General features: G+C 38.2%; 16 protein-coding genes and 3 long non-coding RNA genes across 40 annotated transcripts; 10 read left to right on the forward strand and 9 right to left on the reverse strand.

Moving 5' to 3' along the window:
• The first annotated feature begins 3,586 nt into the window (after positions 1 to 3,586).
• On the forward strand, positions 3,587 to 12,547 carry LOC123877501. Its single transcript, XR_006798607.1, has 2 exons — positions 3,587 to 3,630; positions 11,769 to 12,547. It is a non-coding gene; the product is annotated as an uncharacterized LOC123877501 (long non-coding RNA).
• Positions 12,548 to 12,613: 66 nt separating this feature from the next.
• Positions 12,614 to 52,191, forward strand: LOC123877707 (protein Skeletor, isoforms B/C). Of its 5 annotated transcripts, XR_006798656.1 has the most exons (17): positions 12,614 to 12,840; positions 24,897 to 25,128; positions 27,630 to 27,741; positions 30,948 to 31,166; positions 31,601 to 31,801; positions 33,892 to 33,912; positions 39,621 to 39,713; positions 40,840 to 40,970; positions 41,559 to 41,671; positions 42,260 to 42,468; positions 43,058 to 43,199; positions 45,343 to 45,375; positions 45,821 to 45,944; positions 47,659 to 47,789; positions 48,106 to 48,269; positions 48,990 to 49,443; positions 52,180 to 52,191. XR_006798656.1 is itself a non-coding variant. In XM_045924554.1 (16 exons), the coding sequence occupies exons 1-16, from the start codon at positions 12,768 to 12,770 to the stop codon at positions 49,155 to 49,157; spliced, it is 2,166 nt and encodes a 721-aa protein (XP_045780510.1). In that variant the 5' UTR covers positions 12,614 to 12,767; the 3' UTR covers positions 49,158 to 49,631. The 5 variants fall into 5 exon arrangements, 4 of the variants coding, with proteins under 4 accessions (XP_045780510.1, XP_045780513.1, XP_045780511.1 ...); XM_045924554.1 differs by lacking the exon at positions 52,180 to 52,191 and having other exon boundaries at positions 48,990 to 49,631; XM_045924557.1 differs by lacking the exons at positions 45,343 to 45,375; positions 52,180 to 52,191 and having other exon boundaries at positions 48,990 to 49,631.
• Positions 52,192 to 55,113: 2,922 nt separating this feature from the next.
• LOC123877709 (protein Star) lies at positions 55,114 to 62,903 on the forward strand. 2 transcript variants are annotated; one of them, XM_045924560.1, is made up of 6 exons: positions 55,114 to 55,396; positions 56,934 to 57,240; positions 57,539 to 57,729; positions 58,052 to 58,234; positions 58,798 to 58,974; positions 59,482 to 62,903. In XM_045924560.1, exons 1-6 carry the CDS (start codon positions 55,385 to 55,387, stop codon positions 59,614 to 59,616), a joined length of 1,005 nt encoding a protein of 334 aa, XP_045780516.1. In that variant the 5' UTR covers positions 55,114 to 55,384; the 3' UTR covers positions 59,617 to 62,903. The 2 variants fall into 2 exon arrangements, with proteins under 2 accessions (XP_045780516.1, XP_045780517.1); XM_045924561.1 differs by lacking the exon at positions 55,114 to 55,396 and adding an exon at positions 55,455 to 55,594.
• Positions 62,904 to 63,251: 348 nt separating this feature from the next.
• Positions 63,252 to 68,621, reverse strand: LOC123877715. Its single transcript, XR_006798658.1, has 2 exons — positions 65,871 to 68,621; positions 63,252 to 65,770 (listed from the first exon to the last, which is right to left on the reverse strand). It is a non-coding gene; the product is annotated as an uncharacterized LOC123877715 (long non-coding RNA).
• Positions 68,622 to 70,127: 1,506 nt separating this feature from the next.
• On the reverse strand, positions 70,128 to 88,439 carry LOC123877704 (clathrin interactor 1). 2 transcript variants are annotated; one of them, XM_045924550.1, is made up of 11 exons: positions 88,253 to 88,439; positions 83,430 to 83,631; positions 82,612 to 82,740; positions 81,693 to 81,801; positions 80,437 to 80,556; positions 80,195 to 80,279; positions 79,502 to 79,653; positions 78,832 to 79,036; positions 78,065 to 78,213; positions 76,854 to 76,994; positions 70,128 to 71,644 (listed from the first exon to the last, which is right to left on the reverse strand). In XM_045924550.1, exons 1-11 carry the CDS (start codon positions 88,300 to 88,302, stop codon positions 71,283 to 71,285), a joined length of 1,704 nt encoding a protein of 567 aa, XP_045780506.1. In that variant the 5' UTR covers positions 88,303 to 88,439; the 3' UTR covers positions 70,128 to 71,282. The 2 variants fall into 2 exon arrangements, with proteins under 2 accessions (XP_045780506.1, XP_045780505.1); XM_045924549.1 differs by lacking the exon at positions 70,128 to 71,644 and adding an exon at positions 72,879 to 75,879.
• Positions 88,440 to 91,525: 3,086 nt separating this feature from the next.
• Positions 91,526 to 96,541, reverse strand: LOC123877710 (TBC1 domain family member 7). 2 transcript variants are annotated; one of them, XM_045924562.1, is made up of 6 exons: positions 96,147 to 96,539; positions 95,198 to 95,394; positions 94,502 to 94,680; positions 94,178 to 94,273; positions 93,224 to 93,353; positions 91,526 to 92,457 (listed from the first exon to the last, which is right to left on the reverse strand). In XM_045924562.1, exons 1-6 carry the CDS (start codon positions 96,340 to 96,342, stop codon positions 92,362 to 92,364), a joined length of 894 nt encoding a protein of 297 aa, XP_045780518.1. In that variant the 5' UTR covers positions 96,343 to 96,539; the 3' UTR covers positions 91,526 to 92,361. The 2 variants fall into 2 exon arrangements, with proteins under 2 accessions (XP_045780518.1, XP_045780519.1); XM_045924563.1 differs by lacking the exon at positions 94,178 to 94,273 and having other exon boundaries at positions 96,147 to 96,541.
• An 833-nt stretch (positions 96,542 to 97,374) lies between these two features.
• LOC123877703 lies at positions 97,375 to 110,976 on the forward strand. The gene is made up of 17 exons (XM_045924548.1): positions 97,375 to 99,649; positions 100,177 to 100,376; positions 100,667 to 100,946; positions 101,292 to 101,405; positions 101,821 to 101,998; positions 102,334 to 102,472; positions 102,731 to 102,899; positions 103,584 to 103,716; positions 104,019 to 104,110; positions 104,189 to 104,674; positions 105,484 to 105,674; positions 106,054 to 106,210; positions 107,371 to 107,487; positions 108,105 to 108,419; positions 108,989 to 109,144; positions 109,436 to 109,635; positions 109,992 to 110,976. The coding sequence occupies exons 1-17, from the start codon at positions 97,462 to 97,464 to the stop codon at positions 110,760 to 110,762; spliced, it is 5,886 nt and encodes a 1,961-aa protein (XP_045780504.1). The 5' UTR covers positions 97,375 to 97,461; the 3' UTR covers positions 110,763 to 110,976.
• Positions 110,914 to 113,925, reverse strand: LOC123877714. The gene is made up of 2 exons (XR_006798657.1): positions 112,792 to 113,925; positions 110,914 to 111,184 (listed from the first exon to the last, which is right to left on the reverse strand). It is a non-coding gene; the product is annotated as an uncharacterized LOC123877714 (long non-coding RNA).
• An 847-nt stretch (positions 113,926 to 114,772) lies between these two features.
• Positions 114,773 to 122,683, reverse strand: LOC123877708 (nuclear hormone receptor HR96). Its single transcript, XM_045924559.1, has 9 exons — positions 121,952 to 122,683; positions 121,330 to 121,612; positions 120,034 to 120,174; positions 118,922 to 119,030; positions 117,910 to 118,020; positions 117,264 to 117,389; positions 116,329 to 116,412; positions 115,794 to 116,006; positions 114,773 to 115,179 (listed from the first exon to the last, which is right to left on the reverse strand). The coding sequence occupies exons 1-9, from the start codon at positions 122,400 to 122,402 to the stop codon at positions 114,979 to 114,981; spliced, it is 1,719 nt and encodes a 572-aa protein (XP_045780515.1). The 5' UTR covers positions 122,403 to 122,683; the 3' UTR covers positions 114,773 to 114,978.
• A 2,850-nt stretch (positions 122,684 to 125,533) lies between these two features.
• Positions 125,534 to 147,352, forward strand: LOC123877705 (hyaluronoglucuronidase). 3 transcript variants are annotated; one of them, XM_045924552.1, is made up of 8 exons: positions 125,534 to 125,755; positions 126,130 to 126,287; positions 127,111 to 127,326; positions 127,699 to 127,903; positions 128,525 to 128,753; positions 129,156 to 129,400; positions 129,558 to 130,718; positions 147,342 to 147,352. In XM_045924552.1, the coding sequence occupies exons 1-7, from the start codon at positions 125,571 to 125,573 to the stop codon at positions 130,705 to 130,707; spliced, it is 2,388 nt and encodes a 795-aa protein (XP_045780508.1). In that variant the 5' UTR covers positions 125,534 to 125,570; the 3' UTR covers positions 130,708 to 130,718; positions 147,342 to 147,352. The 3 variants fall into 3 exon arrangements, with proteins under 3 accessions (XP_045780508.1, XP_045780507.1, XP_045780509.1); XM_045924551.1 differs by lacking the exon at positions 147,342 to 147,352 and having other exon boundaries at positions 129,558 to 131,026; XM_045924553.1 differs by lacking the exon at positions 147,342 to 147,352 and having other exon boundaries at positions 127,117 to 127,326; positions 129,558 to 131,026.
• On the reverse strand, positions 139,732 to 437,128 carry LOC123877712 (complexin). 3 transcript variants are annotated; one of them, XM_045924566.1, is made up of 6 exons: positions 437,017 to 437,128; positions 389,684 to 389,719; positions 250,814 to 250,896; positions 174,739 to 174,902; positions 142,372 to 142,504; positions 139,732 to 142,003 (listed from the first exon to the last, which is right to left on the reverse strand). In XM_045924566.1, exons 3-6 carry the CDS (start codon positions 250,866 to 250,868, stop codon positions 141,930 to 141,932), a joined length of 426 nt encoding a protein of 141 aa, XP_045780522.1. In that variant the 5' UTR covers positions 250,869 to 250,896; positions 389,684 to 389,719; positions 437,017 to 437,128; the 3' UTR covers positions 139,732 to 141,929. The 3 variants fall into 3 exon arrangements, with proteins under 3 accessions (XP_045780522.1, XP_045780523.1, XP_045780524.1); XM_045924567.1 differs by lacking the exons at positions 389,684 to 389,719; positions 437,017 to 437,128 and adding an exon at positions 364,587 to 364,605; XM_045924568.1 differs by lacking the exons at positions 250,814 to 250,896; positions 389,684 to 389,719; positions 437,017 to 437,128 and adding an exon at positions 204,405 to 204,664.
• Positions 240,153 to 242,521, forward strand: LOC123877711. Its single transcript, XM_045924564.1, has 2 exons — positions 240,153 to 240,370; positions 240,961 to 242,521. Exons 1-2 carry the CDS (start codon positions 240,329 to 240,331, stop codon positions 241,612 to 241,614), a joined length of 696 nt encoding a protein of 231 aa, XP_045780520.1. The 5' UTR covers positions 240,153 to 240,328; the 3' UTR covers positions 241,615 to 242,521.
• LOC123877713 lies at positions 245,713 to 248,490 on the forward strand. The gene is made up of 2 exons (XM_045924569.1): positions 245,713 to 245,907; positions 247,606 to 248,490. The coding sequence occupies exons 1-2, from the start codon at positions 245,794 to 245,796 to the stop codon at positions 247,903 to 247,905; spliced, it is 414 nt and encodes a 137-aa protein (XP_045780525.1). The 5' UTR covers positions 245,713 to 245,793; the 3' UTR covers positions 247,906 to 248,490.
• Positions 437,129 to 451,901: 14,773 nt separating the features above from the next.
• Positions 451,902 to 459,116, forward strand: LOC123877529 (ankyrin repeat domain-containing protein 65-like). The gene is made up of 9 exons (XM_045924332.1): positions 451,902 to 452,089; positions 453,480 to 453,679; positions 454,370 to 454,403; positions 455,887 to 456,019; positions 456,572 to 456,662; positions 457,603 to 457,751; positions 457,981 to 458,119; positions 458,282 to 458,402; positions 458,979 to 459,116. The coding sequence occupies exons 1-9, from the start codon at positions 451,902 to 451,904 to the stop codon at positions 459,100 to 459,102; spliced, it is 1,179 nt and encodes a 392-aa protein (XP_045780288.1). The 3' UTR covers positions 459,103 to 459,116.
• Positions 459,117 to 459,689: 573 nt separating this feature from the next.
• On the reverse strand, positions 459,690 to 524,418 carry LOC123877493 (protein Skeletor, isoforms B/C). Of its 4 annotated transcripts, none has more exons than XM_045924291.1 (15): positions 524,294 to 524,418; positions 502,606 to 502,743; positions 490,497 to 490,681; positions 487,759 to 487,921; positions 485,138 to 485,265; positions 484,577 to 484,714; positions 468,982 to 469,081; positions 468,543 to 468,727; positions 466,577 to 466,771; positions 466,208 to 466,330; positions 464,512 to 464,671; positions 463,790 to 463,983; positions 463,334 to 463,561; positions 462,247 to 462,378; positions 462,021 to 462,151 (listed from the first exon to the last, which is right to left on the reverse strand). In XM_045924291.1, the coding sequence occupies exons 1-15, from the start codon at positions 524,337 to 524,339 to the stop codon at positions 462,149 to 462,151; spliced, it is 2,118 nt and encodes a 705-aa protein (XP_045780247.1). In that variant the 5' UTR covers positions 524,340 to 524,418; the 3' UTR covers positions 462,021 to 462,148. The 4 variants fall into 4 exon arrangements, with proteins under 4 accessions (XP_045780245.1, XP_045780247.1, XP_045780246.1 ...); XM_045924290.1 differs by having other exon boundaries at positions 462,067 to 462,148; XM_045924289.1 differs by having other exon boundaries at positions 459,690 to 462,378; positions 524,294 to 524,409.
• A 2,848-nt stretch (positions 524,419 to 527,266) lies between these two features.
• LOC123877494 (protein Skeletor, isoforms B/C) lies at positions 527,267 to 537,919 on the forward strand. The gene is made up of 14 exons (XM_045924293.1): positions 527,267 to 527,454; positions 527,564 to 527,637; positions 527,984 to 528,132; positions 528,412 to 528,654; positions 528,860 to 528,967; positions 529,455 to 529,637; positions 530,544 to 530,637; positions 531,295 to 531,441; positions 532,031 to 532,166; positions 532,995 to 533,166; positions 533,911 to 534,115; positions 534,231 to 534,396; positions 535,215 to 535,400; positions 537,437 to 537,919. Exons 1-14 carry the CDS (start codon positions 527,412 to 527,414, stop codon positions 537,568 to 537,570), a joined length of 2,040 nt encoding a protein of 679 aa, XP_045780249.1. The 5' UTR covers positions 527,267 to 527,411; the 3' UTR covers positions 537,571 to 537,919.
• A 1,539-nt stretch (positions 537,920 to 539,458) lies between these two features.
• On the reverse strand, positions 539,459 to 548,749 carry LOC123877496 (protein fem-1 homolog C). Of its 2 annotated transcripts, XM_045924294.1 has the most exons (6): positions 548,449 to 548,749; positions 542,506 to 542,714; positions 541,020 to 542,009; positions 540,555 to 540,703; positions 540,131 to 540,379; positions 539,459 to 539,946 (listed from the first exon to the last, which is right to left on the reverse strand). In XM_045924294.1, exons 1-6 carry the CDS (start codon positions 548,616 to 548,618, stop codon positions 539,719 to 539,721), a joined length of 1,995 nt encoding a protein of 664 aa, XP_045780250.1. In that variant the 5' UTR covers positions 548,619 to 548,749; the 3' UTR covers positions 539,459 to 539,718. The 2 variants fall into 2 exon arrangements, with proteins under 2 accessions (XP_045780250.1, XP_045780251.1); XM_045924295.1 differs by lacking the exon at positions 540,555 to 540,703.
• A 3,610-nt stretch (positions 548,750 to 552,359) lies between these two features.
• Positions 552,360 to 555,463, forward strand: LOC123877497. 2 transcript variants are annotated; one of them, XM_045924296.1, is made up of 6 exons: positions 552,360 to 552,749; positions 553,182 to 553,436; positions 553,513 to 553,701; positions 553,772 to 553,951; positions 554,022 to 554,246; positions 555,152 to 555,463. In XM_045924296.1, exons 1-6 carry the CDS (start codon positions 552,684 to 552,686, stop codon positions 555,248 to 555,250), a joined length of 1,014 nt encoding a protein of 337 aa, XP_045780252.1. In that variant the 5' UTR covers positions 552,360 to 552,683; the 3' UTR covers positions 555,251 to 555,463. The 2 variants fall into 2 exon arrangements, with proteins under 2 accessions (XP_045780252.1, XP_045780253.1); XM_045924297.1 differs by having other exon boundaries at positions 553,197 to 553,436.
• On the reverse strand, positions 555,391 to 558,613 carry LOC123877498. 6 transcript variants are annotated; one of them, XM_045924302.1, is made up of 8 exons: positions 558,470 to 558,613; positions 558,423 to 558,434; positions 558,148 to 558,326; positions 557,608 to 557,763; positions 557,110 to 557,229; positions 556,947 to 557,026; positions 556,578 to 556,712; positions 555,391 to 556,276 (listed from the first exon to the last, which is right to left on the reverse strand). In XM_045924302.1, exons 3-8 carry the CDS (start codon positions 558,268 to 558,270, stop codon positions 556,183 to 556,185), a joined length of 708 nt encoding a protein of 235 aa, XP_045780258.1. In that variant the 5' UTR covers positions 558,271 to 558,326; positions 558,423 to 558,434; positions 558,470 to 558,613; the 3' UTR covers positions 555,391 to 556,182. The 6 variants fall into 6 exon arrangements, with proteins under 6 accessions (XP_045780258.1, XP_045780259.1, XP_045780260.1 ...); XM_045924303.1 differs by having other exon boundaries at positions 558,148 to 558,271; positions 558,419 to 558,434; XM_045924304.1 differs by having other exon boundaries at positions 558,148 to 558,283; positions 558,419 to 558,434.
• Between the last annotated feature and the right edge of the window lie 2,110 nt (positions 558,614 to 560,723).

The raw sequence follows: 560,723 nt of genomic DNA on the forward strand, positions 1-560,723 counted from the left end.
GTACACTGATATTTCCGAGATTTTTGAACCGATTTGTGTAATTTTTTTAATCGTCAAGGGAACTTTGCGCTATTGTTCCATAAAAAAATTGGATTCCAATCCTGATGCTGCAGGGGATCTGACCAATCCACGCGGGCGAAGCTGCGGGCATCAGCTAGTCACAGCATATAAATTAAAGTAGCAAACCAAGTTTGTCTGTGTATTCGCTTATTTCGCTCATATAACATCTACCTACACTCCTTTGTATGACATTTCAGGAGGAAGTTTAATTAGTGTATAGAATAGGTTTAGCCCACTCATAAGTACTAAGCTTGAGCGAGTAGGCTAATTAGGTAGTAGGTAGGTATAACTTAGCAAAATATCTAGGCTCAATGCCCAGCTGGGACTGTGTGGGAAATAATTATTTAGGTATCATATTATAAAGGTTTAGGGTCTAGTTTCTGTCCGTTAGACCGCTTCAATCTTAGATTGAATCAAAGTCAAAGTCATTTATTCAAAGTAGGTACAATTGTACTCCTTTTGATGTTCGAAATTGTTAAACTTGTACGATATAGTGGTGATAATTAATTACGTTACTTAAAACTAAAGCTACGAGGGTTCCAAACGCGCCCAAGTCTGAGAAGAGCCCACAACAAACTCAGCCGGGTATTCTTTTTTTTTATCACCACTTTACAAAATCATCTCTAATGGTAGGTGTATACCACCAGGTGAGATTGCAGTCATGCATAATTAAAAATAATTAAAAACAGGACTGCCCTGTCAAATAAAAACCGGCCAAGTGCGAGTCAGACTCGCGCACTGAGGTACTCGGGTATTTCTTCCAACATTTTGCACGATAAATCAAAACCTAATACATAAAAATCAATAATAATATAATTTCATATGATAACCCACTTGGTATAGTCTTAGTTTTAAAATTGAAACAGATTTTAATTTTTTTTTTAATGATGTAACTACCGAGGAATCTCTAATGTATGAGGAATATAGGAATATCTAAATGTATGAGGAATCCGTGAAAACACATTCCGAAGACGTAGTCATAGAACTATTTGTATGGTAGACACGCACTAGCTCCGACTTCCGTCATCCGAGTTCTCTCCGTCATCCGTGAGAATATCTCGGATGTGCCTCGGATTCAAATCGGACGTATGACGTAGATATGTAAAGATAAGACTGAATAGCTTGGATTTGGATCAGAGATTGGATTAGTGCGTAAGAAAATTCAAATTCAAAATATTTTTATTCAATTAGACTTTTACAAGTAGGTACTTTTGAATCGTCAAGAGCATCTACCACTGGTTCCGAATGCCTTTCCTACCGAGAAGAACCAGCAAGAAACTCGGCGGTTGCTCTTTTCAAAGATTTGATATACAATTTTTTATGATATAAAATTTCACGGACTCGGATCGGATGAGTGCGTGACCGCTCTTAGAAGGCCACAGCTGGACATAGGTATTTGAAGACACTCCAATAGTCTTGCGCCGCCATAATCCAGCGGCTCCTTGATACTCATATCTGTGTATCTTTTAAAACCATCCTGTATAATATTTAGCGTTGGGGGAGCTCAATCCTCGAGGGGAGAGATTCAATAGCATTAATGCATTAAGAAAACTTACTGTGACGAAAACGATTGCTTCGATTCGCCGATTTTATGGAGTCATCGAAAAAATTAAGCTTTTATACCCACTTATTGAAAAATGCTAGATATTATTCTGTAAAAGGGGAAAAATGAGACCCGCAATAAAATTTTAATACTTTTTTCGACTCTATATAATATATAAATGCAAAAACTGACTGACTGACTGATCTATCAACACACAGCTTAAACTACTGGACGGATCGGGCTTGGCATGCAGATAGTTATTATAACATAGGCATCCGCGAAGAAAGGATTTTTGAAAATTCGCCCCCTAAGGGAATAAAATAGAGGCTTGAATTTTGTGTACTAGTAAGGTTAAAATCAGTCTATCTAATCACTACCCATATTATAAATACGCAAGTATGTTTGTTTGTTGACTTATCCCAGAAAACAAAAAGTTTCCACAGAATTTTAATTAACTTAACCCACGCGAACGAAGTCGCAGGCATCAACTACCCGTGGGAATTTCTTGGTTTTTTGGTAGCAGAAAATACACCCTATGTCAATCTCAATCCATTGCCAGCCCACTACTGAGTACGAGTCTCCTTACAGAATCAGGGAGAGATCTCAGACATGCAGGTTTCCTCACAATGTTTTCCTTCACCGTCAAAGCAAGTGATATTTAATTGCTTAAAATCTTCATCACTTACGACTATTGAATTACAAAAAAAAATGTACGCATTACGTAGTACAGTTAGTTTTATGTATTGTAAGTACAGTCAGTTATATTCATGCCATGGTTACATTACGTGAATCGTACAAGCATATTATATTCGCCGTAGCCGTAGCGGCGTAGCGGGCGGGGTCTACGCGCTACGCGGGGCGCTACGCGGGGCGCTACGCGGGGCGGCGACCAGTGTTGCCATATTAGTGTTTGTATATTTCCCTAATCATTTACCAATATAACATATCACTACCCATATTATAAATACAAATGTGTGCTTGTCTGTCAGTCCGCTAGCTTCTCACAGCCATCCGTTTTACCGATTTTGGCAGAATTTGGTATTTAGATAGCTTGCATCCCGGAGAAGGACAAGGCTAGTTTTTTCTCAGGGAACCACGGTTCTTCAAAAACTTAATCCACCCTCAAGCAGTTGCGAGCACCATCTAGATTTGGCCCAGAGATAATCAAGTACCCAAACGGAAATATTTATAGGAAATGTGAAAGTTCCTTGTCTATCTATGTTATAAAAAGATCCTCCTCAAGGGTGTTGGGCGTTGATGTGTCAGTCAGTGAGTCAGGACTTTTCTTTTGATTATAGGTATTTGGATACGAGTAAGCTCTGAATAATTTAGGGGTCATAATTTGCTCAGCCATAATGGACCGACGATATAAAGCGGCTGGCGGGAAGTGGCTGGATGAGGAAGGCTGAGGACCGGGTGTGGTGGCGCTCTATAGGGAAGGCCTATGTCCAGCAGTGGACGTCCACAGGCTGATGATGATGATGATGATGATGAATTTGCTCAGCTGAAGTAACTACTGAGTTCGTCCGTTCAGTACCCGGCTGAGTTTGTTGTGGGCTCTTCTTAGACCTGGGCGCATTTGGAATCCACGTAGCATTAGTTTTGAGTTTACGTAATTAATTGTCACCTTACGAATCCGACAATTGACAATCAAAAAGTGTATAATAGTAGCTACCTCCTTTGAATAAATTACTTGAATTTGACTTTAAAGTCGCTGAATTTCATTCCCGGCTGAGTTTGTTGTGGGCTTTTCTCAGAGCTGGGCGCGCTTGAAACCCTCGTAGCTTTAGTTTTAAGTTTACGCAATTAATTGTTACCACTATATTATCATCCTACAAATCTGACCATCAAAAGGTGTAACTACAATAGTACCTACTATAATTATAATGGTTTTGATTTTGAAAAATGCTGAATTTCCCGATAATCAAGCAAAACACCACAATCTTTCCACCCTTTGCCCTAATACGCCAGTACAAACCAAGCCGCACAGCGGCCCGCGCGCGTTCCTCCCATCGTAATAACCACAAGTATACACCAAAAAAACCTTTGCCTAAAACCCTTTTGAAATAAAACACAACCTTTTTGCAACCCTTGCTTCGAAAATTAAAAAAAATAATCTAAACTGTAAATGGAATGTGAACGTAAAATCCGATATTGACTGCGTTCAAGATTGATTTTTTTCGTGTCATTTAGCATGTTGCGGTTTCAGAGGTTTCGAGGGATAGAACGAGTTTTGGAATTCGAATTTAGAATCGAACAAAGGATGCTATTTTGGGTTTACTTTTTTTTTTGTATCCGGATTAAGTACTTTGGTTCTTTAGGATATTTTTTTGGTTTTTTCGAATGTTTAAATTCAGACTATTTGTGAGCTGATATTACTATGAGAACCAAATCAATTCTATAGCAAATCACGATAGCATTCGATTGACAAACAACATTAAGTATATTTATCTATAAGAAATTATCCATATTGATTTTTCCCAATTTTTTGCCATAAACAATGTTATGAAATATTTAACTTCTCACTTAAACTTAAGTAAATATTATTTCGCAATGGATTAAAATAGATATCAGGGTAATATTATTAAATAGACGTTCTTTTGTTTTTAATAAAGATACCTATGTGTTGAAATGGCCAGTAGGTCATTTAGACTACACACATTTTAAACCTCAGTTGTTCGGGTTAACCAAAATGGCGGTTTTAGTAACAAAGGTTTAAATAAATAATCTGCGGTTAAACAATGCTAATGCAATATAAACTCATTAATAAAGCTACCTTTTAACCGGCATTAGGTAATGGGTTAAATACTAATTAATCTTTAGGCGCACCGCCCACGTTCGACTATAATTGGTGACTATTTTTACTGTCGGCAAAAAATGAAACAATGATAGCAATATTGAAACGCACACGTTCTACGAAAATTTGGTGCGTTTTAATATTGCAATCTGTGTGTTTAGGTTTAAAGAGTTTATTTCTCAGAAGAACAATGTTCACTTATATGAGAATAATTCTAAATATAAATATAGTTAAAACATAATTTTTAAAGTTTCATTTTTTTTCTGCCATAAACTGGCTTACTGAATTAAGTATCTAGACACTTATAAATATATCTAGCTGTTTGTTTTCAAAAAAAAAAAATTCGGGCACCAACGGACGTGGGTGGAGCGGAGCGCCTTAATCTGTGGTAGTTACCTAAAAGGTTACTTCCTTAACCAATGCGAAGGTCAAAGGGCAATCAATCTTATCTCGATATACCTAGGTATAAAAGGAAAAGCTGACTGACTCATCTATGAACTCAAACTAATGGACTATGAATAGAAAGTTAGTGGGACTGGGTTTTAGAACAGAATTAAAACCTACGCTAACCTAACTAGGTCACACCGCCTGCTAAGTTACATTTTATTTATATCTTTATTTATATCAAAATTACAAGTCTGCTGCACTAATGAGTATTTTTTTCACAGAGAAATACCTACTCATTCATAGTAATCGTTAGTATCTGCCTACGCTGGTCTTACTCTACTTTTATGCCTATTTACGCAAAGAATAGTTGAGTAAGCGGGTATAGCCTAGTGGTTAGTGGTTATAAGTAAGGACGTTAGCCATCTATTTGGGGGGTGTCCGGGGTTCCATCCCGGGCACACATCTCTAACTAAAAATTACCTTTTCGGAGCTAAGTGCGTTTTACCCTACTACTATGGTGCCCTATCTGTTTGTAATTATCATGTTATTTCATCTATTAACTTTTGACTGAATAAAGGATATTTCTTTATTTTAAGAGGGGTGTTATAAGTTTGACGTGTGTATCTGTGTATCTGTCTGTGGCATCGTAGCTCCTAAACTAATGAACCGATTTTATTTTTTTGTTTGAATGGGGGCTTGATCGAGAGTGTTCTTAGCTGTAATCCAAGAAAGTCGGTTCAGCCGTTTGAAAGTCATTTAAGCTCTTTTCTAGTTACTGTAACCTTCACTTGTCGAGGGTGTTATAAATTTTTAATTTACACTTGTTTAAATTAGTGTAGAGGAAAACATCATTAAGAAAATCTATATGCCTGACAGTTTTCCCGTAATGTTAACAAAGAAGAAAGGTTTTTTTGCCAATGACAATGCACTGGACCAGCGCGCGTGGTCGACTATAACCGTACCCTTCTCATTCTAAGAGGAGATCAGCTGGTCGATTACGGAAAAACTGCATTTCAATCATTATTACAATTGCAATTGTTGAGATTGGCTGAATTTATGGTATTCTTGTTGTAACAATGCATAAGCGACCGTCAACCAATCAGAGGTGATTGCGATAATGACATTGTGGCTGTCATTTTACCGCAATCGAGCGCCCGTCCTCAGTAGTGAGCCGGAGATGAGTTTAGATGGTGAAGCTAGACACTTGGAAGCAGATGTTTATTCAGTAGTTTCTTAGGAAGTTAGTAGATGTAGGCGAAATTAATTTGCTCTCGAGCGAAGTTTGATTTGTCAGTTAGTTGAGTCCATAAAGTTGAAACTGAAGGAACTAGGGCAACGCTGCTAAGGGTCTCCTTTTCGGGGGCTGTATGGTACTATCCCGGGCTTCTAGCTTTTTGGAGTTATTTGCGTTTTTAAGTACCTCGAAAGGCAAAAAGGAACCCTTATAGGATCATTTCGTTGTCTGTCTGTCGTGTCTGTCAAGAAACCTATAGGGTTACTTCCCGTTGACCTAGAATCATGAGATTTGGCAGGTAGGTAAATCTTATAGCACACTTAAGGGGAAAAATCCGAAACCGTGTGGTTAAATTACAAAAAAAAAAAATGAGTTCCTGAACAAATAACAATATTTTCAATTTTCAAAGTAAGATAAGTATACCAAATATGGTATCATAATATGAGAAAACCCGTACTTTCTAAAACAGATATTTATTTATTTTTATGCATAATAGTTTTTGATTTATCTTGCAAAATGTCGGAAAAAATACCTGAGTACGGAACCATCGGTGCGCGAGGCTGACTCGCACTTGGCCGGTTTTTTAATTCAATCTTACAAACTTTAAAAAGTGAGTTATTGTAGTAAAATTTGCTCAGGACTTCGTCTGTGATGGCGTTTGCTGGCGCGCGTGCTGTGCTTGTTTGGAGTGTTTTTTTTTTTGTTAAAAGTGGCTGGTTTTTGTGTTAGTTGGTGTTTTTTGGTGGTGGAACTGACTGGGAAGCGCTCTAAAGGGGCGCCGCGCGTATGTCGGCGGGCGCCGGCGCAGACGGAGTCCATACTTGTATAAATTCAATAACTTGAAAATATCACAAACTCGACATTGGCTAATCAGAGTAAAGCCAGATTTAAAGAAAAAAAAAATTTGCTCACATACCTAATAGTATTAGTGTCCTTTGCAGCACAATGAATCAGTAATGAAGTCGAGAATGACCTCAGCTCAGCAATACACACGAGCTACACCTACTGCTTTTCTTTTATCTTTTAACCTTTAACCTTTGACCTTTTTTTAACTTTTAACCTTTGCTGATTCATCTACTACATCACTTTATTCTCTTTGGCGTTACAGAGAAAACTACAATAGCAGAGCTGATGACCTTTGCTTGAAGAATAGTTCAAAGTGAGTTACAATGAATTAGTTCAAAGCGAGTTTTCCCAATTGATAAAAGACATGGCTCTTTTAAACGTGTTACAAAATAGGTTCTTAATTAAATTGAAAAAACGGTCAAGTGCGAGTCAGACTCGCGCACTGAGGGTTCCGTACTCGGGTATTTTTTCCAACATTTTGCACGATAAATCAAAAACTGTTGTACATAAAAATAAATAAAAAATCTGTTTTAGGATGTACAGGTAAAGCCTTTTCATAAATACCCCACTTGGTATAGTTATCTTATTTTGAAAATTGAAACACATTTTTTTAATGATATAACCACAAATTCGCGGTTTCCAGATTTATTCCTGTACTTATGCTAAGACCTACCTACCTGCCAAATTTCATAATTCTAGGTCAACGTGAAGTACCCTATAGGTTTCTTGACAGACACGACGGACGGACAGACAGACAGACAACAAAGTGAGTCTATAAGGTTATCCATTTTTTCCTTTTGAGGTACGGATCCCAAAAAATTAGTAAAACTATCAATTTTTAGAGACTTTGCATAAGTATGTTAAAGTATATTAAAATCGGTTATAGTTCTTGTTAAAATTATCTTCAACCGAATCACTCACTCGCTCACTTTTTATACAAGACTAGCTGACGCCCGCGACTTCGTCCGCGTGGATTTAGGTTTCTCAAAATCCCGTGGGAACTCTTTGATTTTCCGGGATAGGCTACTGCCTATGTGCTAATCCAGGATACTATCCATCTCCATTCCGAATTTCAGCCAAATCCGTCCAGTGGTATTTGCGTGAAGGAGTAACAAACACACACACACACACACACATACAAACTATCGCTTTTATAATATTAGTGTGATTTAAAAAGTGACTTATTATAGTGAAAATACCTAATAGTAGTAGTGACCTTTGCAGCACAATGAGCCAGTAATGAAGGCGAGCCGACCTCAGCTCAGCGATACACACGAGTGTGCTGCTTTTCTTTTATCTTTTATCTTTTAACCTTCGCTGATTCACTTACCTACTGTCGCTTTTATCTGGCGATCCGATTAAAAATGAAAGTCTAAATGAGAAATAACTCGAAAACAGTGCGTTGCTTATCCTAGAGTTTAGTTTTTAACCCCCGACCCAAAAAGAGGGGTGTTATATGTTTGACGTGTGTATCTGTGTGTCTGTGTATCTGTCTGTGGCACCGTAGCGCCTAAACTAATGAACCGATTTTAATTTAGTTTTTTTTTGTTTGAAAGGTGGCTTGATCGAGAGTGTTCCAAGAAGAAGTGTTTTTCTAGGTAAACGCGTCCCATCTTAGACCACATCATCACTTTCCATCAGGTGTGATTGTGGTCAAGCGCTTACCTATAGTGAATAAGAAAATCGGTTCAGCCGTTTGAAAGTTATCAGCTCTTTTTTAGTTACTGTAACCTTCACTTGTCGGGGGTGTAAAAAATTTTAAATTACACTTTTTCTAGAAAAATTTGATGTAATTTGCATGTTTTATATTATTTGAATACATAGATAAAGTGCATGATGCTGTAAAGTAGTTTGGCAGAAACATAATATCTTTAATTCGCCAGTCGTCATGTTCCTCCATAGAGATATTTTAAGTATGATCTTGATCATAAAAAAACCAGTCAATTGCGAGTCAGCCTCACACACAAAGGGTTCCGTACCGTCGTAGAAGAAATAACACTCTTGTGTAATGTAACCACAAAATCACGGGTTTCGGATTTTTCTCTTTCTGTTAAAATAAACTGCTACCGGCCAAACTTCATGGTTCTAATCAAAAGTAATCCTTTAAGGGTTCCTTTTTCCTTTTGAAGTGTGGAACCCTAAAAATTGGCTTTGATATTTTGATTAAATAAGCGTGTTAAATGTATGTATGTTTCTATTAATCTAAGCGTAGACATCGATGTAATATCGCACACCCAGAACAACACTGCACTAAGTCTAAATAGCTCATTTTTCAGAATCGACGAAAAACCGTTATCTCATGTTATGTGACAGTTATTGCGAATGTTCTGCACATTGCATGTAAAGAATCCAATGCGTATCAGCATTATCAAGTTCAGTTGATTGTAAACGCATTAATAATGCAAAATAATGCATTTTTTGACTTAATTCACTGTTGTGGAATGACTGAACGAAATAAAACATAATTATTTTGAGTTACGTCCTTTTTACTGATTGATTCTGAAATAATGCACTATTATTCTACTGTTTATTTATTGAAATTCAATAAACAATAACGACCCATTTGTTTTGTTTTTAGGAATATACAAATTAATAATGAAATAAAAGACAACATTTTACTAAAATCAGTAGGTACTTATATTTTGAACATAAACTAGTACTCGTTTTGTACCCTTATAACATGTAAATCACAAAAAAAAAACAAAAAAAAATCTTCAATAATCTTCTGTTAATCAAAAATAAGAAATATTAATGGCAAAGTTGTTTGGATACAAAACAATTATAAGTAACACACAAACTGTTATAAATTAAAAACAAATAAACAACAGTTACATAAAACAAAAACTGTTTAAAATTTTATGAACAAAACAAAATTTATGAAATCAGTCACACTATTTTTTATTTCAGAGTCTATTTTGCGGTGATTACTATGCTTCCCACGTGCATCAATGCTCAACATAGCCTTAAAAACTCTTTACATAACCTAATCCTGTGTTATCTTTTTCAAAATAGTAAGACGAATTCAAAGCCCTCAATTTTTGAGAAGTGATGTACCTATATTTCGGTTTGATTTCTTGTGTATGCCTTACTATGAATTCTCTTTGCCTCTCCAAATCACCCAACTGCCAAAACTGTTTGAAAATATCTCGTTTTACCATCTCGTCTATTTTAGTTTTGTAATTCAACCTGCATTTGTCGCCACAAGGTGGACGGATTTGACGCCCAGCGATCAGTTTTGCAGGATTTGTTAAAGAAACATACTCTTTTCCTGTATTCCGTAATGCCTTAGCAATCTTGGACTTCCAGCCAGCAGGGTTTCGTATTCTCTTTCTACTTATCTTGGGTTAGCTCACTGATGGAGCAGTGTCACTGGCAGAAAAAGTTGAGGGTGCGTTTGTCGGAGTAGTATTGGAATTCCCTTGAATATTTGCTGTAGATGGACCCGGTCTATTGGATTCATTATCAGATGAACTACTTGAGCTGCTGAAGCTTGACGATGATGAGCTTGAGTCTGACGAGGAGCTCGAGGAAGAAGAAGAGGGCTCTTCTAGGGATTACAAGAGGCCGAGATATTTCTTTAACAGGTACTACAAAAGTAGGATCCGTGTCCGAATCATCTATAAAATCTTCTTCGTCGCTATGATCAGATAAAATACAAACGGGTACCTCCCTATCTGATGCTTTATCGGCTGATGCTGCCTTCGCTGACGTCTCATCGGTTGATGCGGCAACGGTTGTATTTTCGACATCCTTTTCCACGCTGCTTTGTTGAACAGGTCCGGTTTCTTCTGTAGTTGCTTCCATTGCCATTTTAAGTAACAGGACACCACGACTTCTCGTCATCTGCCAAATAACAATAACAAATTTAATTAATTCAACAATAGTGCATTATCTCAAACAAAATTATTAATCTTTTTGTATATAAAGAACAACACAAATTGTAAATATATTTCTTTTAATTTACAATGTAAGCAACAATTATAAGTATAAAAAAATATTTATAATGATTATTTAACAAAATTAGGGCATAATTTATATCTACCATCAATAGTGCATTATTTAACTGATTTTCACCTTTTACGAACAATATAGAACCATTTTGAAATAATACAAAAAATCTAACATACCTTCGTCAACAATAGAGTACTATTTCGAAATAGTATCAAATACGTTGTATAAGCACAGTCACCAACACTGAATTAAAACTAAATGATTCGGAGTATTTTTTATGACACATTCAACAACACCGTATTATCACAAAATAATTCACTGTTGCGTAAAGGATCTGCGTGCTGTTCCCTAGGCGGACAAGTTGCAACTCGAAATAGTTTTGTGTTCGCGGTAAGGCTCTGGCTGCGCGTCTTCACCAATAGAGAGTTAGCGCGCACTCTGTTGGACATTTTTGTAAATATAAATACGCCTGTCTTCGTGGTATACGCGGCAAATTTTTGGCTATTCAATTATATTTACAAGTCAATTTTGCGATTTTTCGACATAATACAGTGTTGTTCTGGGTGTGCGATATGACGAAACATCGGTTTTTGGTAAATCAATGGATAAGAACTTAAACAAATCTCAGCCTTGACTCATAGGTAGGTATATGTTGCAAAACGGTTGTATGTAAATGAACTATCGTTTATTACAAGGCTGTATGCCTGTTCGTGGACACGTGAACTGTGTTTAACTAAACTAAAAAAAAAATTTTTTTTTTTGTTAAGAGGTTCATTAATGAAAAGGTTTTTTAAATAGAAAATAGAGGTCGAGGATTCAGTATACATGCAGTATCTAAAAACTAAATATTAATTTAATTGGATAAATGTTTGGATATTATTAACCTTTTATTTAATATGTCAATGATAATACCTCTTACAAAAAAATAATATAATTTATATTTGTTACAGCAAAACCCGACAATAATACCTACAATTAAATCAAATTAATTAACAATAAAACCATTATTTTAAAAAGACTGTCTTTGAAATGTCGACAATAATTAAAATAGATGTAAAAATAAAATTTTACTGATAAGACTTTACCGGTAGATAAGTGAAAGGCTTCGGTGATCTAACCATGTGAAAAAGTGAAAGTGAAGTGTAGAACAGTTCGTGTATAACACCGACCGGTTTCGTACGATCGTTGCGCGCGCGCACAAATAATAAAAACCTCAAAAACCAATAAAAATTAATTAACGCTGTTAAAACTACACGAAATAAGTACTTAATGGTTAAAAAAGTGTTTAAAAAACCAGAATTTCAATAAGATTTATCAATTTAAAATGAAAAAACACGTGAACTTTGCCGGCGATTAAAAAAAAAACAGCGCCGTCTTTTGCCAACCAACTGAATGCAAAAAAAAACCGAAAACAGTGTAAAACTTCCAAGTTCAGAGTTCCTCGAGAAAGGTTAATTCCAATTATTAGAAAAAAAAATGTCCAAAGAAATGAGACTCGGAGTTCCAATGCCAGTTAAGTTAAAATAGAGATTGCATACAGTTTCAAAGCAAAGAGATTGCCAAATTATTTGTGAAAAGGAGTTTTTCAAAAACTTGAAAATAAAGAGGTCCTATTCCACAGATTTAAAAAATAACTGTCAACTCAGTTATCCATAGAGTTTAAATCCAAGGAGGTTTCACGTAAAATTAAAAAAGAAAAGAGTTTGAAGAGAGGAAGGTTTTATTTAAATAAAAAACTGGTACCAGGCTGCATGGTCTACGACCTTTGCCTTTCCTGAAGGGAATAAAAATTAAAACTAACTAAAAAAACTGACAGATAACCACAGAGTTTCAAACGAAGGAGACTCTACATAAGAAGTAAGGAGTCAGACAACCGTAGCTTGGGAGCAAGGAGGTTTTGCCGGAGGTTGTATATTATTATATCGCATTCCGCCCCCGGCGCTCGGCCAATGGGGCGTCGGGCGCCGCCCTCGCGCGGCTTCCTGCCGCACTTCTGTGCGGTTCTGCTCGTCCTGAATGCTGGTAAGTCGATTTTATTTGTCTATTTATTTGAACTATACATTCTAGGATCCAATTTGGAGTGCTCCGACTCAATATTCGTGGTGTTTGACCACTGTTTGACACTTGTATTTAACGAGAGTAACTTACCGTCTTTTTGAAATAGAGTTCTGCTACGTTCACACACTCTAGTCTAGAGATGGCGAAAAGAGCAACCGCCGAGTTTCTTGCTGGTTCTTCTAGGTAGGAAAGGCATTCCGAACCAGACGTAGATACTTTTGACGATTCAAAAGAACTTGTAAAAGTCTAATTGAATAAGAATATTTTGAATTTGAATTTGAATGGATCATTTCACAGGTAGAATGTGGAAAATTACTCAATTAATTAATAATTTCATATTTCGACAAAGAAATGACGAGTCTTAGAGGCAGCTAAATTAGTAGGTACACCCTTGGGTTTGCCCCAATCAAGAATCGAACTTGAAGAGCATTTTTTTCTACGCACATGCAAACTGTAGAATCAACTCCCATCGGCGGTGTTCCCACTAGATTACAACATGGGGTTATTCAAGTGGACCAAAAAATTCCTAAAAGGCCGGCAACGCATCGGCGCGGCGGTTCTTCTGGTGCTGCAAATGTTCATGGGCGGTATAATCACTTAACATCAGGTGACCTGCCTGCCCGTTTGCTCGCTATTTTTTATATTAAAAAAAATTAAGCACCGATGCATCAGAGGACATTGAAATCTATTTCTAGAAGTACCTACGTTATTATCTAGGCAAAGGTAATCCACTATGCTATACAGGTTTAAAATGATGTATGAAATCATTTATTGCTGTAACTATAGATCATTGATATATCAACGTAAATGTCATGGCCCATGGCTAGTGGCTATAAAGTAGGATTGCCATGGCTAAGGCTAAGGCCTAGATTTTATAAAGTGTATTTGGATTTTGCTCATACTTTCATCACCATCATCAACCCATCATCGGCCCATTACTGATGGCGCGTCGCCTATCAGAATTAGTAAGGACTTGGGTTTAGGCATCGTTTTAGGCCACAGTCTGCCACGTTAGCCCAGTATGAATTGGCAGATTTCACACACCATTGATATTATGGAGAACTCTCAGGCGTGTCAGGTGTGCAGGTTTCTTCATTACGTATTCCTTCACAGTTAGCAAAATAAAAAAACTAAAATAAAGAAAAAACAAGATTCCGACGAATTGAGAACCTCCTCCTTTTTTGGAAGTCGGTTAAAAAGACCACTTGTCGCATGGGAACAATGTTGGCTCTGTGGCCTATATATGTATATGTTACAAACACACAGATATATGTTTGCTGTGAGCACATAGCCGGATGCGTAGAGGTAATCAATTCAATCAATAATAGGTATAGGTAACTATTTAAATATGTATAGGAATTAACACATTCCATTGCGAACGCTAGCCGGCTGTTCAATACAAGTAAGTAAGTACATTAATCCAAAGAACGGTGATAACCTAGGTCGGGGGTTCGATCCCGGGCACACACTTCTGACTTTTTGGAACTGCAAGGCATATCTACATACCTAATCGAAATTCCACGGATTCGTACATCAACTTATTGCCGGCCCACTACGAAGAACTGTGAGATACAGCCCGCTGACAGACAGATGGACGGATGGACGGACAGTGGAGGTTTAGTAATAGGGCTCTATTGGCGACCTTTGGGTACGGAACCCTAAAAAAGATTTTTTATAGCTAGGTAGATATGTCTATCTTTTTAAGGAATCGCTGTCTCTTTCTGCCACTCATTGCTTCTTCCTGAGGGTCATGTTCCCTTTTAAATAATCACACCTAGTAGTGATTCACCTAATAGTAAAGCCGTGATAGCCTAGTGGCTAAAACGTCAGCCTCCTATTCGGGAGTCCAGGGTTCGATCCCGGGTACGCCTCTTACCTTTCGGAATTATGTATGTATCACTTGTTTTAACTAAGAAGGAAAACATCTTGAGGAAACCTGCATGTCCCTTTGTGAAGTCTGCTTATCTACACGTGGCTTTTGGCCATCTTTGTCATTCTGAAAGGAGACTAATAGGTAGAGACTTGAAATTTTCACAGAATATGTAATGAATATGTAGTCACTTTAACAAGAAATAATAAAAAAAATCATATGACCGCCACTAAAATTAAAAAAAACTAAAAAGTGCGGTGCGGAAGTCGGAACCCTTCGTGAACAAGACTGTCTCGCACTTGACCGATTTTCACTTTCAACATAGATACAGTACTTGTCAGACATGACCTCTCTTCACCTAAATAATTTCTATACCTATATTTCGTATAAAAACTGTACACATGGGTATGAAAAGTGAAGTGAATGAAAGAAAAGTGAAGGTTTATACGACCCACGCGACCTGACCCTAAAACTGTTAAATACCCTCATTTTCATACTTTCCCGAGGTCCTCAAAGCTTTGAAGTCTGAATGACGTTAACGATGTGTGGTTTCATAAAAGGTCAAATAACCACAAACTTTACGACGCTAGGGTGTGTTCACAGTAAAATACTTATGGCGAAAATCATTGAAGGTTGCTATCGCTCAGTGAAGCAGCAATGTTGAACCAACCAATGTCAAATAAGTTTGATGACTTTCATTTAGTGATGATCACTTTTATTTTAATTTATTCAGATACAAGTTAGCTCTTGATTGCAATCTCACCGAGTGGTAAGTGGTGATGCAGTTTAAGATGGAAGCGGGCTAACTTGGAAGGGGTATGGCAGTTTTCATTAAACCCATAGGTAACCCTTTAGTTTCTACACGGCATCGTACCAGAACGTTAAATCTCTTGACGGCACAGCTTTGCCACTTGCCAGTAGGGTGGTAACTAGCCACGACCGAAGTCTCCCACCAGACCATTGTTACTCACTGAATTAGCGAATAACCCCTAGGTCTTAGGTCAGAGTGTCTTTAAAACAAGAGTGAATAGGCAACCCGGTGAATAGGCAATAGGTGCAGTACCCTATAGGTTTTCTTGACAGACACGACTGACGGACTGACGGACAGGACAGAGATAGACAGACAGACAGACACATAGATAGATAGATAGACGGACACACAGACAGACAACTAAGTGATCCTTTGGGTTTCGTTTTTCATTTTGAGTACGAAACCCTAAAAAAATTATAGTAGAACAAAAATTAAATGCGAAAGACCTACTAAAATCTCAGTAGACTTGGGTAACACGAAGCACCTTCAGATTCCCTGTTATCATGTTGCAATACCACGCCGTCGACGCCTCAAGACAAAGCAGTGAAGCGTACTATGGCGTAACTTGTCACAATTACATCACTAACATAAACAAGTACAACTTGATAACATTCGTGGAAACTAAATCGGCATTGTAACTTGAGAACTGCATACCCAACTATTTTGCAAATTAATTTATAAATAAATTTATAAATGCTAAAGTGTCTGTTTGTCTGTCTGTTAGCTTTTCACGCCCCAACAATTAATTTATATACCAAATACATACGTACCTACTTACTTACCTATAAGTTCTATTCCACACTAATACGTCCGCTCGGATTTAGATTTTCAATAATCCCGTAGGAACTCTTTGATTTTCCGGGATAAAAACTACCCTATGTCACTCTTCAGTTCTTCAACTATATACATGTAAAATATCAGGTCAGTCCGAAGCTCCATTGCCACGTGACTGAAGGACAAACGTACAAACAAACGTACTTTATCATTTTTATTGTGGGTAGTGATGGCAGGAATTATTTTTTGTACTTTACACTTGTGATGCTATTAAAATAGCTGTAACACACAGACAGACGGACAAGTGGACAGATTGACTGGAAGAAACTGTACCTATACGTGTTCTTTGTTTACCTAAGGAACCCCAAAAAAATTGCTTAAAGTGCATTTAAGATAAAGGGTCTGAATTCACCGCGGTCCATCGCATAGCATCCTAACCGAATCCCACTGAATATGCACCCTCCAGATTGACAACCCCCCGGCTGGGGTGCCGCCCGCGCCGGCTTCCATTTACATAATTACATGGGAAGTATGAAATTTTACCGGAAATAAAAGAAATACTTAATACAAATATTTTTTATTGAAATACACTCTTACAGTAAGTGCTTTTGAATCGCCAAAAGAAATACCAATAAACTGGTTCGGAATGTCCTTTTTATCAAGAAAATTGAAACACATTTTAATAATATTTTTTTTCCAAACAGAAGAACTGCTGCTTAAGACAGCGAAGCAGTTTAAGGCAGCAGTTTTTTAACTGACATCGATAAAAAAGCTACGTATTATCAACGTATCCTCTCGCCGAGTAGATAAACCCCGACATGATCAAGTGCGGCGTCTGCCAGCCTCCCATTGTGTAACCCCCGTTCTCTCCACTGAGCGCCATGGCAACCGAGCGTTGTACCTATCTAAGTAAACGGGCTATACTTGCTGATGTTGCACGGAAAGATAATATAAGTTGGTATAATGCGTAAAACCGACCAAGTGCGAGTCAGACTCGCGCACCGAGGGTTCCGCACTCAGGTATTCTTCCGACATTTTTCACGATAAATCAAAAACTATTATGCATTAAAAAATCTGTTTTAGAATGGCCTTTCACTGATACCCCACCTGGAATAGTTATCTTACTTTTAAATTGAAAATACTAATTATTTATTCATGCACATATTTTTTTTGTGATGTAACCACAAATTCACGGGTTTTGGATTTTTCCTGCTACAAGACCTACCTACCTGCCAATTTTCATGATTCTAGGTTAACGAGAAGTACCCTATAGGTTTTCGTGACAGACACGACAGACGGACAGACAGACAGCGAAGCAGTTTTAAGCAGCAGTTTTTTAACTGACATCGATAAAAAAGCTACGTATCTTGCTTGGCAGCATGGCTTATTGTACCTAGCCAGGAAGTTGTAATTGTTATTTCTATGCTTTTGGGAGAGGTTTGAATAAAACCACAGTTATACCGTCACAAGCTGTATTCCCACTGACCACGATCTGTTAGCCACGGCCGAACCCTCCCACCAGGTCTAGATAGGCCTGGTGAGAGGGTTCGGCCGTGGCTTATTTTAAGGGTCCGTTCAAATAAACGAACCCTTAAAATGCAGCAATACAATACCACAAGAATATAAAATATAATAGAACTACGACTCTACCATAAACAATGAGTGTTTTAAACGCACGCCGGAGGAGTGCTTTACCAAGATTATGGGATTAGCCACCCCTCCCCGTCTCCCCGCTCCTCCCCCTCTACCCCGGGGCGCCGCGCCGGGAAATAATATCACTTTATTGGAAAAACATAGTTTGTTATTAAATGCAGGATAATAGCTTCGTAGTTTAAACTTTAAAACCACAGTACTATTTTAATCAATAGATGCCTAGCTTTTTTTTTCATTCGGAACTTTGGATAAGAAGTAAGAATTAAAAAAATTATGAACTATGTATCTATCTATGTGTATTCTACGCCTCAAAAGCGGTTATATGGAACAATCAAATAGTCTCGATAGCTCAACGGTTGAGGAGTGGACTGAATTCCGAAAGGTCGCGGTTCAAACCTCACCCGTTGCACTATTATCGTACCCACTCCTGGCACAACCTTACGCTTAATTGGAGAGGAAAGGGGAGTAGTAGTCATGATTAGAATGGCTAATATTCTTTAAAAAACATATAAATTGCGAGTTATCACCAAAAAACAAGGGAATTTTGCAGGGTTGGACAAAACAGTTTAAAACAAAAGCTTTTTGAGATTTTTTTTCTTTTTAACATGTTTAAACACTTGTTTAAAACAGTGTCAACTCTGGAATTTAGAAATTACATTTTTGTAAAAAAAAATTCTACTACTAAACTAACTACTTACTAAAAAAATTTGACCTACGTAGCATTATTTTTTAGAAACATTGTTTTTGTAAATTCTCACGTTTTTTGGTAATAACTCACAAACTACTTTATGCACTTAACTGATTTTTGGAAAAAGTACGTGAAATCAAATCTTTTGCTTGCAAGTGCAGACATTTTGTAATCATTGGACCCCTCCAAAATTGCACCCCAGCTATAAAATACATCACCGACTGATTGGGGTGGCCATTATCCTAATGAAAAGAGATCCGTTTAGAGATCTTGCTGTTAGAAAATAGGGAAGGAAGAAACAACTAGGTTATCTATTACTCTATTACTTAATTAGGATAATACCGGCCAAGTGCGAGTCGGACTCGCTCACCGAGGGTTCCGTACTCAAGTGTTTTTCCGAAATTTTACACGATAAATCAAAAACTATTATGCCAGGTAAAGCCCTTTCACATTATACCATGGTATATATATATAATTATCTTACTTTGAAAATTGAAAATACTATGTACCTAATTGTTTGTTCATGAATACATTTAATTTTTTCAGATTTTATCCGTTACTTGTGCTATAAGACCTACTTATCTGCTAAATTTTATGATTCTAGGTCAACGGAAAATACCCTATAGGTTTTCTTGACGGCAGATAGAATGATGTTTTGTTTTAACAAGACTGGTGTGAGGTTTCGGCCGTGGCTAGTCATCAATAATACCGTATTAAAATGTATTTCCTCAAACGTGGCACCCCATCCAATCCGCCATGGTTGACAATTGAAGGGGTCCCATGCTCCCATATCTCAATAAATCCCCATATGATCCCCATCGATCAACTACAACCGCTTCCGTGTCAGCGTAAAGGGATAATGGTGTTTTGCGTTTTCATAGAAAAATATTTTCATGCATAAATATTATCATGGAAAAATAATATCTTTACAACATGTCATTTAAAAGTTTTCTAAAATCCCGACTGCGGTAATGCACTGTAGTCAGGTATTTATTATGTCAAAATAATTGAAGATTTTTTGAAAATGACGCAATAACGCAAAATGATGACGGGTCAAATCAGCGACTCTTCATCAAACGTCAAAACGCACGATTTAGTATGGGAGCTTGTATGAAATATTATGTATGAAATGTACACAGATTGACATACACATTTGACGTAATTTGACGTACTTTTTTAGATAAATTAATAATTTAAAATGGTCAGCAAACTTAAAACTAGCAGCGAATGTGGTTCTTACAAATTTTGGAGGACCCTCTATTCAATAATTACTAAGAAATAAATTATTTTTGACATATTAAGTAGTCAACATCCTAATAACTGACGATTTATTTTCAAAAAAATTATAATCAGCATTGACATAATATTACGCTTGGTGTTTTTAAAATCTAAATCCACGCAACATTATTTATACTCTTATGGGCTTTTTATGGGCCGATTTTTCAATCGTCAAATAACTTTCGCCTGAGGAGTTTTTACCTATTGGCAGATTTCCTACACAAAAACTGTCAACCCCTCAAATTTGTAATTCCTCAGGTTCCTCAGATAAAAGTTAATTGGCGATTGAAAAATCGGCCCTAAGACCTAAGAATGCAAAACTTGTAAGGGTCCCTAAGAGTTCAAAATTAAAAATATTTTTATTCCATGAATTTTTTACAAGTACTATTGAATCGTCAAATGCATCTACCACTGGTTCGGAATGCCTTCCCTACCGAGAAAAGCCAGCAAGAAACTCGTAGGTAGGTACCTAAGCAACGGTCGAGACTTAGTTATCAAACTTTGTTGACTTCAAGGAAAGGAAGGTTCTAGAAGCTAGAAGTTTGAAGGCGACGCACATGCGCGCTCTTTTAACCACTTCTTTGTCGCTTGGGATTATTGATTGAAGTTTTAAGTTATTGAGAGTTGCTGTATTAACATTGATAGCTGAAATATAGACGACTAGCTGATACCCGCGACTTCGTTCGCGTCGATGTAGGTTTTTTAAAAATCCCGTGGGAACTCTTTGATTTTCCGGGATAAAAAGTAGCCTATGTGCTAATCCATGGTATAATCTATCTCCATTCTAAATTTCAGCTCAATCCGTCCAGTAGTTTTTGCGTGAAGGAGTAACAAACATACACACACACACACACACACATACAAACTTTCTCCTTTATAATATTAGTGTGATGTTTTGTTTTAACAAGACTGGTGTGAGGTTTCGGCCGTGGCTAGTTACAAGTTACCACTTTGCCAAAACAAACCGTGTTGCCAATCGAATTAGCGTTCCGGCACGACATTGCAAAGAAACCCATACTTAAGGAGAAAGTGTTTGTTTATTGGTTTGTTAGTTCGCCTAGAACAAAGCAACGAATCTATATACTAAACAAGCTTAAAATCACTATTTATTTAAGTTTTAATCAAACTAAGGAAAATTTAACTATAAGTAGTTTTTTTATTTTTTTTATTTTTTTTTTGAAAATATTACAATAAAACTTAAAGCTAGCCTTATCTAATTACTTTACAAGTCATGCCCGCGTGGAATGGTGCCAAGAATACTGGCTGCATTTCCGCGTTGGACAGCCAGGCTGATCCGTTGCACAAGAAATAAGCCAGCCCTTCTGGCACCCGATGAGGTGAATCGCGCTGAAATGTCTCGTTAAATTTTTGGCACTGATTCCATGGTCCCAGGGTCTCCACGGTAACGGAACAAAAAATGTAACTCTCGATAAGAGAGGCATACTTGCGCCGCTTGCCGTTTTCAGCCATTTCTGCTGGTCTTGATGCCTGTCTTCCTGATATGACACGGGGCCAATGTGTCAACGCACGTTGCGTCCCACATTAGCGTCCATCCCCGTTCCCCAGTAGTTATTATAATTATTATTTGTGAAAGAGAGCTTAGCTTACGTATTCTAGAAAGGAACATAATTTATTTGGCGAAATTTCATCAAATTCCATTTTGTCGTTTTGATAGAGGGGGACGAGAGACGTGACTTTGCGATGAGGAATAAATTCTACCAATTCCACCGTACACGAGGCCTGAATACTAATTTGTGAGGAATAAGGGAATTTTGACACAAATCGTATTTAAAATATACCTATTCGCCGTTTTAGCGCAGAAGACGTGCTATAGTATAATAGTAATGTGGTGTCACTGGTGATCTAGTTATTTTGTTATATTTTAAAAGAATACAAGTGTAAATTAAAAATTTATAACACCCCCGACAAGTGAAGGTTACAGTAACTAGAAAAGAGCTGATAACTTTCAAACGGCTGAACCGATTTTCTTGGATTATAGCTAAGAACACTCTCGATCAAAGCCACCTTTAAAAAAAAAAACTAAACTAAAATCGGTTAAAGCTACGATGCCACAGACAGATACACAGATACACACGTCAAACTTATAACACCCCTCTTTTTGGGTCGGGGGTTAAAAACAGCATTTTCCTAGTACTTACTATAGCTTTGCAAGAGTCCTCAGCAGAGTATTTTTAGAAGAGTTTTTAATATAAGTTTGCAACGCCCACCATTTCTGAACGTAGCGTGGGCGGAAGCCCCATCGATGCAATATACAACCTAAAAATAAAGTCAGAACCTAGGTACTTACTTATAGTTCAAAGTTCATCAAAAATATTTGTGAATCAATTTAATTATTGGCTACTAGCGTAGTAGGTAGGTAGTTTTTGCGTGAAGGAGTAACAAACATACACACACACACACACACACACACACATACACACAAATTTTCGCCTTTATAATATTAGTGTGATTGTATAATAATACCGTGACTAACTGACTGACGGACAACCACACAACCTAAATCGGTGGACCTATCTAGATATTAGACTCATAGAAGTAAGTACTCGGCCTACAATCTACATGCTGTCCGCTATTTCATCTGCGTCGATTTAGGTTTATAAAAATCCTGTGGGTTCTATTCGATTTTCCGGGATAAAATTGTGTTCATCTGGAATGCAAGCTGTGTGTGTGTGTGTGTGTGTGCGTGTGTGTGCGTGTTTGTACGTGAGTGCGTATGTGCATGCGTGCGTGCGTGTGCACCCTTTACCTTACCATGATAGATATCATGATATTCATGATCAACCTGTGATAGCCTAGTGGTTAAAACGTCCGCCTCCTAATCGGAGGTCGGGGGTTCGATCCCGGGCACGCACCACTAAGTTTTCAGTTATGTGCGTTTTAAGCAATTAAATATCACTTGCTTTAACGGTGAAGGAAAACATCGTGAGGAAACCTGCATGCCTGAGAGTTGTCCATGATCTCAAAGGTGTGTGAAGTCTGCCAATCCGCATTGGGCCAGCGTGGCAGACTATGGCCTAAACCCTTCTCATTCTGAGAGGAGACCCGTACTCAGTAGTGGGGCGGAAAATGGGTTGCTCATGATATTATTGTATATGATATGTTAAGCGATCCAGTTTAGCTACACAATATTATCCGTGACATATTACATGGTATCCTCGGAGGATACAAATGAGTATCGAAATGCGAACACAAAACTGTATTAAGCGTACGTGTCGGGGCGAGGGTGTATACGAGGGCTAATAGGGTTGCCACTTCCACGGCATTAATAAAAGAAAAGAAAAACTCGTGGGATAGCATGGGACACACAACAGACGAAAAGTTTTGTATACTTACAAAATGTTCTGCTTGCTATATTTTTCTCTCTTGTATTATACCCAGGACCTCAAGCTTAGGGGTCTTCAAAGTTTAAACCCTCATTTGTGCTTGGTGCACTTCATCGACTCCTGGTAATAGAGGTTTTCTCTCTCTCAGAAATTAATCCCTCAAAAAAAAATTAATCCCAGAAAATCAAAGAGAACTCTTTGATTTTCTGGGATTAAAATAATCCTATGTCACTCTCCGGGACTACATCCATGCAAAAATGATGTCAATCTGTAGCTCTGTTGCAGCATGATTGAAGGACAAACCAATAACCCACAAACAAACACACTTTCGCATTTTATAATAGTGATTAGTAGTGAAGGGTAGTTTTTTCTTGTGTTCGCCACAGTTACATCTGATGGCGCAGTGTTGGTAGACCTATCAGTAGGTGGACAGACGACATCAAACGAGTTGCAGAGAGCCGCTGGATTCAGGCGGCGCAAGACCGTATCGTGGGGAGGTCCTTACAAGAGACCTAATATGTAGACGTCTATCGGTTAACGATGATGACGATGATGATAATACCGGATGAATCTGTAAAAAGAAAGATGCGCGACAACCCTAATAACACCCTAACGCTGCACAATCTCAGGGCCCCGGCACGTCAATCAAAATATCCCTTAATGGCGAGGGCCCCGGGAGTTATTACATAAATACGTAATCATAATGCGAGCCTGCACGCCTACACGATCATCATTGAAATCATTTCCCGGGATTACTTCCCTGTTTTTCGGGGAAAGTTCGGGGAAAATATTATATTATCATCGTAATACGTGCCCTATGAGCAAAAAGTTAATTTATTGAGTTGTATCATGGTTGTATCTATAACTTTGAGTACCCTACAGTATATATTACACAAAGAGCTAATAGAAGGAGATATTCGGCAGCTCCGGTTTCGTAGAGCGTGGTTTCTGTTGTCAACACTGATAAGTCAGCTACTAAACGTCACATCGGGGCCCTTTCACAATACTTGAGTACCACATGAGTATAGATCTTGTATAGATATTCCTAATTGCACTGCAAGTACTGTAAAAGAGCCCGTAGTCTGTCACTCGTACAGTGACAGAAAAGCAGAATTCCTAATAAACAAAACCATAATAGCCTTCTTCATTTTATTATCAAACTCTCTGTTTTTAACCCCCGACCCAAAAAGAGGGATGGTGTAATAAGTTTGACGTGTGTATCTGTGTATCTGTCTGTGGCATCGTAGCTCCTAAACGAATGAACCGATTTTAATTTAGTTTTTTTTTTGTTTGAAAGGTGGCTTGATCGAGAGTGTTCTTTGCTATATTCCAAGAAAATCGGTTCAGCCGTTTGAAAGTTATTGCTCTTTTCTAGTTACTGTAAACCTTCACTTGTCGAGGCTGTTATAAATTTTTAATTTACACTTGTAGTATAAGAGACACTTCGTTAGGAATTGTTTCAATTATCATTGTTTTATCCTAAATCGACATAATTAATGAAAATGATATTGATGTCTAATTCTCCAATTTGGAGCGTGACCATCCTTAATTATCGAGGTTTTTTTTTGTCACTGTTCTGAACGCGTTCTCTCTTGCCCTCAGATCTGACTGCCTCCCGCCGGCCCGAGCCCTACTTCGGCCGCATCATCGGTCGACTAACCCAATATGCACACGGCATCAGAGGCACGGTGTACGCCGTGGACGAGAGCACGGTGTTCGTGCGTGGGTTTGCCTACGATGGCACCGCGCCAGACGCATTCTTCTGGGTCGGCGACACGTCCCAACCTTCACCCGAAGGCACGCTTGTACCCTACCCGGAGGACTATACTAGTCGGTAAGTAAATAAAACATCTGGCTGACGATAGAGGTCAACGAACGTTCCGTAAATTAGGCACACAAAGTCAATGCCGCATCGTAGTTGGGGCATTGACCCGAGTTTTGCATGCTATACAATGCGGGTTTGAAAAATACTAAATCACTAAAACTACACGATAAGGCAAATGGTTATTGGCATTTGATTGTGTTAGGGTAGTAACGAGTAAGTAGCTATATTAATATCGCTGAGTTTTTGTTAGCATTCTGCCCGGCTAGCATGGGCAGTAGATAAAAATTAAATCCCCGATTATATCCACTGATTTCTATGACATCAGTGGATATAATCGGGGGATATAACTTTTATCTACTGCCCATGCTAGAAGGGCTGGTTTCACCCTGTGATGTGTGTGTAATAAAAAACTCTAAGTAAATAAATGGCAATCAGAAGTAACTTGGTGAAATGTAAGAAATGGTAAAACAAATATTTTTTCCAAGGGGAACATGTTTAATTTACCATCTGTCAGGCTGTCCGTTTGTTCGGCATCAGATAACAAAGGGAGCGCCGTTTTAATTATATTTTTTCTCATTTAACTTTGTTCGATTTGAATGGACACGTCTTGGCGAGGAATCACAAATTATTTATTTATTTAAAAATGCGGAGCGATCTGGGAGTCCATGGCATTTATAGTAACCCAAAAAAAACTCTACCATTAGGTACCTATGGGATAATTAATTACTGGAAGAGATCACAATTCAAGGTTTTCTTATACTCTTTATTTTAAGGAGTTTTTTTTCCGTTTGGAATATGTCACTCCGTAAGGCATCTACATAATAAAACCACTTACTTGCGTAACGCCTTCTTGTACAACCGTAACAGAGCCCTAGCCTCATCCGACAGAGGTTGGGATAGGGCTCCGTTACAGCCGCCAATCTGGCGATTCAAGGTTATGCAGTAGGTATAAGTAGACGACGCAGAAAGACTGCGCAAAAAAAGGAGTGTAATGTTTTCAGAGTTCATGTTATGTGTGTGTTTGTTTATTCCACCATAACTTATGCGTGAAGAGATTTGGATGTGTGAGGTATCGTTAGAATATCATCATCCCTAGGTTACTGGTTATAAATTAAAAAAATAATTCAATAGGGAGTTTGTATGGGGCCATTTTCAAATGTGAAAATTTTACTTTTTAGTTCGCTTTGGCAGGGCATGGGCAGGGCAGAAGTGTTTTTTTGATTACTTATTAAAATCGAATCTTACCTTCTATGTATATGTTACACAGTAGGCACAGTATACATGCATTTAATAAAAAATCTAAATTACAATCCAAAAAGTTATGTTTGATGAAATAATATTCTTTCATGTGATCCCAATGGTTAAAGGGTTGGTTATACACAACGCGTCACGTTAGCTAGTGTATTGTATAGAAGCAGGCGTTACCTACTTTGCGGAAGTTTATAATATACAAAGAATCGAAAGAATTGCCTTTTTTAGCGGATTGTAGCAAAATGAGCTTTCGATTCTTTGTTAGCTAGCGTGCCTAACTTGATTCCTATAAGTTGTATACGGCTCAGTGCACTATCGGCATTCGGCTAATGATTCCTGATATTGCAAATTGTGTGGCCGGCGTCAATCATCATTAAACATATTTTTGCGTTAACTTAGCACATATTTGTGCTAAGCGCGAACATAAGTTTTTAAAAATCCCGCGAGAATTCTTGCTTTTTCCGGGATATATCTACCTAATACACCACAGGGAGGACTATTTGCTGTCACAGAACGCTGGCGACCGACTGATTTGCCGAATTTATTTGAAATTCGCCAAACACAAAATATTTGTCGTATCCTGCATAGTGTAGCCAGTTGATTTGCTGAATGCCGATAGTGGAGCCGTAGCATTACCGTCTCGTTCCGCTTTGTGTTTGTATCTAACTACTGGTAAATAAAACGTTAAAATCAGGTTAAAATCAATATCATTCGACACGCGATGAAGGTATGGATGTTTAAAGGCATAATGGATTTTGTCCATGCACTTATTATTATTGTATGTAATTTAATGATGGTAATTATTAACATGTCACACGTCAGGTCTAATAATAATTATTTATGATTGAAAAAAAATTGTGATTTTTTCATTTTATTAACCTTCGACCCAAAAAGACGTTATAAGTTTGACGTGTGTATCTGTGTATCTGTCTGTAGCATCGTAGCTCCTAAACTAATGAACCGATTTAAAAAAAAAAATGTGTTCTGAACAAATAAATTAGTATTTTCAATTTTCAAAGTAAGATAACTATACCAAGTGGGGTATCATAATATGAAAGGGCTTTACCTGTACATTCTAAAACAGATTTTCATTTTTTTTTCTGCATGATAGTTTTTGATTTATCGTGAAAAATGACGAAAATATTTTTTCGTTATTTCTCACGATTCGTATTCGACTGTAGGCGGAACCCTCAGTGCGCGAGTCTGACTCGCACTTTTCCGGTTTTTGTATGTACTAATGTACTTATGGATTGTTCCAGTGACCCGCCCGTGCTGACAGCGCACAGCAACTCGGACATCTTGCTGAGGTTGCCCGGAGGGAAGAGGCTGAGGGACATTCGGTGGATCAGTGTGTGGTGCAGACGATTCACGGTAATTTGACTTTTACATATCCATCCATACTGATATTATAAATGCGAAAGTGTGTCTATCTGTCTGTTTGTTTGTCTGCTACCTTTTCACGGCCCAACAGTTTAACCGATTCTGACGAAATTTGGTACAGGGTTAGGTTAGGTTACAAGAGAATAATTTAGAGAGAGAATAGAACCCCCGACATCCGGATAAGAGACGTACGTTTGACTTTAACCACAAGACTATCACGGCTTTTATCTATACTAATAAATAAAATTGGAGTGTCTGTCTGTAATTTCGAAATAACTACCTCATATTAAGCTCATATGGTTATTTGAACGATACCAACACTGAATCACACGTTTTTAAAATTTTTGTGTGTCTGTCTGTCTGTCTGTCTGTCTGTCTGTCTGTTTGAAAAGGCTAATCTTTGGAACGGCTGAACCGATTTTGACGGGATTTTCACAGATAAGTAGAGGATTGATCAGGGTGTAACATAGACTACTTTTTTAACCGACTTTTAAAAAGGGAGTTGTGTTTTTCTACCTATGTACACCGAAATCTCTGAGATTTCTGAACCGATTTGCGTAATTTTTTTTTTAATCCATAGAGGAACTTTGTGACATTGTTTCATAAAAAAATTGGATTCCAACTCCTCAATCCTGATGCTGCAGGAGACCTCACCATCAATACTGATGGGATGTAGAAACTGTCGGTTATAAATTGATTGATATTGAAGGTATCTGTACCAAGTAAAGACTTTGTCGTTGACTTTTGGGAAATCAAAAGTTCCCACGGGATTTTAGACCCTAAATCCACGCGGGCGAAGCTGCGGGCATCAGCTAGTCAAGAATACGAAGGAATAACTTTATAAATCGTGACTTGAGTGTCAGCATAATAGGAGTGTTGCTTTTGTAGCTGTGATTCCTTTGTTAGTTTTCCACGGCCAAGGACACCGGGTTCCGGCGTGAAGTCATTATATAACTGATGAGTGCGATGTGCCCACAAAAACTGCGATGAAGGCTTTATTTGTGTTATTTTTAAGGTTCTGTGCCTCAAAAGGAAAAAAAGGAACCTAATAGGATCACAGTCACAGAGAGCCTTATTTTCAGCAGCTGACTTTCACAGGCTGAATTACCTGATGATGAAGACGATTTACAATTACAACATGATGCAAAAAAATATAGAAAACTAGAGGATGCCCGCGACTTCGTCCGCGTGGATTTAGGTTTTTAAAGATCCCGTGGGAACTGTTTGATTTTCCGGGATAAAAAGTTGCTTATGTCAATTACAGGAACGCGAGCTACCTCGGTACCAAACATACAAATCGGTTAAGCGGATGGGTTTTTGGGATCCCGTGGGAACTTTGATTTTCCGGAATAAAAAATAGCCTATGTCCGTCCCCGGGATATAAGCTAACCTGTACCTTTCGTCAGAATTGGTTTAACTGTTGGGCCGTGAAATGGTAGCAGACAGACAGACAGACAGACAGAGAGACAGACACACTTTAGTATTTATAATATTAGTATGGATTCAAATGCATCTACTACCTATACTATATACATAAGCAGACATATTACATTACTAGCTGTGCCCGCGACTTCGTTCGCGTGGAATAGTGACTTTTCGCGTTTTATATAGCCACGGACGCTCAGGCGCGAGGCGCCGTGATTCTTTAAATTGACATAACTTTTTTATTTATGAACCGATTGACATGAAATAAACACTAAATCCTAAGTGAAGCTTACTACAATATATTAGTGAAAAACGTATCTAAATCGAATAAGCCGTTTCTGAGATTAGCGTGCACAAACACACAGACAAACAGACAAACAGACAAACAGACAAACAGACAAACAGACAAACAGACAAAAAAAAAATTAATTACAATTTCGGGTTCGGCATCGATATAATAACAACCCCTGCTACTTTTTTTTTATATATTTCCATTGTACAGACACCACTTTTCTACAATTTTATTATATGTATAGATTAGATAAGAATGAGGGATTTACAATGAATTCTCGCAGCCAAAGCAAAATATCGATTGGTGCCGCGCGCACCCGCGAACCGACTCCCGCCAAAACTTGCCTCGCGACCATCCATGTTGCTAAATCATGTTTGTGGCAAACTTCGTAGTTGCCAGAATGTTCGCGAACTTTCCCTATTTAATCCATTTCAGCGTCGCATTTAACTACAACGTAGATTATTCAACTAGACACATTTCTGAGGAATACCACTACATATTATTATAACCATACAAAATTTAAAAAAAAAAATATGCCAAAGTTTTGCCATCTTTAAATAGGCGGAGCCAACGATCTCAGTGAGTTAGGGCACGTTAGGGTCATGAAAACTTTGACATAAAAAAAAAAAATTAAAATTTTGTATGGAAATTTTTAATATTATTTCGTCATTTTACTTCAGCATTGTACTTATCAGATCAAAGTTGCATGGGTACGTGTCGTCATTATATTATCAAACACCCTGTATAGTCAGACCTTTCAATTAATCCTACAATGGAAGGAATTCCTTGGGACAATAATGCAGTGGGTTCCCAAATCCTTCCGCATACAACGCGACTAAGAGAACAAGATTTCGACTCTTGGGTTACCTTATTTTCAGATATTACTAGATGTTAGTGATAATAACCGGGACCGATGGCTTAACGTACTCTCCGAGGAAACGAAAAGGCCAAATTCGGATCTCCGAAAACGGTTACCCATCTAGTTACCGACTTGGGTCAACATTGCTTAACAATCGCAAGCGATTGATATGCGTTGTCACAACTGGGCCACAAATCTCACTATTAAAAAAAAAAGTGCGGTGTGGTACAATGCCGCATAGCCTACCTTTAGGGGTAGGTACTAGTTGTGCCATAAAATGAATTGGTCACTAACTATGGGCCTCACCTCACAAGAAAGAGAGGACGATTGAGAGAGCTAGTAGAAGTTTCTCTACGTGATTAAATCAGAAATGAGGAGATCCATAGAAGAACCAGAGTAACCGACATACGAGTAACTATCTCAAAGAGTTAGTTAGCTCAAGCGACATAAAACCGACAGACATCGGGGTCCCAAGGTGCTGGAATGGCGACCTCATAGTCCTCATAGACCTTTATAGTGATAAAGCGCAGCGTCGGAAAAACATTTCCAAGATCCCATCAAAAGCATTGCGAAGTCTAGCAATATCGCAAAGACTAAAAATATGGTTTTCAATCTTTTCAGGTCAATTTCGGAGATGTATTCATCCCACCAGGCCTGGACCCACCTCGGCCTCGAGTGTTGCCAGAATTCAAACGCCTGGCTCACGGACTTCGATCTGGCAACATTAGTGTGTTGGACGCTAAGACGTTCTACATCCCCAACTTGCACTATGATGGAGCAGGTCCTGATGCGTACTTCTGGGTTGGGAACGGCAGTGAGCCTAATCCTTTTGGAACCAAGGTATGTAACCTAACCTCATCATCACCATCATCATTTCTAGCAACATGGTGCTGGACGCTAGACTAATCTGCATGCCTGAAAGTTCTCCATAATGTTCTTGACTTTGCCAGCGTGGTAAGACGATGGCCTATACCTATTTTTTATTTATTTTTTATTTACCTATCTCATTCTGAAAGGAGACCCGTGCTCAGTAGTGGCCGGCTTAAATCATGATGATGATGACTTAGTCTTACTTAAAAACCTAGTCTATTTATTCAAGAGGATGACTAAAAGAGCTTTTACAAAGACCTAGGCCTACCTAGGCTTTATCAAAACCAAACAGGATCTATCTGGTTTACATACACGTAAACTAGAGTTCTCATTACTCCTCCGGTGTTCCCCTACTTGAATGATGTCTAGATTTTGGACTTTTTACGAATTTCAAAAAATTCTAGGTACCAAACGAGATGAACTCCCTAAACCCACTCCGCGGCTACCAAGGTGAAGACATCGAGATCGTTCTGCCCGGAAAACTGACAGCATACGACGTAGACTGGCTGGCGGTGTGGTGCGTGGAGTATAGACACAACTTCGGCCATGTTTACATTCCCAAGGACTTGGACGTGCCGCCTGCCTTGGGTCAGACGAAGATCACTGTAAGTCTTCTAGATTGTATGGTCCCAGATTGTATAGCCTCAATAGCTCAACAGTTAAGAGATGGACCGTGGTCGTACCCATTCCCAGCACAAGCTTTACGCTTACTAGGAGGGGAAAGGGTAATATTAACCATGACAAACATGACAAATATTTTGTGATTGGCTGAATTTATGGCATTCTTGTTGCAACAGTGCGTTTTAGCCAATGTAGACAAGGAATTAAATTAAGGAATGTATGGATAATGTAGGCTGGATTTTCGTAATTCCTACGGAATCACACTAATATTATAAAGGCGAAAGTTTGTATGTGTGTGTGTGTGTGTGTGTGTGTGTGTGTGTGTATGTTTGTTACTCCTTCACGCAAAAACTACTGGACGGATTTGGCTGAAATTTGAAATGGAGATAGATAATATCCTGGATTAGCACATAGGCTACTTTTCACCCCGGAAAATCAAAGAGTTCCCACGGGATTTCGAAGGACCTAAATCCACGCGGGCGAAGTCGCGGGCATCAGCTAGTAGAGAATAAAGCTGCTGGCAATCACTACTTGACTGATAAATTTATATTTAAGCTTTTTTTTGCAGGAAATGAAATTTCATAAGTTTCATAAGATTAACTATAACAATTTTGCATAAAATATGTGGTTAAAATGATCTTCCTAACTTTTTTCTCTATGTTACACCATTAACAGCCTGCCTGGGATTTCATAGTATCATAATTTTCGGAACTACCCTCATAATTTAATTGTTATTCGCTTTCAGGTTAAAAAGAAACCAGTAAGGCGGCCAGTAACTAACCAATCGCAAAAACTTACTCCTAAACCTAAACCGCCTAAGCATACACCCATCTCTTTGTTAGATTGGTTTAATTTTTAAAATTCAGTTTTCGGTTTTTAATTTTAACGAAATACAATATCTATCTTGTTGCAAACTTTAAAACAGCTAAAAAAAATTGTAAGTGAGGCACATTAAACTTTCATTGTTCTAATAAAGTACTCATATTATACAGGGTGTTTGGTAATTAGTATATAATGACGACACGTACCTATGCTACTTTGATCTGATAAATACAATGCTGAAGTATAATGACGAAATAAAATTATAAAAATTTCCATACAAATTAAAAAAAAAAATTATGTCAAAGTTTTCATGACCCTAAAGTGCCCTAACTCACTGAGATCGTTGGCCATCTTTAGATAGGCCGAGGCCTTTCAAAATTTGAAAAAAGCATTTCAAATTTTTTTATTCATTTTTTGAATTTCTCAAAATCAGCAATCAGCGCGACCTTTTTATTTTTCCTGTGACCTCTTGACATGCCCCCCTAACGATTCATTATGTCAAATTACGGTAGGTCTTTTTTCGGAGGGCAATTTACAAATTGACTGAACTAAATGCTGAAGTATAATGACGAAATAAAAATTTTGTTTAAATAAAAGTTGTAGCTAATTTTGTGACGAACAACTTTCCAATTTACAATATTATAAAAAAAAACATTTTTTCCTATCGAAAATAGCGTTTAGCGCCCTCTACTTTTTGTATTTCAAGTCGGATGACGTCACTCTAATGACAAAAAGTGTAGTTCGCAATGCCCTCTACATTTTTATTTATAAAATTTTTTCCTAAAACCAATAGTTTCCAAGAAAAAAGCATTTCAAATTTTTTTTATTCATTTTTTGAATTTCTCAAAATCAGCAATCAGCGCGACCTTTTTATTTTTCCTGTGACCTCTTGACATGCCCCCCTAACGATACATTATGTCAAATTACGGTAGGTCTTTTTTCGGAGGGCATCTAATTATTCCTTACATATTGACTGAACTAATTGTATTTATCAGATCAAAGTAGCATGGGTACGTGTCGTCATTATTAATTACCCAACCTACCCGTAATTTAAGCTTGCATTTGTATTTCGTTGGAATATTACCAATACTTTTGTAACATTTTACTTTATATAACTTTAAGTTTACTAACTGTCATTACGTATTTAAAACATTTTCTATAATATGTTTACATTTTTACAATAAATAATCATAACTAACCGTGTACGTGCGATTCTTTCTATGCTTTCCCTGGAAAATGCTTTTCCTTACAGCCTGCTTGGTGGTATAACCCGGTAAGTGGCGTTTTGCAATTGTTTAATTAACAATAGACAAGATGAAATTCTATTGTCTCTGAAATTAACACATTATTTATTAATGTCCTATTTTTTCAACATTACATGCATGCCCATCTATGACATGACTAATAATATTTTTAATAGTAGCGTTTTACCTGAAAATAAAACGCATATTAAAATACTTACCTCACTGGAAGCTTTATATTGAGAGTAGCATTTCCGTTTCCGTCGATTTCATGCCAGTTTTCGTACTTTTATTGATGTCATATCCGGTTTTGTGGCGCCACCTGGCGGGGTCGCGCTCAAAGTTTTCGTAAATTGCTCAGCGCGGCCATGGCTTCATTGGCTCAATATCACCAGGCAGGAATTACTGAAAGCTTCCAGTGAGGTAAGTATTTTAATATGCGTTTTATTTTCAGGTAAAACGCTACTATTAAATAACTTGACCGTAACTGGAAGCTTTATATTGAGACCCTGTTTGTTTTCGCCTGGTGACGCCACATAATAAATATTAGAATTCTACGCCAATGTGATAACATTTGTACCATAATGAGTACTTATATGATATTATGTTCTTTTTCATAAACAAAATTTTGTTTATTTGAATACAAAATCAATAAAGAAAAGAATTTTAATTATCAGTCATAGAACTGAAGAATAGTTAGTTGAGCGATACCACCTGGACTAAGTACATTGCCTTCAATCACTTTACATTTAGAAAAATTTTGAAATGTATTAGCTGATTGCTAATTTTCATGGGCCATCTCATCATAAGAATGATTTTCCCTGAGTTGAGTGTATGCTACTAGAAGTAGCAGATATGCTTGCTTCTTTCAAAAAGGTTTTTACCCAGTCTGCTATACCTACTGTACGAGAGGCACGTTTAATCCGTTAACCATTTATAAAATATAGAGCATTATATTTTGTAGCATATCATACTCTGTCGTTCAATAATTAATTACCAATTACACATATAAATCCAAAAAGAGGGTAAAGATACCCGTTATGACTATTCCTATTACAAGCAATTTCTGATTGGTTGTCTATTTCAGATTTTGAGCCGAATTTAGGGCAAATGTCAGATTTTAATTTTATAATCATCAAATTTTATTAAATACACATCATTCGTTCTAAGGTACGATTTTGATGCAATATGAAGTTATCTGAATAGTAAGCAGTAATAAAAACGCAGATATTACAAATGATTAGTTAAGTAATAAGTTATTATTAGCACCCCAAACGGGTGGATTTCAAATCTTTCTGAAGAAATCGATTTTAAAACATGCTTGGACATGAATACATAATTGAGTGAATTTACTTTTATTCATTAATATAGCACATATAAAACACGCGCATTAACAAACATTACTTGACTTTTATTCCATACATCCAATAACAGATCCAATTACAGATTCGTGTAAGAGGAATGAAAATTCTAAATTTTGTCATTTATATTATGTGCCAAAACTGGTGCTAATTGTGATACTTTAGGTTCGTATCAATATTTTTCTTTAAAGACCATGAAGATCAACGTTTTCAAGCTTATTCAATAGTTTCAAGATAGATTTCCGCTTGAAATTAAGCAGTGATTTACTGCTTAGGTTTTATGTGTCTAAAGTATAGGACCACTCATTATTTCTAGACTTCTTAAGACAATGACAGACCCATTGCGAGTCAATGAGGCTGTGTTTTATATAAACGGTCGAGGCCCGCCAAACACTTTCGATCGGAGTAAATTATATAAACTAAATCAACTATTCAAAAAATATTCCTTTTGACCAATTGGATGGGTCAAGAGTCAAGACGAAGAATTGAAAATAATGGCGTAAACCAACTATGCCAATGGAAACTTTCATGAGATACAGCATCGTGAAACAGGACTTGATGGTCCATCAAATCTAAGAGTGCATAGTTGTGTACTTCGAATGCTTTCTCCGAGGTGAATAGATCGACCTCCAGGATTACCCACTTTGCAAATATTATTTCCACACAAGCTCGTATTGCCACTCTGGGAGGTTGGCTATGACATTAGATACAAATTATTTACATGATTACTATACATACCGGATATAATATTGTATGCTAAGGTGTATTTGTCAAGCCATAATTCCAGTATCTGGAATGTTTTATTCAATAAGGATAACAACATCCTTAAACCTTGTAAATATGCTTTATTAACAAATGAATGAATGAAAGAATAAACATCATTCCTCTTTTTCTTAGTAAATGAGAGAGTAACGTCTCGTCGTTACTTTGAATGAGACTTGAACTAAGGCGTAAGAAGTGAGCCTTCTTGAAGCTTCTGAAGGGTAAATTAGACTATCATTTTGATAAGAGTAAAGCATTTGTTCCTTTCCTGTCAAAGAGCATGATAGATGAAGCATCCGTTACTAGAACATGAACTAGTGGAGGTAGCTAATATTTCTCCTTTAGCCCTTATAATTTATTTATCGCATCTGCCAGCTTGGAGTGCAGCGTGGAGATCGCCACTTGATGGATAGACGACATTTAACGAGTCGCAGGGATCCGCTGGATTCATGCAGTGTAATCACGTGGCATGTGGTAGTCTCATTATGAGACCTATGTCCAGCTGTGGACGTCTAACGAATGATAATAGTGATCTACCAGTATTGGATAGATCTTGGATTATCCAGCGGTCATTGGTTTGTTAACTAGCGTTTCTAACTGTTCTTATATCCAACATCCCTCTTTGGAGGCATTTTCTAGGGTCTCCATAGTATTTCTAAATAGTTAGACTCACTCTTTCGTGGTCAAAGAACCAATTCTCAAATTTTAAACAAAAACAGTAAGTTCGACTGTAGTAGATATTAACTTAATGCATGTAAAAAATGTACATGTATTAAGTCTCTTGTACATTTAGCATGTACTTGCCTTAACTTGCTATGACAAGTCGATTAAGTAAAATAGGACTCATATTTCACCATTCTCTTAATATCACCCATAGACACCGTGGTTAGTCCGAACGGCAGGTAGGTTATCATCTAATCTATCTAACTTTCCCGTATGGCCTCAATAAGAAGCACTAACACAAGACTGTTTCACTACATGAAAACAGACTTTGCATGTTTATCAAAATGAAATGTTCTGCCATAACATACATAGTTGTTTCGTACTCTAAGATGTGATCTTGGTCGGGATGACACTTCGGAGTTCGGTACCAGAAACAAGGTGAAAAGGAAGCTTGGCGTGCGGTGCAAGCTTCATGATTCATTTTACGCACTATTGCATACAGTTCCTTGGGAAAAACAATAGGTGGCTTTTTAAATGTTGGTATGCGATACCATTGAAATAACCTTTGTATAACCTCTGGTGCCTCTATTTTCTTTCATTGCGAAAGACAGTGCACTAAATAACCTGCTTGGAACGAGGTCGGTTTAGTTTCTCTGATTTGTCTTGGAGAATCCGGGTGCAAATAATCATGCTGTGGCTTACTTACCTTTTTGAACCGCCAGTCCTGATTGAGGAACGATAAGAACTTTTTAGATGACCTTTGTAGATATTACCGGTATGTTCGTTTCCACCCCGCGAGGGTGTATGATATAGATCATGTTGGCATCCACCCCGCGAGGGTGGATGATATTGATCATACTGGTATTCACACCGTGAGAGTGTATGAGATTGCTCAAACTAGCATCCACCCCGCGAGGGTGGATGATATTGAGCATACTGGTATCCACCCCGCGAGGGTGTTATAATATTGCTCATGTTAGGATCAACCCTGCGAAGGTTGAATGATATTGATCATACTGGTATCCAACCCACGAGAGTGGATAATATTGATCATTGAATAGGCTCAATGCACGGCAAAGGTAGTCATGGCAGCTCTATGTATTGAAATGGTAACATTTGAAATGCATGGCCCCTACGAGGGGCGGGTGACCATTTTTCAGAAAAGCAATGTGCATGTCGAGTAGTTCCACGCGATGGAACGGCAACAATTATAATTTTCTGTGCTTGTGAAGCGGCGAACGCGTTCAATGTGTTTTCTATTTATTGCTGGGTCAAATAAATTTCTCTTATCTTTATTCAAATACACTTTTGCAATTGCTTTTGAATCGTCAAAATAATTTACCATAGTGTATGCAAAATAGTTCCACGCGATGGAACGGTAACATTTTCAATGCCTTGCCCCCGCGAGAGGCAGCGGACTAATAATAATTGCTTTTTGACTGAATAAATGTGTTCTTTTCGACCCAAAAAATATTAACAAACTCCACTCGTTTTTTCCCATATGGATGTAACCAAAAGACCCACCTGGCTCGTGATAATTTCGCAGCGCATCGCAATACCTTCTATGCTGTAGCTACCCACTAATTGTGGAAAGACCCGACGAAGTCTGATTATTGATTTCAGTCAATATTTTAGTTAATTTAATATTATTATTTAAGTTAATATTGATTTTCAGTTAATTTATATACGAATAAAAATAAAGTCAAGAAAGCACAATTTTTAGGAAAACCTAGGCTTATTTTTGTTTATGCAGTATGTGATAGCTCCATAAGCTTTATCTGCTAGAAATTGCAAGGTATCATACTTTTTTACCTCTTTGTTTGTTTCTAGGTCTATGAACCTTGAGTTTTATCAAAGACTTTTTAATGTACTGTGTAGGTACACGTAAAAACCAAGATGCGCTAGCTAAACCTGAAAAACCTGGAACCTGGTTAATTAAAGGTTAGAACCTGTTGAAAGTAAAATCTAAACACGAACTTTGTTATTCGATTTCATCCTGATGATCGTCAGGTGTGATATTTTTATTTTTATAAAGGTTACCTGTAATTTCATTACTATTCGATGTAACAATTTGAATTAACAATAACTAGAAAAGACATATCATAATCTTAAAAGAATTTCTCGTATAAATCCGAGAGGATTCATTTCAAAATGCAATTGGGGTCATAATTATCGTCATGTACCCTCTCAATAAAATGAGCAGATTGTAACAGACTTAAAAGGTAAATTTTAGCTAATAATATTAATTTCAAATATTTGAAATTCATTTCTAATAATCGGTTTCTAATTGTTACATCGTCTCAAGTACGAAAAGTTTTTAATATCTACCTTCTGGCAAATAAATATAAAGTACTGTGATCCGAACGGACAAACCGTTAAAAATATTGATCACGTACATATTATTATATTTTACATTTTACATAATGTAATATAAATTAAAAATAAGTACTTACTGCGAATTATTCACCAAATTCACTTTATAAAGTACCACACAATAAAATAAAATATCTTGCAACGTTTCGTGTTGACTGATTGCAAGTTGCTTCGACGGCAAACAAAACGCCAATGAAGCCATGGCCGCGCTGAGCAATTTACGAAAACTTTGAGCGCGACCCCGCCAGGTGGCGCCACAAAACCGGATATGACATCAATAAAAGTACGAAAACTGGCATGAAATCGACGGAAACGGAAATGCTACTCTCAATATAAAGCTTCCAGTTACGGTCAAGTTATTTAATATATGGTAACGCTGCATATGAACTATTTCTCTACACTAAATAACTTATAGACTTATAGAAGCAAATGGGAACAAAATTCTTTTTTTTTTTGATCGTGGGAAACTTTTTTTTTTAATTAATTACTAACTTATTTTTAAAAAGGAATTTAACGCTATGGAAATATCACTGTTTAACTTATTTTTGTGACTATGTACTAATCAAAATGGCCGATTTCAGACAAGTTCAACAACCTCGCAGACTCCTTTCAGTGCAACTAACAATTGTAAGGAAATTCTGGATAAGCGGCTGCAGGTGCGCTGGGAAATACAGGTAAATAATTACTAGTATAATTTTTTCTACTGTTGACATATTGAGCTCAAGGCACATTGCTGGAAAGTTGAAGCTTCTTTATTACCTACTCTTATGTACAAGTACCCTATACGTACCTAGTACCTATTAAGTACAAAACAGACAGCTGACATTGAATACTACGCAGTAGAGAAAAAGTTTAAAGCCTGGACTGTTCTATACCTATCCATTCACTTTTTCTTCTATCGCGCTTTTTCACTTTGCCGCAATGTGCTTTGAACTTTGGAAAAATCTCACAATTGTATGCAGTTAAAAAAAAAAGTTGACATAGCTGTAATATCAAAATATTTATTCTCCTTTTTTATTTTTAAACATTTCTCATGAAGTAATATAGCTGATTGTTTTTCATTTACAAGCGAGTGATAGCGAGCGATATGAAAAGGTAAAAAAATATTGGAAAATATTGTGAAAATATTTGCTTAACCTTTACTTAATGTTTACTTTCCACCTAAAATATGTATATACTTAAGAAATCTTTCAATTTTGGAGCTCACAAAGTCTGCATCTGATTTCTCCCCGGTCGTATCGAATTGCCATCCCATATCCAATTACGAAAGAGGACTGTATACACAACACAGGTCCACTCTCTATTTGCTTACTCTCCTAGTCTGATGAGACGGCAATACGATACGAACGGAGAGAGATCAGGCGCAGGACCGACGGAATTCCGTGCTTTTGGAGACAGCATCAACTTCGGTGTGCTCCTGAGAATTTCTTAATAGAAATGTCCAATAGAGTAGGTACAGCTTTGGCATGACCCGGGATTTGAATCTGGGATAGCACGATTCGCAGCCAAATACGCTGACCACCAGAGCTTGCCATTACCAAGAATGTGAAGGAATAAAGAGGGTAAAACAACACTAGTTTTAAAACCTTGAACTTTTCTAAACTAAAAATTCCCGTACTTGACAATTTTTGGCCTGAGCCAGGAATCGAACCCTCGTTAGCAAAAAGGGGAGTTCGTCATCCACAATCTTACACGCTAACTAACCATACGAGGTCGATTATACCCGAAAATTAGGTATATGGATGAAGATAAAATCTACCCTATCTTAAAGTTCTAAGGTCTGTTTACATTTGCTTCCAGGGTGACCATGTCCAAATCACACTATCAGCTCGTCTGCGCAAGGAGCAGTACATGGCGTTTGGACTATCTGGTGCGGAAGGACGGCCCGCCATGTTGGGCGCCGACGTCGTTGTCGCTTACTGGGACAGCCGGTAAGTTACACTTCATATCTTCTTCCTGACCTTATCCCATGCTAGTTACGTGGGGTCGGCACAACATGTCTTCTTCTTCCACTCTCTTCTGTCATCCGTCAACTTATCATCTACCCCTTTTATACGCATATCCTCTTTCACGCAATCTATCCACCTTTTCTTTGGTCGTCCTCTTCTCTTTTTTCCTTCCAGATGCATATTTAACATTTCGGAAACGGACATAAGTCACTTTTTGTCCCTGAATATTTACGGCTTACGGCTGGATTTATAAACCTCAATCGAGCACTCCTTTAGTTTAAAAAACTTGGCTAGCGCCTCGTCCTTTCAATATTACTCGGTCGGCGATTGCTTTATTACCGGCCTGGATAGTAATGTTCTTTTACGATTATATGATATTATAGATGTGACTGCTATCAATGGTTCTTCTGGTACTGCAAATGATCATGGGCGGCGGTAATCACTTAACATCAGGTGACCCGAATGCTCGTTTGCTCGATATTTTTCTTTAAAAAAATACACAATCCTGTATGGTAAAAAAAGTAACAAAAAGTTTTATTAATTTTATTTTTGAATGGGTTTTGTTTATAGAACGAACCAACCTCGAGTGTCGGACTACACGATAACCCACTTGGCTCAGTGCGACGGCGAATTAGGAGTGTGCCCAGATTCCAGACTCGGAGGAAGCAATGACGCCGTTGTTGGTAAGTGTAATTATTTACTAGCCTTTCTGGAAGATACCTAGTACATAAATTACAAAACAATGTCCAATACGAGGCGTAGTAGTGTACATAAAGTTAAACAGCACTAACACACGACTACTTGCTGACAGACAGCGCTAGTTGTATATAGCAAAATTCATTTTCTGTCGCTTGGTGTATTTTAACATTGTAGGCACCATATTTAAACGATGACTTTTTTTATTCAATCTATACAAGAGCCTTTCACTACAATCTCACCTGGTGGTAAGAGATGAATGCTGTCTAAGATGGAAGCGGGCTAACTTGGAAGGTCTATGGCACTTTTTATTAAACCCACACCCCTTTGATTTCTACATGGCATCGTAACAGAACGCTAAATTGATTGGTGGCACGGCTTTGCCGTTAGGTAGGTAACTAGCCACGGCAAAAGCCTCCTACCAGACCAGACCAGAAATTCAGGAATTATAAGATCCCAAACCCCGTGCCGGGAATCGAACGTGGGACCTCCACTATAGCCGTAGCGCTTACCACTGCGAGTGTTTAACGCTGTGGCTTTATATGGTGAGTTTAAGAATACATTTTTATTTCCAGTATCAGGCAGTCAAAAAGGCGGCATAACAAGCATAACCTACAGGCGTCCCCTCGCAGCATCAGAGCCGGTCAAAGACAAGGAGATCCTGACCACTCGCCCCCAATCCGTCATCGCGGCGTTCGGTCCTCTAAACTCGAGATACGAAGCGAACGCCCACTCCTTTATGGATACCACTAGGACTGATGTGCAAATTGATTTTGGAGTCCAGGTTTGTAACTATGCTTTTTTGACGTGACAACGTCTTATAATTCGATAGAGCCGGCTGCACGCACGAAAAAACATGACTCATGCGGCGTTACCTCGCTCTGAGGCGTTCCATGTAAGGCTTGAAGTGCAAGCGAGAGCGCGGAACGAGCGACAAAGAAGCACAATCGGCCTTTGTTGTCACGTTCAACTATCGTCAGTAAACCGACTTTACAGACAACCAATTTTTTTTTTTTAAATAGCGAGCAAACGAGCAGGAGAGTCACCTGATGTTAAGTGATTACCGTCGCCAATGAACATTTGCAGCACCGGAGGTATGCGTTGCCGGCCTTTCAGGAATTTGTTGGTCCGCCCCTTGAATAATCCCATGTTGTACTAATCTAGTGGGATGCCAAAACAGCATTCGACACTTAACTATAACAAAAATTTGCACTGTAAAGCTTAATAAAGCTGTCTGCAGACAGACCTACTCGTAAATTTAATGACATCCCACACCATGAGATAGACGAGGAAAAAAATTCAACCCTACTTCGCCGTTAAAAACTTATTTTTTTTTAGCAAAACGTTAGTATTTTTAATTGTTCTAACTGCAGAACGAACACAACTGCATCGGTCTAGCAGAGCTGGACGCGGGTGGGCCGGAGCCCTGGCCGGCTCGTGTACTGGTCGGCGTCAGCAACTTCACTGCCCGCATTGGACCCGCTGGCGGCAAACGAGGATACACGCCAATTACTGGTGAGTGAGAACATTGTTCTAACTGCAGAACGAACACAACTGCATCGGTCTAGCAGAGCTGGACGCGGGTGGGCCGGAGCCCTGGCCGGCTCGTGTACTGGTCGGCGTCAGCAACTTCACTGCCCGCATTGGATCCGCTGGCGGCAAACGAGGATACAAGCCAATTACTGGTGAGTGAGAACATTGTTCTAACTGCAGAACGAACACAACTGCATCGGTCTAGCAGAGCTGGACGCGGGTGGGCCGGAACCCTGGCCGGCTCGTGTACTGGTCGGCGTCAGCAACTTCACTGCCCGCATTGGATCCGCTGGCGGCAAACGAGGATACAAGCCAATTACTGGTGAGTGAGAACATTGTTCTAACTGCAGAACGAACACAACTGCATCGGTCTAGCAGAGCTGGACGCGGGTGGGCCGGAGCCCTGGCCGGCTCGTGTACTGGTCGGCGTCAGCAACTTCACTGCCCGCATTGGATCCGCTGGCGGCAAACGAGGATACAAGCCAATTACTGGTGAGTGAGAACATTGTTCTAACTGCAGAACGAACACAACTGCATCGGTCTAGCAGAGCTGGACGCGGGTGGGCCGGAACCCTGGCCGGCTCGTGTACTGGTCGGCGTCAGCAACTTCACTGCCCGCATTGGACCCGCTGGCGGCAAACGAGGATACACGCCAATTACTGGTGAGTGAGAACATTGTTCTAACTGCAGAACGAACACAACTGCATCGGTCTAGCAGAGCTGGACGCGGGTGGGCCGGAGCCCTGGCCGGCTCGTGTACTGGTCGGCGTCAGCAACTTCACTGCCCGCATTGGACCCGCTGGCGGCAAACGAGGATACACGCCAATTACTGGTGAGTGAGAACATTGTTCTAACTGCAGAACGAACACAACTGCATCGGTCTAGCAGAGCTGGACGCGGGTGGGCCGGAGCCCTGGCCGGCTCGTGTACTGGTCGGCGTCAGCAACTTCACTGCCCGCATTGGACCCGCTGGCGGCAAACGAGGATACACGCCAATTACTGGTGAGTGAGAACATTGTTCTAACTGCAGAACGAACACAACTGCATCGGTCTAGCAGAGCTGGACGCGGGTGGGCCGGAGCCCTGGCCGGCTCGTGTACTGGTCGGCGTCAGCAACTTCACTGCCCGCATTGGACCCGCTGGCGGCAAACGAGGATACACGCCAATTACTGGTGAGTGAGAACATTGTTCTAACTGCAGAACGAACACAACTGCATCGGTCTAGCAGAGCTGGACGCGGGTGGGCCGGAGCCCTGGCCGGCTCGTGTACTGGTCGGCGTCAGCAACTTCACTGCCCGCATTGGACCCGCTGGCGGCAAACGAGGATACACGCCAATTACTGGTGAGTGAGAACATTGTTCTAACTGCAGAACGAACACAACTGCATCGGTCTAGCAGAGCTGGACGCGGGTGGGCCGGAGCCCTGGCCGGCTCGTGTACTGGTCGGCGTCAGCAACTTCACTGCCCGCATTGGACCCGCTGGCGGCAAACGAGGATACACGCCAATTACTGGTGAGTGAGAACATTGTTCTAACTGCAGAACGAACACAACTGCATCGGTCTAGCAGAGCTGGACGCGGGTGGGCCGGAGCCCTGGCCGGCTCGTGTACTGGTCGGCGTCAGCAACTTCACTGCCCGCATTGGACCCGCTGGCGGCAAACGAGGATACACGCCAATTACTGGTGAGTGAGAACATTGTTCTAACTGCAGAACGAACACAACTGCATCGGTCTAGCAGAGCTGGACGCGGGTGGGCCGGAGCCCTGGCCGGCTCGTGTGCTGGTCGGCGTCAGCAACTTCACTGCCCGCATTGGACCCGCTGGCGGCAAACGAGGATACACGCCAATTACTGGTGAGTTGGAACCAGTGAGAACATCGTTCTAACAGCAGATCGAAAACATCCTTTACCTGTGCTATAAGACCTAACTACCTGCCAAATTTCATAATTCTAGGTCAACGGGAAGTACCCTATAGGTTTTATTGACAGACACGACAGACGGACAGACAGGCAGACAGTAAGAGACAGACTGTAAGGGTTCCTTTTTCCCTTTTGAAGTACGGAACCTTAAAAATATACTTACAATATACTTATTTTATTAATTTTCATTATTTCAATTTCATGCAGACAATGAGATTTCAAGTGGATTCCTTACTTACGGTAACTATACCTACTTATTATAAGTATAGATTGTTACGGCTATAATCACGTATTTGGTCGATGGGTTTGAAACTAGTCTGACCTAAAATACGGAACTACATATTTTTAAGCATACATGACACCTATTAATAAAGCGCCTTAAAAATATTAGAGACTTCGTCTGTGTTGGTGTTAGCTGACGGGCATGCTCTGCCTTTTTTTGAAGTGTTTTTTTTTGTTAAAACTGACTGGAAAGCGCTCTAAGGGGGTGCTGTGCGTGTGTCGGCGAGCGCCGGCACAGACGGGGTCCATACTTGTATAGTTTCCGTAACTTGTTACAAATAACTACAAACTTGACATTGGCTAATCTTTGTAAAGCTCGACGAGAGAGAAAAAAAAATTAGAAACAAGATGGAAATAGAAGTTTTAAACACTTATAAGATAATATTATTATGAAATTCACCAGGGCATCCATCATGGGGCATAGCGTGGTACATCAATGACCTACTGATTCCTGAGATATACGTGGAACGCGGCAAGTCCTACATCTTCCAGGTGGAGGGGGGAGACGACAGGACTAACCCAGCCAAGTAAGCACCTACTTTATTATACGGATACTTAATAAAATTTTAAGTAGGTAAAGTATGTTTTTTAATCAAATAAATAAGTAGGTATGTATGTATATGTATGTATAAGTTCAATAAATCAATAAATAAAAATCCCAGAGACAACTTCGAGAAAACGGTTCAAAGTTTTTTCTAATATATTATGTAATGTTTATACAAAACTATGCGTTCTAATTTCACACTGCATAGTTATTATTATTATAAGCATGAAATCCAGATTCAGCTACTTTAATTCTCTTCAACAGCTTTTAGATGTTTTGACGCTTCGTAATAGCTTTTATTAAGATGTAAATAACCAAAAAAAATAGTTTTTTATTTATAAATTGTGTAATATGTGACAGCTACATTTCTTTTTTGTTTAGAGTAGGTATGCATGGCGGACATTACTTATTTATAAGATCATAATATTTTTTCACAGTTAGGTTTTGAGTGTCATTGTAAGTAAATTGAGTTGCGAGTACCATTTTACTGTAAATGTGTATAGATAATTACATCAAATATTTCATGCGCCATCTAAATAATATCGCGTTAACGAAAATATTTCTCAAGATAAATTGTATACAAATACTAAATAAATTTATTACTCAAACGATTAGCTTTCTAACTCATTGTATTCTATTAGGAAATAAGTGGAAAATATATAGTTTGAACTAAAAGCTATCAAGAACCCCGAAATCTATAAGATAAATCATTTTGATATATCTATGTGTTTGGATATTTTTTATTAACAAATCGTTTTTGCACTGCTAAAATGGTGTCCATTTGTTAACCAGCACAAATTCTCCATAAATGCTTTTAAAAAGTTGTTTAATGTGCAGTGGTGTTACCAAAGTCTATTTACTAGCTTATAGCATTATGTTGGCTGCCAGCTATACTTTATGCATTGTAATTAGAAAAGAGTACAGCTACTCCAATTTACAACTCACGGCATTTTTAGAGATTACAATGCACTTTTAATCAGCCATTAACAAGCTCGTTGAAGTAGAATTATAATTGAATTAGTGTACACCAATTTAAAACCAGTGGATGCTTCAATGCAGCCCGCCGCATTACAAGAGTGGTGAATTTGTCGTATTAACCAGTCGTTAACAAGCTTTGGACTTCTAGATCAGCTAGTAGTATCATATGCAGCCAATAGCTGGACAAGATCATTTTAAAATTCTACTTAAATGTCTTTAGTATAATTTTTCGCCATTATAAAGTCATTAGTCAGCTATGCTGTTGAATAGTGTATAATCTTTCCTTAGTACAGCCTAAAGACTCATTCTATCCTTTAGTACATCTGCATAAAAGCAATAGCCTGTAATGTAGCTTGCTAATAACGTAATTCATCGCTAATGTGCTACTTGGGATGTGATGTTTCGACGGTCACAACGACAGTGACAACGCTCTACGAAACCGTTATCTCTTTCTACAGTTTGATGTATCTGTATCTATGTAGGTGATAATAAAAAAAAATACCCGGCTGAGTTTGTTGTAGGCTCTCAGACTCGGGCGCGTTTGGAACCCTCGTAGCTTTAGTTCTAAGGTTACGTATGTAATTTATTATCACCATTATAATATTATCTTACAAATCTAACAATTCTGACTATCAAAAGGTGTAGGTACCTACTTGCTTTGAATAAATGATTTTGAGTTTGAGTTTAGACTTAGGAACTAAAGTACAGACTATTTCTAGATTCCATCCATTCTACATAAGCGATTCTTCGGAGGGCGGATTCGGTCAGAAGAAAGAGGAAGACCAGAGGAAGCAGCGAGTGTTCGCTGGAGTGGCCTACGACAATGAGGGATATCCTTACCCCACTACTGGTAAGTGGTAATTGAGCTTTTTAGGGTTCCATGTCTCAAAAGTAAAAACGGAACCTTTATAGGATCACTTTGTTGTCTGTCTGTCCGTCCGTCCGTCCGTTGTGTCTGTCAAAACACCCATAGGGTGCTTCCCGCTGACCTAGAATCATGGAAAGCAAGTTAAATTACGTTAAATGTTATGACGTCACATCTGCGAGCGTTTTGACGTTTGATAAAAAGTCGCTGTTTTGACTAGTAGTCATCATCCTTATTTTTTCTAGTTTCTTGGTTTGTCTGGGTTATTTCATGTTTTGTATCTATCTACTTACATTTTCAGTGGGTCGATACTGCGAATGGGTACACAAGACGGTAGACCAGTCGGCGACGTCAAAGACCTTTGAGGACTACATGAAGACCTTAAAACTTGAATGCAGTGAGGGGGAGCCGGCCGTCTTGAACTGGACCGTGGCGCATGAGACTCCGGACCTGGTGTACTATCAGGTAAAATTATACTCCATCCACGAATAGAATAGAATAGAACATGTTTTATTGAAGTAAACTTTTGAACAAATGCTTTTGAATCGTCAAAATAATTTACCACTGGTTCGGAATGCCATTCTTACCGAGTAGAACCAGCAAGAAACTCGGCGGATGCTCTTTTCAATTGTACAATTTACAATAATATGTCATAACAAGCAATTGCAGCCCCGCACATTGCTGGAACGAATCAAATCCATGCTTTTTTATCATTTACATAATCATCGATTGTTGATGCTTTTTTCCAAAGGCTAGTCTAAAATTGACTGTGGGATTTTATTATAAAATATTAAACACGGAGAGAAATTAGTAAGTAGGGCTCCCTCTGTTACGTTATCCCAATTTTTAAGCAACAAAATATGACAAAGGCAAAAACTACGTGGTTTTAACCATTTCTTATCACAAACGAAACTACATTTTCGAATTGAATTTCGAATGTTTTTTGAAAACATGTTTGTGATTGGTTGGCCCCTAAAAATGGTAAACACTTGGTTAAATTTTATCAGTGTGAAAAGATTTTTCCAATAAATCTAGTTTTTGTTTTATAAAAAAAATCAGGCAGTATAATATAGATACCTAAGCACATTAAATTTGAATTTCGCGGGCAGACTAACATATGTATTTTTTGTTGATGATAATTTTTAAAAAAATATTGTAGCTAAATAATTTTTTTTTTGTTTTCAGTGTTATACGCACAATAATCTCGGTTGGAAAATTCACGTGGTTGATCCCGGGACACAAATCCACATTCCTGGTGATAAAAGCGCGATCATTAACTTGGCGCCATTACCACCGCCATCTTACTTTTTAGTATCAGCGATACTTGTCATTTTGACAGCTCTCACGAGGTAAGAACGTTCGGAAACCTACCGCGAGCTCTGCTTGGAACAAAGGAGGATGGATTCAGGATATTTTTTAATAACAATTTTTAAATTATTATCAAGTATGTATATTTAAAAGAAGTTGGGCATTTTACTGTATTGATGTTTGTATATTTTGAATTTTGGTTTGCTATTGCTTACCAGATTTTAAACTTAAAATGCAAAAATTATACTTACTTAATACTTAGTTAAGAAATTCATAACTACAACAATAATAATGTAACAAAGACAATAAATAACTTGATTACATATTTAGGGTATATTTGAAACGTTTGACAATAAATGGTCATAATTTAGTAATAATTATGGACAATAAATATTTTTTAGTCTTATAAAGAATATAAATTATACTTACTTATATTATTTTATTGTACTTTAGTAGGTTTATGAATATACAACATAAACGATAAAATATCGTTTGTCATTTATTAATTGAAAATATTGTAGACTAGCTGATGCCCGCAGCTTCGCCCGCGTGGATTGGTCAGATCCCCTGCAGCATCAGGATTGAGGAGTTGGACTCCAAATTTTTTATGAAACAATGTCGCAAAGTTTCTCTATCGATTAAAAAAAAAATTACGCAAATCGGTTCAGAAATCTCGGAGATTTCGGTGTACATAGGTAGAAAAACACAACTCCCTTTTTGAAAGTCGGTTAAAAAAGTAGCCTATTTTACGCCCTGGTCAATACTCAACTTGTCTGTGAAAATCCCGTCAAAATCGGTTCAGCCGTTCCGGAGATTAGCCTTTTCAAACAGACAGACAGACAGACAGACAGACAGACAGACAGACAGACAGACAGACAGACAAAAATTTTAAAAACGTGTTATTCAGTGTTGGTATCGTTCAAATAACCATATGAGCTTAATATGAGGTAGTTATTTCGAAATTACAGACAGACACTCCAATTTTATTTATTAGTATAGAAAATAACAACCAAACGAAAGTGGACAGTAATAATAGTTATATAACATGAAAATGTTATATAAACATCTATAACTATAATGACAAGTAAGTAGGTACCTATTGAATATAATTTGGGGAAAAATTAAATACCCTACATTTTTAAAGTTATACAATATAATATTATACATTGTTAGGCAAGTAACTAAATATAACAGAAAATACATGACTCTGACAATAATAATGAGACTTGTAAGTCACAACTTTAGAGAATTACTTTTTGAATTGTACTGAGTAATATTTGAAATCAAATAGTTATTAAAATAGCTGCAAAAGTTATTATTACTTTATTTGTAGGCCCAAGAGGTTTCTTGAGAGTACCTAACTGAGATTATTTTAACATATTTTTGGACGGAAGTAACGATCTTATATCACTTCCACTAAAATTGGACGCCAAACAGCATTTTTTTTAGTTTATTGTAAGAAAGAGAAGGAAGAAACTAATATGAAAGGGAACATCGGCAGCAGGGCTCGCTTTTAGTATAATGTACAGGTAACTAATATTTGGGTAAATAATGTCAATCTAATTAATATCAATTTCATATCAGTCATTTAATACGCATTTGTGCAACTATCTTTATACATAAAGTAGAATTTGGTACTTAACACTTTTAGAATTACCTAAATAAGGCATTTTAATAGGTGATTACATGACATGTACAATAAAAAACATTATCTTAGCTATCTATCTCTTTCATCTACACAATGTATGTAAGGGAGGTAAGACTTTTATAATGACAGCAGAAAACTTGAAGACTAAATGTAAATCAGTTAGATCAAACTACCCTCAAAAGTAATCATATAAAAAACTATTGACAGACGCTCTGTATCAGTTAGTAATAACTAATCATTTAATATAATATTATGTCATGTGTACATAGTTATTTCAAGCTATCTGCCATTATAATAATGTATTTTGTATTTCTTTATCGACTAAAAATAAAACTAATTTTTTAAAGGAATTGATTCCGATTTGAATTTGTGGTTTGAAAATTAACATTTTAAATGTAACTATAATTAAACAAAATATATTAGCGGAAAAACTTGAAGGTACTTATTGACAATGAATTTTCGAGTGAAAAAAATAATATTTTTAGTATAAAAATATCTTTGCCGAGTGCTTTGACAATAATAATATGTTTACGTAATTAACTAAATCGCATACTGTTATAGGTATAAAAATATTAAAAATATGTTTTATACAGAAATATTTTTAAAATACCAACATAATAATATTCTTAGTAAGTACCTATTGACTCAAATGGTGGGGTAAAAATCTACCTAGGTACATCATGCCAGTAACATTAGTTTTAGTTTAGAAAAAGATCATTCCATAAAATATAATAATACTGCGGGTATTTTACAAATAATCCTGTTTATTATAATAATTTAGGTATAATACTTAACTAATTAAAAATCATTGCAGACTTGTTAAATATGACAATACAATTTTGTAGTTAACTGTACCTACTAATTAGCGAATTTATATATTTAATAATATTATATACTATATAGGTATATTGACTATAAAAAAGTGCAGTAAAGTATTTATATTAGAATTTTATAATACCATAGTAGGTATATGTGTGTAATATACTTTTTATACTTGTATATTCAATGATTTTGGGTGAAATTTAAGTAAATATTTCTTTATTTTGTATAAAATGAATTTCCAACTATGTAGGTACCTACCTAAGCAAGGTATCCGTTTTTTTCGAGTTATGAAATTGAATTTACTTTTAAGGTGCACTAGGTCTGCCCGCGAAATTCAAATTTAATTTAGTTTTTCGCAATTTGTAAACTAATACGACAAAGTAGGCTTATGGCATTCTAATAGCGCCAATGGCAGTATCATCTCCACAGATTTATATAAAAATTTGTACTTAAAAGTGTCCCGTTTAAAAAATTAGAGTGACTAATTTGTGAATAACTTACGTCAAACTCATTATTTGGACAAAAAACTGAACACTTTCAAAGACAGATATTATATTGCTCGCTTTTTCATGTAACATGGTCAGTTTGTTTACGTAGGTAGGTATATTTAACCTCACTTTTGATGTCAAGATAAAGAAACTAAGCTTTTAAATTCCATGACCGACGCCAGAAATGAGCAGAAATCGAAGAACCGGTATTTTTTTCGTGGCGTAGTCAAAATACCGTAACATTAACATTAAAAAGTAACGTGAATATACCGATACCCATAATTCCGTTAACGTTAACTATCTAGATACCATTTTTGATACCGGTAAAAGTAACACTACACCGATAATCTTCTTTATTTTTTTTAAATCCAACGATACCGCGTACAAAGTAATAAGTACCTAGTTGACTTTCAGTCAACGTGCATTTACCTACCGTTATTTATTACGTAACGTTAAATTAACGTTAACGTTATACCAGTAGTACCGCTTGTACGTTACCTTTGAACCATATAACGGGCTGAATTGAGAACCGCCTCCTTTTTGGAAGTCGGTTAAAAATTACGATCACTATGTTACCAGTCTAGAATTAATACCAAATTAGTATTTTTTGGAACATTGTCATATTAATCTTTTTTACTTGTAATTATTTAATGCTGCATTTTAGTTGACGTATTTATTTTCCTTTTTCACTAAATATTTAGATGCAAAATTTATTTTTGTAAAAAGTTAGAGCTAATAAGACTAATAATTGGATGTTAATCGTGACAATAAAATGTTAATAACTGATCAATTTAACTATCTATACCATATTTCAAAATTTATATGTATACATACTGTTTAGGCAAATGATAATAAATTAAAACAAAATTACCCGTTCGATGATAGTTAAAAATTAGATAACACAAATATTAGGATGTAATTTTAATTATTTTACACTCAGTAGTTGTAGTCGTTGATGCACAAATTTCTGTTAATTTTAAGAAATTTATTAGAAGTTATAAAATGTGAAATTTTAGAAAACTAATTCTTGTTGTTGCCGTGCGAAAATGATAAATTATATACTTAGTATTATAGTTATTTTTATTTATGATGGCTTGTTGCAATGTTGCAATTCATGAACAAATATTTTTTGTTTCATTTGAAAATGTGATATGTAAGTATCAATAGTTTATTAAAAATATATATCCAAGCATACTGCTTTTTAAAGATATGAATAATTTCCAGATGACGACGGATTATATTTTAAACTTGTATATACCTATTATTATGATTACAGATCCATGTAGTACAAAATAAAATTGATAAGACGACATTAATTTATCCATCTATACAAAATTTAAAAGCTTTATATTTAATTTGAAGTAGGTACGGCCTACGTTAAAGCACAACGATAACAAATTATTACATACTGTTTATTATGCAAAAGCATAATAATTTTCTTGATTATTTATATCGCAACCATCGATGCTAGTTATTTTCGAAGCTTATTGTTTGATTTATGGTTTCTTGTAGTGACAAACTATCACAATGCATTATCGCTAGTGTCGAGTAGCCTAAGGGAGACAATTTATTTCTTTATGTTATCGAATTATTTCGCTAACTATTAAATTAGTATGAAAATGATGCACGTAAAATTTAAAAATAGCATTTACGTAGCACAGTAATTGGTAAAGACGGCAATTCAAGAACAATATGACATCGCTCAAGTGGCCAGGTTTGCACATTATATTCTACACATCTAGGTATGTTTCTTTTATGATATGTAAAAAAAAAATATTATAATACCAACAACATCAATTTATTGTAAACCGTAACGCATGAATATAAAGTTTAATATATAATTTAAATTTATGACAAATTGTGTTGCATACAGATGGATTACATACAAATTATAAATATTTATGAGGTAATTCAGAATATTATATTATTTCTTTACTTTGTTTTTTTTTTTGTATTAGCCATTAAATACCTGTAAACATGATTTTTTGAATAATTAAATGGTCAATTTACCATCAATATAAATTTAAATTAGGTTTAAATTATTAAAATGATACTCGTTTACAAACACGTTTAGTCTCATCACTTTTGTATTATTTTTGTATTTAGTATTTATATAGATATTGTAAATAATACGGCAATTGGTACTCATGACTAGTTTCCAATAATTTACATTTCAATATAATTATATAGTTAAACCTATAATATTGAAATATAGTAGATGGGTGGTATAGTTTCTTTTTTTTGTTATTATTGACTTGTTTAGATTATTTATTTTAATATAATTTTACAAATCCTAGTATGTTATGATATAATACTTATACATACATATATATTTATATAGTTTTAAGTAAAATCCATTTTGTAAAAATCCATCTCCTACGACTTCTGACAATAAATTACTGTTACTTTTAAGTATTTATAGAATTTGACAATAAATACCTTTTCCTAAATTATATTTTGTATTTTTATTTAATCCCAATTATTCATTTAAAAACTGACAGATTTGGTAGAAATTAAAACATTTCAGTGGTAGCATTGAACTGTTGTCATCACAGGTTGTCATTTTTAAAAGTTTATTATTTTACTCTGTGGCAGGCGTACTAGTGTTGAGCTCTGAGCACCAATAGCGTCAGCGATAAAAAATAAAAATCGAAATACAAAAAAAGAATAATTATCTAAGTATTGATTGATTTTTAGCTTAGCAGACGCCACAGTTCAACGATAAATATTGTAAAGACGTGGATGACAAACCACTTGCTGACATTTTACCCAATTAAGACGACGTTCACGACTTTCTCGGCTAGAATAATCAGCAAGGTCACCACTTGAGGGTGCTTTTTTTTCAATACAAGTGTACACATTAGCTATTAGTCATTGAGTAAACATAATACCTAATCTGTGTGAGTAAAAATCGATTTTAATAAATCGAACCGATAAACAGCTAATCTATAATAATCGATATAGAGAGGACATCCCTATCGTCTATTGTTGATTCACCCCAAAGACTACAATATTATACTTCACCCGGATTCGTGGTCTGTGTTGATTCACGCTATGTTGATGGTTCAATCAATCTATTAACTTTCATAATTATAATTTGCTTTGTCGTTTCTCAGTTGAAAATTGAAATATTTTAGCGCCCGAAAATCAAAATCAGTGTAGCAAAGTGGATTTAATATAATGTATGACTTTTAAACAAGTGCCTTCTTAAGTTCATTCAAAGTTCGTAAAAATTACAGTGGTGTCTTACAAAAATGAAGTGTTAATTTATTCATTTCATATATTCGGTTTGAGTAAAAGTTAATTACGTAAAAATGGCTGAAAAGGTGAGTAAAATCACTTAGGTACCTATGAAGGAACTCCTTTGTTATGTTTTTATTACCCATAAATTAGCATGCGTTACGACAAAAAATGTCGCAATGCACCTGTCATGCTGCATGTGTTATTGTGTTTATTATTTAGGCATTTTATCATGAAGCAATAAAATTGTTGTGTTAAGTTCTACGAAATAATTACAAAATATGGTAATTTTTGTTAGTTATAGTTATTTTCCCATAGTTATTTAACCAACTTGTGTAGTGAGATCAATTTTTCATTAGTTATGTACATTACTTGTCCTAATCATCGATGTAATTAGATATAGTATCTATTACAGTGCTATAGTGGACCATATCCATAATACCTACTTAATATTATAAATACACAAGTTTAAAAAATCTATTAAAAGTATGCTCCTGAAAAAAGCTTATTATACAATCGAAGATTATGTAAATGACAAAAAAGCTTGGATTTGATGCGCTCCAGCAATACACGGCGCTGCAATTGCTTGTATACAGTATGGCATATTATTGTAAATTGTACATTTGAAAAGAGCAACCGCCGAGTTTCTTGCTGGTTCTTCTCGGTAGGAACAGCATTCCGAACCAGTGGTAGATTATTTTGACGATTCAAAAGCACTTGTAAAAGTCTAATTGAATAAAAATAATTTGAATTTGAATTTGAAAATGCGAAAGTATGTCTGTGTGTGCTAGCTTTTCACAGCCCATCTGTATAACCTAATTTGAAGGGTACAGAGATAGCTTGCATCTCGGAAAAAGGACATAGGCTACTTTGGTCCCAGAGAATCAAAAAGTTTTTTTTTTTTTGAATTATGTATTGCTTGGCTGCAATCAGACCTGCTAGCAAGTGATGATGCAGCCTAAGATGGAGCGCGCTTGCCTAGAAGTTGCCTATTCACTCTTGACTTGAAGGTACCCATATTATAGGTGGAAGGGAAAACTGATGCTGGAAGGGTGTTCCATAAATAAGAGGAAAAGAGGAATTTTATAATAGACTAAGCAGCTTTTGCTGATCCAGCTATCTCAGAAGTGCTTCAAGTTTTCCAAAAGTTTGTCCAATCTATTGTTGAACTGGTTAACAAAGCTGACATAACCACATCCATAGGCAACTTATTCCATATATGACTAACTCTGTTGGTTAGAAAGTGTTTTAATGGATTTGACTATGTCAATTCATATTGTAGCTTGCTATCATGGCCTCTTAGTCTAAGATTGCTCCTTCCCGGAAACTCAGAGCTCCCATTTTTATAAAACCTAAATTCATATGAACATTTGCACGCCATGGTATGGTAGATTATGGCTCAAAACAAAAAATTGTAACTAACAACTAATTTATGTGCTTACATACAAACAGCAAATAAATGATTTGATTTGGCATCATTTACCTATTTGGTACAGAGATACTTTGCATTCTAGAAATGCCTTTTTATGTTGGAAAATCATAGAGATCCCGTGAGTTTTTAAAGATATAAATCCACACAGACAAAGTCTCAGGCATCGTTAGTATATATGCTTATTTTGCCAGAAAATCCAAGAAAACCCGTTACCCGAGAGCCAAGGGCCAGAAGTGCTAGAAACACCACAAATACCAGAACCACCAACACCACAAATGCAAGAAACATCAGACAAGATTAAAGATGTCCCCACAGCCATCCCAGTGAAGATCACCCCTCCCACCCCAGTCACCCCCTCCCCAGTGTCCCGAGTCAGCATCCCCTCCTTCACCAAGACAGCTCCTAATGAGCTGTACAGGAAGCTGCTGCCAGCCGTGCTGTTCCTGCTGACGTTTGTCACAGTCATGACGGTTCTACTCATCTATATGGATACTGTTGGTGAGTGACATTTACTTTAGCATACCTTTGTTATATGTATATAATCAGATAACGAGTAAATGAGCAGGCAGGTCACCTGATGTTAAGTGATTACCGCCACCCATGAACAGCGCCAAAGGAAGCGCTGATGCATTGCAGGCCTTTCAGGAATTTATTGGTCTGCCCCTTGAATAACCCCATGTTGTAATCTAGTGGGAACACCATCTATGGGATCATGTACAAAGTTTTTTTAAAACAAGACACAAGTGTGAAGATGCCTTGAAATGATAAGTGGTTTTAGTATTGCATTGGTCCTCAGCCCTCGGCGCGCAGCAGTTCCGCCTGAACATGTCGCGGGACTACGAGCTGGCGCGCATCCCGGCCGAGTCGCCCACGCTCGTGGCCTACGTGCGGCAGCTGCACCTCGCGCCGCGCCCGCCGCGCACGCCGCCGCCCACGCCCACGCCCACGCCCCGGGTCGAGGCCCTGGACAGGATACTGGGCGAGATGGTAACTAGACACCGTAACCGTTTAGAACTTCGATAGCTGAACAGTTGAGAAGCGGACTGAATTACGAAAGGTCGGCGGTTCAAATCCCACCCGTTGCACTCACTATTGTCGTACCCACTCCGGGCACAAGCTTTACGTTAATTGGAGGAGAAAGGCAAGTATTAGTCATGATTAGCATGGCTAATATTCTTTAAAAAAAAAAGAAAAAAAAAAAGGAAATGTAAGGATGGAAATAAAAGGTTGATTATTACTTCTTTTTAATATTAGTATAGATGAATGAGGTATAGAAATCAAAAAGTAACATTTATGTTGTATTTTTCAGTACAATGGCACTCTGGTAGAGTTTCTTCCTCGAGGTGGCAGGGATCCTACAGCAGCATACTTAGAGACAGTCCGTGGGTGGAGCGGGGTGGCTGTCAGGGCTGCGCCGAGGGACTTCTTAGCTCTCAGGGGCGCTGCGAGAGCATTGCATGCTTGTCTCAGCCCTACTGATCATCCTAGAGAGGTGCCTATACTTTGTTGATATGTAAAATTTTACTTCTTAAATACTCAGTTATTTCTATCACAATTATTTACAGTATAATATAGTATAAAGAATGTGCCTAAGGCATTGTTTTAGTGGTCTAAAACCATTTTCGCATTATTGTCTTTCTAATGAAACCAGTTTAGGGCATAAACACCATAGGTAGAATCATTTTTTGTGTTTTATATATAAGGATTGATAATTTTATTTGATAAAATTATGTCAACTATGGTATAACTAATAATAGTTATTTTTGTTGCAAGTGTAGAAAATGGAAAATTATAGTACTATTTGAAGTGTAGGCAAAGATGTAGTACCGTGTTAAATGCAATAATGGTAAACCATCTTCACCTAGTGTTTCATAGTTTGACTTTTCCACTCTGATAAATATATTTTTTTTCCATGCTAGGAGATAAAATTGACTTTTCCACGCATGCGGATAAAATCGACTATTCCACGCTAGCGGAAAACATTAACTTTTCGACGATTGACGATAGAGGAAGCTTTTCCAAACTAGTGAGATGAAAAGTGTTATTGATATTCAGGTTAGCTACGAGGAAGCAGAGGGCGGCGGCGGCGTGTTCCGCTCGCGCGTGCTGTGCCTGCCGCTGCTGACGGTGCTGCTGGCGGCTGACGCGCCGCGCGCGGACTACACGGCGCTCGCCGGGGCCGCCGCGCCCAAGGCCTTAGCCGCACTGCCCTACGACCGCCTGCGACTGAAGGTACTCTTTTTTTTTACACTGTCTTATATTTACACGTGTTGTTATGGGTATTTAATTCTAGCACAAGTGCAGTAATATTAAATTACTAGCTGATGTCCGCGAGTTCGTTCGCGTGGATAGTGTTTTAAAAATCCCGTAGGAACTCTTTAATTTTCCGTGATAAATGGTAGCCTATGTTCTTTTTCCATGTCAAAGGCTAAATGTATGCCAAATTTCATCCAAATCTGTTCAGCTGTTTTTGCGTGATTGAGTAACAAACGTCCAAACATCCACATTTTCACATTTATAATATTAGTAGGAAGGATAGCCCAAGTACGGTAATAGTCTACTTTACAGTATTGACAATGGTGTAATAAGAGCCACTTTACGAGCAAAAATACGATCTGGTGCACAGATCCCTATAATATTCAATCGCCTTCAAAGCGATAAGGCCGCTAATTGCACTTCTATTTAGAGTTACTTTTATTTATTTTTTATAATGGTGTACATTCATTCATTCTTCCCCAGGTGATTGACTTCCGGTCAACAGATCCAATAGCCCTCAACAAAACAACGGAAATTCTGACGGCTAACAACTACACCGTGGCGGCGACATTTGATGATGGCATCATGTACGCTCTCAAAGACTTGACCCACGAGTGAGGTGACCACTCACCATCTGCCGGCCTATTTCTAAACAGCGTTTCAGGGTCCATTCATGACGATGCTCGAACATACTCTTGTCAATGTAAAAGTAAAACTTATTTCAATGTCCTAAAATTCAAATTTAAATACAGTCATCCATCTGAACGGACCCTAACTGCAAAAATCAGTTTTTGAGCTATCGCCAAAACGTGGGAATTTAGAGACATCAGTTTTTTGAAAATTTCTACTATTTAGCAATAGCTCAAAACTAGATTTTTGCAGTTAACTGCTTTTTTAGAAATAAGACGATATTATAGTACGCGTCATAAAAGTTATAACTTTGAACACGCTTGGATATCTCTATTTTTAGTAATCTAAAAAAAAAAAACTTCAACTTTCGTGACGCGAGCAATGATGCCAACAAAATGGTTAGTAATTATTAATTATTTCTATTTTAATTATTTTAGTGTATCCCTGCAAATGAAACAATATAAACATTTTTTGTGTTTTAACAATTTACTAATTTCAACAAGTATAGCTTACAAATACAAAAAAAAAATGTTTCTAATCAAATAGTAATGGGGACAATGTTTTAAATAATATTTTTTTTAAAACAATTCAATAAATAAACAAATGATAATTTTAAAATAAGCAAAACTGATTTTTAATTGAATCTAAGAAATAAAACCCTGTGACAGCAATAAGTATTAGTTTTATGTATTATTAATAATTAATAATTTTAATTTGAATAATAATTTTTATTTTTTTAATTCATTTTAATAGAAATCAGTATTTTTTAATTTTTAATTAAAATAATGGGTAATTCCTACATGATTGTGATAATCTTTAATGATTGCCTTATGTAGAGCCACTTTGCACAATAATTAGGAAAATATACAGTTCTAATTCAATTTGTAGAATATTATTATTAATAACTTACAAGAAAAGTTGAAAATATTCATACTGATAAGGTACCACAAAAACGCGTTTTTTTAAAAGTTCGGAAATAAAATATCAGACTACCGCTAGAGGTTAACGAACGTTGCGTAGACAGGCAGTCGAAGGCGGGGCATTAACCCCAAGTTTTGCGCGCTATACGTTGCGGGTTTTAAAAACAAAATCACAAACTAAAAGACGAATAAAGCAAATGGTTATTGATATTGGATTGTGTTTAGATAGTATAATAATAGCGCTAAGTTTTGGCTAGAGGTCTGATTTCAGTCTGTATAATGGTAGGAGGATTTCTTGGGGTCATAAAAATAGACAATAAAGACAGTATGTGAATATGGAAGGGGTCAGGTTCCATTCAATATCTATAAAACCTTAATTTTTTATCTGTTTAATTTTTTTTTTGACTGTGATATAGACTTTTTCACGAATTGAATTGGAACGAAACATTTCGACTTTGAAATAATAAATGTAAAATAAGATTTAGCGCAATTTAAATACCTTTCCCACATAAAAATAAATTTTGAAAATCTCGCTTTTAAGGTCTTTTAAATTTTGAATACTTATTGAATTTTTCAAATCACTGGTATTAAAATTAGCGATTTATGAGCGAAATAAATCTTGTTAAAATGCACTGTTTACTCTCTTTTTACTTCACTTGAAGACAGCGTATAAAATAAAATAATTTTAAGAAATAAGTATATATATTGTTTCTGATCCAGTAAATAAGTAATTATAATTACTATTGTAATCTTCAAGATCTTGCGGTACAAATTTTTATCATACTAATTGTAATAAATAATAATATATTCTTCATAATTCTTATTAAATAATATTTATAATGAAATTGTGTGAATTGTCAATTTACTGTAGAAAAGGTGCTTTCCTACTAGAAAGACGATGAATTATATTAAATACGTTTCTGTGTCTATTCTAGTCTGAAAGTACATATTATTGGATTAATAGCGACCAAAAGATGTAAAAATGATCCTTTTTGCCTTGAAAGAGTAGCCAGTATTGCTTATTATATGTATGTATATATTTCACAATTTGAAATGCCATTTTAGCGTATTTGATGCTAAAATGGCTTTTCAAATTATGAAAAATATTTTGAAATGCCATTTTAGCATCAATTTATTAGCAAAATTGTTTTTGAAACTATAAGTTTTTGTTTATGTATACATTTTAATGATTCAATTTTTATTATAATTACTCGAAATGTCATGCCATTTTAACATTATATGTATATTATTAATTTTTTCATGACTTACAATATTTATTCAATCATTTTTTTTATTGAAACTATATTTTAACAACACAAATGCGTAAAACATGATTGTGAACTCGACAAGTATTATGTAAGTAAATAATTTCATTGTTTTAAAATTATTAATGTTAGTTTTTAATTCCATTATTATTAAGTATGATTTTAACGCCATTTTACTATGGAATCTTTTTAAATGATGAATTACAATTTAATTATAATAAGGATGGGGTTCCATTCCACTCGAATCGTTTTGATATTTTAATTCCGTCGTAATGTAATTGTTATTGAAAGACTGATTTAAGATTAGCTTTTTTAATTACGTAGATCGCTTTTGAGAGTCGGTGGAAAGTTTTTCGGAAGTGCTTGATATAAGACGAATGTTGGTAAGACGGTTTTGATTGCGAAAGTGATTTGTTATTGTCACATGTGCCTATGTCAAAAATAAATTATTTCTTAGTAATTATTTAATAGAGGGTTTTCTAGAATTCGTAAAATCCACGTCCACTGTTAGTTTTAAGTTTGCTAACTATTAAATTAATTATAAATTGCGATACGAACGCATCTGCGGCAGTGCGCTGGTTGCTTTCAAAGTCTTAAAGAGTATTATTTTGTTCTAGTGGGTGACGGGAGTGTATTACATTACAATAAATTATTATCGATTTAACTAAAAAAGTACGAATAATTCGTGAAATGTTATGACGTCTCATTTATGTATTTAATACTGCGATAATAAGCGAGCATTTTGACGTTTGGTAAAAATTTGCTGGTGTGATTGAATCTGTGGTATTACCATATTATAATAAACATTCGCCTTTTATAAAGCACCCCTTCAAAATTCGACACCGTCTCTCAAGCTATTTTGACATGAACAAAATTCATCTCATATATTTTAATGAATTTTATTTTAATAATTAATAATTAAAGTATTTTTTTTTCAATTTTAATGTAATTTCATTTAATTATAATTATTTGTAAGCGATAATTTGACAATGAGGAATGTATTAATAAGTTTTAAGCTTTAGTAAGATTTCACTAGATTTAGTTTTATATGCGCTCAATTTTTTCACAAATTAAATGGCTTTAAATTGAATGATAGTTTTTATTTTGTAAATCTCCTCGTCTTTATAATCCAACTAGATGAAAAATCCCGTAGGAACTTTGATTTTCCGGGATGCAAGCTTCCTGAACCAAATTTCATATTAATCGGTTAAACGGGCCTTTAAGAATCCCTTAAGAAGAAAGTGGGAACTCTTTGATTTTCCGAGATTAAAATGTCCTTCCCCGAGATGTACGCTAACTCTGTCTCTATATTACTCAAGATATGGTCAAAATGGTTATTCCGTTTATCGCCCCTAGGGATAAGGAATAGGAAGTGGTCGTTTAACCACTGGACTATGACGGCTTATCAAAGTGAAAGTAGTTAAATAAAAAACAAGTGTCAATATTATAATTACGTTTATTAATACACATTTTGCCTGTTCGTACACAATCCTCGCTTGAACCGATATTATTTTCACAATTTTCACTCCAATTAACAAAAATAATCCAAAAAAGAACTACTTTTTATATACAAGAAAGTCCAAGGTGAAAGATTTTAATATTTATACTTAGTTAATCAAATCATTAATTACACTAAAATACTTATTTTACTCTATGCGCCAAATACTTACTCTAAAATAAAAATGGATATTTTAGACAAAGGCTGGACTGATCGTCCCAAATAATATTACTATTCAATAAAAGTGACAACGCTATCAATATATGCAATGCCGTATTAATGCTTCCGTCGTGTCGGATTGCCGTCCCATCGGACTGTGAGAGTGAAGGAACAGAGTGTTTATCATCAGATTGCATTGATAGTGAACTCTGTAAGAAACTAATGAGTGTAAGTACTGACAAAAATACTTGCATACAACCTTTATTCTATAGATTTGGAGCACAGAGTATACAAATTAAATAATATAAGTGTTGTGCGAATTAAAAGTTGCTGTATAACATCGCGTAATATAACTCTCGACACACTCAAATAATTACAGAGGAGAATAAAATATCTATCAATCAACTAGAAATAAAATTTTCAAATATACATTTTTATTGCTTTCAAAAAATCTCTAATCGTGGAAGAACTACTTTAATACGTTGAATCCATACAATGCTACATAACTTTTAGCTTAATATTGTAACATAACAATGTTATTGTTAAGAAAAAATGTTATATTTATAGTGTAGACTTATGTTTAAATAAAACAAAAATTAGGGTGGGTTTACATTGCACTAACATGAATCCATACTAATATTATAAACGCGAAAGTCTTGTCTGTCTGCTTTAGCTTTTCACCGCGCATCCATTTGACCGATTTTGACGTTTAGTACTTGCTTCCCGTACACGGATATAGAATACAGTTTATCCCAGAAAATCAAAGATTTCTCTTGGAATTTTAAAAACCTAAATCCACGCGGATAAAGTCGCGGGCATTATTTAGTTGGTACATAATTATGACTTGCCTATCAATAAATTCTAATCATATTATATTATCATAAGAACAGCGATGAAAATAGAACCAACAAGTAGATATATATGCTTTACAATATTTTACAATTATTTTGAGTTACCTAGATAACGCACCAGATAGCTCAAAATGAAAAATAGTTATTATCACTGAAGTAAACCCACCTTGTATTAAGCACACGCATAACAATCTACAGCGAATAGAACAAGTACCTAATCAAATTATTTTTATACAGTAAAATTAAAAAAAAAAAAACAAAAATCAAAAGTATATAAATTGGTCCTTTATAATGGGAATGGCGGCTTCAATCCGCTTGCTAACTTAATATGTTTCGATTAATAATAATGAACAGAAGCATTTGCAGTTTTTGGAATGACAACAGTTAAAAAAAATCATTTGAATCTAAATGCTTTTCTTTACCATTCTACTTTAGCCGGCTAAAATCAAAGACAAGCATCATCAAATAACTACATATGATAAAACATAAAATTAAACTTTGATTTTAGGTTCACCGTTAATTCGTTGCTTCGTTGGTAGAATTAGAGCGTCAGTAAAAACTTACGCATGAAAGTAAAATGGACCTTAATAGCCTTGGTTTTAAGATCAAGTTCGTTCATACATACAGCCAGCGATCCAAGTGAAAAACATGTCAAATTAAAACCAGTGCTTCTGCATTTTTGGCTTTAAAATAAGGGCTTTAGGTCCAATTTACTCTGACGTTGTGTATCGACTCTCGAATTATATCAACATTAGTGAGGTGTAAAACCTCATACGAACCACACATATGAGATTGCATACTATTTGTGGATAAGGCTTTTACTTAAAGCATGATATGATATTTTTGCAAGATACCGCCTAAAGCTTTGGTCCCAATCATGATATTATCCATTCGCATTATATTAGCCGGCATTAAGATACAATATTCATTGTTTTTTTTTTTTTTTGGCAAATCGCTCAATTACGTAAACGTCTGAAAATGCGTCTAACATAAAATGCGCTAAAGAGGTATGACCGAAAAAATTAAATTAGTTGTTTAATGTGATAAATGCAGAAGAAAAAGAACTACATATTTATAACAGCAAAAGAAGATATATTATATCCTTATTTATCGATTGCTTTTAATTTAATATTTAGAATTGCTTATTTCTTTCGCATGCATGTAGCCCGACCCTTACAAATTTTTCGAGCAAATTATTATTTTTAAAACTAAATTCTTACTTTACTGTGCTTTGACATTCTGTTATAAAACTTTACATACGTACAACTAGGGTTGGAAAAAAACTATTTTTTTTTGTTTAAAACAAGTTTAAAACGTGTTTAAAACATTCGCACGCCAACCCTGCGCACAGTCACCGTCAAATAAATGTAAGTAGTCAAGATTACTAAGTACCTTTATTTATGAGTCTATTTGAGAACTTGGCAATTTTTATATCACAAAAGTTGCCATCTCTAGCATGTGCTAGCCTTTTTTTATTACTAAGATGTAGGATTTGCTATTCAATTTTTAACAGCAATGTTTAGGCAGAGTTATATAACTACTTGATTACGTTGCTAGTTACCACGGGTTATATAACAATATTTGACGACGACTGCACTTTTTAAACCGTAAAAATGAATTCAGCTGCCTATTTCACAACATAAGATTATTTAAATGTAAAAACGAAATATTTTGCTATCTTTAAAAAAGTTAGATCTATATTAAAATACAGCGTATAAACGCATAACTTAACAAAATATCGTTAGGAATCAAATCAACAAAATCTCATTCATTTCAATAATAATTTATATTAATCGAAATATCTTACACTTTTGTTAGTGAAAAGTAAGAAATACATACAATACGATCTAATATATTAATTGTTAAGCGCACCTCATTATATTGTTTGATAAATGCTTATAACACCATCATTAAAATATAAGGTGTCCTTGAAAAAAAAAATGAGAAAAGAATTTTAACCCCTTGCACCAACTTTTGTTATCTCATGCTATCCTTTTTCGCACGGAGCATTATGAAAGGGATAGCATTACATTACATTCATTAGTTCAATTTAGAAATTATATACACAATAAAAATAGATTCTTTCTTTTGCTGTCAAGTTACCCTTGACTGCAATCTCACCAGGTGGTAAGTGATGACGCAGACGAAGTGTCAGAGGCGAAAACATCATTTTGAAACAACATAGGATTGTAGTAATAGCTTGGTGCTAGGGGCTAAATATTCAATCTACACAGATATACAATATACATAGCATGATAATTAAGTACTATAAGTATATAATATTGTTTTGATATAAATACCCTACATGTATACAAGTTTCTAGTGCCACCTGTACCGTTCCTATATAACAAGTTAATATTAATTGTGGTATTTGGTAACGCGCGACCATAATTCAAATAAAAGAAAAGACAATTGATAAAAGAAGAGACGACTCTGCAAAAGAATAGATAGCTAATCAAAAATGTGGCTGTTCTTTAGATTAAGAACACGAAAAAGTTAGGCTTATATTATTGCACACACAGCCGAAACAAATCAATATAATCAATCTATCCGTAATCTGTCAATAAGTTACGTAGCGACGTTAATTGTCAAAATGAGCATACAATTTTTGACAAATAAAAACGTTGCTAAGTAACCTATTGACAGATTACAGATATTGATTATTATTTTGGCCTAAGACCCCCACTTACACTAAAACCCAAAAAAAAATAAAATTTCAAGCTCCAAATTCACCAATAAAAGAAGTGACAACTTATAAAAGAAATGACGACTAATAAAAAATAGCTATTTGTTAAAGATATGACGACATATTCTTTCTTATAAAAGAATTCACAACTAATAAAAGAATCGGCGGCTAATAAAAGAAAAGAAATAAGTCTTCATTTTTCGTCGCGCATCACCAAACAACACTTTCATAATAACATTACATATTACATTTAACACTTACAACAATATAACACTAGATTTTTGACACTAATCGATAATTAATCAATGTTCCACTACGATGACCGAAACGGGTATAAAAATATTTTAGTATTAATTAATAATCATTAATTTTAATTAATTTATTTATTACAACGTCTACATAACTACAACCTGCTTTTGAATAATAATGAAAGTTAAGTTTATACAATATTTTAAAGATAATAAATTATTGTAGGTTTTTTTGAGATAAATAAACATAATAATAAGGCTTCGCGCAAACGGGCCACAAACAGCGATGGCTGGCGACAAGCTGCTTACATGATTTTTAACCATAGGCTTACATTACTTCGTATGGACCCGGTCAATGAACAAACAAAATGGCACCGATTCCTCGGTGCTAAAATGTGTAAGGAGCACCGAAGCGAACTGTGACGTCTGGATTTCAAACGCTAGCAGACGTTGCCTTGCATTGCTAAAATGCCGAGTTCATGAGTGTTTAAGAGATGGCGCTGATTTTTTTAGTGATCAAACCGTGATTTTTTTTTTGTTAGTACAACCATATCTTGTCATTATATGAATGTTTTTAATACGTTTTGTATGGAATCGCCGCACACGTGTAGAGAGTGGCGCGACACGCCAACGCCACCGGTGGGGCCACTCGCGACGCGGGTCTTTGACTTAATACACTGTTAAAACGAGACAACGTTATATGGCTAGCATAAATCTGTCTCGTTTTAACTAAATCTTAAGTCTAAGCAAAGTCAAAGTGCGCTCTATAGATTTCAATCTGTGTCCGCAACATGTCACCGGAGGTGGCCACGCGCTACTTACAGCGGGAGAGTTATGAATTGTAGCGGCTACCAACGACCACTATGTAACCACCGATCACTCGTGGCAGCCATCGTCCACCTTCGTTGGCGCGGTACCAAAGGGCGTGGAACGCGACAGCCACCGGTGGTCTGTGGCCCGTTTGCGCTAACTCTTACAGTCAAATAAAATTGTTTGTTCCTTCGAAATAATTTTATTACAGACATTGAACTGATATTATGTTACAGGATTTATACAGATTTTAAACATTTTTATTGTATAACAAAAATGTTTTAGTTTCATAAAATGTAATTAAGTTACTAGCTACATTATACAAGAATTAAACAACAAAACTCTAAAGAAATAACTAGTGATAGTCTATGATTTCAAAATAGCACCCTAATAAATTAAAACTGTGATGATATCCCTACAAATAAGTACCTGTACTCTATCCACGGAAATAAGTTAGTATAAAGGTGCCCACGCACTCGAACTGAACTGCGCGTCGCGGCAGCGCCCCGCACGATATTCTCTCCAGCCGCCACGCGCGGCAGTGACGCGCAGTTCAGCTGCAGTTCAGTTCGATTGCGTGGGCACCTTAAAGCTCTCTCTATTACATAATCCCATACAAACGACAGAGACAAAAATGTCAGTGGGCGTTAACCATTTCAACCAACCAATCCTAAACATGTTTTCAAAAACCTTCGAAATTCAATATGAAAATGTTTTCAAAAAACATAAGAAATTCAATTCCAAAACATAGTTTCATTTGGTTGGTGAATCAAAATGTTTAACGCCCATTGAGATTTCCGTCTCTGTCATTTGTATGGGATTACGTAACAGAGAAAGTTTATACTAATTTATTTCCATGGTTAGAACATAGAGATAGAGAAATACACTTCCCATGAAAAAAAATCGAAACCTTCGCTTCGATTCGAATTGGTTTCGTAACATCTATAGAGCGCACTTTGACTTTGCTTAGACTTAAATTTCAGTTAAAACGAGACAGATTTATACCAGCGGTATAGCGCTGTCTCGTTTTAACAGTGTCTTAAGTCTGAGCAAAGACAAAGTGCCCTCTACAAATTCTCAGCCTTAGTTTGGAAGTGTTTCGATTTTTTGATGAGAAGTATATTTAGCGTTCCGATACGATGCTATATAAATAGAAGCCAGATAGAATAAAATTAAATCATCATCATCACCATCAACCCATTGCCGGCTCACTACTGAGCACAGATCTCTCAGAATGAGAAGGGTCATAGTCCACCACACTGGCCAAGTGCGGACTGGCAGACTTCACACACCATTGAGAACATTATAGAGAACTCTTAGGCACGCAGGTTTCCTTTAGAAATAGGAAAAAATTATGCCAAGGCATAAAAAGACATGTTTTAAGTGTGATTGTTTGTTTGTCCTACCTTTATGCCCTAACTAAGCTACCAATCGACTTCATTCTTGGCATAGAGATAGTTGAAAGTACGGAGCATTACCTACTTTTATCCAGGAAAATGAAAGAGTTCCCACGGGATTTTTAACAACCTAAATCCTCCCGAAGTCGCAGGCATCAGCTATATTAATATATCACTTGCTGTAACAGTGAAGGAAAACATCGTTAGGAAACCTACATGCCTGAGTTCTCCATAATGTTCTCAAAGGTGTGTGAAGTCTGCCAATCCGCACTTGGCCAGCGTGGTAGAGTAAGGCCAAAACCATCACTCTGAGAGGAGACCCGTGCTCTGTAGTGCGCCGGCAATGGGTTGATCATGATGATGATAAAAAAAATGTTAATCATAGACAATCACAAGTATTAGTTTAGAATGTCTAACACCATAATATCATGTTGTGATATATACGCTGATATGCACCTCTGTATATCAGTTTACAGCACGCGTCCCCATCATAAAGACAAAGACACATTAGCGTGTTGTTGTGTTGTGTTGTGAATGATGCGACATCGAAGTCATAGATGAAGGTGTTAAGGTCCGACCGAGATCTCAATATGGTTATGGTTATATTATGATGTACACAATTTCTTAAACGAAATTTGATTTATTTGCTAGTTCTATCCTTTTTCGCGGGAAGCATTATGAAAGGCGTAGCAATAAATTTAGACCTGTCATGTTAGTTCAGTATAGAAATTGTGTACAGCAGAATAAGCTAATCTCGACGACAGTTAAATTCTCGGTCTCGGCGAAAAATTCGGGAAAATACGAGACTGCAATATATTCGGTGATAAAACCGTCCGGCGGTGAGCGTGCACTCAAATTATTGTGTTGAAATAGAAGAATCTATTAAAAAACTTTCTTACAGTTCTAACAATAATTAACTGTAAACCTTATCCTGTCCTAATTTGTTATTAGCTTACTTTGCTAATGACCGAACCATACAGAGATGACATCTTAAGCATTAAATTCTGACGGTTCACAACACACGACAACACGGTAATGTGTCTACGTCTTTATGATACAACCATAACATCGAATCGAAAGTTTAAACTTTCTCAACTCGGGCTGTTCACGGTGGGCCTTAAAAAAACGAATCAAATCCCGTCTTTTATTATTTAATATCAAAATCGTACAAAAATTAAGAAACCCACCATTTTTAATACCTATTAAATTATAAACTTGGCTTTTAGGGCGATTGGACCTCATAACATTTTTAAACAATTACTATCCCCCTTTCCCCTGGAACTATACTCTATCCCCGCAAAGAAGTTAGTATAAGGCTCTCTCTGTTACGTAATCCCATACAAATGACAGAGACGAAAATCAACCAATCAAAAACGAAACTGTTTTCGAATTGAATTTCGAATATTTTTTGAAAACATGTTTGTGATTGGTTGGTGACTGAAAATGATTAACGCCCACTTAGATTTTCGTCTCTGTCATTTATACAGGATTACGTAACAGAGAGAGCCTTATCCTAACTTCTTTCCGTGGATAGAGAATAAGCAAGTACGACTATAGTCAGTAGTCCCACGGTTGGGATTCGAAACTATCTTTCAAATTTCAGTCCACCCTTATTGAAAGTGAAAAAAATGGAATGTATTTTAAGCTTTATTGAGCATTGTAAGCTTAAACAGCACTATAATTTTTACAACGACAAAAACTGTCCGCAACTGTCTCTTTCTAGAACCCAACAAAATATACACACGTCTCTCTCACACCCACGTCCCAATCGCCCCCAAACCATCTCAACCAGATTGGCAAACATCTGCCAAATACAAATATCATTGGAGCAAATTGTCTTGGTTTACGAACGCGCGATTGTTTTGGATGTTCTGGAAGTTGGGTTGGAAATTGTTGTTTAGGGGTGTTTGCCAATTCATTGGTGCCAAACCACTTGGCATTGGCTTGTGTGCTGGACTGTTTGGACTTGATTTGAGCTGGTTTATCGAAGGCGCTGGCCCCGCTTTAGGGGACCTCGGGGCTAGAAGATTGTCAACATTTATGTTTATAGCCCCAGAGGTGTCGGCCCAAGTTGCACCCAATTTCGTGGAAGGTTTCGCCTGATTGTTGTTGGTTGTTTGTTGGGGTTGTTGTTGTTGGGTCGACATCGGCTGGAGGAGGCCTACTGGTGTCGGTTGGAGACCTGTTTTTTGGGGAAAAAGAAATAAACAAGGAAATCCTACATGCCTATTTTTTGAAGCGACATTGTTTTCAAAACTATAAGGCATATTGGACACCAGCAGAATGGAGTGGATTTTATTTGGATTAAGTATAGTGTGTGACAGGTCAACATGGCGATCAGCCCGCGCGCATACCCGGTGCGGTATAGCGCGTCCCCCCGCCTCTTACCCCGATCGCCATCTCCACCTGTCGCGAACTATAACTTTCATGAAATACATGTGACGGAATTAATATGGGTTGAATAAAATAAAATGTTTAAAACCAAGATTACTTTATTCTCAAATCGCCTCACGGTGGGTAGGTACATACATACAAACAAAATTGTAATCATAATTAACATTTAATTACTTGTTACTTATAAACTAAAAGAAAATAAATGCTTAAAAAACTATAGCCTCGTCCTTTTTGGGAATCTATACTAAAGTTATAAATGTGTGTCTCGTTTTTAAAATATTAGTGTAGATAGCAATTAGCAGTAGCATATCTATCAATGAAGTAATTTTCAGGATCAGCTCATTAGTTCCAGAGAAAGCCCCCTACATCCAAATTTACAAACTTTACCTTTTAGTAAAGATCACCCAATTTTTTAGTTATACTTAGTTATTGGTTCTGGAAGTTTTTACGATTTACGGTTTGTATGGGATTTTTGAAAACCTAAATCCACGCAGACGAAGTCACGGACGTAATCTAGTTAAAAACAATCGATCCGTTCGGACGAGGCTATATAAAATACTTGAAATAGCATAGAAAAACATCTAAAGCATAAAGACTTAATTTGTACGAAACAGTTAAAGTAAAATGTGTTAAAATTGTTATTCTATACTCCTTATATTACTATTTTATATTTAAGTTATAATTTTATCGCGTTGGGTTTCAATAATTATAAATCTATTTGTATTCCATTGATAAGTTATTTATAGAGAGATAGTCATCGTGTGCCAGACTTTCGTTATTTTACAAAAGCTAAAAGTTTCTCTGCGTATTGTCCCCAACACAGGGAGGAACGATCAGCGACTATGAGGTTTGAATCATGGTGACTTTGGGAGATAACAGGTAATAAAGGTGTAAAAAATCTTACGTCAAAGCATAATTCCATACTATTCTGAAGAAAATATTAAAAAATTAGAATAGATACTTTAACATAAGATTTTTACACCTTTATTACCTGTTGTCTCCCAAAGCCACCATGATCCAAACCATATCGTTCCTCCCTGTGTTGAGAACAATACTCAGAGAATCTTTCAGCTTTTATAAAATAACGAAGGTCTGGCACGCACTGGCTCTTAGTCCATTAGCAATGCTGCTATTTGACAAAAAAAGACTATAATATTTTGGTATTGTCTAACCTACCACAAATGGTCGTTTATCCTGCCATTAGTAAAGTTACTCAGCACGCTTACTCTAAAAACTTATTATTCTAACTAAAATAAGTATTCATAAAACTATTTTAATCTTTCAAAGAATTTTCAATCAAATGTAAAACTTCGCCGGCAAAAATCGCCGCTTCGGATTTAGCTCCGCCCAATCGATTAGTCAAATCGACATTCGTCAACAAATCGACCAGCCACGACGACAGCTCCATAACATTATCATAGAACTCGCCTTTCAACATCGATTCCGGCAAAACCAAAACTATCGATGCAATAATCGATATCACACACATCTGGATTTTCGGATCTGGGGAAAAGCGTAAGTATAACACCATTTGGATGATTTCTCGACAGTACACGTGGCTTTTTGGGCAATTCTTCGACGCCATGATAACTGTGCCGACCGCAGCTAAATATCTTAACAGCAACAAATTATCTATATCTTGTTTCATATTGTGATGGCTTAAAGTCAGCTGTCGGTATCCGAAACCACTTATTAAAGGATAGAAAAAGTGGTCGGAAACTGCGGCGAATTTATTTTTCTTGGCTTTGGAAAACGGATGACGTTGCTTTGAATGGAAATATTTGGTCTTTTTCAACAATCGTCGCCTTAACAGTTCTTCGTTAGTTGCTTCTTTAGTTTCATTTGTCGTTTCCGCTGGTTCTGTTTCTTCTTTCTTTTTCATATCAGCGATTGTCTCGACGGCCTCCGTGAAAACGTCAAGCATAAATATTTTAGTAGCGATGGAATATCTTCCGATGTCAGCATGTATTTCTTTGCATAGGTGTTCCGCACATACCGCCGGTTGGCTACACACTATTGCAACGGCCGTATTCAATTTAATCTTATAGAATTTATCCACATGGAATTTTTCGTCTAAATGGACGAAAACGTCTAGAAGTTCGACAGCCAGTTTCTTATCCTCGTTCTTAAGTTGTTTATTCACTAATTCCTCTGCAGTTGCGAGAGCAGTTTCGAATGATTCCTGATCTTTACCTTCATTTATAATTTCTAATAGATCTCTCAAATAATTAGGTTTCTTTTTAGCCGTGAGTGGCAAATCATTGCTCATATCATACGGTTGTAAATCGTCATCTGAGTCTAACTCCTCTACGATTTGTCTTTTTTCCAAAGCATCTAGTTTGGCTGAGATAATAGTTTTGACTATTTCTTTAGTCTGCTCCGGACCTTTGACTGCACAAGTTACTATTGTATTTTGGACGGGTTTTTCTATACTCCCTGATATTTTGTCAGCGATTTCATCCAAAATTTCTTTGACGTTTATTATCCTTACATTTACATTCGGCTTTTTCAACCTATCGTCTATAAGACATGTTTGAGTGACATTTTCCAAAGTTTCATATATCTCCATACATGATGGGCCTAGCTCATCGAAATTAAAGTTTAAACATTCTACCGCCTTTTTATCTGCTTCATCAACTTCCAAAAGCATTTTAAGTAGGATTTGTACCGTAGCCATTCCCACGGCTCTAAACTCTTGAGATATAACATCTAAATGTTTCGACATGCCTTTGAACAACATTTTTTTTATTTCATTCAAATCCCAAGCACTCTTTCGCTGTCTCCAAATAACTACACGATATTTAACCGCGAGTACAAGTAAAATAGACGTATGCATATGATGATCTATATTAGCTACGTTATTCAAATGGACATCTGACCAAGTTTTGGTTAACCTCAAAACTAATTCTGTCAAGATCTCGAGCGAATTTTTACAGGTCGATACGTAATAGATCAAATTCTCCGGTATCGTTGTATCTCTGAAATTTTTTGGGTGTACGTAAAACGGAATTCTGAATGTCAGTATTTCGTGCCAATCTTTGTTTGATTCGATATTGTTTCCGAGTAAATATCGAATGCATTGATCCCGATTTCTATAATTTATCGGGCTTCTTTTGAGTAAAACGAGCGATATCTTATCGATTGCCTGACGATTTAATCGATTCAACAACGTTTGAATTAACTTTCGTCTGACAAATTTGCAAGCATCTGCATTGTTGTTATCAGTCCAAGCAATTAAGATGTCTACCAACTTATAAATGGCTTTTGAATCGCTCAAGCTATAATTTGTAATGAACTTTGACACTAAAAGTGATAAGTATGTCAGGTCAAATTGTGTTCCTTGACTAAAACTACTTTCGGACATGAAGTCTATACATCTTACTATGTGGAAAATTAGAATGAAAGAATAGTTTTCGTATGAAAATTCTTTTGGAGTTTTCGTTTTTAATCTATTTGCTATCCTCTCCGGTAAAGTTGCCAGTATTTGAATATAACTCTCCCATTCAGATTGAATTTCAATTTTTTTGTTTTCGTCACATATGTTGGTACTGCAATCAAGTATGGACGCAAGAATCGCATCGCTTTTGGCATATTTAATTGTAATATATGCTAATGCGTCCAGAACAACATTATTAAGTTCTGGCTTCAAAAATCCGCACAAATTCGTCAATATTTCATTACTTATATCGAATCCTTCTTCAACCGTAAATAAGTATGTCACTTCATCTTTGAAAGAGGGCCAATGTGGTAGCAAAACTCTGACAACGGACCCTAATAACTCCGAATATAAATCAATTATTTCTGTTTCGAATATTTTTGGGTCGTTTTTGAGAGCTTTTTGGACTGTCAAAGGGCCGGGGAGGTATTTTTTGATATTATCGAAGCAACTCAAGACATTCAGCACGTCATTTTCGGATTTGATTCGATCGATAGCGCTTAGCATGTCTATAAAGTTCCGTATATTTAGCTTGAGGTGTTCTTCAGTTGTTTGTTTGTGTGTACGCGGCTGTTGCACGACATCTCCTGAAAATAAAGAATTCCTGAATGTGCCCAAAGGTAAATATGATCAAACACCGAATTTTTTACTATACTTAATTTTAATTTGACACTTAGAATAAGGCGATCCGAGCTTTTAAATTAATTAAAACTCCCGGTGAGGCGATCTGAGTTATAAAACAATTATTTATAATAATTCTTATGTTTAATCCAAAGAAAAGCATTTGAAAGGATGGATTGTGTGTCAGAGGATATGGGTATAAAACGTGTATACAGAGTGTAACAAGAACGCTAGCAAAAATGATACCAAAAAAAAAAACAAGTCACTTGAAGTCAACGCCGCGTCGTGGATTGACATTGAACCGAGTTTTGCACGCTATACATTGCGGGTTTGAAAAATACTAAATCCCTAAAACTACGAGATAAGGCAAATGGTAATTGGCATTGGATTGTGTTAAGTAGTATAACAATAACGCTAAGGTTTTGCTAGCGTTCTGGTTACACGTGTATAAAGCGTTGACGGATGTCGGAAGTGAGTGAAGAACAGTGGGATAAGGACAAGAAGAACAATCCTTATGTCTAATTGTCACATGTATTTCATATTAAAAACATTTTTAGTTTTAGAATTAGTAAGACGTTTTTATTATAGTTTTTGCATTTCACGTGTGGATCGTGGATTATGCTTGTGTTGAAGTCGTATCGGCACAAGTATAGTATCCGGCACTCAACATTGTACATCGACTTTTAGAAAGAGATAGTGGTTTCGTAGAGCGTCACATAGGTATGTGTGACGGAGACAACGCTCTACTCAAAAGAATTATTACATTTTACTTGCCAAAAGTGATTGTTTCAAAAGTTGTCTATGTCTGCAAATTGTCATTTTTATTTTTTGATGGTTGTTTATTGATTTCTCGCAAATGAGTGAAGGGTACTATACAAAATTCGGTCGTAAATAACATTGTTACCGGTTTGAACAATAATACACTATTTGGTGTACTTACCCGTAGGTTGTAAGGTAGGCGCTAGGTTGGTAGCGGTGAATTGCCCAGAAAGGGAGTCAAGGTCGAATCCCATAGAGCTCGGTGGTGAGGTGGGCGGGGGACTCAGCTCGCTCAAAAGGTCCAGGTTCGATGTCGGGGCGGCTGAAAATATTTTTTTTTAATAAAAATAGCGAGCAAACGAGCAGGCGGGTCACCTGATGTTAGGTGATTACCGCGGCCCATGAACATTTGCAGCACCAGAGGAACCGCTGATGCGTTGCCGGCCTTTCAGGAATTTGTTGGCAGACCTTGAATAACCCCACGTTGTAATCTAGAGGGAACACCGCCGAAGGGAGTTGATTCCACACTATAGAGCCTCAATAGCTCAACCGGCAAAGGAGTGGATTGAAAACCAAAAGGTCGACGGTTCAAACCCCGCCCGTTGCACTATTGTCGTACCTACTCCTAGCACAAGCCTGACGCTTAGTTGGAGAGGAAAGGGGAATATTAGTCATTTAACATGGCTAATATTCTTTTTTTTTTTTTTAAACTATGCATGTGCGTGGAAAAAAGGATCTGACACAACGGGCGGTCGAAGTGCACCAGCCACCCAGCCCCTCCTAATTATTCTAATGATGCCCGCAACTATCTATGTAGATTTAGGTTTTCGAAAATCCCGCGGGAACTCTTCGATTTTCTGGGATAAAAAGTAGCCTAGCGTTAATTCAAGGTGTGGATGATGGACACGGGGCAGTCCATCGTTTACAGTGTGGTCCTCGGGTTGGTTGGCGTGCTGTGGTTCCGGCGTGCCTCTAACGGTGTTTGGGATCAAGCAGTGTCCCCAGTGGTGGACATCCGCTGGCGGAGTAACGAGGTGTTGTCGGTTCCTTGTGCTCCGTCGTCAGCGGTGGGATGGACCTCCCTGAGGTTTTCAGTCGGTAGGAGTCCGACATAACCAATGTACTCCCCCGTGGTCGGTTGTATCTAAGACGGATTTTCTTCACGGAAAAAAGGGGCTATAAGACACCAAAAATAACCTGTCTTCATTCCGAATTTCTGGTGGCCTGCTCGTTTTTCTCGCTATTTTAATTTAAAAACCTGTCAATGCGAGTCTGACTCGAACACGAATTGTTCCGTACCATCGTACAATAAATACCAATTTTTTGTTATGATGTACTCACAAATTCACGGTTTTCAGTTTCGGTTTGCCAGCTCTGGTAAACAATTCTAACCTGCTAGTGACGCAGTAGGAGCGTTGTTGTTATCAAAAGCACTGAAATCCGCGAAGCTGTCCACAGGCGCCTCCTGGGGTGCTCCAAACGCGTTAGTGAAGTCCCCGAATTCCGGCTCGGGATTCGCTACGGGCTTCGGTTCGCCGGCTCTGGAAAACGATAACACATAGTTATCTTCGATTAGCTGATGCTCGTGACTTCGTTTAAAATCTCTTGGGAACCAATTTTCCACGATAAAAATTCAGGTGTCTTTATATCCATGCAAAAAGTTGTGATAGCCTTTACTGGTTAGTTTTCCGCCTCTTATTTGGGAGTATGCGGGTTTTAACTTTTCGCAGTTATGTGCGTTTTAAGCAATTAAACATCACTTGCTTTAACGGTGAAGGAAACCATCGTGAGCAAACCTGCATGCCTGAGAGTTCTCCATAATGTTTTCAATGTGTGAAGTCTGCCAATCCGCACTTGGCCAGCGTGGTAGACAAAGGCCGAACCCTCTGAGAGGGGACCCGTGCGTAGTAGCAGGCCATGGGTTGATCATGATGATGATCGTCGACTACCTGATGCCCGCGACTTCAACTGCGTGGATTTAGTTTTTAAAATCCTTTGAGAACGCTTATTTTCCATACAAACCTTTGTTCGAAGTCATCACAGTATAACTCAAAATAAAATTAGAAATGACTTACCATCATCATCACGATTAACCCATCGCCGGGCCACTACTGAGGACGGCTCTCCTCTTAGAATGAGAAGGGTTTAGCTTTCCATACCTGGGATCAAAGTCATCTTCCAGCAATGTGCCGCCACCAATGGTTCCGCCGGTGTTGGTGTTCCCAGCGCTGGGCGTGGGGCTGGGCGCAGGGCACGTCTTGAACAGGTCGTCCAGTAGCTCCTGGGACTTGTTGGTAGGGGGTGCGGCGACGGGGGTAGACGCAGGGGTGGAGGGGGTTACTTTGCCGTATGACGCTGCGGCACCTGAAAGTATATGTAGATGTTTACATAGTATATATTTAATTCTTTCACAAAAGGTTGCTTTTAAGAGATCGCATTAGCAATAAAGCCGCCTTTGCCCCCTAGCCCCTATTTATAGTTTCTTCTGTGTTTTCTGTATATGTATGTAATATGTATATTATGATTGTGTGTGCTATACAGAATTCTAAATAAAATAGTGCAAGTCGCTTTCCACCATCTGTCCATCTGTACGCTTGGATCTTTTAAACTACGCAACGGATTTGAACGCGGTTTTCATCAACAGATAGAGGGATTCAAGAGGAAGGTTTATACATACAGGTTATAACCAGAACGCTAGCAAAGGTGATAGTACTGATGATCCTGTATTTTTAAAAAGCTCACAATATATTGCAAATAAAACATCTGACTGGTGCTAAACGCGTGGACTCTCTGCTATCACCTCTGTATACAGAAACTCTACAACCTTACCCAAGTCTATCTTCTTGATGGGCGTGGCTGGCTTGTTCCGCGCGGGACTGCGAAGGCTGATGTTCAAAGTCTTTCCGTCTCTGTCTAGCCGCGGCCTCTCACTGCGAGGCGGACTCTCTGCTATCACTTCTGCATCGCGGTATACGTTTTCTCTGGAAAAAACCGGCCAAGTGCGAGTCAGACTCGCGCACCGAGGGTTCCGTACTCGGGTATTTTTTCCGACACTTTGCACGATAAACCAAAAACTGAATAAAAACTTGTTTTAGAATGTACAAGTAAAGCCCTTTCATACGATACCCACCTTGGTAGAGTTATCTTACTTTGAAAATTTAAACACATTAATCTATTTTTTCTGCGATGAAAGCAAAAATTCACTGTTTTCGGATTTATTCCTTTACTTGTGCTATAAGAGCTACCTACCCGCCAAATTTCATAATTCTAGGTCAACGGCAAGTACCCTATAGGTTTTCTTGACAGACACGACAGACAGACAGACAGACAGACAGACAACAAAGTGATCCTATAAGGGTTCCGTTTTTCCGAAAGTAATAGTTATTAGTTATTAATCACAAAAATCTATGGATAGATCAATATAAAGAATCTGTGAAATTCTTGAACTTCTTAAGAAGAGATGATGTTACCATGGTTTCATTTACCGAGTTTTCAAAAGAAATAAACAACAAGACATCTTACTTTTGTGGTTTCCGGTGTCCGTAGTCACCATCGGAGTCCTCTCCTCTCTCATAATCTTCCTCCTCGTTTCTCTCTTTGCTATCATCTGTGTACAAAACAGTGGACATCATATATAACCATCGGCCCTCTCGTTCGAAAATTAGGAGGCTAGTTTCGTCCTTTTTAGTTAGAACCCAGAATTCTACTATTACAATTTTCAACTACAACATTCAACTACATTAGTAGTTATATTAACTACTCACCCCAACCGGTACTTCTGTCACTGTACTCCCCCCACCCGTCAGCACCCCCTCCCCTTCCCATGCCCGCCATCCCCCCCATTCCGCCACGAGTACCCATCACTACGGCTTCTGACGACATCCCTGTAAACAAATAACAAACATTATGTAAATAACAAAAAAGATTGGATTTGACTCGCTCCAGCAATACACGGCGCTGCAATTGCTTGTATACAGTATGGCATATTACTGTAAATTGAATACTTGAAAAGAGCAACCGCCGAGTTTCTTGCTGGTTCTTCTCGGTACGAACGGCATTCCGAACTAGTGGTAGATTATTTTGAAGATTCAAAAGCACTTGTAAAAGTTTAATTGAATAAAAATATTTTGAATTTTGAATTTTAACAACACTATAATAATAATAATCTCAAAAGTGTCTGTCTGTCTGTCCGCTAGCTTTTCAAGGCCTAACAGTTTAATTGATTTTGATCCCGGGGACGGACATAGGCTACTTTTTATCCCGGAAAATCAAAGAGTTCCCACGGAATTTCTAATTCCACGCGGATGAAGTCGCGGACCTCTTCTAGTAATAAGTTGTAGTACATTGATAGATAGTCTCTTTCACATTTTGCAGTTTATGTGCGGCATGCAAAATATGCAGTTGAGTAGGTGTCTGCTTTTAGTTCAATAAAAATCGGCCAAGTGCGAGTCTCCTATCCTAAAGAAATAACACTTTAATTATTTTTTTTCATAGCATCAATTTTGAAATTTATTTTGAAATTTTTAGTATTTGTTGTTATAGCGGCAATAGAAATACACATTCTATGAAAATTTCAGGTCTCTACCTTTTATGGTTCACGAGATTCAGCCCGCTGACAGACAGACGGACGAAGTGACGGACAGACGGACAGCGGAGTCTTAGTAATAGGGTCCCGTTAGCATAATGTTTTGTATAACTCAAAATTTGAAAATCCCCAGAAACAAAAACCTCTATAAGAAAACTACAAAATAGCTGATAACTTTCAAACGGCTGAACTGATTTTCTTGGATTATAGCTAAGAACACTCTCGACCAAGCCACCTTTCAAAAAAGAAACTAAATTAAAATCGGTTCATTCGTTTAGGAGCTACGATGCCACAGACAGATACACAGATACACACGTTAAACTTCTTTTTGGGTTGGGTGTCGATAAAAATAAAAATGAGCAGAGCAGTAAAATATCACAATTAGTTACAATATCAATGATGATTTGATTATTTAGTTGGGAACCTACAACTCACCGATATATTTGTCTTTGTTCTTCTTCGCCTTCTTCCTCTCTTCTCTGAGCCTCTCATCGTCCTGTATGAAGTCGATCAGCTCGCGAACTTTGTGCCTCACGTTTATACCCTGCAAACATGTTACAGTCAGTCAGCATGCTATGGAGCGGGCGAGTTAGGTCTCTTTGACTAGACTATAGACGAAATCACATAATGAACACAGCCTAGAGTCAATTTCGCGCACCGAGGGTTCCGTACTCGGGTATTTTTTCCGACATTTTGCACCATAAATCAAAAACTATAAAAAATCTGTTTTAGAATGTACAAGTAAAGCCCTTTCATTTGATACCCCACTTAGTATAGTTATCTTAGAAAATTGAAAAACATTTTTTTTTGGTGATCACACTAATATTATAAAGGAGAAAGTTTGTATGCGTATGCGTGTGTGTGTGTGTGTGTGTGTGTGTGTGTGTGTGTGTGTGTGTGTGTGTGTGTGTGTGTGTGTGTGTGTGTGTGTGTGTGTGTGTGTGTATGTTTGTTACTCCTTCACGCAAAAACTACTGGACGGATTGGGCTGAAATTTAGAATGGAGATAGACTATACCCTGGATTAGCACATAGGCTACTTTTTATCCCTGAAAATCAAAGAGTTCCCACGGGAATTTTAAAAACCTACATGCACGCGAACGAAGTCGCGGGCATCAGCTAGTGAAACCATAAATTCAGTTTTCGGATTTCTTCCTTTACTTGTCCTTTATGATCTACCTACCTGCCAAATTTCAAGATTCTAGGACAACGGGAAGTACCCTATAGGTATTCTTGACAGACACGACGGACAACAAAGTGATCCTACAAGGGTTCCGTTTTTCCTTTTGAGGTACGGAACCCTAAAAACTGTACTGTCACTGTGTAATCAAGCACCGCCGCGAACATGACCTTACCTGGTCCTTGCCCAGGTCGTCGACAAAGGTGTAGTTCTCTAAGGACCGCAAGTCGTAGATATGTTCTCGCGCTGACGTCACCACGCGCTCCGACCCGTTGCGGACAAGGTAGCTTAGCAGTAGCAGACACTGGAACAAGAAGAATATATTTTTAACCCCCGACCCAAAAAGAGGGGTGTTATAAGTTTGACGTGTGTATCTGTCTGTGGCATCGTAGCTCCTAAACTAATGAACCGATTTTAATTTAGTTTTTTTTTGTTTGAAAGGTGGCTTGGTCAAGTGTTCTTAGCTATAATCGAAGAAAATCGGTTCAGCCGTTTGAAAGTTATCAGCTCTTTTCTAGTTACTGTAACCTTCACTTGTCGGGGGTGTTATAAATTTTTAATTTACACTTGTTATTCAAGTAAACTTTAACAAGTGCTTTTGAATCGTAAAAATATAATTAACCACTGGTTCGGAATGTTCCTACCGAGAAGAACCAGCAAGAAACTCGGCACTCTATTCAATTGTTCAATTTACGATAATATGCCATACTGTAAAGCAATTGCAGCTCCGCGCGTTGCTGGAGCGAGTCAAATCCAAATGAATATAATCTTTATTTATCTAATGCTTTTAGGGTAGGTTATGCATCTATGATGTGTTTTAAAAAACATATTAATTCGTCACCCCTCCAGTCACTCGTCCTTTATCTGAAAACGAAGAAATGATCTGAATCTGTTGCTCCCTGGGCCCCACGCACCTGGCCTGCGCGGGGGGTTAGGGGGTAGGGGGGGAGGGGGGTGCTGTGCAGTCACCACAGCACAGCACGAGCTCGTCACCTTGTACGTCCGCCTCCAGTGCGCGCGGTTGTCGTGCAGCATGCGCCGCCACAGCATGGACATGACCTCGGGGAAGTGCTCGTAGGTGAAGGTGGCCAGCGCCAGCTCCTGCATCTGCTGCCCCGTGGGCCCCCACGCCTCGTCAGACGTCGCCTCGCGCACCTTGCCCTCCACCTCTGTGTAGTTCATCACCACATTGGTCCTGAGGACAACGGGGAACCATTTAGGAATTACGAGAGCATACGTCGATCGCACTCTTCGGTTACGGAACCCTAAAACACCAGTCACTACCTATCATAAAACTGTTAGAGCAGTTGCGCACTGCATTGCATCCGATCCGAATCCGTGAAAATATGGATATATAAAACTCGGACCGAATTCGGACATTCACGCTTCCACAAATGATTTGAATTCGAGGTAATGCAAAAGCGTTCATATAAACAGTACTATCGGTTACTTAGTCCGAAAATTTGTTTCCGATTGGAGATCACGGACGATAGAGAAAAATCGGATGACGGAAGTCGGATCTGGTGCGTAAACTACCATACAAATAGTTCTATGACTACTTCAGAACATATTTTCACGGATCGGATGCAGTGCGTAACCGCTCTTAGTTTCACGCGAGGATAGCTGAGGGAATCTACTATAAAAAATCTATTATAGTTGTGAATATACTTGTACTATGTACTATGTGGCAGAAATAAAAATTGAAAGTTGAACCATTGTATAATTTTTTCAAGTTTCAAACTTCAGTTACTAACTTAGTATTTTAGTTTTCAAATTGCAACCTAGATGTCGCTATAACGGAAAAATTCAAGCTATCGTTATGCTTTCTCTGTTAGTATACTCCCATTCAGTACCACAAACTAACTGACTATGAGAGTGAGACCCAATGGGGTCCCGGGTTCGATTCCTGGAATTTTTGAAGTGCAATTGTACTGTGATAAGTGCAATTCCAGTATTTCCTTACTGTATGTATGTATAGTCGTAAAATTAAAATATATAGCGAAGCGCAACGCAACTCGCAAGAAAAACAAAATGAATTTCTTACAACATATTTTAATCCACCACCACTAGGCATGACTACTGGTTCGGAATGCCTTTCCTACCGAGAAGAACCAGCAAGAAACTCAACGGTTGCTCTTTTCAAAGATTTGATATACAATATTATGGTATGTATAAAAGAAATTGAAATCCCGCGCATAACTGGAGTGAGCTGCAGGTCAAATTCACGCTCTTTTATCATTTACATAATCTTCGATTGTCTAATATCAGGAGCATAGTTTTTGTAAAATTTTTTAAACTTGGCTTAAAAGGCAAGTCCATAATTGACTGCGGAATTTTGTAATAAGCCATTCCCACAAATTACTTTTGGACCTTCCCGAGGCGGAGCGTAGGAGTCGCAAGAATATTACGGTGTCTAGTTAGCACATTATGTATATCATTAATTTTCTTGTAACTAAGAATATTTTACTTACAAAAATTTAAAACAAGTGAAAATCAAAAATTTATAACACCCTCAACTTGTGAAGGTTACAGTAACTAGAAGAGAGCTGATAACTTTTAAACGGCTGAAACGATTTTCTTGGATTATAGCTAAGAACACTTTCGATCAAGCCACCTTTCAAACAAAAAGAAACTAAATTAAAATTGGTTCAATAGTTTAGGAGCTACGATGCCACAGACAGATACACAGATACACACGTCAAACTTATAACACCCCTCTTTTTGGGTCAGGGGTTAATTATGAATTACGTGGATAAAGTCGCGGGCATCATATATATATTATATATAGTAGTATTATATATATAATATATATAGTAGGTTATTTATTACATTAATTAAGCATGTACCTACCATATTGCAATAAAGTTATGCAATTGGTATTTATGTAAAAGGCGACCAAGGTTAAGAAGGTATTGTGTAAAGATAAAGCGTACAAAATTCATCGAAAACATACGCCACATATACCTATAGCATGTGATATCGTGATATCGTAAGTAGGAAAAAGTACCAGAGTACGGAACCCTCGGTGAGCGAGTCTGACTCGCACTTGGCCGGTTTTTTAACATAAAACTGGAGTCATTTCTGCGGGAAAATATTGAAAAACTAGAGGATGCCCGCGACTTCGTCCGCGTGGATTTAAGTTTTTAAAGATCCCGTGGGAACTGTTTGATTTTCGGGATAAATAATTGCCTGTGTCAATTATAGCCACACAACCTACCTCGGTACCTTTCATACAAATCGGTTAAGCGCATGGGTTTTTAGCAATCCCGTGGGAACTCTTTGGTTTTCCGGGATAAAAGTAGCCTATGTCCGTTCCCGGGATATAATCTAACTCTGTACCAAACGTCAGAATCAGTTAAACTGTTGGGCCGCGAAAAGGTAGCAGAGAGAGACAGACAGACACACTTTCAAATTTATAATATTAGTATGGATGTTTGTCAGTTTAACGCCTTGTGAGTTGTGACGTCATGATTGCCTTCCATACAGTGTGATAAGATTAAATGTTAAAAATAAATAAAAAAACATGAAGAATAAAAAAAAAATAAAGAAACATCACATCATTTTAATACTACAGTCCGAGACCTTTTGGTCCTATTTCCTGGTTATGATCCTATTTTCTGGGACAAATAGCCAGAAGGGCGTTTTATATTCTAGCAGTGCATAGTAAAAATCAATTTATATTGTTACCCTGTAGGAAAGAATTTAATTCATCATTTTTGTTACAGTTTTGTTAATGGTACTCTTTTATTTATACACTAATGTTTTGGTTATTCCGACCATTGTTCAGAGTGCCATCCATGAATTTACAAACTATTGAAAGACAGCTTACATACATCTTGTTTGAAACTTGCAATAACTAACTTTAAACTACAATGGCACCGATTCTCTTGTCTTTCTCTAAACTAAATTTAGAGTATCTGCATCTTTTTCTTTTTAATATTGTTAAAAAGGATATAATATGAATTTTACATTTATACTTAATTTTACTGCATTCAATATTTGCATTTAAAATTTAATGCAAAAAAAAAATCTAATTTAAACAATAGGCTCGCAACTGGCAGCTAAAGTCACAAGGTTTGACAGCTCTAATTTAAATTTAAAACTCTCAAACTGCATCTTGTCCTTTTCATTTTACTCTAGTAAGAAGAGGATGTGAATACTCCAAAATTTTGTTGTTCTCAGAATCAGTACCAATGTTTATAATCAAGTTTGCTAGTATTGCTTATACATTACAATATGTTTATAATCAAGTTTGCTAGTATTGCTTATACATTACAATATGTTTATAATCAAGTTTGCTAGTATTGCTTATACATTACAATATGTTTATAATCAAGTTTGCTAGTATTGCTTATACATTACAATATGGCATAATGTAAACGGAACATTTGAAAAGGGCAACCGCTGAGTTTCTTGCTGGTTCTCAGTAGGAATGGCAATTTCGAACCAGTGGTAAATTCTTTTGATGATTCCAAAGCACTTGTAAAAGAGTAGGTGTACCATTTCATTGAGATGGCTCGTGGGATAGGGTTGCGAGAGGATGGTAATTGACTTAAAAATCAAGGTCCTCTACATCGTTGCCGCTTTGCAACCTGCACAGCTTGATTAACGTAAAAGGATAGCTATGTATACCGCTTCAGCAATGCGCTGGACTTCAATTACTTTTATACATGGCATAATTTTTTTTTTTTTAAAAGAATATTAGCCATGTTAAATGATTAATATTCCCCTTTCCTCTCCAACTAAGCGTCAGGCTTGTGCTAGGAGTAGGTACGACAATAGTGCAACGGGCGGGGTTTGAACCGCCGACCTTTCGGTTTTCAGTCCACTCCTTTACCGATTGAGCTATTGAGGCTCTATTGTATATCAAAACTTTGAAAAGAGCACCCGCCAAGTTCCTTGCTGGTTCTTCTCGGTAGGAAAGGCATTCCGAACCAGTGGTAGATGCTTTCGACGATTCAAAAGAACTTGTATAAATCTAATTGAATAAAAATATTTTGAATTAGAATTTCAGAGTTTTGATTTTTTTTTGTGAATAGCAACTTGTATAAATGTATGTTTTTTTTGGAATATTGTAATGAATACTCTACAATTCCACATTAGCATTACTTATTCGAATAGTAGCGGCATATTTACAGAGTTGAAATGAAATTGAAATACCTACGCAAATAATGTTTACTTGAAGAAGATAATTTACTAGAAGCTATGTATTGTAACTATAAAACACATTATGAGTAAGTACTTAGGTACCTTCATATTTTGTATGTTGAATAAGTTTTTACAAGGTCCGCTGGCCATCAAAATCATTTAGTCTCTACAGTGATTAATTTGCAGTTTACTTATTAAACTCATAAAAGTTAAATCATTAAAGTAACACACAATGTTTAAAATTCTACTGATTTATCATTAATACATTACGTCGTTAAAACACCTTTGGAAATTGTTCTAATGTGAGACTTATTAGTATGAGTCTGTACTAATAATTATTTTATATCAAGCATTTTAATATAATTAAGAGTTTAACGTAAAAAGTTAGGCCTGCTCAAATCTCATCTCTTATCTTAATCCTTAACCAATTGCATTAGTTAAATTGATAAGGAAATATGTAAGTACTTCGAAAATTCGAGCTTTCAAAGATTTTAGAGACAAGATTTTGCTAAAGTATTTTTGTGAACAACAAAGTTTTCAATGCAGTTTATTAGATAAAACATCTAGATATTCGTACAAATAGGTTAATGAATCTAAAAATAACTAGTTTTAAAGCGAAGGATGGTAATAATTTACATAAAATCGTCTAAAATATTGTCATTACTTACACCTTATCCGCCAACTCCCGGACCTTCCACATACTTATAAATCGATCCATTTCACTGCACTGTTGTTGTGTGTAATTATAAAAAAACTAAATCACAGTAATTTCACGTAAAATAACATAAATTTTTATATAAAAACTCGAGATGATGATTTGGCTGACATTCTCGCAAAATGGCGAGTTAAAAAGTGTTGCTATTCAACAAAATATTATAATATACCTGATTTTAAACTTTTAAACATAAAACGAATGATAAGTTATCTAACCATGCAATTAATTTATTAAATCATAAATAACATGAGAAAATTCTTTAATTTTTCCGCCAATGACATTTCATAATAAACAGAAACATCTTAATTAATAACAAATTATACAAAATGTACTACAAATTATACAATGCAATATTGACTGGTAACTTTCATTTTTTTTTCTTACGAATGATACTATTTCTGCTCTGGATTCTAGTCTTTTTAACCTTTGAAACATTTGAAATTCACCTATAGAGAATATACTATATTACCTATACAGTGTTAGCGTTCACCTTTTCCTATTTAGACTTTCAGTTCAGTCTAAATAATCATCATCGTCAGGTGAGGAACCTTCTATTTAAGTATTTAAATACTTATTGCGCGCTAGTTATCACCGCCACTGCATAAGTAAGCGAGACAGACTAGGTATAATTAGCATCAACCTATCCTCGGTCCACTACTGAGCACGGGTCTCGTCTCAGAATGAGAAGGACTTACTATATACTGCCACGCTGCGCGCTAGCCCATTGCGGAAAGGCCGACTTCACACGTCTTTGAGCACTTTATGGAGAATTCTCAGGCTTGCAGGTTTCCTCACGATGTTTTCCTTCACCGTTAAAGCAAGTGATACCTATTCAACTGCTAAACAGACTAGGTACATACCCGGCGAAAACACTTATGACTGGGCGGCACGTCCCTCTTATGTTGGGATAGGATTTCGTAAACGAACGAACAGACTTCATTGGATTGATGAAACAGCCAGCGCTCTTTATGAACAATGCTTCTCTTCTTTGGAATGCTCCTCTCCCACCACGGCTTGATGTATAAATTCCACTTCAGAAAAGTTTTGCTATTGACCACCTAGTGGGTATTTACAGATCTATTGGAGATAATGTTATGTGAATTGATCAGAAAAATAAAACATTTTAAGTTTTCAAGCCTTTATTTACTAGGGAGGTAGAATACCTTCTGTTCTAAAGTAAGTTTTTTTTCAACTGGCTTTACGGCGCTGAGTTCTAGCACTTTTGAGCCTTGATTTATAGTCCTTTACAGGTTTCGTGATAGTAAACTGTACGACAGACAGACCACGAAGTGATCCTAAAAAGTCCTAAAAGTGTTCCTTTTTCCTTTTGAGGCACGGATTTACTTAGCCCTAAAAACGAAAGTGTGCCTGTCTGCTAACTACCAACAGATGGCGCTGTACTACGTTAGATCACAGTAGAAACAGAATAGTAGGCTAACTAAGGCCGATCGGCGAGTTAATTACCTACTCCTGCGTTGACGCCTAGGGTTGTCACTTTTATTTTTAACTAGCTGTGCCCGCGACTTCGTTCGCGTGGAATAGCTCTCAGCGCGCTTTATATAGCCACGGACACTCAGGCGCGAGGCGTGTAGTACGTACTCTGTACGTTAAAAATGTTCGCCGTGATTCTTTAAATTGACAACTTTTTTATTTATGAACCGATTGACAGAAAATAAACACTAAATGTTAAATGAAGCTTACTACAATATATTAGTGAAAACCGTATCTAAATCGAATAAGCCGTTTCTGATATTAGCGTGCACAAACACACAGACAAACAGACAAAAAAATAATAATTACAATTTCGGGTTCGGCACCGGTGTAATAACAACCCCTGCTACTTTTTTTTTATATATTTCCATTGTACAGACACCACTTTTCTACAATTTTATTATATGTATAGATTAATAATATTATTTGCGTATTATCTATGACAGCACTAGGTTTTTAATTTCGTAATAATAATAATGAAATGTTTTACCAATTCATAAATGGGGTGTAAATAAAAGACGTTTTAAAAAGAAAAGACAAATTTTATATTGAAGAATGATAAGTCCGGTTTGTTGGAGTCGTTATTGAGACACCCGAAGACACCACAATAAATTTTGGCTTTTTTTGAAGTCATAATTGTTATTAACAAAACAAAAAAGAGCGAGCGTGCAACGTAATACGCAATTGCGCGCGATTAGCATGGTGGCGCGGCCCGTACTGCCGGCCGCTTGAGCCACTTGAGACTATGCGAATGTGTGCGTGAAACTTCCGTGCGTACACGGCGCCCGCTGCTCACGCATACATTCAAACCGGCGGCGGCCACTTTGTATGAAGTTAAACTACTGTTCTGTTTGTACTGTGGTTAGATTGCCGTTTTATCGCGCTGCGTATGTAGGTATAATGATCAGAAGATAGATATTAATGTTATGACAATAAAACAGCTTTGAGATTTTGATAGAATTTTTGAAGTAGATACTAATTTTGGTATCTACAGGAGCATCTAGCAGGTAACAGTGAAGTTTCACTCAAAAGCGTGAAATCAGTAAACGTCTTTTGCAAAAATTAAGATTTGAATAATATCTATACTAATAAATAAAATTGGAGTGTCTGTCTGTAATTTCGAAATAACTACCTCATATTAAGCTCATATGGTTATTTGAACGATACCAACACCGAATCACACGTTTTTAAAATGTTTGTCTGTCTGTCTGTTTGAAAAGGCTAATCTTGGGAACGGCTGAACCGATTTTGACGGGATTTTCATAGACAAGTAGAGAATTTATCAGGGAGTAACATAGGCTACTTTTTTAACCGACTTTCAAAAAGGGAGTTGTGTTTTTCTACCTATGTACACCGAAATCTCCGAGATTTCTTAACCGATTTGCGTCATTTCTTTTTTAATCGATAGAGGAACTTTGCGACATTGTTTCATAAAAAATTTGGAGTCCCCTGCAGCATCAGGATTGAGGAGTTCCTCAATCCTGATGCTGCAGGGGATCTGACCAATCCACGCGGGCGAAGCTGCGGGCATCAGCTTTTAGTAATAAAATTAATATAATCTATTAAGAAGGGATTGATATTTTACATTTTTCTTTGTTATAATCGTTATATCTGAAGCAATACGGTCTTCAATAGTTCCTGAAAAATCGAAAATCGGGCTGATGGGCTCTTAATAATAATAAATAATAATAGCACAGGTTGTGCTTATTAATAAAAAGAAATAATAACAATTAAATAGCTAGTTATAAGTTATTTAATATTAGTATTATAACATCATTTCACAATCCAAAATCTTGTTAATAATAAATAGATCTTTTCATGTAAAAACCGGCCAAGTGAGAGTCAGACTCGCGCAGTGAGGGTTCCGTACTCGGGTAACCTCAATATCATTTTTGAAAACCTATCCATAAATACCCCACACGTATGGGTTTGATGAAAAAAAAAATTTTGAGTTTTAGTTCTAAGTATAGGGAACCTCCAAAATTTACTGTTTTTTTTTCTATTTTTGTGTGAAAATCTTAATACGGTTTACAGAATACATCTAATTACCGAGTTTCAACAGTATAGCTGTTATAGTTTCGGAAAAAAGTGGCTGTGACATACGGACGGACAGACAGACATGACGAATCTATAAGGATTTAGTTTTTGTTATTTTGGCTACGGAACCCTAATAAAAAACGGAGCCTTAATAATGTCACTCTACTGTCTGTCTGTCCGCGTGTCACAGGTCTCTAGTTCATAGAGAAATGAGTGACAGGCCTGAAATTTTGGTATTTGTCGTAGAACGTTGACCCAAAACCAAATATTGAATTAGAAATACAATTAAATTAGTTTTTAGGAGGGCTCCCATACATGAAAAAGGAGCCAGTTTTTTTTTCTTACCCTAGCATGTGGGGTATCATTCATGGGGAAATGAATTTATATTTTGAGGAGTTACCTAAATCATATTTTAAGAGTTATCTAGAATTCATATTTGGAAGATTTTAACTATGTTTTTGCATAGTTCACACACAACATAAGTCACATATTATCCAGTCTTCTAATGGGGGGCGCCCATTAGAAGGTCATGCATCATTTCTTGGCGAGCTGATCGTTCTGAGGCTGAGCGTAGTACTGCCACAGCTCGATCGCCTTGTTCGCCACTACCTCTTCACATTGCTCTGGAATCTGGAAAATCACACTAATATTATAAAGGCGAAAATTTGTATGTATATGTGTGTGTGTGTGTGTTTGTTACTCCTTCACGCAAAAACTACTTGACGGATTTGGCTGTTTGGAATGGAGATAGATAATATCCTGGATTAGCACATAGGCTACTTTTTATCCCGGAAAATCAAAGAGTTCTCACGGGATTTCGAAAAGCCTAAATCCACGCGGGCGAAGTCGCGGGCATCGGCTAGTACAAAATAATTGAATCAATCAATCAATCTTCTTCTTCTTTCTTCCTGGGTTTGATTTTGGAGTGTGTGAAGTCTGCCAATCTGCATTTGGCCAGTGTGATAGACTATGGCCAAAACCCTTCTCAGACCCGTACTCTGTAGTGAGCCGGCGATGGGTTGATCATGATCATGATAAGCTAAATATTTAGCTGACTGACTGACTGATCAACGCACAGCCCAAACTAGTGGATGGATAAGGCTGAAATTCGGCATGTTATTATGACGTAGACATTCACCAAGAAACCCTTGTAGATTCAGTTTCAAGTTTACGTAATTAATTATCACTACTATATCATCTTTCAAATCTAACGAATCAGACAAGCAAAAGGTATACAATAGTACCTATTTTGAATAAACGATTTTTGATTTTGATTTAAAAAGGATTTATGAAAATTCAACCCCTAAGCAGATAAAATAGGGGTTCAAAATTTATGTAGTCCATGCGGTCGAAGTCGCGGGAATAAACCAGTTCTATTATAAAAGCTCATAGGTACCTCAGAAACGCACTTGAGCACTTCTTCCTCCGTCTTGGCCTTCAATATGTTCCTCCTTAGAGTCACCACCAGCATCACAGCCACGAAAGACAGGATTTTTGGAGCGCCGCTGCATATCTTATCCCATATCCTGTAAAATGTTTTTTTTTTTTTTTTTCTCTCGTCTGGCTTTACACTGATTAGCCAATGTCAAGTGTGTAGTTATTTACAAGTTAGGAAAACTATATGTATAAGTATGGACTTCGTCTGTGCTGGCGCCCGCCGACATACACGCGGCGCCCCTTTAGAGCGCTTCTCAGTCAGTTCCTCGGTCAGTTCCACCACCAATAAACACCAGCGGGACACAAAAACCGGCCACTTCTAACAAAAAAACACTCCAAAAAGTCACAACACGCGCGCCAACAAACGCCACCACAGACAAAGTCCCTGTAAAATGTTATATTTTCAATGTGTTCTAAAGTTTTTTAGGATTAGAAAAAAATCTGGTCAAGTGCGCGTCGGATTCGCACACGAAGGGTTCGGTACCATCGTACAAGGTACACGAAAAGCGCCGGCCACACAGGCCTCGTATGCGTGGACGTAGCGCGTACCATTGCGTCGTAATGTATGGAACTGTATGAGACATGGCATACCGCTTGCGTGGCGTGAAAGTTCGCGTAGACGTAATGAATAGAATAGAATAGAATAGAATAGATTTTTATTCAAATAAACTTTTACAAGTGCTTTTGAATTGTCAAATAATTTACCACTGGTTTGGAATGCGTGCAGTTATATCTACGGATTCATGCACGTTGCCACGCAAGTGTCACGTGTACGTGCTTGGGGTGAATCGGCTTTAACACTTTTATGAGTACCATGGTGTGTGGAAATCTCTGCAAGGGACCTATGACCTGGTCGTCTATTGGTTTATGATTATAATGACAGGTAACCCTGTGTGTAGATTTGTTAACTTACTTGGTTAGAGAAGTGTCATCTATAACACCAGCAAAGCAGCAGTTGAACCATTTAGTCAGTGGGAGCACTTCCAGAGCTTTGATTTCCACTAGGTGGCTGAAATAGAAAAACATCACATTTTATTATAGACTAGCGCTTGGCAATCAGACCTGCTGGCAAGTGATAATGCAGTCTAAGATGATGGATGCCTAATGAGTCACACTTTACTCTGGGTGTGACTTGTTGGGATTACTTTTTATAGATTCCCAACAAGTCACACTGTTACACCACGATTGGGTGTAACATCGTTGGGACTAGTCTAACCAAAAATTAATGCAATCTCACTTATAAAGCTCCTGGTCCTCTTTCTCCAGCATAGTATGGAAGGCCTCCTTCAGTTTGTGCAAGTCTTTCTGCATGTTCCGCACTATCTCAGTAAGGGACTTGCACAGCCAGTACACATCCACCTCGTTGTCATACAGCTGCAGAAGTGTGTTGGCTATTGGGATGAAAGTGTCTGATGACTGTAAAAATGAAATCGGTCAAGTGTGAGTCGGATTCGCACACGAAGGGTTCCGTACCATTGTTTTTATTATTAAATAGTAAATACTAGGTGATATCCGCAAGGTTTTCAATCCCGCAGGAATTCCTTGATTTTTCAGGATAAAAAGTAGCCTATGTATTAATCCAGGGTATAATCTATCTCTATTCAAAATTTCAGCCAAATCCCTCCCGTAGTTTTTGAGTGAAAGAGTAAAACACATACACACAAAATTTCGGTTTTTATAACATTAGTGTGATGTGATTCATGGTGGCTATTTTGAAATTTTTAAATCTCTGAATTAAACTTTGAAATTTCAAAAATCTTTTCTTAGTGGATGGCTACATCATAAGCTTGCCAATGCCATGCCAAATTTTAGTTTGATTTGTCCAGTAGTTTAAGCTGTGTGTTGGTAGATCAGTCAGTAAATCAGTCAGTTTTTTCTTTTATATCCTGTATTTTTTCTGTATTTAGCAAGATTTTATAATGATTTAACTCACACAATAATTAGTTTCAGGAAACTTGGGTGGTTTCCGTTCCTCTAGTTCTAACAACCACATGGCCATCAGGATCTCGCTCCTCGGAGCCTTCATGTCCACCATCTCCAGTGACTCCACGGCATACAGCAGGTCATTGTACTGGTCGGTGCGCTGCTCCGACACAAACTGGTGCGAGTCTGGGTATACTGGGAGGATGTCTGCAAAATTAATACTACAGAGTAAAGTCGCCATAACAGACTATAGTTAATGTTGCTAATTCTGTACAACATAATTTCTAAACTATACTGAAACAGTTCTAAATCTAATGCTATCCTTTTCCACACCAAGCATTATGAAAGGGATATCAATTTTATACATTTATACTAGCTGATGCCTGTGACTTCATTCCTGTGGATATAGGTTTTCAAAAATCCTGTGGGAACTCATTAATTTTCCAGGATAAAAAGTAGCCTGGGTATAAATTTATCTCTATTCCAAATCCCTCCAGTAGTTTTTGCGTGATAGAGTAACAAACATCCATACATACCTTTTTATATTAAGTAGGATTTCATACTAATTTAGTTTACAATAGTATACAAGAGTTGGTATGGAAAGAGCTATGCTTGCAGTTTCTCTACAGTCTATATGATCAAATCAGAAATGAGAAGAGTAACCGACATAGCTTAACAGGTTGCAAAGGTGAAGTGGCAGCAGGCAGAGCACTTAGTTCGAAAAACCGATAGATGTTGGGGTCCCAAGTTGCTAGAATGGCGACCTCAACAAGGTGGACAGACGACATAAGCGAGTCGGAAGGAGCCGCTGGATACAGGCGGCGCAAAACCGTGGCGTGTGGAAGTATCTACAAGACTCAAGAGACCTACTTATGTCCAGCACTGGCCGTCTATCGATTGATAATGTACAACAGAATTAGCCACAATGCCGGCATATTCCAAAAAAAAAAAACACTAACCGAGGAGCACTTTCCATACCAAGTTTCTGTACGCAGCGGGCACGGTGAATCGTAAACAGAACTGTTTCAGCTTAACCCTGTCCCATGGCTTCTCTTTCATTAGGATTTCCAAAGATTTCTTCTCTTCCACACCGCGGCATCCCACTTTTTCGTAGTAGGACGATCGGAAGTTTCTTTCGTCAGTCATTGTGGGCATATTGAGAGGAAATCAATAGAAACTCTTCAGAAAATAAGTATCTTTCAGGAACCCGTAAGGGCCCCTATATAGTTGTCTGTTGTAATCGCCTTTATATTTTGACGAAATTGCGAAAACTCATCGAAAACTGCACAAGCTGCACAAAGCCGAAAATATCAATTTGTCAACAAAAATTATCACAGACCACAGACGAAGAAATACAGAATTTTTAATTTTTCACTACTCTGGGTTCTAGTGTATATTTATTTTGTAGATATAGGTGTATAATTACCACAACCATTGTATAACTGTTTTCTTACATTTATTCCTGCTCTGGTAGCTAATTTATGCAATTTTCATTTATAATTAGTTAATGCCCGTAACTCAATACGCGTGGATTTCGTTTTTTTTCAATCTTGAGGAAACTGATTTCCGAGAGTACCAAACATTCCAAAGGTGTCCTTCACCGGAATGCATACCTACTCTTTACGTATACCTAGAGACATATTTTATAATACTAGCGATACTAAAAAACACACCAAAAAGTGAAAAAAATGCATATTATAATTGATTTAAAGAACTATATAATTACTCCCTGGTTAGTTTTCCATCGAACCGCAAGGCATAGCCAAGGTCTACAAAATGTTTATACCTTCTACAGTGCATCCAAGTATACACTCCTACATACTTAGTCGAAATCTCACGGACTCGTATGAAGCGATTTGCCTCCTCGTTTATAATGCTCACTGATGGAATATTGGTATTTGGTACCTACCTTCAAAAGAATAATGAAATAAGCGTCTATTGGGCAGGCATGCTCCACCCTTTAGACTGCACCATCTTCTGTTTGGTGTGATTGCAACATATCTATGGATTGCAGTCAAGCGAAAGCCCATTTAGATCTTTTAGTTAGGTAATGATCGAAGTAGGTAGCTATAAAAAAAAAATCGGTAGAGGGCTAGAGGGTCGGTAATTTCCATGTAATTTCAGTTTCCATATTTGAATATTGATTAAACAAAAAAACAAAATAAACATCTCAAAGAGCATCGTAACTATAGCGACGTCAACATTTATTTGTTTGTCAAATAAATTATTTTAAGCATGTTTTAAGTCCTACGAATAATTGATAAAATAGGAAAAATGGAAGAAACTGGTGTCCCGGAGAGTCGCGCTGCATATATAGAGCGTAAACGAGCTGAACTCAAACGATTCTTTGGTGGCAATTTCCCTCAGAACGTGATAGATAAGGCGATAGAAAATGAGCTTAAACCACTCATTGATGGAGAAGTGGACAAAGGTAGACCTTATATAGCTGCATCTGCACCTGGACCTGTCAAATCTGAGTATGAAGTAATGACAGGGCAACCATTCACGAAAGTAGGCGATCACAATGAGCCTTTGACCACTGAGAAAATCAAGGAGATGCTTAAAGATAACCCTATCCTTGAAGAAAAAGCTAAACAAATACAGATTTTTATAAATTCAGACACTAATAACAAAGATATTGTGGTACCATTAAATCAAATAAAGATTTTAGACTACGCCGATATGAAAGCAGAACTAGATTCAGCAGAAGGTGATGTTGAAAAAATAAAAAGGATCAAATATAGAAATATGCAAGTTTTGATGAATGCTGCCGTTGATTATAAAGATAAAAGTAATTTAGGAGATATAAAACTAACTGAACAAGAAGAGGAAAATGATGAAGAAAGTGACGATGAAGAATTTGAAAAAATAGATAAGGCTGTAACGAAATACACTAATAAATCTTACGAAACAAGATTTCGAGAGACTAAAGAAATGCTGCGACAGCTAGCGGATAGTTATGAAGAACCCGACAGTACACAAAATAATAAAAACAAACCCAGCAAGTTGAAATTGGAAGAACATCCTATATTAAAGGAAGCATCATCATGCCTGATTAAAGGTAGAAGACAAAATACTGCTTTTGAAGAAATTAAAGAAAGTTATGCAATTAATGAAGTTCTGAATATATCTTTAAAAGCTAATCCAGTGGCATTAGAGATCAGTAGAGACGCTAAAGAAGAAATAGATAGTAATAAAGAAGACAAATACTTTGCAGATGAAGAAGTTTGCTCAAAAAGTTTTGAAGGAAAGCTCAAGGACACAGAAAAGGCTTTACAAGAAATAGATCTTATTTTAACTGCAAATAATGATGAAACTAAAATTAATCCTAATGATAGTAATATATCTGATGTGTTTGAATCGGCCGATGAGGATGAGTCATTGGATAGCAAAATTGAAGATATGAAATTAATTCAACAAAATAACAAACTAAAATTTGATGAAAAAATCGAAACGACATTACATAATACTTTGCAAACAATATTTGAATCAAAAAACAGTGATAATACAGAAAATAATGAGCTTGAGTTTAAAGAAATGAAAGCCCTCGCACGCAATATTGTAGAAGGCGCTGAAAGCTTAAAAACATTTATTAAAGAGGATATAACAAACAAATTAAACAGCATGAACGAATTACTGAATGATGTTAATGCAGCTTTAGAAAATTCTAGAAAATCTAATATTGCTTATCAAAAAATGAAGGAAGAAGGTGAAGCTTATCAAAAAACAATGGCAGAAGGGGGTGTCAAGAAACGTGTAAAAGAAATTGAAGCTTGTCAAATAGAAGAACTACATAGTGATATTCACCGGAACGTAAAACCTAATGACAATGAAAAAGAAAGTGTTTCTCTTCTAGATATAGATGGTATACATAACGCTATCTCTAATCTCAATGAAGAAATAAAATGTCACGAAAATAGGATTAATAAAAGTAAAGCAAACTATGAAATGAGAAACAAAGAGTGTCAAGATTTTATAAAAGAAGTTGATGTCATTTTACGAAAATCTCAAGAAGTCCTTCATCCTAAAGCGACAAATGTGAATAACGATAAATTAAAAGGCGAGTCAAATAAAAGTGGCAATAATCAAGAAAGTGATTCTGAAAAAGCTTGTGACACTAATTATACAAAATCAGTGAAAGAAGGTAAAGGTAAGGATCAAACAAACAAGAAATTAGCTGACTTTAACCAACAAGAACTAGATAGGAGCAAGAGAATAGATAATCTGTTATACGATATTAAAGATAAAATGAAGGACAATAAAGAGGTGTTACGCCTAGCAAATAATTTATTACGGCGTGAAGAAAATAAGAAGAATCCACTAACAACTTCTACGATACAGGAGATACCTTTTATTGAAAACGATGAAAAAGCCAAGGGCGATTATGTTGACAATAACCAATTGTTAGAAGAAAATAAAGATGAATTTGAAATGTCTTGCATGCCACCACTGGAGGATAAAGGTAAATTGATTCAATTATAAAAATAACATAAGTCATAATATGACTTAACTATATATTAATACTATATTATAGTATTGTAGGTTTTAACATGTTTTTTACCAGTCTGAATGTAAGTATTTGATTGCTACGAGTTTATCGAGGCATTTACTATCTGAATTCAGAACTTGTTCGCTAAAAACAGGTTCTGAAATCATATGAAGAGATTTTAAGCCTGAAAAGTAACTCATTTGAGTAGCTCTTCAGGCTTAGAATAATTACAAAGTCTTCATGATATTACAAAAACGTTTTTTCGTCACCATTTTTGTCACTTAGATTTTTCAAAAGTTTAAATATTACTTAAAGATGTTACAGCTCAAATATTTATCAGTTATAGGCCGCAATAGTTCTAGTCGCCAGGCTTTGTCCTGCCCTCAATTTTTGGCCAAGTTATCTTCTTTCGTGACATTTTACATTCTAGCAGAACAGATCACGTAACCGCCTTATTTCAATTGAAGTGACATGCTTAATATTTTTATTTAACGATTCAGCTAAAGAAGATGAAGAAGAAAAAAGAAAAGCAGAAGCTGAGAAGAAGAAGCAAAGGGAGTTCCAGATTAAAATAGAGAAGGAATTGGAAGTAATGAACCGAGGTCCGCGAATGACGAAGGAGTTTATAAAGAACCATTGCAAGCAGCACAAGTTGTACTCCACGCCATATTTGAACGATATTTTGTATTTGCATTTTAAAGTACGTTACTTAAACTTTATTTCACTAGGTATGAGGGCTTGACTGCAATCACACCTAATAGTGGGTGATGATACAGCCTAAAATGGAGTGTACCAACCTAGAAGATGCCTATTCACTTTTCTATAGAAGGTACCTTTTTATAGCTAGCGGGGAAAACGGTAGCCAGAAGGGCATTCCATATTCTAGCAGTTCGACTAAGAATATTGTAATCATAATCATCTGAGATCACAGTTGAGCACTAACTTGCCATCAATCAAAATGGAACTACGAAAAATTCCAATATCTTTCAGGGATTTTCGAAAATCGAGAACTTAGAAGAATACACTGGTCTCAAATGCATATTCCTGGAAAACAATGGAATACAAAGAATCGAAGGGCTTGATACTCTATCCGAACTTAAATGCCTATACCTCCATTATAACGTGATTAGGAAGATTGAGAACTTGCAAGGCTGCCCTAAGTTGGATACTTTGAATTTGGATCACAACTTTGTGACAAAGATTGAGAATTTGGATGTCGTACCAGATTTGCATACGTTGAGTATGGCTCATAATATGATGTCAAGCGTTGGTAAGGATACGATTTCCTTTTTACAAACATATTCCAGGTATTTGCCAGGATCTAAATGGATTGGACCAGCTAATAGGTTCTGTTTTGGAGTTCAATCTGCCATTTTCTAAATATTCCCTCCTTGATCTGCGAATGATTGATGATCTTGGCAGTGGTACCTAATGGAATGGTAGACGTACGAGCGTTATAATCTGATACTTACAATAATTTTTAACGCGCATTCAATATTATTGCACTAAAAATAGCATTTAAGCATAAAGAATTCCCCATGAGAAAGGAGGACCAGTAAACTTTATGGATTTAATACGATTTTACTGGTTACTTAGTTGATCTTTTATTTTACAGATGACTTGGAACAGCTCAGATACTGCAGGAATCTGTCAGTTGTGGACCTGTCCTACAATCGACTTGAAGATCCTCTAATAGTCGATGTGTTAGCGGATATGGCCATTCTTAAAGGTATCTAACCCAATCTTAGGTATTTTTTGTCTATTGGTAAATAGCAGATTTTCTTAAAAACTTTGCGTCCACTGCTCGACATATGCCTTCCCGAGAGTGCGCAACCACACACGGTCCTCCGCCTCCCATATCCACACACTTCCCAGTTCCCGTTACCTTCTTAAAGTCGTCAGCTCAGCGGGTTGACGGTCGTTCCACACTGCAATTGCTGGTACGGGGCTTACACTCCAGAACATGTCTGCCCCAGCTGCCATCGGTCATAATCAGTCCAATAAATTCGTATTGCTTCGCTAAGTTTTTCTTTGTGGATTGTTGTGTGGATGTGAATTTTCCAGCATATTATGTTGAAAAAATTGGCGTGGAAAAATTGCTACAATACTCGTATTCAGTGATAATGTATTTTTCCTTTCCGTAGTTCTCGTATTAACTGGCAACCCGGTGGTACGCAATATCCCGGCGTACCGCAAAACGCTGACGCTGCGTCTCAAGGAGTTGCTGAACCTCGACAACCGGCCCGTGTTCCCAAGAGACCGCGCCTGCGCAGAAGCGTGGCAAAGAGGAGGCGTGCAGGAGGAAATTGCTGAGAGACGCCGGTACTGTACCCCGATACTCTACCCACCTAGGAGAAGACCATTTTGTTGGCCGTATCTTACTACCTGACTATCCACGTAAAGAAATAAGCATAGGGCTCTCTCTATTACCCCCATAATAATGACAAAGACAAAATGTCAGTAGGCATTACCATATTTTTGAGTGGCCAACAAATAACAAACATGTTTTTAAAAAAATTCGATATTCAATTCGAAAATGTTTTCAAAAAACAGTTTCGTTTGTCATTGGTTCGTAACTTGATAATTGACTTGGATCATCAAACACAAATAGAAGGTTTATAGCCATTAGAAATAACTCTTCATCTCATTTTCAACAGTTGGATAGAGAGAGATCAAGAGAAGGTGATGCAGAGCGTCCGCTACCTCATCAAGATGAGAGATGAGAACCGCGCTAAGAGGGAAGCTCGTGAGCAAGAGGAGAGGGAGAAATTGGGCCTTCCTCCCGTCGTCATGAAGGTCATATATCATTATTTCAATATGGGAAGTCCTGCCTGAAGAAGGTCCTGCGGTGGTGAAGCGGTGTGGGAGGGGTGTGATGACGTGACGCGAGAGCTCAGTGATTCGTCAAATTGTGACAGCTGTCATCCTCCTACACCGCTCCACTACCACAGGAATCTACTCAGTTATGCGCTATACTATACCTATAATGGGTATATTGATAGGTACACAAACACGCACTTTTTCACAATTTTCATTTACATTTTGATGACACAGGAAGAAGATGAAGATAAAGAGACTAAAGTAACTGGAAGCAAAGAGGGTAGTTCAACAGAATTGGTCAAAACTAAAGAAGGTGTAGTAGAAGACATGCTGTCAGGATCCGAAGCCGATGACTCCACCAGCGACAGCTCCAGTGGGAGTGACTCTGATGGGAAAGACGAAGGTGAATTTAGTAACAGAAGAATATGGCTATGCATATACAGGGCGTAATTGGAACTTTAGCAAAAACGAAGATGGGTGATAGTACTGATGATTACTGATATCATAAAAAACGCAAATTTTAAAAAAATTCTGTATTTTGTAAGGGTTCGCAATGTGTTGCAAATAAAACTGACGCTAGAAGCCAACGAGCGTTGCGTAGATAGATGCCACGGGGTCAATGCTAAGTCGCGCGGCGTAGGCGAGGCAATGACCCCGAGTTTGCACGATGTATATTGCGGGTTTGAAAAATACTAAATCACTAAAACTACGAGTATAAGGCAAATGGTTATTGCCTATTGGTATTGGAGTGTGTTCAGGTAGTATAATAATAGCGCTAAGTGTTTGCTAGCGTGCTAATTGCAACCTGTATTTAGGAATTCGACTAATTTAAGAACCTCTTCTTTTTTTGCTCTTTTCCTCTTTCAAACCTTTTGGTAGAGCCTCGATGAACTAAGCTAAAAAAATTGATGATAGATAGGAGGCATTACTTTGCTTATTGTGTGGTTATAAGGTTTAGCGATCTAATAGCAAAAATATAAAAGTTGAAGTCTTATGAATGAAATCTTTGCTTACATTTAGGATAAAAGACAACTAATTAAGCCAAAATTAGCAATAGTGATTTTGAAATTTCATAAACATGCTATAGACGGAGAAACAATAAAAGTAGAATGGTCACAAGTGGACAGAGGCAAGCGATTGATTCAAGAGCTGAAAGAGGAACAGCCGATTGAAGACCAGTGGGCTGGATTTATGGCAGGATCGACTGTTTCTGGAGACAAGTAAGTAATTAAATCTGGTTCTAATTCTGTAAAAGATAACGAAAAAACTAAATCGAAAATCTAAACGTAAAAAGAGTGCCCTGAAAGAAGAAAGAGGAGGTTTATTTATACAAAGACGTACAGTTTTGAAACTTTATTAGGTGTTGAATAGCAATCGAGCAAAAAATAGCAATATTACTCATCTTTTAGAACTAGGTACCTACTAATTTCTAAAAAGATGATTAAAGTTTAGATGAACTTCAAATCGATAGTATTCGACGATCTAGATTGTGATTCTCTTAGCGATATTTTTTTGTTTCCAGAAATTTTATGTCAGATTTAAATGCAATCAACGATTTACTGTTTAAACAAGAAACGCATGCAGATAAAAAGAAAATGTCTACAATTTTAGAAGGTGGGCGTCATAATATAATTTATGTAATAATTTGAAAGTTCAGTTAAAAATTTATTATAAGACTATTTAATCTTGCAGAGCGCAAAAATAAACCTTCAAATGATGATGCTAAACTATCAGAAAGCAATACCGAATCTCTGACATCACAAGAAGCTAAAAGAAAACCAATTATTGAAATACTCGAGGAATATACCAATAAATCTCTACTAAATGATCGTGATGTCGAAGAAAATGAAGACAATAAAACAAATAAAGGCATTATTGAGGACGGGAACCTTATTATAGATTTAAACAAAAAACTTGCTTTTGAAAAGGAAACCAATGACATACTTAAAGATACAAATATAGAACAGTCAAATGTTAGTGACCGACGTAGTAGAAAACTAAAAGTTGTACCTATTAAAGAGGCCAATGGACCTAAAGATAACAATGAAACGGAGAGAAATAATAAAAAAGAAAAAAAGAATGGTAAAGGTTCTACTGAAACTGACGGTAAACAAGGTAATCAAGTACAAGCAAAACCGAGCACTAGTTCACAATCAACTGGACAATCTCATCAAAGTTGTAAGTAAATAGTCCTTATGTTAGATTCATGAAAACGATTGTTCAATTTTTTTACCTACCCCCTGTCCACTTGGTGAACGGCGAACACACGACATTGAATGAGTCGCAGGCAGCCACTGGATTCAGGCGGCGCAAGAACGTAGCGTGTGAAAGTACCCAAGAAGTGATCTATGTAATCGTACACTGCTGGGCATAAATAACCGATAACCGATTCGGTTGATGGTGATGCTGAAACCATTTGTGAATAATAAGTACACTTTATTTGCACAACCGCAAGAAGGATTACATTAAAGAATAAAATACACAGACAGAGGGAAGATACAAAAGGCGGCCTTATCGCTTGTGAATGTCTAGTAGTGTACACTTGGCAAGCTAATTAATTGAATGATTGAATAGATTTTTATTCAAATTAACTTTTTATTAAGTACTTTTGAATCGTCAAATGCATACCACTGCTTCGGAATGCCTTTGCTCCGGGAAAAACTAGCAAGAAACTCGGCGGTTGCTCTTTTTAAAGATTCGATTTACAATATTATGCCATGAATTTATTGATACTAGCTGACGCCCGCGATTTCGTTCGCGTGGATATAGGTTTTTTAAAAATCCCGTAGGACCTCTTAAATTTTCCGGTATAAAATGTAGCCTATGCATTAATCTAGGGTATAATCTATCTCCATTTTAAATTCCAGCCAAATCCATTTAGTAGTTTTTGAGTGAAGGAGTGACAAACATACAGACGTACACACAAACTTTCACCTTTATAATATTAGTGTGATAGTGTGACTATGCATTAAGTTTATTAACAACAGCAACACAAGGCGATGGCGACGGGGAGTTCATAAACTACAGGAACCGCAAGAAGTCCAGCGCGATCTATGATGAAGAGGATCCAGAGCTGCAGCCCAGCGCTGAGGACCTGGAGATCTTCGCTGAGCTGGAGAGGAATGAGTTGGAAAAGGAAGCCAGGGTCGCGAGAGGAGAACCTGCTATTGATCCGATGGTATTGTCCTTTTAGAGTTCCGTAGCAAAACAAGGAATTCTTATAGTTTCGTCCAGTTCGTCTATCTGTCCGTCTAACTATCTGTGTGTCCCACTCACAACCATTTTAAAAATAAACTAGAAGGGCTATAAAATTATTTAATACGTACTTATAGTTATAAAAATTTGTTGTAGCTACATCCTTACACAGGGGAGTACCGCAAAAATTTTGATTTAGCCCCTCGATTGTTACTTATCTCGATAAATATTTCTAATCTAATAACTACCTGTATAGAAATAATGACCGCACTTGCAACTATCATGGCTACGGAATCCTGCCTGTGTGTTCTGAGTTCTGACATGCACTTATACCTACCTACAGTTTTTGTATATTTTGATAGAAACTGTACGACCGCAAGACGATGGAAGCATACCACAAGGCTCAGGAACCGGAGCAGGCGCATGCACTTACGCAGAAACAATATGTGACCACTTACAAGACTGATAACGCCTTCGACCGAGCAGCGCTGAGCCAGCTCATTGCGTGCGACAACCCTGGTAAGTACTTGTTGTAAAAACTACACGACCGCAAGACGATGGAAGCAATCATCACTTACCACCAGGTGGAATTGCAGTCAAGGGCTAACTTTTATCCGAATTATTAATATAAAACATAACATCAAGGCTCAGGAGCTGGAGCAGGCTCATGCGCTCACGGAGAAACACAATGTGACCACTTACGAGACTGACAACGCCTTCGATCGAGCAGCACTCAAGTCAGCTCACTGCGTGGGACAACCCTGGTAAGTTCTGGTATTCTTCTGGCTAGTAGAGATGGAACATTTCACAGCACAGCAGGAGGTAGCATGTGACAAATCACGCTAAAAGCCTTTCATGTTTAACACTTGCTAAAGAAAGAGATGGCCAGATGTTTTTGCCCAAAAAGTTGGACCGGATTGGATGCGGAGAATTCGGGATAGGGAGCTTTGGAGAGATTTGGGGGAGGCCCACGCCATTGAGGCGACTAATACGTGAGTGAATATAATTATAAAAGGGACTTAAATATTTAAACTGATATTAAATGTTAATCCTTACTGATATTATGAATTGATATTGTTTTGAGTTGCTACCTATAATGAATTTACGACCAAAAATGACGTAAAATAAATTATTATGATACGAGATAGTCAATGTATTTAGAAAACCTATTGGATAATAAAGGCTTTTTTAACCCCCGACCCAAAAAGAGGGGTGTTATAAGTTTGACGTGTGTATCTGTGTATCTGTGTGTCTGTGTATCTGTGTATCTGTGTATCTGTGTATCTGTATATCTGTCTGTGGCATCGTAGCGCCTAAACGAATGAACCGATTTTAATTTAGTTTTTTTTGTTTGAAAGGTGGCTTGATCGAGAGTGTTCTTAGCTATAATCTAAAAAAAATGGTTCAGCCGTTTAAGAGTTATCAGCTCTTTTCTAGTTTTCTTGTAGAAAAGAAGGTTAGATAACCGTTAGGTTCATAATATTGTCAATTGACAAATGTCAAGCTGTCAAGATGGACGTTGCCTAAATACATAATTATTTATTTGAAAATGATGTTTTGGAAAACTCAGATACTTTGGATCGTCGGGGGTGTTATAAATTTTTAATTTACACTTGTTATTTTATTATTTTTTATTTATTACCTTGATCCGGCACTGGATGGGTTTATCAACGTTTCAGATGAAAATAAAGTGAAACTGACTCACGTGCCGGGAGCAGTGTTGTTACAGTACGTCGATCAGCAGACGCCAACTGAAGTGGAGTACGCGATAGGAGAGGAGAAGATACAGTCAGCCCGTAAGTATGCAAAAACTGGTAAATCATCTTTTTTTTTTTTTTTTTGTGTTCCTTCCTTTTTTCCTCCAACATGGCGGTCGGAGACTGTTGTAGGTCGGTACTATGATGGCGTTTTTTTCTTCTGCCATTTTTGTTTTGCTGTGGTTTTTATTTTTACTTGCTGCACCTATGTGCAGTTCGTTGGGGATTTTTAAACTATAACTAGTTACATCTTAATTATTATTAATTATTGTCTAGGATTCTGATACTCTGATATTTGTTTTTTTTTGTTATGTTTTTTTTTTGTTTTTTTTTTATATTCGTTTCTTTTTTATCTGTTTTTTTTTAATGTTTGTTATTCTTTTTTTTTTTTTTAAATCATCATTACCAACCGACAAACGTCCAACAGCCGGGCATATGTCTCTTGTAGAGACTTTCACATGCTTCACATCACTTTCACGGGCTTGTACCATCTCCAGCGGTTCCCTGCGACTCGTTTGATGTCATCTGCTGATGGTGAAAAAGTCTGAAAAGATGAATTGTCGCAGGTGATAATTCTGTAACAATAGTAAAAATCTAATTACAAAACCTACTTAAAAGTCAAAATACTTACTTAATAAAGATAATTTCCTTATTAGCATCTTCACCAGATACGGAATCTATAGACATCTCAAGCGATACTGACACAAGTAGCTCTGAAACTGAGTTGCAATCTACGAAGCAATCAACAAAACAAACTAAAACCAGACCGCCTACAGCCAAATCCAAACATGATGGAGAAGATAAATCGAAAGATGCTGTTAAATGTAATAATGATAAAGAAACTTCAGAAAGAAAACATGGAAGTGAAAAGCAATACAAACACAAAAGTTACGAAGGAGTGTCAGGAAGCAAAAGTGGACATTATGAAAAGGAACATAAATCTAATGATATTCGATCAAATGTTAAGGAAGGTAAGTTACCTCAGATCCTAAGCAATAAGGGATATACCTACAATCATCATCATTATAATATTTTATCATGTACCTACTTAATACTTTAAAGCCATAAAAAATTCCCACAAATGTCACTGTCGCTACAATTTAGAAAAGTTTCCTAAAGCTTTTGCCCCAAAACTCAAAGAACAGTGTTATTTCTTGGTACGTGATAATCCTGCAGCGTCCGTGTTTTCAGTCTTAAAAGTATCACTGCTTTCAATAAAGCATTATTGTCGCTATGCGCAAGCCTATTTTGTAATAAAAAATCGGTTGTCTGTAAAGTCGGTTTACTGACGATAGTTGAACGTGACAACAAAGGCCGATTGTGCTTCTTTGTCGCTCGTTCCGCGCTCTCGCTTGCACTTCAAGCCTTACATGGAACGCCTCAGAGCGAGGTAACGCCGCATGAGTCATGTTTTTTCGTGCGTGCAGCCGGCTCTATCGAATTATAAGACGTTGTCACGTCAAAAACTCCTAAAACCACCTGCGTGAAATAAAAGCGCGTCAACTGATTATTGATAAAGAAAATCTGTTAAATATTTCAGTAAACGAAGAACCACCTGCACAATACTATGGCTCTAACAATAATATGTGTAGTTCATCATCTAACGCGCGAATGAGTCACGTGGATCGTTCTGATGCAAAAAGATGTATTATTGATACTATCAACTCATACGGCGATGAAAGATTCCCTTCTCAAGGTGGGTAAAATTATATTAAAAATAGTAATGACCGCGATTTTGTTTGAATTTACTAAAAATCGCGTGTGAACTCGTTGAATTTTTCAAGATTTGTGAGCTGTGGGTGCCATATTTTGTCAAGATCGGTTTGGCAGTTGGGCAGAAAAACATACAGTCTCAACAGTGAGGAATACGACGTAGATAAGTGAGAAAGGTTGTAAACTAACCTATAAAAACCCAGTTTCGAACTAATAACGACTTATTATTTGGAGTGCTACAAGGCAAGACCAAAATTATTCGTTTTATATACAGGTGTCAATTATTCGAATATGGATGAAAACGCACGCATAGAAGATTCCGTGGCTACAGAAATATTGAATAAAACGCTCAAGTACGAAGAACAAGAGCTGTACAGACAGATGGATGTGGTGACGTCACATGCGAGTCGAGTGGATAACCAGACGAACGCTATTATTGAACAGATTTCTGACGAACTTGAACATGAATGCACTGTAAGTGTTAAATTAGATTTTTAGGGCTTCGTAGTAAGTTATTAATTATAATTGCAGAATTTTAAATCGCTTCGACGCACATCTTTGCATCTAGGGTGGTAACTAGCAGCGGCCGAAGTCTCATAACAGATCAGACTTGAGTCAATCTAGAAATGACATGACTAATATCCAAATTGACCTAACTAGTCAGGAATCAAACGTTGAAGCTATCAGATGCCAAAACGCATAGGTACAGCTCGTCATTAGTCATAGGCCTTAAACAGATCTGTAGTCTGTACCTAATAATATCTAAAATACTAGTGAGTAATTAATATGTTTAGATGCAATATTTAAACAATTTAATATTTGCCGTTTAGTTGCCAGAAGTATCTCGAATACTAGAAGCACACGTAGGAGACGTCGAACAAAGATGGAGGATGGAACTGTATGAAAATTACATTCCTTCACCAGACGACTCAATAGCAGATGATGATGAAGCTACCTTAGTAGAAAGTCATGAAGGTTCAGTGTCAGAAGACACTTTTACAGAAGACGATGGTAAAGAAAGACCGGTTGGCGCAGAAGCTAATGATTCTGGGATTTGTAACGAATATAATGATAACGACAAAGTTATTGATAAGATTAATCATGATAAAACAACAAAAGAATCGGATGACAAAGATAAAGTTACAGAAAAACCCAATAATAGAAATAAAGTAACCGAAAATCAAACGTGTAGTAACGATAAGTCAAATAACGTAGATAAAGGAATGAAAGACAAACGTGAAGAATCTGGTGACAAAGATAATGTTGAAACAGATAAATTCAATGACGAAAATAAAGGTACCGAAGTTCTAACAGACACTAAAGTTAAATCAAATGACATGAATAAAGGAACGGACGATAGACGTAATGAAGATGACAGACGTAAAATAAGCAAAGAATCTGATGAAAAAATTAAAGAAACCGATCCAAGTGTTAAGACTATTGATGTTCGCGCAAATATTTCAGCTGACGATGAAATCTTTGAAGATTGTGTCGATGATATAGATGAAATTAATACTGGAGATGAAGAGGATTTCCAACGTGTCGATGAGAATTACACTTTGGAAATGAAATTAGCACTAGGAATTAATATGGACACATAGATTTGCAATGATGCAACTTTAAATGCAAACAGAAGAATGCATTGAGTTGCAATTTTACTAGTAGGGTTTTGCCTAGTAATTAAAGTAGGTATTTGTTATATTTTAACGGAGGATGCAGAGATTTGGCAACTTTTTTTAATTTAGGACTGAAAGGTGCACCATTGCGTAGAGGTATGGTAATTTTTTCATATAATATGCATAATATATTTGTAATTTTCATTGTTTAAGGATGCGTAGGCTTCTGCAAAAGTGATTAATAGTTATTTTCGTCAAACAGTTGTTTTTGTTTTAATTTCTTTACAATTTGTTATTGTTTTCCTGTACTTTATTTTAAGTCTTACTAATAAGGGCCTGCGCAGACGACGGACTATTGTCCGCGAAGGACAAAAGTCCCTCATCTTTTACTACGATGTTTTGCCGTACTATGTCCATCGTGAGGAAGTTCTTAGTGATACATTGTTGTCCTCTGCGGACAATAATTGTCTGCGCAGGCTTTAAAAGCTCATAACGTCATCTTCTTCTTTGTCGTTACACTCTTGGCAGAGCGGTCGTGGTCATCATGAAGTGACGTTTAACATAACGTCATACATTTGATGAATAAGCAACATGCAGTTGTGTAGTTTTTTTAGTTTAAGGTAATAAGTTATGACAGTAAAGGTCAGTGTTTATTTTGTTCTTGAAGTTGTGCAGTTGGGAAAATAAAAAGTCCAAAAATATTTTGTTGTTTTTCAGCTTTTCATTCATTCATTCGTCATCAACCCAGCGCCGTCCCACTACTGAGGACGAGTCTCTCCTCAGAATAGATGAGTTTAGGCCATAGTCTACTAGCCCAAGTGAGGATTGGTAGTTTTGAGAACATTGTAGAGAACTATCCGGCATGCAGGTATCCTGAAGCCATTTTTTCCAGCAAGTGAAGCGAGTTAAAGCTATATAGTGATATTATTTTGTTTAAAACGCACATTAGCCCAGTCATTTGGTTGTTTTAGATGGAAAGTTTTCCGGGAGTTTTGAAAATTGGTGGTTTTATAGATTTCTATGTGCTTTTTCCGAATTTTTATTTTGCCACCTCGTATCTTCGCCGGTCGCGCCGCCATCTTGAAAAAATGGCGCCAACAGTTTTTTTATGATAACTTCTTTTTCATTTTTAAAACTCCCGAAAAACTGTCCTGGTAAGCTCCTTTTTGAGCACCAAATGACTGGACTACATAGGTCCGGATAGTTATAGTCCATACGTGACAAGTCGTGATGGCAATGGGGGTACGAGGCGGGGGGAGCCCCATACACTCGCACGTCACCCGCGCTATCCCACACCGATTGTCATCTCGACCTGTCGTGTACTCATGCACCAGGATCGATACCCGGACCTCCCGAATATGAGGACGACGTCTTAACTTCGAGGATAATAAATAAAAGATATAAATTATATAACAATATATTATATTTATAATTGAAAATACATTATTGCACCTATTTTAAAATATAATAACAAAGATTACTTTTTCTATAAAAATAGTTTTTTTTAATGAAAATGTCTAACAACATTAACTAATATTTACAATTTCATACTTCAAAATGTAGCAAGTATAAAAATATAACATACTTAAACCGTTCTTTAAGAATGGAAGATTTTTTTCTATGAGCAATAAGACAACAGCGACTTATTGTCAGCTTTTCCTGACCAATTCCAATCATGATCTGATAAGGGCCTGCGCAAAGGAAGAACTATTGAAGGACAGTAGTCCTTCATCTTTTCCTACCATGTTTCGCTATACTGCCGTCCATTTACCAAAAAGCCGTTAAGTTCAAAAAATATTTTTTGAGTTATCTCCAAAAATCTTAAGAACTTTTGAAAACTAATGTTTCTGAAAGAATGCTAGCGCACGATAGGGTTCAAGTTTTTATAATTTAGTCCTACGCCATTAGTATTCTTTTTTCTTTTTAGAAACATTGGTTTTTGAGAATTTTCACTTTTGTGGCTTCTACTTAAATTTGCACTAAGCTTTTTAGGTAAAGGCCGCAGCGGTTGGACTATAAGTCCATCGTATGCGATATGTAATGCAGTTGATCCATTTTGTCCTCCGCAGACAATAGTTCCAATAGTAAATAAATAATATGTAAATGTATGTATTCTTTCAAAAATCAATTTGATATAGTAAAAAGGTACTTCTTAAACATAGATGAATAGATATGACAATTTTTTTGTAGTAGGGACAAAGAAATCAACTACTACTACTAGAAAGACAAAAAAAAGTGTAATTTTTATCAAAATGCTCTTTGTACAGAATAGGACGGCTTGAATTTTAGTCACATCAATTTATATTTGGGAGCACAATTATACCCCGATAGCAATAATAGCCTTCGAGCTCATTTGACATTGCTTGGTTCTACATTGCTGCTTTACTGAGTGATATTAAAAACATTTTTGAAAGGAAACCTTCAATGGATTAAAAATAACTGTCATTCTGTACACTACAACGTCTCTAGCATACTTATATATGTTCATATCTGTGTACTTTTTTCACTTTTACCAATTAAAAAATATTTAGCGACTTTTGTGATTTGGTAAAAAAAAAATTACCCATGAAATGTCAAGGTGTTACAGATTACTTGTACCTCAGAATTAGGACTTGCTTCTAAAAGTCAGTTCCTTGATGTTCATATTTGAGAATATGAAAATGCAATAAAGTTTGATTTTATGAAAAAAAAAAATCGTCATTTCATTTGTTTTTCTATTCTGGTTGGTCTGGTTTCTATTTTCTATTGGTTTTCTATTCTGATTTCCAGAACTTTTTCTACATCTGGCAACATCTAGCGACTTTTCGAAGGCCTCATAGCAACAAACGGTTTTAAAGAGTTGGCAACACTGGTGCACACCCAGAAGTAAAATGGTACTATAAACTAAATCCTAAATATAAGTGAATGATTTTTGGCATTCAGTATAGGCGATTTTGGAGAAACTTAACCTTAAAAGAGTATTTAGAAGTTATATTATAATAACTAAAATCCGAAAAACTACTAGGCAAATGCAATGACACTTAAAAGTACTTTTTTTTTCCTCTCTCGTCTGGCTTTACAAAGATTAGCCAATGTCAAGTTTGTAGTTATTTGTAACAAGATAGTTAAAATATACAAGTATGGACCCTGTCTGTGCCGGCGCTCGCCGACATACGCACGGCACCCCCTTAGAGCGCTTTCCAGTCAGTTTTAACATAAAAACACTCCAAAGAGGCAGAGCACGCCCGCCAGCTAACACCAACACAGACGAAGTCCTTAAAATACTTTAATAATAATAAAAAGTGTAAAGCCTTTGCTATACTGTAGAAATGCTTAAAGAAATATAACATTTTTTAAAACAATTCAGTTGATTTTAAACATACTATCACTTGAGTCATTTTATAGTAACAAATAATAAAATAACGTTATAGTTATGCGTAAAACTCTTCTATACGCGTACTTACTCTTTTAAATCTGATTTCTTTGTTCTGGGTAAAAAAAATTATTTGTCAATATTTGCTTTATAAAACGAAAACATTGCTGTTATATCTATCTATCTTTCCAATAAATTGACTGTAAGTTTAATGTGACCATTAAGTGTTCAAATAACTTTAATATGAACAATTAAGTGTTCAAATATCTTTAATTTGACCAATAAGTTTTCAAATATCTTTAATTTGACCAATAAGTGTTTAAATAGCTTTAATTTGACCAATAAAAATGGACAAATATCTTAAATGTGACCAATAAAAGTGACAATTTGTTTCAGTAATGAGACTGACCAGTTTTACTAAAAATTCAAAATCTTAATAAATAACACGAGCGAAGCGCGAACGTAACTTTTTTGGTTATATACATTTTTCAATGTGACACTGGGTATATTTAAAAAAAAAGATCAATATGGTGGCTGTATGGCGCCATTTTTAAATGGGAAAAAATCTTTCTAGTTAGTTTTTTGGCAAGGCAGCCAATTTTGTGTTTTTTTAATTACTTGTTTCACAAAAGATATTTTTTTAGGAGGATTGGCTTAGAATTTGAATAACACAAGATACTTAGTGAACATCTAAAAATAGAATAAAACCGAGCGAAGCGATCCCGTAATTTTCCGCCTATAAACATTTTTTATCATCAAAATAAATATAATACCAATAGTAGAATAACCTAAAACAATGAGTCTCATATAAGCTGGCAGGGGTTTCCACCATCGGCTCCTGGCGCAGGGTCATGCGGCGTGGTGCTTGAGGTCGAAGATCTCCATCAGCAGCGGCTCGATGGGGTGCACGTCCAGGTACACGCCCGTCACCTCCTCCGCGAACTTCCTCAGCTCCAGGATCTTCTGGATGAGCTTGAGGAACGTGGACTTGGCTTCGCAGCCAGGGTACACGCTCTCGAGGTAGCGACGTAAGAGGTAGTAGTACGAATTCTGGGGATGAAGAGAGGTATCTATGAATCGGTGAAGCTGAATGAAGGGATGATAGAGCGAGTATTCAGGTGTAAAAAAATGTCAAAATGTTAATAAACGCTGAGTTCATAACTTTAGTAAAACTAGATAATGCACGCAACTTCATTAGCGTGGATTTAGGTGATTGAAAAATTCCGTGGGAACTTTTTGTTTTTCCAGGATGAACAGTAGCCTATGTCAAACCCAGGCATGCAAGCTATCTGTTTTCCAAATTTCATCAAAATTGATTAAGTGGATGGGCCATGAATAACTAGCAGACAGATAGACACACTTTCGCGTTTATGATATTATAATATGGATTGTTAGTTCTGGATAAAATAGCTTAGTAATGATGAAAGAATTTCGAAAATCGGTTCAGTGGTTTCAGAGTTTATCGATTACAAACACACATACTTTCTCTTTATAATATTAGTATAGCTCGATTTTGGTTGTGTTTCGGAGGAATTAAAGTTGAACTTTAAATGCAAGTATAGTAAAAATAAAATCTGTGTAGTAAAATCTCTGTATAGTAAAGTATATTATAACAAACAATAAGTGAAACACGAGCGCAGCGAGCGCCAATTTTTTCTACTGACCTGTTCAAGTTTGATGACGTCACGATGCACCACCTTAGCCCTGTCGGGCGTGAACAGCAAGATGGCGGACATGATGAGTATAATGTGCTCGTCGGTCCGCCATCTTGGATCGAACGAGCGGATGAACTGTTCGTGTGAGCGATATATGTTGCCTTTCGCGAGTTTGAGCACGTCTGTCTGTATGGTTCCGTATTGTTCATGACTGTGAGGTAGCTGGAAAGAAATTGAATTAGTTTTATAATGTTCTTCTTAAAAATACAGGCTGTTACCGGAACCCTAGCAAAAACGAGAACAGGTACAGATAGTACTGATGATTACTGATAAGATACCATAAAAAAACTACGATTTAAAAAAAAACCTGTATTTTCAAAAGTTCACAATATATTGCAAATAAACATCTGACTGACGCTAAAGGTCAACGAACGTTCCGTAAATAGGTGACTCGAAGTCAATGCCACGGTGGGGCATTGGCCCGAATTTTGCACGCTATACAAGGAATGTGGGTTTGAAAAATACTAAACCACAAAATATGTACCTTCCACTGATTTCGTTGTCCGTCATACGTCATTGTACTCCGAAGAACCATCATTTCTATACAACCGCCTTTTAACAAAGCAATCTGAAATAAAATAAGAAAAACCGGTCAAGTGGGAGTCGAACTCCCACACGAAGGGTTCCGTACCATCGTACAAGAAATAACACTTTTTAATACAAGTTGTAATGTAACCACAAATTCATGGTTTTCAGTATGGCATTCAGATAGCTAATATGACGTAGAAATCTATCAAGAAAGGAATTTTGAGAATTCATCCCCTAAGGGGGTAAAATAGGGGTTTGAAATTTGTGTAGTTCACGCGGACGAAGTTGTGGGCATAAGCTAGAATAGAACAGTTTTTTATTCACATAAACTTTTAGAAATGCTTTTGAATCGTCAAAATAATTTACCACTGGTTCAAAATGCCATTCCTACCGAAAAGAACCAGCAAGAAACTCGGCGGTTGCTCTTTTCAACTGTTCAATTTACAATAATATGCCATACTATACAAGCCCCGCGCATTGCTGGAGCGAGTCAAATCCATGCTTTTTTATCATTTACATAATCTTCACTTGGCACATTGTATAATATGCTTTTTTAAGGAGCATATTTTTAATTGATTTTTTAAACTTTTCTAAAGGCATTGACTGTGGGATTTTACTATAAAATATTACACTCATTCCCACAAATGACTTTCCCACTTTCCTGAGGCGGAGCGTAGAAGTTGCGAGCCAATTGCATACACGTGACATGTGCGTAGTGACGCGCGTAAACCCCTAACACACCGGGTTGCGCATACGTCCACGCTTTACGCAAGCGGTGTGCCATGTTTCATACAGTTCTATACATTACAACGCAATGGTACGCGCTACGTCTACGCTTATGCAACGCTTACGCAGCCTGTGTGAACGAGTTAATACGAGCTAATATCTTACCTGATCTTCTTCGCACATGTTCTTAAACGCGTTAATTTTCTTAGCGATTTTGATCAGCCTTCGTATGGCGACGGCTGTTAGATTCACTATGGTTATTAACATTGGATCGTGCTTGCCGTTACCGTCCTGAAAAGAATCACTTCATTAATTTCATTTCATTTCATTCATTTAATGATTTTAGGCTTATTCCGTGATTTAACAATATCCACCCATACTAATATTATAAATGCGAAAGTCTGTCTGTCTGCTACCTTTTCACGGCCCAACCGCTGAACTGATTTTAATGTTTGGTACAGACTTGGGATACATCCCGGGGAAGGACATAGGCTACTTTTTATCCCGGAAAAGCAAAGATTTAAAAAAATCGAAATCCACGCGGGCGAAGTCGCGGGCATCCCATAGTAATATTATAATGAAATAGCATGTGTTTTTTCGAACTCAAATATAAATAAAAATAAAATCAAACTCAAACTCAAAATCATTTATTCAAGGTAGGTGTTATTGGTACACCTTTTGATAGTCAGAATTGTTAGATTTGTGAGATGACAAAGCTACGAGGGTTCCAAACGCGCCCAAGTCCGAGAAGAGCCCACAACAAACTCAGCCGGATATTTTTTTTACTAACTGCACAAGAACGAAATTAAACCTTTAGTCCTGCAGAAGTTACTTCGCCGATGAGTTGCGATAGGTCGTCATCGATTGGCGCGTGCAGAGCCTTGTTAGCCACTATCAGTTCATTCAGCTTTGCTCGCTCCACCTGGAAGACAAAAATTATAATTTTACTAAATTTTGCCCGTGTCTTTGTCTAGGTTTAGGTTTTTAAAAATCTTTTAGCACCAGCTGAGATTGCTAAGGGCTAACTTGTATCTAAATAAAAAAAATCCCAGGGGAACTCTTTGATTTTCCCGCCTATATTACAATGGAGCAACGTACTAAAGGCCGCATTATATCAAAAACTATTAAGATGCATAAAAATAAATAAAAATCTATTTTAGAATGTACAGGTAAAGCCCTTTCATATGATACCCCACTTGGTAAAGTTACCTTACTTCAAAGATTGAAAATACTAATTATTTGTCCATGTTATATTTTTTTTTGTGATGTAACCACAAATTGGCTGCGGTGGTATGGTCATGTCATGAGAAGACCCGAGGATCACATGACCAGAAGCGTAATACATGTTAGCGCTGGACCCAGACGACGGGGCAGACCTCGACAAACCTGGATGTCAGTAGTATTGAACGACCTGAAAACAGCCCAAATAGACACAATGACGACCCAAAACAGAACAACTTGGAGAAATATGGTTAGGAGAGCCGACCCCAATTAACATGGGAAAAGGCTAGGTCTATATATGTAACCACAAATTCACAGTTTTCAGATTTTTTCCTTTACCTGGCCTACCTACCTGCCAAGTTTCATGATTCTAGGTTAATAGGAAGTACCCTATAGGTTTTCTTGACAGACACAACAGTACACAACAGTGTCTGTCAGTCTGTCCGACCGACAGACAGACAAACAGACAACAAAGTGATCCTATAAGGGTTCCGTTTGTCCTTTTGAGATATGGAGTCCTAAAAAACGAAACGAAAAAGCAAATTGCTTCATACATGTCAGTGGAATTGTCTGAAATGGGTAATTGATGTATTGATTAATACCTCATTGAGTTCTCGTGAAGAACCACTACAGCTGCCAACAGATGTGTACGCTTCGAACTCTAGTTTTATCGCCTCACATAGAATTGACTCCATTGAGTTCGGTTCTATCCTGAAAACAAACCATATTTACCATAGGAATAAAAATATGCTTAACCCATATCCATACTAATATTATATATGCGAAAGTGTGTCTGTTTGTCTGTCGGTCTGTCTGCTACCTTTTCGCGGCCCAACAGTTTAACTGATTCTGATGAAATTTGGTACAGGGTTAGCTTATATCCCGGGGATGGACATAGGCTACTTTTTAATTATAGAGTTCCCCTGGATTTTTGCAGGTCCATCCGATTTATATAAAATTTGGTGCAGAGGTAGCTCGTAGCTAGCATCCCAGAAATTGACATAGGCAACTTTTTATCCCAAAAAATCTAAAAGTTCCAACAGGATTTTCAAAAATCTAAATCCACGCAGACGAAGTCGCGGGCATCCTCTAGTATAGATTAAGGTAATTAGTTTTAAGGCTCATTGTGATCAAATAAAAAGTTTCTCTTTTCTTTCTTTCTTTCACTGCTTTTCTAGTCTCTAACTCATCTAGTCTTTAGCTCATCTAGTCCCTAGCTCATCTAGTCCCTAGCTCATCTAGTCCCTAGCTCATCTAGTCCCTAGCTCATCTAGTCCCTAGCTCATCTAGTCTCTAGCTCATCGTCTCTAGCTCATCTAGTATCTAGCTCATCTAGTCTCTAGCTCATCTAGTCTCTAGCTCATCTAGTCTCTAGCTCATCGTCTCTAGCTCATCTAGTCTCTAGCTCATCTAGTCTCTAGCTCATCTAGTCTCTAGCTCATCTAGTCTCTAGCTCATCGTCTCTAGCTCATCTAGTCTCTAGCTCATCTAGTCTCTAGCTCATCTAGTCTCTAGCTCATCGTCTCTAGCTCATCTAGTCTCTAGCTCATCGTCTCTAGCTCATCTAGTCTCTAGCTCATCTAGTCTCTAGCTCATCTAGTCTCTAGCTCATCTAGTCTCTAGCTCATCTAGTCTCTAGCTCATCTAGTCTCTAGCTCATCTAGTCTCTAGCACATCTAGTATCTAGCACATCTAGTCTAGTTGAATGTAATACCTCTCAACGTCCTGCAGAATGTCCCTTGCCTTGTTCACATCAGGGTTGTTGCTGGTGGAGGGCATCTCTTCACACACGTGGCTCTGGTTCTTGTCCTCTACTTCGTTCGTACACGCTGTGTCGCCATTCGTTAGGATTGATCTGAAACATTACAAGGTATAAATAATTAGGTGTGTAGTATGGGAGCTATTGATTTTCATGGCCGGTCAGACAGACAGAGACAGACAGACAACAAAGTGATGCTATACGGTTCCGTTTTTCCTTTTGAGGTACGGAACCCTAATTACGGCACGTTTATAATATAGATAGTGATTCATGGTCATCTTTACAAGCCGGAAAGGTATTGGCATAATGTATTGCAATGACGTTAATCTTACATTCATCGTGATAACTAAGTCATTCAGGTCACAATCCTTATCAATTTACTTTGCAAAATGATAATCCGTACAAATATCAATATAACACACTATACCATAGACATGTTACATTCATTAGGCATATAATTAAAAAAAAAAAATTAATATTAGCCATGCTAATCATGACCAATACTCCCCTTTCCCCTCCAATTAAGCGTAAGCTTGTGCCAGGAGTGGGTGCGACAATAGTGCAACGGGTGGGGTTTGAACCGCCAACCTTTCGGAATTCAGTCCGCTCCTCAACCGTTGAGCTATCGAGGCTCTAGTTTTTAGTCTTAAGTTTTTGTAGCCAATTACCACAACTGTATGCTAAAATATTATCTTCCTAAGGAATGCATCTGTTACTTAGTAGATATTAATTATTATCAATATTTTGCTGATAAATAATTATTCTGAGTCATAGACTAATTTTAATTTGGATGGTTTTGAATTGCCCTTGATTACAATGTTACCGTATTACCAATTTTATAAGGTCAATGTACCTGCGCAGATATCTTATTTTTGAATGGCGCGTAAATATCTCAGCCAATCATAGCGCGCGTCCGTCCGCTGTTGGTTGTTGCCTACACACCATGTTTTGTATATGCGAATTATGAGCGAGATAGCATGAGTCTCTGTTGTTATTGTATTTAGAATCTTAACATCAAGCAATAAGGTCTATATTTGATTAGTGTTCATTTGGTTTTAGTCGATGTTAGGTTGGTTTTTTGCACAAACGTTTGCAGATACAAGTGGTAGTACTATACTGACTTCTGATATACATTTGAAATTCTGTTATTGACTTACCTATTGGTTAGATTTGGTTGTGATGGTGCTTGTTGGGAATGGCCTGTGTCCAGCAGTGGACGTCCACATGCAAAAATAATTATAAGGAACTTACCGTATACTATTCTGTTTGGGTGGCTCATACATGCTATCCATGCTGTCACATACATTGCTGTAGCCCAGTTCCACCACCCTCTGATCATACACGGCCCTGTTGATGATACTCTTCTCATCAATGGGGTAAACCTTCATAGTATAGGGTTGTTCGGTGCTCTGGACGGGTACATACTGGTTGTAGACAGCTGTACTCATTGTATTATCTAAGTCAGTGTTTAGAGGAGAGTGGACGGTGCTGTGTGGGCTACATGTTGTACTGTTTAGTACATTGTATTGGAGACCTGTAAAAAACAATTATATTAGAAAGAAAGAAAGAAATGTTTAATTACACGTTATAATAACAAAGAACAAGATGCTTTTATTTTAATACTTACTGTTTTCTTCTATATGGCTTTCTAAATAATGGACTGAATCCATACTAATATTATAAATGCGAAAGTGTGTTTTCTGTCTGCTCAACACTGCACTTTACAGTGCAAGGTGCAGCAAAGCAAACTGTGTGTGTGTTTGTGTGTACAAATGTAAAATTAGCATGTTTGTCTTAGTGTATTAGACTTCACCATCATGATGAAGAATGATAACTTATTAACATTGTAATGTATTAAAAAATAGTAGCAAACCTGTATCATGCATAGGCGGAACATAATTTAACTCATCGTCTCGTCTAAAGTTCTTAGAACTAGATACAGAGTCATCAGAATCGTTTAATTGACGTTTCTTCGCTCGATTTTCCTCGATCTTCCGTCTCTTCTCAGCTTTATCTTCCTCTGACATGATAAACTCTTTCACCATACCAACTGATAAGCATTTCTCTAACCTACATTTCTGACAGAACCTGCGGGTTACAACAGTGACCTCACAGTTGTTTGAGAAAGGGCATTTAAATTCCTTGTTAGTTAATGCGTTTCGTCGGAAGAAAGCCTTGCAGCTCTCGCACGAAATTGCGTTGAAGTTGTAACCGAGGGCCTTATCTCCACAAACGAGGCATATTTTTTGCAAATTCAAGGGCATATCCTTCTTCGGGCTGTTCGCGTCCTCCGTTTTAACATTATTCTCACTTGTAGTGTCCATTTTCACTGCGAATTACACTCGTTAGTCATTAAGATAACACAAAACACTTCTTCGAACTTCGTAAACAAGCAGTTTGTCCATTTGATCGTAAACATAGTTTATTTAAAGAAAATATGTCCATTTTGCACGGCGCGAAAGTGATAAGGTCACTCGACACGGATGAAACTATACTAATTTCGCTAAAACGCAAGATAACAGGATAATTTACTTTATTATTTTTGATAAAAATAAGTTAATCGCGTGTGAACAACAATGACATAATGATGGATGACTAATGTCAAATGAAACGTCATAAAATGACAATCTGTCATGTTTTTTTTTAATAATACTTACCTACTGCTAGGCAAAGGCTAATTTAATTTTCATGGTCTTGTACGATTTCAAAGGCACTTATTTTGATTAAATTGAAAAATCTTGATAGTGTTATCTTACGTAAAGTTTTTTGAGTTCTTAGTTAATAAGTTCATACTACCCTCACAAGCGCCATCTGTTGATGATCTTAAAATTACTGAATGAAAAGCGGCGAGAAGAGAGAAAGGTTCTCACAAGGTTCACACCGTACAAGAAATTAATTTTATATTTATATATATATTTATTTTTCATGTACCAAAATTGTAGTTACAAAGTTAAGATAAATTAAGCTATGTACAAAGGAAATGCTTATCTCTAAACAGAGATTTCTTCCAGCTTCCCCGTGCAGGTTGTGAGTAAGGTGCATAATTTTCATGCCGGTCATTTTGAATTTTTGATTATAGCAGCAATAGAAGTACATACTGTGTGAAAATTCCAGCTTTCTACCTATTACGGTTCACGAGATACAGCCTGCTGACAAACAGACGAACGGACTGACGCTGATGACGGATAGTAGAGAATGGAGGCTTAGTAACAGGGTACTGTTGGCATCCTCCGAGTGCGGAACCCTAAAAGATTGGCACTCATTCAGTAGGCACTGATGACAGAAGTGAAACCGCCTCGATATTTATAAAGTACTCGGAGTACCGCCTCGGCTTCACTCCGCTCTACCGGTGTGCGTCGCGCCTTAATAGCATTAAAATCGGTAAAATGTCCCTTTGCCGCGATCCAATATTCTAGTTGAGCGCCCACAGCTGGTCATCGGAGAGTGACAGAACAATTTTCCGACTCAGGGCGTCTCAGCTTCCCTTTTTGTGAAGGGTTGATGAATTGCAAAATATTCTTTTTGCGAGAGTGTCGCATGTAGGTACCTACCTAATTTATTTATTTTAAACACCTTTTGACCAAGAATAAAATACAGGATCTAGACAAAAATCAAAGGGCGACCTTATTATTGCGATCTCTTCCAGTTAATCCATACTTAAGAACTTATAAGACGTGGACGGTGGAGTCACAATGCAACTAAATAGGTACAATAAGTCGGTTAATTAATTCATGCATTCGTATACATAAACATACACTCTAATGGGCACATGGTTACTACTTTAATATTATATCATCAAGCGTTTACAGAAAACCCAAATTATTTAGGCAGCGGACGGACGGACAGACAGACAGACAGACAACAAAGTGATCCTATATGGGTTCCGTTTTCCTTTTGAGGTACGGAACCCTAATATCACTTGATTTAATGGCGAAGGAAAATATCGTGAGAAAATCATCATGCCTACCTGACAGATTCACATTATTTTCTGAAAGGTGTTTGAAGTCTGCCAATCCGCACTTGACCAGCGTGGCGGACTATTGCCCTTTTCATTCAAAAGTCAAAGTCAAAGTCAAAATAATTTATTCAATGTAGGCACAATTGTACTCCTTTTAATGGTCCAAATTGTTAAAGTACGATATAGTGGTGATAATTAATTACGCAACTTAAACTAACTACGAGGGTTCCAAACGCGCCCAAGTCTGAGAAGACTGGGAGAAGACCCGTGCTCAGTAGCGAGCTGCGTGGATTTAGGGTTTTAAATATCCCGTGGGCATTCTTTGGATTCCTGGGACAAAAACCAGCCTATGTCCATCCCCAGGGTCCAAGATCGATTAAACAGATGGGCTGTGAAAAGCTTAAGAGGGGTCTCTCCGTCACTCGCTTCATACAAACGTAGTTCCAATTTCATTTGAATATTAAGCAACCAAAGTCCATGATGTTTTGCAGACATATTCTAGAAACTAATATCTATGTCTGTGGTTTTCCAGATTTCTGTTAAAATATTCGGTTTCAAAGTTACGAGGTCTTAAAAATTTACATACAAATCTTTGAGCCCCTGTAATTTTAAAACTACATATTTTTAGAAAAATCTAAAACACCACAGACACAGATATTAGTTTCTAGAATATGTCTGCAAAATTTCATGGACTTTGGTTGCTTAATATTCAAATGAAATTGGAACTACGATTGTATGAAGCGAGTGACGGAGAGAGCCCTGTTAATTTAAAAGATGTATATACCTAATAGTAATTGGTAAACTTACTGAATCATTCGTCATGAATCATGATCAATTCATCGAACTCAATACCTGACCTTATTTGAACTCCCAACTCTTGAAGAAAAACCTACAAACTTTCACCACTAAGCCATTAAGGTTTTCTTTGCATATAAGTACGTGATTAAACCAATATTTTATTTTGTGTGTTTTGCGTAATACGTTATGAAAATAAACATTTGGTCTCGGAAGTGTATTGTCGTGGAATGTGCATACTGCAGACTTGCAGATTTTATGTTGTAGCTACTCTGCAATATCGGTTTTTTTTTAAATTAGATAAAACTTAAATAATTAAAATTAATTTACAATTATAACACTAAAATCTAAATTATTAAAATAATGAACCTAAAACTAAAAACCTTAAAAAATAAAAACCTTAAAATTAGATTACCAATGCGGGGTACTTTTTTTTCCTAGAAAATGGATTCATTTGTGTGTTTACTTGTTTGCTTGCTTGCTTCTTGTATTTGTCTTCTACAAAAATATTATAATGTGGTAACTATCGAAATTTTTGTTTTAAAACGCAAATCTATTGAAGAATCCTGACTACTTATTAGAATGTAAGCAATTATCATAGTTAGCATGAGCAGTTACATAAAAACTAGGCATTCTTTCAAATTCCTAAATTCAGTATACTCGCTGCAACATGAAATACTAGCGAACCTATTAAATATAGAGGATTGCATACGTCCAGTTATTTCCATATTTTCCCACAATGGGTGGCAAGTTTAAACTGTTAACAATTTTAGGAGCAATTTTAACACATTGTAGTGTGGTTAGTGCTGACTCGTACAATGTGGTGGTTGGTACAGACGAACATGTTAATTTAGTTGACAGTAGATTCTTAAGTTTTACAATAGACCCGAAATATTTGTTTTCGTCCAGTCAAAAGTATAATAGGTAAGTTGCATCAACGTTTTTTTTAAATATTTTACAATCTACCTCCTGTACTAAATTTCGTCAAAATCGGTTAAGCAATCGGTCATGAAAAGCTAGCAGACAGACAGACAATTATTATTCGTATTTATTTATAATTTTCTAGCTGATGCCCGCAACTTCATCCGGGCGTATCTCGTGAACCGTATTACATACGGTTCACGAGATACGCCCGTTGATCAACACACCCGGGACGGACAGACGGACGGACATAGCGGATTCTTAGTAAATAGGGTCCCACATTGACAGCCTTCGAGTACGGAATCTAAAAAAGACACGTTTATGTATAGGTTTAAACCACACGAGTAGAGATAAAGTAGGTAATTTCCTTGTTCCAGTAAAGAATGCATCTGCATGGCGACCTCCCTAACGCCTGCATACATCCGCATAGCTGGTCCTTCCACCTCCCGCATGAGCTTCAGGAACACCACCATAGCGATAGAAGAGGCGCAGCCGAGGAAACTTACCCTGGGCCACTTGTACAGCGAGGAAGATGGTGAGTCATAGTCATACCTACTAGAAATCGTCACAAGTAGACATCGGAATATAATATGCATTTCTATATAATAGAATAGAATAGAATGGAATTGATTTTTATTCAAATAAACTTTCACAAGTGCTTTTGAATCATCAAAATAATCTACCACTGGTTCGGAATGCCGTTCCTACCGAGAAGAAAAAGCAAGAAACTCGGCGGTTGCTCTTTTCAAGTGTTCAATTTACAGTTAATAATAATACGCCGTACTAAACGTACTATACAAGCAATTGCAGCTCCGCGCATTGCTGGAGCGAGTTGAATCCATGCTTTTTTGTCATTTACATAATCTTTGATTGTATAATATGTTTTTTTCAGGAGCATACTTGTAATAAATATCTATGTATTGCGATTCTAAAAGTTGAAGGAGTTAGTTAATTTTTTTGCCACCTTTCTCAGTAGAATTTACTTACCGAAACGGTCTCATGCGTTTCCTCCACGATTGCCATTTCACCAACCTGTCGTGTACTAAGTATACCTACTTTCATTTTTAACCCCCGACCCAAAATGAGGGGTGTTATAAGTTTGACGTGTGTAACTGTGTATCTATGTACTTATCTGTGTATCTGTCTGTGGCATCGTAGCTTCTAAACTAGTGAACCGATTTTAATTTAGTTTTTTTTTGTTTGAAAGGTGGATTGATCGAGAGTGTTCTTAGCTATAATCCAAGAAAATCGGTTCTGCCGTTTGAAAGTTCTGATAACTTTTCTTTTCTCTCTTCTAGTTACTGTAACCTTCACTTGTCGGGGGTGTAATAAATTTTTAATTTACACTTGTATCCTAGATGCAGATTCGAGCTACAGAACAAATCTGGCAGTAGCCCACAACAAATGGGAGAAGTTCGTCCAGTGGGCCAAGAGCACTGGCTTCGACCTGGTGTTCGCGCTCAACAACCAGGACAAGACAGCTGCTGGCATGTGGGATCCCAACACTGCGCTGAAGATCCTCACCATGGCGGACAATGCCAACATCGGGAACATGTTCTGGCAACTGGGCTATGGTAAGCCTTTATATTATTAAGGTAACATAACATCATCATCAGCCTGTCGACGTCCACTGTTGGACATAGGCCTTCCCTAAAGAGCGCCACCACACCCGGTCCTCAGCGTTCCTCATCCAGCCACTTCCCGCCAGCGGCTCATATCGGCGGCCCATTCGTGCCTGAGGGCGTCCCACACTACGCTTGCTTAAACGCGGCCTCCACTCAAGGACTTTCCGGCTCCATTCAATTTACAATGATCTGATTGGTGGAACCTACACTATGCGTTTGAGCATCCTGTGAGACCTCATAGTAATGATTGTGAATACAGCCGTTATTATACCACAGGAAAAAAAAAACAAACATGTCAATAAGCTTAAGTTTTTCTTTCAGAATGCCAAAACCAATCCATCGAGGAGTACCTGAACGATCTCGAGACGCTCCGAGTGATCATAGAGACGTTTCCAGCTGGCAAGGCGGGGGGGTGGCGGGTGGTGGGGGGTGACGTCACACCTTGCTTGCAAGCGGACTCCAAGAGCGACTTCAAGGATTACGTCACTCTCTCCAATGATATGATGGACGCTATATTGTTGAATGGGTAAGATGTCAACAGCAAGAATTCTAAAACGACCCTAACCACACTTCTGTTCCATAATTAGTATAACTTTTTAATATTCCTGTCCTTGTTTTGGATATCTACATACATGATAGACTATTATAATATAATGTCGTAATTATTAATCTATGTTAGCCTCCTTTTTTAACCTAGAAAATATGGTGATAGAACACTAGTACCTAAAGACCCATTTTTTGTGCAAGGTATCAGGGTCATTTTCTGGACCAGGATCAGCCTAGCTGTCCAGCGTGGAAATGCAGCCAGTATTCTTGGCATTATACACTGGCCTGCTTTGTTCAGTGACTAGATAAGAATAGCTTTATATTTTATTGTAATATTTGCAGTTAAAAAAAAGTAAAGATATAATCTGGATTTAGAGCTTACTAAATTTTAAATAAGTGGATTACCCTAAAACCAAACTTTCTCACTAAGCATGCAGCCGTTCTCAGCATTTCTTTAGCCAAATGGCCTTTTAAAAAGAGTTAATTACGATATTTTTCTAAGCAAAAAGACTAAAATGCCATCATCATAATATCACGCGAAATTTTCTAAGAACGTTGTTAAAATCTAAAATCTTTAAATCTTTGTCCTTTCTCTTTCCAGCAATTCATCTTCGCAAGAGCTAGAGCGCATGTCAGAGAAGGACCGCTACAAGCTGCTCAAGCTGCTCAGCACCAGCGACACCCCGCTCTGGCTGACTGAGCACAGCCATTTGACCAGCGAGCTGGAGCGCGCTGCTGATTGGATGACCAGCCTCGGCTACTCCGCGAGGAATGGCTTCTCGGTGCATTATCGCGAGCTGAAGGAGAAGGAGCTATACGAACCTACTTTGGTAAGTTGGTACCTGACTTTCTCTCTCTTTGCAGTCAGAGCCTCACTGACTGAGGATGATCACCTACCTGGTGGCAACACTTTGTGGTTTAACGACCTCCCTGGAGCAGTGGTGAGCACTGCTGTCCCGGGTTCAATTCTCTGCCTGGGATTTTATAATTTCTGGTCTTGTCTGGTGGGAGGCTTCAGCCGTGGCTAGTTAGCACAGCCGTACTGCTAAGCGATTTAGCGTTCCGGTACGATGCTGCATATAATGCGATAGAGGTATGGGTTTAATGAAACTGCCCAATCCCTTCCAGGTTAGCCCACTTCCATCTTAGACAGCATCATAAGTCATCTACCAGGACGAAATTGCAGAAAGAAATTCCACCCTGAATTAATTCCAATACTTTTCTACTTATAGAGTTTCTATATGGCCTTGCTCTTCAAGAACCTAGTAGGGGAACGAGTCCTGAACGTAGACATCGAAGCGTCGCAAGCCATTTTGTTTGCGCACTGTACATCGCTGCGTCGTAAACCAGTTCCCGGTGCGGTGAGCTTCTATGGTGCGAACATGGACGACGAACCAGCCAGATTCTCCATCAAGATGTCTAAGAAGGAACAGGGCGGGGATATTATGCAGTTCATTCTGGGACACGATCGCAACGGGTAAGAAGACATAATTTTACCAGACAATGATTTATTTATTTTTTATTTATTTATTATTATTTACATTAAAAATATACAGAGAATTTTTGTTACAGATTATTATTATTTATGTTCTATGCTGATCAAGTTTTTACTGACCCATGATTTTTGCTCACAGGAACATAATCGTAAACGGTCGAGCCATGTATCACGAAGGTGATATGCGTCCAGTGGTAAAACGCGTCCGTCCATACAAAACTCTTCTAATCAATCTCCCGCCAAAATCTTTTGGATTTTGGGTACTTGCCAATACTAAAGTACAAGCTTGTTTTGACGTTGACAGCAAAAATACAGACACACCCATTGAAAGTATCTCTGTTATAGATGATGATGACGATGAAGAGGAAAATTTTATAAAAACTAAGCGTGCCTTAAACAGAAAGATTAGGGACGTACATGATTCCATTGGTTATGAAGTATCTGTTGATGGATATGAAGAAGTTGAATTAGGAGAAGAAAATAAAGCTTTTAAAGAAGGAATAGATCAACTAAATCAAGATTTGAAAGAAACTCTACAAAGGATTCATCTTTTAAATACTAATAAGACAACCGTGAAACGTTCTGCACGCCAAACTTCAGACGACGAAGAACAAACAGGCAGAAAACAAACAAAACTTAAAAAACATAGGCACAAATTCCGACACGGCTTTGATAACGAAGCGTTCAAAAACAGACTGTTAGACAAGTTTGCAAAAATCACAAAAGATCATCATCCAACATCTAGAAATGTTAAGTTAAAAAGATCACGCGGTTTCAAAAGAAGTTCCAGAGTCAAGTCGAAAAGGAATTTGAATGACGAAACTATTAAAATGCTTCCAAAACATGATAATAAAAGGAAAAAAATGGAAAACAACGAAACACCAACTAAAAATATAGAAGTCAAGAAAGAAAATTCAGAAGAAAAGGTCAGAAATCGTAGAAGCGTCAATCCAGAGAAAGCAAAATATGAAGATGAGGAAACATCAGAAAATGAAATTGACGTAGAGGAAAAAGAATCGTTTAAACTTGATAAAATTTTACATAACCTAAAGCAATTAAGTGATTTAGAACTTCAGGAAAAGGGTGAAAATAATAATAATGGAAAACAAGAATCTAATGACGGGATAGTTTTAAAAACGAAGCTGACAGCGGATGGCGCTGTAATAGACATCAGTGAGAAATCTCATACTGGTCTTCTTAAATCTACGCTTGAAGAAATTTTGTCTTTGTTGGCTGATTTCAATAAAAATATCAACCGGTTTTGGACAGCGATGACAATATTAGAGTAAGAAATAAAAAAGTAATTAGAAAATATAAGTAACATTACTCTGTTACCCCCTTCGAATACTGAACGCATTTTCCTATCTTATTTAGAGCATAAATTATTTTTTGTGTGTTAAGGTGACTATCCAATAACATTTAAGACGTTTCAGACGTTCCATAAGGGTATAAAATACAATTTCATTTTGTAATTTTAAAATATTTAAATGACATTGTGTTTTAAGAGTGAGTTTGTGAGTGGAGTCAGTTAAAAATTTAAGTTAAGTATATACTTGTAATTACTTATTATTATTAGTGATATTTTGTAAATAAATATAGTCTTAATTACACGTCGTTTAACTCTTATACCCAGTTTGCCTTGCCACAGCATTTTAACCAATAGGGTGAGAGCATTAGCAAATCTGAAGGGATGGTCATCGTTTTTTTCAACTTGAAGCTCGGTCTACAAGTTGGTCTGGAATGGGTTTAAATTGAAACAACGACATGGTGGTACAATGTAGTTTATTTATTATTTAACAACTTGGTAGATAAACCACTTTCACACACAATAAAGTTAATATGAAAATGGCTACCTCTAAACTTTTATACATAACTAATAAGGACCTCCGTAAATTATATTAACAATGCTCTGCAACAGTAAGACGGAAACAATCGATAGCGAACAAGCCTACCTTTACAACTACGTAAGTGATAGAGACAGTGAGAATTGAACCTAAACCTCTGGGAGATAAAGTTGAATTTGGCAGTCAATGTACAGCCATGCGAACGCAAGGTAAATCATCAATAACAACAAGGTTCACGAAAGCTCAATCCGATATTATTTACCTAAAAACATTTTCAACAATAACCTCAATTTCGTTTTTCATCCATAATTCTAAGTTAAATGTAATCGTGGATAAACTTTTAACTTCTTTCTCTTTATAATAACAATACAACATAATATGAACCACGTTCATATCAAGAGTAAGGATTCTTCGCGAACTTCCATTTTTCAACTTTTTTGCTTTACACATTTTCTTTTTTTTTTAATTTTCGGTAAACTTGCAATTTTAACACTAGATGTCACTAATATTAGAAGCTAACGCACTATAATGTGTCCTTATATTAGCCAATAACTATCCTAACAAACAAACAGTAAAGTACGGACGAGGTAAAACATCAAAGTCAGAACTTCAATTCTCTATGCCATTGAAATCGTAATCACTCGCGAAATTTTCAGCATCATTATTTGACATCTTTACATACAAAAACTGTCAAATGTGACACTTTTCCATACAAAAATAGTTGTCAAGTTTAACACATCTTCATAGAAAAATTGTCAAGTTTGACACCTAAGAACTATCAAAAATGACGTCAGAAATTGCAGTTTGAGTGTACTAAGATTTGAACATCATAGCGAAAAATGGTAAGGTCAGGTTAAGGAAAGAAATTTACTTTAATAGATTTAAGAGAGCACTTTGATTTTTTTCCCCGAAAGTACTTCGCTTTAACAAAGAAACTTTCAACTATAAAGACTCGGAATAAACGAAATATCTATAGACTTTTACGTACAATATAGAAAGGATTTTGGTTAACAAAATATGTACCTAAAATAGCGCAACAACTTGCAGTCAGTGGCACTTAATGTCAGTTCTTATAATTTACATACAAAATAATCTCTATACTATTCGGAAAAGTCTAAAAATATATGTAAATTCTGACAGTTATATATTTATTTTTTATAATACTGGCGTCAGTGTGTTGAAGCTCTTGTGATGTTGTGGAGTGTCGTTGTCTCTAAATAATTGTCTTTTGTAACAATTATATTGCATTACATCAAATCCTTTTGTCCCTAATCAATATTAACTATTTCATACAAAAATAAATCTTCGATAGCACCCAAAGCTTTTGTTAAATCCTTTTTCTAAACTTTTTCTTTTTCAATAACAATTTATTGCACTAAAATATTACAATTCATTTTTTATTTTTTGTAAATTAGTTTAGTTTTAAATGAAAATTAATTTAACGTTTTGAGGCAAAAGGATTTGGTTTTCTTTATAAGACGCTTTTGCTACTAACCAAAATATTATTTTTAGTGTTAGTAAAAATGAATTATTTTCAATGGTTGATTCGATTTTTCGTATAGGTGTATTATTAAGTTCTTTATTTTTGGATTTAAAAGTAGCAAAAGCATCAAGTGTGTCCTATTTCTAGTGCTTTTATTTATAAAGGCTAATTTGCAAATATTTAACAAGTTATAATTGTATAACATGCGGTGACCGAATTGTCGGATAAGTAAATATACATCTTCCCAATTGATATGATGCAACAATATCTTTATTATAACAAAGAAAATATAACTACCCACATTCATTCGAATATATCAAAACCTTCCAAAAATGTAGAGCCTAATTTATAAGCAAATTAATACTTTATTTTTTATCAATTAATTCACTCGTAGGTATATACAATCACATCAAAATATTCACACATATTAAGTATATTTTTGACTACAGACTCACACTAAGATAACACTAGTACAACACTCAAATCACAATCGTTGAAAAATTTAATTCACGCATTCAGTCTCTCTACCACTCATTCATCTCATAAAAATAAGTTAAAGTTGCATCATATCAAAATTCCAATAAAACCAATGTCAGATCCAGTATCTTACAAAGACGTCTCAGTCTATATACTTGACAAGAATAAAGAAGTTAATCAAAATCGAGTGCAGACAAGACAAAGTGATGAATGCCATCGCAGGCCAAAAAGTCATAGGTACTCTTCCACTAATTGCGCTAAATGAAATATAATACAAAAATACAACAATAATAGTACAATAAGATACCCTGAGTGCAAAAGTCATAAGATCAATTTTTCAACTGAAATTATGTACAGGAGAGAAATTCAGAAATTGGTCAGTCACTTAGGAGCTTAAAATTATTCTACTGTTTTGTTTGGATAATGCGTTTCATAATTTTGTTATTTTTTTATTAAACGATTTACAATTATTATCACTAAACTACATGTCTACCTTGTATAAACCTCTTTATAAATTCATTACAATTTATTAATAATAATAAATAAACTTTGCTGATTTTAGTAAAAAAACTGGTAAACGTTCACTTTTTACTTTCTAATTTATAAAAGGCTAGTGGATATTAATTACCTTTATTTGAATGTGATTTTGATATAATTAAAATATTTATACGCATAATCATATTATAATATTATACCAATAAAACCAATGAAGTTAATTATATGTATAAAACATAATTATTCTGAACTCGATGCAGTTGGAAGCATCAAAATGGATAACTCACAAACCTTTAGCGAAAACGATGATATTCGTTTGATATCACCCAAATTCCTTCATAAACGCATTGAAGCATTCTTTATATTAATATACTTTATAATAATTAGGTATAATGACCGATATTTAATACACCAAACATCGAAAGCTTACATATAAGACGATAAGCGGTACGGACTGTAGCAAACTCGAAGTTCTTAACGTCAGCTTCTAATGAATTTAGCCGATCGTTTCCTGCATATAGCTTCCGCGCTGATAGACAACTAAAAATCAGCATCATAGAGATTAATAGTTTTAAATTCTGAAAACCGACTAAATCACTAATTGCTGATGCCAAAATTATCGAGTTTGCTAAAGCCCTGAGTCAGGTACATAAAAAGAGAAAATAAACAGATAGACGGATAGAGAAAACGACACCGATCACACGTCAAGAGCCACATTACGGTATAACCTTCATGCAAAACGTTATCTTAATACCATCAGAACAAGGTCCTAATTCGCTATGACACAAATCATAAAACACTCGAAATTTTTGGTGTCAAAATTGACAGTTTTTAAATATGAAAAGATGTCAAATTTGACCTAAAATTGCGCATAGTTATGATTTCTATGTCATAAGGAATCAGGATCTAGTAAAAGACAATTAACTTTAAATTAGTGACAGTTAGCGGATTTAATTTAAACGTTTAGTTACATCTAAACCTCGCTACGTACCAAAATAACTTTTCTAAAACACTATCAACTACGTGAGAGCCAACAACGAAGATTATAGTTATATCTACGATAGATTTAAAGGAGAGGATAGGATCTATAAAGATAGCGGCGATATCAAGGAATATTATGACCCTGATAAACTACGACACTGAAAACGTATCTTTGACATCACAAAACCCATTTTGTGATGTCAAATTTCAACTGTCATCACAAATTGCAGCTACAAGAGCTGTCAATCGAATGTCATAGGGAATCAGGGCCAAGGTGAAACAGTATATTATAGGGATTATACAGGGTGGAAACGATAAGTATGATACACATTGTTTTCTTATGTTAAGAGATATCAACATTTTTGACACTGATATTCAAATTATATTAGTGGTGCAGACACAGACGTAGCGCAAGTGACACTTTGTCCTACAGTAAATAAATTGATTTTGATTATTTGTTGAATAAAGTTGGATTAATATTAAGAATAATTTGCTTAACTTGCTCAAAGATACCTCTCTCTTGCCAAATTGACAAGTATTTTAACTCTTTTTTAATGCTCTATAATGTAAAAAATGGACACAATTTAAGGCAGTTTTAACATCAGGTATCAAATTATGAGATATCTCTTACAATAACGAAATAATCGTTAGAGGACTTTTCATGTTTCCACCTTTAGATGACGCGGGAGAAAGAGAAATTTTGGTCATGTCAATGTTAAAATTATTTTAAAAAACAGGTCCAAGAGTTTGCCTTAATGCTATTATTGTTTATTTACTACGAACAACAGTTTAGCTAGAACGCCATGCACATACATAGATACTATTTTATCGTAATACATGGTAATGGACCGGGTTTCTTGTAATACGCCAACTTCTCATCAACGCACGTCACGCCACGTGAGCAAAACACAACAAACGCCCAAAAGCAAGTCGCTTAAGATAATTGTGGTCACGCAAAATATCAATATATTATGATTTGTCTCACCCCACGTGGCTTGGCGTGAGTGGGTTGGTGTATTACAACTGCGTTCCCAGCGTTAAATCTAGCCTAGACACACTTACACTGTGATTTTAATGTAATACCTTAATATTAAGATTGTGAAGGTTTGATAGAAGACGGATAGGCTGAATCCCTTTTAGTGAAGGTTTACCCGTTACGAATGATTTTCATTTAGACCTTGTCCAAGAAGGGCGAGTTTTTAGGAAACACTCAACGGTATATATTATACTGGGCATCAATATAATATATTGATGTAAATTAGAGCGTTTTTATCACTTCTACTGAGAGCAGGTTTTGCTCGATTTACTCGAAATTCACCCTTATGAACCCTTATTCACTATGGAATTTAAATCATAGATCACTCGTAAGTGCAATTCGACACATCACTTGTGTCACTGGTATTTTTGGTGACTTCATATTATTTCAAGTTTCGTTTTGTTAGGTCTGGTAGACTCAAAGAGATAGCTACTGATGAGGGAGCTCAATTTGCTTTCGAATTTATACAATGCACTTTACGCGTAGTTATGATTTCAATGACATATAGAATGAAGGCCCTGGAGAATGTCTCACAGTTTAGTCTATGTACTTAGGCGTGCACAAAGTATAAGCCTATCGAAAGAAGCTATGAAAATATCATTCAGTGTTAGTACAGTGCAGGAAAATATGTGATTTTCTTATACATCAGAAAATAGAGCAGGAATTCTCAGTACATGAATATCTGAAATTATTATTGATCTGTTGTATTTACAATATGAGAAGATTGTGTATATTGAATAGCTAAACACGATATGAACCTTGAGTGTAACATTTTAGATTATTCTGTATAACTTTGGAATTGTAAGTATATTCGAAATGCAATATGTAGCGTCAAAGACTACATACAAGTACTGCATAAATTGCTTTTTCGATTGTGTAATGATTCTAATGATATAGCCATCTGTTGCAGCTAATGCTGCAACAGTCAATGAAAAATTCTAATTTTTTGACTACATTTTTAATACAAATTGTCCAATTTGCACAAATTTCAGAGACGAATAAGTTTCAAAAATTTACGCTCCAGGTTCCACCTACAATTTCAGACTTATGAATTATGTTAAAAAAAAATAAAAACAGGATTTTTTATAATATATTTGGGTAAATATATTTGCTTATAAAATAAAGTTTACTAGCAAGCGTATGCTATGTTAATAATAATCCAATGAAAATTAAAACTAATGATCCTGAGTAAAATACATGATGTGCTGACGTAGAAGATTCCGCTGAGAAGTTTACAAATCTACAAGAAGTTGTGGACGAGCGAGTGAAGTCAAATTGATCTTAAGATGAGATATTTAGAAACCCCTGTAAACTACAGACTTTTGGTCAGTCGTTACTTTACTCGTTTTTTTTTAAATCTTTTTATCACATCTGCTGAATTAGTAAAACAATTTTGGCGATGCAGTTTGACGTGGTGGTTATTCAATTTTTCTCATTTAATGTCTATTAATTGTGACATTAAGTTTGACAAATCCTTAATAAAAGGTCTTAAATTTAACATCACGAAATGCATTTCGTGTAACTTCAATTTCGTTGTTATAGAGATAAGAGATCTAGAGTACTTAGTGATAAAGCTTTCGGTTGATCAAAAGTCTATGGTTCAGGCCAAGTGAAAGATATTTAAAGAGTTGAAGAAGCTAAGTGAGAATGTCAGGGCGCGAGCGGTCGAGCCGCATCGGGCGCACAGCATTAGTTTATTTTATTTATATATCACAGCTTTTGACGATAACAAATCTTTTGCATTTGCAGCTTAATACGTGGAGACAAACATTCGAACCATTAGCCCAGCACATGACATCGCTTTCTCGTAGAATTACTGTCAGTTTTGCAAACGTTTACTCATTACCAGATACCATTGTGCTTAAATTCATATAGTTGTACGTATAAGGATACTTAAGTCATTTTTTAACTTAATGATGCCCCTGCAACATAGCTTATGTGCTAATTTAGGGTACAAGCTATCTCCACCCCTCAGTTAAATCGGTTTAACAAACAAACCAAAGGGGTAACAAAGAAGATGAAGAAAGGTAAGATACTATGTCGTTAACGGTAACAGCAAGTTATAATGTAAAGACGTCAAATTAGATACCACACAGCTTTCATCTTGCTTGGGTTTGGTTATACAAATGAGATAGTTTGCGATAATGGTCAAGTTTACCTTCTACTTGATTTGCTTTATTTAAGTATTTCTTTTTTACTAAACACAGTGGTAAATTTTACAGTGGTAAATTATTTGACGATTCAAAAGCACTTGTAAAAGTTTATTTGAATAAAAATCTATTCTATTCTAAAAATCTATTCTATTCTATTCTATTCTACTCTGTGGTATAATTTGTATTTATTCTTTTTTTTAAAGAAAATTAGAAAATCAAGAACTGCAATCTGCCAAATAAATAATATTTTATGCAAACATCAGGAAGTAAACGTTGGCAAAACTCATAACAGTCCGAATCTACGTTCCATTGAATCACCGATGACTGAGGTGTCGTTTCGTGTATTTTGTTTACGAATTCAATCCACCCCGCGGACCCAATCATCAACACTGTAGTATATGTATATGTCGTCTCTATCACGCCTTATAGTTTTAGGGTTTTCATTCTGTTTACGTATTGCCTCATTGCTGAGAGCCGTGACTCCTTCCACTAAACATTTCTTCAACAATTTTTCGCCACGTGACTTGGTTTTTTGCGACATACTTGGTGTCAAAGTCTACATTTTCATCTGGGTACATACTTATAAAATATTTTTTAAATATATTATAGCTATGCTTGCCGTGATCTGTCAAAATTGAATGATTATGTCTATAAAATGGCGACCGATTAGACTAAGTAGTTGCTGGAAACTTCATTTCTCAAGGTCTCTTTTCTTTCCATTTGAAATGTCAGGGTATGAAAGAGACGGCATATAATATACAAACCAACTACTTAACGTTAATCGCTCGAAAGATTTGCTCACACAACGTTACTTTAATCCTAAGCATAAAACATCGATAAAACATTAGGAATCGCGTCAACTACCAACTTGATTCAACAGTTATTCGTAAAACAACAAGAGGATCCATTTATCTAACTTTACATTACTCTAAACGAACATTGATCTTATATTATAAAGACATGCATGAACCAAATTACAACGATCTAGTACGGACTACGCGACTGAACAATTTAGTCGACGCTGTCAGTAACAATATTGTACCTATTTTATTCGATGTGGGTATTAAGGCTAAGTCAATTACAGGTAGGTTTAGTCCGAAACATAGAAGAAAATTTTGAGATACATCCTTAAAAGCTGACAGTTTCTGAAGTACCTTCCTTTATTTAGCTCCTTATTCGAAAACATACTGCAATTTGTGAACGAAAACAGTTTTTATATTTCACTGTTGTACGTAGTAACGATTTTGATAAAGAATCAGATTCATGATCCAGAAAAGTGATAACTTTTTGGCATTAATTATTGATTCTTGCACAAGAGTCGCTATCTGTTGTTATAATATTTAAAATAATGTACTTGTAAATATTTAAAACAACGTAGATTAAGAGGGCTCTCTCCGTCAGTCGTTTCATACAATCGTAGTTCCAATTTCATATAACATTTCCAACGAATATCTATGTCTGTGGTTTTTCAGATTTCTGTTAAAATATTCGGTTTCAAAGTTACGTGGTCTTAAAAGATTTCATACAAATCTTTGAGCCCCTGTAATTTTAAAACTACATATTTTTAGAAAAATCTAAAACACCACAGACACAGATATTAGTTTCTAGAATATGTCTGCAAAATTTCATGGACTTTGGTTGCTTAGTATTCAAATGAAATTGGAACTACGATTGTATGAAACGAGCAGAAACGAGTGACGGAGAGAGCCCTGTTAATTGTCATCAACATACAATTTTGTGTAAAATGACAGATCGCGGCTAAATTACTAAATGTCCGATAACAATGGGGCAGATAAAGAAGAGGTAAAGTCATTAAAGTGCAGCTTTTATCGAGTAGATTTTACCTCAAAATTTTCATCAGTTTTCGAACCAATATTTATACGCCTAAACAAAATACACTGACACGATATTGAGACACTGCATAAGCACGCATGCAAAAGATTTCGAGGCAAAAGTTTTGAAGAGACGAAGGGAGCAGAGCAAGCCATAGTACACCAAGAGACACAAGCCCAGTGGAATTTGGATGAAAACAAATATCAAGATTCAAGACAACAAGAATACATTGTTATTTCAATGTAAGCGCTTGAACTTCGAAGACGAAGAAAATAGGAATCGAGTTGGTTGAGCGTATGATGCATGCAGGCGGCACAATACAGCAGATTTCATATGAACGTTTACAGACTCATGTGGAGACCTCCACACAAAAACAAGCTCTGAATAAAGATGATTATAAAATATGACATTGTTGGCGTAACGTGCAAATGCATTGTGATATCAAATTTGAGATCTCTTCAAAGAGTGCTGACAAGTTTGACATCTCAATGAACGACGACGGTTAAGATTTCAATGTCATAAAAGAATCAGGAACTGTATCCACAAAAGCGGAGATGGGCGGAGATATGTTTAGCAGACCAATCAGAGTCTTAGTAGATGACGTGGAAAAATTATCACGCCATCTCTCAATAATCTGATTGGTTGACTGAACACATCTCCGCTCCGTTTAAATGGATACCGGGCCGGCCCGTAGTTGTCTTAGAATTGCTTATTTTATAATGACAGATAGTTTGCGTTATTATTCTGCTATCGAAATGCAATTTTGCTACTTTGTTCAATGCAGCCTATTACATCATACGCTCAACTTTAAGGCAGATTTAGATTTAGACAGTAACTTGCGACAGACCTGCGGTCCTGAGTAAACATTCCTTTATGGTGCAGTACTTACCCGAGACCAACTGTCGCCAGTTACTGTCTCAATCTAAACTTAAATGCCTTTAAGCCACTACACGCGTGCTAATCTTAATTTAATAATCCCTCCAATTTATTATTACACCGTTCTAGTTGTATTAATTACTCATTTTACACTTAAATAACAATATATCACAAGCATCAACATATAAAACAAGTTTGTTTATTTTGCCGTCCGCTGTTGACTAAAATGCAGCTAGGCAATAAGTTTCGTTTTCTTATAGAAACGGCTATGCATGGCCATCCTTTTCTCTACTTCCAATAAATCCATTTTAATTGCCACTATCTAAAGCCACCATTGATGCCTTACAACATCGTACAATTTACAAATTCTAAGATATACTATTTTGCCACCTTATGAGTTCATAACAGATTTTTGTCTTATTGGAACAGTTTTTCTAACTTTCGTAGTTTTTAAAATGACAGTCAAAAAAGATATTAGCAGCATTGTAGAGTGTATTCAGATGAAATAATTTTAAAAAGAATGAAAGCTATATTTTTTTCATTGACAGTTTCTTTTTATCTTCCATTTTCGAGATATCCCTTTCAAAATGTATAAAATTTTCGCTTGGAACTTTTCGCACTTAGCTGCGTCCTAGTCGGCGGACGGCAAGTATTTTGGTTTGTCACATTTAAGTACAACTACAGCTGTGTGATCGCCCGGTTTCACGATGACTTTTTGACCTAACGTTAACTTTACTATTTGTAGACGACAGTTTTCTCGGTGGTTTCGAGGGCCGCTCTTCCACGTTTTTATGAATGTATAAAAATATTATTGCTCATTATCAAAGCACCAACGCCATAAACTTGCCACTAGCCGTCTACTGTTCCGAAAAAATTCTGAATTCAAGTCTCTTCTACAAAATTTTTTTGAGCGCGGATGATACAATCTGAACCTTTATGCTGATTGCAAGCGTACCAACATACGCTGCAGACATTTTATAAATCTATACTATATGATGTCATAACGTACTGATGAGATACATTTGATTTCTTCCACGTTGATGACGTCTTCTTATGGGTTCTTATGGTTTATATTAGTTCTATGGGTTTAGTTTGACGTTTGTGACGCCATTTTCAGTATTTTGCAGTTGCAAGTATTTATGATGGCGAGAAATCGAGTTTGCACTCACCAAAAACGTCCAAATGGTGCATGTGTCGCATGCAATCAGCTTTACAATTCCTGAACGAAATATCTCTTTGGGTTGAGGATGGGTGTGGGACTTTGTCGATGACTTAGCACAGCTACATCATGTATTCGGGTTATAAGTTAGGGGCGCGGCATTGCCGCTGGTGTTCACTGCATCACGCACTTACTTTCGATCTGGGACTTCAGTTCGTTCACTTGCGTTTCGATCGTGTTTTTCAATTCTGTAATGATCAAATTTGTAGTATCAATATACCATTATATTATACAAATTATACATTTTTATAGTTAATTCCTACACTGCATTAATATTGGTAATGAAAAATATGTAAATGAAGATTATGTGAATGATAAAAGAGCGTGGTTTTGACCCGCAACTCGCTCCAGCAACGCGCGAGACTTCAATTGCTTTTATACATGGCATAATATTGTATATAAAATCTTTGAAAAGAGCAACCGCTGAGTTTCTTGCTGGTTCTTCTCGGTAGAAAAGGTATTCCGAACCAGTGGTAGATGCTTTTGACGATTCAAAAGAACTTGTAAAAGTCTAATTGAATAAATTGACTCAAATAAAGTTTTGTTGACTACGTACTAGTGAACTCATCCTGGTCTTCGAGCTCGGCTTCAGCGGCCAACTCCTCGGGGGTCTTCTTCTTCCTCATGAGAGGGTTGTCGGGCTCCTGCTGCTGCTGCTCCGCGATCTCCTCCTTCTTGGGGATTTTGTACTGGAAATAGAGGAGGAGGCAAATTAAAATTATGTTCTGCAGTATAAATTAAGGGACTAGCGACGGGTCTGCCCGCGAAATTCAAATTTTATTTGGTGTTTCACAATTTGTAAACTAATATGACAATGTCTAGTTGCGACAATGGCGGTATCATTTCCACGTGTTTATATAAAAATCTTTACTTGATGAGATCCAGTTTAAGAATCTAGTAGCTCTAGTATCGACTAATTTGTGAGTTACAGTCGATACTAGAGCTAATTTCTTAAACTGGACCCTTTCAAGTAAAAGTTTTTATATAAATAGGTGGGGGTGATACTGTTATTGTCGCAAGTAGATTGCCATAAGCCTACTTTGTCGTATTAGTTTACAAATTGCGAAAAACCAAATAAAATTTGAATTTCGCGGGCAGACCTGTCGCATCCACCTTAAGTTAAATTTATAATATTCAGATACAAATTAGCCCTTGACTGCAATCTCACCTGGTGGTAAGTGATGATACAGTCTAAGATGAAAGCGAGCTAACCTGGAAGGGATATGGCAGTTTTTATTAAACCCTTTGAACAACAGGTTAGCAGGTAACTAGGTATAATTTAATTTATTTAATATCAATATCCTGTGAGTGTGTTTATATGAACATTGTGAAGTTCCAGCGAAAAGAATAAGAAAGCGGGTAGTTTGAAACTCCCCATGACAGCTCCAATTTCCCCACTTGCTGCAACGCAGTGAGACGTCATAACTTGAAATTGTCGAAAATTACAAGTAGGAATATTACAAGAATTATGAAAAAAATTTATATTTCAGATACAGGAGAAAAGTACAACACTTTTTGCAGGTGACACTTAAGCCTCATTCGCACGAGAGCTTTTTTTAACGTCCGTTAAAAAAGCGTTCAAATAGAACAAATGCATTCCCAAGTATCTGATCACACGTCAACGCTTTTTAACGAGCACTTTATATTTTCAGCGCAACGCCGGGTTTTAACGCAACGCTTGTTAACGCTCGTACGAATTAGGGCTTCTGGCCAATAGACTTACAGACAGACGACTGGCTGACATAAAGCCAAAACAGCTGTATCGAATGATCTAGAAACATTCTAGAAACGAGTGTTTTAGGTAAACAAGAAAGGAAAGAAGCAGAATATTATCGCTCTGAAGCGGGACAGGTTATTATAAATATTTAAGACGAAAATACCATGGAAACTTCGATGAAACATTTATGGAATCTGTAATAGCGTTCAACAAGCTTTATTATCTGCGATATTAAGATTTATCTGAACACAGATCCGTGGAGAAATCGCCTCAATGCACGCGGGAGTAGCAGCCAATCCGCTTTTTGAACAGGAAATATTGAACAAGTGTAAAATTAAAAATTTATAACACCTCCGACAAGTGAAGGTTACAGTAACTAGAAAAGGGCTGATAACTTTCAAACGGCTGAACCGATTTTCTTGGATTATAGCTAAGAACACTCTCGATCAAGCCACCTTTCAAACAAAAAAAAACTGAATTAAAATCGGTTCATTAGTTTAGGAGTTACGATGCCACGTACAGATTCACAGATACACACTTACCTACACTGCTCTTTTTGTGTCGGGGGTTAATAAAGCCCCGAGGGATCGCAATAGAAATTAAAATCTGTAAGCCCTGCATAGATAGAGGTAACTCTACGTATATCGATTACAGTGATTAATCGCAAAGAGAAAGATTGGCTCAGTTATTCTATTACTACTACTTAGTTATATTATACTGAGTCAGAGTAATGTAATTATTTAGATTTAATATCATTAATTTATCAGTTTCAAGGCTATAGCGCAAGCCGCAACATAATAGACGACGTCCATTAATAAATAATCGCATTAAAATACTACTGACTTCAATACGTCATGTTGCATGTTGTCGTAAATGCGTGTATAGTTCGCGACATGTCGACATGGCAATCGGGGTATGAGGCGGGGGAATGCCCGCGTACACCCGCACTTCATCCGCGCTATCCCGCACCGAAATTTTTAACAGAGCTCTCTCCGTCACTTACTCCATACAATTGTAGCCCCACTTTCATTTGAATATTAAGCAACCAAAGTCCATGAAATTTTGCAGACATATTCTAGAAACTAATATCTGTGGTGTTTTAGATTTTTCTAAAAATATGTAGTTTTAAAATTACAGGGGCTCAAAGATTTGTATTTGAATTTTTAAGACCGCGTAACTTTGAAACCGAATATTTTAACGGAAATCTGGGAAACCACAGGCATAGATATTAGTTCCCGATTTTGTACAAATACCCGATTACAAAATTCCATTGAGTATGATTGGTTAGTATTCCAATGAGAGACGAACTACGTTTGTATAGAGCGAGTGACGGAGAGACCCCTCTTAATTTACCTACACTTGTTAAGGCTAGAATATTTTGTCAGCACATTGCATTATTATCATAAAAAATCTTTTACATAGATATATAGAAGAATTGTTTGAAGAAACAGCTTTTAAAAGCCTTCATTTTGTAACACAAATGTATAAAAATCTTTACATGTTAACTCTAAATTACATTTAACTTGTAATTCCGCCTTTACAGTATCAATATAGCGTCGGGTTAGGCTACGCGCTTATTGGTCCACGCATTGCCGTACAAGGAAAATATTCTTTTTATACTGGACAACAGTTACTGTACTGGTTTAGTTTCGCCAACCAGCTCCGGCTGAATTTGTAAAAATACGCGAGCTTTATTAACCCCGTATTTATTTTTGCAATTACGGGTTTCTGTATTATCTACTCTGAAGTAAGGGGTAGCCCGTAAAATACGGGGCATCTGTGATCAATGCTACCTGATTTCTTCACGCTCAGTGGGGTGCTTCGAATCGGCAAAAAAATTACTGACATTTTTAATTGGCATTTCTCTTTTTTTTAAAGAAAAATAAATAATAATAATAATATTGACTAATACTCCCCTTTCCCCTCCAATTAAGCGTAAAGCTTGTGCCAGGAGTGGGTACAACAATAGTGCAACGGATGGGGTTTGAACCGCCGACCTTTCGGCAGTCAGTCCGCTCCTTAACCATTGAGCTATCGAGGCTTTAATTCCTCTTCTTGTATAAGTCCATTAGTACATTTCAGTATACTAGGGTCTAAAAGGCATTAAAATAAAGATATTAAAAAGATTTTTTTTAAATTATAATAATTTTGACCGGGAGCCCGCGGGACCTCATTAGTCGCGCGATGTCTCTGTAACAGGCAAGGGAACTTTTTACAAGGGACGTGTTTCCCGCGGGATTCTAACTGTCATTTTTATATTCTCTGTAAAATAATTGGAATAAAATGGAATTAATTCATCAAACGAAATTATTTTGTGAATGTTTCAAAGATATACAGAGTGTTTTTTTTAACTGGGAGAGTATGGGGAAATCCAAAACCATCACACTATCACACTAATATTATAAAGGCGAAAGTTTGTGTGTATGTGTGTGTGTATGTTTGTTACTCCTTCACGCAAAAACTACTAGACGGATTTGGCTGAAATTTGGAATGGAGGTAGATATTTTTCTGGATTAGCACATAGGCTACTGTTTATCTCGGAAAATCAATGAGTTCTTACGGGATTTCGGAAAACCTAAATCCACGCGAACGAAATCGCGGGCATCAACTAGTAGGAAATATATAGGTAAACTGTCTTAGGAACCTTTAGGTATTTTTTTGTGAAAACCATTTTTCCATAGGCACTTTTTGGTCAAGCGTGAGTTGAAGTAAGTGATATTTAGAACGCACATAACTCCGAATAGTAAGAGGTACATAAATTCGTAGCCAAACCTAATTAAAATCAGGAACGAAATTCTCATACAATATGATCTCATATATTTCCCGTTAAAAGTTATTTAGTTAAGTCCTACAACCTCGCTCGCACCCGAATGTTGTAAATTTATTACAAACTGAGCGCGAAGTTAATTATATCACCGTTAAACGTTATTATAATTAAATTATTATACCGTTAAATTGTTATTTATAGAGCTCTCTATATTTAGATTTACGTGAGCGGCCAAAACAGCGTTTATTTATTTTTAACCCCCGACCAAAAAGAAGGGTGTTATAAGTTTGACGTGTGTATCTGTGTATCTGTCTGTTGCATCGTAGCTCCTATACTAATGAACCGATCTTAATATATTTTTTTTGTTTGAAAGGTGATCGAGAGTGTTCTTAGCTATAGTCCAAGAAAATCGGTTCAGCCGTTTGAAAGTTATCAGCTCTTTTCTAGTTACTGTCAACCTTCACATGTCGGGGGTGTTATAAATTTTTAATTTACACTGTACAGGTATATTTGTACAGATATTTGATGTATATATATTCAATGTACGACTGATGTTGCTGGATATATAGTAGCGCCGTGTTCTCTACCAGGGTAGTAATAAAAACAAAAGAAATGAACACTAAAAAAATATATATTATAATTCACTATTTAAAGTTACAATTTCTTTGGAAACAACAACACGCTACAAGAGGCTAGGGGCAACTAACCAAACTCGCTACGGCTCACACGGCGTAGCTCGAAAATGCCTATTTACTAGTGCCTCTACATACACTTGTGTTGAAATAATTAATAGATACTATTTCACATCATTACAATCAACCCATCGCCGATCCACTACCGAGTACGGTTCTCCTCTCCGAATGAGAACGATTTAGCCTATAGTCCAATACGCTGGCCAAGTGCGGATTGGCGACTTCACACACCTTTTGAAAACATTATGGAGAATTCTCATACATGCAGGTTTCCTCACAATGTTTTCCTTGACCATTACAACAAATGCTATTCAAATGCTTAGAACGTACATAACTCTGAATAGTTATAGTAGGTACATAAATTCATAGCTAAACCTAATTAAAATCAAGAACAACCCAAATTCTCATACAATATGATCTCATATATTTCCCGTTAAAAGTCATTTAATTAAGTCCTACAACCTCGCTCGCACCAGAATGTTGTAAATTTATTACAAACTGAGCGCGAAGTTAATTATATTATCGTTAAACGTTATTACAATTAAATTATTATACCGTCAAATTGTTATTTATAGGGATTCACGAGAGGAGCCAAAAAAGCTTTGCCTTTTATTGTAATTAATTGATATTACTACATATATATTATTTAATTAATAGGTTTTTATCTACACTAGGTAGGTACATCTAAAAATCATGATTATAAATTCAAAGGGTATCTTTATTCTTAAAAATATTTTTTTCTCGTGCACTTAGGTATATTAAGAAAAAAAATATGTTAAAAAATCTTTTAATGTTTTCGTTGGCACAACACATAAGTAGTAGGTTGTACACAACACTATGTTTAAGTTAAGTTAGTTTTTAAGTTTTATATTTCAAATTTTATATTTTAAGTTTTATATTTTAAGCGTACCTACCTGTGTGTTGATTCAATAAATAAACTTAATTCTATTCTATTCTATTCTAAAAATATTGATTTTTTTTAGTTCAATAATTCTAACACTAAAATATGATGCCTGCTTCTTTAACCACGTACCTAATTTTGGTTTTTCAACTTTTTGATTTACTTGGTCAAAAAATAGCTTATGTCCGTTCCCGGGATATATGCTAAAATGTATGTAATAAAATGGTTCGTGAATTTCAGCTAATAATGTAGTAATATTTATTAGTATGGATTTTCATTAAAAAATTAAAATAAAATTAAGTATTATAACTAGTCGAGTGTTCTTCTTTTCAAATCTTCTTCGCTTCTTTCTTGTCTTCAAGAAGTAGAGTCAGCCTCAAGGAAGTCAACCTGACTCGATTAGGGAGTCGCGTAAGAAACGGACTCCCTACTAGAGTCAATTTCACATCCATGAGCTTTTTGGTTATCTTCTTTCATCTTCTGTTTCTTCTTTTAGTTCTTCTCCTTTCACAATCTGTTTCATCTTCTTAGTATAGTAAATTACAATGCATTTTACAGTAAGGTAGACTTAAAAGACCTAAGTAAGTACGTACGTATAACTAGACTAGTGCTCGCGCCCGATGGGCGAAAATATAAATCCTATTTATTCTCTATCCCGTAGGAACTTCAAAAATCCGGCCATAACCCGTCTCTACATTATAAAAGGAACTTCTGTGCATTTCAGCTTTCTACGTTCAAGGGTTTGGGCTGGGCGTTTATGACTCAGTCAGTGAGTGAGTCAAAAAGTCAAAACTTTTCTTTTTATATAGGTACTCGTATTTAAAAAGAAAGTTAGATTATTTTAACCTACTTCTTTAGATCTTAATTTCGTACTAGAAAACATTTATGGTTAAAAGCATTTATGGTTAATATAGATATCGTGTCAAAAGTCGTACGAGCTTTAGTATATTATATTATTATAAACACTGTTTAGAAAATTTGAGGAAACCTGCACACCTGAGAGTTCTCAATAATGTCTCAAAGGTGTGTGAAGTCTGCCAATCCGCACTTGGATAACGCAGCGGCCTACTGGTCTGAATCCTTCTCAGTCTGAGAGGAGACTCGTACTCAGTAGTGAGACGGCAAGCGATGGGTTCATCATGATAATAATGATACCTACCCGCACAGCCCCGCGTTAACCCGGTGCGGAATAGGGCGGGTGACGTGCGGGAGTGCGGGGGTGTGAAGTCTGCTCATCCACACTTGGATAACGCAGCGGCCTAATGGTCTGAATCCTTCTCAGTCTGAGAGGAGACTCGTACTCAGTAGTGAGACGGCAAGCGATAGGTTCATCATGATGATGATGATACCTACCCGCACAGCCCCGCGTTAACCCGGTGCGGAATAGCGCAGGTGACGTGCGGGAGTGCGGGGCGTCCCCCCGCCTCATACCCCGTTTGCCATTTCAACCTGTCCCGTACTATACTTATAGGCACATAATCAGTCTCAAACAAAAAGCCGTTAATAATTCAAAGTAGATCCAAATATAAATCGGAAAGCACTTACGCCTGTCTGTCGCGATACAACTTTAATGCCGACCTACTTGCTCTGACGGGTAAGACACGCGAGCGTTAATACGAGCTATGTACCTAGGTACCTAGGTACTTATAATAGCACAAAGTTCTAAATAAACAGGCTAAGTCCGTATAGGTAATAAATACATACTAACATTGGGGTTCAATGGAAGTAAGTTTGGAACCACTTCTTGGAACCCCGTCGGCCCTTAACCCTATGCAGAAGTGTATTAGATAAGTATTAGGGCGATTATGCACTGCATCCGATCCGAATCCGTGAAAATCAGTTCCGAAGTAGTCATAGAACTATTTGTATGGGAGTTTACGCATTAGCTCCGACTTTCGTCATTGGAGTTCTCTCCGTCATCCGTGAGAATAAAGTCAAAGTCAAAGTCAAAAATTGTTAAATTTGTGTATCGATATCGTGGTGATAATTAATTACGTAACTTAAAACTAATGCTACGAGGGTTCCAAACGCGCCCAAGTCTGAGAAGAGCCCACAACAAACTCAGCCGGGTATTCTTTTTTTTTATATCTCTGATGTGCCTCGGATTTCGGACATAATGACGTAGATATGTCAAAGATGACCACTGAATATCTTGGATTTGGATCAGAGATCGGATTAGTGCGTAAGCAATATCCGAGTTCGGTAATCGTATTTTCAAGGATTCGGGTCAGATGAGTGTGTAAACGCTACAAGAGTTAGGTTTCGCTAAAAAGCGTAGGCATTTTCAAAAACTTATGTTTCTAAAAAATAATGTTACGTAGGACCAAACTAAAAATTAACTAAACGTTACCTTTACTTAGCATTATTTTTTAGAAATGTTCGTTTTTGAAAATCTTCATGTGTTTTGGTGATAACTCAAAAAATATTTTAGGACGGCAGAGTAGGTAGATATCGTAACAATTTTTTTAATTTCCCAAATCAAATTCAGTATTAATTAATTAATTAAGTATATTATAGATTAGCTTATCAAACCATCACAGCTGATCAAATGTAAACAATGAACATGGTTATGGATTTCAATGCAATTTCAATTTTCAATATTAAATAATTGCCTACGGAATTGAATATGACACTAATATTTGTATGAATGTGTTTATTTGAGCTTAAAATTTAATTGTTATGATTAATTAACGTAATATTGATCAATACTCGGTTAGTATGGCTATAGTTAATATACCCATCTTTTATCCGTACTTACTAATATTATAAATGCGAAAGTGTATATGTCTGTCTGTTTGTCTGTCCGTCCGTCTGCCTGTCTGTCTGTTTGTCTGTCTGCCCGCATTTGGCTAGCATGGCAGACTATGGCCTAAACCCTTCTCATTCTGAGAACAGACCTGTGCTCAGTACTGAGCCGGCGATGGGTTGATCATGATGATGCATGGATGTCTGTAGCATCGTACTAATAAATCTTTCAGAAGTAGTCTTTAGTTCAAAAGTTATTCCACTAAGCACTAGTTGAGTAGCTACGGTGTAACACATAAATCAACAGACGCCGAGAGAATACGCCCATCGATTTAGCTCGCCCCATAAATTTACACCAAGGAATATTGTGTATAGTAATGGCGGAAGAATTTTCTCACTACACTGCGCTTAAAACGTGTGGTACAGTCAGCAAAAAAAAAAAAAATTAAAATCACTGAACAAATTATAAATGCGAAAGTGTGTTTGTTTGTTGGTTTCCATTCCATTCAATTCCATCAGCCTGTATGCGTTCACTGGTGGACATATACCTTTCCAAGAGCGCGCCACTAAACACGGTCCTCCGCCTTCCTCATTCCTCATTCGAAGACCTGACATAGCTTTGAAAATTTTAAAAAAAAATCTATTGTATGCTCCTGAAAAAAGCTTATTATACAATCGAAGATTATGTAAATGACAAAAAAGCTTGGATTTAACTCGCTCCAGCAATACACGGCGCTGCAATTGCTTGTATACAGTATGGCATATTATTGTAAATTGAATATTTGAAAAGAGCAACCCCCGAGTTTCTTGCTGGTTCTTCTCGGTAGGAACGGCATTCCGAACCAGTGGTAGATTATTTTGACGATTCAAAAGCACTTGCAAAAGTTTAATTGAATAAAAATATTTTGAATTTGAATTTGAATGCTGCCCAGCCCCACTAAATTCTTCTGTCAGCCGCTTTGTCAAACTTGTTTCTACCGAATCGTATAATCTGGTCGAAGTGTTTATATTCTACTTGTTAGTTTAGTATTTACTTATAAAACACGTCGTATAGTGAGTATAGATCTATGTTGCATTGCATAATAAGTAATAGGTACTTGTTGATGATTGAGATATTTAAACATCATCGTCGTTGGAGCTCCCAAGGGTGTTCAGAAAGCGCTGTGACGCTTGAACGTCGTGAACGCAGACTTGAGAGCCAATAAACTGCGCAAATCGGATGTTCCAGGTCGGCAAAGTGGGCAGCAAAATGAAGGAAAGCGGATCCCGCATAGGTGGGCAAAAGCTAAGTTGAAGAATCGGATACTCAAACCCGGGAAATGTGGGCAACTAAATGTAGGAAAGTGGGTTCCACTTATCTGGGCAAAAGCTAAGTTGAAGAATCGGATACTCAAACCCGGGAAATGTGGGCAACTAAATGTAGGAAAGTGGGTTCCACTTATCTGGGCAAAAGCTAAGTTGAAGAATCGGATACTCAAACCCGGGAAATGTGGGCAACTAAATGTAGGAAAGTGGGTTCCACTTATCTGGGCAAAAGCTAAGTTGAAGAATCGGATACTCAAACCCGGGAAATGTGGGCAACTAAATGTAGGAAAGTGGGTTCCACTTATCTGGGCAAAAGCTAAGTTGAAGAAAAATAAAGCTAAGTTGAAGAAGAATAAGTAATATCTCTGGTCCAGCGTTCTACGCGTGTATATTAGTTTATTATAGGAAGGCCGGCAATGCATCGGCGGTACCACTGGTACTGAAAATGTTCATGGTCTGTGGTAATCACTTAACATCAGGTGACCCACCTGCTCTTTTATTCGCTATTTTATTATTAAAAAACCCCCTTTACTAATTATCCTATTCCTGAACTACGCATTCGTCTCATTCTGTTATAGTTTAAGTTTGAAGGCGTCACTTTCCTCCGCGTGTGAATTACATCAATACCTATTGTTTTTTTGCTGTCCGTACACATTTTAACCCATAGCAATTTCCCAGCCTCCATTACGCGCTTCGACGCGTAGCTCCGATCCTGATGTGATTTACATCCTTCATTGCTGTCAACGTATTTGGATTTTATGAACGCGACTTCGATTTATTTTGCCGACGGTCGCCGAGGATTTACAGTTTTACATCGTGTGCCAAAGGTTGTCGATACATGTAGGTACATACCTACCCCAGCAGCTATTGTAACGATTTGGAGAACATTTTTGTTTTACATGATTATTACTAGTTCACAGTTTAGGTAGTAACCTTTAAATATAATATTACTAAGGTATGAATCCATACTAACATTATAAATGCGAAAGTGTGTCTGTCGGTCTGTCTGTCTGTAAGTTTTTCAAGGCCCAACATTTGAACCGATTTTAATGAAAGGTTCAGAGTTAGCTTACACCCCCGATAAGGACGAATACTATTTCTATCCCGGAAAATCAAAGAGTTCCCACGGGATTCTTAAACGTGGAATAAAAAGTAGCCAATCTCCTTCCCCGGGATGTAACTTTACCAAATTTCATCAAAATCGGTTAAACTGTTGAGCCGTGAAAAACTAGCAGACAGACAGACATACGCACCTTCGCATTTTTAATATTAGTATGGAATGGATATTCTGACTTAGTACCTAGAATCAAAACGTTTGAATGAGGCAACTCGGTTCACTAAAATCAATAACCAACATACAGTTTTGATAATAATTTCATACGTAGTGCTCTAACTAAACATAATATTGTAAAATTTAAAAAAACCCCGACACAAAACCTCTTAAAAGTAAATAAGAAAACTAGAAAAGAGCTGATAACTTTCAAACGGCTGAACCGATTTTATTGGATTATAGCTAAGAACACTCTCGATCAAGCCACCTTTCAAACAAAAAAAACTAAATTAAAATCGGTTCATTACTTTAGGAGCTACGATGCCACAGACAGATACACAGATACACACGTCAATCTTATAACACCCCTCTTTTCGGGTCGGGGGTTAAAAATGATGGTAAAACTCGAAGTTTCAGTAGATATAAGTAGGTAGGTATAAAATAATTGTATATTTAGGCTTGTGAATGGCTCATCAGGCGGCGGGGTCGGCGCAAGATTGCTGTAACGCGGTTAGCGCCTCATCAGCCGGGAATTGATGGAAGCACCACTTAGCTGCGGGGACACATTTTATTTTCCACTAGCTGCCCCGCCCCGGTTTTGCACGGCACAAAGCATCTATACACTTTTGGCTGTATTCTTTTTTTTATAGACTAGAGGATGCCCGCGACTTAGTCCGCGTGGATTTAGGTTTATTGAAATCCCGTGGGAACTCTTTGATTTTCCGAGATAAAAAGTAGCCTATATGCTAATCCAGGGTATTATCCATCTCCATTCCAAATTTCAGCCAAATCTGTCACGTAGTTTTTGCGTGAAGGAGTAACAAACATACACACATTCACACAAAATTTCGCTGTGATTTAATCGATTTCAAAAAAGGAGGAGGTTCTCTATCCGACTGTATGTTTTTTTTGTAGGTATGTTTGTTACGCGAACCGATTTTGATAATTCATTTTTGTTTGATAGGCCATACTTCAGAGGTGGTCCCATAAGTAAAAAGGTAAAGATCTGATGAATACCTTCGGAGATGAAGAACAGAACTCCTCAATGCTAAGAGTAAATTGCTCGCAAATCGCGATCAGTGTAATAGCTTAGAGCAAACAGTGGGTTTTTAATCAAGCATAGCATACTAGCTGATGCCCGCGACTTCACTCGCGTGAATTTGGGTTTTAAAATCCCGTGGGACATTTTGATTTTCCGGGACAAAAGTAGTTTATCCGTAATTTAATTACGCGAATCGGTTCGGTCTTTTAGGTTAGCCCGCTTCCATCTTGGACTGCATCTTCACTTACCACCAGGTGAGATTATAGTCAAAGGATGTACCTAAATAAAAAAATAAAAAACACTGAAATTTTGTTATACTCTTCAGTCTACACAATCTATAAGGATATTCATTAGATTGACCTCTTTATTATAAACTTCGTTTTCCCAAAACTTGGCTAAAAGGAATTTTATTAGATCGGTCTATTACTACCAAACTCATAAGTAATAGCCGATCACGCATCACTAACGTCAGGGGATTAAAACCTTTATTCTTCTTGCAATAAGGTTGACAATCGCTACTAATATTTTTTATTGTTCAGGCTTATTATAGAAATTGTCGTGAAATATAAAAGGGGATACAGTTTAGCTAAGTGCCTAAATATGAGAAAATCATATTGAAATCGTTTGTAAGTTTTCGTACTTCAAAAGGAAAAACGGAACCCTTAAAGGATCACTTTGTTGTCTGTCTGTCTATCTGTCCGTCTGTCGTGTCTGTCAAGAAAACCTATAGAGTAGGTACCTACTTCACGTTGACTAAGAATTTTGAAATTTAGCAATTAGGTAGCTCTTATAGCAAAAGTCTTTACTTTTCCACCACCTTCCCCTTTTCCCTTTCCCTTCCCTTTCCCTTTGGAAAAATCCAAAAACCGTGAATTCGTGGTTACATTACAAGAAAATAAAATTAAAATGTGTTCACGAAAAAATTAATTTACTAAATCATTTGTATAGATGGCATGATGATGATGATGTAGGATGTTACGGAACCCGCATCATCGCAACCCCGAGATCGACTCGCATCTCACCAGTTTTTTGATAGAAAGTAGGTTATTAGTGTGTAATTTATGTTTCAATTGGTTCCGTATACATAGACATACCTAAATAGTCCAGCGAAATAAGACAAAAAGTCTACATTTCGGAAAATACATCGGAAAGTTAGATTTTGTGTTTGTTTTGGTTTTGGATGTAAGCGACACCTTAGCTGGTGGTAAGTGACGATGCAGTCTAGATGAACTTGAAAAAGGCAGTTAAAATTAAACCCATACCTCTTTATAATTTATAAGAATTCTCAAATTGCCTATGCCGAGAATCGAACTCCGATCCGCTCACTTATAAGACCACAGTGCCCAGATCACAACACCAGGGAGGTTGTCAAAGTTTATTACTAAGACAATACTTTTTCCTATCACGTCTAATCGCAAGCACTTGTTAGCCCTCGAACTACCCTACAAGTCGTAAAAGTTCCATCATTGACAAGTTTTAATTGTGGGGGGGAGGGCTGCCTTGTGTCGTCCTTTCCAATTAATCACAAACTGTCTTCATTAGAAATGAGTTGTATAGTTTTGTATCGTTACATGATTGAATAAAGCAGCCTTTTCTAATTTATCGTCGATTAGGAAGCAATGAAGGATAAAATTGATAACAAAATTGACACCACAACAAAAAAAACGAGCTAAGCGCGAGTCGAACTCACACACGAAGGGTTCTGTACCATCGCACAGAAAATAATTTTCGTGTAAGCTATTTTGAAATTTTTATTACTTGCGGAGAGTTTAAAAAAAAGAAGACCGAGACGTATATCTACCACTGGTTCGGAATGCCTTGCCTACCGAGAAGAACCCGCAAGAAACTCGGAGCTTGCTCTTTTCAAAGTTTTGGTATACTTGTGCGATGTATAAAAGTAATTGAAGTCCCGCACATCGCACATCTTAAAATGGCTGACTTTATACGAATTTTTGTTGACAACAGAATCCTAAAAATACTTCGACTTCGATTTAAAGCCAATTCAATAAGAGTATTTAACAATCGTTCAGAAAAAGGTTTAGTTGTAGTGTTTGCGAACTGAACAGTGTTTGTTTGGCTGATGGAAGCTCGAGGGAAGCTTTGGTGCAAACTAGAACTAAATGGGTTAAGAGGGGTCTCTCCGTCACTCGCTCCATACAAAGGTAGTTCGTCTTTCATTGGAATACTAATCTATCATACTCAATGGAATTTTGTTCCGGGAACTAATATCTATGCCTGTGGTTTTCTAGATTTCGGTTAAAATATTAGGTTTCAAAGTTACGCGGTCTTAAAAATTCACATACAAATCTTTGAGCCCCTGTAATTTTAAAACTACATATTTTTAGAAAAATCTAAAACACCACAGGCACACATATTAGTTTTTAGAATATGTCTGCATTTCATGAACTTTGGTTGCTTAATATTCAAATGAAATTGGGACTACGATTGTATAGAGTAAATGACGGAGAGAGCCCTGTTAAGGTTTGGCCAGAGATTCTAGTGTAGATACCTAAGCTTTTATGTGGAAACTCGATAGAATTTCCACCAATTCGAGGCCCTACATATTTTTACAGAAATCTGACAAACAACAGACACAAGTTTATCTAAATATATAAAAAGAAAAGTTAAAAACTTACTGACTGACTGACTGACTGACTGATCTATTAACGCACAGCTCAAACTACTAGATGGATCGAGCTGAAAGTTGCCACGCAGATAGAGCTATTATGACGTATCATCCGCTAAGGAAGGCTTTCTGAAAATGCGACCCCTAAGAAGGTATAGTTCGCCTGCTTCTTTGCTCGTTATTTTACATGAAAAAAATTAACATTTACGTTCTTAACAATATAGAGATTTATAAAAAAAGTAGGTAGGCACAACCACTCTAAATTCATTGAGAAACAAAAACCAAAATTGTATTCAGCAAACGAGGGATATCTAAAATTCCATTTGAAAGTAGGCACCGACGTTCTTTCCAAGTTATTTAAGAGGGCTCTCTCCGTCACTCTTTTCATACAATCGTAGTTCCAATTTCATTTGAATATTAAGCAACCAAAGTCCATGAAATTTTGCAGACATATTCTAGAAACTAATATCTATGTCTGTGGTTTTCCAGATTTCTGTTAAAATATTCGGTTTCAAAGTTACGCGGTCTTAAAAATTTTCATACAAATCTTTGAGCCCCTGTAATTTTAAAACTACATATTTTTAGAAAAATCTAAAACACCACAGACACAGATATTAGTTTCTAGAATATGTCTGCAAAATTTCATGGACTTTGGTTGCTTAATATTCAAATGAAATTGGAACTACGATTGTATGAAACGAGTGACGGAGAGAGCCCTGTTAACGCAAAATGTAATTCAAAACCGGGTCGAAGTTTTCACAGGCTATAATAAGATCACGAATGTGTTGCGAGATGAGAATTGTATGTACAGCCGTTTATATTGGTTTTACATATGTAAAACTGCTCATAATCCTGAGTAAAAAACCAATATTGGATACTTATGGCATCTTTAGAAACAAAGGATGCTATTACGTTAGTAACAAGTGTAAATTAAAAATTTATAACACCCCCAATAAGAGAAGGTTACAGTAATTAGAAAAGAGCTGATAACTTTCAAACGGCTGAGCCGATTTTCTTGGAAGAACACAAGCCACCTTTCAAACAAAAAAAACTAAATTAAAATCGGTTCAATAGTTTAGGAGCTACGATGCCACAGACAGATACACACGTTAAACTTATAACACCTCTCTTTTTGGGTCGGGGGTTAAAAATTGAAACTAAAGAACAATCCCATAAATTGAATAATGAAAAATCGGCCAAGTACTCGGGTATTTTTTTCCGACACTTTGCACGATAAATCAAAAACTATTATGCATAATAATAATAAATGAAAATTTGTTTTAGAATGTACAGGTACAAGTGTAAATTAAAAATTTATAACACCAGCAGCTACGATGCCACAGACAGATACACAGATACACACGTCAAACTTATAACACCCCTCTTTTTTGGTCGGGGGTTAAAAACAGCCCTTTCATATTAAGATACCCTGCTTGGTATAGTTATGTTGCTTTGAAAATTGAAAATACTAGTTCATGGATAACTTTTTTGTGATGTAACCACAAATTCATGGTTTCCGGATTTTTTCCTTCACTTGTGCTATGACATTGCTACCTGTCGAATTCCATGAGTTGTCAACGCGAAGTAGTAACTATCCTGGCTATGACAGACAGATTGACAATGAAGGGTTCCTAATTTCTCTGGAGTTACGGAACTCTAAAAATGTGGCGAAATGTATGTAAATGATATATCAGTTGACACACCATAAAGTTCTCAGTGGCAATAATAAGATCAAGAGTATGTTGCCGCGAGGCGGGAATGGCACGGCGGAGTCGTTTATTGGTTTTACATATTATTATGTAAAACAGCACATATAGGCACGCTGCGTAGAATACAAATTTCCTTCTCACATAGAAGTTTTAATGACGCTTCTACGCATACCAAATTATACGTACGGTCGGCCTCAGAAATCGAGTAGCAATTCCGCGAAACTATTGCATCAAAAAACTGTCGCACTTTTTCTATACACGCGCCAACATCTAACGCATTTGTGTAACCGTACCACGTGAATATGGTAATTAAGGTGCTAAACGACTTACGGTCTTTGACTGTACATTTGCATTAGGAAAGAAAACTAGTCAAGTGCGACACGCTCTTGCAAACGAAGGATTCCGTACTATCCTGCAAGATATAACTCAATAAGTAATATGTACTTTAAAATTATTTTAAATTTGAATGGCCATTTTGAAATTTTTATTGTTTGTTGTTAAATCGGCGACAGAAATACGTATTCAGCTTTGTCTATTATGGTTCATGAGATACTGCCCGCTGACAGACAGACGGACGGAAAGACGGATGGAGAGCGGAGGCTTAGTGATAGATTCCCGTTGGCACCTTAAAAACAGCAACTTATATGTAGGAATTATGGAATATGTGTTCTGAACGCACTATTTGTGGTAATTTCAAAAGAGTAAGTACCCAGTCGAGTTTTAGTTTTTGAAGTATATATCGTTGAAGTCAGTTATAAACTGACAACTCCGCGCTAACTAACTATGAAATTAGCAGCGCCTTTGATGCAGCGTTTCAGCGCAAATTCTATTAGAAATCGTTTGAACCTCTAGTGCCGGTTAATAGCCCATTAGACGACCTCCCCCACCTACCCACCCTAAGGGTATATGGATTGTGGAAATTTTACACTTTTAGATATTTAGTAGAAGCTTTTATTTAACTTACTATTTGACCCGCCCTGGTTTCGGTTGGGTGTTATATTTGAAAATTCGTTTTAGGGATCCGTGTGTCCGTACCTTAAGGGTGCAACGAGACCCTATTGCTAAAACTCCGTTGTTTGTCCATCCGTCCGTCCGTTTGTCTGTCAGTGGACTGTATCTCATGAACCGTAATAGGTAGAGAGTTGAAATTTTCACAGAACTATTCTATTTGTATGTGTATGTGTATTTCTATTGCCGCTGTAACAACAAATAATACGAATTTTAAAATGACGGCCATGAAAATAAAAAAAAAAACCAGGCAAGTGCGAGTCAGGGTTCCGTACTCGGGTATTTTTTCCAACATTTTGCACGATAAATCAAAAACTATTATACATAAAAATAAGTAAAAATCTGTTTTAGGATGTACAGGTAAAGCCCTTTCATATGATACCCCACTTGGTATAGTTATCTTATTTTGAAAATTTAAACACATTTAATATTTTTTTTAAATGATGTAACCACAAATTCGCGGTTTTCAGATTTATTCCTGTACTTGTGCTATACGACTTACCTACCTACCAAATTTCATGATTCTACGTCAACGGGAAGTACCCTATAGGTTTCTTAACAGACAGACAGACAACAAAGTGATCCTATAAGGGTTCCGTTTTTCCTTTTGAGGTACGGAACCCTAAAAATTAAGTGGTACTTAGTGGTACGGTATTCATTTCTGATTTGATCACGTATTAGTATTCGTAGAATAGATAGAACGTAAGCGACCGAACTTCGAAAGTTTTGGTCCCTGGCAAAACTTTTGAACTAATGTAGCAATTAGAAAGTTAGAATTAATAGTCACTGGTTAATTTAATTATACACACACGGGATAATGTTGTGTACACACACAACATTGTCCTGTGTATAATACAAAGACATAGTGTGTATGTTCCATTTACGTAACGCTATAACGTTGTTTGCTTGTAGGTTGTATTTATATGTAGATACATTCAGCTTGTTTGTCCGGTAGTGTGTGTAACTGCATTCCCCTGATTACGCAAACAGTACTAAACTACCTATGTACATAGGTATATTGTTGGTTTGTTTAATTCCTTTTTAAACCCCGACCCAAAAAGAGGGGCGTTATAAGTTTGACGTGTGTATCTGTGTATCTGTCTGTGGCATCGTAGCTCCTAAACTAATGAACCGATTTTAATTTAGTTTTTTTTTTGTTTGAAAGGTGGCTTGATCCGAGAGTGTTTTAACTATAATCCAAGAAAATCGGTGCAGCCGTTTGAAAGTTATCAGCTCTTTTCTAGTTACTGTAACCTTCACTTGTCGGGGGTGTTATAAATTTTTAATTTACACTTGTTTCTCACAAGTAGGTAGAAAAACCGGCTAAGTGCAAGTCAGACTCGCGCACCGAGGGGCACTCGGGTATTTCGCGATAAATCAAAAACCATTATAGTACATTAAATCTGTTTTACAATGTACATACAGGTAAAGCCCTTTCATATGATACCCCAATTGGTATAAATTATCTTACTTCATAAATTGAAAATACTAATTTCATGAACACATTTTAAATTTTTTTTTGTGATGTAATCACAAATTCAGGGTCTTCGGATTTTTTCCTTTACTAAGACAAACCTGCCTAATTTCATGATTCTAGGTCAACGGGAAGTACCCTAAAGGTTTTCTTGACAGACACGACAGGCGGACAGACAGACAACAAAGTGATCCTGTAAGAGCTCCATTTTTCCTTTTGAGGTATGGAACCCAAAAAGATGAAACTTCACTTGTAATGTGGATAGTAAGTAATCCTATAATCCTATATTGTAATCCTATATGGTCGCACAACATGACTATGGTTTTTTAGGCACGCTTAATTATTATTTAATATTAATAAATTAAATTTAATATAAACACTTAATAAGTACACTTATACTACAATAAATAATAACCTAAGAATTCGACGAAATAACAATGTTATTCTATTATTTTACTTAATTATTTTAACTACTTTTCTAGCAAATATATTATATCTATGATCAAAAATATCTAAGTCTATATCTGTTATATTATTATAGGAGCGGCACATTCTTATAACAGGATTATAAAATGAGGTGTTATTTTTATAAGTTTCCAGTATAAAAGTTTTTGGTTTACGATTTACATATCTAACATTAAGGTTTATCTGAGAAAGTAAAGTGGGGGAGTCTATATTGGAATGTAGTATTTTATGTAGGGTTAGCAAATCTTGTCGTTTACGGCGAATATGGAGGGGAGTCATGTTAAAGACGACCAGCATAGGACGGTATTTGCCTGGAGATTCCACACCGGTAGGAGAGTATTTTCAGGCATTTCTTCTGAACGCCTTCAATGTTATTAGAATGAACAGCATAGCAAGGGGACCAAATTATTGAGCAGTATTCCAGCACCGTCCGTACAAAAGTGCTATACAGTAGGATGAAGCTATGTGGATTTTTAAACATTTTCGTGGTTCTTGCTATGAAGCCCAGATTTTTGTAAGCCTTATTTGTTATACTGTTGTAATGATCCCGAAAACTAAGCTGGTCATCAAACAGTACACCGAGATCCTTGATAACAAATTTTCTCTCAAGAAGTTGATCATTAATTTTATAATCAAAGGTAACTTTAGAACGTTTTTTAGTAAATGAAATCACAAAGCATTTTTTTATATTAAGATACATTTGATTTTGTGTACACCAGTCCAGTAATGTAAATAAATCCTTCTGGAGACACAAGCAATCACTAAGTTCATTTATTTGATTAAATATTTTAAGATCATCAGCGTACAGAAGACAGGGTGAAGACAATCTTTCGATTAGGTCATTAATAAACACAGCAAAGAGAAGGGGACCTAAGTGGGAGCCTTGAGGCACACCGGATGTTATTGTAATAGGCTCTGACGTTTGTCCTTTAAGTCTTACTAGTTGACTCCTATTTAATAGATATGATTCTAACCATCTCAGAAGATTTCCGTGCACTCCATAACATCGTAACTTCCTCAATAATATCATATGACTAACTTTATCAAAAGCTTTGCTAAAATCTGTATAAATCGAATCCACTTGACCTCTCTTAGCAAATACTTTACATAGGTAATTTTTGTACTCTAGTAGGTTACTGACTGTAGATTTTCGTTTAAGAAAGCCATGTTGCTGAGCAGCTAATAGTGAGTTAAAATGGCTGTAAAGGCGGTATGTATGGTGGCGACCATATAGGATTACAATAAAGTCAAAATATGTATCAATTTAAGAATTAAGTTAAAGTAGTTATTGTAATCTGTTTTGGTTGACAATAAATAAATAAATAAATAAATAAGTAAGTAAAAATTACAAAAGGCAGCCATCTTGCTAAATTACCCGCCTAAGGCAAGATGGCGTCGAGAGCGCATTACGTAAGAAATTACTCTCAAGCATTTCTTTACGTGGCCTCCAGCTAACTAGTGCTGCAATGTGAGCTGCAACTTAGCTCGAACGCTAGGACTTATGCTCGCTTTGAAGCTGTACAAAAGTACGCTGTTTGAGACTAATTAAAGCCGGATTGCGTTGAAACCTACTTATCATTTTTGGGTTCCTTAATCAAAGTGTGTCAATAGGACCCTATTACTAAGTCTTCGCTGTCCGTCCGTCCGTCTGTTCGCGGGCTGTATCTCATGAACTCTAATAACCTTATGCTCGCTTTGAAGCTATACAAAAGCTAGATTACTGTGGAATTTTTTGTGCCTACCTTTACCTTTTATCTTTTACTTAAGTCCAAACGCAAAAAGAGGTTTTATAAGTTTACGTGCGTTCTGATTTCTGTCTGTGGCACCTTAGCTCCCAAATGGATGAACTGATTTGGATGCGGTTCCTTTAATTCAAAAGTCAGTTTATTCGAAATGATTCTTACCTATGTTGATGTAAATCTCGTAACAGGGTTGTCTAGTTGTAATTTTTCATACAAATAGCGATAACGTTTTTATATGTAGTACAACTTTCAATTTTTTTTTAGAAATATTGTGGGTAGATAGAATGAAAGTTTTAAGGACGTATTTGCACACTTGTATAGATTTTCGGTACGCTTTGTGGCTAAAATATACTAAGTAAATTGGAACTACAGATTGCTAAAAATAGATTGGTCCTTTATCTCCAGAGATCGAGTAATTTTTTGATAAAATCATTAATTTTGATACTATAAGAACGATTTTCCTTCACCTCTTCCACGCAGAATTAACGATTTAGGGTCAAGTTTAGGTACATTTTTCTCAGTTTACGTACGGATTTTATTCTTCTAATAAATATTTTCCGTTAGCACATAATGTGCACCTCAAAATATAGCATTATTATATTAATAATAGTATAAAAATAAATAAAAACATCGTGTATAAATTTTTCACGTATTTTGCTTCAACCGCAAACCTTAATACAGTGCACTAAGGGTTATTTTGATATTGGGCAGGCAATGGTATGATTTCAAAATTATATCAGTCAGCGGCCAGCCGCCTTCGTGGGTGGTCTCTGCGTCGGTTGCTACAATTTTTTGATGTGGAAAAGATCGCTGTACGAACACAAAATAGTTCGACAAAACCCTAACTGATATTTATAGGTACTTATTCCGTGATTGTGCTGATATTTTGGCAAGGTAAGATAATAATGATAATATTATGTACCTATTATCACATTTTATCGTTAGCTGGATTTTTTTCTTGAGCATGATAGTGATCTGATAGTGAACTTCGAAGGCTGCGACAGGAACTTGAAGACTAGAAGAACTAGATGTGTCCAGTTTGGGCTCGTTTTCTTAGTCATGACGAGATCTTACCTCCGGATTTGTGGAGTGACCTGATGGTATACCTCGAAAGTCACTATTGGAACTCGGAGACGAATAGAGCTAGGTGTTTCGAGTTGGGGCTCATTTTCTTAGTCATGATGAGATCTTACCTCCGGATTTGTGGAGTGACCTGATGGTATACCTCGAAAGTCACTATTGGAACTCGGAGACGAATAGAGCTAGGTGTTTCGAGTTTGGGCTCATTTTCTTAGTCATGACGAGATCTTACCTCCGGATTTGTGGAGTGACCTGATGGTATACCTCGAAAGTCACTATTGGAACTCGGAGACGAATAGAGCTAGGTGTTTCGAGTTTGGGCTCATTTTCTTAGTCATGATGAGATCTTACCTCCGGATTTGTGGAGTGACCTGATGGTATACCTCGAAAGTCACTATTGGAACTCGGAGACGAATAGAGCTAGGTGTTTCGAGTTTGGGCTCATTTTCTTAGTCATGATGAGATCTTACCTCCGGATTTGTGGAGTGACCTGATGGTATACCTCGGAAGTCACTATTGGAACTCGGAGACGAATAGAGCTAGGTGTTTCGAGTTTGGGCTCATTTTCTTAGACATGATGAGATCTTACCTCCGGATTTGTGGAGTGACCTGATGGTATACCTCGGAAGTCACTATTGGAACTCGGAGACGAATAGAGCTAGGTGTTTCGAGTTTGGGCTCATTTTCTTAGTCATGATGAGATCTTACCTCCGGATTTGTGGAGTGACCTGATGGTATACCTCGAAAGTCACTATTGGAACTCGGAGACGAATAGAGCTAGGTGTTTCGAGTTTGGGCTCATTTTCTTAGTAATGATGAGATCTTACCTCCGGATTTGTGGAGTGACCTGATGGTATACCTCGGAAGTCACTATTGGAACTCGGAGACGAATAGAGCTAGGTGTTTCGAGTTTGGGCTCATTTTCTTAGCCATGATGAGATCTTACCTCCGGATTTGTGGAGTGACCTGATGGTATACCTCGGAAGTCACTATTGGAACTCGGAGACGAATAGAGCTAGGTGTTTCGAGTTTGGGCTCATTTTCTTAGTAATGATGAGATCTTACCTCCGGATTTGTGGAGTGACCTGATGGTATACCTCGGAAGTCACTATTGGAACTCGGAGACGAATAGAGCTAGGTGTTTCGAGTTTGGGCTCATTTTCTTAGTAATGATGAGATCTTACCTCCGGATTTGTGGAATGATCTGATGGTATACCTCGGAAGTCACTATTGGAACTCGGAGACGAATAGAGCTAGGTGTTTCGAGTTTGGGCTCATTTTCTTAGTCATGATGAGATCTTACCTCCGGATTTGTGGAGTGACCTGATGGTATACCTCGGAAGTCACTATTGGAACTCGGAGACGAATAGAGCTAGGTGTTTCGAGTTTGGGCTCATTTTCTTAGTCATGATGAGATCTTACCTCCAGATTTGTGGAGTGACCTGATGGTATACCTCGGAAGTCACTATTGGAACTCGGAGACGAATAGAGCTAGGTGTTTCGAGTTTGGGCTCATTTTCTTAGTCATGATAAGATCTTACCTCCGGATTTGTGGAGTGACCTGATGGTATACCTCGGAAGTCACTATTGGAACTCGGAGACGAATAGAGCTAGGTGTTTCGAGTTTGGGCTCATTTTCTTAGTCATGATAAGATCTTACCTCCGGATTTGTGGAGTGACCTGATGGTATACCTCGGAAGTCACTATTGGAACTCGGAGACGAATAGAGCTAGCTGTTTCGAGTTCGGGCTCATTTTGTTAGTCATGATGAGATATTACCTCCGGATTTGTGGAGTGACCTGATGGTACACCTCGGAAGTCACTATTGGAACTCGGAGACGAATAGAGCTAGGTGTTTCGAGTTTGGGCTCATTTTCTTAGTCATGATGAGATCTTACCTCCGGATTTGTGGAGTGACCTGATGGTATACCTCGGAAGTCACTATTGGAACTCGGAGACGAATAGAGCTAGCTGTTTCGAGTTCGGGCTCATTTTCTTAGTCATGATGAGATCTTACCTCCATATTTGTGGAATGACCTGATGGTATACCTCGGAAGTCACTATTGGAACTCGGAGACGAATAGAGCTAGATGTTTCGAGTTTGGGCTCATTTTCTTAGTCATGATGAGATCTTACCTCCGGATTAGTGGAGTGACCTGATAGTATACCTCGGAAGCCACTATTGGAACTCGGAGACGAATAGAGCTAGCTGTTTCGAGTTCGGGCTCATTTTCTTAGTCATGATGAGATCTTACCTCCGGATTTGTGGAGTGACCTGATGGTATACCTCGGAAGTCACTATTGGAACTCGGAGACGAATAGAGCTAGGTGTTTCGAGTTTGGGCTCATTTTCTTAGTCATGATGAGATCTTACCTCCGGATTTGTGGAGTGACCTGATGGTATACCTCGGAAGTCACTTTTGGAACTCGGAGACGAATAGAGCTAGGTGTTTCGAGTTTGGGCTCGTTTTCTTAGTCATGATGAGATCTTACCTCCGGATTTGTGAAGTGACCTGATGGTATACCTCGGAAGTCACTATTGGAACTCGGAGACGAATAGAGCTAGCTGTTTCGAGTTCGGGCTCATTTTCTTAGTCATGATGAGATCTTACCTCCAGATTTGTGGAGTGACCTGATGGTATACCTCGGAAGTCACTATTGGAACTCGGAGACGAATAGAGCTAGGTGTTTCGAGTTTGGGCTCATTTTCTTAGTCATGATGAGATCTTACCTCCAGATTTGTGGAGTGACCTGATAGTTTACCTCGGAAGCCACTATTGGAACTCGGAGACGAATAGAGCTAGGTTTTTCGAGTTTGAGCTCATTTTCTTAGTCATGATGAGATCTTACCTCCGGATTTGTGGAGTGACCTGATGGTATACCTCGGAAGTCACTATTGGAACTCGGAGACGAATAGAGCTAGGTGTTTCGAGTTTGGGCTCATTTTCTTAGTCATGATGAGATGTTACCTCCGGATTCGTGAAGTGACCTGATGGTATACCTCGGATGTCACTATTGGAACTCGGAGACGAATAAAGCTAGCTGTTTCGAGTTCGGGCTCATTTTCTTAGTCATGATGAGATCTTACCTCCGGATTTGTGGAGTGACCTGATGGTATACCTCGGAAGTCACTATTGGAACTTACAAAACAAGCTCAAACTCATAACATCTAACTCTACTCGACTCGAAAGTCCAATAGTGGCTTTTGAAGTATACCTTCAGAGCACTCCAACAAGTTTCAAGGTATAATCTCGTCATACCTAACAAAACGAGCCCAAACTCGAAACACCTAGTTCTATTCGTCTCCGAGTTCCAATAGTGACTTCCGAGGTATACCATCAGGTCACTCCACAAATCCGGAGGTAAGATCTCATCATGACTAAGAAAATGAGCCCAAACTCGAAACACCTAGCTCTATTCGTCTCCGAGTTCCAATAGTGACTTCCGAGGTATACCATCAGGTCACTCCACAAATCCGGAGGTAAGATCTCATCATGACTAAGAAAATGAGCCCAAACTCGAAACACCTAGCTCTATTCGTCTCCGAGTTCCAATAGTGACTTCCGAGGTATACCATCAGGTCACTCCACAAATCCGGAGGTAAGATCTCATCATGACTAATAAAATGAGCCCAAACTCGAAACACCTAGCTCTATTCGTCTCCGAGTTCCAAAAGTGACTTTCGAGGTATACCATCAGGTCACTCCACAAATCCGGAGGTAAGATCTCATCATGACTAAGAAAATGAGCCCAAACTCGAAACACCTAGCTCTATTCGTCTCCGAGTTCCAATAGTGACTTTCGAGGTATACCATCAGGACACTCCACAAATCCGGAGGTAAGATCTCATCATGACTAAGAAAATGAGCCCAAACTCGAAACACCTAGCTCTATTCGTCTCCGAGTTCCAATAGTGACTTCCGAGGTATACCATCAGGTCACTCCACAAATCCGGAGGTAAGATCTCTTCATGACTAAGAAAATGAGCCCAAACTCGAAACACCTAGCTCTATTCGTCTCCGAGTTCCAATAGTGACTTCCGATGATACCATCAGGTCACTCCACAAATCCGGAGGTAAGATCTCGTCATGACTAAGAAAATGAGTCCAAACTCGAAACACCTAGCTCTATTCGTCTTCGAGTTCCAATAGTGACTTCCAAAGTATACCATCAGGTCACTCCACAAATCCGGAGGTAAGATCTCATCATGACTAAGAAAATGAGCCCAAACTCGAAACACCTAGCTCTATTCGTCTCCGAGTTCCAATAGTGACTTCCGAGGTATACCATCAGGTCACTCCACAAATCCGGAGGTAAGATCTCATCATGACTAATAAAATGAGCCCAAACTCGAAACACCTAGCTCTATTCGTCTCCGAGTTCCAATAGTGACTTTCGAGGTATACCATCAGGTCACTCCACAAATCCGGAGGTAAGATCTCATCATGACTAAGAAAATGAGCCCAAACTCGAAACACCTAGCTCTATTCGTCTCCGAGTTCCAATAGTGACTTCCGAGGTATACCATCAGGTCACTCCACAAATCCGGAGGTAAGATCTCATCATGACTAAGAAAATGAACCCAAACTCGAAACACCTAGCTCTATTCGTCTCCGAGTTCCAATAGTGACTTCCGAGGTGTACCATCAGGTCACTCCACAAATCCGGAGGTAAGATCTCTTCATGACTAAGAAAATGAGCCCAAACTCGAAACACCTAGCTCTATTCGTCTCCGAGTTCCAATAGTGACTTCCGAGGTACACCATCAGGTCACTCCACAAATCCGGAGGTAAGATCTCATCATGACTAAGAAAATGAGCCCAAACTCGAAACACCTAGCTCTATTCGTCTCCGAGTTCCAATAGTGACTTTCGAGGTATACCATCAGGTCACTCCACAAATCCGGAGGTAAGATCTCATCATGACTAAGAAAATGAGCCCAAACTCGAAACACCTAGCTCTATTCGTCTCCGAGTTCCAATAGTGACTTCCGAGGTATACCATCAGGTCACTCCACAAATCCGGAGGTAAGATCTCATCATGACTAAGAAAATGAGCCCAAACTCGAAACACCTAGCTCTATTCGTCTCCGAGTTCCAATAGTGACTTCCGAGGTATACCATCAGGTCACTCCACAAATCCGGAGGTAAGATCTCATCATGACTAAGAAAATGAGCCCAAACTCGAAACACCTAGCTCTATTCGTCTCTGAGTTCCAGTAGTAGGTTCCAAAGTATGCAATTTCATCAAGTCGGGAGGTAATGTAATGCTATCCTTCTCAGATTATTTTAGTCATAGTAGGAGCTCATAATTTCATAAGCATGGAAATGTTGTTCATTGCCAAGAAGTCATGGTGAAATATTTCATCATCAGACCCTTAGTCTGTAGGCACTGTTCTACTTACTGTATTATTGTCAAGATACATATTTAAAAAAAAAACTGTTAAAAAAAAATAGATGACCAAATATAAAATAAAATAAAAATATCAAAGTATCAAAATCAAGTCGATTCATTCATTTTGACGCAGCTGTGTGCGTGTGGGCAGTGTACTTATGTAGTAGTGCAATTTTGATACCTATTCATTTTGCAAAGACGTCCTTAATTTTAAAGAAATACTGCTATGTTAAAAGGTGGGTTCTTATTCTAAGGTTAAAAGTTTCTAGCATCTACATATCCATATTTTTGCCCTCAAAACTTTCTTGAGTATTTTTTATAATCTAAACTAAAATAATAAAATACAACAAGCCTAGATTAAGGTGTAATAAGACTTTTTATAGTACAATAATGCAATGGATTTTGAAATCCTACTGCATTTCTGGCTCTCTAAAGCACAACCCTTTTGACCGCATCACATAAATTTGTAAATTTTCATACGTTTTTCGGAACACACGTTAAACACGTACCTACACCACTCTGGCTCACATGTGGAACACAGTAAAGGCTCTTCAGACGGAACGAATCGCCCGCCGCGTGCGCTCGAGCACCCTTGACCCGTTTCGCCGAATTAATTGTTCAAACGCCACGCTATATTGACTGTAATTGCAAAATTCCGGCTTTCGACGCATTTCCTCCTATACTTTGCCATACCTCATCTGGGTTAGCCTGTTTCCACTCTAGGTCACATCGCCTTTCTATTCTAATGTAGTCTAATCTATATGTTAGATAAAGTTAGTTAAGATCAACACAAGGACTAATTGCTATTGAAAAATTTACATGAATTTCTCAAGCCATTTTATAGCCACATGGTCTCTCTATTTCTCTCTCTCTCCTGTATTAATCACATAATGGTGAGGGTTTTCTAGCCATAATAGTGCGGAGAGTTCTCAGATTGTTCCGCATGTTCTCATCCTAAAACCAAACCCATTTCAGTTGGCTTAAATCAACCGCATCACATAATTTTTAAAATTATTTCATACGTGTTTCGGAACACACGTTAAACACGTACCTACACCACTCTGGCTTACATATGGAACACAGTAAAGGCTCTTCAGACGGAACGAATCGCCCGCCGCGTGCGCTCGAGCACCCTTGACCCATTTCGCCGAATTAATTGTTCAAACGCCGCGCTATATTGACTGTAATTGCAAAATTCTGGTATTCGACGCATAGAAAAGGATTTTTAATGCGAGAACAAATCTTTTTAGTATTAGTAATGTAGGTTAGATAATGATAGCTCGAATAGCATAATCTAGTATCTCTAAGTAGATTGTATAAAACAAAGTCGCTTCCTGCCGTTTGTGTATCTGTACGCTTAGATCTTTTAAACTACGCAACGGATTTTAATGTGGTTTTCATCAATAGATAGAGCGATTCAAGAGGAAGGTTTATAAATATAGTTTAACATAGCCTGCCAACGGTTATAGAAGCGGACTAAAATCCGAAAGGTCACTGGTTCAAACCCTGCCCGTTGCACTATACCTAAGTATCGTACAGACTCCGAGCACAAGCTTTACGCTTAGTTGGAGGGGAAAGGGGAATGTTAGTCATAATTAACATGGCTAATATTCTTTTAATATACAAAGAAATAATGACCTTGTTTTGTGTCAATTTGTTCAAATAAACGGTTCAAGGTGTCGAGAGAAATAAAACTGAAAGCTGTAATCGAAAATGCTGTCTTATTCTTTTAACAGGGCTCTCTCCGTCACTCGCTTCATACAATCGTAGTTCCAATTTCATTTGAATATTAAGCAACCAAAGTCCATGAAGTTTTGCAGACATATTCTACAAACTTATATCTGTGTCTGTGGTGTTTTAGATTTTTCTAAAAATATGTAGTTTTAAAATTACAGGGGCTCAAAGATTTGTATGTAAATTTATAAGACCGCGTAACTTTGAAACCGAATATTGTAACAGAAATCTGGAAAACCACAGACATAGATATTAGTTTGTAGAATATGTCTGCAAAATTTCATGGACTTTGGTTGCTTAATATTCAAATGAAATTGGAACTACGATTGTATGAAACGAGTGACGGAGAGAGCCCTCTTAAAATCTAACAAAATAACCACACTGACACCACATTATTATCTAGATTGACCCGTGCGAAGCCGGGGCAGGTCGCTGGTAAATTAAGAGAGAAAAGATCATTTAGTAAAATATAAGTACAACACAGCAAATAATGTTTTAAATTATCTCCCTAAGTGTGCATTAAAGTCACAGCTTTTTAATATCTTTAGTTAAAAAAATATAGGTCAACTGTTGTTAAAGCTAAAAACTAACTTTATATTCATGCTCCCTAGATTCTAGACAGCTTAAACTTAGCTGTAGGATTGTATAGTTTCATTGTAACACGCTTCTTTTATCTCTTCTCTTATTTTTCTGTATTTTTATAACGAGCTGGCTCTGCATAGTTCAGGTTGCTATGTTGTTACGTAACACTAAGGTATGACGCACACCGCGAGAGCTGAGGCGCCGGTGTTTTTCTTGAAAACAACCCAAACTAAACTTTATTACAAGTGTAAATTAATAATTTATAACACCCCCGACAAGTGAAGGTTACAGTAACTAGAAAAGCGCTGATAACTTTCAAACGGCTGAACCGATTTTCTTGGATTATAGCTAAGAACACTGTCGATCAAGCCACCTTTCAAACAAAAAAAAAACTAAATTAAAATCGGTTCATTAGTTTAGCTATGAGCTACGATGCCACAGATAGATACACAGATACACACGTCAAACTTATAACACCCCTTTTTTTGGGTCGGGGGTTAAAAATAGGTACCATTATAAACTTTATGAGTGTCAATTGTTGAATTGTTGAATGTGATAGTATAGTTAATTACGTAAACTTGAAACTAAAGCTACAGAGGTCCCAAAATTAAAACGCGGGAGAAGGTCACCAAAAATTTAACTGGACTTCAAAGATTTGGATAATAATAACATTACATAACAGCATAATAATATTATATCCCCTAAAACCCGTAGTATATGATATTGGTCCCCATAACTCGCGTATGTAAATCAGAGTTCGGTAGGGAATACATTTACCCAATTGAATGCCGTCCTAACGAACGAGCGATACAGAATCGATATACAACGATATAGGACACGATACATCGATACTCGATTTATATTCTGTAGTCCGCTCTCATAAAGCTAACTGTTATCTCAAACTAACACAGGATTTACATGTTAACTTTGTTATATCGTCCATTTAGTAGGTATTGTTTTTGAATGAAAATGTAGTGAATTAATGTTCAAAAATTTTAGCCGTTATCCATACTAATCCATCATACTAATATTATATACAATCCATTATCCATATTAATATATCCATACTAGCTTATGCTCGCGACTTCATTTACATGGACTACTCAAATTTCGAACCTCTATTTTACCCCCATAGGGGTTGAAATTTCAAAAATCCTTTCTAAGTTATAATAGTTATCTGCATGCTAGATTTCAGTCAGATCCGTCCAGTAGTTTTATTGTGCGTTGATAGAGCAATCAGTCAGTCAGTCAGCTTTCCCTTTTATATATTCAGAGAAAATGAGTCGTCTGGTTGTTTGTCTGTCAGCTACCTTTTTCACGGCCCATCTGTTTAACCGATTTTGATGAAATTGGGTACAGAGTTAGCTTACATCCCAAAGATAGACACAAGCTACATTTTATTCCAGTAAATCAGATTTCTCACGGGATTTTTAAAGTCTGTTTAACCGATTTTTATGGTATAGAGATACCTTGTATCCTGCAGGATAGCATAGGCTACTTTTTATCCCGGAAAGTTTCCACGGGATTTTAAAAAACCTAATCACAGTGGACAAAGTCGCGGGCATTATCGCCTTATTATTTATTAATATTACATACTGCGATTTCCAAACGCTAAGGACTGATTTTTCAATCGTCAAATAACTATTTCAGGAAAAATTAAGGTTTTGACATTTTTTTTATAGGAAATCTGTCAAAACGTCAATTTATTCCTCAGATAAAAGTTATTTGACGATTGAAAAATCGGCCTAAATGGCAAAATTATTAAGCAAATAAATACAATGTTCGATACATTTGCTCGTAAAGTAGACGGTTTATCCATTGTCAGCCCAATAAACGCAAATCGTGTATTATTTCCTTAGATAACACGCTAGTGCTGTAATTTAATGGCTGCCATTACAGATAAAGTAAAAATGGAACGATATTGGGGTAATATAATGACAGCTTTAAAGGTCAGAAGAGAACGAAAAAATTTATCTTTATCTAAATCCAAGGTATGGAATTAGGAAGCACTTTTATGTAATAAGAATTGTTTATTACTTCCTGCATCCATGATCTAAGGGAAGAGTTGTGTCGAACAAGACATCTACATAAATATATCTACCTATGACCGTTATAGATTTTGAAACCATCCAACCGTTATGTCCCAAATCAGTTTCATTAGAAAGGCAATAACGCGAAGATGGTTTAGAGTTTTTTTAGCGTAATATTATTTATTGCAAAACGATTCTCATAAAATCAGGTGGATTGTGTCTGACTTGGCATAAAGTCCTCCTAAAAGTGATATGTATACGAAACAAAAAGACGAAAAAGCCCTGACGTCATGGATTACCTCTTGCTGCTCATGTTCCACCTCTTACCTTTAAACTATAACCTGAGTATCACGGACTCGTTCCTTAATCTCCTGGCGTTTCTTCTCTCGCTACTCTTTTATCTCGCGATAGTTCTCTTTGCGTCTCTCTTCGGCTTCACAGATGACCTCTTACTATCACATCCTGCCTCTTAATTCTACACTTCACTGACCTTGTCCCTGATCTCCTGGCACATCTTCTCTCGCTCCTCCTCCATCTTGCGATGCTCCTTCTTGCGTCTCACTTCGGCTTCACGGATGACCTCTAACTACCTATCACATCCCACCTCTTCCTTCTACACTGTAAAACGAATGTCACTGACCTTGTCCCTGATCTCCTGGCGCATCTTCTCTCGCTCCTCCTCCATCTTGCGATGCTTCTCCTTGCGCCTCTCCTCGGCTTCACGGATGGCCTCTTGCCGCTCACGTTCCGCCTCTTCCTCCTTTTCCTTGTCGTCGCTGTCATCGCCATCACCGCCTACTGCACCTGCAACAAATAGATAAAATCCCATTAGTTTCTACCTATTTATCCTTAACTAGCCGATGCCCGCGACTTCGCCCGCGTGGATTTAGGTTTTTCGAAATCCCGTGGGAACTTTTTGATTTTCCGGGACAAAAGTAGCCTATGTGCTAATCCAGGTTATTATCTATCTCCATTCCCAGCCAAATCCGTCCAGTAGTTTTTGCGTGAAGGAGTGACAAACATACACACACACACACATACACACAAACTTTCGCCTTTATAATATTAGTGTGACTAATTTTATTTTTACACGATTGCCCAACAAAAGGAGTGTAATGTTTTCAGGGTTCGAACGCTAACTAAAACTTATATGCCAGTAGTATTTTGTAGTTTTAGTGATTTAGTATTTTTCAAACCCGCATCGTAGTGTGCAAAACTCGGGTCAATGCCTCACCTATAATGTCTCGAAGTCAATGCAGCGTGCATTGACTTCGAGTGACTTATTTACGGAACGCTCGTTGACCTCTAGCGTCAGTCAGATGTTTTATTTGCAATATATTGTGAACTTTTAAAAAATACAGGATATTTTTTTCGTAGTTTATTATCAGTAATCATCAGTACTATCACCTGTCTTCGTTTTTGCTAGCGTTCTGGTTACTCCCTGTCACACTAATATTATAACGGCGAAAGTTTGTGTATATGTGTGTGTGTGTATGTTTGTTACTCCTTCACGCAAAAACTACTGGACGGATTTGGCTGAGATTTGGAATGGAGATAGATAATATCCTGGATTAGCACATATGCTACTGTTTATCCCGGAAAATGAAAGAGTTCCCACGGGATTTCAAAAACCTAAATCCACGCGGGCGAAGTCGTAGGTATCGACTAGTATGGTTATAATGAGAAGTTTCTTTATTCCACCATGACTTCTGAATGCCTGAGCAAACTTGGATGTATGGCGTGGTACCTATCGTTAGAATTCTTACAATATCCCTATGACACTGGCTATAATTTTGAAAAGAAGTTATCAACCCTGTTCAGCGCGTCTGGGAGACATACGTCCTCTAATTTCACAGCGCAAACACAAATAGTTCCTGCAATCAAGTTAGCAGGGACCCGTCGCGTCACTCAGACTCCCATTGACTCTCGCAGATGGGCCCAAATTGACTGGCGCTGCTTAAATTACGAAATAAAAGAATGCCTTTAGAATTACGATTAGGTATTTTTTAGGGTTCTGTACCTCAAAAGGAAAAACGGAACTCTTATAGGATCACTGTCAAGAAAATCTATAGGGTACTTCCCGTTGACCTAGAATCATGATTTGGCAGGTAGGTAGGTAGGTCTTAAGCACGTAAAGGAAAACATCCGAAAACTGCGAATTTGTGGTTCTGTGTTACATCACAAAAAAAAAATTAAAATATCCATCTATTTTATGAAGAAAGAGCTACAAAATTAGAAACATTATTTTTACTAGCCCTTGGTTGCAATCTCACCCTGATGAATTAGCACAGAGGAAAACGGGAATTAGTCTATAGACTTTGTAGTCTATACTAATATTATAAAGAGGAAACCTTTGTATTTTTGTATGTTTGTATTGAATAGGCTCAAAAACTACTGGACCGATTTCAAAATTTCTTTTACCATTACTTAGAGGGATTCTTCCGAATCCGTATAGGCTATATTTTATCCCGGAAAATAGAAAAAATAAATATCCACCCGTGCGAAGCCGGGGCGGGTCGCTAGTACATAATATAGCTAATAGCTATTAACCGCCGCAAACTGGTATATTGCGGTCCTGTCCGACCGATTGGAATCCAACCTTCCAACAGTCGTTCAAAAATCCATTACATGTCAATATAAGCATCTCCCCGACGCCCGGATGCCTCGGAATCCAGAGCCCTATTTTCCAATAGGGTGACTTTTAAGAGGTTTTTATCGGTTCGGAGGCTTTGCTGCTGGCCTGTGTGGACATGACAATAAAAATCGAATAGCAGCGTTATCACGTTAACGTATTACCGTAATAAATATGATATTTATCCATACTAATATTATAAATGCGAAAGTGTGTCTGTCTGTCTGCTACCTTTCCACGGCCCAACAGTTGAACCGATTCTGACGAAATTTGGTACTGAGATAGCTTGCGTCCATATGATTGACATAGACAACTTTTTATCCCGTAAAACCAAACAGTTCCCACGGGATCTTCAAAAACCTACATCCACGCGGACGAGGTCGCGGGCATCGCGGGGACACAGATATTAGTTTCTAGAATATGTCTGCAAAATTTCATGGACTTTGGTTGCTTAATATTCAAATGAAATTGGAACTACGATTGTATGAAACGAGTGACGGAGAGAGCCCTGTTAAAATAAAATAATGGCGCCAAAACAGGGCTTTACCTGTACCTTCTCAAAACAGATTTTTATTTATTTTTATGCATAGTAGTTTTTGATTTATCGTGCAAAATGTCGGAAAAATACCTGAGTACGGAACCCTCGGTGCGCGAGTCTGACTCGCACTTGGCCTTCACACTTCAAAGCTAATTTTTCTATTCAGCATTCAAAGTAAGTAAAACTGTCGAGAGAAATGGAAAAAAGAAAAATCGAAGTTCTAATCAAACCCGGCAAGCATAAATAATATAAATCTGTACCTAAACCAGATTCTCGGAAACAAAAAGTCGTAAATTATAATCAATATTAGTTCACCATTTGAAGTTCGCCGAATTCATAATTTTATTCAAAGTTAAAGGAATCCATTTCTTCTGAGCATTCAAAAAATTCATTATTATTCAAATTCCCGGATGAATATTCAGGGTCTTATATTTAATTAAGCATCCAAGACTCCGCGACGCAATGCCAGAGAACTCTATATTTCTTTTTTGGTAGCGATAGCAGAAAAATACAAATGTCAAATCAAGAGATTAAATTCTTTCATATTTTTTCATTTGATATTCTTTCTGTAAATGTTTATGAGTTTGTTTGTGAAAATAATCCAAAACCTCGAGATTGATTACAATTCAAGCCAAGGATGCTTATAAAAAAACTTTAGAGTTCTATAATAATAAAAAAATAGATTTTTTCGGTATTCTAATGTATTCAATAATGAACATAATCTAATATTTTTTTCAAAACAGACCATTTAACCACTGCCTTAGGTTGCTATAGTATCAACATTTACACTATCTAAATACCTATATAAAAAGTAATTTCCCTACTCATTCTCTGACTGAGTGACTCATTAACACATAGCTCAAACTCTTGGATCTAGAAATCTGAAAAATTTCACAGAGCTTCCCTTTTCTAATGTAGATTTATCGAAATTTTCACGGGAATAAATTATTGGGTCAATAAATATCGACTGTCAGAATTAATCCACAAGCAAAACCTAGTTGTGAAGAAATCATGTACGTGGTAAATTAAATTTATTTGAAAGTACTTTTATTTTTGCAAAAACATTTAATTATTGAATTCTATGGAAGTAATCAAATATGGCAGAAATACGTGACGCGTTACGAGGCACGGGGTAGTTGCAGGGGTAGGTTGTAGGGGGCAGGGGTAAGAGGCAGGGGTAGGGTAGGGAGAGACGGAATGTCAGCCACATCTTGATCACTTGGTAATGGCAGCGTGTTAATGGCGGGTATTGAATGCCTACAATAAATTGGATCTCATACTTGAGGAATTCGTTTAATATAGCCTTGTACCGACAGCAGAAAAAGTACTTTGCGAGGAAAATATAATGGGTAAAATATTCAGGACCTTTTCGAACAACGAGTAAATTCATTTGTGGTTGTTTGATCGAAATAAGATAATTTTTGAGTTATTTATTCGAAAAATGTAAAGTTTACATCATTAATTTTGCTTATGGATACTATTTCTATAGTAAATCATAGTAATTAAGATAGTTCCAACGTTATTTTATTTGAGAAAATAGTAGTTATAAAGGGTGAGAATCCTAGATAGATGACAAAATATGCGTAAAAATTTCTTATTTCAAGATCTGCTTTATTGTCCCAATTTTTGAAATGATGACTTCTTCCGTCGACTATGTTTTATAATGGTGGAGATTTTTCAGCATATTATACCGTTTTGCATCCATATTAATATTATAAATGCTAAAAAATGTCTGTCTGTCTGCGAGCTTTTTACCGTTCACGCTTTTTTATGGTCAATTTTGACGTAATACCGTTTTAATAGTGACGTAATAGCTGTATCCCGGAGAATGATATAGGCTAATTTTTACCACTGAAAATCTTAGGGTTCCCATTCATTCCTTATGGGATTTTTAAAAGCCTAAATCGACGTTCACGTGTGTATAATATTAAGGCCCGATTTTTCAATCGTCAAATAACTTTTATCTGACGAATAAATTTGAGGCTTTGGCAGTTTTTGTATAGAAAATCTGTCATATTTCTCAGCAGAAAGTTATTTAGCGATTGAAAAATTAACCCTTAGTATAATTACTTTTTGAACATTTTATGCATGGTATTTAAAATATATTTTTAGTTTTGTGATTTTGCTGACCGTACCGCACAGCAGCCAGGTTCAAACACGTTCAATACTGGTCGTGCCTATGGTAATGTGCAATAATGGAGGATTCCTTCACAGAGTCGGCGCTGCGCAATAAAATGTTCATATGAATTTTATACTCACAATAAAGCCTGCAAGCCTCTACGGGATGGATTGTCATTTCAAAAACAGTATGTGTGCTTTATTTTTCAAATACTTGTTTTTGTAGGCCCAAACGTGAATATGCAAATGAGGCAAAGACAATCCGTAAAATTTAACTGATACCGACATATATATTCCCATGCAATCCCATACATATTACAAATTATCACATCACATTTCACGCAATAATAATAACTACTGAATGGATTTGGCTGTTTGGAATGGAGATAGATAATATCCTGGATTAACACATAAGCTACTTTTTATCCCGGAAAATCAAAGAGTTCCTACGAGATTTAAAGAAACCGTAATCCACGCGGGCGAAGCCGCGGGCATCTATAAATGCAAAAGTGTGTTTGTCGGTTGGTTTATTGGTTTGTCCTTCAATCATTTCGTAACGGAGCAATGGAGACCTGATTTTTTGCATGGCAACTTTGAAGGCTTGGAAAGTGTCACAGGTTACTTTTCATCCCGAAAAATCTAAGAAAACGGGATTTTTTAAAACCTAAATCCAGGCGGGTAAAGTCGCGGGTATCATCAAGTTAATAATGATTACTTAAGGCCTTCAATTTGGGGCGTCCGTGCACACACGTTTAGCAGCATTAGATTCAGTGACGATTTAAAAAACACTAGATAAAGTTTATTTGAGTAATCCATACTAATATTATAAATGCGAAAGTGTGTCTGTCTGTCTGTCTGCCTGCTACCTTTTCACGGCCCAACTGTTTAACCGATTCTGACATTTGGTACAAAGTTAGCTTATATCCCGGGGACGGACATAGACAACTTTTTATCCCGGAAAACGAAATAGTTCCCACGGGATCTTCAAAAACCTACATCCACGCGGACGAAGTCGCGGGCATCCTCTAGTAATAAATAAAACCTTCAAAAGTTAAACCTTCGTTCATTTGACGAAGGTAGCCTTAAAGTAGCCTTATTTTTCTTTGATTTTACGTCATTATATTCGACATATCGTCGTTTCAGGACCAAACCGAGAGTTGCCTCACTCTAGATCACTCTCAACATAATATTTGGTTAGGCGATAGAAAGCTGTCACAATAAATTCGTTTATTTGTTCCAAACAGAGGAATTATCTAACGAGATTTGATTCCAATTATTGCCTTCACAATCAGGTTAGCAGTTCGTGTTGTGTTTTAGATCAAAGTGGTCTAGTCCGGGCGTCAGGGCCACAACTCAATTATAACTGGAGTCTTATTGAGTTGTCTGAGGGGAACTTTCCGTTGAGCTGTAGGTATTACTAGATATTACTATCATACTAGCTTGGATGTATACTCTACCTGTATTGAATTGTACTTATACCTATTGTATGTTATTCACGTGGAGTAATTTTTTTCTGAATTTGCTTACATCAGATATTATTCCAGATATTGATCCAGAAGCGGCGATTATGCCAGTGGTTAAGATTTTAAGTCTTTTTTTTTTAATTCTGATACAAGTTATGTACAGACTGCCTGCTGCCCTTGACTGCAATGTCACCTGGCGGTAAGTGATGATGCAGTCTAAGATGGAAACGAGCTAACCTGGAAGGGGTATGGCATTTTTTATTAAACCCATACCCCTTTGGTTTCTACTTTCTACACGGCATCGTACCGGAACGCTAAATCGCTTTGCTGGTGGGGTAGTAACTAGCGGCCGAAGCCTTCCACCAGAAATTTAGAAATCATAAATTTCCAAACCCCTGCCAGGAATCAAACCCGGGACCTTCCACTAATATGACCACAGCTTACCACTGCGTCTGGCTTACCCACCAGGCTATTGAGGTACTTTCTAATGGACTTCATTAATTAGAAATCTTTTAAATGAACTAATAAACGCTATTTTCATTCTGTTCATTTTATTCTCTTCCAGTCACAACACCATAATGCCCACGTATTAAGTGATCTCGTTCAAGAGATTTTACGAGTCTGTTTACGCGTAAGTAATAAGATATTTATGATTTCGTACGCAATACGTTTTTGTAAACAAATTACGTGCGGCCTAGTTCGCAGCAGAGGGCGTTAATGTCTATGTTATGGAATTTTCCGGATATAGGTTAATAAGATAAGTCTGGGGCAAAAATTGTTCATTTTGAGATCACATGTCTACGAAATGGGAGTGCTTTTTATTGGCTAATAAACATCCAGCTAATGAATGCTTAGACTAATATTTAACCCCCGACCCAAAAAGAGGGGTGTTATAAGTTTGACGTGTGTATCTGTGAATCTGTCTGTGGCATCGTAGCTCCTAAACTAATGAACCGATTTTAATTTAGTTTTTTTTTGTTTGAAAGGTGGCTTGATCGAGAGTATTCTTAGTAATCCAAGAATCGGTTCAGCCGTTTGAAAGTTATCAGCTCTTTTCTAGTTACTGTAACCTTCGCTTGTCGGGAGTGTTATAAATTTTTAATTTACACTTGTTATTACTAAGTACTCATCATCTAAGGAACAACTTCGTCCGCGTTCATTTAGGTTTTCAAAATCCCGTAAGAACTCTCGTCTCGATAGCAATGTTGTAAGTGGGGCATTGACCCGAGTTTTGCACGCTATACACTGCTGGTTTTGAAAAATACTAAGCCCCTAAAACAAGATAAGGCAAATGGTTATTGGCATTGTATTGTGTTAAGGTAGTATAATGATAACGCTAAGTTTTTGCTACGTTGTGCTTACAACTTGTAATTGTCGGGTTACTTGACAAATCAAGCTCGGCCATTCTATCAACGATTGCAGGTTTTTAAAGTCGTCCTAACTCTTGTGGTTTACTACGTGTAAGCAAACAGTGCGGTTGGCACGGGCATGGTGCAGCTCTATTAATAGACCAATCGATATTCTTGTCTGTAACGCGCGGCCTACCGCCACCCATGCGAACCCTTCATGTCTACCGGTACACTAACTTTAAGTAGCTATCTTGATTTTGCATCCATTTTTAAGAAAACAAAATCAAAATCAAAATCAGAATCATTTACTCAAAGTAGGTACTGTTGTACTCCTTTTGATGGTCATAATTTTTAGATTTGAAAGATATGGTGATAATTATGAATAAAATCATAAATCTCATAAAAAAACTTAAAACAAATTTATATAGGTATTAGTACCACTAAGTTATTACCAATTTTTACAGATATATTTTTCACTAAGTGCAATAAAGTCAAAGTCTAAGCCAAAAACAAAATCACTTATTCAAAGTAGGTACAATTGTACTCCTTTTGAGGGTCGAAATTGTTTTTGTACGATATAGTGGTGATAATTAATTACGTAACTTAAAACTAAAGCTACGAGGGTTCCAAACGCGCCCAAGTCTGAGAAGAGCCCACAACAAACTCAGCCGGGTATTCTTCTAACTAATAAACTAATATATATAACTTATCACTACACATATTATAAATGCGAAAGTGTTATAATATGTGTATTTGTGTGTTGGTTGGTCCTTTCATCACATCGCAACGGAGCGACGAATCAACCTAATTTTTTGCAAGGGTAAAATTAAAGACCTGGAGAGTGATAAAGGCTAATTTTTATCCCGGAAAATTAAAGTTTCCATGGGATTTTTAAAAACTTTAACCCACGCGGATAAAATCGCGGGAATCAGTTAGTTGGACATTAAATCTTCAAAGTTAGTGTCACAAATCGATTCAACAACTTTTGCCCTAATTTTCATTTCAAATTACTTCTCAAATAGTCTCCATCTCGGCTTGAACTCGCCTACTTTGGGACTTATTAGTTGTGAACTTTGCGAATTGTTAAAATAACTGTAATTATGTTGGGGACCTTTGTCTTGAGGTGCCACTTTGAGAATACGTTCATTTCTTGTTAACGAAATTTCTTGTCTTTTGTTCCGAATACAATAAAAGACTTTCTTGAAGAAAAGAGAGAACTCCATTCTGATTATTCTATCTTTTATTAATTCTATCACCTAGGTCTGTTATGACTGGATAGACTTTTTAAACACCTTGTTAGGTTACTCTCAATATTTTCAAAATAGAAAAGATATATCCAAACCAGTGATTCCAAGCTCAGGTTTCTTATGAAGAAAAGAAAGAACTTCATGTTACTAACTAAGCCTACGCTATTCATCCATCCTTCCATCTGTCTGTCAGCAGACTGTATCTCGTGAACCGTAATAGGTAGAGACTTTAGATTTTCTCAGTTCTTTTTTTAAATTTCTATTGCCGCTAAAACAACAAATAATAAAAACTTTTAAATATCCACCATGTAAATTAAAAAATAAATTAAAGTGTTATTTCTTGTACGATGGTACGGAATCCTTTGTGTGCTAGTTTCACTCTCACTTGACCGGTATTTTTAACCCCCGACAAAAAAAGAGGGGTGTTATAAGTTTAACGTATGTATCTGTCTGTGGCATCGTAGCTCCTAAACTAATGAACCGATTTCAATTTAGTTTTTTTTGTTTGAAAGGTGGCTTGATTGAGAGTGTTCTTAGCTATAATTCAAGAAAATCAGTTCAGCAGTTTGAAAGTTATCAGCTCTTTTCTAGTTACTGTACACTTGTCGGGGGTGTTATAAATTTCTAACTTACACTTGTTGATACTAAAATTAGTTAGAAATTCCATAAAAACCTCACTGTTATTCCCTAGTTTCAAGTTTTCTTAAAAATCTTTTTTTAACCCCCGACCCAAAAAGAGGGGTGTTATAAGTTTGACGTGTGTATCTGTGTATCTGTGTGTCTGTGTATCTGTGTATCTGTCTGTGGCATCGTAGCGCCTAAACGAATGAACCGATTTTAACTTACTTTTTTTGTTTGAAAGGTGGCTTGATCGAGAGTGTTCTTAGCTATAATCCAAAAAAAATGGTTCAGCCGTTTAAAAGTTATCAGCTATTTTCTAGTTTTCTTGTAGAAAAGAAGGTTAGATAACCCTTAGGTTCATAATATTCAAGTGTCAATTGACAAATGTCAAGCTGTCAAGATGGACGTTGCCTAGATAAACATAATTATTTATTTGAAAATGATTTGTCGTGGGTGTTGAAAATTTTTAATTTACACTTGTTTAACTGGAGAAGGTAATCCCACGACAATGTTTCCAAGTTTAGGTTTGTTCGTAGTTTGAGCTACGTCATCACTACGCCGTAGCAGTCACGTAGCAGCGACGTGATAGTGAAGTTACAAAGTTCTTTGGAACTCTTTGTTATAAAATATTTTGTTTGTGAGAGAGTTAACGCGTCGATATTTTATTGCTGACAAGTTGTCAACCTATCAACTGTGTAGAATCTATCATTTAATACCGACCATAAAACTGCTGCAATAAGGTTGAATATCGTTTGCATATCATAAAACTACAAGGTCTATTTTCGCTTACAAGACCTACATCCAAACAACATCGGTAGATTCAACGTACTCGACGATACAAAAGCACTTGTAATCGTTTATTTGAATAAAAAATATTACAATCTCCATTTTAAAATAATATTTTTGTTCCTTATAGTATATTTTACGCGTCTACTTTAGCATTTAAAAAAATGTTTAATATTTATGAGTATGGATGTAATATTTTTTCAATTCCCATCATTTATTTAAACCGTTTGACCAATTGCAAACTAATTACAGATTGGAAGACAACAAGACCTATAAGGACATTATGAAGAACTCTCAGGCATGCAGGTTTCCTCACGATTTTTTCCTTCACCGTTAAAGCAAGTGATATTTAATTGCTTAAAACGCACATATTATTAAACCTCTGAAAAGTTAGAGGTGCATATCCGGGATTGGACCCTGGACGTCCCGAATACAAATTCGACGTTTTAACCACTAGGCTATCGCCACTTAATTGTATAACAATTGAAAAATTCAAAAACAGTTGTCGATATAAAAACTCAATTGTAAACCCCAAGACAATCCTAAGCTCTATCGTAGCGCGTGCTACGTGCTACGGCGTAGCACCGCGTAGCCAAGTCACGTAGCATGTACGTGAAATTGGAGACACTAGATTTTCTTATTCTCTTTGCAAAGATTTTCTTCGTAATCTTTCGGCATTCACGTCACATAATGCGAAACTTCTGACTTTCGGGAAGGGGGTTTCATTCACAAAAAAAACCTATACGAGTCGGATTCGCACACGAATTCAAATTCAAAATATTTTTATTCAATCAAACTTTTACAAGTGCTTTTGAATCGACAAAATAATCTACCACCGGTTCGGAAAGCCGTACCTACCGAGAAGAACCAGCAAGAAACTCGGCGGTTGCTCTTTTCAAGTATTCAATTTACAATAATATGCCATACTGTACTATACAAGCAATTGCAGCCCCGTGTATTGCTGGAGCGTGTCAAATCCAAGCTTTTTTGTCATTTACATAATCTTCGATTGTATAATAAACTTTTTTCAGGAGCCTACTTTTAATAGATTTTTTTTACTTCCGAACTTCGAAAGGTTCCGTACAAGATATTTTAATACTATACTACGTAACACTGCAAATTAATAACGGACAGTGCCATCTATGGCTATGTGATATAGTAGACTTATTGAGTTCATGAACACACTGTTTTTCTTTACTACAAATTGGAAAACTGTCAGGCATGCAGGTTTCCTCATGATGTTTTCCTTCACTGTCAAAGCAAGTGATATTTACTTACTTGAAAACGTATATAACTCCGAGAAGAGAGCGCGCCCAAGATCAAACCCCCGACCTCCTCAAAACATGGCCGACGATCTAACCACTAGGCTATTACCATTTTCTTCTAATATAATATACTTAGTACTTAAAAGTTTATTTGAATGAAACATTTTTTATCATTTCTGTCTAAAGTAAGTACGTTAAAAAACTAAGTACGTTAATAAAAAAAAATCTAATTACTATAAAAGAATCCTCTTGGAGTTAATTAAAAACGGCGAAACTCCCGCGAGAGGAAGGGAGGTAGGGAGGTAGCAATCGAAGCAATTTTTATTTACTTTAATTCAATCTGTCTTGTCAGTCAAGCGAGAAAGGGGTCAATTTACATTTTGCTCAATACGTTTGTATTTGGGTCATTGATGTTCCTTACTTTATCTTCTATTTATATCTTCTATATCTAAATATGTAAGTAAAAAGAAAAGGTTACTAACTTACTGACTGATCTACTCAAACTTCTGGACGGATCAGGCTGAAAATCATACAGATAGCTGTTATGACGTAAACATTCGATAAGAAAGGATTTTTGAAAATTCAATTCCTAAGGGGGTAAAATAGCGGTTTGAAATCTGAGTTTAAAGAAAACTTTTCTTTTTACTAACCCCCGACCCAAAAGCAGGGGTGTTATAAGTTTGACGTGTGTATCTGTGTATCTGTCTGTGACATCGTGGCTCCTAAACTAATGAACCGATTTTAATTTAGTTTTTTTGTTTGAAAGGTGGCTTGATCCAGAGTGTTCTTAGCTATAATCCAAGAAAATCGGTTCAGCCGTTTGAAAGTTATCAGCTCTTTTCTAGTTACTGTAACCTTCACTTGTCGGGGGTGTTATAAATTTTTAATTTACACTTGTATATTATTTAGATAGATTTTTGTATATTTACATCAAAAAATGTAGTCCACATCTCCGTAAAATCATATAAAATGAAGAGTTGTTATTATATCGGCTTGACCGCGGCAAATAACAGCCGACATATTTCACCGGACGGGGGTGGAGGGGTGCAATAACTCATGGGGTTGATAAAATCACGTACTGTGGTGCGCGGGGCCAGTCTCTGATACGCTCAATATTGTAAACAAATATTTACTACATGTATCGTTTAACGTACGGGGTATTATGAGGTTATTACATATTTTATTGGTCGGACAGGTTTTTGCATTCCTAATACTAATACTAAGTTTACATAATCACCCCCTCTACATAATCGAAATCCCACGGACTCGTACGAAGCGATTTGCTTCCACGTTTCTAATTCTTTTTGAGCCTCGATAGCTCAACGGTTGAGGAGCGAACTGAATTCAAAATGCCTTTCTGGCTTCCTGCTAGCTATAATATTGCTGCATTATTTAGTTTATAGATATTTACATATTTAAAAAATGCAATTTTTCTTTAAAAAAATCATAGAAGTTCTTGGTCTGCAGATTTAATCTTCAAAAGTTTTAGACTTCCTCAGCTATCTAATAACGTCCAAAAATCTGTGACAATTGAAAATTATCCGAAGTATGATCTAATAAATAGTGCATTGTACAATAATAATATCTTTTCTAGATGAAGTAAATCTAGAAAACAAGCTTCAATTGTAGTTTGCAGTTGTACCAAGAAGTAGGTGTAATAAAGAGATAAAAATGATAATAGGATTAAAAGGCCATTATTCTGTCTAGATTTGTTCCTTGTGTGAAGATCCATCTTCTATTTCATTAAAAGTGCCAGCTGCGTCACAACTGTTACCATTTTATTTCTATTTCTTTCTTTTTAGGGTTCCGTATTCGAAGGGTGCCAACGGGACCTACTACTAAGCCTCCACAGTCCATCCGTCTGTCTGTTTGTCCCTCCTGTGTCATCTTATAAACCGTAATAATGAAGTGAGAATGAAATATACTTTATTGTAAAAAAGAAAGACAAAGTAAAACAATAAATAAAAAATAGAAGTACAATTGGCGAAGTAATCACTTTGAAGCGATATCTGCCAGGCAATCACGCGAGTGAGTGAGTGAGAAAGGGTTTTGAATTCTCAAAAAATATATCTTAGCCGATGTCTACGTCATAATAGCTACGAATATCTGCATGCCTTTCAGCCCGATCCGTCCAGTAGTTTGAGCTGTGCGTCGATAGATCAGTCAGTCAGTCCGTCAGTAAGTCAGCTTTTCCTTTTATATATCTATTCTATACTAATAAATAAAATTGGAGTGTCTGTCTGTAATTTCGAAATAACTACCGCATATTAAGGTCATATGGTTATTTGAACGATACTATAACTGAATCACACGTTTTTAAAATTTTTGTCTGTCTGTCTGTCTGTCTGTCTGTTTGAAAAGGCTAATCTTGTGAACGGCTGAACCGATTTTGACGGGATTTTCACAGACAAGTAGAGGATCGACCAGGAAGTAACATAGGCTACTTTTTTAACCGACTTTCAAAAAAGGAGTTGTGTTTTTCTACCTATGTTCACCGAAATCTCCGAGATTTCTGAACCGATTTGCGTCATTTCTTTTTAAATCGATAGAGGAACTTTGCGACATTGTTTCATAAAAAATTTGGCGTCCAACTCCTCAATCCTGATACTGCAGGGGATCTGACAAATCCACGCGGGCGAAGCTGCGGGCATCAGCTAGTAGATAAATAAAACACAACATGTAGAGTCGAAATTTTCACAGAATGTGTATAATAACAATTAATAAAAATTTCAAAATGGCCGCCATGCAAATTAAAAAGCACATAGTGTTATACTTTTTACGATGGTATGGAACCCATCGAGTGCGAGTCCCACTCGTACTCGACCGGTTTTTCTTTTATTTCTTTTCTTTCTTTTGCGACAGATTGTTGGCAACCAATCGTTTCAGCGGCTGCATGGAAGATGGATTTGTGTTAATTGAACTGACCATTGGCCACGTGGGCCGTGAAATTGAGTTTGAATGAAACCTTTTTCATGTTTCTAGTTGGATTGGACTGGAAATAGGGTTATAGGGGTTAGAGGTTTCAGGTGGGTAGGTTTTACATTTGTTTGAAAATAGCATAAAATCAAGTCGCTTCTCGCTGTCTGTCCCTCTGTGCGCTTAGATCTTTTAAACTACGCAACAGATTTTAATGCGGTTTACATCAATAGATAGAGTGATTTAACAGGGCTCTCTCCGTCACTCGTTTCCACTCGTTTCATACAATCGTAGTTCCAATTTCATTTGAATATTAAGCAACCAAAGTCTATGAAATTTTGCAGACATATTATTCTAGAAACTAATATCTGTGTCTGTGGTGTTTTAGATTTTTCTAAAAATATGTAGTTTTAAAATTACAGGGCCTCAAAGATTTGTATGTAAATTTTTAAGACCGCGTAACTTTAAAACCGAATATTTTAACAGAAATCTGGAAAACCACAGACATAGAATATATTCGTTTCTAGAATATGTCTGCAAAATTTCATGGACTTTGGTTGCTTAATATTCAAATGAAATTGGAACTACGATTGTATGAAACGAGTGACGGAGAGAGCCCTCTTAAGAGGAAGACATGCAAGTTTATTAATATTTTGTGTTAATTTGTTGAAATATGATGATAATTGTACAACATGTTATATAGCTTTCATCAAAAATTCTGCATTGTACTTTAGAAATATTAGCACCTACACCGCAATTGCATTGACATAGTACCCTGCTGGTTGCATTGCACATTGCTGGGGCGGGCGAGTGTTTTATATATATCTTATCATTTATCAAAATCAGTTGAGCCGTTGAGTGGTTACGAGCGGATATAATAACGGACACACATACATACAGGTCCACATTACCCTCCTTTTAGGCGTCGCCACAGTTGGGTAAAGAAATCACATTAGCACACGTGGTTTTCTGTCTCGCTGAATTTTCGTAAAATTTTCTTTTTTCCCCCATTCCATTATCGCGCGGTTCGCGAAAATGCCTGTTCACTTTCCCTTTCACCTTGTTTGTGTGTTTTCATGGCATTTTCTCACATCAGGGATTTTCTCAGACAAGGTTAAATGTTTGTTCAATGATTTAAAATGTTTGGTATTATTTTTTGCGTATTTTGTACGTGAATATATTATTGGGAATTTCATCTCGAGAAAAGATTTATTTTTGTTTTTTAAGCAAAGGTTTTTCAAATTCAAATTCAAAATATTTTTATTCAATTAGACTTTTACAAGTTCTTTTGAATCGTCTAAAGCATCTACCAATGGTTCTAAATGCCTTTCCTACTGAGAAGAACCAGCAAGAAACTCGGCGGTTGCTCTTTTCAAAGATTTGATATATTTTGGCAAGGCATGCGCTTAACTGCAATCACAGCAATTAGTAGGCGTCTTGGCTAAGTGGAAACCTCTCGCTGTCAAACTTAATAGACGGACTGATTGGAAGTGAGACGAGTTGGAGTGTAATATAGCCTCCTTCTGTGAAACTGTCATAACACTGAAGGAGCGGGAGCGAGAGCTGACGCCCACCTGTTCTGCAGAAGAAGACAGGGGAGAAGAAGGACACATTATGCTCACCTTCTCCCGCCTTAAGAATTTGGTGTAAACCTGTGCTGGTTTAACGCTGAGACGCTCAGTCGCTTACGATACCCGAAATCCTGAGACGCCTCATACCTGACGCGGACGGTACCGCTGGGTTTTTAGTGGGTATGCTGTGCATTGCCAGTGAATCCCAAACACCCGCTTTTGTGCGGTATTCATAATTGCATTATTACCAGCGGAAAAAGTGGTGATGCAGCCTAATGAGGAGTGCGCCTGTCTTAAAGGTGCCTATCCACGCGAATATGATCATTAAGGTCCTAAACGACTTACGGGCTTTGACTTTACAGGTCTATCGGTTGGCAATGATGTTGACAATGATGATGATAATAAGGAATCAGGACAGAGAAGTAAGGCTATCCACATTTGATGACACATAACAAATGGTAAGCATCCAAGAAACCCATGAAGCAATTACACAACAAAGAAGTAATGCGCTGCGAAGCCCCACCGCGGGGAGGCGGAGCCGCGACACGCGACGCGTATGTAGATTACTTAGCGATTCTATTGTGGTGCAAGTTAAGAGACGCGAAAGACTTAGACCTACTTTGTACTTTGTGATGATGGTGCGTATTGCTTGCGTGGTGGCTGGCTTTTCCTGCATGTTTAGCAGTGGGAGGGCGGGCGGTATGCTATATCACATGCTGCATGTTGCACCATACAGATTTGTCTGGTCTCGCGTATTATATCAAATTAAGCTTTTGGTTCCTTGTATAGACCAATTTTCGCAGGATAACCAAGGTCACTGACATAGCCCAAACTATTAGCAAGCTGAAGTGGCAGTGGGCAGGCCATGCCTGTCGTAGAGGCGATGGTCGTTGGAGCCGGAAAGTCCTTGAGTGGAGACCACGTTTAAGCAAGCGTAGTGTGGGACGCCCTCCAGCACGATGGACCGACGATATAATATTCTGGCGTCGGTGTCGTCGGAAGTGGCTGGATGAGGAAGGCTGAGGACCGGGTGTGGTGGCGCTCTTAGGGAAGGTCTACGTCCAGGCAGATGCTGATGATGATGACGATATATTTGTGTTTATAGTATAATAAAACCTGCTAAAGTGTATAACTTGTACCAACAAAAGGCAATGTTCGCAACAAATCGTGACCTAAATATTGATTCAGTCGGCGGCAGCGCTGTAGTTCTGTAAAAACGTAAAAATGTTGATTTGTGACTTGCCCCCCTCTCCCCTCCACCTGCAGGCTGTTATTTACCGTCCTACTGCTTTAATATATACTTTAATACCACGCATTGAGTGTTTCGTGTAGTTCCTAGCAAGAAAGAATAGGTTTTAAACATCAATCAAAACAGTTTCTACCAAATTAAAAGGTTAGTCAAACAACGATAGCCTAAAATTCAAAATCATTGGTTTCAAAATCACAGTTTGAGAGAAACATTAATGTGTGAACTTAAATCTTATGAATATTGGTATTTTCAACTTTGTTTTAAACAAACCTTTGAGCATTTCGGCAATGAAACAGTGAGAATTTGGTAGTGATTCTGTTAAACTTTTATAGTTTTATGTTTAACTGGGATTGTAATATAGTTTGCAACCATGGCGCTGGCACGTAGGTCACGTATAAAGCGTCTTAAAAATATCAAAATTAAAAAAAATACGATAACTTAGTTGTATACTATACCTAGATACGAAACAAGGAACCTTTCTTTTATAATAGCATTTTTATAAAGAAGAAAAACTATTGGCAACGGTCTATAAAGTTCTTAATCCAGAGTTTTAGGTTCATTGTAATCTATGAAATATAGTATGAATACACAAACAAAATAGTTGACTGCAACGGTCAAATAAGTACAGGTTTTAGATTTGAACTCTATCTTGTTTGTGCGTAGGTATAATTTCCTTTGTCAAAATCCTATTTGAATTTTTCATGCATTTTTACCGCATTGTCATGAAGATTGGAGGCTTTCAGTATAGTAATACGATATTGGAAGCTCGGGAAATAGACCCTTTCAGCGAAGCCTTCCAAATTAGGTATTTGATTAGAAAACTCGGGGAACTCTACCGTTTCCGGATATCAATGCTAACAAAATATGCCAAAAAATCAATCCATACTAATATTTTATTATAAAATGGTATAAAAAGTTATATCATAATATATTGCATGCTTGTACGCATTGGCTAGGGTGTGGCTCTAGCCGCCAACCCTGAGAAATCAGCAGCTTGTGTCCATGCAGGTGCATGAGGGCAGGGAAGTAGATGTACTTCCATTGATAATTTAATTCCATTAATTAGTATGGATTAAGTTTTTTGGCCTATTTTGTTAGCATGATATCCGGAAACGGTAGAGTTCCTCGAGTTCTCGCGCGACGCCCATTGGGCTCCTCCCGACTGTTGAGTCAGGAGCCCAATGGGCGTCGCGTGAGAGGCACCGGCGCACGTTCGTCAGAGTTCCCAGAGCTTCTCAATATGTGCTGAGGAGGGCCACCGAGGTTTAGTGGGTAGAAATCCCACATAACTCGAGTGGGTATCTTGATATCCCCGTCGAAAAAAAAAGAAAAAAAAGGTACGAGAATTGTGCAACGGGTGGGATTTGAACCGCCGACCTTTCGGATTTCAGTCCGCTCCTATAACTGTTGAGCTATTGAAGCTTGTTATCAAGAAAACCAGCGCGCCTCGAGTCTATCAATGTGCCTTGTGCCTTACACTTTATGGCAGGTAGTTACTTATACATCACAAGAATGCTTGTTGAAAGTTTGTGCCAACAAAAGGGACCTCTCAAAAGTACAGTGTTCCGGTAAAATGGCTCTCTACGGAGGGATTTGTACGGTTACTTCCTTGGCTGAATTTTGCTTTATTTCCTAGAGTAACCTTAGACATAAAAGGAACTGAAGTAAACTTTCAACGTTCCTTGAATAGAAGTTTTAGTACCAACTTCGATGTAATCTTAGTAATAATAATATAAATGTGAAAGATTGGATTGCTTACGCGGACAAAGTCGCGGACATTATCTAGTTTATTTTATAAAAGAACGCATTATAAAAACTGCGACAGTCTAGTGGTTGAGGTCTCGGTGTGGTCGTGGGGTCCGGGATTCGATCTGAATTTTTTTCTTTTTAATTAACCCCCGATCCAAAAAGAGGGGTGTTATAAGTTTGACGTGTGTATCTGTGTATCTGTCTGTGGCATCGTAGCTCCTAAACTAATGAACTGATTTTAATTTAGTTTTTTTTTTGTTTGAAAGGTGGCTTGATCGAGAGTGTTCTTAGCTATAATCCAAGAAAATCGGCTCAGCCGTTTGAAAGTTATCAGCTCTTTTCTAGTTAACTTTCCAAGTCGGGGGTGTTATAAATTCTTAATTTACACTTGTATTGCTAAAAAAGGACGAACTTGACGACATTTAAAGATTCTTTTAAACGCACGCTACAAAAAATAATAGACTCGCGACTGGCAGCTGAAGTCATGAGGTTTGACAGCCCTAAATTAAATTTAAAACTGTCAAACTGTGACTGTCCTTTTCATATAACATTAGTAAGAAGATGATGCGAATACTCTATAATTGTTCTCAGAATCAGTACCAGTGACTATTTAAATCTCTATGACCTAAATAATATTATGCAGGAGTTCAAACTTCAAAGTTGCATTTAAAATTTAAGCAAATGTAACAGCAACGCGCATGGTAACACTAAATCGCCATAACGGGTCTAGGTATAAATCTAGACTATCACCTGAGTTAGCGTCGAGAGAGCTAATGATCTGGATTTACGGCCATTGTTCCAGTGCTTTGTGATGCACTGAATTTTCGGGTTGTTTGTCTTAGTTGAATAATTTGGTGGACTTACATAGTAGTATCATATTTTTATGTTCATGTAAACTTTTATATTTTAGGGTAATTTCCAACATTGACTTATAGAGTACTAGCCGATGCCCGCGACTTCGCCCGCGTGGTTTTAGGTTTTATGTAATCCCGTGGGAACTCTTTGATTTTCCGGGATTAAAAGTAGCCTATGTGCTAATCCAGGATATTATCTATCTCCATTCTAAATTTCAGCCAAATCCGTCTAGTAGTTTTTGCGTGAAGGAGTAACAAACACACACACACGCACACACACACACATATACATACACACACACACACACATACAAACTTTCGCCTTTATAATATTAGTGTGATTTCTAGAAACTACTAAATAATATTAAATACATATCAATAATTGCAGAACTGGCAGGATTCTCCCCTGCCAGACACCCTTAAACTTAAAGACCGTCTGGCAGAGGGTTGCCAATAACTAGTGTCTGGCAATGTATGTGATTTCTAATAATATTCCAAAGAAAATGTATAAAGATAAGACTTCATACTCGTACTCTGACGTAAGATTTTTTACACCTTTATTACCTGTTATCTCCCAAAGCCTTCATGATAGAAACTTCATAGTCGTGGACTGTGTGTCTGTGTTTGGGACAATACGCAGATAAACTTTCAGCTTTTATAAAATAACGAAGCTCTGGCACGCACTGGCTCTCTCTATAAAAAGTTCGCAAGGCAATGGACGTGCAATCTTTTTAATACGATTTCTAGAGAAAAAGAACTGAAGTTGTTCTAAAATAAAGATAACTTAATTGCCTGCCGACAAAACACTCTATTCCTACAAAATTTCATTAAAATTCGACTCTGGGGGACTGAGCTCCTAACACGATCAAAGTCGAACGCAAAAACTATGTAGTCTGCAATATTAATAAAGTTCCCAAGTACCACAGAGCACTTTCTCTCTAGAGCCACTCAATTGGAGGCTAATCACTTTATTTTATGGCCGCCATATTGTTTATAAGACTTGATTGAAATTCAATTCAATTTTGTGTTTACTGTTAGCTATAAATCGGTTTTAATTGATATGTCGCGTTTGAAATAGTTTCATCCTACACCCACTGCGCCATTTCTGGGTCGTCACGCTTCTGTCCTTACCCATATTATAAATGCAACAGTGAAGGTACTTGTTTGTAAGTTTGTCCTGCAATCATGCCACAACGGAGCAACGGATTTTACATACATTTTATTCAAGATTTAAGGATTATAATATATAATACTAGACGATTCTGTCCACGTAAGTAGCTACGTAAAGTACTGTTAAACTTTTTCAACAAAACTGTAACGTCATCGCGATCTTTCTCAGATTCAAAAGTGAATGTTTGGTAGACATCAAAACCACCCGGCCCTATTAAGTTGATCAGTAAGCTGGTCTGTCTTATGCACACCAGCAGCTTTTATAAACAATTGAAACTGCGTTTTCCATTTTCTCCACGCGTCAGCCCGGCTGACGGGGCTGCCATCCACACTAAGTTCTGGTGGCGGTCTTGCATGCTCCCTCGCTGGTAAATAAGCAATCTACCGCAAGTAACTTATATTTCACTAATTCAAGGAAATTACTGCCCTATTTCCATTTTAAATAATCGGATTTCACCGCTGCCTCCATATTGTGTCAATGAAAGGCATGTAGGATGACAACTAACTTTTATTGCTAAATACCCACAACAATTATGGTATAACGCTGTCTCGTTTCTTGTCTTAAGTCTAAGCAAAGTCAAAGTGCACTATAAAGATCTCAACCTAATTATTTTAAGTAGGGATAAAGATGTTAGCGAACAAGTGTAAATTAAAAATTTATAACACCCCGACAAGTGAATCTTACAACAACTAGAAAAGAGCTGATAACTTTCAAACGGCTGAACCGATTTTCTTGGATTATAGCTAAGAACACTCTCGATCAAGCCACCTATCAAAGAAAAAAAACTAAATTAAAATCGGTTCATTACTTTAGGAGCTACGATGCCACAGACAGATACACAAATACACACGTCAAACTTATAGCACCCCTCTTTTTGGGTCGGGGGTTAAAAAGACCAAGAGGAAAGATAGTCTTGAATCAATGTGGCTTGACCAGCTCAATCAACTGGATAGGTCTGTTGTAACTAGGTTTTTGGAATATTTTCCAGTTGGAAAATTAGGTTATATTCATATTGGAAACGATTTAATTTTATTGTTTGTGTTTATCGTTTGTTGAATAAATTAATTAATTGAGTTATTGTTATTACGCATTGCTGTGAGGTTGTTAATATAATAGGGTAATCAAACTCCAATTAATATTATTTACTGAAATAGAATATTGAAATGTTTATCAGTATTTTACCGATATATATACTAGTTGATGACCTTCGGTTTAAGCCATACCACTTTTTATTTTTTATTTATAACTGCAGACCTGCTGACAAGTGATGATGCAGCTTAAGATGGAGTGCGCTTGCCTAGAAGATGCCTATTCACTCTGGCCAATCACTACTCTGGCCAAGTGCGGATTAGCAGACTTCACACTCCTTTGATAACATTATGAAGAACTCTCAGGCATGCAGGTTTCCTTACGATGTTTTTATTCACCGTTAAATCAAGTGGTATTTAATTGCTTAAAGTTAAAACACATTATTAGTTTAAACCCCGACCCAAAAAGAGGGTTGTTATAAGTTTGACGTGTTTCTGTGGCATCGTAGCTCCTAAACTAATGAACCGATTTTAATTTATTTTATTTTTGTTTGAAAGGCTTGATTGAGAGTGTTCTTAGCTATAATCCAAGAAAATCGGTTCAGCCGTTTGAAAGTTATCAGCTCTTTTTTAGTTACTATAACCTTCACTTGTCAGGGTGTTACAAATTATTAATTTACATTTGTACTTAACTCAAAAAAGTTAGAGGTGCACGCTTGGGATCAAACCCACGACCTCCCAAATATGAGGTGGACATCTTACCACTAGGCTATTACGGCTCTAATAGGAGGCGGACATAATAAAACCTAATAAACGCCAACGAATAAAAAGCGATGGTGTAATAGCTCTGCGGACCACTTACTCTATGTCATTCCCGTATACATTTATATAGAATTTAATCCCTACTCGGTGTCCGTCTAAAAGCATACCGATGTAGTCCAGAGAATGTATACTTAGGATGCGTACGCACGAACTACTTCTGTATCCCACTTCAAAGAAAAGTCTCCCGCGCGACAATCGCAACTGTTTTTAACCCCCGACCCAAAAAGAGGGGTGTTATAAGTTTGACGTGTGTATCTGTGTATCTGTCTGTGGCATCGTAGCTCCTAAACTAATGAACCGATTTTAATTTAGTTTTTATTGTTTGAAAGGTGGCTTGATCGAGAGTGTTCTTAGCTAGAATCCAAGACAAACGGTTTAGCCGTTTGAAAGTTATCAGCTCTTTTCTAGTTACTGTAACCTTCACTTGTCGGGGGTGTTATAAATTTTTAATTTACACTTGTAATGGCAGAATTTATGGCTGCCCTTGCTGCAATTATGCATTGCAGTCAATAATGAAAAAATTTCGAAGCTTCCGCACCAATCATCATGATCACGATACTGGAAATCAAGTTTTAAACAAAGACTAACTACTAAACTTGCATAAAAAAATTGGAATGGCTAATTCAGTGGTACACACAGGTCGTTGAAATATAACTGCAATGGTACCTATCTGCGATTCTTTGAAATCGGAATAGCTTGTCGTTGTATTTAAGCTACTCATACATACAGTAATAATAATATCTCTAGCAAAGTAGAATAAACTGTCAAGTTTTCCAAATACGTCTGGTTTTACTGATGATCAACTAGTCACCTGTGCAGCGACAAATGATATCTACATAATTATATTATATACGAGTATTTTATTGACTCTGAGTTTTATCATTTTTCGAATACAAATATTAGAAAAACAAGTGGAATCAATCCTGTTTTATACTTTAATTAATCTCGTATATTCTTTTATTTGGGACCATTTGATGCCAATTTAATAGAATAACCTAGACTTGATGTTGAAATCTACAATTTAGCTCACACGAAAGTAGCTAGCGTGCACACGCCCTTATTATACCTCCCTTTCTCACTTATTACATCTCTCTTTATACTGACAAAGAGCGGATTTGTGTAACGGCTATCCATTTTCCAGAGTTAAAAAGTTTTCCTTCAAGATCGCAAGTTTTATATGGTTTTGTGGGAGGGGATTTTTTTCTATATGGTTAAGACGGGTATTAGAGTCCGATGAAAAATAATGATCGTAGATATCCAAGAATACTGTGGAAACTAAAAAAATTTAAACAAAAAACATTTTTTAGTTTTTGTAATGCATAACATCTAGTTTCTTATTTTTTTTTTTACATTTTTAACCCAAATTTTTTTATTATACAGAAAATAAAGCACAAAAAAGAAGCTCTTTTTCAGTATTCTGCTATTTATCATAAACTAACTCAATTTATACATTTTATAAATGGAAAACTTATTGACTAATTTATACCCGGGTCAGTTTGTACGGTCTATTATGTAAACTAATAACAGAGTAAGTAAGTCAGTCAGAGAATATTTCCAAGAAAGTTATCGGAGTAGAACTCTAGGATTTTTAACTAGCACAGAAAAAAGCCTAGACATAGCTTTATCGATAGCCTAGGGAATAGTCTGGATGCCTAGATTTGGCTTGAAGCCAGTGTCTAAATTACAGACTTCCGTCGTATAATCTAGCCTGGGAGAATATATTAAGGCTATATATTTTATTGACAACACATTTCCTATGATTTAGGTCACACCTGATAGTAAATGCCAGAATAATTGAAAAGTTTCTATCTGTTTGATCTGGTGTTTAGGTTAGTCGGCTGTGGATTATGAGGTACTGGTAAAGACTCATAGACTAAAAGACTTAAAGGTACCTATTAAAACCCAGTAAAATGTAAATCAATACAAAAATCTCGTAATATTTTTAAGCTAACTACAAAAGTGTAGAACAGTCTCTCTTTGATTGCATAGGACAAAAATAAGATAAATATTCTTTGCTTAGAAAAACGTCTTTCGCCATAATAACCCGTGGAAGCGAACAAAGAGGTAAAGCCTATACAATGCAATGCAGTCTGGCTTTCAGAGGCCTTTGTTGCAAGCCTAGGTTTTGACAAACAAATATTTTGATTGTTGAGGGTTGACCTTTCTTTTGCTAAACAATGTAGGTATTATACATATCCATCTTATATCCATTTGTTATTTTATTTACTATTTTTAAGCCCCGATCTAAGAAGAGGGGTGTTATAAGTTTGACGTTTGTATCTGTCTGTGGCATCGTAGCTCCTAAACTAATAAACCGATTTTAATTTAGTTTTTTTGTTTGAAAGCTGGCTTAATCGAGGCTATAATCTAAGAAAATCGGTTCAGCCGTTTGAAAGTTATCAGCTCTTTTCTAGTTACTGTAACCTTCACTTGTCGGGGGTGTTATAAATTTTTAATTTACACTTGTATTTACTATTTTTTGAGCATCACATTCGCTGTTAACTAATCCAGTGTGTGATCATTGTTATTCAAGGAATAAAACCTTAGTTTGCTATAATCCGCTGAAAAAGGCAAATCTGTGTGGTACAACATGCAGCAAGCGATATGCACCGCCCGCCCTCCCACTGCTAAGTATGCAGGAAAAGCAAGCCACAAAGAAAACCCCAAGTACCACCTCGAAGTGTAAGGTCTACATCTCCTGAGGATGCTCCGGTGTCGGAGCGAAATGTGCGTCGAGTGTGTTGCGGTGGATTTGTGCGGTATTTATTATTTTATTGGTTTGTCCTTCAATTACGCCGCAACAGATCAAACGGATTGACCTGATTTTTTGCCTGAATATAGTTGAAGACCTGGACGGTGACATAGGCTACTTTTTATCCCGGAAAATCAAAGAGTTCCCACGGGATCCTCAAAGGCCCATCCGTTTAACCGATTTATATGAAAGGTACAGAGGTTACCTAGTTTGCATCCCGGAAACAGACGTAGACAACTTTTTATACCGGACAAGTGTAAATTAAAAATTTATAACACACCCGACAAGTGAAGGTTACAGTAACTAGAAAAAAGCTGATAAGTTTCTAACGGCTGAACCGTTTTTTTTGGATTGTAGCTAAGAAACTGTCGATCAGACACCTTTCAAACAAAAAAACTAAATTAAAATCGGTTCTTTAGTTTAGGAGCTACGAAGCCACAGACAGATACACAGATACACACGTCAAACTTATAACACCCCTCTTTTTGGGTTGGGGGTTAAAAATATAAGAGTTCCTATGGGATTTTTAAATACTTACTAAATCCACGCGGACAAAGTCGCGGGCATCATTTAGTTGCATATAAATTACATCCAATCCCCGTCACTTAAAATGTGGTAGGTACTATACATTTCCTTAGTTCCTTATCACGACCCAATTATTTCAGTTGAGATAAAGATCTTATGTTCAAGTTTTACATAATATAACTTGTTACCAACACTTTTACGATTTTATATTTTCAGTACAAAAAGTTTCACGATTTGGGACTTTCAGAAACGTTTTAGAAGTTTTTAGTATTTAGGCATTTTACAGTAGGCTTTTAAGATAACAGTTTAAACAGCTTTAGACAAAAGTCTGTCTGAAGATTAAGACATCATCATATCATCATCATTAACAATCCTTCGCCGGCACACTACTGAACATGTGTCTACGCTCAGAATGAGAAGAGTTTTGGCTATAGTTCACCACACTGGCCAAGTGCAACAGACTTTGAAAACATTATGGAAAACTCAAGCATGCTATCAAAGTAAAAATTCTACAATACATTTATCAAATGTTGTAAACCCTTGGTTAATTTTTAGAAATTCCTTTGTTATTGAACCTCTGTTTCATTTGCGAACTAAAAATCAAAACATATTTTTAACCCCCGACCCAAAAAGAGGGGTGTTATAAGCTGGACGTGTGTATCTCTTTATCTGTCTGTGGCATTGTAGCTCCTAAACTAATGAACCGATTTTAATTTAGTTTGTTTTTATTTGAAAGGTGGCTTGATCGAGAGTGCTCTTAGCTATAATCCAAGAAAATCGGTTCAGCCGTTTGAAAGTTATCAGCTAATTTCTAGTTACTGTAACCTTCACTTGTCGGGGGTGTTATAAATTTTTAATTTACACTTGTAAATTATGATAAAGTTTTTATCTTCAGCAATATCTAGTCATCCATCTAGTTGTGGATATCATTATATCCACAAGATTTTAATTTCATTGAACTTTAAAACCGTTTTAAAACTGACAGCGAAATCGACGTAACCGAAACAGGGACGCAATCGCGGGCGCTTACCAGTATCATGCCAAAGCAATTACTTTAATTACACCAACACATTATATTTTAAAGGCAATTTTAACCTTTAAATGTATGCTAGTAAAGGTTATACTCCCGTATCAGTATAAAGCACATTGCGTACCGCATACTCTGGAGGTCGACCCTTCTGGCACGAAGCCAAGTAGGGTATATGCCTCCGTATACATGCCCTGGTTGTAGGCCAACCCTGGTACGTTAAATGAAGTAGGTCTTTATTTAACACACTAAAAATGTCTGCTTTTCAAATAAAGCTCGAATTTTTCGCCGTTTTTTTGAGTCCTGCATTTTTAGGGTTCTGTACCTCAAAAGGAAAAACGCAACCCTTATAGGATCACTTTGTCACACAAACACACACACACTTTCACAGGTGTAGTGGGAAGCGATGTGGTCCTATAAATGGAAGGGCCTGGGTTCGATTCTCGGTGAAAAATCCTCAGTGTGATAATATATTTACAAAATGTCGTATCCTGCGAATAACGACACTGTTATAAAAGGCCAAACCAGTATTTTAAGCTGTGCGTTGATTGATCAGTCAGTCAGTCAGTCAGCTTTTCCTTTTATCTATACAAATTTTCTTACATTTAATCATAATTGAAATACTGAGAATTGAAATAAAAAATTGCGAGAATTCGTGAAGAAAATTTTTGCAACTTGGCTAAGGCCGAAGATCTGAATTCTATGAATGTTTCATACACTTCGTTTTGTTATAGTGATTTCAAAAACAAGAAGTTGCCAAGTCTTGAAATGGTTTGTAAAAAGTCCAAAGAATGTTGGTTTTACTGTTGTGCATTTACATAAAGGAAATACTTGTAACCGGAACTGACTAATGAGTAATTCTTTTGCCTCACAAATTAACTATATAAGAAAGAAAGAATCGCATAGTTTAATCAAAAATAAACACTTTAACAAGCTATGTTAAAAGTTAAAAACCACGGCTGCCCTGCCGAAAACTTAAAACCAAGAACCTAGAACTAATTTAACACAAAATAACTAGAACAAATACATTTGCAATGAATTTGAATTGGATTTTTAAAGTTGGGTACATCAAAAGGAAAAAAGAAACCCTTATAGAATCACTTCGATGTCTTCGTTTGTATGTCATGTCTGTCAAAAAAACCTATAAGGTACTATAGAAGCAGGCGTTGTTTTGCGGATTTCCATGATATACAAGGAACCAAAAGCTTAATTTGCTATAATCCGCCAAACCAAAGAAATCTGTATGGTACGCAGCACCACGCAAATCCCAACACCACTCGACGCGCGTTTCGCCCCGACACCGGAGCATCCTCAGGAGATGTAGACCTTACAAGGTCTGTACTGTGTTACGGTGTATGTCGTGGCGAAACGCGCTTCTATAGCAAATTAAACTTTTGGTTCCTTGTATATCTATAAGGTACTTCCAGTTGCCCAAGAATTGTAAAAGGCAGGTAGGTAGGTCTTATAGCACAAGAAAAATCCGAAAATCGTGAATTTGTGGTCAGATCACAAAAAAAATATTTAAAATGTGTTCACGACCATAATTAGTTTACTAAATCACACATAGATGACACTGCCCGTCATTAACTTGCAGTGTTGCAGATAAAAGTGTTTATATATCTTGTACCATGGTACGGAATCCTTCGTATGCAAGTATGACTCGCACTTGACTAGTTTTTTATTAGCTAGTGTCACTTGGGATTGTATAAGGATTGTAACGATAGCCTATACATCCAAATCTGTTCAGGCGTTTGGAAGTTATGGTGGAATAAAGAAATGCATACATGTATGCATGCATGCATGTATGCATGTATGTATGTATGCATGCATGTATGAATTCTGTAAACAGTACACTCTTTTGTTTTTGGGTAGTCGTATAAAGATTTAAAGTGCTTTAAAAAGTACCGATTAAAAATGAAATTGTAATGTTCTCTTTGAATTAAAAGTGTTGCAAACAAATGGTTTTGATTAAAAATTCATGTTTCATTATAAATTAAATTTCAAAACCACAAATATCAGTTCGATTGATTTGCGGGCCCGAATAATTTGATTTGATTAATTTCTTGTAATATTCCCGGAATATATAATCAGATGGTAATTTGGTTTTGATGTTGAAACCGAAAATTAGGTATCGAATTTAATTTAACTTGAAAGCCTGATGCTAAAACCGATTATGCTTATTTAAAATACGGATTTGTTATAATAACTTTCTTCAAAGGTAAGAAAAGATGTCGAATTAATCGTAAAATCCAAGTTTAAGTTTAAATTAGAGGCTCGATGCAAAAAGTTTATAAGTCAGAAATCCTTAAATGTCAGTTTGTGTAAAAGGTTGAACCGACTTTTCGCATTAGAAACGTGAAATGGGCACAAAAGACAATGATTTTTACACAACGTATCTTTTTTTATAATCAATACTTAAGTTTTAAAATGTATGCAAGGATAGGTGCTTTAGGCTTGCATTGCCATTTTTAAAATGACAAAAATGAACTTTTTGCATTGGAGCCTACATTTTAAAGTAGATAGCTTCAAGTTATTTAAATGTGAAGTAAAATTCAAGTTTAAAGTTTAAAGTTTAAACTGAAACTATGAACTAATGACACGAAAGAAAAAGAATTTGACTCACCTATGAAGTTCATCTTGAATTCACTTTCGCGAAAATTGACTACGACCCTAAACTAGCAAACTGCCATAACAAAGCGTCGATATAAAAAATACTATCTTTATCTTAAACGGTTATCTATCTTTAATTAATTGAGCACCAATTTTTTCTATACAGAATACATGATACGTATCGTTAAACTAGTACTAGGATAGCAGAAAGGAGTAGGAAGTTGTTCGAGAAATTACATCGTGGACACGACACGACCCTCCGTCGCGGGTGGCGGCAGGCCAATGCTGGATATTCCGCTACGGATCCCTATTTATGCGGGAAACTAACACAGGCGCATTGGTTCTCACACCCCTCACCCACACAGCGGCGCTTAAGTGGGTGCAAAAGGAAATGGAGGAGCTATTGTCAATCTGTAATGGGGAAGGAAAGTTGGTTCCCGTCAATTTGTGTCTATAATGATTGTAATTGCCGATATTCGCTCTGCGCCACAAGTATAAACGCGAATCTCTCGGGCCTCTACGAAGCCGTGGTACCTAATTTGGACCCTTTATCTTTATTATCTGTATTTTAACGAAAATAATGTTGAATTCAGTGGAAAATGTAGTACTCAGTAAAATAAATCGAAAAGTTGCTCGTCAAAAAAAAATCCGATAAAAAATACCGACGCATTGCGAAATTTCTTTTGTTTTTTTTGTCCTGGTAATTTTTCAGTAGACTAACGAAAAAAGGGTTCACAAATAGCTTTTTAAAAACCTATTCGTCGATCGCCAATACAAAATGGTTCTATAAATAAAAGAGTAAGTAAGAAAAATCGGTTGTATATTTTATTTCCCCATCACACACACACACACAGGCAGCGGCCGGCCGTTTTGCGCATGTGTGACGTAAGAACAAAGGGGTCGCCGACAGGGGGCGTGGCTTGGTGTATGTGTGAGTGCGTTAAATCTTTTATAGGTCGATGCATTAAGTAATTTAGTATTATGGCTTGCATTTGACACAGGGAATATACGCGTTCTCTGTACCTACTTGCGTTTACTTTAAACTGCTTTGACGCGTAAATTACAATGGCTCTTGGACATATTGGTCCAGTGATTTCTGCGACTACTCGATAACCAAAGTTTTCTCATAGAGTCTTCTGCTTAGGTGACTACCTGTACAACAAATGCAATATACAAATCTCAGTATACTCTCTCCCTGAGTTTCATGTACAAAGTATGTTGGTATGCGGTTACAAACTAAACTAAGTAGGTAGGTACATTGTAACAGATAATCTGATAACAGTATTACGGCAGACCTCACGCACTCACACACACAAACAAACACACCCAAGCATACACAACATATACACAAACACACACACACGCATACTATAAATGCGAAATTAATAATTAAGTCTGTCTGTCTGCTATCCTTTCAAGGCCCATCTGTTTACCCAATTTCGACGTTTGATATAAAGATAGGCTGCATCTCGAAAACGACCATTGGTCAATTTTTGCCCCTGAAAATGCTTCTTTTTGCCCTTGAAATTCCCAGTTTGTGCCCCTAAAAATCAAAGAATTACAAAAAGATTTTTAAAAATTTAAATCCAAGTAGTGTAGAGTAGAGCATCATCTAGTCTTTTTTTCTCTCTCTCATCTGGCTTTACAAAGATTATCCAATGTCAAGTTTGTAGTTGTTTGTAACAAGTTAGTTGAACTATACAAGTATGGACCCCGTCTGTGCCGGCGCTCGCCGACATAAGTACGGCACCCCCTTAGAGCGCTTTTCAGTCAGTTTTAACAAAAAAAACACTCCAAAAAGGCAGAGCACGCCTGCCAGCCAACACCAACACAGACGAAGTCCTCATCTAGTTTAATGTATGAAGAAAAACTGTCAAAACGTAAAATTTGTTCTTCAATTAAAACATATTTGATGATCGAAAAATTAGCGCTAATTGTACGAAAATATTTAACAACTGAAGCTTAAAAAAACATTTCGTTTTAAGTTAAAAAAGTATACGAATGTCAATTAATGTAAGTCCTTATTAAAAGAAGACAATAAATTACTATGTAATACTAATAAAGGAGAAATTCCATTGCAGATTAAAGAGTTGTCGGTATAATGGGGTGGCGATGTTTAATATAATATTCAAATTGAGCAAACATCGGGGCATAGCTGAGCGTGCGGCATGCTAATATCCGCTCAGATGAGTCAAGCGTGAGTCCAACTTGCAGCTTCATTTGAAGACAAATAAGCCGCCATGACTCAGTGGTTAATTGATTTTTACTATGTGACGACTAGGGTTTGTATAGAAATCTGACTACTTTGTCTTTAAAAATATTTGCTTTTTTTCGGTTTTCGTAACTTATAACAACGTGATATCTTCTTCATTTATATGTATTATAGAAGCAGGGGTTGTTTTGCAGAAGTCCATGATATACAATGAACCAAAAGCTTAATTTGCTATAATCCGCCAAACCAACGAAATCTGTATGGTACGCAGCACCACACAAATTCCAATAATCCAATAATTCTTTAAAAGACCTTACAATAATTCTTTGCAATTAGACATTGTAAGGTCTACATCTCCTGAGGATGCTCCGGTGTCGTGGCGAAACGCGCGTCTCGGGTGTTGGAATTTGTGTGGTGCTGCGTACCATACAGATTTCGTTGGTTTGGCGGATTATAGCAAACTAAACTTTTGGTTCATTGTATATCTCTTTCATTCTTTATAGTCGTATTCTTCATTGCCGAGGGTCTGACTCCTCTTTCCATTAATGATAACAAAATGTTAGAAATTCTCTTGCGATAGTAAATGCGATGGGTTTCTAGATCTTTTCGCGTACAATTCGTTTAAGAGAACGAGATTACAACTCTGCTGAGAGCCGCTGAATTCATGCAATACAAGACCGATAAGTGTAGAAGTAGATAAACTGTAGATGCACGCCTAATTCAATGGTAATTTATTATAAATAGTTTTTTGCACGCCATTCTCGTATGTTGCATATTTTGACACTCTTTTGAAACATATTTAAACCTATTGAATAGCTTCCCGTTGACCTAGAATCATGAAAGGTAAGAAGTATGAATGAGAGTTACCTATATCACGTAAAACGAAACTTTTTTTTGTGCATTTGCAGTTGGAGATAATTTAAGCAAGAAATCAATAATTTTACACAAATCCTTTCAAAGTACGGAACCCACGGTGCGTGAATTTGACTTGCTGGCTATGCTAGGCTGGTTTTTTTTTAACTAGAAAAGGTAATTCCAAGACAATATTTTATTATTATTGTTTCAAGCTAAGGTTTGTTCGTAGCTCGAGCTACGTCATTGCTACGCCGTAGCAGTAACGTAGAAGCGTCGCAATATTGAAGTTATAAGCGTGATTATTTAATAATGGCATTGTTTAGAGTTGAAAGAAGGGAAATGAAGGATTTTTCCCATAACAACTTAGGACTCGGCGGCGATCTCACTTGGTGGTAAGTGACGATGCGCTCTAAGATGAATTCGGGCTAACTTTAACTTTAAACACAAGATTAAATGCAATTTATCTTGCATCTTTCTTCGAATTCATAGAACAAAATGAAGCCATCTTAAATCAAAACTTTCCATAAATCAAAACCTAATTATATGAGCAATTTGTTGTTACCTTAAACTTCTCGTATTTCTGTTATGTTTACCTGAAAAAAGACCAATTTTATTAGTATTTGTTACTTGTGTTGTAAATTTTTAATTTACACTTGTAATAGTAGTATAGATTAGATGGGAATGTTGATGCTGAAGGAGTATTCATGGAGCAAGAAATCGCCAGGAGCGCCGCCAGTTCATACATGTGTAAGGCCGGTATACTGACTCGTAACAGAGATGGCATCCACATAAACGGGCCGGCGATAAAGGCACTCGCCGCTTATTTCATTTACAATTCATTTGATGTGCTTAGCGAGGGGCTGTGATGGACGCCAGGGTTGAACGGCGCGGTCTTTTATTTTATCAAAACCAAATATACAGGGTCATATAAAAAATATCAGAAAGCTCTCGGCACGTAATTGTTATCATTAAAACTAACAACTTTTGCTCTGCGACTTTTTTTTAACCTCGCTATTTTGTGAAATTCCAAATCACACTTATACTAATATTATAAAGGAGAAAGTTTGTATGTGTGTGTGTGTATGTTTGTTACTCCTTCACGCAAAAACTACTGGACGGATTGGGCTGAAATTTAGAATGGATATAGATTATACCCTGGATTAGCACATAGACTACTTTTTATCCCGGAAAATCAAAGAGTTCCCACGGGAATTTTAAAAAACCTACATCCACGCGAACGAAGTCGCGGGCATCAGCTAGTATTCAATATTTTACATAGGTTTGTCATTTTTCAAATTATATGAAAATTGGTATTTTGGCTCTCGGGCTTAAATGACGAAGTATGTTTTTGGATTTTTGGAATTTCAACCCCCTCGAAATTTTTCAAAAATTCGACAGTAGTGAACTCAGTCAAGTGCCAACCCTACTCTCGCCAGCATAAGGTTACGGAACAAGCGGTTTTGGTAAATACGTTTTCTTATTCCTCCCCTCCACCCGTGACTTCCCCCACCCCCCCTTCACCACACGTTCGCCATGATAAGTGTTAATGGTTTGTTTGGGTTTCTAATTAGAATAACTCGGCAGATTTTTTCGCAATTCACCCCCTTGGGTAAGGGGTAAGTTTTGGAATGCTTTGTTTGATATAAATTATATCTATAGGGTTGGTGTATCATTGAGTTATAAAATCAAAGAAAAATAGGGCCACTTTAAGGCGCAGGTAGCGTCAAATGTACTAACATTTGACGCCTGCCAGCGACGTCGATGCCTCGGCGTTTTATTAGAAGTTCCCTAAGGCCTCATTTACACGAGAGCTTTTTTAACGTAGTTTCCCAAGTATCTGTTCACACGAAAAAAAGCGTTGATGTGTGAACAGATACTTGGGAATACCTTTGTTTTATTTAGACGCCTTTTGATGGACGTTAAAAAAGCTCTCGTGCTGTCGCAAACTTTTACGAAGTTTTAACCACTAATCTATCACTGTGTTTTTGTATGTATAATATAAACCTTTGATTCTGTTTCCATCTAGTTTCTTCCAGTTTTTATATTTCAGTCGTAGGTTTTAAAAACGATAAATACAGCTAAATCTACCCACAGACAAAAGAAAAACAAAGACAAAATGCAATTTCCCGCTAATAGAAATGCATTCTAGTGCAAATATCTTGAAAAGACGCGCCATCTTGAATTAGCGTACATTCAGACCTATCACCCGAGAGCCCACTTGTCGGTCAGCTCCTGCTGCAAGTGACAAGCTCAAGCGATTAAATTCAAATTACAATAGAAAAAATAAAAAAAAACTTATAAAAACTAACATCCGTTATGTGTTTTTTTTATTATTTTAAACAACAGATTTTAATCAAAAGCGTAAAACACATATACATATATTGTATATTATGTTTTTAAACAGCTATCCTGTTTATAATTTTTTTATGAAATATACCAACAGGGAAAATAAAAAAATATGTTGTTTACCCCGGACATCAATCTAAAAAATATTTAAAAGTTATTTTTGCTAAACAATTTTGTAATTATATTTTTATACATAATCATGATTGTAAATAATTTAATTATAATATGATGTTCAAATGCACTGAACGCTAAAAGGCGCACCATCTTAAATTACATTCAAGCTGTGAGTAAATCGCCGTATTGCCTCAAGTGGCCATGGCTTCGGTCACTTTCATACCCAACTCATAAGCGACAGCAGGTCAACTTTTTAATTAAATTTTTGCTTTTTTACTAGATGATGCCTGCAACTTCGTCTGTGTGAATTTTGTGAAAATTCCGTGCCTTGAAATGGGTGGTGCTGCAATTTATTCGAAAGTAGGTTCTTCAGTTAAACTATTCAAATTCAAATTCAAATTATTTTTATTCAATTAAACTTTTACAAGTGCTTTTGAATCGTCAAAATAATCTACCACTGGTTCGGAATGCTGTTCCTACCGAGAAGAACCAGCAAGAAACTCGGCGGTTGCTCTTTTCAAATGTACAATTTACAATAATATGCCATACTGTATACAAGCAATTGCAGCGCCGTATATTGCTGGAGCGAATCAAATCCAAGCTTTTTTGTCATTTACATAATCTTCGATTGTATAATAAGCTTTTTCCAGGAGCATACTTTTAATAGATTTTTTAAACTTGTGTAAAGGCAAGTCTAAAATTGATTGTGGAATTTTATTATAAAATATTACACTCATTCCCACAAACGATTTTCCCACTTTCCTGAGGCGGAGCGTAGGATATGCGAGCCTATTACGGTTTCTAGTTTGCCGGTCGTGGAAATCACCGATTTTTTTGTAACTATGAATGTTTTGTCGTACAAAAATTATATTAGCGTAAATATATTGAGAAGCTACTGTAAGAATACCTATTTCCTTAAATTTCTCTCGTAGGGAATCGCGCGGTTTTAAATTATAGATTGCGCGTATTGCCCTTTTTTGTAATACGAAAATTTTTCCAATATCTGCCGCTTTACCCCATAGTAAGATTCCGTAAGACATAATACTGTGAAAATAGGCAAAATATACAATTTTTGCAGTTTCCACATCAGTTATCTGTCGAATCTTTCTAACAGCGTAAGCAGCAGAGCTGAGTTTACCAGCAAGTGTTGATATATGGGCGTTCCATTGAAGCTTTGCATCTAAAGTTATCCCTAGGAACACAGTAGTTTCTTCTACTTTCAACATATCATTATTTACCATTAAATTAAAATCATTTGCCGTCTTAGTATTGGGCAATGCGAATTCGACACACTTAGTTTTCTTTGCATTTAAAAGCAAATTATTAACAGTAAACCAATGAGTAACCTGCGATATGGTTCTATTTACATCGTCAAAATTATTATAATTTCTATCGACTTTAAAAATCAAAGACGTATCATCAGCAAATAGTACAATATCGCAATCATTTTGGACGAAATATGGTAAATCGTTTATATATACCAAAAACATGAAGGGACCTAAGATAGAGCCTTGTGGAACACCCATTAGTGAGGCTGATCCGGATGACTTCACATCATTTACACATACAGTTTGTATACGATCACTGAGGTAGGACGCAATGAGACTAAGCGCAGAGTCTTTGATTCCATAGTGGTTCAATTTAGCCAAGAGAGTCTCATGCGCAACGCAATCGAATGCTTTAGACAAATCACAGAAAATTCCAATAGCATTCTGTGAGTTCTCCCATGCATCGAATATATGCTTTAAAAGCATTGCGCCCGCATCGATTGTTGATCGACCTTTAGTAAAACCATACTGCTCCGAATGAAGTAATTTATTCAGATTAAAGTGCTGGAGCAGTTGGTTGAGCATAATTTTTTCAAATATCTTGCTAAAAGTCGGTAAAATTGAAATTGGCCTGTAATTATTTGGGTCAGTTTTACTACCCGATTTAAAAAGAGGAATTAATTTACTGTATTTCATAAGATCTGGAAAGGATCCTGAATCTACGGACTCATTAAAGATTAGAGCAAGATATGGAGCAACAATATCAATAATATTGCTGATTACTTTTACTGAAATTCCCCATAGGTCTCCGGTTTTTTTGTACTGTAGCGATTTGAATACTTTAACAATATCATATGGGGTAACGTGTTCAAATTTAAATAATACACTGCACTCAGAAACATTGCTCCTTAGAAGAGTGTAGGCTTCCGTTGGCGACGAGTTAAGGGAACTGGTAGTGGTAACTGCTGGAATGCTTCGAAAAAAGTCCTCAAATACGTTTGCTATTTCTAAGTCGGAGTCAGTAATATGGTTGTTAATTTTAAGTTCCAATTTATTATTTTCCACTTTACGTGGAACTACTATTATATTACTATAAACCATTAGTACAAACTTCGAAACCAACTCTGAGCTGGTTTATAATAAGAAAATCAGCTTTTTTTGTATCTGGGAAGTAAGAACTACGCTACTATAGCATAAATAAGCACAAATAAATCGCGTACGCTTCTATTTTGAGCCACGCGCAGTTCTATCTGAGAAGTTTCCCAGTTAATTCATTGACAGTGCCCACTGAAAGCCTTCGCTGGTGTATTTGTTAAGCGCGTTTGGATCAGTTACAGACGTCCAGTTTAATCATATAGACAAACAGACCTACTTTCTTTTTCTATATATTTTCTATACCTAAACACTTTCCTGGAAGACTCATCTTTTTAGGGTTCCATACCTCAAAAGGAAAAAAAGGAACCTTTATAGGATCACTTCGTTGTCTGTCCGTCTATCGTATCTGACAAGAAAACCTATAGGGAACTTCCCGTTGACGAAATCTGGCAAGAATCATGAAATTTGGCAAGTATCTTACTTTGAAAATTGAAAATACATACTGAACACATTTTGTTTTTGGGATGTAACCACAAATTCACGGTTTCCGGATTTTTCCTTGACTTGTGCTATAAGACTTACCTGCCTTTAATGCTCTAGGTTAACGGGAAGTACCCTTATAGGTTTTCTTCACAGACACGTCGGACAGTCAGACAAACGGACAGACAAGTGAGCCTATAAGGGTCCCTTTTTTCATTTTGAGGAACCCTAAAAATACGCTACTTTAGGTTTAAAGCGTTAATTTTTCAAAAAGAACAAAGTTCACTTATAAGAGAACAATCTATACTAATATTATAAAGAGGAAACCTTTGTATTTTTGTATGTTTGTATTGAATAGGCTCAAAAACTACTGGACCGATTTCAAAATTTCTTTTACCATTACTTAGAGGGATTCTTCCGAATCCGTATAGGCTATATTTTATCCCGGAAAATAGATAGGATTTTTCGTGGTAGTGAAAATTGTGGAGTAAGGCGTCGAAAAAACTGCCGTACGTTAACGATTCTCGCGAACGCTGCCTAAATGGTTAGAGATGTATGGTTGACTTTTATAGAAAAGTTGTAGAACTCAATAATGCCTACAAAAAAGTCCGCGATAGTATAAACCAAACATTTATATTTTAGCCATTATTACCACTTTTCCATAGAACACCCGTGCGAAGCCGGGGCGAGTCGCTAGTTTTAAATATAAGTATAGAAAAAACATAATCTTTAAAGTTCTTTGTCTTTTCAATCATTGATACTTAAAATCCGCGAACTTTTCTCCTCAAATAGAATGAAGCAGAACTGTGAGGCATATCCGCCAACATCCGCGCCCGCTGCGGATAAATCACGGTTATAGTTCCCAAATATCCGCACTTTCGTCAGCTTCCTATTGAATTTATGGAACTCGAGCGATCCGATTGGATTGTGGAACTATACCCATTTTTCTTTATTACCGGTTTTTCTGTTTGTGCCATTATTGGACTAATCTTTGTTTTTCACCCGACTGCGGCAAAGCCAAAAGGAAGGGTTATGATTTTAGCAGCTTATGTGTGTGTGTATGTTTGTGTCCAGATTTTGTGTGTTCCACCGTAGCACCTAAACTACTGGGCCGATTTTGATGAATGAGGTGTCAATCGATTCGTCGTAAAGGTCCGGGGGACATAAGCTATATTTTATACGAAAAATGAACCTAACGGATATTACATGAAAAAAGTGGGGGTCTCCAAAATTTTTTTTCGCTATTGTATCGAGTGGGGTGTCAATGAAAGAGGAGAAAATTCTGAGTTATATTAATGAGGGGAAAATATACAAGAAGTTACAAGAATTCTTATAGATTTGCCCAGGACGTCAAAATAGACCCTTGGATGCCGGTAACACGCTAAAACCAAAACTGAGAAAGAAAGAAGGGGTAGGGTATAGGGTAGTTTTTATCTTGAAAAAATTAGGGACTCTTAGGGGTCAAACTTTTTATTTATTGACTTTACTCCATAACTCTGTGAACCGATTTTCACAATACTTTTTTCTTTACAAAGGTTGTAGTTTCAGGTTGGTACCATGTATGTTTGGTGAAGATTTGATAAACAGTTTCGGAAGTAGAGGATGGAACTCCTCAGCGGGTAACACCAAATCGATCGCGATCAGTATAATAGCTTAGTAGAAAGTAGACTCTTAGCCATACTACATAGCATATACATTTTCATCCCATATTAGTTCCAAGTTCGATTCCAGTAAAAAAAATTGGTGCGCGTCTAAATTTACCTAAATGGACATCCATACTGCAATTAATTTGTACATTTTTATAGTCATAACTGTATGGCAGTTATTGCAAATAAATATAAAAATTTAAAAATCTCTGTGCAATTCAATACGGGTTTCATTGTTTTAAGAACATTTCACGAGGAATGCTTAAGGGTTGGTAGATTCTATAGGTATAACGCATTCATACGTATATTCTGTCTATGGAATAGATAGGCTTCTCGTGCGAAGCCGGGGTGGGTCAACTAGTAACAGAATAATAGATTTAACAGGGGTCTCGCCGTCACTTAGTCCATACAATCGTAGTTCCAATTTCATTTGAATACTAAGCAACCAAAGTCCATGAAATTTTGCAGACATATTCTAGAAACTAATATCTGTGCCTATGGTGTTTTAGAATTTTCTAAAAATATGTAATTTTAAAATTACAGGGGCTCAAAGATTTGTATGTGAATATTTAAGACCGCGTAACTTTGAAACCGAATATTTTAGAAAAATCTAAAACACCACAGACACAGATATTAGTTTCTAGAATATGTCTGCAAAATTTCATGGACCTTGGTTGCTTAATATTCAAATGAAATTGGAACTACGATTGTATGAAGCGAATGACGGAGAGAGCCCTGTTAAGGAAGCAGTAAGTAAGCACTAATCAAATTCATCATGTGTATACCTATACCTATAGGAAATGCATTACCAAAAAGCAGGAAATCGAATCATCGAATGTACATTTACATCGACAGTCGATTTCTCTACCTTGAGTGATGCGCCTCGTGTCGGCGTTGAGGCTGATTTATGCCGAGGCGGACGAGGCGAGGCAGCCTCGAGGCGATCGTGATTTAGGGCCGAATTGATTATGCTGATACCGCTAGTACCGGTTGCATTTGAAAAATTGCCCACATTCAGACTAGTTTCGCAAAACATTCAATCTGATTCAGACAAAGGTATGTTTTTAAATTGCTAAACATAATGATATGCTGGGAGAAGCATTGATCCACTTACTTTAAAAGTGAGTAGGTAACTTATAGGTAATGTAAGCCATCATGATCGACCCATCGCCGGGTCACTACAGAGCACGGGCGAGAAGGGTTTTGGCCGTAATCTACCACGCTGGCCAAGTGCGGATGGCCATACACTTCTTTAGAATATTATAAAGAACTCAGGCATGCAGGTTTCCTCACGGCGATGTTTTCCTTCACCATTGTTTTGAGGTGAACGACATTAGATATTTGAGTTATTAATTAGGTGTGTGCTATTAGGGCAATGATAATCCTGAAACAAGCTTCAAACCTTCAGTTTAAGCCAGTCATGGTTATGTTGAGCATCGTTAAGCATTCGTGCCATATTCTGTTCAATACGCAGGAAGACAATATATTTGCTTGTTGGTCCAATCCTCATCACACTAATATTATAAAGGCGTAAGTTTGTGTGTATGTGTGTGTGTGAATGTTTGTTACTCCTTCACGCAAAAACTACTTGACGGATTTGGCTGAAATTTGGAATGGAGATAGGTAATATCCTGAATTAGCACAAAGGCTACTTTTTATCCCGGAAAATCAAAGAGTTCCCACGGGATTTTGAAAAACGAAAATCCACGCGGACGAAGTCGCGGGCATCAGCTAGTTAATATTATAATAGGACTAGCTGTGCCCCGCGGTGTTACTCGCGGTGGATAAGTTTGCAAATTCCGCGGGGACTATGCAATTTTATGGGATAAAAGGTAGCCTATGTGTTAATACAGGATGTAATCTATGTCCATTCCAAATTTCAGCCAAATCGGTTCATTAACTGTGGCGTAAAGCGGCGTTAAAGGCCGGCAATGAATTGGCGGTTCCTCTGGTGCTGCTTTTCATAGGCGGTGATAGTCACTTAACATCCGGTGACCTGCCTGCTCGTTTGTTCGCTATTTTTACAAAAAAAAAGTATATTGAAGGTATGTACCTTATGTTATTTATATGCGGTTCCTCTCAACACATTTTCTGACCATAACTCGTTCTCATAATTAATGGTGTTCCCGTCATGCCTTGATTGAGTGACTCGCGCCAAATCACCGCCCGAATATTGTATGTTAGATACATGTATACACATACAGCACGATCATTAAGGGGTCGGCTAAGTGTATGTTATCTTAAGCCCTTATACATAAAATTAGTTATATTATAAAAATTTGGAAGTGTTTGTTTGTTTATTAGTGTATCCTTTCCACACCACAACGCAGCAACGCGATGGATCGATGTGATTTTAACCCCCGACCCAAAAAGAGGGGTGTTATAAGTTTGACGTGTGTATCTGTCTGTAGCATCGTAGCTCCTAAACTAATGAACTGATTTTAATTTAGTCTGTTTTTAACCCCCGACCCAAAAAGAGGGGTGTTATAAGTTTGACGTGTGTATCTGTGTATCTGTGTATCTGTGTGTCTGTGTATCTGTGTATCTGTGTATCTGTGTATCTGTGTATCTGTCTGTGGCATCGTAGCGTCTAAACGAATGAACCGATTTTAATTTACTTTTTTTTGTTTGAAAGGTGGCTTGATCGAGAGTGTTCTTAGCTATAATCCAAAAAAATTGGTGCAGCCGTTTAAGAGTTATCAGCTCTTTTCTAGTTTTCTTGTAGAAAAGAAGGTTACATAACCGTTAGGTTCATAATATTATGTCAATTGACAAAATATGTCAAGCTGTCAAGATGGACGTTGCCTTGATACATAATTATTTATTTGAAAATGATGTTTTGGAAAACTCAGATACTTCGTCGGGGGTGTTATAAATTTTTAATTTACACTTGTTGTTTGAAAGGTGACTTAATCGAGAGTGTTCTTAGCTATAATCCAAGAAAATCGGTTCAGCCGTTTGAAAGTTATCAGCTGTTTTCTAGTTACAGTAACCTACACTTATGTGTGTTATAAATTTTTAATTTACACTTGTTTGCTTGTTTATAAGTTTAAAGAGAGTGTGCAACCGTCTTTTTTTATCTCGGAAATATATTTCCATTAAAAAAAAGAGTTGCTGCTGCTGAGGTTCTTGCCGGCTCCTCTCAGTGGAATTTTCTTTCTGAACTACCAGTTCTAGAGTCTAGACTCTAGACACAGCATAAGTGGCACATGCTGTGATTTTTTAAATATCTTGATCACAGTAAACGTAATCGCAGGCATCAGATGATTATAACAATCGTTAAATCTAATAGTCGAAACCCCGTACTCTTAAACGAGGGGTCGCTACCCTCAGAAATGGGAATATTATGAAGCAAAAAATGTAGCCTAATTATTTATATGCCATAGGAAAGTCAAGTTGCTTAGCAAACACAACAAACAAAGAAAGAATCAATTACCCCATATTTCCCCTACCGTAATTATAATAAACCGGTTAATTCACGCGAGGGGAAAGGGTAACCACCCTAATGTTGGGGTAAGATTGATTCCTTCCATACGTCTTATCATGACGGGGTAAATGTAATAAAAATATATTTCATTTCTTGTATGATAAATGCATGTTACTGTGCTATCAAAATAAAAGTAAGAACCAGAGAATACTTCTATACCTACCTAAGTACCTACTACATAGATTTATTGGTTTGCACACATACACATTACTAGCTATCTATGTTTCTTATAACGAAATGTAAAAAAAGTTTTATAGGTAACTAGAGGATGCCCGCGACTTTGTCTTACTTCGATAAAAAGTGGTTTTCCAACTCTCCAAGTTTTCAATTATGTCTCATGTATGGATTAAAGAGCTGGAGATTGACTAAGTGGTTCAATATTCCATCTTCTCGCCCAACTATGAATTATACACGATTTCCCATGCTTCGCCAGATTGGCAACTTTAACAGCGCTCCATAAATTAAAGATGTTCAAAAAAACTATGAATTCTGCAACGTTATTTTTTTAAACAACTGAGAACGTTCCACTTTCTCAAAATACCGTCATCAAAAACGCCTCAGGCAAATTAATAATGGCGGCAAAGTTCCGGAAATTGTCCGCCGCCATCTTGGACCGGAAGTGGACCGACACCTTCGGCATTCGGCGCGGTCCTCGAAGCCGATAAATAATAGATGAAATTCAATGGATAGCCCATTTGGGGTTTATTGGTAAGCCAATGGGATTTAAGTTGTATACTCGAGTGGTTGGTGATCATTTAATTTTAACAGGACTCTCTCCGTCACTCGTTTCCACTCGTTTCATACAATCGTAGTTCCAATTTCATTTGAATATTAAGCAACCAAAGTCCATGAAATTTTGCAGACATATTCTAGAAACTAATATCTGTGTCTGTGGTGTTTTAGATTTTTCTAAAAATATGTAGTTTTAAAATTACAGGGGCTCAAAGATTTGTATGAAAATTTTTAAGACCGCGTAACTTTAAAAACGAATATTTTAACAGAAATCTGGAAAACCATAGACATAGATATTAGTTTCTAGAATATGTCAGCAAAATTTTATGGACTTTGGTTGCTTAATATTCAAATGAAATTGGAACTACGATTGTATGAAACGAGTGACGGAGAGAGCCCTCTTAAAGCTTGTTTGAACTATGGCTACGGTGCGAGGGTAAACTCAAAACACTTGACACGTTCGGGAAGCTTCGAGATGTCTTTTCGCCCAAATATGTCTTTTGATTATTTGGGCGAATTTTTAATAATTTATAATAATCTATATATATCTTGCTCTTTTCAATTGTTCAATTTACAATAATATATTGAAGTTTCTCTACGTGATCAAATCTGAAATGAGGAGATCCGTAGGAGACCCAGAGTAACCAACACAGTTCAACGGGATGCGAAGCTGAAGTGGCAATGGGTAGGGCACGTACTTAGTTCGAAAAACCGGCAGATGTTACGGTCCCAATATTATATGCAGTAGTAGATGCATTTGACAATTCAAAAGTAGGTAGGTACTACTTGTAAAAGATTAATTGAATAAAAATGATTTACGTGCTAACGCCCGCGACTTCGTCCGCGTGGATTTAGGTTTTTATAATCCCGTGGGAACTCTTTAATTTTTCGGGATAAAAAGTAGCCTATGTAGCATCCAGGGTATAATCTATCATCATTCCGAATCCGGTCAGTAGTTTTTGCGTGAAAGAGTAACAAACATACACACATACATACACACAACTTCCGCCTTTATAATATTAGAGTGAAGTGTGATTATTGAATGCTAGAATGGCGACCTTGCACCGGAGAGCGCAGTGCTGGAAGACCCCACAATAGGTGGACAAAGTATTTCCCAGCGTTAAAAAAACATATCGTCTGTCTACCTAGAAAGACGATATCAGGTGAGTTGCAGGGAGCCGCTGGATGGCGGCGGCGCTAGACCGTGGCGTATGGAAGTCCTTAATAGAGACCTATGTCCTTTCGGTTGACGATGATGAAGATGATGATTTCGTCTCTAAATAACTACAAAGAATCTTAAGGCGCACTTTGGGTCTGCCCGCGAAATTCTTTAATTCCACAGGTGTATATGGGAATCTTTACTTGAAAGTGTCCAGTTTAAGGAATGAGTCAGAGTATCGACTCATTTGTGAGTAACTCACATCTGACTCATTATTTGCCTAATTTTTTTTAAACCTGTGGAGATGATATAGCCATTGGGGCAATTAGAATGCCATAAGCCTACTTTATCGTATTAGTTTATAAACGAAAAACCAAATTAAATTCGAGTTTCGCGGGCAGACCCGTGTAGTTAGCCTTAATTAGGAAACCTAAGGAGTGAACTAAGGTCGTGGTCGTATACCAACATGAACATAGGGAGTTCCCATTTATTAATTCACGCTGGAGCCTCATACATATGTAGGATGTTGCTAGACTCCCGCGTTCCATGTTTATTGCTGAATATATACATATAATCACGCTCTGGAGGTCATGTCTGTATGTATATTACTATGTTATAAGTTTATAACACGAGATAAAGTTCCTAAGAAAAACTAGGTAAAGAAAATGAATAGCTGTTTAATAGGAGATGTGTTTTATTGCTACTTTTAAATCATTTTCATTTAGTGAAATTATTTTTTCGTCACAATGATTTCACAGGTGAATTTTCACGAAAAGAGATTTGTCATTTATCGCACTTATAATGATCGTTTGCTATATTAATTTAACAAGGAATTCAGTCTGATTGCAGCCAAACAGTAGTTTATACCTGAAAATAAGGACCTGTGCTCTGTGTGCTGTGTGTGTGTGTGTGTAGTTGGCCGGCGATGGGTTGATCATGATGATGAAAGGTAAAGTATTTAAGTATGTAAGCCCTCAAATTTAGCCTCGGGCGGAATCTGGTTAGTGTCGTGTAAGATCGTCCAATTTTAATTTCCGTCAGAATGTTCTGGAGTTTTTGAAGTTTTAACAAGACGAAGTTTAAAGGCTCTATCTTTCTATAATTTTAATTTTAAAATGCCGCCGCCACGGCCTTCAGTTGCAAACTTTTGCTTTGGAGTTTGTTAGAATTTAAGAAATGAAGTGAAAGCGAAACGGGGCGTTTTGCATCTTCTATAAGTTAGAGTTTTTTGAAAATAATTGCTGACTCACTTTGTATTCGAGTTTTGTCTAAAGTTTTTTATACAACACCTACTAGCCGCCCAATCCGACCTCAACGGATTATACTTCGTATGACAAGTAGTTTTTTTTAATTAGTTTATTTTTCAGCCCGCACATTAAAGCCATTTTTCTTTTTTTAGAATTTTATGTACTCAGTGATACTCGCCCTATCAAAAAATCGGTTAAGCCGTTCAGTATTTATGAGCGGACATAAGAACGGACATACATACAGGTCAAACGTATAACCCTCCTGGACTTCGTACACGGGTAAAAATTGACTGTATGCTGCAAAAATTCTTTAAAAAACTGAAATCAAATATCCTGTAATATCCTTCCCCGGCGCACTCAAGCCTAAATGACGTCACGAATCAGCTGATCCGGTGGCGGCCATTTTATTTTTTCGCTCGAATACGCTCATTCTCGTCGCTAGAACACTATTAGGAAAATTCTAACTTATTGCTCGGAGACATCTGCTGGCTTGGGAGCGAGGGTGCAACACATAAGCGGTCTCGGGCAAATATTTTAAAGAGTTTGTTCTGAAAAGTATACTTGATAAGAACTTTGATTTTACGAAATAAAGAAGTTGACTATGTTAATTTCCGGTATTCAAGCTACCTCTGTATCAAATTTCATATGAATCGGTTAAACGGATGGGCCTTTAAGAATTCCGTGGGAACTCTTCGATTTTCCGAGATAAAAAGTAGCATAATGTCCTTTCCCGGGATGCTAGCTAGGTCTGTACCAAATTTCATTAAAATCAGTTGAACTGTTGCGCCGTGAAAAGCTAGGAGACAGACAGACAGACAAACAGACAGAGACAGTTTCGCATCTATAATAAGAAGTATGGATAAAGAGTTCAAAACAAACAAAAATAAGTCCTGAATGGACGTACCAGAACAAGGAAAGAAACAGTCTCCGCATCTCTCTGCTTATGTTTCGCACCGCACAGTGTCCTTACTAAGCGTAATGCACTCTGAAAGGGTAGATCGCGCGTGACATTCCCGCAAATCCGCAACAAGTGCCGATTTATTACAAAAAATGATAAAAAAAACCAGCGATTCACTCACAGGAATATTACATTTTTGCGCAGTGAATGATAAAACAAGGACGCTCTAACTTATCATACTTTTTTTCTACTACTTAATAACATTCTTTATTCTTTATTTATTTGCATTCATGTTTTACATCATAATAGAAAATAATTATAATATTACAACATGAAGCCCCTAAAAATAAATATAAATTTCGCCTGATGAAAAGTAATGCTTATTACCGAAATATTGGTTCGAAATGGTTTTAAATCTAAATTCCTTATGAAATGTATCCAACCGTGTATCTGATAGGCAAGACGTCTGACAGGATACGATTTCCTCGAAAGCATAAAATCCGAAAACTGCTCCAAATATCATTTTTTTGTTCTAATCAAATACGCTAATTATCTTTGCTGTAGTTTTTGTGACTATGTCGATGCTTACAATTACCATAAAGTTGATTTCAAACTACGGAATATAGTATAATATATTAATATCGCTCACTGTTGCGGCGTCGTAGATCGGAACGCTGACCGCGGGCGTGGGCCAACCTGATTGGTCCACGTAGCTGTGTCGTCGACTTTTTCAAAACGTCAATTCAAATGGACATTCAAAAAATTCGCTTTTCGTTTTTTATATAACATCGTTGTTTTCAAAATCGCATATTGTAATCGCTAATTAGTTTTGATTAAACCAAAATATCAAAAGTTCTCTTTTTACTTCAACTACCGAGCGCAAACATAATTTGTGGTCCTTCGAGCCGGATATATACGAAAACGCTGACTTCGAGACGCGCAGGATACGGTCAACCTATCCAGGAACCACCCAACCCGTTGCTTCACTTGGTTAATATAGTGCTGTTCCTTCGTAAACGTGCATGTGCAACCTGCTAGCTGCTATAAGGTAAGTGCTCCCACGTAAGTACTTCCACTTTCCCAAAATGGCAAATCGCGACAAATCTCCGCAATTAGGGCTCAACGATGATAAGTTAGAACTACTCGTACGCGATCTAATTAAGAAACGTGGCACTCTCAAAGGTAGATTAACAAAATTTGGTACTTATATTAATAATTTTGATGCAAATGTTGTAACGCCTCAGAACAAAATAGATTTAAAGTTACGCATTGAAGGTGCCACGAATCTTTATCGTGAGTTCAACAGCATTCAGTCTAGGATAGAGGAATGTGTCAGCGAAACTGATCTAGATGATCAATTAACTCAGAGAGAGCAGTTCGAGGACTGCTACTATAGTACATTGTCGCAGGCTGAGTTATTATCAAATAGGTGTGGCAGCAGTAGCAGTAGTAAGGTCACAGCTTGTTCGAAAACATGCGAAAATAGTCAGTTACGATCTGTAAAATTACCTACCATAACTTTGCCATCCTTTGATGGGTCATACGAACACTGGCTGGAATTTCGGGATACATTTCAATCACTCATACACGATTCAGATGAAATTAACACCATCCAGAAATTCCACTACCTAAAGTCCTCCCTGAAGGGTAGTGCCGAGCTGGTTATTGACGCATTGGAGTTCACGTCTAGTAATTATTCAGTTGCCTGGGAACTCTTACTCGACCGGTATAATAACAACAGACTATTAATTCAAAATCACATAAAAACAATATTTAATATCCAACCATTGAGTAAAGAGTCCCCAGTGGCGATAAGAACACTTAGTGACACAATTTTAAAAAACATACGCGCATTAAAGATCCTAGGGGAGCCGGTGGACTCCTGGGATACACTTATTATTTTTATAATTGTGTCTAAGCTAGACAAAACAACGGAACGCGAGTGGGAACAGCATAAAGGCACTTTGATAACTAACAATAACGATTCCAAGTTAAAATTAAAGGTTGATGATTTAATTAACTTCCTAAAAAATCGGGCGGACATGCTAGAAACATTACATTCATCACAAATTAATAAACAGTCAATATACACGAAAAACGATCGAATGAAATCCACAAAATGCAATGTTTCTAGCACTAAGCCGCACGAACGTCACTCCGCGCCTAAAAACTGTGTTATGTGCAATGGATCTCATCAACTTTACGCATGTTCACAATTCATTAACTCTAATTTGGAATCGAAATTGAAGTTTCTTCGCGATAGGAAATTATGCGAAAATTGCATGAAAAGTGGTAGCCATACTGCTGAATTTTGCAAATTTGGCGGTTGCCGTCGTTGTTTTAAAAAGCATAATTCCCTAATTCATCCTTCGGATGATTTGGATCATCCCCCGGATGATACGAAAACGATAGGTAACACTAGCGGTTCCCTAACAATGCACTCGTCATTCGATAATAATCGGCAACTGATGACCGGCGCTCGCGCGGTGTCGCTCCCGAGCGGCGCCGCGCCGCTCCTCAACCCCGCGGATGCAGTGTGCTATGCAAATAATGCACACAGTAACGATAAACGCACACATCGTTCTTTGCAACCGGTTTTGTTGTCCACCGCGCTAATCGAAGTACGAACTCGAAATAATGTTTATTTACTCGCAAATGCATTATTAGATAACGGAAGCGAACGCAGTTTCATAACCGAAGCCTTGAGTAAAAAACTAGGGGTAGAATTATTACAGTCCACTCACGAAATAAGAGGTGTAGGTAATTCAGTGACGCAATGCACGAAATCATGCGACATTGAGATTAAATCGCGCATATCTACCTACACTACTAAAATACATTGTTTCATATTGCCGCTAATTTCAAGTACGTTGCCCGCTGTACATTATGAACGCGCGAAGTTTCGTATACCTAATAGTTTACAGCTGGCAGACCCGCATTTTCTTGATTCTCGAAAAATAGATATTTTAATCGGCGCAGATAAATTTTGGGAATTAATACACGAAGGTAATATAAGGTTACCTAACGGACCTTATTTACAAAATACGCATTTATGCTGGATAATATCGGGACCTTTCGTATTTAATACGCGCAACGATAGGCTTATTCAGTGTAATTTCACGCAATCGATAGACACGCAATTACGCCAATTCTGGGAGATCGAGGAGCTGCCTCGGGATCGGGATACGCGCACGGATGCTGAGCGTGCTTGCGAAGAACTGTTCACTCGTACTACGACGCGCAATGACGAGGGACGGTTTATTGTTAGCATACCTCTTAAGTCATCACCCGATCTTTTGGGCGAATCACTTCCACAGGCGGAACGACGCTTCCTAGCGTTAGAAAAGCGGTTAGAACGCGCGCCCGCTTACAAAAAATTATACGCAGATTTTCTTCATGAGTATGAGAGCCTAGGTCATATGACTCGCGTTTCGACCTACGGAACCCCTCATTATTTTATGCCGCATCACGGCGTATTTCGCGAAAATCACTCGACTACTAAACTTCGAGTTGTTTACGATGCTGGGGCCGTTTCTAGCACGGGAATCAGCTATAATGACCTACAGTTGGTAGGCCCGCCTATCCAAGGCGACCTAATTTCAATTATATTGCGCTTCAGGCAACATCGGTACGTCGCATGCGCAGACATCGAAAAGATGTACCGACAGTGCCTTGTTGATGAAAAGCAGCGAGATCTTCAGCTGATTCTCTGGCGCGACGAACCCACGCAGCCACTCGGTGTCTATCGACTCAACACGGTAACCTACGGAACCGCGTCCGCGCCGTTTTTAAGTTGTCGCTGCCTAAAACAACTTGCATGCGAAGCAACCAATCCCGAAGTGTCGCGAATCATCAATGAAGATTTTTACGTCGACGACATGATCACGGGTTCTCACGACAAAGAAACATTATTAAAATTGTGCGAAGAAACAACCAAGACGTTGCAAGCTGGTTGTTTCCCACTACGCAAGTGGATCTTCAATTTTACGTGTGAACCCGAGATGACGTCATCGTCGTGCGCTTCTAAGCAAATACTCGCGGAAAATACAAATCACAAAACATTAGGTATTGGTTGGCTTAATGACAGCGACGAATTTTATTTCAATACAGAATTTGAGTCTAGGAATGAACCTATAACTAAACGCATAATTCTATCATACGCATCTCAAATTTTCGATCCACTGGGGATTTTAAGTCCGTTCATCTTGACTGCAAAAATGTTATTACAACAGTTGTGGTTATTAAAATTGGACTGGGACGACATCGTACCTACTGACATCGCGCGTCAGTGGAACCGGTTTCTCGCTTCGCTGTCGATCCTAAAAACGATCCGCGTTCCTCGATATGTCATGGATATTGATCCTATATCTACCGAGATGCATATTTTTAGCGACGCTTCTCAAATCGCGTACGGCGCGTGCGTTTATATAAGGACCGTAAGCGCTAATACGGTCAAAGTGCAATTGCTCTGTTCTAAAGGGAAGGTTGCACCGCTAAAAACCGTCAGCATCCCACGGTTAGAGCTTCTCGGTGCTCTAGTGGGTGCTCGCCTGTATAACAAGGTTCGCAATTCACTTCACTGCAAATTCGATCACGTAATATTTTGGACGGACTCGACAATTGTCTTAGGTTGGCTGCGCATGCCGCCACGATTGTTAAAAACGTTCGTTCAAAATAGGACGATAGAAATTCACGATTTGACGAAGGATCTCCCGTGGCGTCATGTAAGCGGGAAGGAGAACCCAGCTGATCTCGTTTCGCGTGGGGTTGTGAATCTCGAGGAGCTCTCTTCGTCTAATTTGTGGTGGGAAGGGCCAGCCTTCCTTCGTGACAGTAAATTTGACTGTGAAAACGTACCTCCCTTTTACACGCACGAAGATCAGTCAAATGACTTACCTGAAATAAAGGGTAGTGACGTCACCGCGTTAGTAGCCCAGGGTAGGTCGAGCTCTGAAGATGGATCTATTATCGATTTCCAACGATTCTCTCAGTTCAGCCGGCTGAGACGCTCAACTGCTTATGTTTTACGGTTTTTACATAATACGCGCAATAAACTTATTAAGCGGTCGGGCGTTCTTACCGTCGATGAGCTGAGAGAAGCCGACAACTTGTTGGTTAGGCTGTCTCAACTGGAATCTTTTCCAGTTGAGTACAAGTCAATAGCCAACAATCGCGCGCTAAAAAATAAACATAATTTAAGTAAATTAAATCTGTTTATTGATGACAATAAACTGTTGCGAGTTGGCGGCAGGTTGGACTATTCAGAGTTCGACTATAATAAAAAACACCCAATTTTACTGTCAGGCAAACATCATTTCACGCTTCTTCTTTTTCGCCACGAACACAAATCCTTGCTACACGCAGCCCCGCAGGCGCTTCTTTTTCACCTTCGTGAATCTTGGTGGCCAATCGCAGGCAGAAATCTCGCTAGAAAGGTAGTTCACGACTGCGTGGTGTGTAAGCGCCTGCGAGGTCAAACACTTACCCCCCTGATGGGAAATCTTCCCAGCGAGAGGATTACACCCACTTTTCCGTTCTTTCGATGCGGCGTTGACTATGCTGGCCCAGTGTTCGTTTTGACCAGAAAAGGTAGGGGAGCTAAAACTACAAAGGCATACATTTGCATTTTTATATGCCTCGTTACGCGCGCTGTGCATTTAGAGCTGGTGAGTGATCTTACTACTAAAGCGTACTGTCTCACACTCAACCGCTTTGTCTCACGCAGGTCAAAACCCGCTGAAATGTGGTCTGATAATGGCCGCACCATGGTCGGCCTTAAAAACGAATTCGCGCAATTTTTAGAACGCTGTAGTTCTGACATTATTGAATACGCAAATCAACAAAAAATTAAATTTAAATTCATAGTGCCGTATGCCAGCCACTTTGGTGGACTGTGGGAACGTGGAGTACAGTCGTGCAAGTACCACCTTCGCCGCGTGGTCGGTAACGCGCATCTCACATACGAAGAGTTCAGCACGGTATTAGCACAAGTTGAAGCTGTCCTGAATTCTCGTCCCCTCTCCCCAATGTCTTCCGATCCTAACGACTTCCTTCCTCTTAGTCCTGCTCATTTCCTGGTTGGCCGTACGCTCACCGCACCTGCCTACGACAACCTGGTGGATACGCCCACGCATAGACTCGATCGGTACCAGAGGGTTGAGCAAATTCGACAACACTTTTGGAGACGCTGGTCGAAAGAATACATATCCGAGCTGCAAACACGGACGAAGTGGAGACAAAACACGCAAGACCTCAAACCCAACACTATGGTCATCATCAAAGAGGACAACTTCCCGCCGTTGAAATGGCATCTCGGACGAGTCATCAGAAACATACCTGGGAAGGATGGAATCTCAAGAGTCGCGGAAATACAAACTGCATCCGGGCTTGTGAGGCGAGCTTACGCAAAGATCTGCCCATTAGTCGACCCTGATGAGGACAGTCTTGGAAGCCAAGAGCTCCAAGGCCGGGGGCATGTTGCGGCGTCGTAGATCGGAACGCTGACCGCGGGCGTGGGCCAACCTGATTGGTCCACGTAGCTGTGTCGTCGACTTTTTCAAAACGTCAATTCAAATGGACATTCAAAAAATTCGCTTTTCGTTTTTTATATAACATCGTTGTTTTCAAAATCGCATATTGTAATCGCTAATTAGTTTTGATTAAACCAAAATATCAAAAGTTCTCTTTTTACTTCAACTACCGAGCGCAAACACTCACCCTACTTTTAAATGTCACTGTTCACACTGTTATATGATCTAAGTGTGAACAGTATATAATATATGTATATTATATTTCCGTAGTTTGAAGGCAACTTAACTGTCATGTATTTTTTATCAATCCAATTATACAATCATAAGTACGAAATCAATTCTTTTTTCGTGAAAACCATCTTGCAAAATATCAGCGCTTTTAATCTCGATCATAATTCCTACTTAAATATTTAATATAGTAAATGATTGTAAGTGGGGAAATTGAAAAATCACGTTCCGTGAAAAATCGCATGTGAAATCACTGTGAAGATAAATAATAATTTCACCAAATGAAAATGATTTCAAATTAGTAATCATGCCCATTGCTACTGTATAATGAATAAATCTATCTTTCCCATCTTTTTCATTTCTGGCTCGATTTTGGCCTCAGCAAACCATTTCATTTTCTGAACTGAAAATTCAAGCAGCATTTTCTCTTGTTCACGATTTTGAACAAAAGTCAAAACGTCCTTTCACAACGTTTTCACAACCCTCGAGTGTTATTAATTGAATCAGCTGCAGTCGCGTCAGTCAGTCAAATAAAATGTTTGTTGTAACTAAATCAACGGGAAGTTTCATAGAGGAGAGGAAATTGTGACCCGTTTGTACGGGCAAGTTGCTGGAATAGACATTTCACTGTGCATACAAGTTATTTGTTTTTGTGACAAGCCAAGTTTAGTTTTGTAAACAGAGGACTCTCCATCACTCATCCCATACAAACGTAGTTTGATTATCTTTTAAATATTAATCAATCAATTTCGATGTTATTTTTAACCTCCGACCCAAAAAGAGGGGTGTTATAAGTTTGACATGTGTATCTGTCTGTGGCATCGTAGCTCCTAAACTAATGAACCGATTTTAAATTAGTTTTTTTTTTTTGTTTGAAAGGTGGCTTGATCGAGAGTGTTCTTAGCTATAATCCAAGAAAATCGGTTCAGCCGTTTGAAAGTTATCAGCTCTTTTCTAGTTACCGTAACCTTCACTTGTCGGGGGTGTTATATTATGTCGATCATGATAGACTAAGCTGCACAAGTTACTCTCTCACACTAAAGAGGGCTCCAGCCAAGTAATGCAATTACTCCCGCGCCAAGTCTTAAGACGGCTGATTTGAATCAAAGAGCATCTAATCGGATTGCGAGACGCCGGAGCGATCCGGTTTTATTTACTGACATCAACCGATTCTGTAAATTTTACTGTGAGATTTATATTATATCAAGCCACGTTATGAGCAACCGCCGAGTTTCTTGCCGGTAGGAAAGGCATTCCGAACCAGTGGTTGATGCTTTTGACGATTCAAAACTACTTGTATAAGTTTAATTTAATAAAAATATTTTGAATATTGAATTTTTTTTTCAATTTATGGTTACCTTCAAGTAAAGAGAGAAATCTAGCAAGCCCGCTTCATCTCAAGCTGCATCATCACCCGCTAACATGTCTCAGATAGCAAGCGCTAGTCTATAAATTTTAAAAAAAGTGATTGAATTCGAGCGTCGACACACAATACTTAATGTAAAATTTTCAGTTTGTGGTTTTTGAAGTCGGTTTTATTTTTCTTTTGAAATAATGCGGTGCGCTTTTTTGTTCCCGCTCATAATATCGTAATTTTTATTAATATGACAGCTGCCATGCAGTGGCGTGCATAGGGTTTAAAGCCAGGGTAAGCATTAAGGTATGAACTTATTTTCTGGCAGGTCATAATGGAAAATAAGCATTGATCTATCACAACTAGGGTAGGCAGTACTTTTATACCTCTATGAGCTGCACACCACTGCTGCCATGCCTTATCCTTGACAACCCCAGATAGCTAACCTTTGCCGTATAGACGCAGACGAGTAACGCGAATTGAACGTCTATCAGTTAATCATGATTTTTATGATCGTCATTTTAAAACTTTTAACTAGACTTTTGCACGAGCCAAACTGAGGTAAAAACGTTTGTGTGCGTACCTACCTATAGTTTCTTTCTTTCTGTAGGTACGCGTAAATAATGTAAGGTTCACATCCCGCGCTCGGCGAGGTGAAATATCTCGCACAAACAGGCGCCGCTCGGCCATTATGCGGTGCGCTTTTTTGATCCCGCTCATAATAATCGCCTTTTATTTATGTGACAACTGCCATACCTTATCCTTGACAACTCTACATAGCTAACCTTCGTCATATAGACGAGCATCGCAAAGTTATATCGCTGTAACTTTTTGACACTACTGTCACGGTAATATTATAGACATAATATTACCGTGCTACTGTAGTGGTAGCTAACCTTCGTCGTACAGACGAGCATCGCAAAGTAATATCGCTGTAACTTTTTAACACTACTGCGCAGTGTTATAATGTTATAAAGTTACAGCAATATTACTTTGCGATTATCGTCTGTACGACGAAGGTTAGTTATCTACATATGGCTACATCCGAATTATTGATCTCGGATAGACGACTCAGCTGTCGATGAGATCGCTGCAGTGTAATGTAATTTTCAAACCTTGTATGATTTTACCTTGTGATTTTTAGACTCCTTTAACTAAGGTAGCAAGTCCTACATATGAAACAGTTTTTCACGTGATTTTTCACATGCTCTCTTTGAAAATGTAGACCATTTCACAGATAGCATGTGAAAAATCACATGAAGAACTCTACAACAGATGGTGTGAGTATTTGTTTGGTACAGAATAATATACTTAAGTGAAGTTTCTCTGTAGGTATCCCAGTTTCATCTCAAGAATACTTTGTATAAACCTGGAAGTGTGCCAATTTACCCAACCTTGGCTTCAAGACTACCTACTTTTAAGAGTAAAATGAAAATTTCATAAACTTTTAAACGCTCGTATTGTTTATTTAGTGCTATAAGTACAAATTAGATGTTTAAATGAAACTTTATTTTGTCAGCCTGTGGAAGTATCTTACATTAAATTTTTTTTTTTTATGATGTAACCAAAAATTTATGGTTTTCAGATTTTTTCCTTTACTCAAGCTATAAGACCCACCTTTCTTTCATGATTTTAGGTCAACGGAAAGTACCCTATAGGTTTTCTTGACACACACGATATACGGACAGACAGACAGACAGCAAAGTGATCCGTTTTTCCTTTTGAGGTACGGAACCCTGACCCTATTAGGTCGGGTAAAAGAGCCATCACACACAGCGCAGCATCAAACACGTCTCAAAGGGAATAATGGCGCCACTCGACCTGACGTACTGAACTACCAACACTACACACGAGACCAACTGCCTAGTCCAACTTACATCCCAAACTCATATTACTTCATCGCTACGCACGGGACAAACTTTACACTAAAACTCAAACTGAAAGCGTTTATTCAGAACTAGCTGATGTCCGTGACTTTGCTCTCGTGAATATAGATTTTTTTTTAATCCTGTGATTTTTTTATATTCGCACTTGCAAACGATTGCAAGTGCGAATATAAAAAAAATCACTTTTCATAAAAAAACAGCCTGTAAAATCACTGTGAACAAAAAATGATTTCGCCAAATGTAATTGATTTCAAAGACCATCTCTGGTCGCAATTGTTTAGCTAGAAACTGCCTATAAAATTGGTATGACCAATAAGAATTGAATCTTCTCATTCTGGGAGGAGATCGGTCCTCAGTAGTGGGCCAGCGACGGGTTGATGATGAATCATCATCATGACGATCAACCCGATTCGTATTCATCATTGATGAATAAGAATTGGGGTCTTATGTCCTTGTGCTACGATATGCATGTCCCGTCAGTCTGACGTCCTAAAGACATGAAAAGTGCCAACTTTAGTAATACTAAGTAGTATATTGGACTGCAAGTTGGAACTAGAAGTCATGACTGTGTCATGATTTTTAGCTCCTGCAAGCAGCGCTAACCCATGTCACTATCACAAAAGGAAATTGAGCGCCAACTTGCCCGGAACAGGAATTTATTTGAATGTGTGTTTATACTTAGAATTTATTCATTGACTTTCAACTTAACTATGCTTGTTTTGTGTACAGACAGGTTGGAACGCAAGTTGGAGCTGGAAGTTGGTATCGTATGTAGTTGCGTTAACCCATGTCACTACCACAAAAGGAAATTGAGCGCCGGAACACGAATTATATTCGAATGTGTGTTTGTACTGATTCGTTTAGTATTCACTCATTGACAGGCGCGCCTTTATAATAATACTAGCTGATGCCCGCGACTTCGTCCGCGTGGATTTATGTTTTTTAAAAATCCCGTAAGAACGCTGTTTTACGGGATAAAAAGCAGCCTATGTGTTAATCCAGGGTATAATGCATCTCCATTCTAAATTTCAGCCAAATTCGTCCAGTAGTTTTTGCGTGAAAGCGTAACGAACATACACACATACATACAAACTTTCTCCGTTATAATATTAGTGTGATGTGAAGTGTGATAGTGTGGCTAGCTAATGCCCGCGACTTCGTCTGCGTGGATTTAGGTTTTTTAAAAATCCCGTGGAAACTCTTTGATTTCCGGGATAAAAAGCAGCCTTGGTCACTCTCCAGCCCGGCTAGCATGGGCAGTAGATAAAAATTATATCCCCCGATTATATCCACTGATGTCATAGAAATCAGTGGATATAATTGGGGATATAATTTTTATCTACTGCCCATGCTGGCGGGGCAAGTCTTTTAACTATACCCATGCAAAAAATCCTCCGATCCGTAGCTCTATTGCGCCATGATTGAAGGACAAACCCCAACAAATAAACTTTCGCATTTATAGTATTAATATGATTAAGTTGTATGAATTTATAGGTCAAAAGTAACCATATTGTATAAAATAAACTGGTCGTTTAAATTGTTTTTCATTTACACGTCAAACTAAACAGAGATATACGGCGGGTGAGTTTACCCGGATAACCGTTTAGACCGGGATATAAACAGGATATAAACGTTTATATCCGGATAATAGTGATAAACAAGGCTCATACACCGAGTCAAGGCGATTGGGATGATACGGATGTTCCTATTACCTACCTAGTATATTGTTCCCGTAAATCTAACAAGATTTTACTATATGTCTGATGGGAGCCTTCGGCCGTGGCTAGTTGCCATCCTACCATGTGACCAAGCAATTTTGAGTTCTGGTACGATGCCGTGTAGAAAGGGTAGGTATAGGTTTAATAAAAATTGAAATAGTCTTTTCAGGTTAGCCGGCTTCCATCTCAAACTGCATCATCACTTACCACCAGGCGAGCTTGCAGTTGACTGCAAGCTCGCCTGGTGGTAAGTAAGCCCTTGAGGGCTAACTTGTGTCTGGATTTAAAAAAATTAAGTCGCTAAATTTATTGCATTTTTAAGGTTCCGTCGCGTACCTACCTCTAAAGGAAAAGGAACCCTTATAGGATCACTTTGTTGTCTGTCTGTCTGTCCGTCTGCCTGTATGTCTTTCTCTGTCTGTCTGTCTGTCACCCCTGGTTCTAATATTTGACAGCTGATGTCTACACAGGGTCAAATCGTGTGTTCCTTCACTCTAGTTCACTCTGCCTATACGCTATAGAACTTAAAATAAAACCTTCACATTCAATATAACTGGATCTGGGAATAAAATAAAATGGCGTCATTCTGGATCACATGCGATCTTTCGCACATTAACGACTTGATCACGACGCGTTGTCATGGCAACGTCACGTCGCGTGCGTCGCCACTCGTTATGTAGGGATGTGCCGTCGATATTATAGTGATATCGATATTCTGAAGCTACTACCCATATTATAAATCCACTACCCATATGATAAATCACTGCACATATTAGGTACATAGATTTATCATTACACATAATATTATAAATGTGAAAGTGTGTTAGTCTGCTTGTTTGTTGGTTTGTCCCTAAATAACGCTGCCACTTAGCATCGGATTGACCTGATTTTTGACATGGATGTAATCGAAACCCTGTGGAATGACAAGAGGTCGGGATTTTGAAAATCTAAATCCACCCAGCCGATGTCGTGGGCAACAGTTATTTCAATATTACTGGATTTACGAATAAAATAAAATGGCGTCGTTCTGGATCACATGTGATCTTTCGCACATCAACGACATGATCACAATGCGTTGTCATGGCAACGTCACGTCGCCTGTACCGGCACTCGTTATGTACGGATGTCTTTATGTCAATATTATGGTGATATCGATACTTTACAATAGATTTTACATTTTTTAAGGCTCCGTACCCCAAAAGGAAAAAAGGAACCCTTTATAAGAGTTCCAGGCTTATGGGATCACTTTGTAGTCTGTCGTGTCGGTCAAGAAACCTATAGAGTAGGTATATTCCGATGATCTAGAATCATGAAATTTGGCATATAGGTAGGTCTTATGGCACAAGGAAAAAATCGAAAACCGTGAGTTTACCCCAAATTAACAGTTTTTGTAAAAAAATTATTTCTAAAAAAATAAAGATACGTAAAAAAATAATAATTTTCTCAATCACATATAGATGGTGCAGTCCGTTATTAATTTACAGTGTTCTACATAAATTTGTCGTTACATCACAGTTTTTTTTACAAAAAGTGCATTCTTGTACGATGGTACGGAACCCGTCGTGCTAGTCCAACTTGCACTTGACCGTTTTTATCTATGAAGATAAACGTTTAGTCATGAGGCTAGCAAGTTTCCCCGGTTCATTAATTACGTCGCCCGAAGGACGCATGGAAGCGTTGTTTCGGACAGTTCCGCTCGCGTAATTCAATTTCGGTTTGTGTTGGCTCTCCAAGTTTACGCATCCATTCTCCAGAGATACGAGCCATATTGTACTCGTACAGTATTAGATATACCTACATCGCTGTCATTAACGACTTTTAAAGGATGGGTCATTCTGAACAAAAAAATATTCCGGCATGCAACTCATTTTGGCTTACAACTTGATGCCTAACGACTGACAGACTTATAGAAACACTACTTTTATATAGTCCTTCTTAGGATACTTTACCATTATGATCAATCCATCACCAGCTCACTACTGTGCATAAGTCTTCTCTCATAATGAGAACGGTTAAGCCATAATCTACCAAAATCCAAGTGTGGATTGGCAGACTTCACACTCCTCAGATCATTATGAAGATCTCTTAGCCATGAAACTGAAATTTTGAATGGGCATGGCGTATTCCTTGAATTAACACATAGGTTACTTTTTATCCTGGAAAATCGAAGATTGAAGGTCGTTTTAGGCTGGCAGCTCATCTGTGGTTCCTCTGGTACTGCAAATGTTTATGGGTGGCGGTTTTCACTTAACATCAGGTGACCCGCCTGCTCGTTTGCTCGCTATTTTTTAATAAAAAAATTCAATAGTTTGGTTAGTATTCAAATGTAGTTAAACCAAATTACTGCTAGCAAGCAATAATGCAGCCTAAGATGGAGTGTGCTTGCCTAGAAGATGCCTATTCACTCTTGACTTAAAGGTACCCATATTAAAAGTAGAGGGAAAAATACTGGGCATTCCATTATCCCTCTTTAAAGAAACTTTAATCAGAAACCAGAAACTTATCCTTATCCACTTCTAAGATGCTCATTATGAAATCCTTTACGACTAAGCCTTTATCAAATAGCTATTAGAATCTCGTATGCTTCAAATAATTCAGTCTGTACGTGCAGATTCTAATTACTTAATCCCGATCAAGTTTTAGTACACAGGCTAGTTCTATATACCTACATATATGTAGGATTTTTGGTTTAAAAGGTGTTTCAAAGTAATATAAAACTCTGAGGTAAAGTTATAGAATAGAAGTAACACTTTCATTAAAAAATAATTTAGATATATACATATATTAATGTTATAACATTTAATACAATGCTCATTTAGTAAAAGTAAATGAAAACCGCAATTTTTTTAAATAAAATTTCAGTTACATAATAAAGATATACTCATTTAATATTATGGTATTCCCCATACAAATTCCGGACATTAACACGAATATTATTCTCAGTAAAGAGTTATCGATGCTACGCACGTCCCTAGCCCCGGCGCGTCGTTAAAAGCGCAAGAATTCAGCGCATTGCGATCTTGCCTCTGCCATATTTGTCGTGGCTCCGACACCGCATATTAAGAGGCATTCTTCCCTCAGACCGTATTGAACGATCTTTAGAACAATAAAGTGGAGGCAAATAGGTTACCCTTCGATTTTAAACGAAATGCCTTCGAGACGTCTCGGCATTATTTCATAACTAGCCGATGCCCGCGACTTCGCCCGCGTGGATTAAGGTTTTTCGAAATCCCGTGGGAACTCTTTTATTTTCCGGGACAAAAAGTAGCCTATGTGGCTTCAGGATATTATCTATCTCCATTCCAAATTTCAGCCAAATCTGTCCAGTAGTTTTTGCGTGAAGGAGTAACAAACATACACACACACACACACACACACACACATACAAACTTTCGCCTTTATAATATTAGTGTGATGTGATATGGCGGCAAACTTGCTGAACTCTTTGTTTACTGACATCATGTAAGGTAGGAAACATATTAAAGAAAAACATTTGCTACATCTACTGAACTACTCTTCTTTAAAAGAAAAAACCGGCCAAATGCGAGTCAGACTCGCGCACTGAGGGTTCCGTACTCGGGTATTTTTCCAACATTTTGCACGATAAATCAAAAACTATTATACATAAAAATAAATAAAATTCTGTTTTAGGATGTGCAGGTAAAGCTCTTTCATATAATACCCCACTTGGTATAGTTATCTAACTGTGAAAATTGAAACATATTCTAATTTTTTTTTAATGATGTGAACACAAATTCGCGGTTTTCAGATTTATTCCTGAACTTGTGCTATAAGACATACCTGCCAAATTTCATGATTCTAGGTCAACGGGAAGTACCCTATAGGTTTCTTGACAGACACGACGGACAGACAGACAGACAACAAAGTTACCCTATAAGGGTTCCGTTTTCCTTTTGAGGTACGGAACCCTAAAAATAGTAAAAAATAGTCCAGCAGCCAGCTGTTTGATTACGGAGAAGTTGCATCAATTATATTATTGCAACAATCTCAACAAGGATGATGCCTGTAACTTTTTATCAAACGTCAAAACGCTCGCTTAAAGGAGCTTGTATGAAATACGCATTTGTGACGTCACTCATAAACATTTGACGTACTTTTTTTAGTTATGATAATTTAAAATGGTCAGCAAACTTAAAACTAACAGTGGAAACTTTTTATTTAATAATTACGAAGAAAAAAATTATTTTTAATACACCAAATTGGAATTTTTGTTACAACGATGTATCTTATACAATAGCGAAAGAGTGTCGGTCTATCAAGGCACACTGCAGCTTTCAAACTTTAGCAGTAGGACACTAAGTCGGGCACTATAACTATCCCACTTGGACACCAGGCGCAACCATTCTAGCAACCAACAAAATGTATACAGCTCTATAGAGGTTACTTCGCCTGGTGTCCGCTTGGTTGTGCGACTAATTTAGTAGTGGTGGCCAGGATTACCTGCGGGTGACAATGACGTAGCTATGGATAGTATTCAGTCTGTCTCTTCTATTCTCGTGCATTTTATATCTTCTATTTTACTCATCAACACGACACTATTGAATTATAAACGTATCATAATCCATACTAATATTGTCTAAAGTGTGTCTGTCTGTCTGCTACATTTTCACGGCCCAACAGTTTAACCGATTCTGACAAAATTTGGTACAGAGTTAGCTTATATCCCGGGGACGGACATAGGCTACTTTTTATCCCGGAAAATCAAAGAGTTCCCACGGGATTCCTAAAGACCCATTCGCTTAACCGATTTGTATGTTTGGTACCGAGATAGCTTGCGTCAATGTTATTGGCATAGACAAATTTTTATCCCGGAAAACCAAATAGTTCCCACGGGATCGTCAAAAACCTAGAACCACACGGACGAAGTCGCACGCATCCTCTAGTATCGCCATAAATGCCACAGAAAACCAAGCGCCTTTATCATAAGATGTAAGCTAAAATAACCGGAACCGACGGCTTATTAAAAGACGGTCTTTAGAACAATAAAGTAGGGGGGGTAACCCTAGCAGCCCCTACTTTATTGTTCTAATGGACAGAAGTAGGTTACCCTTCGATTTTAAACGAAATGCCTCCACGTTCCCAATGACGGCAATTTCGCTCGAATAGTTCATTGATTTTTATGAAGTCTCTAAGTGCTTTTGTAGATGTGATCGCACGCTCTCGAAATTTTCACGTCCTTTTCAAAATCGAGCAAGGAATAGGTACCTACGTTTAGTTTTGACTAGCGGACCCGCACATCTTTCGCTCAGATAGTTTATGGAAGTCCTTTTTAGTTCTTCGTTTTGAAGAAAACCTAATCTAACTAATAAATGGAATATTTACAAGATCATGTATGGCCACGGTGCCTAAGTTGGCTTGCATCCCGGGACTGGACTTAGGCTATTTTTTGTCGTGAAAAACCAAAGTTTAGAAAGAAAGAAAGGAAGAAAATTAGTTTATTCATCTTGTGTGTGCATCAACAAGTATAGATGGGATGGTTAAAAAACCTAAATCCACTAAGATCTCACGGGCATCTTCTATTTCGTACAAAAATAGCTTACATCCTGGAGACGGATATAGGATACTTTTTACTCCAGAAAATCAAAAAGTTCACACAGAATTCTTACAAAACCTAAATCCACGTGGATTAAGTCGCGAATATCATTTACATAGTTGTGGTATGAAAATTACTTGAAAATTAACGAATGCAATTTCTGAAAATCATTCTAAGTATTTATTTGCATATTTCTCGAAGTCCGAACAGTAAGTGATATAATATTTTATTATGAATACAGTAGGTACTTTCATTTTATTAAAATTGAGGTATTTTTTTTTATTCACTATAGATATGCGCTTGACCACAATCACACCTGATGGAAAGTGATGATGTGGTCTAAGATGGGACGCGTTTACCTAGACGGTGCCTATTCACTCTTGTTGTTGTTTTTACTTATTTCATTAAATTGAGATATTTTGTTTCACCTATTTTGAATATTGTAACCTTACCTGGAACAAAAGAATATTATTGCTTTTATATTGCTTGTACCCATTTTTATTTTTATAATAATTGTGTCTGGAAAATAAAAATATTTTTATCGATATCTGTAATGTGTAAAGTCGTGGCGCATCACTAGCAAAGGATGTTTTGCAACGTAGTACAGATACACTTTGCTAGATGGCGTTGATAACATTAGATTAATTTATTACATTCTAATTTTTATAAAATTGTTTTAGTAAGTAAGTAGGTATCAACTTAGTTTTTTATTTTACAAGTTTAGATTTAATAGAATAATTCGGTATAAGTACTTATATGTAAGTTTGTCTAAAGAAATGTCAGGCAATGGACCTATACCGTCAGTATCAATATCCAAAAGACAGTACTATTTTCAACCTTATTTCGAAGGCACTTAAACCTTTAATTGTATGAATAGTTTTGACAGAAGTTTTATAAATACCTGCTTCGTGCCTACATTATTAGTAAAGTTTAGGGGTGATATAGTATGAAGGTGATCTGTAAAAAAATTCTATTCTTCCTTCAAACAGGCCTCGTGGACGAAGCTTGGCCACGTTTCTTGCTAAAACTTTAAAAATAACCAGTGAATTGTTCTAATTAGTTTAAAAAATTAGTGGAAACAGTTACTTTGCTGATAATAAATGCAGAACTGTATTAAAAGTGCTGAAAATGGATAAAACGCTTTATTATTCCCATCCAACGTATGAACTGGTAAGTTGGTAGTTATTACATTTCGTAGTAGGTACCTTCATCATTCATCATCGTCAACCGGTGGACGTCCACCGCTGGACATCGAGATCTCTTCCAGCAGTGTTATATGTAGGTAGACTCCAGTAATATCTACAACGGATTTATGTAAATACCTAATCTATTTTTACCCGACTGCGGCAAAGCCAAAAGGAAGGGTTATGATTTTAGCAGTCTATGTATGTATGTTTGTATGTGTGTATGTTTTTATCCAGATTCTGTGTGTTCGCCTAAACTACTGGGCCGATTTTGATGAAAGAGGTGGCAATCGATTCGTCGTAAAGGTCGGTGACATAGGCTACATTTTATACGAAAAAAATTGACCTAACGGATGTTACATGATAAAAAGTGGGGGTCTCTAAATTTGTTTTGCTATTGTATCGAGTTGGGTGTCAACTGAAAGAGAAGAAAATTCTGAGTTCGTAAATATAAATGTACTACATCATTAAAATATACCAAGCGACAGAGAAACAATTTTAATATAATATTTCAGCGTTCATTAGGACGATCGCAGTCGGGTTTCAGTTTTCAACTTTATGTTTTATCTATTTCAGGTGTTAAATCTGCAGCGAGTGGGCCAAGAGCTAATAACTCTGCTAGATCTTCCCGAACAGTTCGCATGCGAACACTGCTTCCTACCAAAATGTATATGTCAAAAAACTGACACCCAAACCAACAGAAACCAATCGGAGAGAAGTAACACTGAAAGTACAAGCAATAATGAAGCTTGCACTAATAAAATTAAAGTTCAAGTTTCCCCAACAGCGGATGTTTTGCCGAAGTCAAAAGGCCGAAGTCCAGCTCCTACAACAGAGAAGTTATCCGACATTCAAGACAAAGGAACTCTAATGGTTGAAGGCCATACAAACCCAAGAAACTCTCTAGCTATCATTGAAAGTGTTAGACCAGCTAATTTGCCGATAAAAACTCTTCAAAGATCATGTATCATGAATAGTAATTCTAGCTTTATGAATAGTTCACCGCCAAACCTGTTGAATAGTTCATCTCTTTTGAATAGTTCGAATAGTTTGTATGGAATGAATCTTTCGAATATTCCAAACGTAAGTTCCTTGAATAGTACAACGGGACCATTTTGGGGATATTCCAAGCAAAAAAATAATACGAACGTAGTATACAATACGTCTGCAAAATTAAATTCAAGCAACCAACACTTCAAGGATTACTATTCTTATTTTTCTAAAGTATAGTAGGTATGTAACTATACAATATAAAGTTTTGACTAACGCGAAAGGGCACATAACACAAGTCTTTCTAATAAAAATAATAACTTGTGGCTGGTTTCATACATTTTGTATGGATCTGATTTTATTATAATAATATCCTAAAATATTTAACATGAAATGTAAGAAAACAATTACAAGTCATTGAAAGATAATGCGTTTTGTCAACTACTTTAGTATAAGTCGTACCTACCTACTACAATTTAGAAGGCTTTGTGATTTTCTATAAAAATCAGTTCTAGAAATTTATTTAGTAGGTCTGTAAGATTTTTCAGTTATATTTTATAGGATAAATACTAGATAAATATTTATAATTTAAAAGATATAACAAAAAGATTAAAAATATATATAAAATAAGGAAAAAGAAAAAGATAGAAAAAATATATAAGTAGTTGATAATATTATTTGTAGTAACGGATATGTAGGTAATAAATAGGTGCAATGCATTTATTTCTTTACAAGATTTTGCTTCAGTCATAATATTATTAAATGTATGATCTGCATGCATTGTTACTATTAATAAATGTATTATATACATTCTTAAACTAGAATTATTAGGTACGATAGCGAAGCAATTACTTAATATTAATTCTAGAGATTTTTTATATTATTTTTGTGATTTTTTTCAACGAAGTATGTTAGATAAAACGTGTTAAAAGTAAAACAGAGTAAAATTAAGCAAGTAACATTTTTTTCTAGAAAAATATTATATTTTTATACTTAGATTTAATTTGGTAACTGTTTGGCTTTACTCCATTACCATGTCACTTCATACTTACGTTGCTCCAAAGTGTAATATTATTGTATTGTAATAGTACTCTTTAGTGATATACCTACCTACTTCTATAGATAATAAATTAAAGCAGTTCTCATTTTTATTAGTTTTATTTAAGTGAAAACTTTTTTAGTACGCGTTGTGATTTGAAACCCGAAACGAAAACGAGACAAATACATAAATACAAAGGACTAGATGATGTCCGCGATTTCGTCCGTGTGGATTCACATTTTTTTTAAATCCCGTGGGAACTCTTTGATTTTCCGGGATAAAAAGTTGCCTATGTAAACCGGGACGCAAGCTACTTCTGCACCCACACCCGGATGGGTTTTTAAGAATCCCGTGGGAACTCTTTGATTTACCAGGATAAAAAGTAGCCTATGTCCTTCCCCAGGATGTACCAAATGTCATCAAAATCGGTTCAACTATTGGGCCGTGAAAAGCTAACAGACAGACACACTTTCACATTTATAATATTAGTATGGATGGATTTAGCCTGCGAGAGAATGAGATAGAATAGCGGATTAAAATTATTATAATTGCTTTCCAAAAACCAAAAAAAAGTTACAGAAAACACAATCTAAAACATTCCAAAATTGGCAAATCTTCGCAAAGGCTTTTCTTCCGCGAATTTTAAATACTTTCAACTTTGTTTTGTGTTTCTCATTTGTTTTTGTTTAGTGTTACAACAATAATAATTAGGAATTAAGTCACGGAGCCTCGATAGCTCAACGGTTGAGGAGTGGACTAAATCCGAAAGATCGGCGGTTCAAACCCCACCCGTTGCACTATAGTAATTGTCGTACCCACTCCTGGCACAAGCTTCGGCACATAGGCCTTCCCAAGAGCGCGCCACCACACACGATCCTCCGCCTTCCTCATCCATCCACTTGCTATCTTCTTTAGGTCGTCAGTCCAGCGGGTTGGAGGTCGTCCCACACTGCGCTTGCTGATACGCGGTCTCCACTCCAGAACACGTCTGCCCCAGCGGTCATCAGTTCTGCAGCAGACGTGGCCTGCCCACTGCCACTTCAGCTGGCTAATTCGCTGAGCTATATCGGTCACTCTGGTTCCCCTACGGATTTCCTCGTTACGAGAAGTTGTGAAACTCTTTGACAACTTTAATTTAATGGCAGAAAGTCAGAATTATCATGATCAACCCTTCGCTGGCCCACTACTGAGCACGGGTCTTCTTTATGAGTGAGACCATGCTTAGTTAGCCACGGCACACGGTGGCCCAGTGTGGATTGGCAGACTTTATACACCTTTGAGAACATTATGGAGAACTTGTGGGTTAATTCCTCACGATGTTTTACTTTATAAACTGTGAAAAGTTGGGTTTTTAGGGTTCCGTACCTCAAAAGGAAAACAGAACCCTTTAAGGATCACTTTATTATCTGTCTATCTGTCTGCCTGTCTGTCTGTCAAGAAACCTATAGGGTACTTCCCGTTGACCTAGAATCATGGGCAGGTAGGTAGGTTTCATAGCAAAAGCACAGGAATAAATCTGAAAACCGCAAATTTGTGGTCATATCATTAAAAAAAAAATGTTTCAATTTTCAAAGTAAAATAACTATACCAAGTGGGGAATCATATGAAAAACAGATTTTTATTTATTTTTATGTATGATAGTTTTTGGTTTATCGTGCAAAATGTTGGAAAAAATACCCGAGTACGGAACCCTCAGTGCGTGAGTCTGACTCGCACTTGGCCGGCTTTTTTTAAAATTCAGATACAATTTGCATCGTACCTGGTGGTAAGCGATGATGCAGTCTGAGATGGAAGCGGGCTAACCTGAAAGGGGTATGCCAGTTTTCATTAAACCCATACCTCTTTGGTTCCTACACGGCATCGTACCGCAATGCTAAATCGCTTGGTGGCACGGTTTTGCCGGTAGGGTGGTAACTAGCCACGGCCGAAGCCTTCCACCAGACAATATGTAGACCAGGGTGTATGCACACTGATAACACTGATAAATAACATATTAGTCAAGTAAATTGTTCTATGAATGCAATCAAGATCAAGTTCTAATCTATAAAGAAAGGGCTTTGATATTTTTTATAGACTACCTGCCCAAGAATAGAATTACGCTTCTTAGATAAGAGGTTTCTACGGATCATCGTACTTGAATGCATCCGTTTTGTGGTAAAACCGATTATACAAAAGACGACTTTAAAGTTGACCACATAATAGTTGAAGTTGGAAAACAGTCAAACACCTGATAATGGTCGCCTCATACGATCAAGTAGGTACATCGTTTGCATGAGACTTGAGGCTTGAAGCTTGACTCAATTTGCAGTTCGTGCATCCGTGGTGGCTAATCTAGGCTCGTACGTTTTATTTTCTAGTACTTATTTTTAACCCCCGACCCAAAAAGAGGGGTGTTATAAGTTTGACGTGTGTATCTGTGTATCTGTCTGTGGCATCGCAGCTCCTACACTAATGAACAGATTTTTTTTTGTTTTTTTTTTTGTTTGAAAGGAGCCGATCGAGAGTGTTCTTAGCTATAATACAAGAAAATCGGTTAGCCGTTTGAAATTTTTCTAGTTACTATACCTTCACTTGTCGGGGGTGCAGTGATATAAATTTATAATTTACACTTTTAGTTTAGTTAAATTATAAAAAATAAAAATACTCAACAAAGTTTTTAAGTGAAAAATATGGATATTTAGACCTTAGTTACTTTTAACTTATGCAATATTTCTTTAAAATTAAAACGTACGAGCATGGTTCTTCATTATATCTACAAGTTACAACGTTTCTAGAAATTATGAAAATTGGATCACATTTACGGGGAGAAAAAGGCTATCGCTGTTCGTATGAAAATTGACAACTAGACGATCCTTTTAATTAGTTAAGATTATGTAAATGATAAAAGAGCACGGATCTGACCTGGTGCTCGCTCCAGCTATGCGCGGGACTTCAATTACTTTTATACATGGCATAATATTGCATATCAAATCTTTGAAAAGAGCAACCGCCGAGTTTCTTGGTGGTTCTTCTCAGTAAGAAAGGCATTCCAAACCAGTGGTAGATGCTTTTGACTGTTCAAAAGTATTTATAAAAGCCTAATTGAATAAAAATATTTTCTTTTAGCGAATCCTACTAATATTATAAACGCGAAAGTTTGTATGTATGTATGGATGTTTGTTACTTTTTCACGCAAAAACTATTGGACGGATTTCGCTGAAATTTCGAACGAAGTAGCGGGCATCAGCTAGTTAGACAATATGCAGGATCGTGTATGGCCGGCATAACGGGTTTATAACAGATAACCCACACGTTGAATTGCGACATTCCTTGTGATTCCTAGTCAGGTTTCGGCGGGCAGCGGTCGCTGTACCTGCGCCGCATTTTACGGTTATTTCAAAATGGCCGCCACAGTATCGACGCCGATTAACACAGTTTCGCGGGAGAATTTAGTGGTTTTGATCAGGAACAATGTGTTGAATAGTTCCGTGGAGTTCACGCCCGATACTGATGCGGTGAGTCTGAGTTTCATTGATAGAAAATTATACCGATAAAACCATTTTTAACCCCCGACCCAAAAAGAGGGGTGTTATATGTTTGAAGTGTGTATCTGTGTGTCTGTGTATCTGTGTGTCTGTGTATCTGTGTATCTGTGTATCTGTGTATCTGTCTGTGGCATCGTAGCTCCTAAACTAATGAACCAATTTTAATTTAGTTTTTTTTGTTTGGAAGGTGGCTTGATCGAGAGTGTTCTTAGCTATAATCCAAGAAAATCGGTTCAGCCGTTTGAAAGTTATCAGCTATTTTCTAGTTACAGTAACCTTCACTTGTTGGGGGTGTTATAAATTTTTAATTTACACTTGTATATCATGTTGACGATCGTAAAGTCAAGTTGCTTGCATACAGTCAATGGATGAATGCAGCTATAGCACAGAAATCCAAATAATATGAGTTATACATTACTTTCCTCTATGGATGAATGGTCACGATCTTAGTACAAAAATTACTGGACAGATTTGGATGAAATTTGGAATGGAGATAGATTATACCCTGGATTAAACATAGGCTATTTTTCATCCCGGAAAATCAATGACTTCCCACGGGATTTTTAAAACCTATATCCACGGAAACGAAGGCGCGGGTATCAGCTAGTCATAAATAAGTCCAAAGCTATATCAATATAAACAAAAAAAAACTTAAAATCAGGTTGTCAAAGATGATAATATCGTGTTCAATTGAATCATTGCATTCCCTGAATAAAAAAATTAATTAATAATTAAAGCTAAGTAGAAGTCTAAGTCTAAACTTAGAAATAGATATTATTTTAGAACTAAGAACAGGTACAGAGTCAAAAACGTGATCAGCATTTCTAATGCTAATAAAATTATAGATAATGCACTTCCTTGCAAGGAATATCAAAATACCTATTTGATTTCTAAGCACAACACGAATATCCTGCGCGAATTCATTTTACTCTAAACAAGCAACGTAGAAGCAAACGGTGATAGCTTAGTGGTTAAGAGGTCGGCCTCATAATATTCGTGGGTCTGGGGTTCGTTCCGGGCAAGCACCTATACCTAACTTTTCGGGCTTGGGAAAACATCGTGAGACCCACATGGTCATGCATCAGGGTTGTCACATTGGAGTTTTCAAAAAAATATTAATTAAGTCCTCTTAACATACCGGTCCTTATCGGTCCTTACGGACATTATCTAACACCTTGTATCCTAATCTTTGAAAAAAAAACCGGTCAAGTGCGAGTCAGACTCGCGCACCGAGGGTTCCGTACTTGGGTATTTTTTCCGACATTTTAGACGTTAAAACAAAAACTGTTATGCCTCAAAAATAAATAAAAATCTGTTTTAGAATGCACAAATAAAGCTCTTTCATATGATACCGCACTGGTATAGTCAGCTTACTTTGGAAATTGAAAATATTTACTAATTATTATTTGTTCATGAATACATTTTAATTATTTTTTTGGGATGTAACCAAATATTCATGGTTTTTGGATTTTTTCCTTTAATGTGCTATAAGACCTACCTGCCTGCCAAATTTTATAATTCTAGGTCAACGGGACCCTATAGGTTTTCTTGACAGACACGACAGACGGACAGACAGACAGCCAACAAAGTGATCCTATAAGGGTTCCGTTTTTCCTTTTGAGGTACGGAATCCTAAAAAATTAACTAATTGGTGTTGTCGTTTTACAGATGGAAACAGAATCTCCTGTGCGCAAACGAGGAAACCTACAGCCAATAATAAAGAAACTATTCCATTCTCCAATTTCTCCACAAAGTCCAGAACAAACAGCTGTAACTAGGAGAAAGATAGAGAAGAATAGAAAAAGAAAGAGGCAAGAGATGCTCATTCCAGATTCTGATGAACAAATCAAGATGGCGTATGTGAAAGAAAGGGACGAATATAGCCCGGACGCGTATGCGGGAATGAGAAAGCGTGTGCTGATCAGTCTGTTTCATAACAAAGAGTATTCTATGGATATGGGTGAATAGAAGATATACACTGAAATGAAGCGACAAAATGCATCTTTTCATAAATGTTAAAATAGTTTTCCCCTACAATGTGTATTAAACCTAAGTCTAGAATAATGTCATAAGTAGGTACGAAGGTTATATGGGTCTCCATCTAATTACAATATAGTCTTCCAAGAATTCGTAATGATGATAGATATATAATTTTGGAATATGTTTTGTAGTTTTTAATTTAATCATCCAGTAGGTTAATTATATTATTTATCATTATAATATTTTGCATGAAAACATTTTGTTTAGAAAGGTCATGATTTGATAACATGAAACCCGGTCATGCGTATCAGTTGATATTATTATTCACACTCAAAATAAATACATTCGTCTGTACTGATGGAAATTATTTTTAAAATATTGTAGTAGATTGTTTATAACAATAGTGTGGTGTATGAAATGTTTTTAGATTAATTTATAATTGAATATTATATTAAGACTAAGCAATAAAATAAGGTCTTCCTATAAATATTTTACATACCTAATATCTAAATAAGACTGCTAGTAAGTAAGTACCCTTATTATTTTAACTTTAATAATAAAAATTAAATAAGTATAGCAAATTCAATAAAATAAATATTAGTATTTGCAAAGAGCCTTATTTTTACTTTTACGACTGCCCAAAATATAGAGAGAAAGACAGACAGACGGATACACTTATATTAGTATCACACTAATATTGTAAAGGAGAAAGTTTGTATGTGTGTGTGTGTGTGTGTGTGTGTGTGTGTGTGTGTGTGTGTGTGTTTTGTTCACGCAAAAACTACTGGACGGATTGGGCTGCAATTTAGAATGGAGATAGATTATACCCTGGATTAGCACATAGGCTACTTTTTATCCCGGAAAATCAAAGAGTTCCCACGGGAATTTAAAAAAACCTACATCCACGCGAACGAAGTCGCGGGCATCAGCTAGTGACATATACGTTTGACAACCCTAGCGGCGACGTGAATCTGCGCGCGCCCTAATACTATTTTAATGATGGCCGCAAACTTAACAATGCTCTGAGATTTTTCTCAAGGCTCGTATTATTATTTCCCCACGGAATAAGCTGTAAGTAATAAGTAATAAGTGAAGTCGGCGCTCTAATGAACGATACAGCTTAGGTGATTTCCCCGCGGACGCGGCTCAAAGCTTTCATATCTGTGGAGGCAGATTTGTGGCGTCCTATGTATATGGAAATTGACCGATTAATTTATTTTATTGCTTCATTCTTGTTTTGCTTTTGAATGAAGATTGAAGCATTGAGGCCCTAGTCTTAACAGGGCTCTCTCCGTCACGCGTTTCATACAATCGTAGTTCCAATTTCATTTGAATATTAAACAACCAAAGTCCATGAAATTTTGCAGACATATTCTAGAAACTAATATCTGTGTCTGTGGTGTTTTAGATTTTTCTAAAAATATGTAGTTTTAAAATTACAGGGGCTCAAAGATTTGTATGAAATTTTTTAAGACTGCGTAACTTTGAAACCGAATATTTTAACAGAAATCTGGAAAACCACAGGCATAGATATTAGTTTCTAGAATATGTCTGCAAAATTTCATGGACTTTGGTTGCTTAATATTCAAATGAAATTGGAACTACGATTGTATGAAACGAGTGACGGAGAGAGCTCTCTTAAGTTTTCAAGTTAAAGTACACTGTGGGTAAAATGTGTCATTTCCTGAACAACCCATTTCCGACCCATTACTGGGGTACGGGTCTCAGAATGAGAAGGGTTTAGGTCATAGTCTGCCACGCTGGCCCAATGTGGATTGGCAGACTTCACACACCTTTGAGAACATGGAGATTCAAGTTAAACTGTGGGTAAAATGTGTCATTTCCTGATCAACTCATTTCCGCCCCACTACTGGGGTACGGGTCTCAGAATGAGGTTTAGGCCATAGTCTGCCACGCTGGCCCAATGCGGATTGGTAGACTTCACACACCTTTGAGAACATGGAGAACTCTCAGGCATGTAGATTTCCTCACGATGTTTTCCTTCACCGTTAAAGCAAGTGATATTTGATTGCTTAAAACGCACATAACTGAAAAGTTAGTGGTGCGTGCCCGGGATCGAACCCCCGATCTCCTATTAGGAGGCGGACGTTCTAACCACTTGTCTATCACAGCTTCAAGATAGCTAGCTTTTAGGTAGGTATAGGTGTAATTATTATAATGCCAGGTGAGACGCGGCAAATTCACGTTATTCAAGTCGAAGCGATATCTCCGTAACGAGCGCCAGAGCGTGTCTTCGCGTTATTTGCCCAATAACGATACTTCGCTATATCATTGTGATCTTCCTTTCTTAAGATAAAACAGATACCTAAAATCTATTTTTCCTTAGCTGCAATAATTAGAAACGGGTGAGTGACTCTGACGTGGTGTCTAAAGGCAAAATCAAAGGCAAAATTTATGATCAATCACTAACTCAGGCGAAATTGTACACACCGTAGCAATGTCACCAGCCTGTCAGGCGAGGATCCAGCCCTCAGATATGACAAGGAGCTTCGCCATCTTATAATGATGATTATAATGATAATCGCCTACCAGGTTTCTTTATTCACGTTTTTTAATCCCCGACCCAAAAAGAGGGGTGACATTATAAGTTTGACGTGTGTATCTGTCTGTGGCATCGTAGCTCCTAAACAAATGAACCGATTTTAATTTTGTTTTTTTTTTTGTTTGAAATGTGGCTTGAACGAGAGTGTTCTTAGCTATAATCGAAGAAAATCGGTTCAACCGTTTGAAAGTTATCAGCTCTTTTCTAGTTTTCCTAGAGGTTTTTGTGTCGGGGGTTTTTAAATTTTGTGTTATGTATCATAGAAATCATACTTTTTCCATGGCTTTCTTCTAGGTTCTAGCTGTGCTTCTATGATTATTATTCCAGACTTACCTTTTACGGCGCTAAGTTTGTTGCCCACCATTTGCTTGGCTACGAAGGCTGCCATTTTGTTCTACTTGCTTTTACTGGTTAATCTGCAACAAGGAAAATTACCATAAATAAACTAGTAAATTATATTATTTTACCGAAAATTAAAAAGACCAAAGACCTTCGTAACCATAATATATACTACGCGACAGGTCGAGATGGCAATCGGGCTAACACCCTGCATACCGGCACAGCCCGTTGTGCTAGACCGACCTACCTAACAAATTTCATGATTCTAGGTCAACGGAAAGTACCCTATAGATTTCTTGACAGACACGACGGACGGACGGACGGACAGACAGATAGACAGACACACAGACAGACAACAAAGTGATCCTGTAAGGGTTCCGCCTTCCTTTTGAGGTACGGAACCCCAAAAAATGCATACTTAAGCTAAGATTAAGAAGTGATCAATCAAGATTACAGTAATTACGGCGCGAGAGCACTCGAGGGCGATTATCCGAGGAGGGATGGCGGTTTCATTATCGTTTTCATTTTTTTGAGAATTAAAAGCCACTTTTGCTGGTTGGAACTTGGAAGGCTGCTCATTTTGGTTCGCTCTGTTACTCAAAAACTCAAAACACAAAAACTCACACTCAAAATCATTTATACAAAGTAGGTGGTAGTATATGTACTTATTTTAATGGTCAGAATTGTTAGATTTGTAAGATGATATTATAGTGGTGATAATTAAGTATGTAAATTTAAAACTAAAGCTACGGGTTCCAAACGCGCCCAGATTTGAGAAGAGCCCACCAACATCAGTACTTGTTAGTAGTACCAACATCTTAAGCAAAGCTGTGATCAAACGAGAAATGAGGAGCTCCGTAAGAGGATCAGAGTAACCAACATAGGTCATAGGGTTGCGAAGCTTGGGCATTGGGCAAGGTACATATTTCGAAAAACCGATAGCCGTTGGGGTCCCAAGATGCTGGGATGGCGACCTCGCTCCGGATAGCCCAGCGTTGGACCTTGGAAGTCTAGGTGGAGAGATGACACATCAAGCAAGTCGCAGTAAGCCGCTGGATTCAAGCGGCGCAAGACTGTGGCGTGTGGAAGTTTCTACAAGAGACGTAGTCCAGGTGGACGTCTATAGATTAATGATAATGATGAAACTAATGTACATCATCAACCCATCGCTGACTCACTACTGAGTACGAGTCTCCTCTTAGAATGAAAAGGGTCCACTACATATCCACTATGACTAAACCCTTGCCAAGTGCATGAACTCTGAAACCATAACATTCTTTTCTACACGATTCCTACACGGAGTGTAACGTTTTCATTTACGTATGTATGTGTATGAGTTTCTTTATATTATTGTTCCACCATAACTTCTAAATGCCTGAACAGATTTGTATGTATGGGGTACCTATTGTTACAATCTTTACAGCATCCCCAGTAACACTGGCTAACTATAACTATTTTGAAAAAAAATATGGCAGAGCATTTTTTTTAACTACTTAAGTAGGTATGTACGTACTTATTTGGGTAGTTCGTGTAGAAAACAGGGAATAGAAACGAGAACAAGCTAGTGGGTTCCAAAACAAATATAAATTTATTCAGTCCACACGCGCAGCTGGCGTAGAAGTTTTCCATTTCCATTATAAATCCTTGTTTCAGGGAAAAGTTCCCCGAATTATTTATAAATTGTTTCAGCTGTAAATTAGTGACGATTCGAAAAGGGCTGCAACTCTAAATAATTGAAAGTAAGAGATAGATAGATAGAACACTTTATTGCACACAAAAACACATGTAAAGGAACACAACACAGAAAGAAGAAAAACAGAAAAAACAATTGTGTGCAAAAGGTGGCCTCATTGCTTGGAAGAGGTAACTGACTGACTGATTCATCAAGGTCAAACTTCTGAACGGATGAGGCTGAAAGGCATGTAGATAGCTATTTAAATCCGCTAAGAAAGAATTTTTGCAAGAACCTCCAGGGAGTAAAATACCTAAGGGTTTGAAATGTGTGTGCCCACTGCCCAGTCCACATGGACGAAGTCGTGGGCATAAGCTAGTAGTAAATCGATACTAATATTATAAATGCGAAAGTGTGTCTGTCTGTCTGTCTATCTGCTACGTTTTCACGGCCTAATCGCTGAACCGATTTTAATATTTGGTACAAACTTGAGATACATCCCGGGGAAGGACATAGGCTACTTTTTATCCCGGAAAATCAAAGAGTTCCTAAGGGATTCAAAAAACCGAAATCCACTATATTTCACATCACATCCATCCTCTAGTACTAAATAAATAAGAAAATAGAATTCATAAATAAATACATAATATACTACAAAATAAGAAAAGTTGAGCAAAATGTTGAATAGCTAACGCCATCTATGAGATAAGCAGTGTACTCCTACGTGAACCGCGACGTAGTGTCTCGTAGAATAGAAGGTGGCGGACTTCGTCTGTGTTAGTGTTAGCTGGCGGGCGTGCTCTGCCTTTTTGGAGTGTTTTTTTTGTTAAAACTGACTGGAAAGCGCTTTAAGGGGGGTACCGCGCGTGTGTCGGCGAGCGCCGGCACAGACGGGGTCCATACTTGTATAGTTTCCCTAACTTGTTACAAATGACTACAAACTTGACATTGGCTAATCTTTGTAAAGCCAGACGAGAGAGCAAAAAAAAAAAAAAAATAGAAGGTGGCGGTATCTTAGCATCCCGTTGCTATGGCAACCGAGAAAAACAAAAGCGGAAAACGTAGTAAAACTTTGAAATCATTTTGGTTCTAAGTTTTAAGCTACTTAAAATTACTTAAAACTTTCCTTTTCAAAAAACCTTCGGGGTTGAAGGTAAAAGTATTTTGGGACGCGTAGGATGTTTCTTTGCACTAGGTACTGAGATTTTGCGAATTGACAGCAGAAAGATCGTAGGTTCAAAGTTTCATCCTTTGGATCTTTGCGTTAACTTAAAAGTTAAAACTAAAATTATGAAGATTCCAATGCATTCCAATGGTTTAAAAAGAAAAACACAACTCGTATGGGTATTCCTTTATTAATGGTCTTAATTCTCTAACTTAAACACTAATAATCCATACTAATATTATAAATTCGAAAGTTTGTCTGTCTGTCTGTCTGTCTGCTACCTTTTCACGGCCCAACAGTATAACCGATTTTGACGAAATTTGGTATAGAGTTAGCTTATATCCCGGGGGAGGGACATAGGCTACTTTTTATCCCGGAAAATCAAAGGGTTCCCACGGGATTCCTAAAGACCTATCCGCTTAACCGATTTGTATGAAATTTGGTACCGAGGTAGCTTACGTCCATGTATTGATATAGAGTTCAGTTCCTTCAAAAACCTAAATCCAAGCAGACGAAGTCACGGGCATCTTCTAGTATTACACTAAAAATCTGCTCTTATGTACTACCTACCTCCTCGAAATTTGCCCACCGCCTTTCGGACCGTTAGAAATCATTCAATCGCATTGAATAGGCAATAGTTTATTTTTGAAATCGGTTACCAGCGGGGTCGGGTCACGCAATTTGTAAAGTTTGCGTCATTGGAGTTAACCAATTCTGGGTTATTTCCGGTCAACCCACTTTAACGAAAACCCATAGCCAAATACATTAAGTCCGTTTCAAGTGTTTTTTCATGGGGTTGAAAGAAATAAGCCAATAGACTAGGTAGTTATGTGACTTTCGTTTTTATAATAAACTACATTGTGCTCGCGACTTCGTCCGCGTGTACTACACAAACGAGCCTCTATTTTACCCCCTTAGGGGTTGAATTTTCAAAAACCCTTTCTTAGCGCATGTCTACGTTTTTTTGTATTCAGATACAATTAGCCCTTGACTGCAATATCACTTGGTAGTAAGTGATGGTTCAGTCTAAGAAGCGGGCTAACCTGGAAGGGGTGTAGCAGTTTTCATTATTATACCCTTACTCCTTACGTATACGTCATAATAGAAAGAAAAGAAAGAAGACTTGTGCGTTGATAGAGCAGTCAGTCAGCTTTTCCTTTTATATATTCAGATAAAGTCCCAGTCAATATATTCTAATCAATACTTCTACACTAATATTATAAAGAGATAGAGTTTGTAAGTTTGTTTGTAGGAAGTAATCTCTAGAACCTCTTAACCGATTTTGGAAATTCTTTCAGCTATCCAAAGCTACATTATCAGCGAGTAGCTATATTTTATTTTCAAAAAAATTTGATATCTTTACAAAAATTGTACCTAGATGTAAGAAGCGCCTAATGTGAATAGTCTATAAAATAAAATTATAAATACGAAAGTCTGATGTCTGTCGGTCTGCACGCTTTTCATGGCCCATGCTTTTAACCGATTTTGATTAAATTTAGTTCAGAGATGGCTTGCATCCCAGGGATGACCCTAGTTAAGTTTTATCCCGGAAAATGAAAGAATTCCCATGGAAATTTTAAAAATCTAAATCCAGCCGTAGCGAGATCTTATCTTATCTTTAGAAACTTGATTATTAATGTAGGTAGGTAACTATAACTAACTTATAACTATCCTTCATAAATAAAGCCTAGGTCGATATAAAGGTAGGCCCAAAAATAGGAAATGGCCGGTTTTATAACAAAAAATAGCGGCCGTCAATGTAAAATGAATTCTAAAGCCATATAAATAGAGTTTCTTTCACAAGAGCTCAAGTGTAAAGCCTTATCGATGTAGGTATTTCAGGAAATGATTCGCCCGTATCCGTCCCCGACGCTAGGCGGATACGTTTGATCTATGTAACTGGGGTATTATAGGAATTTAAACCCTTTTGTGATTTTTATCCTAACTTATTTTACGGTAGGTATGCGTGCCTTCTATGCTTTGACGTTCACTGATTCTACTGAACGACAAAACAGAAGACGCGTTTTTATGAAAGAGCGTGGATTTGACCTGCAGCTCGCTCCAACTATGCGCGGGACTTCAATTACTTTTATACATGGCATAATATTATGTAGGTATTATACCAAATCTTTGAAAAGAGCAACCGCCGAGTTTCTTGCTGGTTCTTCTCGGTAGGAGAGGCATTCCGAAACAGTTGTAAATGCTCTTGACGATACAAAAGTAGGTACTTGTACAAGTTAATTGAATAAAAATATTTTGAACTAGCTGATGCCCGCAGCTTCGCCCGCGTGGATTGGTCAGATCCCCTGCAGCATCAGGATTGAGGAGTTGGACTCCAAATTTTTTATGAAACAATGTCGCAAAGTTCCTCTATCGATTAAAAAAGAAATGACGCAAATCGGTTCAGAAATCTCGGAGATTTCGGTGTACATAGGTAGAAAAACACAACTCCCTTTTTGAAAGTCGGTTAAAAAAGTAGCCTATTTTACGCCCTGGTCAATCCTCTACTTGCCTGTGAAAGTCCCGTCAAAATCGGTTCAGCCGTTCCAAAGATTAGCCTTTTCAAACAGACAGACAGACAGACAGACAGACAAACAGACAGACAGACAGACAGACAGACAAAAATTTTAAAAACGTGTGATTCAGTTATGGTATCGTTCAAATAACCATATGAGCTTAATATAAGGTAGTTATTTCGAAATTACAGACAGACACTCCAATTTTATTTATTAGTATAGATTTTGAAAAAGTAGGGACCACAAACTCATGTCTGTTAAACATGTTATCATTATCATGATTACCCATCGTTGGTCCACTACTGAGGACGGGTCTCCTCTCAGAATGAGGACGATTTAGGCCAAAGTCTACCACGCTGGCCAAGTGCGGATTGGCAGACTTCACACGCCTTTGAGAACATTGGGAAAGTCTCAGGCATGTAGGTTTCCTTGTCATATTTTCAGTGATATTTTACTGCTTAGAACGCACATAGCTCCAAAACATTTTAGGTCGAAGCCCGGACCCCTATACATATAGTTTCTTCTTTCACCAAAGCTTGTCTGGTGGAGATTGCTCTAAGCAATAAGGCCGCCTTTGCATACAATTATTTTTAGTTTTTTGTTTCATTGTTTTCTCTTGATTATTTCATATTTTGTGTGCAATAAAGTTTTCTATCTATCTATCTATCTTATCCATCTACCTATCTATCTTAGGAGGTTGAAGTCGATTTTTTTAAAATTATCATAGGCAAACGCTTGACCACAATCACACCTGATGGAAAGTGATGATGTGGTCTAAGACGGGACGTGTTTACCTAGAAGGTGCCTATTCACTCATGTTTTAAAGATACACGGATTTAGTTAGTTTATCACCGCTTTTTGTTTACCCCAAGAAAAATTAGGTCAGAGATACAAATTTTAATATTTAAGGTAAACCTTCTGAAAGCTTGAATTTCAGGTCCCGAAATCGCCTCCAATAAACCTCAAGGTTGGAAAAAGTTGTACATACAATACCTCCGGGACGGTAACTCATTTATATGCAAATGTAACCCTTTTGTTTCAGCGGGCAGGGTCGAGGGAAAACTTTGTCTTTCTTGTGAACAATATGGTAATGCCTTGCTTACAGAATAGTTTTGGGTTTCCGAGGATTGCGATCGACACTTTTTTAGGGTTCCGTACCTCAAAGGAAAAACGAAACCCTTATAGGATGACTTTGTTGTCTGTCTGTCTGTCCGTCTGTCGTGTCTGTTAAGAAAACCTACTGGGTGCTTCCCGTTGACCGAATGGTGAAATTTGGCAGGTAGGTAGGGCTTATAGCACAAGTATTAAAGGAATAAATCTGAAAACCGTGAATTTGTGGTTACATCACAAAAAAATAAATTCAAATGTGTTCATGAACAAATAATTAGTATTTTCAATTTTCAAAGCAAGATAACTAAACTAAATTTGGTATCATCACACTAATATTATAAAGGCGAATGTTTGTGTGTGTGTGTGTGTGTGTGTATGTTTGTTACTCCTTCACGCAAAAACTACTGGATGGATTGGACTGAAATTTAGAATGGAGATAGATTATACCCTGGATTAGCACATAGGCTACTTTTTATCCCGGAAAATCGAATAGTTCCCACGGGATTTTTAAAAAACCTACATCCACGCGAACGAAGTCGGGGTCATCAGCTAGTAATATATGAAAGGACTTTACCTGTACATTCTAAAACAGGTTTTTATTTATTTTTGTGCACAATAGTTTTTGATTGATACATGCAAAATGTTGGAAAAATTCCCGAGTACGGAACCCTCGGTGCGCGAATCTGACTCGCACTTGTCCGGTTTTTATTTGGGAACTTAGCTTTGTCGCTATTTACACATTCACTTCGCATTGATATGAAACCATAACATTCTTGCTATTTAATATGAAAATATTTCACTGCATTCATATAAAATGTCAAAGGTCTTAGACTACAGGCCCATGTTCAAAAATGGATGGGTCATATGAACCACCAGGTGACGTATACAGGACGATATAAGAGCATAAAATAATAAGATTCAGCACTATGCCGTCACTTGTAAGCTGTCCAACAGAGTGCTGGTGAGAATTCAAAAGTGCAGGTAGAGTGAGTACATTTTGGTCATATATTTTTGTACGGCATTTTTACCATCGATAGATCCATGAAAAATAATATGAAAGCGCGCAGTGCCGTAAAAAAATGGTGCGCCACAAAGTCAGTAAATTTTTTGATTTTCTGATAATTTCCAGGATAAACGAGATGGACAAAATTTGCCCCAGGCTGTACAAATACAAAGATATTATAATAAATTCAGATAAAATATACCATTAATTTTGAATAACTATTTACATATAAAAGCAGTCGCTGAAAATATTTGAAAAAAATAAAAATTTAAATCGATTTTGTCTAAGATTTCCCTTTTTTTACTTTACGGCTCTGGATGGAAGTCTTTTTACGCCTATCACAAACTTAATGTCACAAGGTCACAGAAGCTTAAAAATTGTTTAAGCTATTATTATAATGTTGCCATTCAACTCTTATTTTAAAATAAATACATAGACGCGTATATTATGTAAAATATAAAATTAATAATGTAGCATTACAATATTCACAAAAAGGGTTATTTTCTTGTTTTCTAGTCGGTGGTCAAATTCGATGTTCACTGTCATGTGGCGATTGTTAGTCTGTGTCTTACGTCCTATGCTGTAGTCAAGCTCAAAAGTACTAGGGCCCAGAGCCGTTAAAGCTGTGTCTCTATGCTTGAAAAATGACGTTTGCTTGACATTCCGTCATCCTGTGTTGTCATCGCTTACTTTCGCTTATACAATATCTGTACTTATTTTTGTTTACCTATAATAATAATATAGTGTCCTAGTCCTACACGATTGCTCCACTAATTATTATTTATTATTACAAGCTGTGTGTGTGTGTAGTTTTAGTTCATGAAAATGCTAAGCTATATGGAAAAAAATGTAAAACGTAAAAATAACTGTAACATAACCTAACCTCAATCAACTTTTTAAAATCTTCATAACTTTAAGCCACGACTGCAAAATAACATGCGACTTTTTTCTTCTTAAAATAGAAGATTTTTACTATTAAATGGCACAGATATCATCTCTGTACATTCTGGGGCACACGTCCATACAATTTTTGTTCATCTCCTTTGGTCATTTAATTCTGTACGGCATTAGTTTCATACTGTTTCAATACAGCCTCTAATCCATTATTCCGCAACGCCGTACAAAAATCATGCGACAAGGGGAAAAAATTGAGGGTAGCAACCCCCTCTCTTTCCGTGGTCCGGGGGGTGATTTGAAAAAGTACGGCTTTGGTTCCAAAACATTATCTAGCACTCAAAAGTACTATTAAAAATAATGCCGTCAAAAAATTAGTGTTCATTTGAATGTGTATCAATAATTATCTTAATTTCATGGTATACTTGATTTTTAAAGCTGTAAAATCATTTGACTCTGTACGGCAACTTTTTTTTTAACATGATAGTGTAAAATACTATTGTTATATAGTATTGCCGTTCAAAAGAAACTGTTCTAAAAAAAAATATAGAGAAATACAAAAACTGAAATTTTTCAAATTATTGCAAAAGTTTAAATATTCATAGATTAATAAAATATAGCAATTATCTACGCTTTTCCCTTGTTTTAAATAGTATTAAGATAAATAAATTAGGAAAAAATTATGCCGTACATTTTAATGAAGACCGTATCTTTTAGGCTGATGAAAATGACGCTATCATTTTAAGGGTGTAGTACTTTATGGCCATCTGATACTGTACGGCATTAACATATTTTTGAAGAGAACAATTGATAATATGATAAAATCACTATGCCGTCTAACTGAAGTGAACGGGTGTGTATATAATATCCACATCCCCTACAAACCTTTGGACCTACGAAAATGTACGGCATGTAAAAAAATATTATCTATGCATAAAACACTTTCAAAATAAATTAATTTTATGTTGTTTCAAATCATCCCCCGGACCACGGAAAGAGAGGGGGTTGCTACCCTCGATTTTTTCCCCTTGTCGCATGATTTTTGTACGGCGTTGCGGAATAATGGATTAGAGGCTGTATTGAAACAGTATGAAACTAATGCCGTACAGAATTAAATGACCAAATTTATCCTGGAAATTATCAGAAAATCAAAAAATTTACTGACTTTGTGGCGCACCATTTTTTTACGGCACTGCGCGCTTTCTTATTATTTTTCATGGATCTATCGATGGTAAAAATGCCGTACAAAAATATATGACCAAAATGTACTCACTCTACCTGCACTTTTGAATCCTCACCAGCACTCTGTTGGACAGCTTACAAGTGACGGCATAGTGCTGAATCTTATTATTTTATGCTCGTATATCGTCCTATATACGTCACCTGGTGGTTCATATGACCCATCCATTTTTGAACATGGGCCTGTAGTCTATCTGTGAAATATTTTTGAAATGAAAATAATTACTGTATATTAAAAATAATTGTGTGCGAGCCTCACTAAAATATTTTCGGTGCCTACAAAATGTTGGGCTGAGCTCCCATTTTGTGTGGGGTCTAAAACGGCGTAAAATGTAATGTTGCATTAATTAATAATTATGGTTTGGTCAGAAAGGTCAAGGGACAAACTTTTTTGTGAATCGTAATTTATCCATCCATCCATCATCCATCATCTCTCAAAGCCACCATAATTCAAACTTCATAGTCACTGATCGTTCCTTTCTGTGTTGGGGACAATACGCAGAGAAATTTTCAGCTTTTATAAAATAATGAAGATCTGGCACGCGCTGGCTCTTAGTCTATATAATCAATAAGTTGGTTACTGAAATCAACGTAATGAATTTTCACCTTTGTCCAAACAAGCAATAATTTATTTTGAAAACGAAAAGAGTTTCCTTATCTTATTAATTATGGTTTTTATCTTTATCTTGTCTTTCTCCTCTTTCCCAAATGATACAAAAATGTACTAATTAAACAGTCGTTAAAGCTTTTTGGAGTTTAGATGTTGATTATGATTGTACTCTTTTTTAAATTCATACATTTTGGAGCTCTATTTCAATTTTCTTTAGTTTTTGAATTCTAAAATAGCCTTTCTTATTCTCCATCCACCAAAATTTCATTATGAGTTACCGACCAATCACAAATAGGTATGTTTTCAAGAAACATTCGAAATTCAATCCTAAATGTTTTTAAAATACATTCGAAATTCAATTCAAAACCATAGTTCGTTTGTTATTGGTTGGTGACTCTAAATGATTAACGCACACTCAGATTTTCGTCTCTGTCATTTGTATGGGTTTACGCAATAGAGAGAGCGCTATATACAAACTTTTTTCCGTGTATAGAGTAAAGTATAAGTTTTCTTCGTAAGGTTATAAAGAAATCTTACATGTTTTTTTTTTAAATTTATAATTCAAAAACAAATCATTTACCGATATTTTGCCGAAAATCGATTAATATTATTTATTACTCATTCCGCCCATAAATCCATTCAATATCAGCTGTAAATTTTGAAATACCCGTTTCAAGTTTCAAGATTAATGCCTGAATATCCAAGTGGGATGTACCTAATTTGTCTTAAAGGCTTTCTTGGAAAGAAGCAATTTTCTCCTCACCTCAGTGGGTGTGGCAGGGTAGAAAATTTTCAGTATTAAAAATAACAATTTCTCACCGACAATGCTGTCTCAATATTTTTAATATTTTACACCTTTTCAAGTCTTTGCTTTTTTGCTGGGTTGTTTCTATTTTATAGAGATAATATTTCTTTGTAAAATTGTGAGTGGTTTGTTGTGTTACTATTATGGTGAAGATATACAGCGGGGTAGGTATAGGAAACTATACGCAAAGATCCACTTTTGGGGAAACTTATCAGTCTTGACCTCCGCGCAATGTTGGCGGCTTATCAGTGTTTATAATAATTTATCTCAATTGCGTAAGAACCTATGGGGGTATGGATATAATTTAACTGCCATATCCCTAACAGGTTAGCCCGCTACCATCTTGGACTGCATCATCACTTACCGCCAGGTGAGATTGCAGTCAAGGGCTAACTTGTAGTGGGAAAAAATATTTCGGAAATTGTCACTCTTCAGCTTTTTACCCCTGCAAGACGGGTGAGTCTGTCCCTTAAGTCATCAACATTTCTTCTACACGCATGAAACGCTTTGCGGCATCATTCCTCATACACAAGACCTAGGATTTGGAATAGGTACTCTTCAGAGTTCAATGTCTGCTACCAAATATAATCCGAGTATCTTTGAAACAAGAGTGGATAGGCTTTTTCACTATTTTACCTAAATGAATTGTCTCAGCTATTTTTAGTTTCATTAATCTTACAAAATCGGTCAAGTGCGAGCCGTACTCGCACACGAAGGATTCCGTACCATCGTATAAGGAATAATATTTTTTATTTTTTAAATTTTTCATGACGCCATTTTGAAAATTTTATTAAGTACTAGGGGATGCCCGCGGCTTCGCCGGCGTGGATTTCGGTTCTTTTTAATCCTGTAGGAACTCTTTGATTTTCCGGGATAAAAAGTTGTCTATTTCGATTACAGGGACGCAAGCTACTTTGGTACCTTTCATACAAATCGGTTAAGTGGATGGGATTTGTAAATACATATTCTGTAATTTCAAGTCTCTATCTATTACGGTTAGTAATAATTAGTGTCACGTTGGCCAGCCTTTCGGGTACCTACGGAACCCTAAAAAACAAGAAGAAAAGTGTAAAGACTCTTTGAAACTAAAAGTCAACGTGGCGGCTACATGACCGCGAGAGCACATTAACAAGGCCTTTAAGTCCCTAGTGCGGTAATGCATTTTTAATGTCACTCCACACGGCGCCACCATCCTGATCCAGCTGGAAGCTTTCACGCCGCGCCGCCTGTAATAGCTTTTCAAGCTCTCTTGACTGAGTAATAGATACAAGCTTTACTAAAGAGGAGTAATCATAATGCTATAGTTTTAAGTTTACGTAACCGATTATCACCATTAAATCATTATCTTACTAATTCAACAACAATTGACAGTTAAAAACGGTACCACGGGACCCAATTTGAATAAATGAATTTATTTTTCTCAACATTTTTCCCACCCAGCTGAGTTTAGTGTGGGTTTTTTAGGGTTCCTTAACTCAAAAGGAAAAACGAAACCCTTATACGATCACTTTGTTGTCTGCATGTCTGTCTGTCGGCCTGTCTATCCCTCTGTCCGTTTGACACTTGACATTGCAATTGCAATTGTGCATTGTAAGGTCTACATCCCCTGACGATGCTCCGGTGTCGGAGCGAAACGTGCGTCGAGTGGTGTTGGGATTTGTGTGGTGCTGCGTGGTGGATATACCTAGGTTTTTTTTAAAATCCCGTGGGAACTCATTAATTTTATGTATTAATCCAGGGTATAATCTATCTCTATTTCCATTTTCAACCAAATACTTTCAGTAGTTTTTGCGTGAAAGAGTAACAACCATCCATACACTTACAAACTTTCGCGTTTATAATATTAGTAGGACTTTGGTTCCTTGTATTTGAGGATAGAGTCTAAAGCATCTAATTTTATTTAGTTAAGCGGAGTTATGTCCACTTTATCCTCAGGGCTGTAATTTGTGCAGCACATTGGAGGGGCATACTATGTACATGAGAACTCACGTCGCCTTAACTTGCTAAATTTGTTCGTTAAATTATAGCATCCAATAAAGTTGCAGCCTGCATAGTTTATTGCTGAAGTTATTGTTGTAGTAAACTATTTAGTGCTTTTCCTTTCATGAATAACTAGAGACCCGCCCCTTCCTAGTCAAAGTCAAAGTCATTCTTACTGGTTCTTCTCGGTAGGAACGCCATTCTGAACCAGTGGTTAATTATTTGACGATTCAAAAGCACTTGTAAAAGTTTATTTGAATAAAAATCTATTCTATTCTATAAAAAAAATCTACTCTATTCTATTTATTCAAAATAGGTACAGTTTTTACTAAACCCATACCCCTTTTGTTTCTACAAGACATTATACCGGAACGCCAAATCGCTTGGCAGTACGGCTTTGCCGGTAGGGTGGTAACTAGCCACGGCCGAAGCCTCCCAGACCAGATTTAGAAATTTTCAATTTCCAAACCCTACCCTACCTGGAACCCGGGACCTCCCACTTATAAGACCTCTACGCCAGGGAGCTTGTCATTTGCTAACAAAGCTTACAAGATATTTAAATTTAAATTGCCCCATACAAAGTTACAGCATGCATACCAATAGGCCATGACTAAACTGATTTGCATATGCAAAGTATATGCTGCGCGATTACATGTATGCATGCATTGTGAATAATTTTCACGTAACACGCTTGTAATTGCCGACGTGTTTGCATAATCTGTTTTATTACGTGTTATCTCTTATCAAATAACGCTTCCTAAAACAATTGAAATGATTTATTGCTTTAGAGGATCGTCTAGTTGTAAATTTTCATACAAAAAGCTGATAACGTTTTTCTAAATGTACTTAATCCAATTTTCATAATTTTTAACCCCGACCGAAAAAAAAGGGATGTCATGATTTGACGTGTGTATATGTCTGTGGCATCGTAACTCCTAAACTAATGAACCGATATTATTTTAGTTTTTTTTTATTTGAAAGGTGGCTCAATCGAGAGTGTTCTTAGCTATAATCCAAGAAAATCGGTTATCAGCTCTTTTCTAGTTACCGTAACCTTCACTTGTCGGGGGTGTTATAAATTTTAAAATATAAGTGTGAAGAAGATAATTAATGGATTAGTCTCCACTTATACCTTCGACGCAGCGAAGACCTTAATCTAAGGTTCATATTATATTGTTTATTTTCCATTTTATGTTCACGTTTACCTTTATCCAATGTTTAGGTGTTTACGTCATTGTCAATTTACTCTTCACGCTACGTAAACTTAATGTGATATTGTAAAAAGCTTGTGCCAAAACAAAACGAGTAGCTACCTACCTACCTGTCTCTCCCACTGGAACACATGCAAATATTATTTTGTCAAGAGAATTTCTCTTTATTTTATACTAGAGATATAACGGTTTCGCACGGACAGCTTATTACAATAATTTTCATAAGGATTCCCAATTTTTTTGAAAATAAAATATAGCCCCATACTACATGAATAATGTAGCTTTCTACTAATGAAAACATTTTTCAAAATCGGTTCAGTAGGTCTAGAGATTACCCCCTACACACAAACTTACAAAATTTACCTCTTTATGATATTAGTATAGATTTCAGATAAATATATCATGTCATACGGTATACATAATTACTAGGTGTACAATAATATGATGGTCGTGTCGTGAAAGCTTAGTGGTTAGGACGTCCGCCTCCTATTAGGGAGGTCGAGGGTTCGATCCCGGGCTCGCATTACTAATATACTATCCATACTATTATTATAATAAAGGCGAAAGTGTGTCTGTCTGCTACTTTTTCACGGCTCAACAGTTTAACCCATTCTGACGAAATTTGGTACAGGGTTAGCTTATATCCCGGGGACGGACATAGGCTACTTTTTATCCCGGGAAATCAAAGTTCCAACGGGATTCCTAAAAATCCATCCGCTTAACCGGTTTGTATGAAAGGTACCGAGGTAGCTTGCGCCCCTGTAATTGACATAGGCATTTTATCCCAGAAAAACAAACAGTTCCCACGGGATCTTTAAAACCCTAAATCCACGCGGACGAAGTCGCTGGCATCCTCTAGTTATGTATATTGTATATAGTATACTGCGAATGAAATAAAATGCTGTATGATTTATCACGAGAAGATCCAAAGGCAATTTATTATTTAAAAACCCCAAAAATAACCTTAACGCTTGACAGCTGAGCAATTTGTTCAGGACTCGGTTTCGGTCGGAGCGTAGATTAAAAAGTGTTTAATAAAATACGAGAATTTTCCTCATAATATTTGTATTTAACAGGGCTCCTCCTTCACTCGTTTCCACTCGTTTCATACAATCGTAGTTCCAATTTCATTTGAATATTAAGCAACCAAAGTCCATGAAATTTTGCAGACATATTCTAGAAACTAATATCTGTGTCTGTGGTTTTCCAGATTTCTGTTAAAATATTCGGTTTCAAAGTTACGTGGTCTTAAAAATTTCATACAAATCTTTGAGCCCCTGTAATTTTAAAACTACGTATTTTTAGAAAAATCTAAAACACCACAGACACAAATATTAGTTTCTAGAATATGTCTGCAAAATTTCATGGACTTTGGTTGGTTAATATTCAAATGAAATTGGAACTACGATTGTATGAAACGAGTGGAAACGAGTGACGGAGAGAGCCCTGTTAAAGCGGATTATAATTGACAGAGTGAGGATACCGATGTTCGTTGGAACTTGGCACATGTTGTTGCCTCATCTAGTGGAACATTAATATCGCTGGAATATAACGAAATCACAAAATAACATAGCCTTATTTTTCAATCGAGGGAATTTGTAAAGGATTTATGATTTGAATATGAATTGCGTGATTGGAGGTAAAGCGGTGATAGTTCAGTGGTTAATAGCTCGTTCACACAGGCTGCGTAAGCGTTGCGTAAGCGTAGACGTAGGGCGTATCATTGCGTTGTAATTTATGGAACTGCTGAAACATGGCACACCGCTTGTGTAAAGCGTGGACGTATGCGTAACCCGGTGCGTTAGGGGTTTACGCGCGTCACTACGCACGTGTCACGTGAACGCAATTGGTGTGAATCGGCCTTTAAACGTCAACCTATTCAGGGAGTCCAGGGTTCGATTTCGGGCACGCACCTCTTACTTTTCAGACTTATTTAAATTCAGATACAAGTAAGCCCTTGACTGCAATCTCACCTGGTGGTAAGTGATGATGCAGTCTAAGATAGAAGCGGGCTAACCTGGAAGGGGCAATTATTATGTGCGTTTTAACAGGGCTCTCTCTGTCACTTACTCCATACAATCGTAGTCCCAATTTCATTTGAATATTAAGCAACCAAAGTCCATGAAATTTTGCAGACATATTCTAGAAACTAATATCTGTGCCTGTGGTGTTTTAAATTTTTCTAAAAATATGTAGTTTTAAAATTACAGGCGATCAAAGATTTGTATGTGAATTTTTAAGACCGCGTAACTTTGAAACCAAATATTTTAACGGAAATCTGGACAACCACAGGCATAGATATTAATTCCCGAAACGTTTCTACAAAATTCCATTGAGTATGAGTGGTTAGTATTCAAATGAGAGACGAACTACGTTTGTATGGAGCGAGTGACGGAGAGACCCCTCTTAAGCAATTAAATGTCATTGGTTTTAACGGTACCTAAAGGAAAACATCGTGAGAAAAACCTGCATGCCTGAGAGTTCTCCATAACGGTCTCAAAGGTGTGTGAAGTATATCAATTCACAAACAGATATCTCAGAATGAGAATGGTTTGTGTCATAGTCCACCATTACAAATTGCAGATTGGCAGACTCCTCACACCTTTGAGAGTATAATGGAAAACTATCTTCGGGTAGTTTTCAGCAAAACTATTTTGTAAAAAGCTTATATTTTCGCCGTATTTTCGGCATCCTGCAGCGAAAATAAAAACTAATCCACGGTAACGTATGACGCGGCTAGTTTGAGAGCAATTTATCACAAGCAGAGAGCACAAACCGAAAATTTACGAGCTTCGAGCAAACAAATGCAGCTCGCTAAAATATGAATAGAAAGCCGTAGTGACACTGTAGTTAAAAATTAAAAGTCGTGGATTCTTGCCCCGGGGATTTTTCTTCTTACAAAAAACTATAAACACGACTTCTGAAGTACTCCCGAAATACGTAAGTAATTAAAAAAAAACACGGCCCCTATGATACGGGTTGTCCAATCCAGTTTTTAGCCAGGACTCCATGAAACTCGCATTTAAAATTTAATTTAATTTAACTGATTGTTAACGTAGCTTGATGCATAGAAGGTTTAAGAAACGTGAGAGAGGAAGTTAGTACGATATTTATCACGCAAACACCGAGCATAAAGCATAGACCAAAATTTATGAGTTCCAAGCAACGCTAGGGAGCCCCATATGTTCTACAATATATAACGGTAAGCCAGAATTTTTAGCACATTTTTCGTGTGGAAGTTTATATAAATATTAATGAGACTTCACAAAGTAGGAGATATTAGTCTATGGGGTATGAAAGTTGATAGGGAATCATCAGAATTTAAAAAGATCTCTTGTTAGTTGTTAGATTAGATATCTTCTTCTAAATATATCCATACTTAATATTATAAATGTAGAAAGTGTGTCTGTCTGTCTGTCTGCTACGTTTTCACGGCCCAACCGCTGAACCAATTTTAATGAAATTTGTACAGACTTGGGGTACATCCCAGGGAAGGACATTGGCTACTTTTTATCCCGGAAAATGAAAGAGTTCCTACAGGATTTAAAAAAAACGCGGGCATCCTCTATCCTCTAGGAAAAGCTGACTGACTGACTGACTGATCTATCAACGCACACCTCAAACTACTGGACGGATCGGGCTGTGGTATGCAGATAGCTGCTACTTATGAGTCTTATGACGTAGACACCCGCTAAGGATTTTTGAAAATTCAACCCCTAAAGGGGTGAAACAGGGGTTTGAAAGTGTAGTCCACGCGAACGCAGTCACGGGTATAAGTTATAGTCATAAATAAATGCAGGTACGAGTATTATAAAATAATGTATGCAACTAAAGTTGGGTATATTATTATTCATTTTACAATGTCATTGTATATTGTGAGTATAGGAATGAGACCTAACGAATTCATTCAACATTAAACGAAGCCATTTTACAATAATTGTAAAAATCATTGTAAAATGTTATTTTATCCGTGTTTTGTGAGTATAGAAATGAAACCGAATAAATAATGAACATTTAGCAATCTAAATGAAAAAATGGGTGTGAAATCCATTACCCATGTTAAAATTTTTACTTTTTAATAAAGAACGTTTTTCTGCAGGGCATGCGTGTTTTATATTTTTAACCCCCGACCCAAAAAAAGGGGTGTTATAAGTTTGACGTGTGTATCTGTGTATCTGTCTGTGGCATCATAGCTCCTAAACTAAAGAACCGATTTTAATTTAGTTTTTTTTTGTTTGAAAAGTGGCTTGATCTTAGCTAAAATAATTAAAGAAAATTGGTTCAGCCGTTTGAAAGTTATCAGCTCTTTTCTAGTTACTGTAACCTTCACTTGTCGGGGGTGTTATAAATGTTTAATTTACACTTGTTTACCTATTATACATGAAATAGATCAATCACAATGAGATTTCAATACGAAAACGTTCCAGAAAGCCTCTCTATCTTTCAGTTATCTTGCCTGTTGGAAACTAATCTCAATTTGGCTCGTCCAATCTCGCGCGAATAGGCTTCTAACTTATCTATAGATTTGATCAGACTACTTTGTAGTAATTTTGTAGTGAGATAGTCTGGCCGAGATAAGTTTTAACGAATAGCACTTGGATATATACACGACACTCTTGAAAACTCAGCTACCGCATTATGGCAAGTTAAAATTGCGCTTTGAAGCCTCTTTAACGGTTTGTAGGGTTCCGTACCTCAAAAGGAATAAAGGAACCCTTATAGGATCACGCCGTTGTCTGTCTGTCTGTCTGTCCGTCTGTCAAGGAAACCTATACTGTTAAAACGAGACACCGTTATATCGCATGCATAAATCAGTCTCGTTTCAACTGAAACTTAATTCTAAGCAAAATCAAAGTGGGCCCTATAGATTTCAACCTTAGTACTTTTCACCGCGCTAAAAATGAAGCTAAATGAAGTTTAGAACTCGACTATCTGCCGCGACCGGTTGAAATGGCTATCGGGGTATGAGGCCGGGGGATGTGCGGGTGTCCGGGGCGTTCCCTCCCTGATTGCCACGTCAACCTGTCGCGAACTATACCTATTTACAAATTGCAGTAGCTACAAATTACAGTCATTAACATAAAATGATATTGCATTTAGTAATTTAACAAATAGCACAATAATATACACAAATTTCGCGCTGCATGTATTCCACTAATTAAATTATCTGCAGAGCGGTTTTCCTGCAAACTTGATACTCCCCGCTACAGCTCCAGCTGCCAACAATATATTCCACTAAATTCCTGACATAACACCTAGTACAGAAGTGAACCATTTCACATGTAAGTAGCATGTGAAAATTCATGTGAAAGCCTTTTCATATATAGCAGTATGTATTTACTTATTTTTATTTTACACATCTTTATTGCTTAGTACTATGACAAAGAATGACAAGTGTAAATTAAAAATTTATAACACCCCCGACAAGTGAAGGTTACAGTGACTAGAAAAGAGCTGATAACTTTCATACGGCTGAACCGATTTTCTTGGATTATAGCTAAGAACACGCTCGATCAAGCCACCTTTCAAACAAAAAACGAAATAAAATCGGTTTAATAGTTTAGGAGCTACGATGCCACAGACAGATACACAGATACACAGATGCACAGAAACACACGTCAAACTTATAACACCCCTCTTTTTGGGTCGGGGGTTAAAAATACACCCGTATCACTGCGTGTTAGACATAAAGCATCCAATTAAATTAATGTAACATACAATCGTGTGCTACATTCCACAGTAAGTAAATGGTCACACTTAAATAAAATGAAATGAAATTAAAATTACAATCGTATGCAAAAATTCCAGTAAATAGTAGCTTTTGACCTTTATTATATATTATTATATATGATTAGTTAAATTAATGTAGCAAACGATTATAAGTGCGAAAATTGAATAATCACTTTCAATGAAATATAGCCTGTGAAATCACTGTGAAAACGATTTCAAAGTAGCAATGATGCCCATCTCTGAATTACGTATCAAATGCCCAGGCGGGCTAACTTTTGATTCGATAGTTTCATGTTAAACTGGACTACTATAAAATATGAAACCGATATTGTTGTGCTTACAACTTATATGTATTATTTGAGTTATAGCTTATGCCCGCCACTTCGTCCGCGTGGGCTACGCAAATTTCAAACCCCTGTTTTACCCCCTTTAGGGATTGAATTTTTAAAAAATCCTTTCTTAGCGGATGTCTACGTCATAATAGCTATCTGTATAATATGTATCTATGTAATATCACTTAAAAGTGAAGGAAAACATCATCATAAAGGTGAGAGTTCTCCATAATGTACTGGGTGACGTATGAAATCTGTCAATTCACATTTGGCTAGCGTGATGGACTTTGGCTCTAACCCATTTTATTCTAAGAGGAGATCTGTCCTCAATAATAAGCCGGCGATGGGTTGATCATGATGATTTCACAAGTGTACTTAAATTAAAAATTTATAATATCCCCGACAAGTGAAGGTTACAGTAACTAGAAAAGAGCTGATAACGTTCAAACGGCTGAACCGATTTTCTTGGATTATAGCTAAGAACACTCTCGATCAAGCCACCTTTCAAACAAAAAAACTAAATTAAAATCGGTTCATTAGTTTAGGAGCTACGATGCCTAAGACAGATACACAGATACACACATACACAGATACACACGTCAAACTTATAACACCGCTCTTTTTGGGTCGGGGGGTTAAAAAGACTGACAGACAGACGAGACAAAGTGCAAGTTCACTTAACTAAAGTATATTGTGTTGCAATATCCAGTAAATACAGACTATTCTTTCCGTCGGATAAAGGGATGGACTCGCGTCTCAGCTTTCAGAAGCACATTAATTTGATCCCGGACAATGTCGGCAAACCTCGCTCTGGCGATGGACAATAACTTTGCTTTTCAGTTGATCGTATTTTATCTGGATTAAGTATAGTTGCCGCTTATTCAAGTCTGTCAGGTGTGGTGTGGCTGTAAGGTTCCGTAGCTCAAAAGAAAAGACGGATATTATAGGATAACTTTATTGTCTGTATGTCTGTCTGTCCGTCGTCGTGTCTGTCAAGAAAACCTATAGGGTACTTCCCATTGACCTAGAATCGTGAAAATTGGCAGGTTGGTAGGTCTTACAGCACAAGTTAAGAAATCCGAAAACCGTGAATTTGTGATTATATCTAAAAAAAAAATGTGTTCATGAAGAATTTTCAAAGTAAGATAACTAGACCAAGTGGGGTATCATATGAAAGGGCTTTACCTGTACATTCTAAACGTGCAAATTAAAAACTATATTAACATCCTATGTGCAAAATTTCAGATTTCTAGGTCAGGGTTTGGGCTGGCCGTTGCTGAGTCAGTTAGTGAGCCAGAACTTTTCTTGTTATATGTATATTTAGATAAAGGACTCTACATTAGTCAATAAAGATTATCTCGTCGGTGTGGAGTGGGCTTTACACAGTTCACAGTCGATTGGGCGCTCTCGGGCCATTGAGTTCTGAAAGGCAATTTGCACCTACATAGTATCACAAAGGGCCACATTTACTTGCTTATATACCTACTGTTGACATAAATAAAATTTACTTATACTTTCGCCTAAAAATCTGAAGCTTTTCTTTTTAAATAATAATATTAGTTGAAACGATTAATATTCTCTTTTCCAATTCAACTAAGCGCAAAGCTTATGCTAGGAGTAGACTGTACGATAATAGTGCAACGGGTGGGATTTGAACCGCCAACCTTTCGAAATTCAGTCCGCTCACTAACCGTTGAGCTATTGAGGCTCACATACCTTTACCCGCATACACACACACACACACACACACACACACACACACACACACACAATCAAATCCTGTGCAGACAGACCAGTGTTCGGTAGTATTTTATACTATAAGCCTAACCTCTAAGTTTTTTTTTGTCTAATTTTTAATTAATTTTGTTTTTATTATTTTATTATAATAACTTATTTTTTTTTATCTACCTTACCTTATATTTGTTTATTTTTTGTGCCTATATCTAACTATTTTTCAAAGGTCATCCCAAATCTTCTCTGGTTTGTTTGATAAAAGATAATAGGTAATTCAACCAAATCGCTTGTTTGGAGTGTCGAGGGTGTGGTATGGGGGCACACTCCCGATACTCCTGACTAAGAATTTTTTTACAATATCTTTCAAAAAACCTAATGAAGGCGTGGGAATATTAACATTAAAATAAAAATAAAATCAAGGAAACCATATTCTCAAATGTTAATATTACAATTACAGCCCCAACAAATATTTGCAAAGTGTTTAGGCGTAGCGAGTCAGCGATAAATATTAATATTCCATCCCCGCTGATCTGCCAAGGGGATGACGTCACAAAGGACTTACACAATGACACTCCGCAACAATCACCCATTGTGAGGGGTTGCTTTCTTTGCGATCGGGGAATCATTTTAATATCGTGTATATTAAGCTTAAATCCCTCCTTCAGCTACTCAGACTTGAAGAAAATGTAGACGGTATTAAAGACGGTATGAAATGAGATCGGGGAAGTTAATATCTGAGAAAATTAACTGATCGAGTGTGGGTCAGGGCAGTTAAAGTAAGCTTCCGTAGCTATGCTAATTGCTAAAAACTTTTATCAGTATTTATGTGTCTTTATAATTTATAGATAGCTGTGTGGCGGTTGCCATATTCGCAAGTAGATGTCGCTTCTAACTCATACGAAGAAATCAATCAACAATCAACAAACTCTCGATACAGCAGCAGCGGGGTCTTCTCCATCTGACCTAGGTCAAGACGGGGGTACGGGCCTCGAGGCGTGGCCTCCTTGCCCGGGTGTGGCGCGGGGAAGAACACTTCCCCGGTAACGTCCTTTAAGCCGTTATCGGCTAAGGCCTGCCTTCTTGGCTTTGGGCCTCGAGGTCTCGGATGTGTGTTGGATCCAGGGCCCCCGTACTGTGGGCGATGGACTCGCCATCGCGCACGGGGGTATTGTCAGGTCCAGTAATGCTTGCGTCGTCCTCGTCGTCATCATCTTCACCAGCAAATTGCGCTGGTACGGGTGCCTGCAGAAGCTCACGGGATAAAGGACACCCATTGGGTGGTCTGTGTTGTAGCGGTGCTATCCCACGGAGGTGTATGTACGGTCCATGGTCCGCGCGGGCAAACATGCGCCGCGCAAGTGCGTGGACGTACTCCTCCACGGTGGGCGTCTTGGTATCACGATGGATGACGTCATTTCTGACGTACCTCGGAGCTCCTACAATCAGGCGCAGGCACTTGTTCTGTTGAACCTGTAGCCGGCGCTTCTGGTAAGCCGAACAAAGAGCGTACCACGCAGGGGCCGCGTACGTCAGGCGCGAACGGACATAGGCTCCGTAAATTCGAAGTTTGGTCTTCGGTGATAGTCTTGAGGTGAGGACTTGGTACAGCATCGACGTGGCCGCCTTTGCGTGGTTCACGGCGTGGTCCACCGTGGGAACCATGTTTAGGTTACAGTCGATGCGGCACCCCAAGTAGCACACCGAAGTCTGCCACTCTATGCCCTGGCCTCGAAGTTGGAGCTGACTCTCGATACAAAACCCAAGCCTGATAACTCACGACGCACGCACTAGATGGCAGCACGGGTAGCCGAAAATCAAAAGAAGAACACGCAAATCTGAATCACACTAACGGAGCGTTTAGGAATCTGCACTGTATAGAAGTTTCAACATACAACCGTCGGCCCAGCTGACGCTACCGAGCACAACGCCATACAACACCTCTCGATGGGAAATTTTCCGATTGGTACGGTCGAGCACACAGACACCGCTCCCGTACACACATAGTTTTTAACTAATACAGCTGTTACCGTTTCACTAAAGTTCCTTTACACAAATTATTAAATTAAATTAAATATACAAATTAATTAATAAACAGTAAACAATCCCATACTTACACGCAGCCCAAAAAAAAATATCTGTTCAGGCATTTAGAAGTGGTGAAAAAAGAAACTCAAATAGATATTACAAACCCTGAAAATATCACACTCCGTTTTTGGGTAGTCGGGTAAAAATAAAGTGCAGCATTAATTTTATTTTCCAAAACAACGGAGATATTTTACAAAGAGTTACAAAAGAGTTGTTTCAGTAAACTTGAGACACAAAGAGATTTTGTGTTTTGAATGTTCAAAAGAATTCCGTTTGCGTCGCGCGACCAAAACAATGTTATCACTTTTGTATAAACTTCGTAGCCAGTAAAAGATTTAATTTGAAACACATTTTCATCTTGATATAACTAGATGGCTTGATTTATATTCGTCCGTGCCCGGACGGGGTACGGTCAAAGTTTACAATACCTACCTGTCTCGCTTGGAAAACAAATTTTGAATTTTAATATTTTTATTTTTAGGGTTCCGTACCTCAAAAGGAACCCTTATTGGATCACTCCGTAGTCTGTCTGTCTGTCGCACACCCACGCAGTCCCCACCCCGATTGAACTGTCGCGAACTATACCTACGTTAAACCGGTGACCCCGCCGTACAATCGAACGAAGCACTAAACTAAGCACCAAACCTGTGTAATTACACGTCACGCACACAAACTCAACATAAATTCTACGAAACTGGCTACTTAACACCTTCCGATACGCATTTGACACAAGTAGTGATTATATTTTTTTTGTTTGACACTTCAATGAAATAATTTAATTTTAAATCGTATCGTAATCGTACTGTGCAAATTACACAACTTCAAATTGAAGTCTAGGGTTGTCAGAAAATAAATGGGGTAATTTTGCCTAAAAATGGGCAATTTTTTTTTTAATTATATTTAGTCAAATTTATATTTTATTTTTGATGACAATCATAGTAAAAGTAAATAGACAAGTGTTCTGGGAGCGAAGAGGACTGTTTTGTTAATTAAAAGATAAATTTAAATTGATATTGAAATTTAATTAAAACAAAACTTATTACTAAATTGTAGTACATTTAATATACCAGTCTCCGTCATAATAGCTACCTGCATGCCAAATTTATCATAAAGTACCTAGATACCTACGTAATTGGACAGATAAAAATGTATGTACCGACGAGTACCTACCATGTTGTCTTCTATGTTTTCTGTAAATGTATATGTTTGTGTGTGCAATAAAGAAATAAATAAATAGGTAATCAAAATCTTACTACATTAACAATATTATTTTTAGGCGCCAAGAGGCTCCCTCGGGCTTTTTAGTTATTGAATTAGTTGTTAAGCTACAAATAAGTACCTACTAACATAGTTTAAGTGATTTATCATACTAACACAATTACGGGTTTAATGGCCTGAAATTAAAGTTAATTTATTTATTTATTTATTTATTTAGTTATAGTTAGTCCATGATAGGTAGTAGGCACCCACCAAAGCAACCTTAGCGACGAACGGAGGACCAGTCACGCGTCATGTGGTCAAAGATGGGACGCTATACGGATAGCTAGAAGATACCGATTTACTTTTTTTAAGGTCATAAATGCCAGAAAACACAAGACAAATAAAATATGAACCCATTTTGAATAAATAACTTTTAATTTGGCTTAGAGAAAAAAAACCGCTACCCAAGAGCCGCTTTGTGTAATTTGGTAAGAGATCTACGATATAGGGATGTAAACTTGCCCGGTGTATAACACCAAAAGTAGTGAATAGTCTACTAACCCTGCGAGATACGCTAAATAAAATCGCTAACTGGTACATACTTGGATTATTATTAAATATTTTTAGTGAATATATTGCGTTTTTATATTTGACTTTTTAACTTTTTTATTTTTAACTGTCAGGATACGATTATATAGTAAACTAGTGTTTTGCTCGGTGCGCGAGCTGCTAAAGCAGCTCACGTGACGTGGTTAGGTTTGTGAGTTGTATTAAACCGATTTTTTTTATTAAGATACACAAATTACCCCGAAAACCCCATAAAACGACACCTATATCAATTTTTTTCTTAAAAAGTGCACGCTCGCCATCTTGGATTTCAAAATAAATGTCGTTATCAAAATCAGCACCCTAGAAAACTCTGAAAAAGACATCCATATCATTTTTTGTAAAAACGGGGTAGTTGAGGTTAATAAAGTAGGGTGCGTGGGTGCGCGGACCACTAAAGTGGTCCGCGAGCATGCAGAGTTTGTTCCACCGAGTAGACCTTCGGACCCTGATCATCTTTTGCCAAGAAACCACTCTTCCATCTTTTATAGCCTCCGAGATAGACACCGACGAAATTTGTACGGCGGCCATCTTGATTTTCCAAAATTTTCCACTTTTCCTATTAATCGTTTACTACATTCTTCAAAGATTGCGAGTTTCAACGAAATCGGTTGGAAAACAAAAGAGTTGCAAAAATCATGTCGGTCGCCATCTTGTTTTTCTGAAATATCATAATTTTTCCCTACTCATATCGTGCACCCAAACATATCTCCCGAACATCATCGTATCGTTTATTGTTTCTTTCTAGGAGAACAAAACATAAAATATTCCCCATACAAAATGTATGGAAAAATAAATTCCGCCATTTTGAATTTTTTTTCTATTCATCGAGTAGACCTTCGGACCCTGATCATCTCTTGCCAAGAACCCACACTTCCATCTTTTATACCCTCCGAGCTGGACACCGGTGAAATTTGTATGGCGGCCATCTTTTTTTCGCCATTTTGAATTTTTTTTCAGCTTTTTGGCAATTGGATGACGTCATGAATGACATTTGCTCGAGCACCCCCCACCTATCTTCAATACCTTAAGCGGGCCCTCCACCCGTCTCCGAAACCCTCAATCATCAGCTCTCTCCATAATTTTGGCTTACTAAGTTTTTGTTCTCTATACGACACCATCAGTGGAAAAAAAATTTTTCATACAAAATTTTACAGGAGTTTCTTAGTCTCGAATCTCGAAAATCTCCCCAAAAGTGGCAACACCGGTTGCATATCTCCATACTGCCAGCCGAGACACACAATCGATTCATACATATTGACTTTCCAAAATGTTGCCAACTGCCTCAAAAACGTGATCAAAATTTCGAAAATTTCAAAAAAATTACAAAATGGCCGCCAACTCGTTTTGCAGAAATAAATTACATCGTTGTACAACTTTTTCAATAACTACAGGATATACCGCTCCCGATGACGTTTCAATTTCTCATCTCGCTCGCACCCACGCGAAACGATCGCCCCTGAAAAAAGACCACGTCGAAAATCACTTTTTCTTTGATAAATTCCAGTGTTGCCAGTCTCCGGCGACAAAAATACCCAAATGTCATTTGTACAAGCAAAACACGTAATCGCTCATACTCGGATTTTTCAAAAAGCCCGTATTTCGATTTTTTACAATTTCCCGAAAATCTTGAAATTTCCCTAAAAATGGGGTAATTTTTTCCCACCGATCTATACCTCAAGTCTATACGTACAACCGCTTCATAGAAGCCGAATCGCTCCGATGTTGCCAACTTTGAGATATTTAACTTTTAAAATTGCGTTTTTTCGTACCTCGAACGAAACGGCCGCCATGACAGCCGCCATCTTGAATTTTTAAAAACCACTCCCGTTCTTTCAAAATACAGGATAATCGTGGGCGAAACACGAAAAAATAATTATCCTCGACTACCCCGTTTCGGATCTGTGGCGCCGCGGTTCGGGGTCGAAAATTCAAAATTTTCAAAACGCTACGGCTCGGCCGCCATCTTGTTTTTCCAATTTTTTCCACATTTCCCATTAATCGTTTACTACTTTCTTCAAAGTTTGCAAAATTCAACGAAATCGGTTGGAAAACAACGGAGCTGCAAAAATCACGTCGGCCGCCATCTTGTTTTTCTGAAATGTCATAATTTTTCCCCAGAGGGTTCCCGAAACCGAACACAACTCCCCTACATCATTATATCATTTTCCGTCTCTTTCTAGGAGAACAATTATGTCAATGAGTCAGTGAGTCAGTGAGTGGTAATTGAGCTATATATAGTATAACTAGTTTTTGCTCGGTGCGCGAGCTGCTAAAGCAGCTCACGTGACGTGGTAAGGTTAACTTTATTATATAAAACCAAATTGATTTATTAAGATACATAATTCACCCCGAAAACCCCCATAAAATGACAGGCATTTCTATCTTTTGTAGAAAATGTAAGTCCGCCATCTTGGATTTGAAAATAAATGTCATTATCAAAATCAGCACCCTGGAAAACCCTGAAAACGATATCCATATTATTTTTTTGTAAATTAGGATAATAATTTAGTAGGGTGCGTGGGTGCGCGGACCACTAAAGTGGTCCGCGAGCATGCAGAGTTTGTTTCACCGAGTAGACCTTCGGACCCTGATCATCTTTTGCCAAGAAACCACTCTTCCATCTTTTATAGCCTCCGAGATAGACACCTACGAAATTTGTACGGCGGCCATCTTGTTTTTCCAAAATTTTCCACTTTTTCTATTAATCGTTTACTACATTCTTCAAAGATTGCGAGTTTCAACGAAATCGGTTGGAAAACAACGGAGCTGCAAAAATCACGTCGGCCGCCATCTTGTTTTTCTGAAATGTCATAATTTTTCCCCAGAGGGTTCCCGAAACCGAACACAACTCCCCTACATCATTATATCATTTTCCGTCTCTTTCTAGGAGAACAATTATGTCAATGAGTCAGTGAGTCAGTGAGTGGTAATTGAGCTATATATAGTATAATAACTAGTTTTTGCTCGGTGCGCGAGCTGCTAAAGCAGCTCACGTGACGTGGTAAGGTTAACTTTATTATATAAAACCAAATTGATTTATTAAGATACATAATTCACCCCGAAAACCCCCATAAAATGACAGGCATTTCTATTTTTTGTAGAAAATGTAAGTCCGCCATCTTGGATTTGAAAATAAATGTCATTATCAAAATCAGCACCCTGGAAAATCCTGAAAACGACATCCATATTATTTTTTGTAGATTAGGATAATAATTTAGTAGGGTGCGTGGGTGCGCGGACCACTAAAGTGGTCCGCGAGCATGCAGAGTTTGTTTCACCGAGTAGACCTTCGGACCCTGATCATCTTTTGCCAAGAAACCACTCTTCCATCTTTTATAGCCTCCGAGATAGACATCGATGAAATTTATACGGCGGCCATCTTGTTTTTCCAAAATTTTCCACTTTTTCTATTAATCGTTTACTACATTCTTCAAAGATTGCGAATTTCAACGAAATCGGTTGGAAAACAAAAGAGTTGCAAAAATCACGTCAGTCGCCATCTTGTTTTTCTGAAATGTCATAATTTTCCCCTACTCATATTGCGCATCCGAACATATCTCCCATACATTAATGTATCGTTTTCTGTCTCTTTCTAGGAGAATAAGACATTCAATATTCGCCATACAAAATGTATGGGAAAAAAAATTCCGCCATTTTGAATTTTTTTTTTATTCATCGAGTAGACCTTTGGATCCTGATCCTCTCTTGCCAAGAAACCGCACCTCCATCTTTTATACCCTCCGAGCTGGACGCCGGCGAAATTTGTATGGCGGCCATCTTTTCTTCGCCATTTTGAATTTTTTTTCAGCTTTTTGGCAATTGGATGACGTCATGAATGACATTTGCTCGAGCACCCCCCACCTATCTTCAATACCTTAAGCGGGCCCTCCACCCGTCTCCGAAACCCTCAATCATCAGCTCTCTCCATAATTTTGGCTTACTAAGTTTTTGTTTTCTATACGACACCATCAGTGAAAAAAAAAATTTTCATACAAAATTTTACAGGAGTTTCTTAGTTCAAAATCTCGAAAATCTCCCCAAAAGTGGCAACACCGGTTGCATATCTCCATACTGCCAGCCGAGATACACAATCGATTCATACATATTGACTTTCCAAAATGTTGCCAACTGCCTCAAAAACGTGGTCAAAATTTCGAAAATTTAAAAAAAATACAAAATGGCCGCCAACTCGTTTTGCAGAAATAAATTACATCGTTGTACAACTTTTCCAATAACTACAGGATATACCGCTCCCGATGACGTTTCAATCTCTCCTCTCGCTCGCACCCACGCGAAACGATCGCCCCTAAAAAAAGACCACGTCGAAAATCATTTTTTCTTTGATAAATTCCAGTGTTGCCAGTCTCCGGCGATAAAAATACCCAAATGTCATTTGTATGATCAAAACACATAATCGCTCATACTCGGATTTTGCGAAAAGTCCGTATTTCGATTTTTTACAATTTCCCGAAAATCTTGAAATTTCCCCAAAAAATGGGGTAATTTTTTTCCTCCAATCTATACCCCAAATCTATACGTACAATCGCTTCATAGAAACCGAATCGCTCCGATGTTGCCAACTTTGAGATATTTAACTTTTAAAATTGCGTTTTTTCGTACCTCGAACAAAACGGCCTCCATAACAGCCGCCATCTTGAATTTTTAAAAACCACTCCCATTCTGTCAAAATACAGGATAATCGTGGGCGAAACCAGAAAAAATAATTATCCTCGATTACCCCGTCTCGGATCTGTGGCGCCGCGGTTCGGGGTCGAAAAATCAAAATTTTGAAAACGCTACGGCTCGGCCGCCATCTTGTTTTTCCAATTTTTTTCACATTTTCTGTTAACCGTTTACTACATTCTTTAATAGTTGCGAGTTTGAACGGAGTCCCTTAAAAAACAAAGGAGCTGCAAAAATCACGTCGGCCGCCATCTTGTTTTTCCGAAATGTCATAATTTTTCCCCAGTCGACTCCCCCACCCGAACACATCTCCCCTACATCATTGTATCATTTTCCGTCTCTTTCTAGGAGAACAATTATGTCAATGAGTCAGTGGTAATTGAGCTATATATAGTATATAATACTAGTGTTTTGCTCGGTGCGCGAGCTGCTAAAGCAGCTCGCGTGACGTGGTAAGGTTAACTTTATTATATAAAACCAAATTGATTTATTAAGATACATAATTCACCCCGAAAAACCCCATAAAATGACAGGCATTTCTATTTTTTGTAGAAAATGTAAGTCCGCCATCTTGGATTTGAAAAATGTCATTATCAAAATCAGCACCCTGGAAAACCCTGAAAACGACATCCATATTATTTTTTGTAGATTAGGATAATAATTTAGTAGGGTGCGTGGGTGCGCGGACCACTAAAGTGGTCCGCGAGCATGCAGAGTTTGTTCCACTGAGTAGACCTTCGGACCCTAATCATCTTTTGCCAAGAAACCACTCTTCCATCTTTTATATTCTCCGAGATAGACACCGACGAAATTTGTACGGCGGCCATCTTGTTTTTCCAAAATTTTCCACTTTTTCTATTAATCGTTTACTACATTCTTCAAAGATTGCGAGTTTGAACGAAATCGGTTGGAAAACAAAAGAGTTGCAAAAATCATATAGGCCGCCATCTTGTTTTTCTGAAATGTCATAATTTTTCCCTACTCATATCGCGAACCAAAACATATCTCCCGAATATCATTGTATCGTTTTCTCTCTCTTTCTATGAGAATGAGAATCTCTCTTTCTTTCTAGAATGAGACATTTAATATTCGCCATACAAAATGTATGGGAAAATAAATTCCGCCATTTTGAATTTTTTTTCTATTCATCGAGTAGACCTTTGAATCCTGATCCTCTTTTGCCAAGAAACCGCACCTCCATCTTTTATACCCTCCGAGCTGGACGCCGGCGAAATTTGTATGGCGGCCATCTTTTCTTCGCCATTTTGAATTTTTTTTCAGCTTTTTGGCAATTGGATGATGTCATGAATGACATTTGGTCGAGCACCCCCCACCTATCTTCAATACCTTGAGCGGACCCTTCACCCGTCTCCGACATCCTCGATCATCAGCTATTTCCAAATTTTTCCTCGATTTTTTTTTAATTTTCTATACGAAACCATCAGTGGAAAAAAAATTTTCATACAAAATTTTACAGGAGGAGTTTTTGGGGAAAATTTCGAAAAACTCCCCAAATGTGGCAACACCGTTTACATATTTCGATACTGCTGGTTGAGTCACACAATCGATTGATACATGTCGACTTTCCAAAATGTTGCCAACTGCTTCAAAAACGTGGTCAAAATTTCGAAAAATTAAAAAAAATACAAAATGGCCGCCAACTCGTTTTACAGAAAGATTTTACACTGTTTCATAATTTTCCTATTAACTACAGGATATACCGCTCCCGATGACGTTTCAATCTCTCCTCTCGCTCGCACCCACGCGAAACGATCGTCCCTGAAAAAAGACCACGTCGAAAATAACTTTTTTTTGATAAATTCCAGTGTTGCCAGTCTCCGGCGACAAAAATACCCAAATGTCATTTGTACGAACAAAACACATAATCGCTCATACTGGGATTTTGCGAAAAGTGCGTATTTCGATTTTTTACAGTTTCCCGAAAATCTCGAAATTTCCCGAAAAATGGGGTAATTTTTTTCCTCCAATCTATACCTCAAGCTTATGCGTATAATCGCTTCATAGAAACTGAATCGCTCCGATGTTGCCAACTTTGAGATATTTAACTTTTAAAATTGCGTTTTTTCGTACCTCGAACAAAACGGCCGCCATGACAGCCGCCATCTTGAATTTTTAAAAATCACTCCCGTTCTGTCAAAATTCAGGATCATTGCAAGCAAAACAAGAAAAAATTTATTATTATCGATTTCCCGTTTCGGATCTGTGGCGCCGCGGTTCGGGGTCGAAAAATCAAAATTTTGAAAACGCTACGGTTCGGCCGCCATCTTGTTTTTTCAATTTTTTCGACATTTGCCATTAATCGTTTACTATTTTCTTCAAAGATTGCAAAATTCAACGAAATCGGTTGGAAAACAACGGAGCTGCAAAAATCACGTCGGCCGCCATCTTGTTTTTCCGAAATGTCATAATTTTTCCCCAGAGGGTTCCCGAATCCAAACACATCTCCCCTACATCACTATATTATTTTCCGTCTCTTTCTAGGAGAACAATTATGTCAATGAGTGAGTCAGTGAGTGGTAATCGAGCTATATATAGTATAATAATAAGTAGTGTTTTGCTCGGTGCGCGAGCTGCTAAAGCAGCTCACGTGACGTGGTTATGTTAACTTTATTATATTTAACCAAATTTATTTATTAAAGATACACAATTCACCACAAAAACCCACAAAACGACACCCATATCAATTTTTTTCTTAAAAAGTGCATGTCCGCCATCTTGGATTTCAAAATAAATGTCGTTATCAAAGTCAGCACGCCGGAAAACTCTGAAAACGACATCCATATCATTTTTTGTAAAAACGGGGTAGTTGAGGTTAATAAAGTAGGGTGCGTGGGTGCGCGGACCACTAAAGTGGTCCGCGAGCATGCAGAGTTTGTTCCTCCGAGTAGACCTTCGGATCTTGATCATCTTTTGCCGAGAAACCAGTCTTCCATCTTTTATACCCTCCGAGATAGACACCGACGAAGTTTGTGTGGCGGCCATCTTGTTTTTCCAAATTTTTCCACTATTTTCATTAATCGTTTACTACTTTCTTCCAAGATTGCGAGTTGCAATGAAATCGGTCGAAAAACAATAGAGTTGCAAAAATCATATAGGCCGCCATCTTGTTTTTCTGAAATATCATAATTTTCCCCTACTCATATCGCGCATCCGAACATATCTCCCATTCATCAATGTATCGTTTTCTGTCTCTTTCTAGGAGAATGAGGCATTCAATATTCGCCATACAAAATGTATGGAAAAAAAAATTCCGCCATTTTGGATTTTTTTTCTATTCATCAAGTAGACCTTCGGATCCTGATCATCTCTTGCCAAGAAACCTCACTTCCATCTTTTATACCCTCCGAGCTGGACACCAGCGAAATTTGTATGGCGGCCATCTTTTCTTCGCCATTTTGAATTTTTTTCAGCTTTTTGGCAATTGGATGACGTCATGAATGACATTTGCTCGAGCACCCCCCACCTATCTTCAATACCTTAAGCGGGCCCTCCACCCGTCTCCGAAACCCTCAATCATCAGCTCTCTCCATAATTTTGGCTTACTAACTTTTTGTTTTCTATACGACACCATCAGTGAAAAAAAAAATTTTCATACAAAATTTTACAGGAGTTTCTTAGTTGAAAATCTCGAAAATCTCCCCAAAACTGGCAACACCGGTTGCATATCTCTATACTGCCAGCCGAGATACACAATCGATTCATACATATTGACTTTCCAAAATGTTGCCAACTGCCTCGAAAACTTGATCAAAATTTCGAAAAGTTAAAAAAAATACAAAATGGCCGCCAGCTCGTTTCACAGAAAGATTTTACACGGTTTCATAATTTTCCTATTAACTACAGGATATACAGCTCCCGATGACGTTTCAATCTTGCCTCTCGCTCGCACCCACGCGAAAGGGGATACCGTGAAAAAGACCGTGTCGAAAATCACTTTTACTTTGATAAATTCCAGTGTTGCCAGTCTCTGGTAACAAAAGTACCTAAATGTCATTTGCACGAGCGAAACACATAATCGTTCATACTCGGATTTTGCTAAAAGTGCGTATTTCGATTTTTTACAATTTCCCGAAAATCTTGAAATTTCCCTAAAAATGGGGTAATTTTTTTCCTCCAATCTATACCTCGAGCCTGTACGTACAATCGCTTCATAGAAGCCGAATCGCTCCGATGTTGCCAACTTTGAGATATTTAACTTTTAAAATTGCGTTTTTTCGTACCTCGAACAAAACGGCCGGCATGACAGCCGCCATCTTGAATTTTTAAAAACCACTCCCGTTTTGTCAAAATACAGGATAATCGTGGGCGAAACACGAAAAAATAGTTATCCTCGACTACCCCGTCTTGGATCTGTGGCGCCGCGGTTCGGGGTCGAAAAATGAAAATTTTGAAAACGCTACGGCTCGGCCGCCATCTTGTTTTTCCAATTTTTTCTACATTTTCCGTTAACCGTTTACTACATTCTTCAAAGATTGCGAGTTTCAACGAAATCGGTTGGAAAACAACGGAGCTGCAAAAATCACCGCGGCCGCCATCTTGTTTTTCCGAAATGTCATAATTTTTCCCCAGAGGGTTCCCGAAACCGAACACAACTCCCCCACATCACTATATCATTTTCCGTCTCCTTCTAGGAGAACAATTATGTCAATGAGTCAGTGAGTCAGTGAGTGGTAATCGAGCTATATATAGTATATAATAATAATAAAATGGCCTGAAATTAAAGTTAATTTATTTATTTATTTATTTATTTAGTTATAGTTAGTCCATGATAGGTAGTAGGCACCCACCAAAGCAACCTTAGCGACGAACGGAGGACCAGTCACGCGTCATGTGGTCAAAGATGGGACGCTATACGGATAGCTAGAAGATACCGATTTACTTTTTTTAAGGTCATAAATGCCAGAAAACACAAGACAAATAAAATATGAACCCATTTTGAATAAATAACTTTTAATTTGGCTTAGAGAAAAAAAACCGCTACCCAAGAGCCGCTTTGTGTAATTTGGTAAGAGATCTACGATATAGGGATGTAAACTTGCCCGGTGTATAACACCAAAAGTAGTGAATAGTCTACTAACCCTGCGAGATACGCTAAATAAAATCGCTAACTGGTACATACTTGGATTATTATTAAATATTTTTAGTGAATATATTGCGTTTTTATATTTGACTTTTTAACTTTTTTATTTTTAACTGTCAGGATACGATTATATAGTAAATATGGTGATGGGCACCCTGTTAAGCAGAGATTTTCAATAAACTGTAATTAATCAAAATTATGTAAAAACAGAGTAGGTAAATTTTAATACGTTGCAATCGATAAATTATTATTTTCTAGCATCGAACATCCATCGATTTGTAACTATCATAATAAAGACTAATCTAATGAGATCTCATTAGATTTTTAATAATCATCGTGAAAGGGAAAAATAGGGAAAAATAGGAAAATAGGCAAATTTTCATATGTGAATGGTATCATTCCATAATGCACACATACTCATCAACTGACAGTTCCCCTGCTTCATTTGACTTTTCGGAGCATACCATCCTGAGTATTTATTCATCCAAGACCTACGTTATAATATGTCGTTGAACCACGAGATTAGCCTAAAATCATTACTTTTATGAATCCCGTGGGAATTCTTTCATTTCCCGGGATAAAAAGTGTCTATGTACCAAATTTTGTCAAATTTTGTTAAACAAATGGACCGAAAAATACATTAAAGACAGACATACAGATATACCAGTGATATACTATATGGTACACCATATCTTTGACAATATACACTTTCATACTATAAAAAGCATAGCATCAAAGGCATGGGAATTTCGTTAGCTACATAGTCACAAAAGCTTTATAGGTTGGAAGCTGTGGTTGGAGCCAAGTTATCACTTACTCTATTCAAGCGAAAATAAAATTGAATCCGAAATAATAGATTTTGACCGTTTTACGTACTTCGAATGTATTGTTCGGGAATAGAAAAGGAGCTTAAAACTGAGGCGTAAAATTTTATTGCAACTTAACCGTAATACTACATTGAGACTTTTTGTTTGGGAACATTTTGTCGCAGAGAACTCGGAAATAGATGTTTTCATAAAATCTGATGCCTTACGGAGTGACATATTCCCAAAAGGAAAACCTCCTCAAATAAAGAATTAAAAAAAAACAAACTCCAAACTTGTTATATAACAAATTACAAAAAATATATCATTGCATTGCGATCAACACAGTCGTATTTAAATTTTGCTTTTGTTACAAATATGTGACTATGTTTTTAGAATACCTATATATCTTGTTTGACTCAAGACTCTACCACCGGTTCGGAATGTAGATTGTACTGGGGAAAGCTGGCAACAAACTCAGCGGTTGTTCTTTTCAAAGTTATAATATGTAAAACAATACATTACACCATTTTATGGGCAACTGAAAGCTCAGCTGGTTCTTCCCACACAACTTTGACACTAAGTAATTCATAAGTTGTAAAATAGCCTCGAATTAATAAATGTGTTTTTGCACAATGTTTAAATTTTCGTAGTGGTATCCTTAAACATAACCCTAAGTTAAAATACCTAGTCAGAAATTCAACAAATCGAACCCTCTTCCCCCTTCTCCTAGTAAAAACAAATCCTAGAAATCGAAAATCTAAAGTAATCGAAAGTAATCCAAAAGCAATAGAGCTTCCTGAAACCTCGCTTACTTTTGGGTTTATGAGATTAAGAATCTCATCTAAGGTTATTAACCTCTCTTGATTATTAAGTTGAACTGAAATATTTCAAACATAGAGAAAATTTTATTAAACTAAATGATGCCCAGCGTGATGGACTATGTCTTAAACCCTTCACATTCTGAGAGGAAACCCACGTTTGGGAAACAACGATGACTTGAGACGACGATCATGAATGGTTTTCCGTAGAAAAACACAATAGCGACTTTTTATCGTGCGACATGTCTTTAGTGTATATTTGGGTTAAACTTCAGTATTGAATTTTATAGCGTCACTAAACCGCTATTGGCTAGCGCGGAATAAGCTTTTTATACGCTCAGTCAGATATTCAACTAATAGAAACTAACCTCTATATTTTTTGGGCTTTATGGGATTTTTACCTCTCTTGGTTAATAAGTCGAACCAGAATGTATGGGCATAGAGAGAACTAGCTGCACCTTGCAACTTTGTCTACGTGGAATTAGGATTTTTAAAAACCCCTCGGGATTCTTTGATTTGCCAGAATAAAAGTAGCCTATGTCCGTCCTTGGGATGCATGCTGTCTTTATCGGTCAGCGCGGTTAAAATCGGCGGTTGTGCGGATGCCCTATAATTGAAGGACAAACAGACAAAGAAGAAAGACTTTCGCATCGAACCATCCCTGGCTCACTACTGAGTATGGGTCTCTTCTCAGATTGAGACGACTCAGACTTAGGCCATAGTCTGCCACAATGGCCAAGTGCGGATTCGCAGACTTCACACACGTTTGAGAACATTATACAGAATTCTCAGGTGGGTTTCTCACAATATTTTCTTGCAACATTGAATCAAGTGATCGCAAAATTAGTGGTGCGTGCCCGAGATCGAACCTTTGACCTCCAGTTTAACAACTAGGCTATCAAAGCTTGGCTTTGCAAACACAGCTCTATATAAAAGATATATTATAGCAATGGACACCCATCTGTTGATAGGAGACCTTGCTAAAAAGACATTTAAAACCCAGAAAAACGAAAACTAGAAAAAAAATGCATATAATTGAGAACCTTTTCTTTTTTGAAGGTAAAAGATATCACACGTAAGAGCAATTTATCGTAGAAGCTTAGTTGACAATTTTTGAGTAGGTGACAGTAGTTTGGTAATCATACAGAGGGGCACGGAGGCATAATGCTCTCTTCTACGAGCGAAAATATCCATAAAAAACCGGCCAAGTGCGAGTCAGACTCGCGCACCCAGGGTTCCTTACTCAGGTAATTTTTCCGACATTTTGAACGGTAAATCAAAAACCATTATACCTGCATAAAAATAAATAAAAATCTGTTTTAGAATGTACAGGTAAAGCCCTTTCTTATGATACCCCACTTGCTATAGTTATCTTACTTTGAAAATTGTAACATATTTTAATTTTTTTTAAATAATGTTTCCACAAATTGACGGTTTTCGAATTTATTCTTTTACTTGTGTGCTATAAGACCTACCTACCTGCCTTTCATGATTCTAGGGACAACCCTGTAGGTTTTCTTGACAGATACAAGGGAAGGACGGACGGACAGACAGACAGACAACAAAGTGATCCTATACGGAACCCTAAAAAATACTGTCCGCGCCTCTATGATTTAAATAAACCGTGCCAAACCTATATTTGACAGACCAGAAACTTTTATGCATTCTTTGTCCCACTGCACGATTGTTAAGCTGTGACGTGTCAGTGGAAAATTGGAAAAGTCTAGGCGCAAAAAACAGACGCTGTCCTGACAAAGCGGTATAAGCTTTGCCCGTCATTCCTTTGATCTAGCGTATTTTGCTGTTACGTGCATAGAGCTGAGCGCACACCGGCCATGGTTCTTTCCATTTTCACGTAACACGCTTGTAATTGCCGACGTGTTTGCATAATCTGTTTTATTACGTGTTATCTCTTATCAAATAACGCTTCCTAAAATAATTGAGAAGATTTATTGCTTTAGAGCAGGGTTTCCCAAACTATGGGTCGCGACCCACTGGTGGGTCGCGAGCGAATATTGAGTGGGCCCTGCCTATAGTACCAACCGTCCGAGCCAGCGGCCGGACGGCGGGCGACTGGGCGATAATAAATTGGACTTATCAAACTCACTGCGATTAAAAGTAACTAAAGTTGAAGTTGATGTCAAAACTGTAATGGCGAAACATAGGAAACAATTTCATCCTTCCCATTAAATTTATATAATTAAGTAATAAAAGATTGTATTAAAACAGTTTGTTATTTCAAAAGTCCTTTATTAATATTGCTAACGCTTAAATTTCCTAGAGGTGGGTCCCGACTTCGTAAACTTAAATCAGAATAGATGAGTCGTAGCCCAGTCAACTTTGGGAACCACTGCTTTAGAGGATCGTCTCGTTGTAAATTTTCATACAGAAAGCTGATAACGTTTTTCTCCCCGTAAATGTCGTCCAATTTTCATAATGTTAAAATTTACTAGAGTCTAAATATCCATATTTTTGACCTAAAAATTGTCTGGAGTATTTTTTTTTTACCCGACTACGGCAAAGCCAAAAGGAAGGGTTATGATTTTATCAGTCTATGTATATGTATGTATGTATTATGTAGGTTTGTATTTATGTGTGTTCTACCGTAGCGCCTAAACGACTGAGCCGATTTTGATAAATGATGTGTCAATCAATTCTTTATATAGCCCAGGTTACACAGGAAACATTTTATACGAAAAAAATTGAGCTGGCGGATGTTACATCCACGAAAAGGGAGGAAGGTTTCCTATTTTTTTTTCCTATTGTATCGAGTGGGATGTCAACTGAAAGATAGTATTTTGAGTTATTGTCAAAGGGAATTTTCAAAAACGAATGCTTCTATAGTATATTATTGTATTTTTTTGATACCTGGACACAGTGGACACCCAGCCTAACATGTCACATAGGTTTTTGTCAAGAGCAATTTGCCTGTGGAACCTATTCCAGAGTAAAGTACCTGCCTATACTAAAAGCGTGTGTAGCTAGTACCGACAGACTATCAAAAAGTCTGGGAAAATGCTCGTTAAGAGGGGTCTCTCCGTCACTCGCTCTATACAAACGTAGTTCGTCTCTCATCAGAGAGCCCTGTTAAGTATTAGAGATGGGCATTTTGCTTTTAAATCATTTTCATTTAGTGACATTCTTACTCTTTCTTCACAGTACTTATCCGTGCTCCGTGCTTCAGAGAGCACGTTTAGCCGTAGGTCCTGGTTGCTATCACTGCTATGGTATCCCAAGAAAAACCAGCCAAGTGAGAGTCAAACTCGCACACGAGGGTTCTGTACTCGGGTATTTTTTTTACATTTTGCACGATAAATAAAAAAAATCTGCATAAAAATAAATAAAACTCTGTTTTAGAATGTACAGGTAAAACCCTTTCATATGATATCCCACTTGGTTATCTTACTTTGAAAATTGAAAATACTAATTATTTATTATTTGTTCATGAACACATTTTAATTTTTTTTATGATGTAACCACAAATTCACGGTTTTTGGATTTTTCTGTTACTTGTGCTATAAGACCTACCTACCTGCCTTTCATGATTTTAGGCAACTTGAAATACCCTATAGGTTTTCTTGACAGACACGACAGACGAATAGACGGACAGACAGACTGACAGACATTCAGACAGACAACGAAGTGATCCTACAAGGGTTCCAAGCAACGACTTTATGATTGAACTTTCAAGTTTCAACTCTTCAACCCTGATGATGCAGGATACAGCACTCCTAAACCATAGGGATTCCTTTTGAGGTACGGAACCCTAATAAAAAGGAATAGAAGAACCATTAAGTGATTAATGGACTGGTTACGATCAACAGCACCTCGGGTCCAGTCTTCTCTGTAGGTTAGCGTTGCGCCTTAGACAAGCAAAGGATCCCAAATCCCCACACCTCATTTACATGTTTTTGCATAACTGAGGGTAGATAGTAAATCCCTAAGTCAAAATAATCTACAGCAACATTCCACGCAATAAAAACCAGAATTATACAACCATATTCCGGCTAACACATGGCCGCATCTCGCGCCGTAACTCTGCGCGGCCGTAAACACGCCCGTAAATATTGTAACAAAGAAACGTACTTTACGCAGATTAGCACGAGCTTCAGAAAAACGGGAAAATTTGGGGGAAACGGTAAATTTTGCAGGTACTAAACTTCTTAATATCAGAGATATTGAAAAAATTTGATAAACAAAATACTGCAATTTTTAACTGACGAAATGATCCCTTAAACATGTTTTCAGAAAACATTTAAAATTTGATCAAAAAACACAGTTTTTAGTTTTTTTGAGATTGGTTGGCGTTTTTGTCTCTATGATTTGTATTGGATCATGTAACAGAGAGCGTTGTGCTAACTTCTTTCCGTGGAGAGAGAATCCTGTCGTGGACACTGCATACAATCTAAGGAACTTCGGTTACAAAAGAACATAATTTACATACATTAGCGGCCGCTTCGGGAAAAGTCTTAGAAAAGGCGGGAAAAATTCGTGGATTTTAGCACTCGTTTACATTTGGTCGCTTAAGAGTATTGTACTTAAGAGTACAATTAGGGAAGATCTATTGGGAGGAGTTTTTTTTATTGCTTGCCTCTGAGGAATATAATAAATAGGCTTTATTGCTTACTTATTGCTAGTGACAAACACTTATACTATATATATAATTACTTAGATGGGGATTTATCTTCTAAAGTGAAGCGGTAATGTAAAGCGAAGGTCAGAAAGCCCACTCGGGCGAAGCCGGGGTGCATCAGTTAGTCTAAATATATAAAAGGAAAAACTGTCTGACTGAGTAATCTATAGACGTACAGCTCAAACTACTGTACGGATGAAAGACATGCAGATAGCTATGACGTAGTCATCCGCTAAGATAGGATTCTTGAAAATTCAACCCCTAAGGGGATGAAATAGGGGTTTGACATTGATGTGTGTGTGTGTAGTTATATTATGTTCATTCTCTCCTTCATGCCTCAATGACTGAACCGATTCGGAGTAAAGAAGTCTTGAATAATTACAATTTAAATGAAGGAAAATAATATGAAAAATCAGAATTAATTATAATGACTAAAATAAATCGAAATCAAACGACTTTATATTCAGATTAATAGCAAAAAATAAATCAAATAAAATAAGTCTCCTTTAACTGAAGAAACAATAAAAAAGATTGTCTATTGATAAACCTAGAATTATATTGTAACAAACACTTAGACCAAACAAGTTGATAAATTTATAACACACGACAAGTGAAGGTTACAGTAACTAGAAAAAAAGCTGATAACTTTCAAACAGCTGAATCGATTTTTTGGATTATAGCTAAGAACACTCTCGATCAAACCATCTTTTAAACAAAAAAAAACTTAATTAAAATTGGTTCATTCGTTTAGGAGCTACGATGCCACAGACAGATACACAAATACACAGATACACACGTCAAACTTATAACACCCCTCTTTTTGGGTCGAGGGTTAAAAAAGATTGTCCATTGATAAACCTAGAATTATATTGCGACAAACACTTAGACCAAATAAATCACAAAAAGACGACGGGCTGATAAAATAAAGAAGTTGTAAGAAATAATAGCACTACATTATCCCGAGCAGTCGGGGCGGATAATAAAATGAGCAGCATCTGTTCCGAGATGAGATTAGCGCGGGAATTATTTCCTGCCCCACCAGATCACATATACTGAGTATTTAGAATAGAATAGAATAGATTTTTCTTCAACTAGACTTTTACAAGTGCTTTTGAATCGTCAAATAATTTACCACTTTATGTTGCGACTACATTAAGGTTAACGTCAATGCCCAACAACGCCATAATTATCGCGATAATTAACGCGTTAAACTGAGTGGCCACACTTGAACGGTTAACGTCTATTGCCAATTAAATTTGGGTTAAAGTCGTCTAACGCCAAACGGCATTGTAACCTAAAATGATTAAAGTAATGAGGGTTAAAATTATAAAGTAAAGTTTTGTGCAGAAATGGCTAGGAAAAAAGATTTTCCATTTTTTCTCTAACTGCATTATATCTATAAAGAAGTGCTTTTTAACTTTCTTTTAATCAACTTAATACACAACCAAAGAAATTAAAGAACGGGAAAGAATGCAAAGTCTTGGAGCTGTTGGCACAACGCAATGCTTAGTAGTAGGTATTCATGTTCTTGTTGTATTCGTATTCTTGTTGTATTCGTATTCTTGTTGTATTCGTATTCTTGTCGTATTCTTGTTCTAGTTGTATTCCGGGCTCTTTGAAGTTGCTGGCCTCTCTATAAAGAGGCAGGAATGAAGGCGTGTTGAACTTAGCTCACTCATTTCCTTTGACTCTATAAATTAAGAAATATTAAACGAAAAATCCTTTCAAACTTACTGGTCTTATTTTTATTTTTCCTATTGTTATACTACTGAGTATATAAAAAGCGTGTTTAAAGATACCTATTTAATCCTGTAACCATTGATATATTGAGGTTCTCATACTAAATATGTTTTGTGTTTTTGCTGATGTTGCGGCCACATTAAGGTTAACGTCAAATGCTCAACAACGCCATAATTATCGCGACAACCAATGTGTTAAACTAAGTGACCACACTTGAACGGTTAACGTCTTATACCAATTGAATTGGGGTTAAAATCGTCTAACGCCAAACGGCATTTTGAATGCCGTTGTACGTTGACCGTGGCTACATCTACGTTTAACGGGAAATGCCGTTGAACATCGCGTTGTTGGCCGTTATTGTGGCCGGTAAAGGAGAAAAGCAATTTCAGGTTTAGATTAGTGAAGTCTAGATGTAGAAACTAGCAACAAAGACTGAACTAATTACTCCACGCCACCGAGGTGTTCTGCTTTAATTTAAATGTTCACTCGGTTTTCGGGCGAGCTTAACAAAGCTGGGGTTCAGGCAGCTCGTATTAAGATAATGTGCTAATTATAAACAACATTACCGTATATCTAGTACGGTATTATTAAGAAAATTACTGTACAGATTTTCAAGTTCCAACAAGTAATTTAATAAATTTTCGCACAAACTCTGACTACGTATTCTACTGCAAATTTTTTCAACGCGCACAATGCACATAAGTGTTTAAAACGCACAAAACCCGCCATTTAGATTTTTTAAGAATTTAATGTACTTCGTGAAAAACGTGCTATCAAGAATCTAATGATGTATCTCTTTTTTTTTTAAATTTTAATTTAGAGAATGGTCACGGTTAACATGGGGGCCATGCAAACAATTTTTTACTAAAGTAGGCATTTTTTTTAAAGATTGTTAGCATAATCATGACTAATACTCCCCTCTTCCCTCCAATTAAGCGTAAAAATTAAAGCTTAATTATTGTTATAATACTATCTTGTTTACGGTAGTATGGAAGTCCGATTCGCACTTGACCCATTAAAATTTAAAAAAAAATGCCCAACTTGTAAAGAACACTCTAAAACAAAACTTAATCTTTATTTCTGTCCGTAAGACATACAAAATTGTCAAAAGCTCTAACCGACATAAACAAAAATAAAATATAACATTAATAAAACCCGTCAACAGTAAAAACCTCTAGACTGGACATTTTCTACTTTGCCAGCGCACGTTGACTAATCACCCTCGAGCAATGTCGGAGTGATTCACTAGCGAAGAGATTTAACAAAATATAGAGGAGCTGTTAGAAATATGGAATAATTAGGGTTCCGTACCTCGAAAGAAAAAAAAAAGAAAAGAAAGGGAAAACAAAACCCTTGTAAGATCACTTTGTAGTCTGTTTGTCTGTCTGTAAGTCCGTCCGTCCGTCGTGTCGCTCAAGAAAACCTATAGGGTACTTCCCGTTGACCTAGATTCCTAGAATCATAAAATTTGGCAGGTAGGTAGGTCTTATAGCACAAGTAAAGGAATAAATCCAAAGACCGTGAGTTTGTGGTTACATCATTTAAAAAATTTGAAATAAATTTCGATTTTCTAAGTAAAATAACTATATCAAGTATAGGGTAGGGTATAAGAAAGGGCTTTACCTGTATATTCTAACACACATTTTTATTTATTTTTATGCATAATTGTTTTTGATTTATCGTGCAAAATGTCGGAGAAATCACCCGAGTACGGAACCCTCGGTGCGCGAGTCTGATTCGATCTTGGCCGGTTTTTTTTTTGCTTATATCCACTGCTTTGCCATGATCATCGTCGTCAACCCATCGTTGGCTCACTATTGAGCATGCGTCTCCTCTCAGAACGAGAAGGGTTTCTTCAAACTATAGTCCACCACGCTGGCCCAGTACGGATTGGCAGACTTCAAACACCGCCGACAACATTATGGAAAACTCTCAAGCATGCAGGTTTCCTTACGATGTTATCTTTCCTTTAAAGAAAGTCATAATTAATTGCTTAAAACACATAACTCTAAATAGTTAGAGGCACGTACCCGGCAATAAAATATATCACAGTGAATAGTAACACATCTTTCTCGACTTATGACTCTTTTCATTATATCCTATCTGTCACTGATGCAACACTGTTTATCTCTCAGCCCGGCTAAAGGCTATCCAGCAATAATACACTGTGGAGACGTCGGGAGCACAATAAATCCACACTTTCATTCCACCCGCCACATTTTTCAGGGGTAGCTTTATTATGTGCTGGTTTTACTTATCACGTCTTATGTGTTACTTCAATGTTTTCTTCTTGTCCTTTTTAAAGCGTTTTATTACTTTGGATTGTCCGAATGTTAAGTTTTTAATTATTAGTTTTTAGTTTGTTTTGTTTTAAAGAATATTAGCCATGCTAATCATAACTATTACTTCTTTTTCCCCTCCTAAGCTGGTGCTAGGAGTGGGTACGACAATAGTGCAACGGGTGGGGTTTGAACCGCCGACCTTTCGGAATTCAGTATGCTCCTCAACCGTTGAGCTATTGAGGCGCCAAAACCCTACCTTTTATTGGTATATGCCCGCGACTTCGTCCGCGTGGACTACATCGATTTCAAACCCCTATTTTACCCCCTTAGAGGTCGAATTTTCAAAAATCGTTTCTTAACGTCTACGTCATAATAGCTATCTGTATAACCAGTCCAAATCATCGAGTAGTTTTTAGCTGTGCGTTGATATATCAGTTAGTTAGTCACCTTTTCCTTTTATAAATTGGCCATAACTCAAAAACTATTTTTGCAGCTAACCGCTTTTTACAGGTACAAATTTTGTATAAATTGTACTTTAGATAAGCAAATGTTTGCGACCAAAAATTTCAAAATATTTGTATTATTTTTCCGCTTTATAAATTTAAATCTGCATAATATTTCAGTAGCATATTTTTGGAGGCAAAATAATAATTCTGTCCACCAAAAGCACTCTGTCATGTCATGATATGACATAATCTCACGTGCAATTTAACTTAAGCCTGGTAGAGCTGCATTCGGGTTTATTTTAGTTTTTGAGGTGAAATTTACACAATGCGATTGTTTTATTAAATAGTCAACTATTTAAACCCAAACCCAATTTATTTTAATATTAAAAAAAACTGACTTCAATCCACATCCATACTATACGTCTACCGACTTAATCGTATGGACTAAGAGCAAGCGCGTGCCAGACCTTCGTTATTTTATAAAAGCTGAAGGTTTCTGTCCATATTGTCCCCAACGCAAGGAGGAACGATCAGCGACTATGAAGTTTGGACTATGAGGTTTGGCTTTGGAAGATAACAGGTAATAAAGGTGTAAAAATCTTACGTCAAAGTATAAAGCCAATTTTATTTACTACTAGCTGATGCCCGCAGCTTCGCCCGCGTGGATTGGTCAGATCCCCTGCAGCATCAAGATTGAGGAGTTGGACTCCAAATTTTTTATGAAACAATGTCGCAAAGTTCCTCTATCGATTAAAAAAGAAATGACGCAAATCGGTTCAGAAATCTCGGAGATTTCGGTGTACATAGGTAGAAAAACTCAACTCCCTTTTTGAAAGTTGGTTAAAAAAGTAGTCTACGTTACTCCCTGGTCAACTCTCTACTTGTCTGTGAAAATCCCGTCAAAATCGGTTCAGCCGTTCCCAAGATTAGCCTTTTCAAACAGACAGACAGACAGACAGACAAAAATTTTAAAAACGTGTGATTCGGTTATAGTATCGTTCAAAAAACCATATGACCTTAATATGCGGTAGTTATTTCGAAATTACAGACAGACACTCCAATTTTATTTATTAGTATAGATGTATTTTTTCGGAATAGTATTAGAAATCACGTCATGTATTGCCAGGCACTTAGTATCGTGGCAACCCCTGCCATACACCCTTAAATTTTATACTGTAATGGGGTGTTTCAAGGGGTTGCCACGACACTAAGATCGAAATCTATAGAACACACTTTGACTTAGTATAGTTAGACTTAAGTTTCAGTTAAAACGAGACAGATTTATGCGAGCGATATAGCGCTATCTCGTTTTAACAGTGTCTTAAGTCAGAGCAAAGTCAAAGGTTTCTATTTAAAAGATAAACTGGAATAAAAACCCCCTAACTATCTTCTATTATCTCAAATTCGCTAGCTACCCTTATTAATGAGGATAAAGAACCTTGCCGGTTTATAGAAAAAGTTCCATTCAAGGGTCAAACGACACTATGGTAGGTATGAGGTCACAAAAAGACAGTTTGTACCTGCTAACCCAATCTGCTACATTACACACGACCCTCTCGACGTTTAGCTAATGAGTACCCACATACATCCCTCTGCCCTCAGCTGGGGAGGCTTTAACGCTACGTTTGAGATTAGGGTGCCAAGCCTTTAATTATACTATGTTATTGCAAGGGTTTACTTGGACCCTTGTTTCGTATGATCTTCAAATCTAAGGTGTATTCTTAGACCAAGGATATACCAGAACTCCTTGCAATATTATAAACTAGAGGATGCCCGCGACTTCGTCCGCGTGGATTTCGGTTTTTAAAGATCCCATGGGAACTATTTGATTTTCCAGGATAAAAAGTTGCCTATGTCAATTGCAGGGAGGCAAGTTACCTCGGTTCCAAATTTCATACAAATCGTAAAAATTTATAACACCCCCGACAAGTGAAGGTTAAGGTAACTAGAAAAGAGCTGATAACTTTCAAACGGCAGAACCAATTTTCTTTAATTATAGCTACGAACACTCTCGATCAAGCCACCTTTCAAACAAAATAAAACTAAATTAAAATCGGTTGATAGGTTTAGGAACTACGATGCCACAGACAGATACACAGATACCCACGTCAATCTTATAACACCCCTCTTTTTGGGTCGGAGGTTAATAAGGATTTATTGACTGTACTGATCAAATTTCGCCAGGATGAAAGCATATGTTCCCGCAAGTAAATTACGCGTGGAGCTAGCCGCTAGATAGATGTGATGACGTCATAAATCACGTCACGTGACGTGTTCATCAGCCAGTAGGTATTGTTATGTAACAGATTAATTACAAGCTGCTCTATGATCGATGATGTGACTCCGTAATATCATGATATTAAGCACATATTGTAGTGGACAGGCACCCTTATTTTATTGTTATAATGCATGGAACTAGAAAAACGGTGATGACTGGTGATATAATATAGTGGTTATGACTTCGGAAGGTCCAGGATTTGATCCCGGGCACGCACCTCTATTTTTTCGGAGCTAGGTATCTAATTCGCACTGAGAGGAGACCCGTGCTCAGTAGTTTGCTGGTGATAAGTTGATGTTGGCTGGTCAAGATGATAAATAATGTGTAGGCTGATCTTTAGACGAATTGCCAGGATGAAGGCATACGCTCTCACAAGTGAATAATGCCTGGAGATAGATACGTGTGATGACGTCATGTATCACCTTCATCAGTCAGTAGGTATTCTTGTGTGACACATTAATTACAAGCTGCTCTATGATCGATGATGCGACACCGGGGCATCAAGATTTGAGGCATAAATTGTAGTGGATAGGCACCCTAATTGTTATAATGTATAGTGTTAGAAGAAGCGGGTGATATTCCAGTGTTTTTAGGGTTGTTTGCGCTTGAGACCAAGCATGCTTATTAACAAAAAAAAAGCGGCCAAGTGCGAGTCAGACTCGCGCACTGAGGGTTCCGTACTCGGGTATTTATTCCAACATTTTGCACGACAAATCAAAAACTATTATACATAAAAATAAATAAAAATCTGTTTTAGAATGTACAGGTAAAGCCCTTTCATATGATACCCCACTTGGTATAGTTATCTTATTTTGAAAATTGGAACACATTTTAATTTTTTGTTACTTGTGCTATAAGACCTACCTACCTGCTAAACATGATTCTAGGTCAACGGGACCCTATAGGTTTCTTGACAGACAGACAGACAACAAGGGTTATCTGTCTATAGTCAAGACTATATTAAGGGTTCCGTTTTTCCTTTCGAGGCACGGAACTCTAAAAATTATTGGTATACTCACTGATTGACAATCAACGTATATTGATTATAAACTAAAAAGTTGGTATTTTCCTTTTTCTACAAAGAAAGGATTTTTAGAAATTCTACCCAAGCAAAGTGAGTGCGGGCAGCATTTTTAGAAATTCTACCCAAGCAAAGTGAGTGCGGGCAGCATTTTTAGAAATTCTACCCAAGCAAAGTGAGTGCGGGCAGCATTTTTAGAAATTCTACCCAAGCAAAGTGAGTGCGGGCAGCATTTTTAGAAATTCTACCCAAGCAAAGTGAGTGCGGGCAGCATTTTTAGCAGAGCTGCGGAACACAGATGCTGGGGTGTAATTATCCGACTCAATTAGGGTTCCTCATTAATTTGAACGCGCAATTAAACTGACGCCTGGAGCGCGCTGATTATATTATTATGAACATCTTTGTTCTGACTTGGAGGGAATAATGGGTTTTTATTCTTTTTTAGGGTTCCGTACCTCATAATGAGAAAACGGAACTCTTAAGTATCACTTTGTTGTCTTTATGTCTATCTATGACTATCTGTCAGCTGAGGCATTAAGTTCGAAGTAAAAAACTTGCCGTAGATTACCGTAAATAGTACCTACTCGGATTACAAGTTTTAAGTTTTCTCTATAAAAAATTACAGTGATACTTTTTGTATGAAAATTCTGGTGGGAGGCTTCGGCCGTGGCTAGTTAACAGCCTACCGGCAAAGCGATATGACTAATTAATAATTAAAAAAAATTCACCGGTTTGGTAATAGACAAATTTCATAAGAATCGAAGGTAGCGGGATCCTATACTATTACTTAACCAAAGTCTGACAAGGCGATAAAAATTCAAGTCTATCTGCATACAACGCGACCTTGCTAAATTGATTCAATATCCCTGCATTCAAAATTGCATTTTGACACTTTGCAATAAAGTGCTTATTCAAGTGGCCTAGTCGGCGCGTTCTATTCGATTTTCAACTTTAAAGTCAATACTTAAAATCAGATGTTTGAATAGGGTTGCCAACTTTCATCATTCGAAGTTCTCTTACGCCTTTTTCCTACCGTAGGTAACTTGACCAGCCAATTTATAAAAGAAACAAAAGAACTAGGCCTAAAAATCTAGTTCAATAACTATTCTAGTAATAGTTTATAAAACGATTGCATAAATAGGGGTTATTAAAAGTCAAAACAGGAGTGTAAGTTTAAAACCCAAGCCGCAGGCAAGGTTTTGAATGCCTTCACACGAGTGATTTAATACCCAATTATGTAGAGTTACATCCACTATTTTATCTAAATTCATACCTATACAACCATAAAATCTTGGTAACACTTTTTGTCCTCACTTATATCTATTATAAGCTTTTCAAAAGACAAAGAAAGAAGAAAGGAAAATCGTAGAGTTCCAACGAGACCTTTAAAAGGTCAAAACTTATGCGGACCGTTGCGGGCGTCTGTCATTAAGTAATCCAAAAATTATACATATTTTACTAGCTGATGCCCGCGACTTCGTCCGCGTGGATTTAGATTTTTAAAAATCTTGTGGGAACTCTTTGATTTTCCGAGATAAAAAGTAGCCAATGTCTCTCTCCAGGTCTTTACCACACAAAAAATTACGTCGATCCATTGCTCCGTTGCAACGTGTTTGAAGGACAAACCAATAAACAAATAAACCAACAAACAAACACGTTTTCGTATTTATAAGTTTGGTAGTGATCAGGCGGACGAAGTTTAGGCTAATTTGATGGAAAAATCATCTGAGTAGCAACCCTGTTTGGAAAAATCTTTTATTTTTGAATAGGTTCATTTAAAAGCTCTCGAGTGAGATTGTTGGATGCTGCAATCTTGGGCTGAGTAAATACCTACCTCAGCACACTGACTTCCATTGAGGGGTTTCCGTTAAATGTGTTACAGTGTAGTTTGTTTGAATAGACTTTCTGGATAAGGTAGTCGGAGAAATAAGGGTTGATTTTAGGCTACCTAGTTGTAAAGTTTAGGCTTTATAATATCCTAGTCATAGCAGATTAATATTTAGGTCACCATCATCATAATAAACCCATCGCCAGCCCACTACTGAGAACGGGTTTCCTCTCAGAATGAGAAGGGTTTAGGCCATAGTCCACCATGGTGGTCAAGTGCCGATTGACAGACTTCACACGCCTTTGAGAACATTATGGATAACTCTGAGGCATGCAGGTTTCCTCACAATGTTTCCTTCACCGTTAAAGCGAGTGATATTTAATCCTGGAAAAAAAAACATTGTTTGGGATCGAACTCCCGGTCCCCCGAGCAGGAGGCTGACGTTCCTAACCACTAGGATAAAACAACAGATACGAGGTTCAAACAGACAGACAAACAAAAATTTATAAAATGTGCGTTTCAGTTATGGTACAGTTGAAATAACCATAATACGAGCTTAATAATGAGGTAGGTAAGTAGTTATTTCGAAATTACAGACATACACCTTAATTTTATTTATTAGTGTAGAAGCTTAGCTTCAAATGCCCGCGACTTTGTCCGCGTTGACTATACGAAATTTCAAACCCCTATTTTACCCTCTTAGAGGTTGAATTATCAAAAATCCTTTATTAGCGGATGCCTACGACACAATAATTAATAACTATCTGCATGCTAAACAGCCCGATCTGTCCAGTACTTTGAACTGTGCGTTGATAGATCAGTCAGTCAGTCAGTCATTCAGTCGCCCTTTTCATCCATACTAATATTATAAATGCGAAAGTGTGTCTGTCTGTCTGTCTGTCTGTCTGCTACGCTTTCACGGCTCAACCGCTGAACCGATTTTAATGAAATTTTGTACAGACTTAGGATACATTCCGGGGAAGGACATAGGCTACTTTTTATCCCGGAAAAACCAACAGTTCCTGCGGGACTCCTAAATACTCATCCGCTTGATCGATTCGTATGAAATTTGGTACCGAGGTAGCTTGCGTCCCTGTAATTGACAACTTTTTATCCCGGAAAATCAAACAGTTCCCACGGGATCTTTAAAAACCTAAATCCACCCGGACGAAGTCGCGGGCATCATCTAGTTTCATATATTTAGATAAGTTTGAGGCTAGAACAAGGAAATTAAAAGTAAACTGGCGGATGTTGTAATGTCGATGTTAGTTAATTAGTTGGCTGCTGGTTTAGTAACAAAATGTTTAGTTTTCAGACTTTAAATAGTGACTTTTGCTGCAGTGGTTTGGTTAAAACTACTGAGTAATTATAGTTTCAAAACCTTTTCAGGTTATTTTATTCAGATAGTACAGTATCATTATCAATATCAACCGATACCGATGTCCACTGCTGGACACAGGGTCTTCAACACGCCAGGGTCTTGTGACGCTTGGAACCAGCGCAGCGGCTCGTTTGATGTCGTCTGTCCACATAGCACTTTGAGACCCATCTATCGGTTTTTTGGACTATGCGCCCTGCCCATTGTCACTTCAGAGTTCAGCTTCGCAACCCGCTGAGCCATTTTGGTTACTCTGGTTCTCCTATGATACTCCTCATTTCAGATTTGATCATGTAGAGAAACTCCAAGCATAGCTCTCTCCATCGCCCGCTAAGTAATTCTGAGCTTTCTTATGAAAATGCATACTCAGAATTTTTAAAATTTAAAAAGCTCAGTTGCGTTTTTAGGCAGGGCCGGTCCACACTAATGGCTGTAAAAAAAGTAGTCCAGACTGCCATGGTGGCAAGACAGGGCACGCTAAAAACAAGAAAGCTCTGTGCCCTGATCTGTCTAGATGTGAGGAATGCTTTTAACTCTGCGTCTTGGCGAGAGATCCTTTTGGAAATGCGTAAGAGAGGCTTCCCAGGCTACATCCAAAACTTGATAAGTAGCTACCTAGAAGACAGATCTATAAGAGTTAGAGATTGTAATGGAGTGGAAGACATGGTCAAAGTCAGCAGTGGAGTACCACAGGGATCAATACTTGGCCCAACTCTCTGGAACATTCTGTACGATGGCGTCTTCAAGCTGGAACAAGAGGAGGGCATCCAACTTGTGGGCTTTGCTGATGACCTGGCTCTCGTAGTGGTGGCTAAATCCGAGGTTTCCCTCATGATCAGGGCAAATAGGGCGCTCGAGCGAATACGTAGCTGGATGCAAAGAAGGCACTTGGAGCTTGCACCAGAGAAAACGGAAGCGATTGTATTCAGTGGAAGGCGGAGGCTAGACCCTATACAATTCAAAATTCAAGGTGCGATAGTAACTCCGAAGGACCACGTGAAGTATCTGGGAGTATGGCTCGACAAAAGCCTCAACTTCAAGAAACACATAGAGGAGGTAGCCAATAAAGCCCAGAAGCTGACAGAGGCACTGTACAGACTTATGCCTACAAAAGGAGGGCCTCGAGCGAGCAAGAGGAGGGCTTTGGCATCAGTAGCCCACTCCATAATTCTTTACGGGGCACCAATATTCAGGGAAGCTATGAAGGTGGAACTGTATAAGAAGAAATTGGAAGGAGTCCAAAGACGACTAGCTATAGGTATTTGTGGAGCATATCGAACAGTCTCCACTGAAGCCGTGCTGGTGATAGCTGGGCTTATCCCTATAGCGAAACTGGTAAGCGAACGCGCTAAGCTGTTCGATAGCAAGGAGCAAACACTTTTAGAAGTGCGAGAGGACACCTTGAAGGAGTGGGCAAACGAATGGTCGGGAGCAGGAAAAGGGAGCTGGACCAGAGAAATCATCACCGACCTGAAAAAATGGCACACTAGGAAGCATGGGGAAGTAGATCGCTGGCTGACACAAGCGCTCAGCGGTCACGGGGTGTTCAACACCTACCTCTTTGCAATCGGGAAAGCACCAAGCGAAGGCTGCTACTTTTGCGGAGAGGAGGACACCCCGAGACACGCAATCTTCGAATGCCCAAGTAGTGCCGACCTAAGGGCAAAAGCGCTTCGATCGACAGACGCGGAGGACGTGAATGCCCAAAATCTTATGGCGCGCATGCTGTCGAGCGAAGACGCCTGGCTAAGATATAGCCAAATGCTGAGAGCTACCATGATGCGAAGGGAAGAGAAAGAAAAAGAAGAAAAGAAGAGGATAGAGATCTAGGAGGTCAGCATGATGTAATGCGACGCAGTTCCGTGCTCACCTTGGCAGACATGGGGAGGTTATTTTAGTCCGTGCAAGTCGGACACACCCTGCCAGCAGGCAGAAGTCCGTAGGGATTTTTTCCTCCCCCGAAGAAAAAAAAAAAAAAAAAAAAAAAGTTGCGTTTTTAATTAAAATTTTTCGCTGACTACGATGCCACGGAAGAACGCGACGTAAACATAACCTGTATTTTTTTTAATTTAAAAGTTTTAATTGCGATATTAAATGACGACCTTACCTACTGGCGCAGTGGCAATTTATGAATTTATTATTTCTAAATGGTCTATGCACCGTCCACTCTCCAACGTTTAAACAAGTGATAAGTTACTAATAGCTTAAAAAGCGCGTAACTCCGAAAAGTTAGAGGTATACGTACCGGTGAACGAACCCCAGAATCCCCGATTGTTTTAAAATTCAGATACAAGTTGGCCCTTGACTGCAATCTCACCTGGTGGTAAGTGATGATGCAGTCTAAAATGGAAACGGGCTAACCTTTCGAAGTATGGCAGTTTTCATTAAACCCATACTTATTTGGTCTACACGGCATCGTACCGGAACGCTTAATCGCTTAGCGGCTCTGCTTTGCCGGTAGGTTTGAAAATTTTTGAAATTACTAGCCGATGCCCGCGGCTTCGCCCGCGTGGATTTAGGTTTTCGAAATCCCGTGGGAACTCTTTGATTTTCCGGGATAAAAAGTAGCCTATGTGCTAATCCAAGATACTATCTATCTCCATTCCGAATTTCAGCCAAATCCGTCCAGTGGTTTTTGCGTGAAGGAGTAACAAACATACACACACACACACACACACATACAAACTTTCGCTTTTATAATATTAGTGTGATCAAATTTCTCGGCCGGGAATCGAACCCGGGTCAGAAAGCGCACACCACTGCGCCAGCAAGGTACAGATAACCTTGTAAACTTTGCCCTTTTACATCTGTGACATGTAAGTTTAGTATTTTCGAGTCACAAATTATAGGTAATTGACAACCCCAGGGTAGCGTGCCACTCGCGGCAGACATACGACCAATTACTGTACCTACCCCCGGGACAGCCGTCCGGGAACGATCCCCGCTCGAGCTATTTTGGTTACCTACTCTCCAAATCTGGATTTAAAACCGAGTATTTACTCTATGACATTAATAATGCCCAGATAATATTACATTCTATTTTCTATCAAAAATAGTAATGCTGAAAAGCGGCGATGGCCGTCGGTCTTTTATTATAATTTATTTTCTAGTTTGGTCTGGTGGGAGGCTTCGGCCGTGGCTAGTTACCACTCTACCCACAAAGCCATTCGCCAAGTGATTTAGTGTACCAATACAATAGGTACTAAAGATGACAACGTTTGCCTAAATGTAGATTTTTCTCTATTTTCATTTTAAAAGAGGACAAAATAGAAAGAAATTCTTTTAAAATACCTAAATGAACACAAGATCCAAAAATGAGCTTAGAACGTGGCATTTGAAATTCATTCCGCGTAAAAATAAAGCCTTGAAACTGAAAACTGAAACTTAACGACCGAGTCAAGTTTAAACTCTATAAATTCTAGATTTAAGATTCAATTTTAAATGATGAAAAGCCGTTACACTTACGCCTTTTTGAATATGTTGTTGTCGAATTTGTATCGGGTCACGTGCAGAAGGTATGTACTCTATTACGTAAGTACTTGGGTTGAGTTTCGTTTGTTCAGTGGTTTCACTTCCAATAATGGTGGATAGAGAATTCATGGCCTTTGTAGGCATTAGAAATCTTTTAAAGGTCATATTGGAAGTTGTAAGCCTTTCTAGTACCTTAGTTTATTTAGGGTAGAATTTGCTTTTCCGATTACTTTCTAAAAATAAAACACAAAATTTTAATGGAACAAGTGTAAATAAAACATTTATAACACTCCCGACAAGTGAAGGTTACAGTAACTAGAAAAGAGCTGATAACTTTCAAACGGCTGAAACGATTTTCTTGGATTATAGCTAAGAACACTCTCGATCAAGCCACCTTTCCAACAAAAAAACTAAATTAAAATCGGTTCATTAGTTTAGGAGCTACGATGCCACAGACAGATACACAGATACACACGTCAAACTTATACACCCCTCTTTTTGGGTCGGGGGTTAAAAAGATAAATTAATTAATAAATAGTTTATAATATAACTATGTATATGATTTATACTGGTGTCTTGACAGACGGACAGACGGATTATGGGTTCCTTTTTTACACGACTATCCAGGATTCATGTACTTATTATGTGACTTTCTTTATCCCACCATACTTAACTTCAAAATGCCTGAACAGATTTGGATGGTATGGTATATAAATTTTTCGAAAAAAAAAATCCAAATGACGGCTAATTTGCCCCATTTTCAAATGTATTTTTTTAATTTTTAATTCGTTTTTTGCTAAGGCAGTTTTCAATTTTTTTTTAAATTACGATTTGTATACCTTAATACGGAATCTTAAAAAAAAAAGAAAACTGACGTAAAAAATACAAAAACAAGGCGTTTCTAAATTATTCAACAATTTGTCTCTCGGAGTTTGTTTAACACCTGCGGACAAATGGATTGGATTGGTTCGCTCCAATTTATATCTTGAATGAACACCTGAGGCTAAAATAATTCAAACCTAAGAATAAATGTATCCCTGAGTAAGGACAAATCGTTTTATTAAATCGCAACGGTTGACAATTTTAGGGTTCCGTACCTCGATAGGAAAAACGGAAACCGTATAGGATCACTTTGTTGTCTGTCCGTCTGTCGTGTCTGTCAAGAAAACCTATAGGGTAGTTCCCGTTGACCTAGAATCTTGAAATTTGGCAAGTAGGTAGGTCTTATAGCACAAGTAAAGGAATAAATCTGAAAACCGTGAATTTGTAGTTACATCATAAAAAAACAAATTAAAATGTGTTTACTAATGTGTAATACGTTATTACACACAATTTCATATTCTTTGGCAGTGTGCTGTCCGGAAGTTTATCCAGAAAATCAATTGTTCATTTTTTACGTCTACCAGTAAAAATAAAAATAAAAACAAAACAAATAAACCACCACTCCACAGTTAGGAAACAAAGCCTTGGACTGGCGCCTGATCTCGATAGCTTACAATGTTTCATTTCTATTGAGTCTATCTCTCCACAAAGAGCTCCACGCTTCGCTATCGCACCTATACAACTACAATACAACTAGAAGATTCAACAATTACCTACATCATGTAGGTACCTAGTCTGTTTTTGAAACCTGCATGTTTATTATTCTTCGTATTGGCATTCCGAAATCGGCTTTTTGATATCACAGTCACTTTACGAATCAATTGTGAAAATTTTATCAGATATTTTCGGAGTATTTTTCATTGTGCACGTAATTTTTAATTTCCGTCACGACTCACGTCACGAGACAAAATATTGGGTTTACGTGACGACCCAACCCTTGCCGAGCTTTAGGTATTTCACTGATTGCCCAAATTTTTCTAATTCTTTTACGTTTTTCGAGAGAGATCCCTTTCCAAGATCCGTTAATTGTTCGATTTGTAAAAGTGTTTATTTATTCGCCCTTTTTAGGGTTCCGTATCCAAAGGGTGCCAATGGGACTCTATCACAAATCCTCCATTATCCGTCTTACCGTCCGTCAGTCCGTCCCTCCGTCCGTTTGTCTGTTAGTGGGCTTTATCTGATGAACCGTAATATGTGGAGAGTTGAAATTTTCACAAAATGTATTTTTTTATATTATTCAGATACAAGTTAGCCCTTGACTGCAATCTCACCTGGAGGTAAGTGATGATGCAGTCTAAGATAGAAGCGGGCTAACCTGGAAGGGATATGGCAGTTTTTAATAAACCCTTTGTTTTCTATATGGCATCGTACCCGAACGCTAAATCGCTTGACGGCACGGCTTTGTCGATGGGGTAGTAACTAGCCACGATCAAACCCTCCCACCAAACAAAACACCAGTCTATTTCTACTACAAAAGAAAGTGAAAAACGTTATTTCTTGCACGATGGTACGGAACCCTTCGTGTGCGAGTCCGGCTCGCATTTAACTGATTTTAGTGCCGTTCTGTCCTTTTAGGGTCTCTAAATTAAGGGATGGGTCCTTAAATTAGGTCAGTAAAGGCAATTTGGAGCGTAGGAATCGAAAAAGATTACAACCTTTTTCTATTCCTACTCCATGGTTCTTAATGGTTCTTTTGGGATCAATTTTATCTAAATACAAGTGTAAATTAAAAATTTATAACACCCCCGACGATCCAAAGTATCTGAGTTTTCCAAAACATCATTTTCAAATAAATAATTATGTATTTAGGCAACGTCCATCTTGACAGCTTGACATTTGTCAATTGACATAATATTATGAACCTAACGGCTATCTAACCTTCTTTTCTACAAGAAAACTAGAAAAGAGCTGATAACTCTTAAACGGCTGAACCAATTTTTTTAGATTATAGCTAAGAACACTCTCGATCAAGCCACCTTTTAAACAAAAAAAACTAAATTAAAATCGGTTCATTCGTTTAGGCGCTACGATGCCACATACAGATACACAGACACACAGATACACACGTCAAACTTATAACACCCCTCTTTTTGGGTCGGGGGTTAAAAAATTTGGTCAGTCCATCATAAGACTTTGAAAGCGGTGATAGCCCAGTGGTTAAAATGTTAGCCTCCTATTCAGGGAGGTCTAGGGTTCCAGGTACGCACCACTAACCTTGGAGTTCGGTATGTGCTTTGGTGAAACATAATATTGTGAGGAAATCTGCATGTATGAAAGGTCTCCATAGGGTTCCCGAAGATGTATAAAATCTACCCATCCGCATGTGGCCAGCGTGGCCATGGCCTAAACTCTTCTCATTCTGAGAAGTGACCCGTGCCCAATCAATCATTCAATCAATCAATCATTTATTAGCTATAAATGCAGGTTAACAAAGATATTACAAAATTTATTCATTTTAGCATCACCACATTTGCCATGCAATGTCGTGCAAATATTTTATATAGGACGTACCTACCTAATATTAAAAGCAAGTACAATACATAAGTACAAACTCAGTAATTGACAATGAATAACTTCTATATAAAAATCTCTATACATATTATTATTCACAAGCAGTATAAAGATCTACTTACCTAAGGTCGCTACTCACATCAAAACCGTACATCAATACATTTCAAAAAGCAAGAAAAATGAAAGTATCCTTCCGATATCTTTGATCGCATAATCCGGATAATCGCATAAATCTTGACCTGAGCACAGAACCCTCATATCAGGGCATCAGCTTCCCAACGGGATTTCCTGAAAGCCTGCAAAACATGTATGCCTCATAAACTCACTATATATCGATGGAGACTTTAGTTCGGCCTGTCGTTGGGTGATAAATATTTTTTATCTCTTTCTTATTCGTATGTTGGTAAAGCTACGAAAGCCATATTACTTACTATACTAGCTGACTCGCCCCAACTTCGCTCGGGTGGAATTAAGAAAATAGGGTGGGGGTAGAATTTCCAAAAAGCTAAATACCAATTTTCATGGAAATAACTTGAAAAATGACGGATTTCCATATAAACTTTTATCGTCTATTTCTGGAGACCCCCACTTTTTTCATGTAACATCCGTTAGGTCAATTTTTTTCGTATAAAGTGTAGCCTATGTCACCCGGACCTTTACGACGAATCGATTGACACCTAATTCATCAAAATCGGCCCAGTAGTTTAGGCGCTACGGTGGAACACACAGAAACTGGATACAAACATACATATACCCACATATATACATACTCGTACATACATACATAGACTGCTAAAAACACAACCCTTCTTTTGGCTTTGCCGCAGTCGGGTAAAATCGTGAAATACCTAAATACTTTTTGTTTTTAACCGAAAGTCCAAATACAAAATTTTCATCGATGTAATTTTGAAAATGACGTACTTTCATACAAACTTGCATCCTCTATTTAACCACCCAGTTATTCCGTTATTCCTTTTAAATTTTGACTTCACAATATGTACCTACTTGGGTACCTATAGAAAGCAACTTGAACCTTTTGACTAGTTAGTAAGAACATCAATTCAGTTTCAGCAAGTAATTCCGGCTAATTGTATGGCGACACCCTTTCCCCAAAGTTGGCAAAGGTAAACGCTATCCCTAAACTTGAGCCAAGACCCCGTACAACGCTGCCACATAGTTACTTTAGTAACCACACGAACTTTGATCATATCAAAGACTAAAGACAGTATCTGTAGCATGTATTACATTAATGCTGAGGAACTATTCGACCTAGTTCCGCCCTCGCCATTTCACTATCGAATGGTCAATTTCATACCATCAATTGCTAGTTAGTTACCCATATAAGTATTAATAAATGTATCAATCTTTCTTATAAGGGGGGAAAATTAGGTCTACGACTTAAACTTTAATATATAGGGTACGAGTATATTTAAGTACTAGCTGACGCCCGCGACTTCGTCCGCGTGGATTTAGGTTTTTTTAAATCCCGTGGGAACTCTTTTGTTTTCTGGGATAAAAAGTAGCCTATGTGCTAATCCAGGATATTATCTATCTCCATTCCGAATTTCAGCCAAATCCGTCCAGTAGTTTTTGCGTGAAGGAGTAACAAACATACACACACACACACACACACACACACACATACAAACTTTCGCCTTGATAATATTATTAGTGTGATAGTGTGATTGTACGGGTACTATCGAATGGCCAAGGTCTGCACCTCTACACAGTCGAAATTACAAGGATTCGTATGTGGCGATTTGCTTCCTCGTTTCTAATACGGACTGCTAGAATATGGAATGCTCTTCCAGCTTCCGTTTTCCTCGCTAGCAATAATATTGGCACCTTTAAAAGAAGAGTGATTAGCGCTTTCTAGGTTGACGCGCTCTACACTTAGGGTCACAGAACTTATGATGTGTTCTGTGCTGAGGGTGCATCATCTTCTACTGTTTGTTATGATTCCAACAAGCGTATGGCTATATAGTTAATCTACCTATAGTATAAATATAATATATATAGTTAAAAAATGGTATCTTACGAAGGAGTGGCTCTAATTTATTTAGAGAATGGTAGAATAATGTGTTTTTCTCTAAATCGGAATCGGTTCATTTTTTTTTAAAGTTAGGGGCGGTTGCGAGTACAAAGATAAAAAGCAATAGTAGATAGAGATCGTTGGTTAAAAGTTTATATTATTATGAAGAATTTTCCAGAAAGCGACAGCCCTAAGCCCTATTTTCAATGAAAATATTTGCCCGGTTCATGTTGAAGACAGGCTGAATTTTAAACATCGTCGTTTTGTATTCTTCGAGTTTTCTGAATGCATTAAAAGCCAAAAGGGGATGCAAGGTTGTTGTTATAGAATTCCAAGCGTACCTAGCCATACATTTTCTTTAGTATTGTAATTTTTTCCAGCTTTGAATTGCAGGCTCAGTTTCAAAATTTTCAGTTTTTTTAACATAAAAATTAAGTAATTTCTGCAGGAAAATATTTTTACCTGATGCTATTTATATTGCATAATATTCTAATCTAATCTAGTTTTTAGGGTTCCGTACTTCAAAAGGAAAAACGGAACCCTTATAAGACTTTGTTGACTGTCTGTCTGTCTATCTGTCTGTCAGTCTGTCTGTCCGTCTGTCCGTCTATCGTGTCTGTTAAGAATACCTTTAGGGTACTTTCCGTTGACCAAGAATCATGAAATTTGGAAGGTAGGTAAGTCTTATAGCGCAAGTAAAGGAAAAAATCCGAAAACCGTAAATTTATGGTTATATCACAGAAAAAAAATCGTTTTAATTTTCAAAGCAAGATAACTATACCAAGCGGGGTATCATTTATTAAAACTTTACCTGTACATTCTAAAATAGATTTTCATTTATTTTTATGCATAATAGTTTTTGATTTATCGTGCAAAATATCGGAAAAAACAGCAGAATACTCGTAGTCGAGTAGCCTCGGTGCGCGAGTCTGACTCTCACTTGGCCGGTTTTTTTTCCAAGGTTCAGCAGTTTAAACATAGTTGCTTACAAAGTACCACAGTATTACACTATGTTATAACTGTGGGGGGAGGATAGGACTAGGACTAGTTAGATTGCAATAAAAGAGCGCACTCCGCCCGCGGCGGGCGGCTCTGTTTGACTTGAACTGTTGATGAACTCTCGCATGTTCAAGCTGTGTAATAATGCTTCATATCTTACTTTAAACGCAGTTTTATTCCTGTACAGTTAGCTAGATTTGCACCCGTCCATAGTCGCCTGTAATGGCGGATGCAAACCTAGCTTTGTTGCTGACTGTACCGATAATGTGTAACTTTTGATTACATTTCCACCTCAAAAGCTCATTGATTCAAAACCCACAATGATGGGTTCTACTATTGTCTATTATGTTAATAATAAAGGTCAAGGGGGTTCCGTGCGTTTTTAAAATACATAACGAAAATTGTGGAACGAGATTCGAACCTGCGTCTCTTCGAGTATCACGCGAAGCGCCTTAGACCCCGACGCGTGCGGCCTCGTAGCCATCAGCGCTGACGACCGTGCGCGCTGATAGCTACGCGTCTTTCAAAAACGCTTTCTACAAGTTTATACATCTCAGCCATCAGCGCCGACGGTGCGCGTGCGGTCGACGTGAGACTAAAATCAGCCTAAGCGTTTCCTAGCGGTCTAAGGCGCACAGAGCGCTCTACAGGTAAGTAGACGTACCCACGGATTGTTCTGGGTAAGTAGGTAAGTTAGGTTCGAATTCTGCCGAATAAATAATTAAAAAGTAATTTTTAAATTATTTTAAAAATATATATAAATAATTAGACCTTACTTACAATTTCACTTTCCTGTGGTATTATTAAACGTCAGTTCTTACCTGTAAAAAAATTAACAAACATTATTTCTAAAATATTCGACTTCATATTTTATAACAATGACATTGTTGAAATAACGGTATATGAAAGAGTGACTATATAAATCTCATCTTCTGAATATATATAAAACTAGCTGTGCCCGCGACTTCGTTCGCGTGGAATAGTGACTTTTCGGGCAGCATATACTCTGTACGTTAAAAATGTTTGCCGTGATTCTTTAAATTGACATAACTTTTTTATTTATGAACCGATTGACATGAAATAAACACTAAATGTTAAGTGAAGCTTACTACAATATATTAGTGAAAACCGTATCTAAATCGAATAAGCCGTTTCTGATATTAGTGTGCACAAACACACAGACAAACAGACAAAAAAATTAATTACAATTTCGGGTTCGGCATCGATATAATAACAACCCCTGCTACTTTTTTTTTATATATTTCCATTGTACAGACACCACTTTTCTACAATTTTATTATATGTATAGATAGATGAAAAGCTGACTGATTGATCTATCAACGCACAGCTGAAACTTCAGGATGGATCGAGCTGAAATTTGGCATGCAGATAACTAATACTAGAGACTACGAGATAAGCTACGTAGACATCCGTTAAGCAAAAAATTTTTGAAAATTCAATCCCTAAGGGGGTAAAAATAGGGGTTTGAAATTTGAGTTTTCCACGGGGATGTAATTGCGGGCATAAGCTAGTTTAAAATATTGGAAGCCCTATTGTGTGTTAAAATGTACTATGTATGAAGAGCCGTGACAATCTAACGGTTACAATGTCCACCTCCTGTTCTGGATTACAACATGGGGTTATTCAAGGGGCGGAACAACAAATTCCTGAAAAGCCGGCAACGCATCAGCGGTACCGCTGGTGCTGCAAATGAGGGCGGCGGTAATCACTTGACAACAAGTGACCCGCTTGCTTGTTTGCTCGCTATTTTTTTTATAAAAAAAGAGGTATGCAGCTTGTGTGAACTTCCCAGTAGCAATACTAAGCTGCCACACAAGCTATTTAATTCCCTGCGGGGAGCGCAGTTAATAGCATTATCAATCTAGACTCCACCAAGCTGAGTTGATATGTAGGTACGTAAACCCCCCTCCACCTACAGGGGGGGTACCCGGTACTAAGCTGCATCTACAAGGAACTGGCTTTTGAAGCTTTGAATACGTCTTCAAATGAACAAACTACTGTTTATCTCAAGGTCTTCAATAGCTCAACGGTTAGGCGGACTGAGTTCTGAAAGGTCGGCGGTTCAAACTCCAGCCGTTGCATCTAATCCTAGCACAAGCTTTACCCTTAGTTGGAGAGGATGATTAAGATGGTTAATAATCTTTAAAAAAAACAGAAACGTAAATGTCAAATCACGATACGGTCAGAGTGAACTAGAGTGGGTCAGCTCTCGTCTTGAGGTCCTGTCAACTGTAGCTAGTTGAAAGCTACATTATTCCGGTGTGTAGGTACTCTATAAGTTATGACGCCAGTCGCCACGCGCGCCGCAACACTACGACAGTTGGATTTTGAAACAAAACGTTGAGAACAAACGAACGAACAAGCACACTTTAGCAAATAACCAGTTACTAAAACATTAGTATGGATTATATAACTTTATTATTTTCATCCCAGTTTTCCGGAAATAGTATCTAGTGGGATGCTTGAATCAGGCACATTGGAGTGGTCCCTAACGATCTCTCAACTTTCAGAACCGTTGGCTAAATTTATCATAGCGTGCTACCTGTGCAGTAGGTACTTTTAATTCAGCACGCTGATTTTTTTTAATATACTCAATATTAAAAAAAATCAGCGTGCTGAATTTGAGTGCTTGTAGGATTCCGTACCTCAAAAGTATGGGATAGGTACTTATAGGATCACTTTGTCATCTGTATGTCAGTCTGTCTGTATGCCCGTCTGTCCGTCTGTCGTGTCTGTCAAGGAAACATATAGGTTACCTACCCGTTGACCCAGCATCATGAAATTTGGCAGAAATTTGGCGTTTCCGAAAAACGTGAATTTATGGTTACATTACAAAAAATAATTAAAATATGTTCATGAATATAATCAGTATTTTCAGTTTAAAGTAAGATAACTATACCAAGTGGGGTATCATATGAAAGGGCTTTACTTGTACATTCTAATACTGATTTTTATGCATAATAGTTTTTAATTAATCGTGCAAAATGTTAGAAAAAATACCCAAGTACGGAACCAACGCTCGATACGCGAGTCTGAATCGCACTTAGCCGATTTTTCAGTGGGCCTCTACTTGCAACGCGGTGCCTTGGAGACATGTCGGGCATACTCCGACTAACACGTGACTTCAGCCGACAGACATGTTTAAAATAGATATCACTCATGTTAGTTTAACCCCTAAGAATCCTGCTAAGAATCTACCACAGAATCTACTTCATAATCCACTCATTAATGGTAAGTCTAACTAGTTTGCACCGGTTGCGGCGTTTACCGCAGTGTATTGAGACGGTTATTACGCGCAATTACCGGCTCTGTTACAGTTAACTAACTGCTAGTAGGGTGACCATACGGTGTTTTTTTTCACAACTGAGTTTATATTTCTATATACGTAACTCCTAAAGGCTGCTTACATTAAGACTAGATTATTACCATAACTTGGTTTGTGTGTATTTTTTATATTTTTTATTCAGATACAAGTTAGCCCTTGACTGCAATCTCACCTGGTGGTAAGTGATAATGCAGTCTAAGATGGAAGCGTGTTAACCTGGGAGCGGTTTGACAGTTTTCATTGAACTCATACCGTTTTGGTTTCAATACGGCATCAAACCGGAACGCTAAATCGCTTGGCGGCACGGCTTTGCTGCCAGGGTGGTAACTAGCCACGGCCGAAGCCTCCTACCAGACCAGATCAGTAATTTAGAACTGCGCCAGGAAGGTTGTCAAAATGAATCGCAGCTAACCGCTGAATGTAGGCGGCGCGCGCAAAACGGATGCCCAGCTGTGGACGTTTATTGGTTCATAATGATGACGCTGATGTTAGAAAACGTCGGAAAATTACTGAACAATCCCAAGTTTCAAGTAATTAAAGAATTTCACTACTCAATATAATAAAGTGATGATGATGTCTTGTTCTACATAATCGACATAACTTAGCAAATAAAACCTTTCGCAGCCGCTGCGGGCTTACGTAATCCAAGTTGGGAAGATTGTCGAACTTGTGTCGAAACATTGTACGGCGGCTTCGACAAGTTTCGGCGTTCGCTTATCTTTGCGAATTTGCGCGAGTGGAAACTGTCGCGCTTTTAGCGAAATTAATTCGTAGACGCCTATAAAACTATGATGAACATGATTAGCATGACTAATATTCTTAAAAAACTGAGAATGTTTCGGACGTTTTCGAAATTAGCTTAGTGTTGTACGGGAGCTGTGTTTCTGGGTGCTCGACCGTACCAATAGGGAAATTTCCCAACCGAGCGGTGTTGTGCTCGGTGGCGCCAGCTGGGCCGACGGTTATGCGTTGAAACTTCTATATATAGTGCAATTTGGTAAACGCTCTGTCAATGCGATTGGAAGTTGCGTGTTTCTCCTTGTATTCAAATTAAGCTACCCGTGCTGCCATCTAGGCGTAGGTCGTGAGTTATCAGGCTGGGGTTCGTGTTTCGAGCGTTGTTGATTGATTGAGTTTAGAAGCGACATCTTCTTGCGAATGTGGTAACCGCTACATCACTCCCCTCTGAGACGACGTCGTGGTGTGAAATATCGAGGAGAGGTGGCGTTGTTGTGCATCCAAGGGAAATGGCGTCTGGCTTAGCCATCCAGAGAAGTGGCGTTGTATGCTGACATCTGCTGGTGGAGTGCAGACCCATTGTGCCCTGATGTGCGATGACGCTTGCTGCGCTTGCGCCGTGCGATCCCAAGGGTGTTGCGGTGTGTGCGCGATGCGTCCCTTGACCGCGTTGGTGTGCGCCGTGCGTCAGTGTGCGGTGTGCATCCACTTTGGATCACGTCGGCTGTTGCGGTGGTGTGTGACCACGCTTGAGTTGGTTGTGGTGTGGTGTGCGATCCGTCTTCGATCACGTCGTCTGCTTATGGTGGTGTGTGTGACCACGCTTGAGTTGGTTGTGGTGTGGTGTGCGATCCGTCTTCGATCACGTCGTCTGCTTATGGTGGTGTGTGTGACCACGCTTGAGTTGGTTGTGGTGTGGTGTGCGATCCGTCTTCGATCACGTCGTCTGCTTATGGTGGTGTGTGTGACCACGCTTGAGTTGGTTGTGGTGTGGTGTGCGATCCGTCTTCGATCACGTCGTCTGCTTATGGTGGTGTGTGTGACCACGCTTGAGTTGGTTGTGGTGTGGTGTGCGATCCGTCTTCGATCACGTCGTCTGCTTATGGTGGTGTGTGTGACCACGCTTGAGTTGGTTGTGGTGTGGTGTGCGATCCGTCTTCGATCACGTCGTCTGCTTATGGTGGTGTGTGTGACCACGCTTGAGTTGGTTGTGGTGTGGTGTGCGATCCGTCTTCGATCACGTCGTCTGCTTATGGTGGTGTGTGTGACCACGCTTGAGTTGGTTGTGGTGTGGTGTGCGATCCGTCTTCGATCACGTCGTCTGCTTATGGTGGTGTGTGTGACCACGCTTGAGTTGGTTGTGGTGTGGTGTGCGATCCGTCTTCGATCACGTCGTCTGCTTATGGTGGTGTGTGTGACCACGCTTGAGTTGGTTGTGGTGTGGTGTGCGATCCGTCTTCGATCACGTCGTCTGCTTATGGTGGTGTGTGTGACCACGCTTGAGTTGGTTGTGGTGTGGTGTGCGATCCGTCTTCGATCACGTCGTCTGCTTATGGTGGTGTGTGTGACCACGCTTGAGTTGGTTGTGGTGTGGTGTGCGATCCGTCTTCGATCACGTCGTCTGCTTATGGTGGTGTGTGTGACCACGCTTGAGTTGGTTGTGGTGTGGTGTGCGATCCGTCTTCGATCACGTCGTCTGCTTATGGTGGTGTGTGTGACCACGCTTGAGTTGGTTGTGGTGTGGTGTGCGATCCGTCTTCGATCACGTCGTCTGCTTATGGTGGTGTGTGTGACCACGCTTGAGTTGGTTGTGGTGTGGTGTGCGATCCGTCTTCGATCACGTCGTCTGCTTATGGTGGTGTGTGTGACCACGCTTGAGTTGGTTGTGGTGTGGTGTGCGATCCGTCTTCGATCACGTCGTCTGCTTATGGTGGTGTGTGTGACCACGCTTGAGTTGGTTGTGGTGTGGTGTGCGATCCGTCTTCGATCACGTCGTCTGCTTATGGTGGTGTGTGTGACCACGCTTGAGTTGGTTGTGGTGTGGTGTGCGATCCGTCTTCGATCACGTCGTCTGCTTATGGTGGTGTGTGTGACCACGCTTGAGTTGGTTGTGGTGTGGTGTGCGATCCGTCTTCGATCACGTCGTCTGCTTATGGTGGTGTGTGTGACCACGCTTGAGTTGGTTGTGGTGTGGTGTGCGATCCGTCTTCGATCACGTCGTCTGCTTATGGTGGTGTGTGTGACCACGCTTGAGTTGGTTGTGGTGTGGTGTGCGATCCGTCTTCGATCACGTCGTCTGCTTATGGTGGTGTGTGTGACCACGCTTGAGTTGGTTGTGGTGTGGTGTGCGATCCGTCTTCGATCACGTCGTCTGCTTATGGTGGTGTGTGTGACCACGCTTGAGTTGGTTGTGGTGTGGTGTGCGATCCGTCTTCGATCACGTCGTCTGCTTATGGTGGTGTGTGTGACCACGCTTGAGTTGGTTGTGGTGTGGTGTGCGATCCGTCTTCGATCACGTCGTCTGCTTATGGTGGTGTGTGTGACCACGCTTGAGTTGGTTGTGGTGTGGTGTGCGATCCGTCTTCGATCACGTCGTCTGCTTATGGTGGTGTGTGTGACCACGCTTGAGTTGGTTGTGGTGTGGTGTGCGATCCGTCTTCGATCACGTCGTCTGCTTATGGTGGTGTGTGTGACCACGCTTGAGTTGGTTGTGGTGTGGTGTGCGATCCGTCTTCGATCACGTCGTCTGCTTATGGTGGTGTGTGTGACCACGCTTGAGTTGGTTGTGGTGTGGTGTGCGATCCGTCTTCGATCACGTCGTCTGCTTATGGTGGTGTGTGTGACCACGCTTGAGTTGGTTGTGGTGTGGTGTGCGATCCGTCTTCGATCACGTCGTCTGCTTATGGTGGTGTGTGTGACCACGCTTGAGTTGGTTGTGGTGTGGTGTGCGATCCGTCTTCGATCACGTCGTCTGCTTATGGTGGTGTGTGTGACCACGCTTGAGTTGGTTGTGGTGTGGTGTGCGATCCGTCTTCGATCACGTCGTCTGCTTATGGTGGTGTGTGTGACCACGCTTGAGTTGGTTGTGGTGTGGTGTGCGATCCGTCTTCGATCACGTCGTCTGCTTATGGTGGTGTGTGTGACCACGCTTGAGTTGGTTGTGGTGTGGTGTGCGATCCGTCTTCGATCACGTCGTCTGCTTATGGTGGTGTGTGTGACCACGCTTGAGTTGGTTGTGGTGTGGTGTGCGATCCGTCTTCGATCACGTCGGTTGTCACCAATGTACGGGAGCGTGGCTGTATGCTGTGTGCTCGACCGTACCAATAGGGAATTCCCACCGAGCGGTGTTGTGCTCGGTAGCGCCAGCTGGGCCGACGGTAGTACGTTGAAACTTCTATATATAGTGCAATTTGGTAAACGCTCTGTCAATGCGATTGGAAGTTGCGTGTTTCTCCTTGTATTCCAATTAAGCTACCCGTGCTGCCATCTAGGCGTAGGTCGTGAGTTATCAGGCTGGGGTTCGTGTTTCGAGCGTTGTTGATTGATTGAGTTTAGAAGCGACATCTTGCGAATGTGGTAACCGCTACAGTGTTTTTATTCCATGAATTTTTATCAAAATTACAGTGATGATTAATTAAATTTCCTCGCCATTTAGTTTAAGGGCAGCTGTAAATTTTTTAACGTTATACTTGTAACTTCCTGAAGCGAATCACCCGGGCCAAAGCTAGTGGAAAAGCCAAAAAATATTTGAACAATTAATCCAATTATTACTAAGGTAGCAAATAAATTAAGTACTTACGTGTTGATTTGAATATTCTGATTATCTGATTTACACTAATTATTTTTTAAAGAGGTAAAGTTTGTAAGTTTAGATGTTGGGGATAATCTCCGGAACGACTGATCCCTGACTGACGAAAACATGACTGACTGACTGGCTGATCTATCAACGCACAGACTGGACGGATCCGGCAGAAATTTGGCATGCAGATTTTTGAAAATTCAACCCCTAATGGGTAAAATAGGGGTTCGTATTTTGTGTAGTTCACGCGAATGAAGTCGCAAGGTTAAGCTAGTTATATATATGTATTAATAAAATGGTCTGTTATATAAATGGAATTTCCTGAGAAAAATTCAAAATTTTGGTCAACTTACTTCTCGTTCAAGCAATTACTAATTTAAAACCTACATGCCAAGAACAAAGAACTACCTACAAGTAGTAATTATGAAGTACTTTTCGCTAGTTAGGGAAAAGTCTGGAAAAGTTGGAAAATTAAAATTCCGCACAGGAAAGTAGGAAATGTAATGAAATCCGTGGCCTACATCGTTTGACGTGACGACCTGGTTTTTTGAAGGTGCTTAGTCGTAAGAGGTGTAACAGTAATTTATTAGTAGGAGTAGGAGATGGAGAGAGCCCGAAGTTTCTCTACGTGGTCAAATCAGAAATGAGAAAATCCATATAGGGACCAGAGTAACCGATATATCCCAAAGTTGCAAAGCTGAAGTAGTGATGGGCATATAGTTCGGTCAACTGATAGACATTGGGACCCCAAGGTGCTGTAACGGCGACCTCGTACTGGAAAGCGCAGCGTTGGCAGTCCCCTTATTAGGGCTTCATGTTGTAATATTGAACATATTTTTATAATGAACTAGCTGTGCCCGCGACTTCGTTCGCGTGGAATAGTAACTTTTCGGGCAGCATATACTCTGTACGTTAAAAATGTTCGCCGTGATTCTTTAAATTGACATAACTTTTTTATTTATGAACCGATTGACATGAAATAAACACTAAATGTTAAGTGAAGCTTACTACAATATATTAGTGAAAACCGTATCTAAATCGAATAAGCTGTTTCTGTTATTAGCGTGCACAAACACACAGACAAACAGACAAACAGACAAAAAATAATTAATTACAATTTCGGGTTCGGCATCGATATAATAACAACCCCTGCTACTTTTTTTTATATATTTCCATTGTACAGCAGCACTTTTCTACAATTTTATTATATGTATAGATGAAAATAAAGAAAGAATAGAATAAATGACCAGACGACATAAAACAAGTTGCAGGAAGCCGCTGGATCCAGGCGCCGCGATTTATGGAAGTTCCCACAAGAGATCTCTGGCTCTTAGAATGTTAAGCCTATCACGGGTTCGGAAAGAACATTCTACTGAGAAGATGTGGCAAAAAATTCAGCTGTTACTCTTTTCAATATGCAAGCATATTGTGTACCTACTTATCACTTTACTATTTTGTGGGCATATGAATACAAGGTCTATTGCTTCCATGCAACATTGTAGTTAAAAATTACCTGTAGAAATTCATCAATTGTTTAATGAGTTTATACATTGTTTAAATCTGTTGTGGCTTAAGTCTTCTGTGCTACTAAGATTTCCGAAATTGCGACATTTTCTTCAACAAAGTTTTCGCAAGGTTTTCACGGTTTATACAAGATCTTTGTGCTTAATACGAGATGCATCTCACCAAATGTTGACAGAATTCGAGCATCGACATACTTCAGCGTTAAAGTAAAATGAACCTCAGCTGCCGCCTCAAACTCATAGCCAGTAGCGCTCAGTAATGAGATCTTGCAAAATTGAAGTCATAATCAAAGCCATTAAAAATAGTAATGTATAGTATAATTAATAAAAAGTAATAGAGTAGTAAGATAATAATTGATGTAATGGTGGCAATGAATTAAATTAACTTAAAAGTAAGGCTACGAGGGTTCGAAACGCACCCAGGTTTGAGAAGAGCACATAACAATCTCAGCCGGGTATTTTTTTAGTACCACCATTTCAACTTAGAACTATCCTCATACCCAAGCTTTCTTATCATTTAAATAATCCTTTATATTGTAAATAATAGGATTTTTCAACAAAGCCTTTTATAAAAACTTTGAACTTGTTGAGAGACATCTTCAGTACCTATGTCTTCCTGGAATCACACACAATTGTCATAAAATGAATTGCTAAGTTTAGTCTTTTAACCTTTATGCAGAAACTTCTAGGAGTTTCTGCATAAAGGTTAAAAGACTAAACTTATAGAAATTCATAATATAAATTCATAATAAGCAGTCATATTTTTTAATCGCTGGTGCTAATTTTTTTACTATAAATCAAGGTTCTTTAGATTCGTATTACTCTGACGTCATTGTGTTTCGACGCTCGAATTCTATCAACGTTGGCGTGATGTAGAATCTTGTACTAAGCTCAAATAGTCGTCAAGTTTATAGCCACTCGGCGCTATGCTGAGCTGTTAAGCTTTTTATTGAGGACTTCTCTACGACTTCCCTTTATAGCGAACTTCCCAAGTAGAGTGTGATGTCGGTCTTATTTGTACTTTATAAGGAAGTTTGTTTCATTGTTATTACCACCAAATTATTTCCGAAATCTGGTTTCGTGCCTCTTCTTACCATATCGTAAGTTAGCAGCATGTAACAGTGATAGTCTTGTGGTTAAGATGGTGGTTTGCTATTCGGGACTCGTGGGTTCGACCCTGGGACCTCTTAAAATAATAATAAAAAAATCAGAGTTATTTTATCTAGACATCTTTATTGATAAATACAATATTACAAAGAATAACAAGATAAAGTTGAAAACTAAAACCCGACTGCGATCGTCTGAAATATTATAGTAAAATTGTTTTTCTGTCGCTTGGGGTATATTTTAAGATTGTAGTACATTTATATTTATGAACTCGAATTTTCTCCTCTTTCATTTGACACCCCACTCGATACAATAGCAAAAAAAAAACCTTTTGGAAACCCCCACTCTTTTGCATGTAACATCCGTTAGGTCAATTTTTTTCATATAAAATGTAGCCTATGTCACCCGGACCTTTACGACGAATCGATCAATTGACACCTCATTAATCAAAATCGGCCCAGTAGTTTAGGCGCTACGGTAGAACACACAGAATCTGGATACAAACGTACACACACACATACATACATACGTAGACTGCTAAAATCATAACCCTTCCTTGGCTTGGCCGCAGTCGGGTAAAAATACAGATAGGTACTTATTTGCATAGAGAAGTAAAGTTTTGTGCAATTTAAGTAATTAAATACCACTCGCTTAGCGGCGATGGAAAACATCGTAAGAAAACCTGCATGCCTGAGAGTTCTCCATAATGTTCTCATAGGTGCAAGCAAGTTTTCTAATCTCTCTAGGAAGATTTCGACCTATATGAAGTCAAGTATTTCATGTGGCATCTTGGCGCGCTGCCAACGCGGCGCAAAGTTGTCGTAAAAACAAAATGGACGTCCATATAAAGTTGACTACTTACGAGGCCAACAGTAAAACTTTACTTTGGAACGCTGTTCTATCACTGCACAAACTTCTATTTTTAAGGGCTTCTAAAATCTAGATATCTAAACCTCATAATTTCTTAAGAATTACAAATCGCAAATCAATGCGTTCATGATAAAGGTCGAAACTTAAAGCCAACTGCAATATGAGTAAAAAAGTTAATAAGTGTAAATTAAAAATTTATAACACCCCCGACAAGTGAAGGCTACAGTAACTAGAAAAGAGCTGATAACTTTCAAACGGCTGAACCGATTTTCTGGGATTATAGCTAAGAACACTCTCGATCAAGCCAACTTTCAAAAACAAACTAAATTAAAATCGGTTCATTAGTTTTGGAGCTATGATGCCACAAATAGATACACAGATACACACGTCAAACTTATAACATCTCTCTTTTCGGGTCGGGGTTAATAAATAGCATCAGGCAGACAGATACACAGATACGCAGATACACACGTCAAACTTATAACACCCCTCTTTTTGGGTCGGGGGTTAAAATTAAATAAATTAAAAGCCCTTGACATCCTATTTATTTTGGTTTTCCTCAAGTTTCCCTTGCAAAATGTCCATTCACAACTCTGATAGATGTAAACTTTTCCCATAAAACGTGCCTGTAATTTTATTGTATAAACAGGGGCTGATATGCAAATACGGTCCTATTTTAATCGCCTTTAACGACTAACTTCAGCTTTTAACTGTAATATTTTACTGTTAACAACCTCTGACAAGGGACTGACACGCCAATACGTGACCTTACTTTTAACACTTTAAGTTTTTAGGGTTCCGTATCTCAAAAGGAGAAAAGGAACCCTTATAGTCAAGTTTATCATGATGATTAATATTCCCCTTTCCCCTCCAACTAAACGTCGAGCTTGTGCTAGGAGTAGGTACGACAATAGTGCAACGGGTGGGTTTGAACCGGCGACTTTTCGACTTTTAGTCCACTCTTCTAACCGTTGAGCTATTGAGGCTCAAATAGTATCACTTCGTTTGATTATTATTCTATTCAGTACAGGGATAGCTAACATCCCGGGGATGGGTTTAGGCAATTTTTTATCCCGAAAAATCCCTACGGGATTCTTAAGATACCAAAACCTAAATGCACGTTGTTGAAGTCGCTGGTAATTTAGTACTAATAGAGAGACTTAAATTACTTTTATCACTATATTTTTTTTTTTAAATTTTAATTACTGTTTGTTTATTTAATTTATTTACAAAATAGAGCACAATGACTATCTTAGCCACCTAACAGATCTGAGATAGTTTGCATTCTGGTTTTTTATCCCAAAAATCATAGTTTCCAACGGATTTTTAAATAACCTAAATCCTCGCAGATGAAGGCAAGAGCATCGATGGCATCGTTGAGTCAATCATTTATTTGCCGAATTGTGGATTACTATTGTTATTTCATACATCATACTATACTTAATTGGTTAAATTGAGCGGAGATACAACTTTACTCAACACTACTTTTCTTCCTGTGATGACGTATGGAGCAGAAACGTGGACACTGACAGTTGGCCTCGTCCACAAACTAAAAGTCGCTCAGCGCGCTATGGAGCGAGCTATGTTGGGTATTACTCTCAGGGATAAAATCCGGAACGAGGAAATTCGCAGGAGAACAAAAGCGACCGACATAGCTCAAAGGATTAGCAAGCTGAAGTGGCAATGGGCAGGCCATGTCTGTCGCAGAACCGACGGCCGTTGGGGCAGACGTGTTCTGGAGTGGAGACCGCGTACCGGTAAGCGCAGTGTGGGACGACCTCCAGCCCGCTGGACCGATGACCTGAAGAAGGTGGCGGGGAGCGGGTGGATGAGGAAGGCGGAGGACCGTGTTTAGTGGCGCGCTCTTGGAAAGGCCTATGTCCAGCAGTGGACGCATACAGGCTGATGGATGGATGAGGGATGGACTTTTCTTCCAACTGCATTAAATCTATACTCTGTACATTAAACGGCGCCATTTTGGAGTATAGAGTAAAATATGAGCGAGAGTATCGAATAGGCAGTTACCGCGCGCGGCCATTACACCCTCGTCGCCTCCCAAATCTACAAATATTTCCACACGCTCAGCTGGCTGTACACCGAGGATTTATTAATTACTAGCTGAAGCCCGCCACTTGCTCTCGTAGACTACACAACTGTTAAACCCTTATTTTACCCCATCAGGGATTGGATTTTCAAAAATCCTTTCTGATATCCTGGCCACATTACCGGGCGCGGTGTTCAACGGCGTTTCCTTATTTATCTAGGGACTTAAGATCTAAGTAGGTCAGCCCCAAATAATCTAAGTACATAAAATCAATACAAGAATTTCTTAACATAATAAAAATAATATCGAATTTAAGTGATAACATATAAAAGCTCGGTGTATCCCCGTCCTTACAGTCACAGTATAGCGGCCAGTATATTTCGGTGCAGCGCGTAACTCGCAGACATTCGAGAACTGATTTCTGTTTCCAATAAAATTGAAAAATGATTTAGCTGTTTAGTTCGCATACTATATCGAAGTTAGATTTTACATTTTCTACCGAAATTTAAATATTATACTGTCTATTTTTAGAATTCCGTTGCAAAATGTTCAATTTTTATAGTTTGAGTGTCTGCTTTCGTCCGTCTGTCTGTTTATGTCTCTTATAACGGTTTAAGCCGTAGTCTGCCACGCTAGCCCAGTGCGGATTGGCAAACATCTCACGCCATTGAGAAAATTATGGAGAACTCTCAGGCGTGCAGGGTTTCCTCACGATGTTTTCCTTCACCGTTAAAACAAATGGTAGGTATAATTGCTTAAAACGCGCTTAACTCTAAAGGTGCGAGCCTGGAATCGAACCCCTGACCTCCTGAACAGTAGGCCGACATCTTAAGCACTAGGTTATCACCCAGTCTAGGTATCTATCACCTAGGTTCTGGGCCCATCTATTCCTATTATGAACCTAGCTAATGCCGCGACTTCGTTCGCGTGGATATAGGTTTTTAAATTTTCCGGGATAAAAAGTAACCTATGTGTTAATCCATGGTATAATCTACCTCCATTCTAAATTTCAGCCAAATCCGTCTTGTAGTTTTTGCGTGAAAGGTAACAAACAAACATACACACATACATACACAAAACTTTCGCTTGAATAATATTAGTGTGATTTTAAATTCTTGAATCGCCTCTGCCAGGAATCGAACCCGGGACATCCCACTTATAAAACTGCTCACCAGAGATTTCCTCAATTTAGTCCAGCATCTAAGCAATAGCTCAGCAGTAAAGTTGCGAACGTTTTATCCTCATTAATATACAATTAATCGGTACAGAGTTTAGGATGTTCGCTCGAGGAGCGATGGGATTAGATCGAGCGGTCTCAATGGCTTAATGATTAATTTGGGACGAAATCTGAGGATTTTGCTATACTTTCCGTTTTTATCTTTTCTAATGAAGAGTGGTGGTGGCCTTGTGGTTAAGGCGTCGCGTCGGTTCTCTATTAGCACCTCTATTTTTAGGGTTCCGTAACTCAAAAAGAAAACGGAACCCTTATAGGATCATGTGTTGTCTGTCTGTATGTCTGTCCGTCCCTCCGTCCGTCGGTGTCTGTCAAGAAAACCTATAGGGTACTTCTCGTTGACCTGGAATCGTGTTTGGCAGGTAGGTAGGTCTTATAGCACAAGTACAGGAATAAATCTGAAAACCCCGAATTTGTGGTTACATCATTAAAAAAAAATTAAATGTGTTTTAATTTTCAAAGTAAGATAACTATACCAAGTGGGGTATCATATGAAAGGGTGTACATTCTAAAACAGATTTTTATTTATTTTTATGTATAATAGTTTTTGATTTACCGTGCAAAATGTTGAAAAAAATATCTGAGTACGGAACCCTCAGTGCGCGAGTCTGACTCGCACTTGGCCGGTTTTTTAAAGTTTATTGCTAGTGGGCCAAAAGGTCAGAATTAAAGAAAAATATTTTAATCAGCATTGTAATTGTACCTTCATACATAATGCATACATATTATCGTTTTGTCCGCCAGCTCCTCAATTATTGCAGTTCAATTAAATTAATTTACCTACTTATTAGGCTCGAATTCTACCAACATTGGTGGGATGTACAGTCTCATACTAAGTAGGTACAGATAGATCTTCACGGTTGGGGCACATTTTCGGAATAGATTTCTATTCTTGTAACGGTTTCGGACGAAAATGGGGAATGTATCCAATTTGTAGCGGTCACATGAGATTCGGAAAATAATTCGGACACAACTTGCAGGCCATCCCAGCACTTACGCTCGACCAACTAAAGTGTGCCAGATTTTATTACTATTGAGGTGAAGACGTACATTTTACAACGACATGACAGCGTTTTAGATGTTTTTAGGGTTCCTACCTCAAAAGGAAAAACGGAACCCTTATTGGTTCACTGTTGTCTGTCTGTCTGTACGTTTGTATGGGACAGGCTACGAGTAAACTCCTCTTAAATACTATGCGTACCAAAATAATAAAACACATACCTAATAATATTGTAATCCTTTAAATACCAAGTCCATTAGCCACATTCCGCTCTGAAATACTCTATAAACTATATAAAGCGAACTAAACTGAACCAAAGCTATTAAACTGCGGTCTACGGTCCGTTCTTGCACATCAATCATCATCCACTCGCTGACCAACTGATTTACCTATTAGAAAATTTCTGTTCGAGATTCTCATAGTACATTTTTTTTTTTCACTTAAGGCGCACGCTTGACCACGATCACACCTGATGGAGAATGATGATGTGCCTAAGATTAAGCGGTTTTTTTAAATTCAGATGCAAATTAGCCCTTGACTGCAATCTCACCTGGTGGAAAGTGATTTGCCTAGAAGATGCCTATTCACTCTTAAATCCTACCCTACTAACCAAGTGATTCTATAAGGGTTCCGTTTTTCCTTTTTGAGGTACGGGACCCTAAAAATAGACACGGAACCTTGTGTGTGAGTCCAACTCGCATTTACCGATTTATTTTTACTTTACACAAGTAAGGTCATTAAATATTTGAGACACAGTAATGGTGAGAAATATTCGTATTTTAAACCATATAAAGTTTGTAAAACAACTAAACTAAAGCTATTAAGCTCCGCAGCGCGTGGCGACGTGACAGAAAATAAACTGACTTAACTGATTTACTAGTTAGAATACGGCCGAAATTATTCCCATTGGTTTATTTTACTTATTTTGTAAAACATACTTAGAAATTATAACCAAAACATTGTGAGGACACAGAGGCAGTTTATCTTTATTACTTTTATTTTTATTCAGATACAAGTTAGCCCTTGACTGCAATCTCACCTGGTGGTAAGTGATGATGCAGTCTAAGATAGACACGGGCTAACGTGGTAGGGGTATGGCAGTTTTTAATCCTTTGGTTTCTACATGGCATCGTACCTGAACGCTAAATCGTGGTAAACGGTGGTGGTAGGGTGGTAACTAGCCACGGCCGAAGCCTCCCACCAGACCAGACCAGTGATTCAGATATAATAAAATTCCGAACCCTGCCAAGAATCGAACCCGAGACTTCCCACTAATAAGACTAGCTGATGCTCGCGACTTTGTCCGCGTGGATTTAGGTTTTTAAAAATTCGGTACTCGGTAATTCGGTATTCGGATTTCGGAACTATTTGATTTTCCAGGAAAAAAGTAGACTATGCCACTTTCCAGATCTTTAACTATATCTGTCCAAAAATACGTCGATCCGTTGCCGTTATGCGGACATGATTGAGGGACAAATCAATAAACCAACAAACAAACACACTTTTAAATTTATAATATGAGTAGTAATGTGTGTATTAACAAAAGGATACTATTACACTAAACAAATTAATCAATTTTAATAATAATAGAGCGGTGGAGTACAGTAATTTAGTTTCAATTTACTACATACAGTAAATCCATTAGTGCGTTATAAACTCTATCAACATAAACATTAGGTTCAATTTAGTTTAAATTCGGTTGATGATAACGGGCTTTGGCAGACATGATTGAGTTATGTAAATCGTTATGTAATACAAGGAGGCTTTAGATGGTTTTCGATTATGTTCGCTTGTCACTATAGCTATAGGATTATGTGGTTAACCGGCGGTTTCCGAAAAGCTCTTCATTACACAAATTATTATTAAACCGATGGTTACAGTCAAAGGCCGTAAGTTGTTTAGCACTAAGAGGGGTCTCAAAAATTCACATACAAATCTTTGAGAGCCTGTAATTTTAAAACTACATATTTTTAGAAAAATCTAAAACACCACAGGCACATTATATTAGTTTCTAGAATATGTCTGCAAAATTTCATGGACTTTGATTGCTTAGTATTCAAATGAAATTGGAAGTACGATTGTATGGAGTAAGTGACGGAGAGAGCCCTGTTAATGATCATATTCGCGTGACACGGTTATACACGTACCTACGTTAGGTGTGTATGTGGCGTGTTTATAGAAAAAGGTCACAAGTGCAACAGATTTTTGGTGCAATAGTTTCACGGAATTGCTACTCGAATTCTGATGCCGACTGTACATCAGTACATCATCATCATCATCAACCACTCGTCATCAATCGGGCTAGAACTGAGCACGAATTCAACGCGTTAAACTGAGTGGCCACACTTGAACGGTTAACCTAATCCAATGCCAGTTGAATTGAGGATAAAATCGTGTAACGCCAAACGGCATTGCGAATGCCGTTGTACGTTGATCGTGGCTAGCAATTGAACATCGCGTTGATGCCGTTAATGTGGCCGGGATAAAAGGGATTTTTCCTAAATAAAATGTTATTAGCTCCGTACAAAAAGTAGTGATAAAGAAGTCAATCTGTTTTGTTTGTAGTAAGAGAAACAAAACAATGCTCTCTCAGCATCCTTAGCTCTTTGAAATCTCTGCAGCTGAGATGAAACTTGCATTGCAACTTATACAATAAACTGTTGCATGAGGAAAACGTGTCACGTATTGTTCAAGTGAAACGCTATGAAAACTTAAAATATAGGTTAGTTTTATTTAGTAAAAGATGTCTCAATGAGTTTGTGTATTATAAAATATGAACTTAGTATCACATCACACTTCACACTAATATTATAAAGGCGAAAGTTTGTATGTGTGTGTGTGTGTGTGTGTGTGTGTGTGTATGTTTGTTACTCCTTCACGCAAAAACTACTGGACGGATTGGGCTGAAATTTAGAATGGAGATAGATTATACCCTGGATTAGCACATAGGCTACTTTTTATCCCGGAAAATCAAAGAGTTCCCACGGGAATTTTAAAAACCTACATCCACGCGAACGAAGTCGCGGGCATCAGCTAGTAATACATATACCTAACAAGATAAAGTTGAAAACTAAAACCCGACTACGATCGATACGAGTTTTTCTGACGCTTGGTATATTTTAATGTTCTATCTAGTACACTTATGTATATTCATGAACTCAGAATTTTCTCCCCTTTCATTTGACATCCCCCTCGATACAATAGTAAAAAAAAAAATTGTAGACCCCCACTATTTTATGTAACATTCGTTAGGCAAATCTTTTTCGTATAAAATATAGTCTATGTCACCCGGATCTTTACAACGAACCAATTGACACCTTAATCATCAAAATCGGCCCAGTAGTTTAGGCGCTACGGTGGAACACACAAAATCTGTATACAAACATACATACATAGTCTGCTAAAATCATAAACCTTCCTTTTGGTTTTACCGTAGTCGGGTCAGAAGAACCTTATTATTATCATAACAGCACATGTTCTTCCCCCATAGTTGAGGCAGTGAAAGAAATCTGACACGCCATGGGACAATGGGATAATGTGTGCTAATGTAAGGCGAGCAACAGTTGTATAATAACGGGGCGTGTGAGGCGCCGAGGCGACGCGGCGCCGACGGCTGGCCTCCTTGGGAGCTACCCTGGGGATACTGCGTGGTGCAGGTCATAGGAGGTAACCTCCTTCTAGCTAAATATAAAAGGAAAAGCTGACTGACTGACTGACTGACTGATCTATCAACGCACAGCTCAAACTACTGGAGGGATCAGGGTGGGGCTGAAATTTGGCGTGCAAATAGCTATTATGACACGGTAATCTAAGGCGAGCAACAGTTTTTAATAATGACGGGGCGTGTGAGGCGCCGAAGCTGACTGACTGACTGACTGATCTATCAACGCACAGCTCAAACTACTAGACGGATCGGGCTGAAATTTGGCATGCAGATAGCTATTTATCATCATCACTATCCTGTGGACGTCTACTGTTGGATAAAGTCCTTCCTTTTGGACTTTATACTATAAAAGATAAAATCACTCTACCATCAGAATGTTAGATTTATTTTCTTCCATTTAAATAAATCTTTTTTAATGCACATACAAGTTAGCCCTTAACTGCAATCTCACTTGGTGGTAAGTGATGGTACAGTCTAATTTGGAAGCGGGCTAACCTGGAAGGGGTATGGTAGTCTTATTAAACCCATACCTACCCCTTTGGTTTCTACACGGCATCGTACATGAACGCTAAATTGCTTTACGACATGGCCTTGCCAGTGAGATGGTAACTAAAATTTCGAATTTCCCCTACTGGGAATCAAACCCGGGACTTCCCATCAATAAGAGCAAAGCGTTAACCACTGGCCAGGTCCCTGGCACAGGTTTCTGTATGTACCTATGTTATTCGCTGTAAGTTCATAACTTGCAACAAGCCCTGTTGATCACTCAATTGATACTAACAACGGATAGACAGCTCTCTATCGGAGATGGAAAATTTCCAACATTGTACCCCCGGCCTCAGCATTATGCAAATGGACGGAACCTTTTATAGAAATTCCCTTAAGGTGCCGTTATTTAATGTAGATTAACTAAATTTGAGGGAATAATAAGCATTTTCGTTAAACAAACAATATTTTTAACTAGCTGATGCCAGCGACTTCGTTCCCGTGGATATAGGTTTTAAAAATCCCGTAGGAACTCATTGATTTTCCAGGATAAAAAGTAACCTATGTGTTAATCCAGAGTATAGTCTATCTCCATTCCAAATTTCAGCCAAATCCGTCCAGTAGTTTTTGCGTGAAAGAGTAACTAACATCCATCCGTACATACAAACTTTCGCGTTTATAATATGAAAGTAGGATAATATATTCGTAGAATAACCTATTTGTTTTTACTAATAGTACATACTAATTAATAAGTTAATAACTGACCTAATAGCTCTGCTTCATCAGGGTACCTACAATTATTTCAGAAAATCTTTTGAAATTAGGCGTATATAGAGAGAATGCAAAACTTGCTGTGTCCTAGGGATTTAGTTGCTCATTGATATCCTACCAGTTAATCAGTTTTCATTTTATTTATGTAAATATAAATTACTAGCTGATGTACGCGACTATTTCTGTGTGGATTTAGTTTTATAAAAATACCTTCCGGGTATATCCATGCGAAAAATCAAGTCAATCCGTTGCTCCGTTGAGCCGTGATTGAAGAATAAATCAATAAACCGACAAACCAACACACTTTCGCAGTTATAATATGGGTAGTGATGTTTACAATGCAATCTTGGCGTGAAAGATTGCCCCAATTTCCTAAGGCTCTTATTGTCGAAGCCGCGGTAGAAGGCACAATAACACACTTTGTACATAACGAGCGTAGAATTATGCAAATAGCCGCCAAGTGGTGTACACTAATGGGTGTCGTATGTAACCCTTTTACACCCCCCTTTTACCCCCTTTCTTAAGGTGCTAGCTACAAGAACGAGTAACAACTTCTCTTTGTTATTCATTCTTCGTATTCCTCATTGCTGAGGGTCGTGATCCCTTACTACTAATCCCATAATGGTAGGAGTTTCCTACAACCCTCCACACACAATTCGACATGTAATTGTAGAACCAACTCCCTTCAGTGGTATTCACACTTGATTATTCAAGGGGCGAATCAATAAATCCCCGAAAGGCCAGCAACGCATCGGCGGTTCCTCAAATGCAAATGTTTGTGGGGGGCGGTAATCACTTAACATCAGGTGACCCGCCTGCTTGTTTGCTTGTTATTTTAACAAAAGGAAAATGAGATTTCGACTTCCCGTTGAGAAATGGAATTTACAAAAACCCTGAAATAAAATATGTACCTACTCCTTCGTTTTGCCCAAAAATACCAATTTTTATGGATATAGTCGTAACTTGAAAAATGACGGAGTTTTATACGAATTTTCAATCTCTATTTAACTCCCTCAAGGGTGGAATTTTTAAATCATAAAAGGAACCTATTGGTCATTAGACCAACGGCAGTTATATGGATGCAGCCTAATAATAATCCATCCATATTCCATATCCCGTTGAGAAAACTTTCCTGGTTCTAGGGTATGTTTAAGAGTTGTGAACAACACGGCGGAATTATGTAACTTTCGCCTCCAAATTGGATTTAGGGTTTATTGTTTATCAGGTTTAATGGCGCGTGGAAAGGGATTTGCGATTTAGTGCGGTTTAGGTTACAGAGTGACTTTTTTATGTTATGTTTACGTATTGCTACGGTGCCTATGGGACCCTATTGCTAAGCCTCCACTGTCTGTTGTCCGTCCGTCTGTCTGTCAGCGGGCTGTATCTCGTGAACTGAAACGTGTACTAAAAAAAAATTACTACTCATTACTTACAGTGCCTATGCCCTATTTAAAATTGAAATATAACGCTAGGTGCTTTTTACATTCCGTCATAAAATTAGCATATCTCAGGCATTTTTCCGGTCAGCGAGCTATGGCCATGTTTATTTTATGAGGAAAAGGCTTTATTCTTTTCGTTTTTTAACTTTTTAGGTAAACGGTAATGAATCCGAGGCGTGTAGGAAATACATTTTTAATTTTTATGTTAAATCCTTTAGAGGAAAGGATTTCCTGAAGTGTGGGCTAGAATTTTTGATGAGTTGAATTAAAATAATTACATTTAAAATAGTTTTCATTACCCTTTTTGAGATTTTTTGCGTCACAGATGTGTGTTTAATTTTCTAGTTTGCAACTTTCTCGGTTATTAACACTGTATGTTTCAAGTTCCAATTGGAAAGAGCACCGCCATTTTTAGGATTCCGTATTCGAAGGATGCCAACAACGGGACTCTATTACTAAGCCTTCAGTGTCCGTCCGTCCCTGTATTTCATGAACCGTAAAAGTTAGAGAACTGAAATTTTCACAGAGCGTATATTTCTATAACAACAAATAATAAAAACTTCAATTTATGATATTGACATAATTTTATGCCTTAGCCGCATTATATATCGGTTTCCTATAAGAAACATAATGGATTTACAATACGAGAACGCATATCATACGATCATACCTCATAAACTTCGAACAAAGAACGAAAATAGCTGGCATCTGAATATTTTATGCGCTTTGTTCAGCCCTGCTGCTTAAATATTGACGATGCAGTCAGGGCTGTCTTCATTACGTAAGACCCTGGGGGCTAACACGGAAGTTCTGATTCTCAGGTTGCAATTGGTGTGATTGGCTGAATTGATAGTACGAGGAATAACAAACTTCATAATGATCAACCCTCTCAGAATTAGAATAGTTTCATAGTCTACCACGTTGGCCATATGTTTATTGGCAGAATTCAAACACCTTTGAGAACAAACTATTTTTAGCCGCATCAGATATCGATTTCCTATAAGAAAAATAAAGGATTCACAATACGAGTACGCACATCGTACCTCATAAACTTATACAAAGAACGAAAATAGCTGGCATCTGAATATTTTATGCGCTTTGTTCAGCCCTGCTGCTCAAATATTGACGACGCAGACAGGGCTGTCTTCATTACGTAAGACCCTGACCCTAACACGGAAGTTCTGATATACACAGATGGTCACAATTGACGAGATTGGTTGATTTGATGGCACAAGGAATAACAAATTTAATCCATACCAACATTTTAAATGTGAAAGTATGTCTGTCTGTCGGCTGCCTTTTCCTGGCCTATCCGTTTAACCAATACTGACGATTTTTTAACGAAATTTGGTAAAAATATAATTTACGATCCGGGGACGGATGTAGGCTACTTTTTATCTCGGGAAATAGAAAAGTTCTCACCGGAATTTTCAAAAACCGGTAACTTTACGTGGACGAAGTCGTGGGCATGATCTAGTTCACTATAGAAATTGATGAAAATTTACTATTCCAAAAGCAAGCAAGCAGTACGCTCTACCACCACAAATACACCACACAAATCTTCACACACAGTGATTTAACACACATAACATATATTTCCGCACATACTCCAACACCGGACTACTCTCAAGAGCTGTAGACTTTACAATTTGTAGACGTATTGTTTATTTAGTTGCTGGCTTTTCCTACAATTGTAGTAGTAAGAGGGTGAGCAATGCGTACTGCATGCATAGTAGTAGGTACAAAGTCTGTTTCGGTGTATTATAGCGAACCTAAGCTTGTTAACCGACTTCCAAAAAAGGAGGAGGTTCTCAATTCGTCGGGATCTTTTTTTTTTTTTTTTTATGTATGTTCCCCGATTACTCAAAGACCCCTGGACCGACTTGGAAAATTTTTTTTTGTTTGAAAGGGTATACTGTGCAGATGGTCCCATATAAATTTGGTGAAGATCTGATGAATATCTTCGGAGATGGAAAACAGAACTCCTCAATGGATAAGAGCAAATTGCTCGCGATCACTGTAATAGCTTAGTAAACAGTAGGGTTTTAACTGGGCATAGCATATTATAGTACAGTAGGGCCACTAAAAATTGTGAAATAAAAAATTTTCAAAAGAAAAATAAAACCGACTTCAAAAACCAAAAACACTAAAAAGTAGAAAATAATTTTTGTTTAGCTACACATGTAATGTACCTAGGTATGAAGTCGGGCGAGCTTCACTCTTGGATTTCTAATTTTGTTTTAATATGCTCGCTCGACTTCATACCTAGGTACATTACATGTGTAGCTAAACAAAAATTATTTTCTACTTTTTAGTGTTTTTGGTTTTTTTTATCTTGTGTTTCATCGACTTCCACAAAGCGACGTTTCCTTATAATCTAGTATCTAACATTTGAAATTTGAATTGATGGAATTACTGCTTCAACTGTACATTCTACGAAATGTCAGTCAGATGTTATTCTGATCATCAGATTTTAGCTGCAAACTGTGAAAAATCATGAAACCCACCGTATAATTATCTCAAGAAAACCTCTACTACTACGTAATTAATGGAAAGGGATTACAACTTTCAGAAATATGAAAAAGATGCAGTAAGAGAGAAAGAAAACACGATGAAAACTCGAATAGTTTGTTCAACCCTAATGTAGAACTATTTATGATGTAGTTAGGGTTGTCTCTATTTATGCTCGATTTTGCACTGAGAAAATAAAAATGTGAACCGTAAATTCGATTCAATACATTAGTCCAACATAGATCTTATCTGAAGGTTTTAAGGTTTAATTTACCGTGAATTTTTCTGTACAAGTACCGTGTAAACGTTTGTGGTTCTTATTGTTTAGGAAATAAAGTTTAATTTACTGAAACATTTTGTAGTTATTGTCTTTTCGGTCCATTGATGTTGTTTGTTGTAATAGAGGTTCTTATTATTGTACGCGGATACGGTGGACCACAAACAGATAGATAGATAGATTACACAGGGTGTAAACGATAAACTGTGTGAACTTTGCGCAGAGGACTTTCAATTTATGAAACTAGCTTTTTCTTGCGACTTAGTCTGCGTGGATTTAGGTTTATGTTTTTTAAAAGAATATTAATCATGCTAATCATGACTAATACTCCCCTCTCTCCTCCAATTAAGCGTTAAGCTTGTGCCAGGAGTGAGAACGACAATAGTGCAATGGGTGGGGTTTGAACAACCGACCTTTCGGAATTCACTCTACTTCTCAACCGTTGAGCTATCGAGGCTCTACCTTAAATATCCCGTTAAAATTTCTCGAAACGTTTTGTGGGTTCTAACATATTATGTTATACAGAGAACTTAGAAGCAAAAGTTTCAAGACCAAGAGATTTGAGTTGTACGTAAGTTAGTCATAATAAAATAAAATTACTAAACTTATTCTACCTACTCGAAATTTTGGTTTTGCTGTATGAAATGTTTGCGAGGCACTTATTTTCTCATAAGAATTTATTTTCTCATATCTTTAGTTTCAAGTTTATGTAATTAATTATCACCATTATTTTCTAAATCTAACTATTGAAAGTCAGAAAATGTACAATGTTAGCTATTTTGAATAAATGATTTGACTTTGACTTTGATTTTGTAGATAGCTACAAGATGAAAATGAAAATGAAAAAATCAATCAAATAACAACATATTCAATTTTTCACTGACCAATGGTACCCACACTAGGTAATCCTGATATTGCATAGCTTTAAAAAACTTTAATTGACACTTAGACTTCTGATGAATTTTTTTTTAAAGATTTGCTACAATATTTTCTTGTTGCACCTCATTCTCCCCATAAAACCTCTCCTATTGCCAAGGGTCACTGCTAGAGATCTGCTATAGATATTGTGTTTTCTTGACGACTTTTTTTAATTTTTCGGCTTTTTTAAATGTTTGGTACAAACGAAGAATGGCATTGTTAGAAAAAATCTGCATAAGTGCTGTAAAGTTGTAAAAAATTAGTTGCTAAAAAATTATCTTAAAAATCTAATAATTATTTTTAAGTACCGACTTATCTCTTGAGCCGGTAGATCAAATTTTTTAGACATGCGCTTTTACTATTCAGAATCAGAAGGTATCCTGATTTCTACGGCCCTAATAGTTATTTTTTTTAAATGGCTGTGATACACAAAAAGACGGACTGGACGAAACCAAAAGTTCCTTCCTTTACTTTACTCCGTTTATTACGGATCTCTAAAATACTAAATTAAGGCTTGAACACGAATTCATTAAGTACTTAAACGTAAAATACTATATATATATATAGATAATTTTCAACTGAAGTAATTCAAGATCTATGACATAAGTTACGCTAAGATAATATACCGTAACCCACATCAAACGTAGCCAGGCCCTTAGACACAACCCTTCTCTATTAGTATGTCATTTAGAGCTGACACTCGCGTGATATGACTATTAATGTAAAGTTCTAAAACGCTATCAAATTCATATATCATTTTGACAACCCTACTTCCCGTTAAAAACTCTATCAAAACGTCTGTTTCGATGTCCTTGTGTTGCAGCTACAACGCCATAATTATCGCGATAATTAACGCGGTAAACTGAGTGGCCACACTTGAACGGTGAACGTCTAATGTCAATAGAATTGGGGTTAAAATTCTCTAACGCTAAATGGCATTGTGAATGCCGTTGTACGTTAATCGTGGCTACATCTACATAACGGAAAACGCCGTTGAACATCGCGATGTGGCCGAGAGATTAGAATGTTAACCTTTAATGTTATCTATTAGTATAATTAAAAATTTATCATTATTAGGTATCTTTCGAAGTTAACGCAATTAATTATACTTAGTCCGTTTTTCCTTGGTTTGCAAAAAAGATAAACCGCAGAAGCCTTCTCAGTGAAACGCGGCACATGAGACCTTCTGGAGATCGATTTTTCACTCGTATCATGATATTTTTACTGTCAGTTCGTGGCAACGAGGTCGTGTGCGCCTCCTTCAGCGAGATGGTACTTGTTTGTCTTTTAAATCAGTTAAGGAAAAATAGATTAGGTATACCTAAGTACGTAAGAAGTGGATTTTCGGGTGTATTTCCCAGTAGGCAATCCTAAGGATTATCGGATTGGAAAATGGCGGACGAAGTTCCTCAATGGATAACAATAAATCACTCGCGATTCGTGCAGTAGAAACACTTGACGAATTACTTACTTAGTTACTTAGCGATACTGGGGTGGGTCAACTAGTCTTCAAAATATATAAAAGGGAAAGGTGACTAACTGACTGACTGCTCAAATTATTGGACCGATCGAGCTGACATTGTAGATAGATAGCTATTAGGACGTAGACATTCACTAAGAAAGGATTTTTTGAAAATTCAACTTTTAAGGGGGCAAAATAAAGTAGTCCACGTCATTGAACTCATAATATTTATCTACCTCAGTGATCCACGAGAATGAAGTTACAGGCATAAGCTGATTTATTGGCAAATGACACTTTCATGTAGGTGTGAAAAATGGAATAATAAAATATTAACACAAAGGTGCGACATTTTATAATTTACGAAATACGCTCAAAATAGATATAATTTAAAATCGTCCATACCAATCAGCAGAGGTGGATTTCATTAATTATTGCCAGTTTGCGGTTATATTGGTTTTATTAATTTGTCGAAAACATCCGTTTATAGTATAAATTAAATAATAAATCACCAATTTTAAAGAGAACGAAAGCTCAACGGTCGAGGAGCGGACTGAATTCTGAAAGGTTGGCGGTTCAAACCACACCCGTTGCACTATTGTCGTATCCATACTCCTGGTACAAGCTTTACGCTTAATTGGAGGGGAAAGGGGAGTATTAGTCATTATGCCTTTATGGGATTAACATGGCTAACATTCTTTAAAAAAAAATATAATTTTTTCCGAAAGTAGCATTGTTTATGATAGCATGCAAAAATTTATGTTTTTTCGTTACTGAACCAAAACGAAATCGGTTTCGGTAATTTTCCGGCTACGCCGAAGCAAATGAAGCCATGCACGTAGGTATGTATGTTTTTATGTAGGTTAGCTTTTTTTATTCAGATACAAGTTGGGCCTTGACTGCAATCTCAGCGGGCTAACCTGGAAGGGATATGGTAGGTTTTTTTTAAATCAAAGTCAAAGTCAAAATCATTTATTTAAAGTAATTGTACTCTTTTTGATGGTCGAAATTGTTAAATTTGTACGATATAGTGGTGATAATTAATTACGTAACTTAAAACTAAAGCTACGAGGGTTCCAAACGCGCCCAAGTCTGAGAAGAGCTAAATAAACCCTTTGGTTGCTACACGGCATCGTAGCGGAACGCTAAATCGCTTGGCGAAACGGCTTTGCGGGTAGGGTGGTAATTAGCCACGGCCGAAGCCTCCCACCAGACCAGACCAGAATTTTCATTATGTACAATGTAAAACGAGAAATCTAGAAACATTAAAAATGACTACGAACATAAGTTTTAATAAACAAAATGTCTGCCGTAAAAATACAAGGTAGAAGAAATCGCAGCAAGTAATGGGGCGTGTAACTAACTGTGCGAGCCAGCGCACGGCGCACTCACTCGGACCGACCCGCTGCAGTTATTGCACAAGATTGTTATGTAATTTTTAAGGTTTCGTACCTCAAAAGGAAAAACGGAACCCTTATAGGATTACTTTGTTGTCTGTCTGTCTGACGGTCCGTCCGTCCGTCCGTCCGTCGTGTCTGTCAAGGAAACCTACAGGGTACTTCCCGTTGACCTAGAATCATGAAATTTGTCCGGTAGGTAGGTCTTATAGCACAAGTAAAGGAATACATCTGAAAACCGTGAATTTGTGGTTACATCATTAAAAAAAATTAAGATAACAAAGTAAAATAACTATACCAAGTGGGCTATCATATGAAAGGGCTTTACTTGTATATTCCAAAACTGATTTTTATTTATTTTTATGCACGATAGTTTTTGATATATCGTGCAAAATATCGGAAAAAATACCCGAGTACGGAACCCTCAATTGCGAGTCGGACTCGCACTTCGCCGGTTTTTTTGATGTTTAGTTGCAAACTTTTGGTAATAATGCCAGTGCTGGAACATACCAAAACATCTGGATGTTCTAATGACAGGTTATGGATACTTATATAGCGTCATCCTATGTCATAAGGCGCCCTATTCAAATGTGAACAAGTTTAATGGAGTGCTCTGAAGAGCTGCTTGACCTCATTTCACCCTCCTTTTTCTACAACCGCACCGCACGCCACCGCAAGCAAGTTCACACTCACCACCTGAGTGCCTGGTGCACATCGACCGTCCGTTGTGCCAGATCCTTTTTTCCACGCACATGCAAACTGTGGAATCAACTTCCATCGGCGGTGTTCACACTAGATTACAACATGGGATTATTCAAGGGTCGGAAGTCGGAACAACAAATTCTTGAAAGGCCGGCAACGCATCGGTAGTTCTTCTGGTGCTGCAAATGTTCATGGGCGGTGGTGATCACTTAATATCAAATGACCTGCATGCTCGTTTATTAAAAAAATTACTACTTGTGTCCTGTTGTAAAAACATGACACGTAGTGGGTGTCATAATGCCTAGATCGTTATCACTCTAGAAAATAACGTTATAACACAATACTATATTATGAAACTCGTTTTTATATTAACTTCCCAAGGGTACTACTTGAAGCACTTACAGTAATATCATTTTAAAATTAATTAATTACTTGGATAATTCATTTAAACAATTTTTCTGTAAAAAGTTTTATAAAATATGTTATTTTCTTGATTAAAAAGTTACAAGGCGCTCAACCGTTCCATTGGGATTAACTAGGTATTTTCCAAAACGATATTATTTTCAAAATTAGAGTATAATGGCATTAAAAAACTTCAATAATAATATTTTTTAGTTGACATAAAAGATATTCGTAGTATTTATTACTTACTCTCATTTATTTATTTTGCACATTTTACCCTATTTTTAAAAAATGTTCAAAAATAACAGCAATAACAAAAACAACAAACAATAAAATAACAAAAACAACAGAAAAAATAACAGAAACACAGAAAGAACAAAAAATTAAATAACAGCAACAACAAAATCAATAATTAAATTATTATAAAACCTATTATTTTTAGACCAAGCAGTTGTCGTGAGTCATTTGTGATTTGTGAATAAATCTACCACCATTTCAACTTTCAACCCATCGCCGACCCACTACTGAGCAACGGTCTCCTCTCAGAATGAAAATAGTTTAGGCCATAGTCCACCATACTGACTAGACACGGATTGGCGGATTCACACACTTTTGAGAAGATTATGGAGAACTCTCAGGCATGCAGGTAGTCTCACGATGTTTTCCTTCACCGTAAAGCATGTGTACCCTATAGGTTTCTTGACAGACAGACAGACAAAAAGTGATCCTATAAGGGTTCCGTTTTTCCTTTTGAGGTACGGAACCCTAAAAAATACATAGCGGATTTTGCATGCGCATCGACGATAGGTCGAGGCTGAACTCTGCTCTTACATAATAAGTCAGACCGAGAGCAATTTCACAGAAATGCAGAACAAATTCAACAGTACATCAACTCCGTAGCAAAATAGTTGTAAATCAACGATGGCGAGCGAGTTTGATTATATACTAGCAGATATCTCAAGCGGATGAAAGCGTGGACAACTTTTGCTGGAGTACAAGTTATACGCTTAAGCGGGATATTCCAAGCGGGCCACGAACGGTTAGTATAAAACTCAGTCCATGGAAAGTTAGCAAAGCGCTCTCTCTCTGTTACGTAATCCCACACAAATGGCAGGCCAAAAATGTCAGTAGGCGTTAACCATTTTGGTTCACCAACCAATCACAAACATGTTTTCAAAAAACATTCGAAATTCAATTCGAAAACATTGTTTCGTTTGAGATTTTTGGCTGTGTCAGTAATTGTATAGGATAACGTAACAGAGAGAGCACTATACTAAAATCTTTCCGTGGATAGAGTTAAAGTTTAAAGACTTTAGTTTTGAGTTTACTTAGTTATCTAATTATCACCATTATATCATTATTTATCTTACAAATCTAACATTTGATAATCAAAAAGCATACATTGAATAAATGATTTGATTTTGTAATTTTGAAGATTTCGTAATTTTCGTTAGTCGTTTAGCACTTTAAAAATTTATTCGCATGGCACGGTTATGCGCATGTGTCAGGTGTGTGTGTGGCGTGTTTAGAGAAAAAGTTCATAAATGCGACAGGTTTTTGATGCAATAGTTTTGCGGAACTGCCTATTGAATTCTGAGACCGACCGTACATAATATCAATTCAGTATTCATCAATCATCATCAATTCTCGTTAGAATGTATTAAGCTATCAAAGTTTACTACCTAACCGCATTCTCATGAATAAATTATTGTTTATTTATTTGACTTTCAACCGTTAAGGTGTGGAATGCCACACTTGACCGGTTTTATTACAAATCACATGTAAAATAAGACTTGAGCATACAATAAGCTTGATCTCTTTTCATACTTTTATGCTGTAAACCACTTATAACTTAGACCAATCACAAGAACGGAGAAACAGTAAATTCAGCAAATTTCAGTATCGGAGTTTCGAGTCGAGTTATTAATATTGATGACCATCAGTTGATTTTCACTTCACTTCTTTGTTTAACTTTTTTCATTGCAACTTTGTTTTCCACTCTTAGAGTTCCGTAGGTAACAAGAGATATTTTCTACAATTTTTAGGGTTCTGTATCTCCATAGAAAAAAAGAATCTATACAGGATTATTTCGTTTGTCTGTCTGTCTGTCGTGTGTGTCGAGACGCGTCATGGGATTCAAAACCATCTAAGTTCAAAACCTATAAGAATCCGTTGACCTAGAATCATGAAAGGCAGGTAGCATTCTCTTATTGTACATGTAAAGGGAAAATTCAGAAGACCGCGAATTTATGATTACACCACAATAAAAAATGACAAAGTGTTATTTCTTGTACCTCGGTACGGAACCCTATATGTGCGAGTTTAACACTCACTTAACCGGTTTTTTTAATAGCAGGAACTGACTGATTGGCATAAAATCAATGTACAGCTCAAACTCATATGGTACCTACCTGTGTACCCAAAAAGTGTACAATGGTACCTACCCAATTTGAATAAATGATTTTAGTTTTGAGACTTTGGACCTCTGGACCTGGATATAAAACAATTCTCTCTAAAATTGCAGCAAATAGGTAAGCCCCTATACAATTTTCATTAAAAATCCGTGTTAGTACAATTTTTTTCTATGAATACGGTAATATACGAGTACGCAAGTTGTTTTTATTTCCTTTTACTTAACACAGAGTGTGGAGAATAATGAAAAAACCCTGTCACGACAAAATCTCATTAGCTATGTCTTTACCTATTGTTGGGCCTTACGTTGGACGTAAGTCGCCCAATATTTGTTCACACATGAACAAAATTAATGAATGTAACCTTGGACACATCTCGGCCAATATTTGTTCACACATGAAGGGAATTAATGAATGTAATCCTGAAGGTTTTCACTGGTTTCCTAAAGGAAGTGTGTAAAAGGCTTCATTGTGAATACGTCTGGTAAATAAAGAGATAAGAAAGATTTATATGCGTTCACGAAACAGCAATTTAATAAACACAATAACGGACATTCTGTATTGAATTTTAATGGTGTCTCAAAGGATTTATAATTTACCATACTAAACACTTTTCTCAATCTAACCTTTGCTTAAAAATTGGCCGGTGATAGGTTGATCGTGATGAAGATGATGCAAAATTCCATTAATATTTTACATGTGTCATTTTGTAGGTTTGTCCTTCAATCACGCCGCAACGGAGCAACAATTTGACGTGATTTTTTGCATGAATCATAAGTAATAATAATTTAAGCTTTATTATAGTTACAGAGAAAGAATATCGGCTAAGTTTATTATGGGCTTATTCTCAGACTAGGAAGAAAGGTTTGGAAACCTCGTAGCTTTAGTTTTAAGTTTACGTAATTAATATCACTATAATCTTACAAATCTACCAATTTTGATCATCAACATGAGTACAATAGTATCTACTTTGAATGAATAATTTTCAGTTTGAGTTTAGATAATAAATTAACTTTGTTGGTGTTCCCAACAAAATCTACATGCATAATCTCAAATTTCTTGACCTAGGCGGCTTTAATTGTAGCTTAATAAGTCTGTTAGTCAATCTAGTTCTATAAAGGTAAGTATGGATTGTTTGTAGGGTTCCATACCTCAAAAGGAAAAACGGAACCCTTATAGGATCACTTTGTTGTCTGTCTATCCGTCCATCCGTCCGTCGTGTCTTTCAAGAAAACCTATAGGGTACTTCCCGTTGACCTAGAATCATGAAATCGGCAAGTAGGTTGGTTTTATAGCACAAGTAAAGGAATAAATCCGAAAACCGTGAATTTGTGGTTACATCATTAAAAAAAAATTAAAATGTGTTTCAATTTTCAAAGAAAGGTAGCGATACCAAGTGGGATATCATATTTTTATTTATTTTTATGCATAACTAGCTGACGCCCGCGACTTCGTCCGCGTGGATTTAGTTTTCTCGAAATCCCGTGGGAACTCTTTGGTTTTCCGGGATAAAAAGTAGCCTATGTGCTAATCCAAGATATTATCTATCTCCATTCCGAATTTCAGCCAAATCCGTCCAGTAGTTTTTGCGTGAAGGAGTAACAAACACACACACACACACACACACACACACACACACACACACACACACACACACACACACACACACATACAAATTTTCGCCTTTATAATATTAGTGTGATAGTTTTTGATTTATCGTACAAAATGACGGAAAAATCAGCCGAGTACGGAACCCACGTTGCGCGAGTGTGACTCGCACTTGGCCGGTTTTTTATGACGTTAGATGGTGTTAGCGAAGTCGCACGGATGACCATATCGGCGAAGGGTTTAGCTTAATATCATTGTAATCCCGAAGGAGAGTAAGCGATGAGAAAAGGGTCTGACAGCTTCCGCACTCCTAATTATATTTTTATGTGGTATTGTTCTGTGATGTTAAACCTCCATGGCTTTGTCGGAAGAAATAGCCATGACACAGTCCAATTTTGACTTGATTTTCTCAAGTAAAGTCGTAATATGGAGGTGGATGTAGAGGGAAAACTAAGAAAACTTCAAAATCGGTTAAGTGCGAATCATACCAGCACACGAAGGGTTCCGTGGCCAGCTTACAATAAATATCATTTTTTATTAAGCTAGTTAGTCTAACCGTAATTGGTTCACAAGATACAGCGCGCTGACAGACAAACGGACGGACGGACAGTGGAGGTTTCATAATAGGATCCCGTTGGAATCCTTCGGATACGGAATCCTAAAAATGACAAACAGTACTGAACACAAAAAAACTCTAATATTTATCAAGAATAACTGACACAATTTCTAAGTATGAATACGATAATAAATTTTTAGGTTAAAGCTAGCGTTTATTTTTATTAAAACTCGCTTTTTATAATATTTTAAGGAAATGTTACAATGAAAAAAATCTTACAAAACAAAGTTAAGATCGTAATGGATATTCCATACCAATTCATTTAAAAACAAAATTCCATACGAAAACCCACACTCATTTTGTACCTACAAAATCCTTTATAGATAAATCAAAGAGTAATTTTCGCCCGCAATAGAAATTTAATCAACCCAAATTCGCCAAGATGGCGTCCATTAAACTAGCTTCAATTGGAAGTTTTCGGTCTTACTCGACTTCAAGCAGCGCCAAGTTTACCTGCAAAACAGAAAACTTGATTAGCACAAGTAACTTTACAGTTAAGCTGTATGGACTTGCGAGTCTACGATTAATTATTTTCGCGCTGAAAAGTTTTTCATTTCTGTATGGTACAAAGATTACAATTGTCATTATATCATTATATTATATCATCGCAATTCGCAATTGGGACACATCATAGAGCTATACTCTATACGCCAAAAGAAAATAATATAGCGCTTACTCTGTTACATCACACTTCACACTATAATATTATAAAGGCGAAAGTTTGTATGTGTGTGTGTGTATGTTTGTTACTCCTTCACGCAAAAACTACTGGACGGATTTGGCTGAAATTCGGAGTGGAGATAGATAATATCCTGGATTAGCACATAGGCTACGTTTTATCCCAGAAAACCAAAGAGTTCCCACGGGATTTCGAAAAACTTAAATCCACGCGGACGAAGTCGCGGGCGTCAGCTAGTAGTCCCATACAAATGATAGAGACAAAAATCTCAGTGGATGTTATTTAACATGTTTTCAAAAAAACAGTCGTTTAATTAGAAAACATAGTTTCGTTTGTGATTGGTTGGTGACTCGAAATGATTAAGGTCCAACTGAAATTTTTGTCTCTATCATTTGTATGTGTTTTTGTAACAGAGTGGGCGCATAGTTCGAAGAAACGATGTACGTTGTAGTCCCAAGGTTTTTTTTTTTAATTTATAGAATAGCGCTTAGCTGCAATCAGACCTGGTGGCAAGTGATGATGCAGCCTAAGATGGAGCGCGCTTGCTTAAAAGATGCCTATTCACTCTTGACTTAAAAGTACCCCATGTTACAAGTGGAGGGATAAACTGATGCTGGAAGAGCGTTCCATATCCTAGCGGTTCGAATTAGAAACGGGGAAGCAAATCGCTTCGTATGTATCCGTGGAATTTCAACTACATCAAGTCAGTTGCAAGGACCGCTGAATCCCGCTTCCTCCTATACCTCGCACCACACATCACAGACTCTACGCAAGTAGAATTTAAATTCCTCCACCATAGCTCTCTTTAATTGACTTCCAACAGTTAATTGCTAACTTACTAACTAGTAACGTGACTTATACTTTATTGATTTCTTACCATCTTACTGAAATTTCGTTATGTAAAATATTGTTTTTCACCGCCTGAGAAAGATTTTAGATTAGCATACCTGAAACTTTAGTAATTAGCTTTTTACGTTTCGATGAAGAAGCTAGGCTTTGCCTATTTGTCGGCCTGAAGTTTCTGTATTTTTTTTTATTCAGATACAAGTTAGCCCTTGACTGCAATCTCACCTGATGGTAAGTGATGATGATGAAGTCTAAGATGGAAGCGGGCTAACCTGGAAGGGGTAAGGCAGTTTTCATTAAACCCATACTCCTTTAGTTTCTACACGGCATCATACCGGAATGCTAAATCGCTTGACGGTACGGCTTTGCCGGTAGGGTGGTAACTAGCCACGACCGAAGCCTTCCACCAGACTACAACAGAAATTTAGAAATTATAAAATTCCAAACCCCTGCCGGGAATGGAACCCGGAACCTGCCACTAATAAGACTACAACGCTAGCCACTGCGCCTGGGCGCTCGTTAAACTCATCTATAATATTATGAATATTTCATTGAAAACTGAGCAAAATGTAATCATATTCGTATAACAGAGATAAGGGGATTAAGGCCGCCCCTGCACTGTAATTTCGCACCCTCTTAAATATTTGTGACCCTCTCTTCGCATCGCTCGGATTATTTCATCAGAATGAACTCGAAATGGTTTACAGAGCCACGCGAATTGTAGGTGTAACTACAACTATGTAGCTGGTACCCGTTTTTGCCTGCACTTTCATAAACCTACTAGCTGATGCCTGCGACTTCGTCCGCGTGGATTTAGGTTTTTCGAAATCACGTAGGAACTCTTTGGTTTTCCGGGATAAAAAGTAGCCTATGTGCTAATCCAGGGTATTATCTATCTCCATTCCAAATTTCAGCCTAATATGTCTAGCAGTTTTTGCGTGAAGGAGTAACAAACATACACACATACCTACACACAAACTTTCGCCTTTATAATATTAGTGCGATTAGTGTGATGTGATCCGCGCCGGCTCACTACTGAAGATGGGTCCTTTCAAAATGAGAAGTGTTGGGTCATAGTTTAGCACGCTGGTCAAATGCGGATTGGCAGACTTTACACACTTTTGAGAACATAAGGGTGCATTTCCACTCGAGCAGTTACTCAAAGGTGTGTGAAGTCTGCCAATCCGCATTGGGCCAGCGTGGCAGACTATAGCCTAAACCCTTCTCACTCTGAGAAGCGACCCGTGCTCAGTAGTGGGCCAGCAATGGGTTGTTCATGTCAAGAGGGCAGCGGAATCGTATACAAACAGATCACGCCAGGTTCACGTCATCTCACAATATTTCTCCATTCAGCTTTGCTTCAGTGAAAATGGAGGACTCTCAGGTATGCGGGTTTCCTTACGATGTTTTTTTTTCACTGTTACAACGATATTATTGCTTGAAACGCATGATATAACTCCGAAAAGTTATATGTGGAGGTAGAGCCCGGGACTCGAACCTGGGACACGGCCACAGGAAGGCCAGCATCTCAACCACCAGGCTATCACTGGTTTAGTTTATTAGTATTCTGTACTAATAATTATGTCCCCCCCCATACCCCTTTCAGGTTAGCCCGCTTCCATCTTAGACTGCATCATCACTTACCACCAGGTGAGATTGCAGTCAAGGGCTATCTTGTATCTGAATTAAAAAAAATGTTCACTAAGGACTTTTATCAAGATTTCCAGCGAATCTTTGAAAATATTTTTAATAATCTTTAAAATCTGATTTCAAAAATGTAGGTAAAAATTGAAACAGGAAATATGCGAGCAAATTATTTTCATTTCATCGACGCGGTCGCCGATATCGAGTCTGTCGCCTCATTAGTTCCGTCGACGCTTCATTATAGTGCAGGAGCGGCGGCGGGAAAATAAACGATAGTTGAACACGGTAGATATCGGATTTTGTGCTATTAAAGCTGGATTAATTAGGCTTTGACAGCTCGTTCACATAGGCTGCGTAAGCGTTAGACCATTGCGTCGTAATGTATGGAACTGTATGAGACATGGCATACCGCTTGCGTGGCGTGAACGTTCGCGTAGACGTAATGCGTGCAGTTATGTCTACGGATTCACGCGAGTCACTACGCACGTGTCACGTGTACGTGGTTGGTGTGAATCAGCAATAATAGCAGTACAATACAAAGAAAAGCTTTTTTTTCATGGCGGCCATTTTGAAATTTTATTATTTGTTTATATCACCAATATAAATACCTACACATTCTATGAAAGTTCTACGCTTCTAATTATTTATTACGGTTTACGAGATATAGCCCGCTGACAGACAGACGGACGAAAGGACAGCGCAGTAGGGAAATAGAGTCCCGTTGGCGCCTTTCGGGTACGGAACCCTATGAAATCCTTGCGATGATCTCTCAGTCTAAGTAGGTATATTTAAAGATGGAGAGAAATAAAATTTTACGTTCTCAAAGATATGAGATATAATATTTGAACGTTAGATTGCTCTCATGGGGCTTGATGGTTTATTCATGGCCTCATTTCGCGTTTCGTTTCGTTTGTACCTTTAATTTCTTTATGGGAAGTTGCTTTGAAGTAATATTGTGGAATACCATCATCAGATCTGACGCTTCCCCTAACCGTCAAAGAGCATAGAAAATACATTTTTGTGAAAAAATTTAATATAATAAGAAAATTCTCTTCATTGATATTTGCTCCTTGAATTTATTTTAATAAGTTTAATCAGAGACGCGGTGATAGCCTAGTGGTTAACACGTCTGCCTTCAATTCGGAGGGTCGGGTGTTCGATCCCGGGCACTCACCTCTAACTTTTCGGAATTATGTGCGTTTTTAGGGTTGCGTACCTCAAAAGGAAAAGAGGAAACCTTATAGGATCACTTCGTTGTCTCTCTATCTATCCATCTGTCTGTCCTGTCGTTAAGAAAACCTTTAGGGTACTTCCCGTTGACCTAGAATCATGCAATTTCGCTGATAGGTAGGTCTTATAGCACAAGTAAAGGAAAAACTTGAAAACCGTGAATTTGTGGTTACATCACATAAAAAAATTAAAATTTGTTCATGAATAAATAATTAATTAGTACTTTCAATATTCAAACTAATACATATAACTACACCAAATGGAGTATCATAATATGAAAGCGCTTTGCCTGTACATTCTAAACTTAACTCTCTTACTAAACTAAAATACTAAACAAAACAACGTACGACCAAAATTGTCTTTTTATAAACGTTTGGGACAAGGTACAAACAAGTGTAAATAAAAAATTTATAACACCCCCGACAAGTGAAGGTTATAGTAACTAGTAAAGAGCTGATAACTATCAAACGGCTGAACCGATTTTCTTGGATTATAGCTAAGAAAACTCTTGATCAAGCAACCTTTCAAACAAAAAAAAAAACTAAATTCAAATCGGTTCATTAGTTTAGGAGCTATGATGCCACAGACAGATACACAGATACACACGTCAAACTTATAACACACCTCTTTTTGGGTCGGGGGATAAAAATACGGTATATTTATGTGAAATATCTAATGAAGCCATTGCCAAAATGTAAATCCACCTCAAGATGTAATCTCCCGTCATCCTATTTGCTCCGGTATTCATCGCGTACGGTTCAGCACAAAATATCCTTTATCATCGTAAACCTACAAAAAGCAACACGCCTAAGAGTTGAGTTACGGCGCTCTCTTTCGATATAAAAGCGTATAGCATCACATGGGGTGAAATTACTTCCAATTTCTCATAAATAAAAACCGACGAAGTTACACCAGAGTTTGAATTTTTACATCTCATCATTGTATCGTTGATATATTTTGTATAGAAGCAGGCGTTACTTTGCGGAAGCCTATGATACACGGAACCAAAAGCTTAATTTTCTATAAGCCGCTGAAAGAGACAAATCTGTATCTTGCAACATGTAGCATGCTATATGCACCGCCCGTCCTTTCACCATAAAATTGATATAATTTGAATGTTGAAATAGTTCAGTAAACTAAAGTAAATTGGGCCTCGTTTTAAAGGTTAAGTCATTGAATTTATCTACCGGCATACCAATTCTTGCGAAGTTAAAATCGATGGTTCTGAATGCATGTAGGGCCCTAAGAAATAATTTTAAGAAACTCCACTCCAGCGAACCTAGAGTGGCTGAGCTAGTTCAATATGTTATTTTTGGACCCCGTGGTCTTATACTTTAGAAGGTGAAATTGTGTATACGTCCATCTCTTAGATTGTAAGACTGCGATGCTCTTTTGTCTAAGAGGTACAATACCATACAATCCAAACGACAAGACATGCAAAAATAACTCCCAAGTACATGTACATAAGATTCATGAAACATTTCGCATATTTTCGAGAACAAGCGAAAGTATGCATAAGCTACGTGGATATTGGGTATTACCTTTTATGAGTTTCGACTTTAAGAGTTATAAGGGAACACATGAGCACGCGGGAATTTGACGATATAATCAATTTTGCATGTGGAAAATCTCTCTTTTAACCCCGCAAAGACAAAGAGTTTACGAGTACAATGGCGGTACTGCAAACTATATGATGCTCGTGACTTCGTCCGCGTGGATTTAGGTTTTTTAAAAATCCTGTTGGAACTCTTTGATTTTTCGGGATAAAAAGTTGTCTATGTCAGTTTCCGGGATGCAAGCTACCTCTGTACCAATTTTTTTAAGTAAGTAAATCGGTTAAACGGATGGGCCTTAAAGAATCCCGTTGGAACTCTGTGATTTTCCGGGAAAATCGGTGCCGATGTCCTTCCCCGGGATGTAAGCTAAATTCATCAAAATTGGTCAAACTATTGGGCCGTGTAAAGCTAGCAGACAGACAGACAGACAGACAAACAAACTTTCGCATTTTATAATATTAGTATGGATTGAACATTTCAAAAGAGCAATCGTCGAATTTCTTAGGTAAGAATGGCATTCCACCAGTGTGATACTAAGATTCTTTTGACGATTCAAAAGCACTTGTAAAAATTTATTTGAATAAAAATCTTTCTATTCTGTTCTGCAAGTCTGCGTTTCGCCTAAGAAAGGTAAAAAATTCTTGAAAAATAATAATATCACAAAAACTTTTTTTTTTTATTATGCCTTTTACGCACCTTAGTGCCTTTTTTCACATTTTCCGGATCCTTCTTATCTTACCCCAACCGGAAGTCGAACCGCAATCCCGCCCTGACATTATAAGTACCTAGTAGCCTTTACAATGCAAATTTTGGATTACCATAAAATGAGTAGCTACTAAGTATCAAATAATATGATTAAAGGGGAATTCAAAACATTTAAACATTTTCTCTTCCGTGAAATCTCAAGATTGACCTAACTGAAACATTAGGTATCATTTTAAGTTTGGAATTATTTCGTTTTTGGAATATAGGTACCTCATATTTTCATCAACTAATGTCATTATTATCTCAACCAATCGCTGGGCCACTACTGAGAACGAGTCTCCGCTTAAAATGAGGAAGGTTGAGGCCATAATAACGCTGGCCAAGTGCGCATTGGCGCATTGGCATTTGGTAGGCTTCACATATACCTTTGACAACAATAACAAGTATTCTCACGATGTTTTTCTTTACCGGTAAATAAAGTGATATTTTAATTACTTACTCACCTACCTAACTCTGAAAGGATGGATGCCCGGGGTTCAACCCCGGACCGAAACTCGGATCGAAGTTTTAACCACTAGGCTATCACCATTTCTATAAACTAAAATTTTTATAATATTATGTACCTTTCTTGTAGCAAAATTTGTATATAAATTCCTAGAGACTTTATACCGACAATGTCTTTCTCCGTGAAGATGTACGAAAGTTGGAATAAAAAATCCATATTTCATGAAGTTTCCAACTTGGCGTCCATAAGACAATTGGTTTTGCTGTCAATTTTTGCACACTCTCACTGATAGGTATCTTTATAACCTATCACCTCGGTAAATATTCCTCCATCATCCCTTCTAAGCTCATTAGATACCTACATACCTACCCATATAACTGATTTCATTATAATTGCATAAACTCTAAATACCTAAGCCAAATCGCAAGAATGCACCTATTTCCAAAATTCTATAAATATGCAGGTCATAGATGAACGGCCAAAACTAAAGCAATCCCCATTCCCAAACACTAAAACTAAACGAGGTAACCCTAACTCCTGAACCAAAACTCATATCGTCAAACGAAACGAGAAAAAAACTAAAACCAAAAATTGTGAATTGGTCTGCTGGAATAGAAAAAGTAGAAACAACTAACTTTGAACTACTAACTACCGATCCCACACTCATAAAAAGCGGCCAAGCGCGAGTCAGACTCGCACACCAAGGGTTCCGTACATTATCTTTTGCTTACTTTACAAACTACATTATGAATCGTTGTTTTCAGTATTTGTTGTTTAAATTCAGTAGGCATAGTATATATTATCATCTTTGATATTCCTAACTAGTTTAGTTTTTGAGATAGACCATGTCAGACAGAGATAGTCTAAAGCTGACAAATTTGACGGCCCCCATTTATTTATTTTTTAAGATATATTATTGTTCTACTCAATGAGCTCCCCCTACCCTGTATGCCCTGTATGCTAAGGTAAGGTAGGCTCCTTATTCATCCATGGGATCCTCTCGAAAATATTTTTTATTGAATTTATAATTAAATATTCAGTTTTCGGTCAACGTTCTACACCAAATACCGAAATTTCATGTTGGTAACACGCGGACAGACAACAGAGTGACATTAATAGAGCTCCATTTCAGCCTTTGGACACGGAACCCTAACAAGTACAAAACTACAGCACTACACACACAAATGATTTTCAACTTTCGGCTTCACAACTCAAAGTATATTTTTATTTAGCGCTTACATGTTCCGAATACGTAACGTATTTTGAAGCAATTTGTAACTGTATGTTGTTTGTAGTAAGTTATATTTTCCTGTAGCAATCGAGATTTTTAGAACTTGACGCTAAAATATTGGAAAAAGTTAGTGCATTTTCAAAAAAGTTATTTGCTGGCATGACGTGTGCATATTTTACAAGTGGAATTTTGATATGAAATATTCGCTGACCGGCTTCTGAAAGTTCGAATTTCGATAAATTCCTAAAATGGAGTTTCCGTAAAACGGATTTGGTTTAAATCTAGTACTACTAGATAAAGTCCGTCAATTTGTTTGCGTAGATTTAGGTTGTTAAAAATCCTCTGGGAACTTTCTAATTTCGTGGTAGAGGTACGCTTAAAAACAGGTCAAGTGCGAGTTGGGCCTCACTTTTTTAGGGTTCCGTACATAATGATAATGAGTACATATTTTGTGGGAATGAAATATTTCTTTTCCGAGCCAGAACATTGCAATAAACCGTGAAAGAAAAACACAAAAAAATGTTTTGGTCACAGCTTACAAACTAATTAATAAATTATTGTTTTTAGCATTTGTTGTTATACTACAGTGACGCTGCTATCGAGGGGCTATTTTTAACCCCCGACCCAAAAAGAGGGGTGTTATAAGTTTGACGTGTGTATCTGTGTATCTGCCTGTGGCATCGTAGCGCTTAAACGAATGAACCGATTTTAATTTAGTTTTTTTTGTTTGAAAGGTGGCTTGATCGAGAGAGTTCTTAGCTATAATCCAAGATAATCGGTTCAGCCGTTTGAAAGTTATCAGCTCTTTTCTAGTTACTGTAACCTTCACTTGTCGGGCGTGTTATAAATTTTTAATTTACACTTGTTATCTTTATTAACACTGAACTAGTAAGGAATATGTCGGAACATTATGTGCCATATACTGTATTTAAACAACAAATACTGTAAACAACGATTTATAAAATAGTTTGTAAGTTGTGACCAACACAAACGAACATTTTTGGGGTTTTCTTTGCTCGGAAAAGAAATATTTCATACACCGAAAATATGATGTTCAAAATAATTATGTACGGAACTCTAAATGAGCGAGGCCCAACTCACACTTGGCCGGTTTTTATTTAGTAGAAAACAGCATAAAACGTGATTTAAGTTCTTACTGCAGTGAAGCTTTGTATGAAGCGGAAGTCATTTGCTATATCGTGACTTATGACGGCTTATAGTTCCGCGTCTGTCGTTACGTTGGAATACCTTCGGCCTTTCAAGATCTTTTTGAACTGATTTAAACAAGGAGAGTTTATATTTAATCAATATTTTATTTTAGAGTAGCTGACCTGCCCCAGCTGTGGAATTTTTGAAAATCGGTGAGGTGGTCAAAACAAAAATTCATCAGGTAGATTCATACGTCTATGGTAGATTAATACTAATATTATAAATGTGAAAATGTGTCTTTCTGTCTGCTAGCTTTTCACGGCCCGACAAAATTAACCGATTCTGATGTTTGGTGCCGAGTTAGCTTACATCCCGCCCTCGGGAACGGACATAGGCTACTTTTATCCCGGAAAATCAAAAAGTTCCCACGAGATTCTTAAAGGTCCATCCACTTATACGATTTATATGAGTAGCTTGCGTCCCGGAAATTGACATACTTATATGCGACTTTTTATCCCGGAAAAGCAAAGAGTTAATTATATTTATCTTCACACCTGTAATACTGTGTATTGATATACCGGGCGTACTTCCGAAGTATATAAAAGTGTCGACCGCCATAAAGCAAATTTATTTATAAATCCAATTTATATTCTTACGACAGCACAGCAAAGTTATAGATGCGGGGGACACTGGGAGCTGCACCGAAGTGGTCAAAGGATAGAGCAGGGGAAAGACACGACTAAGCAAGAACTTTTTGTTCTTCTTCTTGAAATATAATCATAAATAAATAAACAGGTAAGCTTTTTATTTCCATCTTTACATTTCCTTAATAATAAGTAGCTATATATTCAAGGAACCAAAAGCTTAATTTGCTATAATCCGGTAAACCAAACAAATCTGTAGATGGTGCAATATGCAGCATCGGATATGCATCGCCCGCTCTCCCACTGATGAACATGCAGGAAAAGTCAGCCACTAAGCAAGCAATACGCACCACCACCACGCAGCACCACACAAATCCAAAACCACTCGACGTTTCGCCCCGACACCGGAGCATCCTCGGGGCCAACAGGAGTACCCTATAGGACCTATCAGAAGGGATCAAAACCTAAGTATAGTATAGGTTTTGATTCCATTGGCACGTCTACAGACAGATGTCTACAGACATGACAGACAGATACACAATGAAGTGATCCTATACGATCCCTAATATTATATAAGAGATACGGAACCCTAATGAACCCTGCAAAATGCACAATTGAATTTTCGACCAATTCCACATTGGTCTGTAATAATTCATTCGATTGGCAGACAGCAAAAGGATCAGTAAATGGAGAGCCGAAATCAATTTGTCGTTCGTCTGCGCTCCCCCGAAGACGACCCGTCATTTGCATACAGATGGGGCGAAGTGATCGAGTCGCAAGCCTGGATTAACCCGAATTATTTTTCGCTATATCGGGGATAATAAAGTTTCAATCTAAATGTAGATGTAACAATTTTTAGAGTTCCGTACCCGATGAGTGCCAACCCTAGTGATAAACCTTCGCTGGTTGTTCGTCCGACTGTCGGTCAGCGGTCTATAATGTTTTCAAATGTGTGTGTATCAAAGTCTTCCACTATGGCTAAACTATTCTCATGTACCTATATAATTGTATGGTGTGTTTCCATAAAATAAATAAAATAAAAAATAAAATAAATTCTGAAATAGACCCGTCCTCAGTATTGAACTGGCGATGGGATGATGAATGTTACCAATGAATGAAGGAAGGAAGAAGCGAATGAATGACTATTGAATGCAGCTTGAGAGTCCTCCATAATGTTTTCAAAAGTATTTGTAAAGTCTTCAATCCGCACTTGAACTATGGCTTTAAAAGCCCTGAGAGGAGACCCGTGCTCAGTAGTGCAGCAGCGATGGGTAGATGATGTTTTTGGGACAATTTCCTGTCCAAATTAACAGACCCTTAACAAGGGACAGGGCGCGAAAGAGATCGGAAATTAGCATCCTTTGAGCCATGGCGGGTCAGAAATTAATTAATTAAGGGTTTGTTCACACGGATAGAGCGGGCGCGGGAGCGTATTTTTAACCCCCGACCCAAAAAGAGGGGTGCTATAAGTTTGACGTGTGTATCTGTGTATCTGTCTATCTGTCTGTGGCATCGTAGCTCCTAAGCTAATGAACCGATTTTAATTTATTTTTTTGTTTGAAAGGTGGCTTGATCGAAAGTGTACTTAGCTATAATCCAAGAAAATCGGTTCAGCCGTTTGAAAGATATCAGCTCTTTTCTAGTTACTGTAACCTTCACTTGTCGGAGATGTTATAAATTTTTAATTTACATTTGTTATATTGTATCAAATATACATATTATGTGTACAAAAGAATACTAAGTATTTAACGTCATAGCGCGTTAAAACACCATAAAGGAGACAATGTTTCGAGACGGTTTAACTTAAAGGCTTGTCGTTATCTTACAAAATATTATATGACACAGTATATTTAATACTGAAACGCGATGTTTTCAGCGACATATTTACATAAAACACGCTTCGTAAGGTTTTATAGCTATCTTACCTGCGATTATAAGCAAGTACAGGTTTTTATTGCAAAATTTATTTTTAGGATTTCGTACCCGAACGCCACTGAACTAAATCAGAAATTATAAAAATTCTTTGATGTCTCGGAAAAATCAAAATTCACAACTAGTGTCTCTTATACTAGCTGACGCCCGCGACTTCGCCCGCGTGGATATAGGTTTTTCGATATCCCGTGGGTACTCTTTGATTTTTCGGGATAAAAAGTAGCCTATGTGCTAATCCAGGATATTATCTATCTCCATTCCAAATTTCAGCCAAATCCGTCCGGTAGTTTTTGCGTGAAGGAGTAACTAACATACATACACACACATACACACAAACTTTCGCCTTTATAATATTATTGTGATACTGTGACTACTACTAGCTTATGCCCGCGACTTCGTCCGCGTGGACTTCACTTTCAATTTTTGTACCTATTTGGGGGTTGAATTTTCAAAAATCATTTTAAAATGTCTACTTCATAATAGCTATCTGCATGTCAAATTTCAGCCCGATCCATCCAGTTTGAGCTGTGCGTTGATAGATCAGTCAGTCAGTCAGCTTTTCCTTTTATATATTTAGATAAAGATGTCTATTTTTGAAGTCTTCTAAAACACTAAGTAAGTATTACAGACATTCTTGCACGTGCAACTTCAATACAAGAAAACAATTCAATTAAGTTTTTCAATTTCTGTTCCGTTGTATTTCCCAAAGGCCGTGGCGTGCCCCGGCGACATCGGCCTCCGGACAATAAAGAGGCTCGTGAAATACCTAGTAGAACACAATTTTACCTAATAAGACCCTACAAGGGTTAATACCACAGGATTAGAACTTTTGACGACTTCAACGCACAGTTGTAAACGCTGTGGTCGTAGAAACAGAAATCTTATAAGGCTGTATTTGTTTTATAGCTAATAATAATATGGTTTCGAAAAAACTTATAGATTTGCCTTTGCATAGATTTAGGCAATATATAAAATCATGCGAGTATTAATTCGAGGCTTATTATACAACTAGCTGATGCCCGCAGCTTCGCCCGCGTCGATTGGTCAAATCCCCTGCAGCATCAGGATTGAGGAGTTGGAATCCAAATTTTTTATAAAACATTGTCGCAAAGTTCCTCTATCGATTAAAAAAGAAACGACGCAAATCGGTTGAGAAATCTCGGAGATTTCGGTGTACATAGGTAAAAAAACACAACTCCCTTTTTGAAAGTCGGTTAAAAAAGTAGCCTATGTTATACCCTGGTCAATCCTCTACTTGTCTGTGAAAATCCCGTCAAAATCGGTTCAGCCGTTCCAAAGATTAGCCTTTTCAAACAGACAGACAGACAGACAGACAGACAACAATTTTAAAAACGTGTGATTCAGTTATGGCATCGTTTAAATAACCATATGAGCTTAATATGAGGTAGTTATTTCGCAATTACAGACAGACACACTAATTTTATTTATTAGTATAGATTGATGAAAGTTGCGCAACCTTGATTGACTGATCTATCGACGCACAGCTCAAACAACTGGACAGATCGGGCCGATTGGCATGCAGATAGCTATTACAACTTGAATCTTGAATTTTGAATCAGTTCGTTTTTTTGGCAGGGTAGCTTTTGAATTTTTCAAATTGAAATGCAGAAGTTTTGAAACTAAAAAAAATACTAGGTATGTACTTATTTATATATAAAAATATTTTTATCTAGACACTTAAGCATTAAGAACATAAGCTTCCTTAGGTAAATATGTAAACCATCGACTGAAACCTTTTTTTTTAGTTCAAATTCAAAGGAAATTTTCAATATTGGAATGACATTTTCTATTTTTTTTTTTCATTTTTATTATTTATTTCCAAACTGAATTGTAGATTACTCTTTGGTTATATCTTATACGATGCTACGGAACCCTTCTTGTACGAATACGACTCGCACTTGGCCGGTTTTAATCATCCGGTAAGCCGTTCCGTCAATTGGACTTAATATGGCAGGACGCAATAGTTTGCATTTCCCGTGAATTCCGACGCCATTGCCGCGGGGAAATTAAAATGCAAACTGATTCAATTTCTTCCATTTCAGCTCCAAATGTATACAGTTTAAACATCGCTTTTGTATCTTTATGTGCAATTTTAAAAAGAATTTTGTTATTTGTATCGTTTTTTTTCATTCACGTCTTTTATTAATCTTACTCCAAGGCAAAATTCAAAGGCCACCACTGACAAAATGACACAATATTATCATTTTGGGACCTATTGGTAAAGTAATGCCAGGTTTTCCTAAAAAATTGGTGGTCTTACATAACGGCCTAACCACTATAGCACTATTAATATTAACATAGCATGTCGGTGATGCGGCCTTGAGGTTTAACCCATCCCAAAATGCCCAACGCGCCTAAAGCAGTTTTTACATCAAAAAACTAGCTAATTTGCTAGTTTTTTTATTATGAAGAAGATACAAATATATCATAATAAGACTTTATGCTCGCGACTTGGTCCGCGTAGACTACACGTTCAAACCCCTATTTTACCTCCATAGGGGTTGAATTTTCAAAAATCCTTTCTTAGTAGATGTTTACGTCATAATAGCATGCCAAATTTATTCATCCGTCCAGTAGTTTAAGCTGTGCGTTGATACATCAGTCAGTCAGTCAGCTCTCCCTATAAAATAACTATAATAAGAATACACTTTATACTTACTACGTTAATCTAGAAACTTCCATCTCTGTTCCGAGATAAAACTTTAAGATAATTGTCTCCTAAAACTAGGATAAGCAAAATGAGCTTCGGTTTCAAGTTTAAAGCCAGTTAAAGCCAGTTAAAGCCCAACTTGATGTAAATGTCACGTGAACTTAAGTGTGCCTGAGTTTTTCGAGCACTTTTCTGCCCGAGCTTATTATGTGAGCCTTGAAGCTGCAATACTTAGATTTTACTACAACTAGGTACCTACCTAATGAGTTATGTTTTTGTTTTTACATTGGCGGTTCCTTTGGTGCTGCAAATTTTCAAGGGCACAATCACTTAACATCAGGTGACCGGTCTGCTCGTTTGCTCACTATTTTTATTAAAAAAACCCGGCCAAGTGCGAGTCAGACTCGCTTTCGAAGAGTTCCGTACCATTGTACAAGATATGCGTACCTAATACTTTTCTGTGGAAGTAATGTAATGCAAGTTAATGTAATTTTTCCGAGTTTAATGGTTTTTGTGATATAACCACGAATTCACGGCTTCTGGATTATTTTCTTTACTTGGGCTATAAAACTTATCTACCTGCCAAATTACATGATTCTAGGTCAACGTGAAGTACCATGTAGTTTCCTTTAACAGACACGACAGACAGATAGACAGACAGACGACAAAGTAACTTTACTATAGGGTTCCTTTTTTTCTTTAAGGTACGGAACCCTAAAAATGCAAAAAGACCCTTATTAATCTCCAAGCTACATGCTGAAACTACAGCCAAGTATCTCATATTCAAATTTCAAAGGCAGTGTAAAGTTCTTCAAACATAATTTCTTGAATAAATCGTACCACTTACTAAGTCTGGTAACATGACGAAACTTCTAAGACGCAAAAATATGGAAGCATTAAATGCCCAGAGAGAAAGTTCTTTAAATTAAAACTCGAAGATGCTACAGAAATGTTGGTTTTTAGAGTTCCTTATCTCCTAAAGAAAAACGAAAACCTTGGAGAAATATATTGTCATCCGTCGTCAGGCGGAAAAAGCTTGTAGTTTTTAATTTAATATTCAATTCAATCTTTTGTTTACCCGAAAATATGACAGTGAAACTTAAAGCTAGCCTTATCCAATTAAGTTACAAATCATGCCCGCGTGGAATGAAAAATTCAAAATTCAAAATTCAAAATGTTTTTATTCAATTAAACTTTTACAAGTTCTTTTGAATCGTCAAAAAAAATCTACCACTGGTTCGGAATGCCGTTCCTACCGAGAAGAACCAACAAGAAACTCGGTGGTTGCTCTTTTCAAGTACCAATGATGCCAAGCATTTCCGCGCTAGACAGCAAGGGTGATCCGTCAACCATACTAATATTAGAAATACGAAAATTTGTCTGTCTGTCTGTCTACTGGCTTTTCACGGCCCAACAGTCTAACCGATATTGATGAAAGGTACATAGTTAGCTAACATCCCGAGGAAGGGCATAGGCTACTTTTTATCCCGAAAAAAACAAAGAGATCCCACGGGAAAGGCCCATCCGTTTAACCGATTTATACAAAGATTTGGTACAGAGGCAGTTTTCATCCTGGAAATTGACATAGGCAACGTTCTATCTCGGAAAATCAAAGAGTTCCTTCGGGATTTTCAAAACCTAAATCCACGCAGACAAAATCGTGGGCACAAGCTAGTGTAATATAACATGTCATAAAACTTATAATATACGGAACACTCTCTGGGCAGGAGATCTCGCACTAGGCCATCTTAGTTTTTCTTATTTAAAACTAAAAGCTTTTTGACATTCAGAAGATCTTAAAAATCACTTCATATTATCTTCACGTAAACTAAAGCCAACTAAAGTATACCTATTTAGCTTCTTTGCATCAAAAGTTTGTACCTGTAAAGATAAATAAAACTTTTATAAATAAAGTGAAAGATGCAAAATATACACGAGTAACCCTATAAAGCTTCGTTTTTTATAAATTCAAATACAAGTTAGCTTGTGCCTGCAATCTCAGCTGGTGGTAAGTGATGATGCAATCTAAGATAGAAGTGAGCTAATCTGAAAAAAGTATGGCTGTTTTTTTTATGAAACCCATGTACCCCTTTGGTTTCTACACGGCATCGTACCAGACGCTAAATCACTTAGCGACTCGACTTTGTCGGTAGGGTGGTAACTAGCCACGGCCGAAGCCTCTCACCAAAACAGACCAAAAGAGAAATTATAAAATTCCAAATTTCCCCTGGCCGGAAATCGAATCTGGGACCTCCCATTAATAAAACCACAATGCTTACCACTGCGCGAGGGAGGTCGTCATTCGGATGTACGGAACCCTAAAAAGACTTTTAAAAGAGCCTGTAACTGACATTCCATTTCATACTTGGCCAAAGATAAGTTTGTGTCTGTATTCCAGTCCATACCTCAATAACCAAGTTACTATGCTTTCTGGTCACGCGTGTCGGTACGGACCGCTAATTGCAAGTCTCATTCAAGCGCGTACCGTCGCCAAAACAGAACAAAACTTTGTTGAAATATGTGTTGCACGTCGGCAAAAAAAGATGACTTTTGCCGCGCGAAAAATTCTACTATAACAAAAATGGTGTACATTGTAAAGAGAAGAAAATACAATACAAACTTTTTCAGATAGTCATAGGTTAGATTAATCACACTAAATTATATCAGACTAAATTATAAGGGCGAAATTTCGTGTGTATGTTTGTTACTCCTTCACGGAGTAAAAACTACTGAACGGATTTGGCTGTAATTTGGAATGGAGATAGTTTATACCCTGGATTACCACATAGGCTACTTTTTATTCCAGAAAATCAATGAGTTCCCACGGGATTTTTAAAACATATATCCACGGGAATGAAGTCGCGGGCATCAGCTAGTCCTATTATAAGTGTGGTGTATGTAGGTATTGAATCATGCGTGTTTTACTACAATAAGTTAATGAGTCTTAAGAAATTGTTTAATTAATCAGTGGGTGATGGAGAGAGCTATGCTTGGAGATTAAATCAGAAATGAGGAGATCCCAGAGTAACCGACATAGATCAACGGGTTTGCTAAACTGAAGTGGTAATGGGCAGGCACATAGTCGGAAAAACCGATAGACATTAACACCCCTGCCGTGTAGAAACTTAAAGGGTTTAATCCCTTTCCAGCTTCCATCTTAGACTGCATCATCACTTACCACCAGGTGAGATTACAGTTAAGGGCCTAATAACTTGTATCCGAATAAAATAAAGCTCACATAAGTACTTAAAGTACAATTTTACGTAATACTCTTTGTCCACGTAGAGAACAAAGCTAAATTCCAGCAACGAATCCGATACAGGCAAGTTTTCCTCCGTTCCTCCCTGGGTCCGCCCGCAGGCGATCCAATAACTCGGCTATTCACTATTAAATCTACAAAGGACCCGGGAAACTGTCCCGGTTTTTACAGGAGCTTGCGGGAGTTTCAATAAAAATGTATTTCGAAGCTGTAAAGTTGGAACAGACAAAGGAATTTTAAATTGGACGTTTATTTTAATTGTGCAAAAAATTTTCAAAAGAAAAATAAAACCGACTTCAAAAACCAAAAACACTAAAAAGTAGAAAATAATTTTTGTTTAGCTACACATGTAATGTACCTAGGTATGAAGTCGAGCGAGCATATTAAAACAAAATTAGAAATCCAAGAGTGAAGCTCGCCCGACTTCATACCTAGGTACATTACACGTGTAGCTAAATAAAAGTTATTTTTTACTTTTTAGTGTTTGTGGTTTTTGAAGTCGGTTTTATTTTTCTTTTGAAATTTTTTTATTTCATAATTTTTAGTGGCCCACTGTACTATAATATGCTATGCCCAGTTAAAACCCTACTGCTTACTAAGCTATTACACTGATCGCGAGCAATTTGCTCCTATCTATTGAGGAGTTCTGTTCTCCATCTCCGAAGATATTCATCAGATCTTAAATTTCCAAATCGGTCCAGGGGTCTTTGAGTAATCGGGGAACATACATAAAAAAAAAAAAAAAAAAAAAAAAGATTCCGACGAATTGAGAACCTCCTCCTTTTTTGGAAGTCGGTTAAAAAGCTAGCGAGTGCTATGCATAGTTGCATACATCTCGTACGCATTGGATCCTTGATTCGATTCTCGACTGTTTATTGACGAAAAGTCTTAAGCACACTACTCACTTTTACCATTCATCTAAAGATAACATAATTATTTATATTACTTACTTATATTACAAAGACGTAAAGTTTGTAAGTTTGTCTGTACTGGTGCAATAATTTTCAAAATCGGTTTAGTAGTTACAGAGATTACCCCCTACATCCAAACTTACAATCACCTTTATAATATTAAGTGTAGAAGAAAAAGAAAGAAGAAAAAGAGAAGGCGAAATAGGGTTATCATCTATAACCGGCTAAACAGAAATAATGCAACATTGTGGTATCAAAGAATAGCGGGATTGATTTTGCTCAGGGTTTCCCCATTTGTCAGGCTGACGTATTTGATTAATGGCTACCGAGTGCCGCTCTTCCCCAGCTCGTCGCGTTTGTAAATAGAGTCACGCACGCAAATGTTTTCGATCGTAATGGAAAACAGTTCCAAAGATCAATGGGTTTTCTGGACAGACGCGACGGACAGACGGACGAACACCAGGAGATGTAGACCTTACAATGCCTAATTGACTTTGCAATTAGGCATTGTAAGGTCTACATCTCCTGACGATGCTCCGGTGTCGGGGCGAAACGTGCGTCGAGTAGTTTTGGGATTTGTGTGGTGCTGCGTGTGGCTTGCTTGGTGGCTGGCTTTTCCTGCATGTTTATCAGTGGGAGGGCGGGCGGTGCATGTCGCATGCTGCATGTTGCACCATACAGATTTCTTTGGTTTGGCGGATTATAGCAAATTAAGCTTTTGGTTCCTTGTAGACAGACAGACGGACAGACAACAAAGTGATCCTATAAGGGTTCCGTATTTCCTTTTGAAACCTTAAAAAGGTACCTCGACAATACTACGGCCCTTATTCGTACCTAGCGAGGTTTACACGAAAGCGTTTACAAAATATACCTACACGACTTTTGTCCATATAATCGTCAGGTCTCTCGCGGTTACATCGTGTTTTACAAATTCTCACAAATAATCCACCGCCATGACACTTGCCATGATGGATGGCGCGATCGGCCTTCAAGGGAAACCGGTGAAAAGGAGAAAATGTCTTTACCGTTTTATGTTACTTTTTTGACATAATTTCTGACTAGCGACAACAAGTTATCTCCGGCAATTCCTTACCTCGTCTTTTTAGGGTTCCGTACCGACTCGAAAGGTGCCTATCACCAAGACTTCATGTCTGTCTCTATGTCATGACTCATGAGTCATAACAGTATTAGGTAGAGAGTTAAGTTAGTTGGTAACTATTTCAAAATGGCTACTATGAGAATTTAGCAAAATTAAAAATTGTCTAGTACGATGGTACGGAACCCTTCGTGAGCGATTCCGATTCAAACATAACTGATTTTTTTACCACCCGACTGCGGCAAAGCCAAAAGAAAAGGTTAGGACAGATGTGTGTAGGACAGTCCATCATTATTGAAGTTTTATCCATAAAAATGGGTATGTTTCGGTTTCTGATCAACTTTCGGTCTAAAGTGAAGAAGTAGTGCGTATTTCAGGATTTTTGGAAATTCTCTCTCCCTCCGATTTTCAAAAATTCCACTGCAGCCGAGGCGGTTCTGCTAATAAGTTTAGCAAAATAAACTAGTTCTTCCTAGATACTTTTTAATTAGGTAGTAAAAAAGTGATTATAAGTTACAATAAGGTTACAATATGTATAAAAAACCATTATTTAAAACAATAGCTAGGTTACAAGGTATAAATCAGTTCACGTTTCCCGTCTCTCTCTGACACGTAATCAGAAAAGCACACCCGTCTCGTTCCCGCGTAAAACCAACATGGCGGCACATTGACAGCTGAGATAAATTGGTTCTTTGCTCTGCACAGAACAACTGCCGGCCTTAATTTCCTATTACAAGAATTATTGGAAATTCATTATAACATGAGTGGAACTGTGGTGCAATCATTGTGGCGTGAAGATATTATGTGATTGCTTTTATTTATTGGTTTTAGCGCTCCATAGCACAGTCCATAAACCGTACTAGAACGAGGAACCTGATTTGTCTTACATGGCTTACATGTTCATTTTTAGGTCCTGTAGTGTTTATACTTTGTATGTATACAATCCATACTTCCATACTAATATTATAAAATAATGTGAAAGTGTGTCTGTCTGTCTGCTACCTTTTCACGGCCCAACAGTTTAACCGATTCTGACGAAATTTGGTACAGGGTTAGCTTATATTCCAGGGACGGACATAGCCTACTTTTCATCCCGGAAAATCAAAGAGTTCCCACGGGATTCCCAAAAACCCATCCGCTTAGCCAATTTGTATGTTTGGTACCAATGTAGCTTGCGTCCCTGTAATTGACATAGGCAACTTTTATCCCGGATAATCAAACAGTTCCCACGGGATCTTTAAAAACCTAAATCCACGCGGACGATGTCGCGGGTATCCTCTAGTTATAAATATAGCGCAGGACTTCGTCTGTGTTGGTGTTTGCTGGCGCGCGTGCTCTACCTTTTTGGAGTGTTTTTTTTTTTTTGGTAAAAGTGGCCGGGTTTTGTGTTTTACTGGTGTTTTTGGTGGTGGAACTGATTGGGAAGCGCTCTAGAGGGGTGCCGCGCGTATGTCGGCGAGCGCCGGCACAGATGAAGTCCATACCTATAATGGTTTCCCTAACTTGTAAATAACTACAAACTTGACATTGGCTAATCTTTGTAAAGCCAGACGAGAGAGAAAAAAAAAGATATACACATTGACTCATATTTTATAGACGAGTCGAAAGAAGGTTGCGTGACTCCTTCAGTCTGAAATACGGTATTTGTCTACGTCAAAAATAATATTTCTCAGTGATTATTATTAAATAGATGGTCTTTCAAAATACGTAAAATCCACGTCCTTTGTTAGTTTTAAGTGAAATAAAAAATTTAAATTATCGATTAAAGCTAAAAAAGCACGTCAAATCATTGTGACGTCACATGCCAGTATTTCATAGAAACTTGCGTACTAAGCGCGTGTTTTGACGTTTGATAAAAAGATACTGATTTGACTTTTTATCAAACACCGGATCGCTCCAAGGCCCAAAGCTATCTATAAAGCCTTTCAAGAGTTACAACCGCGAAGGAATAATTTATACCCGGAAAGGTGCCCGGATTTCATTAAGAGGGGTGTTTGGGGAATGTGTCTTTGTTAACGGGTATTGGTCCACCATTCTTTTTTTTTCAATAATAAAAGTCTGACCTTCTTCTCGGTAGGAGAGGCATTCCGAAGCAGTGGTAGATGCTTTTGACTATTCAAAAGTACTTGTAAAAATATACTTGAATAAAAATATTTTGAATTTGAATTTAGAAAGATGGCAGGCAGTTTATTTATCTTAATTTAATTTGAAGGTGAAACGTCGAGGTTTTGTTACAAGTTTCATAAGCTTGTTCTGTCTAGCTATGTCCATTATTATTTCAAAAATCCCGCGGTAAAAAGGATATGAAACTGTAGTTCTCAGTTGTTTTTATCCTGCAATAACAGAGCAGCATTGCAGGACGTAATCTTCACAGTTACGCCAACATTCAGTAAAATAACATATTATATGTGTATCGCCCGTTAACAGGGTTTGTGCCGTTTGGGAATATATAGCCGAGCTTGTGGCCAAGAAATGCAGAAAATTATTTGAAATTATCTCATTTTTGCTGTTCGGTATTTTCAATAAATATTTTATTTGAAACTAGCTATAACGCCCAGCATGCGCAAGCCTCTTTAAGTTTTGTACATATTTTACGTTGATGGTACTATACTTACTAGAAATCTTCACGCAAGTGCCAAAGACAATTGTACAAAATTTTAACTCAATCTTAATAACAGATACACAGAAAAATTGTGGGTAAATAACAGATAGTTAGTACAATTTAGTAAGACCCGAACACAATCTACTGCCGCATAAAGTGTGCAAAAATCTATAGTACCTAATATTATACTAAATGCGAAAGTGTGTCTGTCTGTCTGCTACCTTTTCGCGGCCAACAGTTTAACCGACTCTGATGAAATTTGGTACAGGGTTAGCTTATATCCCGGGGACGGACATAGGCTACTTTTTATCCCGGAAAATCTAACAGTTCCCACGGGATCTTTAAAAACCTAAATCACGCGGACGAAGTCGCGGGCATTCTCTAGTAAACTACCTCTATTGAATAGTCACTTTGAATTGAATTAAATTATATTATTAAAAAAAAAAAAACTATTTATTAGTAGTAGTCCTACAAAACGTACAAAAGTAAGTAGGTATGGATACCGAAAATGAGAAACAAATAGTTAAAAAATAACGTGCAAAAACAGTTTAAAACTAACACTTTTTATATTTTGCTAGCAAAAAATATATATTTGCTTTCCGTAGTTATTATTTTTCGAAGCGATAGCAAACAAAAAACTGATATTGTAAAATGTAATGTGAGTTCTCCCCGGGGCATTGCTTTCGCTCTGATATTCCCGAATGGAGTGAGCGTCGTTAACTGACGAGTACCTCCAATGGAGTACCTACCAATGGAGTAAAGATATCTTCTTTCAAGAATAATAAAAATAAAACAGGATACCTAAAGCTATTTACAAGGACTGCAAGCACATGAGATTATATCCCTACAGAGGGGAACCTGCCTAACAACGACCATTTATACCTATTCTTATGGGGTTGTAAATTTATTATTTTACTAGACGATGCCCACGATTTCAATCACTGGAGTTAGGTTTTTGAAGAATCCCGTGAGAACTTTTTGATTTTCCAGGTAAAAAAATAGCCTATATCCATCCCCCGGATACAAGCTACTTCTGTATCAATATAAACAAGTTAAGCGGATGGGCTTTTAAGAATCCCGTGGGAAATCTTTGATTTCCTAAGATAAAAAGTAGCCTTTGTCCTTCCGCGAGGTGTATGCTAGGTCTGTACCAAATTTGATCAAAATCGGTTAAACTGTTGAACCGTGAAAAGCTAGCAGACAGACAGACACACGTTCGCATTCATGATATTAGTATGGATAGTATGGATGGATTTGATACCCGCGACTTCATTTACTGGACTGAGGTTTTTGAAGAATCCCGTGAGAATTCTCTTTGACTTTGCGGGCCTATGTCCATCCCCGGGATACAAGCTATCTTTGTAAATTTCGAAAACTACTTAATAGATATACAGACACACTTTAACATTTATCGTAATACTATGGAGGTATGAATTTTCAATTTAAAATAGAAAGATTTAGATTATATTTATAGAAATTTTATAAATAGCCCCAGAGGTATTAGACCATGATTCGTTCCCGTCCTTGTAGAAGATCTACGACTTTGACTAAGACTATCATGAATCTCATTGAAATGATTTGGGCTTGTCGTTTAAAACCAGCTGTCGTACTTTATCAAAGAGGTACCTTTTAACGTCTTGGTGGTTGTATTCAATTTGTAAGTCCGGAAGCTTCGCTTTTGTAATTAGTAGTCAATTGACGTGGGTCTGTCATGGAGATATAATTAAACGATAGAGAATCATTGCGATATTAAAGAAAATACTTTTGATTTACAATCAAAGCACAAAGTCCCAGTTCACGACAGTTACTTAAAACGTCGAGGCTTCAAATACACAGGCAAATGTTACCTATAATTGACATTAGGGAACCTCTATGAAACGCCTGTTTTCAGGGTTCCCGCAGTCTCCTACCCTAAGGATGCCAAGGACCCTATTACTAAGTTTCCGCTATCCATCCATCCTTCCAACCATCCGTCTGTCTGTCAGCGGGCTGTATCTCGTGAACCGTAATTCGTAGAAAATTGAAATTTTCCAAGAATGTGTACACAATGTGTATGGGCGTCCCCACTCCAGTTGTCATCTCAACCTGCTGGGCACTGTATGTATGTCTATTACCGCTATAACAAATAACATAAATTTTAAAATGGCTGCCATGAGAATTAAAAATTAAAAGTGTTATTTGTTGTACGATGGTACGGAACCCTTCGTGTCCGAGTCCAACTTGCAATTAGCCGATTTTCACTTTGTCCTATCTATCACAAAATAAACATTTATATATCATCGATAAGAGTAAACCTTTCGTTGCGGCCTCATAATAGCAAAGTTTGAAGAGGGTCTATTAACTATTATTCATTTTGGCTCCTCAATTTGTTGGAAATATCTTTGGTAACTACAAGTATTGGAAAAACAGTTTTTGAGTTACCTAAACTGGTTCACCACAGCTCAAGTTAAAGGCCAATTTGTTTGGTAAATTTGTGCTTCTATATCTATCCATACTAATATTATAAATGGGAAAGTGTGTCTATCTGTCTGCTACCTTTTCACGGTCCAACAGTTTAACCGATTCTGACGAAATTTGGTACAGAGTTAGCTCATATCCCGAGAACGGACATAGGCTACTTTTTATCCCGGAAAATCAAAGAGTTCCCACGGGATTCCTAAAGACCCATCTGCTCAACCGATTTGTATGAAATTTGGTACCGAGGTAGCTTGCGTCTATGTTAATGATATAGACAATTTTTTATCCCGGAAAACCAAACAGTTCCCACGGGATCTTCAAACCCTACATCCACGCGGACGAAGTCGCGGGCATCCTCTAGTACTAATATATATTTACAAAGAGGTATTATTTGTTGGTTTGTGTGTTTGTCTATAAGGGATAACTTTCGGAACTTTTCGGACAAACTAATTCTGAAAGTTCTTTCAATGATAGTACATGCCAGTCATTACTTACAGAATGAGAAGAATTTCGGCCATAGTCTGACACGCTGGCGCTGTGTAGATTCACAGATTTCACACATCTATTATGTATTGTAAGCAATCAAATATCACTTAGTTTAACGGTAAAGGAAAACATCGTAAGGAGACCAGCATGCCTGAGACTTCTCAATCCAGTTGTTTTTTTTTATTAATCACTAGCTGATGCCCGCAGCTTCGCCCGCGTGGATTGGTCAGATCCCCTGCAGCATCAGGATTGAGGAGTTGGAATCTAAATTTTTTATGAAACAATGTCGCAAAGTTCCTCTATCGATTAAAAAAGAAATGACGCAAATCGGTTCAGAAATCTCGAAGATTTCGGTGTACATAGGTAGAAAAACACAACTCCCTTTTTGAAAGTCGGTTAAAAAAGTAGCCACAGACAGACAGACAGACAGACAGACAAAAATTTTAAAAACGTGTGATTCAGTTATAGTATCGTTCAAATAACCATATGACCTTAATATGCAGTAGTTATTTCGATATTACAGACAGACACTCCAATTTTATTTATTAGTATAGATAGGCAAGCGCTTGACCACAATCACGCCTGATGGAAAGTGATGATGTGGCCTAAGATGGGACGCGCTTACCTAGAAGATGCCTCACTCTTGTTATAAAGATTCCCGGATTGTAATTGGTAGGAAACACAGATCCCGAAAGAGTATTCCAATCCTTAGCTATGCGTATGAGGAATGATGACGCAAAACGTTTCGTGCGTGTAAACGGAATGTCGACGACATAAGCATGGAAAATTGCCCGACGTCTTGTGCAGTTCGGTGGTAAAATAATGCTGATCACACTAATATTATAAAGGCGAAAGTTTGTGTATGTGTGTGTGTGTATGTTTGTTACTCCTTCACGCAAAAACTACTAGACAGATTTGGCTGAAATTTGGAACGGAGATAGGTAATATCCTGGATTAGCACATAGGCTACTTTTTATCCCGGAACATCAGAGTTCCCACGGGATTTCGAAAAACCTAAATCCACGCGGGTGAAGTCGCGGGCATCGTCTAGTTGCTTATAAAAATTAGTAATGTATTAACTAATAAGGCCTTTTGAAATATTAAAAAGGGTAAAATTAAATATCCAACCGACACTAGAGTGGCACGTGGCAATAACAATGATTGTTTTAATAGCCAAGAGCAATTCCAGTTGTTGTACGCCATTACATTATTGTCAGTTGCTGTTTGCACGCGAGACCATGCTTTGTTCACTTTATAGCGATCATTTGTTTTAATTACATTCTGTTTTCAAATTTAATTACTTTAGAATATCAGTCATGTATTTGTACAAACTATAACTCGAAATTTAAAAAAACCCCGACACAGATCTATAAGAAAACTAGAAAATAGCTTATAACTTTCAAATGGCTGAACCGATTTTCTTCGATTATAGCTAAGAACACTCTCGATCAAGCCACCTTTCAAACGAAAAAAACTAAATTAAAATCGGTTCATTCGTTTAGGAGTTACGATGCCACAGACAGATACACAGATACACATGTCAAACTTGTAACACCCCTCTTTTTGGGTCGGAGGTTAAAAATATACCAATTCTGCACTACTTTTCTAAATGCGAAAGTGTGTTTGTTTATTGTATTGTCCTTTAAGCTTGACGCAACAGAGCAATTGATGACATGATTCTTTGTATGGGAGTAGTTTAAAATCTTGAGAGTGACATAAGCTACTTTTTAACCCGGATAATCAAAGAAATCCCTCGGGATTAAAAAAAAACTATTCACCTGCGTGGATTTAGTTTGGATGAAGATTAGTACGAGGGCGGCACTGAAAATTTCGGGAATCAAGGAAGTGACACAATATTATTATTTAAAAATGTATTTATTGCTTTTCGAAGTATTCTCCGCGAAATTTGACACATTTTTCATACGATGAAACCAATCATTGAAGCAACCATTCCATTCGGAAGTTGGGGTCTCCAAAATGGCCGTTTTGTAGGCGTCCACAGCTTCTTCAAGTGATGAAAATCTCTGACCACGCAATGTATTCTTTATTTTAGGGAAAGTACAGAAATCATTAGGGCTTAGGTCGGGGCTGTACGGCGGATGGTCTAATAATTCAATGTTTTCTTGCTCTAAAAACTCTTTTGTTCTGTGCGCGGTGTGACAACTCGCATTGTCGTGATGGAGGATGATGCGGCGGTTGCAGTTCTCTTTACGGAGTTCAGAAACCACCTGTGGCAAACAAATGCTAGCATACCATTCTGCATTAACCGTTCTTTGTCCCTCAAGAGGAATAGTCGCAACATGGCCGGTTTTGGAGACAAACGTGGCCACCATTTTTTTTGCAACACTTTGTGAACGAACAATTTTTGTTGGCTTTAACTCATTTTCGAACACCCAAACTCGTGACTGGTTTTTTGTTTCGGGTTCGTACGCGTATATCCAGGATTCGTCACCTGATACGATGTTGTATACGGCATTTGAGGATCCTGCGTGGAATCTTTCGAGAGTTCTGACTCACCAAGTAACCCGAGCCGCTTTTTGCTCTTCACAGAGCAAATGCGGTATCCATCGGGAAAACAACTTTTTTACACCTAATTGTTCATGCAAGATTATTTGTATTTGACTCATGCCAATGTCTAAAGTTGCCTGAATTTCGCGGTATATCACATGTCGATCTTCTTCAATCAGCTTACGCACAGCATCAACGTTTTCTTGGGTGACTGCAGTTTTTGGACGACCTTGACGGAGATCATCACTGAGCTTGACACGTCCACGTTGAAATTCAGCAAACCAGCGATAACATGTGGTTTTAGATGGGGCTTCATCACCAAATGCAGAAATCATCCGGTCAACACACTGTTTTTGTGTTAAACCACTTCGAAAGTCATAATAAATCATCGCTCTAGAATTTTCTCGAGTCAATTCCATTTTCTCAACGACTAAACAAGTTCGACAAGACCTTGTGAAAAGACCGAGAATCTTTTTTTAAATAAATAAATGGTATTCGATTTTTAAAACCAAGGAGTTTCCAATTAAAAAGATTTTAATATGACAGGGACAGTGGAAATATTCCATTCCCGATACTTTTAGTGCAGCCTATGTATGGTGAATATTCGTTAAAAAACTACGAAAATGAAATTACAGCAACTGGTTTTGTGACATTACAATGTACTACGTAAAATCTCCTATAGATGCAGCATGAGGTTATTCAAATTGATAGTTTTATTTGCTACGAATGGTATAAAATGATTAATATTGAACGCATTCAGTGAATGGAATGAAAATTAAATTGCAATATGAAATCAACGGCAATCAATTCAGACATTTAAAGTGCAAACTTCATAAATAATGAAACAGTAGTAACAGGAGCGCTAGTGGAATAATTTGAAGAGATATTATGTTTCCATGCTTATCATCATTGTCACAGAGCACAGCATAGGACTGGTGTCCTCTTAAAATGACATGGGTGTGGCCAAAGTCCACCACGCTAGCCAAGTATGGATTAGCAGACTTCACACTCCTTTAAGAACAGTATGAAAAACTCTCAGGTGTACAGTTTTTCTCACGAAGTTTTGTTTCACCATTAAAAGAAGGGATTTTTAATTGCTTAAAACACATATAGTTTCGAAAAATTAGAGGTGGTGTCCAGGATCAAACCCTTGACTTTCCAAATAACAGGCCGTTATCTTAACCACGGGGTCATCAGCACTTTTTTTAGACCCCTTAATAATATAATGATAACATTACACTAAATTACAAATTATTCTTGATATGAAAAGGGTAAGGGTACTTTAATCAAGTTTTTCCTATAAATTCCCACTAGCTCTCCATTTTTTTTGTATTAAGTAATATCTATTTTAAATGGAGGACTTTCAAGTAAAATCGTCTATTCTAAAATAATTGGATTGAATTTTCGTAGCTTTTGCTACGCGGGTTACGATGTAGCAATCAAGTTTACACTACACAGTTAGAGTTACAGTTATTCTACTGGTAATTTAGAGATCGCTACAGCGAATTCTCAATTTTGATTATTTTGTAGTTTTCACCTGTATGCCTGTATGAAATTTGGGTCAAGTGATATACTGAATTTCAGAATCTAGTTGATTTTTGGGATTCCATACCTCAAAAGGAAAAAAGGAACCTTTATAGGATCACTTCGTTGTCTGTCTGCCATATCTGTCAAGATATGACAGAAAGGAAAAATCTGCAAACCGTGAATTTGTCTCAAAATCACCGTGAACTTACATCACAAAAATTAAATTAGTTTAGGTACTAAATTACTTATAGATGGCGCTGTCTGTCATTAACTTGCAGTGTTGCACATGAAAGTATCAAAATATCTTGTGCGATGGTGCGGAACCCTTCGTGTGTAAGTTCTACTCGCACTTGGCCGGTGTTTTATATTTATTTAGAGTCTGAGTCTGACCGCCGTCGAGTGGCAGTCGTGAATTGGGTCGCGAGAATTAGCGAGGCGTTGCATCTGGCACAGCTAGCTATTGTTGTGCCAAAGGCGGCCTTCGGTCATTTATTATTTATACATCCACTTGAGGAAGATCTATTAAAAGAAAATAATCAATAATATTGATTATAGTTTTAGAAATATACAGTGTGTTTGTAAATCCTTTATCATGACAAATAAAGTATGTGTAATCTTATTTTTTTTTATGATGACGTTTTCAGAGATAAACCAGTTTCTGCAAAAAAAATATATCAAATTCAAATAAAATACGTTATGGATTTTGAAGATTTCCGCTTTTAGCCATTTCGCATTATTTTGATGCAAAATGACTGAATAAGTATACGGTATACGGGTTTTTTCATGTTGAAAGGGATTTAGGGAATTTTGTCAAAATCTAAATTTACACACAACTTCGAACGTAGACAACACAGTGAAATACATCAAGTAATTTAAAAAGTTTAAAAAAAAATCCCGACAGCGTCTTGCCAATTGCATCATTTTTTTCAGCCCGCATATTAAAGCGTATAAAATTCGCCATTTAAATTTTTTAAGAATTCTATGTATCCAGTGTTGATCCAAAATCAGTTGAGCTAGTTGAGTAGTTACGAGCGGTTATAGGAACGGACATACAAGCATACACACATACAAGTCAAACACATAACGCTGCTTTTGGTCTTCGCCGCAGTCGGGTGATAAAGCCAAGTGCCATAATAAAGTGAAGTGTCATATTAAGTGACATGTTGAAATAATTGGAGGTCTGAAGGTCTGCAAACCCTCGCGCTTTATCTCGCCTGCAGGAGACAAAGGGGTGATAAATTGTTATGTCGTGTGTGACAGGGAACATTATATTATTGCTCCCCATACTTATCCCATGTTTGGAAAGGATTTCTCGGGACATTATCTCTATGACAAAGTTTAGCTGATCAATAAATATCATGATATTAGTCATCCAAGTTGCAAAGATCATAACAAATAGTTTAAAATTGTAATATTTTGGCAATCTGCTGTATTATATTAATAAATTAGGGTCAGTAAACCTGAAGCGCCATTTGGCTTACTTACTCGCACATCGTGCCAACGTAGGGATTGTTGGTGCCAAGTTAGTGTTAAGTTATTTATATTTGTGGCCTATTAGATAAACTGTACTAATGAGATTTGGTTGAAACTTAGAATCGAAATAGATTATACCCTGAATTTACACATCGGCTACTTTTTATCCCGAAAAATCAAAGAGTTTCCACGGGATTTTAAAAACCTATATATCCGCGGGAACGAAGTCGCGGGCATCAGCTATTAATACTATAAAATAATAATCAAAGTTGAGAATTCTCTGTAGCAATCTCAGTTACAACAGAACAACGCTACGTCCTAGTACGTGTAACATTGATTGCTACATCGTAACCCTTGTAGCAAAAGCTACAATAATTCAATCACATGCAACGCCTCAATAGCTCAACGGTTAAGGAGCGGACTGAATTTCGAAAAGACGGCGGTTCAAACCCTTCCCGTTGCACTATTGTCGTATCGACTACTAGCACAAATATAACTTAGTTCGATGGGAAATATTCTTTAAAAAAACTGGACAAGTGCGACTCAGCCTCGCGCACCGAGGGTTCCGTTCTCGGGTATTGTTCGACATTTTGCACGATAAATCAAAAACTATTATGGTCCTTGAATACATTTTTTTTGTCACGTAACCGTAAATTCACGGTTTTCGGATTTTTTTCTTTACTTGTGCTATAAACACCTACCTACCTGCCAAATTTCATAATCATAGGTCAACGGGAAGTAAACTATAAGTTTTCTTGGCAAACATGACAGACAGACAGACAGACAGATGGACAGACGGACAAACGGACCAACGGACAGACAAACAGATAAGTGATCCTACAAGGGTGCTCTGTTTTTCCTTTTGAGGTATGGAGCCATAAAAACTTTAAAAAATTATTAGTTTGGAATAGATGATTTTACTTAATTAAGATGCTAAAATCAGAAGAAATCAGCTTATAAAATCTAAAATAATATTATACTTTTATTCAGATGACTCTTTATATATATTTTTAAAACGCCAGTTCATCAATACCTAAATTTTTAAAATATGCAAAATTAATTCAGCATTTCCCCATAAATCTTCAAACGCCATCGTAAAGTAAATCAACAAGGGTTGTATGATCAAAGAATATTTAATGAAGACAGAAGCGCCAGTCTAAACACTCTGAACTTTAATTTGCCTACCCGTTTCAAGTGCTTGTTAATTTATAAGTGTTTTCTTGATTAAAAGCTTTTAAATACATTTTTGCGAAAAGACTTTTATAAGTTTCAGTGAAGACATAATGCATCTTGCTTTATTTCTTCGTAGAAAGTTTAGTTTCAAAGCTTCGACTGCAGAGAGCGTGTGAAAGAAACCATAGCAAAGTTCTTACTTTGCTTTAATTTTAAGTTTGTTGAGACATTTAACAGTTTTGTTAGAATAATTCCTGTAAAAGAAGATATAAGACACCAAATCACTACCTATTTTGCTGAAGCCCACGACTATATCAGCTAGCTACTTGTCGCGACGTAAGGTAGATATAATACTAGCCGATGCCCGCGACTTCGCCCGCGTGGATTTAGGTTTTTCGAAATCCCGCGGGAACTCATTGATTTTCCGGGATAAAAAGTAGCCTATGTGCTAATCCAGGATATTATTTATCCCCATTCTCAATTTCAGCCAAATCCGTCCAGTAGTTTTTGCGTGAAGGAGTAACAAACATACACACACACACACACACACACACACACACACACACATACAAACTTTCGCCTTTATAATATTAGTGTGATAAGAAGACTGAAAAGGACTATAAAGGTGCCCACGCACTAACTGAACTGCAGCTGAACTGCGCGTCGCGGCAGCGCCCCGCACGATATTCTCTCCAGCCGCGACGCGCGGCAGTGACGCGCTACGCGGTGCGCGCCTTTAACCTTTTAGTTAGTACATAGTGATAAGTAAAGTAAGTGATGAAAGAACATGTGATCAAGTGTATCTCTAATCAAGAAAGACTAAGATGCATCAATGGACAAAATTAATGCTTAATATAGGTATAAGATAATTTTATAAGCTAAGGTTAAAGTTAAACTGCTTATCTATATTTTTAATATTATAAATGCGGAATTGTGTCTGTCTGCCTGTTTGTCTGTCTGCTAGCTTTTCACGGCTCAACCGTTTAATCGATTTTGGTATCATCTAGTTAGTCACAAATTAGGCTAGTTCGATATATACAATTGAGTTGCTCATTGGCACACAGTATAAGAAAAAAACCACTAATAAATGAAAAAAAATTTGATGGTTTATACGTCAATCACACCACAGCGGAGCACGGCGACGTGATTTTTTTCATGGATATAGGTAAAGATGCATACAGAATACTACTTTTCGTCCCGAGAAATCAAAGATTTCCCACGAATATTTCAAAAACCGTAATTCAGGTGGAAGAAGAATCCATCTTGAAAACTTTTAATTGAACTTTTAATTAAATTTTGGGCAGTCGTGCAGATACAAAAGGAAACAGCAATTCACAGAAACAGAACCGTTTGAAATCTTTTTGCTCCGGTTATAAAATAACTTAGAAAGAAAACTTAAGATGGTTTGCTTCCTTACTTATTCCTCGTGCCAAGTTGAAGCTCAGCGCCGCTCAACTTTGCTTCTTAGCAATTATCTATCGGTAAATGATTCCAAGTTTCGCATCTCTGCCGGACTTCGATCTTTGACGATTGTTCAATTCTGTCCTGAATACCTACTTTGTTTCATTGAGAAAGTGAAAACAATAATTCAGAATCACTACCCATATTACAAATATGCGAAAGAGTGTTTGTTTGTTGGTTTATTGGTTTTAATTTGTTGGTTTGCCCATCAATCATGCCGGACGGAGCAACGGATCGGCGTGATTTTTGCGTGGACATGGTTAAAGATATAAATAAATACAGAGTGACAAAGGTTAGTTTTTATCCCAAGAACTCAAAGACTTCCCACGGGATTTTTTTGCTTGTCAGCAATTATATATCGGTAAGATCTTTCACGAACAAGCGATTGCTTAATTTTGTCTTGAATACTTTGTTTCATTGAGAACCTAGCTAGTGCCCACGAGTTCTTCCGCGTGGATATAGGTTTTTAATAATCCCGTGGGAACTCTTTGATTTTTCTATGCTTGAGTGTTCTCCATAACTTCTCAAAGTGAGTGAAGCCTACCAATCCGCACTCGGTAAACGAGATGGACTACGGCTTAAGCTCTTCTCATTCAGAAAGGATATCCGTGTTAACTAGTCAAGTTCATTCAGGTTTTGTAGGTCTGTCTATGTTTATGAAATAAAATTACGTAATTTCCATATTTATCCGTACATTTAATGCAGTAGAAAACATGGCAGCTGCGTGTGGCGATCAATTAACTACCAATTAATATTGAATTTCGCTGACAGGTGGCAGCTGACCGGACGCATTTGCATATTGTGTGAGCACTTGCAATAGGGATGCTGCCTACTGGAATGCTACTAGTCAAATCAGCAACTTTTTATCAATTGTCAAAACTTCATCTGCGTTTTAAAATTACAGGGGCTCAAAGATTTGTATGTGAATTTTTAAGACCGGGTAACTTTGAAACCGAATATTTTACCGGAAATCTGGAAAACCACAGGCATATATATTAGTTCCCGGAACGTTTCTACAAAATTCCATTGAGTATGATTGGTTAGTATTCCAATGAGAGACGAACTACGTTTGTATGGAGCGAGTGACGGGGGTCTCTCCGTCTTAAGCCCCTAAGCCTACCTATTTTGGGGGTTGAATTTCCAAAAATCCTTTATTAGCGGATATGCCAAATCAGCCCGATCCGACCATCAAGCTGTGCGTTGACAGATCAGCCAGTCACCTTTTCCTTGTATATTATAAAATTATATCTACTTTGATACAATTTGTTTTATTACCCTACTGCGGCAAAGCCAAAAGGAAGGGTTATGATTTTAGCAGTCTATATGTGTGTATGTTTGTATCCAGATTCTGTGTGTTCCACAGTAGCGCCTAAACTACTGGGCAATTCAAAGTAAGTAGATATTATTTTCATTCACATTCTAGACTCATTAACTAACCGCAATTTATAAACTTGGGAAATGGGAATAAAACCGTGAGCGAAGGAGGCAGAGCGAACCACCAACTCGGTAGTAATAGTTTGCCGAAAACTTGACTTCGTTTCGGTGTTTTGGAAAACAGACGACTTTAGAACTTTATACCATGAATCAGACAGGGTTAATAAATTCCCAGTTTTATTGTAGTGTTGTTTAGAAGTGCAGTTTTATTGGGATAGGCATAGAGGTTGCGGAGGAAATAATTATGCGTCTCCGTAAATGGCTTCAAATGCGCTAGGGAAGTCTTTGCTGTATTGTTGAGCACTGTGTGTCTACCTACCTTTCTCTATCTATATTATCCTAATATCTTAATTTTAATCCCAATAATATTATAAACGTGAAAGTGTGGATGTTTGAATATTTGTTACTCAATCACGAAAAAATTACTGGAATAAATTGGCTAAAATTTGGAATGGAGATAGATTATACCCTGGATGCTACATACACAACACATAGGCGGAAAATTAAAGAGTTCCCGCGGGATTTTGAAAAACGTAAATCCACGCGGACGAAGTCGCGGGCATCAGCTAGTATATTATTAATATGAAAATATGTCTGTCTATCTGCAAGGTTTTCACGGGCTATCCGCTTAACCGATTTTGACATTTGGTACAAAGATAGCTTGCGTTTCGGGGAAGGACTTGGGATACTTTTTGTCCCAAAAAATTTAAAGGCTTAGTTCAACACGCTGGCCAAGTGCGGATTGGCAGACTCTACACATTTAAGAATATTATGAAGAACTGACAGTCATGCAGGTTTTACAATGTTTATTTCACCGTTAAAGTAATATAAGTGACATTTACTAACGTGTGTGCCCGGGTTTGAACCCCCATCTTCCAAATAGGTGGTGGACGTTTAACCACTAGGCTATCACGCCTTGTATACCTGGAAGTATGTTGTGATTGTACAGTAGGTACAAAACTGGAACAATTCCAAAGTGCTCTACATTAAAACGTTAAACGCAGCGTATCTTGAAGATAAATTAATATTTCACTTAGAAAGGGAAATTAGGGAAACGCCGATGGGAAATTAATGATGTCAGAAATGCGCAAAGTCAAATTATATTGGCAAATAGAAAATAAAAGAAATGTATGTATGTATATTGTATATACTTTAAAGTGATAGTTAACAGTTTATAACTGATGGCTCATTTGCAAAATATTTCTTGGAAATGTTTGCTGGCAAAAGTTTAAGGCGATAGTATCTACTGATGATAACGGATAAGATACCACAAGAAAAAAACGTGAAATATATTTAAAATGCTGTATTTTTAAAAGTTCACGATGTATTGCAAACAAAACATCTGACTGACGCTAGAAGGCAACGAACGTTGCGTAATATCAATATAATGAGTCAATGCCACGTCATAGCCGGGACATTGATCCCCGAGTTGCACTCTATACATTGCGGGTTCGAAAAATATTAATCTCTGAAACTACAAGTATAAGGCGAATGATTATTGGTATTGGATTATGTTTGGGTACTATAGCGCTAAGTTCTTGCTAGGGTTCTAATTGTATGAAAATATAGATATATTAGGCTAAAAAAAGCTAGTAAATCTAAAATTTAATACTTGTCTTCAATCCCAAAGTCCGGTATCTTCAGTAATACATAGGTTTAGTAAAAAACGTCGTGCGTCAACAAATCCAGTAATATTTTATGAATCCGTTTGCAGCGGGCCGGCGCCGGCCACCCAAATCCCGTCCGTCACGCGCGCCTAAATAATAAAAACACCATAAAACCCTCGTAAACCGGCAAAAAGGAAACTTTTCGCATAAAACAACTTCTATATACACGCTTTTTCTAAATTGGATGAAGTGCTATTGTATTACGTTTGTTGAAATCAAATTGGAGCCTCGATTCTCTATGCCACTGAATTCGTAATCCATGCTCTAAATGTACGAAAGGCAAAGCTGACTGACTGATCTATGAACGTGCAGCTCAAACTACTGGACGGATCGGGCTGATTTTACAAGCAGATAGCCATTATGATGTGAGAGAAGTCGCGGGCATACGCTAGTAATATAATATGAAAAATCGGCCAAGTGTGAGTCAGACTCGTGCACTGAGGGTTCCGTACTCGGATATTTTTTCCAACATTTTGCACGATAAATCAAAAACTATTATACATAAAAATAAATAAAAATCTGTTTTACAATGTATACGTAAAGCCCTTTTATAATCATACCCCACTTGGTATAATTATCTTACTTTGAAAATTGAAACAGATTTTAATTTTTCACAGACGGGCAGACAGACAGACAACAAAGTGATCCTATAAGGGTTCCGTTTTTCCTTTTGAGGTACGGAACCCTGAAATGAAAATAACGTTGAATAATACCAGCCAGTGAATTAAGCGACATGTTTTAAATGCAACGCACATTTCACTGTTCTGCAAAAATCCAAACTCTTTTATATCATTCTAATGTATATTTCGTTCTAATGGAAACAGACGCCATGATGTCACCGTAATAAAACTGCGCACAAAAGATATGCTTCAAAGAGAGACATTATTATTATGTAGTTTTTCTCTTTGTCATAGAAACTCTCATCAAAATAGAAAAATAGACTAGAGACGATCTGTTGACCTCTACGGCGTAGCGTTAGCGTAGAGGTGGCGTAGAACTATCTAAATAATTATGCAATTTGTCGACATTTTACATCTCCCAAAGCCACCAGGATCTAAACGTCATAGTCGCTGATCGTTTCTCCCTGTGTTGGGGGCAATTTAGGGAGAGAAACTTTCAGCTTTTATAAAATAACGAAGGTCTGGCACTCGTTGTCTCTCTCTCTCTTTTTGATGTCACGTCATAGCATAATTAATTCAGGACTAGAGGATTCCCGCGACTTCATCCACGTGGATTTAGGTTTTTAAAGATCCCGTGGGAACTGTTTGATTTTCCGTGGTAAATCAAACAGTCAATTACAGGGATGCAAGCTACCTCGGTACCAAATTTCATACAAATCGGTTAAGCGGATGGGTTTTAGGAATCCCGTGGGAACTCTTTGATTTTCCGGGATAAAAAGTAGCCTATGTCCGTCCCCGGGATATAAACTAACGCTGTACCAAATTTCGTCAGAATCGGTTAAACTGTTGGGCCGTGAAAAGGTAGCAGACACACAGACAGGCAGACAGACAGGCAGACATACTTTCATAATATTAGTATGGATTAGTATGGATGGATAAAACCGAGATCTTACTCTAGTTCACTCTGCCACTAGTCTGATCATAATCTTGGTTACCGTCCGAATTCCATGGTCACAGGTTGCATGAACAAGTGCAATTTAGGTTTAATTTATAACAAAATCTATGATAGCAATACACACAAAAGATTTGTTCCAGTATTGAAAAAGCATCAGAGTTGAATGCCTCTACCAGGCTCAGACTTGGCTCGCTGCCAGCGAGGCTGTTTGGCATCGAGCCAATACATCGATCGCTGTGTACGGGCGGCGAAGTTCCAGCGCCTTACAAGCGCAGTGATGTAAGATGCGTTTCGTATTATGTTTGATTGCGCAACGCTGAATACTGCATAAATAAATAATTATAATTGTTTGATGCAATGGAGGTTTAGGCAACTTTTGTGAATGTTATGTACAACTGTTAGACCTGCAGGCTTACTAACGATGTTTTATATGAGATTGCTAGTGATAAGTTCATTATTCATACTAATATAATAGATGGCTATATGTGTCTGTCTGTCTGCTAGTTTTCAAGGCCCATCCAATTAATTTAGACTAAGTTTGGCTTGCACTCCGAGGACGAACATTTTCCAGGTTGAGTTAAATTAGTTCCCACGAGATTTTAAAATCTAAATCAACGTGGACGAAATCGCGGGCATTATGGAAAATTGCAATTATGGCATTTCACGTAGAGAAAGGTTTTTGAAAATCCCGTGGTAACTCTTTGATTTGCGGGGACAAAAAGTAGCCTATATACTCGTATATTATAATATGTCCATCCCAAGAGTGCGAGCTATCTCTGTACCAAACGTCAAAATCGGCAAATGGGCCATCACAAGCTATCGTCTGAGACAGATAGACAGCTAGACACATTTTCGCATTTATAATACATATTAAGTATGGATATTTATGTTTTCAAGAAGTAATAAGAGAAAATTACAATGATTCCCGCGGTATCCTCGCCGCGAATCTTAAAAGCTTTCACTTAAGTTATCGCCTTCCAAAGCCGCTAAGTAGATTATACTCTTACCAACTGAGCATTTCTCTTTCAGCTCTGAGGACACGATCGCCTTTACGGATGAAACCTCACGGGTCGCTATGAAAGGATTCTGTTTGCAACAGAGACCTCGACTTAACTAAGTTTTTGTCGTATTCAATGAAGCATAAGCTTATACTAATATTATAAATCCATACTAATAATATAAATGCGAAAGTGTGTCTGTCTGTCGCTAGCTTTTCGCAGTTTAACTGATTTTGACAAAATTTGGTACAGAGTTAGCTTACATCCCGGGGACGGACATAGGCTATATTTATGCCGGAAAATCAAAGAGCTCCCACAGGATTCCTAAAGACCCATCCGCTTAACCGATTTATATGTATGGTACTGAGGTAGCTTGCGTCCCTATAATTGGCATAAGCAACTTTTTGTCTCGGAAAATCAAACAGTTCCTACGGGGATCTTTAAAAACCTACATTCACGAGTCCTTCGTGTGCGAGTCTGACTCGTGCTTGACTGTTTTTTACTTTTTATATTATCTACTAGCTGATGCCCGCGACTTCGTTCGCTTGGATGTAGGTTTTTTATAAATCCCGCGGGAACTCTTTGATTTTCCGGGATAAAAAGTAGCCTATGTGCTAATCCAGGGTATAATCTAACTCCATTCCAAATTTTAGCCCAGCCGTTTTTGCGTGATTGAGTAACAAACATCCACACTTTCACATTTATAATATTAGTAGGATTCATGCTCATTTCAGCCAGACCTAATTAATGTTAAATTAAATAATTAGCGTACTTATGATATCCCTTTGTAAATGATTAAGGTAAGACGATCTTATCTTGTTAGTCTCGACAAGAAACCGATCTGGACAAAGACTCCTCCGCAGAACACCCCCGTAATGAAAAGCGAGCTCTTTTCCGGGTATCAATTATTCCTTCGCGGTTATAAATAAATGTGGGCGTTATTGGTTTGAATCATTTTTAACCCCCAACCCAAAAAGAGCGGTGTTGTAAGTTTGACGTGTGTATCTGTGTATCTATCTGTGGCATCGTAGCTCCTAAACTAATGAACCGATTTTAATTTAGTTTTTTCTTGTTTAAAAGGTGGCTTGATCGAGTGTACTTAGCTATAATCCAAGAAAATCGGTTCAGCCGTTTGAAAATTATCAGCTCTTTTCTAGTTTCTGTAATCTTCACTTGTCGGGGGTGTTATAAATTTTTAATTTACACTTGTCTTTCGGTGAAATTATTACGTACTCTAACCACCAAAACTGTATTAGTAAAATGAAGCTAACTTTATCACTGACTAGCTTATTCCGCGACTTCGTCTGCGTGGATATAGGATTCTAAAATCCCGACTTCCCTCCGGCACTTTCAGAATAAGCCTAAAATGAATGATCTCCTGTATTTGTATTGTATAATAATTAGTATTTGGTAGTATTTCGGGTAAATAGATAAACTTCTCATGTTTGAATTACGTTTAAGTTGGCACTAAACGGCTGTATATTGGCGTTACTGGTTATGTTATAAAGTGAACTATCGAGTTAAGTATACACATAAGTGTTCAATACTACAATGTTCGCACTGAGTTGAAAGCCTATTCATGTATTTGCGTTATAGTCAAAGAGCAACTGGACCATTTGGTTCATTAACAATCTATCCCACTGCCTAATACACTAGAATAATAAGCATTCTTTTTACCCGACTGTGGCAAAGCCAAAAGGAAGGGTTATGATTTTAGCAGTATGTATGTTTTAAAGTCAATAATTATAATTAATCGGTATGAGATCCTTCAGAATAAAGATAACTGACTAACTAACTTCTGTTAGTTGTAGCGATCAACGCCCAACTTGATCCATCAGAATTAAAAAAGAAAAACAAACTGGTACTTGAAACAGTTCGAGAAAGTTTAACCAGCTCATGGCCTATATATACACACAAATGGAAGATACACAATAATATGTAATGTTACGTCACGTGTCGCTGTGAAAGGGTTCTATCTGCTACATACACAGCACATCCCGACTGAATTGAACCCTTGTCATATTGACATGATAATTGATAACACGTCTGGTATAGGTGTATAGCCAAAGGCCGTAAGTCGTTTAGCACCTTAATGATATTCGCATGGCACGGTTATGCACATACGTTAGGTGTGTGTGGCGTGTTTATAGAAAAAGGTCGTAAGTGCGACAGGTTTTTGATGCGATAGTTTCGCGGAAGTGCTACTCGAATTCTGAGGCCGACCGTACAAAATTCTGTAGAACAATTTACAGTACCTTAAGACAAAAAAGTTTAAATTAAAATAATTAGTTATTAATACAGAAAATGATGGAAAGTTACCTTAAAATAAATATGTAGTAATTCCGGCAGTGGTGTCTGTAACAAAAACAACGCAAAATTAAATTTTATACAAGAAATAATTTTAGCAAGTTTTTATGAAAACTAACCTAACGCGGTCCTCTGTGTCTATTGTTTGTCAAATTTCCATAAAATGTGTGACTATAACACCCCTCTTTTTGGGTCAGGGGTTAACAAAAGTAACTTAAACAAACATTTTTAAAGAAATCTGGAAAACCCTAGACACAGATAGTTTTCTTAAAACGTTTCTACAAAATTTAATTTTGTTTTAATTTTTTTATTTACTAAAAAAAGCTATTTTGAGCAAACGAGCAGGCGGGTCACTTTGTGTTAAGTGATTACCGCCGCCCATGAACATTATTGCAGCATCAGAGGTGTCACCGATGCATTTTTGCGTAGGAATTTATCGGTCCACCCCTTGAATAACCCCCATGTTGTAATCTAGTAGGAAACTAGGAACACCGCCGATGGGAGATAGGATGGGAATCAAAATACATTCATATGGAACGCGTTGGGGAGCATGCTAGGGTTGGGTACTTCTCTTAAAAATAGGTCTCATTCTGAGAGGAGACTCGTGCTTAGTAGTGGGCTGGCGACGGGTTGAGATGATGATGATTTAAAAATAAATATAATAACCTAAACTTATACTTATTACGATTACAAATGTTATTATTATTTCAAAGACTTCCAAGGACAATTTTATTTAATTTGCAAAACCTACTCGCATGGTACTCTTTTGTTCTACGTTTCTTTCATAACGCCTTTCCGGCGTCCGTGTTTCTTGCCACGTGTAGCTTGAGTACCTTCAAGGTCAGAATAATAAGCTTCTTCTGGCAAGAGTACTCCTAGGCCTCGTCATTGCTTTCCATTAGGCATGATTGTAATCAAGGCTATCTAGCAACAACTGTAAATTAAAAATTTATAACACCCCCGACACGTGAAGGTTACAGTAACTAGAAAAGAGCTGATAACTTTCAGACGGCTGAACCGATTTTCTTAGATTATAGCTATTTCAAACCAAAAAAACTAAATTAAAATCGGTTCATTAGATTAGGAACCACGATGCCACAGACAGATACACAGATACACACGTCAAACTTATAACACCCCTCTTTTTGGGTCGGGGGTTAAAAATAGATTTAGAGACCTTCTAAAGTAACGTCTAGGCTTCGATTTCACTGGCAGGCGTCAAATGTTAGTAAATGTAACATTTGACGCAGGTAGCCCTAAAGCATTCTACTCACGACACTGCAGCCGATTTAGGGTTTTGGTGATTCTTAGAAAAAAAGTACTTATATAAGACAATTTTTGTCTAACCTATTTTATGATAAAACTTACCGTTTAGCTGGAATATGCCAAAATCCCATTTTTTGAACTTCGACCTTGAATATCCTAATTATATTTTTTTTCAAATGTGGGAATGTGGGTTCACAATTCATTTATATTCGTGTTCCAAAGATGCATACCAATTTTCAGCTCTATGCGAATAATTCTAAACTATTAGAATTTTTTCTTTCCTTATCTAATTACCAAGAAACTTACTAAGTGCCAAGAATACTGGCCGCATTCCCACTCTGGATAGCCAGGCTGATCTAAACTTGAATGTCTATTTTAACCGGACTATAATATAATATAATCCCATATAGTGAAAAACCGGCCAAGTGCGAGCCAGACTCGAGCACTGAGGGTTCCGTACTACAGACATATTTTATCGACATTTAGCACGATAAATCATTAACTATTATGCGTAAAAATGAATAAACATCTATTTATGAATGTACAGGTAAAGCCCTTTCATATATAGCCCCTACTTGGTATAGTTATTTACTTTGAAAATTGAAACACACTTTAATTTTTTTGTGTGATGAAACCACAAATTCACGGTTTTTGGTTTTTTCCTTTACTTGCGCTATAAGACCTACCTACCTACCTGCCAAATGGTTCTAGGTCAACGGGAAGTGCCCTATAGGTTTTCTTGACACGAAAAGGGTTCCGTTTTTATTTTTGAGGTACGGAACCCCAAAAATGAGCTTGATATTTTCATCGTAGGAGATAATGCTCAAATATTAGCCATGTTAGCGAGAAAGCTGACACTTTGAGCTATCGGCGGTCAGCAGGGTCAAGTGCTAGAATGTAGATCGCAGCCCACTTCCGACCTCACACCAGCCGATATACTCTGACCTACGTGTCAGATTATTTACGATCAATATAATATGATCTGGTAACTAACCTGATCTGGCTTCACTCGGGTACAAATTCTGAGAATCCTTTAACGTAGCGTATATATCTATCCTCCTAATAAATAAAATTGAAGTATCTGCCTGTTTAAACGGGCTAATCTTCGGAATGGCCAAACCTATTTTGACGGGACTCTCACAGACGAGTAGAGGAGTAACATAGGCTACTTTTTTAACCGACTTTGAAAAATGGAGTTGTGTTTTTCTACCTATGTATACTGATATCTCCGAGATTTCTGAACCGATTTGCGTATTTTTTTTTAAATCGATAAATTCAAATTCAAAATATTTTTATTCAATTAGACTTTTACAAGTTCTTTTGAATCGTCAAAAGCATCTACCACTGGTTCGGAATGCCTTTCCTTAAAGGAACTTTGCAACGTTGTTCCATAAAAAATTTGGATTCCAACTCCTCAATCCTGATGCTGCAGGGAATCTGACCAATGCACGCGGGCGAAGCTGCGGGCATCATCTAGTTATAGATAAATTTTAGACTTCAGCGTGGTACTTGGATCATATTATGCTGCTTAAAAGTAGTAATAGTTTAGTGGCTAAGACATCGGCTTGCTATAGGATGGGTCCGGGTTCGAGCCCTTTTTAGAAAGTACAGGATTTTTTTTTAAATTTTCGTATTTTGTTTATGGTATCTTATCAGTAATCATAAGTACTATCACCTGTTTTCGTTTTCGCTAGCGTTCTGGTTACACCCGGAATATACAGAGAGAAGAGAGAAAGAGAAACCATCTCACTCCTTATGAGCTCTCTCGACGCAAATCCTCCCGTCATCCACACCGCGAACTTTGTGATTGATGTGTCTCTTCCATTTATTACACAGAAGCTTTTTATTACCTCTGATTAATGATAACCTCTGACGATTCTTGTTCAAAGTGGGTCGTAAATGTGCTATGAATATTGTATCTCGATTGAAATTATTATGTCTATATTTTAATTAGTTTTAAGTAACTACTTAAAACACTTGCTTTAACGGTGAAGGAAAACGTTGTGAGGAAACCTGCAAGCCTGAGAGTTCTCCATAATGTTCTCAAAGGTGTGTGAAGTCTGCCAATCCGCACTTGGTGGTAGACTATGGCCAAACCCTTCTCATTGTGATAGCCCGACCACATTAACGGCCAACAACGCGATGTTCAACGGCGTTTCCCGTTAAACGTAGATGTCGCCACGGTTAACGTACAACGGCATTCCCAATGCCGTTTGGTGTTAGACGATTTTAAAAACATTTGGCATTAGACGTTAACCGTTCGAGTGTGACCACTCAGTTTTAAGGCGTTGATTATCGCGATAATTATGGCGTTGGTGGGCATTGACGATAACTTTAATGCAGCCGCAACATGAGAGGAGACCCGTGCTCAGTAGTAGGCAGGCGATGGGTTGATATGAATTAATTAATGAGGTAGAGTCAATTAATTATTATTTTCATTCCACGGTTTCCCATAACACAAACAATTTCATAATCTCGAGCTTTAAGTCGAATAAATGTGGTTTATCTCTGAAGTAGGGAGCTACGTTAAAATCGCATCTCATTTGACAGCTTCTCAGAGGAAGCTTGCGGTTTTGGAGAATTAATTAAATTTTAATCAACGCCGAGACGCCGGGATTGTGACGCGGCTATGATGAATCGCTGCTGAGCTATGCTTTCCTACACTAATATTATAAATGTGAAGGTATGTCTGTTTGTCTCTCTGCTAGCTCTTCACGGCCCATCGATTGAACCGGTTTTGATGCGTGCCAAGCATCAAGATACCACAGGGAAACGCGAAAAAAATACTTAAGAAACCTGTCTTTTTGAAAAGTTCACAACATATTGCAAATATAACATCTGACTCACAATAGAGGTCAACGAACGTTGCGTAAATAAGTCGTAGGGCATCGCACGCTATACATTGCGAGTTTGTAAAATACTAAATCACTAAGGCTACAAGTATAAGCCAAATAATCAATCGCTACCGTTCTAATTACACCTTTTTTTATTCAGCTACAAGTTAGCCCTTGACTGCAATCTCACCTGGTGGTAAGTGATGATGCAGTCTAAGATGAAAGCGGACTAGGAAGTTGTATGGCAGTTTATATTCGGAAAGTTACTTCATTTCATCATTATCTATGTATCTCTTAGTTTTCTCAAACTTCCAATTTTCTATGTTTCAAAAGTTCTATGATTAAGTTATTTATTCAAACGTTTATTCATTAGTTTTTCATTCATTCTTTTCTTCATTCATTGGTAGCATTAGACTCGAGCTAAACTTATGCGTTGGAAGATGTTCAAAGTTTAATGGTTCTGACCACAATTATAGGCGTCATAAAAGTTGTTAAATAATACATTATTATGATACAGTTTCCATTACAACCGAGTTACAGGCTATTGTCGTAAGTGTACAGTACTCATATACCACACGATAGTAATTACAGTGAGTGAAGCGACGCCATGTCGAGTGGTTTCTGTTCGTTAACCAATTGTGCTGCGTAATTACTGACAATTATACGAGGCGCTGCCACTGACGCCTGGGCGTAAGGCCAGACCAAACAACTTTTCTCGCACTTGTTCGGAAATTGTTCATTATTTAACAAGATAAAATTAAATACCGCTAAAACCTGACTACTATAACCAGAAACTACCCCGCCTTGCATGTAACATCCGTTAGGTCGATTTATTCGTATAAAATGTAGCCTATGTGATGTGTATAACAAGTGGATTGACAGCTCATTCATCAAAATCAGCTCAGTAGTTCAGGCGCTACGGTGGAACACACATAAATACAAACCTACATCCATATACTGCTAAAATAATAACTCTTACTTTTGGCTTTGGCGTTTTCGGGTAAAAAACAAAACGTTAATCGGCCTTTTTTTGGTACGCAACAAAATAATATGCCAGTAATTTCCGATGCGACAATGGAAAGTTGGACAGTTTCAGACGGCTAGCTAGGTTCCAAGCCGTAGTAGACTCCTAGTGGTAAAAAGCCTCTTATTCCGGAGGTCAGAGGTTCGATCCCTGACAATCACCTCTGACTCTTTAGAGTTAGGTGCGTTTCAAATTGCATGCCTAAGAGTTCTCCATAATAATGTTCTCAAAAGTGCGTGAAATCGATTTTTTTAAAGAATATTAGCCATTTTAACCATGACTAACATTCCTCTTTCCCCTCCAACTATGCGTAAAGCTTGTGCTAGGAGTGGGTACGACAATAGTGCAACGGGTGGGGTTTGAACCGCTGACCTTTCGGATTTGAGTCCACTCCTGTAACCGTTGAGCTATTGAGGCTTCGAATTACCCCTGCTGGGACCTAAGACCTAAGACCATATATCTTAACACTGTGCAAGAAAGGTCATCGGATTTGGAATCTGTATGGTGTTGCTTGGTGATGATGCATTATGCTTGCTTGTAACTTTGACCATACCGATTTCTCTGATTTAGTGGATTTTACAAGCTTGTTCCTCGTGTTTTTATGTCGGTAGACATAACAATTTTTATAAGTAAGTTGGGAGAATTTTCATTAAAAATGTGGGTCGAAAGGTTTGAACTAAATTGAGTCGGGCGAAATAAGTGTAGAGCGTTGATGCAAATGGATGAAACACCGAACAGAACACTAAGAGAATGATGTGAAATTAAATTCATACTAGTTTTATAAATGCGAAAGTGTGTCTGTCTGTCTGCTAGTTTTTCACGGCTTATTTAACTGATTTTATGCAGAAACAGCTTGCATACCTACTACGGAAGGACATAGGTTACTTGCTATCCGGGAAAATCAAAAAGTTTCCACGGAATTTTTAAAAGTCTTAACAATCGCAGATGAAGTCGTCGGCATGAGCTATTAGTTAGTAATAAAATACTTAAAAAGAAAGGCTGATTGACTGACTGATCAACCAAAACACACAGCTCAAACTGCTAACTAATAGCTGCTGTGGGCTTAAATTTGGCATGCAAATAACTATTATGGCGTATATATCCGCTAAGAAAAAAATTTTATAATGCAACTACCAAGGAGGTGAAATAGGGGTTTGGCGTACCAGTTCACGCGGGCGAAGTCTCGAGCATAAGTTAGTAATAATTATAATATAGTAGGTGGCGAATTATTGCTATTCGACTCGGCTTGGCTCGGCTCGGAGTCTAGTGGACGCTAGCCTTAAGAGGGGTATCTCCGTCACTCGCTCCATGCAAACGTAGTTCGTCTCTCATTGGAATACTAACCAATCATACACAATGGAATTTTGTAGAAACGTTTCGAGAACTAATATCTATGCCTGTGGTTTTCCAGATTTCCTTTAAAATATTCGGTTTCAAAGTTACGCGTTCTTAAAAATTCACATACAAATCTTTGAGCCCCTGTAATTTTAAAACTAGATATTTTTAGAAAAATCTAAAACACCACAGGCACAGATATTAGTTTCTAGAACATGTCTGCAAAATTTTATGGACTTTGGTTGCTTAATATTCAAATGAAATTGGAACTACGATTGTATGGAGTGACGGAGAGAGCCCTGTTAACACCTTTCTTGTAAAACCCGATATTTCCTGACAACTGTCCGTATGTGGATCCTTTGTCGACACACAGTTGTAAGTTTTTCTTCGCAAGATATCCAACGTCGACTCCTCCACGATCGACACAGCATCCGCCCCCTACATCCCACTTCGACAAGACAAGACAGATCTGCACGAAGGATTGGTTTAACTTTAATATCACGCCTTTTTCTGCTTTTACTATGGCTGCTATGATAGAAATGAATAAGCAAATTTTAAATAATTTCGTATACTTAAAGCTTAATCCCTAACAATCCTAATAAGATAAGTAAGTTGGTATAATTTTGTTATATTATGTTATTTTAATGATTTTTTTTCGATGTCGATGTCGATGATGATCGTTAGTGGATGATCCCGATAAGCCCGACAGTTTCGACTATTTCATCTAGGGTCCTTTTTCATAGGGTCTCGGCTCGCTTCGCGTCGCAGTTAAGACTCTCAACCGTGGGTCGGGCTTAAAAACATCGACTAAATACGTGAGTAGCAATCTATAGGTTATAGGGTATATGTAATCTAAGGTATGATTGAGTAATTTAAAATTTGTGTTTTCTTTTAAATATAATACCAATAAAAAACAAATAACAGTATTAAGAGCGTTGAAGCATGAGCTTGGAACACAAGTTTAGGTATTTACCCGAGGTTCTTTGTTTGTTTCCGTGAACGGACGTACCCAGCGCAGTTTAGTTTATAACAAACCGTTTTGATCCTAGACGATTTTCAAACAGATTATTTTTTCAATATTTTTAAGTATGTGGTGTTAGTTTGTCGTTTTTTTCAAAACAATGATGTTATTTAAAACAGTGTATTATCTTTATAGATTAAGTACGAGTGAATAAAACTTATAATTGTAGTCAGTACTTAATACTAATCTTTTATATACTTGTGTAAGTATAAGAGAGTCAAGAAATTATACAAAATTCAACTTTCCTTATACATATTTACGAAAATATGGTTCCCTTATCATGCACAGTATAAATAGTTACACCTACTATAATAATTTTCACACATATATTTATAAAGGCTAAAATAAATGTGAAATCCGTCTAAAATTTAAACAGTCTTAAATATTTAATTTGCAATATTATCAAAAATATAATGCAATGCTAATACTCATAAAGACATTGAGCATTTTTTATTTATTTATGGTCCTTTACAATCTTTTCAAATTTTATTGTTAGTACTGAATCGTACTTACCGTAAGCGCAAGACAATGGACAGTACAATGAAAGGGATTAACAGGTACAAAAATACAGATGTTACACTTGAGTAGGTATTTATTCATCAAAAATAAGTGCATTGCTACACGAGTAAGCTAGGGATACAAAAACAAAATAAGATAAAGTTCAAAACTAAAAGTACAAAAACCCACCTACTACTTTTAAAGACTTCACCGCAGATGATTGATTTATATTTGAATATGTATAAATTATTATATACATGTATTCGAAATTTTCATAGTAACTGCTATGATTTGATATCAAACTCGATCCATCTATTTCAAGTTTATTTTTTCTCGATATACATTTCTTTTTCATGTCATGTGTAGGTAAACCAATTTCAATATACTTTTTGGGTTTTGTAGGTTATATCTCTTACATTCGTTTTGATTATGATAAGTTCTTTTATGACATATCGGAAAATTTTATGACATATGACAATATAGCCTCTAACACACGGAATGGTAAAGCGAAGCCAAAGAGAGATCTCATTTATCAAAATTTAATGTGCAGTTTGGCAGTAATAAGTGAATCGATGAGCCAATAAACAAACAAATACGCAACACAACACGTGACAGGTTGTGATGGCAATCAGAGTGAGGACGCCCCGCACACCCACACAATCCCTGGGCTAATCCGGTGCGGGATAGCGCGGGTGACGTGCGGGTGTGCAGAACGTCCCCCGCCTCATACCTCGATTGCCATCTCGACCTGTCACGTACTATACATAGCTCCCGAAAACTCAGTCCTCTCTTAGTTACATACTATTTAGTAATATTATAAATGCGAAAGTGTGTCTGTCTGTCTGTCTGTCTGTCTGCTACGCTTTCACGGCTCAACCGCTGAACCAATTTTGATGAAATTTGGTACCAACTTAGGATATTTTCCGGGAAAGGACATAGGCTACTTTTTATCCCGGAAAAACAAACAGTTCCCCCGGGATAGCACGCTGTGTTTCACGCATTTGTCGTTCAATAACGCCGCAACAGAGCTACGGTTTGACGGCATTTTTTGCACAGACATAATTGAAGACATAACAAGTGATACAGAATACTTTTTTTCCAAAATAAACAAACAGTTCCCAAGGGACAGCACGCTATTTTTCACGCATTTGTCCTACAATAACGCCGCAACAGAGCTACGGATTGACGGCATTTTTTTGCGTAAACATAGTTGAAGACCTATCAAGTGATATATGCTACTTTTTCCAGAAAAAACAAACAATTCCCACGGGATAGCATACTATTTTCTCGTGTATTTGTGGTTAAATAACGCCACAACAGAGCTATTTATTAACGTCAATTTTTTGCATTGACATAGTGGAGGATCTAAAAAGTGCAATAAGCAACTTTTCTCTCTAAAAATCAAACAGTTCCTGCAGGATAGCATGCTATCGTTCAGGCATTCGTCATTCATTAACGCCGCAACAGAGCTACAGATTGACGCTTTTTTTGCAAAGACATAGCTGAGAACCTAATAAGTAATAAATGAGACTTTTTCTGCCGAAAAATATGGACACTTCCCGCGGGATAGCATACTATTTTTCACGCATTTGTCGTTCAATAACGCCATAACAGAGCTACGGATTGACGGCATTTTTTGCACAGACATAGTGAAGAATCTAAAAAGTGAAATAAGCTACTTTTCTCTCTAAAAACCAAACAGTTCCTGCAGGATAGCATGTTATCGTTCAGGCATTCGTCATTCAATAACGCCGCAACAGAGTTACGGATGGACGCTTTTTTTGCAAAGACATAGCTGAGAATCTATAAAGGAGAAAGTTTGTATGTGTGTGTGTATGTTTGTTACTCCTTCACGCAAAAACTACTGGACAGATTGGGGTGAAATTTAGAATGCAGATAGATTATACCATGGATTCGCACACAGGCTACTTTTTATCCCGGAAAATCAAAAAATTCCCACGGGAATTTTAAAAAACCTACATCCAAGTGAACGAATTCGCGGGTATCAGCTAGTCACATCACACTATAAAGGCGAAAGTTTGTATGCGAGTGTGTGTGTGTGTGTGTGTGTGTGTGTGTGTGTGTGTGTGTGTGTGTGTGTGTGTGTGTGTGTGTGTGTGTGTGTTTTTGTTACTCCTTCACGCAAAAACTACTAGGCGGATTGGGCTGAAATTTAGAATAGAGATAGATTATACTCTGGTTTAGCATATAGGCTACTTTTTATCCCGGAAAATCAAAGAGTTCCCACGGAATTTTTAAAAAACTACATCCACGCGAACGAAGTCGCGGGCATCAGCTAGTAAGTAATAAATGCAACTTTTTCTCCCGAAAAATATTATATGAACACTTCTCGCGGGATAGCATACTATTTTTCACGCATTTGTCATTCAATAACGCCACAACAGAGCTATGAATTGACGTCATTTTTTTAGGGTTCAAGCAAAAACGGAACCCTTATAGGATCACTTTGTTGTCTGTCTGTCTGTCTTTCCGTCGTGTCTGTCAAGAAACCTATAGGGTACTTCCCGTTGACCTAGAATCATGAAATTTGTCTTACAGCACAAGTACAGGAATAAATCTGAAAACTGCGAATTAAAAAAAAATGTTTCAATTTTCAAACTAAGGTAACTATACCAAGTGGGGTATCATATGAAAGGACTTTACCTGTACATTCTAAAACAGGTTTTTATTTATTTTTATGCATAATAGTTTTTGACTTATCGTGCAAAATGTTGGAAAAATAGCCGAGTACGGAACTCTTAGTGCGCGAGTGTAACTCGCACTTGGCCGGTTGTTTTGCATAGACATAGTCGAGGAAAAAGTATTATAGACTACTTTTCCTTTCAAAAAAAACAAATAGTTCGCGCAGGATAGCATGCTAAAACACATGATAAAATAACTTAGGCATTGCATAAAATATTGTAACAAACCTCAATTATTATTAAAACCTTGAATCACGCGAGTGATGCCGCGGGTAATAGCTAGTTCAAAAATAAAACCATCATAAAGATCCACGAGGGATGACCACGTGCAAATGATAGTAATTATCCTATTGTTTAAGGTGTTATGGTAGAGTGTACAATGTATACAACCAAAATCTAAATACAAAATACCGTACTAATGCTGTAAAAGACAATAAACTAATGCTATTATGCAAATGCAAAAAAAGAAATCATAATGGAATACAAGAAACCGCGCTAATGCCATAAAAGGACGATGAATCATCAAAATTTTATTTAGCGGCTAGGACAAATAGCAAGGGTATTGGCATGTAGCATTGTCAACCGGTAATAACTGTAAAACTATAAGCCTTTAAGAATATTTAATTCTGAAAAGTTATAATTCTAGTCAATAACTAATTATACAAAATTCAACTTTCTGTTTATTTAAAAAACATAGTTTTCCTTATTACAAACAGTATAATGAAACCTTGCGTATTGAGTTTTACAAATTTATAAAAGCTTTTGAAATAAATGTGAAACCCATGTAAAATTTAAACAGGTTAAAATTTAATTTTTAGAAATTATTAAAAATATAGATCAATGCCACTGCTCTGATAGGCATTGATCTATTCTCTACCGAAATCGCGTTTTACAATCTTTTCAAATTTTGAAAATTAAATTGTTCCCTTTCAATGAATGCAGCTATTTGCTCAAGGCAATACTTATTTATTAACTAGCTGATGCCCGCAGCTTCGCCTGCGTGGATTTAGGTTTCTAAAAATCCCGTGGGAACTTTTGATTTTCCAGGACAAAAGTAGCCTATCCGTAATAGCACGTCCCCGGGATGCAACGCATATCTGTACCACGTAAAAACATCTAAACGGATGATCCTTTAAAAATCCCGAGGGATCACCAGGATTTAGGAATGCAATTCCTTACAGCATCATATAAACACAATTTAAAAATATACAAAAAGTTTTAATCTATCTTTAAGAAAAAATAGCGAGTATTAAAAATACCTAGTATTGAGAAGTGATAGTCGCACTACAATTTCAGGTAAATCGTAAATAATCCGATAACAATTGCTAAGCAAACAAGCGTTACGTCCGTTCTCGGAGAGGCCTCGGCCGATACTAATTTCCTAGTTCAATTTACTATTGCTTGTTGCACGGTTTTGTAGTGTGTTTCAAGATTATTTTTTGGAAACAAATATTAATTAAATTTAAATATTTTTTTTCTGTTTATATTGCAAATATGTTCTTCTTTAATGAGTAGGTACTTAGTTTTATTTATAAATGAAGAAAAATAACCCACCTAAATGACAGTTTTATGTGTCTGTTGTTTTATGAAATTATGACTTTTTTGTTTGAATTTTTTTAATGTAAAAAATGCCAAACGAAAGATTTGGTTCTGTCATCTTATTAGTTCAGGACCTTTTCTTTGGTAAATATATCTCTTTGTGAGAATCGACCAAGTAACTTTTGATGTAGTGAACGTCAAAGATGACACGAAATCCAAAATTCAGTAATAGTCTTTTGGTATTTTAGGCAATAAAAGATAAACTATGAATAAATTGCAAAATGTTGTCTGTCAATTTAATAAAACAGGAAATATTCTACAAAGTAGTATATACATGTTTTACATAAATGCAGTGTTTAATAAAATATAGGGGGGCAAAATGGCTTAAGAATAGCTCATGCCGGTTCAACACTCTTAACAATTTAACCAGAGATCAAATAACCGAAACATTTCATCAGATTTATGTGTTGTGGCATGGCAACACAATTTTATGGTTTACTGATTCGGATAATCGCGTCGTGGCGTGTTAATCGCGGAATAATACACGGCACGATATTTTGTGATTCATGTTACATCATTTAACGTTGAAATAGTATTGGCAATTTGTTAACGAGAGGGCCAATTTCAACAAATAGTTTTATTTGTAGAGATTTGTAGAGATCCCAGGACCGCCAGAACTCACTTATTAACCCCCGACCCAAAAAGAGGGGTGTTATAAGTTTGACGTGTGTATCTGTGTATCTGTCTGTGACATCGTAGCTCCGAATCTAATGAATCGATTTTAGTTTAGTTTTTTTTTTGTTTGAAGGATGGCTTGATCGAGAGTGTTCGTAGCTATAATCCAAGAAAATCGGTTCAGCCGTTTGAAAGTTATCAGCTCTTTTCTAGTTACTGTAACCTTCACTCGTCGGGGGTGTTATAAATTTTTAATTTACACTTGTTTTCTGAGAAACAAAACGTGTGGGATATTAGGTACTAGCTGACGCCCGCGACTTCGTCCGCGTGGATTTAGGTTTTCTAAATCCCGTGGGAACTCTTTGATTTTCCGGGATAAAAAGTAACCTATGTGCTAATCCAGGATATTATCTATCTCCAATCTGAATTTCAGCCAAATCGACCAGTGGTTTTTGCGTGAAGGAGTAACAAAAATACACACATTTCGCCTTTATAATATTAGTGTGATGGTCGGCCTCATAATTCGGACTTATGACTCTTTTTCTATAAACACGCCACACACATTGTGTGCATGGCATGCTACGCGAGAATGATTAAAGTGCTAAACAACTTACGGCCTTTGACTGTACATATATTATGCTAAATAGTGCTCATTTTCAGTATAACAATTTTAAACTAATATCAAAAACAAAACATCAATTTTTGCTGTTAAAATAAGGTTATAAGGGTTGGATTTTTTGTAGTTCACGTGAATTATACAAATTCCGGACCCCTATTTTACCTCCTTTAGGGTTAAATTTTCAAAATTCCTTTCTTAGCGGATGTCTATATCATAAATACCTTCAAGTAGCTATCTTCAGGCCAAATTACAGACCGATCCGTCCAGTAGTTTGAGTACGGTGTTGATGGATCAGTCAAGTTAGTCAGTCAGTCATATTTTCCTTTTAAGTAGTTATATTATTTAGAAAAGGGTCTTTACACCACTCCATTCCGTCTGTGTGCGCTGCACCTAAGAGATTTATAGCAATGATAATGATTGTAGGATAAGACAATTTTAATTTCCCGTGTTGTCTTAGCTATAACACAGCAGCATCTCAGTCGGGCTCACTGGCTAGGTACGCTCTTTGTTCTACAAGACAACTAGTTCTGTGAGGACAGTTGTGTTTGTTTATCATCACATGTCTTTTTCTGAAAAGCTGTATTACTGTACAAAGCTACCAAGGTTAACAAATAATTAGGTTTTCTGTTTGCAATGCTTCTGTCGCACGTTTTATCTAAGGCTCCGTGGCCAAAGAGTGCCAACGGGACCCTATAACTAAGCCGTCCGTCCGTCTGTCAGTCAGTAAGCTGTATCTCATGAACGTTATACGTACAGAGGTGAAATTTTCACAGACTAGCAGACGTTAGGTGGGTAATTTGACGAAATCCATGGTTTCGCCTACTTACTAGAACACCGTGATTGCAATATCTACCGCCATAGATTAGATAGGACTACTAGGTACAGTTATAATGTGACCATCGCCTTTGATTTACTAACACTCTTGTGATTTCATAAGTTCAACTAAGAAAGAAAGAAAGAAATTATTTCTTAATTTTCGTTTTCTTGAAAATATTATGTACTTACTTACACTAAAACTTAAAGTTAGTCTTATCTAATTACTATACAAATCATGCCCGCGTGGAATGGAGCCAAGAATACTGGCTGCATTTCTGCCCTGGACAGCCAGACTGATCCGTTGCGCAAAAAATGAGCCAGCCCTGCTGTCACCCAATGAGGCTATTAATTGCGTTGAAATGTTTCGTAATTTTTTTGCACTAAGACTCCATGGCCCCAGGGTCTCCACGGCAAACGGAATAAAAATGTTAATTTCGATAAAAGAGGCATACTTGCGCGGTGTCGTTTTCAGCCATTTCTGCTGTCGCTTGATGCTTTCTTAAATCGTTCACTTTACAATATCCAATCATTACAAGTGCGATTAAAACAATTTGATGATCACAACCATTAATAGTGATATAGGGGCACCCCACACTATAATATAATATTATAAAGGAGAAAGTTTGTATGTGTGTGTGTGTGTATGTTTGTTACTCCTTCACGCAAAAACTACTGGACGGATTGGGATGAAATTTAGAATGGAGATAGATTATACCCTGGATTAGCACATAGGCTACTTTTTATCCCGGAAAATCAAAGAGCTCCCACGGGAATTTTAGAAAACCTACATCCACGCGAACGAAGTCGCGGGCATCAGCTAGTACATTATATAATTCCTATCAGTAATCTGTGATGTTTATGTACTATCCAAGTATCAAAGGGTACACTTAACTTTGCTTAGTTTCAACAGGTCCCATGGCGCTAATATTCTGATAATGAAGCAACAAAACTTTATTTCGTCTGAACAATTATTATCTCAACTATCTTAACACACTAACATAATAAAACTCTACCTAAATGGTTCGCTCGCTCCCATATAGGAGCAATATTCCTAAAATTTATAACACCCCTGACAAGTGAAGGTTACAGTAACTAGAAAAGAGCTGGTAAATTTCAAACGGCTGAACCGATTTTCTTGGATTATAGCTAAGAACACTCTCTTTCAAACAAAAAAAAAACTAAATTAAAATCGGTTAAATATAGAGAGATATAAAGCAAATCAAATCATGCTTGGGAAAGAATTCTTTGATTTTTATTTAGATTTTCTATTTTTAGTTCAACCAACAAAAAAGTCCACAAAGAATTCGTGAATGAAAAGGCTCCGTCCTTTTACAAAGACCCGTAGGTTTCTACAGACAGACGTACCGAAATATGCAGAGCTCTTTGTCCATATAAAAAGAGGTAAAACACGCAATTTCATGTAAACCTGCCATCCAGGCCTTCCAGGAAAACTAATGTAGGTAATTCTACATTTCTAAATGTAAACAGGAATGTGGACAAGAAAATGTATAAAAGCAAATCTGATTATAACTAAAAATACCACTGCAGAAGAACGGGTAATTTTATTCTATGATTTTTTTTAAAATATCCACAATAACAACTAGAAACAATTAGGACTGAGTTTAGGAATCCGTATATGCAATAAAAAACACAACTTTACTAAAGAAAACCAAAAAACTACTTCTTATTTTTTTCACATTATTTTTGTTTGTCCATATCGAAACATCAATCCACAACGTACAAAAATAAAATAACCTGAATACGAAGATCGCTTCAACTGTTGTATTCACTTGCGGTGAACGAAAACATTGTGGGGAAACCTGCCTGAGCCGACGACTTGAGTTTTCCATAACATTCTCTAAGGTGTGTGTACTGATCCGCACTTAGCCAGTGTAGTGGATTATTACGTAAACCCTTCTCATTCTAAAAGGAGAGCCGTTCTCAGTAATGCGCCGGTGACAGATCGAGTTGATGATGATGGATATCAGAAAAGATACATTTTACAAAAACAACAAGCGTAGGTAAAAATTTATAATACCCCGACAAGTGAAGGTTACAGTAACTAGAAAAGAGCTGATAACCTTCAAACGGCTGAACCGATTTTCTTGGATTATAGCTACGAGTAAGAACACTCTCGATCAAGCCACCTTTCAAACAAACACAAACTAAATTAAAATCGGTTCATTAGTTTAGGAGCTACGATGCCACAGACAGATACACAGATACACACGTCAAACTTATAACACCCCTCTTTTTGGGTCGGGGGTTAAAAACAATTAAAATGATTTAGAACAGAACATCTTGTTTGTTCCTCATAATATGACATATATACCCACTCTCATGTCCCCGTTTCGCAAACAAATAGATTAGAGCGGAACATTTGCTCGCGCCCGCACGTTTGGGCTAATTTATTCAGTTTCAAGTACACCTCTATTATTCACGTCCATGGTGTTTGTAAAGGAGAACATTTTGGGACGGACGTGCAATTTGCGGATTTTAATTTTTGCACGCTTCGTTTACGAAAACTGTTCGAGGAAATAATAATAGTGCTTTGTTTTCAATTTCTAGTTTGTGTGAGTGCCTTTAGATAAATATCATCGCCATCCTTAGAATCATCGAGTTTAGGTCATAGTCCTCCCCGTTGGCCAAGTGCGGACTGGTAGACTTTATACACCTATAATGTGTTTATTGTGTGAAATAAAAGAACTTGTGTTGCTCTGAAAAGAGAAACAACAATCAAAGCTGTTAACTTCACACTACAATCAGATATCCGATTCCAATATCCAAATTGCATGACATTAAAAAACATTCGGAAAAAATAACGTTCATTTTCAACACGGGCACAACTCTTGACAGTTGACACTTGTGACGTGTGCGCGGCAAATTCAAATTATGCTGCCATATAAACGAAGAACTTCATTTACACACCTTTGAGAACATTATGAAGAAATCTCAGGCACTCAGGTTTCCTCACGATGTATTCCTTCGCTGTAAAAACAAGTTTAAACTGTATAATTGTTTGAAACGCATACAATTACGTAAAATTAGAGAGATTAAATTGTCTCGGACCGAATCCCGAACTCCCCGAAGCTGAAGTGCATTGGGCAATCACCACTTTTTAGGGTTCCGTATCTCAAAAGCAAAAATGGAACCCTTATGGGATCACTTTGTTGTCTGTCTGTCTGTCCGTCTGTCGTGTCTGTCCGTATGTCGTGTCTGTCAAGAAAATCTATAGGGTAGGTACTTCCCGTTGACCTAGAATTATAAAAGGCAGATAGGTAAGTCTTATAGCACAAGTAAAGGAAAAACATAAAAACCGTGAATTTGTGGTTACAACACTTACTTATTAAAATGTGTTCATGAACAAACAATTAGTATTTTCAATTTTCAAAGTAAGATTATAACTATGTCAAGTGGGGTATCATAATATGAAAGGGATTTACTGTACACTCTAAGATTTTTATTTATTTTTGATTTGGTTTTGATTTATCGTGCAATATTTAGCCTCCATAGCTCAACAGTTGAGGAGCGGACTGAATTCCGAAAGGTCGGCGGTTCACCCGTTGCACTAAATTGTCGTACCCACTCCTGGCACAGGGGAAAGAGGAGTAACTTATACGTCATGATTAGCATGACTAATATTCTTTTTAAAAAAATGACAGAAAAATACCCGTATACGGAACCCTCGGTGCGCAGTACGACTCACATTTGGCCGGTTTTTTAAATTTCACTCAAGGTAAAATTACACGACCGCAAATAACAAAAGAAAAGTGTTTGAGCAGCAAACAGCCTTTCTTCAGGGAAAACAAAAAAGACATTCTGTCTTACGCAGGTTTATTTTGTGTAGAAAAATTCGAAAGTCGTTAACGCTGAAACCTTCGAGTGTAAAATCCCGGGGGATCCTTTTGTAGATAAGTTCCCGGCTGTCACTCGCAGACTTGCGGCGTCCTTTGTGACGGGGAGATAAGGCATCGTCTCATTCGTTACAAGGCGACTGATAGGCTTTATGTAAACAATTTCATTAGTTTTGCTTCGGATTTCAAGATGCCTGTGTCATTGAAAATGGATTTCGTTACGAACTTGACAGTTGTTAGACATTCTCTCTGTGTAAAAATCAGTAAGGGGTTTGGGTTAAAATAAACTGCCATATTCCCTCAAAGTTAACCTAATCTCATGACTCTCTATGTTATAATTTAAAGGAAAAAATTGACTGACTGACTGATCTATCAACGCACAACTAAAATTACTGGTCTTTTTTTTAAATCTTTATTTATTTGTTAATAAAGAATATTTATAAGGTTTTTGCGATCGTGGTGTAAACATAAACTCAATTGAGTTTTTCTGTACACCACCTTAGTACCTGAGTTTCGGGCTAAAATTTGGCATGCTATTATGACGTATACATCCCGTAAGAAAGAATTTCAGAAAATTCAATTCTTGATTTTATGGTTTAAAATTGGTGTAGTACACACGGACGAAGTCGTGGGAATAAACTAGTAAATTATAAAATTAAAAAGCATATCCACAAAGTTATCAATGTCTAACAAAATAAATCTTCGTTCTCATTAAATTCAGTGCGTAACAATATCGTGCAGGGTCAGAGATCTATCGGAGGCTTCTGATTGGGTAGACCTTTTGCGATACCATTAAGTACGGAGGCATTGTTTAGGAGCGATTTCATTATAAAGGACTCGAGGTTAAAGGTCGCCATCACATATGTCCAATAATTTATTACAATTGGAAGAAAATACGCCTTAGGGAGCTGTGTAAGGGTGGAGCTGGCCTGGGTACACTAATAGGTCCTAAATTATTTGCAATATTTATCAATGATATTATCTTAAATGTCTATTTTATATCCTAGCATGCAAAGAAATAGTAGAAACTTACTACAAAAATGTTTACATGATAATATTTGTAATCAGCAAACTTTGGAAAAGCTAAAAAATTACACTTTCGACTGTCGATAATATAACGAAAATAAAGAAAAAAGTGCGAAGAAAAACAATAACAGTAATAACACTCAATAAAATACATAATGCCAAAAGGTAACAACAAACAATCAAAAACAAGTAATCTGAGCCACGAGTATCTTTCTCTTTCCTTTGAATTTTCTTTAGAAATAAAAAAGAAATATTCGGTTTGAACACAAACAAGTATATTGGGTTACATATAATTTTGTTCTTCAAGGAAAAGTCTTAAGATTATATTATTTTTTATTGGAATATTGCTCGACATTAAAAGTCAACTAGGATATAATATTTATTTGACGAAATTGTATTACTCCAACAGGCATAAGCTACGCGTACGAGTGTGTTAGCGACAATATTCCGTACATGTCGCGAATATCTCTCTCATTCAGTGTCGCGGGCAAGGAGACTCCTTTCAGTCTCAGTTTTCATTATTATGAAACATTCTTTGAATACTGTATTTCAATTTGAAGATGAACTTTTTTGTAGTGACTTCCCAAAGCTTTTAATGTAGGTTCAACTTTTTATTAATATTAAAATAGCGAACAAACGAGCAGGTCGGTGATCTAATGTTGTGGATCTGCCCGCGAAATTTAAATTTAATTTGGTTTTTCGCAATTTATAAACTAAAACGACAAATTAGGCTTATGGCATTCTAATTCCGCCAATGGCAGTATCATCTTCAGAGGATTACGTAAAAATCTTTACTTGAAAGTAGGTATTCAGATCAGAGTAAGAAATTAGTCAAAATAATGAGTTGATATGAGTTACTCACAACTTAGTCGATACTACTAGCTAATTTCTTAAACTGGATCCTTTCAAGTAAAGATTTTTATATACACCTGTGAGGATGATACTGCCATTGGCGCAATTTGAATTTGGCGGGCAGACCCGTGTCACGCACCTTAAGTGATAACCACCGCCCATGAACACACGCAGCACTAAGAACTGCAAACGTTTGATGACTGATGGATGCATCCACGGTGGCCATGTCAAGCGTACCCTCTTTCATTATGTTTCCGGTAGTTATTAGTGTTACTAACTTCGTCCATAATTGCACAGATAAAACCTTCGGTTTCCCCAAAGAGGTCCCCAAACTGTAACCAGGATACCAGTTAAGGTCTTGTAGGATCTTCCATGCAACTCCACTCCTCCATACAGCTATGCGAGAGATCAATATCGCATACAAGGCATAAACTATAAATACCTATTTATTGCAACATATTCCATACATGTGTTGCTTCACTGTCGTGGAGAGCAAATCCTAAAAGGATTTCAAGATTTCAGTAAGTATTGTGATACATTCTTTAGATATTCTATTTCGTTCTCAGATGTACTATTTTGTAGCGACTTTCCAGAGCTTACAACCGCTGAAATGGAAATGAGCTAGTAATACTATTACTGTTTTGGTTAAACTTCAAGAGTTCCATCCATCTTTAGGGTACAATTTACCTCAAAAGGAACAAGTTTCTCTGTTTCGGTTGAAAATTCATGTCAAATACTCAGATCTACATAAATCAAAATCTATGAAGTACTACGAGTATTATCGTGAGTGACTAAAAACTATTTTTTTTACTGAATTATTTTTTATTTAGTAAACTATTTTTTTATTCAGATACATGTTAGCCCTTGACTACAATCTCACCTGGTGGTAAGTGATGGAGCTGTCTAAGATGGAAGCGGGCTAACCTGGAATAAGCGTGGCAGTTTTCATTAAACCCATACTCCTTTGGTTTCTACACGGCATCGTACCGGAACGCTAATTACTAGTACATTGATGTCTTTAAGATTCATTGAGCTAGTATTTGAAAGGCATCTTTGCAACGCTGGTTTGGGTAGATATGTATCCAGTCTCCTTTCACGTGAATTCATTATCCCAACTAAGCATGTTATTTGAACAAACAAAATTTCATACTAAGGGCGTGCAAAAACAGGGTCCGAAATAAACGATGACTCAGCTTTGGAGTCGTTATTTTGCAAAATAAGGCCCAAACAGTAACGCCGAGCGCAATGTAGGGCGGAAAATAAAAGCAATTTATACCCAAATGGGCGAATAATTGGCAAAGTAGTAAGCTTACATAAATTTTAGAAAATCAATTAAGAGTTCAACAGACCTTTGCTTATTTTCTTACTAACTAATGACGCAAATTCGTAGGAACTTTATGCCGAAGCGATTTAGTGTTCCGGTACGATGCCGTGTAGAACCAAACGGTGGTATGGGTTTAATAAAAACTACCATACTCCTTCCAGGTTAGCCCGTTTCCATCTTATACTGCATCATCACTTATCACCAGGAGAGATTTTAGGCAAGGGCTAACTTGTATCTGAATTATAAAAACTCTTTTTTCAATCAATCAATCATTTAGTGTCTCTAAATGCAGGTTAACATTCACCTGTTTTCTCTCGTGGTGAGATGCAGTTAGAAGAGAAGGATGATACGCACAAATAACGTTGTTTCCGTCATCTGTGGAAACAGCACTATTTTAGGATCCACGCGCCAACGAGTTATCGCTTCGATGAAGCTTGGATCACTATGGACGCTCTACCTATTTTCTTCAAGCACTAAAAGGTTTTAATTTATCTTGAAGGCAAGATAAAGCCGCGTATCTATACTTTCATAAGTGATGACATAAGGGTCTGAGACATGGTCACCAACTAAGGTCCTCATAAAAGAAACTCAGAGCTACTCAGCGGTGGCTGTAGTGAACTATGCTAGCAGTTTATCTTCGTTATCGAATTAGTAATGAGGAGAAATGTAGACAAACTAAAGTAACTGTTCAGGATAGGTGTCGAACAAGCTCGAATAACAACTAATGTTGTTTAAAAAGCATTTTATTACTACTGTACAGAATTGAGAATAAGTAACATGGTGGACGCACAGGCGGCGCGTAGCTGTCTATCTGACCGCATTTCGAATGTCGGGGTTCTCATTTAAGCACTGTATACACGTCACGTCACTCGACACATATATCTAGGTATACACACATCCTAGCGGCGCGAACATCCTCCCGGCCCTTGAAAGATCCTTTCAAGAGCAAGAAGTTGGCAACAGGCAGATCCGATTAAGGGCCCGTCGCACAATGCCCTGAGCGGTGGAGATGTCTGCAACGCGGGGCACGTCATCAGCGCCGGGATGCAGTTGTGTCACTCTGCTAAGGCGCCAGCAGAGCGGAGGCGCGCTTGGCTCCTTCAGCAAAACTAGGTCGTGTACCTTCAATGTTGTACACCTTGTGCGCCACTTCGTGCGCCTTTGTAGTTCGGCCACATAAACGTTAGCCCATCGTTTCCAAAAGTGCTGGTGCGCCTGCTTCAGCCGTTGAAATCGGTCGAGTCGGTTGGTGTTGATATCCAGTAGAGGTGGACTCGGCAAGGACATGAGTGGCCTGCCAATCAGAAAGTGCCCGGGTGTGAGACACTGGAGATCATTGGGGGAAGGACTGAGAGGACAGAGGGGCCGGCTGTTGAGGATTGACTCAACCTGTGCAAACAATGAAGATAATTCCTCGAAAGTTAAGTTGGATGTGCACATTACTCTTTTTGGATGAAATTTGGTTGCCTTTGTGCCGGCCTCCCACAAACCACTGAAGTTAAGAGCGTATACGAGGGAGAACTCAAACCCAATATTCTGTTTGGATACAAAGTTTTGTACAGAGTCTTGAAACTCCCCAGATTTTAGACGATCACGCTCGTTATGAAATAAAATCTTAGTTAGATGACTATCAGCACATAATAAAATTGGATATTTCTTGTCGTAATTAAAATCGGACATAGAAAGACGGCCACCTACGCGGAGTATACTCTTTGCATCAATAACGGTGTCCAATGAAGATAGAAGTGAACTTGCTTTAAACTGCTTATTGCTAGACAAAAGTGTCAATTCGTTTGCAAAAGACTGACCTTGTGAAATCTTCACTGGAGCACACATGGAATTATCAAGTTCGGAAGATTGCAATAGACCAGTCAACCTATTTTTGGACTTTCTTACGTTATTGATACATCGAAGCACCCAGGCATAAATGCGTTGTAAAATAGGAAATCTTGAAATTCTAGTTAAATCAAAGAAAGGTTCCTGGGACTCCACTGCGAGTGTTCTGATTCCAGGTAGGTTTTTAATGCCACGTTCTGGTTCTAAAAGGTAATTTGTTCCATGCCACCCTAACTCACATTGATTCACGCAAGAGGGCTGCACACCACGTGAAACTAAATAAGCTGGGTTCTGTGATGTAGGGGCATGGGAATTAAGTTCAGAAATTTCAGTTGTAGTCGATTTACTGGTTAGTCTTAGAAGAACTGGATGATGAGGCAGATAAAATGAAGATTCTGATAGGGGTTTGTCGTATACAGATAAATGCTTAAGGTCTGCATACTCCCTCATGAATTCTACATATGATTGCTTGAGTAAAGGCTGTTTATTGACGCGCCCTTCAAGGTTAAAAATACTTCTTCCTGCCAATGCATAAGAATTCCCTAAACAATCCTTGTCATAACGAAGCGGGATCTTTACGCAAAAATGGCCATCATCACAGCGGTAAGTATTTTGGAGAAAATGCTGTTCGCAAAGATGCTCCTCTTCTTTATAGATGGTCTTAGTAGGCACTTTTTCAAGTTCCCAAAATTTTGTAATTTCGTTAGATAAATCTGAGTCGCAACTAACTAAGTTGCAAGAAGTTTCTTGAGCAGCCTTAGATTTATGTGCCTTTATACTAGGGCCAATAGGACCAGCTATCAGCCATCCTAACTTAGAGCTACGCAAAATAGGGTAGGGCTCACCAAGAGAATGCTGTTCAGTGCCAATGATACACCAGAATAGCTCTGCGCCCAGAATAACATCAATGTCAGAGGGAATGTTAAATGTTGGATCCGCCAGCTGAAAATTTGAAATGTTCAATCTTGTAATATCAAAGGAAATCTTAGGCAGCTGACCGGTTAGCTTAGGCAAAACTAAACAAGATATAGTCGTATTGAAAGAGGAATGTTTTGATTTAATGTTGACTAAACATCGTTCTGATAAAACATTTAGTTTGGTGTCACCGATACCAATGATCTTGGTATCGATCTTTTGAGAAGGTAAGCCAAGACTTTGTTTGACAGCTGTGGTCAAGAATGAGGACTGGCTTCCGCTGTCAAGAAGAGCACGCACTGTGACCTTTTCATTAGTGGTCGGATTAAACAAATCAACTAGTGCGGTGCATAGTAGAACTTCAGTCACCGACGTGGATGACATGGTAACAGTCTCTAGTGCTGAGTTTTCTTCACTTTCGGAGACGTTGACGTGGATCAGTGAATTGTGCCGTTGGTTACAGGTCTTACAGCCACCACCAGGCAGGCGACACTGGTCCACGCTGTGGCCCTTGCGGAGACAATTCCGGCAAAGATTTAGAGAAGATACGAGTGCAGATCTATCTTCTGGAGATTTATTCTTGAAGGTCAAGCACTCGTAAATACGATGTTTACCTTTACAAACTGGACAGACAAAATTAACTTTAGATTTAGAAGGTGAATTGGTAGCTGAGAATGATTTAGTAAACTCCCTTTTACCCTTTGGTGAGGGTTCTATGGAACTGCGACGTTTACTTTTAATTGTTTCAAATACATCTGCCCTATTTTTTAGAAATTGGAAGAAATCATCTAGTGTAGGGATGTCCTTCAATGAGCTTCTGCTTTCTTCCCACTTCAAACTTGTGGTGGGGTCTAGCTTTTGTGAAATAAGAAAAATTATAAGCATGTCCCAACTTTCAGTAGGCAACCCTAATGTGTGAAGGGCACGCAAGTTTTTAGTGACATGGTCTATGATGAAACGAAAAGATTTCTCGGTTTCGCGAACCGTATCTACACTGAGCAAAGCCTTTAAGTGATTATTTATCAATTGGCGCTTGTTATCATAACGCTCGCAGAGAAGCTGCCATGCCTTACTATAATTTTTATCACTTACTTCCAAATTACTTATCACGCGGGCGGCCTCTCCTTCTAGGTATGAATTCAAATAATAAAACTTGTGTATATCTTTTATTCTAGTATTATCATGGATTAGAGACACAAAGGTGTCCTTAAATTCCAGCCATTTGTAATAAGAACCATCAAAGTTTGATATTTTAATAGTTGGTAACTTAAAACCCAACAACCCGTCGCATTCGTCGTGATCATGACAAGAATGCGATGAATTATTTTGTTTCTTTGGAGTAGAATTTGTATCAATTAATTGCTGGGCAGTCGCGATGCAATAGCAAAAGTCTTGCTCAATAGTTTCGCGAATATTTAATTCCGCGTCTAGGTTTTCTATATTAAGAACCTCTATTTGCGTTTGTAGCTCATCGAAATCCGTAAACAATGTTTCAAATCGACTTAATTTAATTGATAATTTGCTGACTTCGACTGGCGAAATCGACTTGCAACTAGACAAAACGTCTAAGTTATTTTTAAACTTAGTGAGTCGGCCTTTAAATGAGCTACGTTTCGCTGTTAATTCTCTTAGGTTAGTATCAAGACTCTGTTCGCTTAGCGACATTTTAATTAAGTAGTGTTACTGTGTTATTAATAAAATATAAAAATGGTAGGTACGATACGCTCCTATACTTCGATGCGTTGACTCGAGCCGGCCGGTGAGAGGCAGGCTCGCGGCTACGATCAAGGTCGCACGATGCAAATTCAGCCGCTGCAAGCGCGCTTGTAGATGCACCGTACGCGTAGACGTTGTTCGAAAGGAAGCGCTGAATCGCTGAAATTGATATGACGCAACACTGTAGTCGTAACTCGTAAACAATAAAAATAAGTAGGTAGATAGAATTGAGTTTTAGGTTTAATTTACTTATAATTGCGTTAATGTTTGCATGTAAATAGCAATTTAAATAAAGAATGAGTAAAATGGATCTAAGCCTTGCAAATGAGGCGTAAAACAAAATAAGTAAGTAGTTACTTAGGTATATTTTAACAAGTTTGGCATTTAACTGTTGTTTTAAACCAAATAAAATTTAAAGATAGGTGCTTATTAGGTTCGTAAGCAAAGAAGACCATAAATAAATTATTATCTAGGTATGAAGGCGCTTACGAAAGGCACTAGGTAGGTAATTATAGATGTTCAGTGTTCACAGTTGGAACTTAATTGTTATTATTAGGAAAATAAGTTTCAAAGGCAGTGCTTATTAGCTTCGTAAGCAAAGAAGTCCTAAAATAAATGTTTATTTAGGTATAGGCACTCACGAAAAGCACTAGGTAGGTAATTAGGTACCTATAGATTATTTACATTAGGCAAATAAGTTTTAAAGGCAGTGCTTATTAGCTTCGTAAGCAAAGAAGTCCTAAAATAAATGTTTATTTAGGTAAAGGCACTCACGAAAAGCACTAGGTAGGTAATTAGGTACCTATAGATTATTTACATTAGGCAAATAAGTTTTAAAGGCAGTGCTTATTAGCTTCGTAAGCAAAGAAGTCCTAAAATAAATATTTATTTAGGTGTAGGCACTTACGAAAAGCACTAAGTAGGTAATTATAGATTACCTACAGTTTGGATTAACTTAATTGTTATTTTAAGGCAAATAAGTTTTAAAGACAGTGCTTATTAGCTTCGTAAGCAAAGAAGTCCTAAAATAAATACTTATTTAGGTAAAGGCACTTACGAAAAGCACTAAGTAGGTAATTAAATACCTATAGATTGTGCACAGCCATAAAATAGATGGGTAATCTTAATGATTTTCTATGCAATTAGACTAGATGTAGGCTTAATATTCACTATTACATTGATTTATGCACATAATAGAAAATATTTTATGCCTTTAGGGTCTAAATTCATTGCCTGCACAGACTGAAGGGGACAAATTAGGGACAAAGAAAAGGAACTGGCTCACTCGATTTAACAGGCCACGTCCATTGCTTGATGCTCCTTGCCGATTCTCGATCTTCCAAGCTGCTGTAGACCTCGTCGGCTGAATAGGTAGACACATCACAAGATCCAAGTCTTCGATCGAAGTCGGCTTGCGGATCGTAGTCCCGTTATGAAGCGTGGCGTGGCACTTTAGATGCGAGTGGATTTCTTCGCCAAAACTTCGTTGTCCGAAATTGCAGGTCCTGTCACGGTCGCCATTTCTTGTTCAGGATAGGTGTCGAACAAGCTCGAATAACAACTAATGTTGTTTAAAAAGCATTTTATTACTACTGTACAGAATTGAGAATAAGTAACATGGTGGACGCACAGGCGGCGCGTAGCTGTCTATCTGACCGCATTTCGAATGTCGGGGTTCTCATTTAAGCACTGTATACACGTCACGTCACTCGACACATATATCTAGGTATACACACATCCTAGCGGCGCGAACAGTAACCAATATAATATTCCAAAGGGTTGCAAAGTGGAAATAAGTGGGGCGCCATAGTCCAAAGAACTGATAGAAATCCCAACTTGATAGAATGACCTTGCACGGTCAAACTCACACGTCACTCTTACACAGATTGGCGCTCCTTATCAAAACAGATTTATCCGTGTACGTAGCAAATTGTAGCAAAACATTGCAAGTACCAGATGACGCATTACGCAAAGCTTTCACAGAACAAGTGAGGCAAGATGAATAATGGCGCGTGATTCTGTTCCATCCAGATAAATGCTCGACTTTAGAACATTCTGGAAACAGAATATTTCTCCACTAACACTGTAGTTGACTCGACGACAGTTAAAGTAGTTATAAATAAGCCATGCTGAATGCTCGAGCGGAAATTATTCTAAAGGCTTGTGGTTGAATGGGAGATTTTATATTTTAAAGTAATTCAAGTATCAAAGAGCGTTTTTAGGTTAAGTTTTGTCCAGTCCGTCTTGTTTTGTCTGATTTTGTCCATCAACACAAAAATGATTATGTGACATAGTAGTATGTCAATTACAGTGGTTACAAAGCATTATTTTGTGTAGTCCAAATATATACAAGTGTAAAATAAAAATTCATAACACCCTGACAAGTGAAGGTTAGAGTAACTAGAAAAGAGCTGATAACTTTCAAACGGCTGAACCGATTTTCTTGGATTATAGCTAAGAACACTCTCGATCAAGCCACTTTTCAAAAAAAAATAAAAATTAAAATTGGTTCATTCGTTTAGGAGCTACGATGCCACAGACAGATACACAGATACACAAGTCAAACTTATAACACCCCTCTTTTTGGGTCGGGGGTTAAAAAGGGACATTTTTATTACATTCTATTTTTGTTACAAAACTCGCACTCCTCATAAGATTTCATAAAGATTAAAGCGTAAAATGATATGCACGGATAATCAAAAAGGAAATTGGTTTTTCATAAATATTATCCAGATTTAAAGGCGAAAATATCCAGCGATAGTGTAAGAGCCAGTGAACAATTTGTGATAAGGTTAGAACTTACTGGGACTTATTTATTACTCTACCCATGGAAAGAATTTACTATAGCGCTTTCTCTGTTACGCAACCCCATACAAATTTTAGAGGTAAAACCCCCAGTGGGAATTAACCATTTTGAGCCACCAAACAATCACAAACATGTTTTCAAAAAAACATTCTAAATTCAATTCAAAACCATAATTTCGTTTGTGATTGGTTGGTACCTCATAATGGTTAGCGCCCAGTCAGCTTTTCCTTTATAAATAATCCGGGATATGATCCGGGAATGATCCGCGTGGATCACACAAATTTTAAACCCCTGTGGTTTAAATTTGTGTGATCCACGCGGACGAAGTCGCGGGCATAAGCTACAAACATGTTTAAAAAAACTACGTGAATTTTAGATTTTTATGAGAAAAGGTAGCTTGTGTTAATCCAAGTTATAATCTGCCTCCATTCTAAATTTCAGTCAAATCCATCGGGTAATTTTTGCGTGAAAGAGTAAAACAGACACACTTTTGCCTTTATAATATTAGTGTGATAGTGTAAAGCGTGATTCTATATGGTATATTTGGATCACTAGCTCCCGGTGTATAATTAAGGCGTGGAAAAACTCATAAGCGTTGCGAACTCCAGCTGAAAGAAGCCGCGATGAAAATCGTCTGAAATATTAAATTATGCTCATCTTCCGTTGAATTGACACCAATCATAAAAACCGGTCAAGTGCGAGTCAATATCGCGCACTAAGGGTTCCGTACTATATACAGTCGTATTTTTTCGACCTTTTGCACGATACATCAACAATTATTATGATAAAAATAAATAAAAATCTTACACATTTTCGTAAATTTTACTTTCACACATAAAAAGTACATGTGCTACAAGACCTATCTACCTGCCTTTCATGATTCTAAATCAACGGGAAGTAGGTAACCTATAGGTTTCTTGGTATACACGACAAACAGACAGACAACAAAGTGATCCTACAAGGGTTCCTTTTTCCTTTTGAGGTACGGAACCCTAAAAACAGAAATATTATTGCAATTTCTGTCATAATATAAGAACATAAAATAAAATTTACAGATGGTATACCTACTATATAAGTGTGTCTGTCTGTCTGCTAGCTTTTTGCAGTTGATTTGGTACAAAGATAGCTTGATTTTATGTACTTATCGAAAATTTTGATCAAGCTAGTTTTTGCACGCCATTTCATGGCAGATTCTGATATCTACTTAATAATTTATGTAACATCTTTTTGGTACTTACAATCTTGCAATAAATGAAATGAATGAATATTTGCATCCCGGGAACGGATATAGGCTACTTTTTATCCCGGAAAGTAAAAGAGTTTAACTATTGAAATACCTTTATCCGCGTGAATGAAGTCGCAAGCATCAGCTAGTCTGTTTACATATTCATAATCTAATCCCATGAATAAGATATTACTAACGCATATTTTCTTTTTAATATCATACCCGGAGCAAATCCCAGGAATCATCGTATTCTGTAGAGATTACATCCATTGTGTCTCCATTGTACATTCAATATCAGTTATTATGTTCCGCCGGTGATCGGGAGGACGCCATGTGAATAATGTACCAGCCCAAATAAGGAACAGATAAAGTTATACTCCGAGAGATAGTGGGAAATGAACCTTTATGTCCCGGCCACATTAACGGCCAATAACGCGATGTTCAACGGCGTTTCCGTAGATGTAGCCACGATGAACGTGCAACGGCATTCACAATACCGTTTGGCGTTAGACGATTTTAACCCCGATTCAATCAACATTAAGAGGGCTCTCTCCGTCACTCGTTTCATACAATCGTAGTTCCAATTTCATTTGAATATTAAGCAACCAAAGTCCATGAAATTTTGCATACATATTCTAGAAACTAATATCTATGTCTGTGGTTTTCCATTTCTGTTAAAATATTCGGTTTCAAAGTTACCTTAAAAATTTACATACAAATCTTTGAGCCCCTGTAATTTTAAAACTGCATATTTTTAGAAAAATCTAAAACACCACAGACACAGATATTAGTTACTAGAATATGTCTGCAAAATTTCATGGACTTTGGTTGCTTAATATTCAAATGAAATTGGAACTACGATTGTATGAAACGAGTGGAAACGAGTGACGGAGAGAGCCCTGTTAAACGTTAACCGTTCAAGTATGATCACACTCAGTTTAACGCGTTGATCATCGCGATAATTATGTCGCTGTTGGGCACTGACGTTAACCTTGACCATAACAAAGTACTTTCGAATCGAGAAGTGAGTTCACCAGTCGTTCAGAATGCAGCTGCCCTATCGAGAAACTTGTCAAAATGTACATATAAACAACTAGCTGATGCAAGTGACTTCGTGTGGATTTTAGGTTATGAATAACCCCGTAGAAAGTCTTATACTTTTCCGGAATAATAAGTCAGTATATATGTCACTTTTCAGGTTTTTAACTATACCTATGCAAATAATCACGCTCATTTGATGATTGAAGCGCAAACCAACAAACAAACACACTTTTCTTTCATAACATGGGTAGTGAGTTCCTCAAACTTTTCCACCAGCACGCTGGCTACAAGGAACATCCGAAGTTATGAAATATTGCTTCATACCTACTTCAATATGTTGCGAGGGAGCCCGTGTTATTGTAAAGCCCTCTTTTCCTTATTTTGTTATTTCTGTCGCGCACAAATTTATAGCATATCGAAGTCTTTGTAATCTAGCTATAAGAAAGAATAATTTATTTTTTATTAAAACTCTAAAATGAAGATATTTAGAGGACAAGTGTAAATTAAACAACAAGTGAAGGTTATAGTAACTAGAAAAGAGCTGATAACTTTCAAACGGCTGAACCGATTTTCTTGGATTATAGCTAAGAACATTCTCGATCAAGCTACCTTTCAAACAAAAAAAAAACTAAATTAAAATCGGGTCATTAGTTTAGGAGCTACGATGCCACAGACAGATACACAGATACACACGTCAAACTTATAACACCCCATTTTTTGGGTCGGGGGTTAAAAAGTGCCCACATTCTCAGTTGTTTTTAATTACTACCTACTACAAATTTAAGTCCTTTGTTTATATGAGGTTAAGTATAGTTAATATCAGCACAGAGTTTGATATGAAAGCAGGTGACTTTTTGGAACGACTGGAAGTTTCTTCAAAAATCGAGGAAAAACGCGTTATATATCACTTCCGTTTCACTTATTTTCAGCTCTATAAATTCAGCAAATAACATCGATGGTGATGATAGCGATGCATTAATCACACGAAGGTCGTTCGCGCTACTTTTACCTGATCTACACTCCAAGGGATTTCGACTCTTATCACAATGAGCTTGTTACCAAATTCCTCTGAGCAAGAAACCGCTAAGTCGAATGTTCCTGTAATTTATGGAAGCCTGGTAGTGCGTCGTCGATTATAAGAGCCTAACACTCTGGGACGCCACGGCAACGTCGCTGTGCCCAAAAGAGGTTACCAAGCACACACAAACACGCGGGCGATCAGTTTTACTGAGTGAGGTAGGCGTTACTTATTTGTACACATAATATTGGCAAATTGGCTACGTATCGCCAGGTCGCCAGAGTATCCAGTCTGTCAATCGTGGCTACGCTTCCAAATTAGTGACCTCGCCAGACTGTAGCCAAGTGAGGTAACTGTCGTACAATTTAATTTCGAATTGTCTGGATACGTAGCCGGTGACGCCGCCATGATTTTAAATTTTTAGTTTTTCGGGATAAAAGTATGTGTTAAGTCTGGGAATAAGCTATCTCTATTTCCAGCCAAAACCATCCGGTAGTTTTTGCGTGAAAGAGTAACAGACATACACACATACCTAAAAAAATAGACTTTGAAATGTTATTAGTGTGATTGTGATAACACTAACATACTAACTAAACTAAACTATTTAACTTATTTCGTTCATTTTAAATATTTGCACACTATTTAATTTAGTGAAATTTAAGGCCTCTGATTATAAACTTTCATCTTTCTTGTGCCCAACTTTCTTGCAAATAAATTATTATCTTATCAAATAAATTATTTTAACAATAATGGTGTCCCAGTGTGTTAGCGCTCTAAGACCGGACACAAATCGCCTTTATTGCCGGCCGAAGGACTGTGTTGCCGCCATTTTAGCAGTATTTTAGCCTAAATTGTGGAGCGAGACGTCGTTTGTTTGGAAGGTTGTTTTCACCTGTCCTCCTCTACGTAATTGGCCTTTAGGAAGACACTTATCACACTAATATTATAAAGGCGAAAGTTTGTATGTATGTGTGTGTGTGTGTGTGTGTGTATGTTTGTTACTCCTTCACGCAAAAACTACTGGACGGATTTGGCTGAAATTTGGAATGGATATAGATAATATCCTGGATTAGCACATAGGCTACTTTTTATCCCGGAAAATCAAAGAGTTCCCACGGGATTTCTAAAAACCTAAATCCACGCGGGCGAAGCTGCGGGCATCAGCTAGTGATGATATAATAAAAGCTTCAATATTTACTTTACGACTTTAGAAGAAAACTTTGTAAACTATGCAGAATAAATAAAATCGCTGAAATTATCAAAGTAAATTGACGCACTTTAATTCTTAAATAAATTGAGTTAGAAATCGCCAAGATTCTTGTTGGTTCTTCTCGGAAGGAAAGGCATTCCGAACCAGTGGTAGATGCATTTGACGGTTCAAAAGTACTTGTAAAAGTTTAATTGAATAAAAATGTTATTATTTTATCTTATTTCTGATTTGATCCCGAGGACTTTTATGTGAACTATTATACATCCTTTCAGTATTTGTAAATAAAGCACAAAAGCAATACGATTCAAGCATATATTTTGTACAAAACAGCATTTTCCACCACAGCGCAGATGTCTGGCATGCAATGGCGCGGCGGTCAGCGCAAATCGGTTTTCTCCCAGATTTCTTCACAAAATACATTCTACAAAGTATTCTTTGACTGTCCTGTTTATATCCGACACAGACATGGAAATGGATTTATGTTCATCGTTTATTGAGTCAGACACGCTCTGGTTTTGATAAATGTATTTTGAATGCCAGCTATAGGTACAGTGAGCAACAAAGCTGGGTTGTCACCCGTCCACAGTCGCCTGTACTGGCGGTTGCAAATCTGGCTTTATTGCTGACTGTACCTACTCTATTCACGGAATCAAGTTAATGTAGTGATTTCTCTGTTTGGTTCTATCATTTGTATGGCTCTATCATCTGTTTGGCTCTATCATTTGTATGGCTCTCTCATCTGTTTGGCTCTATCATTTGTATGGGTTTATCATCTGTTTGGCTCTATCATTTCTACGGGTGCGTAACAGAGAGAGCGCTATACTAACTTCTCCGCGGAAATTAGTATAATGCTCTCTGTTTTTGTATGAGATTAGGTAGAGAGAGCGCTATATTAACTTGATTCCGTGTATGGAGTATAGGTAGGTCCAATTTCGAGAAAGACGCTTCGAATCCGATTCGACTGGGCATCGTTCGGTAAGCTTATTGCTCAAAATTCCTCAGTGCTTGAAGATCAAAGTCTTCGAACAGAGCGTGTTGCCAGTGATGCCCATACACACGGAAAATTTCAACTCTCTACCCAACAACGCGATGTGCAACGGCGTTACTCGTTAAACGTAGATATAGCGACGACAACGTACAACGGCATTCACAGTGCCATTTGGCGTTATACGATTTGAACACCAATTCAATTGGCACTAGACGTTAAACGTTCAAGTGTGGCCACTCAGTTTAACGCAATAACTATCGCGTTGTTGGGCATTGACGTTAACCTTAATGTAGCCACAACATGACGGTTCATGAGATACAGACAGAGGAAAGGGCATTGTAGGTAATAGGGTTCCGCTGTCACTCTCGGGATAAGAACCCTTAAAACACTAGCACTATAAATGTGATGTAACCACAAAACAACATTTCTCTACAACGAGCAGATATTTTGCATTTCGCGAGACGGCCATTGCAAATCGGTTTTCGCAGATTTCTTCACAAACATTTTACAGAGTATTCTTTGACTGACCTATTTATATTGGAATACGTTTCCTTTTGTCCCGACGCGTACGGTAGACAGCTCGAAATGGATTACTGCTATTTTGTTTATGGACACGACTTTAAAGTCAGAACAATAATTTGATTTTGAAAAATGCATATCTATACTCTCCACGGAGAGAAGTTAATATACGGCTCTCAAACTACAAAGACAAAACGTCAGTGCGCGTTAACCATTTTGAGTGAGCCTATGTTTTCCGTACTAACTTATTTCCATAGAGCAGAACGTAAATCATATAAAACATAGGCTTGTTCAAGTGTAGCCACTCAGTTTAACGCGTCGATTATCGCGATAATTATGGCGTTGTTGGGCATTGACGTTAACCATAATGTAGCCACAACTTGATACCTAGTGTCTACCTAATAGCAATATCAAACCAAACTCTCCCGTTAAAGACATAATAAAATATTTACATACGTAACATTTGCATATATTAACCAAAAATTATAATTACATTATTAACAATTTTACAAGTCAATCCAAATATTAGTAGATACAATATTATGATGTTGTTCAGACTTTTGTTAAAAGTTAGTAGAAATAACTGGAAACATTTAAATTATTATGAGTTACGTATATTAATTACAGACTGATTGTGTAAAATGAAATGAACTCTATGTCGGTTTGTTTAGGACTCAATTTGGTTTGAAGCTAGTCCTTAATTAAACGGTGTACTGCTCGCACTTGGACTTGCTTATTTGATCGTCAAATCAATGTAACACTGTAATGTAGAGTTCATAATGCATACCATCGTTGCGCATGCAAAATCCGCTATATATTTTTTTTTAAATAAGGGTGTTATAAGTTTGACGTGTGTATCTGTTTATCTGTCTGTGGCATCGTAGCTCCTAAACTAATGAACCGATTTTAATTTAGTTGTTTTTTTGTTTGAAAGGTGGCTTGATCGAGAGTGCTCTTAGCTATAATCCAAAAAAATCGGTTCAGCCGTTTGAAAGCGATCAGCTCTTTTCTAGTTACTGTAACCTTCACTTGTGGGGGGTGTTATAAATTTTTAACCTACACTTGTTATTCAGTTTTAAAAGGCGTGTATGCACTCAGAACCTTTTTAGCTATGTGATTTTAATCTAATAGTAAAGTTTTTTTTTTTTTCAAGTAATTTGGGATTAATACAGTTTGTGAAAACTTTTGATTTTCCACATAACGGAATTTTCATTCGCAGTCATACTCATAAATAATATATTATGCTTATCTTAATGTTACGTATTCTGAACCCATCCATTCTAGAGCCAAATACACTAATCCAAACTGACTGACTTGAAAATCGAACCCTGTATCTCCTACGATACCCAGGGAGACATAGGTTCGAATCCTACTGGTTTCGCAATTTTTGATATGTACCTATTAAAAAATTGTTTAGTCTTGATGTGCCTATGCCTATGCATACCTATATGTTGATGATAGCATCCGCCGAGTTTCTTGCTGGTTCTTCTAGATAGGAAAAGCATTCCAAACCAGTGGTAGATGCTCTTGATGATTCAAAAGTACTTGTAAAAGTCTAATTGAATAAAAATATTTTGAATTTGATATCAAAATAAATTGTTGATAGTATTAACAACGCTAAACTTATACAGCCTGGGTGGTTCTAAGGATATTACTATCTAGCTTATATAGTATGTAGGCCTCATTTCGCGGTCGGCAAATTCTTGACGTCTGACATTCGCCTGACTGCGGGTAGTTAAACAGAATTCCGTGAATTGCGGCCTCTGAATGTATATGGGACCCTACGAAGCTTTGCTATTACCATTGCCTGGCGAACTTACTAACCGCAGGAATTCACTTCATCTTATCCCTCAATAGCTCAACGGTTCAGCGGACTGACTTCCGAAAGGTCGGCGGTCAAACCCCACTCGTTGGACTATTGTCGAACCTACTCTAAGCACAAGCTTTACGCCTAGTTGGAGGGGAAAGGGGAATATTAGTCATGACTAAAGGCCGATTCACACCAAGTGCGTACACGTGACACTTGCGTAGTGATGCACGTAAACCCCTAACACACCGGGTTACGCATACGTCCACGCTTTACGCAAGCGGTGTGCCATGTTTCATACAGTTCCATTCATTACAACGCAAACGCAATGGTACGCACTACATCTACGCTTACGCAACGCTTAACGGAGCCTGTGTGAACGAGCTATCAAATGGCTAATATTCTTTAAAAAAATACATGTACAACAAATCTTCGCTAATTGTCGTATTGGTAAGTGGGTGCAAGCCGTGATAGTCTCATGGTTAAATAAATAAATAAAATAAATAAATATTTTTTATTACAGGATATTTATGTCACAAGACTACCCATAACAAATAAAAAATACACAAAATGACCCAATATAATACAGATATATACTATAAACTAATCTAAAACGTATGTCTCCTACTCAAAAGGTAGAGTATTCGACCCCGGCCACGCACATTCGACTTTTCCGTGTAATAAGTACGAACTGTCAGTTTAAACTTAACATATTCACATTAGCTGTAATATGAACATGCAATTTTTAAATACATATCAAAATTACAGAAAATAATTAATTTAGACCTGTTCATTTGGTTTAGAGCATTAGCTACATTAAATATTTATTATCTGTCAAAATATTTAATAGTGATTTTTCAAAAAAAAGGGTAAAGTTTGTAAGTTTGTAAGTAGGGGGTAACGTCTAGAACTACTCAACCAATTTTGAATTTTTTTCACAATAACAAGCTACATTATTCCGTTGTATATTTTATCTTCCAAAAATTGGAGATCCCTACGAAAATTGTAATAAGCTACCCTCGCGGAGCCGGGCGCGGCGGGTCGCTGGTTATAAATAAACTCAACCAAATCTAGAATCGCAAATGCAGAACTAGGTCAATACGGAACCATAATTGTAACAAAATCAGTTTTGTCCGGAAATAGAGAATCAATAGCCTCAGCCTACAGAGGGGCCGCTGAATTTTTGATTGTTCCAAATCTGTGCATTGCATTATTGATCTAACCCAAATTTACTATTGGATATAATACTGTACATTAATTAATTTACAATTTCGGAACTGAGCTTGTTAAGAGTTTATTCTATTGTTCTCCCAGCTAATTTTATCTCCGGTACGATGCCGTGTAGAAACCAAAGGGGTATAGAATTAATAAAAACTGCCATATTTCTCCTTTTTGGTTAGCCCGCTTCCACGATTGGGCCACACTCCACCACGCTGGCCCAGTGCGGATTAGCAGACTTCAGAACATTATGGAGAACTCTCGGCCATACACGTTTCCTCGCGATGTTTTCCTTCACCGTTAAAGCAAGTGATATTTAATTGGCGAACTTACTTAGCGAATAAGCTGAAAAGGGTGCACTCCACAATCCGCAGACAAGGAGCAAACAATTGGCGCTGAAATATTCAGAAGTAATTTCCCTCATAATAAGGGGACCTCTTAATGAAAAATGAGGTAACAGAGGGCGGGACAATGCCTCCATTCAGCGCTGTCACGATGCACAGCAGAATGCATTTTTAATTAATTGTAGAATGGGAAGATTTGTTTTATTTTAATTTTTCCGGCTTCCATTTTCTCCATTGTAACTATAGTATTGGTACCTTCGAAAGACGAGTGGATATGCACCGTCTAGAATTACGTACCTTTCAAATGGTGATAGTGAGGTGTGGTGTGGTGGTAGTCTAAATATATAAAAGAAAAAGCGGACTAACTGATCCATCACCGCACAGCTCAATTTTGAAAATTCAACCCCTAAGGGGTGTAAAATAGGGGTTTCAATATTGTAAAGTCCACGCAGACGAAGTCGCGGGCAGAATCTACGTAGTTTAAGAATTTTTTGTTAGCCTGTAAGTATTCGTAATAAAGAGGACTCGAGCAAGACAGGTCGTGTTTGTATTTATTCATTTATGGTACCTTAATCCCCACATGGCAACCCTGCCAAGATTAAATTCTTTATAAAACACAAACACACAAAATTCGCATTCTTTCTTTGTAGTATGAGTAGGTATACCTACATAATTAAGATTAAAAACTATTTACCTATCAAAAGTATTGTTACAGTGTTATATTTTGTACATAAGTATTCATACCTATCTTATTATTTGTCATACATATTCTAGACAAGTTTCATTCATGCATCATCATAATATTATTATTTCAAAGCCAGGATGGAATACGTACAACTGTTTATAGTAAAACGTCGATTATATTTATCGATTACGATAATAAAAATTATCTTCCGCTCTTGTAAAAATAAAACAATGATTAGATTGTTGTAGGTATAGCTAGTTACTGATTCAAATCACTGTGCTTTAATATCTACATAAGGCTACAATACAAGATGCAAATTATACAGGCAATTATTTTAATTCAGCCATTTTACAGAACAATTGATTAAATTCATATCCATACTATTATTAACTCAAAAACAATTTTAGATAACTGAGCGCTAAAGAAGGTTTGACTACTCTGATCTAATTAAGAATGCTCTCCAAAAATATTTTCACTTTTATCATTAACTCTACAAAGTTTTATCAAAAAGTTTACGGTCATTTTTCATTAACTAAAACTGATCGTGACAGTTTGCTGTTTGTTGCCAAATTAAACTCAATCCGCCTTATCCGTCTACCTGTCTGAACTCTTAGTTAGCTCTGAACTAATTTACTCATAGGCATTTTGGTACTGTATTGACTGATTGGGTATAATGTTTTATACTAGCTGATGCCCGCGGCTTCGTCCGCCTGGATTTAGGTTTTAAAAATCCCGTGGAAACTCTTTGATTTTCCGGGATAAAAAGTAGCCAATGTCACTCGCATAGATATTTACCTATACCTATACAATACCTATATCAATCCGTGGCTCCGTTGTGACGTGACTGAAAGGCAAACCAGTAAACCAACAAATCAACAAACATCCCCTTGGATTAAGGTTTATAAAAATCCCGTGGATACAAAACTATCATACCCGGGATGCAAGCTATATCTGCGTAACTAACAAACAGATGATGCCCACGACGGGCTCTTCGATTTTCCGGGATGAAAAGTGGGCTATGTCTGTCCCCGGGATATAAGCTAATTCTGTACCACATTTCATAAATAAATAAAAGTTTATTCAGCTCGACAAAATCACAAAAAAAAGAATTAAAAAAAAATATTCATCAAAATCTGTTGGACGCCATCCGTTCAACAGATTTTGATAAATATTTATGTTAGGTTAGGTTACTGTGAAAAGCAGAAGTTGCCGGTCCATCGGTATTCTACAGGATATATTTCGGAGAGTGTGCACAAGAACTCTTTGACCTGGTTCCTCTTCACCTTTCTACCATAGGTCTGCATACGTACGTAGTTGAAATTCCTCCTACACGTACGAAGCGATTTGCTTCCTCGTTTCTAATCCGAACCGCCAGGATATGGAAGGCCCTTCCGGCATGAGTTTTCCCCTCCTTCATGTCAAGAGTGAACAGACATCTTCTAGGCAAGCGCGCTTCATCTTAGACTGCATCATCACTCGCTAGCAGGTCTGATTGCAGCCAAGCGCTAGTCTAAAAATAAAATAAAAAAAAGATACTTTCGAATAAGCAATATTAGTTTTGGTTAGTAGAAACGTTTGGGTGACTGAGAAACGTCAAGTAATGTCCGTTTGTTGTAATTCTATCACACTGAGAAATGCAGATTCTAAACTAAAGAGTTGGCTACTAACTTTAGTAGTTATCTGTTATGTAGTTATCTGTAGATAGTTATTTTCAAAAGATCCCTTGTAGTTTAACGATATCATTATTCTATGTTACGGACAGCTAAAATACAATTTCGGCTTCTATATTTTCCCTAGTCCCACAAAAAATACAGCGAATCGCTTCGAGCAATTTACCCTGGAATCTATTGACATCGTTTTCAAGAAAATATTTGTCTAGGTATAGTCTTTTGTTTTAGAAAATAACGAACTATCTGCAGAATATACCTGAGCGTGCCTAAGCTTTCTCGAAACATTGCGTGGAATATATATGATACTAGCTGATGCCCGCGACCTCGTCCACATGGATTTAGGTTTTTCGAAAATCCGTGGGGATTCTTTGATTTCACGGAATAACAACATAAAGTTGAAAACTAAAACCCTTGATAAACGCTGAAATATTGTAGTAAAATTGTTTTTCTGTCGCTTGGTATATTTTAATGTAGTAGTACATTTATATTCATGAACTCAAAATTTGACATCCCACTTGATACAAAAGCAAAACAAATCGGAGACCCCCACTTTTTTGATGTAACATCCGTTAGATCAATTTTCCGGACCTTTACAACGAATCAATTAACACCTCATTCGTCAAAATCGGCCCAGTAGTTTAGGCGCTACGTTGGAACACACAATCTGGATACAAACATATTATATACATACATAGACTGCTAAAATTATAACTCTTTTGCTTTTGCCGTAGTCGGGTAAAAAGTAGCCTATGTGCTAATCCAAGATCTATCTCCATTGCCAGCCAAATCCGTCAAGTAATTTTTGAGTGGAGTAACAAACATACATACATACACACAAACTTTCGCCTTTGTAATATATTAGTGTGATAATATACCTACGTTATAAATATATTTATTTTTATCTTCCATTCCAAGAAATACATTTTTACTTCTAGAACTTTTATTCTTTTATTATTATATTACTTTTCCCACGCTTTGAATATAAGTTCTGTACTTATTGTTAAAAATATTTTATCTTTTTCTAGAAAACTCTCGATTTCAATGATGTAATTGTATACATACTTAACAAAAATATTTCAAGACGGAAGCACTTTTAGCACTCTTAGAATTTCTTTTCGAAACTTTTCCATTAAATCATAATATTTCCAAGAAGGTATTTATCTTACTTTATTGAAAATCTTAGGTTTTCCTCGGACAAGAAATAATGATATAGAAAGGTACAACTTTAGGATGATTTCTTTTACTTCTGATACTTCGAATGCAGTGATAGCCTAATGGCTAAGTCAGCCCGCATTTCGAGGGTCGGCGGTTCGATCCCGGGCAAAAACTTTGGAAAACTTTATTGCACACAATCATATGTACAGAAACATTAGAAGAAACTATACTAGATGCTGCAAAGGCGGCCTTATTGCTATAACAATCTCTTACAATAGTCTAACTAAAAAATAAAAAAATAAAAAAAAAAAAAAAAAAAAAAAAAAATAAACTATAATAATTGTAATAGTCTTGTAATAGTCTAACTATATATTTTGCACGCCGTTCATAAAGGCAACCTTTGGTGTACTGATTTAGGGAGCAGAGCGCCGGATCACACATGTGCGTTTAAAGCAATTAAATATCACATAGTTTAACCTTGAAGGAAAACATAGTGAGAAAACCTGCATGCCTGAGAGTACACACTGCACATATCTACTGTCCTCAAAGGTGTGTGAAGTCTGCTTTATTCGAAGTTGGCTAGCATGGCGGACTATTACCTAAACCCTTCTCATTCAGAAAGGAGATCAATAGTGGGCCGGAAATGGGTTGATCATTACTATGATAATGCTACTATAAATGATAACAATGGTAGGTAGCGTTGTACACTTTTTGATCACACTATAATATTACGAGTATAAAGGAGAAAGTTTGTACGTGTGTGTGTGTGTATGTTTGTTACTCCTTCACGCAAAAACTACTGGACGGATTTGGCTGAAATTTGGAATGGAGATAGATAATATCCTGGATTAGCACATAGGCTACTTTTTATCGCGGAAAATCAAAGAGTTCCCACGGGATTTCAAAAAACCTAAATCCACGCGGGCGAAGTCGCGGGCATCGGCTAGTAAGATAATAATGTAGCGGTGATAAAAATTAGCTTCAGAAACAGCAACAAATAGTAAGTCCAGCGTACTGTATTAGTAGAGGTCAGTGACAAATGACTGGCTATTTGCAGCCTGCGTCGAGGCTCAATATCCTATAGGGCTTCTCTTATGTGTTATTATACTCCATTGCTGTTATCGTGTTATAGTTGACAAAGTATGGCTGTTAATAAAGGCCATTTACCTTCCTTCGGGGTTTAGAAGGCGTTGGACTATAATCTGTCATATTTTGTTCTGTGATCATAACTGGTCAATCGTACTGAATTTGTTGTGGGCTCTTCTCAGACCTGGGCGCGTTTGGAACTCTCGTAGCTTTAGTTTTATGTTTACGTAATTAAAATGGAAGAATGGTTCATGAAAGCAAGATCAAACTGCAGGCCAGCAGAAAGTTATGGCGAAAAACGATTACGAAATGCTTATTAAAAGTTAAACAAAATGATGCAAGAACTCGAAACAAGCTCACAGCGGCACGAAAGGAGAAGCATTCCCAAGAAGTTCTTAAAAAATATACATGGTATAAAAGTGTGCAGAATTTTAAAACTGAACAAGTGTATAATTTATAACACCCCCGACAAGTGAAGGTTACAGTAACTAGAAAAGAGCTGATAACTTTCAAACGGCTGAACCGATTTTCTTGGATTATAGCTAAGAACACTCTCGATCAAGCCACCTTTCAAACAAAAACAAACTAAATTAAACTCGGTTCATTAGTTTAGGAGCTACGATGCCACCGACAGATATACAGATCAAACTTATAACACCCCTCTTTTTGGGTCGGGGGTTAAAAAGTAAAATTTCGCACATTTTAGGATTTTATTGCTGCCAACGAGCTTAAGAGCGCGCTTCATCAAGAACTCGTTGGTGGGTGGAAACTAAAATAGTTTTGTTTCCACAGATGACAGAAACGACGTTATTTATGCGTGTCGCCTTTTCCTTTTAACTGCATCTCACCCCAAAAAAGGCCAGGTGAAAGAATTTTACTTGAGATTCAAGATTTTTTAGTCAAAAACGTTAAAGTGATAATTGCTAATCGACATTTGAAATTACGCATATTTTTGGCAAAAGAAATCTTTTTTATATAAACTATATACATAGTATATACATTTGAAATTATTATAAAGTAAGGTGTGAAATGAAGTTATTGTTTTTCAATTTTCTAGTTTTTTATATAGTTTATTTACGCCCGAGTTGCCTCAAAATTTGCCCTAAAATAGAGACATTTTCAAGTGCCATAACTTTTAAAATGAATACAATTTTACTACATTAACTGTTTTAGGGCATATATAATGGAGAGCTAAATCGACATATAGCTTAGTTATAAGCCTAGAACAGCAAGGAATAGAACAATAGGCGTAATACGTCTGTGAGGAGAATCACGTAAGAATTGTTTTCACGCACGAAAAATGTATGAGACATAAATATAAATTACATAAGTTACTTTTAAAGGCAAATGTGATTATTCATAATAAATAACAACTAAAGGAATGAATGAATGTGAAGTACAAAGGAATACAATTGCAATACAATAAGTTGGTCTTATCGCAAAGGGGTTGATTCTACGAGATGAAAAATGTGTGAAGAAATGTAACAAAAGAATTGCGTTCGTTCAGTGGTTCATCTTGTACTACTGTTTATTTCTCTTTTAAGTTTATTCTTCCTTAAGATAGAATTCGTAAACAAAATCATATAAAACAAAAATGTAAGATAATATTGCATCACAAGTTACTAACAAATACAACAGAAAACACTAATATTATTGCATTGCCATCAACCTGTGTTTAAAATATCAAACCTCTAGCTCATAGGGAAATTAGTTTAAAATCGATTGCAAAGTATCAAACACAAAACAAACAAATAAACAAATAGACCAACAAGAAAGCGGGTTAATAAAAACGTGTTAAACACGCAGAAGCTTCGCCACTATGTTAATTTGGAGACTGTTAAGCATGTAGATAACATATACATCAAAAGAATCTAGCCATTTGAATTTGCGATACTATAAAGTGCATAGGTGCAGGATCAGTGTAATAGTGATTGTGCTACTTAACTAGATCTCCAAAACATAGTGAATTCTGAGTACCTATTAGAATAAACTAAGAGCAATTATTGGACAGTAAAGTGCTGTAAATTAGATTAAGGAATGAATTATTTTCAGTAGAAGTTTAAGCTACAATAATATTACTTATTAGCCCCTAAGCTAGATGGCAGTAGGATTAAAGCTGTCATTGTGTAATATTGATTTATCGGAAAAAAACTTAAAGTAAGAACTCTTATGGCTAAGATAATGAAAACAAATAGTAGTTCAAGATATTAACTGACAGATTGACATCAGATGTTGTATTTTCATTTAGAACTTTTGGTGAAGGAAAAACTACAAACTTTGGACTTTGGCAAAGAAAAAAGTTTGTCCAGTCCACTGTACCCAGATGTTGGCTGTTTTCATACACATAATACATATTTAAGTGACCCCAATATTTACCAGATGATATAAAACTAGCTGCCTCGCTCCGACTTCACTCGGGTGGATTTTCTGAAAGTCCTTATTTGAGAGAATTGCGTTATATAGATATCATAAAAATAATCTAAATAAATAAACAAACAAATAAACAGATCGACAAGAAAGAAAGCGAGCTAATAGAAACGTGTTAAAACAGCAGTTAAGATGAAAATCTAATTTAAAAATAATATGCCACATTAGTTAAACAACATATATTTATTCATTAAGTAGAAACAACATGCAAACTGTTGGTACCAATTTGTATGAGGAAAACGCCTGCTAGTTAATTAACTTCAAAAGCATAAATTGTGACAATTACCAATTGAAGTCTTAACACAAAGAAAGAAAAATATCTGGTTATACGAACTCTACAGGGTCTATGAATGAAATTTCACTCTGAAAAGGCCTTGACATTTCAATTCATGGAGCAAAGAATCAACGTTTTTCATTAAAGAATTTACCTTTAGAAAATATTTAGAGCTTAGTACTAAGATTTTTAATATATTATGAAATTTCTTTCAATGTCATATGCTAGCTCTTCTGGAAGCAATTTATTATTCTCTAGATAAAATATGGAAGAAATTTCATTTTCAAGAGCTACAGAAGTATTTTCAATTCAATGTTTTCTTTTAATGATTCGATTTTCCGAGTCTGAAACAAGAAAAACAAATAAAAGCATGAAATAAAACATAAAAAGCATAAGAACCATAAAAAGCTGCAATTTAATTGCAATTATTTTCAACTCAAGCACCTCTCAGATACTTGTTAAGTATTGCAATAATAATTAAGGTAGAGACTCATTAAATGTGAAAAAGCCAGAATTCAAATAGGTAATGTTCATTGAAATGGGTGTAGTCAGTGAAGTAAAAGAATAATTTAACGTAAATTTCGAACTATAACTACCCAGGTACCAGAATTTCAAACGATTTTCAAATACATGGTCTACTTTATGTCCTTTGCTAAGTTATCATCAGACGTATGACAGCTTAGCAAAGGATACAAAACACCGTGATGGACTGGCGGGCCCTGGATGCTTACCTAAAGTCGTGGCTTTAAATACTAGGCAATGCTCATATTCTTATATTAATTTAAAATGATGTACTTCTCAATAACGGAAATGTCCTGAGGAAATCTACAAGATACTGTGGAGTGTACCTATTATGTAACCCAGCATACCTCACTAGAGCAGCGTGGTGCCTCTTTCTATCATAGAGGGAACCAGTAGTGGGTTCTACTAAGGTTTCCACTAAGATATTTGCTTTCGAAAAGGGCTTTATGAAATGTAAATGCCATGCATATTAATCACGCTCTTACAGTTAGTTAGTTAGCTAACATCAGCTTTGTAAAGGAAAAATTTCTCAAATATTTTTGAAATAGATCACGAATTAGATGATCACAGTTCACGGCTCTAGCCTAATATTTGACGAATATCGATTCATGATCAAAACTAACAGCTCACTCTAGTTCACTCTGGTAGCACTTACAAGTAACAAAACAATGAGGTGACAAGTAAATGATCAAGACAGAATCGCGCGCGTTTTCTCCCCTACTCATACATCATACACGGAACGGCCTATTATGTCAAATTATGTCATAAACGTCAAGAAAAATGTTACGCCACAATTTAAGGCTTAATAATTATCGCCGAAAACGCTAAAAAGTTATAAAAACAAAAATAAAAATGGGCATTAAATAGAATTGTAGATGTCTAAGTGAAAAGCATAATGTCAGCGGTCTATTTACAAGATTAGCTTCCTTTATGTCTTACTACTAATTTAATTAGAGAGCCGACATCTCTTAAAACCATTGCGACATACAGAAGTAGTTATCCTCCAATTTTTTTCTGTTTAAAACAGTGAACATTTTAAACATTTGAACGATAGTTAAAAAACTTCTGATCATAATTAAGGTAAGCATCTAGATACTATTAGTATCTTTTATAAGTTATATGACGCAAAAAGTTAATTTTCCTGCTATTTTTTGTGCAAACAGTAGGTAATACCAAAGCACAAAAAATATTAATGACGTTCTTAGTACTAATTAAATTAAGGTAACTCTATCTATCAATAATATCAATTTTAATCAATGAAGCGTACAAAATAACACTAATCCTGTTAATTTTTTTGTAGAAACGAGGTTTATATGGAAGAAAATCCGTCATCCGCGACAAATATTGACAGAATGAATAAATATTCTGTGTTGATAATAAGAATGAAACGGACTGCAGTCGGAAACACTTTACTTGTGACTCATGATTGTTTTCTTCCATTTCCACTTTTTTCCATATAGAAAGGCAAAGACGTGTTAAATATAGGATCTAGACTTACCAGGAGCGGAGAAAGGTGTTTGGTATTAGTAGGAGACGCGGTCGAATGGTTAGGTTAGTTCGAACAACGCGATGACGTAACCTCTAGACACGTGTGACCCGTCCGAAGGCCGGGCGCCGACTAGCTGCGTCGATCGATACGGCAGCCATTGCTGCGTTGCGTTCCGTTTACACCGATTCCAAATTCAAACATTATTTTCGTGCCCGGCTTTGTTTTTTGTTGCTTTTTTGCAAAATTAGGTTAATTTATCGGAACCTAAGTGGCATAATCAAGAAATATTTCCCCTTTTACTTTAAGAAACATTTCTGATGTCTTGGTGTTCAATTCAAACATTATTATTCGTGCGCGGTTTATTTATTTTTTGCTTATTCGCGAAATTAGGTCAATTATCGGAATTAAAGTAGCTCGTTTCAGATTCATTTTGCTTATTTCTCATTTTATATTGCCAATAAAATAATATGTTATATTTTTCCGTTTTAAGTTTTGCATGTGGAATAATGTGACGTGTTATTTTTCTTAAAAGTAACCATAACTAACAGCATGCTAAAAATTATAATCGTTATATGGAGTACTGCTCTCGCTTTCAAAGTTTGACGGTGCAAGGTCGCCATTCTATCAAGTTGGGATCTCAAACTCTATCAGTTCTTTGGACTATGGCGCCCCACTTATTTCCACTTTGCAACCCTTTGGAATATATTGGTCACTTTAGTTTTTCTACAGATCTCCTCATTATTAATTCGATAACGAAGATAAACTCTAAATATCTCACTCCAGCCCCCGCTGAGTAACTCTGAGCTACTTTTATGAAGACCTTAGTTGGTGACCATGTCTCAAATCCGTATGAAACTTATGAAAGTATAGATACGCGACTTTATCTTGCCTTCAAGATAAATTTAAACCTATTAGTGCTTGAAGAAAATAGGTAGAGCGTCCATAGTGATGCAAGCTTTATCGAAGCGATAACTCGTTGGTGGGTGGAACCTAAAATAGTTGACAGAAACCACGATGACAGAAATAATATTATTTGTGCGTGTCACCCTTTCCCTCTAACTGCATCTCACACCGAGAAAGGCCAGGTTAATGATTTTGCTTGAGATTCAAGATTTTTTAGTCAAAAACAGTAAAGTGATAATTACTAATAATGATGTTTGAATTACGCCTATTTTTGCCAAACGAATTTTTTTTTTTTACAAAAACTAAGACATTTGAAATTATTATGAAATAAAGCGTGACATAAAGTTGTTAGCTTATCAATTTTCTAGTTTTTTATATAGTTTATTTTCTCAACATTTGCCCTAAAATAACGATTTTTCAAAAGCCATAACTTTAAAAAAAAATATAATTTTACTACATTAATTGCTTTAAGGCATAGATAATGAAGAGATACATCGATATATGGCTTATTTATAGATCTAGTACAATAAAGAATAGAAAAAATAATCATAATACGTTTGTATGAAGAAGCGCGTGAGAAGTGCACCCTTAATGAGTTTTTGTCAAAGTCACTAAACTTAATGTAAGTAGTTCAAAGAAGCATACTTTGATGCAATTAGTATGATACGTACCTAGGTACCTACATTATTCAAAGCTGATCCTTGATAAATACTAGCTGGTTACGGATAAGCAAAATATTTCAAAGGAATTTAATGAACGTAGATTTATTTTGCCGCAAATAAGTCATTCGGGAGCAGAGATAAACTTTTGGTAATATTTTGGCTCAATCAAAAAAAGATTAAGTTACTTATATCCGGTATCCCTTGAAAAGACAGCAAAGTTTCTAAGCGAAATTGAGCATTTATAGCATTAATTTATCAGCAGTTGATAATTATGTAAACCAGGTGGCATTTCAGTAGTCTTTTTGACCTTAGGGGGCCTTTTATGATAAAGGGAGTTCGATCCTGTGAACGCACCTCTGATTTTTCAGAGTTATATGTGTTCAAAAAAAACCGACCAAGTGCGAGTCGGAATCGTGCACCGAGGGTTCCGTACTCGGGTATTTTTTTCGACATTTACACGATAAATCAAAAACTATTATGCATAAAAATAAAAATAAATGTGTTTTAGAATGTACAGGTAAACCCTTTCATATGATACCCCGCTTGGTATAGTTATCTTTCTTTGAATTTTTTTTAATGATGTAACCACAAATTCACGGTTTTCGGATTTAGTCCTTTACTTGTACTATAAGACCTACCTACTTGCCAAATTTCATGATTTCTAGGTCAACGGGAAGTACCCTATAGGCTTTCTTGACAGACACGACGGATAGACAGACAAAAAAGTGATCCTATAGGGGTTCCGTTGTGATGGTACGGTGTGATCGTCTATACTAGTGGTTAAGATTAGGCATTATGAAGAGATAAAAATAAGAAATAAACTCAGCTGAATTTTAGAGACACCTAGGTATTTAAGTCATGAGTTATTTACAAGTAATTAATTGGTACAGTACGTTGGGTGAACACGTAGACTTCTCGACCAGCTAACAGGTTTACATGGATTGAATTATGAAAAATTAATGTAAAATTTCAACTCCTCAAAATAGATATAGTGAGGGGAAGGATTTGTTAATTTAGAACGTCCTGTTAGTGTGGAAAATCAGTTGATACGTGTATTTGCCTTAATTTAGGCCATCGGTTTGAGACCAACCGGCATTCCTTAAGCACGGGGGGAGCCCTACACTGAAATCTCAGTCTTTTAGCATTGTTATCGGGGCACAGCACTTGGACTCTCCTATTTCGCTGCGAAGCGTTTTCAATTTGCCTAGGTACGGAAACCTAGGTTCTTTTCAATGAGCTCTGGGCTCGCCCCAAAACCATGGTATTTTTGTATATTTATATATTTGTTTGATTGATTGTCAATAAATTGGCCAATTTATTAGTTCGGAGAGTCCAGCTGTATAAAGACATGACGTGTTTGCTTTGTGCCGGAATCTCGCTGCTGGTACGTCACCAATCAACCATGTACCATAATATAATATCAAGCAAAGGAATTACAAAGTACAGCAAAACTAGTATTTTTATCTATTCAAAACTCGGTGATTCACAAATTCAGCTGGCGTCGGTTTTAACAGATAATGTTACCTAAAATGCTGTTTGGGAAGGATCGGTACACAATAAAAAAAAGGTACCTACCTGCTTCGCCATCTGCCCTCTGGAGGCAGCGTGTACTCCATTGTCTCGTTCGGGGTAAGTAGATGAAATTTAGCTATGACTCGAAAGTAAAAAGGTCCCTTTGTCTTTAGCCTGAGATTCGAACCCAGCCAACTCTATTATCTTTAGTAGTGTAGAGCATTCTTGGTAAATTAGGTACTAATCGTTTTGTGAAAATAGAAGTATAAGGAAAAACCATCGTGAGAATTTCACATCCCTAGAGTTCTCTCAAATGTTCTAGTTCATTCATAACCATATAAAAGATTGATCATGATGATGATAATGATGCTTCGTCCTAACTTTTGTGATCAACTTCCACTAAATGACGTTATTTTATTTACTCAATTTCAATACTAATTTCAATGTAAGATGGAAGAAATTTGTATTTCTTAGTTCCATAGTAAGTACTTTTATTTAGGTAAGTATTAGAGAGAGAAAGTCAATATTGAAGGTTATCAAATTAAATATGCACACATGTGACTTAAGTTTGAGCTATATCAAAAAATCAAATGAACCATAACTAATAAATCTTTAACTTGAATCTCCTTTCAATATTCACTACTTCATATAGGTATAATTAAATATAGCAATAAAAGAGGAAAATAATATTCATATAATTTATTACTGGTGAATAGATTTTCTACTACTCACTCAGTTTAAAAACAAATATAGAAGAGAAACTGAATTTATTATTTAGACTGGAAATTAAGTAACTTTATTACATTAATTAATTCCCGGCCGAATATTTGCTTCCTAAGCCATACTAATTATTGAAAGGGAAAAGCAAATATTCAAACAAAAAAACCCTTTCGGCTTTATATAATATTATGTACATCATTTTATCTAAAATACACACATGCCCACATAATCAATAGAGATATTATCTATAATTCTTACTTCTATAATAAAGTAAATTTTAAGGACACACATTATGCGTAAATTATAATATATTCATTATTTATTCTAGATATATTTGAATCCTAGTTCCACAAAGAGAAATGTCCCATTTCTATAATTTTGGATGCAAATCTAATAGTTATACACAATATTGTAACACCTCCTAATATCCAAATAATAATATCATCTCTAATTTAGTTTGTAAAATAATTCTTTACTCAAGATTTTTGGAACTGATTTTCAAATAATCTAGTTTAAAATTAAATGTAAATTAGTACATCACCATATATCAGCTTCTGCTGGTCCGGATACACACTATTTTATTCTATTTATAATTTACTATCATTAAACTACACAATTTCAATATATTTCTACACTTAATATTCACTGTTAGGCTCTACTGCACGTTGAGCCAGACCTCAATCGAATGTCCCTCTCGGTCCCCCAGTGTAGACTTAAAACGTCCACACGGATGTCTTTGTCCACGCCCATGATCTGAAATGCAAAAAAAAAACCAGCGAAATTTCGGTTTCTGATTGGTTCACTCTTGCGCACAGAATTTCTCTGGCTGATGGCTAATTGGCTGAAAATAAAATGTATTTCAAACTTCCCTTAATGGGCCGTACCTTTTACTTTCTCACGCCCTTGCCTTGCCTAGACCACTCTCATAACACGTGATTACAATTTTGTACACTTGTAGAGATTTCTAAGTTAAAATTTACGACTTTTATCTAATTTATGACCGACCCTAACGCAATTTAGCTTTAGAGCAATTTATTTTGCCCTTTTGTTTTTTATACTTCCTTTCCTACAATTACTCAGAATCTTAACTAATTTATTTCTTTTCGTGCGAGATTTTTGTTTTTAAGAGCAAGGCTTCAAATTTCCGACAGTCATAAAACCGTATGACGGATGGCAAGGCCATCTCACGCTCCCCCAAAATAGATTTTTAATACACGTAGCTCCTTTTGTCCCTGCAGCTGTGCTAGTCGTTTCAAAATCTATTTTTCCCCTTATCTGTATTAGAACGCTAGTATCAGACCTCCTACGCCTATCTATTATACCCTCGGGCATGACCATAGCTATTTAACTCAGGTATCTCTTTGTTTAGTGTACCCCAAACTACCTGTTTTCTGTCCCTTTTAATACTCTAGTTTTACCTATCTTTCTATTTATCTACATAGTACCTAAACAAATGAATGGCATTGTAGTTACCCTTAACTTTACCAGTATGAACGTCTATTAATGTATATACATTATTATATGGAACTGCCCCTATTATGTACGGTCCTTCATATAAGCGCATGAATTTTTTTGTCAACTTTTTATCCGCATCTGACTTCGTAAAAGTCTTAAGTTTCACTAAATCTCCGATTTCGAATTGTATTAACTTATGATTTTTGTTATGATGTAATTGCCTACTTTCGGCCGCCTTATCTATGTTTTGTCGTGCCTGCTGTCGAATCTGTTCTAACGGTTCACCCTGTAAGTCTGCCCTCACCGATGAGTCAGTGTTGAAATCAGTCGATAGCAGAGTACGTTTTCCATATATAATCTCGTTTGGCGAATATCCCGTTGTAGTATGTATTACCTGATTATAACAATCTTCTATATCCGATAATAGATCTACCCATGAACGATGTGATTTGTCGCAATACGCCCTGAATAATCTACCTAACTCTTTATTAACTCTCTCTGTTGAATTTGGCCGTGGATTTCTAACAGATGTGTGCGTTAACTCGATACCTAGTTGGCGAATACCTAACTCGAAAACTTTTGAAGTAAAGTTCGCGCCTCTGTCTGAACATAATGTCTTAATTGTGACCTGCTTATGAAACTTTTTTACACAAGTTAAAGTAGCCTTCCCACTAGCCTGGCGTAGTGGGTATAGTCTGATTAACTTACTATAAGCATCTTGCATTACGAATATGTATTTAAAACCAAATCGTCCTGCCGGTAAAGGTCCAAAAATATCGCAAAAAACTCTCTCTCCTATTTCCTTCGCTATTACAGTTTTTATTGGCCCCGTGTGCGTCTCCAAAGCATGTTTTGACTTTTGACATGTCTCGCAAGCTCTTACAACACGACCTATTTTACGAGACATATTTGGGAAATAATATTGACGTTTCATCAGAGCATAAACCTTGTATCGCCCGAAATGACCTACTTCTTCATGTATGCTAACTATCAAATCCCTTAGTATGTTCTCGGGAACATATAACCTTAAGATATCCCCTTTTATGTCTCTTCTATAAAGAATCCCTTCTTTAAGCACGTAGTACTTTGATTCAGAAGCGTCTGCTGTTTGCACGCGTCTAATTATCTCACTAGCAGTCTTGTCGCGACTTTGATAACTACCTATCTCTCTCCATCGCTCCCGCACTAATCGTCCTAATGATGTTTTAAATAGATTCATTTCAGGCCCCGTGGCCTTGTTAGTTAATACATCAGTGGTCCCCTTTAAGTGTCGAGACAATACGTCTGCTACAATGTTTAATTTACCTTTCACATGTTCGACTGTGTAATTAAATCGCCCTATATAATGTACCCAACGTATCATCCTAGCGCTCAATAGTTTGCACGTCTGCAAGAATATCAGGCTTTTATGATCAGTCCTAATGACTAAATTCGCTCCTCTCAAATATGTTTCAAACTTTGACAAACTGAAAATGATGGCCCATAGTTCTTGTTCAGTAACTGTCCATTTGCGTTCTGTCTCTGTCAATGCTTTACTACAGAACCCTAATATTTGTTCTTCACCAGCTTCATTCAATTGATAGACATAACCCGAAACCCCCAAATTACTGCTATCGGTTTGTAAATAATAAGTTCCCTTAGGATCTGGGTGTACAAGAAGTATCGTGTCTATAAACAATTTCTTGACCCTTTCAAAACAATCGTTAATTTCCTCTGTCCATGACCATTTCGTATTTTGTTTTAATAGGTCACACAGTGGTTTAACCTCTTCGCTATATTTTGAAATAAATCTTCTGAAATAATTTATTAATCCCAGAAATCCTCGTAATTGTTTTATAGTCCGAGGTATAGGGAAGTCTAATATGGCTTTAACCCGTTCAGGATCCATACGTACCCCGTTAGTATTTACTATGTGTCCTAACAACTTTACCTCTACACATAAGAACCGACACTTCTCTAACCTTCCAGTTAAACCTGCGGTTTCTAATTTATCTAACACTCGATCTAAATGTTCTAAGTGTAACTTTATGTCCCCCGTAGTGAATATGACTATGTCGTCTAAATAGTTTACGCAAAACTCTCGTACTCCTACTAGGATATAATCCATTGCTCTCGAGAACCCTGCTACAGAAGTTTTTAAACCTTGAGGTAAAACATTATAAGTATACGTCTTCCCCATGAACGAGAACCCAGTATACTTCCTAGAATCTTTATGCAAAGGTATTTGAAAATAGGCATTATTCAAATCAATTAAACTGATATAATTTACTCCATGAAAGGATTGTAAAATCTCAGATGTGAGTGGAGGCGCGCCCGCGTCACCTACCATTTTCTTATTCAACTCTCGTGCGTCCAATAAGAGTCTTATTGACCCATCTCGCTTCTTAGTGAAAGTGAGAGGACTACAGTAAGGAGTCGCTTCCTGTCTGATCACGCCTAGTTTTTCTAACTCTTCTAATTCGGTTTTTACCTGTTCTCTATACGCCAAAGGTACCGGATAACTGTGTTTTACAAAAGGTGTTTCGTCTAATAGCTCAATAACGTGTTCGTACTTGTTTGTCAAACCTAAACCTTCCGTAAATACCTTACAGTGTTTGTTTAACACAGGTAGTAATAATTCCTTTTGTTCATTACTTAAGTTCGCGTCATCTAATTTTAATCCCTTAAATTTCTCATTATCTAAATTCATGTCTGATACACTTTGTTCCACTGGCCTAGAGTTTTGATTTAATATTAAATTAATCGTGGCTGCGTTCGTCTCTCCCCCTAACCTTTCGATTTTGCAGTCCGAATTCAGCCTAACACAAGACCTAACGCCCATATGTTCAATAGTCAAAGTGTGTTCACCATTACAGTTCACTATTCCTTTTACCCGCTCTAACCAATCGTATCCTAGAATCAATGACCTAGGAAGACGTCGCATAACTAGTACAGGTGCTTCAACTAAAGTACTACCTAACTGAAACTCTATTAGCACTAACCGATTTGTGCTTTCACTTCGCGATCCAAACGCGCCTTGTATTTGAATTGCTGGAATAGCGATCTCTGGCAATGTCCCATGTTCTCTTAGAATAGAGTCGTACAATTCCCTAGTTATTCCACTAATCTGACTTCCCGTATCTATGAGTGCACTCATACTCCTTCCATACAGTCTAACACATACTTCAGGTAACCTAGGTAAAGAATAATCAACACTCACATCGGTTTGTTCATCTAATTCATGATACATTGTGTACACATTCAAACCTCTCCTCATACAAGTTTCACAAGTCACGCCTAACTCATTACACTCTGTTACATTTTCAAACTGGTTTTCCAATAAGATTCCTATACTCCTAATTTCAAATTGACTACTATACTCGTTATAATCAACGCCGCCTCTTAATAACCGCTTAAGTCCCTTATCTCCGGTCCCCAAACTCTGTCCTGGCTTCCATCCACTATTAATTAAGATTCTATAGACTACACCTGTCCCTTCGTGATCTGAGGCCTTTCTGACGCCCGTGCCACACAAGACTAACTGACTTGACCTCGTTTGTGTTGGGCATTCTAGTTTTTTGATGAACCCTCCCCCACATTCTTAGACACAGTAAGATTCTCGCCCTCTTTCACGAACGTGATAGCCGGCCTAATTTGTTTAGATTCGGATACCGTAGGCCTGTTAAAGTTAACCCTAGAACCTAATCGACCACGATAGCCGCGTCTCCAACTTCTTGTTGACATTGTTGCTACAATAGGTCGTCTCGATGATGACTCATTGTATCGTCTACCTCTGTAATTATTACTAACAGTACCTCTCGTAATTTGCCTAGGTTTTTCAACAATATTTTGCTCTATGTTTCGAAGAAATTTCGCTCCGTTCATGATGTTAACTTCTTCTGTTCTAGTAAACCATAATCGCTGTATATCTATAGCATAATGTCGCATAATAGAATTGACCAAATCTCTCTCACTAAACGCAATAGTTAATGACTGCATTGATTCTGCTTGCTCAGCAAAATGTTCGGACATCGACATTCCCGAATCGCTTGAATATACCGCATTAATCAATTTATATCTTATAGATTCCTGAATTTGTTCGGTCCAATAATTTCGTCTAAAATCAATCTCGAAGTCAGCGAACGTAGTCCAGCCCTTCGAATACAAGTCCATAACCTTCCGAGCATGCCCCGAGATGCAACCTAACGCTATATCTATTTCGCGATCTAATCCATTTACCGCCCTTATATATTTCTTTAATCGTTTAAGAAAAACGATGGGGTTAGTGAATGGTTTTACGTCGAAATTTGGTTTAGTTACTGACGGCTGTACAACATATAAATTCCGGGTCTCAGATAATGTACTTGTGCTCGCGGTTTCAAGATTCGACCCCTGCCTATCAGATTTTTCATTTTCATTAATCCCGTTCGACTCGTGTGAAGAAATGCTCGCGATTTCATTTGAACCGGTATTTGAATTTAACTGTTGTAATTTTGCTTCGAATTCGGTGATTTTTTTCAAAATCAACTCTAATGTAGCATTCCCTAAGGTCGTTGTTTGCTCGCTCGATTCTACGGTACTAACATCGCTTTGCCCCGCACCTACTTGCTTTGTTCTACGTCCCTTCCTACCTGAAGACATCTTTTTTTTTCAATTTGACCCTATTTCTTTTACCTACCCAAGTGCCAACTTAAATTTTATTTGAATAACTTTCATAAGTCGCGAAGCCGTATTTTTAATACTAATATATTACTGATACTAATTGCAATCACATGTTTGGGTCTGCTTCGATTATATGTATTCTCAGAGTTTGAAAAAAATTAAGTCTGAGAAATAAGCAAGGAATAATAGCTCGATCTCTGTAGTATCTTCTGAAAACCTGTAAATTTTACATTTTATAAGACATACAGCTTATTTCTGCTCTCCTGCTCCCCCTATACATAAATAAATGTAAATGTACAACATATAAATATAAAACAACATGCAGTGTGTCCTTAAAACTTATAATTTATAAATAGCAATGTAAGTTTATAAATTTTTCTCTCTCAAATACCCAATCACAATTTCTACGTTGTGTTATTTTTATGTTAATGTAAATCTAGTCATATCGTTATTTCGAATACGTACATAGATCCCTGGTCACTCGGCATCAAATTTCTGTGATGGTACGGTGTGATCGTCTATACTAGTGGTTAAGATTAGGCATTATGAAGAGATAAAAATAAGAAATAAACTCAGCTGAATTTTAGAGACACCTAGGTATTTAAGTCATGAGTTATTTACAAGTAATTAATTGGTACAGTACGTTGGGTGAACACGTAGACTTCTCGACCAGCTAACAGGTTTACATGGATTGAATTATGAAAAATTAATGTAAAATTTCAACTCCTCAAAATAGATATAGTGAGGGGAAGGATTTGTTAATTTAGAACGTCCTGTTAGTGTGGAAAATCAGTTGATACGTGTATTTGCCTTAATTTAGGCCATCGGTTTGAGACCAACCGGCATTCCTTAAGCACGGGGGGAGCCCTACACTGAAATCTCAGTCTTTTAGCATTGTTATCGGGGCACAGCACTTGGACTCTCCTATTTCGCTGCGAAGCGTTTTCAATTTGCCTAGGTACGGAAACCTAGGTTCTTTTCAATGAGCTCTGGGCTCGCCCCAAAACCATGGTATTTTTGTATATTTATATATTTGTTTGATTGATTGTCAATAAATTGGCCAATTTATTAGTTCGGAGAGTCCAGCTGTATAAAGACATGACGTGTTTGCTTTGTGCCGGAATCTCGCTGCTGGTACGTCACCAATCAACCATGTACCATAATATAATATCAAGCAAAGGAATTACAAAGTACAGCAAAACTAGTATTTTTATCTATTCAAAACTCGGTGATTCACAAATTCAGCTGGCGTCGGTTTTAACAGATAATGTTACCTAAAATGCTGTTTGGGAAGGATCGGTACACAATAAAAAAAAGGTACCTACCTGCTTCGCCATCTGCCCTCTGGAGGCAGCGTGTACTCCATTGTCTCGTTCGGGGTAAGTAGATGAAATTTAGCTATGACTCGAAAGTAAAAAGGTCCCTTTGTCTTTAGCCTGAGATTCGAACCCAGCCAACTCTATTATCTTTAGTAGTGTAGAGCATTCTTGGTAAATTAGGTACTAATCGTTTTGTGAAAATAGAAGTATAAGGAAAAACCATCGTGAGAATTTCACATCCCTAGAGTTCTCTCAAATGTTCTAGTTCATTCATAACCATATAAAAGATTGATCATGATGATGATAATGATGCTTCGTCCTAACTTTTGTGATCAACTTCCACTAAATGACGTTATTTTATTTACTCAATTTCAATACTAATTTCAATGTAAGATGGAAGAAATTTGTATTTCTTAGTTCCATAGTAAGTACTTTTATTTAGGTAAGTATTAGAGAGAGAAAGTCAATATTGAAGGTTATCAAATTAAATATGCACACATGTGACTTAAGTTTGAGCTATATCAAAAAATCAAATGAACCATAACTAATAAATCTTTAACTTGAATCTCCTTTCAATATTCACTACTTCATATAGGTATAATTAAATATAGCAATAAAAGAGGAAAATAATATTCATATAATTTATTACTGGTGAATAGATTTTCTACTACTCACTCAGTTTAAAAACAAATATAGAAGAGAAACTGAATTTATTATTTAGACTGGAAATTAAGTAACTTTATTACATTAATTAATTCCCGGCCGAATATTTGCTTCCTAAGCCATACTAATTATTGAAAGGGAAAAGCAAATATTCAAACAAAAAAACCCTTTCGGCTTTATATAATATTATGTACATCATTTTATCTAAAATACACACATGCCCACATAATCAATAGAGATATTATCTATAATTCTTACTTCTATAATAAAGTAAATTTTAAGGACACACATTATGCGTAAATTATAATATATTCATTATTTATTCTAGATATATTTGAATCCTAGTTCCACAAAGAGAAATGTCCCATTTCTATAATTTTGGATGCAAATCTAATAGTTATACACAATATTGTAACACCTCCTAATATCCAAATAATAATATCATCTCTAATTTAGTTTGTAAAATAATTCTTTACTCAAGATTTTTGGAACTGATTTTCAAATAATCTAGTTTAAAATTAAATGTAAATTAGTACATCACCATATATCAGCTTCTGCTGGTCCGGATACACACTATTTTATTCTATTTATAATTTACTATCATTAAACTACACAATTTCAATATATTTCTACACTTAATATTCACTGTTAGGCTCTACTGCACGTTGAGCCAGACCTCAATCGAATGTCCCTCTCGGTCCCCCAGTGTAGACTTAAAACGTCCACACGGATGTCTTTGTCCACGCCCATGATCTGAAATGCAAAAAAAAAACCAGCGAAATTTCGGTTTCTGATTGGTTCACTCTTGCGCACAGAATTTCTCTGGCTGATGGCTAATTGGCTGAAAATAAAATGTATTTCAAACTTCCCTTAATGGGCCGTACCTTTTACTTTCTCACGCCCTTGCCTTGCCTAGACCACTCTCATAACACGTGATTACAATTTTGTACACTTGTAGAGATTTCTAAGTTAAAATTTACGACTTTTATCTAATTTATGACCGACCCTAACGCAATTTAGCTTTAGAGCAATTTATTTTGCCCTTTTGTTTTTTATACTTCCTTTCCTACAATTACTCAGAATCTTAACTAATTTATTTCTTTTCGTGCGAGATTTTTGTTTTTAAGAGCAAGGCTTCAAATTTCCGACAGTCATAAAACCGTATGACGGATGGCAAGGCCATCTCACCGTTTTTCCTTTTGAGGTTCGGAATCCTAAAAAAGATTAAATATTATAAACATCGTGAGAAAACATACATGTCTGAGAGTTCTCCATAGTTTCTCAACAGTGTGTGAAGTCTGCCAATCCGCACTTGGCCAGCGTGGTGGACTCTGGCCAAACACTTCTCATTCTAAGAGGAGACCCGTACCTACTCAGTAGTGGATTGATCATGATGAAACCAGAGTGACCTGCGACTAAACCAACCAGGTAGTTAAGTGTAGTGGAGTAAGTATGCAACAGAGATAATAATTTGAGTGCTTTACCTTTAGACACTAGATAATGGGTATATTACGAAGTTTAGCTCGAGGAAGATGCATTATGTTTCCGCGAGCCGCTAAGTGCTTGCAGGCTGTCGATGACGTCACGAGGTAACCTATTAGTTTTCAGAGACAACGTCTTTTCCAGGGACTCCAAGTATAATGAAATTCCACACTCAATTTTAGACTTGCCTTTACACAAGCTATTTGGTACGCTTATACGAAAAGCATAACATCCATACCTACTAAGTAACATTGTATACGAAAGTGTGTGTGTCTGTCTGTCTGTCCGTCTGTCGGCTAGCTTTTCACGGTCCACCTGTTTAATCGATTTTGACGAGTATAGAGATATCATAAATGGATATTAGCTTCTTTCTATCATGTAAAAGCAAAGAGTTACCATGGAACTCTAAAACAACCTAAACCCATGGATGAAGTCGCGGACATCAGCTAGTCGGTCCAGGGATAGCTTACATCCCCGGGACGGATTCAGGCTACATTTAATCCCGGGAAATCAAATAATTCCCGTGGGATTTTTAAAAACCTAAATGCATGCGGAAAAGTTGCGGGCGTTATCAGTGAAAAATAAAATAAACTCACTCCAACCAATGCAAAGCACTGCAATGTACACGTCTTAGAAATATAATTATATTTTTTTAAAAGAGCAACCGCTGAGTTTCTTGGTGGTTCTTCTCGGCAGAAGGATTGACTTTTTGTAAGTAATAAAATAAATTCTATTCTAACAGTTGAATAGTGATCTGATCTGAAAATGTTTTATTTATACGCATATTATGTGCTTACTTGTGTAAATAAATATATCACTTTACAAACCATATTTTTTTTGTTTTTATCATCCTGAAGTAGTAATTATGGGTTATTATTTGATAAGGTAATTTATGGGTTTTGTTTCTTTGTTTCTAGCACCAAAGTGATGTCTAAACATAAAGATTGATATATGTATAATATGAACTTCCACCTTGGAAATAATATTGATCTAACAAAGTTCAATAGGTACATTTTAGTTTCTTGGTCACTCTCTTAACAAACAGACGAGAACTGGTAATTCGACTTTAAAAAATGTTTTTTAAACTCGAATGTTTATATGTGTAGGATTTGCTTGGTTAGTGGCCAAGCATTCGCTCATGGTAAGTAGATATTAGTTCCTTTACCAAATTATACATTACCACCTGGTGAGGAATTAAGGCTTATTTCACTTTTGTATTGGTGGGATATTAAAACACGTGCTTAATACCATACTTAATATTATAAATGCGAATGTGTGTCTGTCTGTGTGTCAGCTAGCTTTTCACGGTTCATCCGTTTAACCGATTTTGACGAAATTTGGTAAAAGACAACTCGCATCCCGGGAAAGGTCATATGTTACTTTTTATGCCGAAAAAATTGAAGAGTTCGCTTGGGATTTAAAAAAATCTACATCCATGAAGTCGCGGGCATCATCTATACCTAGTAACAAAATAAAGGAGACGAAAATGAAAATATTTTCCCGCAGATTATAATAATGTAACGATGTTCATGTATAGATGAGTCTTCAACAATCCTTGGTGCATCACTTCTGCAGCTGGAAGCCGCCTCCTCCAGCAGTGGAGGGGAGGACGAGCCGCGACATCACTCTCTCCTTCTCCGCCGGCCTCTACAGCTGTCTGCGAAACCAACTGCTGTACAGAGTGGAGAAGAAAGAGAAGATTCCACCTTGGGTGCTGGTTTACTGGTAATTTTTGTAGCCTTCTTCATACACCCATACTAATATTATAAATGCGAAAGTGTATCAGTCTATCTGTCTGTAGGTTACCTTTGCATATTTGATTGCTAAAACACACAACTCCTAAAAGTTAGAGATGTGATCGAACCCCAAACCCCCGAGCAGAAGGACGACCTCTTAGCCACTAGGCTATCACCACTAGGTATGTATTTTTTGTACTAGAAACAAAAACCGGCCAAGTGCGAGTCGGACTCGCGCACCGAGTGTTCCGTACTCGGATATTTATCTCGACATTTTGCACGATATCAAAAACTTTTATGCGTATTTATAGAAATAAAAATATAATTTTGAATTTCATACCCAGTAAAATAATTTTTAACCTAAACTCACGACCAAAGCCGTGGACATAATATAATAATATACTATTACCCTTTACCATACTATTACGAAAACAATCAATATTATTGATTGCCTACATTATGCTGGAGCATGTATTATGCACCTTCGTTCTCAATTCGAGCTAATTAATGAGCTGTCAACGCTCGCACGCTTGTTGTTACCGGCTGGAATTAGCCGTGTTACCAGCCAGCGGTCACTGGTTACGATACGTGCTTCGGTTATTAATAGGCTAATTCCCGGTATAAAAGCGTGTAAATTAGGCTTTACAATGTAAATACTGTTTAATTTAACTATTTCCAAATTTGATCTGGCGGATAAAACGAAATTGAAATTAGCGGTTACAGGTTTATTCTGCAATTTCACCTGTATAATTGACAATGCAGTCTATGGAAGCGATCGATTTCAATGCGCGAATAACGATTTCAATGCTCAAATAACGATTTCAATGCACGAATAACGATTTCAATGCTCAAATACCGATTTCAATGCACGAATAACGATTTCAATGCTCAAATAACGATTTCAATGCACGAATAACGATTTCAATGCGCAAGTAACGACTTCGATGCGCGAATAACGATTTCAACGCGTCATCGTACTCTAACCATCGATGTACTCTAAACGCTCAATCGCTTGGCGGCGCGTCTTTGCCGTCAGGGTGGTAAGCAGCCACGGCCGAAGCCTCCCACTAATCTAGACCAAAGATTCTGTAGAAATTGTCATTTCCTGATTCCCAAGCAAACAACTTTTGTATGCCTTCTAGGTTAGCCCGCTTCTGACCGCAGCATCATTCATCACTTAGGTACAGGCTAAATTGAATAAATCAAAATCTCTGCGAAAATTTCAACTACCTATTACGGTTTATGAGATAGGTACAGCTGATAAACAAACGGACAGACAGACGCACGGATAGCGCAGGCTATAGTAGAGTCCCGTTGACACTCGTTGGGTACGACCACGGTACAATGTACGGTCATCGTTCATTATTAATTATTTTCAGTGGCGGCAAAACCACAAAGGCAATCGACAAGCTAGCGCCCTGCCATCCGCACAGGTTCCGCATGCGAGTCCTCATCAAGGCGACTGCTGTAGCCACCTTAGCGGAAACACTTATACAGCATTATGGAGACGAGAAAACGGTTTACGAACTCATAGGAGAGGCAGGTCGAGGGGATGAAAACGACGAGAAAAAGGGTTCAAGTAAGCGTAAAACATGGCACAAAGGTTAAAAAATTGGCGAGTTACTTCCTTGTAAGTAGATTTAGAGTCACGATATCTCAGTGGTTAAGATGTTTTCCTCCTATTCGGGAGGTCGGAGATTTGATCCCGGGCACGCACCTCTAACTTTGCGGAGTTTGGTGCAATTGCATATCACTTGCTTTAACTATGAAGGGAAACATCACTCGGTCCAGCAGGCTGGAGATCGTCCTACACTGCGCTTACTGGTAATTATGCGGTCACCTCTCCAGAACTATGCCAGTCACTTTTGTTCTACTACGAATGTTCTCGTCCGAATAACCGCACGCCACCGCAAGAAATTTCAGCCTAACCACCTGGGTGCCTGCTGCACATCGACCGCTGTACCAGATCCTTTCTCCACGCACATGCAGACTGTGGAATCAACTCCCATTCGCGGTGTTCACACTAGATTACAGCATGGAGCTATTCATATTATTATAACAAATTCCTGAAAGGCCGGCAACGCATCGGCGGTACCTCTGGTGCTGCAAATGTTCATGGAAGGCGGTAATCACTTAACACCAGGTGACCCGCCTGCTCGTTTGCTCGATATTTTTTTTATAAAAAAAAAATTGATACTCAGCCTAAGCAAGTATGTGTTTGTAACAAGACAGAAAGTCGTTAATCGCATAATGTGCTCTTTTATTTAAGAAAATGAATCGCAAAAGGACAAAGCTGACGGCCCGTACATCGGACTACACAATGGAGTGGAAAAGAAAGCCTTTGTCTCGGAGATTCTTTGAACAAGCGACTGAAGGGCGAGTGTTTCTTGATGCTAAGCAAAGGTTTATGTTGTTTAAGAATCTACGCTTGCTTAAAATACGTAGATTAAGGACTGTAAGCTCGTTTGATGAAAAATTATTACAAAATGCACTTATAGACGTTAAAATGTCCGCCAAAATATTCACTCAACCATGATCCCTGATATTAGAAATGCGAAAGTGTGTCTGTCTGTCTGCTAGCTTTTCACGGCCCAACAGCTTAATCAATTTTGATGAAGTTTGGTACAGAGTTAGCTCACATCCCGGGGAAGGACATCGGCTACTTTTTATCCTATGAAAATCAAAGAGTTCCTACGGGATTCTTAAAGTCCCATCCATTTTACCGATTTATATGAAATTTGATACAGAAATACCTAGCTTGCGTGCCGGAAATTTACATAGGCAAATTTTCATTCCAGAAAATCAAAGAGTTCCCACGGGATTTTTAAAAGTTTTCCATAATGTTCTCAAAGGTGTGTGAAGTCTAACAATCTGCTCTTGGCCAGCGTAATAAAAAACAGTCAAAACCTTCTCATTCTGAGAGGAGACTCGTACTCAGTAGTGAGCCGACGATGGGTTGATCTTGATAATGTTACAATCAAAGTCAAAGTGATTTATTCAAATTGAGTACTATTGTACACTTTCTGATGATCAAACAATGATCATCAGTGGTGATTAAAGCTACGAGTGTTCCAAACACGCTCAAGTCTAAGTAAAGCCCAAAATCATAAATTAAGGATCCATTAGGAAAATCTAATAACAGGAATTCAATCAACCAATGTCTATATTCTCTCGATATTACTTCAATTAGTATTAATACAATTACCAAGGTAGAGGCACCTCTTGCAGGGTACCTGTACGCGGATAATTTTCGCCGACAGCTATCAATTTATTGAGTAAACCTTGACCCCACTCGGCTGATTGGTCGGTAATGGACCTAAATGATTTACGACCTCAGAACCGATGCAATTATTCGATTGGAATCATAATACTAGAAATAGCTGACCCATCCTGCCTTCGCTTGAAAAGGATTTTTGAATATAACTGCAAAAATGGTGGACTTTTATATAAACTTTTATCCCCTATTTAACGCCCTTGTGGGTAGAATCCAAGTTGGTGAGTATACTGCATGTAGTAACTCTGAAACCTTAGAGGTGCGTGCCTGGGATCGAACCTCGACACGGCATTGACTTTGAGTGGCCTATTTACAGAACGTTTGTTTACCTGTAGCGTTAGTCAGATGTTTTATTTGCAATATATTGTGAACTTTTTAAAAAATACAGGATTTTTTCTAAATTTTTTCTTATGGTATCCATCAGTAATCAGTACTACAACTTGTCTTCGTTTTTGCTAGCATTTTGATTACACCCTGTATACATAGAAGATAAATGAGGTGACTGTCCCCAGTACAGCTGGAGTAACGAAGCATGGGAGTTGGTTGGAGTCCGCGTGGTCGGACGAGACGCGGACCAACACCGACACGGACGGCACGTCGGCGGTCTGCTTGTGCATGGCGGTGCGCTGCGGGTACCTCAAGCAGGTAACATCCAAGCCATACGCTTGCATCGCGTCGTGGAGACGAACTTAGAATACCTACTTTTTATTCCAAAAAATCTAGCCCAGAAATATCTGACCACTATAAGAAAACGTGTCATTGGGAATGCTGTAATAATTCAACGATACCCCATACATACAAATCTGTTCAGGCATTTAGAAGTTATGGTAGAGTTCAAAAACTCACATACATACACTGAAAACATTATACTTACCTTTAAAAAATATCCCCCGCCTCGTCACTCCAGCAAATCCTGCTCTAGATTTTTAGTTTTTTTTATTCAGATACAAGTTTAGTTAGCCCTTAACTGCGATCTCACCTGGTGGTAAGTGATGATGCAGTCTAAGATGGAAGCGGGCTAACCCGGAAGGGGTATGGCAGTTATCACTAAGCCCATACTTCTTTGATTTCTACACGGCATCGTACTGGCACGAAATCCCTTGTAGTTGTGGTATTTTGGATAAGATTTGCTGATCTCTGTCTAAATGCTACTAACTATACATCCACATTTAACACTGTAATTCGCGTGTTGCACAGGTACAACAAATGCTAGAGGAGCGTCCTCTGCTGATATCGGTCATCAACTACAACAACGGTTATACGCCTCTAGCAACCGCCGTGCGAAAAGGTAAGAAGGTGAAGAAACTTTTTTTTTTTTTCGCTTGACGACCTGACGATAATCATGTTAAAAGAGGAATGATGAGGTCAAGCTTGGAGCGTGCTCGCCTCGAGGATCCCTATATATTATACTAGCTGATGCCCGCGACTTCGTTCGCGTGGATGTAGGTTTTTTAAAATTCCCGTGGGAACTCTTTGATTTTCCGGGATAAAAAGTAACCTATGTGCTAATCCAGGGTATAATCTATCTCCATTCTAAATTTCAGCCCAATCAGTCCAGTAGTTTTTGCGTGAAGGAGTAACAAACATACACACACACACACACACACACACATACAAACTTTCTCCTTTATAATATTAGTGTGATGTGATGTGATTAGTGTGATACTCTTGCTTTGAAGGTATTTCGGTTATCAGTCCGTGGCAGGTTATCGGGACACCGGTAGAGCATTCTATTTCTATTACCTTAGCGGTTCGTATCAGAAACATTGTTGATTAATAAAAATAAAAAAATAAAAAAACTCAATTAACCACAAACACTAAAAAGTAAAATAATTAAATTTACTATCGAATATTATTATGTATACAAGAGTGTATAATATGTGAGTTTATGATTATTGAAGTCTGTTTTTATTTCTTTATTTCTTTTATTTTACAATTTTTTATGGTCCCTATGTACTAAAATATGCTATGCCTGGTTAAAACCCTACTTTTTAATAAAATAATATTACACTGATCGCAAGGTTACTCTTATCCATTGACAGATGTGTTGTCTTGCTCTAATATTAGCGGTTCATTTTTCTTCCTTTTCTATTGTCTAAGCAGAGATCCTGGTTTCGAGTAGCGGAACCTTGCTATCACTAAATTGTCTCAACACAGCTAGGTGCACACGAGTAATTTCTAGATCTTTCTCTAGGCTGTCACACGATGAATGTGTCTGTGTCCTCCAGGTGAGCTGGGCATGGTGAAGTACCTGGTGTGCGCCGGCGCGGAGGTGGAGCAGCGCTCGTCCACGGGGCAGACGCCGCTGCACCTCGCTGTGCTGTCCGCTAACGTCGCTGTTGCTGAGTTCCTGCTGGAGAAGGGCGCTGACTTCCAGGTCTAACATGCCACTTGTTGATATCGAATGAGCACTTGATTACGTACCTATAGTACGGGACAGGTTGAAATGGCAGGCAGAACCTGCGCGCCGAACTAGTGCGGGCGAGCGCGGTGACATGCGGGTGCACGGGGCGGCCCCTGCCTCATACCCCGATTGCCATCTCAACCTGTCGCAGCCTATACGTGGTTTTGTGAACTATCATCTATTGGTCCTTATTTCGGAATAGGCCAGGGACCTCAATCAGCTCCGCGTGGAACATTATGCGGTGGACTCTTGCGAGCTGGACATGGTGAGGTTTGTGATGGACCGCGGTGGTGACGTCACTGTGCGGGACAGCAACGGGTGGACACCTCTGTTTAGAGCTGGTAAGGTATATCTTCCCTCTCTCACTCCCGTCGTTCCTTCATTACTGTCATAAGTCCTGACGATTTCATGTGATGGTTGAGATCAAACCATCACATTGATTTTTTTCAGAAAGGAAGAACCAGTAAAATATTTTAGAAATAACAAAGGCATTTTGATGACAGTGTGTCAAGGAGCAAGAACAGAAGTGATCAAGGAGTTGGTGCACCGAGGCAGTGACGTGGAGGCCGCGGACAAAGCTCAGCTCACCATCGCAGCCGCTGCGAGGCTGCTGCAGGATAGGCAGTAAGTGTCAACTGTTGTAAGTCTATGGCAAAGAATCTACAGGGCAGCACTGCCATCAAAACTTGCACAGCATGCCGTAATTTCAATTTTTGTTAAATAATAAAATAGTGAGGAAACGAGGAGGCGGGTCACCTGATGTTAAGTAATTACCGCTGCCCATGAACATTTGCAGCACCAGAGGTACCGCCAATGCGTAGCCGGCCTTACAAAAATTTGTTGGTCCGCCCCTTGAATAACCCCACGTTGTAATGTAGTGGGAACACCGCCGATGGGAGCTGATTCCACAGTTTGCATGTGTGAGGAAAAAAGCGTCTGGCACAACGGGTGGTTGAAATGCACCAGGCACTCAGGTGGTGAGGGTGAAATTGTTTGCGGTGGCGTGCGGTGCGGTTGTAGAGAAAAGAGGCTGGAAAGAGGTCAAACAGCTGTTCAGAGCACTCCTCATTATAATCTCCATCTTGGCTAGATTTTCATGTCACAAAAGTGAGATGGCGCCTCCAGGCATCCATGCTAGGCTATAGTTGTTAATTACTAAATAGATTAGTTAGTATAGTGCTAATTGTCTGTTGCCTGCAGCGGTCGTCGTCGGGAGTCGGTGCTGCGGCTGGTGGACGCGCAGTACCAGCACGGGAAGGTGGTCGCCAGCTTCACGCGCCTCACCAAGAAGATATCCACTTTCCACAACTTGATGAAGCAATAACGACTACTGAACTCGCAGGATTGTCGGAAATAAAGTCAAGCAAATAAACAGGTAAACAATAAATTAAGTAACTATGTATAAGTATTGTAAATAGGCTAAAATCAAGTTTTTTTAGCATTAGGAGTAAGAATAGAAAATTATAGATTGTTTAAATTGTTGTAGGTAAAAAGTATCTCGTATTATCTAAAGCCTATTTTTATCTAATTATTATTTAATGTAGAAATCATGCCTATGTAGGAAAGTGCTGGCTGTATTTCCGCGCTGGACAGCCAGGCTGATCCATTGCGCAAAAAATCCGATCCTGCAGCGCAGCCTAATCCGTTTATGAGTTTGTGTCGTGCGTTGATATATCAGTCAGTCAGTCGCTCACCTTTTCTTTCTATATATTATTTAGATTAATAATAAATTAGTAGATCCATATAAATAGAACTTTATTATTTTGAAAGTGTTACAGTTGCGTAAACTTTATGAAAAGTGAAATAATTTTCAAATAAATAGACTCAACTCTAGATAACTACTAGAAAATAATGATTTTTGTAAATACATATTATTGTATACGTAAGAAAGACATAAATAAAACACCCATGAAAATTTTACACTAGTTTTATTATTAAAAATAAAAAAATATTTACAAAACCTTAAATCTAACAGAGTATCGAATTGCATTACGAATATAAAAGTGGTAACAGTGAGGTTTGAGTCAAGAAGCAGCCGAATGCGAGGACTTTTGACACCCACAGCTAAAATACTTACATACAATACTATTTACTCGTATTATAATCAACCAAATGCAGTCAATGGCAAGGCACAATAATTTAATCCAATAAATAAATTAATAAATAGTCTTAGTGAAATTTAAAAGAACTTTAGCAAGAATGTAGTAATCAGCAAATACTTTGACAGATAACTCGTAGCTCTGGGAGCAGATTTTGTGAGATCAAACTCTATGTGGTTAATGGATTCATCTTCTTTTTTACTTGTAACTGTTGTTTCTTCGTGTGCAATATCTCTTTCAAATTGTGCTGCTTTCGTGTCTCTTTTGCGACGTCTTCTATTTTCTTCTTCCCCGTCCTCTTCGTATTCTTCTTCTTCCTCATCGTCATCATCATCATCATCATTTTTAGATTCCTTCTCCACTTTTTCCTCTGTTATCTCACTTGCTTCCGATTTCAAGTCATCTACTGGAGGTGAGTCCGGTTTACGTAAGAACTGTACAAGTTTTAAATGAGTTGTTCTTGTATCTTTATATACGGGCGCAGGAACGCTTGTTGTATCTTTCTTAATATGTTCCGCAATAACTGGTGGGATTTCCCCTTTAAAAGGTCCAAACTGTGGCGTCTTGAGAAGCAGTTCTGTATTTGCCGGGAGTTTAGAAGAAAATATTTTAGGACTAGTTTTTACTTCTGGTACACTGGTTAAGGATGCAGCCGAAACAGTTTTTCCGTCGTAAGTTGTGAATGTTTGTTCTGATGTTAATTTCTGTGCATGTTCTTTAGAGTTTTTTGAAGCGGGCGGTAAATACTGCGGACTCACTTTGTCTGATTCCATCATCATATCGCTCGGAACATCGCGATTCATATTTTTTTTACCAAATAGAGCGTTCAATTCATTTTGAGTTTTCACATATACTGGATGCGGTCTATCTTCCCTGGCATGATTTTTAGGGAATACTTCCTTAGTTTTATCATCGTTCGATAGCAAGTGATCTTCAGGAGAAGGTATGAACATTGGCTCAAATGTTTCAGTTATTTTATCACTAGAATAAGCATGATTAGTGTTAATATATTGAGGATTTTCATCATAATCTTCCTCGACGTCTGTATCTTCTCTTCTGTTTACGTTGTTTCCTTGATAATCTGCTATTTTGTCCACACCGGCCATCAAAGGCTCCCGAATTATAGGTTTGAAACCACTTTCAATTACAATAGAGTCTGGTTTAAAACCTGTATTGACTGCAGGTGTAAATGTTGAAGAGTCAGTTGATTGGCCAATAAAGTCAGATGACTTTATATCAGTTTGCGGATGGATGTAAGTATTTTCATTCTGTTTGGGGCGTGTGGTCGATGAATGGAGGAAAATTTCGGACAATGGAGTAGAACTTACTCGTACCGTATGAATCATATGTTGTTTGTTTGGTATCATTTGCTGATCTAACGGTAATGGATGATCCATAGGTTTCCCTAATATGATTTGCCCTGGCTTATTGAAATACACGGGAGGAGCACTTTGCTGGGCTACTGGTTCATTGGCTCCGGGTAGAGTTATTTGACTTTTCACTACTTGATTAGCAATTAAGTCAGTGTGACCCAAACTCAAAGTCTGACTTTGAGATGGCACTCCAATGTTTTGATTTGGTTTACCCATTATAATCGGCTGTCCTTGTTGGTAAGGTAGTTTTTGTGTATGCTTCGGAGGCCCACGATTCATAATATTTTTCGGTGGATGAAGAGGTGGCATTGCTTTCATAGGTGGAATATTATTCTGTGGAGGCCTATTCATGTTCGGTGGAGGGCGATTATTAGGATATTTGTTTGGTTTCTTTGATCCCCCATAAGGTCCATGCGGATTAGGCATTGGCAGAGGATAAGGGTTATTTCCTATTTGATGCATCGGGTAAGGTCTCCGTAACTTTATCTCAGGAGGTGCAGGTCTCCGGAATGGTGGTCGCATATTTCCCATGGGTTTGTTCGGGGAATTAGGACGTAGAACGTTGTGTAAGGTCTGAGGCTTCAAATTGGGTGGCAACAGGAAGCTCTCCGGTAGCTTCGCCACATCAACCACATATTCGTCTCCTTCTCTTATCGGTTGTTCCGGCACGAACAGCTCCTTGACATCTTCATGTACTTGGTATTGTGATAACTTCGGTGGATTCGTTGCATTTCTTTTCATTTCTTCTTTCATATGTTCTTCCAAGCTTTCCACTGCTTCGATGACTTTTTTGATTTGTACTTTGGTTATTGGCAATTCATACTCTTGCTCGCCGGGATAGATGTTTCTTGGTGGTTCCGGATATATTTCCCCCGCGAGGCCGCCGTCACCTTTATTGCTACTGAAATCGTTATAATTTTGTTTCGTATTGATTATTTTCTCAACTTTTTGGCGTTGATTTAAAAAGTTTACATCTGGTTTCACACGGTTCTGTACCTGTATAGATTCTTCGCTGGCTAGATCTTCGGGAAGATCTAAGGTCTCAACGACTCTACTCTCTTCCGCTTCTGTAATGTCACATTCGTCTACCACGTTTATTTTCCATCCGAGATGGCGGTGAGTGAAACACTAGAACAGAAAAAAATATTTAGGGTGTGATTTTGAAATTTAAAAATCACATATTTTTATATCAGCTATCACCGATGAAAATAATTAGAAACAGTAAACCTCATGCGATAGAAGGCTTGAAAGGCTGAAACAGAAAATATAGTGAGTATTATATACAACAGATACATACAATGCTGATTACACGCAGCATTCCTGAGGATGAAAATGTATAAAGTAAATGCAAATCAGATAAATACATTCGCGGTAACTTATGAGACTGAAATGTACATAAATAATGCCTGTTATGTTTAATGTGTATGAATTATTAATAAAGTAGTTAATGCATGTTCAAGATGCACTGTTTATCAATCAATGTTTATTACCAATAATAATTTTCGAACAAAATAGTATCGTTAATGATGTGGTGTTCGATTCTATTAAACTGAATACTAAGAATAATAATATATTAGTATTTTTACACGAAAACTATAACGAGAGATTGTTTACAGATAGATATTGACTATCGAAGATAGATATCGAAGATTAGAGAAAGTGAACCAGAAAACCTCAGAACTGTTGAAATTGAACTTTTTACAAAAGAATTTAAAATTTTAGCATGCTGCAATTTTGAAAAATGAGAAACAGAATCAAGAACAGCTACTAAAAGGGAACTAAACTTCTCACGAAAGTAGAATCAGCGTGGCAAAGATATAACGTCACTGAGCGAGGGGTCCTAAATCGAAGCGGGGTCAATTTATTGAATCGTTATAAACGACTTTCTTTGGGAGCAACCGTTACAGTTAAAACAAGCTAACTTTAATTATCACGATTTAATGGTTGGTGCATTGTAAAAATTATTTATAACAATGAGAGTACTGCGACGCCATTTTGGTCCCCTGAATGACTTGACCGCATCGAACCGACACTGTTCTACTTTCGTGAACTCAACTCAAATTACTTTTCTATTCGCCCTTACCTGATAATAAACAGTGTCCGGGGTGTTCCTGTCGGGGGTCCAAGTGACTACTCCTGGGTTGCCTTCCTCACACACGAGGGTCAGGGATCTCTGGTAAGCTCCGAAGCTGGGGTACTCATCAGCTTCAGGACCATTCTGGTCAGGGGTCCAGTTGCAGAGGCGACCCACTCCGGTGGGGATCAACTCTCCGGAGCGCGTGCGTCGTACTCCAGCATAGATTTCTATACCCTGAAATTTAAAAAAAAATCTTAAGGACTACTTGACTAACTCGTCTGTATAATTTATTCTGCTGCGGATTATAAGGTCCAAAAAAAGTTAAGGTTTTTGGCAAGAAATTCTGCACCAGACAAGAGTTTGGACGTTGGATTATTACACCGCTTCGCTTCGAAAAGCACACAAAGCTGTTTATCTTGCGCCTGGTCACTCTCCAGTTAGAAGTAAACGATTCCAACGAACCTTCTTTTCTGCGTCACTCTTATGGTGGTAACCTCCCACGGGGTCGTTGGTGATGTAGAAGGGATGGTAGCGCGCCGGCACCTCGGGGTCGGAGCCGCCTTCCACCACGAAGGTGTACTTCTTGCCGCGAACCACGGTGACCTCGGGGATCAGCAGACCGTTGATGTACCAGGATATGCCCCAGCCTACGTGACCTGACAAAAAAGAAAAATGTTGAGGTTTTATAATTTGAGGTGTACAAAGAAAAGGCAAGGCAAGCAAATGTTATATATGCAAAAATGGATGTTTTGCTCTAAACTTTGAACTGCTTAAACTACTGGATCTAGAAAGTTGACATTTTGCATGTAGCTTCTTTCTATAATTTAGACCTCCGATAAAAAAGGATTTCCAGAAATTCCATCTAAGAGAAGCTAGCGAATCTAGCTAGTGATCAAATCAGAAATGAGGAGATCCGTAGGAGAATCAGATTAACCTACATAGCTCAACGGGTTACGAAGCTGAAGTGGAATGGGCAGGGCACATAGTTTAAAAAGCCAACAGATCAAGCTGCTAGAATTGGAATGGCGTCCTCGCACCGGAAAGCGCAGTGTTAGAACACTCCGCAATAAGTGGACAGACGATATCAAAAGACTCGCAGAGAGCCACTGGGTTCAGGCGGTGTAGGACCGTGGCGTACGGAGGTCCCTGCAGGTGACCTACGCCCAGCTGTGGACCAGTCTTACCAGTGATAGCGGGGTAGCCCTGCTTCCCACCGGTGGGCCCCATCTGCGCGTAGAACACACCATCCGGAGGCTCGTAGCACTGGATGCCGGGGATGTCCCACGGCTTGACGCGGGGCGCGGGCTTCGGCGTGGGCACCGGGTTCGGTCTGATGATCGCTGCCTGCACCACACACAACAAATTTACAATACGTGAAGAATCGCGTAAAGAGATCGTTGAACTTTTACTTGGGCAGTGAGCGATTAATCGATCTATTTGTTAATATGATTGTCTCAAAGCGGCATGATTGTATAGTGCGAAATAACTTCTCCCGGAGTATGCAGTAGATATGATTTAAATTATACGATGTTATCCTTCATTGTAATCTTATGATTGAGAGAGAATTCAATATTAAAGACTCTACAATACTTTTAAGATGGTAAAATAATGATAGTGGCTTCCTATGTGTAGAGTCCGGGATTCGATCCCGGGCACGCTTCTCTAACTTTTGGAGTTAAACGTGCGTTTTGAGCTATTAAATAGCTGTTGCTTAAGTGAAGGAAAACATCTACATGCCTGAGATTTCTCCATAATATTCTCAAAAAGATGTGTGAAGTCTGCCAATACACATTTTTGCAGGTTGGTGGACTATGTCCTGCTCATTCTGAGAAGGGACACGTGCTCAGTAAAGGGCTTGTAATGAGATGATGATGGTGATGATAACCCATAGCCCCTTTAACAAGGCAGATTATAACATAAAATCACATTATTATATGAGTATAATTAACATAAGATAACAAAGGATATAAAGCAGGATCCTGAATCTTTTGATCTCGACGTATGTAAATTTTTCATTTTATTCGACATCGCGTAAAGCCAGACTCTCGTGAAATGTTCAAATTTGAATAAATCGCTAATACGAGGATGCCAGAACGCTGCAGTGCGACCTTCACATTTACATATCCACTGCTGATAAACGCCATAAATGCTCAATTTTGCTCAGAAATTTGGAAATACCAACTTTGCTGTCATTTTCAAGGGATATAACTTAATATCTTTTTGATTGAGCCAAAATATTAACAAAAGTTTATCTCGGCTCCCGAATGACTCATTTGTGGCAAAATAAATCTACGTTCATTAAATGCCTTTGAAATATGTGCTTAACGGTAACCAGCTAATATTTAACAAGGATCGGTTTTAAATAATGTAGGTATATTAATGTCAATTTAACTATGAAATTACAATAACTATTTTTGTTGTAACCAGCTAATTTGCAGCTCGTTAGACTATGATTATTACGATTATGGCAGTTGTTACACAGGCTATATTGACATAGGCTCTATCATTAACTGATAACTTCATGATTCACTTCAAGAGGAAACTAATAGTATAATAGTATCAACCAATTGTATAAATAGGTACTTATCATTAACTATTCTATCATATTAATTGCGTCAAAATATGCTAGAGATCACTTTGGACTATATTAAGGACTTTGATAAAAACTCATCCACACTTAATACTTATTATAAAAGTGAAAGTGTATCTGTCTGTCAGATTTTGGATGATAGAATTCGGCACAGAGGTAGCTCGCCGAAAATTAAAGAACAAAGAGGGAATGCAAAGAGTTCCCACAGGATTTTTAAAAACCTAAATCCACGCGGACAAAGTCGCGGGTATCATGTAACTAATTATAAATATAAATTTTGAAACACTTACATTTTCCTGGGCGGCCGGTCTGGTGGGAGTGACCCGGTGTACTTCTGGCGCTTTGTGCTCCTCTTCTTCCGGCATGGGGCAGTTCCACAGCGGTGGTCTTCCGAACTCGATGAATTTGTCGCCCTGTTCAAAGTTACAACGTGTAAGAAGTATTTTTCTGCATATTAGTCAGCCCATTCAACGAGGTAAGGCAGCCAAGCGTTTCCGTTTGCCGGGAGAACCCTTCATTTTCTACATTAAAAAAACATACAGTCGAATTGAAAACCTCCTCCTTTTTTTAAGTCGGTTAAAACCTATCAGAAGGTAGTGATAACGATTTCGTACTGATGTTTTATCATAAACAAAAGGAATAAAATGATCAGCACTTACCTTGGTAAAGTGCTGATGGTAAGACACTTCCTGCTTGGAGTTGAGGGGTCCGATCGCCCAGATGATGGGCTGCGTGGCGTTGGTGAGCACGGCCAGGTCCAGGTGGTCGGCCGCCTTCAGGGGGCGCTGGTACGTCACGATGGAGTAGCCGTTCACGAGCGCTGCGTTCAGCATGCGCACTGAGTTGGTACCTTCCTGCGAATTAACAATCACCTACAGTTTTGACTGTCCGATAACTGTTGAACACTTTAAAAGACCAACCGCCGAGTTTCTTGCTGGTTATTCTCGGTGGGAACGGCATTCCGAACTTATGGTAAATTATTTTGACGGTTAAAAAGCACTTGTAAAAGTTTACTTGAATAAAAATATGTTCTATTGTATTCTATTAGTATTTGTTTTGAAACGCCTGTTATAATAAATCGGCTATTTTTAATTGAAGGACCAATTCACCACTTAAAATACAGGCGCTATAATCTATTACAACTCCATCAGGTGCTTGTGAACGCTCATTCATACTATCCATACTAATACATATAATGTAATATATCACTTAGCATCAGGTGACCTATCTGCTCGTTTAATCGCTATTTATACCAAAAAAGACTCGACTCTACCGTTCTATTATGGTTTAGTTAGTCTCTTATTGATTTATAGCTCTTCGTCTAAATTATTATAAACAACACACAAATTAATTCAAGCAAGCTATCTCAATATGTGTAAAACATTTTCTTTTCTACTCCATAAGAAATAAGAGTTATTTTTGAATGCACATATTTCGGTACGCAATATGTTATGGGGATGTGACGGGTAGTTTGTTAAGTTTCAGATTATCGGTACGGGGGGTATTCACAGTGGTTTATCAGCTTCACACTGAAGACTTTTTGTTGGAAAACTTTGTCTTGTCGCCTTCCACCTTTTTGAACCCTGTCAATGCTGTAATTATTCATACCTATATAAAAATTATCTAACGAAGCATTTAAACAATTAAATATCACTTGCTTTAACGTTGAAAGAAAACATCGTGAGGAAACCTGCATGACTGAACTTCTCTGTAATGTTTTCAAAGGTGTGCGAAGTTTACCAAACTGACACCCAACTGCACAACAGTCAGCTGGCGATGGTGATTTGAAACTCCATAGACAAGTTATAACTGAGAAGTTGTCCTTACAATGTGAAGGAGGCCTAAACATTACGTCTCTGATAACAATCTGGGCGTAGAAATTGGATTAATGTATCATATAGTATTAGATTACGCCCGGCCTCGTCCGATAGGTCGCCGCGCAATATGGTTACCGGGTCAGAGACAACTTTATACGATTAGCATTAAAATTTCATACTTTATTATCCTTGGCATGATACAAGATTGATAGTAAATGCTTACCAACCCTGAATCGAAAACAAATGTATTGAAATTGAAACACTGGTTTTAGATACTTATTCCTAGAATACCTACTTTACTGGGTCTTATGAAATATTAAGTCTGTCTGTTCATTACTTATTCGTTTATTATTGGTCGATGCGGAATATAGGTATTTAAAACATTCTATAATAAGATAAAATATGAAATCCGGCGTAAAGAACAAACTTCTTACTCTGAGCATTACATTATAAATACACTCCCCAATTATTCCCGCAGAAAGTTCAGTGATGCATTGAGGCTTGAGAGGCTCAAATCTCTGTAACCTTTCATAATAACCCCTCACTTTGATGTGAAATACACCAAAGACTAACTAACTGTGGCTTTTATGCCTCAAAGTCAAATTTCCCGGTTCTAAAGATAGATTTTGTTCGACGATTGATTTTCGACAATATTACAGTCTAACACTGAATGATAGTCACCCCTATAGGAACTATATTTTATGATAGGAACTGATTGGCGCTATACGCGTGACGTAATACTCACTGAAGGATTATTTAGTCAAGAGAGTTTAAAAACGATCTTTGGTCAAAGTAAAGGCAAACCTACCGCAAGTCTTTCATCAGGACAAGAGCCGTGCACTCCGGCGCACTGACTCTTGGCATCCAGGTAGTAGTCCTCAGCGTAGCCCTTGAGCGTGGTCTTGTCCACCCAGCCCACCGCCACGTCGCCGCCCACCATCTGCGAGTGCTCCGGACTACCAGAGATACCGAACGACATGTATTCACCATCCTCTGTAACAAGTGAAATAATTACTTAATTTTTTATTCGTGTTTGTAATCTAAGATACACAGTAAGGCATTAAATAGAGCTTTTACGTAGCAGAATATAACTAGACTATGTTATTATGTCGCATTTCCAGATGAAAGATAGGATAGGATAGATAGATAGATAAGCCCTTCTAATTCTGAGAGAAGATCCGTACTCAGTACGATGATGACGATGAGTCAGTTTCTAGTCAGTTCATCCTTTATATAATCATACTAACCAAGTTTGGCTACCAGCTGTAGAACGATGCTGTCGCCAGCGATGGCCCAGCGCACCTCGAACGCCAGGTCGTCCTGGAGCACCTCGCAGTTCAGCTTGGACTGTAACAACAAAGTAAACTCATCTTGATACCTCTGATAAAATATGTACAGGGAATATCCTGAAAGATCCCTACCCATCTACCTATAAATACGAAAAGACTTGTCCTATAACTGATTGGTTTATCAACGCACTAGGCTGCTAAATTCTGAGCCTCTTCTCTTCTGAACTGATGCTTTCAGTTCTAATTTTAATGAAACTTTTCAAAAAGTTCTATTAATACATGTACTGTAGTAATACTTCTAATAAAAATAAAATAATAAAAATTTTCTACAGTGCAAAATTCAAATATAGAGGAAGCTAAAAATTGAACAAACCCTGATTAATTCTTCACTCCAGCCTTCAACAATCAATCAAAATATACGACCATTCTGCCAAAATGGATTTGACTAAATAATAATTAATCTTTAAGTCCAAAGTAAACTCCTTTGTGATTCAACCGTGCCACATTATATTTACTAAAGTATAAGTATTAACATAAAGTATCATGCCCAAAGTTGTATTATATTTCCTCCAACTTAACTTGGCATTGTAAAACTATCTCAGTAAGCCCTGGAGGCTAAACCCTGTCACAACCGTACCCACTTGTATTACAAATACAATACTAACTTGTAATTTATTCACAATAATATGTTGTACGGATTCACAACTTGCGCTATACTAAATGTCAAGTTGTAGAAATCTAGAAATGGAACTTTATCTACAACCTAATGCTTCAGAAGAAGAATGAAAAGAATGAATCAGAAGAGTAATGCTTCAGGATTCATGTATGTATGACGTATGTAGTATGTGAGTTTCTGTATCCCATAATAACTTCTAAATTTCTGAACAAACTTGACGTTTCGTCAATCAAAATTTTAAATAATATTTCGCGAGTTTTTGAGGCTGCAAGCATAAAATAGCAATTGATTTTGCTTATTGTATTTGGTTTGCACTTTTAAAATCATAGGCGCTATTACTCATTTAGCTTTCTAGCTTTTTTAACCCCCAACCCAAAAAGAAGGGTGTTATAAGTTTGACGCGTGTATCTGTGTATCTGTGTGTCTGTGTATCTGTCTGTGGCATCGTAGCGCCTAAACGAATGAACCGATTTTAATTTAGTTTTTTTATAGTAGTTTAATTATTTGCTGTTTAAAAGCTCTTTCAAATGCAATTTTTAAACATGACTGTGCCGTATTTTAAAAAGTATATATAAATAAGTATGTTACAAATAATCGTCATCGTCAACCGGCACACGCCCACCGCTGACACAGGTCTCTTGATGTCGTCTGCACACCGTAGTCTTCCACCGCTGCGCTTTGCGGTGCAAGGTCCCCATACTAGCACCTTTGGACCTCTACGTATATCAGTTTTTCGAACTATGTGCTCTGCCCATTCCCAGTATAGCTTCGCATCGCGCTCATCTATGTTGGCTATTCCGATTCTCCTACGGATCTTCTCATTTCTGATTCGATCATGTAAAAAAAACTCCAAGCATAGCTCTCTCCATCGTTCGTAAAAATTCCAAATACCTAATAGCATTAAACTGAATTTTATTTGAAGTCGAGTGTTAGCACTTCAAATAACTCTTAGTCTACAACTGAGGTAAGTAAAGCATCGATTTTCAGTTGTTCCAATCGCGGTGAAGTTACTAGATCACTTCCGCACTCGCTTCGCTCGTAAACATTTGACGCTGAGATGGTTAACCTGGGACACCAGTATATTGTACGACGAAATGAGTAACGATGTCTGATACACCAAGAGCTGGCGGCTGATTGCTAATTACAACTTAAACATTTACATTTATTATTGACTGGATGATGCCCTCAGCTTCGCTCGCATGGATTAAGGTTTTTTAAAAATCCCGTGGAAGTTCCCGGGGGCGCAAGCTGTCTCTATACCAGGTCTCAGAGCGTGAAAGCTAACAGTCAGACAGACACTTTTTTATATAATATAGTATGTAAATAATATGGATTATGGTCGTAAGATTATAAAAGAAGTGAATTGAAAGGCAAACTCGGATTAAGGAGCTTAAAAGTAATTAATTTCAGCGAATACAGATAAAAGCGGGGATTTAGTTCTCCATCTATTATTCCGAGAAAAGATGCAATATGCAGAGCTTTATATGCAATAAATCGGATGACATGGGCCAATAGCACGGAGAGCTTATTGCTTATAATGTTATATGGCTCGTTCGAGCGTAAGCTGCAGGTTGTAGCTATCTACCGACTACCGACTAGCAACTGGTTATTGCAGCTAATCTCTCAAAGACCTACGTTGACCGATTATTACACATCTTCTTTCCATAGATAAACAACACCAATCCCAACTACTACTCGTCAACCGCCAATAGATAGCGAATAGCGATAGATATTGTGTAAAATTGTTTTTCTGTCGCTCGGTGTATTTTAACATTGTTACTTATATTTATGAACTCAGAATTTCTTTCTCTTTCATTTGATATCCTACTCGATACAATAGCAAATCATTTTTGGAGACCCCCACTATTATGGATGTAACATCCGTCAGGTCGATTTTTTCCGTATGAGGGCGGGCGGTGCGTAGCGCATGCTGCATGTTGCACCATACAGCTCTGTCAGCTTACACCATCTTCTTGTGCTTCAACAGCTAAGTACCTACTGCGCAACAAATAATGTATTTTTGCATTAGGAATCATTTTTGCGAACAATTACGCGTAATGGCCGTCGCCGCGAGCTTCACTCTCAACAAAGCCAAGTCGTTGCCCTTCATTGTCGAGCTGAACTTGTCGGTCGCCGGACTTTTTATTGGAAGCCGTTAGTCTGTGCGATGTGGACATCTGCCAAACTCTGCCGACGGTGTGAGCAAACTTGCGGACATTGGTTTAACTTTGAAATATTGTCTCTATAATATCGTCTCTACCATTAACATTAAAATACAAAAGAATAAAATAGAATTTCTTCCTCTCGCTGGCTCACTACTGAGTCTCCTCTCTGAATGTGAAGAGTTCAGTCCGCCTCGCTGGCCAAGTCCGAATCGGCAAACTTCACACACTTTTAAGACCATCATTGGAAAACTCTCAGGTATGCAGAACTCTCACGATGTTTTTTCCTTCACCGTTCAAGCAATTGATATATTTAATTGCTTAAACACACATTATAACTAGGTAAAATAAGTTCTAGGTCCGTGCCTGGGATCAACCCCTGACTTTCCGAATAGGAGGCGAATTTTGAGTTTCGCATTAACTCGTTAAATTTTCATTGAATATTTGCAGGTTTTTATGGAGAAATCTCTCCCAAGGGATTCCCGCTGCACTGCACACAATCCTACCCGTGTGTGGTTGGGGCCTGTATGCCCAGCTAACCATGATTTCTCAAGGCTGTTCTACTATCCGTCATCCAGTGGACCCCCAGTGGTAGTCGCTCTTACTTCGTAACCATCAGCCTGTGGACGTCCACTGTTGGACATAGGCCTTTCCTAAACAGCGCCACCACACCCGATCCTCAGCCTTCCTCATCCAGCCACTTCCCGCCAGCCGCTTTATATCGCCAGTCCATCGTGCTGGAGGGCGTCCCACACTACGCTTGCTTAAACGCGGTCTCCACTCAAAGACTTTTCGGCTCCAGCGGCCATCGCCTCTACGATAGGCATGGCCAGCCGCTGCCACTTGAGCTTGCCAACAGTTTGCTAGTAGGACACCTAAGCCTTACATTAATATAATTATAATTATCGGTAATTCAGCTCATTACATGTCATTAAGATGATATGAGATATGTGTCAATAGCGCGTGTAGTGTATCTCCGGCTTGCAGCTTGTGTAATTGGCGTCGCATTACGCGCCCGGGCTGATCGATGAGCAACTGATAACGATAAGCCACAGATTGATGGTGGGCGGATAGCGCCGCTACACGCACTGTGCGGGCACCCTGCGCTCACGAAGACGACGCCCTCCCTGCCGCACTGTGGTCTTATTAGTGGGAGGTCCCAGGTTCGATTCCCGGCAAGGGTTTGGAATTTTTCTTTTCTGATCTCGTTTGGTGGGAGGTCTCGGCCGTGGCTAGTTACCACCCTACGTGCAACGCCGTGCCGCCAGGCGATTTAGTGTTCCGGCACGATGTCGTGTAGAAACCAAAGGATTATGGGTTTAATAAATACTGCCATACCCCTTCTAGGTTAGCCCGCTTCCATCTTACTGCATTACCACTTACAAGCAGGTGAGATTGCAGTCAAGGGCAAACTTGTATTGGTATAAGAAATTCTTGTTTTTTTTATTCAGATACAAGTTAGCCCTTCAGGGTCGCATACTAAAGTTCTTCGGACATGTCTCCCGGCGTGAGAGTGACTCCATTGAGCGTCTTGTGGTGCAGGGCAAGGTGGAGGGTACCAGAGGGCGAGGAAGGTCGCCTACGCGATGGACCGACCAAATTAAGTCCGCTGTGGGCGGTGCCGTGCACGAGTGTACCAGAATGTCGACCAGCAGGGAGAAGTGGCGAATGCTCGTGAGGCGTGTAACATCTGCCCCCCAAAACGTCACTTCATGATGACCACGACCACTCTGCCAAGAGTGTAACGACAAAGAAGAAGAAGATTGCATCAAGAACCTGTTGCACTTATGACTTTTGACGTGACAACGTCTTATAATTCGATACAGCCGGCTGCACGCACGAAAAAACATGACTCATGCGGCGTTACCTCGCCGCAGGCGAGGTAACGCGAGGTAACGCCGCGGTCGGCCTTTGTTGTCACGTTCAACTATCGTCAGTAAACCGACTTTACAGACAACCAATTTTTTTTTCTATAACCACGCCACACATCTAACGATGTGCATAGCCGTGCCACGCGAATATGATCATTAAGTTGCTAAACGACTTACGGCCTTTGACTGTACCTACTATAGAGACTAAATAATCGAACTATAATAGTGTCGAGTAAAGTAGTCCTGCATGAAATAACTTGCATTTGTAGCTATATTTAGCTACTATACGAGTAGGCACAGCATGTGGCAATGTTCAGGTAGTATGGGCTAAGGTAAGTGGGTAGGTAGGGGCAGTAAACCCAATGACGTGCACTGCATTTCGGTCATAGATGTTTTGCTTAGGGTGTGGTCAGTGGCATGGGGGAAGCGAAAATTTTTAGGTTGCTGACTTTTTGCGGACGATTTTCTAATGCTTGCTTTCTTTTGATTGAATTTAAAAACTGCTGTTAGAAGAGGCATATTAACTAAATTATTATTTATATTAATTCATTTTTGTTTTATGATGTGACTACTTTTATTATAGCTGAGTTACAGGCATATCATGAACTATTGCATGTTAATAGGCAAAAGGCTGTATTTACCTCTTTTTTTGTAACATCTGCACTGTTCACCCATTAAATTCGCAATAAAAGAGGTTTCAATTCAACTTTTCAATTTTGAATTTAAAATTCAAAATGTTTACAGTGCCTACGGTGCCTAACTATGAGCGCCTACGTCACAAATAGAACCTAGGCAAGGTTCTTTTTGTGACTTAGGACATAGGCAATCATTAAGAAAGGGTTTTTGGAAATTCTACCCTAAGAAGGTTAAACAGGGCATCAGTGTGAAAGTCCGTCATTTCTCCAGCTTACAATTAAGTGAATAAAATATCTGTAAAAATTGGTATTTGAGCTTTTGGGCAAAAATGAAGCAGATTGTGTTTTAGGCTTTCAGGAGTTTTGAAATTTCCACCCTTCAATAATTTTTGAAAATTCTATCCGATAGAAGCCGGGGCGAATCAGCGAGCAGCAGCTCTTGCAAATATATAAAAGAAAAAGACGGACAAACTGACTGCCTGACCTATCAATGCACAGTTCAAACTACCGGACGGATCGGGCTGTAGCATTTTTGGAAATTTTTGGAAATTCATCCCCTAAGAAGGTAAAATAGGGGTGTGAAATTTGTGTCATCCACGCAGACGAAGACTCTAAGAAAAGATTTTCAATTCCACCCGTTCAAAGCCATCAGGCTGAATACGCTCTTGCCTCTCACTTGTACGTCTTTACATCGTTCCTCCCAGAAGAGTAGGTAATACCTACTCTTGCAGGCAATTCCGATCCGTGCTATAGGTAATGAGGCTCCAGTCGTTTGCGTAAGAGCCTTATTTGCCGTACCTTCACATCGCCCTGACCCTTAACACGTTGCACATAAGAGCTACAATCCTATGAACAAAATTCAGAGGTCAAAACCGTTCAAGCTGTTTTAGTTTCTAAATAGTAATGATTTAGAGATGATTGTTGAATGGTGGTGGAAATAATGGTTCAAAATCCGCAAAGAGTAGGTAGCTACTAGCTATGCTATCGGAGTATAAATTGGCCGAGTTCGGTTACACTTGGATAAGTGGATCATGGATCTAGGAACGAATATACTAATGAAGTTATATCTATTATGCATTTGTTATAATCTCCAAACAATCTATTAACCCCACAGATTAACCACATTATGTCTGCGGCCTACAGTCTTTATAAGTCTTTATCTGGTGGGAGGCTTCGGCCGTGGCTAGTTACCAACCTACTGGCAAAGCCGTGCCGCCAAGCGAGTTAGGGTTCCGGTACGATCGCGTGTAAAAACCAAAGGAGTATGGGTTAATGAAAACTGCAATACTTCTTCCACCTTAGACTGCATCATCACTTACCACCAAGTGAGATTGCAGTCAAGGGCTAACTTGTATCTGAATACGTACTTAAATAAAAAAAGTCGGTAGGTATAAGGCAGTGAAGTTGTAGATATAAGGTAGTGGGCCAGCGCAGTATTGGGTTGATTATAATAAAGAAAAAATAGTGCTATCTAAGCATTATCTAAGGCACTACTTGGTACCTACCTACCGCTTCGATAAAAGATGGCAGATGCTAACAAGATCTGAGTTACTCTCTCCATGTCGCGCCTAAAGTATTTTTTCTTCAAAGTCCATAGGTACTTCATCTTTCTAAGATAATTTAAGATTTAATTAAGTAAGTATTTAAGTATTTTCTGCTGTAACTTTAAAGCTTTAAATCTCCCGAAGTAGACCTAAGAACGGAAAATGTGAACTCAGTGACTTCGTAAAGTATTACCTACTTAAAGTTTGAGCAATAACTTTAATTCCCGTCGTAATATTGTACCCTGGGTATTACGCGATGTTCCCCCGACCCCTGGCCCCTGTCCCCTGTCCCCTGTCCCCTGTGCCCTGTCCCCTGGGTCTCGAACAATCGTAAAAACTCTCGCCAGTGAGACTGATGCGACTCATAACGAACTTTTACTTTGGCCATTACGTTACAACGTTGGACCACCATAATATTCGGGCCACTTTTGGGACTAACAACCCTAAATATTATTATGTACGGAATACGGATAATAAAATACTTAATTATTATTATTTCGCTCTTAAAATTCTTATTTTGTTCTTAAAGTTACCAACCAAATGAAACCAACTAAACACCAACCAAACCAATACAACTGTGCAATGCCCTTCGAGACAAAAAAAAAGATTAATTTCGTATAGGTATTTAATATTTTTAAAATGATTCCGCCAGGGGGTGGTCTGTGTTCCGCCATCCAAAAACGCATTAAAGCACATTTTATGTGACAGTACGAATGTATATTTTAATGTTTTAAAGTTTAGTTGAAGCAAGGTGTTATTTCGCTTAATTAAAGTACACTACAATGCAACTTTTCTGAAAAAATTTAGTTAAGTTCTAGGACCAAATCAAAATTAGCTTAGGTATATTGATTGAAGAAACGCATTTTTTTTTAGTTCACGCAGTGAAGCTACAGAAAATAACTATTACTTAGTATGTAGCTACTTGTGTCTAACCGCAAATTGCTACACAAACCATCATTTTGTACCTACCTACCATATACTCTCGTTATAGTCATTTGCTGAAAATATAAGAAGTACCTACCCTAAACATAAGTTAAACTGCGACAGTTAAAATATGATATATGCGACTAAATTATTGGCACTGAAACCCTTTATAGCGAAAAAAAGCAATTTATTGAGGGAAATTAAAGTCGATATATTTGGCAAGCTTTATTATTTACTTTATGAGTATTCATGTAGCTTATAGTAATAAAAGTTTATATCGTATAAAAGTATAAAATATATGAACTATCAAATAAAATAAGCATCGAAACCGACAGTTAAGAAAATAACGGGTTTGAAATATAATATCAATATCGTAGAAGTAGGATAACAATAAAAATATCTTAGTTAAAGTTAAACTAAATTTTTGATACCTAAAGCTCTTTACTGGCCGAATATAAAAAGAAGTTTATTAGGTGTAGTTAATGTAAATTATATACATATAGGTACGGAGTAAAATTATCTAAAACTTCTATCACAGTTTCTAAAATTGTACGAAGTTGTATGTAAAAATCACAAAATTAAAACTTATAAAACAAAAATACATCGCTTGTATAACAGCGAGGATAACATCACAGTCGAATGAGTCAAATATTACTACTAATTGTTTAATAAAAAAAAAATACTATAAAAAATATCACAAAAATACACAATTATAAAACTATACATGAAAAATATTATGTTCTCGAAAGACATAATGATCTATGATATAATGTAAACATGAATTGTATAAAACTAAAAAGTGGCAGTGAAAGTTTAAAAAATATCACAATATTTCTAAATAAGTAAATAGGCAACAATAAAAAGTTATTTTTAAGCAAACTATTCTAATTAAGTAAATGGAAATAAGATAAAGTACTGGCTCGCTAAACAGTCTCTCGAAAAGAAGTTAGAAAATATCTTGGCAGTGAAGATAATTGGTGTTTAAGGCATAAGAATGCAGTAGGTATATCAAAGAATGGACGATAACCTTGGCAGACAAAACAACAAAAGCATTTTATCGATAAGAACCTCACGATATAAAATACGTGTTTTGTTGGAAACTTTTTGCATTGTAAATAAACCAGGTTGAATATTTTCATAATAATTCAGTATTGTGAGCGAACAATTTTGTAATTTTGTAGAACTCTACATTTATCAAATGCGAAACGACACATCATCGATAAATATTCGAAGGTAAAAAATGTATTGCACAAACATCGAAATATAATTTGAGTGGTCTCGCATCTAAAATGCAAATGTATGCAAAACACTATACATGGGATTCTTAAAAGCGTTTTATGCACTCAAGTGCAGACGCCTCAAGGCCCCGGTGAGAGGAGATATTGTAAGTATTAGAAGGGCACGCTTCACTAGTTAAGTTTGTTTATTTCCATTGGCCAATCGCATGTCGAAACGAATTATTGTTTGACCACAATCTTGAATATGAGTCTGCGAGATGAAAGGATAGGTGATTTCATAAGATCATGATTGCGCAGCATCATTGCCCAAACGTTCAACGACCGATTCAGTTCGACCCCGAACTGCCAACTAGGTCAAGGTCAACTCGTCGGTAGCTCCTCCGACTCTGTGATCCCTGTTCGTAATCGTATGGCAGCAGACGATACTGCAGCGGCACCGGTTGGTACTGAGGAGTTAGCTGCCGGTACTGCTGCAACTCCAGCTCTAACGCCCGACGTTGCTGCTCGTACAGGCGTTGTTGATACAGCAAATCTTGCGTCGACAGACTCTGATCCAGTAAATTTTGAGGCTGATATAAGTTTTGTTGGAACTGTTGGTTGTTCAAATATATTTTCGGGTTTCGCAATGCATGCTCTTGAACTTGTTGGTTTATATAATTTAGCTGCTGTTCTAACAGTTGATTTTCGTCATATACAGCCTCGTTTTGGGGTTGGGTTCCTGGAGTTTGATGATTGTATGCATGTTGATTCAGCTGTTGTTGATTTATTAATCGTTGCTCTTCTGAATTCTGGTTTTCCTCGTTTTGGGACTGGCTACTTCCTTGGTCTTTTTGGTTATAGTTTTGGCGTTTTGGAATGCTTCCTTGATTTTCGTGATTATTAACATGCTGATTCACCCGTTGTTGACTAACTAAGCGTTGTTGTTCCAAATTTTGATTTTGCTCATTCTGGGTTTGAACAGTTCCTTGATCTCGCTGATTATAATTGTCACGTTCAGTGTCCTGCTGGTCTGCGTAGCGTTGCTGTTCTACTTGTTGGTTCTGGTGGGATTGAATGCTTCCCAGAACTGATTGGCTGAACGCTTGCGACTCTACATCTTGTCGGTTTTGTTGTTGGGTAGGTTCATTATGGACCTGGAACCTTCCTTGAATTTGTAGATTGTAACCCTGGGTTTCTATCTCTCGTTGTTGGCTGGGATCAGTTTGGGTGTGAACGCCGCTTTCGAGAGGCTGGTCATAGGGTTGTCGGTCGTGTTTGGAGTGCTGCGTGGGGTCGGCGAGGAGCTGGTGCTGCGGCGGGGCGGCGCTGTCGGCGCGGCGGTGCTGCGCGTGCGCCGCGGGGCGCTCCAGCGTGGCCGGGGGGCCGGGCCGCAGGTGAGGACGGTAGGTGGTGGCGTCGAGGTGCGCGAGGGGCTTGCGGGGGCGGGAGGGGGCTCGGGCTGGTGTCGCCTCGCCCACCAGCGCCTGGTTGCGGCTCTGCAACAGGAAACCCTGCTCAGTCCCGAGCGACAAGGATGGGTGATGGAAATGAATGTGATGTTTTGGGTGATATCTTTGGATGATAAAACTGCGATTCAATATTTATTTATGGCATATTATTGTAAATTGTACATTTGAAAAGAGCAACCGCCGAGTTTCTTGCTGGTTCTTCTCGGTAGGAACATCATTCCGAACCAGTGGTAGATTGTTTTGACGATTCAAAAGCACTTGTAAAAGTTTAATTGAATAAAAATAATTTGAATTTGAATTTGAATTTGAATAAATAAAATAAATAGTTGAGTTTTGCGCACTGATTAAACATTTTTTTTATAAAATGACGGTCTCTAAAGCTTTTGTATATTTTTGAACTTATCTTTAAAAAAATTAACTCAAGGCTCTGACTTACTATTCAGTTCAGTGCTCAACATTATGTTCCGCCCTTATCCTGGGCTCACAAAAATTACCCTCAAGCTAACGCATCCTGACTTTTACAACCGTCTTCAAATTCACGTTTCTATGCTTTTGCGTGGTTTTGAACGGCGTGATAACGTTGAGGTACCGAAACCTTGCATTTTATAAACCTCCAAGAAGGAAACGTTAAATATATTTTCAGTAAAGAAATTATTCAAGAAAATATTATAAAACAATGTTCTGTTGTTGAGTTGGTCCTATTTAAAATATATAAAAATTGTTTCAGTTTATGAGTACTTTTGATAAGCCTAACCGGCCAAGGGCGAGTTAGACTCGTGCACCGAGGGTTCCGTTCTAAGTAACAATTATTTTGTTAACGAACTCCAAAACTAATTTTGTTTGTAGAGGTTTTTGACTTGAAGTTAGGCAAGTAAGTAACTGTAATTTTAGCTTGTAGCCTCAGCTCGCGATTCAACTTATGACAGAGAGAAGTCAGCTTAAAAATAAATGAGATTAGGACATTTGTGTCAAATCTCAGAAGCTCTTCGATCTACCGAGTTGCTTCTGAAGAAAGGTCAAGAAAGGTCGCGTATGTGTAACTGTTCGCACTTGCGATAAGGTGGTCACGACTATCGAAGTGAACGGATGCTACACGCAATGTTTGTCGGCTAAGTGTTAGCTGCTGTGTCGCTGAGCGAAAGGTGTTGTTTCGGCTGTTGGGCAATTATGTTATTACATTTGGAGGTTGTTACGCTATTGAGAATGTACAGAGACGATGTGTTTCTGTAATAATTTATTTAATAGTGCCTTGTGGTAAGTACTTATTTATTAATCACTAGATGATGCCCGCGACTTCGTCCGCGTAGATTTAGTTTTTTTAATCCCGTGGGTACTCTTTGATTTTCCGGGATAAAATTAGTCTGTGTATAATCTGTCTCCATTCCAAAGATATTGAAATGAAAAAAGATTTTAGAATTTCATTTGTACATTTGCCAGATAACATAATATTTTAACCCCCGATCCAAAAAGAGAGGTATTATAAGTTTGACGTGAGTATCCTGTGTATCTGTCTGTAGCATCGTAGCTCCTAAACTAATGAACCGATTTTTATTTAGTTTTTTGCTTGAAAGGTGGCTTGATCGAGAGTCTTCTTAGCTATAATTCAAGAAAATCGGTTCAGCTGTTTGAAAGTTATTAGCTCTTTTCTAGTTACTGTAACCTTCACTCATCGGGGGTGTTATAAATTTTTAATTTACATTTGTTATAATTAATTTGCGAGTTTCCCCAGCGTTGGCATACAAGCCGTTTGTATTGTTCGTGCTGCGCTGTTCGGACTCGGAGGAGCATTTTTATAACGATCTCATGCGTCGGCAAACATTCAGCCGCGCCGTTTGTTGGCGGTTGGATCTAGTCCAACCACCCCCCACCCCTGCTGCCCCACATCCCCACCCCTGCGCCTGCAGTAAACGCGATTTAATTAAATCTACCACTGATATAAGATCATAAATTCTAAAAAAAATATTTTTAAATTTAATTGTAGTATCAAAAATAACTGTAGGTAGCCATATGTAAATTATCGAGTGTATATTTATAGGTAGGTAGGTACGCATATCTTGTTCACGTGTGGGAACCGCTCTGAAAAATAATTCAATTTCTAATTCAATATTTAGGTTTGGGTCTTACACCAAATACCAAATTTTCAGGTTTCATTTTGTCTACGAGCTAGAGACCTGTGACACGCGGACAGACAAACAACAGAGTGATATTAATAGGGCTCCGATACTAACCTTTGGTTACGGAAGCCTAAATATCAATGTATACGTAATCTTGCCAGTATTATCAGTAAGTACTATATCAACGAGCCCCGCTGTCGCGCTGCACTCGGAGCGGTGACCTCTAACGACCTATCCTTTGAAAAAAATGTTCTGCTCACTTCAATGAACCTTTATATGCCAGTGCTCTTACTGAGAACCCAGCATTTATTCTATTTCTATTTTATTTCATTTTAACCTAGTTACCTACCTATCACTATGTACAGTCAAAGGCCGTAAGTCGTTTAGCACCTTAATGATCAAATTCGCGTTGCACGATTATGCACATGCGTTAGGTGTGTGTTTAACCGATTTAGATGAAAGGTACAGAGTTAGTTTACATCCCGGGGAAGGACATAGGCTACTTTTTATCGCGGAAAAGAAGAGTTTCCACGGGATTTTTGAAAACTTTTAAATCCACGCGGACGCGGGCGGACTTTATCTAATTCCAAATGAAATCAAGATCAGAGAAAAATAGACTAGCACTTGGCTGCAATCACACCAGCTAGCAAGTGATGATGCAGCCTAAGATGAACCGCGCTTGCCTAGAAAAGTGATCTCCAAGCGAGGAACCTTAACACAGTTTAATAACAAGTTATTTAAATGTTGAAAGATTCCCAACAAATAAAATAAGCGCTCATTGTATTTAATCACAGGTGTTAAGTCATTCGATATAAAATATAAATGGTAATAATAAGGTATCGAATAATAATGTTTTATTAATAAATAATTCACAGTGTTAATTAATAAATGCTCACATGAACTGATGTATGGCCGGCCGTGTGCTAGATAACTGATTAATGCTTACCAATAGCTTGTGCTGACGCGACCCATTAATATAGGCGTTGATCAGTTTCATAAAATAATACGCTGTACTGAGGTCAGAATTATTTGATTTTTAGGGTATTCGAAATGCCTGATAACCTAGTGGCTAACACGTCCGTCTCCTATTCGGGAGGTCGGCGGTTCGATCCCGGGCACGCACATCTAACTTTTCGCGAATATCACTTGCTTACTTGCTTCAACAGTGAAGGAAAACATCGCGCGGAAAGCTTGTTTGAGAGTTCCCTATAATGTTCCCAAAGGTGTGTGAAGTCTGCCAATCTGCACTTGGCGAGCGTGGTGGACTACGACCGAATCTTTATCATTCTAAGCGGAGACCCGTGCTCAATGCTCAGCCAGCAATAAGGTTATGATTGTGGTTGGCATTAATTTGTAGCGATGGGTACCTACTTAGTTTTTTTTTTTTCAGATACTTACAAGTTAGCTCTTGACTACAATCTCACCTAGTGATAAGTGATTATGCAATCTAAGATGGAAGCGGACTAACCTGGAAGGGGTACGACAATTTTTCATTAAACTCATTTCATCGTACCGGAACGTTAAATCGCTTGGCGGCACGGCTTTGCCAGTACGGTGGTAACTAGTCACGGCCGAAGACCCTAATTATAAAATATCAAACTCCTGCCGGGAATGGAACCCGGGACCTCCCACTAATATGAGCACAGCGCTTACCACTGCACCAGCGTGGTTCAGAAAATGTGAGTGCAACGGTGGCGGGATATCACGGTTACTCGCTCCACTGCCCACTGCCACCACTGCGATATGCTGATTGCTACTCAACCGATCTCTGTACTGATCTACAAGTTGCTACCACCGGCAGACCTCAATTGTATAGTAATCTTAGATAAATAGTACATCTATAACAATCTATGTATAATCTATGTCTGTCCAAATATTTATTTAAATCTCTAAATCTTAGAACAACATCGTTGCAAAGCTAAACTTAGCTTTACCTATTTTTCCCTAACTTGGCGGTTTTCATAAAAAATGCCATTTTAGCGGATTTTGGAATAAATACTTGTTGTTTATATTGGATATCATAAAATAGGTAGTACTTATGTTGAAACTTTTTGAATAATAAACCTATGATTTTAAAATTATATGTAAGTAGATATGTAAACGCGATAGTTTATCTAAATTGTGTTGTTGCAACACACTATCATAATATAGTATCAAAAGTGACATTTAACGTAAGTACCTAAGTACTTTCTACCAGTCTAAATGAATGTTACGCGACTTTGTGTAGGTAGCTATAGATACGTCTAAAATGTTTCGTTTGCTCAATCTTTTCGCAATAATCACCATTATCTGGTCATATACTAGCTAACCCATCCCAGTTTTGCTTGAGTAGCAATTTCGAAAATCGGTGAGAGGATGTACCTAATTTCAAAAATCCTGAAATAGTTATTTCTCAATTTTTTCCCGAAAGCCCAAATACCTATTTTCATAGATAGATACAACTGGAAAAATGACCGAGTTTCATTGAAACAATCATTTTCTATTAAACCTCCTTTGGAATGAAATTTCTTAAAATCCTGAAACACGTATTTCTTCGTTTTTAATCAAAAGCCCCAAAAACAATCTTCATAGATACAACTTGAAAAATGATGGACTTTCATACACATTTTCATCTCCTATTCCGCTTTAGGCGTGGAGTTTCCAAAAACTATTTTTTAGTAGACACCTACGTTATAAAAGGATCCTATTTACTGTTCAAATTTCAAGTTTCTAACCGCAGCAGTTTAGGCTGTGCGTTGATAGATCTGTCAGTCAGAACTTTTTAAATATCCCAAGATTCTCTACAATTCTATTATTAGGTATGATTTTCATAAGAAAATCCCTGCAGTTATTTGAAAGAACACGACCCTCAGAAATGAGGCAGGTATACGACGCAGTAAGAGTATACCGAGAACAAGAGGTCATCAGTCATTACAATACAAAAGTAATGGTAGGTACACACCTGCGGAGAAACGCCGAGCATCTTGAGGCTGGGCGGGACGTTCGCGAGCGCGGCGCGCGGGAGCACCACGTGGCCGAAGTTGACGGTGAAGGCCTCGCACCACACCGCGAAGTGCCCGATGTCGAACACTGTCAGCTCCTGGAGGAAACGAACCATCATCATCATCATCATCAACCGACAGACGTCCACGGCTGGACAAAGGTCTCTTGTAGGGACTTCCACATGCCACCGTCTTGTACCGCTTTGCGACTCTTGGAGTAAGGAAATCCCTTCAAGAGATAAGTATATATCCCTCCGGCGATGTTCCCACTGGATTTCTTTCAAGTTTTATTCAAGGTGCGGATCAGCAAATTCCTGAAAGTCCGGCAACGCATTGGTGGTGCCTCTCGTGTTGCAAAATATGTTGATGGATGGCAGTAGTTACTTTACATCAGATGACCCGCATGCTTCTTTGTACACTATTTTTGTTTTAAAAACATCCCAAAATCCTTCTGATGAAACCACGTACAAGTCGTATACTGTACAAAATTATTACAGAATAAAAGTTGGGTGTACACTCACTCCAGGCAGCGTCAGTACGATGGTCTTCCTGTCATACTTCCGCAGCGGGGTCTCCTTGCCGTTCTCGTCAGGGATGCGGATGCCCTGGGGGGAAGGCTTGTCTCCTCGCCCCACCCAGAACTTGGCATCTGGGATCAAACAGAAGTACATTACAATAAGTGTGACTTAACTATATTCATTGCTATATTAGAGCGCTCACTCAGGCCGTGCCATAATAGACTTAGACTTACCTACTTAAGTCACGAGTAGGTACGGTTTATATGTAACTTAAATCTAGTAACACAAATCCGTGACCTATAAGTAGTCCCTTTTTATACTTAAAAATAGAATACGACTTAAAGATAGAGTCACGGATGTAATCCATACTTCCATACTAAAATTTATAAATGCGGAAGTGTGTCTGTCTGTCTGTCTTCCAAACGTTTAGCTGCTTAACCGATTTTGGCAAAACTAGGGACAAAAATACAGGAACCGCCTATCATACATCTACTGGACCTAATAGTGGAAAACTTAGAAAAATGACGTATTTGAAAATGTTATTTTAGATTTCATACTTTGATTTTACAATTAGTTACCTCAGTGCGGAGAGGGCTGATATAATATTATAGCGTCACTTAAGGTTGCGTAAGAGTTAACAAATATTGGCATAATTATTTTACGCACAGTTAACGTTAACTTGAAAAGTCATTAATGGCTCTGTCAATATATACCTTCTTAATACGAGTATATTAAACGAGTAGTTAGAGATAAATTTTCTTTGCTTTAAGAAAGTAACTCTTCAAACATAGTTCCTATACATGACGCCCCTTAAACTAACTGCCAACTTAAAAAGATTCACTTCAAGAAAAACTGGAGCGTTTCAAAGCAACGTCAGCGAATTGCAGCACCCTTCAAACATGTCTGAGTCTAGCTGCCTGCAATTGATTTATGTTAGCTCCGACCTCCAGGAAATATTAACCCAAATGCTGCTTCAGGGCCGGATCCAGGCACACATTCAGGAAAATTACAATTTCACTTAGTTTTAAAAAATATTGACGTTGTTGTGTAAAACATGTGAGTAGATCTAATACGTTGATAATAAAATTCAAACCTTAAAAGATCTGATTGAATAGTTTGGGATCACAAAATTTTAAAATATGTGCCTACCAGAATATATTATTCTGAATATATATAATATTACGCACGCTTTCTACAACCGTTTTTTGTTGTTTTACCATAAAACTGTACAGTAGATAGGCAAAAGGATGAGACATATTTTGACTTCACTATTTACCGATATAATATATCTCTGACTGTAACAATGGCTATTCTATTCCCTTGACAGCCTCTCGCACTGCAAAGGGTCACTGGTAGAGATCTCTTATAGAGATAAGTGCTTCCCTGTCCACTTTTTCTTTCTTTTTCTCTTTATTGTTACAACTTTCTGGTACAAATTAAAAAATAAATAAATGTAATTAAATGATTGCAAAGCCAATTGCTTCCATATAGGTGAGTTTCATGTAAGCGTCAAATATCTTAACGTCCCCTTTTATCAACATTTTATAAAACCCTCGTGAGCTAATACCCTAGCTGCACCCCTGTCCCGATCGAACCGGTAAAGTGATCGGTTATCGTGCTCATACCCGGCTATAATGGAGCTAGATCTCAGCCGATAGATGTACCCCGCCAGCCGGCAGGAGGCAATCCTACCACTTACTGTATACATATAAATATTCTGTAGTAGACACTGAACTCTACTAACACGAATATCTACGCTGGATCTACGATTGCCGACCTGATTTTGAAGAAGCTTGATTTTCGTTTTCAGCGCTGACAGCAGCAGTGAGCGTCAAGTGAGCGTACTCGGAACTAAATGTCAGTAATGAGACAGCTGTCAAAACAGTTTAAATATAAAGACCATTTGACAAGTGTCAATTTTGATTCCCGCGACTCGATGGCGGTAGAATGACAGCTACAATGTCGCAAGCACAATCACCTCCGATTGGTTGACGGTCGCTCACTATTGGCTACAATGCATTGTTGCAACAAGACTAGCATAAATTTAGCCAATAACAACGATTGCGATTGTAATAATGATTGATGCAGTTTTTCTGCAATCGAGCAGCCGGTACGCTCGGTGAGACGCTTGTATATCGGCACAGAAATAACTGTCATTTCGTGTGGCACACATCTCCAACCTTGTACTTGTATAATATTATCTACTTTCAGTGATCGTAGATTATATTATAAAGCTCTGGCAGCTCAGCTATCGTGACATGAGGCCACTCAAGCTTACGAGTAGATAAGAGCGTGTTTCAAGGTGTTCTACATTTGCTAGATAATAGACCTCTGGTGGGTAGGTACAGTTGTAGTACGTGTACCCGTAAATCGTAATTAAGTTAGTGTTACGGCCCCGATGCATGGACTGATAAATATTTCTCAGATGTGTAAAATTGTTAACAATGAGGGAAAACATCGTGCATAAATCGATATGCCAGAGAGTGCCAGTTAGCGGTGCCAGTGTGGTGGACTATAACCTAATCCTACACTCATCCTGAAAGGGTCATGGGTTGATCATTATAATAGATGTTTCAATGATTCAAGATAAGTATTTTGACACGAGTATGTATAGATGTTGTTACCAGGAGCCTCTCCATCGTAGGAGAAGTTGGGCACGAGCAGCGTCTGCGCGTCCACCACCACGATGGGGTCGGAGGACACGCCGTGCACGCCGCGCAGCGCGCCGACCTTGGCCGGCTTGGGGAACTCCAGGCTGCGCGGGATCTCCACCGAGCCGAAGTTGATCTGGGAACGACAAACAGACATTGTACAAGCAGCCTCTAGTCTACATGAGCGGTGTAGGTCCCGTTGTCCCCGTTAGCCGTGCCCCAGTTAACGGGGACAGCGGGAATTGAGTAAAATTATTGAAAATCAATCCCGTTGTCCCTGGTGGATGAGAATTTTTTTTTAACCAAGTCATTTTACAATTGTGCCGGGGACCCTGAAGTAAATTTAAAATCGGCATTCCGAACCACTGGTAGATTATTTTGACGATTCAAAAGCACTTGTAAAAAGTTTATTTGAATAAAAATCTATTCTATTCTATTCTATTGTAAGCCTGTGTCTCAGGTGATCATGATATTATACAGGTTGGCGGGAAGTGATTGGATAAGGATTCACCTAGCATTTATTATGTAACGTCTAAATACGTCCGCGTGGATTTAGGTTTTTAAAATACCCGTGGAAACTCTTGGATTTTCTGGGATAAAAAGCTGTCTGTGTCAGTTTCTAGGATGCAAGCTACCTTTGTACTAAATTGCATATAAATCGGTTAAACGGATGGACCTTTAAGAATCCAGTGGGAACTCTTTGATTTTCCGGGATGAGAAGTAGCTTATGTCCTTCCCCGGGATGTAAGCTAACTCGGTACCTTTCATTAAAATTGGTTAAACTGTTGGGCCGTGAAAATCTAGCAGACAGACAGAAAGACACTTTCGCATTTATAATATTAAGTATGGATAAAAGCAGTATTATTGTAATTGTAACCACGATGTTTGATCAAGACAAGCATTTTTGACTCTTGCATTCCATAGACGAGTTACATTTATAGGAAATAGTCGTATGAAAAGCCCCTAATACAAAGAGCTCGCCAGACAAACCCGATGTCCGATAACCGCGACGTCTGCAGCTCGAATTGTCGGGAAGTTATCTGGTGATTGGTTTTGAAATTGAACATAGATCTTTGAGGAAGATTTTATGGCTCAACCTACATTCCTAAATTGCCTTATTGAACCCCATTACGTTTTCTGGCAATAAAAGAACGTGGATTTAAATTGCATCGTGGTTTACGGAGGACTGCAATATATGTATGTCTAGATAATAGAGTATTCAGAATAGGATCATTAATTCTAGAGATTACTCCCTACATCCACACTTACAAACTTTAGATAAGTAGTAGGTATCTCTTTATGATAAATAGGCTTAGTGCGGAAAAATAAAGTAGACAGGCCGCATAGATTATGACTGTAGATAATACAGACAAAGTATAGAAATGGATTCAAAGTTTGGAGTTTAAAGTCATCGCGTCGTAACTAGGTATTCAGTTAACATAAGCTGCTCAGCTCGCAACCCGCCCGCGCGAGCCCGGCGCCGGGGGATCAACACAAACAATGGCGGCCGCACACACGTCATAGCTGATAGCCGCTTCAATGCCATACTTTGCCGCTGGTTAAGCTTCATCCTCGTTCATCAGCCATAATAGTATGGAGTTCAAGACGACCGCCTGCTATCGAGAGGTCGGGCCTTCGATCCCGGACGTTGACTTTTTACGGCGTCAAAAATTACTTACCACTTGTTTTAACGGTGAAGGAAAACATCATACGGAAACAGGCATTCTTGAGAATTCCGCAAGAATTTCGAGATCCGCATTGGACCATTGTGGCAGACTATGGCCCAAGCCATTCTCATGAGAGGTGACCCGTGCTCAGTAGTGGGCCAACAATAGGTTGATCATGATGAAGTAGGAATCGCGATGAAAAGTTTGCAAAGTTCTTTAGTACTTATAGGAACAAAAAGCAAAAACATAGGAATTTCAATGTGCATGAAGGCTTGCTCGTATCGAGGGAGGGAGTTTCGGAATAACTTACTCAATAGCTTACTGCTCGAGTTTGCCGCAAAGTTCCCCAGGGAGCGGTGACGCAATACAAACCCAGCAGTCGTACTGTGTGCATTGCTAACTGTCGTATAGTCAGTAGAATAGAGAAAAATTGTTTTATTTTAATTCAAATTGACTTTTAAAAGTACTTTTAAATTGTCAAATGTAGGTACCTATCTGGTTTGAAATGATATTTCAAGAAGAACTAGTCAGAATTTGCAATATTATACCATGAATACCTACAAGTACCTACTTAATTGCAATCCTGCGCATTGCTGGAGCGAGCTGCTCTTTAGGGCGTTTGCACACTGAACGCAAATCCAGCACGCGTTTTATTATAAACAAACACACATAGACGCGTATAGTCGGACATAATATTATTATTTTGGCAAACCAACTCATTTTTTTGGTTGACCGGTGATTATGTCAGTTGCTACGAGTATGTCCTACGCTGCTTTAACGTTTTGGAGATATGTGCGTTTTAAGCAATTAAATATTACTTGCTTTAAGTACGAATGAAAATATCGTGGGGAAAACCTGCATGCCCACAGTTTGTCGTAATGTTCTCAAAAGTGTGTGGTCTGCCAATTCTCACGTCAGCGTGGCGGACTACTGCCTGAATAAGCCCTTACTCTTACTACTTATCACTCTGCGAGGAGGCCTGTGCTCAGTAGTGGGCCGGTGATGAGTTGCTGTGTGTTGCTGTGACACAGAGGGTTTACTCACAGAGTACTCGTCGCACCAGACGGAGAACCACGCGACGTCGCGCAGCGTCTTGCCCTCGGGCAGCGACAGCGTGACGCTCTCGCCGCGGTAGCGCCGCAGCGGCGCGCCGCCGCCGCGCTCGTCGCGCAGCCGCAGCGCGCCCGCCGCGCTCGGCGTCTTCGACGTTCCCACGTAGAAGTATGCAGCTGCAAATAAACAAATCAGATTAAAGGCCGATTCACACCAAGCACGTGCACGTGACACGTGCGTAGTGACGCGCGTAAACCCCTAACACAACCCCTAACAAGCGGTATGACATGTTTCATACAGTTCCATACATTACAGCGCAATGGTACGCGCTACGTCTAGACTTATGCAGCCTGTGTGAACGAGCTATAAAGGTATATGGCACATGTCGTCTGAATGCTCCCCTAAAGAAGGACCTATCTTGACTGTAACTTACTTACTGCGACTTAAATCGCAAAACGAACCAAACGCAGAGGTTATCATAAAGATTAAAACGCCCTGCGAGTGTAATACAGTCTACATTGCTGAACCTTGCTATTCGAGTTGGAAAAACATTTAAAAATAAAACATTTTTTGCTTAACACATGGTTAAAATATGTTTAAAACTGTTCTCTTTTAATTAAAATAATGTTTAATACATTCGTTTATAACAAAGCCAACTCTGTATGCAATACACTCGCAATGCAATTTACAGCGCTGTCGACGTGTGTTTGTAAAACGCGCGTTATTTACTGCGCGTGAAATTGTCACTATGTACAAAGCCCTTAGTCGTTATGAAAACTTTTTGATATCGCTTTGCATCTCTTATTACTTACTTACAAGGTTTTAAAGGATTTAATACCTACGCAAAAAAATTAAATCCAAAACCTATTTTAGAGTGTCCCAGACGCTTCATTTTGAATCTTTGTTGAAGCGAAAAATTTCCAACGCAAATTCACACAAAAGTGTTGAGTACTTTGAGATGTAAACGAGGCACGAAATACTCGCGCAAGTCGGACGCTAGACGCACGGACGGACGAAAATATGTATAATAGATATTACGAAAAATAATATTTTGAGAAAGGTTTGCTAAACGAATCTTAAAGAACTGAATGGAGTACCCGTGATTTCATCCGCGAGGATTTATGTCTGGAAGAGGAACATTACAACGTAGGCCACCTCACCTCTACGGCATGGATTTATTTATTTATTTAGCTTTCCAGCTAAAAAAGCTCAATGGATAAATAGGTTATAAATAGACCTACTATGTAAAAGATTAATTAAAATTTATACAATTATTATTTACTAGGTATGAAGTTGCTGTAGCCTGTAGGTATCAATCAATCAATCAATCAATCATTTAGGTATTTACATTACAATTATTTATTATTCACATTTGCCATACAAGAGCAAGTAAATATTTTATATTGGCACCTAACGCAAACTTTACAAACTTTACCTACTACATAGTCGACAATAATGTACGTGTATGTACAAAATAGTTAAATACCTAGGTATTTGGCTAGTCTATCGAAAGCGTATTTTCATCTTTGATTGCATTGTTGTAAACATAAAGCGAAAACTGGCGATTGGTAATTAAAAAACAAAAGGTTGGAGTGCAGCGTCGAAACAATGCAATACAAGCGAGCGAGGTCCGCACTCCGCATTCGCATGTTGCAGCGATTTATCCAACTGGATGCTGCCAACTATACAGCCAAGCAACTATTTCAATTTGCTCTAACGTGAGTGATTCGTGTAGCCGGCCAGCTCGGTGTTGATTTGTTGAGTCTTGTTGCTGATGTCCCAACGCGATGTTCGACGGCGTTAGCCACGGTCAACGTACACTATTCCGTTTAAACTTTAACCCATAGGTTTAACCCCATTCAATTGGGATTAGACGTTAACCGTTCAAGTGTGGCCACTCAGTTTAAGCGTTAATTATTATGGTTTTGTTGGGCATTGACGTTAACCTTAATGTGGCCCGAGATATACATGATAGAGCAAATGGTTTTTAATTATAATCATAAAAAAATCACCATCGGGTGCTGATGAGTAGTTAGATGTTTTGGTAATGGTTAGGTTTAATCCAACTTGAAAGAGGGTTGGTGCAGACAAAATGCAAGAGTCGAGTTTTAAAGCTTAGAATCGAAACAGACAAAAAAGACATTTTTCTATTGTCGGTAGAAAGGGCATTCCGAATTAGTGGTAGATGCATTTGACAATTCAAAAGGCCTAGTTACTTATGAAAGTTTGTTGGAGTAAACAATCTTTCTATTTATTTCAACAGTTTTAATTTTATATTGGTAGGCTTATCTGCTTTGAGCTTTTTTATATTGGGCTCGTGAGAACGGTGATCAATCACCGGTGAAAGTGCCGGAATTCTAATTATGTGTGTCAGATGTCAACGGCAAGAAACGCGAACAGAAACATCGACTCGTTTATAGTGAAAAGCTTGTGTGACGCCGTCTTGATGTTACAAAAACCTAAATATATTTTTAAAAAGTACTGACTCACTCACTGATTACTGTCTTATCAACACCTAGCCCACCTTGGACTTAGAAAGCTGAAATTTTGCAACTTTATAGTGTAAACAAGGAGTAACATTTTTCAAAATGCCGTGAACTAAACCACCGATGCAGATGTTATAATGTACCTACTAGCTTATAATATCTGCAACTTCACCCGCGTGCGCCACACTGCACACAACAATCCCCGACGTTACCCTCTTAGGGGTTGAATTTTCAACAGTCTTTTCTTGGCGGATGTCTATACGTCATCATAATATCTATGTGCATACCAAATTTCAGTTCGATCCGTCCAGTAGTTTGAGCTGTGCGTTGATAGACAACCAAGGGTTTTGAAACCTAAATCATGACTGCATGTATCCATGAAAACGCATGGAGTCGCGGACTAAAGCTAGCAACCTGTAAAAGATAGAAAAAAAACAAGACAGACAGGCAGAGTGACAGACAGACAGACAGAGTGATCCTATAAGGTTTCCGTTTTTCCTTTTACCTCAAAAGTAGGTGTAGGTAATAAAAAACGTTTATTAGAAGAGATTTGTCTCGCCAAATCTCTTAAGAGGGAAGTTAGGAAGATCGAGCGCTCCCCCGCCTCCCCCCACCCGCCCCCCGGCGTCGCGCGAGACTAACTACTTACCGAAACTTTCACGTTTTCCAAAAATTACACGTGCTTCAATTTAGCGGGATTTACGTACTTTTGCATTAGACACCCGGCCGGGGATTACCCACTGAACCACTGGTTGGACGGGAGTTTTTAAGGTTCCCTACCTAAATATTACAAGCTTTGATATTTACTTCTAAGAAGCTTAAATAATTTTGTGAAGTGGTGGAAGTAGACTGAGTTTGTTGTGAGCTCTTCTCAGACCTGGGCGCGTTTGGAACCATTGCATCACTATCTTACTAATTCAATAATTGACAATCTAAAAGTGTACAAGTGTAAATTAAAAATTTATAACACCCCCGACAAAGTATTTAAGTTTTCCAAAACATCATTTTCAAATAAATAATTATGTGTCCATCCTTGACAGCTTGACATTTGTCAATTGACATAATATTATGAACCTAACGGTTATCCAACCTTCTTTTCTACAAGAAAACTAGAAAAGAGCTGATAACTCTTAAACGGCTGAACCAATTTTTTTGGATTATAGCTAAGAACACTCTCGATCAAGCCACCTTTCAAACAAAAAAAAGTAAATTAAAATCGGTTCATTCGTTTAGGCGCTACGATGCCACAGACAGATACACAGATACACAGATACACAGACACACAGATACACAGATACACACGTCAAACTAATAACACCCCTCTTTTTGGGTCGGGGGTTAAAAATGTACCCAACTTGAACAAATGATTTGACTTTGACTTTAACTTTGAAAAATCTACGGGACCCTATTACCAAGGATACGCCTGTTATGTCTACATCCGTCCGTCTATCCAGGATTAGCTTCAACCGCACGAGTTCAAATTTTTACACTATATGTTTATGTACTATAAATGACGTCTATAACAGCAAACAATAAAAAATTAAGCTATAGCCCACCAGATAAAAACAGAAACAATTTAGAAGTTATTTTCCAAATTGCCCCTGTCAGGAATCGAATCTAGCCGCTCATATACTTATAAGTCACGCGCTGTGCCAGTGGGGTCCAATAAAACATTCCTTACACAATAAAGACGCTCTATTAATTACACCTTGAAGCATTCCTTTGATTAAGTAACAAAAAAAAAACAATTGAATTGGTAACTACAGGCTAGTTCGATTGGTATGAGTCAATAGTACAAAATTACAGATGTACATAAATAAAAACAATGATTAGTGCACGTTTTTACTTTAACGAATAAGTTTGTCATGCTTCGCAATGAAGCAACTGCACAGACGCACCATTTAGTAATGATACCTACTTCATTGCTACAGAATCAATAGGTAATGATGCAGTTATTATCGCTTTACTATAATATCAAGCCTGCGACTCCTTCGGGGTGGATTTAGGTATTTTAGAATCTATTAAGATATTGATCCCGGGCACCTCTGGCTTTTCGAGTTTTATGTGTTATAAGCAATTAAATATCACTTGCTTTAACTGTGAAGGAAAGCATCGTGAGGAAAACTGCATGCCTGAGAGTTCTCCATAATGTTCTCAAAGGTGTGTGAAATCTGCCAATCCGCACTTAGCGTGGACGACTAGGACCAAGCCCTTCTCCTTCTGAGAGGAGACCCGTGCTTAGTAGTGAGCCGGTGAGGGGTTGATGATCACTTTCCAGGTCTTCATATAGCTGAAGATCTGGAGAGTTTTGCTCTGAGCCTTGCTCATGCTAAAACTGCTGCAAATTGCTTGAAGGACAAATCGTGCACAATGGCATGCTATCCCACAGGAACCGTTTATTTTCCTGGGATAAAAATAGCCCATGTCACCCTGCAGGTTTTCTACTATATCTATCTAAGCAAAAAAGTTGCCCCGTTGCAAGGTGTTGAAGAACAAACCTACAAACACACTTATATTGCATTTATAATGTATTTAGTATGGGAATAGGAAATGTGTGCTAAGCTAAAGCAGAAATGCTTATACGTCTTGAATAAGTAGCTCTAAGATAAGTAGCTTCAAGTTGCAACGTTATCCTTCAATATCCCATTGCAGCTTCCATCTTAGGTTTATCTTGAGTGATCCCCTTAAATAGCTTACCTACTTAGAAACATTAAACACTTTAATCCATACTAATATTATAAATGTGCAAGTGTGTCTGTCTGTCTGCTAGCTTTTCACGGCCCGAGAGTTTAACCGATTTTAATTATTAAAGGTACAGAGTTAGCTTACATCCCGAGGAAGGACAAAGGCTATTTTTAATCCCGGAGAATTAAAGAGTTCCCACGGGATTCTTAAATGGCCTTCTTAAATTCTTAAAATACTGAATGGATTTGAATGTTTTACTATGAACTTTAATCAACAAAAGCGCCGATAGTCTAGTAGTTAAGAAGTCGGTCTGGGGTTCCGGGGTTCGATCCCGGGGCACGCGCCTTTGACTTTGCGGAGTTGTGTGAGTTTTAGGCAGTAAATATCACATGCTAAACAGTGAGAAATTTTTTTCGCAATTGGTCAGATAGGTGGACTATGGCCTAAACCTTTCTCATTATGAGAGATCACCGAATAACGAAGTTTAAATTGTAAGCGGCCTGGCAAATTATTATCAAAGTCAAAGTCAAAATCAAAATCATTTATTCAAAGTAGGTACAATTGTACTCCTTTAGATGAAAACTCCTTATACTATTTCGATTTGTTACACATTTATATAAGTAAAGAATTGCTTTACAATGAAAATTCATTTTTAATGAGCTGTATTTTAACTGTCCCATATATCTCTAGTGAAGAATAATTAACGAATAATCCCAAAATAACCAGTTCTAGCGAATGTGAACCTAATGCTGCACACTTTAAGATAGTATTTCAGTTGTGACAGTTGGACACATTCGGCGGATTTGGCAATAATCGTGGAGCTAATTGGAAAGAGGCGCTAAGTGGGCATTGACAGCCTCGGGGAGGTTTCACATACAAGGGAACTTATATGAATCGTGACACTTTTGCTTCGTTAACATTTTGGACGGGAGATAGTATAGCTCGACCTACTTTACAATACATAATTGGATTTCCTGGAGTACATAATATTAGTCATAATTAACAGCTTATATTCTGTAATAAAAATTGTGCAGCATCTGGCCAACTAAATAGCAACAATTTTTGACTAAAATAAGAATGTTAATCGACGGTAATAGCTGGGGTAATAGTGAGCGTCACACTGTATGATTCTGTTATTGCGCTGTCTTATTATTCTTGTGACATATATCTCGGACGTCCGCGAACGTCCGCGAGCGCTCAAAGTTACGTCCGCAAATTACGTCTGATAGTTCACAGTTCCCTATATTAGTATTATCCAGACAGATACCTATAATAATAATATTAGTTTCTGCCTTTTCCCACACATATTTTCAGTATGACCTCCTGACGTTTTCAGAGATAAAAGATTGGGACAAATATTTTCCGATGAATATGGCAGTACCCCAACACGGCGGCCCTCACCGGTCAAGAGTGATCGGCTTGAATCCTCGGACAGCGCCACTCGTGGCTGAGGATTTAAATCCAATTTGCGGCGACATATCTGTCGCTGAACCAATAACCGACACCACACATTGGAAACTATACCTTGTTTATTTTTTTTAATTTGTGAACAAAAGAATAAATTTCAACGAGTAATCTTTGCCCATTTTATTCGTGTATGTATGTATATATGCTATATATATATATATGTATATATATATATATGTATATATACTTTATTGCCCCACAAAACACAAATGACAGGTTACAAAAAAAGATTTAAAAATCATCATGATTGTTCCCGGACCCCGCGATTAATAAGCCAACATGTTAACAAATGTGGTGCTAGGCTTGCGGTTAAAATGTCAGTCTTATGTTCGGGAAATCGGGGGTTCGATTTATGTGCGTTTTAAGCAATTTAGTTGAAAACATCGTGAGGAAACTTGAAACTTTTCGACGGCGTCCCTGGCGCTGTGGTAAGCGCTGTGGTCTCATGAGTGGGAGGTCCCGGGTTCCATTCCCGGCAGGGGTTTAGAATTTTACAAATTCTGAATTTCTGGTTTGGTCTGGTGGGAGGCTTTGGACGTGGCTACTGGCAAAGCCGTGCTGCCAAGCGATTTAGCGTTCTGGTACGATGCGGAGTAGAAAACAAAGGGGTATGGATGTTTAATAAAAACTGAAAACTTCCAGGTTCGCCTGCTTCCATTTTAGACTGCATCACTTATCACCAGGTGAGACTACCTATCTAAATAAAAAAAATAAAAAAATGAATGCCTGTGAGTTCTCCATGATGTTTTCAAAGGTGTGTGAAGTCTACCAGTCCGCACTTAGCCAGCGTCGAATACTATGGCCTAAAGTCTAAAGCCTTCTCACTCTGAGAAGAGACTCGTGCATGATGACGATCTTACCTAACCGTTTCTCCGAGACAACAAGGTATGTTGTGTCAACATTAATATTGTAAGTAGGTATATTATTAGATCACAATAGCCCGCTGGATAAACAAGATTAGACGCTCCAAGTGCTCCAATACCATCGCTAATATCTATTATCTGTACATCAGACACTACACAATGCGGGCGTCACGCGGGTTGTTTTTGAACACGCAATTACAATCAATTACGTGTAATTAGTCAGTAATTAGTTTGTTTGTTTGAAAAATGTCTTTATTATCAAATATTAAATATATACACAGTTTATGTCCCGGTAACACACACAGGATAAACACAAAATAATAAATCTAACACAGTTTTGCAGGCTATACACGCCCCTTTCAAACTTACCAATATCATAGTTAACACTCCATTCACATCATAAATACATCACAATAGGTTAAAAAAACTAAATATGCAAACCTTAGTACACGGTTAACACTTCTACACATATTTTAGTCAGTAATTAGTAGTTACAAACAGATTGATAACGAATTCTCAAAGTCAGCTATGATGATGGTAATCGTCTAGTTGTGTATTCAAGAGTCTGCGTTGTATTATAAATGTGCCTGCCGGGATTGAACCTGGGAGTTTCCACTTATAACCACAACACTCAAGTGCACTAGGAATGTTACCTACCATTCATGAATAATTTTTTTTTGCAAAAGTTATTACAAAGAAGCAACTGGCTGAGCTTCCAGCTGTCCGAAAAAGTTATTTTTATTTTTATTCTTGTACAAGTTAGCCCTTGACTGCAATTTCACCTGGTGGTAAGTGATGATGCAGTCTAAGATGGAAGCGGGCTAGCCTGGAAGGGGTATGGCAGAGTTTATCGTTACATATTTCTAACTTTATACACTTTGTAAAGAGCAACTGCGGAGTTTCTGAAAGGATCTGCATTCCGAAGTCATTCCGAAGGTAGAGTCACAGACGTAGTATAGCATAAGCGTAGGAAATAGAGATCTCTTATACAGATAAGTGCTTCCCAGTTTTTCTTTCTTTTTCTCTTCTTTTCTCTGGGTACAAAAAAAAATAGAGACACTTGGTATTTGCTTTTTTCTGTAAGCAGAAATAAACTTTAACTGGTCTTGCGGGTTCTGTGTATAAGTAAATATTAAATTTCAAAATTCTCATCTTTTTACCACGACCGGAGCTCTTAGTATAACTGTTGCAGATGAACAAACTGCCCGCAGCGACTCAAGTCTCGCGGGAAATTATAGGGACAGACTTAACGCTTTAAAAGATAATAAATTTCAACAGATCATTGCTGCACTTAGCTCTCTTTCGGGGTTCCGTAGTGAACACCGATACTAGAACCATTATAAACATACTTTTCTATGAAACAGATTTGTCATCATAACAGCACAGCAAGCCCCTTTACCGGGTATTGAAAATTCCACACAGTTAGTTTAGGTATATAGTTTTTCCTATACCTTTACACATAATAAAAATAAAATCCTTCGCACACAATAAAAAACTAAAATAATAATCTAAACAAAATCTTACTTCTACAAAAAGAATACGGATTTTTGTACGGAACTCTCGCTACACAATGATTTCGCCCTTGACCATTTTTCCTTCCTCAAGTATCGTCCAGGGACAGCGCCGCCGCTCGGCTTAGTATCGCGTTACCCTCAGAGGAGCGCGCATTAGAGGCCGACCAATTATATCCTCTCCTTAATATTCTGTAGCCATTCCTTGTAATACCAATTAGTCTTAAGCTGTAGACTATAATATTAAGTCTCTCCCGATAAAAATCTGTTACATCTTCTTCTATAGACTAATTATATAGGTACAGTCAAAGGCCGTAGGTCGTATAGCACCTTAATGTTGTTATGCACATGCGTTAGGTGTGTGTGGCGTGTTTATAGAAAAAGGTCATAAGTTTGACAGTTTTTTGATGGGTGCCATCAATGATCTTACAATATTATGTGCGTTTTAAGCAATCAACACCGTGAGGAAACTTGCATGCCTGAAAGTTCTCCATAATGTTCTTAAAGTTGTATGAAGTCTGCCAATCTGCAGTTTGGTCAGCGTGCTCAGTAGTGAGTCGACGATGAGTTGATCATGATGACGATGTGATAAAAATATTTTTCTAACTGATTGACTGATCAACGCACAGCCTAAACTACTGGGGTTAGAAACTCCTTTTATGACGCAGGCACTCGCTAAGAAAGGATTTGGTATGAAAGTCCGTCGTTTTTCAAGCTATCTCCATGAAAATTGGTGTTTAGATTTTCAGTAAAAAATTAAGAAGTACCATTAATTATGTTTCAGGATTTTCGAAAAATCCACCACCTCACCGACTTTCAAAACTACTTACTACATCACGCTGAATTCATCATATTTGGCTTGTTCTCATTACGCAGAATAGCTACACCTGTGCCCGCCGCGAGTAGACCGGACCCGGGGGACACTTCACACTGTGCCGCGACACCATAACCAAAGCCCCCCGCACACCTGATGACAGAAGCTAAGGCCTTCGAGCTTTGTTCAACGATTTATATCTATGTATGAGTATATTGTGCGTAATGAAGGCATACTTTTCATTTCTTCTTTGTTGACTTTATTTTTCTTCAAAGAAATAAAAGAGGGTATTAAAAATGTAAAAAACTTAGGAGTGTAGCAAAGTACTACTACGTACTAGCTGGTGCCCGCGACTTCGTTCCCGTGGATATAAGTTTTTAAAAATCCCGTGGGAACTCACTGATTTTTCGGAATAAAAAGTAGCCTCTGTGTGAATCTAGGGTATAATCTATCGCCATTTCAATTTTTAGCTAAATTCGTCGAATAGTTTTTGCGTGAAAGAGTAACAAACATCCATCCATACATACAAAATTTCGCGTTTATAATATCAGTAGGATTCCGAGGCATAAGTATCAATTAAGTACTCTGCGAATTTTATCGCGAAAAAAAAAAACTATAAATGTAGCAAATCAACTCATAGACGGGTCCCGTACAACGTAGCGAAAGTTTGTCTATGGTCTCTGAGGTTTCAGGGGTTTCATTTTGGCCGGCTGTATGCGGATATGAGGTAGTTCTAGAAACAAGCCCCATTTCTCCGATGACGTCATTATCGGATCCAGACCCGCCTTCTGTTCCTAGTAAAAATAAAAGGAAGGCCGCGGCGCAAACTAACTCTGTAAGAGTTACAAATTTTCTTCTATATTAATATAATATAATATTAAGCAATTGTGGATATTGTGAGACTAGCGTTCTAATGAGAGAGCTCGTAAACTGTCCGGAACTAATCAATATAATTAGCTGTATTATATCGCCGGAGGGGCAGCGCAGACGAGCGGCCTGCGGACTTTCCAATCGCGATGTCAACAATATTATCAAGTTATGGCAGTAATAACTTGTAGTAAAACTATTTAATGGAAGCTTTAACTTATTGCCATTTAATCTTACGCTCCGGTTATCTGAGCCTTAGACTCGAACTCAAACACTTCGGTGGCGAAGGATCCACGCATTCTGACTCCTAAGCCAACATGACTTGAAAATTTAATAAAATACCTACCCCGAGTAAATTTAAAATTAGAACACATTCAGCAAACATTAGGAGTATGAAACGTCTTTTCTACAACATTTACATTGAAATGTGCTCGCTTTCCCGCTCGACATTACCCACACAACATTATCCTATATCCCGAAATGCGAGATATATTAAATACAAGCCATTTCAAACTCTAACATGGTTATAATAGAGTTTAATTTAGTTTAATGGGAGCATGTGAAAGCACACGTGAGCAAACTCTGTCAATTAGACACGAGGCGACACGCGGCGGTCGAGTAGAGTTTACAGCAAAGGCTACACTGTGGCGCTAAACTGGGAATAACTGCTAAATTACACTTCACTTTAGTTCTGTTAACTGTCACTGCATGGACACAATGTGCTTCTAAACTCCCACTGCGAAAACTAATTTTAATGGGGGTTGTTTGAAAACTGAACTGTTTTAGATTACAAAAAGTCGTGTCTTGGGAATTGGGAAGTCCGAGAAAAAAAATCTTCAGACAGCCAAGACAAAAAAAAACATACAAGAACACCATATAGTCCCCGGGAAATCAAGGAGCGTCGAGCCCAGGTATCATCTATGTTGATAACATCTAATATCTATGTTTGATTATTCTCTGCCTCAACGTGATGTGGTCAGTTGACTACATCGCTGGTGTTCACACAGCGGTAGTGACATTCACTGTATATTGATAGTGGTACAAGGCATGCGTTGCCTGTAGCGTGTTCTATAATATCTTATTGTTTTGCATTACAAAGGGCGCAATGTGCTGTTACGCTGATATACCTATGCAGAAATCTTATTTTTGGATGCGGCGAAAATGTGATGAATGAATGAAATGACAAGAGAATGCTCCTGGTTAGTACGAACCTTTACGGCGCTATACCATTTCAATAAAATAAAATAAAAAACATTCCATTCCGCCTGTAGCCTTCCTTCCTTCAGCCTGTAGGCGTCTACAGCTGGACATAGGCCTTACCTTTTTATCTTTCTAACACAATAAAAATCAAAAAAAAATCCGACGAATTGAGAACTTCCTCCTTTTCGAAGTCGATTAAAAACTTACCAGGTCCTTCTCCATCGTAGTGGAAGTCGTGCAAGTAGAGCGTGCGCGAGTCCACCGCGTACACGCGCCCGCGCACCGCGTGGTGCAGCTGCGACAGCGCCCCGACCTCCTTGCCCAGGTAGCCCGCCTCGGCCGTGCCTGGCGAACAAACGCATCACGTTAACCAAACATCCTGTTGTCCCAACTGGATACGACCATATTACTTATTGACCATACACGATGTAACCAGAACGATTCAGTATTTTTTAAACCCGCATTGTATAGCGTGCAAAACTCGGGTCAATGCCCCACTTACGACGCGGCATTGACTTCAAGTGGCCTACTTACGAAACGTTCGTTGACCTCTAGCGTCAGTCAGATGTTTTATTTGGAATTTTTAAAATACAGGATTTTTTTTAAATCGTATATTTTTTATGTTATGTTATCAGTAATCATCAATACTATCACCCGTCTTCGTTTTTGCTAGCGCTCTGGTGACACAGCTGTATACGTAGGTCGCTAACTAGTGGCGTGCACAGCGCTTATAGCCAGGGTAGCCACAAGTTAGGTAGTTCCCTCTTTATTGGTGGTAATGATGAACAATAAGCATTGCACTATTTAAATCAGGGTAAGCAATGGAGAGAGCTATGCTTGAGTTCTCTAAGACATCAATTAGTGAGACATGAGAAAGTATCTGTATACTAAAGGGAAATTAAACCACTAAACTATCACCGGCCACATAGCTACTGGTACAAACTGTTCCATATTAGATTGCCAAAACCTCTTTTTCATCCTAACAATATATTCTTTGTATTTAATCAGGGTCTATCAATTTATTCATAGGCCTCCAGTTTACACAGCGATTGTCATCTGACCTCCGCTGTCACCGAACTGGTCCCCAACCTGCGCTCATGCACCATGGCCCGATGACTATCACGCTCAGTGAACATGTCAAGGCTGACTGAATGTAGCCCTCCTGACCTACATACTGCCGCCATTCATGACTATTTTATCACTGATCTCTAACATAATAGTTAACTCTACTGTTAAAATTATTTATTTTCGTCTTCTCTACTTTACCTACTAGGCATAGCTACTTATTATGATTAGCACCTATGCTTCGCTCCCATGGGAATTTTGAAAAATCTTCCTTCTTTTGAAAAAAAGTATAGATTTAAATATGTATTTAACTACCTATGTGAAAGTCATTCGTATGATGGTAAATTGGGTGTTCAAAATCTTAGATTCCAGGAAAATGTAGCTGCTTACCTACATTTAAAAAATATGAATATTTAAAAGCTTGTGTTTATACTGGTGTTACGTGTATTAATGTTTCCGGCAGAGAGAGTGTATCCTTGTACACTTTCCCTTCCTCTGGCGAATAACCCTGTCCATGACTAGTTTTCTGACACATACGCGATAAACTGATGGTTTTGCAGCTACGGAAGACGTAGAGGTCAAAATAATAAAACAAACAAGTAGCTACTGAATATAAACTCTCTCTCGAGTAAAAATGACGAATGAATTCTCAAAATGTTTGCATTATACCTGCCTGTACCTATTAATGAATGATATAACAGTAACATCTCACATGCTAATTGCCGACAGTAGGTCGGTATGTGGAAATTATAAGAGCTTATTAATCTCTGAGGTACGTACGTAACTAATATTATGCACATAGAATCGTAATACAGCTTAATTTATTATCGCATGTTCATAACATTATCACATTAGAATGCGAAAATATCTGAAGTCATATCCGGTAAGAGTTTAAAATCAGATAATTCTGTTATAAAGATGGCTGCTGAAAAGGTAAACTGACTGACTAACAACAGCTCAAACCGCTGACACTGATTTTTTTATTTTGCTTGAGGAGTGAAAAATCAGTGAGGAGTTGGAAGTTTGTATAAAAACCCTATGCCTATGAAAATTAGAATTTGGGAGTTCAATGAAAAATAAAAATAAAATGTGCTTCAGGATTTTTGGCATTTCCATCCATTCATGAAGCCAGTCAGAATTGCGAGGGCCAGCTAGTATAGGTAAATATTATATAAAAGGAAAAAGTGACTGACTGACTGACTAAGTGATCTATCACCGCACAGCTCAAACTACTGGATGTCTTAGATAGCTAAGTATAACAAAAAACGCGAAGAAAGGATTTTTGAAAAATCTAACCGTATAAGATGGTTCGAAATTTGTGTCCACGTGGACAAAGTCGCGGTCACGAGTTAGTGTAGATATAAGCTCGGTCGAGATCGTATCACGCAGTAAATTATAGAGATACGTGAGGTGGCGGCTGCGCGTGAGCCGCCAACAATAAATAAAGCGATACGTTGCATCTGGAGCGAGGTGATCTCCGGACCTTTGCGGCGACCCTGCGCCTGCGCCGCGCCCGCAGCCGCCACACACATGAGCCATACATAGCTATAGCAACCATCGAAACAAATGTATGGAATGCAACAACCTCTATGTAGTAAAACACGGAACATTCCGACCAAAAGTTTTTGCGGGCGACGACTCGTTTTTGCTTACAACTTAATGTCTAATGTCATAGAAATAGAAAGATTTTTATCACTTTTTAAACTTGTGTAAAAAAACAACTCCATGAATTGCGGAAAAGATGCAGAGCGCAGGAATTGCCTCCTGTTTCCTGAGGAGGAGTAGGAGGTTTCTAGTTTGCCTATCATACCTATTTAACATTATAAACGCGAAAGTTTGTATGTATGGATTGGTTTATGAATGTTTGTTACTCTTTCACGCAAAAACTACTGGATGGATTTGACTGAAATTTAGAATCGAGATAGATTATACCTTAGATTAACACATAAGCTGCTTTTTATCCCGGAAAACCAATGAGTTCCCACGGGATTTTTAAAAATCTATATCCACGGGAACGAAGTCGCAGCATCAGCTAGTATTACTATAGATCTTCTATCTTCTAATCTTCTTGTAACTAAGAATATTTTGTCTTATAGAAATTACGAGATTATTATAATTGTGTTTACGTAGAGGATGCCTATTAACTCTATGAGTATAAAAAGTTTTCTGTCTTCTTACATCCAGTGTCAGCTGCGCGGTGTGCACAAGAGCAGTCTCGTGCTGAACTCGTCCGAGAAAGTGCTCTCAAGAAAGTGACATTACCTTAAATGGCAGCAGAAAAACTGCACCACATCCCAACAGATAGTAAACTTTGTTACAAGGTCATAAGGTTTGTATTGACTTGGTTGTGACGCGGGTGCTTTAGTCGTGTATCAAGTTAATGTCGGGTCGCGGACGAGTTGGCGTACAGCGGTATAAAGACGCATGCGGTATTTTGTTTACTGTTAGACGTTACTTCTTGAGCTGTGTACCTATAGCTAGACCTGCCGCATAATAGCACCGTAGCACTACTGAGTACCACTATAGCCGTACTATATGTATAGATTATAGAGTGTACTTATCAATTATATCTCTCGTCGATTTAAATTTACAATGAAATAAATTAATACAATTAAATAAAAATAAAATTAAGTAATAAAATAAAACGTACCTATTTCATAACCAATAATAGCACATTGGAGGTTGATGCATCGAGATTCAAACAGAAAATAGCTCAAAATTGCTCACCTCCAGTGTGCTATTTTGAATTTAATTTAAATAATGTTAATATTATTATAAATTATTATTTCATTTCATTCATTTTGTATAACAGGCTAACTTATGGCGCTTTAACAAATCGTGACTCTACATATAAAAATTACAAGACTACTTAGATTCTAAGTATTCAATCAACTACAAGACCATCTCAAATACATAGTAGCTCTTTCAGGATAATTTATAGTTTTTACAAAATTTCAAACTAAGTATTATTTTTGGTGACGTAAAATTAGATTAGCTTTAAAGAGTAAATTTTCAGTTGTCAAAAGTTAACTTCCTAAGCAAAAAAAAGCAGTTAAAGCAAAATTTTGCTGATATTCTCATCAAAATTAGAAATAGAGGTAGAATTTAAAGAAAATTTTGAAGAAACTTTTCCAAACAGCTTTCCTCTTTCAGCTGAGAATATTTTGAGTTTCAGTTTGCTCATTTTTCTGCTCGATAGCTGTGTCGCAATTAGGATAACAATCTGTACTAACATCAACAAAAAAGGTCTACATCAATGCTAGTGTTCTTCATCTATTTTGAGTCTTATTTCTGTATTAATTAGTGCTAGTATAGTTTGATTGTGTTGCACTTGTGACCTATTGCTGTGGAACAGACATGCAAAGGTAGTTCAGGCTGAATGCTCGCTAACGAATGCATTTCGTCTAGCGATAGGCACGGGATGCTAATTTGAAATCATTTTCATTTGGTGAAATAATTACATTCCTTCACAGTGATTTCATAGGTGATTTTTATATTTTGTGTTTATACTAAAAAGCGGGATTTTAAATATTTTTCTTTTGTGAGATTTTGCTTTGTGATTTTTTACAGGCCACTATAAGTAAGGTAGCTAGTTTTACATAGGTAATTTGAAAAACTTTTCATCTGATTTTTCACATGCTACCTGTGAAACGGTCCATCTCTAACTCCGTCGATACATAAGAGCACTCGACGTGCGCAGACCGGCGGGAAACTTGCAGAGTGTGTGAAAAGTCGTACAAATGATTCTTTGTCGACTGTTACATAAGTTTTATACGTTGTTTTACGTTTACATTTAAACCAACTAAAATTCAGAAACAGTCGAAAAAATTTAAGGGTGTTAAAAACCTATGTAAATCCTAACTTGATGTAGATAAATACTATAAATAATCCCAATTCCCAATAGGTGTATTTTCTTTCAGAAAAAACTCTAAAGCGATGGCAATGATGGGGCGGGCATATTTTTCGAAGAGAGGAGGGAAACCTCCTCTCTTCGAAAAATAAAGGAGAGTTCCTAAAAAAAATCCTAAAAATAAAGGAGAAAGGAGAGGGAGTTTTCTTCGGGAGGGTTTTGGCGTTCCTATCAATTGAAGGTGGTCGAATGAGACCTGGTAGACCCGCCAAAACCTGAAGGAGGTTTATTGAAGCAGACCATACAAGAATAGGACTCTCGTAGGACCCTGCCAAGGTCGCAGTCAAAAGCAGAAGGGCATGGAAATAACTGTTGCAAAACACACAATGTGAAACAACTCTGCCTATTTACAGTTGATGTGATACAGCCCACTGATAGACAGACCGATGAACAGATGGATGGTCACACGGTGTCAGATGGACGGATTTCGTAGACACCCCTCAGTTACGGAACCCTAAAAATGATTCGCAAACTGTTAATTATTATTGTATCAACAATTTACATTTGTGTGTAACATTTCAATAGGAATAATTAATGATATCTTTATAAGCTTACTCGTACATGATAGGCTAATTTAATCGAGCGGTTCGAGTCAATCGTCATAACCTTTATCATTTGGTTCCGGTCGTCGCACTACCGTTATATTGTGACGATTGCGACCAACCGGCCGCCGGTAAACACTACAAACTATTTACTTAGTTACAATTACTCTTTTATAATTTTACTATATCAAACAATTCCCCTTCGATCAATATGTGCTAGATATGCGGACCCATGTCCATACTAATATCGTCGTACAACTGTGCTAATATTATGTGAAAGTGTGTCTGTCCGTATATTCGTATAACCGATTTTGCCCGGTACAGAGATAGCTTGCTTGAGAAGGATAATATAGTCTGCTTTTAGTCCCGGAAGGTCAAACAGTTCCCATGTGATTTTTAATAAACCAAACCCACGCGGATGAAGTCGCGGGCATCAGCTAGTCTTGTGATAAAATCAAGTAGGTCCATTAGGGGTATCAAATTTTTTATATATTAGTAGTTACTTTTTATCTTTATTAATTGTATTATAAATTGACACGGTTTAAATTTTTTGGACAGACAAGACAGACCTATATAGACGCATAATTTGTCAAAGATCTAAAGTGTCCGTCAAGATAATATTACTAGGTATCTTATTTTTTTTATTACAACGTTATTTTTAAATCCGGTCTAATAAAATAACAACATTAGTTTATTGAAGTCTTGGACCAACAAGACGCGGCAACAGTGTGAAAGATCCTTTTTTCCACGCACATGCAAACTGTGGAATCAACTCCCTTCTGCGGTGTTCCCACTAGATTACAACATGGGATTATTCGTGGGGCGGACCAACAAATTCCTGATAGGCCGGCAACGCATTGGCGGTTCCTCTGGTGCTGCAAATGTATGAACATTTCTAGCACCGGAGCGGTGGCAATAAATCACTTAGCATCAAGGTGAGGCGCCTGTTCGTTTGCTCGTTATTTTTATTAAGAAAAAAGAAATGCACGTCACATCATTGCATCCGTAAACGTTAACATTTTGTGTCAGGGAACTGTTTGTTACAAGTCACATAGTAAGTAAAGCAAATTATAATGGACTCAGTCATAAAAATACCCGAAAATTGTTCCAAATCTCTGGGTTTTGTATTTTAATCGGAAATAGTAATTATTTTTCCCGTAATTTCTATCATGCGGATACTTACTCGTAGTTAAAATTTTCAAAAATATCATGGAATTATTTTAGTTTATAAAAATTGTTTTACTTGATTTTTCACCACGCGGCGGCTAGTACCTATTGCTTTATTGGGATACTACAGTGAATAAATCTATCCTTCTTTTATTTTTACCATCGCTCGTCACTACTTTCACGCGGCGCGGCGTGTGCGTCCAAGCCTTTACTCAAGGATACACCTACTTTTTATGCCACTTGTCATTAATCAAGAAAGAAAGCGTTAATAATTCGTGACAGAAATGTTTCACCCGCGGGAGAAAGTGGAGCGGAGTCGCGGCGCGCAGCATAGCGCGTGATGTAAGTCTTACATGAGCGTCTGCACTGTACGCTATCTCCCTGTAGTGTAGCTCGCGATCATACAGACTCATTGCGTAACGAGCTTACAGTTATATTACAAAGCGCTTACCTACTTAACACTAATCGTCATTACACTAGGATTCTGTAAATTTAATTACATATCAAAAATTGCGCCATGCTGTAAATGCCGAAATTCGAGATAATATTATGTATGTTCACCGACTACTGAAGCGACTTTGATAAATTATTTAGAAATTTCCTTGAGTGTAGGTAAGAAAGACTCTATCATAAAAATTATATTTTTTATTTTTATTTATTTATTTATTATTATTTACATTTAAAATATACAGAGAGTTTTTACTACAGTCAGCTTCTGTAATAAAATATTATAAATTCTGTAAATTGTTGTTTAATCCGCAAACATAAATACACTGTCTTTTCCCTCACTCAGATACTTCTATGGGTCGGTAATTTGACACGATGGAGAGCAATCAGCCACAGCTCCACTGATTTCACATTTCTGCTTCAGACTTCTACAAAAAATCTAACTAACTTAACTATCTATCATTGCACAGCTCACACTGCCAGTGCCTATACAGTAGCTTCTTTTTAATATGGGAACATACGCTAAAATTATTCTAAGTATAAAATATTGTACCTCTGAAGGAGATTAACAATAACCCCTTAAACGACCCTATTACTAAGCCTCCGCTGTTGGTCCGTCCGTCTGTCTGTCCTATGTGTGTTCCTATTTATATTGCCACTATAACAAGAAATAATAAAAAAAAAAAAAATGGCCGTTATGTTGAAATCCTTCGTGTGCGAGTACGACTTGCGATTTCAAGATATATTCAAGGGGTTCATAGCGGATGAAAGTTTATATAAGAGTCCGCCATTTTTCAAGATAGCTCATTGCCGATTTTCTTTAATTCCAGTCGAACAAAACCGGGGCGGGTCACTAGTGTCGTTACAATTGTGAATGCACGGTTTATTGGCATAAGCAACTCGCTCATCTCATCTGAATGCTAACCGACGTCGGCTCGCGACACTTTCCCGCGCTCACTTTCTACATTCCTGCGCCGCTGCCATCGGCGACTGATCGCTGATCGGCGGACAGGTGGACCGTTTCACAGGTCTGATACCTGTAGTCCACCTATATGAAAAATCACATGAAAAGCCTTTTTATGTGGCACTCCATGGACTCGTTTTTTACCTAAGATAACGTTTCGTTAAACGTTTCATGAAAATCACTTATGATCATAAGTGCAAAAATTCACTATCCGTGAAACCCAACCTGCAAAATGTCCGCGTTATTGATCATAGCATGTGAAAACGCTGTTAAGAAAAATAATAATTTCACCAAATGATTTAAAATTAGCAATAACGTCCATCGCTGTGGAGCAGTAGCTCCGCGCGCATGTGCATTCCCGTGCGCGTGAGATAACTACAGCTCATCTCGCGCGAAGCTGTGCTCATAGTGACATAACATTTACACGATAACTGCTAGAATGGTTTTGTTCATTTTGTTAGAACGTAAGTGGTATATATAGTAGTAGTAGATACCGGTAATATTCTAGTGATTTTAAGATTTTAATACATAAGTAAATCTATACTAATATTATAAAGAGGAAACCTTTGTATTTTTGTATGTTTGTATTGAATAGGCTCAAAAACTACTGGACCGATTTCAAAATTTCTTTTACTATTACTTAGAGGAATTCTTCCGAATCCGTATAGGCTATATTTTATCCCGGAAAATAGATAGGATTTTTCGTGGTAATGAAAATTGTGGAGTAAGGCGTCGAAAAAACTGCCGTACGTTAACGATTCTCGCGAACGCTGCCTAAATGGTTAGAGATGTATGGTTGACTTCTATAGAAAAGTTGTAGAACTCAATAATGCCTACAAAAAAGTCCGCGATAGTATAAACCAAACATTTATATTTTAGCCATTATAACCACTTTTCCATAGAATAAAAGTAATTAAAATTATTAGCCTATGTTTATTGATCATATTATCGTCAAATACTAATCTATACTAAATGATAGGCTACTTTTTATCCCGGAAAATCAAAGAGTTCCCACGGCATTTCGAAAAACCTAAATCCACGCGGGCGAAGCCGCGAGCATCGGCTAGTAGGTATATAAAAGGAAAAGTTGACTGAGCGATTGATCTATCAGCACATACTTGATTGATGATTGAACGCACAGCTCTTGCTACTGGACGGATCGGGCTGAAATTCAGCATGCAGATAGCTATTACGAATAAAGAAATTTTTGAAAATTCAACCCCTAAATGGGGTAAAATAGGGATTTGAAATTTGTATAGTCCACGCGGACGGAGTCGCGCGCGTAAGCGAGTTATTTTATAATTACTCATAATTGAAATGAAATTAAAAATGACTGTTTTGAAAGTTTTTACGGAACAAGTCTGTCAAAACATCAATTAATGAAAAACGTTAATCAGGAAAAAACAGAGTTAAATTGTAGTTCATAAGAAAGACATCAACGCGCTCTATCTTTTACTCAATACAGTTTTTGCTGAATAATAGCGCTGTTTTTATAGCGTTATATTTTTTCTAAAATGCCACGGTAGCCTAGTGGTTAAGACGTTCGCCTCCAATTCGGGAGGTCGGGGATTCGATCCCGGGCACGTAGGTACCTCTATTTGCGAGTTACGTGCGTTTTAAAATCACTTGAAGATCACTTGCTTTGACGGCGAAGAAATAATGTTCTCGGCGGTATGTGAAGGCTGCCAATCCGCACTAGGCCAGCGTGGTAGGCGGTGGCCCATAGCTACACTTTTCTCATTGAGCGAGTTGATCATGATTGATGATATTATTATTTTTAAACTTTAGATAAGAATTTTTTTTGAATAATGAATGTTTGGTCATTAAGTAATGACAGAACACCACCTGTGATGATGTCACGCCACAGGTGTACAGCACATCCAATATCGATGATCGTATCGCGTGAAATCTGATCCTATATCATGTAATAACTATCTGCAGAGTATAATTAATACACAATAGTAAAACCGCGAGCGGTCTCCATTCGTTCAAGCAATGATGTCAACGATTTAATTTTGGATCCTCGTGCCGTATGAAATAGGAGACCGCCATCAATTACATATCTTTTATTCATTACAAGACAGTCTCAACCACAGCTAGATTTCATTGACCACAACTCGGCACCGCAAATAACTATATTTATATTACTTTTTTTATTTATTTATTCAGATACAAGTTAGCCCTTAACTGCAATCTCACCTGACGGTAAGTGGTGATGCAGTCTAAGATGGAAGCGGGCTTACTTGGAAGGGGTATGGCAGTTTTTACTAAACTCATAATCCTTTGGTTTCTCCCGGGATCGTACCGGATCGTGCTCCAAAAATATGTCCCCGGGACAAACCACACGCTGTGTTTTTTTTTAAAGATAATTTAAATATTAATATTATTTAATTTAATAATTTCATTCAATTCCCGGCTACCGGGACGACGGGACTACCCAAAACCAAGCTATCACCGTTTGGTATTGTATGGATTTGCCAAAATTGTTACTTTTTATTGCAAACTAGCTGCTGCCCGCGACTTCGTTCGCGTGGATATAGGTTGTTAAAAATCCCATGGGAACTCTTTAATTTTCCGGGATAAAGAGTAGCCTATGTGTTAATCCATGGTATAATCTACCTCCATCCTAAAGAGCCAAATCCGTTTAGTAGTTTTTGCATAAAAGAGTAACAAACATACACACATACATTAATACACACACGCATACATACATACACACAAACTTTCGCCTTTATAATATTAGTGTGATAGTGTAATTTTAAAAACTAAGTAGTTGTAAAAACCCATTGTGGTTAGGTCAGTGTTGTCGCGCAACTTTGCTCGTTACGTCGCGCTCGCACGCTCGTCTTCATAGCAACTACAGACAAACTGAACTACCTCACAAACAAACTGAACTCGTGCAAAACTACTCAAACTTCTCAGCATCGCGACTTTTTGTACAGTTTTGCTATCTAGACCAGAATGGCTTCGGAAAACTATCGTTATGATATGATATTATTCGGATAGAATATACTTATTTGCGCTGTTATTTTACACTAGTTGACCCGCCCGACGTCATTCGGAGGGAGTTTCTTTAAATCCTTCCTTAGTAGGGATCTATAATTTGACTTGTTTTCTGGCTTAATTGTAGACACAATTTGTAGACGTCATTTTCAAGCTATAAGTATCCATGAGCATTGGTATTTAGGCGTTCAGTTAAAAATAAAAGTGTGTGTTTTAGAATTTTTGAATCTATAGCCCCTAGTTATATAATAATATTAAAACTGTAATTTTCTTAGAAATTGAAAAGCAATCGTAACTCTGAAGCAGGCAAACCAAACAAAGAGCTTACGCAAGTAAATAAGTAGGTATTGTGGCTAACTGCAGTGTGGGAACCAACAGACAGACAACAGCGCGGCAGCGTGCAACTGTTGCACAAGCGCAACGGCTCTGTGAATTATGAATGCGTTGTGTGTTTTCTGACCTTAAAACTTACACGCTTTTTATTATCAAGTTATTCTAATAAGTTAAGTATGTATATTATTATGTAGTCCAGTTAAGACTTTACAATTTTGTCAAATAAGCTTATAGGTACAAAGTATGTAAGTATATGATTGTACCTATTTATAAATTCGCAGATTTTTAAATTACATACTTCCATTAATTTGGTGTTAATTTTTTTTTTACTTTATGTGTACATTATAATAAACTCTATTATGAGCTTTGATAAGATTTTCAAAGAAGACGTTTGAGAAGGTAGAGCTAGTAAATATTGATAAAAACAAACCTTGAAAAAGTTTAATAAGTATTATTATGTTTTTAAAAAGTCAACTAGTAATAAACGTGAGGCTCGTGGCAATTCATTAAATTGAATTTAATAATTCTATTTGGAATAGGCTAAAAGTTCAAAATATGAATAAAAACAACGCAAGGTCAGAACCAACAGTTGACCTCCGACAGACAAAGATGTAGGACGATAACATGCAACCCAACGACAATCAGTCGAGAGATTTCCTAACCACTCCAAAATATTAATGACTTTTTTGGATTCAACGCGATTAGTTGGTTAATATTTAATTGAAATGATCTGAGATTTTGAAATTAAATTGTCAAACCAGAGAAAAATTACGATGACTGTTAAAAGGTATATGTGTAAGTAGGTAAAACGAAGCGACTCTACAATATACTAGAAAGATAGGCAAGACATGTAGATATGTACGAGCCGTGGACTCTCAGCTCAATCTGCTGGATCTGAGGTCTCTTCTAACACGGAGTGACGACTGATCGTAAATACAATAAATAAATCTATACAAAAAAACTAAATTAAAATCGGTTCATTCGTTTAGGCGCTACGATGCCACAGACAGATACACAGATACACAGATACACAGATACACAGATACACAGACACACAGATACACAGATACACACGTCAAACTTATAACACCCCTCTTTTTGGGTCGGGGGTTAATAATATAGTTCTACTTAGAACATTTTGAGATTTTATTTTTTATTATTCTTGACTATGTAGTAAATGTACAGTTTGCATTTAATATTAGGTGCCTATGTAAAATACTTGCACGCCATTCCAGGGCAAATGTGGTGATACTAAAATGAATTGTAATCTCTATGTTAACCTGCATTTGAGCAAATAAATAAACGATGGATGATTGATACTACACGGTATTATATTTGTAGGGCAGTGGTGTGGTAGTGGGTAGTGGAGCCGAAAGCACTATATAAACACAATTCCTCGAATTCCGTCCGTCCATCCCTCCATCGTCCAGCGGCGAGCGTCTCGGACTTGCAATTTGTTGAGTAAGGCTAGTTACACGATGTCTTTGAACAGGACTTCAATGGATTTTATATTCATACTGTTCAAAAGAGAGAGATTCTTTATCCCAGAGATTAGGACGAATCGATACGAAAATTCCCCGTCGTAGTGAACTGCTCGTCATCAAGCCCTCTCACCTACACGTCTAGTGTGTCTAAACCACAAGCCTTCATTTGTTTTTTAAAATCATTATAGGCAAGCGCTTGACCACAATCACACCTGATGGAAAGTGATGATGTGGCCTAAGATGGGACGCGTTTACCTAGAAGGTGCCTATTCACTCTTGTTAAAGATACTCGGATTGTGATTGGTAGGAAACACAGATAGCAGAAGAGTTCAACTTCAACTTTTTACTCCCAACAGTTCACTGCATCTAAACTCTATTCCAAACCTTCGCCACGCGTATGAGGAATGATGACCCAAAAAGTTCTGTGTGTGTAGACTGCAGACGGAATGTCGACGACATAAGGATGGAAACTCGGGCGACGTGTTGCGGTGCGGTGGTAAATTCTGATTTGAAACAGGTGTTATCAAAGCGCTGTTACCGCTGGGCGGTCGCGCCGTGCGACTGCACCGGCACCGGTGCGGGTCCCGTTGCTGACCCAGTGGCGCGGAATGCGCGGACCATCGCCCGCCGCCGCCACCGCCCGCCGGCCTAGCAACACCAGCGCTACATCACACTGAACACTCAGTCCTATTCAACAGACGGACGTCTCTTTTTTGCTCCAAATATCATGAGGTCCTGTTGTACCTAGCTTTTTATTTTAATTTTGATTAATTTAGCCTTGTTTACCCGACTGCGACTGCAATCCGCTGTTGCCATCGATTTACCTATTGTGGCGCAGCGGAGACCAAGTCTTAATCTAAAATTATAGATGATTACTCCAATTCAATTGGCATAAGACATTAACCATTCAAGTGTGGCCACTCAGTTTAACGTTGATTATCGCGATAATTATGGCGTTGCTGGGCATTGACGTTGACCCTAATGTAGCCGCGACATAATAAAATTAGCGTAAAACTTTAGCGGCAATGTAGAGCGCGGCGACCGTTAGATGCGCGGCCGAGAACCGCGCTCCCGTGCGTAGCGCCGACTCATCGCACGGCCGCGGCCCACGCGGTCATTCTATACTTTCATACTAGTATTCTGCAATAAATAGCAATAGGTATTACTTAGTGGCTAGTAATGACGTCAAAACGAATAATGTACATCATACAACTCCATGTAACATAAGAAGGGCTTTCTGCAAGCTGTGCGAGCGATCATAATAATTTATTCAACAATGACTTAATTTGTATAGAAACAAGTGTAAATTAAAAATTTATAACACCCCCGACGATCCAAAGTATTTGAGTTTTCCAAAACATCATTTTCAAATAAATAATTATGAATTTAGGCAACGTCCATCTTGACAGCTTGACATTTGTCTATTGACATAATATTATGAACCTAACGGTTATCTAACCTTCTTTTCTACAAGAAAACTAGAAAAGAGCTGATAACTCTTAAACGGCTGAACCAATTTTTTTAGATTATAGCTAAGAACACTCTCGATCAAGCCACCTTTCAAACAAAAAAAACTAAATTAAAATCGGTTCATTCGTTTAGGCGCTACGATGCCACAGACAGATACACAGATACACAGACACACAGATACACACGTCAAACTTATAACACCCCTCTTTTTGGGTCGGGGGTTAAAAAATGGGAAGCATGACGAGACCTTCGCTAAGATTTACAAAAAATCCATCCGAAAGAAGTCGGGGCGAACCAGCTAATCTTAATACATAAAACGAAAAACTGACATATTGTATCAACACAGCTCAAAGCACTGGGGATCGAAACTGAAAAGCATGTAGGTTGTATCATAACGTAGATATCCCTTCACAACATACAGGCGAGCAAAGTTGATTGACTAAGATTGAGAAGCCTAAGATTGACGTGTATTCTGTGGTAATACGTCATAATATTATTATAGGTACACGCGAAAGTTTGTCTTTCTGCCTGTCGCGGTCGTCCATGAATGTTAGACTGCCATATAGTGCCATATAGATCAACCCATCTCCAGTCCACTACTAAGGACAGGTTTCCTTGCAAAGTTATAAAATATGAAAAGCCACAGTCCGCCACGCTGGCCTGCGATATGCGGATTGGCAGACTTCACATATCTTTGATATCATTATGGAAAATTTTCAGGTACTTATACAGATTTCCTCAACATATTTTCCTTCACCGTTAAAGCAAGTGATATTATATTGCTTGAAACGCACATAGCTCTCAAAAGTTTAAGGATCGAACCCCCGACCTATCGAATAGGTTGCCGTCTTAACCACTGGGCTGTTAGGTACTGCTTAATGCATAGGTATGTAAATACAGCTAATTGCAGCGCGTTCGCTCGCGTTTCAATGAAGTATTTCTAATGTGACAAAGAGTATGGAATGTGTGTGATTGCCGTGGAAGCCGCGGCGGGAGCGGAGTGGGATATTGCATTATGTGCAGTTTTGCTTTCTACAAGTGGTGACATACGCCGCCCGTGGGAGCCGGCTGAGAAAGTGCATCGTAAAAACCGATTAGGGGTGTGAATATATTATACTGTCATCACTCTTAAGCATAACCTGACGACGTCGTCCTGGCCTGCGCCGGCACATCTAGTGCTCTTCACACACATTTGGTAGATTTACTTAGATCAATCTGCCAAATGTGTACGGAGTAAGACAGCAGTCAAACACGTAGCTGTAACACTTGGGTAAGAGCTCAGGCGAGCGCTGCGTTGTCAGCTAATGGTCAATTATAGATCAGAATAATTAATTGTACGTTGATTTTTAGGGTTTCGTACTCAAAGAGTAAATCGGAGTACTTATTATACTGTATTTTTTTTAAATACTAAAAACAATGATTCATGAAGTAGTTTGTAAGATGTAACCAAGACAAACGAACATTTCTTGGGGTTTTCTTTCACGGTTTGTTGCGATGTTCTTGCTCGGATATTAAAATATATTTACATATATATTTATATATACATATGTTGCTCATAATAATGTAAATAAAATAAATAAATAAAAATAGTGTCAAAGCGTGGCCACGCTTGCAAGTAAAGTGGGTACAGAGGTGAAACGTAACATTGTGCCGCCGACCCTCGGCGCCTTCGGCCAACGTCAACCGCTGCTGTGCTGCTGGCTGCTGGCATGGCTTTCCACTCCATATACTTCATGAATTCGATTCTGTATTAGGTACGTATTGATGTAATATCCTACTATCATACTAATATTATAAAGATACAGTTTGTGTGTATGTGTGTACGTATGTTGGTTACTCCTTCACGCAAACACTACAAGACGAATTTGGCTGAAATTTGGGATGGAGATAGATAATGTTCTGGATTAACACATAGGCTACTTTTTATCCCGGAAAATCAAAGAGTTCCCGTGGAATTTCAAAAAACCTAAATCCACGCGGATGAAGTCGCGGGCATCAACTAATCTACTATAATTTAAATATACCAAATGAAATCAAATCAAAATGTAAGTAGGTATTTCATTTAGGACAACTAGTGTTTTTTATACAACATCTATGACTCCACCACCGGGTCGGAATGCAGAATCTGCTTTCCAAACCGGTGCGTGGTAGAGTCTTGATATATATATCTTAAGTGGCACAGGCTGTGTCCTGCATTGAAATATATAAGTTCATGAATTCAAGGAAAATAGAACCACCCGAGTATCTCCTCGTGTGATAGAACTCTAGAAATCGAGTATCATAATATCCTTAAACCCATCAGCGCTATCACCAAAATATGTTATCTCCCTTGTCTCCACTCCCGCCTCCCGCCTCCCGCCTGCCGCCGTCAACACAACACAACACAAAAAGCGCGGAATGTTGGCGCCGGCGACGCGCGCCGCGAGTCACGAGCGATCAGCGTTTATAGTGGATTATTTAATGCCAATTTCTCAACCCATAAAAATCTAATAGAAATATAAGTTCGATTGAATTCCTCTCGGTTATGTAAAACATCCCAATTATTTTAAAAAATATGATCTTCCGCTTATTGATTTCATTTCAACAATCTCAGAACAATCTAAACTGTCAAAAAATTGTTTCGAATCCTCTAATAAAACGATATTGATACTTGGCTCTTGTGCAGTGATTAAGTATACCAGACCAAATAACAAGTGTAAATTGAAAATTTGTAACACCCCCGACGATCCAAAGTATTTGAGTTTTCCAAAACATCATTTTCAATTTCAAAATAAATAATTATGTATTTAGGCAACGTCCATCTTGACAGCTTGACATTTGTCTATTGACATAATATTATGAACCTAACGGTTATCTAACCTTCTTTTCTACAAGAAAACTAGAAAAGAGCTGATAACTCTTAAACGGCTGAACCAATTTTTTTAGATTATAGCTAAGAACACTCTCGATCAAGCCACCTTTCAAACGAAAAAAACTAAATTAAAATCGGTTCATTCGTTTAGGCGCTACGATGCCACAGACAGATACACAGATACACAGACACACAGATACACACGTCAAACTTATAACACCCCTCTTTTTGGGTCGGGGGTTAAAAAGAAAATTATATTATAAACCAATCAGTGACTCATACTCGTATGATAAGTCAAGACTCTACCAACCAATTAGAAAGCAGACTGAAACACCGGAATATTAATACAATCTTATTTTCCTGCGCAGGTTGAATTTTTGAAGATGTGATGTCGCAGTCGCTTGCTGCATGAGCCCCGCTCTCGTGTGATTTCCATACGCCGCCATTTGGCGCTAAGCTGTTAGCTGTTAGCTGTTAGCATTCAAATATGCAGACACCGCGATTTGACGCTTTTATGATACATTTATCTTTCACGTTATAATAATAATGTTTCGCCATTTTACCTACCACGCGATAATAAGGTCCATCGATTAATTAGAAAGGTAGTTTTAGTAGGCACATTAATTTGCATTAAGTATCTGAAAAACTCTCAACTAAGATGATTGGAAAATAGAAAATGTCATTCCCAACGGAGTTTCGTAAACTATCATTTACAAAGTTAAACGAAATCGTAAATGTAGTTAGGGCAGTTAACTCCGGAAGCGCAGCAGTTGCAGTCGGTAAATCCTGCCGCTTCCGGTCCTCGGCTCCTCCGCTCCTGTGGCACGGACAAGTTTTCGCGCTCCTAACTCTAAACACTTGGACACACGTAGCTTCCAGCTCTGAGCTAATATATTCGGTGATCAATCTGGCGCTAGCACTGATGACATGAAAACATCACATCGCCCTGCTGAGGACGAGGGTCGTACGATGCCGTGTAGAAACCAAAGGGATATGGGTTTAATAAAAACTGCCATACCCCTTCCCAGTTAGCCGCTTCCATCTCAGACTGCATCATCACTTACCACCAGGTATGATTGCAGTCAAAGGCTAACTTCTGAATATAAAAATAAAAAAAGAAGTACTTACTTACGTTTTCAGTTAGGTGACCCAAAGAGGCACAAAACAAGGAATTGTGGAGAAATCAGAGAAAGACGTTTGCCGTATGGTACACTACAATTACTAGTCGGCCAGCTACTGAAGGATTCTACGATAAATAGTTTAACTATGTATCGTTGGATTCTTCAGTTGATACAAAAATATTCGAGATTTTAAACAAGTAATGAAATAGGTATAGCTACTTACACGGTTTTCTTAAATATAGCTTTAAGTAATTCACTTTAGTTTGCAATCATTTCAAGCTTTCAAGTTGCTTTTCTGGAGTTTATTGAGGTTTTAACTAAGATTTAATGAAGATTATTAACTGTTAGCTTGGTGTATCACAGTCTGAATCATAAATGACTCGTTGTCGATGAAACGAGATCTGAAAGTCAAACTTCATAAAATTATGAACTTTATAGCTTTAAAATTAATAAAAATGATATATCACTTGTAAATGATAAACCTGAGAACCTCCAGTGTCGAGTTAACAGAACTGGTCTCAGTTGGCTTCACTCGTACACCTTGTGTGACGAAACAGAGCTTTTAACATTTAGTCTGCTAGGGTCGCTTACAAAAGATTTACCCACTACCTAATACGTACTCGTATATGTAATTACAATTTATCACTTATCTAGCTACTAATAAACTATTAAAAAGGTTGCAGTCTAGATTCAGAGACACGAAAGTAAGTACCTACCTACAACAGAGATCATCATCGTTGCAGGAGCCCCTAGCAATGCCATCGGTTTGATATAGGTAATGTCAGTCATGAAAATAATAATATGTTATGTAAATGAAAGCGCGGACGTGGTCGCCGCCTCTCCGGCGTCTTGTGATGTTCGTGCGAATGAAAGTAGCTCGTGTTGCTGACCGAGTTAGATGTTAACGTATAACTAACTACAAGTATAACATGTTGTGTTCTGTACGTCCGTTTGTATTGCCGGTTTTCCAAGATTTTGACAACATTGAAATGAAACTAAATGAAAATGTATTGTTATTTAAGTCATTCATTTCAAGATTGATCAACCAGTAATATACCTACCTACCTGCATACAAAATAACTAGGTACATTTTTTTATTTGTAGCGGAAATACAAATAGACGTACCTACTTACTCACGCAGTAGTTGTGAAGAAAAACGTGTTTAAATTCATTTCTATTAAGTACACAATTATTTATTACCCATCGTTGTTATAGGCCTGAAGAATTTTATTGAAAGTAAATAATATGAAGCTGTAAAAAAATCTTTTACAATTAACACCATACTACCTATGTATATCAAGTTGTCGCATTTAATATTTATGTACTTACGTAACAAACCATACTACATCCAATAAATAATAATAACTTTATTCAGATAGTTACTTCAGTCAGTCTTAAGTCAATAAATATAACGGTAAATATTCTGGCTGGAATTGCGATAGTTTCCGAAAATATAGATCATCTAGATGCTTAAGATCAAAGAAGATACTATTAAGGTCCATCTCTTATCTACATATCGCAAGCAACTAGGAACGCCCTTCCGGCGTCAGTTTTCCCTTCCACCTATAATATGGGTACCTTCAAGTCAAGAGTGAATAGGCAACTTCTAGGCAAGCGCGCTCCATCTTAGGCTGCATCATCACTTGCTAGCAGGTCTGATTGCAGCCAAGCGCTAGTCTATATAATTTAAAAAAAAAAAAACGTCACCAAAGATTCATCGTCATCTTCACTCCCGCGCTCCCGATACGCACTTTTTAATTTTCGGAGTTGTGTGTGTTTTAATAAAACAACAATTAAGTATTTAAGTAATTAAATAGCACTCGCTTTAACTATGAAGGAAACGTCATGAAAGGTGTGTGAAGACTTGGTCAGTGTGAGAGATTCTGGCCTACACCTTCCTCATTTTGAGAGGAGACCTGTAGACGACTGGCGACGGGTTGTAATCTAGAGATGACTGTATAATGCCAGATTCCCCTGTGGGTGTACACCCCACGCGGCTTCATAATATGAAGTCGCGGCGCCACCTTTGATAAAGTTACGGCGCGTGCGGGCGCGAAGCAAAACGAACAGACTTTATTCTAGAGCACTGGAGTGTAAGCCAGCCCGCCAATTTCGTATTAGGGATCTCTTGCAACGATACTATGCACGATATTTGAACGTATTACGCCTTTAATTTCGCGTGAAACACTGAGATAGTAATTGCAGCTAACGACCAATTGAATTCCCGGCGAGAATATAATAATCCCTAATTTATGAAACGCGAGACTCAATCGTGGAAATTTTCCGCCGAAGCACAACTTTCAACATTTAATCTCTCCGAACCAACGAGGCGGCCGGCGTTCGTTGACATTCAACACTTGCAATTCAAATATAACTTTAAAGATAAAAAATTATAGCTTAATTATAGCTTAGTTACATCCAAGAGACGGACATAGACTTTTATCCTAGAAATGCAACTTTTAAAAAATCATCCACGCGGACGAAATCGCGGGCGTCATCTAGTAAAGTCACAATTGTACGAAAAATAAAAGAAAAATAAAATTCTTGATTTATAAAGAGCTGGCTAAAAACATAATCAGCACCGCTGTCCGAAACAATCTAATTCATTAGCGCTTTATTAGGTTTGAAAGCGCATCAAAACAAGTGTTTGGGTAAGTACTTTAGGTAAGATCTGGTTTTTATTCAAGTAAACATTTTGAAAACGAACTACAAATTTCTGTCTAAGTATATTATTTGGTTATGAATGTAGCCGGTAACCTTTGCTCTACGCACTGCAGCTGCGCCACAGTGAGGAAGCTCAATACTTAGCTACTTCGCAAATCTTGCTATCGTCAAATTTCCTTTTCCGAGCGCAGGAATTTCCCGAGAATTTTTTAGCTGAATTTACTAGCGATAAAGTACCACACTAGTACGTATGATACTTAAATACAAGTTTTTGAATTCAAATGTTATACCTACTGCAAAGTATCTAGGTAGGCAAGCTATACTTATTGTACCTATACGAGTAGTGCGCTGTGCGATGAATTTGTTTTTTTCAGAGGTTTTCTTAAACTTTTCTAAATTACTTTTTTCGTTAGTGTCACTATGCATAGTTATTTTAAGTGCGAAACCAATGACTTCTAGAAGTCATTGTGCGAAATTACGTTTGTTTGTTGGCAATCACGTCGCAAAGGAGTAACGCGATCGAAAATTAAAAAACTTTCGCGAGATTTTACGGACGAAGATTAGATTTTTGGACGAAGTCGCGCGCATCAGCTAGTAACTTATAACTCAGCACAATGCAGGCCACCAGAAGCCTGATTAGGTACAGGTTCCGAATATACATAGAATTTTAGACATACGATACCGCGGCCATCATTTCCGCCACCATTGGCCGAACCAGTGGTAGATGCTTTTGACGATTCAAAAGTGCTTGAATAAAAATATCTTCAATTTTGAAGTATTTTGAATTTTCATTAAAAGGAAAAATCAAAAACTTAATAGTAGGTAATTTAGTTCCCGCAACAGTTTCTGCGCCAGTGGCCGGGCGCGCACTCACCGGCGGCGAGCAGCGCGGCGCACGCCACGCCCACGAGGAACAGCATCGCGACAGCTCCTGCAGCCACTGACTACTACGTACTACTACGGCTACTTGCAGAGCTCGGCTCTCGTATGAACAGTACGCGCGCTTGCGCCGGCGCCTCGCGGAACACTGGCTGCTGGGATGCTGGGCGCCGCCGCTCCAAGCACCGACAGATCTAACGCGCGCCACTCACGCGCCTGCCGCTGGGGCATGCCTCCCCAAATTGTATTATGATCAACCCATCGCCAGCTCACTAATTGAACACAGCTCTCCTTTCCTCACGCAGGTTTCCTCACGTGTCTTTCTGCACCGAAGCATGAATGAAGTTTAGTTCAGTTTGTTAAGAAAAGTTACAGGGGCATGTCTGGAATCGAACCCCAGACCCTGGATAGGAAATCGACGCACGTCTTAACTACAAGGCCATCACCGCTTAATGACTGTAAAATATTGTATCCTAAATGAATGAATGAATGAATATGTTACGTGTATAGGCGCGGGGCCAATCTCCTAGATTGTCCCTGCGGTAGGATGCCACAATGCAGGACCTTCCTAACTCCCTATGTCGTCTCTGTCACCCTGCCTCACGGTTGTGTGTATAGAGTATAGACTAGTGCTATGTAGTATGTGTAGTATAGAGCGCGCTGGTCTGGAACACACGAATGCAATTAGAGTTCTGCTCATTATTCTGAAAATACTTTTACTCGTTTACTCGTATTCTCATACTGACCGGCAGGCACGTGTGTAAAGAGCGATATTGCCCCGTCCGCCGTGCGCTGAGATTGCTTCTTCTGCGGCAGGCGCGTGAGTAGCCCGCTTTATTGGATGTTGCGAAGTTACCATTACTTTCTGCTCATCCTTCGCGGGTTCGATCAAAATGTCAGAGTGCTGAAGAGTTCTGACCTCGATAAATACTTAGTACTAGCATTCAACTGCAAAGCTAACAGCTAACAGCTACCTTGCCAACAGCTACTTCGTAACTCACCTGTCAAAGCAACAGCTAAATCCGCTACCTATGTAATTTTTTACAATTTTCGTCTTTGATGTCATTTTCGCAGAAACCCGATTTTTAGCGTGTGTGCTAGTCCAATAGATAACCTTTTTAGCTAGGTATGTGATTTTGATCTAATAGTAAAGCATATTGTTTAAAACATTTAAGTTTAGTTTCCTGAAAACTTGGGATTTGACACTTAGCAGATTGTTTATGCGCAGTGACGTCATATACCTGGCTCGTTGTCTGATGGCCAGCGCGCTCCGCTGCAGGTGACGAAGTCCTGGGCTGGATTCCCGGCTCGGGCCAAAAATAGCTAAGCATTGGATTTGTGACATAGCCCAAACTATACTAGCAAGCTAAAGTTCCAGTGGGCAGGCCATGCCCGTCGTAGAGCGATGGCCGTTGGAGCCGGAAAGTCCTTGAGTGGAGACCGCGTATAAGCAAGCGTAGTGTGGGACGCCCTCCAGCACGATGGACCGACGATATAAAGCGGCTGGCGGGAAGTGGCTGGATGAGGGAGGCTGAGGAGCGGGTGTGGTGGCGCTCTATAGGGAAATGTCTAACAGTGGATGTCCACAGGCTGATGATGATGATTCCGGATTTTTCAGTTAAGAAATTCTCAGTATTAGAGTCCGGAATCAGAAAATTGGCGGTGTTTTACCATCGCGCTTGTTGATCTCTCTCCGGTCGTGTCGGGTTGCGTCCCATCGGGCTATGAGAGTGAGGGAATAGAGAGTGCACCTGTGTTTGTTCTATAGTATCTCCTGCGCAGTTGGCTAATTTCTATGGAGGTTGGCCGACCGTGAAGAAGAAGACCGCCATGTGAATTATAAAACTATTGGGACTTCAGCGTAAGTTTAGCGACCACAGCTGGAGAAAGGCCTTTCGGTATGCACGAGAGCAGGTTTTAGACACAAAGCTGCTTTAGAAAATATTTAAGTAACTAGGTTAGGTAGGTACCTACAAAATCTACTACCTACCTACCTAGTTACTTAAATATTTTCTAAATTTTTTTATAACCATCGACTCATTGCCAGCCCATTATTGAGCACGAGTCTCCTCTTAGAATAATTATTGAAGCCACGCTAGTCCAGTGCGGAGTGGCAGACTTCACACGCCTTTGAAAACATTATGAAGAACTATCAGGCATGCACGAAACCTATACTAAAACAAGATACCTATCTATAATAGCATAAAAGGCACAACAAACCTAACTCCGAGAAGTCAGAGTCGCGTGCGAGATCGAACTCGGATCGGTGTTCCGAACACAAAGCTCGCTATTACTGCTATTACTGCACCGCTTCAACTATGATGGCACTAGTGCAACCAGGCCTTACCCGTGGCTAGGCCACCTCGTTGCCCGGTGCCTGACAGGACTCCAATCCGGTGTCTCTTAGTGAAGGTCCCACGATCTAACCACTAGGATCTAACCACTAGGTCATCAGCAACGTCGACTTACTTACCAGTTACCACACAATTACAGTAGAAAAGTATAATAATCCTGTGACAATAATACTAAGCTAAGTAGGTATAAGTCGTAAGACGTATGTCACCTTTAGTGCTTCATGTAGGTAGCTCATGCTTATTTTAGAGCAGCAGCAATCGAGGCACTAATCGCTTGATCTAGTACACGGCACTCAGCGACAAAGGAGCCGAATCATAGGGCCGAATGATTCGCCGCCCCGGCCCCCGCCGCGGCCGGCAGTGAAAGTGCATTTTACGACTTCAAAAAGTTAATTTGTTAAAAGATTTCCAAAATGTTGTTACTGCAAAAATGTTGAAAGGTATAACTTTTATCGCTCCATGAGCTGGCAACACCTAAACTGAACCTTAAACGTGTTCTCTTTTACACTTCGAAGAAAAAGTGAAAGTTACTTTTAAGTTACTAGCGTCCCATTGGCTAATTTTGCCGACGCAGGAACAACTAGCCAATCAGACGCGCGACCTTGCTTACTGTCGCGTAATAGGAAACAGTTTGCCGAGTGACATGTCAGTAAATGAATAACCAACCGGAAATAAACGTGCGTAAAGTGTACAAAAAAGTTTATCAATGTTTCGAGAGTGAATTTTTATTTATTAAAACATAAAATACTAGGTTTTAAGATGTATTTAATATGGCCTCTAATACTAGTACTTATTTCACAAGGTATGTAAATATTTACTTCGTTAAGAGACCGACTTTAGTACGAAAACTTTCTCTTTTAAAAGTTTCGCGACTATGAATAATAATAATTGTTTATGAATTGAAATTGCAGAGTGCTCAAGCCAAGATGACGAAGGGCCTTACAGGGGCAAATATATAGGGAAACTGAACTCCTACCATCACCAGGTACTTCAGTAAATATAGTTTAAATAACATACATTAACTTTCACTAGGTATGCCTTTATCGAGTTGACCATGGCATTCTTTGAGTCACCGAAGTGCTCTAAAGTGTATCGATGTCGTCGTGTTGCAATACTGCAAGTTGTAATGGGTGCAGTACTATACAGCACCTAATTATTTAATGTATCTGACCTTTGATAATTAAAATACAGGTTTGCTTGGTGACTACTGTGAACAATCCAAACTATTGTTTTAACTAAATAACTAGCCATTCTTAGAAGTGGCTATGAAATGAAAGAAACCTCACTAAAATGTGTCCAGTGGTATTTAAGACTTGGTGCTAATATTGCAGGTGTCGGGGGAGGTGTATGCGGTGGACGACTGGACGCTGCTGCTGGTGGACTTCAACTACGACGGGACGGGGGATGACACATTCTTCTGGGCGGGGGACTCTGGCCGGCCGGGGCCACTGGGGTTCATTGTCGCTGATCAGAATGGCAAGTGAGTGAATTATACCATAAAATACTTCATTTTTAGTATTACAGATAGTAATATAGTACTGTACAGTTTTTTTTTTAAAAATGACTGAATCGGCAGTGAACCATTGCCTAGTGGTCAAAGGTGTTCCCAGTACCCAGGGGAGGTGAAGGTTCCAATCGTGCCAGTCCTACAATTTTTGATATGTATTTAAAATGATTTAGAGGCAGAATTGTTGTCACTGGATGAGTATAAAGTATATAATGAAGGGAGAAGATATTCATGAGGGGTGGTGTGTTTCAGGACCAACATCCTGGAGCGCTACAACAACGAGGAGATCCGCCTCAAGCTGCCGGACGGCAAGAAGGTGTCGCGCATCTCGTGGTTCGCGGTGTACGACCTGGCGTCGCAGAACGCGTTCGGCGACGTGTACGTGCCGGAGGAGTTCGAGGCGCCCGCGCCGCGCAGCCTCACGCCCTTCGTGGCGGCGCCCGGCGTGCGCCTGTCCAGCCAGCCCGTGCAGTTCCTGGACGCTTCCACCTTCCTGTGAGTTCTAATCATAGTGCGTCTCACACCCAGTTCAGCCAATCTTAAGTGCTCTTTATGTGATCGCTCCAAGTCCAGTCTGATAAAAAAGGAGAATGTGCTTGAATTACGTAGCCTCTGAGTTGTTGTTGTTGTAGAAATCAAAAAGTGCGATTTGCATTATTTGTGCATACCTCATGGTATAGTATGCATGTGCTGGTCGCAGGATCCCGGACTTCCACTACGACGGCAGCGGAGAGGAAGTGTACTTCTGGACGGGCGTGGGCCCGCAGCCCTCGTCGCGCGGCAGCAAGATCCCCGACGAAGATGGATAGTGAGTATATGCGTGTACACCTGGCTCGCAGGAGTCGCTCACACTGGCGGCGGCTTGCTGTGACTTAACATCAGTTGCCCCAACAACTGTATGCCCAAAAATAAATTTAACAACTCTAAAAATTGACATGGGTGACATTTCTGGAAAAAAAAACTACTTCTGTAATTCTTCGCTAATTTTGAAGTAGAGTCCGAAAGAGTTCTGGAGACTAGCAAATCTTTTGGTCGGAAGCAATATTTCAAATTTTAAATCAAACTCTCGAATGGCCGTTTTAAGCCTGTCATCTTTTGTCGAGAGTTTTAAAGTACCAAGTAGTGTAAGATTCAAGCTTCTTTCACTTACTAGTTATTACATGAAAATATTGATTTTCCTTTAACCACTCGTTGGTGTGTTGCCCTACAAGGTAGGGTGCATCTTTGGGGTCGTTATTGGGGCGTCTTGTGTGGGGGTTCGCGGAAGTGCACAGTTATGTTTTGCCGTCGCGCAGCTTGGAGCCTCTGCGTGAGTACGAGGGCGAGGACGTGCGCCTGGCGCTGCCGGGCGGCCGCACCGTGTTCGAGGTGGACTGGATCTCGGTGTACGACGTGCGCAGCAAGACCAGCCTCGCCGCCGTGCTCGTGCCCGACGCGCTCAACGTGCCGCCCGCGCCCGTGCGCACGCACGCGCACAGGTACGCCTGACACATACATGTCGCAACACGCACACACATCTGTCTCACACAATCTGCTCATCATAAACAACGTCCTACTACAACATAAGTCATTTTTCGTTTTATCATAAATAGATTCAGGATGTCCTTCTGTTATGGCTTGAATAAGACTGTTGGTCTGTTAGCTTATGTTACGATCGACATGATATAGGTACTGCATTGTTGTCTTGGTCAACAATACTGTTTTTTTTCTGTAATTACATGTAAGTAAAGAATAATAGTAAAATAGTGAAATATTTCCAATTGAGTCGTTCTTCACGAGATGTATCACCCTCTCCTTATAGAATTCTTGCAAAAAAATATAAAAGCAGATTAGATACAAGAAAAAATAGCGCCAAAATACAACCAATGGCATAAAATTGTCAAAATACAATTTCCAAGCTTTGGGCACAAACTTCCAAAATTTCTGTGAAAAAGGAAAAAATACCATATTTTGAAATATGGTCAATTCATTACTAGCTGATGCAGTGATGCCCGCGACTTCGTCCACGTGGATTCAGGTTTTTCGAAATCCAGTGTCTTAACTCTTTGATTTTCTGGGATAAAAGTAGCCTATGTTACAAACATAATTCCAGGATAATATTATGTATCATCATTCCAATTTTCAGCCAAATCCATCTACCTAGTAATTTTGCATTAAAAAGTAACAAACATACACATACACATACACATAAAATAAAATAAATAAAATAAAAAACTTTCGCCTGTATAATATTAGTGTGAGCCAAGCAGTTAGCGATACGTCCTGCCTTCACACATGTGCGTCTAAATGACTTTCACGATATAATACGACAAGCACATCAGTATAACAAGAACTATAGAAGTCGGTGCACACGTGTCTACTACTACCCGTGCGTCCGCGCGCAGGTCGACGCTGCCGCGCTGCCAGCAGCTGCACCGCGACTACCAGGTGTCGTGGGAGGTGTTCGGCAGCCAGATCACCATCCAGCTGGCGGCCTTCGTGAGTTCACCTTGCGCTTTCAACATACATTTTTATGGGTCCGTTCCTCAAAAGGAAAAACGGAACCCTTATAGTATCACTTTGTTATCTGTCTGTCTGTCCTGTCTATCAAGGAAACCTATAGGGTACTGCCCGTTAAATCATAAAAGGCAGGTAGATAGATCTTATAGCAAGTAAATGAAAAAATCCGAAAACCCTGAATTTGTGGTTACCTCAAAAAAAATAAAGAACAAAAATTTTCAATATAAGATAACTATACCAAATGGGGTATCATATTAAAAGGGCTTTACCTGTTCATTCTAAAACAAATTTTTATGCATAATAGTTTTTGGTTTATCGTGCAAAATGTCGGAAAAAATACTCAAGCACGGAACCCTCGGTGCGTGAGTCTGACTCGCACTTGGTCGATTTTTCTGTTCATAATGTGACTGCCATGTCGTCGGCCGGCCTTTCGGATCACCGACTGGTTTACGCACTGTCTTATCTCCTCGCCCGACAATCGACGTAGACGTAGTATTTTAGTTGTCGTGTTTAGCAGAAATCCGGCGCTTCCTTCACTTGAACATTGAAGCCGGAATGCCTCAAGCGCTCAAGCGGAAGAAGCGCCCTGCGAGAGTTCCGACTCAGCGTAACGCTGTGTTTTGCTTCCACGGACAGATGGGCGACGACGAATACATGGCTTTCGGCATATCGGGCTCCACCACGCGCTCGCAGATGGCGGGCGCGGACGTGGCGGTGGCGTCGTTCGACCGCCGCTTCCAGCGCGGCTTGGCGACGGACTACAACATCACCGCTATAGCACCGGTACGTTTTTTTTGTTCATTAAACCACAGTATCATTCACAAAACAAAATATGCGTCTAGATTACACAGTGGGTCAAAGGTGGGGCCCGTAACACTCCCCTGGGGGACGCCGTATGTACTGTTTAAAAATTCACTAATATTGCTGCCAATTTTAACACATTGCTTGCTATGCTTAAAGTAACCTTTGAATCAACCTAAAATAATATACTTTACACCCATGTTGGAGGGTGTCGAGCGAGTTACGGATTGACACAGTATCGAAGAAGGCCTTTTGTGAGCCAAGGAAAATACCAATACATTTCCTTCCCCTATAGCCTAAGGGGTTAAGACGTCAGTCTCCAGATGTCGAGGATTCGATCCCGGCACGCACCTCTGATTTTTCGAAGTACATTCTAAGCAATTACCTGTGAAGGAAAACACATCGTTAGGAACCCTGCATGTCTCAGAGTTCTCCAGAGGTGTGTGAAGTCTGCCGATCCTCACGATCAGCGATGATCGGCAGGGAGGGTTTGACCACGGTCAAACCCTTCTCATTGTAGAAGACCTGCTGGTATAACCACGGTCGCAGCAAGGTGTACGGTCGGTTTCAGTGCGTGCAGGTGCTGGGGCGCTGGCAGGGCGTGTGTCGCGACGACCGCATCGGCGGCCTGGACTCCAACCAGGTGTTCAGCGCCAGCCGCGAGGACGGCCTCACGGTCATCAGCTACCGGCGCGGGCTGCAGCCAGGTACCGCTCAGCTGCATCTCCTTCACACACACGTTTCCACCCCTACATAGCCAAACAACGCACAATACACATGAACAATAAATGAAAGCGCAGTATGCTCTCGTGCTTATGCAACGGCTTAAACAGCACCATGCTTAGCTGAGACAATTTTTCAGGTTGTGCCACATAGGTGTGACAAGTTGGTTGTTCCGGTCGGGGCGTCAGCTTAAATAGCCAAGTGGTGGAAGTGCTGGGATGACTCACCAGTAGGGAAAACTGGTTATGTGTGGCACATTTCTATATACGTGTTTTCTTAACTCTACGGATTCGTACGAAGCTATTCGCTTCCTACTGTTTTTTGAAACGCGCTGCTAAAATATTCAGATTCAATTGCATGTAATTTTTTTTTTTTATTTATTTATTTAGTAATAGACTTAATTTAAAGAGAAACATTTTTCACCATTTTTTATAGACCAAAGCACTAGATAAAAAACAGACTGGTGTTTGGAATTTTGCAGCCCAAATAGACCGTAGTCTGTGCTAGGGCTGACAAAAAAGAAAAAAAAGATTAATTTATTTTATGATTTTACTCCTATATTTCCATGTTTTACAAACAAAAGAATATAAAAAAAAGAAAAGAATTAAAAAAAAAAAAAAAAAATTAATTTTTTGTGCAACAGTGTTTATATAATAATATTTCAAAAAATTAGATATTATTCATTATATATTATTCATTAAAATTAATATTCATTAAAATTAGTAAGCAACAATGGATTAAAAAATGAGCTCGGTGGCTATGAGTTGGTGTTGGTGGGCAGTGGAGTGTGAGTGAGCGGTGGTGTGTTGCAGCGGAGGAGATGGACCGCGAGTGGGCGACGGAGCGCTCGGTGTTCGTGGTGTGGGCGGTGGGGCCGCTGGACCACGCGCGCGAGCCCGCCTTCCACCGCCTCTACCCGCGCACCGACATCCAGCTCGTGCTCAACCAGAACACACAGGAGAACGACTGCTTCGACTTCATCACGTGAGTTCACTTATAACCATAACTCGTAAACTTTATGTTTTAGTCGTTGCTTACATAAACAGGAAAAAAAATACATGTGTGCGGTTGTCAAACGGCAGAAGTGAAACCTTCAACTTAAACTCCCAAGAGAATTATACGAAAGTTTCAGGAGCAGGATATGGTAGGGTTTCCTTCTTTATTCTTGTGCGGCAGTCTTCTCAGTGAAAGTATGAGAGCCGACGGCTGCCAACGCCCGTGTTCCTCAGGGTTTGTTCTCCCCGCGACTCTGTTCCTGCTGCACGTCAAGATCTTCTGAAGCTCGCTATATCTGGGTACGCTGATGACAGCACTGTTGCGGAGATGCATGTTCAAATCTCGAGCCAGGGCTGCTGAGATCCTCGAGCAAAACAATTTAGTGGATCACATGGCCAATGAGGTGATAGTGCTAAATTAATAATTGTAATACCTTTGTTAACCATCATTTAGAGCAAATAAACGATTGATTGATTATGTAGCGGTTCCACATATTGCCACGACACGAACCTACGACGGCAAGCTACTCACGACGACGACACTAGATGGCACTACAAGTATCTTCATTCACTCGCTATGAAGCCTGAATCACGCTTACGAAGTTCTATTCTCAGAAGACTATAATAAACAAGTACATAGTGTCGGTGATGCGAACCCATAAGTTTTGTCCCTGCCGAAACTCGTTCAATCGCTTAATAAGTTTTCACTTCAACAAGGCGTGGATTGTTTCAGCGGCACCCGCCCCAAGCCTGCCGGCTGGGAGCGCGCGGAGCTGTTCGACCCGGCGCTGCGCGTGTTCCGCCTCACGCTGGGCCCGGCGGGGGGCCCGCGGGGGCTGGCGGCGCGCATCCCGGCCGCGCCGCACCGCGCTTGGTACGTCAACGGCCAGCTGGCGCCCGACCTGCAGCTGCGGCGGGGACTCACCTACACCTTCCAGGTGAATAGCAAAATTACTATGACACTGGAGTTCGCAAACCGCAAAAAGTTTATTCGGCATAATCCGTCTAATTAGCGGTACTTGTAACTCATGTAGACATACTGCTGCCCCACAGGTGAGCGGCGGCGACGACCCTCACTCCGCAGCGCTGTACCACCCGCTCGTCATCACCACGGAGCCGCACGGCGGCCTGGAGCGCCTGCAGGACGCCGACCAGCACAGCGTGCGCGTGCTGGCGGGCACGCGCCACACGCGCCGCGGCCGCCTGAGCCCCACTGCGGGTGCGTTGCTATTCCTCGTCCGGGGAGCCGAGCTAACATAGCTCTATGACGACTACGATGATGATCGCTCAGTGGGTGTGTATCGGCCCCCACTTGTCCCCATACGAGAGCTCGGGCCCCGCGGCCTATCGGCGTGACCTGTGCTCGGACAAGGTAGGGGCAGACCACGCGACCCGTGGAAGAGCGCCCGATTCTTGACACGGAACAAGAACCGTCAATTGTACATTTTGTTTGGAACAAGAATCCCCAATTGTACAATTTTTTTTTTTTTTGGAACAGCAGCCCCAGGTTTACACAAAATATTAACAACAACTAAATAAATAATTTGGTTTTGACTTAGTTAGACTAGACTTAGTTCAACCCATTCCCTTAAAATGTGTGTGTGTATTTATATTGCTTACTATAACCTTAAGATTAGTAGCTTAAACTAGATAAAAAGTAAGGAGCACCAAAAGACACGACGCGACGTCCGCGGCACGACAGATGTGTTGTCGCAACGTGACCGCAACAGGATGTCTATGCTCCATAACGGCGACCAATGTCGTGAGCTCCTCACTTGTCTGTTAGCTCGTCTCCCTGAACAGAGTAAATTGCTGCTATGACATATTCAGATAATGTTGCCCACAGGATAATAATCGCTTGTGTATTGTATATTTACGTATTGACATATTTACTAAAAGAGCAGCTGCTGAGTTTCTTGCCGGCTCCTCTCAGTTGAACTGCTTTCCGAACCGGTGGTAGAGTCTTGACATATCATAAATGGCAAATGCTGTTCTACATGAAATAATTAAAAAGGTTTTATTTGATCGTGCACACAGCGGGCGGGCTGTGCGTGGGCGAGCGCGCGGCCGGGCGCGACGCGCGGCGCGACGTGGCGTACGATACGTTCCGCGCCTTCAACCGCACGCTGACGTGGCGCTGCAGCGGCGCGCCCGCCGTGCTCACTGTGGCCCCCAACTCTACGTGGCCGGACAGAGTGTACTACCACTCCTTCATGCACGCGGGTGAGTGACGCACCACACCACATGACTCGTACAGCGGCGGCGCGACGTGGCGTACGATACGTTCCGCGCCTTCAACCGCACGCTGACGTGGCGCTGCAGCGGCGCGCCCGCCGTGCTCACTGTGGCCCCCAACTCTACGTGGCCGGACAGAGTGTACTACCACTCCTTCATGCACGCGGGTGAGTGACGCACCACACCACATGACTCGTACAGCGGCGGCGCGACGTGGCGTACGATACGTTCCGCGCCTTCAACCGCACGCTGACGTGGCGCTGCAGCGGCGCGCCCGCCGTGCTCACTGTGGCCCCCAACTCTACGTGGCCGGACAGAGTGTACTACCACTCCTTCATGCACGCGGGTGAGTGACGCACCACACCACATGACTCGTACAGCGGCGGCGCGACGTGGCGTACGATACGTTCCGCGCCTTCAACCGCACGCTGACGTGGCGCTGCAGCGGCGCGCCCGCCGTGCTCACTGTGGCCCCCAACTCTACGTGGCCGGACAGAGTGTACTACCACTCCTTCATGCACGCGGGTGAGTGACGCACCACACCACATGACTCGTACAGCGGCGGCGCGACGTGGCGTACGATACGTTCCGCGCCTTCAACCGCACGCTGACGTGGCGCTGCAGCGGCGCGCCCGCCGTGCTCACTGTGGCCCCCAACTCTACGTGGCCGGACAGAGTGTACTACCACTCCTTCATGCACGCGGGTGAGTGACGCACCACACCACATGACTCGTACAGCGGCGGCGCGACGTGGCGTACGATACGTTCCGCGCCTTCAACCGCACGCTGACGTGGCGCTGCAGCGGCGCGCCCGCCGTGCTCACTGTGGCCCCCAACTCTACGTGGCCGGACAGAGTGTACTACCACTCCTTCATGCACGCGGGTGAGTGACGCACCACACCACATGACTCGTACAGCGGCGGCGCGACGTGGCGTACGATACGTTCCGCGCCTTCAACCGCACGCTGACGTGGCGCTGCAGCGGCGCGCCCGCCGTGCTCACTGTGGCCCCCAACTCTACGTGGCCGGACAGAGTGTACTACCACTCCTTCATGCACGCGGGTGAGTGACGCACCACACCACATGACTCGTACAGCGGCGGCGCGACGTGGCGTACGATACGTTCCGCGCCTTCAACCGCACGCTGACGTGGCGCTGCAGCGGCGCGCCCGCCGTGCTCACTGTGGCCCCCAACTCTACGTGGCCGGACAGAGTGTACTACCACTCCTTCATGCACGCGGGTGAGTGACGCACCACACCACATGACTCGTACAGCGGCGGCGCGACGTGGCGTACGATACGTTCCGCGCCTTCAACCGCACGCTGACGTGGCGCTGCAGCGGCGCGCCCGCCGTGCTCACTGTGGCCCCCAACTCTACGTGGCCGGACAGAGTGTACTACCACTCCTTCATGCACGCGGGTGAGTGACGCACCACACCACATGACTCGTACAGCGGCGGCGCGACGTGGCGTACGATACGTTCCGCGCCTTCAACCGCACGCTGACGTGGCGCTGCAGCGGCGCGCCCGCCGTGCTCACTGTGGCCCCCAACTCTACGTGGCCGGACAGAGTGTACTACCACTCCTTCATGCACGCGGGTGAGGCAGGCGCCCCGAGCGCGTCCTTAACGACACCGACGAGCGAATCATTACCGACAATGCACGCTATGTCGTACATATGTACTGGGCAACCCTCCACCTCCCATGGGCCCTCAAGGTTACATTATCTCCGCGTGGACTCCACAAATTTCAAACCCCTATAATTTCACCCCCTTATTGTGTTGAATTTTCATTTTTTTTTTAATTTGTTTATATAAATTCTACAAGGTTCTTAACATTAACTCGCAAAACTGGTGGGCCTGTTTGTTGGCGAGGTGAGGCGTGGCGAGGCGAGTAAATTCTTTCTTAGCTGTCTACGTCATAGGAGCTATCTGCATGGCCAGCGCAATCCGTCCAGTAGTTCGAGCTGTGTGTCGACAGATCAGTCACCTTTTCACACATTGAGATGAATGTAACGTTCGCAGACATGGGCGGTCGCATCTTCGTGGTGGATCGCCACCGCCGCAACATCGCGCGCGGCGCCGCGGCGCGCCCGGCGCCCCTCTCGCTCGCACTCCTGCTGCCCGCTATTCTCCTCTCGCTCCTCTACCGGCGATGACCTTAGGACGAAAGAGAAGCCTAATGCCTAGCTGACGCGCTCCGGCTTCGCTCATATGCAATTTGTGGAAGGTGTACATGATAAGGAGAACTTACACGCAAAATCTCATGTATACATCTCTAGCGCCAGAGATTTGAGCCAAGCGTTGATCTGTCAGCCAGTCAGTTATATTACGTGCTTAATGGGGTTACTCCGTTTATCATCCCCAGGGTGGATACTCGGAATCGCGAGTTCATCTATTTGTATTCGCTCTAGACGGGGTATAGTCATTCACTTATGATTGTTCTTCAGACTTTTTACCCCAAGTACCTACAGTTCAACAGTAATAAAAATGATTTTTAAAAATAATCAAAAAAAATTACATTAAATAAATTCAATAAATTTTGCACGCCATGCTTGGCAGAATATGCGGTTCCACATAATATTTAAGACCAATGTACTTGTATATTATACCATATTCTAGCAAATAAACACTTCTTATTCCTATTCTTATTCTTAAAAAACGAAAAATAATATCAATATATTATAATAAAAATTATTTCAGCTTTGACCTTTCTGTAAATGACTGTACACAGAGCCGGGGGAGAAACTGGAAAAATACTAACGAATTCCGACATCGTCCGCTCTGGAGGGGACAGATGAACTCGCGTTACTGAGTGTCCACCCTAGGAGGGATAAACCAAATGACCGCTTGTGCAGCTCCTCGTATCTGACGACTAGTTATTATTCCTGTGATAAATATTTTATGCGATTTTAGGTACTTTATATATTATTATATTTTGTAGTGTATTTCACAATAAAGAACAATGGACAAAACGATCATCATAGCGACCACTTCTATCAAAATTATTGTGAACAAAAGTTGCTATGAACTTAAGTGCATGTCAATATTATGCAAGACGCAGCATGTGAGTCATTCTAAGTTATCAGAATAATACGCTTCTGAAGTCTCGGACCCGTTTCAAGTCAAATTACGTGTAAACTCATAGTTAGTTTCATCGTTTATAAAAATTCCTTCAAAAATCATATTTCGGAAGTGGCCACTCTCAGTCATTATCCTTGTATTTTGCCCATTGCCCTTTAAACTTAAGTATAAGCTATAAACAGATGACAGTAAGTTAAAATAAAATGTTTACTATATTTTGATTACAAATACAGTTGGCGTCAGGCAAACAGAACTTTGACCTTGAACTTGTGCAGCGGGTGTAGGCGCGACGTGGTGGTGTCCGTTCCGCCGCGCGATTGGTTCTTCAGGCAGACGCGCCCTCCGCTGCCGTCGAGAGCTCTTTTTACCCGCCGTCAGCTGTACCGTTATTAGCTTCATATTGTAAAATATTAAGATCACTATATTTATGTAACGTGTAAATATGAAATAAAACACTTGTTACAAACAATCATTGTTTTATTTGACTAGAACAAGTACCTACCTAACTAGTGTAGTAAGTAATAAAATTCCAATAAGTAGACGACATTTACAACAGGTGTAAACCATGTAAACATTCAAATGGGAGCTATCATAATTAGGGCCGATTCACGCTGGAACGGCAGCGGCGCGGCGAGCACTTTACTGTGAATGAATTTTAAACTTTATCAAAATAATTAAAAGACAAGTATCCCCTGAAAAGGTCACGCGGCCCACGCGCGCCTCGTCAGCGGCACCCGGCGCCGCTGGCGCTCCCGCCGCGCACACCACACCCCCGCCTCGCACTCCGCACCCTCGCCGCTCACACCACACCCCCGCCGCTCACACCGCACCCCGCCGCTCACACCGCACCCTCGCCGCTCACGCAGTTGGGTCCATTTTGCTTTGACTTTTTAGTGTTTTTTTACGACATATGTTATTGCGTACATTACGAGGGAGTGATATTATCAAAAAGAATACAGCAGCTGTGTTTCGTAAGCTTATATTATTCATTCAATCTAACATTATTACCTGTAATGTAAATACGTAATTAATTATATAACCTATCTAATTTAATAATTGAAACATTTTTTAATTTAGACTAATTGAAAATTTAATCTCCCGCCCAAACACCCACTCAGTCAGCACACTGGCTCGGCGCAGCATGTGCAGCGCTGTGCTGTGCAGCGCTGTGCTGTGCTGTGCGATGCAGCGCTGTGACGCGAGTCAGTAGCGCGACTATGCGCTCAGGCGCGGTGCAGGTCGAGGAAGGCGTGCAGCGTGGCCGGCAGCGCGTCCGCGGGCACGGCGCGGCGGCTGGCCAGCACGGCGCGCGCGGCGAGGCACGCGAGCGACACGTGCCGCAGGACGCACACGCGCGAGCCGCGGTTGAGCGGCACGAGCTCGGCGGCCGAGTCGCCGAACTTGTTGGGCTGGTCGAGGTGCGCGCCGCCCGCCAGCAGCACGCTCACCAGCTGCGCCCAACATCCACACATCATCGGGGGAAGCTTTATTATCCATTATCTGCCACGACCGTTTCGGGTAGGCCGAATGTCGGGGTTTCAAGGTAGGTCAACTAGTCGATTGATTAAATGAATGTAATGGCTGTACTATGTGTCCAGCCCAGAGAATAAGATAAGGAGGTAAAAAGGAGCTCACCTCCGTGGAGAAGTTGTAAGGTATTGCGGCGACGTGCAGCGGCGTGGAGCGCGCCTCGTTGCGCGCGCGCGCGTCGGCGCCGGCGCGCAGCAGCAGGCGCACGACGCGCGCGGACGGGAACACGGGCGGCGCGCCCAGCTCGTCCGCGAAGTACGTGGAGCGCACCACGTTGAGGCGCGACGCGCACAGGTGCAGCAGCGAGTCGCCCGTGTGCGCGCTGCGCACGTCGGCCGCCACCAGGCGCGCCACCTGCCGCACGCTACACGCTACCAACTGACCTTCCGAGGGATACTCGAGATAAACTACAAATTACTGATCTCGCTTTACTTGTAGCATCTTGATTACATTGTGAGGTTACAAATCCGCACTCTTTTCGAGTCGCGTAAAGAAGTTCTGTTTCATTAAAACGAGTGAGGTACGTCACCTGTGTCGTGACGCGCTCCCGGCTCGCCTCGTCGTCGGGCGCGGTCTGCAGCAGCAGGTGCAGCAGGTGCGTGACGCAGCGCAGCGCGCGGTCGAACGTCTCCGCCTGCTTCTTGTGCACCGGCCGCGGCACCAGCGCCGCGCGACACTCTGCAGCACGACACGCCGACCCGGTTACTTCTACACTACTAATACTTCTGCTACTACTAGACTACAAAACTATTTTAAATTGCACCCTACACCTACACAGCCTGGTACCCGTGATGGATCTAGCACAGACTACGGTCTATGTGGGCTGCAAAGTGCAAACACCACTCTCAGTTTGTATCTAGTGCTTCAGTCTACAAAGTTTGGAGTAAAATGTTCACTTTTCATTAAGTCTGTAATTAAATAAAAAAATAAAAATACTATCTTGAATGTAGCACGTTGGTTGTCACAACTCACTCGGCACTCGCTCAGCACTCACCGGGCAGATGGTCCGCCAGCAGCGTGAAGACGCGCAGCACGTCCGCGTGGCGCGGCAGGTCGCCGGCGCGCTCCAGGCGGCCGCCGCCCGCGTCCAGCAGCAGGCGCGTGAGCGCGCTGGCCGTGTGGCACGTGTCGGCGTACAGCAGCGTGTCGCGCTCGATGCGCACGCGCAGCGCCCAGCTCCACAGCTCGATGCAGCGCTGGTAGCGGAACGCGTCCGCGTGCGCCGCGCCGCGGTACATCAGCCGGAACACCGTGTCCTTGTGCTGCGCGCCCAGCACGCGCGCCGCCACCAGCAGCGCCTGCGTGCGCAGCGCGTCCGCGTCGCCCGCCAGCGCAGCCAGCTCCGCCAGCGTCTGCCACTCGCGCGCGCCGCCCAGCGCCGCGTCCGCCAGCGCGCGCGCCGCCTCCACGTGCCCCGTCTTGGCGGCGCGGTGCGCGGCCCGCAGCGCGGTGGCGCGGCGCCACGCCTGCAGCGCCGCGGCCGCATCGTTGAACTCGTCGAGCTGCGTGGCGCCCAGCAGCTCCAGCGCGTCGGCCGCGCGCGCCGCGTCCGCCGGCTCCCGCGCCAGCAGCAGCGCCACCACCTGCGCGGCGCCCTTGAGCGCGGCGGTGCGCAGCGCGTCGTCGCCGGCGCGCGAGCGCAGCGAGGCGTCGGCGCCGTGGTCGAGCAGCAGGCGCGCGGTGTCCAGGCGGTGCTCCTGCGCCGCGTAGTGCAGCGCCGTCTTGCGCTGCAGGTCCTGCGCGTCCACGCGCGCGCCGTGCGCCAGCAGCAGCGCGCACAGCGGCACGGACTGCACGGCGTTGATGAGGCACGTGCCGCCCGTGTGGTTGGGCCGGTGCAGGTCGGCGCCGCGCGCCAGCAGCTCGCGCACCACGTCCACGTGCGTCATGAAGCAGGCGGAGCGCACGGGCGTGGAGCCGCTGTCGCTGCTGGCGTCCAGCTGCGCGCCCGCGTCCGCCAGCGCGCGCAGCACGCCCAGCCGACCTGCCGACCGCTCCACCCATGTTTGTGACTGACCATTTTGTATATCTCATCAACTCCAATGCTACAACCCTAATGGTGTGACTTCCCTAATATTCATGTTCAACACAATCAAAAGCCTTGGATGAATCACAGAAACGTGACCTCGCGTGACTCCTCCCAGGCTTCAAACATATTCTGGATTAAGAAGCAAGTCTATGAGTGAGAAGAGTTTATGTGATAGAGAGTGATATGACGTGATATGAGAAACATATCGCACACCCTGAGGAAACTACTCTAATTCCAGTCAGGAAAGTTGCAGCCCAAAAGTAACTATTGGAGTTAAAACTGGTGGTGATCACAATGATCGGAGATGGTTGAAGTGGGTGGGGGGGGGGGGGGGGGGGCGGGGACTCAGGCGCATGCGCAGACCCAAAGACGAAAGGAGAAGAACAGCCTTCTGTACTTGTAAGATAGTATTGAGTATTCTGTGACGAGGCAACAGGAGAGGTGAACAAACCTGCGACGGCGGCGCACCACAGCGGCGTGACGGTGTGCGTGCTGCGGTCGTGCGGCACCTCGTACACGCCGCGCTGCTCCAGGTCAGCGTCGCACACGTGCACCAGATACTCCACCAGCTCCACGTTGCCGCGCCGGCTGGCCACGAACAGCGGCGCGCAGCCGTCGCGCACGCGCGACACCACGCCGCGCCGCCGCTCCGGCCGCATCCTGCCACACGCAGTCTTCAGTGAGCAGGGCTCTCTCGCGCAATGCAAAGAGTTCAGGCCCTAATCACGGTATACACAATGCAATCTTAATAGGACTGCCATTTTTCAAAAGGGTGAGATGAAGATTGATTTAGAAAGAGATAGATATTTATCCACATTTTATTGACTTGAAGCAAAATCATGTGCATCATACACTGTAGGTTACACTGTACACACTTACTTATTTAAAAATAAATGTTTGAAAAAAAGAAAAAGAAAAAATCATCACTCAATATGATATACGTCAAGACTGTTTTGTTAACGTTGTTTATTTATGTTGTTGTGAGAAAAAATTAAAACTAAATTTTTACGAAGGAACTCGTGTCGTTTAATTATTTTATCATCAACGCACGGAGGATTCCTTTACTGGTGACCCCGACGTGATCTGCTGTTCCTCTGCGTCGCCATTTGTTGAACTTGCTTCCGTAGCTCAGCTATTCCCTCAGTGAGGTCGCTGATGAGTGAGCTAGGGACTCGTACTCCAACTTTAAAAACATCGTTGTGATTTGTCGACTCGTTCCCGTCGCTATCGCCGGGCGGCGATGATGCCGACGTGCCTTGTACGTCCTTACTCATGTTCGTATATAGAGGTCACCAGTAATTGTTGTCAATCAACGCACGGAGGATTCCTTTATACACTGTCAACACACTGTCATCCACTTGTCCCACAAACATGGCGCATGGTGTTTATGTTTGTAATTTTATAACATGATTCTGTTAGAACTCTTAGATTTGCCAATTACATAAAACCCTTCTTTAAAAACTCATTTGTTGCTTTTATATTTTTTTTTTTTAAAGTCACTTGAAATTTTGTATATGGGTTAACACTATAATGTAGTACAGTAGTTAGAGAATTTTCAGAAATCCACCCAAACCAAACCCTAGTGGATCCATTCCATTCTATTAGCGTGTATGGGTCCACAGCTGAACATAGAGGCCTTTCCAAGAGCGCGCAACCACACACCGTTACTTGCAATGGGCAGCACAACAAACATAGTAAATCAGCTAGTTTACAATATAAAGTGTGGGTGTGTGATATGATCTATGATATTAGCAGACGTGCACAATGTATACTGTGGACATGCATCTGAAAGAACAAATAATAATAATAATAATAATAATAAATCTTTATTAAGAGCAACCAGGACTCACTTTGTTAGTAGACAATATTGATGCTTAAAAACTAATGTTAGTAATATAATGTTGTAGTGGAACGAACAATTTATTATTATTGTTGCCTCACCAACACTTGAATCATGTGTTCAAGTATTGGTGAGTCCAACTTATCTGCAAACATGTTCAGGATGCGGTTGGTGCCTGAGCGCAGTCTTGTCAGCAGTGATGATGACTTCTTCCGCATTATAGCAAAGAAGTCATCAGTCCGCTCCTCTGCGAACATACCTGACGCTGAACAAAACCGCGGCAAGCCCAACAGCATCCTGAACCCGTTGTTATACTGCACCCTTAGGGTGTCTATGGCTTTCTTTGAGTAGTTGACCCACAGGCCTCCCGAGTAGAAATTTTGGCAATATGCTTTAAACAGCGTTATTTTTGCCTCTTTACTACATCGGACAAACCTGCGGGCCAACATATGGCATCTCACTGCCAATGCCCTTCTCTCTCTTTCAATGTCAACATGATCCCTAAGGTCCTCCGTAACGTAGTGGCCCAAGTACTTGTATTGCGGCACTCGTGTGAGTGCAGCGCCGTTCAGGGAAATTCTTGGCTCGTATTGCACCTGCTTACGAGGGGCCTTAAAGATCATGTATTGGCTTTTGTTCACATTATATATTAAACCATGTTTGGCAGCATACTCCTGGCAGGTTTGGAGTAGCTCCCTGATCGAACCAGCCGTGGGACCCAGCAACACCATATCATCGGCATAACTAAAATTGTTTACACAAACGCCGTCTATCCAACACCCTACTGGCTTGCTGCTGAGTTCCATTATGAGCTCGTTCACATACAGGCTGAAGAGCTTCGGTGACGTCAACCCCCCCTGCCTCACCCCGCACTCCAGCCTGTATGAATCAGAGAGCTCCTTCCCCCACCTAACATTATTTGTTTGGTTTGCATACCAAAACTGCATGATTTTAAGCAACTCCCCTTGCACACCTGCAGCCTCCATCTTTTGCCATAATATATCGTAAGAAACTAAATCAAAGGCTTTTGATAGATCGAGGAAGCAGGCGTACACGGGTGTTTTTCTTCTCGTATAATATTGGGCAGTCTGTTTTAAACTAAATATCGCGGTCTCAGTTGATAGTCCAGGACGAAAACCAAACTGAGCATCATGGATTTCAAGTGTTTCGCTCAACTTCCTATCAAACAGACTGTCCAACACCTTAGCCATTATGGTAGCAAGCGATATGGGTCTATAGTTGGACTTATCAGAAAGGTCACCCGTTTTATTTTTAGCGATAGGGACCACTACAGTTTTCATCATGTTCGCCGGGATGTATGCATGACTGACGCAGAGCGAGTAAAACATTGCTAGCACCCTGGGTAAGTGGAAACCCGCGTACTTCAAATGTTCGACGCTTAGGCTGTCGTATCCAGGTGATTTTCCTCTGGTCATTCTCTGAATGGCCTCTAGTACTTGCTTAGTGGAGAAACGTAGCAATTCCTTATCCAGACTTACCTGAGCATCGAACACTCGAGTTGACGGCCCCAACGGCGATGACACCCTAAAGTGATCTCTAAACATATCGGCTATTTCTTTCTGGGTGCTACAACCAGCGACGCTCACTGGTAAGCTCGGTCGAACATTCAATTTGTTTGTCGCATTCCAAAATTTTGAAAAGTTTTTAGCAGATCTGAGAGAAGCAATTATATCCATTCTTATTTGGTCTTGATGGTTTTGACACCATCTTAACCGACTTCTAAATATTTTACGGCTCTCACACATTTCATCCCACAAACTTCCTGACCTTGGTTTGTTATATAACAACCATAATTGATATTTCGACCGAGCCTCCCAGTGAGCGGCCCTGACGTGCTTGTTCCATCCAACTATAGGACCCTTCCTACCCTTACTGCCCCTGTACGTCTCAACCGCAGCATCAGAAAGAACGCTCACTATCTCTGTGTACATATTATCTAGGCCTTGTCTGTGTTCGGCATTCGCACACATTTTTCCCCCACATGATACAAACATCTCAGGAAAGCACAAACCCCTAAGCTTACTATTGCACCTGTCGTGATATCTATTTATCTGTTCCGCTGACCTTTGACCCCACGTTACTTTATTATAATCCAATTCGTCGTCTCCCGATATTTTTGGCACGATTAAATTCAAATTACACTCTATTATGAGTGGTAAGTGGTCCGACCAATAAATATCACGACGTATGCTAACATTCAGAACAGTTTGCCAGGCAGATTGCGTCACTACACAGTGATCTAGCCACCTCAAACTACCATTTATGTCACTCATGTAGGTGAAAGAATTTGAATTAATTCCCAACTTTTCAACGTCCGCACATAACCAGGACTGGTCAGTACAAAAACTGCAAAGCTCATTCCAGAATGGCTGATGTGGATGTGAATTAAAGTCACCTAACATATAAACACATCCTACATCACTATTTTCAATTATTGCTTTGGCTTGACTCAGACAGTCCGTAAACTCTACGACATTCTCACTCATATCTGTCGGCATATATATACTAAAGATAATTATACTGCGATTATTTGCCAAAATTGCCTTAATAGCACTCATTCTTACACTATGACAGTTTATAACTGTCACTGATTTAAAAATACCTTTTCGCCAAAGAATAGCCACCCCCCCGTAAGGCCTGCCCCTCAATCCATCCGACAGATCCACTGCCGACTTACCAGTATAATCAAAATCCTTATTTACCGCACTGAGCAAGGGCAAGTCATACTCAAGAAGCCAAGTTTCCTGCAGCGCAATAACATCTACATTCAAACATAAATCCCTAACACCATCTATTGTCCGCTTTAGCGACTTACAATTAAAACTAACCATTCTACATATTTGTTTGTCCATAGTGGAAAGTATACCCAATATAACCTATTTATATTCTAACCCTAAATAAGTACCTATAAATATACCTAACCTAATAAAATATGCAGATACCTACTTTAAAAACTTACTTAACTAGAGGATTGGTATTCACACACGATTCAGAGCGCTGTCTGCCTGTATTTTTAAATATTACATAACGCCTAAAACAAATACCTTCAGGCCAAATTTTACTATTCATAAATATGTGTAACTTATTTCTCGGTACAGTCAACTTGAACGAGTTATAATCACGCTTACTGCTAATTTTTTCTAATAGAACTGACTCATTCGTTTTGTTTTTGATGTACTCCACAATATCGCTGTCACTCGTTTGTTTACAAACGTTAGATATATATAGTGGCACTAGGTATGGCGCCGCTTTGAACTTTAAATCATGACACGCACTACCTACCTCACTAACAAACCTATTTTTCAACGACTTTTTTCTCTGTACTGTGATCCACTCTCCACCTAAATCATCTTCCGTTTGGTTACATTCCGTACTCGTACGCACAACATCCGCCATTGAGCGCTGCCGTCCACCCTGTTGACTGCTTGCGTCCGCCTCCTGTGATATTTTTCTAGCGTCTCCGATCACGGCGCTCGCCGCCCCAACCGGTTTAGCGTCCAGGCGCACTTGACGTTCTGTCTCACTCTTGCTCGGTTGCTTGTTAGAGACGGAACATTTTTCAATCGTCTCAATCGGCATTGTGTCCGAGACTGCTTCCACTATCGGTTGCATTGCCGTCTCATTTTTGCTAGGCTGACTGAGTGCGCTATCGCGTTCACTACTATGCACTTCTACGGGCAAGGTCACTGACCTTTCCACACGGTCTAGTGCACCTGTTTCTCGGGGCGATAGGGATATATTGTTATACTCCTCACTCTTATTGTATTCTGCGCCAGCGTCTAACGGCTCGCTGCTTATATGACGTAGTCCCATTGGTCCACTATCGCAATGATTATAACTATTTCCTACGAATGCTCCACGCTTTCTATTTACATAATCTACCGATTTTTCCCGTGTAAGCACTAAGGTTTCTTGGAGTTGCTTCTGTGTAACATACTGGCTTTTGATTTCCCGCAAGTCTTCCCTAATTAGGTTCAAATCTCTCAACAAACGGGTAACGTCAATATGGTCGAACGTTACCGGCGGTAACCGATGCAGCTCTCTTGCCACAAAAATAGGTAGTCGATCCGGGTCTGTAGCATCCATCTGCTTGAGAAGGTCAATAATATCTTCCAGGTCTTTTACTGAATTATCCTCATTTTTTCTTGTTCTTAACCTTTTGATTGGTACAGCTTCGAAAAGAAGTTTTTTCGCTGTTCGTATTTCCTCCGAAGTGAAAGCTGTACTACAGATCCTAATGAGTGTGTTTTCATCAATTGAATTTATTTTGTTCCATATAAACGCCATCACCTCCGAAATCAAAATTTCACAGGATGCACATTTTAGCAACTTGGAAGCCATTATGGGCTCCTACCACTCTAGACAACGTGTCAACGACCGCACGCTCGCGCGGTCAGCTGACGACAAAATATAAATGCCATATTCATAAAGTATTAGTAGGTATGTAGTTAGTCATAGTAATATATCTGCACACTGAAGGTATTATTGTTATTCATCTGTTTTGAATGGAAATTCGCGAGTGCCTTGGGGTACCTCTCGAGCGCGGTGCGCAGGCGGGCGGACAGGCGCGCGCCCGGCGCGCTGTGCTTGCACTCCTGCATCAGCTCGTTGAACACCGCGTCGCAGTGCTTCGCGTCGCTCGGCGCCTTCACGCCCACGCCCACGATCACGTCCGCGCCCACGCCCGCCGCCTCCTCCCACATCGCGCGGTATCTACTGTCGCTACTGATTCTTATTATGAAATTATTATCAATTATTCGCAAACAGAAGTGGAAAATAACAAAAGGTAAACAAAGACCATTTTGGAATTCGATTTATTTTTCAATCGGCGACATTGACATTTGACTTTTGACAAAATGACAATGGATTTGACATTTGCACAGACTCCTACTCATCCAAGCTCCTACTAGATGTCTATTATTATGTATTTTTTTTTTCCTCTCGTCTGGCTTTACAGAGATTAGCCAATGTCAAGTTTGTAGTTATTTACAAGTTAGGGAAACTATATAAGTATGGACTTTGTCTGTGCCGGCGCTCGCCGACATACGCGCGGCGCCCCTTTAGGAGCGCTTCCCAGTCAGTTCCAGCATGGTTCCAGCACCAAAAACACCAATAAAACACAAAAACAGGCCACTTTTAACAAAAAAAAAAAAAAAAAAACTCCAAAAAGGCACAACACGCACGCCAGCAAACGCTAACACAGACGAAGTCACTATTATATTGTATACCTAAATAAACAATTATCTATTCGATTTTTTGTTTTTGTGATTCGCATTAGTTCCTACTTGAGGCCCAAACAGAAATTAAAATTTTTAAACACTAATGCGACTAGTGCTAATCTAGACTAGTACCTAGACTAGACTAGTCTAGACTAGTAGTATAACAGTTATCTGTGGTGCTCATTTGCTAATCACGGCCTTATCACGGCCATGAGATCACGGCCTACGTCCATGTCACGGCCGCTCGTTATCCATAGACATACGAATTTTCGCTACGCTGTTATCAACCAAAGAGTATATAAACACCATGGAACTAATAAGTACTACGTTGTACGTAGTACTTATTAGTTCCATGATAAACACTACGTTCTATTATATTATTATTATAACATTAGCACTAGTGAGCAATGAGTAGACTTCGTCTGTGTTGGTGTCAGCTGGCGGGCGTGCTCTGCCTTTTTGGAGTGTTTTTTTTTGTTAAAACTGACTGGAAAGCGCTCTATAAAAACGTAGTGATTACCTATATTCTCTTTGGCGCTCTAAGGGGGTGCCGTGCGTGTGTCGGCGAGCGCCAGCATAGACGGGGTCCATCATGAACCTATTATACTATGGACAGATAGTAAAGTGAAAATGCGTGTCAATTATTTTTGTGTGCGTAAGTCATTTTGTCATTGTGTGCACCTTCTAGGGCTGGGACGGCGAATTTGGGTATATCGATATCACATCAAAATTAATTTTCTATGTTACTACGACGGACTACGTGCAATATATACTTATCCATACTAATATTATAAATACGAAAGTGTATCTCAGTCTGTCTGTTAGCTTTTCACGGCCCAGCAGTTGAACCGATTTTTATGAAATTTGGTACAGAATTACCTTACATCTTGGGAGCGGACATAGGCTTTTATCCTGGAAAAATGAAATAGTTCCCATGGGATTCTTAAGGCTCATCCGTTATACCGATTTATATGTACAGAGGTAGCTTACGTCCTGGAAATTGACATTACCCCAGATAATTAAAGATTTCCCACGGGAATTTTAAAAATCTAAATCCACGCGGACAGTTATTATATATTCAGTAAAAACAAGAGTTAAATAAAACACTTTTCAAATAATTCAAATCAATTTATTAAGTATTATTACTATTAACGTAGACATATTTTATTTTATATACCTAGTTATAATGATTTTTTTTGCAACGGAAAGTTTCTGGCAGTATTGAATATTAATTATTAATAATCTTCTGTAAAACAAACTTACATAAAATCTACACTCTGACTTTAAGAAGAGTGAGTAATGTTTTACTTATGTACCTTTAGCAGCTGATACCTGTAAATTGGCCATTTCTCAGAAAATAAGTAAATACGGTTTGGTGCCTCCGAGATCTTGCTCTATTATAAAACAGAAAGCTACGTAAGCGTCAAGAATTCTAGGTCAACAAAATTATAAAGAGCTGGACATGGAAAACTGACTGAGGAAAATGTTCAAAACCTTCCTTTTGTTTCATTATTAGCCAGCTCTCGAAGTGGTTTTCGTTTTTTTATAACCTAAAATTAAATGAATTTATTTATGTCTTGCTATTAGCTAGTTAAAAATGCAAAACTCCTTACGATGATAATAAAATTTAAAAAAACATCAGTAAAACATGAGAAATTATTTAAACTCACTTGTACCTCAAACCTGAAAAATAATTGTCCCTTCTTGTTATGTTGTCTATTGTCAAATAAAGAAAAGTGTAATATTACTACATATTTATTAGTAGATAGATACCTACATACAATTTGAAAGTGCTTAGTGCTTACTGGTTGATGGTATTTAGGATATCCTTCAAATATAGTTGGTATTGCATTTTTAAACCAGAAATATAACAAGACTCTTCGAAATGATTGGAGCATAGACGAGAATATTCCTTTGGCTCCCAGTTTTTTCGTTTAATGGCACTGATCCACGCAGTTCTAAATTCAGGACATTTTGGAAACCTACAAAAGTATGCAAATGTTATTAAAACGATAAAAGACAAATTTGATTTTATCGATAAAGTGTGTACACATCACTAAAAATAAAGCCTAAAATAATGCATGAATTAATATTAAATTACGCTATAAAACGTGATTTTTGTCAGTATTAGGTACACGAGATAATTACACTTATAACATGTAAATCTTTAATTTTTAGCGATTTTCGGAATAAAAGTCGCGGTTGGTATCGATGAAATAGTTATTAAAGACTTACCTATGAAAAGGCAATTCAGGAACTTGGACGCCTTCTTTCTTATATCTGGAGGCACAAAATACAGCGTCACACATTTGGTTTTTTAGTTTTTATCTTAATTTTAACCCAGACTTTTGTGATTTTTAAAATTTTATAAAAACGCTGCATCAAATCCAATGTTTTGCCTTCCGATGGTGACAACTACTGTCACCAGTTACACATATTATAGTGCGTTGTCAGACTTATATGAGCTATCGCTTTTACCCGAACTGAGGTTCCGTGAAATAGACCGAGATAACAATACCTAGTTGACACATGGATGTACAAGAGCGGCAACAACCTATATGACCCCCTCCAGTCATAATTATATCTCTATGGGGTCCATACTTGTATAGTTTCCCTAACTTGTTATAACTACAAACTTGACATTCTAATCTAAGGCTAATCTTTATAAAGCCAGACGAGAGAGAAAAAAAAAAGCAATGAGTAGTGTTTCAGAATTTTGATTTCTGTTTGATTCTTTTTTTCCTGGTCCGTGGACTATAATAGTACGTCTATGGGTAGACTATTTTGCTTAGATATTCCTTATATATACTTAGTCTGTGTTCCTGTGAGACAGATCACTCACTCTTCAACATAGAGATAGTAGGTATATAAACAACCTTCATCCAAGCTCTTCAATCACTGATTCACTCATTCTTCAATTTCATTTTATAAACAAAAACATACCTACCTTCAAAGACGTCAAGTTCGAATTTTAAATCCTTGGTCTCTTTTTTTTTTTTTTTTTCTTTAAATCTGGCTTTACTCTGATAAGCCAATGTCAAGTTTGTGATATTTTCAAGTTATTGAATTTATACAAGTATGGACTCCGTCTGCGCCGGCGCCCGCCGACATACGCGCGGCGCCCCTTTAGAGCGCTTCCCAGTCAGTTCCACCACCAAAAAACACCAACTAACACAAGAACCAGCCACTCTTAACAAAAAAAAGCACTCCAAACAAGCACAGCACGCGCGCCAGCAAACGCCATCGCAGACGAAGTCCATCCTTGGTCTCAGAATTATACATAATAGTACAGTGCCTTGGTGTCTAGTTTCTTCCTAAAAAAATTCAAAACAAAATAAACAAGAAATACCTCACGTACCTCACATCACGCCTTTCGTGCCGGTTGTGGGGTGAACAGTGAACACTAAAACTTGGTTAGTGACTAGTGTTTTATGTTTCAAGGACTAATTAGTTAAACTAAGGAAAACTTGCAAAGCGGTTCCTATTTACAACTCGGTGCGGATAGATAGTGGCGGCAGTGGAGTAGGTATTCTGCGGGCAGCGGCGGTCATGTCGGACGGCGAAGCTATCACCAAGCCGGCTCCAGGAAGCGCCCACGACGCCAGCGATGAATCAGTGAGTAGCTGAGTTGCTTTGTCTATGATGACGATGATCATTAATAAACGCATCTCCTTATGATACCTACCAATAGGCAATATTATTTACTTAGCAGGTAGATCATTTTCATTTATATCATACTAGATGTTGCCCGCGGCTTCGCCCGCGTGGATTTCGGTTTTTTAAAATCCTATAGGAACTCTTTGATTTTCCGGGATAAAAAGTAGCCTATGTCCTTCCCCGGGATGTATCCCATGTCTGACATGACAGTGGTATACATTTTTAGACCTTTAGGGCTAATTTCACCAAACAATTCTTAACAAGGCGCTAGGCGAAATTAGTATGATTATAAAGGGAACCTTTGTGCAAAATTTGGTGCTTTTTATTTCTAAGGGTTGGCTGGAGGTCGCCGATAAGTGAGAACTGTTCTATTTAGATATGTGAGAATAGAGTGACCGACGGCAGGGTGCAGAGTCCGACCCCGAGGAGGTGAGGAGCAGGCTGGAGCGCTACGAGGAGGAGCTGCGCGCGCTGCGCTGCCCGCTGCCAGCCGCCGCCGAGCTGCCCGCCGCGCGCTATCGGCTGCGCGACCTGCTGCCGCGCGTGCTGCCCGCCCTCGAGCGCTACGACACCGCCTTCCTCACCGACTACCTGGCCGTGCTGTGGCGCGAGCGGCCCGCCGAGATCGAGCGCGTCACCTGCGATGTAAGGCTCGCGTCCATTCACCGCCCCGCGCTGTACTCGTTACATCCGTACTAATGTATCACACGATGCACGGCAGGTGATGGCGAGCATCGAGGACGCGCTGCGGCAGCAGGCTGGCGCCGAGGAGGACGAGAGCTGCGCGCTCGGCGAGCAGCGCGTCGTGCTGTGCGCGTTCCTGTGCGCCGCGTGCCTCGCCGACACGCCACGCGTGCGCGACGCGCGCCCCGCACTGCGCCAGCTGTTGCAGGGCACCAGCGAGAAGGAGGTGAGATCGCTCCCGGACACTCTGAAGCCGAATGCGACGCCGGTGTGGTAACATGCGCCTCTTGTTGCAGCGCGAGCTGCTGGCCGAGCTGTGGTGGCGCGCGCTGCCGGCCGCGGCGCTGATGCAGCTGTCGGACGCCGTGCGCGCGCCGCGCCGCGCCGCGCTGCACGACGCGCCCTCGCTCGCCGAGCTGCTGCTGCGCGCCGCGCTCTGCCGCCTGCCGCCCGACGACAACGGCTCTGCGCCGGAGGTGAGGCCGCCGCCCCCGCCCGCCGCCGCCCCGGCCGCATGCCACTACAGTCCCGTTCGCGTGTGCGCAGTGGGAGCTGGGCGCGCCCAAGCTGGAGGACCTGGAGCGCGTGCTGGCGGTGTGGGAGCGGCAGCAGCAGTCCGCGCCGGCGCAGGACGCGGAGCGCGTCATGCTGTTCGGGCGCGTGCTGGCCGTGGCGCCGCCCGCGCTGCGCCCGCCGCTGATGCGCCGCCTCGGCGCCGCGCGCCCCGCGCTGCTCGACGACAAGCTCGCCGCCGCGCGCGCCGACAGGAAGGTAACATTCTGGACGCGAACGTTTGTTATAATTGTTTACGCCCAAATCATCCATCCCCTACGTGTTCGGTCTGCATACAGAGACACCATCGTCTCATCCATCTATGAGCCTATATGTGGCCACTGCTGGACATAGGTCTGTTGAAGAGTGCGGGCATCCGGCCATCGGTTCTGCAACAGGCATAGCCTATCTACTGCTACTTCAACTTGCCGATTTTATGTCTTTAGACAATGAAATGAAACAATACACCTGATAGAAAAATTTTAACATTCTTCATTCATTCTAATAAATTTTTTAAACGGCATAGGATTTTCGCACTTGAGTTCTATTAATAGATTATTGTGGATACCAACATTGTGTAGTCCTAATATCCAATTTTTGACCCACTTTCTATTTTTCAGTTTTTTTTTAATACTACATACTTAATACCAGCTATAGTAGTATAGCAGCAGCACGTATCTTGTACAGCTTGGCATCATTGATTTCAACTGTCTGAATCTGGGTCCTCTATCAAATTACTTGCATGCAACAAATGTTGCTCACACTTGTGTAAACTCTTTGCCAAGTATTTCCACAAGTTGAGCCGCTCGCAGAAGCAGCTTGTGATAGAAATATTGCTCGTAGTGTAAGCAGTTCTGGAAGTACTTGTGGAATAACTTGCCACTTGCCAGTTCTCGCTAGTCTAAACCTTGCTTTAAGGCCGACAACCCAGTTGAACACTTCGATTTGCCCTCATTGCGCGTCATAGAAACGCCCAACGACTGAATATGGGGCAGGCCAGCTGTCAGTGTCCATCATCCACTACACGCGAATGTTCGAATCCCAGTTGAGTGGAGGAGGTGTTGACGACTACGTAGAGCATAGAGTTGAGCGACGTAGGAAACTAAACAGCTGTGTCGGCTCAGGTCGGCGTGTGCAAGCTGCAGATCCTGTTCGGCGCGGAGGACAAGCTCAACATCCACAAGCCCAAGACGCCCCTCAAGCACAAAGCCAAGAAACGATAATGACTGCATTATCCCTTTGTCCTGCACCCAACAAGCTTAGTCACCGGGAGCTACCCGCGCACCACCGGCTGCAGGGGAATTGGTATTTACCCACACACCCATTGTGCTAGGATCTGGAACTACCAAAAAAACAAAGTAGCAATAAGTGTAGGCTGTTTTATTAGCTTTTATATAATAAGTATCAAAGCTTTAATAAAAAATATCAAAAAAGTACTTTAGACTTTTAAATATCACTTTGTAATCACTTCTCTTAAATAACAATACTAATTAATATGTTTGGCATTTTATAATAACCAGCTGTGGGCACGTCCCAGCCGCCGCATGCCACGAGCAGGGATGATGGCTACGAGTCAAATCAGCGACTTGTTATCAAACGTCAAAACGCTCACTTACTAAAGGAGCTTGTATGAACACAGGTGTGACGTCATGCACATTTGATGTACTTTTTAGTTACTTAAACTGTTAATTTAAAATGGTAAGAAAACTTAAAACTAACAGCGGGCGTGGATTTTACGAATTTTAGAAGATTACTGGTTTTGATAATTAACATTAAATAATTTATTTTTGACTTTGACAGGCATCATCCCCATTGTGCATACTGAGATTCTAAATAGTGAGAGTTGGATCTCGCAAACAAGTTTCTTTGTTATCTTTGAGCATTCATGTCTGATGAGACAACGCCCGAGCGTCGCTTCACTGTCGATGCGAATGTTCTCGCTTTGCTCACTTTGGGTCGACGGCGGCGCACGAGCATGCTCTTCCAACACTTCAGGGCACGCGACGACAGCTCGCGGTCGTATATTATGTCGATGCATATCTGCGGCTACGGTATACATTCCGTTGGCCACAATCACTTTGACAGTTGCATTGTAACCACCACAGAGCGCAGATCACTATTGTATCACATGAGGGGTGCGGCGCGCGGGCAGTGGTCACGCGAGCGGCAGGTCGGCGCTGAGGCGCAGCAGCGGCAGCGCGAGCGCGGCGCCCAGCAGCGGCCGCTCGTACGCGCCGCGGAACTCCCAGCTGTCCACACCACAGGAGTCAAACTTAAGTTCAGTGAGAAAATTTTGTTCCAAAGTAGGAAAAATACGGGCGGCACGCGGTGCCTTTGCACCAGCTGCACTTAGTTACATACACTATCCATTTTAATATTATAACAAACAACTTCCTTTGACCGTTTCGTACTAAACTTTAACACTGGATTATTTGCGGGCTGCATCAGCGGCTCCGACGCTGCCGATGTTCATGGGCGGTGGTAATCGCTCGAGGGCAGGTGACCCGGTTAATTACTCTCCTCTTTATTTCTATTTAAAAAAATAGTTACCCTGCGGCCGCCAGCGCCGCGCGCGCCGCCGGCTGCAGCGCGCTGACGCACGCGTCCAGCGCCTCGAGGCCGCGTCGCGCGCCGCCTGCCCGCGCCGCGGCCGCCAGAGCGCGCCCGATGCCGCGCCCGCGCCAGCTGCCGACACCACACTTGGCTTTACGGAAACGTAGTTTAACATAGCTGCGGCGTCGGCCCGCGGTAGGCCGCACCGCAGGCCGCGTCTGTCTGTGACAGGCCTAACACTTCGTTAGCGCGACTCAGACGTCATAGTTGGTGACAGATGATTCCTGTGGTGTTGTAAGTTATTCCATCTCATCGGTACTATACCATCGTCCGTAAGACCAAGCTAGTGTGTAAGTCACAACTCACTCGGGATGCACGGCCAGCGCGTGCAGCCAGCCGCGGCGCGGCGGGCCCCAGAACTCCGACACGCTCACCGTGCCCACCACCTGCAGCATCAATGACCATTACTTTAAAAAATAAATACTGCTGGAATTGTATGACAAAAGCCATGAATTCAAAGCTACTTCACTTGTGAGTAGCCGGCCTCCTGCTCGTCGTGTGGCTGGAAGTGGATCTGCACGGCGTCGCCCGGCGCCTGCCGCAGCGCGCGCACCTCCGCCACCAGCCCGAACTCCTCCCCGCGCACGCGCTGCACACACACATACTCTGTGCACATTACGTTCAGTACACGCCCACACTTGTGGGTACGGGGTTGACTCTGAGAATGCTCTGTCCCCGCTGTACACATAATATGTACCATATCTACCTGGAAGGAAATACTACAGACAAACTTTAAAACTTGCTAATCCAATCTAAATTTCAGCCCAATCTGTCCAGTAGTTTTTGCGTGAAGGAGTAACAAACACACACACAAACTTTCTCCTTTTTCCTGTCATTGTGATTGATGTATAATATAGTATATATCTTATGAACAAATGACTACAACTATCATTTTAATGTTCATCCCATGACAAAGTGTGAGTGGAAACATGTTAAGCTGTAGCTACTGTTGGTGGGAACAGCTCACCTGTGCATGTTTGTGCGCGTGCGCCTGCTGCGCCGCGACCACCGCCGCCGCCACCAGCAGCGCGGCGGCAGGCGGCAGCAGCAGCAGCGCGCCCGGCGACACGCCGCAGAAGATGAACAGCACCGCGCCCGCCAGCACGCACACCTCCAGCGTCAGCTGCACAGCCACAACCCAAGCCATCACATAATAATATCACTGCAGGCCTGCCCATATCTAATTCTTGGAAATGACTTTTCAGTAAAGACATTCTCAGTACTAGCCTGGAAGTAGGATATCAGTTTTTTTTTTAAAGAATATTAGCCATGTTAAATGACTAATATTACCCTTACCTACTTCCCCATTCCTACTCACCCTGTACATTAGAAAGCGCATAAATAGAGCCATCCATCCTACCTCAAAATGCATATTAACGTGTCAGTTATTTCACCAACTGGTCTGGTTTTGTTCAACAGCTTATATGCATGTCAACAGTGACACAGGTGCTATCACCTAGGACAACCATCAATAAATTGAACCAATGATACGTCAGCGAATAAATACCTCTTGGAAGAAGAAAAACAAGAACGCGTCCCACGTGTGGGCCGCCGCGCCGCGCCGCACCAGCTCCGCGCGCTGCGCCAGCTCCGCGCCGCGCGCCGCGCGCACCCACACCGAGCACGACATCCTGCACACGACTCTGTTGATGATACCTTCATGCGTAGCCGGTCACTGGTGGTTCCCTATACATCACCTCGTCAATATGATAAGCAACAATTATATTGATGAAAGAAGAATGAGCAAACGAAACACAACACAATTAGTTTGCACGTACCTACATAGATCTAACTTTTTTGAATTGAATGATTTGAATTTGAATTTGAATTTTATTATGATTTGCTAGTTAAATAATCATTTTACTGCCTTTCCTAAACCAGAAGAACAAGACAAAACAGAGGTTGTAGATAAAAATCATAAAAAATAACCTGAACTGAAAGTGGATTAAATAAACAAAACAAAGACAAACGTCAAATGTGACAATTACTTTACTCTATGATGACAACAAAGGTAGTGATTAGTAGGTAGGTACATACTCTTTGATGACAACCACAGAGTTCTTAGATGAATGAATGAAAATGGTGAAAACTACAGATAAATGAATAAATGGACTTCGTCTGCGATGGCGTTTGTTGGCGCGCGTGCTGTGCTTGTTTGGAGTGTTTTTTTTTTGTTAAGAGTGGCTGGTTTTAGTGTTAGTTGGTGTTTTTTGGTGGTGGAACTGACTGGGAAGCGCTCTAAAGGGGCGCCGCGCGTATGTCGGCGGGCGCCGGCGCAGACGGAGTCCATACTTGTAAAAATTCAATAACTTGAAAATATCACAAACTTGACATTGGCTAATCCAGAGTAAAGACAGATTTAAAGAAAAAAAAAAATGAATAAATACAGACCAATAACATACAGTTTATAACTATAATACTCTATAACTACTTACTAATAAATAAAATTGAAGTGTCTGTCTGTAATTTCGAAATAACTACCTCATATTATATGGTTCATAGCTCATATGGTTATTTGAACGATACCATAACTGAATCACGCGTTTTTAAAAATTTTGTCTGTCTATCTGTTTGAACGGCTGAACCGATTTTGACGGAACTTTCATAGACAAGTAGAGAATTAGCCAAGGACTACTATCTTTTTTTCACTCGTCTGGCTTTACAAAGATTAGCCAATGTCAAGTTTGTAGTTATTTACAAGATAAGGAAACTATAATATAAGTATGGACTTCGTCTGTGCCAGCGCCCGCCGACACACGCGCGGCGCTCCCTGAGAGCGCTTCCCAGTCAGTTCCAGGATGATTCCAGCACCAAAAAACACCAGTGAAACACAAAAACCGGCCACTTTTAACAACAAAAAAACACTCCAAAAAGGTACAACACAAACGCCAACACAGACGAAGTCCCAAACTATCTATATACTTACTAATTAATAAAATTGGGGTGTCTGCCTGTAATTTCGAAATAACTAGGTATCTTATGTGGTTATTTGAATGATACCAAATCTGAATCACACGTGTTAAAATTGTCTGTCTGTCTGTTTGTTTGAACGGGCTAATCTTCGGAACGGCTAGACCTATTTTGACGGAACTTTCATAGACTAACATAGGCTACTTTTTAAACCAACTTTCAAAAATGGAGGAGTTGCGTTTTTCTATGTACAACGATATCTTCGAGATTTCTGAACTGATTTGCGTAATTTTTAGGGTTCCGTACCTCAAAAGGAAAAACGAAACACTTATAGAATCACTTTGTTGTCTGTCTGTCCGTCCGTTCGTCCGTCGTGCCTGTCAAGAAACCTATAGGGTACTTCCCGTTGACCTAGAATCATGAAATTTGGCAGGTAGACCGTAGGTCTTAAATAGCACAAGCACAGATTTCTATTTATTTTTATGTAAAATATTTTTGATTTATCATGCAAAATGTTAGTTCCAGTGTGCCTGGGTGCTGCTGGTCGCTTTTGGAGTAATCCGAGGGAAAGAGCAGTACTCGGGCCGGTACACCCCGGTAACATGGCTAACAATTTCTCTTCGGGAATATTGTTGGCTATGGCTAATGACCTGGCAGGGGGGCGCCGCTGGGGTTTAGTGCCACTAGGTATTCGGACCGGAATACCCACTAAATTAGTGGGTATTCCGGTCGCATCTCGGCCGGTGAGTCCCACATACCCTCCCTCAGCTGGCTGGCTGGCTGGTTGGTCTACGGCTGGCTGGTCTACGGCTGGCTGGCTGGCTTCCGCTGGATGCGTAAATGCATTCCCCAGCGATAAAAAAAAAAAAAATTGTTCCATAAAAAATTTGTTTGTCGAAACTGTCAGTTATAAATTATTGATATTGAAGGTATCTATCTAAACCAAGTAAAAGGTTTGTCGTTGACCTCGAGGACCCAACTCCTCAACCCTGATGCTGTAAGGAATTGCATTCCTAAATCATGGTGATCCCTCGGTGTTTCTAAAGCATCATCCGTTTAAATGTTTTAATGTGGTACATACAGTAACATGTAGCATCCCGGGGATGGGCTATCACGGAGAGCCTAGTTGTGTCCTGGGAAATCAAAAGTTCCCACGGAATTTTTAAAAACCTA

Source organism: Maniola jurtina, chromosome 24 (assembly GCF_905333055.1).
Source record: "Maniola jurtina chromosome 24, ilManJurt1.1, whole genome shotgun sequence".
Lineage (NCBI taxonomy): Eukaryota > Metazoa > Arthropoda > Insecta > Lepidoptera > Nymphalidae > Maniola > Maniola jurtina.

Coding starts and splice junctions, on each gene's coding strand:
- LOC123877711 (XM_045924564.1), top strand. CDS start 240,329: ATGGATAAAACGCTTTATTATTCCCATCCAACGTATGAACTG. Junction 240,371..240,960: donor CCCATCCAACGTATGAACTG/GTAAGTTGGTAG, acceptor TATCTATTTCAG/GTGTTAAATCTGCAGCGAGT.
- LOC123877703 (XM_045924548.1), top strand. CDS start 97,462: ATGGAAGAAACTGGTGTCCCGGAGAGTCGCGCTGCATATATAGAGCGT. Junction 100,947..101,291: donor TAATATGATGTCAAGCGTTG/GTAAGGATACGA, acceptor TTTATTTTACAG/ATGACTTGGAACAGCTCAGA. Junction 108,420..108,988: donor TCGATCAAATGTTAAGGAAG/GTAAGTTACCTC, acceptor TAAATATTTCAG/TAAACGAAGAACCACCTGCA.
- LOC123877705 (XM_045924552.1), top strand. CDS start 125,571: ATGGGTGGCAAGTTTAAACTGTTAACAATTTTAGGAGCAATTTTAACA. Junction 127,904..128,524: donor GACGCTATATTGTTGAATGG/GTAAGATGTCAA, acceptor TTCTCTTTCCAG/CAATTCATCTTCGCAAGAGC. Junction 128,754..129,155: donor AGCTATACGAACCTACTTTG/GTAAGTTGGTAC, acceptor TTCTACTTATAG/AGTTTCTATATGGCCTTGCT.
- LOC123877704 (XM_045924549.1), bottom strand. CDS start 88,302: ATGGATCGATTTATAAGTATGTGGAAGGTCCGGGAGTTGGCGGATAAG. Junction 82,741..83,429: donor ACTGGAGGCGGACGTACAAG/GTGACGAGCTCG, acceptor TTCTTGTTCCAG/TGTCTGCTACTGCTAAGCTA. Junction 79,654..80,194: donor GGACACCGGAAACCACAAAA/GTAAGATGTCTT, acceptor GGTTTTTTCCAG/AGAAAACGTATACCGCGATG.
- LOC123877496 (XM_045924294.1), bottom strand. CDS start 548,618: ATGTGGGAGGAGGCGGCGGGCGTGGGCGCGGACGTGATCGTGGGCGTG. Junction 542,715..548,448: donor CTGCGCACCGCGCTCGAGAG/GTACCCCAAGGC, acceptor TGCGTGTGGCAG/GATGCGGCCGGAGCGGCGGC. Junction 540,704..541,019: donor GCTGGCGGACCATCTGCCCG/GTGAGTGCTGAG, acceptor GTCGTGCTGCAG/AGTGTCGCGCGGCGCTGGTG.
- LOC123877708 (XM_045924559.1), bottom strand. CDS start 122,402: ATGGACACTACAAGTGAGAATAATGTTAAAACGGAGGACGCGAACAGC. Junction 121,613..121,951: donor TCCGCCTATGCATGATACAG/GTTTGCTACTAT, acceptor TGTTTTTTACAG/GTCTCCAATACAATGTACTA. Junction 119,031..120,033: donor ATTCTGCAGGACGTTGAGAG/GTATTACATTCA, acceptor GTTTGTTTTCAG/GATAGAACCGAACTCAATGG.
- LOC123877707 (XM_045924554.1), top strand. CDS start 12,768: ATGGGGCGTCGGGCGCCGCCCTCGCGCGGCTTCCTGCCGCACTTCTGT. Junction 31,167..31,600: donor CTAATCCTTTTGGAACCAAG/GTATGTAACCTA, acceptor AAAAAATTCTAG/GTACCAAACGAGATGAACTC. Junction 41,672..42,259: donor AAGCAATGACGCCGTTGTTG/GTAAGTGTAATT, acceptor TTTTATTTCCAG/TATCAGGCAGTCAAAAAGGC.
- LOC123877494 (XM_045924293.1), top strand. CDS start 527,412: ATGTATTTAATATGGCCTCTAATACTAGTACTTATTTCACAAG. Junction 532,167..532,994: donor CCGGCGCGGGCTGCAGCCAG/GTACCGCTCAGC, acceptor GGTGTGTTGCAG/CGGAGGAGATGGACCGCGAG. Junction 534,397..535,214: donor CCGCCTGAGCCCCACTGCGG/GTGCGTTGCTAT, acceptor TCGTGCACACAG/CGGGCGGGCTGTGCGTGGGC.
- LOC123877713 (XM_045924569.1), top strand. CDS start 245,794: ATGGCCGCCACAGTATCGACGCCGATTAACACAGTTTCGCGGGAGAAT. Junction 245,908..247,605: donor TCACGCCCGATACTGATGCG/GTGAGTCTGAGT, acceptor GTCGTTTTACAG/ATGGAAACAGAATCTCCTGT.
- LOC123877709 (XM_045924560.1), top strand. Junction 58,235..58,797: donor CTACTGATCATCCTAGAGAG/GTGCCTATACTT, acceptor ATTGATATTCAG/GTTAGCTACGAGGAAGCAGA. Junction 58,975..59,481: donor ACGACCGCCTGCGACTGAAG/GTACTCTTTTTT, acceptor ATTCTTCCCCAG/GTGATTGACTTCCGGTCAAC.
- LOC123877497 (XM_045924296.1), top strand. CDS start 552,684: ATGTCGGACGGCGAAGCTATCACCAAGCCGGCTCCAGGAAGCGCCCAC. Junction 553,437..553,512: donor TCGAGCGCGTCACCTGCGAT/GTAAGGCTCGCG, acceptor GATGCACGGCAG/GTGATGGCGAGCATCGAGGA. Junction 553,952..554,021: donor ACAACGGCTCTGCGCCGGAG/GTGAGGCCGCCG, acceptor GCGTGTGCGCAG/TGGGAGCTGGGCGCGCCCAA.
- LOC123877710 (XM_045924562.1), bottom strand. CDS start 96,342: ATGCCCACAATGACTGACGAAAGAAACTTCCGATCGTCCTACTACGAA. Junction 95,395..96,146: donor GGTATGGAAAGTGCTCCTCG/GTTAGTGTTTTT, acceptor TTAATTTTGCAG/ACATCCTCCCAGTATACCCA. Junction 92,458..93,223: donor TGCTCAAGTGCGTTTCTGAG/GTACCTATGAGC, acceptor GTGATTTTCCAG/ATTCCAGAGCAATGTGAAGA.
- LOC123877498 (XM_045924302.1), bottom strand. CDS start 558,270: ATGTCGTGCTCGGTGTGGGTGCGCGCGGCGCGCGGCGCGGAGCTGGCG. Junction 557,027..557,109: donor AGGAGGCCGGCTACTCACAA/GTGAAGTAGCTT, acceptor TTGATGCTGCAG/GTGGTGGGCACGGTGAGCGT. Junction 556,277..556,577: donor GCGGCGCTGGCGGCCGCAGG/GTAACTATTTTT, acceptor TGGTGTGGACAG/CTGGGAGTTCCGCGGCGCGT.
- LOC123877529 (XM_045924332.1), top strand. CDS start 451,902: ATGAGTCTTCAACAATCCTTGGTGCATCACTTCTGCAGCTGGAAGCCG. Junction 456,663..457,602: donor AGCAACCGCCGTGCGAAAAG/GTAAGAAGGTGA, acceptor TGTGTCCTCCAG/GTGAGCTGGGCATGGTGAAG. Junction 458,403..458,978: donor AGGCTGCTGCAGGATAGGCA/GTAAGTGTCAAC, acceptor TGTTGCCTGCAG/CGGTCGTCGTCGGGAGTCGG.
- LOC123877493 (XM_045924289.1), bottom strand. CDS start 524,339: ATGCTGTTCCTCGTGGGCGTGGCGTGCGCCGCGCTGCTCGCCGCCG. Junction 487,922..490,496: donor TCTGGTGCGACGAGTACTCT/GTGAGTAAACCC, acceptor TGTCGTTCCCAG/ATCAACTTCGGCTCGGTGGA. Junction 464,672..466,207: donor GACCGGCCGCCCAGGAAAAT/GTAAGTGTTTCA, acceptor TGTGTGGTGCAG/GCAGCGATCATCAGACCGAA.
- LOC123877712 (XM_045924566.1), bottom strand. CDS start 250,868: ATGGCAGCCTTCGTAGCCAAGCAAATGGTGGGCAACAAACTTAGCGCC. Junction 174,903..250,813: donor CAAACTTAGCGCCGTAAAAG/GTAAGTCTGGAA, acceptor TATTTGTTGCAG/GTGCAGTAGGCGGTGATGGC. Junction 142,505..174,738: donor GCCAGGAGATCAGGGACAAG/GTCAGTGACATT, acceptor CTCTATTTCCAG/TACAAAATCCCCAAGAAGGA.